The sequence below is a fragment of the Rhinatrema bivittatum genome, chromosome 4 (genome assembly GCF_901001135.1).
Source record: "Rhinatrema bivittatum chromosome 4, aRhiBiv1.1, whole genome shotgun sequence".
Lineage (NCBI taxonomy): Eukaryota > Metazoa > Chordata > Amphibia > Gymnophiona > Rhinatrematidae > Rhinatrema > Rhinatrema bivittatum.
The window spans coordinates 235636944-236124530 of NC_042618.1; the positions used below are offsets into that span (position 1 = coordinate 235636944).

Consider the following 487587-nt stretch of genomic DNA (forward strand, 5'->3'; position numbering starts at 1 on the left):
CATGGAAATCAAATATTCCCAGGTATGAAGAGAGGGTGATTATTTTTATCCTTATTAAATTTAATTATTGGGTGTTTGAAGTGGCTGCTGTACTGAAACATTTTACTGGGGTTTGGAAAACTTTTATTTTTGGATATTATTCTATTTGTCATCTAGTTTGAAATATTTATTTTTTCAAGTATAATTTTCCTAATATGATTAATGATTTAATTTTATTGTTTGTTTTATGAAAAATTGAGATGTTTCTGCTTTTCCATTGTTGCACTACATACAGAGTCTGGCTTATTGTGATTTCCGGTTCAGTTTGTGCCTGTATGTTTCTATTTATACTTTATGGTTTCTTTATTTTGTATTTGGTAAGGGTCTGTTTGTGTTTTATGTATATGGCTGAGGTGAATTATTCTACTAGCCTGTAGTTTGTGTAGGATCTATAGCAGCCTGGCTTGTTCTGTTATCCTAATAGGAGATATAATGGTGTTTTAGTGCCTGGTCTAATATTTGCAGTGTTGCCTTTTCATAGTAGGGTTGCTACTGTTTGAGTGCTAGTAGTTAGTGCTGTTTTGGTATGGAAGGTTTCCTATATTGTAATTCCATTTACTCTTGACTTCGAGGGCCAAGCCCACGCCCACTATGTTTTACAATAGATCTAATACCATATGAGTTCCAAGGATCTTCTTTGCAGGGTTTTCTGGTTGGCAGCACAGCAGTGTATGTGAATATAATATACATGTAAGTAATATGTTTATCTCAAAAGATTGTACTTTGTCCTTTTTGATGTAAAATCTATTATAAATGCATTATTTTTTAATTGTGTGTATGTGGAGAGGGTGCACTCAGTGTTGGTGGTGGGGTAGTGCCAGGCTATAAGGTTCACCTATGGTGCCTAACACACTTGCAAGGTCTTTTTCTGCTGTCACATTTCTGTTTCTAACTTCTAAACCCTGGAGATCAAGTTTGGATAAAGGTTTCCCATGGAAAAGGGATGGTACAAGGAATTGCAAGAATCCCTCAATCTCATTAGGTCACTGTTCAGGCTGGCATTATTTGTCTCAATCGGGCACACCTTGTTTTAGATAAGGCAACCTCTCTGCTAACACAAGACAATGTCACTGAGAAAGAATCTGTGGAAACTACCACTGGAGACATAGCCTTGGCAGAGGATCCACCTTTGTTTCCCAACAGGAGGCATTCAGCCATGAAAAGACAACCTCCAGCCTTTTGGAGAGACTATATTGTTTCTAGAAGACCCCAGGATGTTGGAATAGTAGTGGGCTCTTATTCAGGCAGCATAATCTCTTAATAGGAAGCCATAGGACTAGGTAGTCTGTCCCAGTCTTCAGAGAATCTGATACCATTTACATAAGGATGATATTGTTGTGGGGTTTTGTTTTTGGAGAGTTGTGCTCACTATCATGTATAAAAATCAGGGCCACAAGGTAGCGCTGGTAATAATGGGGGAGGAGGAGAATAAAGTTAATTTCCTTTTTCAGCATAACATGGTGTCCATGCTGCTTTGTTAACAGCACATGCAGTTCTGTGCCACTCCTTAATTTGGAGACTAGGTGTGACTTTAGTAAGGCATAGAGCCTTTCACACATTTTAGGGAGTTAAAGTACTTTTAAAAAAGAAAACAGGATTTGTCTTTCCTAAACACAAGCATTTCACATTTCTCTCTCTCTCTCTCTCTAAAGTACTTGCAAATTCTAGGCAAGAAGCCAGCATTCAGTCAGTCCTCCACACTTAGTAAAATGACACCTTTCCTGATTTTAGATGCAGACTCCGGAGGCCTTAGTATTGCTCACCCCCCCCTGGCTGCAGCTTAGCTTTTTTTTTCTCCTTTGTTTGCCACACACATTCCATCCCCTCCTTAACTTAGCCTTACTAATACTCTTTGTTATCCCTGGTGCTGCTGTTTACATTAGCTGACTTGCAGCAGCTGATTCATCCCTTCCCCCGTCTAGGCTGATGCCATCCTGTGGTTGGTTGGCAGTATACTCAAATCTTGCCAGGCCTTCCTTCCTCTGGGCGCTCCTGAAAAGAATGGCATACAATAGCTGCTTCTCTGGGCCCCGAAAGTATGAGCATTTCTTGCACTGCAGCTGACCAGTTTTGGAATTTGTGTGCTGGCTAAAACAGGAAAAAAAAAAAAAATGTTGATTCCGAAGAAGGAAGTTCATTGAAAAATCAACAGACTCTTCCAAGGGACAGGTTTCCCACCTTTCCATTTCCTCTGGATAATAATTGTTGCTGCCTTCCACCTCAGAGCTGGACATACATTCAGTCAGTATTTTTGTGTAATAAGCATAAGCAACCATTTGGGTTTGATACTAAAGCAAAACAATAGTACACTTGAAATAAAAAAAATAATGTAAGGGTCTGAAAGGAAAAAACTGTTTGAAGCCCTGCAACCTTAGGGAGTGGCACTTAGTTCTCCTAGATCCAACTCCTATGCGTGGGTTACTCTGCAATAGACCGACTAGAATAGTGTTTCCCAACCTTTTCATACTCAAATCACACCTACATTAACAAAAATGTTGTGTGGCACGCCAACCCTCATGGAGCAGGCGATGCAGACAGGGAGAGGACTCGTATAATTAAAAGAAGAGTTAAGAAAGCACTGAAAACCCCCTACAAGTCTTGCTTCCAAATATTAAAACAAAGGGGAGGAGAGGGTGAAGACACATGAACCTATCATGATGGACCAGCTCCCTTTATATACAAGGGAAGCAAAAGGGAGAAATCCGTGTGATGCAGGCAGCCGGCTCAGTTAGTTACCTTGGCTGCTGCATGCTCCAAGCTGAAGAGTCCTAACCTTCACTACAGCTGCTCCCAACACTCATCCAGAGTTCAGTGCACATGTTCTCCGTTTCACTTGGCCTGGGGATGAGACAGAGGATGGCAGGACTCAATGATGGGGAAGATGTGGAGGTGTGTGCTGCACAAATCAGATCCCAGTTATCTGTGCCCTGCATGCAGGCCCGTTAACTATCATACTCCAAAACTCATGCTGTAGCTAGGAAGCAGAGGCTTATGCATGTGCTCAGAAAGGAGCTCCCACATGTGTTAAGAGTCACCGCTAGTGTCTCTTGTTCCTGTGAGGTACTGAGATGAGAGCCCAGGTACTGGCATGAATCTGAGCATCAGGCAGTGGTGACTTTTCGATGGCTCTCCTGATCAGGTCTGAAGGCACACTGGTTGAGAAATATTGGTCTAGAACACATGGAAAGCATTCCCATGTTCTGTACATTGCTGGCAGATGAGAGAGAATACTGCCATCTGTGGATTATTTTAGAGTAATTCATCATCATGGAAAATTAGACATTGTAACACTTTTTGCTCAGGTCAAAGTAAGTTTCCAAATTAGATTTCTATCTCCCTTCCCTGTTCTCCCACTGCATAGTATCTCTGTCCAGAAACAGGTAAATACAGTTTTATCAAGAATGGGAGAAATATTTAGAAAAAAAAAAGAACACTGCACCTTTAAGAGGAACCAATCAGCAGTGCGGGTGGAAAATTTCCGAGCAGCTAAATCCAAGGATCTACATTCCCATCCCTTCCCTGCCTTGCCCTCCCACTGCAGCCCTGATTGGTCGGGTTCTTAGTCTGCTCCAGAGAGCAGGCAACAAGCTATAGGATTCTCTGCCACACAGAACGAGCAGTTTATTCGAAGACGCGGCTTTGGAAAGAAAGAGAATTGTGTATCTGTTTTGCAGAATTCTTGGTGCTGCGCCAATCAGTCGTCATGCTCAGACTGAGGTTTGTTAGGATTGGGTTAGCACTGGCCCGCCCTCTTCTTTGCTTCCAGTTTGTTGCTTTGTATTTGAAAGTCAGACAGCATTAAGTGTAATATGCAGGATAAACAAACAGATGGAAAACTAAATAGACTTCTTCTTGTGCCAGTTGATAGAGATCAACAGTCATAAGGAATAAAGAAACTTGTATTAGGGAGAGTAACTTGTAGCGTGTTTGGTTGTTTGAATAGTTTATCTTCAGGCTCGCAGGCAGGAGAAGTTTTGACATGCCGTTTTTGCATAAGAAAATGGATACAACTGTGCCCAGTGTTCAGTTTAGAGGCACCCAGGCTTTTGCTCAGAGTTGGGCAAATTATGGTCCATGGGTTACATCTGGCAAGTAATAGTGAATAGGTTGTGGCCTTGCTCTGTGGTCATTGAATCCCTGTAGAGATTCTTCCACCCTGCTTGGTTGGCCCTGGGCCAGTCATCTATGCTCCAGTGTGGCCCTCAGACCAAATATTTGCCCACCCCTGCTTTAGGTGGTAATTCATATCCAAGGAGACCTGCAGTCTGATGCAAACCTGACTGCTGAATAGACTGAGACTAGTGCAGAGTCTTCTCAAGATTAGGCAGAAGTAAGAAGGCTGGTACATAGAAGTGAGAATGCCTCTCATCTCTTAGGACAGGAGGTTGAATACCAGTTCTGTGTAACGTGCTATGCATAACAGGTAAATTAACAGTGGGATTAACGTCCCGCTGAATATACTCACCTAAAGTTGTAATTTAAAACTCTTGCCAGCTATGTTCTGTTTTCAAATTGCCTGGCTTTGTAAGGTCGGATAACCTGCTGCTTAACTGGCACTTTCAGTGCTGTTCTGATGAGAAAAGTGCAGGAAATGTAAGCTGCACTATAAATGACACAAAAATAGCTGAAATAATGGGAGAAAACCATAAACATATAAATTCAGCTATGAGAACTCTTCATAACAGATATCTAACAGCCATCATAAATGTCATAATCAAAAAAAATGTCATAAATAAATAAAAATGTCATAAATAATAAAAAAAAAAAAAACAGCTCAAAACTTGGCTTTTCACAAAGGCATTCACTTAAAGGTCTCCGATTCACGCTTTTCTTACTCCACGCCAGATATATGATGCCGTAACCATAATTTCACCAGTTAATTGGACTAAAATATGCACCCTGGCTTAAGAAGGCTTTCGTTAATCCGAGCTTGACTGTTATTTACTATGTGTTTTTGTAATAATTTTAAATCGTTCTCACCTTTTCTATAATCTCTTACAAGTTAGCCCTGTTATTTGTAACCTCTTGTTCGATGTCATTTCCAATTTTGATTCTATGTAAACAGACGTGATATGTACCAGTACATGAACATCGGTATTTAAAAGCCTTTAAATAAATAAATGTAGCTTACACTTCCAGCACTGGTCAGCGCCGGGAGCGTGTAAGAGATACCTTGTTCCCAGCAGAGGTTTTTGAGCTTGCTAGTGGGTACAGAGTGGGGAGTGTATGCAGGAAGGAGCATTAAAAAAAAAAAGAAAATCTTAAACAGGGAAGGAAGGAGCGGGGGGTGGGGGGGGGGGAATATGTGACCCCCAGAAATATTTATTTTACATCTTTGGGGGAGTGGGAGCTGCTTGACCCGGCGGGATCAGTTACAATATATTGGGGATGGAGTGGGAATTGGGCCATGTTTATAGTGCTACTTATGCAGATATCTTTGAAGATATCCAGTTAAGTAGCAAGTTATCCAGCCACACATGGCTAGATAACTTTAGATGTGTTCTGAAGCAGGCATAAATTATCCGGCTACCTCAGGGTCTAATTCACTAAGGTCTTTTTCCTGGTCTGTGTCCATCGGAAAAGGCCTTGATGAAACAGGCCTTTAGCTGGTTAGAACTGAAAATCAGTCAAGTTAGCTGGATAACTACCCCACTCTGGAATGCCCTGGAAAGTCTCTTTTTTAAATCTGGCTAGATTTTAATCCGATAATGACTTATTTGGTAGGATGTAAGAGAGAGACGCAAGGAGGAGTAGGCCCAAAAGACAGTAGGGATACCTCACTCCTTTCTTCCCCTCCCACTGCAATTCAAATCCTCTATCCCTTGATCTTGGATTATATCCCCCAGATCCCGGAACCTCCCTTCCTTCCTCTCCCTTCTCCTCAGATCCTGCAACCCACTCCCCAACCCTTCCTAAATCCAAAAACTTTCCTCTCTCTTCTACTTCCCCATCTTCCTTGTCCTTCCCATCCCTAATCCTCTTTCCTTTTCACACTCCCTCCCCTTTCTCCTCACCCCATTCCTGATCCTCCCCCCTTCCTCTCCCTATTTTTGAGGTCTCCTCCCTATACTGATACTTGAAATCACTTGTCTTCACCCAATAAAAATAAAAAAGAATTGATACTAATAATTATAGTGTAAAACTACTTTATTTGTATAATGTAATATAAAAGATGGAAATGTTTGCCAATTCGTTTCAGATTTTTTACATTTTTGCCACAGGATCTATCCCTGAGCTGCCACAGGAAATTAGGGGACTGTGCCTTACACCTTGTTGTCTAACGTCAGGGTGGCCTGGGGAATATGGAAAGGGGAGTGATAGGAGGTGACAGCACCAACAGTGCCTAAGGACATCAAAATCCTAAATCTGTCTCAGTCAGACTATCATCTCAATGCTATTTCTTTTTATGCTGTGTACCATAATTCTGCTTCTTGCTCTCATCTCCACATTTCTTTTGGTACCACAAGAATACTGTCCCTATCTTTATAATGCAGGCATCCAGGACATCACTCGTTCGCAACCACCCCCTTTCACACTTTGAATAAATGCAACTGACAACATGCTTTGGGTTAACTGGGCCGCAGCTTTAATAACTTGGAGGTCCGAGCCATTGAATTAACATAACACTTTAACAACATCTCCGACCATCGTCCGCCACTCCTCTAGCAGGACGATCCCCTGCCAGCCACACGGCTTGTTCCTCGACCCTTCCCGGGTTCCGGCCCCCGCCACCTGCCAGCAAGGAGCCAACCCGGCGGCCCCCGCCGCTGACGAGCAAGGAGCCAGGCCAGGGGACTCCCGCCACTGACGAGCAAGGAGCCAGACCAGGGGACTCCCGCCGCATGCCAGCAAGGAATCCACATCCGACAACTATCCCAGTTGTCTACCATTCATTAATTACCACATAATTCCATCTTACTCATTATGCTATACAAGCTGTACCGGCTCGGGCCATCCGCCAGCTGCGACAAGCAAGTAAACAACAATTACAAACCAAACAAATTAGAAAAGGGTGGGTGGGAGGGAAAACGGTCGACCAGCTCTCAGGGCAGTCGCGGCGAAGTGAAAAACCAACGCCGCCCTGCCCCGAGACTCCGCCCCCTTAAGATCCCCCTCTGAGCTCCCCGCCAATTACAGCCAGCCAACACCGCAGCCGTGCCTTGCCTACCCATCCTCCCTGCTCCACGCCCTCCCGTTACTTCTCCCTGACCCCTACCTGACCTAACTGCCTCCCTTATGTACTCCCCCCCCCCCCCCCTGGTTTTACCCTGCTCCCGAAGCGAGCCTGGGCCTTCATTATCCTGGCCAGCTGTACACGGGGCCCAGCTGACCTTTCATTTCTCTCAGAGTAGTATAATCATTTCTTTATGCACCTCTTTCTCTCTCAGATAGAGAATGATCTTTGCCTCTTAATATCACAGTAATGCAGTGTGTCTCTCTCATCAAACCACAAAAATGCCCCTTTACTCTCTTTTTGCCGAGTACAAGAATGTTCTTTATCTTTTCCTAACCATAAGAATGTTCAGACAGTTTTTAAATCTGTTGCTTATAGCAAACCACAAAAAATGTTTTCGCTCTATCTAAAAAAAATAATTCTCCCTTCAGCTCTTTCTTAGCAGGTCACAGAGTATTCCCTTTCATTTACTAGTGAATCAAGAACGTTGTCTCTGTGTGTTATTGGAGTAATCTCTCAGATTACTGTACTACCCTATTCCCCTCCTTAAATTATTTGTAACCCTGCCTGGACTTTAGCAGTCTCATAAGGACTCTCCACAGATTTGGCTGAGTATGGAATAAATGTGCATCTCTGACTGAACACGTGACATATTACATAATGCCTTATTTTCTGTGAGATCTAAACATTGCTTGCTGTCAGAATTCAGCACAAGTGAAGATCCACAGTCACAGTCAAAATAAATCAAATTAACTATTTGACAGTGGGGAACAACCACCACTAAGCAAACAGATCCCAAAAAAAAAGACTAAATGAAACAGCTGCAGTGCAGTCCAGCGCTAAATCACACACCCATGTCCTTACTACAGTGATAAAGTTTGGAAGATTACATGGGAAAGCAAGTTTCAGATGGAAGGGGCCATTTTCAGAGAAGTCAGTCCTGGATTTAGGCATAGGCAACATAAGCATTTGCCTAGGGAGTCAACTTTTGAAGTTGCAAAATTCACAGGCCAATGAGGAGTGCAACTGTGCCAAGGAGCAGCCTGCTCTAGTAATCTACTTCAGTGGGGAACTACTTTGACACTCCGGGACTCTGGAGGGTAGAATAAGAGTAAGGAAGCCAAAATCGACACGACAGGGAAAAACCAGGAATCACAAAAAGGTCCATCCGTCCACCTAGTAAGTCCACTCTGGGGTTCACTCAAAGAAAACACTGGGGTCTGTTTGTGTTCTAAGAAAAGATAATCTTTACTGTAACATGAAGAGGATGCAGGGCAAGATGACAAAAACAACAACCAACATACATCCAATAATCAATAAAAAGCAAATGGTTTCTTTGTCCTTCTTTTCTTCTGTTCCCTTCCTGCCCTTGCACCTTCATCCTGATTGAAAATATCCTCACTAGTTCTGACATGAACTGGGCCGAAAAAGAAAAATATCCCCAAGCAAAAAATACTAAATTCGGTTCCAAAAGAGTCAAACACTTCAACTGTAATCCAAACTCTCAAAAAAATACAAGTCTCTTGAGTTACTGGCTCAAAAGGCAACATCCTTGTCTTTACCCCCATCTGTTCACTGGTTGAAGGGCAAAAAGATCTCTGATTCCAGTCCTTTGGGATACCGGGGGGTTTGCCCTTACCTCAGGCACTGGTCAGTCAAAATCCAAAAAGCCATCTTGCAAATCTCTTCCTGAAAAACCTCTTCGCCAAATGCTTGAATTGCCTTCTGAGAGATCCCGGGAGAATCTCTAGCTTTGAGACCCTTGTGGAGATCTCCAGCTCGCCAATCCACTCTCTATTGAGACCCAGGGAAGGTTTCAGCTCCTCACTCTTCCTTTATTTCCTTTTCACTCTCCAACCCTCTGAAGCACTGGGCATGCTCCATAAGTCTTTATACCCCAAAAAGCCTATCTCCCTAAAAGGTGGGAGTTATAGCAATGGGAGGCATCAAAAATATCAAAACCCCTCCTACTACCCCTAAATAGGAGAATCACATAGCGAAAATGTTAGCGACTGACGTAGCCCCATCACATTAGCTAGCTTTCAAAGGGAAGCCAACTGCACGATTTCCCTTTTAAAATTAGCCACAAAGTACCTGCGCTAAAAATACCTGCAATGGCTAGATAGTCAACTACAGTTGAAAATAAATGACTGATTTCAGATTCATCTCTGACCACTGAACTGGCCGAGGGGTTCTCCATGACATATGGTGACCGCACAAATCTGCTTATGAAGCAGGTACTAAATTTTTATTTTATTTTTCTGGGTCAGTTGGTTCTTCCTTTCAGCTCAGTTAGAGCCAGTGCTGGAATCACAATGACAATTTCCACCCTCTTTTAATAGACCTACTCCCTCAGTTCCAAGTCTGGTTATTGCAGCAATGATCTTGAGGTCAGGAGCCATGCACCAGGGCTCCTTCTGAAACCCCATATTGTATGGACTTTAAATCTGGCCATCAGGTGTTGCATTTATTGAAGACAATTTTCTCCATGTGAGTGGGGTTGTGAATGCAAAAGCAGCATAAATGGTTTTTAAAAATTGCACGATAATATGTTACTGTAACAGATATGAGATGTGTGAGCCCTTAGTGCTGTGGCGCAGTTGACGCAGCCAAGAGAGTGAGCCCCTGAGGCCTATACCAGCAGCTGGTGAATGCACCTAGGATTTCTGGTAAACTTGTGTCCTTTAAAATTAATACAAAACACTGCAGTTTGTATTCTGAAGGGCACCCCGATGAGAGATCATATAACCCCGATACTGTATTCACTGCATTGGCGTCCAATTAAATATAGAATTCAATTTAAATTGGTTTCCTTGATTCACAAAATTATTCAAAATGACTTTGTTTGCTGGATAAACACTGTTTTGAGAGTCTATAAACCTTTCCTTCCATTGAAATCTGAAAGTAAATGTTTACTAGCAGTCTCATCTATTAAGCACATGCTTGGATATGACTAGGGACAGAGCATTTTCAATTGCAGGACTGCTCCTTTGGAACTGTTTACTCAACAGAATTTGAACTATAGTCCCATGATGTATTTAAGAAGGCATTGAAAAAACATACTTGTTCAGTCAAGCCTACAAGCTGGCCATAAATTCATAGGTGTAGATGATAGCTTGGCTGGCATGATTTGTAAGCCTACTTCATGTTTGTAATGTGGTATGCAGCAGTTCCATATTCTGTATCTGATGTTTTTATGTTCAGCATGATTTTGTGTTCCTTTGAGACCTTTTTATATCTTGTGTTATGCACTGCGGCCTTCTACCAAACAGTTTGATGCCTTCCTAGAATGGTTTCAGGCTGTGTCTTTTTTGTAATTTACCTTGTCTGCATAATTTTATGTTGTTCACTTTATGGATGTTTTTATTTTGTACTTCGCCTCGAAGCTTTAATTTGTGAAGAGTATGGACAATAGATTTTAATATTGTATTTCAAGTTCAAAATAATTGACAACTATCGCCCAGTCTTCTTATTTAAAGTGGTGGAAAAAGTAGTTTACCGCCAACTCAGATTTCCTACAGGAATACAATATCCTATACCACTACCAATCTAGATTCAGGAAAGGCCATAGAACAGAATCAGTCCTGTTGGATATCACAAACAGTATCCTCCTCTATGTGGATCAAAGTGGTGACTTCCTCATTGTCCCACTTGATCTTTCAGCTGCTTTCAATACAGTTGATCACTATTTCCTGATCCAGCATCTAAAGGGCATTGGCATCAATGGAACTGCCCTAAAGTGGTTTGAATCATTCTTTGTCAACAGTACACAATCGGCTTCATGAACCAACAAACCGTCCTACCCTAGAAAGCTCACCTGTGGAGTGCCTGAGGGCTCAGTCCTCTCCCTGATACTTTTCAACATCTACATATGTCCTATCTGCGACCTCATCCAGTTCTTCAATATCGAGTGCCATCTATTTACGGTTGACATTCAAAATGGGATCTGATCAAATTTCATCCATTAACAATCTCAATAACTGTCTTATAGCAGTAGTCCTTGGCTTGGCAAACAGAAACTCAGACTAAGCACATCTAAATTTGGAACTCCTCTGGCTCAGCCTCCAAGGTCACCCACTTCCTTCACTAGCAGGTACTACCTTATATCCTAATGAGTCAGTATGAAGCCTACAGGTTCAACTTGACCAAAACCTCACAATGGAACCCCACATCTCTAAAGTAGTAAGGTCCTTCTTCATGTATCTGCTTCAGATCTGCCAACTATGTAATTTTCTTGATAAACAGAATCTTGCTATTGTAATCCATGTGTTAATCACCAGTTGAATTATACAAGTCCCTATACAATGGCATCTCACAATACAGTTCAAGGTGCCTCCAGCTCCTACAAAGTAGTGCCGTGAGAATTTTGGTAGGTACAAAAGCAACTGTTCATATCAAGCCTATTCTACTTCAACTTCACTGGCTCCCAGTAGAAAGCAGGATACAATTTAAAGCTCTCTGCTTTGTCTTAAAAATGCTTGACTAAATAGGGCCCCAATTACCTCTCTCAACTTCTCTTTCCTTACATGCCCTCAAGGAAAATCTAATGTGCTGAAATGGCTCTTCTTTCCTCTCCTCTGCTGACAACTGCCAGATTGTCCTGCATGAGACTCCACACTTTCAACTGTTAAAGACCAAAAAATTTGGAACAAAGTACCACTAACCCCTGCATCAAGTTCAGTAAGAAAGCTAAGGCATGGCTGCTTTGGGTCAGTGGCTTTTCTCACCTGCACTCAGAGTGTGTGTGGCTGTAAGTCTTTCTGACACAGATACACACACACTGAGAGCAACAGAATGTGTCTTTGTGTCAGAGCGAGAGTGTGTGTGCACGCCTGACACTGACTGGCAGTGCGATTGTCTCATTATTTGGAAACTAACTCAAGAGCTGATTGGTTGGCAAATGGCTAACGCCAGACCAAGAATCTAGTATATATATGCGAGAGATGTAACCAAACTTGTGGGGAGCCCAATCGACTGAATGGATGGAAGGGGGTTTGCAGCTCTGTTTGTTCTTTCCTAGTCTAGAATGTGCTCTACTACTTAGTTAAAGAAAATGTGAAACGTATGTTGCAGATTTTTTGGTTCAATTCTGCCAGGTTCCAGGTCACATGATGTACCTCTCAAGGGGTGAGCTTGTGGGAGCTGTTGAAGCTCGTGCTGTAGGAAAAGCACATGAGGGAGTCAATTAGCCCATAGGCTGGTTCTGAAAAAGTCCCCATGGCTGATATTTTCCTGCAATCCACCCCTGGTGGACAGAATAAAAAAACAAACACAGTTTTTGAATAGTTGCTTACTTGGTGTCCCTGGACGTGAGGTGTTCCTTGGCGTGGTTGGCACAAGGAAGGCTGACTGAGAATGAAGAGATTATCATAGGCTGAGCTGCTGCCACTGCTCAGAGGTGGCTCCCAAGGTCTGAGGAAGTGGTCAGGAGTTTTTGACAAGCCTCTGCTGCAAAGTGCAGTACTTGGGCAGACCCGGATAAGTGCTAGCATTGCCATGGGCATTAATTATTTTAAATGAATGTGGGGCAAAATAAGTATAAAGGTGCCTGGGCAAGTCCCCACTATCGAAAAAAAAAGCACAAATGTCACATTTGTTTCGGCCAGGAGGAGCACAGATCCAGAGACTCCATCCCAGGTTTTACCTCCAGCATCTACCTGGTTAGAATGTTGCCTGGTATCAGAGGGATGCTGAAGACTGCAGTTCCAGCATCAAGAAGAGCCTTGTGACTGTAAAGAAACAAACAATGTGAAATGCTAATGGAGGGATACTAGAGAAGCACAGAGACCATCTAATTTAAAAAATAAATTAGACATGGCTAGCACCTGTAGCAAATTGATGAGAATGGTGAAAGGGAGCAGAATTTAGAATACAAGAATGCTACTTCATGGTGACATCACCAGAGCAGGAATCTCTCACTCGGGAAAAGGATTTTAGAGATGGAGCTGTGGGGAGTAAGTTCAAAGATCTGAGAGAAGCAGGATGAATCGGATCAGTGTATCTTGATTGTTCGTTTTTAATGTTATGTTTTAGAGTAGACAACTGTAAGGAACAGTTGTCACTTTTGAATTGTACAGTTCTTTATACTTTAAAGAAGTCAATACATAAGTATTCTTTTGGAATGTTTTTTATGGTGGATAATTAAAACATTTTCTGTTTGACATGGCATATTTATGGCACTGTATATGACACCTGATCAAATTTGAATGTTTCTCAATTTCTTTTTTTTTAAGATTGATTGTGTAAGCAGGTTCATATCGCAGTTTTTGTTCTGTCAAGTTTATTCAATACAGAACCTAATAAACTGCCTGAACTGATTGTTACTGGGCAATTGATTGTTAAAACACTATAGAGACACTCTTGAGAAACTTTTATGCAAAATTTTCATTTAGGTACGAGTGTGTGAATGAATGAATTTTCAAAGAGCCTTTTATCATGGACTGGCAGGCTGGAGTCAGGGAGCACCCCCACAGAGGTGGTACAGGGATCCAGAACAGGAACGGAACTGATCTTATACCTAATCAACTCTCTCCCCCACAGGTTGAGCCCTTGGGTTCTGGGGGATGGTAGGACTTGTCTTCTGTAGAACATCAGGGCATGGACTAGGAGCTAAGTACAGGCCAAGAGCTGAGGTCAGGTGCAGGCTAGACAAGGCAAAGCACACTGGACGAGGCAGGACAGGTTGGAAGCTGAGGGCAGGCTCAGGTAAGGCTGGATACAGAGCACAGGTTGGGTCTTGGACACAGAACAAAGGCTGGACCAAGGGCAAGAGCAAGGCCTGAGGCAAAAGGCAAGGGCAAAGCCTGGGAAACAGATAGGAGCTTGAACTGGACAAGACAAGGACAGGACAGGACTAGTCAGATAACAAAAAACAAGAAAGCCCAACAAGGTATGAGATTGGGACTACTAGGATTGCCTTACCCAGAGGCCGTAAGGTAAGACAGAAAAGCCCAGGAGGGCACAGAGTATGGCAGGTAGGCCTAAGAGGCCATTGAGCAAGGCCAGAAGGCCTGGAAGAGCCCAGAGCAAGGTAAGAGGCCAAGAGAGGATACAAGGCAAGCAGAAGGCCCAGTTGCACCACAAGGCAGAAGGCCTGTTGTTACATCTGTTGGTCTTTGACGGCTTCGCCCCTCCTACCTCTGTCTACTTGCGGCTCCTCCCGCTCACCTTGGACTGATTGTCGCTGCGGCATCTGCTTGCCATTCTCTCCGGCGTCCCCGGACCGGCTTTGGTGCTGCCTCCCGCCATTCTCCTTCAAAGTACCTCTAGGGCGCACGCACGCACACTGCCCTCATCTTTATCTTCATGTTGGCGTGAACCTCAGGGGTGACCCCCTATTCTGACGTCATGACTCCAGGGTATATCTGCCTACAGTATTTGCTAGCTCGTTGAGTTAGCATCAGGATTCGTACAGATGGGATTCGCTCTCTGTTCCTAAGCTACTCTGCCACTCCAGCTCTATCTGGAACTCTTACTATCCTTCAGGGGTCGCTAACGGGGTACCCGCTCCTAGGGGGCCTCTCTGCTTCTTTCAGGTGCTATCAGGAAACTGGTAATCGCTCCTCGAGGGCCCATGTTCCCTGTGTCGCTGCCTGCTACTTCTACCCGTCTACTTGGAAGAACTAACTTACAGTCACCATCAGTGAGTACAGAAAACTTCTCTCTCTACAGTGCTGCTTCGCCGGAATCAGGTACTCGCTCCTCGAGGGCCTGCTCTCTGCTCCGGTGCCAGACCTCTCGTCTAGTGGAATCTCTGCTACTGCTAGTGAGTACAACACCACTGAGTCTCTCTGCTCTAAGAGATCAGGTACTCGCTCCTCGAGGGCCTACTCTCCCTGTCTCGGAGCTCTCCTATTTCTGTTTGGGACTCTGAATGCTAATCTTATTGTGTACTCATATCTCTCAGTCTCCTTCCACTACAGCACTGCTCTAGAGAGGATCCGCTGTTCCAGCATTCTGTGAGAGACGTGCCCAGCCAGGCTGTACAACCACTACTCACTTCTGCCACCTCTGGTGGTTCCATAAACTGTTTAATAAAAGATTCAAATCTGTTTTTGTCTGTCCGGAGTTTAGCCTGATACTGTGGACCCTCACGGGACTGCCCCCGTGGGCGTTGTCAGCTGCCACAGTGTCCAAGGATCCACCCAAACAGCATTAACCATAACACCTGGATAGGCCACAAGGCAAGGCAAGGTAGAATAGCAAGGTAAGAGTGGCCAGGTTAGAGAGCTGAGGTGCCTCAGTGAAGAAGCACTTAGGCACTGGACAGACTGGATTAAGTAGGGCTGAGGCTTGGGCATAGTGTAATCAAGTAATGAACACAGCTCGCATGAGGACTCCTGGTGGAGGGAAAACTGCACAGCAGGCTGAACAGCAGGCAAAACTGACATCTTTAACAAGGTAAGAATAGAATAATGTAGTTAAAGTATGATTGAGAGGAGAATGTGGGAATTAATTGCTACTCTGATTGAGAAGAGAGTGAAATAAAAGAAATAGCTTATGTAACTATGATAAAGTCAAAGTGAAGGTTAAAAAGAGAACTAATTTAGATAACATTCTTATTTTCTCACTTCCTGTGACCACTTGAAGATGCCATTTTTTACCATTGCCATGGAATTCTTTTTTTTTTTTTTTTTTTTTTTTTTAAAGATAGGGACTATACTGCAATTATTGTTTATTTTATATTTAGCCAATGAAATATACAATTCAACAAGGTTCTAGATCAGGGGTGGGCAAGTCCGGTCCTCGAGGGCTGCCAACCAGTCGGGTTTTCAGGATACCCCTAATGAATATGCATGAAATAGATTTGCATACAACTGAGGCAGTGTATATGCAGGTCTCTCTCATGCATATTCATTAAGGATATCCTGAAAACCTGACTGGTTGGCAGCCCTCGAGGACCGGAATTGCCCACCCCTGTTCTAGATGGAAGATAGAGACAAACTGACAAAGATTTCCTTGTGGAAGAAAAGCACAATAGAATAGTAGAGTTTTACCTTATTAATTTTATTTAAAGTTAGGGAGTAGGTAACTGGAAGAATGAAGGATAACAAAGAACATCCAAGAAGACATCACATGTAAGAGAACTGCAAAAAGGAAAAAAGATGTGTGCACACTCACTGTTTGAACTGAATAAAAGAATACACAGAACAAATGAGACCGCAAATACTACACTTAACACATAGAACTCTCCCCCCCCCCATACTCACCTGCAGAGTGCAGAATCAAGCACCACCTGAGGAAACACAAGAAAGAAAATCATCAATACTCAATCCAATAAATAATCTAATTAATACAAGCAGGAAATGAAAAGAAAGCATAAATATAAATGATACTTATCTGATTAGAGTTCTTAATGTGGTATTATCACTGAATGCTTTTAAAAAACATATAAAAGTGTTTAACACATCAGTAAAATAAATAACTACCTTTCCAATTTATTATTATTAAACTAAATTTTTATGTTTCTTAAAAATTCTAATGCCAGCTGGTAAAAGTTTTCAAAATGTATTTAGTGTTTATATATAGGTCATTTCCTATTTGTTTATCCCTGCTTTCCCTCCCTACCCCTGGGAGACTAAATCAAGTAAGTGTTGTGTCTAATCCCACTAAACTCAGTGGGAAAGATGGCATCTGGGTGTGACCCCCTCAGAGAAATTTCATGAGCCCCTATTCATCATCCTCAGACATGGACACTACAGGGGGGACTCCACACTAGCAGTTTGCATAGCACCTCTGGAAATTTGGCATAGTCAGCAGGATTGTCCTTATTACACAGGTGTCCTTAGTATACAGGTTTAAGTTATTTTTAAAAAATGTTTTAATTAGTTTTACAATAAACTCAAGAATAACTTGTACCAGAAAAAAAGGGCATATGCATCAAAACATTACATAAAGAAGATCAAAAAGATATATCTATCAATTTATATCTCTCAAAACATCAAGAAAAAGGGCAAGAAACAAAGGAGTGAAAATTACAATGTAAAATGTAAAAAGAAACATTAAGAGTTTGTCCAACCTCACAACACCTTATTTAGCCAGCCCTAAATAAGAGTGTTCCCTAGGCATGGGAATCAAGGAATGACCACAATTGTGAAGGTTAAAAAAAGTTATAATTACAATTAAGATGTTTCAAACATTTGCAAGGATTAGAGATGTGAATCGGAACCGGAATCGGTTCGGATTCCGGTTCACATGTGGGTTTTTTCCATCGGGCCGGATCGCATTTTGTTTCTCGGCTGCGCCCCAGCCGTTAAACAAAAAACCCACCCTGACCCTTTAAAAGTAAGCCCTTAGCTTCTCCCACCCTCCCGACCCCCCAAAACCTTTTTACAGGTACCTGGTGGTCCAGTGGTGGACCCGGAAGCGATCTCCCGCTCCAGGCCATCCTCCAGCTCCCAGGCCGTCGGCTGCCACTAATCAAAGGCGCCGATGGCCCTTTGCCCTTACCATGTGACAGGGTATCCGTGCCATTGGCCAGATCCTGTCACATGGTAGGAGCACTGGATGGCCGGCTCCATCTTGTGCTCCTACCATGTGACAGGGGCTGACCAATGGCACTGGTAGCCCCTGTGACATAGTATGGGCAAAGGCAATCGGCACCATTTTGATTACTGGCAGCCGATGGCCCGAGTGCAGGAGATCGCTCCCGGACCCTCACTGGACAACCAGGGGCTTTTGGCAAGTCTTGGAGGACCCTCCTGACCCCCACAAGACTTGCCAAAAGTCCAGCAGGGGTCCGGGAGTGACCTCCTGGACTTGGACTGTCGACTGCCAGTATTCAAAATGGCGCCAATAGCCTTTGCCCTTACTATGTCATAGGGGCTACCGGTGCCATTTGTCAGCCCCTGTCACATGGTAGGAGCACAAGATGGCGCCGGCCATCCAGTGCTCCTACCATGTGACAGGATCCAGCCAATGGCACGAATACCCTGTCACATGGTAAGGGCAAAGGGCCATCGGCGCCATTTTGATTAATGGCAGCGACGGCCCGGGAGATCGCTCCCGGGACCCCCACTGGACCACCAGGTACCTGTAAAAAGGTTTTGGGGGGGGGGGGGGGGGGTCGGGAGGGTGGGGGAAGCTAAGGGGTTATTTTTGTGTGCCGTTTTTCCAGCCCTCTCCCAAAACGATAAGGGAACCCCCACGATCAATATCGTGGGGTTTTCCTATCGTTTTGGGGGAGCCCCCGATTTGACGATGGAAAGAATTTTTTTTCTACACTCTTGAGTTATTCTAGTAATGTCTGGGTAAACCCAAATTTTCTGACCATAAAATAGCTGTAAATGATTACGAAAGAAAAGTCTAAGCACAGATTTCTTATCTGATATAAATGCAAAAGAAACCAATAATGTTCCTCTTTTGGAGACAACTGTCTCGAGATAATTCAAAGATATCCATCAAATTTAAAGAAGGATGTTGAACTTGGTTCCCAGTTACTCCTTCATATTGAGGTAAATAATAAGCTTTAGAAATAACAGGCATGGCATCCGATGGAATCTTAAGTATTTGAGAGAAGTAGCTCTTAAAAAGATCAGATAGAGAAATTATTTTAATTAATGTAAAATTAAGAAACCTCAAATTCAAACTTCTCAAGGAGTTCTCAACATTCTCCAACTTCTTGGAATAAACTAAGTCAGACTAAGCCAGTTTATTTTGTACTTTCTCAGAGGAAAAACTCGAGATTCCAAGTTTTAAACTTTGGCAGCATATGTAGTAACTAGTATTTTAGAAGCAGATATACGACGATTAGTATCCAAAGTAACAGTAGTTAAAAAAGATAAAGCAGATTCCAAAGATACCAACGCATTCCACACTGCATCTATTGTTATCACTGTTGGCTTAGGGGTAGATTTTAAAAGAAGCGCACAGCCTACATGTGCTTGCGCTACCTGGCGCGTGCACATGTATGCCTGATTTTATAACATGTGCGCGCTGTTATAAAATCCGGGGTCTGCGTGTGCAAGGGAGTGCACCAAGCTGTGCTGCCTTCCTCCCTCCATTCCCTCCACCCTAACCTACTCTAACCCCCCCCCCCCTTGACTTTTGTCTTACCTTTTGCGCCTGCCGGCAGTCTGCCGACACACAATCCTCCGACACAGCGGCAATGGCCGCTATGTCGGAGGTCTCTGGCCCCACCCTCTCCCTGCCCCTTTTGTAAAGCCCCGGAACTTACACGCGTCCCGGGGCTTTACGCGCGTTGCTGGGCCTTTTAAAAATAGGCCCGGCACGCTTAAGGCCAGTTACGAGCGTAAATCCTTTTAAAATCCAGCCCTTAGTCAAGACAGGTATTGGATATACCTTGATTTCCCCACCGCCTGCACTCATAGTGATGCTGTTGCCTTCCTAATTCCCTTTAGGAGCTCGGACAATAGAATCTTATGCCTCTAAGACTCCAAAGAGAGCAAGAGTTTTGACTCAGAATTTGTATCTCCCGGTGAGGCAGTTACAACATTTCTTCTAAAGTGTCCGGCATCAGACCCTCCTACTGCCAGTATTCCATGCCTCCCATCGGGGCATGCTGGCTGGAATATCATTTTAGCACAAGTTGTGCTGAACGGAGGTGAGGACAAGGTTTAAGTTATTTATTTATTTACCCTTTTTATATACCGAAACTTTTGTTAATTACTTCAAGCCGGTTTACAGAATTCTTTAAAAGACATAATTAAAACATTCAACAAATTAAATTAAAACTAAAAATTGACACCTAATATACGTTGCCCAAAAACATAATCATAAAACAAAATGACAATCAGTTACAAGTTTCAATAATATTCCACTCAAAACAATTCACCTATACCATATCTAACACATTAGCATAGATTAATTCTTGGTTAAAGTATACTAGGAATAAAAGAAACAAATTAAAATAATCATTAAATGATCCTAACATAAAATAAGTAAATAGGGAGGGAGGTTATACTCTCACTTTAACCAGCTGATATTCATGGGTTTACTTAAGTCTGTGTTTTATTGACAAATACCCTCCTCCTACTCTTCCTGCCTTCATCAATATTGAGCCATTGCAGAGCTAAAACGGAGGACTGGAAAACAGAGATATAAGCACAGATAGCTGCACAAGAAGCTGAACTAAGAGTCTGAAGGTCTATTCTGGATAGATATATGGAAGGACCCTGGGCCACAGCTATATACATCCCTTGAGAGAAAAAGATTCTGGATTTTGCAGGAGTTCCAATTAAACATGGTGTCTTAATAATGGAAGATTGGATTGAAAGAACCAGAGCTATGCTAAAAGTATTTTGAAACCCAGAAGAAGATCAGCTGGAAATAGTGAAGAATCACTTGATAAATTAAGCTCAAGATACTGTCAAGTATGTACCACTGGCACAGTTGTGGACAACTGATAATTTATTTGTACTGCTTAAAACAGTGTTTGGAGACAGTTAGAATTCCTTTATCCTGACACTAACACAGAAAACAAGAAGCTGGAGAAAATTTGAGAACCTATGTATACAGGTTGCAAGAAAAACTGATAACATGGGGAAGAAAGACACTGCACGCAATTGCTGTCCCATGTAACCCCCCCAAATAAATACTCAACAACCTATTGGCTTTAAAATAGGCCACAGTTTAATAAACTAACCCGAGCCCTTACATCAACTTTAACAACAACCCCCCCCCCCCACCCTCAAACACCCTCCTCCCCCCCCACCTTAAAACCCCAGTGGTGGAGTTATCCATCCCCCTTTCCACTTGCTCCGCTTCGTACCAGCAAGAGCAAGCTCTACCATGAACTTAGCCCCACTATTCTCTGGTCCTCCCGTGTAGCAGCCCCCCCAACTACACAGGGCACTCCCCTGCCTCCACCAACCAACTCCCCCCCCCCCCCCCCCCCCCCCCCGGCATTATAATATAACAATGGGCTCGGGTTTACCGCCACCACTGCGACAATTATCACTCATTACAGCAATGATTACACATCCAAACATAATGCGGGCAGGCAGGACAAAATTCTGGCGCTCCTCTCTCAGTTCGTGCCTTCTGATTCTGTCTGCCCTGACATCACTGAGCTGATAGCCAATCAGTTTCGCGTATTCAGAAATTTCCTTCAACTGCTTTCTCCTAATCCCCCCATCCCTTCCCTACTCGCTCTTCCCGCCTTGCCTGCCCTTCCCCCCATTCCTCCTTCCTTTCCCATGTTATGGCCGCCGCGCTGTATTCCACAGCACTGCTTGTCTTTAAAGTAACAGAGATGCACATCACTTAGTAAATCCAGAAGCTATCCTTAAAGAGCAATTTGTAATGAGTTTGCATGATGACAGTTTAAGATACAAGATTAGAATGCATATGATGGATCAGCTTAATATGACTTCTCCAGAGTTGGTTGCAAGCAGCCATATTTTGGGCTGGAGAGGACAAACGTTCTTCTCTGAAAAATAAGATACCATGTATCAGAATTCTCACTCAAGGCCAAAATGAGGGCACTATGAAGTTGGCAAGTGCTGAGCACACCCCCTAGGCTGGTGATATGGAAACTCTAAGTAAGATGGACAGTCTGTGTAAATAGCAGAAGAAACTAGGACAATAACAAAAGTTATTCAACAGGCTTCAGCAGGGAGGTGTTACTACTGCTGGCAATACAGAGTCACACAGGCCAGCTATTTATAAGACACTAGAGGTGTGAATCGTGTGATCGATCGTCTTAACGATCGATTTTGGCTGGGGGGGGGGGAGGGAAATCTTATCGTCGGGTTTTTTTGTTTTAAAAAATCGTAAAAATCGGGGGAGGGCGGGAAAACCAGCACACCAAAAAAAACCCTAAAACCCACCCCGAACCTTTAAAAGAAGTCACCCACCCTCCCGAACCCCCCCAAAATGTTTTAAATTACCTGGGGTCCAGTGGGGGGGGTCCCGACGCGATCTCCCTCTCTCTCTCTGGCCACGGCTGCGTTGAGAAATGGCGCCGGTGGCCCTTTGCTCTCATGTGACAGGGCAAAGGTAGCGCCGGCGCCATTTTGTTTCCTGGCTCCCGACGTCACGCCTGCTGGAGATCGCCCCCGGACCCCCGCTGGACCCCCAGGGACTTTTGGCCAGCTTGGGGGGGGGCCTCCTGACCCCCACAAGACTTGCCAAAAGTCCAGAGGGGGTCCGGGAGCGACCTCCTGCATGCGAGCCGTATTGCCAATCTTCAAAATGGCACCGGCGCTACCTTTGCCCTCACTATGTCATACGGCGAGGTGCCCTTGGATCAAGTGGTAGTCATCCATACTGAGTCCACTTCCTTACCCTCAGTATTAATGGTGGCTAGTGCTCTGACAAACCCTATTCAAGGCAGCGTACCTGTCAAATTATTGAACTGTATGGTATAATGCCTATATAAATTCATATATATGACTATAACTTTATAATTTGTCTGAGTTTATCAGAAAATAAAACTATACTGTTTATCTTAGATAATGGAAATTTTATAAGGGATTTATTTTAGAGCTAACAGAATGATTTTACTGCTTTAACTGATTACTTGTCAGTTAAGCAGTAGGATCATTATGGGTCAGGGATTCTAAAAAGATTACAAATAGAAAAATACCTTGCAACGGTAGAGGAAAAAGAAATATGTGCTTCTTTCCAGAAATATTATCAAAATTTGTATAGCTTGGAGGCCGGGGAGGAGAGTGAGCAAGTAGAGGATTTTTTCCAGAACCTGCGTTTACCCACCTTGTCAGCAGCCCAGCGGGAATTTTTAAATAGGCCGCTTCTGACCTATGAAGTTTCCCAAGTAATCTCAGCGGCCCACACAGGAAAATCTCCAGGGCCTGACGGGTTCTCCTACGAATTTTATAAAATCTTGACCCCGTACATTAGTGAGCCTTTAACAAATTACTTTAAAACGGGACTTAAACAGGGGGGGGTTTCCTGCCTCCTTTAACAAAGCCCATATAACTCTTATACCAAAACCGGGTAAGGACCTGACTTTGCCATCCTCCTATCAGCCAATTACCTTGTTAAATTGTGACTTCAAAATTCTAGCAAAAACTTTAGCGGAGAGATTGAAGATTTTTCTCCCCTTTTTGATTTCCTCACATCAAACGGGGTTTGTGAGAGGACGGAAACCGACTGCGACTATCACCAAACTGCTCATGGCGATGACCATCTGCCGAATGCAGGCTACTCCAGCGCTATTGGTGGGGCTGGACTCTGAGAAAGCCTTTGACCGCGTTTCTTGGACGTACCTTTTCATGGTTTTGCAGAAGTTTGGGATTGGAGGAGATTTTCTCTCTTATGTGGCACTACTTTACGATGCTCCCTCCTCCAAGGTTTTAGCCAACCATTGCAAATCAGGGGACATATTTATACAGAGGGGAGTACGTCAGGGGTGCCCCTTATCCCCACTATTGTACATTATAGCTTTAGACCCTTTGTTGCGGAAGATTGCGGAGAGTGGTGGGGTGCGGGGATTTGGAGGGCCAGCCCATGTTTTTAAAATAGCTGCTTTTGCTGACGATATGTTAGTTTACATGACTCAACCGCAGCACTCTCTTCCATATGTCCTGGATATATTAGATCACTATAGTTGGTTTTCTGGATTAAAGATAAACTATGACAAAACTGAGGTCCTTGATGTTACGGGTACACTAAAAGATACTTGGCGGGGAGACTTCCCTTTTCAGTGGGCGACGGACTCATTAAAATTCTTGGGTATCCATATCCCCTGTAATTTGGACAATTTTTATACTGCGAATATTCGGCCCCTACTCGCAAAAACTCTAGACACGTTAAAACGGTGGACATCACTCCCGTTGACTCTTATGGGACGTATTCATTTATTCAAAATGATACTTGTCCCAAAATGGTTATATCTTATTCAGTTAGCCCCTCTTTGGATACTGAGGGCAGATTTTTTTCGACTACATCAGGGTCTGCGCTCTTTTCTCTGGAGGGAAAAGAAAGCCCGAATATCCTTAGAAGTGCTCATGAGACCGAGAGAACAAGGAGGTCTAGGATGCCCCAATTTGGAACTCTATAATTTGGCTTGTGGGGTGCGACATGTCCGGGATTGGTTGTCCGGGCTCTCTACTTTGACTCCCTATGCCCATCTATTAGAATGGTACGGAGTCCGGACTTTAAATCCTTTAATACAATTGCCCATTCAGATGGTTCCTCACTATTTGAAATCACAAATCCTACTTCGACTCTGTCGGAGGGCATGGCACCTTTTATGTAAACTTGGGGGTTTGGCAAGCTTACAACTTCGGTTTTTAACCATTGCGGACCATGAGCTCTTTCCGCCGGGGACTGGGGGAGGCGTCTTCCACCGTTGGAGACACTTGGGACTTACTTATATATCTGAGCTGTATGATGATAGGTCGGGCTCCCTTCTTTCCTTTGAAGAGCTTCAGAGGCGTTTTTTGGTGCCCACTAGGGATTACTTTGCTTACCTTCAAATCACTCATTTCCTCCGCACAACAGAGCACGGCTTGGCAGACACGGAGGCGGTACACAAACTGGGAGACCTTGTGCGGATAGGAAGGACCAACAAAAATAAGGTCTCTCTACTATATAAAGAATTGCTGGCATTTTCCGCTACTGATACACTTATGCTGCCCTATAAAAAATGGTCAGAGTGGGCTTTGTTTTCGTTGACATATGCTGAGTTTGAAACTTGTTTTCATGATATACCTCTGCTGTCTGAAAATGTATATTTGCAAGAATTGCAGTACAGATTTCTCTGGCTTAGCTATATCACCCCTAATAGGGCCTATCAAATGAGAATAGCAACCTCTGCCCAATGTGGTAGATGTGGAGCTCCCGATAGTACTTTTTTTCACTGTTTTTGGGATTGCCCGAAAATCTCCCTTTTTTGGAAACAGGTGGGTAAAGCGTGTTCCTTTTTTATGAGATGGAAACTCCCACCGGATCCAAACTTGTGGTTATTTGGGTTGGGATCCTGTTTATCAGCAACCATGTCTGATCCCGAGCGCCTTTTGATTTGTAGAGCTGGCCTATTGGGGAAACAAGTAATATTAACTACTTGGCTTGAGGCCGTTGCCCCAAGTTATGACAGCTGGTTCCAAAAAATGGTTCGCCTATGCTCTATGGAGCATGCCCTACTTACAGAAGCGATGCCAAAGAGGTCTGTACATATCAAACAGGTTTGGACAGGCTTTACCAGATTTTTGACTCCACGACCTGGACAGCCCTGGGATCCGTGGGTTGACGATTCGACGACTTAAATTGAAGGTGTTACCGAGTCGGGGGGACTCAAAGGAGGACAGAACGCTGAAGACGCCGAAGTCAGGCTCCCCACGCATGGACATGAGCGCCTAACTAGCCTCTTTATCTTAGACTTTTTCCTATTTATACTATCCACCACCTCTTGCATTCAGGGAGGGGGGGAGAGGGGGGGAAGGGGGGTGGGGGAGGGACGGAACGAACAAAGGACAGTCATACCTTCATTACTGGCTCCTAAGGGGCCTTTATTTTGTTGTTTACAGCTGTTGTTTGTTTGTCTGTATAACTATGAAAATCTGAATAAAGATAGTTTCAAAAAAAAAAAAGAAAAATACCTTGCAGTTATAAAACCAGAGAAGCATTAATATACCAAACCAACTGTTACTTCCATCTTAAAGTACCAATGTGGCATTCTGAATTAAGCCCCATGTAAGAACAAATACCCATATTTTCCATGCAGTCCCCTGGAAGCTGGAGGTTCATTGGTGGTTGTCTTATGACAGGAGATGTGCCTCTTCCATTGAGTGTTAAACTAGCACATTTGGGAGGCAACTACAATCCAGTAAGATGAACTGCAGAAGTTCCTTCCCTGTGCTAGAAGTGGGCTGAGAGGTGTCAGAGTTCCATGTGACACAAAAGTTTAACTGTTTGTTTCACCTCTTCATATAGATCTCCCTTCATTTGCTAATTAGCAGAGACAGCACTTCTTCTTCACTGTGGCCATTTGATTGGTTCCGTGTTCCTGCATTTTTTCCAAATGCAGCAGATCAGCCTTGGTCAGCTTGATACTGAACAGGCTTTGCAGAGCAAATTTCTTTTCTGATAAGCCCAAAAAACACTAATTGGGGGTTTGGACAGTAAAGCTGTGAACCCCAGACAGAGAGGTGCCATGCTGGCTCTGTTATTTACAGGTACATAGTTCTTACTTTGTTTCAGAACATCTCTGCAAATAGGTTTTACGTGGCCTTACACCAGGCATTTGCTTGTGTGGTCAGAAATGTCCAGCTTGTCAGCATATGTGCAGAGAAAAACGGGCCAAGTGTGCATCATGTTTTCAGAGACTCCATTTTGTATGCCACATACACAGTCAGAATGTTTTCAGAGCCTTGCCCCTACAGAACACTGAATCATGTGCCATCCATCTGTCACCAAGAACAAGAGTGGCTGAAATAATTATCCCAGAAAATATGTATCCTATTGTATCAGTTACTTTTCAAAATTCTGGTTCCTTTGTGAGAATATAGAAATGCCAACGTATGTCATCCAATCAAGAAACCACTAAGGATAATCATGTGGAGATCCCAGTGAAGGTCTAGTGGGAGCAGTTAGCAGTTAATGAAAGCAATGCATTGAAAGAACTATTGCTTAAGCACAAAATGGTATTCTCCACTAGCGACTCGGACATTAGTTAAGTTATTTTAGTTAATTTATATTAGTTCTGGCACTGTCTGTCATAGCTTGACCTATATTTTATACTACGTTAAAATAATTCTGTACTTTTGGTTATGTGCGAGCGACTTCTCCGATACTAATTTGTTAAACTATTCTAATTTATTGTAACCTGCTTTGAGTCCAATCTGGATAAAAGCGGAATATCAAATGTTTGGAAATAAATAAATAAATAGAGGCAGTGCAACATGCCATCAATACTGGAACTGTTGCTCCAATTAAATAGAGCTATCAGAGGCTTTTGCACATGTTTATGAACATGTGAAGAGTCTTGATTCAGAAGGCATTTTGAAAGAAAATAATAGCCTGTGAGCCTCAACGGCTGTGATTATAAAGAAAAGATGACAGCAAAAGATTCTGCTGTGACTATAGAAAATTAAATCAAGTGACCATCAAGTATGCGTACCCTCTGCCCAGGATAGATGATTTCTTGGATGCTTTCAGTAAGGCATTCCTCTTCTCTTTACTGGATTTGGCTTCAGTATATTTTCAAATGGCATAAAAACTATATGATCAGCAGAAAATAGAAGTGACAGCCCTCTTTGGCCTGTTTGAATGGACAAGAATAGCTTTTGGCTTTTGCAATGTTCCTACTATGTTCTAGCACCTAATAGAGCTAGAACCAAGTGATTACATTTTTGATATCTTGCTCCTCTATCTAGTCGATATTCTTATATGCTCCAAAGACTTTGAATCTCACATCCAAAGGCTGGACATAGTCTTCCAGAAACTGGCCTAAACTTGAAATCCTAGGCTACTGTGCACCGAGGTGAACTGTCTTGGACATATTGGGGTTGATTTTAAAAGGAGCGTGCACCATGTCATACCAATTTTATAACATGCGTGCACCGGCACATGCATGTTATAAAATGTGATAGCCATGCACACTGCATTATAAAGTTTACGCACCCATACTCGGGCAGCCCGCAATTCCTGCTCACAGGGGTGAATTTTATAACCTATGCACGGTGATGCGATCGGCCGATACACTGTTCCCTCTTAGTCCACTCCAGTTAAGGAGCAGACTGGGAGGGAACTTTCCTATCCCTACTCTTCCTACCTCTTTCCCTCTCCACCCCCAACTCCTACAGCTATCCTAGCTATCCCTTTTTTTGTTGTTTTGCAACTTACTTCATACCCCGAATTGAAGTAAGTTGCGTGTGCCAGCCAGCTTCTGGCGCGCGAGTCATCAGGACAGTGCAAAATGGCACTGTCTCGGCCAGTCCCTGCCCCACCCCTCCCCACCCAGACCATGTTCCTCGCCCACCCCTTTTGCAGGGCCCAGCACTTCAGTGCGTAACGGGGGTTATGCGCGTGGCCGGGCCTGTTCTAAAATGCACATGGCGTGTGCAAGGCCCGGCCACGCGCATAACCCCTGTTTTTTATGCGCATGGCTCTTTTAAAATGGGGCCGATTGTCTCCAAGAGAAGTAGAACAGCGGACACGGCTAAGACTGATGCTCTTAAGACATGAAAGAAGTATGGAAGTTTATGGGATTCACAAGCTTTTATTGGCGGTTTGTGCTTGCCTTCACCCAGATAGCTACACTATTGCACAAGCTCATGGGAAAAGTAAAAAAGAGCAGCAAAGATGTTCCATTATTTGGGACATAGGAATGCCAAAATGCTTTTAACATTCTCATTGAAAAGTTAACATCAGCACCAGCTTTGGCAGATCTCATTTTTGAGCTGCCATTTATATTAACAATGGATTCAAGTTTCAAGGGACTGGGAACAGTACTCGGCCAAATCCATGACAGCTAAGAAAATGTAATCTCTAGTACAGAGTTGAGGAAGTTAGTGCAATGATCAAAATTATAGTGCTTTTAAGTTGAGGTTATTAGCATTGTAATGGGCAGCAAATGGAAAAATTCCAAGAATACCTCATGTATCAAAAATTCACGGTCTGAACAGACCATAGCCCTTTACATTGTCTGCAAAGTACTAATATTCAAGCAGCGGAGCAACACTGTCATTTGAAGTGTGTTATAAGCAAGGTAGAATTAACATGGTTGCAAATACAATATTCCAAATCCTATTGACAGAGGAACCAGAAAAGGAGGAGTCATAAATATACTTTCCGGTTACTGAGCCATGTCAAATGAGAGATCTTCTCTGGGTGGAGAAGATACCTGAGCAAGTTATGACATGGGCAATGAAGCATCAGTTGCGGCCTAGCATTTCAGACTATTCGGTCACCAATTTGAAATCAGTACAGAGTGAGGATCCAGATCTGAAATTAATCCTGACAGTCATGAAAAATAGTGAAAAGCCTAACAAAAGCACCTGACTATGAGACAAAAGAAATTATGGCAACAAAATTACCGCTTGATTTGTAGAAATGGACTATGGTATGGCCATATCCAAGAGATGATTCCTCAATAAATCAATTTATAGTTCTTCAGATAATACAGCGAGAAATGTATGAGTCCAAACATGATAACACTGAACATTTTTGAGAGGAAAGCACATTGAAAAGTCTGAAAAATAGACTATTTTTGGCAGATGATGAACATGGACGTACATACAGTAAGTGGGTACAACATTTTAAAAGATGTATCCTGGCTAAGGATATGTACCCAGTAGAGAGTTAAATTACTTTGAGGCATCATATATACTCTGGAGGTGCTGGCAATGGACTATACACTCCATGAGCAGTGTTTCAATGGCATTGAAAACATTCTGGTCCTGACAAACAGGTTCACATGTTTTATTGTTGCTGTACCTACCAGAAATCAGACAGTAACTACAACAGCTAAGGCAATAGTCCTAAAAATGGATTATGAGTTATGGTTGTCCAGCATGGCTTCTCGCCAACCAAAGCTGGAACTTCAAGTGTCAAGTGGTTCGGAAACTTTGCCAAAAATATGGTATAACTAAAAGCAGCTGTGATGTAGTGTCAGGTTCATTAGCCTTTATGACTCTCATGGACTGTTTGTTTAGGAAATTGTATGCAGAGTAAGAATGTTTCCTGTTTTCGCAGGCACACGTAACTATTTTATTTTTTATTTTGTTGATTTGCAGTTTTTTTTTATGAGTTTTTATTGATTTTTATTTTTTTTAGTGAGTTCTGTTTATATCTGACTGAGTTTTGTTTTTTGTAAGATGGATTGACCTATTGTTTTTATTTTTAATATATAAGTTTATGTATGTATAATTTGTAATCCGCTGTGAACAACAGATATGAGCGGAATACAATTTTTTTAAATAAATAAATCAAAGGGTACACTCATTTGCATGGGAGACATTGTTAAGGAATTACAGACATAGAGGGAGACATAAAGTCCAAGACACCTGGGAAGCAACTCACTATATGGTTGTACATGCATTGGAATCAGAGGCGAGCATTATCAAAAAAGAGCATCGAATGAGACAACTAAAATAGTACACAGGAATTAAATTCAAATCTGTCTATTCCCTGTAGAAGAATGCTCTGAAAATTGAGGATAATAAAACAACCCCTAGAGTAAATGAAAAAGGTCGATTAGTAGTGGAGATTCCAGCAGTGAAGGGGGAAACCGATTTCTTTTGTGAAGGACCAACTAGATCTTCATATCACAACCCATATAGCAATAATATGGAAAAGGCCTCTGCAGAATACACAGAAGCCTCGATTGAGAATGAAAGCCCTGATGAAAATCCTGATGTAGGAGAAGTAAGTCTGCCTAGGTACTCAGAAAGAGACTTTAAGAGCAAAATGCCTATATTTCTGCAAGAGAATTATCAGATATATTGAAAAGCTGCTCTCCAAATATACTGCGAAAGTTAACCTCTTTGCACCCTACTACTACTATTACTGATTATCATTTCTATAGCGCTACATGACAAACGCAGCGCTGTACAAACATACAAAAAGACAGCCCTTGCTTAATAGATTTTACAATCTAATAAGACAAACAAACAGAGACTTGGGGTATTTAACTAAGCTGGCAGTAGGGAGTTTGCTTATTTTGTAAAATCTGCCTGAATAAAAAGATTCAAGTGGATTCTCCTTACTGTATGTGCTGCAAATCAAGGAGTACTGTTTAAATTATACTGTGAATAATTGTAACTGTGTCTAACTGCTCTGCCTCTTATCTTAGGAAAAGCTAATTTGTATGAAAGTGTGATTGCGGAATGAATGGCGGTTTTGTTTTAGTTAAGTCTGTGGGTGGTTTCCCAGCTACCATGCCACTAGAGGCACAGGTCCCAATCTCATAAAAAGGACCCATATAAAAAAGGGGGTGAGAGCTGGAAAGCCATCTGCTTGGCATAGCTGGCGATGTAAACCGCCCTCTGAGTGGCGTCCATCCCACACTGTTGTCCAAGGCCAATAAGGAATTTAAAATAGGGGATCACAATGTCTTCTAGAGGGGTCACACCCAGATGCACTCTTTCATACTGAGCTTAGTATAATTGGACACAGGACCTTCCCAATTTGATCTCGCGGGGTAGAAAGGGATAGCAGAGATAAAGAAATTGGAAATGTCCTATAATAAGACAATCCATGAGAGAGACTTTTAAAAAGTTTTGTACTAGATCATTTTTTAAAATTTTTGTATACCAACTGGTATTAGAGTTTTAAAACAGACATCAACACAGTGCTAACATGAATGAATGTGATTAACAACAGTAAAATTTCTTTTAAACAGTATGCTTGGAAATGTCTATTACCTTAGCAGATGTGTTTAAACACTTATATGTCTTGCCTTTTACAGTATTCAGTACTATATTCCCATCACATAAGAGCTCTTATCAAATAAGTACAATTTATACTTTATACCTTTTCCCAATTCCTGCTTGTGATAACTCTTATTTTGTATTGAGAATTGATTTGTTTTTTTCTTTTTTGTTATTATAGGTGATACTGCATTTTTTATTCCTTTCAGATGAGTATTATTTATTTATTTTTATTTATTTAAATCTTTTCTATACAGTCGTTTAGAAGGGTCCGTCGCAACGGTTTACAATGGGGCACATAAAATAAGGATGCTGAAATATATTAATTTACACAGTCTTTTTCTGCTGTATGCCTCTTTTTTTTTCTGTACTATTTGTTCCTGAGTGTTAAATGTTGTATTTACTGTCTCTGTTACTGTGTACTCTTCTAATCGGTTGGTATGCACACTTTTCTTTATTTCCTTTTGTAGCTCTCTAGCAAGAGATGCCTTCTTGGATGTCCTCCATGTCTTTGCTGAATTTTCATACTTCCTTCTTCCTGCTACACACTTCCTAACTTTAAAGAAATAAAAATCACAAAACCCTGCTACTTTAACGCATATGTCTTCCACAAGAAAATCTGTCTGTGTCTTTCCATCTTCAGTCTGGAATATCTTAGTGAATTTTGAATTTAGCTGACTAAGGCCAGGATTCATCATTCTTCGCAGAATGATGAATCCTTTGAAAAAGGTGGGCGGGCCTGCGAAAACCCACAGCCTTCACACCACGGCGGTGCACCGGCTGCAGACTTTCGCACCGAATAGCACCACCATGAAAGGTGGTGCTATTCGGCATGCTACTGCCGATGAAAATGTTAGTAACATTATTGCTGGCAGCATAGACACTGCTGACTCCGCCCCCTCCCCACCCCAACTCCTCCCCTACCCCTAATTTGCATGATATGGCCGTATCGCGTACGATAAGCCTTTGATAAATGACCCCCTAAATGTCAAATAAACACTGGGATGGTAACTTTCAAACTGGCACGTGAGCACACTTTAGCGTGTGTGCATCTGCACGTGCTCAGATACATGGCCATTTTGTAATTTGCATGCACGTCTGCACAATTTTAAATGGGCGCATGCCTAGTTCGCAAATCCCAATTCTACCATGTAAATCAGGGAATTTATAATGGGCACACGTCCACACCATTGAACGTTTCACCAGTTCACCCCAGTTAACAACAGCTAGGTCCCTCCAACTCCCTTTGTTTCATAGCTTGTACTCCCCCTCTGTTACCCCCAGACTCTTTCAACCTAGCAGAGAATGGCTGGTTTTAATTTTTTTACAATTTACACTTCCTCCCTAGCAGAAGAAAAACGTATGCAGCAGTGGACCTGGGCGCATAAGTATTTACACACACATCTCTTGGCCCACCCCGAAACATCCATGTCCTACTACCCAAATCAATGGCCCCAGACATACCCTTTTAAAATTTGGGCAGTGTGCATAAACCCGACTTGTGCATGCATCCCCTAATTTGGAGTAGAGTTTAGTACATGCGTGCGAGTGTCCATGTGCACGCACTAGACATGCTGATTTTATAACATGCGTGCGCTGGCATGCAAGGGGGTAAATTTTTAAAGTTACGGAGTAGACTGGAAGGGAAACTTCCCTACCCCCCTACTCAACCTTCCTTCCCTTTCCTCGTCTCCTCCCTCCCTTTATCCCTATCCTATCTACCCCCTGTTTTTTTTTTTTATTTTACCTGTTGCTCCTCCAAAGGAGCTAGTAGCAGTTGCATGCACCGGCACAGTGCCGGAGCGCACTTCCCCGGCACAGCGGCAAATGGCCACTGTACTACTGGCACCATCAAGCCCTGTCCCTTCCCTGCCCCTTTGCTTTGGCCCAGCTCTTGAGTGCGTAACGAGGGTTACAGCCTTGCACACAACCACGCCCATTTTAAGAAGGGGCCCAGCACACATAACCCCTGTATTTTACATGCGTGGACGATTTAAAATTCTCCTGTTTATGCACATGCCGGGCTTTTAAAATTCACCTTTAAAGGTAGTCCCTGTCTTTTCAATTTCAAGTAGATTGTGAACCTATTCAGACACTCTCTCACTCAGCATTTCTCCGTTTCTTCTTCATTGTAAAATGCCATGCTGCTTTTTAAAACCACTGACTTTTCATTTAGACGATGAATGATGAGTGACTGCTAATAGAGACTGCAAACTGGCACCACCGGCAGCAAAGGCTTCTGCTTAAGACTGTTGCTGGGTCACTGCTACCCAAGGATATTCTGTTCACAGGATTGCAAATCTGTGGCAGACACATGCAAATGATCATTAAAGGGTAACAATTTTATAGTACTCAGCCTGTGTCTGTGCTGGAACGTTCCCTTTTCTGTTAGTGAGCAATTTTCTAGCTTGGCAGAAAAATTATGGGAATAAACACTATGAGGTCAAAGCCATTTAGATGGATAACTCAAGTTATCCATCTAACTGCAATGTATCCAATTCCAAGTTAGCCATCTAAATGTTTAGTTTTGAATATTGACCTCTCTGTGTTTCCTTCTTTATTTAAGCTAATTGTATTTTCCCCTTTTATTTTCACCAATCTCACAGTTCCTTAACAAATTATCCTTTTCTTTTCACTCCTTTGACAATCAACACTCTAAAATGAGTAGTGGTTAATTCCTGCATTGTGCTCCAAAATGACTTTAACTGTCCTAATTCTTACCTCTTCAAAGGCAATTTAAAATAAGAGAAACAAACCAATCATGCTATACACATCTGCACCACATTTTGTGAACTTTGACAAAAAAAAAAAAAAAAAGTTTTAGATTGTCCCTATGGTGTTTTAACAATTATCTGCTCAGTAAGAATCAATTTCAGTCAGCTGCTTTCCAAAACTGAGAAGTTTATCAGGTTTGTTTATTGAATAAACTTGACAAGGATCCTGCCTCTCTCAGATCTTCCAGCTCTAATTATAAAAACCTTTCCCTGAGTGGGAAACCCATGTCCTGATGATGTCACCATGAAGTAGTACACTTTAAAAAAGTTCTTGTATTCAAAACTCAGATCCCTTTTTCACCATTCCCAGCACTTTGCTACAAGTGCTAGAGCCGTTTCTTCTAATTTTTATATTTTTAAATTAGCTGAACTAGCCACAAAAGTAACAAGGGAGATAGTCTTTGTGCTCCCATAGTGTTCCTCCACTGGCATTTCACATTGGGTTTTTTTCTTTACAGTCATGTGACTCTTCCTGACACTGGAACTGCTGCCTCTGTTATCCATAGCAACATTCTCACCAGGTAGCTGCTGGAGATAAAACCTGGGGACAGAACCTTTGTATTTCTTTTTTTAATGGAGTCTGTGGATCTGTGCTCCTTCTGGCCAAAACAAATGCATCATTTGTGCTTTTTTTTGGATGGTGGAGGCTTGCCTAAGGCACCTTTATATTTATTTTGCCTCACATTTGTTTAAAATAACTGTAATTCCCACGGCAATGCTAGCACTTGTCTGAATCTGCCTAAATATCAAACTTACGGTAGAAAAGAGCAGGAACTTTGCTTCAAAATATCTCATTCAAAAGCAATCAAGTTCCAAAAGTATATCAAGAACAAGCTAAAAAATTATAATAAATCATTCAGACAAATCTATAATACCCTAACTGTCACGATCCCACCCATCTGCTCAGCACGCTGTGGGGCTTTGCTGGGCTTCAGGCATCTCGCTCCACTCATATACCACTTCCCGTCCACTTGCACAGCTCCTGCACAGCACTGCTATGGACTCCTCCCGGCCTCTAGTCAGAGTGCCAGGCCTAGTCCTGGCACTCCCAAACAGTACACAGAAAAAGGTCTTGGTCAATAAAGAGTTTAATGTGGTCCTGTAGCTCACTGGCTGCAGCCCTGTAAAGTGCCTGGTTGTCCTTACAAGCCCCAAGCCTAACCACTTAGGTTCTCCTTAACAAGCCCAGCATTAAACAGCATTTAAAACCACAATTCCCTTCCAACCTTTCTCATACATCCATTTACCATCCCCCAACCTCCTGGTTATTCCACCTCCATAGAGGAACAGCTGGAGCTTTCCTCTCCCCAGCTTACCTCCATCTCCTCCTCCCCTGACTCTGAGGAGCCAGGTTTTTGTGGCCAGCTCCACCACGGTGGCACACCCTCTTCCTCAGCTTCCATGGCCTCTGCTGAGCCATAGGGATCAGTCCCTATTTCCTCCACCTGTTCCTGCTCAGTCTCCAGCCAGGGGTCAGGTGCCAGTTCAGGGAACCTGGGAAGTGTAGTCTTTGTTGCTTTCCTCGGCGCCCTCCGGTGGATAGGTTTGGTACTGCCCGCCTCTGCTTTTCTATATACAGGCTGTTTCTGCCCCTGGCCAGGTCGTACTGCATCACACTAACACAGCATCAGATATGTCAAGATGCAGAGATGCAATCTACCGTCTCTTGCAATGTAATGGGCTTCAAACAGTGTCAGAATCGGCACCAAACTTTTCATTCATCTGCTGGTTCCAACATTTTTTTCTATTCAAAAAAATATTTTTTTATTAGGGTTTAAAATCTCATATTTATATCCTATGTACTTAGCTTTGAAAAAATGACTGCCTTGCCAAGAAAAGTTTCAAAAAAGCTGTGCCCAAAAAATGACACCCATCTGACACAGTCCCATGTTTCTGCATGTTAACACTTGCCTCAGGGAATCAGATTACCTAAAAAAGATAAAAACAATATATACAAATATGTAATAAATCTAATATCAAGCAAACCTACTACTTATCATCATCAAGATACCCAAATATCTACCAAAAACAATCCCTACTCACCTCATTGAGCTACAATATGTCAGGTATTTAAAAATGACGGTTGGCTCCACAAGACGTAACCCCGTATACTTATTTAAATAATATTTAACCAAACCCTTCACACAGCAAACAATCACAATCCACTACTAAGAACATAAGAAATTGCCATGCTGGGTCAGACCAAGGGTCCATCAAGCCCAGCATCCTGTTTCCAATAGTGGCCAAACCAGGCTACAAGAACTTGACAAGTACCCAAACACTAAGAAGATCCCATGCTACTGATGCCAATAATAGCAGAGGCCATTCCCTAAGTCAACTTGATTAATAGCAGTTAATGGACTTCTCCTCCAAGAACTTATCCAAACCTTTTTTAAACCCAGCTACACTAACTGCACTAACCACATCCTCTGGCAACAAATTCCAGAGCTTAATTATGCATTGAGTGAAAAATAATTTTCTCTGATTAGTTTTAAATGTGCTACTTGCTAACTTCATGGAGTACCCCCTAGTTCTTCTATTATCCAAAAGTATAAATAACTGATTTACATCTACTCATTCTAGACATCTCACAATTTTAAAGACCTCTATCATATCCCCCCTCAGCCGTCTCTTCTCCAAGCTGAACAGCCCTGTGATTTGCAAAGTGCCATAACCACATATGGGACCAAATGGCATTAAATCAAACTAATATCCACTAACATGTCATCAACTAGCCATTTCTATTTACTTATCAGAGTGGAGGAGTAGCCTAGTGGTTAGAGCAGTGGGCTATGAACCAGGAGACCAGGGTTCAAGTCTTACTGTCTGACCTTGGGCTAATCACTTTACCCTCCATTGCCTCAGGTACAAACTTAGATTGTGAGTCCTCTGGGGATAGGGAAATACCTGGATGTAATCCACTTTGAAATGCTGAAACAAGTGGAATATAAATAAAACAAATATTTAAACCATATGGTTGTACAGGAGCAGAGGGTGCACTTTCAAGTCAACAAGACAGAGCCTTTGCCCTCCACATGGAGACACAACCTGGGCAGCAATGACAGAGGGAGTTTTCCTTGCCCATGGACTTGAGTGCAGACACAATACAATTGGCAGTAATTAATCTATCCTCTAAAAGTCTGTTATCAGTATCCTAAATAAAGGGTTATTCTTTGTCCTGACCTATAAGATGGATTATTTTGAGGTTGAAATAGCTCTTTAGAGATTTTGTGCATATGCTTCGTCTGAGACATTATTTTTCAACTGTATCTCCAATTGTTGAACATGTCTCGTAGTGAGTAGCCCTTCGAAATGGGTTCCATCTGGGCCTATTGATCTGATGAGTCACATTTTTCGTGAACTTGTCCTCTGTGGTATAAAATGCTTTTCTAAACAGCCTTATACAAGACATAATCTAACATTTGATGAACATAAGGCACTTTTGGATTTGCAGCAAGATCTGACTGTAGTAGTTAAAGCAGCTGATAAGGAAGGAGCTGCTGGAGTGGTGGTGAATGCGGATGCTTATAAGATAGAAGTGCATTGTCAGCTGGAAGATCAATCTTTTTACATGGTTTGGCATGAAGACCCCACTGCGATTCTTAAAGAACATATTGATATCTTGTTGGAGTCAGCTCTAGCAAAATCATGAATTAGCAACAAAGAGTATCATTTTCTTAATGTCGATCATCCCAAGATCCCAGCATTACATCCTCACTAAAATACATAAGACCATAGTTAATCCTCCTGAGAGGCCAATTGTTTCTGCATGAGGGTCTTTATTGGAACCTTTATCGATTTTTACCGACATTTTCCTCCATCCTTTTGTGCTTGACTTGCCTTCCTATGTTAGACACCCCACAGATATTATCAACACTTTAGTCAACCATGGTGGCCCTTGTGAATCTGTTAGTTTAGTGACCATTGATATAATATCATTATATACTAACATTCCACAACAAGAAACTTTATTGGTGATTCAGCAGGCTTTGGGAACTCAGCCTCCACACTCGAGTACCTTCTTCATTTATTTGTGATCTAGCAGCATTGACCCTCTTTGAAAATTTGTGTTCAATGGCACTTATTATAAACAGGTTAAAGGGGTGGCAAGGGGGCCCCAATGGCTCCTGATGTTGCCAACCTTTATGTTGGCCATTTTGAGAGTAAATGGCTAGATGTTTGCCCTTTTCGTTCTGAGATTGCCTTATGGCATAGGTACATTGATCAGCCAGTCCAACAGGTGTGTTGCAAAATAGATTTCAAAGGTCCATATAGAGAAACCCAGAAAAAGCAATTAAACAAGAGAAGTTCAATAATTCTGAAATGCCAAATCTTTATTGAGATGTTGGTTTCCCGACTCGGAACCATGTTTCGCTAGGGCTGCATTGGGAGGGACAAATTACATGTAGTATAATATCAATGGCATCACACACTTGAAGGAAGTCTCTGTGAAAACAAAATCATTTAAACAAGTGTCAGGGCCATAGGAAGGGTGGCATGGTAACAGAGGCAACTGTTAAACAAATCAAATATAAAAGACAAAAGGAAATACATACCCCATTAAATACAACAAAGGGAATATTCAAAGGATGATATTTGAAGGGTTATCCTTGAAAAGAGGGTGAAACCAGTTACCTGGAATTAAAAACCACTCAAGTTAAAATTAAAATTTCAGAGGACCAATAACACTTACATGACAAGGTGAGTGGTCCGAGTCAACCTGGGGACATGTAGTATGAAGAACCAGAGGGGTCTGGATGACCTGAAGATTGACTGGGCACATTGGTAGACTAATTGGAAAAACTGGGAATCTCCCTGGCGCGAACATGTTTAAAATCCGCTTACATACGGATTTTACCTAAGCTTACATATGCTTAAAGCCACCAAAGTCCTAAGGAAGATATGCAAAGTACATTTGCTTGAGTAGCGGCTTAAAATTAGGAGAATACTTATGCATGGTAGGTGTATTTTAAATCATATGTGTGCAAGTGCGTGCATGATTTAAAATTACAGCGTATCTCTTCTCGCGTGCCGATATGCATGTTTTAAAATTAGCCTTAGTATGTCTTGGATCAAGGCACATGATTCTGCAGTCTTTGGTTACTCCCTGTCTCAGAGAAAATCTTGTTGCATTATATCTTTTATTTATTTAGATTTTCTACATTCTGCTTTTTAGCACTTCAAAACAGATTACATTTAGGTACTGTGGGTATTTCCCTCTCTCCAGAGGGCTTATGATCAAAGGGCCTGATTTATCAAAGTGTTTTTCCATACATCCAGAATAGGAAAAAGGCCCTAGTGAATCAGGCCCTAAGTGTGGGGCTTGCCCAAAGTCACAAGGAGCAGCAGTGGGATTTGCACGCTGGTTTCTCTGGTTCATAGCTCACTGCTCTAACCACTAGGCTACTCCAGCACACATATTAAGCCTTGATATCGTCAACTCACCTGAATTATTTCCTACACAATTACAAACAGACCCAGCATTCATGTCCTGTACCACCATATGGAATTATACTCAGAAAAGATGACTCATATGTGGTGAACTTAAAAAGCATCACAGCTATGAAATCTACGTATTCAATGAGCATAAAATCTCATCAAGAACCACAGAAGCAAAGATAATCCAGCATGACTTTAGTGAACCGAAAGCTGCCAAGAACATAATAGCAATCTTCCTTGATTTATGTCATATCTGAAGACGTGAGCTATGTGTCCTGGCTAGCTCACGCACATTATTATCTTTAGATAATTCTGATGTTGGTCCAATAAAGGATATCACAGTCTGCAAAGAATCCAGTGATCTGTCTCTCATACACTTCTGTAACTCCAGTATCCTCCTGCCAACTCTTCCCTCTAGTTCTGTCGTTCCAACACTTTCCTACTGTTCTCTATATTTTGGTTTTGGTCTTCCCACATTTCCTCTCATGCGTAACTTCCAAATCTCTGGCATTTTAACACAATATCTTACATCTTATAACAACTGAAGTCTAAGACCCCAGACCAATTTCTGAAGCAGCCCAACACATTTAAGGAAGATTTAATGAGACAGAGAATAGCGGGTCAATAGCTTTACATTGGAGTCAGGGAATTTATAGAAAGAAGAAAGCAAAAAAAACCCCCAAAAAAACCCCAAGAAAAATTATGACATTTTAAACCATTGAGGAGTCTTAAGTCTGCAGCCCAAGAACAGTGGCTGTGCTCCTGTCTCCTGTCCAAGGATGAATTAGCCTACTAGGGCTTTGGGCATGCGGTTGAGTCAATCACATAGTCGCAGCGGCTCCATGCCTGCGATCAACACCAGCCCCGCAGTAACTTTTTTTTTTTTTTAATAGCAGGAGCCTTCCCTGAGGCTCTCACTTAACGTTTGCAGCAGTAGCAGCTCTATGGACCTGTTCCCAACTCAGATCCCTACCCCCATCACGGCAGTAGCATCAGGGAAACATTCCCACAGCCTCTCTTTACACCAAGCCTGCCTCTCAGTCATGTAGGTGGGAAGCATCTGTAAACTTCCCCCTGCTACCTAATCTCAGGCTGAATGCGTTCCGGCTCCCTCTGCTTTCCTGTGCTGTGGGTCCCCTCATCCTGTCCTGTCACACAAATCTGATTGATTTTTTTGATTGGGTGACAAGAGAATTGGATCAGGAAAGAATGCTTGATAGGGATGTGAATCGTTTTTGAACGATTAAAATTATCGTCAGATAATTTTAAAATCGTCCAAAATCATTAGATATGCGATACAATACAAATGTCCCTGATTTATCGTCAGGGGCATTTGTATTGTATTGTTAAATAGGGCACGGGAAAACCGGCACACCAAAAAAACCCTAAAACCCACCCGAGCTTTTAAAACAAATCCCCCCCTCCCGACCCCCCCCCAAAATGTTTTAAATTACCTGGGGTCCAGTGGGGGGGGTCCTGACGCGATCTCCTCCCGCTCTCTGGCCACCGCTGCGTTGAGAAATGGCGCCAGTGGCCCTTTGCCCTTATCATGCGACAGGGCAAAGGTAGCGCCGGCACCATTTTGTTTCCTGGCTCCCGACGTCACGCGTGCGGGAGATCGCCCCCGGACCCCCGCTGGACCCCTAGGGACTTTTGGCCAGCTTGGGGGGGCCTCCTGACCCCCACAAGACTTGCCAAAAGTCCAGCGGGGGTCCGGGAGTGACCTCCTGCACGCGGGCCGTATTGCCAATCTTCAAAATGGCGCCAGCGCTACCTTTGCCCTGTCACATGATAAGGGCAAAGGGCCACCGGCGCCATTTCTCAACGCAGCGGTGGCCAGAGAGTGGGAGGGGATCGCTTTGGTCAAGACTGGAACATCGGGCTTTTCTCCCAGAGCAGTCACACTGAGAGGAAGGAGAGAACAGGATTGAAAAATCAAGATCTAGAGGCTCCCAACCAGATCTCCACCCCAAAGGGATCAAGACACAGGCTGTGAGCAAAAGACAGAACTTTGGAATCAGGTAGGAGCTTTCTGTGGCATGGGGCTCCCCCTAGGATTCCCCAACTTACTGAGCTTTTTATGCACAGATGAGGAGACAGTGGCAAGCTCCCTCCCAGGAGCTAGAGAGATGGACACAAGCACCCCAGCAGAGAAACAATGTAAATAGTTCGAATGCACAGTTTCATTTGCGGAACGTTTGTGGGACCGTGATTGACATTTGGAAATAATCAGTAAACTTTATTTGAACCCCCAGTCTGAGTCCAGCCTGTTTGTCCCTGAGCATACTGCAGCTATGGGATACACACACATCAGGAGAAACATTCCATCACCTGAGCTCACTCCCTGGGAGTTGTAGAGAGAAGGGGAAGGATGTAAAGAAGAACATTGTTTTTATGGCCCTAGGGGAAACAGTAACTCCCCCCAACAAAGGGTTACATACAGGAGAAGGGGAAGGATGTAAAGAAGAACATTGTTTTTATGGCCCTAGGGGAAACAGTAACTCCCCCCAACAAAGGGTTACATACAGGTGAAGGGGAGAAGAGTGAACGTGTATGTGACCTGACAGATCTTGAGAGTGCATCAGGGATCATGTGTGTGAACATGACTGAACCATGTAAGTGCATCGGGTGGCGTGTGTGTGACTGAGAGCATGACAACGCTTCGGGGACCGCATGTGTGAGAGTGACTCAGATCATGTGAGTGCATCCGGGAGCATGTGTGTGAGTGTGACTGAGAGTATGAGAGTGCATCAGGGAGCGGAAGTATGAATTGATTGGGGAGTGCATGCATGAACATTATTGAGACTGAGTGTGTCAGAGAACGAGTGTGAGCGTGACAGAGAGCATGTGGGATGGAGAGAGAATGAATGAGCATATGTGTGAAAGCATATATAAGTCAGTGAGCATGTGTTTAAGAGAGTGTGTGAGTACATCAGTGAGTATGTGTGTGAGAGGAAGAGTATGTGAGTGAGCATGTGAAAGTGTGTGTGATAATGAATGTATGTTAGAGAGTGTGTGTATATGAGAGAGAGAAGAGAATATAAGTACACCCTTGCTTCCCTGACTTATTCGTGACAATCTCAGGATGATTGGAATTAAAAGTTTCCAAATATGGAGAGTCGGGGAATTTTTTTTATCCCTATTAGTTTTAATTATTGGATGTTGTTTGAGGTGACTGTTGTTTTAAATAATTTATTGGTATTTGGGAAATTAAAAAAAATTATATACATTTTTAATTATTAGATGTTCTATTAATCAGCTGGTTTGAAATACTTTTTATTTTTATCAGTATGGTTTTAATATTTTGATTTATATTTTTTTTTTTTTTTTTTTAATTATTTTTCATTGTTGTACTGAATGCAAAGTCTGGCTTGTTTCAGTTTACAGTTCAGTTTTTGTGTGCAGTATTACTTTATGGTCTCTTTATTCTGTATTTGGTGAGGGTCTGTTGTGCTCTGCATGTATTACCGAGATGAGGTATTCTGCTAGTGTGTAGTTTCTATTTAGGGATCTAACAGCCAGCTTGTTCTGTTTTCCTAACAGTAGATATATTGTTGTTTTAGGACCTGGTGTATTATTTGCAATTTTGCTTTTTCATTGGCAGGATTGTTACTGTCTGAGTGCTGGCAGTTAGTGCTATTTTGGAATGGGAGGATTATTATATTGCAATATAATTCAGTTTACTCATGACTTTCTGAGGTCCAGACTCTTACCCAATATGTGCTACAATAGGTCTAATGCCATATGGGTTCCAAGTATCTTTTTGTAAATTATTATTTACATTATTATTTATTTGGATTTAGCTCACACATTTCTATTGGTATCTCAAGATTAGCTTCTGACTTGTACACCTTCACTCTAACCTCAGTCCCAAGACCTATAATCACAGCTGCAGGCTGAGCTATATCTGTTGCAGCCCCTCTTCAGTTTCTCCTTGCAGGCTGCCTGCAATATGTGCATCAGAATCAACTCTTCTTCTCCTCTTCTCTGCAGGCTTCCAAAGAAAGGGGAGGGAAATGAGGTTGAAATAGACACTGCAGAGAACAAAGCAATTGCTCTGCTCCCTTTTCCAGCCCCTCCCCTCCTGTTCCCTAAATGCTACTCCAGGGGGAATTCTGCGCAAAAAAGTTTTTAGATTCTGCGCACAAAAACTTAAAATTCCACTAAATTCTGCAAACTTTATATTGGTCAAAATAACACAATTTACATGACAGTCTATAAGTAATTACATTTTAAATTAATACAGAAAAAAAGTTAGAACTTAGAAATGCAGAATTTTAAATATTTTGAGCAGAATTTCCCTAGAAATTCACTGTAAGAGTGTCCCTTCTACTTGCTCTCCCTACTCTCCTGGCCAATTTGCCCTCTCAGGCCCCAACTCCTCCACCTGCCAGTATCTTTCCCCTCCACCTCTAGGTTCAACCCCTTCCACTCTATGGCCAGTCCCAGAGTTTGACTCCGTTCTCAGTACTGCCCCTCACACAGGCTCCCTCTGTCCCTCCATCTCTCACACACATGCTCCCTTTCTCTAGTGCACATACACACACCCTCATACAGGCTGCCTCACTCTCTAGCACACACACATCCCCTCATACAGGGTCCCTCTCTTTTGCATGCACATTCTCACAAGCTCCCTCTCTCTCACACATACATCCTCACACAGGCTACCTATGTCTCTCTCTCACACACCCCTTCACACAGGCTCTGTCTCACACACACACAATCCCTTTACACAGGCTAGCACCCTCACATACACACGATCCCTTTTTCATACACACGAGCTCCCAAGCTCTCACACACATACACACTTATTCACAATCTCCTATTATAAGCTCCCTCTCTCTGGCACCCACACTCAAGCATCCCCCCCCCCCCCCGGCTCTCTCACCTCCCATGCTATCTCTCACATCCTCCTGCTCACCCCTCTGCTCTCTCTCTTACCCTCCCCTCCCCCTCTCACATCCCCTCCCCTCCCCTCCCCTCTCCTCTCTCACACCCCCTCCCCTTTCTCACACCCCTCTCCCTCTCCTCTCACACCACACACATTCACTCTCACCGGGGCCTTCATCTTCACTGTGAGCGGAGCACACTCCGTTCGCGGCACACAGGGGCCTTCATCTTCGTTGCGAATAGCGTACCGGGGCCTTCATTTTCGCTGTGAGCGGAGCGCGTCTCGCGGCACACAGGGGCCTGAAAACGGCATGCCGGGATCTTCATCTTCACCGCGTGCGGAGCACGTCCCGCAGCATACGGGAGCCTAAAAACGGCGCACCGGGACCTTTATCTTCGAGCGCTACGTTTGCGGCATGCCGAGGTCTCCTTTGCCATTTTCTGCACAGAATTTGGGAATTCTGCGCAGGGGGGGAATTCTGTGCAAATTCTGTGCTCTGCAGTAGTGCAGACTTCCCCCAGGATTACACTGATAAGAGGAGGGGAAGGGGGACTGAAAAGTAAACAGAGAGGATTGCAGCTTTCTATTATTTCCCCAGATACCCATCAATTGATATTCATTTCTGGGTGAAATCTCAAGATCCCAGGTATGTCTATTTCTCTCTCTCTCTAATTATGCTTCTCCCACCCATCAGGTGCTGCTCCTGCTGACCGGAGCCATGATAAGACAGAATAACTCAGTATATTTTCTCAGTTGCTAGCTAAAACAAAGGTACTAATTAGATTTCTCAGAATGTCCAGTTGCTCATTTGTTAAGTCTGTTTAGTTCATCTTTGGCTGTTATTCTTGAATTTCCCCAATATATTGTATTTCTTATGTTAGCATATTTAAAAGACAAAGAAAGAAAGAAACACCTTTCATTGTGGCTACATCAGCTGTTTGTAAAAATATCTATCTCTAAGTCCATTTATTTATTTAACATTTGTCAAATATCAATCATTTCTGCTTCTCCTGTGTCCATATGATGCCTGCATATAATCTGCTCAGCAGCAACCTTATTTTCTTTAATTTGTCACTGTGGGATGGGCTAAGTAGGCAAAGATTTTAAAAATCGTTAAATACAGGGGGGGCCCGATGCAATATTTATGCTCAGAAAGTGGGAGCTGAGCAATCAGCGCCCACTTTCCTAACACGCCCCCAGGCATCCCTCCTGGTGGCGCCATGCAATATTTAAATTAGGGGTCACGTTAAGGAGGCGCTAGGGTCGTTGCGCGCCCCAAGCACCTTCTTGATAACGGTAGCCCGAGGGCGTCGGCTGTCCGCTGGTTAGGAATACCGATGCCGAGTTTATCGGCGTCATTTTCCTAAACGCTGCACAGCCAGGGGTTCAGGAAACTGACGCTTTTCTGTACTCGTTTTAGGAGCACTCAGCTATTTACGCCTGCTCCAGGCAGGCGTTCATTTCTGATCGCTAAAATGTGCGTCCTAGACGCACATTTTTTTTTTTGCATTGGGAGTGAATAGATAATAGCCTCATTCACATGCATTTGCATGTGATGAGTGCTATTAGATTCACTCTGCGTTGGATGCGCATTGTAGAAGTGCTAATGCCCTTATTGCATAAGGGGATTAGTTAGCACCTATAGAACCTGTGACCAACTGCGAGTTATAAGAACATAAGAAATTGTCATGCTGGGTCAGACCAAGGGTCCTTCAAGCCCAGCATCCTGTTTCCAACAGAAGCCAAACCAGGCATCAAGAACCAGGAAATTACCCAAACACCAAGAAGATCCGATGCTACTGATGCTAGTAATAGCAGTGGCTATTCCCTAAGTAAACTTGATTAATAGCAGTTAATGGACTTCTCCTCCAAGAACTTATCCAAACCTTTTTTGAACCCAGCTACACTAACTGCACTAACCACATTCTCTGGCAACAAATTCCAGAGCTTTATTGTGCATTGAGTGAAAAAGAATTTTCTCCGATTAGTCTTAAATGTGCTACTTGCTAACTTCATGGAATGCCCCCTAGTCCTTCTATTATTCGAAAGTGTAAATAACCGAGTCGCATCTACTCATTCAAGACCTCTCATGATCTTAAAGGCCTCTATCATATCCCCCCTCAGCCGTCTTTCTCCAAGCTGAACAGCCTTAACCTCTTCAGCCTTTCCTCATAGGGGAGCTGTTCTATTCCCTTTATCATTTTGGTTGCTCTTCTCTGTACCTTCTCCATCACAACTATATCTTTTTTGAGATGCGGCAACCAGAATTGTACACAGTATTAAAGGTGCGGTCTCACCAAGGAGCGATATAGAGGCATTATGACATTTTCCGTTCTATTAACCATTCCCTTCCTAATAATTCCTAACATTCTATTTGCTTTTTTGACTGCTGCAGCACACTGAGCCGACGATTTTAAAGTATTATCCACTATGATGCCTAGACCTTTTTCCTGGGTGGTAGTTCCTAATATACAGTGCACTTGGCTGAGTGCACTGTATTGCATTGGCCCCTGGGGGTGAAATATGTCAGAATTTAAAAATGGAATATTGGAGGTCAAGCCAAACAGCAAATTTATCCAGGTAAAGTTACGTGCCTAACATGTTGCAGATATTCAGCAGAATTTATGCACCCAAGTTTCTTGCTGAATATATTTGGATAAAGGTAGGATTGATCTTTCTGATTAGACTTGTGTAAGTAACTTTACCTGTACAGTGCTGAATATTCCACACTCATCAGGTAAAGGTAAGTCCACCCCAGGATACCTCCATTGACTCCCCTTTTTGTGCAACAAAATCTATGTGATTGGCGGGAGATAATATTCAAAACTCGTTGTTTGTGCTGTATCCTGATAGTAACAACAGTAACTATGATTGTCTATGTTTGAAAGTTGTAATCCACTTAGTATGCTTGAGTACCAGAATAGGCAGAACATAAAAGTATTTAAATAAGCAAAATAAATATTGATTGGATTATGATTTTGTTTACTTTAGTTGTCAACTGAATTGCCTCAGTTTTATTTTATTAGTGCTGCTTTAACTTATGTAAAACTGAACAGTGTCTGTGATACCAACAGAATGTTTGCTAAATTGAGGTCCTTTAACCTGTGTGTCTGGTGCCCCCCAGTGGATAGTAAGGACCTGCTGTTCCTGTAGGGAAGGTTCTGCTTGGATACCGATAGCTGTCCCATGGGCAGTTTCTAGCTTCTTCATCTTTTCTTTCCAGTCTCTCAAAAGAAGATGGTCCTGGCCGAGGGATGATATACTCACACTGTATCTCTCTGCATGGGGGTCCATCATTCTTGTCATTCCTCCATCCTGGGAACTACCCATTTTTCTGGTACAAAGTAGTATGCTTCCCACTGTCATGTTTACTATGTAAAATTACCTTTTTGGGTCTCTTAGTCCTGGGGGAATTCTGCGCTCCACATTTGCACAAAATCCCCCCCCCCCCCCGCGCAGAATTGCCATTTTCTGAGCAGAATTCCCAAAATCTGCGCAGAAAATGGCAGCAGAGACCCTCGGCATGCCACGAACGGAGCGCATGAAGATGAAGACCCCTGTGTGCCGTTTTTAGGCCCCCGTGTGCCGAGGGACGTGCTCTGCTCACGGTGAAGATGAAGGCCCTGATGCGCAGTTCGCAACAAAGATGAAGGCCCCGCGAATGGAGTGTGCTCCACTTGCGGTGAAGATGAAGGCCCTGGTGAGAGTGAATGTGTGAGAGGAGAGGGAGAGGATTGTGAGAAAGGAGAGGGGAGAGGAGGGGTGTGAGAGAGGAGATTGGGGAGGGGGTGTGAGAAGGGAGGGAGGGGTATGGAGGAGGGGAGGGGAGAGAGGGGAGGGGAGAGAACAGGGGGGTGAGCAGGAGGGTGTGAGAGACAGCATGGGAGGTGAGAGAGCGGGGGTGGGGGGATGCTTAAGTGTGGGTGCCAGAGTGAGGAAGCCTATATGAGGAGATTGTGAAGAAGTGTGTATGTGTGAGAGAGATTGGGAGCTCATGTGTATGAAAAAGGGATTGTGTATGTGAGGGTGCTAGCCTGTGTGAAGGGATTATGTATGTATGAGACAGAGCCTGTGTGAAGGGGTGCATGAGAGAGAGACATAGATAGTCTGTGTGAGGATGTATGTGTGAGAGAGAAAAGGAGTTTGTGTGGGGTGTGTATGCAAGAGAGAAGGACCCTGATTGAGGGGATGTGTGTGTGCGAGAGAGTGAGGGAGCCTCTATGAGGGTGTGTGTATGTGCACTAGAGAGAGGGAGCATGTGTGTGAGAGAAGGAGGGAGAGAGGGAGCCTGTGTGAGGGGCAGTACTGAGAACGTGGTCAAACTCTGGGACTGGCCATAGAGTGGATGGGGTTGAGCCTAGAGGTGGAGGGGAGAGATACTTTAAAAAGTGTGAAAAGCGAAATATAAAAATCCAAATAAAGAAATAAATAAAAAAATACTGGCAGGTGGAGGAGTTGGGGCCTGAGAGAGCAAAGTGGCCAGGGGAGTAGGGAGAGCAAGTGGAAGGGACACTCTTACAGTGAATTTCTAGGGAAATTCTGCTCAAAATATTTAAAATTCTGCATCTCTAAGTAATAACTTTTTTCTGTATTAATTTAAAATGTAATTACTTAAAGACTTGTCATGTAAATTATGTTATTTTGACCAATATAAAGTTTGCAGAATTCTGCAGAATTTTAAGTTTTTGTGCACAGAATTTAAAAAATGTTTTGCACAGAATTCCCCTAGGAGTAGTCTCTGTTTAGTCAGTGTCTTTACAGGGAGCATATACATTTTAGCTGCATCCCTCAGTGAGTCTGAGAAGGTTCAAGATTAGCACCATAGTCTATTATTCCTGAGTTGGTGGAGGAATGTATTTTTAGCCAAGGAATTTTCTAAGACAGGGAATTCCTGTGCTATGGATATATACTTATTAATGAGTCCTACAAAACTTGTAGGTAGTTCATGAGATAGATCCCCATTGTGGTCATTCAACCAGCAAATATCTGAGTTACAAGGCCAAACAATAAGAAAGAAGTTTGTAAATTATTTTAAACTCCACTGTTGCATTTATACCATTAAAGCTTTGAAAATGAGTTTGGGCTCTTTTGATTTGGCTTTTGACATTCTTGTGTTGTGGCAGATCATCTGATTTTGTTATAAGTAAATTAAATCCTGAGGAGGACATTTTATAAACTGGCATTTCTCGGAATCTATTCTGCCAGGTAGCAAAACACTGCACGGAGCGGCAGTAGCCACAGAGGCATTCACGGAGCGGGATGCCAGTGGCCAGTGGTAGGTGTCCACCTTCACGGAGCGGAAGGATGGAGGGCTGTCATCTCCCAATTAAATAAAAAAAAACAGAAAACAAAACAGGGATGGGATCCATCAGGTCTAGAGGACACATATAAAGAGCAGGTAGTAAAATACTGCACGGAGCGGCAGTAGCCACAGAGGCATTCACGGAGCGGGATGCCAGTGGCCAGTGGTAGGTGTCCATATAAAGAGCAGGTAGTAAAATACTGCACAGAGCGGCAGTAGCCACAGAGGCATTCACAGAGCGGGATGCCGGTGGCCAGTGATAGGTGTCCACCTTCACGGAGCGGAAGGATGGAGGGCTGTCATCTCCCAATTAAATAAATAATAAAAAAAAAACAGGGATGGGATCCATCAGTTCTAGAGGACGCATATAAAGAGCAGGTAGTAAAACACTGCATGGAGCGGCAGTAGCCACAGAGGCATTAACGGAGCGGGATGCCAGTGGTAGGTGTCCACCTTCACAGAGTAGAAGGACGAAGGGCATCCATCTCCCAATTAAAAAAAAAAAAAGAAAAAAAGAAAAAAACAGGGATGGGTTCATGGGCTATAGGTATTACCAATTATTAGGTTTTTCAATATTTGATGATAGTTAATGTGACTTTCAAGGCATGCTTCACTTTCGGTGCATGTCCGGCATGACTCCCTGCTTCAATGACAGGGGAAAAGAAAAACTGATACTTCACACATTTCCAGCATTGCCCTCTGCTTCATGGCAGAGAGCTATGCTGCCGCTTACCCAACTAATCAAACTTAATATTTCACTTGGAAGCAGCTCCATCACTGCTCTCTACATTAATAGTGGGGGTGAAAAGGGAATTAGAACATAAGGTTACTAAGAGCCAAGAGAAACAGTTAAGTATGAGAAAAAATAAGTGTAAGGCTTGCTGGGCAGACTGGATGGACCGGTTGGTCTTCTTCTGCCGTCATTTCTATGTTTCTATGTTTCCCGTCATCTAATTTTCAGGCCAATACAGTAAAAGTCGCGGGAGAGCGGGCGAGCGCCCACTCTCCCGGTGCACACACAGGTCACTCTCCTGTGCGCGCGATTTAGTATTCAAATGAGGGCCCACGGTAATAAGAGGCGCTAGGGACACTAGCGCGTCCCTAGCGCCTCTTTTTTTGACAGAAGCGGCGGCTGTCAGCGAGTTTGACAGCCGACGCTCAATTTTGCCGGCGTTGGTTCTCAAACCCGCTGACAGCCACGGGTTCAGTGGGTTTGAGAACACCGGCAAAATTGAGCGTCCAGTTTTCAACCCGAAAGCCGTGGGCTGATTTTAAATTTTTATTTTTTTTTATTTTAAATTATTTTTTACTTTTGGGACCTCCGACTTAATATCGCCATATTAAGTCGGAGGGTGTACAGAAAAGCAGCTTTTCTGTACACTTTCCCTGTGCTGGCAGAAATTAACGCCTACCTTTGGGTAGGCGCTAATTTCTGAAAGTAAAATGTGCGGCTTGGCTGCACATTTTACTTACTGAATCGCGTGGGAATAACTAATAGGGCCATCCACATGCATTTGCATGTGGATGGCCCTATTAGTTTCGGGGGGTGTTGGCCACGCCCTTTCAACGCGCTATTACCCCTTAGTGAGTAAGGGGTAAAGCTAGCACGTCGAAAACGCGCGTCCAAATGCAAGTTAACAGCGTGCACTGTACTGTATCGGCCCGTTTGTGAGATGAAGCATTAGGGCCTGTTTTCAGAGCAGCTTTTACTCACTGAGTTTCTTTCACTTTCACTTTCTCTTCTACAGGCAGGGGACCTTAGAACAAGGGTGAACCTTCCGATCAACCTCAATCACTATGCAACGAAGAAAAGTGTAGCAGAGAGCATGCTGGATGTGGCACTTTTCATGGCCAATGCTACGCAACTGAAGGCTGTGCTCGAGCAGGGGCCCTCGTTTCATTACTATGCAACCCTTATCACTCTGATCACCATCTCCCTCTTATTCCAGCTGGTCATTGGGATCCTGCTGATTATCATCGGTAAGACTCCTTGTAGGTTTCTGTTCACCTCAAATTAGAAGGACCAGCTAGCTCCACATCATATGCTTCAAGATGGTCTAATACCAATTTTATATTTTTTAGCTGTTAAACTGCTTCTGTCTTCTCATACTAACAGTGTTGTCTCATTGAGATAAATCTAACATTATCAAATAAGTGTTTCCACTGTAGTAAATGTACTGAATTAGAAGCACATAAGCCTGAATTTTCGATGGACCGTGTGCGTAAAATCCGGATTTTACGCATGTGGCTGGGCCGTGCACGTGCCGAGTGCATTTTAGAAAGGGCCCAACCATGCGCGTAACCCCCAATATGCACAGAAGTGCTGGGCCATTGAAAAGGGGTGGGCTAGGGGGGCGGGGTCTGTGTGGGGAGGGGGCCGGCTAGGACAGTGGCCATTAGGTTCTGTCCCGGGGAAGTGTGTGCCTGCAGCTGGCCGGCGCGTGGAAGTTACTTATGCTCCAAAGGAGCAGTAAGTATAAAAACAAAAAATTTGGGGATAGCTAGGGTTAGTTTAGGGATTGGGGAGGAGGGAAAAGGGAGGAAGGGTAGGTAAGGGTATAGGAATTGGAGCGGACTGAGAGGGAATTGGGGAAGGCCCCGTTGCGTCGCCGTGCATTTCTTTCGAAAATACCCCATTGCACGCGTTAGAGGGCACCCACTTGCACATTCGCACATGGATATTAAAATCCGGCGCGTATGTGCGTGGGGGAGCCGTATTTTATAACATGCGCCCTGCCTACCACAACTGTCTACAGGCAGGGGAGGGACTTGGAAAGAAATGACTTATGTCTGACCTTGTCCAGTGGGACATAATGAAGGCCTAAAATGGGTTTAACTGTATTTTAGCATGTTTTTGACATTTTGTAAATATGCTTTTATTGTCAATTTATTTGCTATGCTATTATTATAACACCTACAATAGCTAAATAAAATCCGATTAGAAGTGTCTGAAAAGCGGAATATAAATTAAATAAATAATACATAAATAAATATTGTATGCTATATGTTATGTTATTGCTATGTTTGCAAGCTGCTCTGAACCTTTGTGAGAAGAGCAGAGTAGCAAATAGAAATAGAAAATGTACCAATTAATGTTTTTGTCAGTAAAGGCTATGTCCATTTTATCTTTAAATGCTTCTAAATGATTATTAAGTTTGATAGTATTTTATTCCAATCAAATGTTTATATCAATATTTAATGTAGCTTTATCAATTTTAAACTGTACCTGATGGATCTATCTACCTTGACTACATCGATGCTCATACAAGTTTTTATTAGGCCTATTTATTTACTTACACAATGTTGGCATATCCATATCTTTCCATAACCTTAAATTGCCAACGGTGAATATCCCTTATCTATCTAGTCTCTTCGGATTTGATAAATGCTCCACGAACCTCATAGGCTGTGTTGCTCTTCTTTGAACTTTTTTGCTCTCACCAATATTCTTTCTCTGCTGTGGTAACCCATGTTCCAGATGAATTCACAGCAAAGATTTATATAAATGTGACAGGCCCCCAAAACAGGATCCAAGGCTAAAGAGTTTTCACTGAAAGAGACTGGATGGGGATCCCTAAAGGTGTCTTTATGGACAAGTGGAGGAAATGATATATGTGGGAAGAAATAAACATTTTGTTTTATTTGTTTCATCTTTTGGGGGGGAGGGGGTTACCGCACTGATTTCATTTCATTTTGGGGTTGATTTTAAGACCCGCGCGCATGTGTCCATGTGCGCGCATTTCCGGCACACACACACATGGAGGCGCCGATTTTATAACACGCATGTGTCGCCACGCGCATGTTATGAAATACGATATCCGCGTGCACATGCGCGCACAATTTTATAATCGGCGCGCACAGGTGCCCCATTCACGCACGCGGGGGGGGGGGAGGGGGATTTTTCAATTACCCGTGGCAACGCGATCAGGCTTTTTCCCAGTTCCCTCCAATTAAGGAGCGGACTCGGAGGGAACTTCCCTAACCCTAACCCTATGCTTTCTCCTATGCTTTTATGTTTAAATTGTTTTTTCCTCCGAGGACAAGCAGGATGGTAGTCCTCATACATGGACGACCTCATCAGATGGAAACTGATGCGGAAAACTTATGTCAAAGTTTCTAGAAACTAGGCATACTGAGCATGCCCTATACCATGTGTCCCTCTTTAGTCTCTTTTTTTCTGCGGAGCTGTGAGCCTCGCGGGTTGATTGAGCTCTAAAACACTTGACTTTTGCCTTGTGGAAAATTTTATTTTTTGCATTTTTTTGCATTTATTTGCTTCAGGTCCATCACCGGGTCTCTCTCGGTGCCTCCCTTTAATGTTGCCAGTCAGGGTTTCTTTTTTGTGGTCGGTTACCCCCATGGTGGTGCCGCCTCAGTACCCGATGGTCATTGATGCCCGCCGCCATCATTCCATTTGTTGCGTCTGTCTGTCTCAGACGGCTTCGCCCGACATGCCTCACCTCTATTTCAGTCTTCTCCACCAGCCTCGGGAGAATGGCATCCCTAGCGTCTCCTTGCCGCACCCTCCGGCTTCCCCGGAGCGGCTGTGGTGCAGCGTCCCGCCATGTTGATCTGAGGCCTCCTAGAGCGCACGCGTGCATCAATGACCATCGGGTACTGAGGCGGCACCACCATGGGGGTAACCGACCACAAAAAAGAAACCCTGACTGGCAACATTAAAGGGAGGCACCGAGAGAGACACATGGTCTTGTAGCAGTGTTGTCACGAACTTCGGGGGCGTCCCCCTCGAGTGACGTCACTGCTTCCGTATTAAAGGTTGCCCATTTGCTGACTCTCGCCGAGTTAGCAACAGATTGGATTTGCTCCGGTCTGAAGCTGCTCTGCCGCTTCTACACTACTGGAAGCTACCCTCACCCTCCGGGGTTCTACTAACCTGGGTACCCGCTCCTCGGGGGCCCTTTGCTTATTTCCAGGTGCCTATCCTATATACAGGTACTCGCTCCTCGAGGGCCTCTGTGTCTATCCTTGTGCCTGCTACCAATTCTTCAACCTGCTGGAACACTACCTATCAGCTACAGAGAGTGAGTACAACTTCTCTGTCTGTCGATCTACAGCTCCTCGCTGCCTATCTGCATCGGGCCCTACACCACCATTGTGGAGCGGGTCTCCTCTGCCGAGGATCACAGACTGTTAATACCTATCCTCTCTCTACTGCTCATTGGGAACTCTATTTACTCAGCTACCAGGGAGTGTGTTATAACATCTGCCAGTCTGTCTTTCCTACAGTGCCTTATTGGACATCTCTATTGGGGCCTTACACCACCATTGTGGGATGGGTCTCCTACACCAAGGATCACAGACTGTTGCTATCTACTCTCTACTGCCACCTCTGGTGGACCACACTAGCTGTATAATAAAAGATATATTCTCTGTGCTTGTGCATCTGAGTCTAGCCTGGTGCTACAGTTCCCTACGGGGCTCCTCCCCGTGGAAGATACCATCACTGTTGCCCCTGAAAATCCACCAAACACCTCAATATCATAACACCATTCTTCTTCCTTTTATTTCACCCCATCATGGCCATGTCTGGTTTTCGCTGATGTCCCCAGTGCCCGAGGACCATGTCAATCACTGATCCTCATGATGTTTACATCCTCTGCTTTGGAGCATCGCTTGACATCCAGGGTTGCCGCTTATATGCTCAGATGTCTCCAAAGGGACAATTTGACTTGACAAGATGGATCACCTCTTCATCGGCATCGGCAGCATCGACAACGAAGGACCTCAGAGCAGCACCAGTGGGCACCATGCCATTGACATCGGCGGGACCATTAGTTCTATCGAGGTAGTTGGTGGATAGGGGCTCCGGAGATCAACTGCTGTCAATCTCTTCCAGTCCAAGGGTGCTGGGTTCATTGTCCTTGGCCTTGGCACCAGGGAAGGACCAGACCGAACATCAAGGGAAGCCTAAGAAGCAGCGACATCGGTCCCCATTGGGTCGATGACATTCTCCACCAGTCCTGGTGCTAGTCGCCGATCCCCTCGTGGATCCAAGGAAGATCTGGCCACCCTTCCTTCCTCCCAGTTGGTGTTGGTATTAGCAACGTTCAAGGAGGAGGTGGAGCGTTGAGTCCAGTTGGTGGTGGAGAAGCTCAATGTGCTTATCGGTGTGTTACTGATCCAGCTGGCACCAAAGCATTCCCCTACTAAGATAGTGGTCATCGCCAGTTCCTCCGAGGAAGAAGCGCTGCCAAGGCTGGTGGAGACGCTGAGGCCTGTGGCCCCTCCATTTATTTATTTATTTTGTTTGGAACTTTTTTATACCGACATTCATGTGCAAAAGAACATATCAGATCGGTTTACATCGAAATGAGGAACGGCATAACAATGAATGCATTACATCGAACAAGGGATACAGGTAACTGGGATCCAGTGGGTATGGATAAATATAGAGCTCCTCCAGAGAGCGATAACTGTTCTAAACTGTTATAATACACCAAACAGAGTAAATGTTATAGGACTATTATAATACATCAAGTAACAGAACAACTGTTAAAAGTACATCAAACAACGAAACAACGATCACATTTCTCTGATATCTAAGATGTGGAAACCAAAGCTAACTTTGCTAGAAAGTTAAGTCTGCACAAACAGAGGCCAAAGAAACGGGTGGTAATGGATCATGCGTGAGGTTAGGGGGAAAGAGGAGGGGGGCAAAACATTAAAGGTGGAGGAAACTAAAAGAAAGAAATTAAGATTAGAGCTTAAAGAATAAAATTGAGATTAAAAGAAAAAAAATTACAAATTAAAACTAGACTTGACTATGACGCTATGTCTGGTTTAGGACATAGCGTCCATCCAGTCCTTCCATTCCATCCATTCCATCCAGTCCATCCATAGCGTCCATCCACCAATAGAACTCCATCCAGTTCTATTGGTGCCTGCACCTCGGGATGTAGGCTGAGCACCTAGGGCCCCATCCCCTGTGGCATACAATGAGGATGAGGGTCCCTATGATCCCTGGGGAGATGATCAAATGGAGTCCTCCTTTTGAGGTCTGAGATGATCTTCTGTCAGACCCTTCTCCTCCAGACAAGTGAAGGAGGTCTCCTGAGGACCTAATCTTCACAGGTTTTGTGAGGATGATGGTGGAGGCCATCCCATTCCAGCTTTTAACTGAAGAGGATGCCAGGCATAAAATTCTTGAAATCCTTCAGTTCGTGGAGTCTCCTAAGATCATGGTGGTCCCGGTACATGAGATCCTTAAGGAACTGCTGCTGAGGATTTGGGAACACCCCCTCACAGTGCCTCCCATTAATAAGAAGTGGAAGGGGTTTACCTCCTCACCAGTTGGTGGTGGTCAAATCCTCTCTCAAGAGGGCCAGGCGCTCTCAGACCCATTCCTTGGTACCCCCAGGGAAGGATGACAGAGCAATGGATGCTCTTGAGAGGAAGGTGTTCCAAAGCACCATGCTTATTACCCACATCGCCGCCTACCAGAGTTCATCTTAGTGCAATTGGCATACACCACCATGATGGTATGCATATCTCTGTACAGGCTATGGTTGTACGCTTCATGCGGGGCCTGCTTCAATTGAAGCCTCCCCTAAGGCCTCCCACTGTGTCTTGGGACCTCAATGTGGTGTTAGCTCAGCTGATGAAAGCTCCTTTTGAACCGCTGTGCACCTGTGACCTAAAGTACTTGACCTGGAAAGTCATATTTTTGGTGGCAGTCACTTCAGCATGCAGGGCCTTAGTGACTTATCCAACTTACACTAAGTTTTATCATGACAGGGTGATCTTGCACCCTAAGTTCCTGCCTAAGGTGGTGATGGATTTTCATCTTAACCAGTCAATCTTCCTGCCAATTTTCTTTCCCAGGCCCATTCGCACCAAGGCGAACAAGCACTACACAGTTTGGACTGCAAGTGAGCCTTAAGCCTTCTATCTGGAGCGGACAGAAGCCGATAGACAGTCCACCCAACTTTTTGTTTCTTTTGTTAAGAATAGGTTAGCCATTACTGTTGCCAGACAGACACTATCCAATTGGCTAGCAGATTGTATCTCCTTCTGTTATGCATGCTTCTTGATGGTCATGTCAAGGCTCATTCTGATAGCGTTGGTGGCCCACTTTCAAGCAATTCCCATGGAGGAGATCTGCAAGGTTGTGACATGGAGTTCTCTCCACACATTCACATCACATTTCTGTCTGGACAGGAATGGCTGATGTGACAGTAGATTCAGCCAGTCTGTCCTCCGGAACCTGTTTGAGGTATAGAACCCAACTCTCCCAATCTAGGGCCCATTGTTTGGGTTCAGGCTGTCTCCCCCTCTGCTACCAACAGCACTGGGGTTGTTGTGCCTGGATTGGTGTCTGTTGGTCCCCTTTTGTGTTGGGGAGAAGCCAGTAGCTAGGGATTCATCCATGTACAAGGACTACCATCCTGCTTATCCTCAGAGAAAACAGAGTTGCTTACCTGTAACAGGTGTTTTCTGAGGACAGCAGGATGTTAATCCTCATGAAACCTGCCCGACATCCTGTGGATTTGGGTTTCTCCTATTTTATATTTTATTGTAATTCTATGTTACGAGACTGAAGAGGGATCCCGTGTGGACGCATGGCATAGAGCATGCTGGGCATGCTCAGTGTGCCTAGTCAATGTTTCTAGAAACTTTGACATAAGTTTTCTGTATTGGGGTCCATATGATGATGTCACCCATGTGTGAGGACTAACATCCTGCTGTCCTCAGAGAGCACCTGTTATAGGTAAGAAACTGTGCTTTATTAAAATTTTCACATGTAACACAGATAATGGATCAAGAAGGGTGGGGTCATTGATATATCCTTCCCAATGCCCACATGGACAACCAGAAACAGCAGTTTTCTCCCTGTTGCAATTCCCCTCCCCCTCCCCATATTCCCGATGAAAGAAAAGCCACTCCTTTTCACATTGTCCAGTATCTTAGTAAATCTTAAATGTAAGCTAGACAATCCTGGTAATAGTTGTTGAGCACTTGACTCCTAGTTCTTTGAGGCAAAGTTTGTAAATATGGGTCCCAGATGTGCAAGAAAAATCTGTTCTTCTTAGTCAGGTCCATGTTGTCATGTTTCATAAACGCTTTCCAGATCAAATCTTTCAAAGCGATTTACAACAAAATTAAAACAATCAGGTAAGCAATCATATAAAAAATAACAAACTAAAAAAAATTAAAACAATAATACAATCATTAATTCCTAAATGACTAACTGCCATTATCTCAAGCTTTGTAGTAGTTCAATATGGAACTTCAAAATTTCAGAGGAGAGACAAAATTCCATCCTAACTTTATATGGACTCTAATTGCTGAAAGCCACTGACATGAACTTAGCTGTTTATGACTTATCTGGTACATATCAAGGTATACTCAGTGGCACGGCTATCCCGCTGAATATCCCCGTACAAGCTGCTACTTAGCTCTCTGGCAGGTACAACTTATCCAAATAACTTAACCAAATAAGAGTGAATATAGTCTCTTATCTGGTTACGATAGACCAGTCCTCTCTATTCACAAGTGCAGGAGAAGGGAGAAGTCAGTGTGATGTGGACAGTCAGCTCAGTTAGTTAACTTGGTTGCCAGACCTGCTCCACTGCTGCTACTCCCAGTACTTAGAATGAGTCACATCCAATGCTCAGTGCTTGCTCTCCCTATCTCACTCAGCCTGGGGATAAGACAGAGGCTGGAAAGGCTCAGAGGAAGATGAAGTGGTGCGATATGCACTGTGGGCCGGATTTTCAAAGCTCTTTTGTGCAGATCTTCAAACCTGCACGCAGGCGTAGATTTGTTCGCACAACCCGGCGCGAACAAATCTACGCCCGATTTTATAATATGTGCACGCTGCCGCGCGCATGTTATAAAATCCAGGGTTGGCGCGCACAAGGGGATGCACAATTGTGCAACTTGTGCGCGCCGAGCCGCGCAGGCTTCCTCCGTTCCCTCCGAGGCCGCTCCGAAATCCTCAGCGGGAGCTTTTCTTCCGCCCCCCCACCTTCCCCTTCTTTCCCCTATCTAACCCGCCCCCCAGTCCTATCTAAAACTCCCCCTACCATTATCGTTGAAGTTACGCCTGCCTCCGGCGGCTGTTCCGGAGGCCTCGGTCCCACCCCCTGGCCGGCGCCCTGCCCACGGCCCTGCCCCCAGAACGCCCCTTTTTCGGAGCCCCGGGACATACGCGCGTCCCGGGGCTTGCGCCCGCCGCCGAGCCTGTGCAAAATAGGCTCGGTGCACGCAGGGGCAGATTTTCTCGGGTTACGCATGTATGTTTCGCACGTAGCCTTTGAAAATCTGCCCCTACGTGAGTAAAACGGGTTACGCGCGCCGGGCCTATTTTAAAAAGGTCTGGCGACACGCGTAAAGCCCCGGGATGTGTGTAAGTCCCAGGCTTTACTAAAGGGGTGGTCTGGGGTGGAGTGTGGGTGGGGCAGGGCGGTCTGGGAGCGGAGCGGGGGCGGGACCAGAGGCCTCCGACATAGCGGCCATTGCCGCTGTGTTGGAGGATCGCATGCCGGCAGGCTGCTGGCGTGCGCAACTTGCGCCAACCCAGAGGCAGGTGCAAAAGGTAAGACAAACGTCGGGGGGGGGGGGGGGGTTAGAGTAGGGCTAGGGAGGGGAAGTTTAGGGGAAGGGGTGGGAAGGTCAGGCTAGGAGGGAGGGAACGGGGGAAAGCAGCGTTGCTCGGCACGCACAAGGCGCACAATTGTGCACCCCCCTTGCGCGCAGCGACCCCTGATTTTATAACTTGCGAGTGCCTGGGCGCACAAGTTATAAAATCGGGCATACATGTGTGCGAGCTGGGTAGCACGCGCATATGTACGCCCGCACGCACCCTTTTAAAATCTACCCCTGTGTGTTCAGCACAAAGGCTATCCATGCTCTGCATGCTGCCCATTAATTACCTCTCTACATGGCTTATTTATTTATTTATTTAACAGTTTTTCTATACCGACATTAAAATGCACATCATATCGGTTTACATTATAACAATGAAAGTAATGGAAATTGAAAGTTACAATGTACAGGGGAAGGGGGCTTATACTGTAGCTAGGAAGAAGAGGCATGAATAATTATGTTCTCAGAAAGGAGCCCCTATATGTTTAAGCGCCACCCCTGGTGTCTCTTGTTGCTGTGAGGTGCTGAGAGCAAAGCCAGCTGCTGGTCTGGATCTAAGCATCAGGCAGTAGTGACTTTTCCATGGACACCTGATCAGTTCTGAAGGCACACTGTTTGTGAAACACTGGATTAATTTATATTGTTTATTCTGATATTGTATTATGATGTATTTTTATTAAGTTGCATTTTACAATTTTTATTTTAGGGAATATTGATGTTTTTTTTCTGCACAGTTAGTAGAAAAGCATATAAAAAAACCTGAAGATTAGAATAGAAATTACTCCCTCTCTCCTCTCCCACTTACCCTCATCTTCATAACTCTTCCAGTAGCTTATTCTCTTTTCTGCTTCTTTCCACATCAGTTCATTATATTCCTATTTCTCCCCACATTCTTCAGCTCTCACTTATGCCTTTGTTTCCTTTCCTTAGCCTTTCCACCTTCCTGTCTCTCACACACTTTGGCCTTATCCATTCTCCCATCTCCTCTTATTCCTCCAGTTTCCCTACCTCACCTCACCTCTCCGCCATCTCTCATTTCATTAATTTATTTATTTATTTAAGGTTTTTTATAAACCAACATTCAAGACAGAAGTCCCATCATGCTGGTTCACAAAGAACAGGGGTGTAAATATAATAAACATTACAATTTGAACTGTAGTGTAGAGAAGCAGTTACATATAACAGGGAAACAATAACTTGGATTAAGAAGGAAAAAGAAGATCAGATAATTATATATGTAAATAATAACATTGTACGAGGTGGCTGTTAATGCTATAGCTAGAGAAGCGTGGTAGTTGAAGAGAGTTAAGTGATATTGGAGTTACCCTCCTAGTCCTCAATCACCCCTTCTATCTACCTCTCACTATTTTTCAGTCCAGCTCATTTTTCAGTTTTCTACCTTGTTCCAGCACTGCATCTCCATCTCCATCTCTCAATTTCTCATCCTACTCTCAGCCCTCCCTCTGTCTTCACCATTCCCTTCTCTCTTCCCCTCATACTTCCATCCCTCCCTTCTGCCATTCTGCTTTCCCAAGACACTGTTCGCTACTCCATTTATCAGCAGCCAACATGGGACCATTTGAGTCACCAAATCTTTTCCTCCCAATTGTTCAGGGTAGCCTATCTAGATCAGTACTTGTTGGTAGCTGCACCAGCTACTTTTCACTTTGCCATCCAGTCAAGGCTGCAGAACTTCTGTCATGGCTGCCTGCTCGGATGAAGAGGCTCATGCTAGCCCCCTGTAAAACATCCCTGCCTTGTTTGCATGAGCAACTGAATGCCAGCCCGGATCTAGGACTAGGCAACAAAGGAAATGGGCAGGGTGCCAGATTTTGACGGCACCAAATACCCTCTCTGCAGAGAACACTTCTGCGGCTTGTTTTAGGAATGTGTGCTAGGCCACATGGCACTCTGGTCCCCGCTCCTTGTACAGTCTGATCGCCAGATATTAATCCCCCTCTCCTTGCTCTTGTGTCCTGCCTGTGGGTACCAAACTAAAAAAATCCGGCCCTGGCTGAAAGTACACATGAAAGAGGTGGTGAGAGCTTCTTGTGGAAGTTTGAAGCAGACTGACCTAGGGCTGACTTACAGCACAGGCACAATCATTTTCTTTTAGGTTTGCTTTGCCTCCAGGCAAATGAACACTCCTTTTCTTACACAAAAGTCATAATTATTGGATGTATACCCTCTGAAAATTGTGAAAAGTTTGATTTTGGTAAATATCGTAGTAAAGAAGTGTAAAGTGTAGGATACCGACTCTAACATGTGGACTAACTCTAGTCTGGAATTTGTTATGTCTCCCTCTAACTTAACTTAATCTTTTTCTTCCAGCTACCTAAGCTTCCAAGTTCACGGTCCTCGTTTAATGTAACTTTGTTTTCCTTTACCTTAGTTATTTACCCCTGTTCGATGTAAACCGACCTGATATGGTATTTAACCATGAAGGTCGGTATAGAAAAATGTTAAATAAATTAAATAAATAAATAAAGGGTAAATGGTGATCAGGGAGATATACAGGGGTAGTCCAAAAGCCCAATGTAAGGTTTTTTTTTCCCCCCTTTGTAAATTCAATTTTACAGACTAGCAGATCTCAAATCAAAAGTCAGCTTGTAACCACATTGGTCTTGGTTTACAAAATTAACACGAGGATGAAGAGTAAAGCTATCTATTGTGCCTTGAATGTTAAGGGACTGTTATTGGTCTTCAGTATGACCAGTCTGATGCAAGAAATATAGAATATGATGGCAGATAAAGATCACTCGCCCCCTTCTGTCTGACCATTTCTCTTCCTTACTGTACCACCAGACTCTCCTTGGTCTTTGGCTTTACCTCCTCGTCTTCTTTGTCAAGGATCCTCTGTGCTTTTCTTAGGCTGTCTTGAATTCCATTGGGTTCTGAATTCCTTTCTTGTGTCTGGCAATTGCACTGTGCTCAGCAATACACAAGACCAACAATTTGTCTTGTCTGGATACCAGAGAGGGTTTGAATTCTTTGTCTGTCTTTTGCAATGACACATTGCCCTCCGGGCAGCTTGACCCATCCAGACCCAGTAGGAATTCTGAATTCTTCCAACTTATGTCTTTGCAGCTCGGATAAATCTAAACGAAGTTTCAAATCAGCCACGTCTTGACTTACTCAATAATATTGCCACAGCTCTGGTCTTCATCACTGTTGTTATCAACATCTTTATCACAGCGTTTGGGGTGCAGAAATCAGGGCTTTACCCCACAGGACGAATGGCTCACAAATCCTACTGAGCTCCAAATAAGGACCCAGGTAAGGCGCTGATCTATGGTTGACTTTATTACAGACTGCAGATCAGAGAATGGGGAGTCTTACTTAGGACATGTCATTTTTCCAGTGTTGTTCTGTTGACCACAAGAAGGTTAAGTGAATTGCTCGGTCACACAGCATGTATAGTTAGGGTGACCATATAACTCCATGCCCAGAAAGACAAGTTGAACCATCCCTGGCTTTACCACTTTACATGCATGGAGATGCAGTCCTATTTTTCTTAGAGAAAATCACAACTATAACTCCCTGCATGCAATAGGGCAAACCCAGAACTGGCTCGGCTTGTTCCCCTTGTCATGGGGCTTTATGGTTAACCCTATGTATTGCAGATTTGAGAACCAGAGCAGGTGGATATCGGGTTTTACAGCACTATGCCATAACCACTAGGAGGCACTGCTAACCTTCAAGAGCTTCTCTTTACTCTTTCTTTATTTCACTGTTTACTTTGGTGTTATTTCATTAGATGTTTGGCAGTGGCTATACAGGCCTACAACTGCATGGAGAGCCTGGAGAACAGCTTACTGCTTAGTGTATAATAGACCTATAATAATAAATAGAAACATGGCTTAATCTGTGTGGGGAATGGCCCAGAACAGAGTTCTGCCACTTCTTTTCAGACCTATCAGGGTGTTCTGCTCCAGTCCCTCCCATCCAAGCAGCCTGAAGGGAAGAAGATGGGAGGAGATGAACCAGGAGAATATAGAGAAGAGAAACGCGACTCTGATTCCTAATATAATGCCCCCCTCTCCCGCCCCCTTCCGGTTCTATAGATACAGGGGAGGGAAAGATCCTGAAGCTAACACTGCAGAGCAAACAACAGACACAAAAAGAGGTTGAATTAGCATAAGCTTGAAACTTGTGAGCAGTAGTACCAATTATCAAGACTTCAACCCTGGCCTTAATGGATGGCACTGCTCCTCATAAGTTTCAGACTTGTGCTATATTAATTTTACCCCTTTTTGAGTATATTATCTAGGGTATCATTTCTGGTTGATTGGCCTAGAACAATGTTCTGTCACCTTTTTTTCTGGACCCAAGGAGGCAGAGTAGAGCTTGAAGTAGTAGCATGAATCATTTTTGCCTCCCCTTTCTACCCGTCTAGGCCCTGAAGGAAGCAGAATGTATTGGAGCTGCTTATCCTGAGATGGGACACCCAAATGGCCTTGATTTTTATGTGATTTCCCAGCACAGCTGAGGAGACTGTGAGGGAAAACGGCCAAGGTCAAAGACATTCAGGGCAAATGTTCATCAGCCCCATTGCATCAGCTGCTACTGGATTTTTGGTTTACTGGCTCCACTGCTGCTTATCCTTCTGGCTTCTTAGGCCCCCTTCATACCTGCCCATGGTGACTATATTGGGGGAGGCATAAGTGGCAAAAGAGTGAAGGAAAGTGTTGGGAGGATAGGAGAGTTAGTGATCAAAGAGAGAGAAAGAATAGTGATTGAGGGGATCAGAGAGAGGGGAGGGCGAGTGAGTGAGGAGATGTGGGATTGAAGGGGCTGTGAGTTGTGTGAAGGAGAGGAGGAGGGAGTGAGTGAAGGGACTGAAGATGTGAGAGAGATGATTAGAGTTGGGGGCAGTCTGGTAGTGAGTTGATTGGAGGGTTGGGGAAAGAATAAATGAGGAAAGGGGATAGAAGAAGGTGGGTGAAGAGAGCATGCGGAGCGATTCCCTTGCTTACTCTCCCAAGGAGGCACAGAGCAAGTCACACTTTTGTACTCTAGCCCTACACCCCTAGTCTGAAGAAAACTAAGGAAGTGACTGGTACATGGAAGTCTGCCCCCATCCCCTAAAATAGAGGAGAGCCCGCTGATTCTGGCTCAAAGAAAAGGCATGTGCCTTAGTGGCTAAGGAGGAAGAGCGAGAGAGTTGCTGGAGAGGGTAATTTTCCAAAGGGTGCATGAGAACTACCAGGAATTAGGAGTGACTTAAAGGCCCTAGGACCACTCGGGAGAGAATAAGAACCACTGATGGATTCATGGGGAGTACTGGAAAAGAGGCCTAGGATCCCCAGACAGAGAATGGGAGCAGAAGGGTAGAAAAAATGGGACCCATTCTGTCTACTTTTCTTCTCCCCCTTATCCCAGTGAACCTCTATCCCTAGCCCCCAGCTGTCCTTCACCCACCAGTGCTTAACAAGCAAAGATTGGCTGGAGATTGAGCACTGGCAGAGGCTGGGGATAGAGAATCACAGGGAAAAGGAGAAAGTGACGAGTGTGTTAATGTGAGTGTGTGTTTGGGAGAAAGGGGGAGTTGACACCTGGCCCTGACCCCACCCCTTACACAGCTCCGCCTACTCCCTCCCCTCCCCCCCTGTCCACAGTTCCACTTCCTTTTTGTCTGCAAATTAAGCCCTGATTAGAAACATGTATGGCTGAATTAGTATTTATGTCATGAAACAAGGTCTTATCCCTATTGTTGTCTATTCACTCACCTCTCATGAGCCTGCAGACTCCACAGTTAGATCACAAAACAGAGAGTCCATGTACAGAGATTAGGATGACTGAAGAAACCACCAAGAACAGGTTAAATGATAAATATCAGGGCAGGGCTGTTTGTACTGAACAAATTACAGTTCTTCCTTGCTCCAGCTGTCTAAGGGAGCTAAAAAACAAAAACAAAATAAAGAGGGAAGGATGCCAAAATTTCCTGAGATCTTGCCATGATCATCTCTTCAGATACAGTACATTTATGAACCTGACTAGTTCTGGTTAGGTACTGCATTATCTGGCCTATTTTTAAGGCATAGTCCCCAATCCCTTAAAACAAGCGATAGTTTAACCCATCCTAAAAAGACACAACCTCGACCCCTCAGTCCCAGCCAACTACAGATCGATCTCCAACTTCCCCTTCCTGGCAAAAGTCATGGAAAAAATTGTCAACAAACAACTCACTGACCGCCTGGAGAATCACAACATCCTTTCCTCCACCCAGTTCGGTTTCCGTAAGTTCTTCAGTACTGAAACCCTCCTCATATCCCTCACAGACACCCTCCTCAAAGGGCTAGACCAAGGCCACTCATACATACTCGCCTTACTGGACATCTCAGCTGCCTTCGATACCATTAACCACAATATCCTAATCAACTGCCTCGCAGAAATTGGTATCTCAGGAACGGCCATACACTGGTTCAAATCCTACCTTGAAAACAGGCATTACACAGTCCAAATTGCAAACACCGAATCTAAACCCATCCATCTCTCCCAAGGCATCCCCCAAGGATCATCCCTCTCCTCTACCCTCTTTAACATATACCTCCTACCCCTCTGCCAACTCCTATAAGACCTCAGCCTCACCTTTTTTATCTATGCGGATGATGTTCAAATCCTCATTCCGATACAAGATTCTTTATCCAAATCCCTTAAAACCTGGGAAACCTGCCTCAACGCCATAAACTGCCTCCTCTCCAACCTACACCTTGCCCTCAACACAGCGAAAACAGAACTCATCATTATCTCCACACCCAATAATTCCACACCTGATGACATCCCTCACCCCCTCTCGACCCCCTTCCAACAACATGTACGAGACCTTGGTGTCATTATCGATAACCAAATCAACCTAAAGAAATTCATCGACACAACCATAAAGGAATGCTACTTCAAGCTCCATGTCATCAAAAAGCTCAGACCACTCCTCCACCTTAACGACTTCCGTACTGTCCTCCAATCCACTATTTTTTCTAAAATCGATTACTGCAACTCCTTGCTACTAGGCCTCCCCACCTCAACCCTAAAACCCCTCCAAATTCTACAGCACGCAGCCGCAAGAATTCTTACAAGTACCCGAAAAACTGATCATACTACCCCCGTCCTCAAGAAACTTCATTGGCTCCCAATAGCCTTTCGAATCCACTAAAAAACCCTTTCAATTATTCACAAAACCATCCATAACAACAACATTCACTGGCTGGACAATTCCCTCTGCCTGCACATATCTAACCGCCCCACTAGAACACATATAAGGGAACCCTACATACCCTATCCTTCAAATCCAACCACCTCGCACCACAAAAGACCGCGCCCTCTCTCTTGCTGGTCCCACCCTTTGGAACTCCATGCCGACTGATCTCTGGCTTGAACCAAGCACACAGACCTTCAAAAAAAAAACTCAAGATATGGCTATTCAAGCAAGCTTTCCCTGAATAGCACCAGGCCATACTGACCCAAACTCACTAGACCCCTCCCCTCACTCTTCATAGTTAGACTCTTGCAGCAAACCTGAAACCCATCCCTTTCTACATTAGCGATCTTGTATTTATATAACTTTAAATGCTCCCCTCCCTTATCTATTTTATTACTACTCCCCTGTATATACATTTAACCCCCTCTCATTTTCTTGTCCCCTTAAAGTTAATTCCCCTCTCCAAGTTCCAAATACCCTGTTCTGTGTAATTTCACTGTTGAGTTCTGTATAAACCGATATGATGTTTTTACGAATACTGGCCTATAAAAGTGTTTAAATAAATAAATAAATAAATGTTTCTTGGCATGCCATTCTCACCAGGGACAATAGCAGAGAGGACAGCCTCACTGTTACTTATGCTGTCAGTCAGGTGCGGTCAGTGTGCTGAGCATGCTGGGTAATGGTGAGGCATTTGCCCAATAAACTGAGTGAGGAGGTATTAATTTCTCGCTTTTCTTTTCTTTCCAGACCGACTGACCGCCTGCCCATATAAACGACATTAACATTTATGTGCTGCGGAGGGTGGGTCCTGAGACCTTTTCCCAATTTGAATGACTTCCTTCGTAGTAAGGCTGACATGCACTTCCGTAGATGGAGAGTGCTTCGCTTCTAACTTTCCTTCTAATAAAGACAGGCCTTTGTCTCTTCCCTTTGCTGCAATATGGAAACATAGAAAACATAGAAACATAGAAAATGACGGCAGAAGAAGACCAATCAGCCCATCCAGCCTGCCCAGCAAGCTTCACACTTCTTTTTTCTCATACTTATCTGTTTCTCTTGGCTCTTAGTAACCTTAGGTTCTATTTCCCTTTCACCCCCACCATTAATATAGAGAGCAGTGATGGAGCTGCTTCCAAGTGAAATATTAAGTTTGATTAGTTGGTTAAGCGGCAGCATAGCTCTCTGCCATTGAAGCAGAGATATGCGTGAAGTATTAGTTTTACTTCTCCCCTGCCGTTGAAGCAGAGAGCTATGCTGGATATGCGTGAAGTATTAGTTTTTCTTCTCCCCTGCCGTTGTAGCAGAGAGCTATGCTGGATATGCATTGAAAGTGAAGTATGCCTTGAAGGTCACATTAACTATCATCTAACATTTAAATGCCTAATAATTGGTAATTGAATAAGCCTAATAATTGGTAATAGCTATAGCCCATGAACCCATCCCTGTTTTTTTGTTGTTTTTTTTCTTTTTTTTAATTTGGAGATGGCAGCCCTCCATCCTTCCGCTCCGTGAAGGTGGAACACCAACCAGTGGCCACTGGCATCCCGCTCCGTGAATGCCTCTGTGGCTACTGCCACTCCGTGCAGTGTTTTGCTGCCTCCTCTTTATACACTTCCTCTAGACCTGATGGATCCACAGTGTTTATCCCATGGAGCAGGTAAACATGGTAAATCTGACCAATACATTAAAAAGAGGCAAGAAGGGCTGTGAAGATCCTTCCTTATCATCCCTCTTTGTTCATGTTCATGGTCATCAAGAAGTCCTCTCCAGAAATCCTGCTTGTGTGCACACAATGCTGTTCCAGGGTCAGAAAAGTCAACTGGTGTTCAGGCTTGTTAAATATGTCTTTAATTCTCTTGTGTTCTGATGGTAAAATAATTGAGGGTCTTGATTAATTTTATTTTATATTTTTAAACTGACTGTGGGCTTCTTCTCTCCTTGGCAATTCAGTTCCCTTTTTGGTTGGAAGTTGTAAGATAAGAGTTCTCAGAGGCGAGTTTTGTAGTGCCTTTCTGTAGAGCAAGGATTATCCCTGAAGCGGGCAGCTGTCCTCTGTCACTCTCCAACCAAGGCCCAAAGATAGAATTTCCATGACCCATAAAATAGAAGTTAAAAAAAAAAAAAAGAATTTCCATGACCCAAGGCTCCATAATTGTGAATACTAAACTAATATTCCTCCCCCACTGATCATGACTGGGTGGGGAGCCTCAAGATTAAACCATTAATGCTGCTTTTATTCTAAGGTAGTGACACCAAGCTGTGCTTGACTGCATCTTTTTGCTCTGGACCTTGAACGCATTGTCTATACAATGTGCAGGATCTGGACAGCCCAAGTCTTGAGTCTCATGTGCTTCAACGATGCAAACTTTGTGCAAAAAGTACATTTTTTGAAGGAATGCCTTACCTCTCTGCAGGAGCCCACGTGATGCTGAGCAAGAGAAAGGTTTGCTCCCACTTTTCCCCTGACTGCTTGCTCTCTCCATAGGACATATAACAAATAAATGTTAGACTGATTCCATCCAAGAGCAAAACAAAGGGTTGTTACAGACACTTTCTGATTTTTCACCCTCAGCAGTGATCATAGACCCTAGGACAAGGAGCAGCGCCATCACCATCTTGCCCTTAATAAATGTATCCAATTCCATTTTAAGTGTTTGTGTCATATGAGACTTGTCTGGGGCTTTCAACAATCCAAGAGAATGTAAAATTACATTTTTGGTTTTAAAATGTTATTGCTGCCTGCAGGCAAATGTCCATGGCCATTGTTCCCATTTATGTCAATCGATACTCAGCGTGCCCATCATTCTTTTTTGTGTTCTGCGACAATATTATTTTTAAATTAACTTAGATGATTAGAAATTAGAGGGATCCATGGATGCTTGATTATTTAGTGTTACATATGGTGTGCATTCAGACATTTGACTCTCTTGTTTTTGTAATTTACAATTAGAAATTAGAGGGAACAATACAGAAATGTAATGTAATATCTCCTCATCAGATTCACCAGTTTGTCAACGCACAGATACTCAAGCAATTGGAAATAACAGAAATAGCAATGACTTTGTTGAACTACAGAGAGGTCACGTTTGTATGGATCACCACATTGCTTCTTAGTATGTGTAATTAGCTAGTACATCAATGCAGAAAGTCATATGTATTAACCAGAAAACAATCCTCAATCAAATGTATCAAATTAAGAGCATGAAAAAGAAAAAAAAAAAAGAAATTGAAGATAGATATTTTCATATTCCTGTACCAGACCCCCTCCTGAAGGTGAAGGATGCTGTAATATAATCAAGATATAACAAAAACACTTCTTAATTGTCAGTAAATGTCAGTGAAAACCAGTCTTTCCATTAAAAAATGTTTATTACTTTAAGTTTGCACTTATCACAAACACATCAGATGTCCAACGTGGTTGATATTTTTCATGTAGAAGTGGCAAGTTTATTACTCTATAAACAGCTCATAAGATGCTTATAAATCTCTAACAGGGTCATTCTTTATTCTGCGACGGGCTGGTATCGCGGTGGTATTATTCTAATTAGGGGAAGGGGAGGACTGTGGGCGGGGTTTGGGCAGAGTTATCTCCCGGCAGCGCTGCGGGCAATAATGTTTTTCACATTATCGCCGGCAGCACCGCGGGAAATAATGTTTTTCACATTATCGCCGGCAGCACCACGGGAAATAACTACACCTTTCCCCATGGCGCTATGGGGGTAATAGTGTGCGGCAGGTGAAACAGCACTGCTGCGATGCGGCCGGCTTGCCACTATCACCCCCTCCCCCTTTTTTTTTTTGTCCCTTATCCTTCTGCTATAAATGTAGCAGAATGGCGGACAGCGTTTGTCAATGAGAGTCCAAACAGAGAGAGAGAGAGAGAGATCTGTTTGCACTCATAATGAAGAAAGTTGTCTGCTGCGAAATGTCTAAAATATTTCGAGCGCTGGGACTTACAATATCTCTTGAGCAGCTGGAGCCCTGGGACTTAGCAATATTTTCTGAGCAGCTTTGAGATTTATAAGCACCTTGTGGTCAGTTTTTATAGTAATAAACTCATTCCAGCAGCCATCTTCTATGTGCAAAATATTAACCATTTTGGACATCCGAAGTCTTTGTGACATGTGCGAGCTTAAAAGATAAAAACACGTTTTATATGTAACAAAAAAAATCACTTCTGTTACCAAATATGCCCTGGGTGTCAAGTGTCAGCTAGCTAGTGCGGGATGAAAGTGGGGGAGGATTCATTCAAATACAGCCCCTCCTTCTGCGGGACCTGGAATGACCGTGCCTTTGGTGAGCTTTAAAAGCAGGGCTCTGGCTACTGCTAGAAAGGAGGCCCGTTGAGTTGTGAACAGTGTTCAGAGGTAGATAGGAGCTTAGGGGTAGATTTTCAGACCGCGCGAATAGGCGTACTTTTGCTGGCGCATCAGGCACAAGCAAAAGTACACGGGATTTTAGCGGATATGCGCGTAGCCGCACGTATCCGCTAAAATCCTGGATCGGCGCGCGCAAGGCTATCGATTCTGTATAGCCGGCGCGCGCCGAGCCACGCAGCCTACCCCCGTTCCCTCCGAGGCCGCTCCGAAATCGGAGCGGCCTCGGAGGGAATCCTCTAACGCCCTCCCCTCACCTTCCCCTCCCTTCCTCTACCTAACCCACCCGCCCGGCCCTGTCTAAACCCCCTCCTTACCTTTGTTGGGGGATTTACGCCTCCCAGAGGGAGGCGTAAATCCCCGCGCGCCAGCGGGCCGCTAGCGCGCCGGGACGCAACCTGGGGGCGGGTCCAGAGGGCGCAGCCACGCCCCCAGACCGCCCCGGGCCGTAACCATGCCCCCCGGCCCGCCCCCAAAACGCTGCCGACACGCCCCCTAAACGCCGCGCGGCTCGGGCCCGCCCCCCGACACGCCCCCCTCGGAAAACCCCGGGACTTACGCGAGTCCCGGGGTCTGCGCGCGCCGGTAGGCCTATTGAACATAGGCGCACCGGCGAGCAGGGCTCTGAAAATCCACCCCTAAGTTTCTTATTTTTACAGGCCCAGCCAGCGGAGCCAAGCAAACCCTGTTTGGTGGTCCTGGCCAGGGTCGGGAGGGGTTTTGCCTGTCCAGTACACAACCTGTCTGGTGGGAACTCTCCCTCTGGGTACATTTTTTAAAATGTAACCTTTTAAGTGGTAGGAGCCCTACTGGAGCCTGTTCAGCTCCTGGGCCCAGGGAACAGGGAACCCTGGGTCTGGGCCTGGGCAAGGTTAGAGAAGACCTGCTGCCCTATATCCTCGGTGAGCTCGCGGGTCTCAGTGGCCTGCTGTTGGGATACCCTCGGGGGTTATTTTTATTTTTGCTAAAGATTACTTTCGGGACCCAGGAGGAAGTTCTGACCGCTCCTTCCTTCTTGATTGGAGCACCATCAGGGATTCGAAGACAACGGATTGCATTAGAGTGAGAAGGTTTGAGTCATCTGACTGTGAATAAAGGCAAAGCCTACCATCCAGAAGGACACCCAGCTAGTGATGCTTCTTACCCTGGGGAAGAGAGAGAAGGTTTACCTCTCTGTGCAGAGACAGTAACTTTGTATCCTTGCCAGTTGGAAGGGATGGTTCTGCCCATCAAAAGGGCATCTTGATCACCTGGGGACCCTATTTTTTTTTTCCAAGTTCTGGAGGGTAGGAATTCCCCTGGCTGGCTTTAGATATTCCTGCACAGACAGAGGAGGATTTTCTTTAACAAACCAATACCTTTTGCTTCTGTGGATCAAGATTTGTGTCAATTTCGCTCGTTGTTAATTAGTAAAGAATTGTTTTGGACACTAGCACGGTGATTCCAGCCGTTTTTGGCACACCCAGCACACATTGAGACAGACATCCAGGAAGAACGGGACGGACACAAGGAGCCACCCATAGCACTCGGGACCTTGGGAGTAATCTCCCCCCACCCACTGGACAAAGGATCAAGGCCCTGATATAAAGAGACCCTGCCAAGCTAGCCTGGGAAGGTTCCTGCCCCAAAGAGTACAACAAATTCTTTTATGGCCTCATCGGGTAGCAATGCACACCTGGGGCTAGAGTTACATATAATAGAAGGTCTGGTTTTCACTGACACACATTGACAATTACGTTTTGTTTTTTTTGTATATCATGATTATACTAAAGTACCTTTCATGCTGAAAAGGAGGATCAGTACAGCTGTATGTGAATACCTTTTTACAAATTTCATCTTTCAATTTTCTTTTTTCCTTTTTACATTTCCTTTTTTCACTTTCTTAAATTTATTTTAAATTTGATTAAGAATTGATTACATTAACCTAAAAGACTCTTTGCATGTTGTCCGAGGTTGTGATAATTTTTGTACCTCACGAACCCCTAGATTCATCATTCTGCTATATGAAAGTGTAGTTATTCCCCGTGGTGCTGCCGGCGATAATGTGAAAAACATTATCACCCGCAGAGCAGCCAGGAGATAACTCCAGCCAAACCCCGCCCATGCTCCTCCCATTCCCCTAATTAGAATAATACCGCCGTCATGCAGCCAGTATCGCGTGTGGTAGGGCCTTATCGCATGCGATAAGGCTGTACCGAATGTGATACCAGCACATTGCAGAATAAAGAATGACCCTGTTAATATTATACAACTGTATGCAAAAGTTTAGGCACCCCTGGTCAAATTGTATGTTTCAATGAATATCTAAAAGGTGAATTTTAAAAGCCTGATGCATGCTAAAACTGGGAGATAAGCAAATATGTTGGGCTGACGCGCACTGAGCAGATTTTAAAAGCCACCTGAGTGCATGCGTATCTCCTGCTCCGCCCACAAACAAAAAGTTTCGAAAATGGGTGGGCTATAGGCATGGTCTGGGCAGGGCATGGGAGTTTCTGGATTTCACAATGAAACCAGCATGTAAGTACTTACGTGCACAAGCGAGTGCCAGGGTCCACTGCTGTCTAAATTTACTTCCGCTATGGATGGTGTGTAAGTAATAAAATAAAATCTAGACATGTCAGCAGGGTTTTAAGGGCTGGGACTAACAGGGGGAAAAGGAGTATATTAAACTATGGGGGTTTGGAATTCCTATGCCCTACCTGGCCAAACTGGGAATGAAGTGGAAAACTGGTAATCACGTTGGCGCACACGTCTATTAAACCCCCCCCCCCCCCCCACGTATGTGGTAGTAGCAGCATTTGCACACACAGGTGCGCATGCAAATGTGTGCGCATGTGCGCCTACGCGCCTGTTTAAAAGTTACCATCTAAGTGAACAGAAGCTGACACAATCTCTACATGGTCAAAGTTAAACATGACATCTTTTTGCTATTTTAATGCAAAATATTTATTTGCTGTTTTTAAGATTCAAAATTAAAAAAATGAATATGGCATGTGTAAAGGTTTGAACACCCTTCCAGTTGAGTCATTACTACTTATTTTTAAAAGGAGTTAAAATGGCCCAAAAAGTTACTCATTAGACCTTCAATTAGGTGAAGACAATTCCCAAGGTTGAACAAATAACTCTGATTCTTCAAACCTCTCAACAAGTAGATGTGAAGCGGTTATTTACACTTTCGGATAATAGAAGGACTAGGGGGCATTCCATGAAATTATCAAGTAGCACATTTAAGACTAATAGAAGAAAATTCTTTTTCACTCAATGCTAAATTAAGCTCTGGAATTTGTTGCCAGAGGATGTGATTAGTGCAGTTAGTGTAGCTGGGTTCAAAAAAGGTTTGAATAAGTTCTTGGAGGAGAAGTCCATTAACTGCTATTAATTAAGTTTACTTAGGGAATAGCCACTGCTATTAATTGCATCAGTAGCATGGGACCTTATTGGTGTTTGTTTAATTGCCAGGTTCTTGTGGCCTGGTTTGGCCTCTGTTGGAAACAGGATGCTGGGCTTGATGGACCCTTGGTCTGACCCAGCATGGCAATTTCTTATGTTCTTATGTTCATAAGTTGATTGTTGTTATGTCTATTTTCAACAATACTAGGCTCCTCTAAGCAGTTATTCAAGAATTTGAAAATAAAGATACAGTAATTAACTCTTAGAAAGCAGGGGAAGGCTATAAAGAAATCTCTAAATGCTTCCTGTTAGCAATTTCAACTGTCAGAAACATTGCTAAAAAATGTGGGGTTGTGGTCAAATAGTTCAATTTTCATTTCATTAGTCTAAATTACTTTGCTCCAAAAAGTTTCAGGTTTTTCAAGATTTTGTTTTGTATACTATAGTTGATGACTTGCGAAGAGGTCATAGAAAAAGTTTCCTTCTGACAACTCTCCCTCTCTTTGTTGTGTAAGCAACTCTGTACTTTAGACAAATACTTTTCAGCAGATTGTTTGCAGTGGTCTGTGAGTTCTATTGTACAGATATGATTTCCAGATCTTGCCTTGATGACAACAGTTCAATGTAACTTCCATTTCTTAATAATATTTCTGACAGTTGAAACTGCTAACTAGAAGCAATTAGAGATTCTTTTGAAGCGTCCCCTGCTTTGTAAGAGTGAATTATCTTCATTTTCAAATGCTCAGACAGCTGCTTAGAGAAGCTCATTGTTGTGAAAAGTAGACAGAACAACAATCATAACCTGAAAGATTAGAAGGGTCAAAGTATTTGTTCAACTATGGAATTATCTTCACCTAAATTAAAGATCTAACGATTTAATCAATATTTTGGGTCTTATTAACACCTTTATGACTCAACTGGAAGGGTTCTAAACTTTTGCACATGCCATATTCACTGTTTTATTATTTTCAATCTGGAATTAGTAATTTTGCATTAAAAATTGCAGAAAGATGTTATGTTTAACTCTGTACCATGTAGAGGCTGCATCAACTTCTGTTCATAAGAACATAAAAATTGCAGTACTGGGTCAGGCCAAGGATCCATCAAGCCTAGTATCCTGTTTCCAATTCAAGTCACAAGTACCTGGCAAGTCCCCAAACAAGTACCCAGTAAGTACCCAAACATTCACTTAGAAATTGATTGTAACATACAATTTGACCAGTGTTTCCTAAACCTTTGCATTCAACTGCATAAACGAATACGTGCTTTATTTAGCATACATTTTCTTCCATTGCATACCTATGTCAAAATCTTGTTACATACCATAGTTTAAATTTGTTTTAATTTTATTATTGCTTTCAGCTGACCATTTTGTTTCCCTTTATAATATTACACATGTATATACATTTATTTTTTTTGTTACAAATGAAAGTGAAAATTATATTTGTAATGGATCAGTGGGAGGTCACAGGAAAGGAAATCTGTAATAGTGGAGAATGAGGGGGGTGCTCAAAATGGCAATGTTACTAGCCAATCAGCAGCCAGGTTCAGCCAACACTGACTGACAACAGAAGCCCACTGAATCCTGACACGGATGAAGCAACTTTGGCAGTGATCACTACCATATTAACTGCTTGCTGCTGTATTTATCATTCAGTGCCTTCCCCTTTGTCCAAGTATACCCAACTATCATGCTTTTCCTCCGTATCCTTCATTTCCCATTTAACAGAAATTCCCAGAAGATGTTAACAGGCTTCTGCTCACAGAAGACAGCATTGCGATTTTTAAAAAATAAATTGATACTGTTTATTAAAGAGCTGATCTGGTGTTTCTGTGGATTCTTTGTCAGGTTAATGGTCATCTATAATGACAGACATGGGCAAGCGCTTTTGGATAATAGCAAGAGATTTGCAAGACTTGCATATCTTCCCCTGTTCTGTCAGTGCCCTCATGACAGAACAGGATATGCAAGAAGCAGGGTCATCTCTGTCCAGCCTGAACATACAGATGGTTGTAACAGTATCCACAACTGGTCAGGACAATCCTGCTCCCAAGAAGCTGACAGCAGCTGTGCAGAAGAATTTTCTGTTCACACATCCAAAACTGACATGTTCTAATTTAGGGCTAACAGTGACAAGACACACACACACACAAATGTGAGCATTTTATGATGAGATTTTATTTATTATAATGAGCAGAGTGCAGGCCTTTCCTCCACATTAAGGCTTTGCGTTATAAGATAACAGTGTTCTACTAAAAGGCACATTCAGTCATTTGCAAAAGTCGAAACATTTTAAAGGGGAAGAAAACAGTAAATTGCAGTTTTAGGATTATGTGATTTTTCACAACACCTTTCATCAATGCTGTGAAAGCAGTTTGCACGTGTGTGTGTGTGTGTTTATTGCAGTTGATTTGTCATGCACACACAGTTGTGCTAGGGAAAAGTGGTGGCATACTTTTCTACAAATTACTCTTCTAGCCTCTTTTTATTTATTTATTTTTTTTCAGTAACAACATTTTTCATGGAACCTGGAACAAGAATTGTTCTTATACAGACACAATCCTCCAGCTCTAAAATGTGGGGGGCCTAAGAAAGATGTAGCTATGATTACAAATGGAGCCACAAAAGAAAACACACAATCACAAACTCCTGAAACGTTGAGTGACTTTGCCCCACGTGGCAGCAGTATCTGTCTGTGCCTATTACCACCTGTAAAGTCACAGCTGCCACTGAGATCCATCAGTTTGGTTGGTATGTGTAGTAACATTTCATTAAAACCTGACAGTCAATTAATTGCAACAAGCAGGGGTGCAATGCAAAGACAAGAAGTAAGAAGCAGAGCAGCCATCGCACCTGAGAAATATTGTAATGTCAGGAAAGCATCATCTGGAATTTCTAAAAAAAAAAACCCCTTGGTTTCGTTTGATTTAAATTTGGGCCTTTGTTTTTTTTAACTTTGGTAATGACAGCATCATTCCGCTATCACGAAGTAGTTTTATTTGTCAAGTGCAGTGCAGCTTTAATAAAAAAAAAAAAAAAAAAAAGAAAAATCCAAGGAGACAGTGCATTGCTCAGAGCTTGACACAGTCTATTATTATTGCTACTGACTTATTTTAAAAGAGCTTTAAAATAGTCATATATCTACATTACAGCATTTTGAAATAAGTTCAAAACAGGATCCCTAAACATTAAAAAATAATGCCATTCTGTCTTCAGCCATTTTCTGCAGAATCTGCAGTAAGATACTTCAAATTATGCATATGTGATATAATTATGTAGAGAGGTGGGTAATTAGAGCATAATAAATGGCATGCTGGATCATACCAGCATGCACTGAGCCCAGCATCTTGTCTCCGGCAATGGTCAATCCGGGTCAGCAGAAAGCAGAGCCCCCTGGGGGCAGTGGCCAGCAGATCCCCAAAAACAGATCTATTTCTTGTTATTCACCCCAGAGATAGTGATGGCTTTCCCTAGTCTACCTGGCTAATAATTTTTTTTATGGACCTTTCCTCCTCATAGGAATGGCCCACCCACTTTTCACTCAGGCCCACCCAATTCCTTTGCACACTGGGGCCAATAGCAAGCAGCCAGCTCAGCTACATATAGTTAGAGAAGACATCAGCAGTGGCATCCAGCGGCAGAACAGTCTGTAGCTGCGCAGAGACAGGAAGATTCTTCTGGCGGCAGTGGCAGGCATGACAGGAAGCAAGGATCAGTGTTCAGCAAGCAGAGAACATAGGCTGGGAGCTGACTGACAGTCAGAGGCACATATATGGCAGCAGCTGCTGGCTGCTTTGCAGCTGTCATTTCTTTGCTGGTGAGTTTGAAGAAGCTGGGGATGGGGATGTAGTCTAGCAGAGATGAGTATGCGATGGTTGGGGATGAGCTGGGGGATTAGAGGAGGGATGCATGTGAGTTGGCTGGGGATGGGCCCAGGCCTGAATTTCTGTGGGTACGATGAGTGTGAGGTGGTTGGGACTGGGGAGATGAGTAGGAGGTGGCTATGGGGGGATGTGTGAGGTGGGCTGGGGATGGAGCTGCGGGGGATGAGTATGAGGCGGCGGGGTGGGATGTATGAGGTAGATGGGGGGATGAGTGTAAGGGTGATGAGGCTGGGGTTGGGAAGATGGGTATGAGATAACTAGGGATGAGGCTGGGGAGATGAGTGTGAAGCACCTGGAGATGGGGCTGGGGGGTCAGAAACTGAGTATGAGGCTGCATGGTCTGGAGGGGATGAGAGTGACGCTGTTGGGGATGGGGCTGGGGCTGGGGCTGGGGCAAGAGTAAGACTGTTTGGGACAGGGGGATGGTAAAGGGAATGAGACTCTCATCCTTCATGCCCCTTGCTGTCCGTAAAGCCTCTACCCTCATGGCGGAGGACAAGATGGCCGCAAGTCACTAGACACCTTACTGCTGTGCTCCTCCTCATCCGTTCAAGTTTCCTGCTCTGCTTTTCTTCATGGCTCTGAAGAGGAAGGGGAAAGTTAGGTTTTTCCCCATCAAATCCTCCTTACCTCCTGGCCAGCTGTTTATTACTTCTTTTGCAACTGTCATGGTCATCCTCCAATCTCCCAGTGGTGTGCTCCCCATTGCAGCATTTGATGAGGGAACATCGGTGCTTCCAAGGGATGAAGTTTCCCTCAGGCCCCGGGAACAGTCTCTACCACCGGCAGACAGATGCTCGCTTACTGATGATGCTGTTAGAGCGCCGGCAAATGATTCTCTGCCAGCGATTGTGCAGGTGGGAGCTGGAGGTATCGCTTCATCTACTGCTTCTTCTCTGCTTGTCTCTGGTGATACTGCAGCTACTGGCTCCATCTTTTCCAGTTTGCCCTCTAACAATGTTGGTTTGGGCAGTGGCTTCAGTTCCTACGGCGGTTCCACAGCTGCAGGTTTCTTTCCAGATGCCAGCTAAGCCGATGGTCATAACTTTGGAATCTCTCTGGGAACTATTGGAGAATTTTTCCAACATTTTATCCATTTCTGTTTCCAAAGTGGACTTGGCAATTTCCAAACTGGATCCCATGGCTGTGCAACATGAAAACTCTAATCAAGAGCACTCCAGGCAACTTGAAGTTGTTTAACAAGATATTGGGAAGATTCATGCAGTCCAATCCTCTTCTATATGGGACACTGGCGCTTTACTTCACAGGTTGGAATTGATGGAGAATATTTTTTGTCAGTTTAATCTTAGATTTTTGAATTTCCCCAAGGTTTTGTGTGAACTTCCGTCTGTTACCTTAAAGAACTATTTTCATCAAGATCTAGGTATTCTACCTGAAGAAGCTCCTCCTATAGATAAGTTAACTTTTCTCCCGTCTTCTCTTTCTGTGAATCCTTCAGCTGGGAAACAACTTCCCCCTTTCAACCTTACCGAATTATTTGAATCATCTGGTCAGGAAATAATTGACAGAAATATTCTGCTTGTGTCTTTTATATCCAAATCGGATCTTTCTAAAGTAATGTCCCTGTATTTTTGGAATTTCAATTCTCCTTTTCATGGGCAAAATCTGCGCATTTTTCCCGATATTTCTAGGTCTACCCAGCAAAGGAGGAAGGGTTTTTTTTAGCTCTCAGGAAGGATATTCTTTTGTTTTATGTTACCCAAGCAAATGATTTAAGTTACAATCTGATACTTTTGGTTTTTTTCACTCCTGAACAGCTACAGTCTTTCCTTAATGCTAGGAAAATGATCACTTCTTCTCCTGTCCTGTCTGATTCTAAGTTATCTGAGTCTACCCACTAAAGATGGGGGCCTTTCTATATTGACAATATTGGAAAATTTGTTTTCCTTGTTGTATGTTTAATTTTTTCTAAATTGTACTATTGCTAACTAAGGGGGTCATTTATCAAAGTGCTATATGGCGATTTCGCATGCAAAAATACCATAACGTATGGTACGATGCAAATTAGGAAAAGGGGAGGAGTTTGGGTGGGATTTCTGGCCAAGAGACCCACCTAGCTGCTCGAGGTGAGGTTTAGGTATTAGTGTAGGGGTTAGGGGCCACTTTGACATTCAGAGTGCGACGTACGAACAGAACAGTGCACTCTTGTGAAGATTTGATAATTTTCGGAGTGAGGAAACTCACTCAAAGATGAGATTTGTGCAATGTTCTCTCAACCTAGCTTGATGGACTCTCTACCTGGGTAACATCAAGCTAGGCTGAGAGAACATTGCACAAATCTCATCTTTGGGTGAGTTTCCTCCGAAGGTCATCAAATCTTCACAAGAGTGCACTTATCACAAAGTGTGAAAAGTTATTGCAGTTTGCAGTAATACTTATTAGGGATCTGAATCGTCAGATATATTTTAAATCGTCAAAAATCGTTAGAGCCGCGATACAATAGCAATTCCCCCGATTTATCGTCAAAAACTCGTAAATCGGGGGAGGGCTGGAAAAGTCCAGCAGGGGTCCGGGAGCGACCTCCTGCACGCGGGCCGTATTGCCAATATTCAAAATGGCGCCGGCGCTACCTTTGCCCTCACTATGTCATACGGGCCGATGTCGCCCGTATGACATAGTGAGGGCAAAGGTAGCGCCGGCGCCATTTTGAATATTGGCAATACGGCCCACATGCAGGAGGTCACTCCCGGACCCCTGCTGGACTTTTGGCAAGTCTTGTGGGGGGCAGGAGGCCCCCCCAAGCTGGCCAAAAGTCCTTGGGGGTCCAGCGGGGGTCCAGGAGCGATCTCCTGCACTCGTGACGTTGGGAGCCAGGAACCAAAATGCGCCGGCGCTACCTTTGCCCTGTCATATGATAAGGGCAAAGGGCCACTGGCGCCATTTCTATTAACGCAGCCGTGGCCAGAGAGCAGGAGATCGCGCCGGGACCCCCCCACTGGACCCCAGGTAATTTAAAACATTTTGGGGGGGTTCGGGAGGGTGGGGGATTTATTTTAAAGGGTCGGGGTGGGTTTTAGGTTTGTTTTGGTGTGCCGGTTTTCCCGCCCTCCCCCGATAAAACGATTTTTTAACCAAAAACACTAAGACAATCAGATTTCCCCCCCCTCAGCCAAAATCGATCGTTAAGACGATCGATCACACGATTCACATCCCTAATACTTATGCAAAGCACTAAGATAGCACACTGCAATAAACAGCCTATTACCATAAAACACACCCCTTTTCCTATCACATGCAATATTTAGTGCATTTTGATAAATCCAGGCCTATGATAGTTATCTGTTTGTTAATTTTTATTACCCCCATTTTTGCTTTGTACAAAGGTTTATGACGCTTTGTATGTTTAAAATTGCATAAATAAAAAGTTTTTTAAATAGTCTCTACCCTCGTCATCCCCAGTAAGTTTGTTCACTTTCTCTCTCATTATGGGAGAAGGGGCTCTGAAAGAGAGAGAGAGACTCCTGAGGCCAGGAGTTGAGAGAGAGTTTTATTCAAGAAACTTGATTGGCATGACAAATTTGTACATGCTTTGCCAAAGTGTTTAAAATAAAAGGAATATCTGTGAAAAAATAACAAAATAAAAGTGAGTAGAGATGTGATTCGGCCGAACCTTTTGGTCTGGCCTTCGTTATTGGTCTGCTGCGGGAAATTTCATTTTCCCGCAGTTCAGGCCGATTTTATTTCAGCTGCCCCCAAAACGAAAACAGAAACCTGCCCCAACACTTCAAATTTAATTAATTACAACCCCCCCAACCTTCCCGACCCCCCCAAAATTACTGAAAGTCCCTGGTCGTCCAGCAGGGTCCCAGGAGCGATCGCCCCCTCTCAGACTGCAGCTTCCACTAATCAAAATGGCGCCATCTTTAAAAATGTTGTGGGCCATCCATTGCTCCTACCATGTGACAGGGGCCAACCAGTGGCACCGATAGCCCCTGTCACATGGTAAGGGCAAAGGGCCTTCGGCACCATTTTGATTAGTGGCAGCCAACAGTCGAGAGGTGGAGATCGCTCCTGGAACCCTGCTGGACCACCAGGGACTTTTGGTAAGTCTTGGAGGGGGAATCGGGCAAGTCTTGGGGGGGCGGGAGGGTGGGGGGTTGCAATTAATTAAATTTGAAGGGTTGGGGTGGGTTTTTTTTAATGTGCCCTTTCTCTGCCCCTAAAAATGATAAGAAAACCGCACAAAATTTCATGGGTTTTCTTATCGTTTCGTTGGCCCCCTGAAACACAATGAAATAGGAAATATCATCTCTATTTCGTTGCAAATGAATGCACATCCCTAATAGTGAAAATAATATAAAAGGAAAGGCTAAAGAGATTAGAGCCGTTCAGCTTGGAGAGGTCTATAAAATCATGAGAGCTCTAGAATAGGTAAATGTGAATCGGTTATTTACTCTTTCTGATAATAGGACTAAGGGCACTCCATGAAGTTCGCAAGTAGTACATTTAAAACACATCAGAGACATTCTTTTCTACTCAATGCACAATTAAGCTCTGAAATTTGTTGCCAGAGGATGTGGTTAGGACAGATAGTGTTGCTGGGTTTAACAAAGGATTGGATAAGTTCCTAGAGGAGAAGTCCATTAACTGCCATTGATCGAGATGTCTTGGGGGTGGTCTTTGCTACTGCTGGCATTGGTAGCATGGGATCTACTTGGTGCTTGTGGCCTGGATTGGCCACTATTGGAGGCAGGATACTGGGCTTGATGGACTCTCGGTTCAACCCAGTATGGCAACTTCTAATGTTCTTTAAATTTCTGGTTAAAGAAAGGGTAATAACAAGAACAATTCCTAGGTTCTGGTGCTGGTCTATATTGCATCTAATCATTTCACATTTATGACCTTGTAGCAGGATACAACATATTGTTGCTATAATTGGTATTTCTCCTGTTTTGTTTATATAGTTGAGGATCATGCACTTTTGGAATAAATATGGTATTTTGTTGAATTATTTTTTTCTGATGTATCTTTTACATAATTTATGATTATTGTACTTATATGTTTATTTATTTATTTATTTATTTGCCATTTCTTGTAAACTGCTTTGGGTTGCCAAGGGGTAAGGAAGGCAGTATATAAAAATGAATGCTATTTTCTACCAAGAGTTTTTCCTGTTCATTCTTTTATGAGAAGTTTTTAATTTTCTCTGTCAGTATTGGAAAATGTGCATCTGTGATATCTTTGTATTTTGCACAGTACAGAAGCAACTGCATCCCTTTTTCTCTGGTATTGCACTGCGGGCAGATTGGCTTTTTGAGGTTTCTAGTTCAGCTTTTGTCTGCATGTTTCTATTTCTAATTTGGTAGGCTCTATCTGTGGTTTGCATGTACAACCAAGATTAGGTAACCTGCTAGAATGTTGATTCTGTGGAGATCTATTCAGTCCGATCTATTCTTTTTCCAATTTGTACTTTCCCATAGGAGGGAATACTGTGTTCTAGGGCAGTGGTTCTCAACTTTTCATGACTACCATACCCCTTTCAAGTGTTTTAGATAACCTGTGTACCCCTAGCATCACAAAAATTTAAATTTCACAGCAAATACTAAAGCCCCTATTCAAAAAGACGACTTACACCCAAACTTGCACTATTTACTGCAAGTAATGCTTTATTGTGTCTTCCCAATAAAATGGCACTAGATTGAAATGCCAGAAAAGGCCAGAGGGAGCTCATTTCTATCCATCGTTCTTCTCCAGCTAAATGAATCCATTTATTTTCTCTCTCATCTCTCGCCCTTCATCTCACCACTTCCCACCCTTCCACTTCCTTGCCTTTTTCCCCATTGATCCCTTTGAGCCTTCTCCTGTTTTGCTCTCTCTGATGGCAACAGGATCAGCAGCAAAACAACTACGACAAGTAGAGAGAGACTCAGGATAGTGACTACCATGGCTCAGATCTACATACCTAGTGCCCACCCATGTTATCTTTGGGTCCAGCCAAAAAATCACATCTGTCTACGCCATTGATCCAAACCTTTTTTAAATCCAGCTATACTAGTCACCTTGACCACACTATCTGGCAACAGATTCCACAACTTGATTGTGCATAGAGTGAAAAAATATGATTTGCTTTAAATCTGCTCGTTGTTTAGTTTCATGGAGTAGCTCCATAAAAGGGTAAACAGCTGTCCCCTATTTACCCGTTACACCCCACTCAATAATTTTATAAACTTCTATCATGTCCCTTCTCTGCCATCTCTTTTCCAAGTTAAACAACCCTAACCTGTATAGTCTCTCATCATAGGGGAGATGTTCCATACCCTTTATCATTTTTGTTGCCCTTCTCTGCACCTTTTTTGAGATTGGGGTGAGCAGAAATGCACACAATATTCAAGGTATGGTCACACCATGGACTGATACAGAGGCAATATGATATTTTCCATTTTTATTCTCCATTCCTTTTCAGATTATTCCTAACATTCTATTTGCCTTTTACTGCCGCAGCGCACTGAGATGAGAATATAAATGTATTGTCCATAAGGACTCCTAAGTCATTTTCCTGGGTGGCGACTCCTAATATGGACTCCAGCATTGTGTACTTATAGTTGGGATTATTTTTCTGTATGTGAAATGTGAATCACTTTGCACTTTTCCACATTAAATTACATCTGAATGGCAGATGCAATTTAATCTCCTGATCTTGCAGGGTTCTTCTGCAGTTCCTCACAATCTGCTTTTTTTTTTTTTGTAACAACTTTGAATAATTTCATGTCATCTGCATATGAGATCATCTCCTTTTTCCTGATCATTTATGAATACGTTAAACAGCACAGGTTCCAATACCAATCCCTACTGCACTCCACTGATTACCTTTCTTCATTTGGAAAACTGATGCTTTCGTCCTACCCTCTCAGGCTAATGCAATATGGGTACGTGAAAAGCAGGTGTTCATGACTGAGCGCCCGCTGTCCTAACAAGCGCCCATCCACCTCTCCCGGGCACACGATGCAGTATGCTAATGAGCTGCTGAGTTCAAAAGCAGGTGCTAGGGGAAATTATGTGTCCCGAGCGCCTCCTTGGCATTGGGCGCCCCTGAGAAGTGGCTGTGTGCGGGTTAGGAAAATGGACGCTCGTACATTGAGCGTCCATTTTCCAAATCTGACCGCTGTCAAGACATTTTTTTTTCCCATGTTGCTGCTTTCTGCGGTTCCTCCAACTCAATATTGCAATGATATCACGTTGGAGGAACCACAGAAAAGTAGTATTTTCTGCTTTTCTGTTAAACATTTGGGGCTCCTCAAGACAACATCAATTCCAGGGTTAACATGTGCACATTTAGGTGTACAGTTATTTTTTTACATCAGGGGTACTAGCTAATAGCCTCATCAACATGGCATTTACATGTGATGAGCACTATTAGCTACGTGCTGGTTTGGACGCGCATTTTGGATGCGCTGATCCACTTATTGCATCAGAGGTTACAGACGTGCATCCAAAACACGCGTCCAACCATGGGTTAACCTGTGTACTAGCCTGAGCCCACAGTATTGCATTGGCCTGTATGTTTCCTGTTTTTTAACCAGTTACCTATCCACAATAGGATACTGCCTCCTATCCCATGACTTTTTAATTTGGTGCAAAGTCACGGACTTTGTACAATGCCTTCTGAAAATCCAAATATACTATATCAACTGTTTCACTTTTATCTACATGTTTTATTTACACCTTCAAAAGAAAATCAAATATATTTGCTAAAAGCATTTTGACTCTTACCCATTAAGCCACATCTATCTAGATGGCTCATCAATCTTCTATATCATGCCTGGTACCCTTTTTGAAAAGTGGTGTTAAACTGGCTACTCTCCAGTCTACATGAACTGTTTTAAATGATAGGTTACAGATTATACTGCAGCCTCTACACCAGGACTTCCCAAACTTTTAGCCAATGTGACCCCCATTGTAGCACTTAAATTCACATAACCCCAGAAGCTACCAAAACAAAATTAGCAAGGGTGCAGACCCGCTCCAAAAATAACTCCACTCTCACCCTCACTGCACTCCAGCTGATCCTCTCTCAACATCAACTTCTACCCCTTCCAAAAGATCTCATCTCTTAAATTGCAACCCTCCAGCTGATCTCCTTCTGTCTCCCAACTCCTCTCAACTCCCCAGCTCACCCCTCTTTCTTTCATCTCTTCAGACCTTTTTGCATCCCTCCAGCTGATCATCTCTCACTCCAAGCCATTCTTATAACTCCCAACTGATCTTCTGTCAACCTCTCATTCTCACTTCATCCCCTCCTCACTTTCATTCCCTGTCCCTATCTCCCCAGAGCCTCACCTTCTCCTTTCCAACCCTTCTCTCACAACCACCCAGCTAATCTCCTCTCATACCCCAGCACCTTTCTTACATTCCCCAGTTGATCTATTACCCTTCTTTCACCTTCCACAGTCAATCCAGCTGATCCAACCCTGAAACAGCTCCTGCATCTGATCCTTCCCTTCAAACAGTCCCTTCTCTAAACATCACCCTGGACAAGGGACAACAGCATCATTTTCCTTTGGGCCCTGCTTCAAAGTTAGATGACAACTGGTGAGACGTGAGGATGGAGCAACATTTTTCTCTTAGCTAGGTTCAATAGCGGATGAGAAGCCGTGACAGCTCTTCCCTCCCCTCGCCTTGGGGTTGGTCCCAAGTCCAACTGTGATCTGCAAGCAGCAGCATTAGTAATGAGTCAGCACGGGGCATGTGAGAGCCAATGCAAGATCCCAATCCCTCTTCTTGATTCAGGCAACATACTCCTAGGGTTACTTACTTCATCAACAGGTGTAATAAGAAATAAAATTCAAAACACAACATAAGTTTCTGACTTACAATAGGCAGGAGGAAAACAAACAAAACAGCCATGCAGGCTTCCCACACCAGGTAAGTGAAGTGTGAGATCCCAGCAGTTCAATAAGCTTCAGCACAGCCTTTATCAGACCCAGCCCTATAGGATAGGAAGATCATTGTGCCAGCAGAGAACTCTCTGCTGGCTAACACCTAAAACAGGTGTGTTAGAAGGGAAGATTTATTGCCGGGCCAATGCACCCTCAGCTGACCGTGGCCCAACCCAGCACACTTGAACAATAACAGTACTACTGCTTCTCATTTTTCCACCATCAACATAGCTCAACTAGGAGTCAAGCTTCCCATACCTAGGGTGATGGTTTAGTACCCTGGTGCCTTACATTACCATAGAAACTCATGTAAGGTTGGAGCCACTGTATAGCCTGTGAGTGCATGCTGGTGCACAGGCTCCATGCTTACTTCCATTACTAATGCTGTTGCTTCTGGGACCTGAGGAGTTCTATCATTTGAGGCACTTGTGACCCCAGCTGAAGGTTGAGTGACCCCATCTGGGGTCCCAATCCATAGCTTTGGAAGCCCTGCTCTACACCCCGTCAGGCCTGATTTTTACTTGGGTATAAAATGGATTGTGTTCTATCCCAATAGGCTGGCAATGTTCAAAACCTATACTGTAGTGTACCCTCAAAGGTTCAATAGGCTGGCAATGTTCAAAACCTATACTGTAGTGTACCCTCAAAGGTATGACATCAAAATATTCTTAAACTGAAAAATGTAAAGCCCACATTGCCAAACCTCATGCTATCACTGGACAATGGCAACTACACCAATGCAATGCTTTGTGGTTTTGTCATACCTAGCACCTAAATCTTGAAGTTTAATGAGGCAGTTTGTAAAATGTCTTTTCCTGCTACCTTTTAAAACTAAAGACACAAAGGACTAGCTGACCAAGATAATGACTGCTTAGTGCTCACAGACAAGTACATGCCGCTCATTTCAATACTTCAATAAAAGAAAGGATATGCAAATAGCATTATTGCACTATGAAAGTAAAACTTGTCCTGTCTAGTGTTTTGAATTTCAGACCATTCAACAAGACGCTGTAGAGTCTGTCATGTTTACAAGGTAAGAATGCACCTGGGGCAACAGTGCCTTATTGCACAACAGCTGAGACCTAATTGTGAAAGTATGATCTTTGCAAGACAATCCTGCAGTACATTTAACCTATACAGAGTGGAGTGAAGGGTGGTGACTGCATCAAAGCCTTTAGGTAGCATTGTGAAAAAGAATCAGACCCTGAGAATATACTCAATGCTTTTTTTTTTTTTTAAATAATGTTTTTAACAGTACCTAGATTTTGGTATGAGGGTCTCCATCCTTGGATACTGTCCTACTTGACCTTCCCTGTAATGGGGTCCTGCTCTTGTCTCTACTGTAGGAGTAAGGCTGTAAGAGGCAATCTGTAAACCTGGACGTGCAATGGGGAGCAGCAGCCAGGGACAAAATCAGAGACCTTGTGGAGCTCGGAAACCACAACTGAATCTGCTGTAATTCACAGAGAACACAAGATATTATTATTGACTTCATTCTACCCCCAAAAAAAACCGATGTCCTTGCGACAAGTAGGGAAATGAATGGTCCAGCCTAGAAATTATGACAGAAGTGTCCATGTAAGATAAAACACAAATGAAACTAGGGTAACATTTGAAACATGTGGTATCCAAACTGTCTAATGACAAAAATACACTCACTTCACTCACATATGTAGCATTCATCAGAGCCCAGTCAATGACAGAGGGTCTGTGAAAAATAATTTTCTATGCATTACCCTACATATTTTTAATGACACAAGGCTCTGGGCCTACTGCTGTATTAAAATGGCCCCCAGACTACTTGATTTTTATTTTCCTAATATAAATTAATGCATCTCAGGACCAACACCCAGAATTAAGAAACAAAGAATCATTAAGACCTGACCCTTTTCTTCCTTTAATGCCCTTGAAATATGTGAACTGTAGCATTGCCACCCTTAAGTACTCAACATTCTCCTTCACTTTCTTTGATACTTAGACATATTACACAGATGCAGCATGGTTGGAAACCTGAGTATCCTGCCCAGAGACAAATACCTTTAAATGTCTTCTGCACAGAGATGTGTGTAGAGTATTTACAAGAGATCTTTGTAAGGACAATCAGCATTTTATCATTCTTTCTTTGCAGCATGCCATGTGGCTGCAGATACTTCTGTCAGATCTAGCACCTTCAGTTTGTCCTCCTTAGGTCCACTGAGTTTTCCGGTTCCTGTTTGTGCCCAGGGAGGACACAATTACAGGACACCACACCTGCTTAAGGTCTTCTGGCAGCAAAGTTTTCTGCAGCAGCAGAAGGCCAACAGATCTGAACTTTCAGATTCTAACTCAGGCGCAAACAGATGCACAGCAAATCCATGTTCTAGAAGGAGGACAGGTTTTACCATTTTGGACAGAAAAAAACCTAGCAAAAGATTTTTTTTTATAAAGTCATTTTTTTTTTCTGTTGATAGGCTGTACCTTCTTTGGTTCCAGCAGCCAATTGCACATTTACATGTAGTTCTGGTGGAAGAACTTTAAAAGAGACCACATATAAATAACCTGCTGCTATGAAGCATGCAGTGTTTGTTTCTCTCTCTTTTTCCACATATAACTTTTGGTTTTATACCTTTGCCTGTGTGCTTCTGAAATACAGATAGCTTTGGGGCGAGAGAGAGTACAAGACACTGACGGCATGCCTGGATACTGGTGTAGATGAGTCCGCTGGGCACCCTTCAGCCTTTTACAATGTTCCTGGCTGGCGTCTGTTCCACATGCCTCGCTTTGAGTGAAAGTAATGGAAAAAGTTCCTCAGAGACAGTCGCTCCACCTCCAAGCCAGCCTGCACAATCCTGGAAATGAAGGATGTGTACAAAGGTCAAGGGGGTTGAAAGAAACGTAAAAAAGCTGTAATAGCAGAGCATGAGAGGAACAGAACTCACAAGAAGCTTTAAGGGTACACATTCGATAACTTACAGCAGAGAAAAAAAAACCAACCTGCCATATGACTCAAAAATAAAATCTATACTTTCTGATGAATTCAAAATTCCTAAAACATTTATTTAAAAGTTAAATATGCTGTGGCATCCTGGTTAGGGCTAGCACCAATGACAGGTTTAGGATTTTGGACCCTCTAGGCACTATTGATGCTATCACCCTCATCATCCCCCTCCTGTGGCAGCTCAGGGATAGATCCTGTCACAAAAATTAAAAAATTAAGAAGCAAATTGGCAAACATTTCCATCTTTTATATTACATTATACAAATAAAGTAATTTTAGACGCATTATTAATATCATTTATTTTATTTTTATTGGGTGAAGAAAAGTGATCTCAAGTATCACTATAGGGAAGAGACCACAGGAATAGGGAGAGGAAGGGAGGAGGATCAGGAAAGGGGTGAGGAGAAAGGGAGAGGCATATTCTTTCACAGCGGAAGGGGAGGGGGCATTAGGAAGGACAGGGGAGTGGGTTGCAGGATCTGGGGAGAAGGGAGAGGTAGAAAGGAAGGAAGGGAGGTTCCAGGATCTGGGGAGAGAGGTTCCAAGATCAAGGGAGAGAGGTTGTAAATAGTAGTGGGGGGGAGAGAAGAGGTGGAAGATTTTGCCTACTATGCTCCAGTCTTGCTCCTCTTTGCATCCCCCTCCCTTACATCCTACCCAATATCACACACACACACACACACACACACACACTCACTCACACTCACACTTACACACACACACTCACACACTCACACTCACACTTACACACACACTTGGCATCACCCCCTTCCCTCTCACACACCAACACTGCCCCCTACCCTTGTTCCCCTCTCTTACACAGACAGTCATACGCCATCCCAGCTATTCCCCCTCTCAACTCCAATGATCTCTGCTCAGTCCCTCTAATCTCCCCAAAATGATCTTCCTTTGCTCTGGATGCTGCAGGCCCTCCTGGTCCCTGCATGCTGCCTGGCGGGAAGGGGCTGGTTCAGGAAACAGAGGGCTCTTCTCTGCTGAGTGAGAATCAGCCCAGCTGAATATAAAGATGTGCAGCCAGAAAAGTTTTGTTTTCTTTTTCAGTTTGTTTCACTTTTAAAACATTTTTTTTTCATTTTTGTTCAATTTTCATTTTTATTTAGTTCGCCCTAAATAAAAACGAAAAATTTAACAAGAAAAGAAAAACTGAATTCAAGGAATGCACATCCCCATAGCTGAAAGACAGCAAATCTTCAGCCAGGCGGCTGCCCCCCTAGATTTCTGCTGCCTTAGGCAGAGGCAGGGGTGGTAACTTTCATACCGGAGTGTGGGCGCACATGTTTGTCGACCTGCATCCAGGGACGCGGCTATTTTATAAAATTCACACTCGTGCCTGGCCGTACACACATATGCTCAATTTTAAGTGGGCGCGCACCTGTGCACACAAATCCCACTTCTACTGCATAAGTGGGGGGACTTTAATAGGGATGCGCGCTGACACCATTGTCAGTTTTCCCAGTTCATTCCCAGTTCATCCAGTTAAGGAACAGGTCTTCCAAATCCCCCTTGGTTTAATAGCCTTCCTTCCCCTTGTTAGCCCCCAACCCTCAAAACCCCGCTGATCTGCCTAGATATTTTGTTTTATTACTTACACGTCATCCGGCGCAGAAGTAAAGTTACGCAGCAGGGGACCCCCGGCACACGCGCCGGATCGTGCAAGTATTTACGTGCAAATTCCAGGTTAAATTCCTGGAGTGCTCATGCACCGCCCAGACCATGCCCGTGCCCTGCCCCTTTCTGATATGTGCACATAGCGGCATTTACACGTGTATCTGGGCAGCTTTTAAAATCCAGTCGGCACCGGTGTGCCCAGCATTTGCGCATCCCCTAATTTCGGTGCGCGTCAGGCTTTTAAAATTCATCTTTTTAGCGTGCCGACAAACCCAGGTTTGGCTACCACGTATCCTGACAGTATTCTTTTGCGCTTGCTCACTTCATCAAAAGGACTGAGCACAAATGGTAACCTCCTCTATTTCTCTAGCCCACAGCCTGTCAAATCATTATACATATTAAGCCTTTCAACTATTAGAGGTGTGCACTGAGCATGTTTTTGTTTTTCATTTCATTTATTTTTTTTTCATTTAGTTTCTTGTTTGTTTCATTTTAAAGAAACAAAATGAAACAAGAAAAATTAAAACTATCAGGTTCAGATGGAAACCCGCAACCCCTGCCACCAAGGACTTGAATAAAAGACCCCCCTAGGCTCGGTACCAGCCCTCTCTGGCTGCCCTATGCTCCCTCCCGTCACACCTCTTTACCCCGTTTCTGGGTTTAAATGGGGCAGGAGCGATCCTAAGTCGCTCCTGCCCCACCAATGCTATTTTTCAAAATGGCACTAGCTTTCCTGAAGTGGAGGGAAGTGGCAGTGGAGCGGAAGAAGCAGCACCCCTACCTCACTGGGTCAGGAGTTGATGGCGTTGGGAGGCAGGCACTGTACCAACCTTCTTTCCATCACATCTAGAACTTTTTTTTTTTTTTTTAAGAAAATCACTCCTGAGAGAGCTCTCAGAGCATCCTTCCTCTGGCAGCTGGCCGGTGCGCACAAGATACGCCTGCCAATGGCAGGCGTAAATGCTTGATATAAGGTAGGGGGGGATTTAGGTAGGGCTGGGGGGTGGGTTAGATAGGGGAAGGGAGGGGAAGGTGGGGGGGGGGAAAGGAAGAAAAGTTCCCTCCGTGGCTGCTCCGATTTCAGAGCGGCCTCGGAGGGAACGGGGAACACCATCTGGGCTCCCCTAGGGCTCGGCGCACGCAAGGTGCACAAGTGTGCACCCCCTTGCGCGCTCCGACCCTGGATTTTATAACATGTGCCCCGCAGTGCACACATGTTATAAAATCAGGTGCACATTTGTGCGCGCTGGGTAGCGCGCACAAACGTACCCCGCGCGCGCTTCTTTAAAAATCTACCCCTCTGTTCCCTACAGATAGGAGGGGGAACAAGAGAGGAGAAGGGGCTGGATTAGGGCGGATCCTTCTCTGCTTTGCACTGGGCTCTGTCCTCTCCAAGCTCACATCCACCCCCATCCAGTTCCTTGCATGCGACTTGGGAGGGGAGGGGCTGGATTAGGAAGCAGAGGGCTGATCTCTGCTGCCTGAGATTTGGGGCATTGACCAATAGAGTAATTAGAACAGAGTCTTTTGTGCTTATGCCCAAAGGTAAAAGCAGCCTTGCTGATGCCGCCTTCTTGGGCTTGACCCCAGGGCAGCTGTCCCCCCCCCCCCCCCCCTTAGTCCCAGCTCTGTGTTAAGGATATGTACTGCACCTGGTAATTAAAAAATCAGCTCTAAAAAAGTGTAGTCAAATGGTAGTTAAGTAAAAAAGTGAGCTAAAATAGTAATTAACTTTTTACTACCATTTTAATTTCAGTAGTTAGAGGTGGAAATTAAATTTTACACACACTTGAGATGACTGACTTACATAAAAATTAGAAGCATTATGGACGGGGGAGTCCCTCATACTGAGATGTCCGAGTCTGGGGCCCCACACCAGAGTCCCACTTTAGAGGACATCACAATCCATCCTACTCCAGCCTCCCTATCCACAAGGCCCCCTAACGCATCCCCCTCACTCAACCCACCCACTCACTTATCCCCTCCAACCAATCAGCATACCCAACCACTTATCCCCCAAACCTGACAGACCTCACTATTGCCCCCCAACTCTCTAATGCATCCCACTAGGACTAGAGTAGGGGGTGAGTTAAGGGACTTAGGGGGAGGGGAGTTATGGTGGAATGGTGGAGGACTGGAGTAGGGGAACCTTTCAGTGGATGGGATACGTTAGAGCAGCGGTTCTCAACTGGTGCGGGCTTAAAATGCTGGTAGCCCGGGTGGAACGTGGCAGGAGAGCTGGAGTCAGCGGCACCAGCATGGTCTCTTCTTCCCTTTCCCCATGGCCCGGAAGAGGAAGTGGTATGCAGTGGCCGCACGCGCAGGAAGAAGAGACCATGCTAGTGTGTGCAGCATCGGCCCAAAGAAGAGAAGCGCAGCCTGAAGAAAAGCAGTGCAGTGCGGAGCAAAAGAGGAACAAACTCATCCCCCGCGACCGATGGGACTCCTTTCTTGAGACCACGAGGGCTGGAAGTGAAGGAGGCTGCTGCCGCTGCTAGTTCGATGGGGGGAGAGAGAGAGTGAGTGCGTGAGCAAGCTTATGGTTTGAGATCCTATGTGTCTCAGACAGAATGTTTGTAATTGTGTGATTGAAAATCTCTTTGTGTGAAAGAGAGTATGTGTGTGTGATTGAGAGCCTGTGTGTGAATGAGATCCTTTGGTTGTGAGAGAGTTAGCATGAATGTAAGTGTATGACTGAGAACCTGTATATGTGAGAGAATCATGTGTATGTATGATTAAGAGCCTGTGCGTATAAGTAAGAGAGAGAGCATGTGTGTCTGTGTGTGACTGAGAGCCGGTGTAGGTGAAAGAGCACGTGAGTATGTGATTGAGAGCCTGTGTGTATGTGAGAGAAAGAGAGAGCATGTATGAAAGTGAGAGAAAGAGAGAGCATGTGTGTAAATGTGTGATTGAAAGCCTGTATGTGTGTAAGTGTGAAAAGACAGAAAGCATGTGTGTAAATGAGTGATTAAGAGTCTATATAAGTCAGAGAGAAAAAAGCATGTGTATATGTGTTTCATTGAAAGCCTGTGTGAGAGACAAAGCTTATGTGTGACAGAGAGAGGAGAAAGCTGCAAGCAAACCACCCCTTCTCTTGCGAATTCAAAACAATCTCAGGGCACTTGGATATCAAACGTTCCCAGGTATGCAGAGCAAAGCATTTTTTTTCATTATTGAATCTTTGTGTTTGCTATTTTGAAATATTTTATTGGTATCTAAAATTTTTTATGAGTTTTTAATTATTGGATATTCCATTCAACAGCTATTTTGAAATCTGTTCTTTTTGTTGGTATGGTTTTATTACTATTGATTTTATATTTCTTGATTTGTTTTAAAAACTAATGAATTTCTCTTTTTCCTTTCTGGCTTGTTGCAGTTTCCAGTTCAGTTTTTGTCTGCATGCTTCTAGTTATGCATTTTGGTCTCTTTATTCTTTGTTAGATGAGGGTCAGCACATGTGATTCAGGTGAGGTTCTCTGCTGGCATGTAGTTTCTGTGTAGGGCTCTATGGCAGCCTGGTTTGGTCTGTTTTCCTAATAGGAGGTGCATTAGTATCTTAAGGCCTGGTGTAATATTTTCAGTGATGCCTTTTCTTAGGTAAGGTGGTTACTGTTTAAGTGCTGGAAATTGGTGTTTTGGTGTGGGATGTTTACTATTTATGCAATTTCTGTTCAGACAAAGTACTTGTCTTTCCCTAGTGTCATTCTTAACAATAAAAATAAAACTGGATCTTCATTTTTTTATTTCTGCCGTGAATTGTAATGAGCAGTGTGTCACACATGTGAGCATGGTCTGTCAGGTGTGTCACGATGGGAAAATGTTTGAGAACCACTGGGTTAGAGGTGTGGATTCGGGCTTCCTGAATGCTGGAGGTCCTGGACTCTGGCTTCCGAGTTATGAGGGCCCCAGACTCAGGTTTTCCACTGTAGGGGCATGGGCTTTCCAGTGATGGGATCCTGAATTCAGAATTCCTGTTTGCTAGGGCCATGGATTTGAACGTCCTGGTTGTGGTATCCAAACTTGGTCTTCCCAGACTGGAGAGCCTAAATTGTTTTGTAATTCAATGGTTAGAGGTACAAATTAAACTTAACTTCTATCTCTAACTGAAGTGAAAACAGTAGTAAGGTAAAAGGTTAACTATCGTTTTAGTTCACTTTATCTCTTTTTTTTTTTTTACTTTACTACCATTTTACCCAATTGTATGTTTTGTGTAACTTCCTTTTACTTGTATTGAATAAATAGAAATTAAAACTTTACTTCTCCTCAAGGGGTGAAGTAAAACAATAAGCAACAAAAGCAAAGTAAAAAAGTGTGCAATGCAGGTCATTAGCATGCATTTGCATGGAAAGTGCACTAAAATTAGGACACTTTCTAAGTTCCTGATTAGGATACATTTTTTGTGCACTAAAACCCTCATGACATGGGAAGTAATTTTAACATACAAAAAATATGCACTAAACCTGAAGTAAAGCAGTGAGCTCCGCCTACTGCACTTCATTTCATTGGTGCCTTAGTACTGGACTTTCTGTATGAGGCTCTGCTCTGCCACCCACTGGCAGAACACAAACACTACACTTGCACTCTCTAGTGGAACATTCTCTGCTCCAGGGAATATGTTTACTGCAGAGAGAAATGACAAAGGAAGGCAGAGATAAGGTAAAAGAAAAAAAATACAAGGGAAAAGAAAATATAGAAACTAAAAGTAAGAAGAAAGGGTGAGAATAAAACAGTAGAAAAGAAAATTAGGACAGAATAAATGGAAGGGGAATAAGTTAGAAAGAGATAGGAAAAGGAGGAGGGGATAAAAGGAGAACTCATGGAAGGAAAAAGCAAAGAAAGAAAGAGATGGAAACAGAGTAAACAACACTTAAGAAGAAAGGAAACAAGTAAAGAATTGTTGAGCAATTCCTATGAGTGCTGTTTTTCTAAAAAAATTTTTTTCAGTATTTTCAATTTTGGAATAGATTTATAAGCTTTATAGGAAAACATAATTTCAGTTTCTAGCTTGCATATAGATATACCTAGCCTGAAAAATTGGTCGCTGTAGGTTGAATGGTTCGGTAGATAATGCGTACACAGACAGACAGACAGACAAAGTAAATCCATAAATGCTTTTTCTTTTAGAAAAATAAGTGCTACAAAAGAGAAAGCATGCAGAACAAAAAGGGAGGAATACAGAGGTAAACGCATGCATGCAGAAAAGGCAAAGGGGGACTGTATACTTTCTCCGAGTGAGGAGAGGCAGAAGGTCCGGTTATTCAGAGGTTAGGGTCTGCACATGTTGCTGTGAGGTTTGGTTGCTACGGAGCTGGAACCAAGGTCAGCTGAGATTAGAGGAGGGATGCCCTGGTTGGTGAACTAACTCAAGAACAAAGGGAAAGACAAAAGCTCCTGAGGGATAGCTTCCAGGATAGCCTCCAAAATCCTACTCCTAAGGAGCCGGATTAGTTGCAGGACCAATCAAAAAGAGCTGCTGGGAGCAAAGAAATGTTCCCGGTAATTTGAAGGCCACTCAGCTTTCTTGCCATGGAGCCTTAATTTAAAAAAGAAAAAAAAAATTCCCTTGATCTTGAGTTTGAGTCTGGGTTTTGGCTGAGCTAGCCTAGCTCTGCTCCTGGCTCGCATGGGGACATGGCTTCCTCTTCTGTGGACTTTAATAAACCTTGATTCTGAACTCAAACTATTGCTTCACAGGTGCTAAGCTCACAGCTGACCTGTTTTCCTTGCTGTTTGTGCAAGCTTCAAAGTAAAGGCCTAAACTTGTACCTGATCTGCTTGTCTGTTTCCTCTGTTAGCAGTGCATAAGTACACCCCGCCAGGGACCTAACAGTTGATTACAGGAAGACAGAATACAGAAAGACTTCCCCTGAAGCTTGCAGGGCAAACAGATACAAAGTGATGTCAGCTAGCATGCCATGACTGCCATCATGCTAGACTGAGTAACAGAGCAGAGGCACTAAAGGGAACAGAATACAGCTTATAAGTCAAATACCTGTCGAGTAGTTCCCAGTCTTCTCCTCCCCAGCGGTCCCGGAACTCTCTGGTGTTCATTCCCCCAATCATATCCAAGTCTGCTTTATAGATACCCAGAAGACCAAATCCGTTCACCTCCCAGTAACCTGCAGATGAAAATAAAGAAGGAAAACCAAATTGTGTGTTGTCTAAGGAAGTGGAAAGGTGGTTCCAAGACAGTTTTTACTGGCTTGTCACTAAAACAACCTGGCCTTTTCCAGGGTTAGGTAATTTGAGTAATTATTTTTAGCTTTTCCAGGAATGGGAATGAGTGGAGTTTTAAGGTTGAAAATAACATGCAAAGCAGAAGTAAAGTGGCCATGCTTTTTCATTCTTTGCATTGATATACCCTTACTTTTTCCTGCTTTCAGAATCGCCTCATATAAGGATGACATTTCGAGATAAGTCAACGTCATTAGACAGGAACACAGATGCAGAACTCATCCATTTTTATTTTACAAACATATAAGTACATTTTCAAAGGTATGCCATGTGTTAAAATGCCTTGTACGCATGAACGTTGGACGTACGTATGTTGTACAAATGATTTTTACATGCGTACTGGGTGCTCGTGCGGGACAGTAAGCATGAACAAAGTGGGTGTGTTTGGCCATATCGGGGGTGTGGTTTAGAGGGTCACAAGTACTTTGTTATTTTATAAAGAATGTACATTTGAACATTACTAGAAATGCATGAACACTTTTACACCTACATAACACACCAATTTCAAACTTAGGGGGGGGGGGTCATTTATCAAGCTGTTATATTTTACTGCAGGAGGGGCAAAATATCATGGGGGAGTGTTCCTGTGAAATTTTGACCCTCTTGAGGGAAATATCACATTGATTTTTCCGCGATATTTTTTATTGAGAAAAAAAAATTATCGCACAGAAAGGCTCACTAATGCACAGGGCTGCCCTTGTCTTAAATGCCCACGTGGCCAGAAACCTTCCAAAACTCCCTCCCAGGGGGTCTGAGAAGACCTCTGCCCATTTGGCTGCTGCCTGATGAAGTGGCCCAGCAGGCCCAGAAGATTAAAAAAATGTAAAAAATAATAGCACGGAGACTTCCCTGCTGCCTTCCCGTACCCCTCCTCTTTCTTCAAAATTACCCCATATCTACCTCTCCCTGTATTCAAACCCCACCCAAGTAGCCCAACCCAACCCTCCCCAAACATAAACCTTGTCACTGATAGTCTAGGGTCCCCCCACACCCTTACATAGAATATAGACCCTGGTGATCTAGGGGGACCTGCAAACCCCCGTTACCTAAGAAATCAATCCATGGTAGTCCAGTGGCAGCACACAGCACCCTGTAGCTCCAGGCTGGTTAACATATTTTCCAAAATGGCGCAGACTGGCTTTCTTAGGTAAGAGGTGGGTCAGGGGTCCTCCCTAGACCACTAAGGTCTATTTTCTATGTAAGGGAGGTGGAAGAGGTGGGAGGCCACTAGACTACCAAGCATTAGGGTTTATGTTGTGAGGCTGGGGTGGGGGGAGGCCTGCTACTTGGTGGATTGTTGGGATATGGGGCCATCTTTGGTTTGGGCAGAGGTAATCTGGAATAAAGGGGAGGGGCTTGGGAAGGAGGCAGGGCATCACGTACAACATTACATTTAATTTTTTAGATTATTTTGAGCTTGGATCGCCTCGACAGGTGGTGAGGAGTGGGTGGGGGGCACACAAGACCACCCAAGCTGATTTTTGAATGGTGGGTGGGGAGTTAATTTTAAATCTTTTTTTTATTATACTATTCAATAATATAAAACAGAAACAATATAACATGAGGCAGGGAAATGGTGGATTCTTCCATATCCCTGCCGAACCCTGTTGCACAAAAACCTCATATACCCAGAGGATATCTATTTCCCCTCTTCCCACCCTCCAAAGGCAAATGGCAGATATGACCAGTATTTGTCAGGAAAACAGTTCTAGCTCAGGCACGCCTAAGTAACTGATCACAGAAATTATGCAAAACTATTGAGAATCATGCTTCTTGCTCTATGTGACAAGGATTGCAGGTAAGGATCCCAAATATGCAAAAAATCTCTCCTTTTCTAGTAGATATCTATTTTTTTTCCATATACTGCTCACAGATCACATCTGATGTAATTGGTTTTTCCATTGAGTTCAGGATCAGTGGGTCCTCTGCCAACCAACAATGCAGAATGGTTTTCTTCGCCTGAAGGAGAGCTTTACTTATCCATTGCTTAACATACTTATTACATAAAACAGTACCTTTCAAGCTATGAAACTGAATTATGTTAGTATCCAAAGGTAATGATAGTCCAGTTAAAGAAGCTATAGAGCCAACCACATTCTGCCAAAAGTCTCTTATCTTGGAACAGTACCAGAATTGAGGTCCTAAGGTTCCATCTGCTAAATTACATTTAACATATTTATCTGTATTTGAAATCTTATTCACAAAGGCAAGCTTTTGTGAGAAGTGAAAATGCATTAGAAATAGGTGGGAAAGGAGTTATTTTTGGGACATGTGTCCTTTTAAGAACACTCCTGGGAACATAGGGATGTGCATTAGTGTTTTATCTACAATTCCTAAATTTGCATTACAATAACATGGCTTACGTTTTTTTCTTTAGGAAAGCCATGCTAACATAGACTTTTTAGTCCTGGTATTTGGTGTGCTGGTTTCTTCTGGTGAGTGAACAGGGCTTCTAGCTATGTGGGAGGGGGGGGAGGGGCTAACTGGGAAATCATTATCTTTGCCCAGAAGTGTGTATGGCTCCAATGTTTTTTTGTCAGGTTTGTCCTTCTGTCTGATGCTAGGTTTGCTTCTGCCCTATGGGGGAATCGTGCTATGAATGGCACATTTTTTATAGTATGAGTATGTGTGTGTGTGTGTGTGTATGTGTATGTGTGTGTGTCTGGTGTGTACAGCTACCTTGGGGTAGGTGTATGTGTCACTGGGGCTAACTGGGGGTATATGTATGTGGCATTGGGACTAACTGGAGTGGAAGTGAACTGATGTTGAACATGAGTATTATAAAGATATGTATACTCATAGCATAACATTTGAGGAGGGAGAGAGATTGGAGGAGGAGGAGGAGGAGGTGGTATCCTTTACAGAGAGCACAAAGGACCAGGGCACAGTTTTCAGATCTGTCAGAGGAGCAAGTCTTGCACACATTCAGCTTCAGGAAGGAAACCATACTATATTTATGCCAGCAATTAAAGTAGGAGCTGCACCATTTTACATGGAAAGGTCTCACTAGTACACCTCAAAGTCTTTTTTTTTGGCCACCAGCACCGTTCAGGCACCTCTACGGGTCATGGCTCTGGAATACGCCAGTCAGCTACCTCCATATGTATTGATCAGTATCTGGCCGAATTTCTCAGGAAAACACATTTTTATATATTTTTCCATCACAGAAGACAGCAACAACAAATAATCAATGATTTCTACCAAACGGAATGTTTCCCCTCTGTTCTGTGGGCTATTGATTGCACTCACATCCCTATAAGGGCACCTGTGGACAATGAGGCTACTTTCCGCAACCATTTCTACTCCTTCAACATGTAGGTGATCTGCAATGCCTTGGGGATCATGTGGACGTGCCTAGGTTTTGAGGATCCTGCCATGATGCTTACAATCCTCTCATATTCAGGAATTCATGACCACTTCCAGGAAGGTCTCATCACTAGGGGTTGGCTTCTAGACAGGTATGCTGCTATCACCACATGCACACAGCACCTAACCTCTGCCCTTTTCTCTTCCTCTGTCTCTAGGAGGTCTTACTGCTTTAGCTCCGGAAGCTCTCTCCAATCTCTACCAGGGGGCAACCCCGCTGCCTACCAGCTTGAATTATCTCACTCTGCTCTTCTCTGCCTTCTCCCTTATAGGTGAAAGAGGATATTCACTCAAAACTTGATTCATGATCTTGCTGGTTACCCACAGACTACAGCAGATGTCCGCCACAACAGGGCTCACCAGCAGACCAGGGCAGTCATTGAGAGAATCTTTGACCTATTCAAAACATGTTTCTGCTGGCTGGACAACTCAACAAAAGTCTATGAAATCTTTCTAACATGCTGTCTGCTTCATAACCAGTCAAAAGAGGAGGCCTGCCTCCTCCAGAGGGACAAGATGATCATCTTACAGAGCCCAATGATGAAGAAGAGGAGGAAGAGAAGGCATATGACTAGAAAGAGTAGGAACTGAAAGAGATACATTGCCAGACTCACCAGTAGACTGTAAAGGAAGGGAACACTGATACAAAGAAATGTTCAAAGTGAAGGTGCATGTATTTACAAGACAAAGGTGATATGTGCATAGTTAACAATTTAGTTTTTCCTGGGTCGTCCTCTCCTTTTGGGGGTGATGACTCTAGTCCCTTGGACTGCCCAAGTCTAGAGCTTCAGTCACTAGTCACAGTGCCTTTGGAAGCTATGGACATTGAAAGTGACTAGGAGTGATAGTTGAAAGAGGGCTCTTGAAGGGAGAAGAGCTCCCGAATATAAATATTTGGGAAGCCAGAGGATGAAGGTCTATCAGCTCTGGTGTGCCTCTCCTCTTCAGCTGGTGTACATGATGAGATCATTCCTGTGTCAGCCAAGAGGAATGTCCCCACCTGTATCATCTGAGGGGGTAGCCTTCCTCTAAGGAGGTGGAGACATTGGTAGAGGAGGCATCCTTTGAGGAGGAGGAGCCAACATCATTGGTGTTGGACACACAGTGGGAGCCTCCCACCAGGCTGATTAAAATACAGCAGGCAGAGGAGCATATCATGGTGACGGTGGTGCAAATGCAGGGGGAGGCTGCATCCAGGGGCCCTGTAGCTGTAAGGAATCAGTCCATGCTGGCTACAGGTGGCATGGAGGCATCTGCTGGAGCAACTCCCTTCAGAAAGAAGTCATGGACTGCAATTCCTTTCACATCATCCAGCCAAGACCCTGTATTTCCCTACACCTTGCATCTCTTCCTTCACCGCTTCCTTGAGGCCCTGTATGTCCTGCCTCAGGCCTACCAGCAGGTCTGCCACTATCATTTTTGAGCAGCATGTGGCTCTTGGCTAGAGTACAAGGCAACTCATCAGCTCATAAAGAAAAGCTGGCCCCTTCCCTTTCTCTGCCTTCCCCCTAATCCACATCTTGTTCCAAGACATCCGGAGTAAATGGTTCTCTGTAGGCTGGCAAGGGCTCATCCTGCGACAAAGGCTGGGTGTGCTCATCTGGTTCCACATTCCTCTCAGGTTCCTCTCTATCTGCCGCCAATTCCACAGAGTCCTGCTCTTCTGACCCAATATGTGCTTCAGGATTGTCCTGCAGCACTTGTGCACTTGACCTCAGCCCATCAGAATCATCTTGTGTGGCATCACTTGCATGAAGGTGAAATACACAAACTATCACTACTGACTCTTTCTATGTGGCCTTCACTCTTCTCTACCACTGGACCTTCCTTACAGGCAAGGAGAACAGCTAAATGGGTCACACTCTACAGCCTCCAGCAACTCCAGAAACATCTAATCTAATATATTCCTTTGGGTCTCAACGCTATCCTAATGCACTTTTTTTTACCTACATGTGTGGACAGAAATAGGACTTTCAGTTAGGTGTTGCTTATTATTGCAGCCCCTATCAGCCTTTTGGACTATTAATGATCTCTCTCTCTCTCTCTCCATATATACATATATATATATATATATATATATATATAAACTTTATAATAGTTAGTACATGCAAGAACCTTATTTATTTATTTAAAGTATTTATATGCCTTTCTCACAAAGACTGCTCACCTTGTTGCCCTTGAGAACGTGAGATATCTAGCTCACTAACCCCTCTCACGGCAGCCTCAGATAGTCCATCCTTCAGCTTGGGTGAAGGTTACAGCTGATGGTCCCCCCTGCTCTCATTCTGGCCTGTTTGTTCTTGACGTTGCACCTAAGGACTTTTCACTTATTACTGAGGTATTACGCACTTCTGCTACTGTGGAAAACAGTATTCATTCTACGGTGGATTTTTTACCATGTCTGCTCTTCTATAGAATCCCATTTTTCTGGACTCCATCCCATACACAGTGTTCTGGACCTTCATGACTTCCATGACAACTAATACACCTACCATGACTGGAAGTTAGGCTTCCTATGTAGGGGGTCCCCTTCTTCCAGACCTGGTGCAGTTGGGAAGGTAGGCTGAGACCTGCCTTATTATATACCCACATTTGCACATAAAGGTGGTATAAATATGTATATAAAGGGTCAGTATTTATGCATATAAAATCTACGCACGTAATTTTATAAAATAGGTAGCAATTTTTGGCAAGGAACCTGTGCATGCATATATTTCTATTATATATGTGTGTACAGTGCCTTTTATAAGTGGTATATACATATTTTATCCTGATAATCAGTGCAGAGTTAGTCAATAAGCTCAGTAAGGATGTAAGGAAATCAAGGCATGTGTGGATGAATCACTATTTAACTGGAGCCTTCTCCTATTTTTTTATTGGCCTTAGCTATTCACCTATAGGTGGTAATTAACCAGAGAAGATGAGGCCCTTCAATCACCATTAAACACTATTCTTTATTAGTGTATGGGCCCCGTCTATTAGAAGACATCTGTGAATTTGTTTCTAGAGAGGGTCTCCTTTGCTGTACCTACCTACATACTATATTTAGTGTTATTTATGTCTGGATGAGAAGCAGCTGAGAGAACTAACAATTCAGACCCAGCTTCAGGTGATTTCAATTTAACTCTGAAAGGTTGCTTTGTATGGGTTCTTCATTATAAGGGTTATAAGCGGGTGAGGGGAAGAGGTAATGGTAACATTTAGAAGTCCCTGATAACTTGCAGCTGGGAACTTTAATGAGAAAACCCTCAAATACTCCTTATATCTATGTGTTTTGTAAAAGACAGGGGCCCAGGGGAAACTTCTGTACAGACAGGCTGACCACAATCGGTATGCAGGGCTTCCAGAGAAATAAGCGTTGGCATGAAGATGAAGGGATTCCAAGCTGGGAGCCTTGTGGAGGTTAGCTGACCCCCTATAGGGGAGGGATCCAGTGTAAGCAGAGAAATGATGAGCAATGGGCCTGTAACTATATCAGACATCTGTTGAACTTCAGGTTGGCCTTCATTGCCATGGGGTAAAACTGACTTTGTGCCTGATTACTTTCATTAACGTAACTAGTTTTGGGGAGAAAAAAGTGAATGATTAGAACTTGATGCAGACAGCTTCTGTTGAAATGAGCTTCTACCTCCACCTCTATATGACACCTCTATATGTCCTGGGGACAGGGCCTCGCTTTAAATAGGAAGCTCAAGTGTTGTCATCAAGGCGCACTGCGGAGGGAATTCCCATCGCGGACCCTTTAAAGGGCCACAGGATCTGCACGTGCGCACGCCTAGGGGCATGATCTTGGCACGGGAGGACGCCGAGGCCCTGCGCAATGCTTTCAGGGTGGCCTGGGAGGTCAAAGGCTCAGAAGAGGCGGACGCCACCGCGGAGTGCCGGGGATGGCAGTGACTGGCTGCGGCAGTGGGGATGCCGGACTGGGACCTGTCGGAATGCGGGCCAGGTGAACAATATAGCCACTATCGACAGTGGCTATATTGATGTTGACACACTCCTCAGTCACCCAAATTCTAAGTATTGTTGATGACATATACTGAATGAAGTTTTCTCCATTAATGGTGCTACGTGGCATGGCAACAGTAACAAAGATAAAAAATTATGATACTTGAGGTCACAAGTTTTAAGTTAATGAACAATACTGTGACTTCAGCCCTGCAGGCATAACACATGTCCTGCTTAAATTGATTGCCCCTGAGGCAGCTCTATACACTAGAGTGAAACTCGGCCAGAGTCGGGCACGTTTTAATAAAGGGCTTTTTACATCATCTGATTCTTGTTTTCTTCACTGTTACGCAGCCAACTGGAGCGGCTTCCGCTTTGCTTTTTGGTTAACTAGCTTAAGGACAGAGAGTATATACTGAGTGATGTTTTTAATAATTTAAGTGCAATATTGAGAAATATAACAAAAGAATCTGTTGTATTTTAATTGATGTGCAATATTTAATGTTTATATGTATTGATATTGTTGGTATGCATGAGAGAATGAATAGTTGTTATATGTAATGTGATGTATTGTATGTATAAACTATATCTATGTTTTTTTAAAAAATAGTTGTAATGAATAAAGGTTTGTAAGATGTCACACGGGTATGTTGTTTGATATATTTGAGATAATATAACCCATGAATGGAAGGCTAGACTGCTCAAAGAGGCATTTCTCTAGTTTGGCATAGAGATGATGGTCCCTGAGTCGCTGGAGAATGGTCTGGACGTGGGAGCGATGGGACTCCAGATCCTTGGAGAAGATTAATATGTCGTCCAAATACACTATGACAAATGAGTACAGGAGGTCTCGGAAGATCTCATTTATCATCCACTGGAAGATGGCAGGAGCATTGCATAGCCCGAAAAGCATTACTACAAACTCGTAGTGTCCATCCCATGTGTTAAACGCGGTCTTCCATATGTCTTCAGGCTGAATCCGGACTAAGTTATAAGCTCCATGTAGGTCTAACTTGGTGACGATTTGAGCCCCTTGCAGCCGATCAAAGAGCTCACTGATGAGCGGTAATGGGTACCAGTCCTTACAGGTAACGGTATTCAGACCCCTGTAATCAATACAGGGCCCCAGGCTCCCATCCTTTTTCTTTACAAAAAAGAACCCGGCGCACGCCGTGGAGGTAGAAGGTCTTATAAACCCCTTGGCTAAGTTTTCTTTAATATATGCAGACATCGCCTGGGTCTCCGGGAGTGAGAGAGGGTAAGTTCTGCCCTTGGGTGATGTGGAGCCGGGTAAGAGTTCTATAGGGCAGTTGAACTTCTGGAGCGGGGGCAAGATATTGGCCTTCTGTTTGGAAAATACATCCTGATATTCCATGTAAGGAGTAGGTAACCCAGAAAGGGTTGTGGAAATTAGTACTGGTATGGACGGGGTACCCACCGTAAACAATGGGTTTGGCATCAAGGATCCCACTGGGTAAGTTGAAGCAACTGCCAGTCGAAATGGGGTGAATGTAATTGAAGCCATGGGAGACCAAGGACTATGGGATATACTGACCGTTTCAGGATCAGGAGGGTGATTTCCTCTTCATGGAGGGTCCCCACGGTTAGTCGAATAGCCAGAATACGGTGAGTGATACGGTCAGGTAGAGGTTCTCCGTGGATGGAGGCAATGCGCAATGGTACCTCCAGTGGTTGAGTGGGAATCTGTAGGAGAGTGACTACCTCTTCAAGGATGAGATTCCCACCGGCCCCAGTGTCCACAAGGGTGGTGGGTAGCGAAGGAATGTGCCTCCCTGAGGAGGGAGACAGGCAGCAAAAGTTGGGGGCCAGAAACTATAGCACCCAAGCTCGGGACCCCCACTGGGCTCAGGCTTTGGAGTTTCCCAGATGCACCAGACAGGTCTGGATGAGATGGCCCGAACCCCCACAGTAGAGGCAGAGACCAGACTTCCTTTTTCGGAGGCGTTCCTCGGGAGTAAGCGACTGCGGTTTATCTGCATTGGTTCTTCCGGGGTTTGAGGACCCACCGGTAATGCCTTTAACTTGGGGCTCGCAGACCGGGGTGGTCGCAGGGCTGGAGGTCGGAAAGCCTTTACTTCCCGGTGCCATTCCCAGAGACGGTGGTCTATCTGCCCTACCAGAGAGATAAGATCTTCCAAAGACGATGGGATCTCTCAGGTGGCCAATTCGTCTTTCAGAACAGGTGACAGCCCCTCGACATAGAGTGCCTGCAGGCAGTCTTCCTGCCGTCCCAACTCCATTGCCAGAGTTCTGAAGTCCACAGTATATTCAGAGATCAAGTGTGACCCCTGGTGGAGGTGGAGCAGATGGTGGCTGGCGACTGCCTGTCGGCCTGGGTCCTTGAAGGTACGTCGGAATGCTGAGATAAATTGAGGAAGCTGCTGCAGTATTGAGTCGGAATGCTCCCAAAGCGGGGAGGCCCATGCCAGGGCCTTCCCTTCCAAACGAGATAGGATGAACGTGATCTTGGTCACTTCATCGGGAAAGAGAGAAGGTTGCAGTGAGAACTGCATGTAGCATTGATTGATAAAACCTTGACAGAGATGAGGATCCCCATTGAAACGGGGAGGAGCTGGGAGGGCCAGCAATGCCCGAGAGGGCGATGAGGCAGAGGATGAGCTGAGGGCGAGAGCCCCTGGGTTGGCCATAGTGGATTCTTTGAGTTGAGAATGCAGTCTTTTCACTGAGGTGGCCAATGCTTCAATGAATTGTTGCTGCTCCCGGAAGCAGGTAGTCAGACCCAGAATAACCTGCAAGGCAGAGGCTCCACCGAGTCCATGGCCTTGGCAACCTGTTGTGATGGAGGTGAACCCTTGGCTTGGTGCAGGATTGGTACGGCCCTCTGGTCGGACCCAGAGAGTGCCTGCCACCAGGAGGCGGAGCACACAAGGAGACAGAGGCTAGCTGGAGCTTCACCAATAGCAATCTGGGGTTTCTGCAAGTTGAGCCCTTGGATACCCAGACTCCCTGGGCTTAGGTAGGCCTCTGAGGGTCTCCCTGAGAAGTAGCGGAGAGGTGTGCCCACCACAAGCAAAGGTACGTGGCTGATGAGGCAAGGATGAACTAGACCCAAACAAGGATCATCGGAGACCTCTGGAAGGAAACAGGAAATGAAAGTCATCCGGGTGAGATAGGCAGCGCATATTGGTCTAGTGGACGAAGGCTGCGGGCAGCTTCCAAGCAGGCTGGTTTGGTGGTCACAGGAGGAGACAACAGAGTATCTGAGTGGAGTGCAAGGGTCAAAGCCAGGGTATCCATCTGAGTGTGGTCAGCCAAAGCAAGGGTCAGTTCCAAGATCAGTCCGAGCGTAGTCAAAGGCAAGCAAAGGTCAGTTCCAGGCAGCGGTCAAGCATAGACAAAAGGCAGGCAAGGGTCAGTTCCAAGCAGTGATCAAACATGGTCAGGCAAGCAGAAGTCAGGTCCAGGCAGCGGTCAAACGTGGTCAAGCAAGCAGAGGTCAGTACTGTGAATCAGTCTGAGAAGGTACTACGAGAGGAGGAACGTGGAGCAGGAAACAAGACAGACACTGGGACACAGAGAGGACCTCGGGAACACGGGAACGCAGGAGCACTGGAACAACACAGGAACACAAGAACACTGGAACAGAGACCGGATCAAGGAACGCAGGATCAACACAGGATCAAGGAACGTAGGATGGCAACTAGCTACACCAGAGGTGTCGACCCAATTGCCAAGGCGAGGTCCTGGGGACAGGGCCTCGCTTTAAATAGGAAGCTCAAGTGTTGTCATCAGGGCGCGCCGCTGAGGGAGTTCCCATCACAGACCCTTTAAAGGGCTGTGGGATCCACGTGCATGCACGCCTAGGGCCATGGTCTCGGCACGGGAGGATGCCGAGGCCCTGCACAATGCTTGCAGGGTGGCCTGGGAGGTCGAAGGCTCAGAAGAGGCAGATGACGCCGACACGGAGCACCGGGGACGGCAGTGACTGGCTGCGGCAGTGGGGGACGCCAGACTGGGGCCTGTCGGAGCGCGGGTCAGGCAAGCAGGGCCGTCAGCGGTGGGGCCACAGACGGGACATGCAACACCAACCCCCTATCTCCACCCTCACCTACCCATCGATCTTCCTATTTCCTATAAAATACTTACCCTGTGGGAGTAGGATGCTGTATGATTAAACTCTGTTATCAGGCCTAATCAGAACAGCTGCAGGTCCAATTGTTCCGGCAAGACTGGAAGACTCCCCGGATACGGAACAGCTGCTCCTTGTCCCTTACCACCAGAGATGCCATCCTGACCATGTTCCTGGTGTGAAGTTAGGTTGTCTTACCAGGGGGCGCCATTTTGGAATGAGTCCACTTCAGCAAAACCGAAAGTTCATGCATACTTCTAAAGATTCAGAGCATGTGCGTAGAACTGCATGCACTGTAAAGTACACGTGTACATAAGGGGGTGTGGATACACATATTTTAGAACCTGTGCAGATGGATCCATGCAAATTCTAAAATACTATATCAGATCTGCATGGACTCATATACATGCATATATAGGCTTGTACTGAGTTATTTGAAAGTTATTCTCCCTATATGGTCAATGAACATTTTTTGAACTGTACAAATCAAGTGTTATATATTAGATGTCTGTGATGCCTGTATGTCCTAATCTCCTAGTTTTGAACAATTGACTTGCATTTATCTTACCTCGAGGTTCACATGGAGATGCGCCACAGTGCAGTCTCAGGACCATGGGTGCAAAGGCCATCTTCCCCTCTACACAGTGTTTTCTGATTGAGTCAATGATACCATACGGAAAGTGGATATGGAGGTCACATAAAAAAATTATGCTGTGTTGATCCTGCGACAAATGAGGAATCCATCAGTAAAATCAACTCTCGCTTTCCCTGGAATGCAGATCTTTTTAAACTATGATCACTCTGGGAGTATGAAAAGTTATTCTCTATCTATCTGATGCACCAGGAGATAAAGTGACTTGCCCAAGGTCACGAGAAACGTCATTGGGAGGTGCAGGATTTGAACGCTGGTTTTTTGATTCCCAGCCCATTACACCAGTCACTGTGTCAGTTTCTCTCTCAAGACAATGGGCACATTATCATTTGAGATTGTTGACTTGGGAAATTAGGTGTGGCTCTGTTTCATTCTTTAAAAAGGAGTTGGACTTAGTTAATTCAGGATCAGTGGTATAGAATTCTTTGAAGTTTGTAGAGTGATTGGATTGCATCCTTTGGATAGTGCTGGATTTGAATCCACAGGGCAGCTGATCTGTGTCCACTGTGGGCCTAAAAGCCAATTTTCAAAGGGAAACTCCCAGAGGAATTTCCCTTTGAAAACTCTGTCGTGGGCCAGTGCAGTGGGAATTCTTTACCCAGCAAACTCTGTAGATGCAAAGTATGCAGGGTAAAAACTGATGGGAGTATCAAAATGAAATCCCTGTGTATAATTTACCAGGCCCTCCCCAAGCCTGCCTCTTGGCACTGCCCCTTTTCTCTGTGGGGAAAGTATGCACGCTATGGACAACGTGCACGTTTTACACCATGTGGGGGAGGCAATGTTCAAAGGTTCTCTTTTATGTTTAGCCATGGAAACCTCTTTAAAAATCGCCCTCTCTGATTATAAGCTCTTGTTGAACCAGTATGTCATTTAATATGCTGTACATCATTCCTGGTTTAGAGCAATAAATAAAGGCTGAAGTAAATTGCCAGTTGTTCATTTAAGAATGATATGATATGGTATGTTTTCCAGCTTAGTGTATTAAGGTCCTAACTTTTGCAGACTCACCTTGACAAGGTCTATCCCAGCCTGTAGACCTGCTGAACGCTCAAAGTTCCCTTTCAAGCTCATGTATTGGTAACTGTAGGAAAGACAAAGACACAATTATTTTTCAAAGAATTAAATTGCTCTTTAAGACACTGCTATTTAGCTTCCTTGACTACTACTCCAGTGCTGTCTGTGTAGAAAGGAGGATAGATACAGCGGGAAGAAAAAAGCAGGAACAGTAAGACTTAAAAAAGAGAAAAGACAGTAAAAGGGAAGGATGGATGAAGGGAGAAAAGGAGAAACCAATAAAATCAAGACTTGAGGAACAAGGGAGGACAGAAAGTAAAGCAACAAGCAGAAATGTAAAATCAACTCACCCAAATTCAAGACTTAAGAAAAAATATTTGTTGATGTCAGCCAGGAAAAATAATTACATCTTTGGTTATATGTGCTCTATATACCCAAGAAAAAAACAAACCTTAATCTTACTTTTATGCGAGTTGTTGGACTGGCCCAGCCTCTAGACAGAGCAGAACATTGGGACTGATGCAAAAAGATGAGCCCCAAAACTGCACTGAAATTCAGCGCACAAACTACGGTAATCTTTTTTAAACTAGTGGTGTAGTAAGCTAATGTTATGCTAATGCAGCGAGAGTTAAAAAATGAATACAAACCAGAAAATGTACACACAGAAAGGTTCAGTGCACAGAAAAACAAGTTTATGCACACAAATCACGTTCTCCATGCATAAAATAAGATTTATGTGCAGAAAAATGGTTTCTTCCCAGAAAGCAGCTTCTGCCTGTAGACTGACACTAGCGATGGAACCTTTACTCCACTTTGCACTAGGAGTTTGATTTCCAGCACTAAGAAAACAGGAGGTAAGTCAGTGCACCTCTCTGCATTGGGGAATAATACTTAATGCCATCATTAGCATGCAGTTTCCATTTGCGGGTGCTGACTTAAATGCACAGAGGTTGCATGCACTTTATTTTGTCTGCAAAATTCCTTGTTGCATTGGCAATAGAGTTTGTGCATAAAAAATGTGTACACAACTAAGGGTTAACCTGTATGATATTCTGAGCACACCTTGTTTGCATCAAACACATGATCAGGCTCATTCTACTATGTCTGAACCTCGTTATCTCTTTTGAGAAATGCAGAGCCTCCTTCATGATATCACCAACGTGATTTGGAGTATAATGATCTGTATGTAATGTTCAGCCAGGGGCTGTGTTAATAAAGTTGTCAACAAAGTTTTTCAAGCACCAGAAGACATTCTGGGAAAATAATAAAGACATTCACTGTTCCTGTTAACATTGTGTGGTCATGTCTTGCTGGAATGGAGCCTAACTCTACCTAACTAATTAGTACAAAACTATCTATAACAGGACATGGTGGCAGAAGTTGAAAACTCAGGTAAGCCAGACAGCCTCACAACCAGTTTTCAGCCTGAAGTGAGCCTTTCATGGCAAAGCTTGACCATCCTGCAGGCCTCAGCTTTGCCAATCTGGTATCCTGGCCCGACCAGTGCCAGTGGTTTGCTGGGTACAGAATGGCAAGAAAGCTGTACATGGAGATGGTGTACGTGTGCACACTCATTTACACTGAGGGGTCCAGAGCTGAACACGTCTTTCAAGCTGAGGGAAACAGAATAGGTATAAGAATGTTCTGGAAAAGTATGAAGCGTACTTTATCCCCAAGTGCAATGTAATGTATGAGAGGTCAAGATTCTACCAGCAATCTCAGCTCAAAGGAGGAACTGGTGGAAACTTTGATTAGTCAGCTGTGTGAGCTGGTTGAACATTGACTTTGGAGCCTCTAAAGAGGAACAGATCCACACAGGCTGGTGACTGGAATTCAGGACAAAGGTATGAAGTATGCAGAAATACTTTCACTGTTCACAGTCATAGAGATGACTAGGAACTCTTACACTATGAGAAAGTAACTGCTTTCCCTAGTCTTTTCTTTCAAAGCAAATGCAGTTGTGAGACTTTCTTCAATAGATATCATTCAGGAAAACTGCTACTGAATCTCTCATTCAAGGACACCTGGATTGCATCAAAACAGATGGCAAGAGACTAGGATAGGACAATGTGCTCTTATATGCTCCAGACCTCAGACGGTCCTTTCACCAAGCTTAATTGATGGCATATCCACCACCATCACGGATGAAGCAGATGCTGCACTGATCCACGAAACAGTACCAAACCCATCAAGGTCCTTGGAGTCTTAATACAGTAGTGACTTGCAAAAGGTCGTGATTATCAGATGAGGCTGAATAGTGAAACCCATTGTATGAATGGATTTACAGTCTGAAGATGAACGGCTGGGACAGAATAATCCCTATCCACTAGGGCTGTTCAGAAATACTCCATTTGTTTTCTAGCATGTGAAAGTTCACGATAGAAAAGGAGGAAAATTTGATATGGCGTATAATCTTCAGTGTTTAATGGTCATCCAGAGACTGTGTTAAGAAAATTGTCAGTACAGGTTTAGGGTACCAGAGAGCGCTCTGGGAAAGTAATAAAGAAGCTCACTGTTCCTGCTAAGACTGTGCAGTCGAATCTCTCTGGGACGGAGCCTAGCTTTACTTAAATAATCAGAACATACCTGTCTATAACATAGCAACCAACATCTGGACTTGGGAGGGAGAAACACACTCAGCATGCTGACAGCCCAAAGGAAGTGCATGAAACAAAAAACATTAACCTACACTTCAATCACCACATAGCCTCACTTGAATCTCTTCAAAAAACATACGTGCCTCAACTTCATAGGAGTGAATGGGGTGAAACAGAAGTTAGAGAGGAAACTAGAAGCATCCCTTTTGTTTTGTTTTTTTAATTATGGGTCAATTTTCAAAGGGTTTATGAGCCTGACTTAGGGCATTAGGTACCTAAATCGGCTCCTTTGAAAATTGATTCGGATTAAGCATCTAGATTTTTGAAGAAATTGCCTCCAGTCGTAAGCAGTAATTTCTAGAGTGTCTGCTGGTGTACTCCGTCTAGCAAGGCCACCATTCCGGGCTCCATGGTAACAGCTTTAGGCTTTTGGGTCATGCCCGGGGCCAGACCAGGAGGATATGTGGAGCATAATGTGGGAGAGTGAAGCAAATTACTGAGATATACTGCTGGGAGAGGAACTTGTAAAAAGAATGAGTACTGATAAGAGTTTGCTTAAAGAGGTGACTAAGCATTTATGGAATTTGAGAACCGATCAAGGTCTAAAAGTTCCACCAGAGGAAGAAGGATATGTAAATTTATATTTGTTTATCTTACTGCTTATCTCTACTGTATGATTCCTGTGACTCATCATTGATGTGCTTTTTTCAACCGCTGAGAATTAAAAGCTTCTATTGTTTTGGAAGACACCTTTTGAGTGAGATTGTATTACTTAACCCTGGGATGTGAGTTCGGAGTGTGAGTCTGCCACAAAGAAGGAGAAGAAAGGAAGAACCGTGATTCTAGGAATGCAGTCTGCTGGTCGTAGAGGGGAAAGGGAAGAGTTAGTGCTTTCCCCTGCCCAGCTTGAGAATATACAGCCCTTGCCTGTTGGCCACGCTCACTGCACCGTTTGTACATTTGTTTTGTCAATTTTGAACCCACAGAGACGTGGGGGTGCGGCTCCTAAACCTAGCATCAGAGAGATTTGATTGTTTTATGTGCCCCAGGGTGGCATTACAGGTGAATTTTCAACTGAAAATGTAGGTGCCTAAATTCAGCTAAAAATCCGCCTAGATTAAATGAGTAAAATTTAGGGATTTAATGGCTCAGCTTAGTTGAAAACTTTACCCCAGGCAAGGCATTTTTCAAAAGCCGTTTATCTAGGTAAAAACCAATTTTCTGGGGCAAAAGAGCTGCCAGACAACTTCACTCCCTCTACGCGGCTAAATCGATGCATTGTTCCACACCACGCACACTTTTACCCACAGAAAGGGGACATGCTCCAACTGGTCAGGGGAGGAAATATAGATTCTATTTTCAAGGAAAGCACCTGCAGAAAAAGCTGAGGGAAGCGTCAGTGGGAACCTTTACCAACGACGGGGCAAGTTGGAAAGGGTAAGCATGCATGTCCATTTCCCTGTGAGAACTGGTTCACGGCCCGTGGGGGGTAAAGAGGTACCTGAGCGACTTTGCAGCAATGTGAGCAGTTTGAAAATTGCCCCTGTAATTCTTTCTGCTTCGCAGGCAAAAGCCTTTGTAATCTCTAACGGGCCGAGACAGAAAACTTCACGGGAGAGCCGGCGAGCGCCCGCTCTCCCGACGTGCGCCCAGGCCACTCTCCTGGGCGCGCGATTCAGGAAGCCCAGATATGCAAATTAGGGCCCGCGGTAAAAAGGAGGCGCTAGGGACACTAGCACGTCCCTAGCGCCTCCTTTTTGACAGAAGCGGAGGCTGTCAGCGGGTTTGACAGTCGACACTTAATTTTACCAGCGTCGGTTGTCGAACCCGCTGACAGCCAGGGGTTCAGAAAACAGACGCCGGCAAAATTGAGCGTCCTTAAATTTTTGGGGCCTCCGACTTAATATCGCTATGATATTAAGTTGGAGGGTGTACAGAAAAGCAGTTTTTTCTGCTTTTCTGTTTACTTTCCCGGTGCCGGCCGAAATTAAAATGTGTGGCTTCGCTGCACATTTACTTTCTGAATCGCGTTGGAATAACTAATAGGCCATCAACATGCATTTGCATGTTGACGGCGCTATTAGTTTCAGGAGGGTTGGACGCGCGTTTTCCACACGCTATTACCCCTTACTGTATAAGGGGTAAAAATAGCGCGTGGAAAACGCGCGTCCAAATGGGGGCTAACGGTGTGCTCCGCCTGTGCGCACTTTACTGCATCGGCCCATAAGGAAACTACTAGTTCTTTCTTTCGCATGTGAAAGGCGCATGTCTTTTTTTCTTTTACCCATTCATATGTTTCACACGGCAACATGCATGCCGCTCATCCTGCTATGGTTTCTTTCTTCTGCCCTTCTTTATTACCTGGGTATGCTGGACCTTTTCAGGGCTGCCTGGACATCGAGATCCTCACTGCTGTAATCTGTGATAATCACATTGAAATTGGTATCCTGGGTAGCTCTGTACAGCTCCTCCATGTCAAAGATGAATTGCTGAACCCAGCGTGCCTGGTTTTTTACTGGGGAGTTGGAGGGTGGGTAGAAAGAACCAAAATTAAAAGCTGTTAAACACCAGAAAGAAGTACAACGTACCAACTATTTCAAGAATAAAGGTAGAATAATAATTCATAAGAAATCCAGAAGGCATTTTCAGAGACACTGTGCTGTGATTTGAAACACGCAGGGGCCGATGCAATAAAGTTCGCCCAGCCTAGCCACAGGTTTATGCGCAGTTGGACGCGAGTATTGGACTCGCTAGACTAGCACCCGATGCAATAAGGTGATTAGCGCATCCAGAATGCGTGCCCAAACTGTGTAGCCGATAGCGCTCCTTACATTTAATTTCCATGTAGATGAAGCTATTAGCTACTACCCCCAATGCAGAAAACTGCTGGGTGTCCAGTCCCAGCACAGGCTTTAAATCAATCTGCGAGTCAAGGGCTCAGGAGAAATTTAAAAAATAGTGTCCCTTGTGGTTCCTACCTTTATTCTTAAACACCTACTGCTGGCAGTGTTTAAGAATAAAGGTATAATGCAATGACTTGATGAAAAAAAAAATTCTGGGCGCATAATGTACGTGCAGAACAGACTCTCTCCAGGCCCCTTGCTACTGTGCGTGTACATTTGGCATCCAGAAATCGACCTGAAATCGGATAAAACAGATGCTCGTATTGAGTGCCCATTGCAACTGTGGGCACATAGCCACCACTCCTGGGGAGCCTGGTGCATTTGAGCGCTAGTGACACATAATTCTTCGCTAGCGCGTCATTTTTAACGCAGCAGCTCATTAAAATTTAGCATTGGGAAACCAGGAGAGATGGCTGTGCGAGCATGAGGATAAAAGGTGCCTGAACACGAGGGTCCGTTTTAACGCACATTTTATTGCCTCGGCCTGGCAGTGAGTACCAGCCCTTGACATTTTCGCTCTCCACATCACAGTTACGAGAGGAAGGGAAAAAAAAAATGATTTGTCTCTTTGCATGTGAGTAGCAGCCTGGTTTGTTAACTCCACATCATCTGATGATGCAAGTGCAAGACGTTACTCCACAGACTTATTGTACCACTTGATTAAATGCCCATCGGCAATGATGGGATTTGCAAATACAGTGATACCTCGGTTCTCGAACATAATTCGTTCCAGGAGGACGGTCGAGAACCAAATTGTTCGAGAACCGAAGCAATGAAACCCAATAGGAAATAATGGAAACTGGATTAATTCGTTCCAAGCCCCAGAAAATGCCTATTTACTGGCCTAATTTGTATATAATATGTATGTCTGCATTACCACTTCTGGCTTTCTTTGGACCCATGTCTAAGGGTTAAATTCAGTGTAAAGCGTGACTCTCTCCACAAAGCGTGACTCTCTCTCTGCACTCACACTGATGACGCAAGCAAGGCGCGCTGGGCCGAATGAACGCCATTCGGCTCAACTCGGCTCATCTCGGAAGTTCGAGTTCCAAATATTTGTTCGGATTCCAAGACAAAAGTTTCTCGAATCTCCTGGTCGAATACCGATTTGGTCGAAAGTCAAGGCGTTCGAGAACCGAGGTATCACTGTATACCTTAGACTTGGGGGAATTGATGGTGGTGGTGGTGGTGGGATGCTGGAGACGGCCCCTCGGGCTACTCAGCTGCTCACTCTGCCCATAGTGTTCATTCTGCCCTATTGCTGCTGCCTTGGACTGTCACAACCACCAAGCAACTAGCATCTTGAGGTCAGCTGACTGTCCTGCCTCGGCACCATCTCTGCCACTTGGCAGAGGACGGTGGAGGGTGAGAGGAGGAGAAGCATTACCAGGTGCATGAGGAGTTATCCACTGCTGCTGCCTCTGTTTCCCAGGGTTGTCTATGGTCAACACTGCAGCAAATCATCCATGCTATCAATCAGCGGCGCAAAAGGTGAGGCTCATGTGCTTATTCCCAGTGGCTTGAGGGGCAGGGCGCTATGCTCCTTTTGTGGGAGCGTGACAGACAGACAGGAAAAGGGTTTTATTATATAGGATAGAGAGGGAGTAATGATGAAACCTAATTGCAACCTTGTGCATGTTACAGCAAGGCATAATATATCAAAGCTACATTGTTTTAAAATTTAAAAAAATGCACAAAATGATGGAAGAAGTGGGGGAGTGGATTTGGTATTGCTTACCTGATTGAAACCCTCTTCCCAGAAAGGGAAGAAAGAGCATGCTGCCTTTAAAATAAGCTGCACCAGGAAGAGGCAAGGACTAGGGGGCATTCCATGAAGTTAGCAGGTAGCACATTTAAGACTAATCGGAGAAAATTCTTTTTCACTCAATGCATAATTAAGCTCTGGAATTTGTTGCCAGAGGATGTGGTTAGTGCAGTTAGTGTAGCTGGGTTCAAAAAAGATTTAGATAAGTTCTTCGAGGAGAAGTCCATTAATGGCTATTAATCAAGTTTACTTAGGGAATAGCCATTGCTATTAATTGCATCAGTAGCATGGGATCTTTATTTATTTTATTTTATTTATTTATTTAAGGTTTTTATATACCGAGAAACGTTGGGAACATCTTCTCGGTTTACAGAAAAAAAAACAAACCATAATGCAGCAACAGGCTTTACATGGAACATGGAACACAGAGTGATCAATCTAGGGGGTATCCAACAGCCAGAAGAGACGTTGAAAATGTCTACTTGGATTACATAAAAATGTAATGCAGTAACAGGCTTTACAATGAACAAGTAGCATAGGGAGTAATTGTTTGGTAATTGTTTGGGTAATTGCCAGGTTCTTATGGCCTGGATTGGCCACTGTTGGAAACAGGATGCTGGGCTTGATGGACCCTTGGTCTGACCCAGCATGGCAATTTCTTATGTTCTTATGTTCTTAACATGAACTTCCAGCCTAGGGAAAGCCAGAGTAATACTGAAGAGGTTATCACTGTGAAGGTGATTAAAACCTCTACTGAAGAGAAGAATCAGAGTTTCAGGTTAGGGGATTTGCATGTGACAAATCTCTCGATTATTGCTGTTGACTTACAGTATTAAAGCTGCATGGTTTACATTTGGAAGTTTGACAGCCATTTTTATTAAACTGCCTAGAGATTTAAAACAAAAAAAATCAAAACAACCTGGGCCTGATCTGGCAAGCGTTGTCACCCATTCTGTACATCCAATCTGTCCCCCTCCTGCACACATTTTATGGTCTTGGTCAGAACAGTTCTACGCAGGTAATTGCTAATTCTTGCTTTTTTTCCCCTTCCCCTTCCCCTGTCCCCCACCCCCACCCCACAGTGTGGCTCTAGAGGTGGGGCTGTCCGATGACTCTTTCCCTCCGGAAGATTTCATGATCATCTCCGGCATGTTGACTGTCAAGTGGGACAGGATTGCCCTGTATCCTTTGGCGTTTTGATACTAGCTCAGTGATGGCCAACCTTTTGAGCTCAGTGTGTCAAAATTCATTAAAAAAAACGAGCATAACTCGGGTGGTGTGTCACTTCTGGAAAAATCCATAATTTTGTGATATTTGTACCTCTAATTAATAACAAAAAGTTATAATTTTAATATATGTACTGTATTTATTAATAAAGCAAAAACAAATAATTCTTTACCTTACCTTAGTGACTTTTTTGTTGCTGAATTTCATTGGCTAAATCTTCAATTAAAACTAATAAGGATTTTAAAAAGCCCCTGCTGTCCCCTTCTGTGGGAGCTCTTGATTTCCAGTCACCCTGATATTGTCGAGGATTAGGAGGTTATCCTCTCTCTCTCTCACACATACTCACATGTCCATTCTCTCTCACACATACACTGTCACATACATACACATTCATGCTCTTATATCCACCATAATCTCTCACTCTCACTGACACTGACACACTCTCAGGCTCTAAAACACTCTATCCCACTCCACCCCCCCCCCCTCCCCACATACACACACAAACTCTTAATCCCTTGGATTTTCTCATACACACTCATGCTCTCACACACACACAAACACACACACCCAGGCAAGCTCCCAGTCATTCTCACACACACACACACTGACCCCCAGGCAGGCACCCATGCATTCACACACATACACCCCCAGGCAGAGTCCCATTCATACACACACTAAAGGCAGAACCTCCTCTCTTTTGCCAGCAACCTCGGAACCTCTCTCATTCCTCTGCTGCCACTGTCACTGCTGCCACATGGCTATTGGGGAGGTGCCGATTGCTGCTACTGACACTGAAGCCCATCCTGCTGCCTCCTCTGTGCAGGCCCCGTGGGCTTCCACTTTCTCCATGCTGATCTCATACATTGTGAGATTCGCATAGAGAAGGTGCTATTCTTGCACATTCCCAAAGATTACATGTGCCAATCACTAAAAAGTAATTTTTTTTTTTTTTTTTACCTTTGCTGTCTGATCTTAGTTTTCTAATTGGTTGGCCACAGGCTTTTTTTTTTTCCACCTTCCCTTTCTTATTTTTTTCCACCTTCCCTTTCTTATTTTTTTTGCCAATTCCTTTTATATTGTCTTTTTTTCTGTTTCTTTTCTCTCCATCTTCTTCCCTCAAACACAACGTCAGGTTCTTATTCTCACATGCATTTCTCTCTCTCACACACACACAGGATCTCACTGTCACATGCTCTCTCTCATACAATCATTTATACACACAGTCTCTCAATGGCACATGCTATCTGCCTCACATACACAGGTTCTCACTCCCAAATGCTGTCTTGCTCAAGCACAGGCTCTCACTGTCACATGCTGTCTCTCTCACACACACAGAGGCTCTCACATTCTGTCTCTGCAAACATTCAAGCAAGTCGTGTTGATTGGACACGGCGAGTGTAACAGAGGGAAAGCGCGCGAACTAGGATAGTCGCAGAGGGAAGGGCAGATTTACGAGGGCGGGAAAGAAGCAGTGTGGAGTGGGGAGAGGGGGGGGAAGAGCGGAGATAATTCAAACTAGAGGACGTGATTGGTTGGGTATCTGACGTCAGCCGAATTCAGGCAGTTGCCGAGGGAGAGTCAGAGGACAGGCAGGCGAAAAGTGTGGCGGTGATATAATTCGGTTGCGCGCTTCAGTAGGATAATAACGCCGGTATAGTGGAGAAAGTTAATTATTATGCGGCGGGTTGGTGAGAGGAAAAGCTTACCGTTAAGCCAAGGTAGGGCGGGTCCGGGAAAAGGGGGGCGAGCGGGTCCTGTGCTCAGCAGTGGGAGTGCCTTCCCCCCGGGCAGCCGGGCATGCCATTCTCCCACGCGGCCCGCAAGTGCTTCATGCGTAGTGATAGCCAGTTTAGGGGAGAGTGGGCTGGAGGCAGAGCCAGAGCAGGGAGTGCCAGGCGACTCGGTGGACGAGGGCGTGCCCAGCCGGGCTTACTCGCAGAGTCCAGGGCGCATCGGGCAGGAGTCTGCGGCACACCAGGAACGCGGCCAAGGAGATCATCAGGTTGGGGCGGGTGCCCCTGGGAGAGATGGGGGAGAGCGTGGTGCCGAACGGCGTGGTGAGAATGGAGGTGCGGCCGGTAGGGGGTCGGCAGACCCGAAGACGGCAGGAGGCGGTCGAACGAGAGGGTGCCTGGTGGTGAAAGGGGACGGAGGATGGAGCGGAGAGAAAGGCAGCGTTTCAACGGAGCGGACAGCAGGCGGCGGGGCCGTCGGCCGCGGGACCAGAAGGGCTGGAAGATGCGGGACGAGAGCGGCTGGACAGGCCGGCACAAGCAGACAGCCGTGCTGGGGCAGCATTGCCAGCACAGGGCAACTAGAGTGCGGTGAGTGTGGGCAGCGGCGAGAGCACGGGGTTGGATCGGGGGGTGGGGCAGTGGTCACGAGGTGGGGGAGGTAAGGGAGGGCAGCGACAGGGGTGAACGGCAAGCGTTCGGAGGTTGGAGGGAGTGGGATACTGGTTTGATGGACCAGGAGTTGGCGGGTTCCAGGGGGGATGGAGATGACGACAACAGTGTTCCAGGGATCGGGGGGGGAGGAGGGAGGAGGAGGGCGGAACTGACACCGGTGTGAGTATTTTTCCCTATGAGGAAGCAGCGGGAGTCCGCAGGCAGCGGGAAACAAACATGGAAGATAGATGGGGCAGAGACCCGGTTTACCCAACTGTGGAAGAGCCAGTAGTTGGAAGAGTTGACAGAACGCGTGGAGAGGCGGCGAAGTCCTGAATTTGGGGAGCGCCTGAAGGTAAAGGTATCAAAAGAGGATCTGAGACAGAAGCGGTGGTTCAGTCAAAGAAGCGCAAACATGCGAGCAGTTCGAGTGATACTGAAAGTAGCTCGTCTGACTCCTCTTCATCAGCATCCAGCAGTAGTCGGCGGGGAAGACGGGGCGGCATGGGGCCGGTGCAAGACATGGGGCACCCCGCAATAGCGTCTTTAACGGAATTGTGGGAAGGTGTGCCGGGTAGGATACGGAGGCGTATAAAAAAGCGTAAGTATGTGAACATATTTAGATTAATTGAGGGCAGGCGGGAGGGTCGGAGGAAACGAGGAAAGAGCAGCAAGAAGAAGAAGTGCTCGGAGTCAGGAGTGCGGGTGACAACAAATATATTAAATTGGCTCAGGGGTTTTTTACGCTTAGCTAGCGTGGTAGGGCACTACTGCCCCGAGCAGCACGGGGCATTGTTAGCTTATTGTGACAGTATTTTAGGGGCTTTTCGGGATTATGAAGGATGGGCGTGGCTCAACTACGATGAGCATTTCCGAGAAAAGATGGCGGGCAACAGGTTCATGTCTTTGGGCACTCAGGACATCAACTTGTGGCTCAAGCAGATGACCAATAAGGGCGCGGCAATGGGCAAGGGGGGAGGCAGTGGCTTGGGGTCAGGGGAGGACGTCCAGGCTAGCGGGGGAGGCCTGGGAGGAGGAAATATGTCATCTAGGGGGAGTGGATCGCTGGGTAAGGACGGTAAAGGGGCGATTCTGAAAGGAGAGGTCTGTTGGAGGTTTAATAGGGCTACTTGTTTGTTCCCGGATTGTAAGTTCAAGCATGCGTGTGCCTCGTGTGGGGGGGCGTCATCCTAGCGTCAAGTGCACGCAGGCTGGGAGTAAGCCGGGGGAAAAAAATTGGTAAATAAAAAACAAAAACAAAAAAAAAAAAAGAGACTAAGATAAGGCAACTTAGCATATAACTTGGGGGACGCAGGGTATGGTTTTTCAATGATATTTGGCATTTAGTTTGGGGGACGGGTCAGGTAGGTGGTATGGATGGTTCTGTTAGTCCGGCTTGGGCCGGTTCGGTGGCAGCGGTAGTCAGTGTGACTATTTTCTTTATCAGATGTCGACGGCGTAGGACGATGTGAGGCGCGGCATGTACGAACGGTGACAACGAGGGAAGAAGAATGGGCGCTCATCCGAGCATCCATAACTCCGAGTACTTGGTCTGCTTACTCACGGGGTTACGCGTTTGTCGCGGATTTCTTGGGGGGGGAGAGGGTGGACGGGTGGGCCGGTAAGAGAGCAATGGCTAGTGGACTTCGTGTTAGAGGCGAAAGGTGGGGGAAGCACTCTCATTTCTACCAGATTACAATTACTGGGGTTTCCTTCTTTAGTAAGTTGAGGGGTCAGGGTAATCCGATGAGCAGTTTTCGGTTACGGAAAGTGTTAGGTGGGTGGCAAAGAGGCGGGGGGGAGAAGGCAGGATAAGCGATTGCCAATCCGGTACTACGACTTGGTGAGGCTAGGGGAATGCTTACCATGCGTTTGTTGGTCCCAGTACGAAGCCGTGCTATTTCGCATTGCGTTTTCGTGGGCATTCTTTGGTGCGTTATGGGTCAGTGAGTTGGTCGCTAGGTCAGGGAGGGTCGGCGGGTCCTCTGGGCTCAGAGCGCAGTGGGTAAGTATTAACGAGAGGGAAGTAGTGCTCTTCCTTCCACGGTCAAAAACGGATCAGAAAGGCAGAGGCACCACCGTATGGCTATTGCCGGCTGAGAGCGAGGTGGTATGTCCTGTGAGGACAGCGTTGCACTACGTCAGTCGGCGGCCTAAGGTAACAGGGCCGTTCCTGGTGCACGAATCGGGATTGGCGTTGATGAAATTTCAATTCTCGCAAGTCCTCAGGAAGGTGATCGCAGCCAAAGGGAGGGATCCATATGGATTCTGTACCCACTCTTTTCGTATAGAAGCAGCGACTTCGGCGGCGGAGGTGGGAATGTTGGAAGTGGGAATCAAGAGTATTGGGCAGTGGGCATCGAAAGCTTTCAAGCGATACGTACGCTTGGATAAGAATTAGTTTCATACGCAACAGGGGAGGAAAGGGCTAGGATTGCGAGGGAAGGGGGTGTAAGGCGGGGAGGGGGGGTAAGGTATCCGTTGACATGATGTGGTAATGCTTGTTTTTATTACAGCAGAGAGGGGGTGGAGAAGTGGCACCAAATGCGCCTGGATCGTGGGCCATTCTTTTGTACATCGCGCACAGCGATGCGCCATGAAGAGACCAAATGGAGAGCATCTGGAGCTGGAGCGCTTGGGATGGAGCATCGCCTGGTTTAGTCAACGTGGCATGGAATGGGACGAGTTCCTGCCGTTCGTGTCGGAAAGAATAGACTAATGGGGGGTACCGGATATTATACTGGTGCATTCGGGGGGCAATGATGTGGGGAAGAAAACATGCAGACAGTTGCTCAGGGTATCTTCTGGACCCTGGGAGCCAATGGGGGATGAGGAGCTTGCTGAGCTAACCAGGAACAAAAGGAAAACAGCAAGGGCTTTTGGCTTTCAAATCTCCCAGGCAGCAGAGAGAGAGAGAAAGAAATGAGAGTCCTACTGTGAGAGATCAGGAGAGCTTTTTCCTGCATTGATGGAAGCTGAAGGAGCTAGCCTGTTCACCAGTAGAGATGTGTATCGTGTGATCGATCGTCTTAACGATCGATTTTGGCTGGGGGGGGGGGGGGGGAGGGAATCGGATCGTCGCGGTTTTGTTTTTTAAAATATCGTGTAAATCGTAAATCGGGGGAGGGCGGGAAAACCGGCACACTAAAACATCCCTAAAACCCACCCCGACCCTTTAAAATAAATCCCCCACCCTCCCGAACCCCCCCAAAATGTCTTAAATTACCTGGGGTCCAGTGGGGGGGGTCCCGTTGTGATCTTCTACTCTCGGGCCACGAGTGCGTTGATAGAAAATGGCGCCGGCGCCATTTTGGTTCCTGTCCCCGACGTCACGAGCGTAGAAGATCGCTCCCGGACCCCTGCTGGACCCCCAGGGACTTTTGGCCAGCTTGGGGGGGCCTCCTGACCCCCACAAGACTTGCCAAAAGTCCAGCGGGGGTCCGGGAACGACCTCCTGCACTCGAATCGTGTTGCCGTAATGAAAAATGGCGCCCGCTGTACGGCCGGCGCCATTTTGCCGTACGGCTATATGGCCAGCTGTTCCAGAAATCCAGAGACTGGAAGGCAGAGTCAGCACCTGGACACATTGGACAGAAAGGAAAGCTGCTTGCTGACCCTGCCAAAGGGGAAGCACAACTAATCAGAGTTCCTCTGAAGGGGAACACGTTTACAGGGTAGTTGTGTGCTCTTCCCTACCTGTGTGAGTGGAGAGACAGTTTTGGAAGAAATGGTAAGTTACCTAATCCCACTAGGTCTGCTTGTTTCGCCAGAAATTCTGATCTTGCTGCAGTGCTAAGGCAGGTTTGTGAAGTCCAAGGAACTGCAGTAAGGAGTTGGGAGTTGGGAATAGAATCCACGTAGATTCAAAAACAAAGATTAGTGAGCTGGATGAGGAGAGTGCATCATAGTAAAGAAAAAGAAAACCCCAGCTGTTACTAGAGAACTGGGTCCTAATGATGTTTATTTTTTTTTTTGTGTGCACAAACATAGCAATATCAGACAATTCTTGGGGTTTTTTTTTTCTGTTGGGTACCCAGTATTGCCTTATTTATGCATATGGTTACTGTTTTAAATGTTTCAGGTACTTGTATAGTGCATAGACGTGAATGAAACTCTTGTTTGCCAGATTGTGATTCAGGGAGTTTCTTTCTTGTTATCCCATGAGATGCTGCACACTGTTTCACTTTACAAGTATTTTCTCCCAATTGTACAATTTGACAGCGTTCCAGTAAAAGTTTTGCGACCTCTTTACCTGGATATCTCTGTTTTTTAAATCTGTGAGAGGAGGGGGAAAGCTGTCTAGGGAGACCAAGTGTGGTATTGGAGGGGAACTTGGGGCACCGCCCCTTCAGGTTAAGCAAACTTGCAGATATATTATGTAGGATTGTTTCAACTATGATAATTGCCCCTCCCTTGGCAACAGGTGACCTAAACTACCTCAGAGATAGTTTCAAAGCTAAGCTAGGATCAATACCCCCTTTATACTCAAGTAGCTGCCACCAGCTTACCTGGCACGATGAAGTGGACAACAGCCTGGTGCTGCCAGGAAAAACCTGTTGGCCAGCAAAGTTCTGGGTTCTCTTGAATGCCCATCAAATGCCGCCTGCCCCAGATTAGGTTTCTCATGCTCCTTTCTTCCTTCTGATCTTCAATGTAACTACCATGCCAGTTACGAGCAAAAACATACTCTGACAGGCGAACGGTCCTGGTTCCTTTCTCCAACAGCTCTAGCTCAAGCAGGTAACGACTCCCACGTACACGATCCGCACGTTTTTCCACGTTCACAATGCGCTGCAGCTGGTATATCCTGACAGACAGCAAGCCATTCACAGATCTTAACACACAGGGTTGGGAACAGGTCTTTATCTCTTTAAGTCAAGTTAAGAGTTCCCTATTTCTTTTTTTACATCTTCAGTGCATTTTTTATTTTCATTTATTTTACAATACTCTTGTTTTCACAAAATGTTATCCAAAACTGTTTAGAATACTCAGCATAAAATTCATTCTTCAATTTAGGACACAACTCACTCAATTTCATTTTAGCTGGATTTAGAGAACAAAAGCAAGTGATGAGAAAATCAGGAGACAGCATACTCTTTCTCAAAATGCATTATAGTTTTATCAATTTTTCTCTGAAAGATCTTTAAGAATTTCATTAGATGGCTTACTACTGGCTGCAGAACTGCATGCTGTTGTGTTCCGCGGCCGTGGTAGGCCACGACTGCGGTCCCCCTACCTTACCCATGATGGTGAACCGCCACGGGAGTCCCGGGGGAAGGCCCCGACCTGAGGCCCGTCGCTCCGGCACGGGTCCCTGTGCTGCTCGCCGCAGGGGGAGCCGTCCCTGCTCCCCCCTCGCGGCGTCCAGCAGCGTTTTCCTCCGCGGGGGAAATCCAAGATGGCTGCCGCCATCTTTAGATGCGAGGCCGAGCCTCCTTGGCTGATTTAAAGGGACCTGATCCCTTTAACCAGCTGCAGCTGTTCCCTATCAGCCAGAGCAGGGGAAGTATATAAGCCAGCTTCCTCTGCTCATTCCTCGACTTGGCAACGTCCTTCGTTCATCAGGTCTGCTTGCTTCGGTGAGTCTTCCTGTGCTTTGGATCCGTTCCTGTCTTGTCTTGGTGTTCCTGGTTCCTGACTTCGGATCGGCTAGCGGTGATTCCTGGTATTGACTTCGGATCGGCTAGTGGTGATTCCTGGTATTGACTTAGGATTGGCAAGTGGCGATTCTCTGGTGTGTGACTTCGGACTGGCTAGTGGTGATCCCTCGGTGTGTGACCTCGGACTGGTAAGCGACTTCCCTCTGGCACTTGACCTCGGAATCCTTCTTGACCGCCGTCTTCAAGGCCCTGCCTAAGTCCCAGCGGCCCGGGTCCCTTCGGGCTCCTCCCGGGGGGACCGCGGGTCTCCAGGGGTGAAGCTCCAGTCAGCCCTTGCACTGAGTTCCTTGACCCCTCTAAGCTCCACCTAAGTCCCAGCTGTCTGGGTCCCTACAGGCTCCTCCTTGGGGGACCACAGACTTCCAGTGGCGAAGACACAGCTCCTCTCTTCTCATCTCTGCATCCGCCTCCACAGTCGCCTCCGTCTCCAGTGCCGAGGGTCAGCTGGTCACGTCTCCTGCTCTGCCTCACCACCCGACGGGAGAACCTACGGATCTTCTCCTAAGGTACACCATCCTCCTGTGGGTCCAAGGGTCCACAAGCCGAGCATAACAGATTGCCAAGTCCATGGACCCGGCAGAGGCATCCGCCCGCCAGGCCATTCCGTGAATGGCCCAGCGCCTGATGGACCCACAAAGAACTCTGGATGCCCTGTTTTCTTCAGTGCAGAGCTTAAACCAGCACTTCGATGCATTGGGACCTATGAATCCTACGCTGCCATCTCCGCCTGCAGCTTCTGGGGGTCGTCCGGTAATCCACTTGCCCACACAGCCACGTTTTTCTGGGGAACCTCGGGCCTGCAGGGGTTTCATTAACCAGTGCAATATGCACTTCCGCCTGCAGGCCACCCTCTTTCCTGATGATGCCACCAAGACCACCTTTAACCTGGCTCATCTTGAAGGGAAGGCCCTAGAATGGGCTTCCCCTCTGTGGGAACGGGACGATCCCGTTCTAAGGAACCTAAGAGAGTTCTGGGAGTTGTTCCAGATAAACTTCAGTGATCCGACTCAAGAAGTTTCTGCCAGGCCGAAGCTGCTGCAGTTACGTCAAGGCTCGAGGACATTGGCTGAATATGCCATAGACTTCCGGACACTCTCTTCAGAGCTCGGCTGGGACCCTGAATGTCCACACACCATCTTTTTTCAGGGGTTGAGTCCCCGGATTAAGGACGAGCTCGCGGGACGAGAGATTCCGAAGTCCTTGAACGCCTTGATCGACTTGGCAGGCGCATTGACCGGCGCCACCAGGAGCGCACCCAAAGCCGCAACTCCGTCCAGATGCCCTCGACATTCGCCCTCGCCCAAGGGTAGATCGGGAACCCCCCAATCTCTGCCTGACGAGCCCATGGAATTGGGTCGTGGAAAATTGTCTACTCACGAGCGCCATCGGCGAATTAAGGAGGGTCTCTGCTTTTATTGCGGCACAGCGGGCCACCGAATAGCCACGTGCCCTGCATGATCGGAAAACTCCCGGGCCTAGGACCTGAGGGAGGTCTCTTCCTAGGCCTGACGTCACCAGCACCTCCACTAACACTACCAGTGGCGCTAATGTCACCTGCGGGTGAGTTTCATACGTTAGCTCTGGTAGACTCTGGCGCCGGCGGCAATTTTATTATGCAGAAATTGGTGGAGCACCTGAAGATCCCACTGGTCCATGTTCCCGCTCCTCTGGTCATCTCGTCGTTTCAAGGGAAACCTCTCCCGGGTCGTGTGACTCACATCACAGAATCCACCCCACTCAGGGTTGGGCTCCTTCATCGCGAGCAGATGGCTTTTCATGTCCTGGAGCATTTGATACACCCGGTTGTCTTGGGCCTCCCCTGGCTCCAGGAACACGGCCCCCAGTTTGACTGGAAGACCTTACAACCGACACGTTGGGGACTGAGCTGTCATGACAAGTGCCTCCAATCTGTAATCCCAGTCTCTTGCTCTGTTGCCTCCACCAGCCTTCCAGGCCTGCTGGCCCCCTATGCTTCGTACGAGTATGTATTCTCGAAGCAGAAGGCCGAGATACTTCCACCCCATCGATCGTTCGATTGTGCCATCAACCTCTTCCCTGGCACTGAGCCTCCTTGGGGCCGCACCTATGCCCTCTCACCTGCAGAGATGCAGGCCATGAATGAGTACATCAGGGAAAACCTGGAGAGGGGCTTCATTCGGAAGTCAAAGTCCCCCGCAGGGGCAGGGTTCTTCTTCGTCGGGAAGAAGGATGGAACTCTTCACCCCTGCATTGACTACCGGGGTTTGAATGCTAAACGGTCAAGGATCGTTATCCCTTGCCCCTCATCTCTGAGCTCTTTGACCGGCTACAAGGTGCGAGGATCTTTTCCAAGTTGGACCTTCGAGGGGCTTACAACCTCATCTGAATCAGGGAGGGTGATGAATGGAAGACAGCCTTCAACACCTGAGATGGCCACTATGAGTATTTGGTGATGCCGTTCGGGCTCTGTAATGCCCCCGCAGTATTTCAGAATACTATGAATGAGATACTCCGCGATCTCTTGTACCAGTGCGTGGTCATATACTTAGACGACATCTTGATCTTCTCCGACACTCTGGCCACCCACCGCCAGCATGTCGTCCAAGTGCTACAACGCCTCAGGGAACATAAATTGTATGCGAAGCTCGAAAAGTGCCACTACGACCATTCTGCCCGGGAAAACCCTAGTTCCGCCACATTTGCGGAAACAAGCCTTGGCATGGGCTCACGACTCTCGCTGTTCCGGCCACCCTGGACAATCCCGGACGTTACAGACCCTGGTGGCCTAAGATTAATAAAGATGTCCAGGCATATATGGAGTCCTGCCAGGCATGTGCCCGCCACAAGAGGATCCCCGGTTCGACCCCGGGATTACTTCAACCCTTGTCCACGCCGTCAGAACCGTGGACCCATGTGGCAACCGACTTCGTGGTTGATCTACCACTATCTAGTGGCAACACCGTGATTTGGGTGGTCGTCGACCGTTTTACTAAAATGGCGCATTTTGTGCCATTGCCAGGATTGCCATCCGCTCCACAGCTGGCCCAGTTGTTTGTCCAGCACATCTTCCGGCTACATGGTCTACCTAAAAGCATCCTCTCGGATCGAGGGCCTCAATTTACTGCCAAGTTTTGGAGGGCCCTCTGCCAAAAGTTCGACGTCACTTTAGATTACACGTCGGGTTATCACCCACAGACCAATGATCTCGCAGAGAGAACCAGACGCTGAAACAGTTCCTCCGCATTTACGTCAATGAAAAACAAGATGACTGGGCTAGCCTGCTACCGTGGGACGAATTTGCGCTTAAGTCCCATCTCTCTGCAGCTACTGGATCCTCCCTATTCCAAATAGTGTATGGGAAACAGCTACGCCCGCCACTGCCTGATCCCATCTCAGTCTCATCGCGGGTAGCCCAGCTCTCTGCTGATGAGTTCCACCGCCTGTGGGTTTCCACTAAATGCACCCTGATCAAGGCCAGTCAGGCAGCGAAAAGGTATGCTGATCAACGAAGAAGGTCATACCCGCCTCTCCGGCCTGGCCAAAAGGTTTGGTTGAGCACACAATTCCTCCTCCTGAAACTGCCATCAGCACGGCTGGCTCCACGATTCATCGGGCCGTTTCCCATCATCCAGCAGGTGGGTGCTGTCTCGTATCAACTACGTCTTCCGCCTTCCCTTAAGATACACAACACGTTCCACGTGTCCCTCCTGAAGCCCTTGGTCTTATCATGGCCTTCCAGGATGCCTCAGACTCCCCAACCGATTGCCTCCAAAGATGACCTCACCTATCAAGTCCGAGAGGTCCTAGATGTAAGGAAACATCGGAAGAAATGGGAGTACCTGTTAGCGTGGGAAGGCTTCGGTCCAGAAGAAAACTCCTGGGAGCCATTGGCTAACATCCTGGACCGAAATCTGCTGGAGCGATTCCACAAAGACCATCCGGCTAAATCCAGGCCTCCGGGGAGGCGCCCTAAAGAGGGGGGTACTGTTGTGTTCCGCGGCCATGGAAGGCCACGACAGCGGTCCCCCTACCTTGCTCATGACGGTGAACCGCCGCGGGAGTCCCGGGGGAAGGCCCCGACCTGAGGCCCGTCGCTCCAGCACAGGTCCCCGTGCTGCTCGCCGCAGGGGGAGCCGTCCCTGCTCCCCCCTCGCGGCGTCCAGCAGCGTTTTCCTCTGCGGGGGAAATCCAAGATGGCCGCCACCATCTTTAGGCACGAGGCCGCGCCTCCTTGGCTGATTTAAAGGGACCTGATCCCTTTAACCAGCTGCAGCTGTTCCCTATCAGCCAGAGCAGGGGAAGTATATAAGCCAGTTTCCTCTGCTCATTCCTCAACTTGGCAACGTCCTTCGTTCGTCAGGTCTGCTTGTTTCGGTGAGTCTTCCTGTGCTTTGGATCCGTTCCTGTCTTGTCTTGGTGTTCCTGGTTCCTGACTTTGGATTGGCTAGCGGTGATTCCTGGTATTGACTTCGGATTGGCAAGCGGTGATTCTCTGGTGTGTGACTTCGGACTGGCTAGTGGTGATCCCTCGGTGTGTGACCTCGGACTGGTAAGCTACTTCCCTCTACCACTTGACCTCGGACTCCTTCTTGACCGCCGTCTTCAAGGACCAGCCTAAGTCCCAGCCCAGGTCCCTATGGGCTCCTCCCGGGGGGACCGCGGGTCTCCAAGTGTGAAGCTCCAATCAGCCCTTGCACCGAGTTCCTTGACCTCTCTAAGGTCCACCTATGTCCCAGTGGTCTGGGTCCCTATGGGCTCCTCCTGGGGGGGACCACAGACTTCCAGTGGCGAAGACACAGCTCCTCTCTTCTCGTCTCTGCATCCGCCTCCACAGTCACCTCCATCTTCACTGCCGAGGGTCAGCTGGTCACGTCTCCTGTTCTGCCTCGCCACCCGATGGGAGAACCTATGGATCTTCTCCTAAGGTATACCATCCTCCTGTCGGTCCAAGGGTCCACAAGCCGAGCATAACACATGCTGTGATGCAGATGATCTAAAGTTTACTCCTATTCTGTAACAATAGGAAACATCTTTGATACATCAGGTCTCCAGCTATAGGAATGATCTTGGGTTTCTTCTCAGAGCAAATAAAATTGAGGCGCATCACTGATATGATGCACCCTATCTCAGAAACTATGGATAAGGATGATAGTATAAGAGATTATGAACTTTTTTTTTCTTGGGGTGGGGGGAGGTAATTTTTAAATGCAGACATGCTTGTTAAAATGAATTTTTGAAAATTAGCCAGGACTCAGAGGTTATACATGTAAAGGTACAGGAGGAAGCAATTTTGCACTTACCTTGCCACTTACTGGAAAGAGGCGCTCCCGGAGGTGGAGTTGGGGTAGGTAAATTATTTACATATCAACTTTTGATTTCTGAAAGCATGCATGTAAATGTACACATGCACATCTACACCTGCTCTCTAGCAATATAAATGTGCATGCCTATGTCATGCTAATGTATATGTATGCCTACTAATCTTCAAAGTGATCTTTAGGCACGCAAGGCCACGTGTGCAAAGTGCATGTAGGCTGTTAGAAAACTGGGATCTTTGTGGCGCAAATGAATGATGGGCTACAACAAATGATTACAGATCCTTTGAACAATGCTTGGGCAAGTGGTGACCAAGGAATGTTTTACATTACAATGTAGCTTTAAAATTCTAGGTAATTTATATAACCTGAACCTGGATAGGAGTAAAGGGATTTCAAGATGCTCACATACCCTCTGTTCTTCTGGTTAAGTTTGTTCATGAAAGCTTTGGTGATCTCAAATGCTTCTTGCTCTTTCAGCAGCAGATTCCCAGAAATGTTGCACTTCAGGTCTATCCAGTCATTCCTCAGCATCTGGAAATCTAGATTTGTGAAGTTGAAGGTCTGCTCCCAGTTTACAATCTGGTCAAATATAGGTGGATATTCAAATTGATCATCCTCTTCTTCTTCTATTTCTATGTCATCCTCAGCTCCTTCTTCCTCCACCAGCACCTCTTTGGACAATGACCTCTGATTAAGTTTACCCTTCAACTCAAGCTCCTGCCCTTTCACTTTGCTTTCCAGACCTGTTTCCATCTTGCCACTTTCAAGAACTTTGCCACCCTGGGTGGTCTTTCCTTCATTTTGCTCTGCCATGGCAGATTTCTCCTGAAACAACGCATGTGCTTGATGATGAGTCACTATGGCTGGGGCAGGCATCTCTACCACTTGCATGGCTATTTCATTGAGCACCAAAGCTTGTTCCTTAATCTGGGTCACTGATGCATTTGATAGCATGTATTTACTACCTTGCTTGGTGTTGTTTACCTGAATAATGCCTAGCTTTGACAGACCTTTTGTCTCTCTCAGATTCTTGCCTTCAGCATCTTTAGTTCCATTAAGAGCATCAGGTATCTGTAACTTATTGTTCCCATGTAATATCCCTTTCCCAGCTTTCTTATGTCTGTTGTGGTTTCTATTCATGCTTTGGCCTTGGTGATGGACTTTACTGGAAGTGTCCTGGACTCTGATTATCTTCTTGTGCTTCCCGAGAAGTGGATTTCTCTCAAATCTGGTTTTATTATAATTTTGATGTGCTGCTTCTCTCGAGGAGTTTGGATCTTCTTTCAGGTGATACTGTGGCTGCCTGCTCACTTTGTTCTGCGTGGATTGCTTCTGGCTCTCAATGACAAACAGCAGTTTTCTTGCTGGCCTGGTGGAGTCATTACTAGGATTGTCACTCTCATTCTGACCATCCACTGCATCTGGAATTTCAGAATTCTGTGCTAAGAAGTCATGCTTCTCTTCCTCATCACCATATTCAAACTGCAGCTCTGCAATAACACGTAACAGAACAGTTACACCATCACTATCAAACGGAGCAGGAAATCTTATGGTAACAAAAGGAATGCAAAAATCCCAATTTACACTATTTTTCTCAAATTGTCTGGCAGTAATTTATTTATTTATTTTGAATTCTTATATACCGACATTCCTGTAAAATATACAGATCACACCGGTTTACGGTGAAACAGAACTGCTGCCGGAGGGCGTTACATTAAACCTTAAACAATTAGAGCAAAAGTACATTCGAAACTTTGGAGGAACCTTAAACATTAGAGCATTAAACATTGATCATTAGAGCGTGAGAACATACGAAACGTATGGAGAAACAAAAGGAACAATTGCAAACCGTAAGGAGCTTAATGCGGAATAACTGTAAGACTTCAATACAGAGTAATAGTATATAAAACATTAGAAGTGATGCTTGGATTCGAGGGAGAAGAGGGAATATATAAGGAGTGAAGGGAGGGAGGAAGGGCAGGAGGGAAAGAGCGGGCGGCAGAATCTGGGGAAGAAGAGCCCCGATGAGGCCTGGGAGGGCTGGGTAGAGAGTATGGTGTGCTCAGTTTATCATCGAGCTTTAGTCCATGTCCTTCGACCGGCGTCAGAGTGGGCTTGGGTTTCCGGGAAAGCTTGACTGAAAAGCCACGTTTTTAGATATTTCTTGAAGGTTTGGTGGCAGAATTCTTGACGGAGATCTGGTGGCAGAGTGTTCCATAGAGTGGGCCCTGCTGTTGATAATGCTCGCCTACTTAGAGAGGATTTGGCAGGGGGGGGGGGGGGCAAACAGGGAGCCTTTATACGCTCTTCTGACAGGTCTGTCTGAGGTGTATGGACGGTAATATAGAAAATGTTATCAAAAGAAGTTAACTGAATTCATAGTATCTTGTTTTTTGTCTCATAAGATGAATGGGGATTCATACCTCCAAGGAAGCCTGGGTACAAACATCCTAAGTCTGCTGGGCAGATGGGGCTATTTGTATAATATAATAACAGATTTGTAGAAACTAAAGTTTATTTACCACAAATACAAAGCAATTTTCAGGAGATATTTACCTGGGTAAACAGTAATTTACTTGGTAAACTGGCTGTCTGAAAATTGCCTAGCCCTTACGTACCGGACCCAGGCCATTTGGCCAAGGTCCAGTCCCCAGACTTTGGCCCATCATGTGATGGGGCAAGGTCAAAAAGAAGACATTTTGAAAAATAGCACCAACAGGTCAAGAGCTAGGGGGCTCTCCAGGCCCCCACTGAAGACCAATGATTTCAAGTAAAGGTATGGAAGGATTTTGGATGGAGGTACAGCTTTCTCCTCAGAACACCAGGGTCCTTTATTTTTTTGGGGCCGGGGGGGACCACTAGACCCCAGGGATATTTCATTATTTGAATGGTGGGTAAGGGCTGATGGGGGGGAGTTATAAGGCTTAAGGGGTGGTCACTTTTTTGGATTAAGGGGAGGGGTTGGGGAAGGGATGGGCAGTCGCTGTGCAGTTTGTGTAATTTTTTAAAAAACTTTTGGGGTGGGGGGCATTAGCTGCCTTGAAAGGCAGTGAGGGGGAGGGGGCAGAGATTGCCATTGACTCCAAAGTGACGGCTGCTGAGCATGGCCGAATATTCAAACAGCACCACTTAGCCAGACTAAGTGGTGCTGAATATCGACTTCATATTATTGCAATGACTGTTTCCTATGTCATGCCATAGAAACACAACTAGATATAGATGAACCTAGAAAACCCAGGGAAACACACATGCTAGCAAATGAGAGGAAACGTTGCATGCAAAGTTAGAGAGAAAAAAACAATCCAGCACAAACATGAGGAAAATTCAGCAGATCTTCTCTTTGCCTCTCACGTGGGTAACATACCTATTTTTTCTTCCATGAATTCATCCTCCATAGTCCCTTTCTGTCGTGGATCAAATTTTATATATTTATAAAATCCAAATCTGCAAAAATAACAACAGAATTAATTCCAGGCTTCCTGCCTAACACTGATGTTTACAATTTGTTGTTCCCTTTTAGGTCTATAACCCAGCACTGTGCAGCAGTCTCATGAACCATATGTTATAAACCTCAGAAAATGATCAAAACATCACTGACATTCCATTATAAACTGAAGTCCTGGGAAGAAAATCACTGCTAGCTTATTATAACTAGCGGTGTACAATCAGTAGAGCATTAACCAATGTACAAATATGGTAGAGTTAATCCAAGGAAATATTTCTTTATAGAGAGAGTGGTAGAGATGAGGACATGGAATAAGCAAAGAGGATCTATGAGGGAGAGGAAGAAATTGTAAAGCTGAGCAGGAGATGTGCATGGGCAGACTGGATAGGCCGTGTAGGGTCTTTATCTGCCATCATGTTCTTTGTTTAAGGACAGAATTACATGTTAACAGGAACAACTGCTCTTAAGTGACACAATGTACAAGACAAATTTATAAACAAAAAAATTGATATAAGTTAATAATGCATATTTTTACAATGCTACTGGATATACACAGCACCCTGCCCCATAGAGCTTCCAATGTATGTGGGTACCTGAGGCAATGGGAGATAAAGCGACTTCCCAAGGTCATGAAAAGTGTCAGTGGGAAAAGCAAGATTTAAATCCCGCCTTCCCTGCTCATGGCTGTAACCACTAAGCCATTCTTCCTCAGAACTTAGCTGGATAATTGCTGAATGGCTATATTTTAACTGGGTAAATCATTACCTGGCTAAAACTTAGCCAGATAAAAAAGAGGAATGGGGCAAGTAAAATTATCTGGCTAACTCTGGTTGGAAAAATAGCATGCCTAAAGTTAGCCAGATAATAAAAAAACAAAAACAAAAAAAACCCACTAGTGTGCCAAGAGGATGCCTCTTCCCGCCCACCCTGATCCATTTCTTTAAAAAAAGGTGTTGGCCAAATTCCCACCCCTCTGAACACTGAAAAGTGGCCCACTGGGCTGAATACTAACAGCCTGAGTTCCAAAGTGTTTAAGACTCCTAACTTTGGGAGTTAGGCTCGAAAATGGGCCCTTTTGAAAATGTATTAGGGCTGAGTGTCTAATTTTAGGCTCCCAGTTTCACTGGGCCCATAAATTTAGGGACCTAAAAGTGGGTGCCTACAGGAGTGGAGTTAGGACAGGGAAAATAAGTTACTTAGCACTATTTCAGCATTAGGAAGCTAACAAGTGCATACATTTCAGAAAATGAATAGCATGCCTAAGTTTTAGGATCTAAGTTTTGTAAATTTTCATCAAAATTAAGTGATGGAAGCTTGAGAGATCAGACCTAAAGACCACAGTGTTTTTTTTTTTTTCATTTTGCTGTACTTAACCGGATATCTTTTGAATTTATCTAGTTAAATAGTAAAATATTGTGGCCTGATAACTTTAGGACTGCTTTGAGGCAGGTCTAAAGTTATCTGGCTTACTGGATATGGTTGAAAATTGAATAAAATTAGCTCTGGAATGCCCTTGGAATACTTCCTTTTTATCTGTCTGGATTTTAGCAGAATAATGAATTATTGCATGCAATGACACTAAGATATACCTCTTATAAAGTATTTTCTCTGCCTCTAAAGTGTATCCATGGAGCTTCAACCACTCTATGTCAGTTAATGGTGGGTAGGTAATGACCATTCACCCCTCCTGTCACGTCTGCTGTTCAGTCTGAAGACTGATTCTTCTCATTGCCCTCTAATTGCTTCCAGAGGGCAATTTTGAAAGGCTTTTATGTGCGTATATATTGGCCTTTGTCAATATGGCTTCAAGGACGCATGGTTTTTGACAACTCAGATACAGTTAGCCGTATTTAGAGAAGGCTGGGTACTCTGTACTTGCAGCAGGTTTCAAAGAAAAAGCATGCTCATACTTTCTCTTGGAAAACTGGTGCAATGTCTGTGGGTAAAAACTTTGTTCCAATGTGAAAATTGCTCATTAAAAGACCATGAAGATGGCCTGGTAGATTCCAGCTTTGTTCACTGTGGTCATTCAGCTGATAATACAGAGTGCTCATCTGACTAATTGATTTACTCAGTGGAACACTCAAGCCTATGGGGCGGATTTTAAAACCCCTGCGTGCGTAAATCCTATTTTGCATAGGCCGCCGGCGCGCGCAGAGCCACGAGACGAGTGTAAGTCCCGGGGCTTCTTGTCGGGGCTGTGGCGGGGGCGTTGCGGGATGACGCGGCGTTTAGGGGGCGGGGTGCGGTGTTTCGGGGGCGGCGACGTGGGCGTGGTTTCGGCCCGGGGGCGTTCCGGGGGCGTGGCCGCGGCCTCCGGAACAGCCCCCGGGAACGGACCACGGAGCGGGGCAGCCGGCCGACGCACGCAAAGTTACGCCTGCTTTCACAGGCGTAACTTTGCCGACAAAGGTAAGGGGGGGGTTTAGATAGGGCCGGGGGGGTGGGTTAGGTAGGAGAAGGGAGGGGAAGGTGGGGGGAGGGCGAAGGAAAGTTCCCTCCGAGGCCGCTCCGATTTACAGGCAGCGCGCGCTGGGCTCAGCGCGCTCAGGTTGCACAAATGTGCACCCCCTTGCGTGCGCCAACCCCAGATTTTATAAGATAGGCGCGTAGCCGCGCCTATCTTATAAAATCCAGCGTACTTTTGTTCGCGCCTGCTGCGCGAACCAAAGTACGCACTCGCGCAAGTATTTAAAATATGCCCCTATGTATGTTATCTAAATAATCAAGTTTGGGTGAGAGTGGAATGGAACCTTCCAGTACTCTGCTGGTCCTAAGAACTTCTCTTGCAACTGCTACTTATTACTTCTTTAGCGCTACGAGATGTACATCAAGACTAATTACATTTTATCTACGGGTAACAACTGAGGCTTTTATGTCTAAGGGGGTCATTTATCAAAATGCGCTAAGGTGTTTTCGCATGCGTTAAGAGCTTATCGCATGTGAAAAGCCCCGTTAACGCTTGCGATAAGCCCTTAACGCCTGCGAAGGCACCATATCGTATGGTGCAATGCAAATCCAAAAAAGAGGAGGAGTTAGGGGCGGGAGTGGGCTGGGTTTACCAGTTTGCGAAGTCCTATCACACGGACTTAATGCCAATTTTAGCTACACCTTTTTCAGTAGTGTTAAGTAGGGATGTGCAGAGGGACCGCATACGTTACATTCGGTATTCGTATTCGTGGGGGGGCAGATATGTTGCATTCGGCAAGGGGGGGCCCCGATCCGTTCATGCGTTCCATTCTTATTCGTTTCCCAGCTAAAATTTAATTAACTACAACCCCCCACCCTCCTGACCCCCCCAAGACTTGCCAAAACTCCCTGGTGGTCCAGCGGAGGTCCGGGAGCCAACTACTGCACTCGCCGTCGGCTGCCGGTATTCAAAATGGCGCTGATAACCTTTGAACTTACTATGTCACAAGATGGCGCCAGCCGTCCATTGCTCCTACCATGTGACAGGGGCCGACCAATGGCACCGGTAGCCCCTGTGACATAGTAAGGTCAAAGGTTATCAGCGTCATTTTGAATACCGGCAGCCAACGCCCCGAGTGCAGGAGATGGCTCCAGGACTTTTGGCAAGTCTTGGGGAGGTCAGGAGTCCCCCCCAAGACTTGCCAAAAGTCCCTGGTGATCCAGCGAGGGTCCGGGAGCCATCTACTGCACTCATGCTGTCGGCTGCCGGTATTCAAAATGGCACCAATAGCTTTTGCCCTTACTATGTCACAGGGGCTATCGGCGCCATTTTGAATACCGGCAGCCGACGGCCCGAGTGCAGGAGATCGCTCCCGGACTCCCGGCTGGATCCCCAGGGACTTTTGGTAAGTCTTGTGGGGGTCAGGAGGGTGGGGGTTTTGTTTAAATTCGCTCCTTTAGACGGCCAAATAATTCGGTGACGATTCGTTGTATTCGTGGGAATCGCGATACGTTTCGCTTCCCCACGAATACAACGAATATGGCCCTATATGTTGCGGATTGCCAATACATTGCAAACGAATGCACACTCCTAGTGTTAAGCTGTGTGATAGCTTGTGTTATGGGGCAGTAAGATGTTAATGCATTTCATGATGTCTCCTGAAAGGCCTATTTTTGTAGGGAGGAGAGAGAGAGAGAGAGAGAGAGAGACTAGCCATAATGTCCTCTCCCTAAATAGGTATTTGTATCCCTATGGGAGGCCCACTTAGTAACTCGAGATGAGGTTTAGGTATTACTGTATGGGGTTAGGGGCTACTTTGACATTTACGAACAGAACAGTGGTCTCTTGTGAAGATTTGATGACCTACGGAAAGAGGAAACTCACCCAAAGATGAATTTGGTGCAGTGTTCTCTCCACCTAGCTTGATGGACTCTCTACCTGGGTAACATCAAGCTAGGTGGAGAGAACATTGCACCAATCTCATCTTTGGATGAGTTTCCTCTCTCTGTAGGTCATCAAATCTTCACAAGAGACCACTGTTCTGTTCTTAAATGTCAAAGTGGCCCCTAACCCCCTACACTAATACCTAAACCTCACCTTGAGTTACTAGGTGGGCCTCTCATAGGGATATAAATACCTATCTAGAGAGAGGACACTATGGCTTCTCTCTCTCTCTCTCATGTCTGAGCTCCCTGGGACCATTAAAAATGGTGCCCCAGTGGTTCTATGCAAGAAATACAACAGGTCTGGCACATATCGCAAAGTGTGAAAATGTTATCGCAATTTGTGCTAACTTAGCTCTTCCCATACATATTAGTATACAATAAACTGTCTATTTGCATAAAACACACCCCTTTTGCTATCGCATGCGATACTTATCGCATTTTGATAAATCCAGGCCTAAGTTTGGTTCCAGTTAGAATGAATCTAAGAGGTCCATATTGAAAGGCTTTGTCCAGGTATCTTTTTGAATTACCTGGACAAAAGCCGAGATTTTAATATTTACCTCCTCTAATTGGCTAAGTTTTGTCTGGATAAGTCGTTCCCTAAATACAACTTACCCAGATTGGAAAAAGGCATCTTGCCTATGGGAATACTATAGGTGGGAAACCAGAATCTGAGAATTTTTTGTTACCTGTTTAAATAAAAAGAACTTTCTTGATAAAAGCATTTATTTTCTGACTCCATATGGCTCAGCCTGGTGTAATCATTGGGATAAACATAAGACAAATGAACCTGGATGAAAGGGAATAAAAAAAAAATTTAGGTCAATATTTTAAAACTATTGAAAAAATCATTTGCAAAACTCGCTGCCTGAAAAGTGCTCTGTATGCAGTAATGCTGCTTCCTCCTTCTCCTTTCATGAGGAAGACAACTAGCTACAGCTGCCTTATATACAATGCAATATTCTGTGCCCTATGAAATGTGCAGAAGACTCAAACCAGGTATACTTTACACAGGTCACCTGGCACATCCAATGTAACACCACAAAGCCTGTGTCAAGAAATTGACAGAGCTTATAATTTTCTCCTCAACCTAATCATTTTTTGTTTGAGAAAGGCAAGTCACTCGGCCGGAACTCGCATGAGGCTAGGTATTACAATTCGTTTTTGGTGGGTCTGATGATACTCTGGAACAAAATCTTCCTAGCTGCCAGACGAGCTGTGGTTCCAACATTTATAGAATTGTGGTGGAATAACCAGGGCAAGGCAAGCAGGGCACCTGGAGCCCAGGGGTGGGATTTCAGAATGGGGGCATAGCTAGCTGCAGAAACACTGGCTTGGGAGCACAGTTTATGCTATTTGCCATAGGTACAAAAATAATTACGCCATCTAGTTTTCTATTTTGATCGTTTCTTCTCCTCCACGGCCATGAAGCAAATAGTCATTTCGGTAAGCTCTCTAGAGAAAGGCTAACCAGAAGTAGGATCTGCTTGTCAGGGTGTAGATAGAGAATCTGCATTGAACAAATGGCTTAACGGTAAGCAGGACAAGGGGCCGTGATCCCTCCAGCCTGAATCACCTGAACTATACGGGGCAAACAGCACCATTTTTAAGCGAGTTTGAGCATGAAAACTGAACAGAAGAAACACATTTCAAAGTATTTGAGGACCAAAATGTTTAAAGCGCTTGTGTTTCTCACTGGCATGAAACCAGACCCGCGACAAAGGATACTCAGTAAGACACAGGTACACTCATAGGGAAGACAGTGTTTGAAAGGAATTTACCCAGATAACCAAGCAGTTACCAGGGGTAATTTTACTGGGCTGAAAATAGTCCTCTCCTTCTGTGGGAAAATCTTTGCATGCTGTTTCACAGTTTGAGTATTTCTAGCTGCAGGAAAGAAAGGGGCAAGATTAGGGAGGGGAAAGAAAAGTATACATGGAGATTTCACTTTCAACATCCTGGTGCATCCTTTGTACCTACTCTGCAGCAGGTGCAAAGCCCGCTGGTGTTTTGCCAGCCCCAAATTTAAGGGAAATTCTGCAGGGGAGGGTCTCTGTGAATGTTACTTATTCATTTGTATGCCACACGATCAGCATAAAAACAATATAGGTGGTTGACAGTTAAAGAAAGCAAAACAATCCATAACTCAAAAACAAATATACCTCCCAAATTAGATATACCTTCCTTTATTTACAATCATCAAATAAATTACCTCTGCTGCACCTAAAAGATTCATAGTCCCAGCATTACTGTTTTTGTCATTACTCAAAGCACCGTAGGAACAAATGAGCCTCTGCTCTAACTGAAACTGGGATGCCATGTATAGCTGAGGAGCTACAATTGAAAAAGCGCAATTAGCATAACGTCTTTGATGGAATTTCTGTGTTTGTCCTGCACCCAATGGACCTTGCAAGGATCTAAGGAACTCTTATCCAGTCCAATGTATCAAAAAGACATTTAGGTCCATTACCTCTCACAGAATGGAAAATAGTTCTCAGTAATTTAAAATTTTGTTATCTCAACTATCTGTAGCCAATGTAAGAAGCTAAGTAAAACAGAAGCTATTGCATATCTCAATATGCCAAAAATCAAGCTGGCAGCACTATTTTGTAGTAGCTGAAGCTTATGGATAAGTCTAACTGGTAGGCCCACCAACAACGCATTACAATATTCCAAAACTGATACTTCTAAAGCAGATACCACAGATTTTACAGCATGTAGATCCGAAAAGGGACATAGCTGGCAAACTAATTTAAGCTGTAAAAATGTTCATTGTGCAATTTGTCTCACATAGGCCTCCAAAGAGAAAATGAAGTCCAAAATGATTCCCGAGCTTTTGACTTTAGCAGAAAAGGCAATTTTATGATTATCCGGCACTGGCTTCATGAACTGTCAGAGTTGACAATTTTGCTTGCTGGTCAGGCATGTGAGCTCTCCAGGCAGTTTGACAATTGCCCCCATTATGACCAATGCTAGATCATTCACTGGTCTGTGCATTACCATTTGAAATCATTAAAATTAAATGGAGTTCATCATCCATAATGTTTATGTATCACCGCAATCATGGCATCACCTTTCAGTCAGTCCCATGTATGTTGTCTTGCTCGGCTTTAAATATAAAACCAAGTAATCCCTAAGTGTTTCCAGACTATTATTCCACAATCAGTGCACTCATTTCCAAGAATGATATCTCATTCAAAAGCCTCTGACGTCTATATGCCTGTATATAGATCTAAAGATCATGAAAGCTGACTTTGGAGATTTGACAATGCATCAATTTTCATAAATTAAACATTATTTGAAAGCCCATGTCATGAATAGGGGCGGTTCTATCATGAGGCAGGGTGAGGCAGCACATTTTTGTCTCTCACAAATCTCCAGACATCTAACCCCTGCCTTCAGGTCCATCAGTGGTGCAGCGCTGATGATGTGCCAGTGGGGTCCCAATACCCTGCGGGCAGGAAGAAAGGAATTGTGATGGCGTGGTTTTGATTACTTGCCCATGGAGTTTCCATACCCTCGTGGGCCATAGTAGAGTTGCGGCAATGCCAAAGATGACTACCCATGGGCAGAAGACAAGAACCACAGTGGCGCCAAAGATAACAGCACATGGGGTTCCCCAGGTCCATTCCCCCACACACCCCTGCAGACAAGAAGAAGAATTTGGTGAGAAGGAGAAGAGAGGCAAGGCAAGGCAGTGGCACTGAAGTGAAGTGAAGGAAAGGAAAGAAATAACTTCTCATTCTTCCCCTTTTCCTTGATTCAGCTCAGCTCCTCTTCCCTTTCCTGTTCCGTTGTCTTCCCTCCCCTCCCTTCCCAGTGGGAAGGAAAGGGAAAGGCAGGGGCATTAGTGAGAAGGGACTGGAATGGAGGTGAGTGAGAGGGAAGGAAGGGGGTTGTGAGTGAGGGGAGGTGTGAGAAGGAAGACAGGTGGTTGCATGAGAGGGAAGGGAATGGGGTGAGGGAAGAGAAGAGAAGGAAAGGAAAGAACAGTGAGGAGAGGAGGAGAGGTAGTGAGGCAAGCAGATAGAAGGGGTAGGAGGGGGAGGGATGAGTGAGAGAGGGAAGGGTGAAAGAGGTGAGTGAGTGACAGGGAAAAGGGAAAGAATGAGTGAGAAGACAAAAGAAGGGGGATGGGGTAAGTGAATGTAAGGGAAGGAGGTAAGTGGGAGAAGTGGGTCAGGGGAGGGTGAGTCAGAGGGAAGGGAGTAAGGGGAGGGAAAGGTGAGTAAGTGAGAGGATGGGGCAAGGGTAAGAAGGTACATGAGTGAGAGAAGAAGAGGGAAGCAAAAAAGGTGAGAATTGAGAGGGGGAGGAGTAAGGGAAGGAAAGGGGTGAGTGAGTGATTGAGTGATAGGAAAAGGAGTAAGGGGAAGTGGGGTGAGTCAGTGAGAGGGGAAGGGAGTAAGGGAAGGGAGGGTATGAGTAATTGAGAGGGAAGGGAATCAAAGGGAAGGGGGTAAGTGAGTAAGTGAGTGAGAAGAGAGTAAAGGGAAGGGGAGGGGGTGTGAGAAAGGGAAGGACGGAAGGGGAGGGGAGGGAAGGGAAGGTGAGTGAGTGAGAGGGAAGAGGAAAAGAAAGGTCAGTGAGTAAAAAGAAAGGGGGGCAGGGAAGGAGTATGAGTGAAGTGAAGAGGGGAGTGAGCAGGAGCATGAATAGAAGCATAGAAACATGATGGCAGAAAAAGACCGTATGGCCTATCCAGTCTGCCTGTCTGCCCAATTAATTTAGCATTATAATTTCTATCACTTCCTTAGCGATCCTCTGTATTTATCCCATGCTTTCTTGAATTCAGATACTGTTTTTATCTCTACCACCTCCACTGGGAGGTTGTTCCATGCATCCACCACCTCTCTGTAAAGAAATATTTCCCAAGATTACTCCTGAGTCTACCCCCTTTTACCCTCATCCCATGACCCCTCGTTCTAGAGCCTTCATTCCTTTCCTCTAGGGTGTACATGTTTACATCTTTGTCTATCCCCATATGCTTGAAATTGAAGACCACTGACTATTTTAGCAGCCACCTTCTGAACCCTCTGTCCTCTCTTCCATTATCACTCGTCCTCGCTCACACTCTCTCACACACACATTCTTCTCTCCCTCTGGAATGCACAAGCTGCAGCAGTCTCCACCTTCAGCCCACACAGCCAATGGGACTTCTCTTTCTTTCCTCTTGGGACGTGGACCAGTGCTGCGCCTGATCTTTCTGGCTGCAATCCACGTCTTTCTTCCCATCTGCATAGGCCCACGCAATACAATTTTCTATGCTGGGCCCACCCAGGCTGGAAGAGCAAGGAGCCACAATCGCCGCAGTCTTGCTCCGGCTGTGCCACCCCAAAAACTGTTCAAGACCATACTGCAGGCGTGTAATGATAAAGAAGATATATAAGGAAGCCAAATGTCTAATATTTTCTTTTTTCCTCTAGGAGAATTCACCTTTCCAGTGAGCAGTTCCATAAGCAAAAGGTTACGATTAATCAAATTTAATGAACACAACTAAGCTAAATTGCTTATTGCCAGTATCTTCTTGCCATTTTATTTTTTGGCAAGGTTCAGAGCATACACCATTGTTCCATGTACAGGGCACAAATTGTAGGGATGTTTACACAGTCAGCTAAACATTAGCAATAAAAAAACCTGAATAGATTTGTCAAGTCACAAGAGAGAAAATTTATGGCCTGCCTCTAATGAAATACATTTTATTAATAAACATTTCTAATTAGTTGGCAAGGAAAACTTCTAAAGCATAATTCTCACGTAAGTCAAGAGTGGCAGAACAATACATTCTGAACAACCAGAACTTCTTTTCACGGATGTTGCAATGGTGTGGTAGCTGTAACCTTTAGAGAGAGTGGCAGACCTTGACAGAGAGAAAACCGTGGAAGCTCAATTAAAATGCCCCAGAAGATCTCCCCATCAGGCCTGAAAAACACAAGTGGCATTCACCACAAATCTGAAAAATCTTGGTTTATTTTTATGTATTTCTTAGATCTTTATCCCAGTTTTCAAATATTTGCTCAAAGCGGGTTACAATAAAACTACTAAAAAAAAAAATAAAATTAATCCATAGAAAGAGTAATTTGCACAGGGGCTTCTGCAGGTAATGTGGTGCTTTACTTGTAGAAATAGCTCTTTAGAAAAAAAAAGTGACAAAAACGTGCATAAAATTGTTACGAGCATGAGGAGCACGGTTGCCTCTAGAGCAGGTGTAGTGAGCCCTTGGGCCACGGCGAGACTCAGGGAGGAGCCCCATGCCACACCGTGGGAGGTGAGCCGGAGCAAGCATGGAGAGCTAGGCGAGGCATAGCTGAAGCAAGGAATAGAGAACAAAGTCTGACCCTCAACCGGACCTGCAGGCCCATGGCAACCAACAACGCAATGTTGATTGATGAACGGTCCTCCGACTGTTCCAAGCCCTTTCGGACCTGCCGCTGGGTAACAGCATTGGGCAGTAGGCTGGACAGAGGACAAGGGCAGACAGAGTCCTTGGAACACAGCAGACATCACAAACAAAGACTGCAGCAAAGACATCAAAGACAAGGGCTGAAGCGGAGACATCATAGATGAGGGCTGGGAAGGAAGACATTGGCACTGTCCCTCAGGGCACCCTACTCAGCCCACCGACACGGGCAGACCCAAAGGGCTGGTCGCAGACCTCCCTGTCCCACTGCGTGCCCTACACAGCCCAGGAAGGCTGGTCGCGGACCACGCTGAGAATGGGACAAGCACAGGGAAGAAGTGGGTTACTGCACTCCTGGCAGTCTGAAGCAAGTAGAAACATCAGGAACTGGATCAGGAACGAACATCGGGAACCAACATCAAGGAAACAGGCAGAGACACAGGACAGGGAGCCATCAAGACCACGGAGGACCTGGATTGGGCAGAGGACACAGGCAACTGTGGAACCCAATCCAAAGGCCAACAGGATCTGAAGTGAAAGTCCTTTTATAGTGCTGTATGCAGGCAACTCCCTGGGAGGAGATCACCTGGACCGCCCCTTACCGGCCCTATAACTGCGGTGGAGTGCTGCGGGCCGGCCCCTAGGGAGAAGGGCGTGGCCGAACCAGGAAGTCCAAGCAGAGCCAAGCAAGCCACAGGAAGGCCTCAAGAACAGCGGGGCCTCCCAGGCCCTGGAGCAAGTCCTGGATAGTTCGCAGGCGAGGCCCTGGCTTCGGAGCGGCCTCCAGAAGAGAAGGTAAGATGCCTCCTGTGGCGCAGGAGGGATCGCAACATAAAATTACACACATTTTGCAAATAGTTTTACTCACATAGGTGGAAAAGCATTCCAGAAGGTGGAGTCGAGCTGGGGTTGGGAGTTACGCTCATGCTTTTTGATTAAAAAAAAAAAAAAAAAGTAGACACGTAAATCCTCTCGGCTAAATGATGTGCACCAAATAGCGGGTGTGAGCGTGTGCATGTAGTTTTGCCATTTGTCATGTTTGTGCAGAAGCTGATCTGACCAGTGGAGGTGTTCCTTGGGGCAGCATTGAGAATAGGTTCGGACATAGTTTAGTTTGTCTTTATAGATCGTCTTTCACCGGATAAATCAAAGCGGTTTACACATACGTAAAATACAGAGATATTTCAGCAGAATAAATACAAATAAGAGAACAAAATAAACAGCATGCTTTTAAAAGTGTGCACCTACATTTTCACAAAAGATTTGTGCAAATGAGTTAGCAGATGCAACTTGTGTGAAAACTGGTGTAAAGCGTGTGCATATTTGCTGACCTTTAATTTATGAGTGATGTTACCAGATGACCCCTTTAAAACAGATCTAAGAGCTTCAGGCAGTAAATCGTATAACTGGCCCTGGAAATATAGCCTTGGAAATCAAGTTTCAGCAGGGTGGAAAGCAGTAAGTTACCAGGTAGCGTTCCCCAGGTAACGTTAGCCAAGATAGTCAGCGGGATTTGAGGGCAAGTCTGCTGCTGAATATACTTGCCTAGAAGTTCTCTGGGTAACTTTAGGATAGCATTTGGTCTGACCAGCTTCCCTAGTGAGTTTAGCTGGGGAGTGCTCAATATCAGTGTTACCTTGCCAAAGCCCTGCCATGAGAATTCCACCCTCACCCCCGCCTTTCCTTTTACCCGGCTAAAGTTTATCTGGATAAAGAAAAAATTACCTAGACAAAATTTCGCCAGTTGGCAAAGCGGGAAATTTGATTCTCAGAATTTATCTGGGTAACTATAATAGTTTCCCTTTGAATAGCAACCTCATCGGAACTAATAGCATAATGACAGTATCAACATACAAAACAGAATAAAACACATCCTCTGCTGGATAAAACTTATTTGAAATTTCTAAAAGCTGCCAAAAATAAGCCCGTCTTTCCTATCAGGTATGTGAACAAATCAGTTTCTTTGGAGAGCTTGTTCCATTTGTTCAGGGCAGCATAGGTAAATGCCCATTTCCTACTAACTTCTAACTCAGTGGATCTTAACTATATCCTGGAGGCACACCTAGCCAGTCTAGATTTTAGGATACCCATCATGAATAAGCATGAGATAGACTGCATACACTGGGCCTCCCATCTTATGCATATTTATTGTGGCTATCCTTAAAACCAGACTGATTAGGTATGCCTCCACGTCTGGGTCAAGGAGTCACTGGCTTTATCTCCTTATGTGAAGGTAATCTAAGGAAGACCTCTCCAGTTGATCTTAATACCCCACCAACCTCTCTTTAACATAAATGGGACTATAGGAACAGTGATTCCCATAGGCTGGAATCAGATTAGTGTATCTCCAGGCCTTTCTTAAAACACAATATCTTTATTACAGCTGCACACATGCACAATAGTAGACTGTCTTCCCTTCAGAACAGTGTACTCTCTTTACTTACTGTTCTCTACTGCTACCCTCAGTACTCACAATTCAGCTTTGGCACAGCTCAGTTTGGACAGTATTACTTTACAGGAATTGCCTTCCTCCTAGAGACCTGGGCCTGGTCTGGTTATCCCCACCTGGAACCCAGCTCTTATTTCCCAGTCTCTAGTTATGCCCTCTGAGCCCCACCTGCCCCGCAGGATCCCGCCCATAGAGTATACTCTTCTTAGTGGATTTAAGGTGGACCAGTCGTCTAGCCTGGTCCTGCAAAGGCAAACAGGGGAACACTTAGGGCACTACCTCACAGGGACCAATGTTATTCAAAGCCTTGAAGGTTAAATCTAACATTTTAAATTGGGCCCTGAGCTTTACTGGAAGCCAGTGTAATATTTAAAGACTTGGTGAAACATATTGCTGCATTTTGTATTATTTGTACATTTTGAATGCGTCTCTGGGCAAGGCGGAATAATTAAGAGGAATGCACCACTGCATCACAACCAAAGTTGCCTGTAGCAACTGAAAGGGAGATGTTGTGACCTAACCGTGACATTCATCTTCGTACTCATATTTGCATAAGGTCCATAAATGGGCATGCCCAACAATAAGGACTGCTGAAATAGGAGTGGCAGAGATAGTATGTGGGTCGTGGATGCTGTCACCTATGTTTCCAAGGATGCACTTACAAACTGGAGCCCCTGGTAGCGCTGCAGGGGATAGCCTTTGACAAGGTAGCTGGGTCGATAGGTGCATTCAGAGAGGACTTTGCGTAGGCGCCTCTTGCTAATCGGTGGCACTGCAAGAGATAGATTAAGAAAGAGTTCAATGCTTTTACAAACTGCATTCCTTCAATCCTGATAGAGTAGCGAGGTTGCCCTATTACACATCAAACCCCATCACCCCTTTCTCCTTTCTCCTTCATGCCACCATTGTGCAGGCGCAGGTCCTGCAGAGTTTCCCTTTGAGACTGCAGCCTGGCAGGGAGATGCTAAAGCACACACAGGTTATCTACCATTGCTATTCTGTAGTTGACTCTGTGCAGATCACACAAGTCTCAGCTATTATGTTACTATGGTTGAAAAAGAAAACTCAATAAAAAGTTTGAAACATAAAGTACGCACAGGGATTTCTATATGAAATCCCGTCATGTGCCATCCTTTACTATGTAGGTAAAGGTCCTTGTTTATTAAACAGTGAGGGGCGGATTTTCAAAGGGTTACGTGCGTACATTACGCGCGTAACACCGAAAAACCGCTCCTGCGCGCGCCAAGCCTATTTTGCATAGGCTCGGCAATGCGCGCAATCCCCGGGGATGCACGTATGTCCTGGAGCTTTGAAAAAGGGGTGGGAAGGGGGTGGGGCGTGGACAGGGCGGGGCGGGGGCAGGGCGGGGGCAGGGCCGGAGCCTCCAGGCACAGAGGCCATTTGCCCCTGTAGGCCGGCTGACCATCGGCGCGCGCAATCTACGCCTGCCTGGAGGCAGGCACAACTTATAGGACAAAGGTAAGGGGAGTTTAGGTAGGACTGGGGGGTGGGTTAGGTAGGGGAAGGGAAGGGAAGGTGGCGGGGAGGGGGGGGGAAGGAAAGTTCCCTCCGAGGCCGCTCCGATTTTGGATCGGCCTCGGAGGGAATGGAGGAAGGCTGCGTGGCTCGGCGCAAGCAAGTTGCACAATTGTGCACCCCCTTGCATGTGCCGACCCTGGATTTTATAACATGCGTGCGGCTGCGCGCGCATGTTATAAAATCGGGCGTAGCTTTGTGCGCACTGGGTTGCACTCACATATCTACGACCGCGCGTAGTTTTCAAAATCTGGCCCTGAGAATTTATTTAGTTATTTTAAAGCATTTATTACCCGCCTTTCCTACGTTCAGGGTGGGGTACATTGTGAACATACATAATTAAAACATAATAATAGTACATTACATAATTCTATAAAACGGAGAGCGTTGCATATCAGATAACAGACATAGTACCTGCACTAAGGGCCTGATTTTTAAAAGCATTTCCACTCTTAAAAATGGGTTTTATACATGTAAATGCACTTTACCCATATAAGTGGGCATTTGAAAATTGCTACAATATATACCATTGGATTGCCCATAGGATTTACCTTTGTCAGTGCACTTTACACGGGTAAATGGCTTTTGAAAATTGCTACATTAATAGTTACATTTACTTGTGTAACTTCTTTTGAAAATTACCCCTAAGGCCTAGATTCATCATTCTGCTATATGATGAGCCGCGTGAGAAAAGGAGGTGGGGAAAATTGTGCAGCTGGCCACATCACAGCGGTGCGTTTTCCCCCGCCGTAGTTACAACCGGGCCGCACAGTTTGGTACCCATAGCGCCACGGGAAAAGGTGTAGCTATTTCCCGCGGTGCTGCCAGCAATAATGTAGAAAACATTATCGCCCGCAGCGCTGCCGGGACATAACTCTGCTCAAACCCGCCCACATTCCACCTCTTCCCCTACTTTGCATTGTACCGCCGCGATGCAACCGCTGTACTGGCACATCACAGTCTGATGAATGACCAGGTGAGTGGGGGAAAGGGACGGGCAATTTTCAAATTCTGTTTAACATGAGCAAAGACATTTATATGCATACAAATTTTCGAAAATTACTCTTAGGGAAGTTCATTTCCAAAGGGGCTTCTAAGGACAAAAAAAGTGACCACAGAAATAACCTTTTAGACTTCTACCACTCGAAATGCGGGTAGACATAAACATGCATGTCATGTTTGTATCTACGCATACTTAGAAGACCAGAGGTGTCTCTGGGGAGAGAGGGGGTTTGGATTTACCTGCACACATTTGGATTTTAAAAAAATACACGTGTAAAACTGCAAGAAAAAATTCAACATACATTTTAGCAGGTGTAGGTGTGTACAGGAGTGGATTTGGTGAGATAATTTCAGAGTGGACCTATGTGCATAAATCTGCCTTGAAAATTAGTGGAACGTATGAGGGTTTTTTTTCTTTTTATGTCAACTTTCTTATGTGAACTGTTTGAAATTACCCCTTTGTGAGGGAGTGCGTAGACAACTCCCTCAATCTACTTTAATGGACCAGGCTCAGGTAACCCGACTGGTCCTCCTTAAACTGGGGCACCCAAAGGATTATGGGAGGAGGGAGGAATCCAGCCCTGGAGCATAAAACCTAATGGCATAAACAGCTTAGTGGAGCCCTGGGAGGAGAGAAGGAGTTCCCATACATCCCAACCTGTTACCTGAGAGTTGGGTAAACCTATGTAAGAACTATTTGGACCCAAGTGTGTTTCTTTCTTGAACTGAGAACTATTCAGTCTTGGGTTATTTTAAAGTGCACTGTTATTCTGAAGTGAAGACTGGATGTCATTTCGTGTTGAACATCACTTCTAATTGTAAATAAAAGTCACTATTGCACAGCCAGAAGATTCCTGATGACTTCTTCTGGCTGTGAACCGGCCACTGATCACTTGGCCATACCACATAATTGGGTAGGTTTTCAAAGGCCTGAGTATGATTGGGCCTTGTGCACGCTGAGCAAATTTTCGAAGGGGCCCGGCCATACGCATAAACCCCAGTACGCGCATAAGTGCCAGGCCTCTTTGAAGGGGCTGGCCAGGGGGCGGTGGAGGGCCGGGACAGCACCATTGACCGCTGTCCTGAAAACTTGTGGGTGGCAGTTGGCTGGGGCGCACAACTTAATTCAGCTCGGGAACAGAAGTTGTAAAACAAAGGAAATAAAAAACATAAGGTAGAGTTTAGGGGATGGAGAGGAGAGGGAGGGAATTTTGGTAGGGGAGTAGGGAAATTCCCTCCCAGTTTTCTCCTTAATTGGAGCGGATTGGGAGGGAACTGGGCAATGCCCGAATGCGTCTCCGCGTGGAAATTTCAAAAGTCCCCCCCCATGTGTGCTGCCCTGACATAAGCGCGCAGATTATAAAATGCGGCGCTTATGTGCGCGTTGCCCATGTATTTTCTAACTTGCACGCGCATGTTAGAAAATCGGTGCGTCCATGTGTGCGTGCGCATGTTTGAAAATCTACCCCATAGTGTCAGACGTGGGACTATTTTAGTAAGCGCGAAGCACAGCCAAGGACTCACAGCTGCAGCAACAGAGCAGAGAAGAAAAAAAAAAACACTTTAGAGTTTTTTTTTCTTCCTGGGCTCTCCCAACTCTGATCCAGTGTGTGTGCGGGCCAAGGGTGTTAGCCCCGCCCAGGTTAGTGAGGGTTCAAGGAGTGAATTAAGAACCGGAGAGATCAGCAGGTTTCTCCTGTTTTCTGGCTCTCCTATCCCCAGAGAAGTATAAAACGGAGCAGGTGATCCAAGCCCTAGTTGCCGGCCAGCAGCAGCTACAGAACGCTATGCAGGCCCAAACTGAGCGACAGCAGGCGTTGCATGCACAAGTGGTACAGATAGCCCAAGCGATACAAACCACTGTAACCCGCCCAGCTCCAGTAGCAGCAACACTCCTCCAAAAGGCCCCTGGAGAGGACCCACAGGTGTTAATGACAAATTCTGAGCACACCACAAGACTGGCAGGTTGGCCAGAAGTCCAGTGGGCCTTCTACTTCGGAAACTTATTTATAGGACCTTTATAGGCTTACCAAAGAGCCAACCCAGAGGGAATGGCCCCGTACTCTGAGGTTAAGGCAGCAATTCTCCGAAGAGCAGGGATTACCATAGGTTTCGGGAAGATGTTTTATGGGCTGGAGAGAATCCACTTTAAAAGAGCCACCTGGAAATGGCTACATCTGGAAGAGAAAACCGGGGAGGAGGAGGTGAAAGCAATTTTGCTGGAGCAGTTCCAGTACAGTCTCAGCCCATCCTTTTGGCAGTGGGTTTGCAGGCATCCCTGACCTTGACTTGACCATGGAAAAGGCCCTGGAAGTAGCAGAAACATACTACCAAGCCCAGACTTTGCCTGCATTGATATCCTGCGAGGAAAACCCCTCAACATGGAAAAGGAATGACAGAACTGGGAGCAGGCTCGACCGGTCAGGCAGCATAGCGGCCACCTTCAGTGGACGTGATGTGCTTCTGTGGTGGTGAGCAAGGACACTTTGTGAGAGAATGTCCCGTGAGGAACCGGAAGTTATGGATACTAACCCGGTAACTGCCTATGGTTGCAATTTGGTGGATTTCCCCAGAGGGCTCCAAAGTGGGTGTTTCCACCCAAGCGTTATTGGTCTCTGGTAGTGTAAAAACGCTAGTGCAGTGTGACTTGCTGGGGAGACCCCCAAGTCAAGGGGGGGAAAATAGTGACAGTGACATGTGTTCACGAGGACCATCACAAGTGTCCCACCAACCGCATATATCTAAAGACACCGACTAGTCAAGGGATGATGGAGATCGGAGTACTGCCCGGCTTGTCCTAGCCCATGAACATTGGACAGGATTGCCGGGATTTCAAGGCCCTTTTGGGTCCATATACAATGGAGCTGTTGAGACACGACCCTGGGGTGTTGGTGGCTCAGGAGCCTTTTTCATTTGAGGACCTGGACCTCTTCCAGAAGGATGCGAAACATAGTAAGCCCCAGTGGCAATGCCGTCAGGATAGCTACATCCTGGTATAGAGTAAGGTTCGTCTACAGAATCATAAAGCCGAGGTGGTTACCTGGGTGCCACTCCCGCAGAGGAAAGTGGAACCTCGCAGAGCGCTATGGCTATAAGAAGCACCAGAGAAGGCCAGTAAAACTCGTGAGGAGGCAAGGAAAATGGAGTTGCTTCAGTTTGGACCAAAACATCCATGGACCTATATTAGCTAGGAGCTAAGGCCACAGAAAGGCGAATATGCCTTAGTGGGTTCCCTGTCAAAAGGGGTGTCTCTTGGACAGGGGAACGCTCAGCCCGACAAGGCTGAGCTGAGGGGGAAGGTATGTGAGAGAGTGCATAGACAACTCCCTCAATCTACCTTAATGGACCAGGCTCAGGTAACCTGCCTAGTCCTCCTTAATCTGGGGCGTCCCAAGGGATTATGGGAGGAGGGAGGAACCCAGCCCTGGAGCATAAAACCTAAGGGCATAGACAGCTTATTGGAGACCCTGGGAGGAAATCAGGAGTTCCCATATGCCCGGACCAGTTACCTGTGAGGGGGGTGATCTTATGTAAGGACCGTTTGAACTTGAATATGCTTCTTTCTCGAACTGAGAACTATTCAGTCTTGGAATACTTTAAAGTGCACTGCTATACTGAACTGAAGGCTGGATGCCATTTTGTGCTGAACATCACTTCTCACTATAAATAAAAGTTACTATTGCACAGCCAGAAGCTTCCTGATGTGTGTGTGTGTGTGTGTGTGTGTGTGTGTGTGTGTGTGTGTGTGTGTGTGTGTGTGTGAACCGGTCACTGGCCATACCACACCCTTAATGAGCAATTTCTAAAACTGTGGGGAGGTGCAAAGTCCCCCAGGTACATTTCCCCTCAGATTGTTCATCCATTCTCAGTTTTGAGAATTGCCTAGGGGGAAAAAGTACCCACACTGATACATACCTGCTTTTTCTGCAGATACTTTTTCTGGCAAAAACAAATAGGTATACTTTTGAAAATGCAAAACTAACCCCAATTCCAGGAAAATGCAGGTAAAAGTATTGGAGTTGCTTTTTACCCATATACAGGATGTGCAATTTTCCAACATCTCTTTTACACGGGTAAACAGCTTTAAAAACACAAACAAAAAAACCCTGTCCTCTCTGTGATGTGGGCAGAGCCATAGCTAGCCTATGGCCGATATGGTCTTGTCCATAGGCACCATCCAGCAGGGGCTCCATCTCTCTCACCTAATACAACTTTGGGGTCTTAAGAACTGAGCTGCCTGAGGGAAGAAGAGCTACTGTGCTTGTTCCTGGTGTCCCGTGTACCCTCAGAGCTGTCGTTTGGGGGCAGCGGCCCAAATCAGGACAAAAAAATCATCAACGCTGTCGCCCTCTCCTTCTGCCTGCGATTAAGATCAGAGCAGCCTGTGAATCCTAAAAGAAACAGCATCAACACTCCCACTCCACTCCAGCAGTTAGAAGCACAGCCTGCGGAGCTGCAGAAAGTAGCGTTGACCTCCTACCCCTGGAAGCCAAGAGGAGTGCGATCTGCATTGCAGTGTTGGCCTCCTTCAGCCCCCCACATCATCCCACACCTGGCATTAGGAAGAACGTGGCCCGGGGGCTGAAAGAAGCAACATTGGGCTGCTATTCTCCCTCCCCCACCAGTCAGGAGGAGCACAGCTCCTGTAAAGAAAAAGAGAGAGCCCATGCACATGTATGTCTGTATGATTGTACATTGTTGCATGTGTGTGAGAGGGAGCAGAGGAGCACATATGTGTGTATATGATTGAGCATATATGTGTGAGAGAGAGCAAAGGGGTGAATGAGTGTATGTATATGATTAAGAATGTATTTGTGAGAGAAAACAAAAGAGTGAATATGTGTGTATATGATTGAGCATATGTGTGACAGCGAGCAAAAGAGTACACGTGTGTGTATATGATTGAGAATGTGTGTGAGACAGCAAAGAAGTAAATGGGTGTGTGTAAATGAGTATATTTGTGAGAAAAATCAAAGAGTGAATGTGTGTGTGAGTATACGATTGAGAATGTATTTGTGAAAGAGAAAAAGAATGAATGTGTGTGTGTGTATATAATTGAGCATATGTGTGAGAGAAAGCAAAAGAGCACACGTGTATATGATTGAGAATATATGTGAGAGAGATTAAAGGAACAAATGTGTGAGTGTATATGATTGAGAACTTATTTGTGAGGGAGAGCAAAAGAGTGAATGTGTGTATATAATTAAGTATATGTGTGAGAAAACAAAGGAGTGTGTTTGTGTGATAGATTGAGTGAATGTACATGATTGTGCATCTGTGAGAGAGAGCAAAAGAGCCTGTGTGTGTGTATGAGCATGTGTGAGAGAGAGAGAGAGCAAATGAGTGTGTGTGTATATATGATTGAGCATGTGAGAGAGAATGTGTTGAGCGCGCAGTCCACTCTCGGCCCGCGCACGGGCCTGCTCACTTCGCTAGCTCCTCTGCAGGTCACAGGTCGGCCTCCCCAGCGGCAGCCGCGAGCTCCTCCAGGCCTTGGCGTCCCGCAGTGGAGGTCGCCAGACCTTCCACTGCGCACCAGGCCTCATGCTGGAGTTTGGCGTCCTCCATGGCATTAGCCACGTGTGTGGCTAATGCCGCACGTGCGGACCACCCGGTCTCTTGTAGGGCCAGGGGCGGGTCCTAGCTCCACAGAGCGCCCTGATTGAATGTACTACTTAAGGAAGTTCCTGGCTGCACTTCCTTGCCTTGGCAATCGGGTCGGCACTGTATGTGTACTAGTTTGCCTCCGCGTTCACAGTCTTGTTGCAGTCTTGTTCCAGCGTCCTACTGTTCCAGCGTCTTTCTGTTCCAGCATCTGTCTGTCCTGTCTTCCCAGGAAGTACCTTTGGACTGACTCTCTGGTACTGACCTCTGCCTGCTCCATTGACCATTCTGCTCGCTGCCTGGATTTTGATCTCTAACTGCCTTCGTGACCTCGTCTGACCTCTGGAACCTGACCCCTGCTTTGTTGACTACTCTGGGACTGATTCCTGGTATCTGACCCCCTGCTTTGGCTGATACTCCTCGGACTGATCCTCGGAACCTGATCCCGGCTACCATTGACCACGTCTCTTTATTCTGGCTTGCCCCTTGCCTTGTCTTCACCTATGCTGTACTGGCCTTCCCTGATTCTCCAGGCCTACAGCCTAGTGACCGACTGCGCTCCCTTGCTGCTCGTGGGCACACCTCTCTACTACCTCACTGGGAGACCCTGCAAGGCCCACCTAAGTCCAAGCGGCTCGGGTCCCTAAGGGCTCCACCCGGGGCGACTGCGGGCTTCCAGTGGTGAAGCTCTTCCTAGCCTCTGTCTCCTCCTATGCTCTGCCCCTTGGGGGCAGGTGCTTCCTTGTCGTCGCCTATGCTGTACTGGCCTTCCCTGATTCTCCAGGCCTACAGCCTAGTGACCAACCATGCTCCCTTGCTGCTCATGGGACCACCTCTCTACTACCTCTCTGGGAGACCCTGCGAGGCCCACCTAAGTCCAAGCGGCCTGGGTGCTTACGGGGTCTACCCAGGGGTGCCGCAGGCTTCCAGTGGTGAAGCTCTTCCTAGCCTCTGACTCCTCCTGTGCTCCACCCCCTGGGGGCAGGTGCTTCCTGGTCCCTACCAGGGAGCCGTTCTACACTGCTCCAGGACAAGGGTCCACCTCCAAGCGCAACAGAATGAGCTTGTGTGTGTGTATTTGTGTGTGTATGATTGAGCATATGAGAGTGAATGTGTGTGTGTATGATTGAGCATGTGAGAACGAGCATATATGTATGACTGAGCATGTGAGACTGTGAATGAACATATGTGTGTGTTTGTGATTGATCATAAGAGATAGCGAGAAATCAAATGAGCATGTTGGTGTGTGTGTGTGTATGAAGGAAAGTATGAGAGAGAACAAACATTTGCATGTGTGTTTGATTCAGCATATGAGAGAGTGAATGAGTGTGTGTGTGTTAGAGAGGGAGAGAGGAGAAAGTTTGTGGGCAAGAATCCCCCTCCCTTCTCCCTACTAATCTGCGACAATCTCAGGACATCTGGAAATCAAACGTTCATAGGTATGGAAAGCAGGAGATTTTGAAATCTTTATTAGTTTAATTATAGGATGTTATTTGATGTATCTGCTGTTTAGAAATATTTTATTGCCATTTGGAAAAGTTATATAAGAGTTTTTAATTAGTGGATGCTGCTCTTTTCGTCAGCTGTTTTGAAATATTCCTTTTTAGTATGGTTTACTATTATGATTGATGGTTTATATTTATTGTTTTTGTTTGATGTTTTATGAGGACTGGTGATGTTTCTGTTTTTTCTTTGTTGCATTGCATGCAGTGTCTGACTTGTTGTGGTTTCCAGTTCAGTTTTTCTCTGCATGTTTTTTATTGATACTTTATGGTCTTTTTATTTTGTATCTGTGACCAAGGTGAGGTATTTCTGTATGTATGACCAAGGTGAGGTATTTCTGTGTAAGGAGGTATATTGGTGTTTTAGGACCTGGTGTAATATTTGCAGTGTTGGCTTTTCATAGGTTTGGCTGCTACAGTTTGAATGCTGGCAGTTAGTGTTTTGAATTTGATGATTTACTGTATTGTAATTATAATTCAGTTTACTCATGGATTTCCCAGGGCCAAGCCCACACCCAAAACGAGTTTCCATAGGCCTAATACCATATTGGTTCCAAGTGTCTTTTTACTTTTTTTGTAGGGTTTTCTGGTTGGCACCACAGTAGTGTATGTAAATACATGTTATAAGTAATATTTTTACCACAGAAAGTCCTTTTTTCAAGTGAAATCTGTTATTATAAATGCATAATTTGTAATTGTGTGTGGGGATGGCACGACCTGGCAGAAGGGGATGCAAGTCTGTAAGTTTCATCTAGGGTGTCTAATACCCATACACTGGCCCTAGGGAAGGCTATAAGTTATGACTGGCTGGAAGATGACTGTGGAAGATGAGAGAGGAAGAAGGAAACAGAGAGTAGGATTAAATGGTCAATTTTCTCAGTAGAAAAGAGAAAACAGTGGAGTGACTCAAGGATCTGTACTTGGACTGATGCTTTTCAATATATTTATAAATGATCTGGAAAGGAATATGATGAGTGAGGTAATCAAATTTGCAGATGATACAAAATTATTCTGAGTAATTAAATCACAAGAGGATTGTGATAAATTGAGGGAGAACCTTACGAAACTGGAAGATTGGGCATCCAAATGACAGATGAAATTTAATGTGGTCATGTGCAAGATGATGCATATAGGGAAAAATAACCCATGCTGTAGTTACTCAATGTTAGGTTCCATATTAGAAGCTACCACCCAGGAAAAAGATCTAGGCATCATAGTGGATAACACATTGAAATCGTTGGCTGAGTATACTGCGACAGTCAAAGAAAATAGAATGTTGGGAATTATTAGAAAGGGAATGGTAAATAAAATGGAAAATGTCATAATGCCTCTGTATCGCTCCATGGTGAGACCGCACCATGAGTACTGTGTACAATTCTGGTTGCCACATCTCAAAAAAGATATAGTTGCACTGGAGAAGGTAAAGAGAAGGGCAACCAAAATAATAAAGGGGATGGAACAGCTACCCTATCAGGAAAGGCTAAAACGTTTAGGGCTGTTCAGCTTGGAGAAGAGACAACTGAGGGGGGATATGATAGAGGTCTTTAAAATCATGAGAAGTACAGAACGGTTAAATGTGCATCAATTATTTACTCTTTCAGATAACAGAAGGCCTGGGGGCACTCCATGAAGTTAGCAAATAACACATTTAAAACTCATTGGAGAAAATTCTTTTTCACTCAATGCACAATTGAGCTCTAGAATTTGTTGCCAGAGGATGTGGTTAGTCTGTTAATGTAGCTGGATTTAAAAAAGATTTAGATAAATTCTTGGAGGAGAAGTCCATTAACTGCTGCTACTAATCAAGTTGATTTAGGGATTAGACACTGCTATTATTGTATCAGCAGCATGGGATCTACTTAATGTTTGGCTACTTGCCAGGTACTTGTAGCCTAGATTGGCCACTGTTGGAAACAAGATGCTGGGCTTGATGGACCCTTGGTCTGACCCAGTATAGCAATTTTTATGTTCTTATGTAAGGAGGATATGTAAGTAAGGAGTTTTGAAGAGAAAGGATGCAGCTGTTGAATGTTGGCGAGGTGTAGGACTGGCACAGAAAACTGGAGGGAGATAAGGGGGATGAAATGTAGATTAGTGGCCAGAGAGGCAGAGATAAAGAGAATAAAGAAAAGGGAAAGATCAACATTATACAAAGAAGGAACTGAAGAAGACAGGAGGAGAGAATACATAAATAGAAACAGATTAAAATAATATATTATACATTAAAAACATTAATTAAAAGCTTCCATAAACAATGTTTTTACCTTTTTTCTAAATCTCAAATAATCAGTCATTCCGTATCTCCCATGGCAAAGAGTTCCACAGTTATCACATATAGCACTAAATTTTGTCACCACGGTGTTACTTTTAATTATTTAAGTACATTTTTTAATCAACTATTTTTAACACCCCCATGTTTTTAGCCACCATTTATGAAATTAATATAATTAAAATTGCTTATTTGAACACTGCATATATTATTTATGAACCTCATATTTTAATTAATTTTAATTTTTTAAAATATATTTTACATTTTTTAATTATATTATTTTAGATCCATATGTTCTTACAGACCATAGTACTCATTGTACTGCACCTTGAGTTCAATACGCTTTTGACTGCACGCAGGTAAAAACAAAATTCTGTTCTCTCGTTAGATTAATATCAAATATTGTTTATGCTATCTAGTAATTTCATTTCCTTTCACTCATTAGTAACGTATTAGACTACCACCCTATGTTCAATGTGATCTACACACAAGTATATATGTTGCCATTTTATATGTCATCTTATATGACATGTTTTTATTATGTTTTCAAATATAATTGTAGTTTTGTATTGTTATTGAGTTACATTTATTTGTTTGTGTATTTTAGCCCCTGAGGCAGCCCCAATGCAAGGGGCGAAACTCAGCCAGAGTCGGGCTTATTTTAATATCACGTCTCTATAGAATAAAGGTTCTGATCGGAGTTCGGGCGTCTATTCTACTTTGTTTCCCTCACAGTGATTATCGATAGCCTTCCTTGTTGTTTTCTTGGTCCTAGACCTAAGTGGCCATGTGAACTGTAGATAATGAAGGGACGTTTAACAAATTCTGCGAAGCAGAGCACAACAAACGATTAGGCATATAACATGTTATCATATTTTTCAAACAGAATTCATCTACATAAATGGCTTTACGCACCAATATTAGTATTTTAAATTTGATCTTGTGCAATCAGAAACCAGTGCAAGTCCTTCAAATAAGGAGTAACGCTAACATTTCTATGCAGACCAAACAATGTTCTAACTGCTGCGTTTTGAATTAGTTGCAGCACACGCATCCAATATTTCAGCAAACTACCACAGGGAGCATTGCAATAATCGATATGTGATAATATCAGTGCTTGAACCACAAGATGTGAATCAAGTGGTGACAATACAGACCGTAAAATTCTGTCACTGCTCTGGCTCTTCTTTCCTCCACTGGAAGATTGTTGCAAGTGTCAGGATCATAACAGAGCTACAGCAGCCCAAGATATCAGGTGGGCCCAGCTCACCTTTGTAAAAAGTGTCACGAGGGTCAGGCCTTAGCATGTCGACAGGATGGTGTCTGTCTGGGCGTCGTGCAATGGGTGAGTGCTCATGGCTAGCTGCCGTCAGTGGGATGTGTTTAATTTCATTCATCTTCATAAGTGTCTCATCTGGGAAACAGAGGAGGAAAGAAGGTGAGAGGACAAGCGAGAGAGGCATGGCAAGACAGAAAGGAGGCATTCCCAGGGGTGGGGGTGGAGGAGAGGCTTGCACTTAACGCTCATACTTTGCAATTTCCCTAAGTATGCAGACATTTTGTTTTCCCCTCGGATAATATATCCACACAAAATAGCAGCTGCAAATGTGTGCGGGTAGTTTTCCTGGGATAGTTTCTCATTGAAAATTGATGCACCAATGTAAGCAGTTGGAAAATTACACTCTTAGGGCCTGATTTTAGAAAAACATTTACACGCATAAAATTAGGGTTTACTTGTGTAAATGTACTTTACTCATGCAAGTGGGCTTTTGAAAATTGTTACAATATATGCCATTGAATCGTCTATAAGTGTAAGTGCACTTTACATGCATAAATGGCTTTTTAAAATTGCTACAATAGTATGTTACATTTACATGTGTAACTCCTTTTAAAATGACCTTCATAGGGGATTTATACATGTAAATGTAATTAGTATTATATCAATTTTCAGAAGCCTAACTGGCGTAAAGTATACTTATGCAGGTAAATCCTATGGACAATTCAATGGCATATATTGTAATAATTTTCAAAAGCCCATTTGCATGGGTAAAGTGCATTTACACGTGTAAAACCCATTTTTAAGCGTGTAAATGTTTTTGAAAATCAGGCCCTTACAGCATAATGTTATAAACATTACACACAGCAGTAAAGTCTGCTCGTGCCTGTTAGACATAGACTTTACCACTAACCTTCAGAGCAATTTTATTTGCATAACATCACTTTGAAAATACCGGGGTCAAGTCCCCTAGCATGCGCAGAAGTTACAGGCAGAAAGTTACAGCTACTCCTAGCAGCGAGAAATCTTTGCTTGTACATTTACACACAGACTTTTAAAAATCTAAAAGTCTGGGTGTATGTCCTATCCTCACTCCAAATCTACCCCCATGAAATACCTACTGCAAAAGCGCCTAAAATATACATGGGTAATAGGGTTCCACATATACTTTATCCCATATATCTGCATGGGCTATTTTCCAAGATCCATTTACAAACCAGGTTTTAGACGCATGACTTTAAAAATGACCACCTTAAAGTATTTATTTATTTATTTATTTATTTATTTATTTATTACAAATCTTGTATTCTGCAACTTTCCAAAATAATTTGGTCCAGTGTGTTCACATAATACATTCATAAAATAAAATCCATTAAAAACAAAAACAATAAAAACACAAAAATGACAATAAATGATCACAATACATGATTACAGATGTTTCTTGGCTACAGTGACAACTGCAAGTGAGAAAGTGATCCGTTTCCTTGTCTGTGCACCTATTCTCAAAAGTACCCCTAGAGCAAGCCTGGAGAGTGGTTTACAAAAAAACTGTTTTAGTTGCCCTGTAGTTTGCAGGCAAACAGATGTAAACAACTGCTGAGAGAACATGCTTTTAACACATGATTAGAATTTCCTCTTGCTCTCTCAATGGATCCTAGCTTTTGGTACAAGGCTTAAATCCTGAGGCAGAGATACTCACTGCAGAAAAGAGAGATGAACTGGGAATCTATCACTGTGAATTTCATTCCAGGACTTGTCAGTCTCCACTGGAAAGCAATTAGATAAAACATTTAAGTCATTACAAAAACTAATTAATCTGTCAAGAAAAAAGTTGGAATTAGTGAAATGATTAGATGAGTAGAGATGACACTTTAATAAGGCTTTACAATGTAAATAATGTGTGGCTAGGCATAAATCACTGGTCAATACATCTCAAATGAAATTGTTATTGTTTTTTATGTTAACCAGATCACATGGACAGTGTACATAGATTAATACAATACATTTGGAAAGAACAACCAATTCTCATTTGTCATTGGTCACTAAACTTCTAATTCTAGGTAGCAGAGAATGTATATAATTGTTCCAAATTTCCAAAAATGCCCCTTTCTTTCTTTTCTTTCCAAATGTGACTGCATATTTTGCCATAATTAATAACTGATGCAAAGTATTTCTCCCCTACATTAGGGAAAGGGAGGTTTGTTCTTCAATTCAACAATATAGATTTTCTGGCTAATCAAAAAAGGCTTTCCTTAGTCACAATTTCTGAATCTTGACATATCTACAAATACAACGATATCCACGTTGGGCAGTATAATGTGACCCAGCAAATTTCCCAATTATTTCAAAACCTTTCCCCAAAAACACTGGGTCACTTCACAAGACCCCTTTCTATTCTACAGCCAATACAGACATTGACATGTTCAATGGATGCTTTAAATGCCCTGCTCTGTGAAATAAAATATGTCTTCAAGAATTTATACTAGTTTCTCACTATTTAACACTGTCCGAAATTTGTGTAATCTTTGTGAAACCTGTCTGATATACTCATGTGGTTAAACGTAAACCTACTTTCTGAACTATGTCACCCATACCATCAGTATAAAGAAGTATAAAACTATGAAACCATGTGAAACTCTTCTTGTTCTGTATCCATCATTGTCTTTACATTTTTGGTTATATGTCTCTGAAGGTATGACCTTTTCAGAGAAAAAAAATATAATGCTGAACTTGAAGATAGCTGTAAAGGTGTGCATTATCCCTCCAACATTGTTCTATGAATGCCTGAAAAGATAATACCTGTTTATCTACTCCAACAATATGAGACACTAAATAAATACCCCTCATATGCCAAATCTGAAAAATACCAGTTTGTGATCCAGAAGGAAACTCATTATTACCCTTAAGAGGCAAATAAGGAGAAAACTTGGAATTCACTTACAAAGTCTTACAGAGCTACCTCTTAGAAGGCAGTGCATGCAATATATAATACAACCTCAAAGGCTTAATCAATATTTGTTCTACTTTCACTGGTATATAATAAAAAGAATTATATAACCAATCCTAACGTACCCTGCACAATAGGCTTCATTAAGGCATGTAAGGCAATTCTAGCATTCTTTTTCTCTCCACAAAAATGCTTGTATATCTCTATTAAGTTAATCTACTTCCTTATTTGCCAAATACATGGGACGCAATTGAAAAACATAAAGCCATTTAGGAAGAATCATCATATACAAGAGATGTATTTTCCCCATTAGAGAAACTGGGAGCCTGCTCCACTGCTGCAACAATAACTTTGTAATACAACAAATTAGAAACATTTATAGTTTCCACTATTCGTCTGAAACCCACCTCACAAGGGAGATGGAGGGCAAAGAGCATGCTACCATTTAAGTGAACTGCAGCAGAGAAAAAAAGAGGACAATGCAGCTATGTAACAGGAGCTGCCAGCCCAGGAAACCCAGAATGAGATTAAAAAGGTTAACAGACCCCTTACTGTGAAGGTGCTTAAATGACCATTGAATATATGACTCAGAGACTCAGATAGGGGATTTGCATGTCACAGCTCCCTGGACTACTATTGGTAACTTGCAGTGAAATATCACTTTAAATCAAAGAATAGCAAAACTCTAAATTACAGAACCTTGACTGGAAAAGACCTACATTGGAGAATTCTAAATGAGAGAGGGATTTATGAGAGAAATGTACTGAAAAAACAGAGTAGGAAACAAACAGATTCTCACTCTGACTAACAAGGGGAGTCAGACCCTTGGGTACCCAGTTTTCAGACAACGAAAAGAAAAGGGCCAGGAAGGATGGAAGGGTGTGCACACAATCTCTTTCAAAGATCCTGCTTGGGTCTTGGCCTTTTGGCTGAGAGAAGTTGAGCCATCCAGGTTGGGTAACAGTGAATGACTGGCTATGAGCTTAGCGGAGCTAAAATCACTAAAAGATGAAACTGTGGAGGGCCTGAATCACTGAATAAATAAGTCATGAGCCTAGTGGAGCTGTAAACCCAAGCCAGGGAAAACCCTTCTACCAAGGGAGAAGAACCGAAGGACAGTGGCAGATCCAGAGGTGAAGCGGTCCCTCAGGAGGTTGTGGACCCCAGCGGCAGATTGAGCAGTCCCCCAGGTAGGTGTGGACCCCAGTGGCATTCCAGGATGTGGAGTCAGGTCCTCTAGGAGGATGTAGGCCCTTGCGACAAACCAGGAGGTAGAGTCAGGTCCCCAGGAAGGTTTGGACCCCAGCAATGGAATGGACCTTTCAGCAGAGTGGAAACAGCACCTAGGAGATGGCAGCAGTTTAGATACAATGGGCTCCACAGGCTAACACTGCCCACCAACCTAGCTGCATTTTTTTTTACATGGGTGAGACTTGGGAAAAAAAAGGGGGAGTATAATAATAACACTTGATTAATCGGGAACTAAAGAGATCCCTTCTATTCTATGGTGGTATATTGTGGGGGCCAACAACCCAAAATTGCCAAACATTAAATGTTCTTGCTGCCTTATGGAAATGTATTTAGTTGTGTGGCCTGAAACTAACCATGAGCACATAAGTGTGCTGTTTGACATCCTTTTAGCGATGTACATAGTCATGTAGAAACGTATATACTTATATAGTTTAATAAACCTGTAATTGTACATACTGCCAGCCTTGTTCACAGTCCCATTTGTTTTCCTGGGAAGAAGGGAGGGAAATCCCACCCAGTAATACTTCTTCCTCAGGTGGAGGCACCATGCACCAAGAACATGAGACCAACAGAGTCTGGCCTTGGGGGGGGGGGTCCCCTCCAGGTCGGACCTGGACCCAGGAATGCCTCTCGAAGTAAGCAGTCAGGGGGACATTACATAAATTTTTGGATGCAACCGCTAGGATCAATTAGATTAATTTTGTTTTTTCTTACTGTGGACTGGCAGATTGGGGAAAAATGGGTGCTAAGGATGTATTGGTGTAGAGGTGAAGGGCTATATTGGTGAATGGTGTCCTCGAGGACATGGAGTCAACTGCCATTGAGCAGGCCCTAGAAGATCTGTAGGTGTTGGTGCAAGTAAAGGTTGGGGGGAGATTTTATGGTGATGCACAGGGGAATGTGAAAGTGTTCTGTACTTGCTCAGTGGATTTAGATCCTAACAAATCACCCCTTACAGTTTTGCTGGGAGAAGAGGTATCTGTTTTCTTAGTCACTATGGGGAGTAAAGTGTCTGTTCCTCTTAACCCCAGTGGGAGGGTAGATATTCTATCCCAGCCTCCTGGTAGTTGGCAAGAAAAATGACAGGCCCTATTAAGAAGTGAAGGAAAAACTCTGTAGGATGCAGCAGGGATTATATCCCAGGCGGGACAGCCAGCCTATTCCCCTGACACACTAATTGGTACCATGGGGAAGGTGTTAGAGAAGTGCCTGCAGTCACTTTATGGTAGCAGCCCTCAAGAGGCTGAGCGTATTCTTAGGAGCTGAGCCCACCCCACCAGGAGAGGAGGAATCTGACCACTGGATGGTCTTAGCCCTTCAGATGCTACAAGAATGGCAATGCACTGAATTAGAGAAAAAAGAAGAGGGTGGTAGAGAGTTTGCATGCCCCTGCCCTTGATGCAGTAATGTCTCTGACCATTTCCAAACCTGATGCTACTGCCCAGGATTCCTTGGATATTTTAGAAGGCATGTGTACAGAATACAAAGAGAATTGCTTTATCCACTTCAAAACTACCATGCAGAGGCCAGGGGAAAAGCTTTCTCAATATGGACCTCATCTAGAGCGTGTCCTACCAAAAGCTGTGAAGAAGGGGAGCAATCATGGCACAGGACATGGTCAGGGCTCGAATTAATCAGATAGTCAGGGGAGACTTATACTCAGATGTGTATGTAATGAGGGGGATCAGGGAAGAGGAAGACTGAGAGGCTATGAGGAGCTCTCTAATTCACCCCAACAAAGACGGACCCCACCTCAGATTGGAAAAGAGAATAGTACCAGAGATTAAGACCCTCCAGGATCATCCAAAAACCCCTGCTATGGTTCAGAAACCACAGGAACAAAAGAGTGGAAGAGGGTACCATGAACCCACCTCAATCCCAGAGAAGGAGTACCAGGCTAGAATCCATGAGTTGGAGTCAAGACTGGAGGCCCTTCAGACCAGACTCAACTCTCCAATGAGGGCTGCTCCCTCCCAGAGGAACTAGAGGGGGGAAGAACTGCCCAGACAATACAGAAATAATGTGCTCGCATCAGGAAGAAACACTAAGCATTCTGGTGTGTGTCACAGATGTGGGAAGCCAGGGCACTATAATAGGTTCCCCCGGGGGGGGGCCTCCTAAGATCAGAGGAGCCAAGGAACATCCAGAGAAGGAGAACACCCAGGAGTCCTATATGTCGATAACTCTCAGTCACCCCAGAACCCATCCAATTGGACAGGAGACCCTATGCCAGAGGGGGCTAATGGCACCCAAAACAACTGTCCCAATCTGAATTGAAGGCGTGGCCATCCATGTCTTATTGGATAGTGGGTCCCAAGTCTTCCTTGTATATCACAGATTCTATGATGCTAGGTTGTCACACGTCCCACTCCAACCATTGCAGGCGCTGGAGCTGAGGGGCATAAATAACCATAGTTGTCCTTATGAGGGCTATATAGTGGTAACAGTGGAGTTTCCTCAACACCTTACTGGGGTAGTCCATCATCTAGAAGCTTTGATGCTGGTATGTCCAGATTCCCAGTTTGGAACCCATATCCCAGTACTTTTAGGTACCAATTTGCACATTTGGCCAATTGGTACTGGCATGCCAGGAGGCCATGAGCGGCCAAGACCGGTATCAAGCATACTTTGTAGGGGGACAGCACAGAAATGAGGTGCTGGATTTAATGGGGAGATATGGCAAAGGAGCAAAACTCCTATTGAAATACCCCCAGGAGATGTGGAAGGAGTTAAATAACTGCTTAACAGTCGATGCCACCTTTGCACACATCACAGTGATAATTGAGGCCCCATCAGAAGACTAATTGCCTGCAGGGTTACTGATGCAGAATGGTGTACTAACTCTAGATGGGGGATGGACACAGAAAGTTTTTGTTAGGCTGCAGAATGAGTCTAACCACTGTGTCCAGTTATCCTCAGGGATCAGAGTGGCCACAGTAAGCCGAGTGGAGGCTGTGCAAAGAATAGAACCTAAAGGGAGGTGTACCCAGACTATTAACCTGAATGTTTTCCAGTTTGGGGACTCCCCGATTCCCCCATCTTGGAAGGCCAGACTACAGAAAAAATTAGCACAACATGCTAGTGTGTTCTCATGGTCTGAGTGGGATATAGGGTGTGCAAAGGGTGTAGAGTATCGCATACGTCTTACAGATGACACCTCATTCTGGGAAAGATCAAGGAGAATAACCTCAGGTGACTTAGCTGATGTGAGAAGACATCTGGAGGAGCTCAGGCAGGGATTATCGCTGAATCACATAGTCCTTATGCCTCCCCCATTGTAGTTGTTAGGGGAAAGGATGGGACGGTACAACTGTGTGTTGATTACCATACCCTATATTCCAGGACCACATCTGACCAGCATACTACACCATGAGTTGAGGATGCCCTGGACCTATGCAGTGGGTATTACTAAATACCCATGAGCGAGGTTGACAAGGAGAAAACCACATTTATATGTCCACTAGGATTTTACTAATTTAACCGAATCCCCCAGGGGGTCTCAGGTGCCCCAGCTACATTTCAAAGGTTAATGGAGAAGACCTTGGGGGACATAAATCTATTAGAAGTGCTAGTATACTTGGATGACATGATAGTCTTCAGGAAAACCCTAGAGGAACATGAAAAAAGGCTACTCAAGGTACTTAATCAGTTGGCACAGTGAGACCTAAAATTATCATTGGACAAATGCAAATTTTGTCAAGCTGAGGTTAAGTATGTTGGGCATATTGTTTCTAAGGAGGGAGTAGTCACAGACCCTGATAAGATAGCTGCCCTTACCACCTGGCCCTGTCCAGCCAACCTCAGAGAGTTACGTTCATTCCTTGGATTTAGTGGTTATTACATACGGATTGTGAAAGATTATTCAAAGTTTGTAAATCCATTAAGCAGAAGTGTACAGTGACTGATAAAAGGGAATATTACAAGGTATCAGAGTCCTTTGGCATAAGAGGTTGCCTTTAGAAGGACCATACAGTGTCTGTGTAATGCACCAGTACTTGCTTTTGCTGACCCAGTCAAACCCTATGAAATGCATAAAGATGCTTGCCTGGAGGGCTTAGGAGCAGTTTCATATCAGCCACATCCAGAAGGACTAAGACCTGTGGCCTATGCAAGCCACAGTCTGAGTAAAACTGAGAGAAACTACCCTGCTCATAAACTGGAGTTCTTAGCCCTTAAGTGGGCGGTTGTGGACAAATTCAGGGATTACCTATATGGGGTTGAGTTTAAGGTGAAAACAGACAATAATCCACTGACTTATGTTTAAAAACTGAAAAATTGGATGCAGCTGGGCACCGGTGGTTAGTAGCATTATCCCTTTACAAATTCAGTTTGCAGTACCGGTGGAAGTGCAAACAGCCTCACAGGAGTGATACTACCCAGAGGGATTGGTACAGTTTATCAGAGTCTGGAGTGGCAGCAGTGTGTAACCAGGCAGGGAATGGGAGTGAAGGTGATACTGAGAATTTATGTCATGCTGCAGTCAGCTTGGGGATCACCCCGACAGCATTCCTCCTGCCTACTGTGATGTTGTGTCTCTGGTCTCCACTAACATGCCAAGATTGACTTTGCAGTACATTCGACAAGTACAACAGACTTATCCCTTAATTGGTGATATGCTTAAGGTCAAGGAGAGATATCTGGGGTCACAAGCAGTCTACCAGAGCTACCCAGACACTGGGTTGCTAATCAGAGAGTAGGAATGTCTATTTGTGCGGAATCAGATACTGTACATAGAAAGGAAAGGTACCAATTCGGGTCATCTCAAACAACTGTGTTTACCACAAAAATTCCACAGAACTGTGCTACAGTCTCTCCATGATGACATGGGGCATATGGGGGCAGAGAGGGTCCTACAACTGGTGAAGGACAGGTTTTTTGGCCTAAATAAGTACAAGACATTGAAAAGCATTGTAGGCAATGTACTAACCGTATAAAAAGAAAGACCCTACTGCACAGAGCAACAGAGATGGTAAACATTATGAGTTTGCCATCTCTGGACTATACACACCTATGGACTTGGTGTGTATAGACTTCTTGACTTTAGAAATGGACTCCCAGGGTAAAGAAAACATTCTGGTCATGACAGACCATTTCACCAGGCATACCTCACCAAGGGCCAGAGAGCAGAGACTGCTCAACCCTGAGTATAATGGTCCTGGCAAAGTGCACCCCAATCTCTTAAAACAGGCATCTGTTGTCTTTTAAGATCCAATCTGGGTACTTTTGTGATATTCCCCTCTGCACATTCAGGGAGTTTGTCCACCAACATAAACCTTACCATTATTTTCTGGTGAATTTTTAAAGGAATTATGCATGCAAATGTAACATGCTATTGTAGTAATTTTCGCAACTAATGTGGGCAGATACCTACTGACAAATCAAAGGCATATGCTATATCAATTTTCAAAAGTCCACTTCCATGGGTATAGTGCTTTTATATGTGTAACATCCAGCATTAAACATGTAAATGCTTTTGAAAACCAGACCTCTAGTATTAAAGTTTTCTTTGTGACTCCAACCAAAGACAAAACACATAAACTCAATATGGAATTTAGGAAGAGAGCAAAATAAGATTGCTGACCCCATATTATTTAATGGCAATTCAGCATTCAGTATTATGGTCTATTTTAATTTATTCCTCTGATAGGTCTAGCAAAGTCAGATACTTGTTTTTTCTTACTGACAAGATGACCGAGTGAAGAGATTCACCCATATGAAATCCAGAATTGGTCTGTAAGGGCCAATCCCCTTTTTTTTTTAAATATCTTTTGGAATTTCAAAATATAATGACTAACGTCCTTGCTCTTGCTCTTGAAATGGAGCAAGACATAATACTCTCAGCTTTATTAATTTGTTTCATGTTACAAGTACAGCAATTGTCTTTGCTGGTGATTAAAAAAACCCGTAAATGTGTTGGGTGTTGGAGAAAACAACTGAAGGGCATAAACATTTTGAATGCTATCTAAGAACTACTAGTCTCTGGTAATATGAATCCATTCTTTGTAAAACATTTGTTCTAGCTTTTTTGGCACCCTATCCTATCCTCAGGAAGTCTCTGTAGTTTTGATTCATCTAGATACATAACTAGTCTTTCCAGTGTCTCACCAAATAAACTTGTCTTTGCAAGACATTTTGCAAAAATGCAATTTGGAGCAATAATCAGCAGCCTAATGCCTGAGTCATAGAAGTCTTCTAGTTCCTAATGCACGGGTGGCCAACTCAGGTCCTTAAGAGCCACAAACAGGCCTGGTTTTCAAGATATCCACAATGAATAGGCATGAGATAGATTTGCATACAACAGAGGCAGTGCTTGCAAATCTATTTCATGCATATTCATTATGGAGCTCCTGAAAACCAGGCCTGTCTGTGGCTCTTGAGGACCAGAGTTGGCCACTCCTGTCCTAACACACCGGTGAACTTGAAGAACTAACAAATTCATCAGCCTTGTCAGAATGATAAGCAGCTGTGGATTCAAGCTGTGCCATCTGATCACCATCAAAAAGCAGCTGATTTCTGCTTAATAGGGCTTTTGCCACACAGAGATAGTTGAAGAAAAAATGTGAAGCATATGTCATTACGTGAAGTGCCTCCTTTCACAGGGCTAGATGATTTCCTGCTCAATGATGATAATCTGGCATCAACTTGTGTCTTTTGAAACAGACTTTACTTTGCCTCTAATGGTAGATGAGCTAACCCTGAAAACAGTATTATACGTCGATAGCCGGTCTCGAGGAAGGTCTATTCTGAAAAGAGTTTAATCTCCAGTTCTGCATAGAATAGAACGGTTATGGATGCCTTCTGTGTCCATCTCAGAACTGAATCCTAGTCAGCAGAATTTCTCGTACCTAAATTTCAGTTTATTGAAACAGACTGATTACTGAGACCTCCTATTGCTCAGAATTAATCTTTTTTTTTTTTTTTTGCCTCCGCTTGATCAACAGACGGAGACACTATGTGATAGATTTTAAAAGCATTGCTCGTGGAAAAATGGCCACATATGCATGTACAAGGGCCATGTGCAAGCAATGCAAACTTTAAGAAGCCAGAAAGGACGCACATACATGTATATACGTGCATCCAGAATAAAGAGGCGGAAAAGGGGCAGGGCCGAGATTGATGCACATAACCCCAAATTTTGCAAAGGCAATGTGCGTATGTTATCTGTGTAACTTTGCTACTGCTCCTCATGAGGAGAGAGCGAGAACTCTTATAGGATCAGTCTGATACTCTATATATAAGTGTTGAAAAGTCTAACAAGAGGAGTTGATTTGTACACTACAGTGCTACAAGGACTACAATTCTTTACTAATGTCAGTTTTACTATGAATACCTCTAAATGTGTCTGTAACAACACCCCCTCTAACCTAACCAACTTCCAAAAACCCACCCTGATTCAAAGTGCCCCTATACAGTGTTACGTATATATAGAGTGTCAGATTAACTCTATACAGAGTGTGTCTCTCGCTCTCTCTCCCAAGATATGCATGTGCATTCCTTTTAAAATGTACCAGTATAGTTTGAGGGAAATAACTATACCCTCTCAGTATGTCCTGTTACTAGATTCCTATATTTGTGCTGCAGGACATGAAGATTGAATGCCATTTAATTATATATTTATCTTTTTCTTTCAAGGCTGAAAGGCTTTGTTTAGGATTCTTAATGATCTGGGGGGGGGGGGGGGGGGAGAAAAACCGAGAGGAAGGGATGCTAGCAGTAATCACTATGCCTATTTTTGTTACTTTGATCCAGTACTTTGATAGTTAACAAAGGTCTTTGGGGCTGTTAGCACACAGTTTAACACACGATAGATTGCACATTTGGATGGGCATCCATAACCACCTATTCAATACGGGGAATAGCGCATCCAAAACATGCGTCCAAATCACCGTGTAGCTAATAGTGCTCATCACATGTAAATTCCATATAGATGAGGCTATTAGCTAATCCCTGCAATGCAAAAAATTTCCCGCGCAGCCAATGTGCTCATTGCAATGCTGGCATAAAGGTATGCCATGTTCAAGGTCACGTTGAAAAAAAAAAGAAAAATCCTTCTTTCTGTGATTCCTCCTAATAGTATCGTAGTGATACTAAGTAGGAGGAATCAAATAAAGCTGATTTAGGTAAAAAAAAATGTTGTTGAAAAAACACAAATTTTGGACACCTAATAGACACACACGAGATACACGGTCCAGGCCGTGTATCTTGTGCGTGTCTAAGCCGGTAGTGGGAGAAAATAGATACTCGTAGATTGAGCGTCCATTTTCCCAATCCGCTTGACAGCCACCTCTCCTGTGCGCCCGTGCCAAAGAGGCGTTAGGGACACCCAAATTTTCCCTAGCTCCCCCTTTTTTTGCGCGACCCCTAATTTAAATATGAGATTGCGCGTCCAGGGGAGGTGGCTGGGTGTGTGTTAGTAAAACCGGCGCTTAACACTGAGGGGCGGATTTTCAGAGCCCTGCTCGCCGGTGAGCCTATGTTACATAGGCCTACCGGCGCGCGCAGAGCCCCGGGACTCGCGTAAGTCCCGGGGTTCTCCGAGGGGGGCGTGTCGGGGCGGGCCCGGTCGTCGCGGTGTTTAGGGGGTGTGTCGGCAGCGTTTTGGGGGCGGGTACGGGGGCGTGGCTACGGCCCTGGGCGGTCCAGGGGCGTGGCCGCGCCCTCCATACCCGCCCCCAGGTCGCGTCCCGGCGCGCAAGAGGCCCGCTGGCGCGCGGGGATTTACGCCTCCCTCCGGGAGGCGTAAATCCCCCGACAAAGGTAAGGGGGGGGCTTAGACAGGGCCGGGTGGGTGGGTTAGGTAGGGGAAGGGAGGGGAAGGTGAGGGGAGGGCAAAAGGAAGTTCCCTCCGAGGCCGCTCCGATTTCGGAGCGGCCTCGGAGGGAACGGGGGTAGGCTGCGCGGCTTGGCGCGCGCCGGCTATACAAAATCAATAGCCTTGCGCGCGCTGATCCAGGTTTTTAGCAGATACGCGCGGCTCCGCGCGTATCTACTAAAATCCAGCGTACTTTTGCTTGCGCCTGATGCGCCAGCAAAAGTACGCCTATTCGCGTTTTTTGAAAATCTACCCCTGAGTGCACGTTTTCTGCACACAAATATTGCATCGGCCCCTTTATTTTTAATCATATGTGGCTGGGCAGAGCCTGCAGTTGCTCAAACAGTTCTCAAGGTGGCAGCATTCCAAACACAATGGGAGAAACCATTAGTTGTTCTCTCTGGGTGTTTCTGTGAGTTTCAAAATTCTTTTGCACTAAATTCAGGCTAGTAAGACCCCAGATTGTAAAATTGCTTTGTTTGATTTACACTGTCTTGTTTTATGATTATGTTTGCAAGCTGAACATTATGTGCTGTCATATGCTGCTGCCTTTTAATGGTCATAGAGAGCATAACAACAGCTGTATTCAGACATGTGAGCTGGCACATGGTAATCCTCAAAAAATTTCTTCTAGCCTCAGAAAACCACTTTCAATGCAAACTGAAAGTAGCTTTTCCCTGTCCCATTTCACCTTAGCCAGCCTAAATAAAGCTCTGGTTCTTTTTCTGCCTTTAAATAGATTAAAGGCAATTTGAACAATAAGCGTGTTACCTTTTCTCCTTGTCACCTGTTTTTTATTGCTCAACCTATTACCACATTAAAGGGATGGGAGCCCTTCAGTTTGTGGGCTTGCTTTGAGTCCTGCCAAGAGGTAATAAGCATTTCAAATTGTTAACGGCACGCTTCCCTGTAAGGCTTATTCATTGCAGGAACTTGGCCTTCATAAGCATTTTAGCTCAGACAGTGAGCAAATGGTCCCTTTTTTAGGAAAGGGATTGCTCAAACTACACATTTAGTGCTCTCCCAGAGCCATCAGATGGGTAGTGAGTTGCATTGCTATCCTGGCTTGCTTCATTGCAGAGAACAATCTACCAGAGCTTGGCCCTTAAGATAAATTTGACTGAAAAAGAATTTAAATACTATATCATAACCATGAAATAGCCATAAAAAATTATCTTCAATTAAAAAAAACAGATCAAGGCTGTCCACAACTGGAGGCAGAGGCAGAGAACACTGGTTATATCTGGTTCCATGCATGACATACATACAGGTGATGTTATAAAAAAAACAACAAAATAAATAAGCCTGCCTTTACCTGCTGGATGAGGGGACTAAACCCACATTTTCTTGACTGTGGAGCAGACGGACAAGGAAAGTATATTTTGAAGTTTGTGAAGATCAACTGGAGATTTATGTTGCTAACTGGATTGAAGATATTTTGGTTGCAGTGAAACGTTTGTTGGAATACCTCACCAGCATGCCCAGTGTGTTGTATGAGACTAGGAGTTGACCCTAAAGCAAGGAAATCCTAATAGTTAGTCCATCTGAGCAAGAAAGTGATGGAGAGTATGTTTCTCCATTTGCTTTAGGCCTTGGCGGATTTATTCGTTCTCCTCACTGGAAAAGACCCTGGCAGCTGGGGCCTGTGGAATGTGAGGAGACAGAGAGAAAGGGAGTTTGTAGCCCTGACAAAACTGCGTAGACCTGATTTCAGGACACCCACCAAACAGTGGTTACACAAGGGCACAACATCTCTGGGCAGAAAGATTCCCAAATATTTAATGAGGTCACCTGCCCATTTTAAATTGCAGATCTCCACGGATCTTTCATCTCTTCAAGCAGACCATAGCCTCAGATTTATTTTCATTTATTTTTAGTCCCACCACTCTCCCATATCTTGAAAACTCCTGTAAAATACACTTCAAAGAATCCACTGGAACAGGAACATGTATCAAAACCTCACCTGAAAATGTGGCAATTTTAAATTCTGAAGAACCTATCTTATCCTCAGAAATCATTTGCTCCTGCCTAATATATAAAAGTAGAGGTTGAAGACAAAGAAGAAACAAGAGATGTGACATGGGCATCTATGTCTAATTCCCCTTTATAAGTCAATTGTTGTGGAAAAAGTATCATTTATCATGACTTCTGCAAAAGGCCAATGATATAAGGCCCAAATCACCTGGACAAAGTTACCCATGGTGTCAAATTTCATCAAGGTTTCAAACATAGATGCTCAGCTGTCTCTACTGAATGCTTTTTCAGCATCAAACCTCACTAATAAGGAAGAAACCTTGATTCATCTGCAGAACTCCATTGATGCCAATATTTTCCATACATTCACAACAGCATGCCTACCCTTCACAAATCTCACCTGTTCCTGAGCTATTCATACAGGAATTACTTTTGCCAACTGTCTGCCATAATCTTAGCAAGTAATCTGATATCAAAATTCAACAAAGAGATAGGGCGATATGATTCAAGAGCAAATGGATCTTTACCTGGCTTAAGAAGCAGCACTATTATAGACTTAACAATCCTCAGAATAGATGTACCATAAATTAATGACATCTTCAAACATATTTCCTAATGTCAGATGTATTTTATCCCCCCAAATTTTGTAGACTTCACACAGCAGTCCATCTGGCCCTGGAGCCTTTACTCCCTTAGCTTGTGTGATGCCCCCCTGTACTTCTATCAATTGAAGAGCTGCCTTCAAGGCAGCTAATGGTTCTTCAGGCACCTTTGGAAGAATAACAGAATTCAGATATGTTTTTATGTCATCTACACTTTCAGGTTGTGCATAATAATCATGGAAGATTAAACAACATTCCTTATTTGAATTTACTAGCCTTCTAGAAGGTGTTTTCATTACAACTACAAAATCTAGTTAAATTAGATAGAAATGTACCTGCTTTGTTACTATACTGAAACATTTTTAATTTGCAATATAAAAAACATTTTTACATTCACTGATGGATCAAGGAATTCAAAGCTGTCTATGGCCTGGATTTTCTAAGGTCACAGACCTTAGAAAATCTGGTAGTGCAAGGGGGGGGGGGGGGGCCTGCGAAAGCCGGCAGCGATCACACCTCCGTGCTATACCTTTGGAAAATGACCCCCTATGTCTCAAAAAAAGCTAATTTTATTCTCTAGAGTAGGTGTATTTCTTAGCTTCTCTTTATCTTTCTTCAACTGATTCTCCACCCTTAAAATTTCCTTGCAATGTCTTTATTCTTTTTGCTTATGTAAGAGATAATTTCCCTCCTTATACAGCTTTTGCAGCTTCCCAAAACACAACAGAGGATTGTTGATACTCACTATTAAACTCTATTTCCTGATTAAATATTCCCTGATCATGATATAAATAGATTGGGCATATTCCATCTTGCCCTGTTCCCTCCCTATAAAAACTTTTCCAAATCACACCATGTTGCTGCATGATCAGATATTCCCAATGCTTTAATTTCTGCATGTCCAACCTTGGAAAAATAACTGTGTTTCACAAACAAGTAATCCAGTCTAGACTGACAATCATGAGCTCTAGAAATGTATATATTCTCATTCCAATGGATGTAATATTCTCCAGATTTCTAAATTATTCCACAAATAGAGTATTCCTTTCCTTGTCCTTTTGTGTATTGGATGATTAGGATGTTTATCCATGAATGCAATTAAAATCTCAACCCATAAGAATAAAACTGGAAATATCCCAGCAAATTCTTTATCAAATTAGCAAAAAAGTTGTGGGACTACACATTAGGTACATACACATTGCATAATGCCATTGAATGCCCACACAGTCTACCTTCTGCTATTAAAAATCTCCCTTGTAAGTCAGAAATTCAGTACTAGGATTATATTAGGGATGTGAATCGTTTTTTTGACGATTTAAAATATCGTCCGATATATTTTAAATCGTCAAAAATCGTTAGAGGCGATATTTAATAGGAATTCCCCCGATTTATCGTCAAAAATCGTAAATCGGGGGAAGGGGGAGGGCGGGAAAACCGGCACACTAAAACATCCCTAAAACCCACCCCGACCCTTTAAAATAAATCCCCCACCCTCCCGAACCCCCCCAAAATGTCTTAAATTTCCTGGGGTCCAGTGGGGGGGTCCCATTGTGATCTTCCACTCTCGGGCCACGGCTGCGTTGATAGAAATGGTGCTGGTGCCGGCGCCATTTTGGTTCCTGTCCCCCGACGTCACGAGTGTAGGAGATCGTCCCGGACCCCTGCTGGACCCCCAGGGACTTTTGGCCAGCTTGGGGGGGCCTCCTGACCCCCACAAGACTTGACAAAAGTCCAGCGGGGGTCCAGGAACGACCTCCTGCACTCGAATCATGTTGCTGTAATGAAAAATGGCGCCGGCTGTACGACAATATGGCCATATGGCCGGCACCATTTTGCAAAATGGCGCCAGCCGTACGGCAATATGGCCATATGGCCGGCGCCATTTTTCATTACGGCAACACGATTCGGCCATATGGCAATATGGCCATATGGCCATATTGCCGTACGGCCGGCGCCATTTTTCATTACGGCAACACGATTCGAGTGCAGGAGGTCGTTCCCGGACCCCCGCTGGACTTTTGGCAAGTCTTGTGGGGGTCAGGAGGCCCCCCCAAGCTGGCCAAAAGTCCCTGGGGGACCAGCGGGGGTCCGGGAGCGATCTCGTACGCTCGTGACGTCGGGGTACAGGAACCAAAATGGTGCCGGCGCTACCTTTGCCCTGTCATATGACAGGGCAAAGGTAGCGCCGGCGCCATTTCTATCAACGCACCCGTGGCCTGAGAGTGGAAGATCACAACAGGACCCCCCCACTGGACCCCAGGTAATTTAAGACATTTTGGGGGGGGGTTCGGGAGGGTGGGGGATTTATTTTAAAGGGTCGGGGTGGATTTTAGGGATGTTTTAGTGTGCCGGTTTTCCCGCCCTCCCCCGATTTACGATTTACACGATATTTAAAAAAACAAAACTGCGACGATCCGATTCCCTCCACCCCCCAGCTGAAATCGATCGTTAAGACGATCGATCACACGATTTACATCTCTAGATTATATACTTGACTATTCTGCCTCATAGGGGCCATTAGAAAAAAGCAAAACAAAAAAATGAACATAGAAATGGGGAGGAACTTGAGTTCAATTCTGAGTTTGAGTCTTCCATGCCTCAAGTTGGCTAGAACTGGAGATGCTGCATAGGTGGAATTTATAGCCCCCCGAAGGAGAGGGAGTCCTAGACATCATGCAAAGGCGAGACCTACTGGCTGAATTTAGGGCTCATGTTGCATTGTCACCAGCCAAGGACTATCCTGATGAGTGGATAAAAGTAAGTTGGGAGGAGATATAAAACTGGAGAAAAGATCACTGGGTAATGGAGGCTCATTGTGGCAAATCCTAGCCCTGGACCCAACTGATTTGTGTTGCATGTCCTGGCCACGTGGGTGCCGCGACTGGGCCTGCTCACCTCGCGCTGCCTTCCAAGCTCTGGTCTCGCACCTGCTGCCAGCTCCCGCCGTCCCCATCGCTCAACGTGGCCCTCTCTGGCTTCCTCCATGCCGCAGGCCTCGCAGCGGAGTTTCCATCGGGGCTCCGCATCTTCGGCCGCCTCGGCTCCACCTCTAGGCGTGCGCGTGGTCGACGTCCTCAGTTTTAAAGGGCCAAGCGCGGGAAAACCAAATCGGACACTAATTGATGACATCACGTAGCTGCACCATAAATAGCGAGGCTCTGTCCCCAGGACCTTGCCTTGGCAATCGGGTCGACACTCCGGTGTACTAGTTTGCCTGTTACTTTGCCTGATCCTTGTTCCAGTGTCTCCTTGTTCCAGTGTCTCCTTGTTCCAGCATCTCCAGTATTTCTGCGCCTGTTTCCTTCCTGTGTCCTTACTCAGGTAGTACCTTCTCGGACTGATCTCTGGTACTGACCTCGGCCTGCCTGACAACTCTCTTCATTTGCTGCCTGGAACTGACCACTGCCTGCCTGACCATTCTCTTCGTCTGTTGCCTGGAACTGGCCACTGCCTGCCTGACCATTCTCTTCATCTGCTGCCTGGAACTGACCCTCGCTTGCCTTGACTATGCTCAGACTGACCCTGGTATTGACCCCTGCTTTGGCTGACCACTTCTGGATGGATACTCTGGCTTTGACCTTTGCGCTTCACTCAGATACTCTCTTCTGGCCTACCATGACTTCCAGACCAACCTGCTTGGATGCAGCCCGTGGCCTTCACCAGACTAGACCCGCAGGCGCTGCCTATCTCACCTGGAGAACCTTCCTGAACTGTTACCTCCCTGTGGTCTCCGGAGCCTCCAGTTCGGGTCTAGTCCACCCTTTCAGCATCAGCCATGCACCCTTGCTCATGGTGGGCACACCTCTCTGCTACCTCTCCGAGATAGCATCTGAGGCCCACCTAAGTCCAGGTGGTCCAGGTACCTAAGGGCTCAACCTGCGGAAATCCAGGACTGTTATTGGCGAAGCACCAGCTAGCCTCTGTTTCCTCGTGTGCTCCGACTCCTGGTGGTAGGCGCTCTCTGGGTCCGACCAGGCCTGCTCACCTCGCGCTGCCTTCTACAAGCTCCGGTCTCGCCGCTGCTGCCAGCTCCCGCCGTCCCCATTGCTCACCATGACCCTCTCTGGCTTCCTCCACGCCACAGGCCTCACAGTGGAGCTCCAGTCGGGGCACCGTGTCTTTGGCCGCCTCGGCCCGCCCTAGGCGCGCATGGCCGACTTCCTCCGTTTTAAAGGGCCAAGCGTGAGAAAATCAAATCGGATGTCAATTGATGATATGACGAAGCTGCACCATAAATAGCGAGGCCCTGTCCCCAGGACCTCGCCTTGGCAATCGGGTCGACACTCCGGTGTACTAGTTTGCTTGTTCCTTGTATCTGATCCTTGTTCCAGTGTCTTCTTGTTCCAGCATCTCCAGTGTTCCTGCATCCTGTGTCCTTCCTCAGGTAGTACCTTCTCAGACTGATCTCGAGGGAGGAGGAATAGCCTAGTGGTTAGAGCAGTGGACTATGAACCAGGAGACCAGGATTCAAGTCCTGCTGTTGCTCCTTGTGACCTTGGGCAAGTCACTTTACCGTCCATTGCCTCAGGTACAAAAAAACTTAGATTGTAAGCCCTTTGGGGATAGAGAAAATACCTACAGTACCTGAATGTAAACCGGTGTGATATCTCAATTGAGATCAAATGTCAGTATATAAAATAATTAATAAAAAAAAAATAAAAAAATCTCTGGTACTGACCTCTGTCTGCCTGACTACTCTCTTTGTTTGCTCCCTGGAACTGACCACTGCCTGCCTGACCATTCTCTTCATCTGCTGCCTGAAACTGACCTTTGCTTGCCTTGACTACACTCGGACTGACCCTGGTATTGACCCCTGTTTTGGCTGACCACTTCTGGACAGATACTCTGGCTTTGACCCTTGCGCTTCACTCAGACACTCTCTTCTGGCCTACCGTGACTACCAGACCAACCTGCTTGGATTGAACCCGCGGCCTTCACCAGACTAGACCCGCAGGCGCTGCCTATCTCGCCCGGAGAACCTTCCTGAACTGTTACCTTCCTGTGGTTTCCGAGCCTCCAGTTTGCGTTTAGTCCACCCTTTAAGCATCAGCCGCGCACCCTTGCTCGTGGTGGGCCACACCCCTTCGCTACCTCTCTGGGAGACCATCTGAGGCCCACCTAAGTCCACGCACTCTGGGTACCCAAGGACTCAACCTGCGGAAACCCCAGACTGTTATTGGCGAAGCTCCAGCTAGCCTCTGTCTCCTTGTGTGCTCTGCCTCCTGGTGGCAAGTTTGTTTATTTATTTATTTATTTAAGCATTTTTATATACCGAACATATTGTGTACACTTCAAGTCTGTTTACAACAATGGACTGTCTTTAACGACATGTCCTAAAATCGAATAAAATATCATAAACTAAACTAAAATAAAATAGAACCCTATGAATAATGTAACATAATTATACAATAATCAGTTAAAAGTAATAAAATACATACACTTCTTTCAATATCAAACTAACAAAATAGGGTTAATAAAATAAAAATCTACTAAATATGTTCAAGTTCACAGGGGGAGTCATTTAGAATCATACTGTAGTGTTGAAAGCTTGTGTGCACAACCATGCTTGCCTGACCATCGGAACCGGAATCGGTTCGGATTCCGGTTCCAATTCACATTGTGTTTTTTTTTTCGTCTGGCCCGATCGCGGTTTTGTTTATCGGCTGTGCCCGAGCCGATAAAAATGGCGAGGGCCATCCAGTGCTCCTACCATGTGACAGGGGCGGCCAATGGCACGGATATCCTGTCACATGGTAAGGGCAAAGGGCCATCGGTGCCATTTTGATTAGTGGCAGCCGACGGCCCGGGAGCGGGAGATCGCTCCCGGGACCCCCACTGGACCACCAGATACCTGTAAAAGGTTTTTTGGGGGGGGGGGTCGGGAGGGTGGGGGAAGCTAAAGGATTAGTTTTAAAGGGTCGGGGTGGGTTTAGGGGTTATTTTTGTGTGCCGTTTTTCCCGCCCTCCCCCAAAACGATAAGAGAACCCCAACGAACAATATTGTGGGGTTTTCCTATCATTTTGGGGGAGCCCCCAATTTCTGACGATTTTGAAAATATCGACGATATTTTCAATCGTCTGAAGCCCAATTCACATCCCTAGTAATAAGGGAATAGAAAATATACTGTAGGAGGAAAGGAGACTCAAGGGAGATTATTACTACTAAATACATGAAAGGTTAATGTGTAGAGTGCTTAGACAGGAGAGTACTCAGAATATATTGGATCCACAGTAGCACAAGAAAAAAAATAGATGAATTAGCATAATATTGGAACTTCAGTATAATAATTCTATACCAATGTTCAGCCTGACTTTCTCCATGATGACTGTTCATATATAGGGCTGAACCACTAGATTGCAGAATCATTAAAATGTATTAATTATCTGTATTGGTATCATGGTATGCATGACATATTTTTTTTACCAGTGACCCAAGCACATTCTTCCACCAGCTTTTCCTATATCTTTAGCCAAGCATGAAACCATGAAAGTTTTTGGAGATCTCCTGCCTTCAACCTTACTTCTTTCTTTCCAAAGCAGGACATATTTTAAAGTGATTTCCTTGCTGGCCTTTTTGTAGTCATACCTTTCGAGATCTGTCCTACCATTCAGACTTACCGCAACTTCTACATGGTCAGTGCCCACATCGTTCTGCTTGTGCAGTATCTCAAAAAAGTACTTATTTGAAGCAGTCAACCTGCAGATTGAAAAAAGGGTGAGGGGATAAAAATGAGAATGAGATCCTGCCAACTAACCCCTCATTATTCTAAGGGATAGATATTCAAAGATAACTGCCTAAGTAAATTAATCAGATCACACTCATCTGGCTAACTTACAGGGAGTATTCAGCAGTATTGCTATGCTGCTGAATGTCTCCGTAAAAATTGCTAGTTAGTGGTTTAAATCTTATTCAGCTAACTTTAGACCCAATACTGAGCAGGCCTAACTTATCAGGTTAAGATTAAATATTGCCACTTATCTGGCTAAATTAACTGGATAAGTAGCTCCTCCCTGAAATGCCCAATTCCTACCCACCACATCTGGCTGCTAAACACGGCCAGATATTCAACCGCTGCCACTTAGCCGGATAGGACTTTACTTATCCGGCTAAGTGGTGCAGAATATCAACTTCTAGATGTTCTGTCACTTATTCTTAGTATACTGTTTTCTCTCTAGGGAGCCAAAATTATATTCTCAGAGTGGCCGATTCACCTGCATGTGGGACTTGGCAAATTTTCAGTCAAAAAATGTATTTTACCCCATGGGCAAATAAAAGAAAAATCATGCGTTAAGAGTCTGCGAAGATTCTGCCTCTAGATATGTGGCATGGGACCTCACTTGTCTCTAAGAAAAAAAAGATAAAACATACTGTGAGATGTCTGGGGAGGCCTATAGCTCTTCTGTTCTTTCAAAACAGTCACAAGTTTGTGCACATCCTTTAGCAAACTAGCTATATTTAGATTAGAAGTTTGGTGTAAAGTAAAATGCCTGAGACAGTGGAAAAGACCACCCACTGAAAGGATACAATTTAAATCTTGATAATTAAATGTATTCATTTATTATGACTTATTAACCACCCTTTTGAAAGTTAACTTTCACCCAACGCAACCTTAGATCGGCTAATGAAGGGCTCTTATCAATACCATCTATATCTACTGCAAAACTCATTACTGTTAGAGCAAGAGCAATCTCACTCGCAGGTCCAGGACTGTGGAACACTCTCCCAGTGAACCTAAGGTTGCAACGTGATCTAAAACTGTTTTGAAAACATCTTAAAACTTGGCTCTTCAAGCAGGTATACAAGGAGGGCATTGGCTAAGGTTTTACTATTTATTATTCCATTTGCATTGCACTTTTTAATAATGATTTTTAGTTGGATTACTTTTGACCACAATTAGATTGAGTTTTTAATGCTTATGATTTTTATTTATTCTTAACATGTTTTTATTAATATTATTTTTATCTTTGTAACTTTTATGAAGTCTAATGATATAGGGACAGATTTTAAAATCTGCACGTGCGGCCTACATTTGTGCACGCTACCCGGCGTGCACAAATGTTCGCCTGATTTTATTTCATGTGCGCATATTATAAAATCCAGGGTCCGCGCTTGCAAGGGGGTGCGCACTAGTGCACCTTGCGCATGCTGAGCCCTAGGGAAGTCCTGATGGCTTTCCCCATTCCCTCCGAGGCCACTCCAAAATCAGAGTAGCCTCGGAGGGAACTTTCCTTCTGCCTCCCCCACCTTCCCCTCTGTAACCTGCCCCCCAGACCTACCTAAAACCCCCCCACCTTTATTTGGTTATTTTAACTTGTGCGTGCCGGCCGGCTATGCCAGAGTCCTCGGTCCCGCCCCCTCTCCGCCCCTTTCACAAAGCCCTGGGACATACGCGCTTCCCCTTGCTTGCGCGCGTCGCTGTGCCTATGCAAAATAGGCACAGCGACGCGCGCAGGAGCAGTTACGCGTGTAAATCCTGAGGATTTACACGCTTAACCCTTTTAAAATCTGACCCATAGTTGGCTGGTTGTATTTTTTACTTATTTAATTATTGTTACTGAACTGTATTAGCTTTTATTATTATTTTACAGTTTTACCATTTCTATTTTTATTTTTCTTAATTGTAAACCATTGTGACGGAATCTTCCAAACAATGGTTATATAAGAGTCTATAAATAAATAAATAAATAAAGCAGTGTACAATGTTATTTAGTCCGGGGTTACAATCTATTGTTACATACTGTATATCACACTTGTTGAAATGGGGGTTATTACTAAAATTGGTACAGCTAAATAGACTAATTATATAGAGGATGACTTACATACATATCTTTTTGTAAAATCAACTGTTTCCTCCTGTTCCTTTGCACATCAAGCTTAATTGGAACCAGGATTTGGATCTGGCACCAGGAGCAACTACCCAGGATTTTACCTACCTCTATTTAATTTCCCCCACCAGCTTCTGCCTTACTGCAATCACTTCAGCGACAGTCTTCAGCCAGGGGCCATCCACCAGGGCACCTTCCAGAACCCTGCAATCATGGACCCTAAATCTGGCCACTAGTTGTCGCCATTTCACACTAACTATGGCTTCGTCCCCCTCCTCCCCCCAGGGCCATGAACATTAACTTTGCAGCATCCCCAGTGCCAGCTGACCGGGGAAGCAGAAGACTTGAATTGGGAATCAAATCCAGGGAGGTTTGAAGTTAATGATCCTTTTACAGAATGTTTGCATTTTCTTATCTTCTACAAATCTAAATCATTTCTCAGTGATTATGTTATAAAACGATGTCATCAAAAGTAACTTTAAGAAGTCACATTTCTTGCTTCAAAGTACATTACTGCTATCTGTCATCACCAGAATCAGTGTATACCTTCTTATTGCTCACTATAAAAAATTTATTTTCCAACATATTTTTCTTCCAGTGTGTGCTCTAATTAACCTTGTACCAATGTCATAGCACCAAAGACCATCTTCTTGCAATGACCAATAATTAAATCAAATTTTTATTGTTCATAAAGATCAGTTAGTTACTTATAGTGGATATTGACAAGTCACTTAGATATCTTTACCACATTATATGTGAGGCTCCTTTATATCTTTAAGAGGGTTTCAAGCAGCAAGTAAGTAAAATAAGAAAGAAATCCTTCGATAGTGGTGGTCTTCACTAATTTTTAAGTGGAGACCACTTTGGATCCAAAGGGGCTGGAGGAGGGTCAACAAATTTCCCCACATAAGGTTGTGAGCCAACAATACTACTGACTGACGTGTGCCAATGACATGTCCCCACCACTTTCTCTCTTAACCTGCCTCTATCTTTTGTCATCAGGCTCTCTCTCTCAATCCTGTCTCAAGTCTCTCTGAAACTCCCACACCCATCCCAGCAGTCTCCCTCTCACAATCCCCCTGGCAGCCTCCCTCTCTCTCAACTACCAACTCTACAAATATCTGCAGCCTCTGATCCCCCATTCCTCTACCCCACTGCAGCAACCTCTGACCTCTGCATTTCTCCTCCCCACTGCAGCAGCAATCTCTTACCCCTCTCCCCCCCTCCCCATTGCAGCAGTAGCAGCCTCTGAACCCCCACCTCTTATACAGCATCAGCCTTTAACTGTGGTCCACCTGCAGGGAGAGTACAGGAGGCTGGCAGTGGCGCAGCATCAATGTTGCCTCCTTTTGTCTTGGTGCATTGGCAATTACATCAGTGACTCCTTCCTCCTTACCGCTGCTTCTCTCCCATTTGCTGTCACTGCCTCCTCTGTCCCTTTCTCCCTGGTACTCTTCAGCCAGCACTGTCCCACTGAGATGCCTCCTTTACATTGCTGGCCTATGCCAGATGTCTTCTCTTTGCCCTGAGATGATAGGGTTAAAAATGCTGAGAGCCACACCATCAACAGGGCTCTCACTAAGGGTTCACAGGAGCTGCCACTGATGCCCGCCCCTTACCTTAATATTAATTTATTTATATTATACCTTTTGTGACACTTCAACATGGATTACATTTGGATGGGCTTACAATTTCAGTTTGTACCTTGAAGAACACTGGAGTAATTATGGTTTTTGTTTCTCTTCTATGTTCTTCCTATATTGTTTGGGTGTCAAAATTTCTTAGCTTTACAGTTTTCAAAGATCAACCTTATTCAAATTCATACAATTAGACACATGGCTCTCTTATTTTCATACAATTATGGAGCATTTAGGGCAGTGAAGTGTGTCTGAAAGGTTCTTATTTCCAAAATTCTCATAAGAATATAAGAACATAAGGTATGCCGTTTGGGGTCAGACCAAGGGTCCATAAAGCCCAGTATCCTGTTTCCAACAGTGGCCAATCCAAGTCACAAGTACCTGACAAGAAGCAACACCCTGAGAGGTGCCTCTAACATGCTTCTGAAACTTATTACTAGGTAGTAAATTTTAAAAAATTAACTTAAAATTTTAAATTAATAATAATCTGAAATAAAACTAAAAAATGTGATATTGCGTGATCCGATGAATGGGTGAGATGTGTTTGTGGCTTGATCTGGGTGCCCCCTCACTAAAAAGAAGTTTAAATCTTATTCCCTCCTAATTGGTGATGGTGAAAACTCTCTCCCCACCTCAATATAAGTTTTATGGACAATTTCGTAATTTTGGTAGGATCTGAAATGTCGGCAAAACCGCAGATGAAAGAAAAAGCTGTAGGTAGGAAACAAAAATGGCCAACAGTCCGCCTAGTCCGTGCCTGGCCTTGGTGAATGGAAGAGATCGCAAACGCAATAGTAAAAGCCCTAGATGTTAAATTCGAGGCGATCTCTCAGTAAATTGCATCGGGGAATGAGATCAAGCTCCAGGTGGAGGAGATGCAACAAAGGGTATTGGAGGTGGACTCGGTCACTCAATCTTTGCTACAGACTTAGGAGGCCCTGGAAAAACAAGTCTTAATACTGGAATCGAAGGTAGATGACCTATAAAATAGGTCATGGAGAAACAATTTAAGACTTTTGGGGATCCCTGAATCGATTTCAGATCACGAAGTGCACACTCTGTTTGAGGGATGACTATTGAAGGAACTCAGCCCAAAACACCTTGAGGGCTGCTGCCACATAGAAAGAGCACACAGAATGGGGCCTAGATCCCAAAGTCCCACCCGGCCAAGAGTCGTCATTACATGGATCCTAAATTTCACGCATAAGTTTGAAATACTGCAAGCATACCGTAAGAAATGTGTTTTAATATTTGAAGGTACCAAGATCTTTATATTTCAGGACCACTCTAATGTGGTATCCCAAAAGAGAAAATAATTCTCTCCCATATATGCAGATTTGTTCCAGTGCCAAGTAAAATTTACCTTGCAGTACCAAGTGTGGCTCAGTGTCGAGAACAAAGGCACTTGACGTGTACTGCAAACTGGTGAAGAAGAAATTTCTCACCGCACAGAAAAAGAAATGACATTTCTAGAGGCTTCTGTTCGGTACAGTAGGGAGCATGACATACTCTCTTGATAGTACTGCACCTTGATTTTCTCGTGCTGGGGGAGTACTTTTGTTGTGTACAACTGTCAATCACTATACAACAGAAATGTGGTTATTTAGTTAAAGTTTTATGGCTATAAACCTGAAAATGGTGGAACAGTGGTGTGTACTTAAACCTGAGAGTCCTATCTTTTTTATGTTGTCTGTGTTACTTGTGGGGTGCAGGGAGGGGGGGTCACCAGTATGGATAAAAAATGTGGTTTTATGCCCTCTTATGGGGGTGATATGCATTTGGTTTTTAAGGACTGGAGTAATGGGGTGGAGGGTATGGGAAAAGGGGGAGGAGGGTAGATGGGCTGGGGAGGGGGGGGTTTGGATCATGCAGAAAGGTATAGTGAAGCTATTTGGCAGCTATATAATGTTTGCAAATTTATGTTCATGCTGGTGTGACAGAATGCTGCCGATTCTCTAGGCTGGGGAGGGATTAGTACAGACAGGGAGAGGTTAATATTTTTAGGTAAGGAGCCGGTTTATTTCTGGATCAAATACGGCTGAGCGATTATGGGTCACATCATGGAACATAGCAGGTCTAGGCTCTTCAGTGAAGAGGGCCAAAATACTTCAACCTTTATGCAGGCAAAAAGCAAAAATAGTATTTTTACAAGAAACCTATTTAACTCCTCAAGAAAATGACAAATTGATTAGGAATAGGTGGGGAAGGTTTTCTACTCCCCAGCAGTCAGCAGGAAGGAAGGGGTAGCGATTTCGATAGGAAAGCAGGTGACTTTTGAACACATATCTACTTTCCAGGGCGGTATGTCATAGTCGTGGGAAATCCTTATGTAGCATGTATGCCCCAAATACATACAACCATACATTTTTGGAGGTTCTGGTTAAAACCCTAATTATACAAGTGAAAGGATCTCTAACTTTAGCCAGAGGTTTTAACTGTGTAGTAGATCCAACCATTGATAGATCGTGCCTATTCCCAGGTTGGGGAGCAATAAAGGAATATCTTACTTATGTAAACACTTACAGTTATTAGACCCTTGGAGAGTGCTCCACCTGGAGGAAAAAGATTTTACTCATATTTTTAGGGCTTATATGACAATGTCTCACATTGATTATATGTTAATTTCCAAGGCCAGTTTTGCAAAACTTGAAAAGACCAAAATAGGCCTGACGGAGTTTTCGGACCATGCTATGGTGTAGCTTGACATGAGAATAGGGAGCAAATAGCAGACACACGTAGATGGCATTTTCCCACTCATCTGATAGAAGGCTCCCTAGTTTAAAGAATATCTACAACAAAAATGGACGGAGTTTGAGAGTCACAACCACCAGCATAAGGGTAACCTATTATTATTATATTGGGAATCCAGTAAGGCAGTGCTGAGGGAGGAGGGGCATATTACAGCGTACCTGATCAGGAAAGCCAAGTTGCTTAATAAACACATTTTAGACTTGGAGAGTAAGCTCAAAAAAGCCAAGCAAAATTAATTTCTTGTCCGTCTGTGGCTAATAAAAACCTCTACAGGGAGACACTGTGATCATTCAATTATTAGCACCAGAAAACCACAAAACATTTATCTGCCTCTCACAAATTGTATAAATATGGGAATAAAGCTGGGAAACTGATGGTCAATATGGTTAAAACGGGTAAAGAGAATTCTTATATAGAGGCACTGAAGGAAAAACAGGGGGTGAGAAAGACCTCAGCAGAGAAGATTTGCAAAACCTGCCAAAATTTCTACAGAAATCTTTACCAGAATGATATCATAGATGACGGGGGTAGAGAAGAAAAACTTTTTTTTTCAAGGACTATCCATGCCAAAGATAACAAGTGAGCAGCTGGTTTGGCTGAAAAGGCCGTTCCAAGAAATATTAGAAGGTATTAAATCTAGTCAGACTATTACAAAATATTAGTAGCTGAAGTAGGGGAAACCCTGAGGGATTAGTTTGCAGCAGTGGTATTGCTGGGAAATTTTCCTAAGGAGGCTAAAACAGTATATTACTGTTTTTCTCAAGGGAGGGAAAGACATGAATAATCTGGCCTCATATCGCCCTATCTCCCTTCTGAATTTTGATTAAAAGTTATTGCCAATATGTAATTGCATTCTACCTTCTCTAATATCTTTTAACCAAGTGGGGTTTATCAAAGCACAAACAGCTAGTAGACATATACAAGTAGATTTTAAAAGGCCAGCGTGCATAAAATCAGGGAGATATGCACAGAAGTGTCAGGCCTGAAGAAAGGGACGGGCCGGGGTCGAGGTCTGGGCGGGGAGGGGCAGGACAGATGCCGGCCGGGATAGCAGCCATTAGGCCCTGTCCCGGTGAAGTGCGCACCGGCAGCCCGCTGGCGCGTGGAACTTACTCTTCTCGGAGGAGCAGGTAAGTTCTTCAACAACAAAAGAACCCACTAGTTAGGTAGGTTTAGGGGTCAAGAAGGAGAGGGGAAGAGGGAGGAAGGATAGGATTAGGGTTAGGGAAGTTCCCTCCCAGTCCACTGAGTGGACTGGGAGGGAACTGGGCAAAGGCCCGATCGTGTTGCCACATGATTCTTTTAAGATTTCCCCCCGCGCATGGAGGAGGCCACCTACCCGCACTTGCGCATGCGGACATTAAAATCCAGCAAGCATGTATGCATGGGAATCACATTTTATAACATACGCACACCGTCATGCACATGTTATAAAATAGCTAGGGATGTGCAGTAGGGGTGTGCATTCGGATTGACCGCATTAGTAAAATGCAACTCATATTTTTTTTTTACTTAAAAAATTGATTCGACATAAACGATCGGATTTCCCACATATCGAACATAGATATGTTCGATATGTGGGAAATCGCGATTGTTGAGCCAAAATAAAAATATAAACCCCCTCACCCTCCTTAATCCCCCCCCCCCCCCCCCGACTTACCACAACTCCCTGGTGATGGAGCGAGGAGTGAGGACGCCATTTCTGCAATCCTTGGCGAGAAGCATGTGACGTCGGCGGCACGTCGAGTGACGCCGGCGTCACGTGATTCCCGGCTCATTCGCGCCGGACGGCTCGTTCGGCCCAAAAAGAACTTTTGGCCAGCTTGGGGGGGCCTCCTGACCCCCCCAAGCTGGCCAAAAGTTCTTTTTGGGCCGAACGAGCCGTCCGGCGCGAACGAGCCGGGAATCACGTGGCGCCGCGTCACTCAGACGCGACGTCACGTGATTCCCGGCAAGTTCGCGCCGGACGGCTCGTTCGGCGCGAACAAGCCGGGAATCACGTGACGCCGACGTCACGTGATTCCCGGCAAGTTCGCGCCGGACGGCTCGTTCGGCCCAAAAAGAACTTTTGGCCAGCTTGAGGGGGTCAGGAGGCCCCCCCAAGCTGGCCAAAAGTTCTTTTTGGGCCGAACGAGCCGTCCAGCGCGAACTTGCCGGGAATCACGTGACGTCGCGTCTGAGTGACGCGGCGCCACGTGATTCCCGGCTCGTTCGCGCCGGACGGCTCGTTCGGCCCAAAAAGAACTTTTGGCCAGCTTGGGGGGGTCAGGAGGCCCCCCCAAGCTGGCCAAAAGTTCTTTTTGGGCCGAACGAGCCGTCCGGCGCGAACGAGCCGGGAATCACGTGACGCCGCGTCACTCGACGTGCCACCGACGTCACATGCTTCTCGCCAAGGATTGCAGAAATGACGTCCTCACTCCTCGCTCGATCACCAGGGAGTTGTGGTAAGTCTTGGGGGGGGATTAAGGAGGGTGAGGGGGTTTAATTTTTTTTTTGCACATATGTACATATACCCAACTCATTGGATTTTTTTTATGTCCATATTGGCCGCAAGTGGGACCCCCTTTCGGACATAAAAAATATGAACATAAAATTTTGCTCTGCACATCCCTAATGTGCAGCCAGAAAATATTAATTAGATTCGGGATACGTATTCGTCAGGGCCCAGATACGTTGCATTAGGTCAAGGGGGGGAAAGCCCGATCCGTTAATATGTTGAATTCGGCATTCGTTCCCTTTAAATTTAATTAACTATAACCTCCCACCCTCCTGAACTCCCCAAGACTTGCCTAAAGTCCCTGGTGGTCCAGCGGGGGTCCTGGATCATCTCCTGCACTTGCGCCGTCAGCTGCCGGTATTCAAAATGGCGCCGATAGCCTTTGACCTTACTAGGTCACAGGGGCTACCGGTGCCATTGGTCGGCCCCTGTCACATGGTAGGAGCAATGGACGGCTGGTGCCATCTTGTGCTCCTACCATGTGACAGGGGCCAACCAATGGCACCAGTAGCCCCTGTGACATAGTAAGAGCAAAGGCTATCGGCGCCATTTTGAATACTGATAGCCGACGGCCCGAGTGCAGGAGATTGCTCCAGGACCCCCGCTTGACCACCAGGGTTTTTAGGCAAGTCTTGGGGGGGGGGGGGTCAGGAGGGTGGGGGGTTTATTCGTTCAGGATTCATTGCATTCGTTGGGGTTCGCCATACGTTTCGCGAACCCACGAATGCAACAAATAGGGACCTATACATTGCGGATTGCACATTCATTCACAACGAATGCACATCCCTAAAAATAGCTGCGTCCGTATGCTCGAACGGGCCTTTTAAAATCTAGCTTATAGTACGTCTGTGGACATCTATGCTGCAGTGTAAACACCTAAACACACCTGCTTTAGTAATGGGTTTGATGCCAAAAATGCTTTTGACCGAGTATTGTGGTCTTATCTTTTTTTGGTTCTAAAAAGATATGGGTTCATGGGGAATATCTTACATTACATATCAGAAGCCTAACTCCATCATTTTAGCAAATGGGCATATGTCTGAGGAATTCCAGTTGCAGAGAGGCATGCGACAGGGATGCCTGTTGTTGTCTCTGCTCTATATTTTATCCATGGACCCACTACTTAGAAAAATTGCTGAAAGTCCAGATGTTTCTGGTTTTACAGTTGGTCGAGAACAATTTAAAATCTCAGCATTTGCTGACAATGTGTTAGTCTGTTTGACTGATCCAGTTCGATCCCTACAGAGAGTAATGGAGTTCAGAAACTATTTGGCCTGTTTTCAGGCTTAAAAATAAACTTTGAGAAATCCAAAGCCTTAGATGTGCTTGGTTTACTATGCTTGTCTGGTCGGCTCAGTTCCCAATGAAATGGCTTGAAACTGAAATGAAATATTTAGGGATTAAAATCCAGGTAGATGTACAAAAGATTTATGAGTGTAATATCTGGCCCTTACTTGCTAAAACAAAAAAGAAATTAACAGATCGGGAGCATCTACCTCCGACTCTATTTGGCAAAATACAAATGTTCAAGATGATGGAGCTACCTAGATGTATATGTTTTACAGATGCTGCCTGTATGGATTAAAAAGAGAGATTTGAAGGAGTTCCACAGAGCTATGAGCGGGTTTTTTTTTTTTGGGGGGGGGGGGGGGGGGAGGGGGAAAGAGCTTGTTTAGCATTACTTACAATGATGCTTCCAATAGTTGAAGGAGGAATGGAATGTCCACATCTGCAAAATTACAATTTAGCCTGTTTATTGAGGCATGTCAAAGACTGGCTATATGGCACGGAAGTGTTTTCCCCATCTAATTTTCTGCAGGAATGATATTGTCCTTTTAATTTGGGGAATTTATTACAAGTACAAAGCCGTGGATTATCAAAGTGCACACAAGACAATGTCATCGTTAATGCCTGTAGGCAAGCCTGGAAATTTGTTTATAACAAACTGTGGTTGAATTGGGAAGCCTGTCCATTTCAGGACATCCACATTTTATACCAGGTCTTCAGGATGATGTGTTTAAAAGATGGGAGAAAAGGGGTTTGGGCAGACTGTTCTCTTTTCAAAAAGACAGTGGAATCCTGTGTTCTCTTGAGGAATTACACACTGCATTTGATCTCTCTAACAAAGAATTCTATGCCTATTTACAAGTCAGACATTTTGTGGATATGGACCTTCTTAAGAAGCTCACATTGTTAATATGGATCCTTATAATAAGATTTTCTTGGTTAAAAAAGGGACAGGAACTTCATGGTCTCTTTGTTCAAAGCAATTATGGCCATCAAAGGTCAGAACATAATCAGTGCTAAACAGTGGGGTTAGTTTTAGTGGTGTGGAAACTTGCCCATTGGGATCTTGACTGAGCCTACTAACTAATTTCATATAAACTGAAGGCATAAAGTGTTAAGTTAGGATTTTCTGCTTGATATTTCATTTGATATATATTTTTATTTTGTTTTAATTATTGTTTTAATGTTTTGTTTTGTGTATTTATGTTTTAATTTTATTGTGTATGTTCTTTTCATTGCTTTATAATAAAGAAAGGCAGTTAATAAAAAATAATTGAAATTGAAATTTGTGCCCTGGATAAGGTGCTATATAAAAGAAATGAAAAAATAAAGAAAATATTTCTACAAGGAAAGAATGAGAGAAAACCTTGATCCTCCCTCTGACAGCATAGATATAAAGTGGAGTTAAGGTAACAGCATTGGAAAAGCGTATTGAAGCTTAATTATTTATTTATTTAGAGGCTTTTCTATACTGATATTAGTGGGAACATCATATCGGTTTACATCAAACTGAAGGTAGAAATTACATAAAACAGGGAAGGGGGAAGGGATTGCATTGACTAAAAAACTAGAGAACTAACTAAAGGAAGGCGAGAAATAGAAGCTGCAGAAAAATGCTAACTTGCACTATGTGGCAGACTATGTGGCAGACCTTGTTGCTTTGGCAAAATTTGAAGTAGCTCACTTTGGTTACAGGTCTAGTAGTGGTGGCGCCACTGAAAGAGGTGGTGGGTTACTATCTAAAATCACGTTTGAGTGATGTCCTAGTATCTGGGGTCCCAGGCTCACTTGCTTTTCCTAAGCTGTTTATTCTGCATGAATTGGAGATATTGTTACCTATGGTTACTGCGACATACTAATAAACACATATTGGTCCTGGAGGAAAATGTATTCTGTACATGCTGTTGTCAAGCCTGGGCCAGTCTTCAAGTAGTGTCCCATGGATTCTCAGGCACTGTGTTTCCAGCAGGAGCTATTGGCCTTCTTGAATACTGTAGTCTGTGTATCTGTAGTGTTTTCTTGTGTTATGAATGGCCCAGTAAGAGCTAGCTTAGATTAGATTAGCCCAACCTGGACCAGCCCTTATTGACCAGGAGTATTTCTTCCCCGTCTCAGGCTGTGTTCTCTGCTGGTGGCGATGGCTTTATTTCATGATGGCTTTGCTGTGTTGCCTGTCTCCTGAGTTCCTGGAGCCCTGTACCAGTCCTTCAGACCAATGCAATAAAGTTCGCCCAGCCTAGCGCACAGGTTTATGCACAGTTGGACGTGCATTTTGGTCGCACTAGACTAGCACCTGATGCAATAAGGAGATTAGCGCATCCAAACCACACGACAAAAACAAATGTATAGCTGATAGCGCTAATCACATGTAAATTCCATGTAGATGAGGCTGTTAGCTATTACCCTTGATGTAGAAAATCTCTGGGCGCCCAACATACACTTTGTAATTCAGCAAATTTAACTCCATCCCCGGAGCTGGCGATGTCAATCCATGAGTCAAGTGCGCAGAAGAAATTTAACAAATACTGTCCTGTGTGGCTCCTCCTACATAGTATTGTTGCGATACTTAAATCTACTGCTTGCAGTGTTTAAGAATAATGGTATAATGCAATGATGTGATGAAAAAATACATTTCTGGACGCACAATATAACAATATACACGCACAATAGACATGCTCCCAGCTGATTTTGCTTCTTGCTATTGTGTGTGTATATTTTGTGCCCAGAAATTCTTTTTTTCATCAAGCCATTGTATTATATGACCTGAAATGGAAGTGGCAGGCATATGCCAGCAGTGACTTTCGGGGATCCCTTTCCATGATGGCTACCTGCCTCTTAGTCCAGGAATTTCCTGAGCTGTGAATTATTATTTTTGAACCAACATAAGAACTGTCTACAGATGGAGCTTTTGAGCCTCTGAAGCTGCATCAGAAGATGCACTTATGTGTTTCTGAAAAATCACACATAAACAATTTCTTATGTTGGTTCAATAAAGGTTTTCATAATATAGAAAGAATCAAGTTTACCCATACACAGAGACAACAGGAAAAGGATGGGGGATAAGAGTCGAGACTGAAAAACTGTGAGTTTGGCTTACAATGGTTGCTTTGATCTGACTAATATGACATGAATTAGCCATTTCAAGCAAAAATTGATTACAACAGAACAGTTGGTGGTCCTATCAAATAGTGTCTGCAATGACTTTTGTGTTTTCTGGTTCATGCATTTACCTTTCAAGTATTTATACATAATAATCATATTACTTCATAGCCTTCTCTCGTTAAAGCTAAGTATTCTTAATTTGACTAGCTATTTTCTCCCAAGACAAACTTTCTACTTCCCTTGTTAGAATAAAGATGTATTGTCAGAAGAAGGGTATCAATGCATCATAGTTGCTAAATCTATTTCAAGTGCAAGTTTAAAAGGGATTTCTGTAGGTAAAATAGTGTTTACCCATGGAAAAATATGCCTGCATCCCCTCCCCCCCCCCCCCCCCCCGCCCAATCAGGCAAAAATACCAGTGGGCCTCAAAGCACTGAGGGAAGGCTGAAAATTGGCCCTTTAAAAATAAGTCAGAATTAGCAATTAGCAACAATTCAAGACAGTGAAAAGTCACCAGTAACAATAATTCTGCTATGAGGTTGGTATTCAAAGGGATATTACTATCTAAGTAAGTACTTATCCTGCTAAATCAAAGCCTTTGAAAATTGAACAGATTAACTAGCTATATTTTTCCACCTAAATTTCATTAGATTGCTAAATTTAGCTGATCAAATTCTGAGTGGGCTCTGGGGCGGGGAGATAAAGTTAGGTCACTAGCACATATTTCAGCACTAGCTCTTAACTTGGCCAGCCAAATCTTGGCACAGCAAGAGCAGGACAATCCCCATTTCCTGCTGCCAATATTAAAAGGTTTGTGCTGGGGCCAACAGTATCCCCATGGGATCTTCCCTCCCTGCCACGGGTATTAAAATTTTTTATGGGGAGCTATCAGCCCCTCTACAGATGCTGCTGGTTAAAAAGTGGCATCATATTTGGTAATAATAATAATATCTGGAAGTGCAGTAACCTCATATGATAATGGCGGGCTTTACTCAAATAGCCCTATTAGCCATTTATATAGTTGTGCAGTCACAGATAAACTTTCGGACCGTCACCAAATTTATAATCATCGGTTACTCTGTATTACTTTTTTTAGGATTTTTATGCGTTTTTAAACTTTTCAAACTTGCATTATTTTAAATCACAAGGCAGTGCAATTACACTTATCGTAGCAGGGATTTTGCAGCAGTAATCTCAAAAATGCACAACTGCACAACTATATAAATGGCTAATAGGGCTATTTGAGTAAAGCCCGCCATTATCATATGAGGTTACTCCACTTCCAGATAAGAGACTACATGGTATCAGCTGTTATTATTACCAAATATGATGTTGTTTTGAATTTCTGATATTAATTTACATCATATATATACAGTTTTTTTATTTGCTGGTTAAAAAGTGGCATCCCTCCTCTTTTCTTACCAAAACTTAAACCCAAAGGGGCAGATTTTAAAAGCCCTGCATGCGTAAATCCGGCTGGATTTATGCGCGCAGGGGGGTTAAGCATGCCGAGCCTATTTTGCATAGGCCCGGTGACGCGTGCAAGCCCCGGGTCATGCTTATGTCCCGGGGCTTTGAAAAAGGGTTGAAAAGAGGGCAGGGGAATGGGCGTGGCACTAGTCTGGGGGCGGTCTGGGGGCAGTGCCGAGGCCTCCGGCACAGAGGCCGTGCCAGGGGATCGTGCGCTGGCCAGCTGCCGGCGCACGCAAGTTATGCCTGCCACAGGCAGGCGTAAATAACAATATAAAGGTGGGGGGAGGGATTTATGTAGGGCTGGGGGGCGGGTTAGATAGGGGATTTTGAAGCAGCCTTGGAGGGAATGGGGAAAGCCATTGGGGCTCCCATAGGGCTCAGCACGTGCAAGGTGCACAAGTGCGCCAACCCTGGGCGTAGATTTGTGCGAGCCGAGGGAGAGAGCAGGAGAAGGAGAGGGCTGTCGGCCCCTCTCCCTGAGACTACCCGCTGAAGGAGAGGACTCGAATATGTTGCCAGCTGCGGTGAGATTTGAGGAACTCTCCCCTTTGTGCACCCCTTCGTGCAACCCTTGTGCTTCTAAAAAAAAAAAAAAAAATCTTTTATATTTTTATGTTATTTAACCTTTATTCCAATTCTTTACCTTTTCTTTTCGCTTGTTAACAATTTTAATTAGAAATGTTCATTGTATTAGACTATGGAAATTTATTTCCTGCTATTCTGTTTAATGTAAACCGGTATGATTTACATCGGATGTAAGAATGTCGATATATAAAAATTAAAAATAAATAAATAAATAAATAACTTGCCACTAAGAGAGAGCCCTTGACTTCCCTTAACATCAGCGGAGAGAAGGACGCTGAAGGAGAGGACTCAAATCTGTTGCCAGCTGCGGTGAGATTTGAGGAACTTGTCGCTAAGAGAGAGCCCTTGACTTCCCTTAACATCAGCGGAGAGAAGGACACGGCTGCCTACGTCGGAAGGGGTGTGGCCACGGATTTTAAATCTACCCGTGGCATGCCCTAAGCTCGGGGAGAGAGCAGGAGAAGGAGAGGGCTGTCGGCCCCTCTCCCCAAGGCTACCCACTGAAGGAGAGGACTCGAATCTGTTGCCAGCTGTGGTGAGATTTAAATCTACCTGTGGCGCGGCGCTTTGATGCCACCGGCGCAATGCCTAAGCCGCGCGCGCCAAAGGGGCGTGCAGCTTGGTCCGGCTTAGTCCGGGTGAGTTTGGGTGATTGGCCAGGAACTTTGTCTTTGTTAACCTCCTCTTCGTGGATGGGGAAGAAGAGAAAAGCAAAGACATTGACGTCATCTCCAGTGCTTCAACAGCGCACTGGCCCAATGGATGAACATGTCGTCAGACAGAGGATTGATTCAACAGAGGAAGTATTGGGAAGCTCGTCGTTAGCATCCCTTAGTCCTGGAGAAGGACCTATTTTATCACCGCAGCCAAGTAAGAGTCCATCTGCTGAAATGGCGAGAGAACTGGTAGGATTAGTGCAGTTAGTGTAGCTGGGTTCAAAAAGGGTTTGGATAAGTTCTTGGAGGAGAAGTCCATTAACTGCTATTAATCAAGTTTACTTAGGGAATAGCCACTGCTATTAATTGCAACAGTAGCATGTGATCTTCTTAGTGTTTGGATAATTGCCAGATTCTTGTGGCCTCTGTTGGAAACAGGATGCTGGGCTTGATGGACCCTTGGTCTGATCGAGCATGGCAATTTCTTATGTTCTTATGATTAAATCCTTTGGAAGTAAGCTTGGTGACCCGAGCAGAAAATCAAGGGATTGAGAAATCTTTACATAGGGGTAGATTTAAAAATGTGCGCGATCGCGTACTTTTGTTCGCCCACCAGGCGCGAACAAAAGTATGCTGGATTTTATAAGATACGAGCGTAGCTGAGCGTATCTTATAAAATCTGCGGTCGGCGCGCGCAAAGGGGTGCACATTTGTGCAACCTGCGTGCGCCGAGCCCACCCCCCACACCCCCAAACCTTAAAAAGTTGCCCAGGATTCTGAGATGAAGCCAGGGCGCCCCCAAAGCCTGGGTCTGGAAGGCGCCTTTTTTCAAAATGGTGCCAACCTGACCTTGTCTCTTTCACGTGATGGGGCAAGGTCCAGGGAATGGGTCTAAGCCTTGTAGCTGAGGTCTGATCCCCAGATCTTGCCTGAGGTTAAGAGGTATCCTGGTTCCCATCACAGGATTCTGTGCAAACTTTTTAAGTTTGGGGTCCCGGAAGGGGGTTGGGGGTTTCCCACTGAAAATCAACAATTTTTTTGTACATTTGTGGGATGTGGGATGTGGGATGGGGGAGGAGAGGAAGTTATTAGGGGGGCACTATATTCTGAATAACTTTTTGACGATTGGGGTAGTGAGAAGATGGATGGGTGCCAGTGACAGCCATTTCAATGGAAAGGGGGATGGGGGACATTTTCTTTATTGAAGACAGGGCTGGGGGTGGGGGGACACCATCGCCGTGCAAACTACTTTAATCTTATTTTATCTTTTGGTTGTTAGGACTCCCTGTTCACCCCAGGGCCGCCACAGCCCGTGATCCCTGCTTAACTTGTTCTTTTTTGCTGCAGTACTATTTTGTTTCAGCATGGCGCTTTAAATTTAATGTGGGCGATTCAGAATCTGCATTAGGATCCTGGAGCTCCAAATTTAGATTTAATGATTCCCCAGGAGGTGTCATTAATTTATTGCAGTTGACCACTTTCTATCAGGGCGATTCAGTAAAGTCCGCGGGAGAGCGGGCGAATGCCCGCTCTCCCGGCACGCACACAGGCCACTCGCCTGTGCGCGCGATACAGTATTCAAATGAGGCCCATTGGTAGAAACAGGCAAAAGGAGGCGCTAGGGACGCGCTAGTGTCCCTAGCGCCTCATTTTGGACAGGAGCGGCGGCTGTCAGCGGGTTTGACAGCTGACGCTCAATTTTGCCGGCGTCGGTTCTCGAGCCCGCTGACAGCCACGGGCTCGGAAACCGGACGCTGGCAAAATTGAGTGTCCGGTTTTCAACCCGACAGCCGCTGGCCGACCACATTTTTTTTTCTTTTTTTTAAACTTTTTTTACTCTTCGGGACCTCTGAATTAATATCACCATGATTCTGAATAAGGGGTAAGGGAAAACGCGCGTCCAATGACAGGTTAACAGTGCGCTCCGTCGGAGCGCACTGTACTGTATCGGCCTGTAAGTGAGCCACAATAAATTATTAATATGGAATTGCCTATTAATAAGACGCTTTGCATGGATTTACAAAATTCATGCATGCAAAGAAGCTCATTGTAATAAGGGCCGGAATCTGGGCAGGGTCATGCAAATTATTGTGTATATTGTGCGACATCACCATAATAGGGCTACATCACTTGATAAACTGCATATTTCATGCAATACACACTGTTTAATATGCGTAAGAGCCCTATTGCGCTTGCTGCATCTCCCAGTTAGTTAGTTAGTGCTTGATTATTGAGCACTGACTGGCTAAGTTTAGCCATGGAACCTAGCTGCACTAAATCTAGCCAGTCAGATTTTGACTGGCTAAATCTAGGCAAATATTCAGCTGAAAACCTAGCTGGTTAAGTTTAGCTGAATTTTCCTCTAAAGATAACTGGCTAAAGTTTGCCACATCTTACCCATTTAATGGGTTTTTGGATATCCACTTCTTTGTTTCTAGCCAATATTCACACTGTTAGCTCTACAAATCCAGGAGAGGCTGCTTAGAATAATAGTTTGAAAAAATTGTATACAATGGAGTTAATATCAAGATTGCCGTGGTCATACAGCTGGCATAATGCAGATCAGAAAACCAGTCAAGACAATGAATTACCGCACAGGAAATCCAGATTAAAAGTTCCTGCTGAGTTTGTAGACAGAAGAATTCTTTGGCCTCTAACCATGCATGAAAGGGCTTCCAAGCCAATATACCTAAATACACTCTAATCTCCCCTCCCAGAGTTCTAGCTTACCTGACAAGCTTTGAAACCTGGCTCTGGAATTTTCCAAATTCTCCTGGAGCAGTCCACTCTTTACCTGTCTGTGCAGAGAGAAAATACCTTTCAGGGACAGGGCTCATGTTGATTCCCCAGCCCTTTGGGCTTCCAGCTTAATTAGACTGGCCTCCTTTTGCCTATGGTTGCATGAACCTTCACTGGCAATTATCCATGATTTTTGCCCCTGTTTTTATAACCCATCGAGCCCAGTGACTGTCCTTGGCCAGGGGCCAAAGGGCCAATAAGAGTCGCCACTGAGTGATTGCGGGGATTCCTTCCCTCTCAGGGGCTGTGGATGTTGCCTCCGCAGCATCCCAGCTGGCCCAGGGAGCAGAAACTCAGTTCAGGAATTTACTTTACTATAATATCAAATTTAATAATCTGCCTTCCATAAGCATCTCAAAGCAGAGTACAATATAAAATTAACTAATAATGCAACAAGGTAAATAAAGAAAATATCCAACCAAACAAAACAGACAAAAAAAAACAAAACCCCCTGAATGACATCCTAAAACAACAGCAGTTGGGGCAGTTTACTAACCAGATAGGACCCAAAAAACACACCAGAAGCCAATCCAAGATGGCTATGTAGTGACCAAAAAGAAGGAGAAAAGGATCGGTGTATAAAAAAGAGCCTTTATTCTGACAATATTCAAGCCCGACTCTTGCCGAGTTTCGCTTTATATACAGAGCTGCCTCAGGGGCTACTATTTGATTAAGGATAACTCTGTATTGCTTCTGTGTGTGTTTATCCCGGACCATGGCGATTATTTTATATGTCGATAGACATAGAGACCAAATCCTCTTTTAGATGGAGTTAGTTTATGAATGCTATGTCTGCCGGACACACAGAAAACCAGCTGCAGCGTGAATTCAGAAGAGCGCAGCCGCTATTATAGCAGACATAGCATTCATAAACTAACTCCATCTAAAAGAGGATTTGGTCTCTATGTCTATCGACATATACAATAATCGCCATGGTCCGGGATACACACTCAGAAGCAATACGGAGTTATCCTTAATCAAATAGTAGCCCCTGAGGCAGTTCTGTATATAGAGCGAAAGTCGGCCAGAGTCGGGCTTGAATATTGTCAGAATAAAGGTTCTTTTTTATACACCAATCCTGTTCTTACTAACCAGATAGTGCACTAGGGAAAAACTGCTCGAACAACCAGGTCTTAATTCATTTTCTAAAGGTCACATATTGGTCTTTTGACCGAGAGAAACAAGTTCCATAGACTAGCAGCAAACTGCACAAAAGTCAGGCGATGAGTAGATTCTAACTCGATTGAAGATGATGGAGGAACCTTTAATAACCCCTGCTGGGAAGACCATAATGGCCTTGCTGGTATGGACTGGTAGATCGGCCAAGTATTTTCAACAAGTAAGATTATGGCACTTAGAAATAGTGCAAACGATTTTAAACCCAATTGTTTAGAAAACTGGCTAGCAATAAAGCTTCTCTAAAAACCTAGAAATTGAACCTGGGTTTTCAGTACCGCATTGTCACTGAGTTGGGCCAGCCTTATATATTTCTCGAGAAAGCTCTTTAGAGTTCAGGGGGCATGGCATATTGCAGAAAAAGGGCAAGTGTCAAACCAGATCTTTATCATTTCTTAGCAAAAAAGCCTAAGCTGCCATCTAAGGGAGAACAAGTGAGACCTTGTCAACTGACTAGAGAAGCAAGTGGATTCAGGATCCTTGTTTACAGTCCAAGTCCTGTTACAAGCAGGGTATTGGGATTTCCCTTTTGAATTAAGTCCTTCAATTCAAGTCTAGTGGAATGGAAAAGAAGACACTGCTGCTTCAGCTAATTCAATCCCTCTTCATCCACTCTTCCTACTCCTCCCAATTCCTGCAGTGCCACTCAAGTTACTGCTTCAGAAAGATGGCAAATCAGAAACCAATCTGGAAATGAAATCTCCAACATAAAAAATGTAAATAAAGCTTACTGAGCCAACACTGGCTAGGAGCTGCAAATTGTAGACTCTCTCATCTGTACTGAGCCAAAATTCAGCATTATCATCGGAACCGATAGCAAACTGGTACTCCCCTGTAAAGAAAGATCAGACATCAGTCAGAGCTCAGCAGTGAGCACAGATACAAGGAATAGTATTCCCTCCCTCTGCAACCAATCCACATACCATCCTTTTCTTCGCCATCAGTCTCAAAGGGCACTATAGTAGTGCTATTCAACCTTGCCACCCAATCAGACACTTTTTAGCAGCAAGGTGATGTTAAAATGCTGTGTAGCCTCTAAGGCAAAGACAAAATAATGCAAGGACAGAGCAATTTTTAAAGCTATTTATCTGGGTTAAAGTACTTGCCATAAAGTATGTGTTGGCTTTCACAGTGTGGTGAAGTTTTAATTGGGCAAAAATAAAAAGAGGCATTTTTGTCTGGTGATGTGTTTAGGTTTGGGAAGTAGAACTATTTAGAAATGAATGCCTGCTATTTTGCCCATGCTCAGCCGCCCGTAAAAGGCAACAGGAGCAAAGCACAGGAGTTAACTAAGCATGCATGCTATGCGGCTATTAATTTTCAAAAGGGAAACAACATGCACAGTAATATACACAGGCTAAAAGTGTCCAGGTACGTTGCAAACAATGTGGACTAGTTGATATTTCCCACCAAAGAGGGCAATTTTGAAAAGCAATTTAGGCAGATAAATGGGCTTTAAAAAAATGCCATCCTCTCCATGAGTAAAAGATTGCACAGACATCTACTCACATTGAGTGGACATGTTCACTGGGGCGGAGATAAGGTGAGGAAAGCAACAGTGCACGTTGTTTTGAAGAGAAAAAGTGTCCGCAGAAATAGCAGGTGTACTACGTGTGCTTTTACCCCAGGGCAATTTTCAAAGCAAAAGCTTGCTTATATTTTCTGTTTGAAAATTGCTGCAAAGTCCATGGAGTTTGCAACTATGTGGCCTGTTTTGAAAATTGCCCGTAAATGTCAGCAAGAAGATGTTAGACATGAGGAGGCGCAGCAGGGGTCGACCTAGAGCACTGATAAGTAACACTGCACTACAGCTTATGAAGCTTGAGGGAGGCAGAAGAATGATATCTTTGAGGTAGCATACTGTTATAATCAGTGAGGTTTGGGTGACCCTTGGACACTGTGGCAGCTGACCACGCCCATGGGGGGAGGTCCCGTGAGGGGCCACAGGTCAGGCTCAGCTTAGGACACACAAACACAGAGATTGATCTTTTATTAGATAATGTGATGAAGCCACTAGAGGTGGCAGTGGTGAGTAGTAGAAGTAGCCTGGCTGGGCTAGTATCCCTCAGGTGCTGGAACAGCGACTCCTCTGGTAGCAGTGCTGTAGTGGAAAGAACTGAGAATAATGAGTACAGTGGAATATGCACAAGCCCCAGTTTGGAGAACCCCAGGATAGGGAGAGCAGGCCCTCGAATGAGTACCTGATCCCTGAGAACTGAGAGGCTTGAAGGTATTGTACTCACACAGCGGTTCCACATAGAAGATGGCACTAGGGCTGGAACGGAGGCAGGCCCTCGAGGAGCGAGTACCTGGTTCCAGGGAACAGCTCTGAGGTGAAGATGGTAGTACTCACTGATGTTGAAGATAGCGAATCCTTCCAGGCAGAAGAGAAGGTGGAGCAGGCAGTGAGTCAGGGAACATGGGCCCTCGAGGAGCGAGTACCGGTTTCCTGATAGCGACCTGAAAAGCAACTGAGGCCCCCGAGGAGTGGGTACCCCATTACCGTTAAGTCCAATGGAATTGGAGGCAGAGTAGCTGGGTACGGAGAGCGAATCCCATCCTTAAGGTATCCCTTGCTAACTCCAAGGCTAGCAAACATCGTAGGCTTTAAATATCCGGGCAGCGTGACGTCATCACAGGGGGACGCCCCTGAGGTTCGTACCAAGTAGGAAATAAGAGCGAGGCCCGCGCGGCCCGCGCACCCTAAGGTACAGGCAGAGCATGGCGGGAGACAGTGCCCAAGCCGGTCCGGGGACGCCGGAGAGGACAGCAGGCAGATGCCGCGGCAGCCAGGCATCCATCCACAGCAAGAGGAGGTGTAAAGAAAGAAAGGTAGGCGGAGTGAAGCCATCGGGAAGGGACGGTTGCAACACATACTATGGAGGAGTAACCTGATGTAAGATCTTGAGGTTCTGAAGACTTCACAAAATTGCTATGAAAGTGGAGGTACTATTGCTAGGGGAGGATTTCAATCTTCCAGGTGTTGATTAGGACATTTTGGCTGCGGTGTCTTCTATAAGCTGGGAAATCCTGGTTTCTCTGCAGGGAGAACTGTTCTGTCAATTGGTAATAAAACCCAAACAGAAGAGGGTGATACTGGACCTGGTGTTTACCAAACAGGACAATATCTCAGATGTTATAGTAGATGATTATCTGAGATACAGTGATCACTGGATGCTGTGGTTCAATATTAGAGCACAGAAGATGAAAATTCATTCCAAGGAATGGGTCCTTGACTTCAGGAAAGCTGACTTTGTTAAAATGGGGGTGAGTTCCTCAAGGAGTCATTAGCTGGATGAGAAAATCTAGGGGAAGTAGAAGAACAATGGACAAAACTAACCTTTGTGTTAGGAAAGTAAATAAAGGAAAGAGGAAAAAGAGGTTGCTATGGTTTTCTAAAAAGGTAGTCGAAAAGGTAAGAGTGAAAAGATTGGTAGGAGATTATAGAAAGAGGAAGAATGTGACAATATCTGGAAAAGCTAAGTGAAGCTGGGAAAGGAGTCAGGAATGTAAAAATTCAAATGGAAAAAATAGCAAATATGGTAAAACTGGGGACAAGACTTTTTACTAGATAAGTTAGATAGACTGAAGTGCAAAAATGGCATTGTGAGATGCAAAGGTGAAGGGGAGGAATATATACAGGCTGATGAAAAAGCAAAATTGGTTAACAAATATTTCTGTTCAGCATTCACTGTGAAAGGGCCAGGAGCAGGACCACATAAAACAAACACAAATAAGATTGGAAGTGAATTAAACCTTAATCGATTTTTAGAAAAGTGTTGCATCATCAACTCCATCAAGGGGAAGGAGCCAAAGTCAGATAGTGACTGGATGAGGAGGCATTGGGCCCTGTACCTATCACTAGACCTGAGTTGGCTCCGTCAACACAACCAGTAGGGAGGGCATGAAGACTGGGGGCCCAAAGAGAAGGGATGTTTCTTTGCTATCCTCCAGAGCCTGGGAAGCCACTGCAAGTTCCTGGACTGCCCAAGTGAATAAGGTGATGGGGCTGGATGGAATATATTAGAAGGTACCAAAGGAACTTTCTGGCAGCTCTGCCAGCTGACCTTTTCAATGGTTCTTTAGCGATGAGAGTAGTTGGAGGACTGGAGATGGGCAGATGTGGTTCCTAGTCATATAAGTGGAAGTTAAGTAGGAAGCTGGGAACTACAGCTTGGTTATAATGACCTCTGTGGTGAGCAAATTCATGGAACTGCTGCTAAAACAGAGGAAAGAGCAGTTTTTGGAATCCAGTGGATTGAAAGATCTAAAGCAGCATGGCTCTACCAAAGGTAGATCTTGTCACATACATTTGATCAATTTCTTTGATTTTGTGATCAGTCGGTTGGATCAAGGGAGGGCACTATTTGTAGGGTACCTAATTTCAGTAAGGTACTTGCCAGGTTCTTATGGCCTGGATTGGCCACTGTTGGAAACAAGATGCTGGGCTTGATGGACCCCTGGTCTGACCCAGTATGGCATGTTCTTATGTTCTTTGACATGTTTCTACATTGGTGACATAAATAAAATGAGCACCCTTGGTATGGGCCCTAGAGTGAATGACGGGGTTAGGAACTAGTTGAATGGAGGTGATAAAGGATACAGGTAATGGAGTGCAATCTGAGGAGGGGTGAATTACTAATGGTGCTCCTCATGTATTGGTCCTCGGACCAGTTCTTTTCAACATATTTGTGAGCAACATTGTGGAAAGATTGGAAGGATTGTCAGGAAAGTTTTGTCTTTTTGCCAATGATAACCAAAACTGTCAACCTCAAAATAAATTTCCCCCTTTCTTTTACAACCAATCAACCAGAATACAGGGAATATAAATTTTTATGAAAAAACTCTAGTGTCCGGTATCTTTATTGTGGGTAACAACCAAAAATAGGAAGTACCTCAATGCTATTTTTGGTCATTACCCGTAATACAGATGCCGGACGCTAGATTTCATAAAAATTTACATTCCTCGTATTTGCTTGATTTTTTGCCAATAATACCAAAATCTGCAATAGGATAGACAGCCAGAAAGGTGTGGAACATATGAAGATGGATCAAGTGAAGCTCAAGGAATGGACTAAGGTCTGGGAGCTAAGATTTACTGCTATAAAATGCAGAGTTATGCATTTAGGCTGAAAAAACACAAGAGAAATGTAAGTATTGGCAATGAAATTCTTCTAAGCAGGGAAAAAGAACAGGCTATAGGGGTGATAGTATCTGAGGATTTAAGGTGGCCAAACAGGTGGATAAAGCAAATGCAAAAGCCATAAAGATGCTTGGCTGAATAGGAATGATCAGCAGAAAAGGGGAGGTTATACTGCCCCTGTATAAGTCCCTCATTTGGAGTACAATTCCAGAGACCACACTTTCATAAGAATATTAACCAATTGAAGTCAGTCCTGAGGGAGTCTACTAAAATAATCAATGGTCTTTGTTCTAAAGGATATGGGAACAGACTTAAAGATCTAAACATTTAGGGGTAGATTTTCAAAGAAAGGCGCGGGCGTACATGTGCGGGCACTACTCAGCGCACACACATGGACGCCCGATTTTATAACATGCGCGTGCAGGCACGCATATGTTATAAAATTGGGGTCGGCGCGCGCAAGGGGGGTGCATGTTGCGTGCGCTGATGCCCACGGCCTTCCCCCATTCCCTTCCCCCTAATCTAACCTTCCCACCCCTTCCCCAACCTTTCCACCCCTAGCCCTATTCTAATTCCCACGATCTCTATCTTACCTTTTGCGCCTGCCTCTGGGCAGGAGCAAGTTGCACGTGCCGGCAGCCTGCTGGCACGCGATCCTCCAACCCAGCCACTGTGCTGGAGGCCTCTGTCCCCGCCCCACCCCTGGACCGCCCTCCCATGCCCCCGGACCACCCCTTTTTAAAGCCCTGGGACTTAGACGCGTTCCGGGGCTTTACGCACGTCGCCAGGCCTTTATAAAATAGGCCCAGCACGCGTAACCCGATTTACATGCGTAGAGTTTTTAAAATCCGGCCCTTATACCGTAGAGGAAAGGCAGAATAGAGGAGATATGAAGAGACATTCAAATACTCCAAGATTTCCATGCATAGGAGGTGAGCCTTTTTCAACGGAAAGGAGACTCTAGAACACGGGGTCATGGGATCAGATTGAAAGGGGGTAGATTCAGGAGTAATCTTAGGAAATATTTAATTACAGAGAGGGTAGAGGATGTATGGAACAGCCTCCCAGTGGAGGTGGTGGAGAGAAAACTAGCATCTGAATTCAAGAAAGCATGGGATAAACACAGGAGATCTCTGAAGGAGTGATGGAAATTGTAATGCTAAGTTAGTTGAGTGGAAGAGCAGACTAGATTAGGGATGTGAATCGTTTTTTGACGATTTAAAATATCGTCCGATATATTTTAAATCGTCAAAAATCGTTAGAGCCGCAATACAATAACAATTCCCCCGATTTATCGTCAAAAAATCGTAAATCGGGGGAAGGGGGAGGGCGAAAAAACCGGCACACTAAAAAAAACCCTAAAACCCACCCCGACCCTTTAAAATAAATCCCCCACCCTCCCGAACCCCCCCAAAATGCCTTAAATTACCTGGGGTCCAGAGGAAGGGTCCCGCTGTGATCTTCCACTCTCGGACCTCCGGTGCTTGTAGAAATGGCGCCGGCGCTACCTTTGGTTTTTCCGTACTTGCCAAAAGTCCAGCGGGGGTCCGGAACGACCTCCTGCAGTCGAATCGTGTTGTCTACGGCCGGCGCCATTTTGCGCAAAATGGCGCCGGCCATAGACAACACGATTCGACTGCAGGAGGTCGTTCCGGACCCCCGCTGGACTTTTGGCAAGTCTTGTGGGGGTCAGGAGGCCCCCCCAAGCTGTCCAAAAGTCCCTGGGGGTCCAGCGGGGGTCCGGGAGCGATCTCCTGCCGCGAATCGTTTTTCCGTACGGAAAAACCAAAGGTAGCGCCGGCGCCATTTCTACAAGCACCGGAGGTCCGAGAGTGGAAGATCACAGCGGGACCCTTCCTCTGGACCCCAGGTAATTTAAGGCATTTTGGGGGGGTTCGGGAGGGTGGGGGATTTATTTTAAGGGGTCGGGGTGGGTTTTAGGGTTTTTTTAGTGTGCCGGTTTTCCCGCCCTCCCCCCCACTGGACCCCAGGTAATTTAAGGCATTTTGGGGGGGTTTGGGAGGGTGGGGGATTTATTTTAAAGGGTCGGGGTGGGTTTTAGGGATGTTTTAGTGTGCCGGTTTCGATTTTCACGATTTTTCACGATATTTTAAAAACCCAAACGGCGACGATCCGATTCCCTCCCCATCCCAGCCGAAATCGATCGTTAAGACGATCGATCACATGATTCACATCTCTAGACTAGATAGGCCATAAGGTCTTTGTCTGCCATCATGTTTCTATGTTTCTATTTGTGTTTCAACCAGTACTGCAAACTATGGGGGCGATTTTCAGACTGCTCACTTTGGTGAAAGGTCCACACATACTTTTTTATCTCTGGTCTTTGCACCAATTTTCAAATGGAAAGTGTGGTACCTGTGTGCCACAGAGTATATATGATTTAATGTAAGAATAATGTGTTACGTTAAGGTGGTGATTTTCCTCCTCAGGGAAATCTTATAGAGTTGAGTTAATAGAGCTGGGAAGGTTCCAGTGTCTAAAGGTCATCTTTGATCATACACTTTTTGAAAATTTGGATTAGCCCCTATGTGCTTGGGTTTAGGAGAAGGTTATAAAAGCCCTGATTACATTTGGTCTGGGGCGTCTCCAGAGAGATTAGGCAAAACAGGAGGATGTAGCTGTGATCCTCTCCAAGGGTTATAGGAAGGGAGAAGAAGGAATCTGGCAGAGATACTCATCCAGCATCTCAGGCCACCTGAGGGGAAAAAGAAGATTTATGGTTTGATGGTTGAAGAGTGAAGAAAAAGAGTACGTTAACTGTGGTGAGCACTTGCTTAGACCAGGAGGCAATCTGTGCCAGCAGGGGCTATGGGGCTCAGTTGATTTCTGTCTGGAGATGCAGAGGGATTTCTTCCTTGAGCTGATCAGGACACTGTGTGTAACTAATTCTGAGTGTATGGACAGTAACAGGGCCCAGGTAAGCGGAAGAGAAAGGATTGCAAATGGGATATGATGTTTTTGAAATTGATGCAACAATTCTTAAAGAGTTATTGGGCTATGTTTTATCCTACTGTTTTGTATTTTTGGTTGAATAAAGAACCTTTTGCAATTTTTCTAGTTTGGAGCACAACTTTTCAGGGTGGACAGTGGACTTTTTTGGGAGCGAAGTTGTGGGTGGATGTCCTTGGCCCAGTTTGGCACTCCAGGTTTTCCTGCCTCCAGCTCACCGCCCAAGGAAGACTGAGTTTTCTCTCTCCTTGGGTGGCTTCACCCCATGCCCCCCAAGGCTGAGAAGGTGGCCCGAAGGTCCAGGGGTTAGAAAAGTATGCATGGATCCTCCCTTTGACAATTGCCATGGGTACAATGTACACACGGTCACCTATACTTGTTCCTGTGCAGGTAGAATTTTGCCGAAATTCTGCTTGTAGATTTGAAAATGCAATTTACAGGTTCATTTTTCCTCCCGCAATCTAAATATGACCTGGGAAATACTTTCTCTCACCTTGTGGAACACTACTTTTGCTGCATTTAGGGTGGGCAATTTTCAGACAGTTGATTTCATGGGTAAAATCATTTTTTTACCCACAAAAATCTCTTTCAGAATTGTCCTTTGCAGGGACAATTTTGTAACTGCCCACACCAATGCAAAGTCAATTATCAAATGAATGAAGACAAACAGAGTGCAGAAGGCTGAGTGGAAGAAAGCACAAACTTTTTGCCATATTGAGAACATGCGTTCCCAGGGGTATGTTGACTTTGCAAGAGGTAAAGTGTGTTTGTAGATGGCATTTTCAAAGCTAGGTATGGACTTTTCAAGCAAAATTCTACCTGCACAAAAAACAGGTACAAATGACCTGGCAATTTTCAAAGTTAGTCTTCATGCAGTTTGTCTTTAAAACTGGACCAAGGGTAAAAGGTAAGTGTGGAATTTGAATCAATGAAGACAGTTTGAAAAATTGTCCCCAGTAGTCTTTATTTGAACTATATAGAAAGACAGAGGACCTGATTTGCTAAGGCTATTTTCCCATTCTATGTCTATGGAAAAGGTTTTTGAAATCAAGCTCATAGTTAGCACACACATATATATATATATCTATATCTATATCTGTAAGATCAATAGGATAGCCTCACCATCAGTGAAGGGATGTAAATAGCCAAATATCCGTAGACCATAGTTTGTCCATTGTGGAGATACTGCTAGTTTTTTCACTGTCATCCGAGTCTGAAAGGTAAACAAAATAAATGAAGCATTCTACCAATCTTTATATGATGTTAAATGGAGTCCAGCTATTGACTTTCTGTGTTGAATGGATAGGAATTATTCAGAATGGTGTCATATTGACAATAACCCCCCCCCCCCCCCCCCAACATGGAATAACAGACTTAAAATGTCTTGCCAATCATATTGGTCAGTTGCCTTCACCCCCTACATAAATATACTTTTGTCCCCCTCCTCAATCACTGGGTTCTGCTTATAATGTAAATCTGAAGAATAAATGTATTATATTGCACCCTTTCCGTAAGGCAATATTCATCTTCTGCATAAGATATCTCCGTAGACAAAGTCTTTCCACTCAACTTCTCCTTCCTTCATCCAGAACTTGAGCATGGCTCATTGCACCTGCCCATTGTTGGATTCTTTCCATATCCACTCTGTTTTTGACATTTGTCATTCTCCTAGAGACCTTAAAGGATAGCTTTTTATTTGATCAGCTTGTGGTAACATTGACCCTAATCTAATAATACCAGTCACGTCAGACATTGCCCACTACCTGATGCCTATGGAAGATACACAAGTGAATAAGATGATGGCAAAAGCCAGAAAGATGATTGGGTGCATAGGGAACGTAATGGTCAGCAGAAAAAAAGGAGGTGATATTGTACCAATATAAGACCCTAGTGAGACCTCATTTGGAATAATGTATACAATTCTGAGAGAACACCTTCCAAAGGATATAAATAAGATGGAGTTGGTCTATAAGGTGGATACTAAAATTATCAGTATTCTTTGTTGTAAATAGGGTGGCCAACTGCCCAGTTTTGCAGCCAGTTGTACAGTGCCCAGTTTCAATGGTAACTGGACATTGTAAAACATGGTCAAACAAGGCTAGGTCTAACTTGGGCCAGTAGCTAATCAGAAGTGGTGGCATAGCACCAATCGGCTGCCTACTCTTTTGTTTTCGGCAGCTGTCTCAGCCACAGAAGAGCGAGAAACAGTGTGGAGCATTTGTTCCTGGCCTGTTCCTGGCATCTTCTCCTCTCTCAACTTGGCAGTGGTACTCACCAATGGATCAACCCTTTTTCCTTGATGGTTCAGTCAGACTCTAGCGGTTTCAAGTCCCACCTGCCATAGCTGCTTCTTTTTGTGCCTGCTTGGGTGGGGTGTGCTTCTGCAAGTGGCCAGGGGGGGCCTGGAGCTGGACTCAGGAAACATGCCATTTCTGCCTGTTATCTGCCTGCTGCCTATGCCTCTTGCCTCAGCTCTCCTTTCTGCCTCCAGCCTCCAGGTAAAGTTGCTTTGCTGCTGCCCTGCCTGCCTCTGTCCACCCATCACAGTCCTTTGGCTGTCTCGGTGTTGGGACTCCCATCCCATCCCCCATGGTTCATGCAATCCTGGCCCCCTGCTAGCCCACCTTGGCTTTGCTGTTGCTACACTTACATATTTACTGTCTGTTTTCCTCCCTCCTGTGACAGGAAGGTCTTATTTCAACCCAGTCCCCTCCATCAGGCTCAGTCGGTCACCTCATTCTGCCACATGGTTATCTGTCTTCTCTTCTCTCCTGCTACAGGCTGCTGCAGCCGGAGAAGCCAGCAGTCAGTTAAAAAAGTTGTATTGTGGAGAAAAAAAAAGGGAATCCAAAACCACCTTATCCCGTTGATGGTATGTAGTGTACAAGTGAAGTGACGCCCCTCTTTTTCCCTTGATCCCCTTCTTGCCCAGCATTATATTCATCCCTCCAGTAATTTGTATAGCATGTATGTGTTGCAGTCGGATACTGCAGGCGAGGTAGTGAACCCTTGGGCCGGCCCACCTAGGATGACAGGGTAGGCCGGGAGGCAGAGCCACAGGCTGGCGGTGTTCACCCGGGAACCAGGAGCCCCCCAGGAGGAGCCCATAGGGTCCTGGAACCTTGGGACTTGGGGAATAGGCTCAATGTCCAGTGGCAGGAAAGGCCTAGGCCGGGAGTGTAGTATAGGAAGTCCAATAGTATAAGATAGTCCGTGGACCGGCTGTACAGGCCGAGGGCCAGCTGATGACAGGGCAGCGGGCGGCAGCGGAAACTGTAGCTCACCGGATACTGAAGCAGAGTCTGTAGAAAGCTGTGGACTGAAGTAGGCTGTAGGCTGGAATGGAGTCTGTAGCAGGCTGTGGACTGAAGCAGACTGTAGACTGGAATGGAGTCTCTAGCAGGCTGAAGCGAAGTCGGGAACGAACCAAGGTCAGAGGCAGGTGGCAGGCTGAAGCGAAGTCAAAGGCAGTCCAAAGGTCAAGTCAGGAACGAAGAACAGATGAAGCGCAACTCAGAACTACTAGGCAGTAGTGAACCTCGTTGCAAGGCAAGGAGAAGGAGTCCGGATGCCAGTTATATCGGGCTTAGGGCGTGACGTCATCAGCGCAGGCGGAGCCCGACTTCCGGGAGCTGCGCGCACGAGGCAGCGGGGAGACGGGCAAGCAATGGCGACCGCCACGTGGAGCAGGCAGCGCCGCCAGGGTCCCAGCCACGCGGAACGTGGCGTTTCCAGCAGCGGAGGTAGGCACTGTTCAGACCTAGCGAAGGGGAAGCGGCAGAGACCGCAACAGTATGTGTGTCCGTGAGATCTGTGCATATGTGTGTGTGAGAGAGACAGCGTATGTGTGAGAGGAGTATGTGTGTGTGTATGTGCGTGAAAAAGAGTGTCCATCTCTGTAAGAGAAAAGGAGTGAATGTATGTGTAACATACCTCTAGGAACTAGGAGAAATGTTGAATCATCATTGTGACATGAAAAGACTGACAATAGAGTGCTGTCTCTTTAAGAGCTGGGGGGGGGGAAAGGAGATTCAAAATTGGATTGTCTGAGCATGTGCAAACAGATCACTGCTCAGCTTGAACAGAGTTCCTGCCCTGCTCTGAATTAATAAATATTATCTGTACTGATTAAGGTGAGCAGCCCTCTATAATTGTATTCATGTGTAATGTATTTATGTTAGTTAGCATTGTTTTGAGATGTATTGAAGTTGTTTTTACTTTATCTAAAGAGATTTATAAAAATTGGATTGTCTGAGCATGTGCAAACAGATCACTGCTCAGCTTGAACAGAGTTCCTGCCCTGCTCTGAATTAATAAATATTATCTGTACTGATTAAGGTTCTTTTTTCTGGAACCCTGCTGTGGACGACTTGGGAGTAGTTGAACTGTGCCCTGTCAGGATTTGAAGCTCTTCTTTCGGATAGAGGCTGCTGTATTGTGGATTTGGCAGTTGAAGCAAAGAGCAGTACTGACGCCCTCTTCAGCTCTAAATTCAAATGGACACACAGTAGGATACAATCTGGGACTTTGCTTGTTCAGAGACTGCTTAAGGTCGGGTGCTATATCACATGCTGATTCTGGTTGAAATACTTAACATGAGTTATGACAAAGTTGAGTTTTCTCTTGTACTATATACATGTGTTTATATGACAAATGCAGATGCTTAGGAAGTGAACAGATTTATTTCAGTCATTCATTCCAGTAAAGATAAAACTGTTACTCACTAAAGAGCGTGTGGATTCATTTCTGATACTGGGTTGGGAATCAAAGTGCAGGTTTCAGACACAAGGAGTCATAAAGAAAATTGAACTTCAAGGGTTACATATGTGCAGCCCTCTCAACCCCACCATCCCTTAATAATCCACAACTGTAGGATGACTGAAAATCAAAACTTCCCAGATATGGAGAGCATGAGATTTTTTCATCCTTATTAGTTTTAAATATTGGGTGTTATTTGATGAGTTTGCTGTTTTGAAATATTTTATTAGTGTTTGGCTAATGTCTAAAAATGTTTATATGAGTTTGTAATTATTGGATGTTCTAGTCATCAGCTGTTTTGAAATATTTATTCCTTTTATTAGTGTGGTTTTACTATTACAATTGACCTGCCAGCACCGCGACTGCTCCACACGATCAGCGTAGATCTATCGGGGTCAGGAGCCCTCGGCCTTCCCTCACTTAGCTCGGAGCAGCGATGCACGTGGCACCTCCTCCCCCGATGAAAGGACCGCCCCCTGCCGACTCCACATCCAGCGACCACAGATCCTTTAAAAGTAAGGCACCGCCTGCACGACCCTCCTCTTCACCCGCAGCACCGACCTGCCAGCGCCTCGACCGCTCCACACGATCGGCATAGACCCATCAGGGTCAGGAGCCCTCGGCCTTCCCTCACTCGGGCCGGAGCAGTGACGCACGCTGCACCTCCTCCGCCAGCGAAAGGACCGCCCCCTGCCGACTCCACATCCGGCGACCTCAGGCCCTTTAAAAGTAAGGCGCCGGCCACAGGCATCGCATGCCAAAGGGGCACGACCAATGGGGCCTGCCCCTTAGCACGCCTCTTTGTGCTGCCCCTGAAGCTACCCCTCCTCACTTCCTCCCTCCTAAACCGCTCTTGGATCCATTTACTCCCCAGTCCCATCCCCCATCTCTCCTACTCCCCAACTACCACCCTCCAAATCCCCCCATATACCTTGCACCCCCCTTCACGGTCTTGCTACCCCTCTTCCTCCTCAGCATACCTCCTCTCCCCAAACCTCCTTCACTCTTACTTCTTCCTCCTCTTACCTCTCCACCCCATACTCATTATACACTCCCTGCACCTCAGCCCACCCCACCCTCCATACCGCTATCTCCAATCATGGCAACCCTACCTATACCCACCCTCCAACATTCCCCACGCAACTTTTAAAAACCACTCCTATCCAACCCAACTTCTCACTCAAGATTCCTACGCCCCATCATATTATCCCCCTTGACACAGTTTCTCGGCATCACAACCCTCTCTATTATTCTCTTCAACTTCCAATCCCTAACTAAGAAAATACCCATCCTGAATGACATTCTTATTGATGACAATCGAGACATCTGTGCCATAACAGAAACCTGGCTTAAACAAACTGACCTATTTCCTCTTAACCAACTTCCTACTCACCTATTGTTGCGTTCGTGGCTGCTCTACGCCCTCACTCCACCCTCTCTACCTCTGTGGCGACTCCCTCCGGGTCTGATAGACGGCTTTCTGCCGTGGCATCTCCATGCCGCCTCGCTCCGGCGTACCCGGACCAGTTCAACGCTGTGGATCCACCATGTTCCTGATGATGTAGGACGCGCGCGTGCTCCGATGTATGTACCAGCAAGGGCGCGAACCTCAGGGGTGCCCCCTGAGATGACGTCATCCGCTTCCAATATAAAAGGTCTCAAACTTTCGCTAACAGATTGAGTTAGCAAGGACACGGACTTCGATTCGGACTCCCTACGGATTCGTCCAAGCTACTCTGCCTCCTCGGACTCACCAGGGGTACCCGCTCCTCGGGGGCCTCGCTCTCTTTTCTCTATTTCAGATTGCAGATAGGAACTGGTACTCGCTCCTCGAGGACCCATGTTCCTGGACACTCTGAAGATTCTCTACTGCCTGGAAGCTATCGCAGATACAGGCATTTGTGAGTTACCATCACTCTCTCAGCGCTTTCCCTGGAACCAGGTACTCGCTCCTCGAGGGCCTAACTCTTTCCAGATACTGAGCCTCCTTAAGAATCTATGTGAGATTGTCATCTAGTTCTGGCTATGAATATAGCATACCCTGTCTACTCACTATTTACAGTCTTTCTACAGCTCAGCAACCCTGGGAGCGCTGTTCCAGTATCTGAGGGACTTCAGCCCTGCCGGGCACAACAGCTCATTACTGCCACCTCTGGTGGTTCTACTAACCTGTCTAATAAAAGAACTATCTGTGTCTGTCTCCATAACCAAGCCTAGCCGGTGGTCCCTCTCAGGATATCCTCCTGGGGGTGCTGTCATCTGCCATCGGCCCAAGGATCCACCTATTTACATTCTTCTACAGCTGAGCACCCTCTCTAACACTCCACTGGTACAGATTGCTAACTCTGCAGTCTATATCCTAACTAGGTTACTAACTCTGCCTACGGAGCATAACAAGATTGTTAACTCCTCCCAACAAGGGAGCTGATTCTTAACAGACTGCTAACTCCTCCCCTCTGGAGGAGCAGTTCACAACAAGATTGCTAACTCCTCCCCTCTGGAGGAGCAGATTCATTACACCTATATGACATCTTCTCCCTACTCAGGATCAAAAAAAGAGGGGGAGGTGTCCTATTAGCTGCCAAAAAAGAACTCAGACTAACATCCCAAATGGTTCATACCTCCCCCAAATTTGAAATTGGATTTTTCAAATCCACATAACTCCAAATATGCCTAGTTTACTTCCCACCAGGCCTCCTTGAAAACAATGCCTCTCCCCTCATTGAATTCATTGCTGACAACCTCAATATGGACATACCGATCATCCTACTTGGAGATTTCAAGTTCCACGTAGACGCCATTCCCCTTTCCTGCGAAGCCTTTTTAGCCACTATGATCGCCATGGGCTTTAATCAAACTATAACCAGCCCTACACACAAAGCAGGCCACTCCTTAGACTTAATTTTTATTAACTCCCACATCCTCTCCTCCGAAACACCGAAATGCATCCCTGTCGCCTGGCCCAACCCTTTCTTATCAAAACTAAACTCTCCTTTACAAAAACAACTATCCCCCAAATCTCACACTCCATGACCTTCCAATTCAGAAGACCCATCTCCAAAGACGATTTAATTCTCTCTCTCACTGATACTCTCAATGATCTTGATCTATCCAATCCCGAATCTGCCCTCTCCAACTGGAACAATATCACCAACGAAATTGCCAACAAAATCTGTCCCCTAACTATCAAAGAACTAAAACCCTCCCACAACTCTAGAAAACCATGGTACACCCCTGAACTAAAAAACCTTAAACGCAACCTAAGAAACTCCGAAAAGAAATGGCACACAAATCCCTCCCCCTCCCAACAGGCCTCATACAAATCCGCCCTTGCCCTCTACAGAACCTCTATCCTTAATACCAAGCGTGACTTCTACGCCCTCAGAATTCATAACATTCAATTCAACGCTAAAGCCCTCTTCTCCTATGTTTCCGACCTTAGCAAAACAGCCCCCCTCCCAGTGCTGATAATAACAACAAAACCATGTGTGATGACCTTGCCCGCTTTTTCCATGATAAAATTTCTAAACTTATATCAAGCTTTCCCCCTTCCACCACCACCTCAATCATCCCTGCTAAAATTTGAGGCCATCTCTTCATCTGAAATAGAAACCCTCCTTAAGAAAATTAAACCAGCTTCACATCCCACCGATACCATCCCCACTAAATACCTCCTGACGATTCCTAACCTAATTGTCAAGCCATTAGCCGATATCATCAACTGTTCCATCACCTTTGGAAGCATCCCCACCTCTTTAAAGCAAGCCATCATCAAACCTATCCTTAAGAAACCTAATCTCAACCCGTCTGAACCTGCCAACTATCAACCTATCTCAAACCTACTCTTCCTAGCAAAACTTATGGAAAAAGTAATAAACATCCAACTCTCTGATCACCTAGAGAAAAACAATATTTTATACCCCTCTCAATTTGGCTTTTGCAAATTCTTCAGTACAGAAACCCTCCTAAACTCTCTCACTGACATTCTCCTTAAAGGTATTGATAATGGGCACTCCTACATTCTTACCATGCTTGATATCTCTTCCGCCTTTGACACTATCAGCCACGAGATTCTTCTAAATCGCCTCACTGAAATTGGCATTATTGGTACTGCCCTTCGCTGGCTTGAATCCTACCTCAATAACAGACACTACAAAGTCAAAATTGGTAACAAAGAATCTGAACCTATGAACCTAACTCGAGGCGTACCCCAAGGCTCCTCCCTATCCTCTACTCTTTTCAATATATATATGCTGCCCCTATGCCAAATCTTATCCAGTTTAGGACTCACTCATTTCATTTACGTGGACGACGTCCAAATCCTTGTCCCCATCACCGAATCCATCTCCAAATCCCTTAAGATCTGGGAAACCTGCTTCGAATCTATCACCCACCTCCTCTCTAATCTTAACCTCGCCCTCAACACCTCCAAAACCGAGCTCCTTATTACATCACACAACCCTAATACCATGACCACCACTGACATCAACACCCTTCCCTCTTCAACCCCATTCGCTCAACACGTTCGAGACCTTGGCGTTATCCTAGATAACCAACTGAACCTTAAACAATTCATAAACTCTACCATGAAAGAATGTTACTTCAAACTTCATGTCCTAAAAAAACTTAAACCACTACTCCACTTTAACGACTTCCGCCATAATATTCTCCAAAATTGACTACTGTAACTCCCTCCTGCTAGGCCTCCTTGTATCCACCATCAAACCCCTCCAAATGCTATAAAATGCCGCAGCCAGAGTACTCACTAACACCCGCAGAAAGGACCATATCACCCCTATCCTTAAATACCTTCACTGGCTCCCAATCCCTTTCAGAATCCGCTACAAGAGCCATACTATCATACACATGACACTACATAACCATGACGTACACTGGCTCATCGACTCTCTACACTTCCATACCTCCATTAGACCCACCAGATCCACTTACAATGGTACATTACACACACCCTCATCTAAACCCACCCGCCTTACTGCCACAAAAGAAAGAGCTCTATCTATAGCAGGACCCTCAAACTGGAATGCTATGCCCCCTGACCTGCAGCTGGAGCCCTGCACCCATAAATTTAAAAAAAAACTAAAAACCTGGCTCTTCAGACAGGCCTTTGCATAATCCACCTCCCCCTGCTCCCTTGCCCTACCATCTCCACTACAAGTACCATGTTATATTTATTAATATTGTTTATTCTTACTGCCCCCCCCACGTTTTAATGTTATACCCCCCCATGCTCATATAATCCTTACAGTTTATTCTTCCTGTTCCATGACCAGGTTTTTATTATGTTTTAATGTTTCGCACTTATGCTCCTTGTCTAGATATATTTTGTTACACCTCCTTTTTTATTGTCCTTTTATTCTGTAAAGTTACCTAGTTTTATGTATTGCTTCCCCAACTGTTACATGTAGACCGATGTGATGTCCCTCGAATGTCAGTATAAAAAAGCTTCAAATAAATAAATAAATATTTCTTGATTTTATTATTTGATGTTTTATGAGAAATAATAAATCTGTTTTTCTGTTGTTGTACTGCAGTCAGAGTCTGGCTTGTTGTGGTTTCCAATTCAGTTTTTACCTGCACATTTCTGTTTATACTTTATTCTGTATTTGATGAGGATCTTTTTATGTTCTGCATGTGTGAATGATGTGAGATATTCTGCTAGCATTTAGTTTTTGTGTAGGAATTTATAACAGGCTTTTCCTCTTCTTTTAATAGGAGGTGTATTGGTGTTTTAAGACCTGATGTAGTATTTGCAGTGTTGCCTTTTCATAAGTAGGGTTATTATTATTGGAGAACTAGTAGTTAGTATTGTTTTGATGTGGGAGGTGTACTATATTGGTTTACTTCTTTTTTATCAAATAGATTTCAACAGTTAAAGTTGGTTTACATACAGCATCTTGGGTTTTCCTTAGCTCTGGTGTACCCCAAGGCTCTGCATTTTTCTGCCCTTTTTAATATCTATTTGACTCCCTTATATCGTCTGCTGGCTGGCTTTGGGTTGCACTATAAATTCTATGCTGATGATATTCAGATTTTTTCTGTGTAAAACATCTTGAAATCTAACTGCAGAATTTCTTATAAATTGTCTATCTTCCATTCAAAATTGGCTTAACCAAAATAAATTACCACAAGCTTAAATAAAACTGAAATCATAACACTATCTCAATTTCCAGTTGCCAATATTCCCAAAGAGATTACCCTAAAAAAATCATAAAATCAAAATATTGAGGGGCACACATAATCTTGGGGTTATCAATCCTGCACTTTCTATGAATAATCACCTAAATGCCATAACACAAACCTCATTTTCCAAGCTTAGATTATTACAGCATCTGAAAAGTGTTACTTGATTTCAATGACTTCCGTACTATCTTGCAATCTCTTCTTTTTTCCGATATTGATTACTGTAACTCTCTTCTCATAGGTCTCCCTGCATGTGCCATATGCCCCTTTCAAATTATCCAAAATGCTTCTGCAAGACTCCTAATGGGAACCCCCTTAGACGATCACATCACTCCAATTTTGCAGTCTCTGCATTGGCTTCCAATCTCTTTCCCATTCAATATAAATTAATAACCATTATTCACTCATTAACAATGTAGACTCGCCATGGTTCATAGAAACTATGAAAATTCATACTTCCTCTGGCCAAACTTTACTAGATATCCCATCTCCTAAAGCAACACACCTTGATGAAAACAGGGAATGTGCCTTCTCGATAGCAGGTCCCTTCCTCTGGAATTCACTCCAGAAGAAAATAAGAAATATGAAAAAGCCCAAATTTTTTAAGAAAGCCTTAAAGACCTATTTCTTTAAGAAGGCAGTTCCAGCGTCTCCGTGTGTTCCAGTGTTCCTGCGCCCTGTGTTCCTTCCTGTGCCCTTACTCAGGTAGTACCTTCTTGGACTGATCTCTGGTACTGACCTCGGCCTGCTGACTACTCTCTTTATCTGCTGCCTGGAACTGACCACTGCCTGCCTGACCACTTTCTTTGTCTGCTGCCTGGAACTGACCACTGCCTGCCTGACTACTCTCTTCATCTGCTGCCTGGAACTGACCCTCGCTTGCCTTGACTATGCTCGGACTGACCTTGGTATTGACCTCTGCTTTGGCTGACCACTTCTGGATGGATACTCTGGCTTTAATCCTTGCGCTTCACTTGGACACTCTCTTCTGGCCTTTCTTGACTACCAGTCTGACCTGCTTGGATTCTACCCGCGGCCTTCACCCGACTAGACCCGCAGGCTCTGCCTGCCTCGCCCGGAGAACCTTCATGAACTGTTACCTCCCTGAGGTCTCCGGAGCTTCCAGTTCGGGTCTGGTCCATCCTCTCTGCATCAGCCGTGCACCCTTGCTCATGGTAGGTACACCCCTCTGCTACCTCTCCGGGAGACCATCTGAGGCCCACCTAAGTCCAGGCAGTCTGGGTACCCAAGGGTTCAACTTGCGGAAACCCCGGATGTTATTTGCAAAGTTCCAGCTAGCCTCTATCTCATCGTGTGCTCCGCCTCCTGGTGGCAGGCGCTCTCTGGATCCAACCAGAGGGTCATATCAATCCTGCACCAGGCCAAGGGTCCACCTCCAGCGCAACAAGAACATGCCTTTTCCATAGCAGGACCAATTCTTTGGAATACAATCCCACCCGACGTTCGATTAACTGCAGACATAAAAGCATTCAAGAAAGCCCTCAAACATCATCTCTTTCTGCAAGCTTTCCCTGATTTATGTACATACTAACCTGTTTTGTTTTTCTGTTTACAATTTTGTTGATACGTTTATTTATTTAACATGTTATTTTAGACTTATTTTATGTTATTTGTATTTTAATTTTAGATTTTAGTCTTTAACTATATTATGTTTGTACTCTTGTAACCTGCCCCAAACTTGGAGGGTGCGAGAGATAAATACTTATAAATAAATAAAATAAATACATCCTCAGAAGTTATCAATGCATAAGAAGTGGATCTCTGGCATGAAGGGTCATGGGATAAGGGTAAAAGGGGCTAGACTGAGGAGTAATCTAAAGAAGTATTTCTTTACAGAAAGGGTGATGGAACAGCCTCCCAGCGGAGATGTTGGAAACAAGGACAGTATTTGAATTCAGGAAAGTATGGGACAAGCACAGTGGATCTCTAATAGAGTGGTAGGGATTATAGAGCTAAATAGTTGTGTCGATGGGCAGACTAGAAAGGCGGGAATGTTTGAGAAATTGACTGAATTGGGACATTTCCTGTTTACACCAAATAAAACAGTGATTATGGTTTTGCCTAAAGGATTTTCTACTTTCATTGGCAGGCAGGATTGTTCTCTTCCAAATGATGGTCTTACCTAAATGTTTATATTTTTTCAAAATGCTATCATGTTATCTCACAAGAAAAGATGCAAGATAGGTAGATAAACTACTGAGAGGATATCTGTGGAAGAATGGAAAACCAAGACTGCACTGACTAAATTGATGGGCAAATCATATAAAGGAGGCTTAGGGTTGGCAGATCTAAAGTTGTATAACATTGCATGTGGCTGATTGGCTTCTTGAAATTAGTTTTATACCCCCACCCAATTATAGAGAAGAACGTTCCATATCCCTTGAGCCAAGGATTTGTCCTGCACTCCTCTTAGGCAACTTTGTCGGATAATATTAGACATAGTATTTTAGTCACCTCACTTATTCAGACTTGGAGATATGTGTTGCAACTCTTAAGTTGCAATTCTCTATTTCCCAGTTTTTGCCTTTTATAGGTAACACACAATTCTTGCCGGGTTCTCAAAATTGGGTGTTTGCCAATTGGGCAGAAAGGGATCTGTGGGTGATAGATAGATGAGGAAGGGCATATAAAATCATTTCAACAGCTGCTCACAGAATTTGGCCTGGACCAAAAACAATACTTCTCATACTTAAGCATGTCACTACATAGATTCACTAGGAGTAACGGATTGGAGTCATGAAAGCAGAGAGTTTCTGTCTGAATTAATTGATGTGGAAGACCCAGTCCATCCCACGATTTCCTTTCTATACCGTAAACTGGTGGGAAGCAAGATTCAAGCATATTATGGGAAATTGGTACAGGGATGGGCATGGGAATTTGAATTTAATCTTACAGAAGAACAATGGGGTAGATTTTCAAAGGGTTGCTTGCGTAAGATACGCGTGCAACCCCCGAAAACCTCCCCCTGCCTCCCCCTGCGCGCGCCGAGCCTATCTTGCATAGGCTCGGCGGCGCGCGTAAGCCCTGGGACGCTCGTATCTCCCAGGGCTTCGAAAAATGGGCGGTCCCAGGGCAGGGCTGTGGGTGGGGACGTGGTCCGGGGGCATGTCCGGGGGCGTAGCTGTGGTCCAGGGGTGGTCTGGGGGCATGGCCGAGTGCCCCGACACAGCGGCCTGTGTCAGGGCCTGGCCAGCCAGTGCACAAGTTACGTCTGCCTCGGGCAGGCGTAACTTTCTCAACAAAGCTAGGGGGGGATTTAGTTAGGGCTGGCGGGTGGGTTAGGTAGGGGAAGGGAGAGGAAGGTGGGGGGGCCGGAAAAAAAGTTCCCTCCAAGGCTGCTCCGAGGCAGGCTGCTCGGCTCGGCTCGGCGCAGGTTGCACAATTGTGCACCCCCCTGCGTGCGCGGACCCTGGATTTTATAACATGCGCGCGCATGTCATAAAATCGGGCGTAGATTTGTTCGCGCCGGGTTACGCGAACAAATCTACGCCCGCGCATATGTTTTAAAATCTGCCCCAATATGCGCAATGTTTTAGGGGTTGTGCTCGATTATTTGTAATGTAGTACTTAGGGAAACACAACACAATTTTCTAATGAGATACTATATTCCACAGAAGTTAGCCTGTATGATGCATTTTACTAATTCTGAATTATGCATCAAGTGTAGATCTCACCCAAGAACACTGGGACATCAATTTTGGGAGTGTTCTTGTATTGTTACTTTTTGGGAAAAAAATCATTATATATTCACAGAGTAACAAAAATACGGCTGCCTATGTGCCATTGAATGTTACTTTTTGACAACCTGGCCAGTATTGCCACCAGCCAGAAACCTGTGAGACATTGGTTACGCAAAATTCTGTTATTAGCAAAAAAAGTTATCTTGCAGTGTTTGATGAGAGAAGACCCACCAACCTTAACCCAGTGGAGGAACCTGATGCATAGTAGGTGCATGTCTGAGAAACATATTGAGCAAACTGACTTATTAAGAAAAAGAAAGACTTTTTTACAAACTTGGGACTTATATATACAGCCTCATAAGGCTCGTAGTGAGATTTGGAATGACTTTTGAGGGTGCAATCTAAGCCATTCCCATGTGTGGTTTTCCCTAAATATTAAATGAGATGTAGAGACCTTGCTGGGGGAGGGGGAGAGGGGAAATGAAGGGGGTGCTGACAGGGATTGGGGAATATTTCTTGGAGAAATAGGGGCACTGGGAAGAATCCACCAGTTTTCCCAGTTTGTTCGGTTAACACTGTTTTGTGTCTTTCTTGTTTGAAAGCTAAATAAAAATATTTAAACATAAAATGCCATATCCTTGGGGATGGCCCTTTTACTTGACCATAACAAAACTGTGTCACGGTCGGTTGAAACTGGCAGAATTTGATTTCATCATTGTAGGTTACCCAGGTGACCATGTCCACTAAAGAAATAGCCTGGGGAAGGATTGGGAGGAACATGAAGGAACTGCAAAAAAAATAAAAATAAATAAACTACAACAGCCTTATTGATCACAGTAACAAAATTTTATGTTGCTCAAAACCTTCATGCCAGCACAACATAAGCAAAATGTTGATGTGCTGTGATGCTTTGAATCCAAAGTATATTAATGTAACCAGTTACATTTTAGTGTGCTCCTTTCCTAAGTGTGACCCTTTTCCCCAAGGACCAACTAGCTCCTAATTCAAGGGAATAGATATTTTTGAGTAGTACTTACATGAGGATAGAGTGGAAAGTGGAGGTTCTTACGGAGTTGGCTGATTGAGCTCCCACACCAGTCCTCAAAAACATGCAGGTTAGCTTGACCCATGTACTGTGGAAACAGAGAGATAGAGCTTTGTCAGCTAATACCTACATGGAACAATAACAGGCGAGCAAAATATAATATTCAACCATTCCCAGGGCTTTGCTTTAACAATTCAGTCAAATTACAACACTGTAATTCTAAACACACTCCTCAGCAAAGTTTAGCCCAAAAGGACCTTGTATGAAATCTAGGTTATATAGGGCTTTTTTTTTTTTTACTTCAGAGGTGCCCATGACTTTGCAATTTTTCTGTGATTATTATGGAACAATATTTTATTTATTTATTTATTTATTTATTTAAAATCTTTTCTATACCATCATTAAGCTAGATACCGTCACAACGGTTTACAATAAGGCACATAAATTCATATTACTAACTGTATTAAATTATATCAACTAAACAGGTGCCATTAAGTTGCGGTAACATAATTTCGTAAACAATACTAATTGGTGGGTGTGATAAGTCATGTCCATTCCTATCTGTATCAGTTTAAAAATTAATAATTGTATCTTATCCTTTGGTGATGAGAGAAAAAATAATAATATACACACATATTGATTAAGGTGATGTGTGTGGGTGTTCTACTGACTGCATCCTACACTTCCCTGGATTCTACTCTCCATTCTCTTTGTGATATGCTTGTTTAAATAGTGTTGTTTTTAAACTTTTCCTGAAGGTTTTGATGTCTCTTTGTAATCTGATTTCTAATGGCATTGTGTTTCAAAGTATAGGTCCTGCTAAGGATAGAGCCCTTTCCCTTACTTGGGTTAGTCTTGCTGTTTTGACTGAAGGAATAGTTAGTAGTGCTTTGTTTGCTGATCTCAGGTTCCTGTGAGGTACGTGTACATGAAGGGCTGTGTTCAGCCATTCTGCTTTTTCGTTATGTATTAATTTATGTATGGTACATAGTGTTTTGTACTGTATTCTTTGTTCAATGGGTAACCAGTGTAGTTTAGCTAGGGTTTTGGTGATATGGTCTCTTTTACTTTTACCAGTCAGTATTCTTGCAGCAGTGTTATGTAGTATCTGGAGTGGTCTTAGTGTGGTGTATGGTAAACCCAGTAGGAGGGCGTTGCAATAGTCAGTGCTTGTAAAAATTAAGGCTTGTAACACTAATCAGAAGTTAGTGGTTGTTAATAGTGGTTTATGTCTTCTAAGAGTCATGAGTTTGGCATATCCTTCCCTTACTTTTAAAGATATATGTTGTTTCATACTTAGTTCTGTGTCAATTATCACTCCGAGATTTCGTACTTTCTCTGCTAATTCTATTTTTTGGTTGTTTTTGAGTGTGATTGGGTTTTGAATGATCTCTATGTTTTTACGTTCTAAATGTAGGAATTCAGTTTTCTCTATATTAATAACTAATTCCATTTGGTTTAGTAGCTGTTTGATGATATCTAGATACATGTTAGCTATGTTTAGTGTTTTTTTCAATCGTGTCGTCGATGGGTAGTATTAATTGAATATCATTAATTGAATATCATCATTAATTGAATAGTGTGGCAGACAGGGCTGATCCCTGTGGAACTCCTGTTTGAAGGTTTATTTTTTTCTGACATTACGTGTTTGATCTGTACTTGGAAGTATCTCAATGAATATAAATTTAATTTATACCAAAATATTCAAAGCAGTTCTGGTACTTCCTACAAATACAATATCTATTCTTTAGTATCTATTAGATCTACATACCCACTATAAAACTGGAGGTCTTCATAATCTATGGCCCAAGGTCCACCCACATGCAATACAATATGCTGAATGTTCATGGTATATGTTAGAGGCATAGCTAGGTATGAAAAGATCAGGGGCACAGGCTCATAGGTCCTTCCTCCATTTCCCCTTCCCCCATCCCCTCTTCCTCCCCTCCCCAACATTTTCACAATTAAACTGAAGAGTCACAATTTCCTCTTCTAAAACTCAACATTCATGTTATGTGTAAATCATTTAAAACAGGGAAGAGGGGGGTTTCTCCAGGCTGGGTAAAAGCTGAACTGGAATCACTGAACATGGAGCATGATAAGAGCCTAGTTGACTTATAAACTCAAGCAAGGGGAACCCTCCCTCCAAAGGAAGAAAAGACTAAGGAAAATGGCTGCACAAAGGTGACATCAGGTCACCCAGGAGGACAGAGAACCCAGCAGCAGATTGAGAGGTGATGTCAGGTCCCCCAGGAGGACAGATTGGTAAGCAATGTTGGGTTCCCCAGAAGGGCAAGGACCCCAGTGGCCAATTGGGAAGCTATATTGGGATCCCCAGGAGGGCACAGACCCCGGCGGCAAATCAAGAGGTGGAACTGGATCCCTTAGGAGTGCACGGACTTATCAACAGAGTAGAGCAGAAGTGGAGCAGAGGAGACAGCATTAGCAGTTGACCAGCAGTATTCACAGCCCAGTTGCATTTCTTCACATTGATGAGATTTGGGGGAAAGGGGAGAGGAAAATGGTGCTTGACCAAATGGGAATGCAAGATGTCCCTCCTATTCTATATGGTGGTATTATTTGGTGACTAACATCCACAAATAGCTAAATGTGCTTGCTGTCGAGTAGAAATGTATATAGTTGTGTAGTCTGAGACTAGTATCTATGAGTAGATAAATGCCCTGTTCCATAACCTGTAGCGATGTACATAGTCATATAGAAATGTATATAATTATATAGTCTAATAAATTTGTATATATTTGCAAATACTGCTAGCACTGTTCACAGTCCTATCTGATTTCCTGGGTGTAGGCACTAGGTTCCAAGAACATAAGGACTGTCAGAATCTGCTTGAATAACGGCTCCTGCCAGGTCGGTTTCAGACTCAGGAACACCCCACAAGGTAATTGGGCATGGGGGAGTTATAATTCCCAAATTAAATTAAATTAAATTAAATATGATTTTAAAAAGATCAGGTTGTTTCACTCACATTTAATATGATGGATGGGTGGGCCTATCTGTGCCTGATATTCCAATCTGAATCAAATGATGAAGTTCTTCCCCATGTCAGGTTTGTTCTTCTGTCTCTTTCTCCCTCTCTATTTTTAAATGCTCACTCTCCATTCCATCCTCTTTCACTCACTGTCATCTAGTCAGTCTCCCTTATTTTCTATCATAACCCCTGCCCCCTTCCTTACTCTCACCCCCTCAAACTCCTCTTGCTGTTATCCCTAACCCCCCTCTTGCTCATTCTCTCACCCCCTCCATCCTCCCTCTCATGCTATCTCACCCCTCCTGCTCTCACCATCTAACCTCCCTTGCTTACTCTTTCATCCCCTGAAGGCCCCTTGCTTGCCATCTCACCTCTCCAGCTCCCTTTGCTCTCACTTTCCAGGCCCCTTTGCCCATTCTCCCCCAATTCATTATTTGCTTCCCCAGCTTCAGTTTGCACTTTCTCCCCCCCCCCTCCATTCTCCTCCCTCCCCCTCCTTCTTATCCACTTCTTACTCTCTCTCTTTGTTCCTGCTTTCCTGCATCACACCAGATCACAAGAGTCACCTTTCCACCAGCTGGAGGAACGCAGTGGCAGTGCTTTTTACGAGCTTCCTTGTAGCTTTCACATATATTACAAATACCAACAGGTTCAGCAGGGTTAAGGATTTATAGTCAGACAACAACCAACAAGGACTGAATTGCACAGGCTGGGTAAACAAATAAGCGTGGGAGTAGCTTGCATATTGTGGCGATCACTACCCCTAACCAATTAAGCTTGATACTTCACTTAGATGCAGCTCCAGCACTGCTCTCTACATCACTGGAGGGGGTGGAAGGTAACTAGAACCAAAATGTTATTAATAAGGGCCAAGAGTAACAGATAAGTACACATGAATGTCGGTATATAAAAGTTCAAAATAAATAAATAAGTGTGAGAAAAAAATAAAGTGTGAAAGCTTGCTGGGCAGACTGGATAGAAACATAGGGATTCCCTCTATAAACTATATTGCCAGTATATTAGACATCTCCCGCTGCCCAACTCTAGTGGGTGCTAAATAGTGATTTCTAGAGAAGATTAAAAAGCACCAGATCCAGTACAGAACCCTGGGGCACTATTTACCACCCTTTGGAGAGACCTGACCAGTTAGCCGTACTCTCTTTTTCCTATTTTTTAACCAGCTCACATCCACAACCGGGACATAGACACTTAGAGCTCAGGCTCACACAATCAGAGCTGCCCGACACCAGAAGAAGAGGCCTGCAGGATGACTGCCGCAGTTCCCATCCTGCTGTGGCCAAAGAAGGAGAGGGCTGTAGCGGATCCCATTCCACAATGGCTGAAGAAGGGTTTCTGGCAGTGCCTGAAGTAGATGCCTTATGTGTGCGTGTGTGTGAGTGGGAGCTTGTGTATGTATGTGTGGGGGGAGGGAAACCTGTGTGCATGTGGGCGTGCCTGTCTATGCCTGCCTGTGCGTGGGGGCCTGAGACATAGGGCTTCACAAACGATGCAAATTTTCAAAATCAAACAAAAGTAGAAAAGATAAATATTCTTTTAATGTATTAAATTAAGACAAAAGCCTGTGTGTTTGTGTGTGAGTGTGTATGTATTGTGCTTTTGGCTGTGTATGAGAGCCTGACAGTCATGGCTTTGAAGAAAGACCATATTAGTGAAAAATATCTGGCATTGCTTGGGTTGTCTGGTTCACAACTAATGAACATTTTCAAGACCAAATAAAAGTAGAAAAGATAAATATTATTTTAATGCAGTAACAAATTAAGAGAAGAGTGTGTGTGAAGAGCCTGTGTGTCTGTGTGGGTGCTTGAGAGATAGCTTTGCAGACAGAGCATACTGTCTTTGCACAGTGCATCTTCCATTTTTTAGGGTGCCATTTGGTGGCCACAGACAGACATGAAAGTGTGACGGACACAAGCTATTTATATACAGAGATCATAGAAATATGACAGTCTATCTAGTCTGCCTGCCACACAGCTGCTCAGTTTTATAATTCCTACCACTCCCACAGAGATCATCTATGCTTATCCCATGCTTTCTTGAATGGGAAGGCTGTTCCATGCATCCATTACCCTCTTTGTAAAGAAATATTTCCTTAGATTACTCCTGATTCTACCCCCTTTCATCCTCATCGCATAACTCTCTCTGTTCCCCAACTCCACCCCTCCTCTGCTAATCTGCACTATCTCTCTCTGATACCACTACCACTGCATTTTGCCTTTCCAGAGATGACCCCCCAGCATTATTTCCATTCCTCTCTCCCTGATTCAGCACTCCCTTTACTCCTATCCCCTTGGAAGCCACAGTTCACAAACTTGTGTAACCTTACTCTACTCTCAGCTGAGTTCCAAGTCCTGAAATTCCAGCTGTAGTTTCTCCCTACATACAGCCTACAAGAAGTAGATTTTTAAAGTGTTGCTCGTGCAAAAATGCCCACATACGCACATATCTGGGCCGGGCATGAGTGAGCAATGCAGATTTTAAAAGCCGCAAAGTACACGCATATATACCGGTGTGCGCATCAAAAAAAAAGGCTGTAGATCTTGAGTTTTAGGACTTATAGGACAGGCTGGGTCAGCCGAGGGGCAGGCAGGATGAAAAACCAGAAGGGTCTGGAAGACTTCAATATTAGCTGGGCAAACTGGTGGACTAATTGGAAAAACTGAGTTGTCCCTTGCGCGAGCATGTTTTAAAATCCGCCTACATATACACACTGGAAAGCCAACAAAGTCCTATAGAAGACACGCGCGCTAACTGTGCTCGAGTAACCTCTTAAAATTAGGAGCATACTTATGTGCAGTTGGTATATTTTATAACATACGCACGCAAGTGTGCGCACGATTTAAAATTCCAGCGTACCTTTTGCTCGCGCACGGATATGCACATGTATGGGCGCACACGCGTTCTGTTTTTAAATTAGCCTGACAGTGTATGTGCTCAGGCTTACTTCTGCCCTACCTGCAGGCTTACTGAAGGAGAGGGCCTGGGTTTTTCACTTTTCCCCCAGAGAGACCCGTCGATTCATACAAATTTCTTGAGCCTGCAGGGGAATTCCAGAGAGTTTCCAGGTATGTCCATGCCAATTTCAGAGTGACCAGAATTTAGAAAATTCCCAGGTTTTCCCTGGAGTGTGTCCAGGCAGATCCCTTTTAAACATGGTATTTTAGCCTGAATCTTAAGGAATGAGTGATAAGCATCTCAGGTTTGTGCATTTGACTATTCTGATTGGCCGTTGAAATTCTGCCATTGGGCTGCCGTAGCGTCAACACTGTCAGCATGGGACATAACCTGTTACGTCAGCATTTCAGGAGAAAGGACTTGAGACCTGGAACCTAGGAGTGATGCCATGGAACAGAAGTTGCAGACATTTTGGTGATTTCTGCTATTTTAGGGTCTCCTTTACAAAACATTTTCCCCATAGACACAGAATAGGAGAAAAGCCTTTGTAAATCAGACACTTGGCTAGGGTCCTGTGGATGTTGATTTCCTCAAGGGGCAATGTTCAAAAGATCAGGGAATCGCTTTTCCTCTGGAGGACTGTGTCGGAAAGTCCAGGGCAAATTAGAGACTCCGGGTCAGAATCAATTGGATTCTAAGTTTAAGCTTCATGCTTTGGTTAACAGTGAACTGCTAGGAGTAAAACCTGAAACCAAGAGCACTACGCTTTCAGATTGGACATAAAGACTCATCTGCATGGACTGAGACATACTTTCCTCCTGTCATTTTAATTCTTTTTCTGATCTCAGGTCTGAAAAAAGTGAGTACTGGTGAGCCTTACTGGTGGTGGAAAAATCCTTTTTGTTACTTTTTTTTTTTTTTTTTAACTGGGGTGATTCTGATTAACGGGCCGATACAGTAAACTGCGCTCCGGCGGAACACACTGTTAGCCCGCGTTTGGCCGCGCTATTTTTACCCCTTATACAGTAAGGGGTAATAGTGCGTCGAAAACGTGCGGCCAACCCACCCGAAACTAATAGCGCCTGCAACATGCAAATGCATGTCGATAGGCCTATTAGTCATTCCCGCGCGATACAGAATGCAAAATGTGCAGCGAAGTCACACATTTTAATTTTGGCCGGCACCAGGAAAGTGTACAGAAAAGCAGAAAAAACTGCTCTTTTGTACACCCTCCAACTTAAAATCATAGCGATATTAAGTCAGAGGCCCCAAAAATAAAAAAAAATTAAAATTAAAAAAAAAAAAAAAAAAATTAAAAATCTGTCCGTGGCCCGCGGGTTGGAAGACGGACGCTCAATTTAGCAGTCATCCGTTTTCCGAACCCATGGCTGTCAGCGGGTTCCAGAACAGACGCCGGTAAAATTGAGCGGCGGCTGTCAAACCTGCTGACAGCCGCCGCTTCTGTCAAAAAGGAGGCGTTAGGGATGCGCTAGTGTCCCTAGCGCCTCCTGTTACCACGGGCCCTCATTTGCATGCGGGCCGATACTGAATCGCTCGCCCAAGACACTGGCCTGTGCACGAGTTGGAAGAGTGGGCGCTCGCCGGCTCTCCTGCGCTTCTTTCTGTATTGGCCCATAAGTGAAGCTCCTGTTCAACCCCTAATAAATCTACATACTCTACATTCTTGAGAGTATTTGATTTTATAAGTGGTTTGGTGTATTCACCAGGCGAAGCAAGCATTTATCACTGCACTGTGGTCAGTGCGAATCATATTCTGCAAGTTTTCTTCCAGGGTATTTTTCCTGGGGAGGAGCAAGGGAAGTTGAGGCATCCTTAACACTATCCTGAAGGTTAAACAAAGGAGGCAGACATTATCAACTGCAACAGGGATCTGCCCCAGACCCAGGGCTTGTGGCACTATCTGAGGGGAAAAACGTTTGCAGAAAGCAGGAGCGCCACGTGGAGAAATGGTGTAATGCAGGTGGAGGAAGGAGGAATTCCTTGAGAATATGTTAGACTATGTGCATAGAACACTGTTTTCAGGAAACAAAAATAAACTATCTTTTTAATTTTAGCTCTGTGTGAGACATGAGGAAAGCAGCTGTCATAGAGTTGCTTCCAGCTCATGGGAAATCCCCCTCCTCTCGCTCCATTTTGAGCTCTTGCAGTTTCAGTGCACCTTCCCCTTCTTTCTACTTCAGTCCCTTGCATGAGACAACTGAGTTTTCATAAATAATTTTTTCCCAATGTCCACGGCTCAGACAGCACGACACATTTTAAATAAGAAAATATTAGTTCTTCTGCCTGGACTATAATATATCTAATAATATTCCTAACCGCAGTGTGTTTCTTTGAGCCAGGATTCCTGCCATTTAAACTAGAAGGATGCACTTTCACTGTCTGTTGTTTGACAAAGTATTGCAATTTTGTACCAAGTCAGGAAGTGCTACCCCCAATCTACTGTCATTCTCAGGTCAAGAAGGCCTATTCCACCCATACTCGCAAATCTCTCTGCCAGTATTCCTTGTCCCTCTCCCTCCCCGCCCTCAGCATGTCAGTTATTAATTCATTTAAAAAGATAGCACTGTCAAGATAGGCACTATAGCCTGGGGAGACTGTCTGGCCTTTAAGGCGCCAGAAGAAGTGTGAGCTGACAACTTTCAGAAAGGGGCAGGTGTAGCAGTCATAACAATAATAATATGAGAAGTATTTCTCCCACTGACTACTTTCTGCTAGAAATGTTCTTTACGTCTATCTCTAAAGTGCCTTTTTTGGGAGTGAGCAGTGCTGGATTCTTCCAACGTGCAATCTGCAGGGGAGTTAACCTGCTGTGACTGGTTATTTCCACAAACAACCTAAATTCCTTGCTCCTTTTTGTACAGTTCTGTTTGATAATATCACAGTGGTAATAATGGAGGCACCCTGTTATTTCAATGTTTTAAGTCAATTTTGAGCAGTGTAATTTGTTATTTCTGCTCCCTCTGCTTCCCTCCTCTTTCTCTTTCCCATTCTGAAGCTGCCTGTGTCAGAGATCATTAAGTTTGTTCTGTCTTTTGAGCAGGCAAGATGGGCTGATTATTGGGCAGATTTTAAATGCCCGGCAGGCGTAAATTCTGACCTTTATGCACGTGGCCGGGCCTTACGTGTGCTGGGCAAATTTTCCAAGAGGCCCGGCCACACGCGTAAAGGCCGGTATGTGCTCAAGTGCCAGGCCTCTTGGAAGGGGCGGGCCAGGAAGGCGTGTCCTGGGCGGGGAGGGGCGTGTCAGGGGCGGGCCAGGACAGCGCCATTCATCGCTGTCCCAGAGTCTCGCACGCCGGCAGGTTGGGCCTGAAGTACATTCAAAGACAAAAAAGGAAAAAGGTAGGACTTAGGGGTGGGGGAGGAGAGGGGAAGGGGAAGGGGAAGGGAGATTAAGGTAGAGGGTAGGGAAGTTCCCTCCCAGTCCACTCCTTAACTGGGACATGGATGCGCGCTTCTTTAAAAATCTACCCTTAATTTCTTTGGTGCTGATATTCAGCTGCTGAGCGGCTAATAAAGTTAGCCAGATACATCTATCCGGCTACCTTAACCAGGATATCCAGCGCGCGGCAATCACACTGAATATATCCGGCTATCTTAAAAGTTAGGTTCAGTGGTTAACTACGAATTGCGAGGTTAGCTGGTGAACCTAACCAGGTAACTCCGCTCCTCCCCAGAATGCCTACTGCTTACCCCAGGAACACCCACGACATATCAGCGTTAACTGACCAGATCTTAGCCAGATAAATCACCGAATATTGCGGCTAAGCCATTTAGACGGATAACTTGTCATTATCCATTTAAATGGATTTTGAATAACTATCCCTTTGTGTTTTGAGCATGCTAGAAATGGAGCTTTTCTCCAAACTTTCTTAAGTCTAGCTTGTATTTACTTCTGGATGGACAGGAAAGTAATTTTGAGAGCTCAGAAGGCATCTTTATTGTAGAAGACTGCATGGTTACATTTCTGTGGCTTGATCACCAGGAGAAATGTATTTTTTCCTTTGTGCATTTTACTTTAGATGTTTAAAAAAAATAATCTACTATATATGACAACTTGCTGTGTTTTCCTGAAAAACTAAGATACTGTTAATTATTAAATGTTTGTTTTGATTTTTGAGTAGATTCCAGCTCATAAAATCCTGCTGATTGCAACCACCTGGGCTACTGTTTATGTGTTTTACATGTGCTGTTGGCGTGTTACATGAAGCCATCCGTTACCCGAGCCAGGCAGAATTAGGAAGTGGCAGATGTTTTTATGTACTGGAGCATCAACAGGGCTATTCTGTGGGGCCACGGTGGTGAGACAGTTGTGGGCACTTGAGGAAATAGTTGCAAAACCAGTCATGAAAGACAGTGAAACAAGGAAGGAAAATCCAGGGTAAAAATAACTATGAATTTGCTTTACAAGTGAATTCCCCAAATTACACTGCACCTACAAAGCCCTGCAGTCGGCTCACATACTAGGAATTCATTCTAAAGCAACAATGCTGGCATAGGTTCGGGAAAGAGTTTGATGTCATGTCTACCTTTTCTCACCCCCTCCAAATAGCCCTGAGGGCAAGAGAAGAAGGACCTGCCATAGCACTGATTTACCAGTTCCTGAAGGTACATTTTATCCCTTATTTTTTTATTTTTTTATTTATTTTTAAGGGAGTCATAAAAAGATAAGAAAATATTTAAATTACTGTAACATATTCAGGGCAAATGCTAAATCAGGGAAATAGCTACAAGACATGATAATCAGAAACAATCTATAGTATAATAGAGCTTCTCAAACCTATCCAGGAGACCCCACACCTGGTCACGTTTTCAGGATATTCACAATGAATATGCATGAGATAAATCTGTATACATTGGAAATCCACTATATGCTAATTTACTTCATGCATATTCATTGTGTATATTCTGAAAACCTGACTGGCTATAGGCTCCCTAGGACAGGCTGGAAAAGCCCCGATCTGGCTATTACATTAAGCGAACCTGTTTCAATTCTGTCATCTGTCAGGGTCGATGGTGCAGAACTGTAGGAGCCTAAGGATAATAATTGATTCTAACTTATCATTTATCATCAGATAAAGGCCATAGTGAAATCCAGCATTTACAAACTGCTGGTTTTTGCAGCTTGCAGACTTTTGTTTAGTTGTTCAAGCTTTTGTGTTGCCGGCATTAGATTACTGTAATTCGGTTTAGGTTTACCGGCATCCACAATGAAAACACTTCAGCTTTTGTGGAACGCCACAGCTCGGCTTATTACAGACCATAAAATGAGAGTTCACATGTCACCCATTCTGTTTGACCTCCATGGCTTCTGATTCAGTGGAAGGTCAAATTTAACACTGTGATTCTGGTACATAAATTGCTTGCTGTCAGTTCTCTTCCATGGGTGAATGCCCATGAGCGTATACTATCCTACAAGGGCACGTCACTCACCATAAAGCTCTTCTGGACATGCCGACGGTTCATCACGATAGAAGAGATTGTGATTTCTTGGTGGCAGCACTTATAATTTGGAATTCTCTACCTCAGGAGCTAAGGTTGACAGAATGCATGAAGACATTTCAAAGTTTGCTAAAAACCTTTTTGTTCGGACAAGCCTTCTCCTGAAATACAGATTGGCTTCAGTTTGATTGACGTTGGCAGAGTTCTGGATTGTCACTTTGTTTTGTTTGATTTTAGCACTTTTGTAAAGATTTTATTGTATATGTTCTTCTGTAAGCCACCTAGGGCCTCGGCACAGGTGGCTTATTTATACAAATAAATAGATAAGGGGTCTGCAGGAAATGTGTCAGACAGAGAGAAGCAAAAAGACAGAACAGATGGAGGAAACAAAGGTAACGAGAAAAAGAGGAAATAAGCCAGGGAAGAGGGACATTTGTGCATGTGGAAGGGATGGAGCTAAAGAATAATAAACTGAGAGGAAAGAGAGGGAGGACTTAGAGGCTAGGAGCCCTTCAAGATCATCACCAGACAAGAATTTAATCATGGTCAGTTTGGCATCCCTGGGGAACACAGGCTTCATTCTAGCTCAGTAATGGGAAGTTAAACAGGACAGAAAAGGGGATTCAGTTATGAAATAAAGAGGACATTGTGCTGAGGTTGGACATTCTTAAAGTCAAGTGTATAAAACTCCTCGGTCCCCCGGATCCTACCCCTCTCACTCCTCACCATGCCCTCTGCCCCCTCACCTTTTCTCCCCTTTCTCTTTGACACTGGAGCCTGCCTGGGTGATATTCATGGAGCAGCAGCAGCTGGAAGGCATTGTCAGTGTTTTCTGATCTATGCCTTTATTCAAATCTGTCAACACAAATTAGCAACAAAGACCTCTTCTGTTTCCATGTGGTTAAACTGACAAAAAGCATAATCCTGATATAAATTATAGAACGAGAACAAGTATGAAATGGGAGGGATGCTAAGCAGGAACTGGAGGAAGTTTGTTGTTGAAGGAAAGCTGAATCTTTTGACCAGGAATGCCACCCGAGGACCAGTCTGATGACTCGGTAGTGGTGCTGGGCACTGCCATTAAGAAGGGCCTGAGTATGATTCTCGACTCAGTTCTCCTGCTCGCCTGTTTGGCTGGATCTGGACATGTTGTAGAGGCAGCATTCCCGGCTCCTGGGCAGAGGAAGCCCCATTTCATCATTCAAGGATACAGGGGTGTGTGCCATCTAAAGTGCACCACCAATTTCCCAGGGCTTCCGACAAGGTCTCCTTAGGACTGCCTGGGCCTAATAGTGAAATGGCACCGGTCTCAGGGCTATTGTATGGACATGCGACAAAATGGCACTGGCCGGCCCTAAGACCAGTGCCGTTTGGTCGTCACTATTGTGCCAGTCTCATGGCCAACCAGCACCATTTTTAAGGAATGTCAGAGGGGAAGGAGGCAAGTGAGCATCCCTCCTGACCTTTTTATTAACTAGGACTCCCATGGAAGGGGTAAGTGGAGGCTGGGGCGGTTCTTGGTCCCAGCACTTTTTTCACATGGGGGAGGGCCTGGGATAGTCCCATTTCACAGGAGCATAAGGTGACTGTTAAAGTTAGTGCACCACCAGCTCTGGCAGTCGCCTTACACCCTGCAAGGCTGCCACTTAATGGCTGGATTTAGGGCTCAAGATTGCAGGGTTCTGGAAAGAGCACTGGTCCAGGGCTCCAAGACAAGGACTGTTGCTACAATAATTGGACTACATAAAGTTGGATACAGGATAGGGGAAAAATCCCCAGGTAGTTGTGAATGAAGTTTTATGGTGCCAGATCCCAGGTTCCAGATTCCAAAGGGGCAGTAAAGCACCATGAGAAGAGCTGTAGCTTAAATCAACAAGACTCAAATTTCTTCTTACCCCAGTAAGGGTGACTGTTTCATTTCATGGATACAGGTGATTGTAAAATCAGTGTGCAGAACCCAAAGACTGCACGAGGGTGGAGATTAAGCTTCTTGGTGAAAGACTACAATATTTATAAAGATGGAATAGCAGACATGGCCAATGAAAACACATCCCTACCACTAAAACCTTATTTCCATGAGGTGACGAGCCCTACTGTGCTGCTACAACTAGCAGACAGCCTGAGGAGTTCACAGCTCTAATCCTGTACTGCTGCCACAGCCACTAGCCTCAGCCTGCATGAAGATTCCCACACATTGTCCATCTCTTGCTGCTGGGTTAGACCCCTGGCCCTCGCTGAGGAGCTCATATCCTCTATCTCTGTTACAATGCCCATCTTTGGAACATCGAACACTGCAGCTGCTGCTCAAACTGTAGGATAAACTTGGAGAACACTGGCAGGTTATACTGTAGGTGTATGTATGTATAGGACTCATATGTCTTTCTATATGCTCTGTGATTTTGATCTTTAGAATAGTTTCCACTATTTTTCCCAGTACTGAAGTCAGGCTCACTAGTTTATAGTTTCCTGGATCACCCCTGGAGCCCTTTTTAAATATTGGGGTGACATTGGCTACCCTCTAGACTTCAGGTACAATGGATAATCTTAATGATAGATTACAAATTTTAACTAATAGATCTGAAATTTCATTTTTGAGTTCCTTCAGAACCCTAGGATGCATACCATCAGTCCAGGTGATTTGCTGTTGCGCATCCCGGCCACGTTGGCACCGCGGCTGGGCCTGCTCACCTCACGCTTCTGTTGACCAGCTCTGGGCACCCCTCCCTTGCAGCCGCACCCAGTTCACGACGTCCTCGGGCTCTCCGTTCACCATCCTCCTCACAAGCCTCATGGCTGAGCCCCTGTTTGGGCTCTGCGTCGTCGGCGTCCTCGGCCATGCCCCTAGGCACACGAGCGGCCGACGTGCAGGCTTTTAAAGGGCCCCAGGCAGGAAAACCCACAGGGGCGCCTCCCAATGATGTCACTTAGTCTCCCTACTTAAGGCGAGGCCCTGTCCCCAAGACCTCGCCTTGGCAATCGGGTTGACACGGTTGGTGTACTAGTTTGCCTTTATGTTCCAAGTGTCTCCTGTTCCAGCGTCTCCATGTTCCTGTGTCCTTCTCAGGTAGTACCTCTCCGGTCTGACCTTTGGTACTGACCTCTGCCTGCCTGACCATTCTCTTGTCTGCCGCCTGAAACCGACCCTTGCTTGCCTTGAATACACCCGGACTGATTCTGGTATTAACCCCTGCTTTGGCTTACCTTTCCTGGACTGATTCTCTGGTTCTGACCCTTGCGCTTCACTCGGACACTCTCTTCTGGCCTCCTGTGACCATTGGGCCAACCTGCTTGGAAACCAACCGTGGCTCCCACCTGGCTAGACCTACAGGCACTGCCTGTCTCGCCCAGAGGACCTCTCTGGACTGTTGCCTCCCTGAGGTCTCCGGAGCTCCCAGTCCAGGTCTAACTCATACACTCTGCATCAGCCGCGCACCTTGCTCATGGTGGGCACACATCTCTGAGAGACCACCAGAGGCCCACCTAAGTCCAGGCGGTCCAGGTACCCAAGGGCTCAACCTGCGGAAACCCTGGACTGTTATTGGAGAAGCTCCAGCTAGCCTCTGACTCCTTGTGTGCTCCGCCTCCTGGTGGCAGGCGTTCTCTGGGTCCGACCAGAGGGCCGTACCAATCCTGCACCAGACCAAGGGTCCACCTCCAGTGCAACATTTGCTACAGGTTCACAGTGATTTGATTCAGTTCATCTGACTCATCACCCTTGAAAACCATCTCCAGAACTGATATCTCCATAACATCCTCATTAGTAAACACGGAAGCAAAGAATTCATTTAGTCTTTCTGCAATGGCCTTATCTTCCATAAGAGCACCTTTAACCCCCTCGATCAGCTAACAGTCCAACTGACTCCATCACAGTTTCTTGTTTTGATATATTTTTAAAAGTTTTTATTATGAGTTTTTGCCTCTACGGCCATTTCAAATTCTCTCTTCGCCTGTCTTATCAATGTTTTACACACTTAACGTGACAATGCTTATGCTTTTTCCTATTTTCTTCAGATGGATCCTTCTTCCAGTTTTTGAAGGATTTTTTTTTGTCTAAAATAGCCTCTTTCACCTCACCTTTTAACCATGCTGGTAATCATTTTGCCTGCCTTCCACCTTTCTTAATGCATGGAATACATCTGGACTGCACGTCTAGGATTGATTTTTAAACAATGTCCATGCCTGTTGAACACTTTTAACCTTTGCAGCTGAACCTTTAAGTTTTTTTCTAACTATTTTCCTCATTTTATCAAGCTTTCCCTTTTGAAAGTTTAGTGTGAGAGCTGCAGATTTACGTATTGTCCCCCTTCCAGTTATTAGTTTAAATATGATCATGTTATGATCACTGTTGCCAAGTGGCCCCACCACCGTTACCTCTCTCACCAAATCCTGCGTTCCACTAAGAATTAAATCTAAAATAGCTCCCTCTCTTGTTGGTTACTGAACCAATTGCTCCATGAAGCAGTCATTTATTACATCCAGGAACTTTGTGTCTCTAGCAAGTCCTGATGTTACATTTACCCAGTCAATATTGGGGTAACTGAAATCTCCCATTATTATTGCACTGCCAAATTGGTTAGCTTCCCTGATTTCTCTTAGCATTTCATCATCTGTCTGACCATTTTGTCCAGGTGGACGGTAGTATACTCCTATCACTATACTCTTACCCAACACACATGGGATTTCTACCCATATAGATTCTACTGAGCATTTAGTCTCTTGTATGATCTTTATCCTGTTGGACTCTATATCCTCCTAGACATAAGTGCCATACCCCCACCAAGTTGATTCTCCCTATCATTGAAATATAATTTGTACCCTGATATAGCACTGTCCCATTGGTTATCCTCCTTTCACCAGGTCTCTGTGATGCCAATTATGTCAATCTCATTTACTGCTATACACTCTAACTCTCCCACCTTACTTCTTAGACTTCTGGCACTGGCATACAGACATTTCAAAGTATGTTTTTTGTTTGTATTAACAACCTGCTTTTCAGTTAATATGGATAATTTGGAAATCTTTAGCTCAGGTGATTTTTTACATATAGGCACTTAGAGTACGTTTGCTTTTATTGGAATCTCTCTGTTGGGATGCCCTAACTCTCCCATTTTATTAGTATCCTTCAAGGATACATTCCTCCGAATCATGCACTGCTGAATGACTGTTGGCTTTCCCCCTTATTCTAGTTTAAAAGCTGCTCTATCTCCTTTTTAAAAGTTAGTGCCAGCAGCCTGGTTCCACTCTGGTTAAGGTGGAGCCCATCCTTTCAGAAAAGTTTCCCTCTTTCCCAAATGTTTCCCCAGTTCCTTACAAAATTGAATCCCTCTTTCTTGCACCATTGTCTCATCCACGCATTGAGACTCTGGAGCTCTGCCTACCTCTGGGGACCATATATACTGCCCAAAATCTTTTATTGTTATTTATTATATACAAATAATTTTAATACACATATGTCATATAATCAGCTATGTGAGATATTGCTCCGCCAAATATTAAAACATCGTCATACATACATTACCCTCCATACATCCATACTATCCATCCACACCATTCAAATCACACCACACACCTCATACCTCCTAAAACCCTATACACTGGCATAATTAATACCCCTTCATGTAACTTTGCACAACTTAAAACGGGATAATGTACCCCTGTATAGATGTATTACATACAGTTTTCTTCAATGATTGCAGACTGATGCCTATTATAATACTCTCATCGATATATGATATTTTTAATAAATACAAACTAAAGCCTATTACAATACTCTATACTCCTAATATAGTTTACGTGTAGAACAGAGGTATTGCATGTGTGTGTTTTACCTCTGGGGACCTGCATGTGGAACAGGAAGCATTTCAGAGAATGCCACCCTGGAGGTTCTGGATTTCAGCTTTCTACCTAAAATCCTAAATTTGGCTTCCAGAACCTCTCTCCCACATTTTCCTTTGTCGGTGCCCACATGTACCACGAAAGCCAGCTTCTCCCCAGCACTGTCTATAATCCTATCTAGGTGACGCGTGAGGTCTGCCACCTTTGCATGCAAGTTACTAGGCGGTCCTCACGTCCACCATCCTTGTTGGTGTGTGTATACATTTACCACATGTCTTGCAGCTAGGGTGCATTGTCCAATACTTGAGTTTGCTGACTTACGGGGTGCGTAGACTCAGTATTTTGGTGTGTCTTTGTCTCTCTTTTCTTCTTTTACCTGTACTTTAACTAAATGAAACTGGAAAAAACTAACTACTACTCTCTACCCAACCATCTTTCGGTAACTAGAGCATTCACTTAAGTCCCATGACGGCTTGTTGTACTTTCTTGTCTAACTGTTACTACAATTAAACTGATCATTTTTCTTCCCTTTTATAATATAATCAATGAAGTAACTTTTTTTAAATTTTATTAAAAAAAATCTGGAGGCTGTCAATATATAGTAATCCTGACACTATCAAGTACTGTCTTAAGAAGCAATAAATTTACTATATCAATTTTGATATTAGCTCTTTCTTTCAGCCTTCTGCTGTAACCTCACAGCTGGCAGGGGTTTTGACTCATTTCTCTTAAGACTTAGTGTGCTTTATCTCATTCTCTGTCTCTCTCTCTCTTCACTTGCACACTCCTCAAATATGCGGTACCTAAAAGGCCCATAAACACCGCTTCTTTTAAATTTTAATCTAATCTTAATGCTCCTTACCTGATTTGTGTCTACCAAATCAGATTACCTTAATCATAAACACCCTTGGGCACCAAACTATTAAGGGCACTGTCACATGGGTTGCCAGATGGTAAGGCTATTGGGGTTTCTGCTTTAAATGGAATGGAAATAGTTTTAATACCCAGAGTATCTTCATCAGAAAATAAATCAAAATAGAAAAATGATTCCAGATGCACTTCTATAATCAAATTAAAGAATTTTATTTTGCTGGCAAATGGCTAATTTTCCAGGTTCTTCACTTCTAGAAACAAATGTACTAATTGAACAGAATAAACATTTCAATAGTGTCAACATTTTTAATGAGAAATGATTTACTTCTGACGCACAAAACAATGTTGTATATTTGACTGTCACTCTAATTCTTAATCACAGTGGTTTGAATAGAAACCGGTTCCTGTAGAAGAATTACTTGTAACCTGTTTAATTCAATGATTAACTATCATCTCTTGTCTTTCCATGTGTGTTTGCACTAGTGCAATTTACCAAAATTGTGTCACAGTTCATTGGTGCGCACTTATCTTTGATTGATTTCTGGGTGATAAATTTTGAGAACACTACTTGTGAACGCTGGGTAGAGAGTGCTGACCAAGGAATGATGTGAAGCTTTGGTGGTTTGTGATCAAAGAGTAGCTTATGCTGCTTGATGGCGCAAACTGGACGTGGACTATCAATCTTGACCACGAAGTGTTAGGATACAGTGGTTCAGCTACTATGCTAACTCAAACCAAATCTATAATAAAGACTGACTGCCTCACACTATTAATCTTTTGCAGTCTACTATGTTGCTAGCATGTGTCAACTAATTGAAACTGGAGTTCTTGCTAATAGAAATCAAAAGATATTTATTTCAACTCTGTCTAAGGATGCTGGCTTTGAGAGAACTCACAAAGTAGGAAATATATTTAATAACTCTCTCTCACATTCTACACTTATTTACAAATAAAGACATGAACAATTTATGGAATTTCTATATTCCAAATTATATCAAAGATGTATTTTCCTCTAAGGAAACAACACAGAAATACCTTTATTTACAGATACTGTGATCAACACTGTATCACCTTTATCTGCAGATGGCATGTCTACAATCTGGTCTGTCTTTATGAAATATTTTTCTCTGAATGCCAGTTGAATCCACTCAGAATCAGACCATCAGTCATCCACTTTTCTTACATCCATTTATCTATCAAAGAGGGTAATTAATCATTTTGCAATAACAACATACTGGGGCGGATTTTAAAACGAGCGCAAATAGCCTACTTTTGTTTGCGCTCCAGGCGCAAACAAAAGTACGCTGGATTTTAGTAGATACGCGCGGAGCCGCGCGTATCCGCTAAAATCCTGAATCGGCGCGCGCAAGGCTATCGATTTCGTATAGCCGGCGCGCGCCGAGCCGCGCAGCCTACCCCCGTTCCCTCCAAGGCCGCTCCGAAATCGGAGCGGCCTCGGAGGGAACTTTCCTTTGCCCTCCCCTCACCTTCCCCTCCCTTCCCCTACCTAACCCACCCGCCCGGCCCTGTCTAAACCCCCCCCTTACCTTTGTCGGGGGATTTACGCCTCCCAGAGGGAGGCGTAAATCCCCGCGCGTCAGCGGGCCTCCTGCGCGCCGGGATGCGACCTGGGGGCGGGTCCAGAGGGCGCGGCCACGCCCCCGGGCCGCCCCGGGCCGTAGCCACGCCCCCGGAACACTCCCGACACGCCCCGAAAACGCCGCGCGGTTCGGGCCCGCCCCCCCGACACGCCCCCTCCGAAAACCCCGGGACTTACGCGAGTCCCGGGGCTCTGCGCGTGCCGGTAGGCCTATGTAAAATAGGCTTCCCGGCACGCAGGGCCCTGCTCGCGTAAATCCGCCTGGTTTTGGGCGGATTTACGCGAGCAGGGCTCTGAAAATCCGACCCAATGTGTGCAGTAAATAGCGCAACGTGCGCTAGTATGTAAATGTGACATTGCCTTTGCAAGTGGGAGGAGTTTGAGCAGAGTTAATGGTAATGAGCAGCTCCTAACTTCAAATGCGATAGAGTAATACACAGCAATATGGTGTTTAATGCCAGAAATAAATACACCTTTTTTCTGAGCATTGTGCCCATGTTAGCTGTGTGTTACCGACCGAAAAGGTTTTTATCGCACATGCCATTGAGAGAGAGGTGGTTTGGGGTTGGGGTGGGTTTGGGGGGGGGGGCAGTTTTACATACACAGTCAGAGGTAAGAACTGCAAAGTTGTTATCGCTGAAGATTTTATGTCATTTGGAGCGATGAAAGGTAAAGGAGGAGTTGATTTATACACTGTACTCTCTACCAAGCTTGATGCACTTTCTACCTAGTTTCAATCAAGCTAGGTAGAAGGTGTCCTTTCAAAACCATAGTAGCTATTTTAGGAACTTTTACAGCTAATTATATTTTTATTTTTCATATTAAACATTTTTTTCCTCCAAACAAGAGTTAAAACCATGTTTATTTATTTATTTTGGCGTTTTATATACTGTCGTCCAAATGAGGATCACAGCGGTTTACAATATTAGCATTCATATTCTTGGTCAAGAATCACGTACTTTGTGTTCACATTCACATTCTAGGTTAACACCACAATAACTATCTGTTCTAATTCATATTGGGACAGATTTTCAAGAATCACTGAGGGAATATTATTATAGTACAGTATGAATGAGAAAACCTGAAAACCTGCCCCAAGCTCCCCCTGTGCGCCCTTCCCCGGCATGCACAAGCCCCGGGACATGCTTAAGTCCCAGGGCTTTCCTGGGGGGGGGCATGTCAGGGAGCATGTCGCAGCGGCACATCACCTGGGGGCAGAGCCGCGGGCGTGGGTCTGGCCCGGGGGCATTTCGGGGGCATGGCCGAGGCCTCTGAAACCGCTCCTATGCTGGGGAATCGTGCTTGGCGCGCAAGCGCGAGTTGCGCCTGCCTCAGGCAGGCGTAACTTTTCTAACAAAAGTGGGGGGGTTAGATAGGGCTGGGGGGGGGTGGGTTAAGTAAGGGAAGGGAGGGGAAGGTGCAGGGGGGTGGAAGGAAAGTTCCCTCTGAGGTCGTTCCGATTTCGGAGCGGCCTCGGAGGAAACAGAGGCAGGCTTCGCAGCTCGGCGCGCACAGGCTGCCGATTTTGGGCAGCCTTGCGTGCGCCAACCCCGGATTTTAAAGGATACGCGCGGCTACGCACCTATCTATTAAAATCCGGCGTGCTTTTGTTTGCGCCTGGTGCGCGAACAAAAGTAGACGCAGGCATACTTTTATAAAATCTACCCCATTATATATATTCTAGGACATTGCAATAGTCAGGATCTAATCTAGTTCATATTCGTACACTTTTAGGTCAACCCAACAGCAAAATAAAAACCCAACAGATTCTCATTCAACTAACAAAACACTTTACATCGTGTTTATATGATCTCTCCTGACGACCACTACCAAAATCGTTTCTGACAGGTTTTAATCACTTTTCAATCACAGGGACCTCTGTGAAAATGTGGGTGGAATAACTTGATTAAAATTAACTTCTGACCACAAACTCCAAATGTGGTCAGGTCATGGGCATCCCTAAACCAAAAACTTTAAAATCACTTGTTTACATTTTCTTTAACTTTTAAACTTTCAAATTTCTCTCAGGCACTTTGGGGGCAGCCTCTCACTGACATCATCCCCAATGTCAGCAAGGATTCCTTGGCCTTCTCCGCAGCTTTGGGGATGCTGCCACTGTACTCTTGCCTCAGCTGCATTGAGCAGCATTGATTTAAATAAAAAAAATAAGCTTGCAGCACTCTGGGCCTCCTCGGGCTGCCAAGAACTCCCCAGGCTCCTGTGACCTCACCAACACCAGCATTGCTCATCATCCCTAGGCCACCAAGAGCTCCCCGGGCTCCCGTGGCCCCATCCTGGCTCTCATGCGGCTGATTTCCGCTTTAATTTTAATCACGGCTCTCTGCCGCATCAGGAGGGTGGAGGAGGAAATTCCCTAGGAGCGTCCCAAGCCCCCAGGAGAACCTCTCAGCATTGCAGCTGTAAGCCGCGTTCATTTTCACGCGGCCTGGAACCGCTGGCAGCCAGAAGAACACTGCTCTTCCCGGGCTCAAGCCTAAAAAAAAATTGGGGCAACTCTTCTAAGGGCCTCCCTAGCCCCACTAGCCATTGGTCCAACACCTCATGGGTTTCCCTAAGCCCACAGCTGCCGGGCAGGCAAATAAATAAAATAAATTTTACCCTCTATTTACACAATCATATCTACTTCTCACTCAGCTTCTCATTCATACTGTACTATAATAATATTCCCTCAGTGACTCTTGCAACTTTATAATCACTCTTGATTTATTTTAGTCATAGAGTGACAGCAGAGAGGTCTGACTGTGTCAGTCTTCGAGGATGCTCTGCTATGTTTTAAGGTTTAGGAAAAAAAAAAGTGCTACATTGTCCCTCCCTTGATCATGTTACTGGGGGAACTCCTTTACAACAGTAGCTATTTCAATATACTTGCATGATAGTTCTCAACATTTTAACTCTTTACTACAGTAAGGGCCTCATTTTCTAATGTATCGCAGGCCTGTGATACTTTAGAAAATTGCGCTAATGGGGGGGCGGGGGGTCGACCCGGTGGGGCGGTCCTACGCTAGCCGGCAGCGATCGCACCGCTGCGGTGCGATCGCTGCCGGTTTCCCACCAATAGCGCCACCATAGAAGGTGTAGCTATTGGGCGCGAACTAGGACGCAAAAAGGCCCTTACCTTTTCGCTGGCAGTGCCGTCTTCGTGGAGTCAGCCCCGGTGACGCCCCGACTCCTCCTCTTCCGGGGCCGACTCCGCCACGATTTAGGTAGCACAGGCGTGCACTACCATCGCAGGCTATAGCAGGCTTGCGCTACCTAAATCGGGGCGGAGTCGGCCCCGGAAGAGGAGGAGTCGGGGCGTCACCGGGGCCGACTCCGCAAAGACGCCACGGATGGCGAAAAGGTAAGGGCCTTTTCGCGTCCTACTTCGCGCCCAATAGCTACACCTTCTATGGTTTCGCTATTGGGTGCGAAACCAGCCGGGGGGTGTCCGGGGTCAGGGGCGGTCCGGGGGCGTGGCGACAGTTTGGGGGCGGGCCGGGAGGGCGGTCCCGAGTCCCCCGGCACTGCGGCCTGTGCCGGGGGATGACGAGGTGGCGCACGCAAGTTACGCCTGCCTCAAGCAGGCGTAACTTGCACAACAAAGGTGGGGGGGGGGATTTAGGTAGGGCTGGGGGGTGGGTTAGATAGGGGAAGGGAGGGGAAGGTGGGGGGACGCGGAGGGAACGGAGGCAGGCTGCATGGCTCGGCGTGTGCAGGCTGCCGATTTTGCGCAGCCTTGCGCGTGCCAACCCCGGATTTTATAAGATACACGCGGCTACTCACGTATCTTATAAAATCCGACATACTTTTGTTTGCACCGTTTGTGCGAACAAAAGTACGCGCACGCGTACTTTTTTAAGATCTACCTCAGCATGTTTTAATGGTGGATAAATATCTAATAAGCAAGGTGCAGGCTAAGAGCGTGAGGATCCTAAACTTAAGTAAAAGATTCAGTCAATTGTATGTTGCCAAGCAATTCCAACTTTTATTATTCAGTTATGTAAAGATAAACAGATTTCGGGCCCCCGACATGGCCCATGTTTCGCCACTCCGGCTGCTTTGGGAGGAACAGAACCTCAAACTGTAAAAGGATAAAATAATAATAAATTGAAACAGGATAAGGATTCAAGAACAGAAACCAAAGAACTGGCTACAGAATATAGACATACCAAACTATTGAAAGGGTAACAAAATTCGGCATTTCCAGGCACTAAATCAGAGAGATGATTTAATGGTGTATAATTCATCTTATATAATTCTTCTACCCATTTGCCAATATTCACCTCCTGGTATATGATTTTGTGTAGGGCCCATTTGAATGGATGTTTTTGCTTCAAAGGGCATGATATATTCAGTAATTCCAATTTATCCCAATTGATTTTGAATCCTGAAACCTTACTGAAATCACTCAGCTCTCTTTCTACTCCTCTAGTGAGGTCTCAGGGTCAGTCAAAGTGAATAAAATATTGTCTGCAAATAGTGATAATTTGTAAGTGTCTTTGCCCACTTGAAAATCTGCTATGCGGGAGTTCTTTCTTATCTTGATAGCCAATGGTTCCAAGAATACAGAAAACAAGAGAGGGGACAAGGGACATCCATGTCTAGTACCCCTCTCCACCCTGAAATGATTGAAGTATCCCTCAGACCTCCACTCACTTTTATGCAGGCTTAAGGCTGGTGATAAAGTTTCTGTAATCAAATCTTAAATTAGCTTTCAAATCCCATTTCCTCCATGGTCCGAAACAGAAAAGGCTAATGAACAATATCAAATGCTCTTTCTGCATCAAGAAGTGAGAAAAAGAGATTTTTTTTCATGTTGTGCCCACCACATTATATCTACTGTTTTCCTCACATTGTCTGAGGCCAATCATCCAAGGATGAAACTTGCCTAATCTGAGTGTATAATCTGTCCTATAATTTTATTCAACCGGTAGGTAATATTTATTTTAAATCTTTGGGGTATTTATTTCTCTCTTGTTAGACAGTAATTAGCCATGCAGTGGAATTTTGTGGCAATTGAAGAACAAGAAATGCATAAGCAAGTAGATCAATGTATAAAGCATTGCAGTAATCTAAGATGGGATAAATTATAGCCTGCACAATAGACTGAAAATTATCCTTGGTGAGCAGCTTCTTCAGAGATTTAAAAGGCAAAGTTTATAATAGCTGGATTTAATTACAGCAGAAACCTGAGCTGACATAGAAAGCTCTCTATCTAAGATAATCCCTGAGCTTTTGATTTGGGCAACTACCGGCATGTTAATATTCTCAAAACTGAAACTAGTTGGAATCTCGGAGACTGCAGATTTGGTTCTAGCTGGTCTCCTTAGCACTATGACCTGATTTTGTTTTTTTTTTTACATTCAAAGCTAGACCACTATGGCCTGTCCATTGTTTGATGGCAGACAGGCAAACGAAAATTCAGCCAAAGGAAGAAGACTAAGAAGATGCAATGGGAACATAAAACTGAATGTCATCCGCATAAATGCAGTATCCCACACAGAGCCCAGCCGGTAGTTTGCAAAGGGGGAGCCAAACATATTAAAGAACATGGCTGATAAGGCCAAGCCCTGGGGAACCCTAGATATTATTGAGTGCCATTGTGAGTTGTTAGAGCCAACGGACACTCTGTGGGTTCTGTCTAAAAGAAAGGATGCAAAGCAGCTCGATACAATGCCAGATGCACCGCATTCATGCAGCCTGTACAACAAAATGCGGCAGTCAATGATGTCAATTGTTGTGTTCAGTGGGTTGCGGGTCCGTCCCACTACCCTCCACTCTCTTACTTCCAACCCAAGCTCTGGCGCACATACCCCTGATGCTACGACCAGATTTCCTGGCACCAACACAACTGCCCGGTGCGCAGCAACTAGGCCCAAGCCACCACTGCCAGCATGCTGCTAGGGTCTTAGGCGTGAACACGCCTGACATGCCAACACTTAAAGGGCCCGCAGCAGGAATCCTCCTGCGGAGTCCCTTGATGACATCATTGGTCTGGGAATGTATAAGGCTACTTCTGCCTCTTTTGCCTCAGCAATAGGTCGACTCCGTTGGAATAGCGGCTTGCCTCTGTGTTCCTGGTTCCTGATCCTTACCTCCTGGTTCCTGTTTTCGCTATGAGTCTACTTGAGTTCCTGTATTCTGTTCCTCGTTCCCTCTCAAGACTGGTCTTCTCCTGAGTTCCTGTCTTTGTGGTCTTCCTCCAGTCATCTATCCTGCTGTTCCTCCTCTCCTCACCCCTTTGGACTGGACTTCTGGCTTTGACTTTAGATTGTACCTTGACACTCCCTGACCTCCACCTGCCTTTGACCACTGCCTGCTCATCAACTTGCTTGAACTCTGCTTGCCCAGACCGCTGTCTAAACCATGACACTGAACAAACTCCGCCTGCTTCTGACCACAGCCTGCACCAATCTCTTCTGCCTGCCATCTGCCCTGACCACTGCTTGTACTGACTCTGCTTCTCTCCATGCTGGCCTGTGACACCCTATGCAATGGATCTACATTTCCACAGAGGCCTGCGCCTAAGTCCAGCAGGCCCCGGCACAACCTAAGGGGAAAGAGGGCTGGTATTGGTGAAGCTCCTGTTGGGCCTCTTCTCCAGCCAGCTCCGCCTACTGACGGTGGGGACTTACTGGGCTCCTCCCTGTGCTTTGTACCAACTCCACCTCGGCCCAAAGATCCACTTCTGCAACACCAAAATCGGTGGAGATATCCAAAAGATCCAGAACAAACCCCTATCCACCATCAAAATCGCCTCCTAAACACATCTATGCTGGACAAAAATAGAAATAGAATGGTCCAGCACTTGATGCTCTTGCAAAAAGTCATCAAGATGAACTTGTTGAACTACTGAACATTGTACTCCAAATCACAGGCCATATACGTTTTCAAAGTTTTCAGGCCAGCAGAGCCCCCAAATTTTGAGATAAACTATAATGTCAACAAGAGAGTGGGAGGAACAAGGATGGGCACCCACTACTCCAAGGCCTTTTCTTTTTTTTTTTTTGTCTGGAAATTTCCTACTGCTCCTTTGTAAGGGTTTGGGATCCAGCTCCATCGGTCCTCATTCATAACTACCCATGGATTTTTTCCACTATTTTAAATATCTTTCAAACATACCTAATCTGGTCATTGCAGCAACAGTCCTGGGCCAGGGGCCATGCACAAGAGCTTCTTTTGGAATCCTGCAATCATGGCCCTAAATCTAGCTAGTCATTAAGTAATGGCCATGACTGTCCCACAGAGGCTATGAATACTACTTCTGCAGCATTCTAGCTCCAGCAAAAGATCCAACTCAGGAATCAAACTTGGGATCTTCCATATGGGAGAGTACAGTACGGCCACTGAGCCACTAGGCCATCCCACTACTTTAATGGCTTATTGTGGGGATGGATGGAAGGAAGAGGCAACATTCTGGGAGCAATTAGAATTAGTCCCTGCCACTCCAATCAGGATGAAAGGGAGGCAGAAGGAGGTAGAGGAGAGGCAGGGATCTTTATCTAGTTGCATCAACACATGCCAAATTAAATCTAACAACTCTTTCCAGTCATGCTGCAGATGCTACAAACGTTGGAGAATTTAAAAAATAAAATAGCATTACTAGTTGCATAAAAGTTGCTTGACTAGCTATGTGTCACCATGAATCTATGGTAACCTGATGATTGATGTTATATTATTTTTATATTATATTATATTATATATATATATATCTTTAAATGTATTCATGGTTTTTCAAAACATACACGAAATACAAAACAGTAGCCTTATAACATAACACAAGTAGTACAATGGCAAAGCATTCTAACATATACTGAACAGCAAATTTTCAGTTCATATGACATCTACATTTAGCAACATATTGAGACTCACCAGTAAATGTTTACACAAAAAACAGACCAATAACAATAGCTGGTGTTAATTTCAACCTACAAACTACAGATTCATGCAATACCTTCTAATCCTCATAGTCCCTGCACCTCCACCCTTTTTTTTTTCTTTTAAAGAAGATGCCTCCCAACACCCCATGCAAAGTCCACAAGTGTTCCCACCTCAACCTTTTCAACAAGTAACAGGCCATTCTATAGAATTAAATAGAGCACCAACTTTGGTATGAAAGGATTCCCATATCTTTGTTACATCATCATAAAAGTCTCTTACAAAATTAGTCTCATATTCTATAGGGTACACCTGCCAGAGGAGCTTCACCTGGCAAATACTGAGGAGGCAGAAACTTCCCTCCAAAGGCAAGCTATATTTTGTCTAGCTACAAGACTTATCCCTCTCCCTACCTTAAGAGTTTTCACTCTCCACTTAACAGGAAAAGTAGAACCAGCTAGTAGGACCCAAAAGGATTACAAAAAGGTCATATGCAAAATAACTCAAGTAAAGTGATGGGGCCATCAAAGAATCTCAGTCTAGTACATTTTGATTTTGGGACAATATTACTAAATATGAATAAAAGCTCCATTCTCCCACATTCCCTCCAGCACAAATCGTGATCTATCATCCCCATTTTTAAAAATGTATCTGGAGTGTAATACCATGATATAATAGCTTATAACCAATAACCTGTGAAGTAACATACAGGAAATTTCCCTTCTTAATCTTTCAAAAAATTTGTTTCCAGCTAATTACTAAAATTTCTCTTCTAACATCATTTTTCCAATGAAATTTCACCTTTTTAAGGGGATCCTCCAGTTATATAGATAAATGGTGATAACGTTTGGAGATTGCACTTTTTCCGGACTGCTCCTCTTTTGACAAGAGTTCAAATTCTGTGCGTTACCTACAACTCAGATTGCTAATAGAGGGATTAGTAAGTAAATCTTTCAGTTGTAGAAACTGGAATATAGAATAAGTGGGCTTCCTCTCCCCTTGTGTTAGTTGTTGAAAAGATAAGATCTGCCTGGTTTTAAGATTTGCCCTACCTCAAGATACCGACTATCATACCAAGATGAAAATGTTACTCTTTTAAAATAATCTGGAAAATCCTGAGGTCCGGGTCAGGCGGCATTCAATAAGACAAGGAGCGAGCAGTAGTCACAAGGCAGGTGGAAGTCCAATGTGGTCGAGAAGAGGTCCAAAGATAAGCCAGGAATCTAAATGAAGACAAAGTTGGGGGTCTGAGCCGAGGTCAAGCCAAGGAGTCAATCCGGGGGAAGAAGGCAAGGCAGAACAGCAGAAAGACACCAAAGAAAGATGAGGGACTACAAGATGAGAACTCAGAAGAAGCAGGAATAATAGAAGGACTAGGGGTCATTCCATGAAGTTAGCAAGTAACACATTTAAGACTAATCGGAGAAAATTCTTTTTCACTCAACGCACAATTAAGCTCTGGAATTTGTTGCCAGAGGAGGTGGTTAGTGCAGTTAGTGTAGCTGGGTTCAAAAAAGGTTTGGATAAGTTCTTGGAGGAGAAGTCCATTAATGGCTATTAATCAATTATACTTAGGGAATAGCCACTGCTATTAATTGCATCAGTAGCATGGGTTCTTCTTAGTGTTTGGGTAATTGCCAGGTTCTTGTGGCCTGGTTTGGCCTCTGTTGGAAACAGGATGCTGGACTTGATGGACCCTTGGTCTGACCCAGCATGGCAATTTCTTATGTTCTTATGTTCTTATGAAGGAACCAGGAACACAAAGACAAGGTACTAGAACAGAAGTAGGATCAGGAACCAGGAATGATGTGGCAAACAGCTACTTTGAGTAGTTCAACCTATTGCCGAGGCGTCTGAGGCAGGGCTGAGCAGGCCTTATATAGGAAGAGGCCTGCAATGTCATCCGGGGCACCACAGAGGATTTCCTGGCACAGGCCCTTTAAAAGTGCCCAAGTTGCGTGTGCATGCACCTAGGGACACCCCACTCAGCTGAACGGCGTTTCTAGCACAGCGCAGCAGACCTGCACAGTGGCAGACTGCGTCTTCGACTGGGACCCAGCCACAGTGTTGGTTGGGCCCCTTGTGACCCAGGGCTGAAGTTAAGAGTGGCCGGTCGTGGGACAGATCTGCGACTGGCCAAACGCAGCACTTACTAGTGAAAAAGGAAGAAAAAGAGGTTTCAATATATGTACTCTGCACTTTGTTCTCCTGATCCTTTATGGAATGTGTTTCCTGAACCAAAAGTACATCTGCCTTCAACCTGGTCATCTCTTTCTGAAGCAGCATTCCTTTACTTGAGAATTTAACCCTTTTACATATTGTCTTACACATCTTATCCTATTATCCATTTGCTAATTGACAATCCCAATTCAAACTACTACATCTCAAGTGAAAAATGTGTCACCTTGTTTCAAGCATAGGCAAGTAAAAACACTTCTACATACTTGAGTAGTCTCAAGCAATAGCAGTTCTCATATCTTAAAGGTAATCTTTTACCATTGTACCTATGGAAAAATTCCAAGCATTATAAACAAAAACCATCTCCCCACCCATAATTATACCCCAATATTTCAAGTAAATCCCATAATATTCATAACTCTTCTCTCTATCCAAACCTTATTCTCCCACTGACACCCTAACACTTCTCCTTCATGAACAATTAAACCCTAACCTTTCAATTTAACAAATAACCAGCAAGGACCTTTCAATTTAACAAATACTCCAGCAAGGACTATCCTGCCTGCACCTTCTTCTCTCCCCTTTGTCCTCATGGTCTAGACCTCTTATTTATTTATTTATTTATTTATTTATTTATTTATTTATAGATTCTTTTATACCGCGGTACGTATAGACATACATCACCTCGGTTTACAGTGAAACAATAAATTAGCAACAGGCTTTACATGTAACAGTTTAAAAAACAGTAAAACATTTAACAGCAACAGGCTTTACAGAAACAAGGGTTTTAAAGATAATATGCATATATCATTAAATATCAAACAATAAAATATAAATAACCATGTATTCGCAGGAGCAAATTAACTGTCAGCAGCGAGACCAATGTCACATTGAATACAATAGCCTAAATTGAGTAACAGTGGGGGGGGGGGGGGGGGGGGGTATGGAATAGCAGAATGTAAATACAAAATGCGAGGAAAAGAACTTGGAGCCAGTGAGGAATAATAAGGGATAGCTGAATTTTTAGGTTAGATGAGATTCATAGAGTGAATGCTTGTTCAAACAACCATGTTTTAAGGTTTTGTTTGAAGGTTTTGTGACAGGATTCAAGACGCAGGTCCAACGGCATGTTGTTCCAGATTTTGATACCCGCTATGGAGAATGATCGGTCTATGGTGGAAACGTGTTTGATGTGTTTTAGTGGATGGACAGCTAATTTTGCTTGGTGAATATTTCTAATTGGTCTGTTGGAGGTGCGAAAAATGAGCTGATCAGAGAACCATTGCATCTCTTGGTTGTGAATTGATTTGTGGATGAGTGAGAGAACTTTAAAAGTAATTCTGAAGGATACGGGTAGCCAATGTAGGAACATGAGTGCTGGAGTAATATGTTCATGCCGTCGAGTATTAGTAATTAAACGAGCAGCGGCATTCTGCAACATCTGAAGAGGTTGAATTGTGCTTTTAGGGAGACCCAGTAGTAGTGCATTACAATAGTCAATCTTTGGTAGAATTGTGGCTTGTAACACAGTCCGGAAGTCCTGAGGATGTAATAACGGTTTAATTCTTTTCAATGTATGTAACTTAAAGAAGCCACTCTTGATTGTGGTTGAGATGAAATTGTTCAAAGTAAGGTGATTATCAATAATGACCCCAAGGCTGCGGACCTGCTTTAGCTTGGTATGGTCTGTTGTTGAGGAAGGATCATGTTGCGTGTTGGTTGAGGTGTTCTTGTGTGGTGTTATAATGAGTAGTTCAGTCTTGTTGGTGTTGATTGCAAGAAAGGTTTCCATGAGTAGATTTTTTATTTCAGTAAGTGCTGATTCCCAGGTTTCCATGGCCTTAGCAAGTGAATCCTTGATTGGAATAATGATCTGGACGTCGTCGGCATATATGAAATGCCGGAGATCCAATTTCTTCAGTAGTTTACAGAGAGGAGATAGATATACATTGAAAAGAGTTGAGGAAAGTGAGGATCCTTGAGGGACACCTTGTGACAGATTTCTAGGTTTTGACGTATGGTGTCCCACTTTGACACTGTAAGTCCTATCTTTCAGGAATGATTGTATCCAGGATAAGGCAGTGCTGGTGATGCCAATTTGTGAAAGGAGAGAGAGGAGTGTATTGTGGTTCACCTTTACTTGAGAATTTAACCCTTTTACATATAGTCTTGTACATCTTATCCTATTATCCATTTGCTAATTGACAATCCCAATTCAAACTACTACATCTCAAGTGAAAAATGTGTCACCTTGTCGTATTATACATTAACTTATTGTTCACTCTCCAACCCATTTCACCAAAGCCCAACCTATAGCCTCTCCAGCTTCATTTCATTCTCAAGTTTAACTTCAATTTATTTCTCTATTTTTCAGTCACCTTCTCACCTTCAAGAAGAATCATAATTTAGTTGCTATTCCAAAATCATCAGTTTTCAAAATTACTACATAACGGTAAGATCATTTTCTAGTATGCTTAACTAGTATGCTTGAATTATTTTATGTAGAACTACATCCTGGCAGATATTCTATATTTGGATCCTCTTTTTTTGTGCGGCCCCTGTCTACTATGCCGCGCTGCCTATCACCTACTCAAATGTGAGACTGGTCTCCTCTGCTGAGGACCCCTGGACTACTTCTCTGGGTTACCTCTATTGCTGCCCGCTCCCCGGGCAGTACCATCAAGCTGTACAATAAACACAACTTCTCTGTGTCTGCATGTATGGAGTCTAGCCTAGTACTGCGGTTCCTCACTGGGCTTCTCCCCATGGGGGTGGCCATCACCACAGTACCCAAGAATCCACTCCAACACTTCATAACCATAACAGATTGCTAACTCCATGGCCTAGACCAGTGAATCTCCAAACAACAGGATTCGTTAGACAATTTGACTGTTGCCTTTAATCAGTTACATGCACAGATGAATGAACCAGCTGCCGCAGGTAAAGAAGTTATACCGCCAGAAGTGACGGTCAAGCCTCCAACACACTTCGTGGGTGAAGTGTGGAAGTGTAGAGGATTTATTAATCAATGTTGCATGCACTTTTCTCTGCAACCTAATCATTTCCCTACAGTGTATGCCAATACCACCTATATCCTTTCATATCTGGACGGAAGAACACTGGCTTGGGCCTCACTGCTGTGGGAGCACAATGACCCTATCCTGAATGATCTTGCCGGATTTCTTGAACTGTTTAAGTCAGTATTTGAGGATCCTGCCCAGTACTTGATAGCAGGATCAGCTTTGGTTCATCTGAAACAAGGTAACAAAACTTTACCAGACTTCGCCATTAAATTCAAGACATTGGCTTCTGAATTACATTGGGACCCTAGGTGCTTGAAAACCCTATTTTTTGAAGGCCTGAACTCCCGGTTGAAAGATGAACTGGTGACTCGTGAGATACCCGAGTCCTTAGCGGAACTTATGAAGTTGGCAGCAAAGATTGATCACAGAATTCGTAACAAAGTTCAGGAGGTCAAGAGTCCCAGAAGACCACTCAGGGAGAGACTCGTGACAAGTCTGTACCTAGGCCTACACTCCCAGGGCCTGCTGCTGACAAAGAAGAACCAATGCAATTGGGCCGCAGTCATTTGACTTCTAAAGAGAGATGATTCCGAAAGAGGTTGGGACTATGCATGTATTGTGGACAAGCTGGTCATGCTGTACAAACATGCTGTATATGTCTGGGAAACTGGCAGGCCTAAGTCCTGTGGGAGGACTCTTCTTAGGTCTAACTACACCCTCTCCTCCACTTTCTCTTTCAGTATTTTTAATCTGCGGGCCTTTGGAATATCAGACCCTTGCCTTAGTAGACTCTGGGGCAGGGGGAAATTTAATTTTGAAACGTCTAGTGGAACACTTGTGGATCCCTACCACTACTATGACGTCTACATTACTATTGTCCTCTATTCATGGAGAGCCCTTACTGGGTGAAGTAACTCTGCTTACAGAACCAATGAGCTTGCGTACCGGTGCTCTTCATACAGAGACTATTTTCTTCTTTGTGCTAGAGAAGGCCATATACCCTTTGGTACTTGGGCTACCGTGACTGCAGAAACACATGCCACAATTCAACTGGACCACTTTGGAGCTTTCACATTGGGGTCCAGATTGTCAAGGCAAATGCTTAATGGAAGTCTCTCCAGTACCAGGCATGGCAACTACCCCATTGTTGCCTGGGTTGCAGCCTCAATATGCATCTTACCAAGATGTATTCTCAAAAGAAGCTGCTGATGTGTTACCTCTACACAAATCATACGACTGCGCAATCAAATTGAAGCCAAATACAGAACCATCCAAAGGAAGGGTCTACCCCCTCTCCGTAGTGGAGAATAAGGCGATGTCGGAATAGATCCAGGAGAATCTCCAGAAAGGCTTCATAAGACCTTCTAAGTCTCCTGCCAGCACAGGATTTTTCTTCGTGGGGAAAAAGGATGGAACATTAAGTCCGTGTATTGACTACAGAGGTCTGAATGAGATCACTATAAAGGACGGCTACCCTTTACCACTCATCTCAGAGCTATTTGATAGGTTACAGGGAGCCAAGATATTCTCCAAGCTTGACCTCAAAGGAGCGTATAATTTATTTATTTATTTAAAAACTTTTCTATACCGTCGCTAAGTTATATACCATCGCAACGGTTTACAAATAGGCACATAGACTAAGGTAAGTAAATGTAGGATATCTTACATTCTAACAGGTGCCAATAAAGTTCGGTTACAATTTCATAAATAAAATCATTATTTGAGTAATGTTGGTCAAGTCCAGGTATATTATTGAGTTACTATCGCTTTGAAATATTACTTCTTAAATGTAGGATTGAGTAAATTCATTCTCATCTGCATTACCCTGTACTTTCATTCTCTAACCTCCACACTCTTTAGTGAAGGCTTTTTTAAAGAGCCATGTTTTTAGATTTTTCTTAAAGGTTTTGAGATTATTCTGTAATCTGAGTTCGGGGGGCATCGTGTTCCATAGTATGGGCCCAGCCAATGATAAAGCCCTTTCTCTCACTTGGGTTAATTTTGCTGACTTTACTGAAGGGATTGTTAGTAGTGCTTTGTTTGCTGAGCGGAGGTTTCTTTGTAGAACATGTACTCGTAAGGCTGTGTTTAGCCAGTCTGCTTCTTTATCATATATTAGTTTGTATATGGTGCATAAGGCTTTGTATTTTATCCTGTATTCGATGGGTAACCAATTTAGTTCACATTCGCGCTGGCGATGAATGGAAGACAGCTTTTAATACCCAGGATGGACACATTGAATACCTGGTGATGCCCTTTGGCTTGTGCAACGCCCCGGCTGTCTTCCAAAACATGATGAGCAATATTCTGCATGACTTACTCTACCAATGTGTCATTGTCTACTTAGACGACATCTTGATATTTTCTCAGGACTTGCAATCCCATCAGGAAGATTCAAAAGAGTTCTGCAGAGACTTTGCGAGAACCGCTTGTACGCCAAATTGTCTAAATGTAAATTTCATAAAGAATCCATTCCCTTCTTGGGTTACATTGTCTCAAACAAAGGTTTCCAAATGGACCCTCAGAAGCTTGAGAGTATTCAAAAATGGCCACAACCCATGGGCCTAAAAGCTCTAAGACAAATTTTGGGATTTACCAATTACTACCGGACCTTTATTAAAAATTACTCTTCATTGACTGTTCTATTAACAGCAATGACTAAGAAGGGAGCCAACGTTGCTACTTGGTCTATGGAAGCTGTGACTGCGTTCCAGAAATTAAAAAACACCTTTCAAAGCAAGTAATGTCTCTGCCATCCGGACCCTACTTGACCCTTCACTGTGGAAGTTGATGCTTCTGACATAGGTGTAGGGGCCGTGCTAAGCCAGACCAGTGATTCAAAGATCTTGCACCCCTGGTTATTCTTTTCCCGACGCTTCTTGCCAGCGGAGAAGAACTACGGCATTGGGGATAAAGAATTGTTGGCAATAAAAATGGCATTTAAAGAATGGTGCCCCTGGCTTGAAGGTGCACACCATCAGATTACTGTTTACACTGATCACAAAAATCTGGAGTACCTCCGTCACGCTCAGCGCCTCAACCATAGACAGGTGAGGTGGTCCCTGTTCTTCAACAGATTTGACTTTTTGCTGAAATATTGCCTTGGTGAGAAAAATATCAGAGCAGATGAATTATCTCACTCTTTCCTCTCAGAAGACGTACCTGATGAACCCCAGCATATAATTGACCCGATAAGAGTGATTCTCACAGCTACACATCCGGTATCCCCAGGTAAGACCATTGTACCCTGCAATCAAACGGGCCGATACAGTACAGTGCGCTCCGGTGGAGTGCACTGTTATCTCGCATTTGGACACGCGTTTTTGACGTGCTAGCTCTACCCCTTATTCAGTAAGGGGTAATAGCGCATCGAAAACGCGCATCCAACCCCCCCAAAACTAATAGCGCCCGCAACATGCAAATGCATGTTGATGGCCCTATTAGTTATTCCCGCGCAATACAGAAAGTAAAATGTGCAGCCAAGCCGCATATTTTACTTTCAGAAATTAGCGCCTACCCAAAGGTAGGCGTTAATTTCTGCCGGTGCCAGGGAAGTGTACAGAAAAGCAGTAAAAACTGCTTTTCTGTGCACCCTCCAACTTAATATCATGGTGATATTAAGTCGGAGGTCCTAAAAGTTTAAAATAAGCGTCCGGCTCGAAAACCGGACGCTCAATTTTGCCGGCGTCTGGTTTCCGAACCCGTAGCTGTCAGCGGGTTTGAGAACCGATGCCAGCAAAATTGGGCGTCGGCTGTCAAACTCGCTGACAGCTGCCGCTTCCATCAAAAAAGAGGCGCTAGGGATGAGCTAGTGTCCCTAGCGCCTCTTTTTACCGCGGGCCCTAATTTGCATGTTTGTCCCCCCTGAATCGCGCGCGTAGGAGAGTGGCCTGTGCAAGCACCGACCTTTAATGTATTGGCCTGTAAGAAAGAAATTGCTAAGATGGGCTCATGATTCGAAACTGGCCGGACACCCTGGTCAATGGCGAACACTGGCCAAGCTTCAAAAGTATTATTGGTGGTCCACCATGAAAGAAGACACTCTAGCTTATGTAGCCTCCTGTTCCAATTGTGCCAGACAGAAACCTCCGCCCGGATGTCCTTGGGGCCTAGGGATGTGAATCGTTTTTTGACGATTTAAAATATCGTCCGATATATTTTAAATCGTCAAAAATTGTTAGAGCCGCGATACAATAACAATTCCCCCGATTTATCGTCAAAAAATCGTAAATCGGGGGAAGGGGGAGGGGAAAGGGGAGGGCGGGAAAACCGGCACACTAAAAAAACCCTAAAACCCACCCCGACCCTTTAAAATAAATCCCCCACCCTCCCGAACCCCCCCAAAATGCCTTAAATTACCTGGGGTCCAGAGGAAGGGTCCCGCTGTGATCTTCCACTCTCGGACCTCCGGTGCTTGTAGAAATGGCGCCGGCGCTACCTTTGGTTTTTCCGTACAGAAAAACGATTCGCGGCAGGAGATCGCTCCCGGTCCCCCGCGGACTTTTGGCCAGCTTGGGGGGGCCTCCTGACCCTCACAAGACTTGCCAAAAGTCCAGCGGGGGTCCGGAACGACCTCCTGCAGTCGAATCGTGTTGTCTACGGCCGGCGCCCTCCCCCCCACTGGACCCCAGGTAATTTAAGGCATTTTGGGGGGGTTCGGGAGGGTGGGGGATTTATTTTAAAGGTTCGGGGTGGGTTTTAGGGATGTTTTAGTGTGCCGGTTTTCGATTTTCCCAGCCGAAATCGATCGTTAAGACGATCGATCACACGATTCACATCTCTATTGGGGCCTGCTTCAACCCTTGCCAGCACCGGATGAGCCCTGGACCCACACTGCAACAGATTTTGTGGTAGACCTGCCACTTTCCGGAGGTAACAATACCATTCGGGTTATAGTGGACCTATTTTTGAAGATGGCTCACTTTATGGCTCTCCCTGGCTTGCCATCAGCCATGGAACTTGCTAAGTTATTCATCAGTCACATCTTTCGCCTACATGGCATGCCTAAACACATTGTTTCTGACAGAGGAGCTCAATTTACAGCAAAGTTCTGGAAAGCCTTGTGTAAGAAATTTGACATCACACTTGACATCACCTCTGCGTATCATCCTCAGTCGAATGGCCAAACAGAGAATGAATAGAACTCTCAAACAGTTCCTCTGCGCCTATGTCAGTTCACAACAGAATGACTGGGCTGAACTGTTGCCCTGGGCTGAATTTGCTATCAATTCACATTCAGCGTCATCCACTGGATCTACTCCATTTGAAGTGGTCTACGGACAACAACCTTTACCATCTTTACCACTTCCACTTTCTGTGTCGTCCCCGGCAGCTCAATCTACTGCCAAAAATATACAGCAGCTCTGGAGTAAGACTAAAGAGATGCTCCAAAAAGCAAGACAAAGAGCAAAGAAAGGCTATGTTGCTCACTGAAGCAAGGCTCCTGAATTCTAGCCTGGAGATAAAGTTTGGCTTTCTACTAAACATCTCAGACTTAAGCTTCCTTCTGCTTGTTTTGCTCCACGCTTTGTCGGACCCTTTCCTGTTCTCTGACGTTTGGGCTCTCTCACCTATAGTCTGAGACTCCCTCCAGCTATGCGGATTCACAATGCATTCCATGTTTCGCTGCTGAAACCGCTTGTTCTTAGCAAGTTTTCCACCAAGACACCTGAACCAACCCCAGTTAATATAAAAGAAGACCGATTATAAGGTTGATGCCATCCTTGATGTAAGAAAGAGAGGCAGAGTTTGGGAATACCTCCTTTCTTGGAAGGGATACGGACCTGAAGAAAATTCTTGGGAACCTTTGGCTAATATCATGGACAATGAGATGCTTTGTCAATTTCATCAATTGCATCCTCAAAAACCTAGACCAGGTAGGGGGTCTGGAGGGGGGCCTTTGAAGGGGGGTATTGTTGCGACTGTTGGTCTCAGACGGCTTCAACCCCTGTGCCTCATCTTTCTTCCTTCTCTCTCCTCAAGCCTTGGAAAGATGGCTGCTGCCACGTCTTCATGCTGCTCTCTCCAGCGTCCCCAGATCGGCAACGGCGACGGTGTTCGCCATGATTTTCCTGAGGGCCTCCTAGGGTGCACACGCGCATGCCACCCACGTCTATATCCACATCATGGCGATAACCTCGGGGGCTCCCTTCCGAGTGATGTCATCACATCCTGTTATTTAGCCTGCCCTTCGTTTGCTAACAAATTGAGTTAGCAAGGATTGGAATGCCTCCGGTCTAAGCTGCTCTGGCACTTTCCAGCTGCCGCTGGAAGCTCTCTCTGCCCTTTGGGGTATTTTCTTCACTAACCTGGGTACCTACTCCTCGGGGGGCCCTTCTGCTCTATTTCAGGTACCTATCCTGGGATACTGGGTACTCGCTCCTCGAGGGCCTGCTCTCCCTAATCTGGTGCCTGCCACTGAACAACTTCTGCCTGCAAGGACCTTCAACTATACAGCTTCTGCTTCAGTGAGTACTAACCCTTTCAATCTGTCTCACCTACAGCTTCAGCGCTTGGTGCCTACATCCGGGACCTGTCCCTGCTACGCTGTGCTGCCTATCACCTACTCGAATGTGAGACTGGTCTCTTCTGCTGAGGAGACAACTTCTCTGGATTACCTCCACTGCTGCCCACTCCCCGGGCAGTACCATCAAGCTGTACAATGTGTCTGCTTGTATATAGTCTAGCCTAGTACTGCGGTTCCTCAGGGGGTTTCTCCTCGTGGGAGTGGCCATCACCACAGTACCCAAGAATCCACTCCAGCACCTCATAACTATAACACCCTGTGTGTGATAAAAGTATGTACATTGTTCCACAATGTGCCAATTTTTTTTTAATTCTTTATCAATTTTTAAACATTACAAAAAACAATTACAGAAAAAACATCAGAGAGAAGGAATATATTATTCTAAGAAGCAATTCATAAAGCAAACATAAGTAACTTTCCTTACTTTCTTAATCCATAAATCAATATAGTATCTTTAACCTGATCCGAAAATCTTAGAGAGATTCTCATAGGTAACACCAAAATAGAAACCCCTGCATGTCAATCAGCCTTGTTATCAATTGTACTACACATTAATGGGAGATGAAGTGATGGGAGTTTTTGCTTGCAGGAAAGTTTTCAGTTGTTCAACTGTAAAAAAGACATTAACTTCTGAACCTTTCTTTATAAAACATTTGCAAGGAAATTTTAATTTAAAGGAATAACCCAAAGAAATTGTTTCTTGGTGCAGGGTCAAAAAGGCCCTGTGCTTCTCTTGTGTTATAGAAGAGAGGTCAGGAAATATTTTAACATTTTCATTGAGGAAAGAAGCCAGGAACTTTCTGAAATAATTTTTCATTATGGATTGAACATCCAGCAAAGTTAAACATGAAACCAGTAGAGTCCCTCTACCTAATACTTCTAGAGATGAACTTTCTAATATTTCAGTCAAATTTTCTTGCAGGTTAATTCTATTTGCGAAGTTAAATTTTGAAAGAAAATAACATTTGTTTATCGCAGGCAAATTTGTTTCCTCAAAACCAAGAACCTCATGTAAAAATCTTTTCAAGGAAATATAGGGAGTTTCACCCAAAACACGTGGGAAATTGAGAATTCTGATATTTAAGTGTCTAGAAGCATTTTCCAGGGCTTCCACTCTTCTAGCAAGATATTCTTTGTCTTTTACTACTGCCGCCTTAAATTTCAAGTTCTCACGCTCTTTCTCCTCCAGTGTTGACACTTTAGTTGATATCTATTCCACTTTCCTTTGAAATTCTTGAGAGGTAAAGGCATTTTGAGACGCTAAGCTCTCTACCTTTAAACTCAGATTATTTACAGTGGTTGCAACCCCCACCATCAAATCCCACAGTGCGGCCATTGTGATGACCTCAGGACGCTCAGGAATCATTAGGGGTTTTATTTCGGGGGTAGTCATTTGTAGTTGCAGGTTACTCCTATGACTTACCCCGGTTTCCCCTTCTTCATGACCGGTTCTAGATAATCCCGCGTTGATCGTCTCCTCCGTAGTTGCCGCAATAGGTGGTGTAGCCTGAAGGGCTGCGGTCAAAGTTTGTGACTCTTTCTCCAACCCGGAAGAGGTTTCTGCATTCAATGCTCCGAGCTGAAACAGCGGTCCTGATCTTTGCGTCGGAACTGGCCTCAGGTCTGGACTCAGCGTAGTCTCCTCCGGAGCTGAGACCTCACTCTCGGTCTCACGATCCAAGGGCTCCTCAACTCCTGGCGTTTCCAAGGCTGACGAGGTGAGGAAGCGGATAATCTCCTGTTGCATCGCAGTTGAAGGTGGGGGTATAGAAGGGTAAACCCTAATTTTCCCTTTCCTTTTCGGAGGCATTTTAAGGCAAGAAAGGTGAAAAATTTCAGTTGCAGTCAGGACTCCGCTCCGCACCTACTAGCAACGTGCAGCCATTTTGGATCAAAGTCTGCCATCCAGCCTCCAATGTGCCTATTTTTATCCACATCATTCCGGAGATGGTTTTCAAGGGTGATGAGTCAGATGAACTGAACCAAATCACTGTGAACCTGGAAGATGTAGTAGGCCAGATTGACAAACTAAATAATAGCAAATCATCTGGACTGGATGGTATGCATCCTAGGGTTCTGAAGGAACTAAAAAATGAAATTTCAGATCTATTAGTTAAAATTTGTAACCTATCATTAAAATCATCCATTGTACCTAAAGACCCGAGGGTGGCCAATATAACACCAATATTTAAAAAGGGCCGGAAATCTATAGACCAGTGAGCCTGACTTCAGTGCCGGGAAAAATACTGGAAACTATACTAAAGATCGAAATCACAGAGCATATAGAAAGACAGGGTTTAATGGAACACAGTCAACATGGATTTACCCAAGGGAAGTCTTGCCTCACAAAAACTGCTTAATTTTTTTGAAGGGGTTAATAAACATGTGGATATAAGTGAACCAGTGGATGTAGTATATTTGGATTTTCAGAAGGCAGTTGACAAACCCTCATGAGAGACGTCTAAGAAAACTAAAAAGTCATGGGATAGGAGGCGATGTCCTTTTGAGGATTACAAACTGGTTAAATGACAGGAAACGGAGAGTAGGATTAAATGGTCAATTTTCTCAGTGGAAAAGAGTAAACAGTGGAGTGCCTCAGGGATCTGTACTTGGACCGGTGCTTTTCAATATATTTATAAATGATCTGGAAAGGAATACAACACGTGAGGTTATCGAATTTGCAGATGATACAAAATTATTCAGAGTAGTTAAATTACAAGTGGATTGTGATACATAGCAGGAGGACCTTGTGAGACTGGAACATTGAGCATCCAAATGTCAGATGAAATTTAATGTGGACAAGTGCAAGGTGTTGCATATAGGGAAAAATAACCCTTGTTGTAGTTACACGATGTTAGGTTCCATATTAGGAACTAACTACCACCCAGGAAAAAGATCTAGGCATCTTAGTGGATAATACTTTGAAATCATCAGCTCAGTGTGCTGCAACAGTCAAAAAAGCAAACAGAATGTTAGGAATTATTAAGAAGGGAATGGTTAATAAAACAGAAAATGTCATAATGCCTCTGTATTGCTCCCTGGTGAGTCCGCACCTTGAATACTGTGTTCAATTCTGGTCGCCGCATCTCAAAAAAGATATAGTTGTGATGGAGAAGATACAGAGAAGGACGACCAAAATGATAAAAGGGATGGAACAGCTCCCCTATGAGAAAAGGCTGAAGAGGTTAGGGCTGTTCAGTTTGGAGAACAGAGGCAGAGGGGGGGATATGATAGAGGTCTTTAAGATCATGAGAGGTCTTGAACGAGTAAAAGTGAATGGGTTATTTACACTTTCGGATAACTGAAGGACTAGGGGGCACTCCATAAAGTTAGCAAGTAGCACATTTAAGACTAATCGGAGAAAATTCTTTTTCACTCAACGCACAATTAAGCTCTGGAATTTGTTGCAGAGGATGTGGTTAGTGCACTTAGTGTAGTTGGGTTTAAAAAAGGTTTGGATAAGTTCTTGGACAAGTCCATTAACTGCTATTAATTAAGTTGACTTAGGGAATAGCCTCTGCTATTAATTGCATCAGTAGCCTGGGACCTTGTTACTGTTTGGGTAATTGCCAGGTTGTTGTGGCCTGGTTTGGCCTCTGTTGGAAACAGGATGCTGGGCTTGATGGACCCTTGGTCTGACCCAGCATGGCAATTTATTATGTTCTTATGTTCACATTGTAGTGAAAACATTCACGGGGATAGGGTTAGATTGGGGGACAAAATAACATGTGTTGTTTTAGTTGGGAAAAAATACCTGCAGAATGAATAGCTTCATAGTCTCTACAGATTTTTTTTTCCATTGGCAATTTTCACTTTCATTTAGAAAATTTGTGCAAAAGACCATGGGTAAAAAGTACTGTGGCTAGTATGAAAATTGTCCCCAAAATGTACAGATGTTCTCTCACAGCATTCTGCCCTCTGCCCTGGATAAAAAAGAAATCTCCTGAATACAGGATCCAGGATATTCTCATCCAAAACAAGCTGTGTTTTAATGTGAGGAAACTGCAGGGTGCCTCAGATTACATTATGAATCATACGATATGATAAAAGTTTCCTGAATATCGGCTGTCCTCATAGAATTAGTAACAGCACATATTGTAATCTAAATACAGTTAAAGAGAAAACCAGATATTGCCAATAAAAGTGCATGTGTAAGCACAGAGAACTGAACATCCATCCATTGAAAACCTAGGTAAACACTGGTACCACAGCTGCCTTATACTGTTTCTGTTTACTGTAAGTCTATAAATCTATCATGCAACAAAGCTGCAGTCCATTTGACCTAAACTCCACTTTACATAACTATGCAGACTGAATGCCACTAACCGATACACTTACAGCTCTTCTTGTAGAGCACAGGCCCAGATGTCTCCAGTACCTGTGCATCTAGCATATGCCTACAGCACAATTGCAATGCTGTAAAACCTGCCTTGATGAAGGCTGGATTTTTTTTTTATCAGTGGGGGAGGGGGTGGGAGAGATTACTCCCAAGGCCACAAGTGCTAAGGGTGACCCTTTGTGTCTTTGTTCTCATCCCTGGGAGAGGGGTATTTGTCTTCAAAAATGTATGCTGATGATGCCAAATAAAACTACTGGAGCCACTGAGTTAGTGTCCAAAACCAAAGTCTTTACTGTTAAATTTGAGGAAGTATGGCACCACTTTTACAATTTCTTTCCTCAATCTGTGCAGGAATCTCTGGCACCAGAACCAGGGAAATGTCTATCCTCCAAGGCTTGGAAAAAATACAGTCCCCAGGTGGGTAGGGTATCCCTTAGATGGGCAGGATATCTCGTCCTAACTGGCAAAAAAAAAAAAAGTTACTTTCTCTGCACAAAGAGCTCAAATCTCTCTCTCCCCTCAGGGGGTGAAGACTCCAGATAAGTATCCTCAATTATCTTTATAATTTTTTTACTCACAGATAGCAGATCTTCAGGATCTTTTATATTCATTCTCAATTCAGTCTGTCCTCTGGATCCCTGATGGGAGGGATCCCTGGCTGCAGGTGACTTTCCCTGCTTCAATGCAGGAAGGAAGGGGTAACAAAAACAATCTTCCTCCTGGATCTTTTAACTTAATGTCCTTTTCCGTATTAATGAAGATTAACACCAGAGTTCTTCCTTATAGCAGGTCACTGTCACCTCGGCCCTCGAGGATTTGGAGGGCAGGTCTTCCTTAACCTGCACAGCCCCAGAAACAGGGTTCCCCATTCCCTGAGTCCAGGGAGAGTACAAGCTTTCATAAGGCTCTACCACAAAAAATGTTAAAACCCCAAAACAACCCAAAGGGATGTCCCAACCAGCTAGTAAGTAGCCTGGAAGGAAAAAAAAAACCCTCCTGACCCTGGTTAGAATTCCTATGCTGGATCAGTCTTTTTCCTGTGACTGGGCCTGGAAAAATCACAAAACAGGTTCAGCTCCTCACCAACTCCTAATTCTCCAAAAATAATAAGGGACTGCCACAGACTCTCAGGAGAGAGCTGTTATAAAGCCTTTCAGGGGGACGGCCATTCTAGACCACACCTGTACTGACTATCTGAAACAAGAGTTACCCAGAACTTATTGGTAACGGAACAGTAGTATCCATTATAAAAATTTCAGTAATGAAACAAATCTCATAAGTGCAAGTTAAATATTAATAGAATGTGGCTATAGTTATGACCGCCAGTCGCAGACGGCTGCAACCACGTCTACTCACGTCCTGCACCATCCTGCTTCCCTCTCCGGGCCTGCTCGCAGCGGGGGCTAGCCTCTGCTGCCACGTAGCCCATGGTTCCTTGTGGCGGTTGGGACACCGCCGCCGCCACCCACGCTGACTCTGGACCTTCCTAGGCGCGCGCACGCCACCAGGCCCTCTTTTGAAGCTACCACGGTGGGAACCTCGGGGGCGTTCCTGATTGATGATGTCATTGGATTAGGGTTCTTAAACTCCGTCTTCGCCCCCAGCTAGATGACTTGGCAACGAGTTCCATCGCTACTCTACGAGCTCCTGTCTCTGTTGAACCTGTGGTGACTTTACCAGACCCTACGTAGATTCTGGACCCTGCCTGGTACCTGCTCCTCAGGGGCCAGCGTGCGCTCTCTACAGAGACTTGGTCTCCTGGCTTCCCCCACTCTTCAGGCAGGCCCTGCGCCTTCCAGAGGTCCTATTCTGCTGGCTTCCCACTCCACGGGACTGCATTTGGGAACGCCTTCACCACTTGGGAGTTCTATCTCCGTGCTTCCTCTGGCTGGCCCTGCGCCTTGGGGGAGTGTGTACATTCTATACCAAAGACTGTCAGTGCTTCTCCACTCCTCGGGGTAGTGCCTACATTCTACACTTGGGACTATCAGTGCTTCCCCGCTCCTCAGGGCAGTACCCTGTTCTACTACCGGCAGCTGCCGGCACCTCCCGCTCCTCAGGCTTGTCTATGTCATCACCTGGAGACCTGACTCGGGCTTCCCCGTTCCGCGGGTTAGCTTACATCATCACATCAGTACTTCCCTTGCTGTGCAGCTCCGCCCCTCGGAGTTGGCTCTACAGTATACCTCCTGCACGTCCTGTCTCTCGCTTCTCGCTCTTCGGGTCTGCCTAGCGCCACCCCCTTCGGAGGACTCTGTCCAGGTACTGATCTCCAGCCAGCCTGCCTACTGTGGGGGGGTCTCTCCTTGCTGTGTATCTTACCCCGCTCCTCGGGACCCCTCCACAGATTCTCACCCAGAGCTCCCGCTGTGCCTGACCTCGCCTCCCAATGGTGTCGACCTGTGGGGCTCCTCCCTACAGGTGGTAACAACTTGCACTTCGGGCCAAGGGTCCACAAACCCACAAACCATACAGCTATGAAGAATTTAGTAGCATATCTAAAAAAAGAAGTAGAAGAAGCAACATTCTATCTAGCCTTGGTTCTAGTCTCAATGCATTTCATCCATCCAGTGCACCATCCCCTTGACAGCGTTCCCCAAATTTGGAAACTAAAGTGGTCTAATTTCCCCCTAATGACCTAGCTTCACATCAACTTTGGTTATGTTAGGTTCAGCACTGACTGCTGAGCAGCTAGTAAAATGAATCTGACTGCTGAGCAGCTAGCAGAATGAGTAGAATTTTCTCATTCTAGTTGGTGTGAGTTCCAGGAGATGCTCAGCAGTCAGTGCTGAACTTGGTTTAACCAAACATGATGTGAAGCTAGGCCATTAGGGGTACATTAAACCATTTTAGTTTTCACAGTGCATTGGGGTCTGGACATGTAAAGGTATGCACAAAACCCCATTTCATGTGTAATTTTACCCTTATCAGGAAGAGGCATCCCGGAGGGGGTGAAACTGGGGTACACTTTATGCAATTAAATGTGCAGGCAAACTTTATGCCTATGCAGGCTGTTATAAACGTATTCCTAACTCTATGGTGAAACCCAGTTGGCTTTACACTCCTAAAATATTGCTTGTATGAATTCTTACTGTGAGTTGTTGAAGACATCCTAAATTTTCTTGTTAATACATTTGGCAATATTGGAACTACCAAGCCAAGACTGGAGGGTGGCTAATGTAACCCCAATATTTAAAAAGGGCTCCAGGGGCGATCCAGGAAACTACAGAGCAGTTAGCCTGATTTCAGTGCCAAGAAAAATAGTGGAAAGTGTGCTAAATATCAAAATCACAGAACATATAGAAAGACATGGTTTAATGGAACAAAGTCAGCATGGCTTTACCCAAGGCAAGTCTTGCCTGACAAATCTGCTTCACTTTTTTGAAGGAGTTAATAAACATGTAGATAAAGGTAATCCAGTAGACGTAGTATATTTTGATTTTTAGAAGGCGTTTGACAAAGTTCCTCATGAGAGGCTTCTAGGAAAAGTAAAAAGTCATGGGATAGGTGGCAATGTCCTTTCGTGGATTATAAACTGGTTAAAAGAAAGGAAACAGAGAGTAGGATTAAATGGACAATTTTCTGAGTGGAAGGGAGTGGGCAGTGTAGTGCCTCAGGGATCTGTATTGGGACCCGTACTTTTCAATATATTTATAAATAATCTGGAAAGAAATATGACAAGTGAGGTAATCAAATTTGCAGATGATACAAAATTGTTCAGAGTAGTTAAATCACGAGCAGATTATGATAAATTGCAGGAAGCCTTGTGAGACTGGAAAATTGGGCATCCAAATGGCAGATGAAATTTAATGTGAATAAGTGCAAGGTGATGCATATAGGGAAAAATAACCCATGCTATAGTTACATAATGTTAGGTTCCATATTAGGAGCTACCACCCAAGAAAGAGATCTAGGCGTCATAGTGGATAACACATTGAAATCATCGGTTCAGTGTGCTGCGGCAGTCAAAAAAGCAAATAGAATGTTGGGAATTATTAGAAAGGGAATGGTGAATAAAACGGAAAATGTCATAATGCCTCTATTGCTCCATGGAGAGACCACACCTTGAATACTGTGTACAATTCTGGTCGCTACATCTCAAAAAAGATATAGTTGCGATGGAGAAGGTACAGAGAAGGGCAACCAAAATGATAAAGGGAATGGAACAGCTCCCCTATGAGGAAAGACTAAAAAGGTTAGGACTTTTCAGCTTGGAGAAGAGACGGCTGAGGGGGGATATGATAGAGGTGTTTAAAATCATGAGAGGTCTAGAATGGGTAAATGTGAATCAGTTATTTACTCTTTCGGATAGTAGAAAGACTAGGGGGCCCTCCATGAAGTTAGCATGTGGCACATTTAAAACTAATCGGAGAAAGTTCTTTTTCACTCAATGCACAATTAAACTCTGGAATTTGTTGCCAGGGAATGTGGTTAGTGCAGTTTGTGTAGCTGTGTTTAAAAAAGGATTGGATAAGTTCTTGGAGGAGAAATCCATTACATGCTATTAATTAAGTTGACTTAGAAAATAGCCACTGCTATTACTAGCAACAGTAACATGGAATAGACTTTTTGGGTACTTGCCAGGTTCTTTCTTATAGCCTGGATTGGCCACTGTTGGAAACAGGATGCTGGGCTTGATGGACCCTTGGTGTGTCCCAGTAGGGCATGTTCTTAAGGTGTGGACTGAACTATTGTTCCATGGTTTGCATTTAGCTGAGGTGGAAGTAACCAGTGAACTGTTACTGGTTCACAGAAACCATTGCTTGGGGGAGGAATGTATTCAACCACAAAGGTTGAAAAGTTTTCCCTGTCCAGTAAAGACATTCATTCTGGGATACCCTGAGCCTGGCTGCTACACCATCTGCTTGACCACTTTTAAATAACCCCAGTGACCAATGAAAGATCTGGACTCTCAGGCACAGGTTATATTTTACATACACTAAGTTGGGGTTGCATATGCCTGTATCCCAGATAGAGGCATAATCAGAACCCCTGGTCTCCTGCATTTCCATGCCCTTTTCTGCAGAGTTTCCCAGTTCTTGCCAAATTGCCACAAGAGACTAGGGTGCGGAGTCAGTTTGTGGTGGCTAAGGATGGCTGTTCTGGCAGCATGTTAAATTCCTTTCTCTCCTCAGCAGATTTCCCGCTTCCCACATTGAGCTGGTAGCAGTAAGAAGAGGAGGAAAGTGGAAGCTATTTGGTCTGTGCCCTCCTCCTCTGCCGCTTAAAGCCAAACTGCTGATTTGAACCATGTGGAGTGTGAGAATAGGAGAGAGCTAGGGGGTTGAGAGAATGTGAAAGAGGGGCTAAGGGTGTGAGACTAAAATAGCTGAGGGCTCAGTGAATATAAGGGAAGGTTGTGTGAAAGAGAGAATGCGGTGTGTGTGTGTAAAAGGCACTAGAGTGAGGACTGATGGGTGTGTAAGTGTCTATATGGTTAGATGGGATAGGAATAGGAAGAAACAGAAAAAGGACTGGGGGTGGCTAGAGGAACAAGGAAAAAGAAGATTAGAGTGCAAAGGGAAAGAGAGAGCAAGGATACATTGTGCGGAGAAGGCATGTGAGGGGAAACAGGGCTGGATCCAGGAGTGGAACATCTCCTTCTCATGGATCCCCCACCCCAAGATCCCAGAATCACCTCCTTCCCCCTCCATATCCCCCCCAAAATCTCACAGCCTCCCTTCCTTCTTTTCGCCCATCCCAAACTTTTTCTTCTCCGCCTCCCTTCTCCCTCTCTTCCTGCCTGGCCATCCCTGATCTTCTCTCCTCCGCTCCCTGTTCCCTCCCTTCTTCCCCAACCCCCCCTCCTCTTTTCCCCGCCTCTGAGATTTCCCCATCTCCTGAGATCTCTGCCTTCATATCGATCCCTGAAATTCCCCATCCATAAACCTCAGAAAAGAACAAAATAAAATTATTCAAACGTAAAAAAAGGTTGAATACTTTATTTTCATTATGTAAAATAAACATTATTTAATATGCCATATAATTCAGATATATACAAACGTGTCACATAATTGGAATAGAATTTAAGAAACGTTGCTTCAGAATTAACCACCTCTATACCTAAGTTGCCACAGGGGGGCTGTGGGTATAATACACTGTTTAATGAGGGATTTGTTTAGAATTAAGTTCCTTGGCATGCCACAGTGGTAATAAGATAAGCAATGGAATCACATTGCTATTATAAGCACCATCTGGAGTTTATTTTAATCCATCATCTTTCATGAGACTCAACAGATGACTGAAGGTGGAGAAATGCAAGAGCGTAAAGTACCTCTTTATGCCGTTTAATTCAATTAATTTGTCACAAGTGGGTTTATAAGTGTTTTTATATAAATAAATACATTTAAAGTACTTCACTCCATTGTCTCTAGCAAACTCAATATCTTTTGGATGTATGTCACATACCTTATTCCAAAACAGTGCCACAAATTTGTGAATTGCGCCATAGTGAAACTGCGATAGCTATAGGTGGTCGAAAGGCTCGGACTACCAAAATTCATTTTGGCCTCTGGAGGCCAAACAGCAAGAAATAGTCAGGGTTAACCAAATGGCAACTGTCATAAGAAAATGATGTTTGGTATGTTCTAAAAAAAAGGGGGTATTTGGAGTACCTGGAAGGTGCCATCTTAGATGCTCTGCTAATGCCCGCCACTTCACCCACAGATGTGTGCACAAATACCAGCACATCCAAATAAATACAATAGCCCACATATCTGAAGCCTTGGCGTGCCTTCAGACTAGTATAAATTGGCTGGAGTGCTGCTGGAGACATGTAGCCGCCATTATATTTTATAGGAGGTATTTTACCACAGTAACACTTTTTTTTACTTGGAGGAAAAATGGGAAACTAGCAGCAAGAAACCGACTTATTTTACTCAATCACATAACACCTACAAAGAGATAGCAACAATATCCTATTTTTAAAAAGTGGGTAAGGTTTATCAAGCCTAGGAGCCAGTTCCACATTTGCTGCATGTGACTGCCACACTTACCATTTAAAAATCATGCTCACATAACGCCCCCTTGAACGCTTACCTCGCGGGGCATTCCTGGGTCCCACCCACTTGAACGCTTACCTCGCGGGGGTGTTCCTGGGTCCAGGACAAACCTGGCGGAAGCCCCTTTAGGAAGCGGTGGATTCACGATGTCGGACCGGCCTGGGTATTCGCCGCCCAGGCCGGCCCAGGACACATCACGTGATCTGCCGAGCTCGGCTCTGTCATGGCCGCGCACGGCAGACCACGTGACTGGAGCGATCGGCCCCCCGGGGGATGCCCGATCCCCCGGTGGGCCAATCCGTCCCTGCCTTTAGGGCAGACTCCATCGGTCCTCATGTTCTTGGGGCCTGGTGCCCCCACCTGGGGAAGAAGCTGTCAGTGGGTGGGATTTCCCTCCCTTCATCTCAAGGAGAACAAATGGGACTGTGAACAAGGATGGCAGTATGTGCAAATATATACAGGCTTATTAGACTATACAAGTATATACCTTTCTACATGACTATGTACATGGCTAATAGGATGTCAAACAGCACGCTTATCTACTCATGGTTAATAGTCTATGCAACTATATACACTTCTACAAGATAATAAGAACGTTTAATATTTGGTAATTTGGGTGCTGGCCCCAACAGTATACCACCATATAGAATAGAAGGGACCTCTTGCATTCCCGCTTACTCAAGCATTATTATTATCATCCCCCTTTTATCCCACATCTCACCCATGTGGACAGATGTAACTGGGCTGGTGGGCAGTATTGCTTGGGGGGGGGGGGGGTCCGCTGTATCTAAACCATCTCCTTCCACTCTGCTGAAAGGTCCGTGCCAATGCTGGAGTCCACACCCCTTGGGGAACGACTCCGCCTCCTAGACTGCTGCTGGGGTCCCCTTGCTTAAGGGAGGGGACCACTCTACCTCCAGGCCTGCTGCTGTTCTTCAGTTCTCCTCCCTCAGAGGGAAGATTTCCCCTGGCTTGGGTTTACAGCTCCACTAGGCTCATGGTTGTTTTAGCATTCACTGGTTCTGGTCCTCCACAGTCTCAGCTTTCCGTGATTTTAGCTCCACTAAGCTCATGGCTTTTGCTTTATCTGTTGTCTGATCCTTTATGGGTCACCTCTCAGCCAAAAGGCCAAGACCCAGGCGGGACCACAGAAAGAGCTCATATACACACCTCTATCCTGCCTGGCCCTCCCTCTGGAGTCTGGGAACCCTTTTTTAGTCAGGGTAAGAATCTGCTTGCTTCCTAGAACTACTGTCCAGTACATCTCTCTCATAAATCCCTTTCCAAGTCATAGTTGTAATTTAGGAGCTTGAATCCTCTGATTTTTTTTAGTGACATTTCCTACAAAACTACCAGCAGAAATCCAGGGCACCCTGACATGCAAATCCCTTACCTGAATCTGTGACTCATCTAGTCAATGGTCCGTTAAGCACCTTCACAATAAGAGGTATTTTGGGTTTCCTGGGCTGGTGGCTCAATTTACATAGATGCGTTGTTCTCTTTTTTTTCTCTGCTGCAGTTCACTTAAATGGTAGCATGCTCAAACCTGCGTTTCTTGTGTGGGGGGGAGGGGGGGAGGTGTTCACTCACATATACTAATGCTTAGAATCTCATCCTTTTCTTATCACAGTATACATTTTTCCTTATGTTCCCAGCTTTATTCCTTCCTTCTCTCAAAATCATTCAGTAACATGTCACAAACCTACACTTTATACATTTTGGATATGTTGGCAAATCATTTACACAAGTACATCTCTAAGCTATCCACAGACTACAAATCTATGCAACTATGTATTCCCAGAACTGTAGAGATATCAAAACACAAAACAGTACTATCACATTGCTCAGCCATTTTAACAAGCATGACTCAAACTTATTGACTACTTATAGCTACACAAGACTTTGTATAACCAAGACATGCATTGGTTTTCTGAGTTCTTTACATTCCATACTTCAGACAGACCAATTAGAAAAATGCACCAGGCTATGCTAACTACTCCAACGCTCAAACAGATAAAATATGTCTCAACGAGAGAACGAACATTCACAATAGCTGGAATCAACCTGTGGAACAAACTGCCCACTGATCTGCGCCTGGAACCCTGCCACAAGAAATTTAGACAAAACTTAAAAACATGGCTGTTTAAACAAGCCTACAATCTGTGATCCTGTCCCTCAGTTAAAAAAATATATAATATGACATTTATATAATTCTATCTTCCCATTCCAATCTATCTCTTGTTTAATAACACTAAACACACTTTGGCAACATATTTACTTGCAATATTATTAATATTGTTATTTATCTATCATCTAATTCTGACCTTGTGAGATCTGTACTGTTAATAATATACCATTAATTTGATACTCCGGCTCTTTATGCCCCTGCCAATCTAGTTTAATTTAGTTTATTTTAATTATATTATAATTTCAATGTTATCAGTGATGTATCACTATTTAATTAGGTTGGATTATAAAGCTTGTTGCTAATTTATGTTCATTGTAAACCGAGGTGATGTTTGCTAACGAGCCGCGGTATATAAAAACCCGTAAATAAATAAATAAATAAATAAATAAATAAATAGCAGACTAGTAGTATTACTTGAGATCATTTCTCTAGAACCATGGTTCTCAACCTTTTTTGTGTCAGGACATACCTAGAAGATGATACACTGAAAACATGACTGCCATGGGGCTAAATGTAAATGTACACTTTGCATCCACAGGAAATCCCCCCCCTCCTTGATCCTCAACAATGGGTACAAAGTAGAACTAGGACATTCACTGTACAGCTCACTATACAAAAAAAATATTCTGGTTCTGATGTCATCTCAGTAACAGTCATAATAGCCCTACTTATGAAAAGACAGACGTTCACCACCAATGCATGTCCTATTGAGAAAACACAACAAATAAGACTGATACAAATACCTACATGCTAGTGAAATAATTCACCTCAGTCACACACACCGATCTGACCTTCCACAAATACAGAAAGACCACAATTTACAAATATAGAGACAAAAACTGGAATGGAAACCCAAAAAAGCTACTCTGTATACAGTGCAAAACTGGAGAAATGAAAACAGAAATATTATACCTAATATACTTCCAGAATCTGAAATAATGCACACAAAACTAATCTGCAGAAAGTTACACTTGCATTATGGAACACACCTATGAAAAAGCAACACTACAAATATTAAACCAAGTCCTAAACACCAATACAACTCCTATTAAGAAAACAGAGCAAGCCAAACTGCTCTAGATCCCCCACACATAAATAATGATTGCAAAACTATACTAATAATAATTGTAAAATTAATGGAGAGACTGCTGAAGGAAAGGATAGTGAACTATCTACAGTTCGGTGGGTTGCTGGACCCAAGGCAGCATTGATTCACTAGGGGACGGTCCTGTCAGGCAAATCTGATTGATTTTTTTGATTGGTTGACTAGGGAATTGGATCAAGGAAAAGCACTCAATGTGGTCTATTTGGATTTCAGCAAAGCTTTTGATAAGTCCCTTATAGGAGGCTTGTGAATACAATGAGAAGCTTGGGAGTGAGCACTAAAGTGGTGGTGTGGATTACAAACTGGTTGACTGATAGGAGACAACATGTAATGGTAAATGGAACCTACTCTGAAGGGAGATTGGTGTTCAGTGGAGTAACACAGGAATCCATGATAGGACCGATTCTGTTCAATATCTTTGTGAGTGACACTGCAGAAAGGATAGAAGGTAAAGTTTATCTATTTGCGGATGATACTAAGATCTGCAACAAAGTGGACATGCCTGAAGGAATAGAGAGAATGAAAAATGATTTAAGACAGCTTGAAGAGTGGTTGAAGATTTGGTAGCTGGGATTCAATGCCAAGAAGTGCAGAGTTATGCATCTGGGGTGCGGTAACCAGAAAAGATCTCTATGTGTTGGGGGGTGAAAGACTGGTATGTACGGACCGAGAGAGGGATCTTGGGGTGATAGTGTCTGGTAATCTGAAGATGTGACAAGGTGATAGTTAAAGCCAGAAGAATGCTGGGCTGCATAGACAGAGGAATAATTAGTAAGAAAAAAGAGGTGATAATGCCCTTGTACAGGTCCTTGGTGAGGCTTCAGCTGGAGTACTGTGTTCAGTTCTGGAGTCTGTATCTAAAGAAGGATAGAGACAGGATGGAGGCGGTCCAAAGAAGGGCAACAAAAATGGTATGGGGTCTGTATCAGAAGACTTATGAGGAGAGGCTGAAGGATCTGAATATGTATATCCTGGAAGAGAGGAGGTGCAGGGGAGATATGATACAGACCTTCAGAAACCTGAAAGGTTTTAATGATGCCCAAATTCAAACCTTTCCATTGGAAAGAAAACAATAGAACTAGGGATCACAAAATTGAAGTCCAGAGGGGACAACTCAGAACCAATGTCATAAAATATTTCTTCACGGAAAGGGTGGTGGATACCTGGAATGCCCTTCTGGAGGACATTTCAAAGGGGCATTTCAAAGGGGCATGGGATAAACACTGTGGATCTCTAAAGTCTAGAAAAGTGTGCAGGGGGTATCTTGCTCGTGTGATGGGTATCATAAAGTCTGGGGATAGCTGCACAGAGTGACAGTTACTACCCTGAAGAGAGATACGGGAGTAACCTGCACAGAGTGGCGGTTACTACCTTAAGCTTGCTGGGCAGATTGGATGGACATTTGGTCCTTTTCTACAATCATTTCTATGTTTCTATGTTTCTAATAAACAGAATAAATGTTTCAAAACAAATTATGAACAGAATCACATCCAACAATTAAAAACTCATAAAAATTATTACAAATTCGCCTAACAGCAATAAAATATTTCAAAACAGCAGACAATTCACATAGTGCCCAATAATTAAAATGGCAATCAAGAAAAATATACTTAAAAAGCCATCAGCAGCTCTTCTACTCCTTTCCCTTGCAGGCCTGTAGCACATACCAGGAACAGCAGTGGCTGCTGAAGCTCTATCCTCATGGTTCTCTTCCTTAGGGCCCAAAACCACACATACACTACATCCCCATGACCAGTTTCTGTCTCTCACACACCAATCATCTCCCCGACCAGTCTCTCTCTCACACACACACATACCAGTCACCTCCTTGATCAGTCTCTCTCACACACCAGTCACTTCCTTGATGAGTCTCTCTCTCTCACACATACAGCAGTCACCTCCTGACCAATCTCTTTCTCATTCTCTCACACACCATTCACCTCCCTGATCAGTCTCTCACACTTAACCAGTCACCTCCCTGATCTGTCTCTTGTTCTCTCACACACATACACACACACCAGTCACCTCCCCGACCAGCCTCTCTCATAACCCAGTCACCTCCCTAACTAGTCTCCCTCTCTCTCTCTCTCTCTCTCACACACACACACACACACACACACACACACACACACACATACACATCAGTCACCTCTGTGGTGAATTTCTGGATTTAATATTTGAAATCCCTTTTAGGTTATGCTAACTACCATCATAAAGAATGGAACTGCACTTTTAGGCTTAAGATAGAAGAACTGGAAATGATGTAGCTACTGCATGCTAGGAATTATATATTTAGATATGGGTATCATAAAGTCTGGGGATAGCTGCACAGAGTGACAGTTACTACCCTGAAGAGAGATATGGGAGTAACCTGCACAGAGTGGCGGTTACTATCTTAAGTTTGCTGGGCAGATTGGATGGAAAGAAATACGACGAGTGAGATAATCAAATTTGCAGTTAGGACTTTTCAGCTTGGAGAAGAGACGGCTGAGAGGGTTAATCAAATTTGCAGATGATACAAAATTGTTCAGAGTAGTTAAATCGCAAGCAGATTGTGATAAATTGTGGGAAGACCTTGTAAAACTGGAAAATTGGGCATCGAAATGGCAGATTAAATTTAATGTGGATAAGTGCAAGGTGATGCATATAGGGAAAAATAACCCATGCTATAGTTTCACAATGTTAGGTTCCATATTAGGTGCTACAACTCAAGAAAGAGATCTAGGCATCATAGTGGATAACACATTGAAATCATCGGTTCAGTGTGCTGCGGCAGTCAAAAAAGCAAACAGAATGTTGGGAATTATTAGAAAGGGAATGGTGAATAAAATGGAAAATGTCATAATGCCTCTGTATCGCTCCATGGTGAGACCGCACCTTGAATACTGTGTACAATTCTGGTCGCCGCATCTCAAAAAAAATATAATTGCAATGGAGAAGGTACAGAGAAGGGCTACCAAAATGATAAGGGGAATGGAACAGCTCCCCTATGAGGAAAAACTAAAGAGGTTAGGACTTTTCAGCTTGGAGAAGAGATGGCTGAGGGGGGATATGATAGAGGTGTTTAAAATCATGAGAGGTCTAGAACAGGTAGATGTGAATCGGTTATTTACTCTTTCGGATAATAGAAAGACTAGGGGGGCACTCCTTGAAGTTAGCATGTGGCACATTTAAAACTAATCGGAGAAAGTTCTTTTTTACTCAACGCATAATTAAACTCTGGAATTTGTTGCCAGAGGATGTGGTTAGTGCAGTTATTATAGCTGTGTTTAAAAAAGGATTGGATAAGTTCTTGGAGGAGAAGTCCATTACCTGCTATTAATTAAGTTAACTTAGAAAATAGCCACTGCTATTACTAGCAACAGTAACATGGAATAGACTTAGTTTTTGGGTACTTGCCAGGTTCTTATGACCTGGATTGTCCACTGTTGGAAACAGGATGCTGGGCTAGATGGACCCTTGGTCTGACCCACTATGGCATGTTCTTATGTTCTTAAATAGCAAATGTCTGACTATATATGGAGGTAGATAAGATACTTTACTTCAAAATGAAACTGTTATTTCTAAGGAAAAATGTGAGCTTATACATTGGTATTATTTACACTGAAATGGACATAGGTTTCTTGGAATTTAATGCACATTGATGAAAATCCATAAATATTCATTTAGAGTGTGAGATGCTGACCACTGATTTGTCCAGCGCTTGTTATCACTGTCTTAAGATCATTTATAAGGTGTGAAATATTACTGCGTCAAGCAGAGCTCTCATTATTTTTTTAGCTACTGGTGGCATATTATCTGTACATACATAATCAGATAATAAAATAAGGAAGTAAACTAATTGCCTTCTGTCTTCTTACAGATACAGTTGCGGTCTCCACCGCTTCCCCTTCTTTAGCTCTGAACAGTGCTCACCTCCGCTGCTGGAAACGCCGCATTCCGCATGCCCGGGACGCCTACGGCTCTGCCGGTTCCACGTGGCGGCCGCCATTGCTTGCCTGTCTCCCCCCTGCCTCGCGCGCGCGTGAGGACGCACACTATGTGCGCACAGGTCCCAGAAGTCTAGCCCCGCCTGTGCTAATGACGCCACGCCCTAAGCCACATATCACCGGCGTCCGGACACCTTCTCTTTGCCTTGCAACGAGGTTCACTACTGCCTAGTAGTTCTGAGTTGCGCTTCGTCTGTTCCTCGTTCCTGACTTGACCTTTGGATTGTGCCTTTGACTCCGCTTCAGCCTGCCGCCTGCCTCCGACCTTGGTCCGCTCCTGACTTCGCTTCAGCCTGCCGCCTGCCTCCGACCTTGGTCCGCTCCCGACTCCGCTACAGCCTGCTTCAGTTCACAGCCAGCTACAGACTCCGTTCCAGTCTACAGCCTGCTCCAGTTCACAGCCAGCTACAGATTCCTTTCCAGGCTACCGCCTGCTCCAGTTCACAGCCAGCTACAGACTCTGTTCCAGTCTACAGCCTGTTCCAGTCCACAGCCTGCTATCGATTCTACTTCAGCCTTCAGCCGGTTCCCGGTCCAGTATTCTACAAACCCTGCCTCACGGTCCAGCTTACTACAGGTATCGCTGCCGCCCGCTGTCCTGTCATCAGCTGGCCCTCGACCTGCACTGCCGGCCTACAGACTATCTTTCACTCTTTGGACTTATTCTTACTACACTCACTGCCCAGGCTTTATCTGCTATTTGACTCTGAGCTGATATCCCAAGTCCCAAGGTTCCAGGACCCTACGGGCTCCTCCTGGGGGGCTCCTGGTTCCCGGGTGAACACCGCCAGCCTGTGGCTCCGCCTCCCGGCCTACCCTGTCTCCCTGGGTAGACCGGCCCAAGGGTCCACTATCCTGCCTGCAGCACCCAACTGCAACAGATAAAGCTTTTAAATTAGAACAAACAGAGGTACACAAAGCCAAGTCAAGGGGCCGCTTGGATAAGTCACATCTAAGGGATTTTCCACACCTCCCCGACCAGTCTCTTTCTCTAACTAACACACACACACACACACATCACCTCCCTGACTGGTCTGTCTCATATACACACACACACACTCACATACACACACCAGTAACCTCCCTGACCAGTCTCTCTCCTCCCACCAGCATAGCTTAACACCTCATGGAGGATCATGACAGCTTTCTCACATACACAATCTTCTCCTCTCATGCTTGTTGTCTCTCTCACATACATAGGCTTCTCACTACCTTGCTTTCACTCTTAAACACACACAGACGTCAACTTCCCAACCAGTCTCTCTCATATTCACTCATGCACACATACTGGCTTCCCACTCCATGCTTGCTCTCTCTGACACACAACAGACTCCTCACTCCCATAATCACTCTCACACACACACATAGGATGGGATTCTTACTCTCATGCTTTCTCAGATAGCCTTCTCCTCCCATGCTTACTGTCTCTCTCACATACAAAGGCTTCTTACTTCCATGCTCTCTCTCTCTCATCAACACACAGACCAGTCACCTCCCTGACCAGTCTCACTTTCTCTCTCTCTCACATATACACACATCACCTCCTTGATCAGTCTCTCAATCACTCATATGTTCTCTCTTTCTCTCATTTATACACACGCTCTCAATCACACACATGTTCTCTCTCATTTACATACAGGCTCTCAATCACAGTTACACATGCATACTTTCAATCATACACACTGGCTCACTCTCTCTCTCACCCTCTGCCCCCCTGTCCCCGAAGCACAAATGGTGGCTGCAGCAGCCGGCTCCTTCAGCCCCCCAGCCCATGAAAGAAGAATCCCATTGGTCAGAGGGGCCAATGCTGTTGCCGCCCTTGTTGATCCCTAGCTGCTTCTGATTATGCTCCAGGCCCATGCTGCTGCTCGGGACTGCTGCTGCCACTACTTTTCAAAGCAGCATGGTCTTTTCTTCTTCCTGCACTCCCCACTGTACATCAATTCCTCATCTGGGCTGAGGGGGTGGGAAGAAAAAATGTCATGCTGCAGTTGCTAACTTCCACTAACACTGCTGCCATTCCCGTCTGGGCTTGAATGTGCTGTTAGCCCGGGCGGCAACGGAAGCAGTGAAAGAAAGTCTGCCTCTCGCTGGGGTAGAGGAAGAGGAGAGAACATCTACTGGGCCAGCAGGAGACAAGGAAGCATACGACACACCTGCCAGTTATTTGGCGACACACTGGTGTGTTGCAGCATATCTATTGAGAACTGCTGTTTTAGAAAACAACCAGGTGCAGACATTTCATGTACATTCCTCTCTCCCTCACACACCAACACCTCCACGTCCAGATCTTTCCAACACAATTCAGACAGGAATTACCACCAGACACTAGAAACACAAGAATTTAACATTTATAGAACAGAAAATAGAAAAAATATGGGGACTGATGTAATAAGCTGAGCATAATAACTGTGTGCTGAAATTCAGAGTATAGTTTCTTAGCACATGCCATGAAAAAATGTTAAATCTTGATGTTGTAAGCTAATGTTATGTTAATATACCGGGAGTTAAAAGAACACACTAACCTGAAAATTAGTGATAAAATAATACTTATTGCATATGAAAACATGATTTATGCATATAAACCACATTTTCTGTGCAGAAAACATGGTTTAAGTGCACAAATCATGTTTCCTGAGCATAAGATATGATTCATGCGCACAAAAAATGCTTTCTGTGCAGAAAGTGGAGAGAAGTAATTGGGGGGGACAATGGGGAGAGGCAAGGTAAGTACGAAGGGGGGCAAGTCAAAGTGACTTTTTCACAAATCACGTCCACTGCCACAGCACGGTTCCCTGCCTTTAAATTGATTATAACAAAAAGTCCCAAGGGCCTTCTATGCAATTTAAAAAAAGCCCAGCCTGTTTCAACTTTCCAGTAAAGCTACCATTAAAATTATTTTATTTTATAGTATCATTCAACCAACTCTCGGGCCGATGCAGTAAAGTGCGCTCAAGCTGAGTGCACTGTTAGCCCCCGTTTGGCCGAACGTTTTCAAACGTGCTATTTTTACCCCTTATACAGTAATGGGTAATAGCACGTGGAAAATGCGCGGCCAACCCCCCCTCGAAACTAATAGCGTCCGCAACATGCAAATACATGTTGATAGGCCTATTAGTAATTCCCGCGCGATACAGAAAGTAAAATGTGCAGCGAAGCCACACATTTTACTTTCAGAAATTAATGCCTGCCAAAAGTAGGAGTTAATTTCGGCCGGCACCAGGAAAGTGTACAGAAAAGCAGTTTTTTCTGCTTTTCTGTACACCCTCCGACTTAATATCATACCGATATTAAGTCGGAGGCCCCAAAAATAAAAAAAGATTAAAAATTTAAAAAAAATACATTAAAAATCTGCCCGTGGTCTGCGGGTTGGAAGACGGATGCTCAATTTTGCCGTCGATCGTTTTCCGAACCCGTGGCTGTCAGCGGGTTCGAGAACCTATGCCGGTTAAATTGAGTGTCGGCTCTTAAACCCGCTGACAGCTGCCGCTTCTGTCAATAAGGAGGCGCTAGGGACGGACTAGTGTCCCTAGCGCCTCCTTTTATCGCAGACCCTAATTTGCATACGGGCCGATACTGAATCGCGCGCCCAGGACACTGGCCTGTGCGTGCGTCGGGAGAATGGGTGCTCGCCGGCTCTCCCGCGACTTTTACTGTATCAGCCCGTCTGTATGGATAAGGGAATGAAGTCTGGAGTTTATACAGGAAGGGACAGAATCACAATATAAACCCTGCACCTCTAGTTCCGATACGCATTCCGCATCCACAGAAATTCCCCAGCAACGAACCTAGAATGTTTCCCCTTACAACTCAGCATACAAAAAATAAACATTCAAATTCTGGTGTCACCTCAGTGCACTTCACTAACAGGTTTAGTAGCATTCTCCAGTGCTATGGCTGATGTCTTATTGTTTATTTAAATAAGTGTCTGATTTTATGTCTCCCATTTGGCTTTACATAAATGAGGATCTGTGGATGTTTATATGGTACCCTCCTAGAACTGTGGGATACATGTTTTTAAATAAATAAATAACAGCAACATAATCATCTTCTGCTGCCAGACACTTTGTGAAATAATCCTGCAAAAAAATAAAAAGACCCTCAGAGCCTATGCAGCAACCCTGATATCGTAACACAGAGGTGTTGCCAGGTACTTCAAAGATCCGAGGCACAGGTCCATTAGGTGGACTGGCCAACTTTTCCATGGACAGTAACCAGACACCCCACAAAACCTGGGGACCGGGGGTGGGGTGAGAGAAGGTCCTCGAACTTTGGAGGGTGTGAGAACAACCCTTCCAAGGTTCTTCTCCCCCTTCTCATCTCCTTCTTCCCAAGGCTCTTCTTTTCTTCTTACTCCGTCCCTCCCTCGGCTTTTCTCCATTCTCACCCCTTCCCTCCAGACACTCTTCCCTCCCTCTCACTCCGCACTCCTTCCTGAGGCTCTTCCCCCTTTCTCACTCCCACCCTCTTCACTCCATCCCCTTCTCTCCCTCCCTTCCATCCTAATATATTATTTTGCTCATGTGCATTCAGTTGTACAGGTAACATATGTAGATCTGCAGTTTGGAAAATCACTTAACAATGCAAAAGCCAGATTTCAAGATAAACATTTCAGTTTTGATGGCACTTGAACACATATTATAATTCTCACAGGGGAATATTTCCTTTAATACTCAATGTTTGACAAAATATCTTCATATCTCATTTCACTAATATTCCTTTAAATTTCTTCCATGAAAGAAGACTAATCTTGGAAGTTCTGAAAAGACTCTGTTCTGGGACCACTGCTTTTTAACACATTTATAAATGACCTGGAAATGGGAACAAGGGAGGTGATCAAATTTTTTGAATGCACAAAATTATTCAAAGTAGTTATATCACAAGAGAATTGTGAAAAACTGAAAGAGGACCCTTGCAAAACTGGGTGACTGGGCGTGCAAGTGGCAATTAAATTAAATGTGGACAAGTAGAAAGTGACGCACTTAGGGAAGAGTAACCCAAATTATAGCTACACAATGCAAGGTTCCATCCTCACTAGGAGTCACCATTCAGGAAAAGGATCTAGGCATCATTGTTGATAATACGTCAAAATCTTCTGCTCAGCAGCATCAGCCAAGAAAGCAAACAGAATGCTAGGAATAGAATGGAGAATAAAAGAGAGAATATCATAATGCTTCTGTATTGTTCCAAGATGTGACCTCATCTTGAGAAATGTGTGCAGTTCTGGTCACCACATCTCAAAAAGATATAGCAGAATTAGAAAAGGTACAAAGAAGGGTGACCAAAATGATAAAGGGGATGGAACAATTCCCCTAGGAAGAAAGGCTAAAGAAGTTAGAACTCTTCAGCTTTGAGAAGAGATGACTGAGGAGAGATATAATAGAGGTGTATAACATAATCACTGCACTAGAACAAGTATACATAAATTGGATGTTTTTTCTTTCAAAAAAGTACAAAGACTAGAGGTCACACAATGAAGTTACTAAGTTGTATATTTAAAAACTAATAAGAGAACTTTTTTTTTTTTACTCAAAGCATAATTAAGCTCTGGAATTCATTGCCGGTGGATATGGTGAAAGTTATTAATTTAGCTGCGTTTAAGAAAGGTTTGGAAAAGTTCCTGGAGAAAAAATTAATAAACCATTATTAAGGTGAAGTTGCAGAAATCCACTGCTTATTTATGGGATAAGCAGCATGGAATATACCCTTTGGGATCATGCCAGGTACTTATGACCTGGATTAGACACTGTTGGAAACAGATTACTGAGTCTGATGGACCTTTGGTCAACCCAGTATGGCAAATCTTATGTTCTAACAGAAAAACTCCCAATACTGACCGGTGTTTCTGTATAATCTGAATGTTGTAATACTTGTCTTCCTAAATTCTTGATCTCTCACTTCAGGAAGAAGCAACAGGTCTGGATTTGAAGATCTAGCACAAATAAAGGCGTACTTAGCACATACAATAGATGCGGATACCACTTACAAAACATGCACTGATGTCTCTTGAGCAACTCTTAAATTCTTCTACATCTGAACAGAGATGTCTGTGTACGATGGAGTACTCACAGGACAGTCCCGTGAGCCACTGCACTCACCCCAGTTGCCGCCGGCCTGCTCTGATGCCAGAGCCTTCTCTTCACGGCAGGAATGTCACCATTGTGCCCCCTCCTGTTCATACCATGTTGCCCCCTAGGCACTAGTGCAGGCTCCCACACTTTATGGGCCCCATGGCGGGAAACATCGTGGTGGCCCCTTCTGATGTCAGACCTTGGCTTCATTTAAACCTTGCTCCCATGGACTTCCAGCACTTCCGCAATGGGTCTCTTGCTTTGAGCAGTGTGTATTCCTCCTGCATTCCTGATTGTCCTCCATTCCAGCTTGTTCCTGTTTCAGCCTCCTATGTTTTCAGCTTGTTCCTGTGTTCCTGTTTTTGCCTTGCCCAGCCTGTCTTGTCAAGCGTTGCCTTGTCCAGCCCCTCTTGTCCTTCTTGTCTTCTTGTCCCACTCTTGTTCAGTGGCAAATGCATGTCTTTGTCCTTCTCCAGCCTGATCTTCTGGTACTGACCTCTTTCCTTGGACCTGACCATGCTTGCCTGCTGCCTGGACCCGACCTCTTGCCTTACATCTGACCATGCTTGCCTTCCACCTGGACTTGACCCTCTTGCCTTGGACCTGACCATGCTTTCCTGCCACCTGGATGACCTCTTGCTTGGACCTGACCATGCTTTCCTGCCACCTGGACCTTGCCTTGGACCTGACCATACTTATCTGCCACCTGCCTCGACTTTGGCCTTTCTCTGGCTTCTCCAGTCTGCTGCCTGACCTGATCCCAGCATGCCCTCGGATTCTTGTGCTCTAGGGACCCATCTAAGCCCTACCAGTCACCAGAATCCATATGTTTTCATACCAATGTTACTGCGCAGCTCTGTGATTAAGGGCCTAGGAATGGCTCTCACTGAGGCAATCAGGATGCTCCCTAATTGCTATACTACTATGGATTAATGTTGATTCACTCAGTTTTACTTGTTTCAAGGGTTTTTGGGGGCTCATGGTGGGAAGAGCATTCTGCTTGGCATGGTCTGCCCCTGAGATGAGAGGCATCCATATCGTGGCTGTGGTGGATGGGGTACCAAATTGGGGGATGGGGGTGGGAGGATTGTATATATCAGCTAGGACAACACGATGGTTTGGGGAAGGGATTTATAATCTTGCTTGGACTCTGGAGTTAAGCCTTTATATTTTTCCTTTTTTCTCTTTATCAGCTCAAAGATGACAATGTGCATCTTGTCTCCAAATTTTAAGGGACTAAATACTTATTAAAAACGTAGCTTTCTCTTCCGTGACATGATACGTTATAAAATCTCAATAGCCTTAGTACAGGAAACGCATGTGAAATGGCGGTATGAATATGTGTTATCTTTTTCAGATTTTCTTTATTTATACCTTGCTGCTGGCACTCTAGACGTGAAATACGCAGGTGTAGGCATTTTCATTTCTTGCAATCTAGTCCATGAATATATTATTCATCTCCCCAAACCGTATGGTCATTATGTCATTTTGAAACAAAACATTGGTGGGGAAATTTTTAGTATAATTAAAGTTTATCTTCCTATTTTGGACAAGCACCTCTTTCTGAGGCAGCTGGATGGAGTTCTAGAGAAGTTTGCAGAGGGCATAGTAATATGGGGAGGGGATTCTAATTTTATCAAATTGGACAAATATCAGGTTAATATAACATCCAATTTCAAAGCTAGGAATGAGCTGACTTCCCTATTGACACACTGGGGACTAGTGGATTTTTGGCAGCAGCATCTTCCCACCTCTAGATCTTATACTTTTTATTCAAACCCGCATGGGACGTATACACGCATCGATTACTTCTTAATTGATAAATTATTACAGAATCAAGTACAAGAGATAGAGATTAGTGATATAATATGGTTGGATCATGCTCCCATATGGTTTTCAGTTAGTCTCAAGGATCCTGATCCTGGGCAGAGAGTTTGGCATCTTAAGAACAGCTTATTACAAGATGAAAAGCTTTGCACAACTCTTAATTCTAGGCTTAAAGAATATTTTCATTTGAATGTTTCCCCTACTATGACAGCTGGGATTCTCTGGGAATGCTTTAAAGTGGTCATGACAGAGTTTATTGATTGCACATGCATCCCATCACAAAAGAGAGAAGAAGAAGCATAGGAGGAGTTAATCAGCAGAATATCCACCCTGTTCAACTACATATGGGATTGCAGACTGCCTCAGTATTTAAAAGATTATTGGCTGTGCGTGATGAGTTAGCCATCTTAGACTCTGTTCAAATAGCACACAAGCTAGAGTTAACCAAACAGACTCATTTTGAGGGGGATAACAAGACTGGTAGGCTCTTGGCCAGATAATTGAAGGCTCTTTCTGCCCAGAATGTGATAGCAAAAATTAAGGATGCCAGTGGCACTGTAGTAACCTCATCAGCTCCCATTAGGGAGTGCTTTTCAAATTTTTATACCTCTTTATACAGTAAAGATACCTCTATTTGTGAGGCTGATATTATAGGGTATCTGGAATCTGTATCATTGCCTGTCCTTTCAGAAGAACAGATGCAATACTTGGATGCACCTATAAGCATGATAGAAATCATGCAGGCAATTAAATCACTTAAATCTGGTAAGTCTCTGGGTCTGGATGGATTCACTAACAATTATTTATAAGCAATTTTCCCCTTTACTGGTAGGCCCAGTAGCAAAATATTTTAACAATCTAAGGGAGGGGTCTCCGCTCCCGGTCCATTCTAATACAGTTGATCACCATCCTTGCCAAGCCAAGATGTGATCCTACATTGTGCGGTTCTTACCGTCCAATATCTCTTTTTAATGTAGACCTCAAAATTTTAGCCAGAGTGCTTGCAGGACGTCTAAATGAGGTTATCCCAGGCTTGGTGTATATGGACCAGGAGGGCTTTGTAACCCCAGCGAATGGCAGCTCATAATGTTTCTAAGGTTGCTGACATCCTATGGTGGGTTAAGAAAGAAAATATCCCTTTTCTATTGTTATCTATTGACGCCAAAAAAGTGTTCAATATAGTACATACTGGCACATCCTTTTTCGAACGCTTGAGAAAATGTGATTTGGTCCTTTTTTTATGACCTGGATTAAAACTCTATACCATGATCCTAAAGCCTGTGTTAAGGTTAATGGGGGTTATGAGGCCAATTTTTCTGTGGAGAGGGGAACGAAACAGGGCTGCCCCTTTATCCCCTCTTCTTTTTGCTTTATTTTTTGAACTGTTTGCCTCAAGAATTCGTGCAACTGGTGAGGTTGCGAGGGTGCAGGTGGGGTATTTGCACCTCAAATTATCACTCTTTGCCAATTTCGTATTTACCTTAACCAACCCTTTATAGTCTTTGAGAGGTATCACTTCTGAACCATCTTCAGGATTCAGAGTTAATTTTGACAAATCAGAAATTCTAAATGTTACCTTATCAGAAAGTGAAGCAGGTCACATAAAAGTTGCTTTCTCTTTTAAATGGGCCAAGCATACAATTAAATATTTAGGGATACAAATTGGACCTCACATTCGAGATCTTCTTTCCCTAAACTATTTACCCTTGGTAAATGCATTGGCGAAAGACCTTCTTAGATGAGACAGAGAACAATTTTCATGGCTAGGTCATATTGCCATTATCAAAATGAATGTCCTACCACGTTTTTTGTATTTGTTTATTACTCTACTGGTTTTCATTTCTTCTGCTACATTACACATGGCAAAAAAAGGTTTTTTATTTTATATGGAAAAGTACCCACCAAGGGTCTTGCGCCTTCTTCTGTACCAACTTAGGGATGGGGAGGTCTTGGAGTACCCAGTTTAGCCTGGTACTATGCAGTGGCACAAATTTGGGCAATATTGGATATGCACCGGAAATCTATTGTGAAGCAGTGGGTCCAGTTTGAGCAGCATATAGTGGGAGAAATGCCTATAACAGCTCTACCTTGGCAGCCTCGAGCTACATGGTGCTCATGTAGGGATATACCTTTTACATTGCACACTACATTACGAATATGATCTAAGTGGAAAGCACACTTACTAGGGAGAAGAGACTATTTCTATACTTCTCACCTCTTCCATAATAAAGTGTTTCCAGCAAGTTTTTACAATAAGGCTTTTCATGGATGGCAGATTCAGGGCATTAAACGCATTGAGCATTTACTGTCTGGAGGCTCTCTTATGTCAATGGAGGAGTTACTTGAGATGTACTAATTGGAAAGGGTGGACTTCCTGGCTTATGTCCAGATTCGTCATTTTATTTTATGCAAAGAGATTTCATCCTCCTTAGCTCAAGGTCAAATCTTATTTGAGCACCTTTCTACAGAGGTAGATAAGAAAAGGAGCTTAGTGTCTAGGGTATATACCTTGCTTAATGCATTCTTGAAGAACCCCTGCCATATATCAGAGCGAGGGAGGTTGACTTGGGGACCACCTTACCTATGGGTGTGTGGGATCAGGTGTTTCTATCTGTGAGTAAATATAACTGCTATAAACTCTTAATGCTGGGTGCTGGGGACAGTTTTGGGAGTTTATGACATAGGAGATGTGGGCCTGGTTTTACTCGATGTGCCCTCCCTACATTTAAATAAATGTCAACAGCACTTTTCTCAACAAGTGTTCAAAGCTGCGAGGTGTGAATTGGCTTTATATTGGAAGCACCCTGATATCCCACCCTTACAAGCCATAATATAAAGAGTGAGATTCTATTACCGAATGGCTGCCATTACTGCCTCTAGACAACATCAAAAACCATTGTTTCAAAAAATATGGAAACTATTTGTGTTATGGGAGGAAGCTAGACTAAAGGGGGATGACCCTTCTCACTTATAATTACTCCCTGTGTTTTTATTGGGGGGGTTATTGGGGTTTTTTTATTGTGGGATTTTATTCTCTTCATGAAACTTTGTGCTACCTTTGAGCTGATATGTTATGTTGGGAGTGGTTAAGAGGAGAAATGTTAACATTTAATCATCCAGATACAGGTGAATTAATCTTGTTCAATTGAGTATGCTTAGCCTGAAGCCTTAATTGATACATCGTCTCCCTTTGCAATTTCTCATGTTAAGTTTTATTAAATGTTGTAATAGCTGATAATTGATAGCATAATAGATATTCGGTTTTGTTTGGGGTAGGGAATGGGTGGGGGGATGGGAGGGGGATGGGGGGTCCTATTGGGGGTTGTAAATGGAATGTCAATTTTGTATTCTTTGATTGGAATTGTGATGTATGCTGTGTGTACTGACCTTCAATAAAAATCTTTAATTTCAAAATAAATAAATAAAGCATAAACCCAGAGAAAAAAATGGTTAGTAATCTAACTTACAATCACAAGAACTTACCTCTCATTTTTCATATCCAGATAGATGGAGTCAGGGCATTTCTTATACATCATAGCTGTAAACAAAAGCTGAGCAGTACGAACACTTTAGGACACTCTACAGAGTAGCATTTAGTTGTTTAATTATGATCATTCTATACTATATTTTCTAAAGAGAGCAATGTTAGAATAAGATGACTCTTACCTCTGGTTTCCAGGCAACTGAGTTATTCCACACTGTATAACCCATTTGGCTGCTGCAGCCCTGGGAAAAACAAACAATAAAACACAAAACACAACAAAATGAGAACAGAACTGATTGATGACAGAGAGATAAGACACATATACAAAAACTGCAAGAGTACAAAGCACACACAATCTGAGAATATATTCCACAGCACATAAGTATATACAGGGAAGTCAATTTTCAAAATCCATTACTCATGTAAATGGCTATTTACTTGGGTAAAATGATTGTCTAAAAATTGCCCACCTTGAATGTTTATTTTATTTATTTTAGAAACTTTTATATACCGTTATTCTGATTTTCAATCATGACGTTTACAAAATTTAAATAGAAATTAAAAGTAAGAAAATTAAAATACAAAATTAAAATTAAATTAAAATATGAAACAAAGAATTATCGTAACACCTGCGCGTGCAGGCGCATGCAAGGGGATGCACAATTGTGCACCTTGTGAGCGCCAAGCCACACTGCCTTCCTCCGTTCCCCCTAACCTGACCTTCCCACCCCTTTCCCTAACCTTTCCTCCCCCTTGCCCTACTCTAAACACCCCCCAAAATTTTTATTTTACCTTTTGCGCCTGCCTCCGGACAGGCGCAAGTTGCACACGCCGGCAGCCTGCCGGCACGTGATCCTTCAACACAGCGGCAATGACCGCTGTGTCGAAGACCTCTGGCCCTACCCCTGCCCTGCCTCCGGACTGCCCTGAACTGTCCCTTTAGTAAAGCCCCGGAACTTACACATGCCCCGGGGCTTTATGAGCGTTGCCGGGCCTTTTTAAAATCCGGCCATTGAGTGTACCTCAAGAAGATCTTTATTGGATGATCTCAGATCTCTTTGAGGTGTGTACACAGGTGAATTATTGCATTCAGCCACTCTGTTTTATCATTATTTAAGTACTTATGCAATCGACAAAGGATTTTAAACTTAATCCTCGATTTGGCAGGGAGCCAGTGTAAAGAACTTAATATTGGTGTAATATGGTCACATTTTTTCACTCTGGTTAATAATCTGGCAGTCGCATTTTGTAGAAGTTGTAAAGGTCTAAGAGAGTTTGTTGGCAGGCCGAGTGGCAAGGCATTACCATAATCTAAACTGGAGAAGGGTAATGTTTGTATTACTGTACGTGTTACGCACGCCAGCCGCGGCAGACCTGCGGCTTGGCCCCCTCACATCTTTCAAAGTAATCCAGTGCCTAGTCCCTCGTCTCTGGCGGCTGTGGGCCGCCGGCTCCGTCCTTGGGTCGCCCCTGGTTCCTCCGGCTCTGCTACTGCTCCAGGCAGTGGCCGCCGGCCACGGATGATGACATCAGCGGAGCTCCGGTATATAAGGCCAGGCCCCACTATCTCAGATGGCCTTTGCATCAGGTCACCTCACTTGTTGAGTGCTCGTTTCTTCTGCTGTTCCTGGTTCCTGATCCTGAGTATCCTTGTTCCTGTTTCCTCGTTCCTGTGTTCCTGTTCCTTTGTCTCCCCATCGGACTGCTGACCTGGTTTAACCTCTGCATTGATGGACTACTCCATTGCCTCTCTCCAGCCCTGGACCTCTGCATTGCCTGACTACTCCGTTGCTTCTCTCCAGCCCTGAACTTCTGCATTGCCTAACTACTCAGTTGCCTCTTTCCAGCCCCAGACCTCTGCATTGCCTGACTACTCTGTTGCCTCTCTCCAGCCCTGGGCTTCTGCTTTGTCTGATCATCCTCTTGCTTCTCTCCTCGTCCAGACCTCAGCCTTGCTTGCCACCGCTTCCAGATTTCTGCCAGCCCTGAACCCAGCTTGCTCAGCGATGCCTCTTCAGCCCTTGTCCTGGACATGGCTTATTCAGGCTTCGGCCTGCTCTTGCTTGGGTGCCCCCTGTCTGATTGTGTTCCTATTGGCACCTGGGTTTCCGGGACTCCGCCTCGTCCAGTACAGACTGATACCCTCATCTGTTGCTGCCTCTGGGCTGACCTTGATCCATCCATCGACGACCACCGACGGAGGCCACCTAAGTCCAGCCGGCCCCGGCAGCCGGCACCCGGCACCCGGCACCAATACCAGCCCGCAGGGAACGAGGGCTGGTATTGGTGAAGTGCCAGACGGCCTCCGTCCATCAGCCCGCTCTGCCTACCGATGGTGGGAACTCATAGGATCCCTCCTGCGGGTAGCATCAACCCCACCTCGGCCCAAGGGTCCACCTCCAGTGCAACAGTACGAAAGTGATCCTGATGTAATAAAGGTTTTAAATGCTTCAAGATTTGGAGTTTATTATAACCTTCTCTAATTTTTGTACTAATATGCATTTTTATGTTTAAGTCATTGTCTATTATTATTCCGAGATCTCTGGCATATGAGGACAATTCAATTTTTGCATGGCCCATGTGTAGGGAAAGGTAAGTAGGTTTCAGTTTCCTGTTTAATAAAATAATCTCAGTCTTTTGAAGATTGAGAATGAGTTTCATGTGAACCAGTAAAGTTTTTATTGCAGAGATGTACACGTCTACTAGTTTCATATATTTCTCAAGTTAATCCTTGATGGGAACCAAAAACTGAATATCATCTGCATATAGGTAATGCGTGATACACAGGCCAGCCAACAGGTGACATAAAGGAAGCATATATATGTTAAAAAGGGTGTATATAGGTAAAAGCATGAATGGGGATCAACTACATGCATACTTTTACCTATATACAAGGTAAAATTGTCTATGGTAACTGAAGACTGGAGAGTTGCCAATATAATGCAAACTTTTAAAAAGAGATGAAGGGATGATCCAGGAAACTACATGCTGCAGTCAGCGGGGCAGGCCCACGGGACCGCCGCCCTTACCTCCAGCACCAAGTCCAATGTGACTCCTTCCAACGGTGGGGAAGGCCTCCAAATAGACACGCAGCAGGCCGCTGCGTTCTGCCTGCCTTTGATGCTTCTGCTGACGCTGGCAAAGGACCTGGAGTAGATGCATGGCAGGCTGCTTCACTCAGCCTGCCTCTGACGTCGCTGACTCCCCGAGCCCCCATAAGGCGTGCGCGCGCCCGACCTCGTTCCTCTTAAAAGGTGGACGACAGGAAAAGGCCAGCGATGCCCAATGATGACAACACTAGCATGGGCCTATAAAAGGTCACTTCAGCAGCTTCTCCTTGCCTCAGCAATAGCTCAACTACCTTGGGTAGAGCAAGTTGCCTCAGCATTTCCTGATCCATTCCTGTGCTACTGGTCTTCGTCTCATCAGTCCTGGTCTTCTCCCCTGAGTTCTTTTTCTTTGTCCCGTGGTCAGTCTTCAGCTCCTTGTCTTCATCCTGTGGTCAGTCTTCAGTTCTTTAGCAACTTCTGTGTCTTCTTCAGCCCACCTGCATTGTTCCTTGCCTCCCTGCCTGCCTTGCTGTTCCGCCTTCCCTTGGACAGATCTCTGGTTCTGACTTCAGCATGCTTAACATTTGATGACGCTTGAATGCCATCTGCCTTGACCACTAGTTGCACCATCTGTAACATCAATCCTTCCATACTCCTACAGAGGGCAGGATCTCCATTTTCCAATGTAACAGAATTTGCTTCTTTGCTAAAACAATAGCCACACATAAAATGTTTCCCCCCTTGAGGCAATCATAAACCCCTGCCAGTTAAATGTAAGTAGAAGAGGTGATCCTGATCAAGTGATTTCACATCCTAAAGTTCGATCCAACAACCCATATATCTATCTCTAGTAACTACGCAATTTAACATATCCCTTAAGCATATCTCACAAGGATCCCACTTGCATATTACATTTAGTGCAAAGATCTGCCTCCCAAAGATGCATATTAGATAGCTCCTAAAGCTCTGGTTATATATATCCTATACAACAATTTAAATTGAATTTCTCGCAGGGCAGCTGAAGAGGTATTTGTATATCCAAGAAATGCCAATTTCAAATCAGCTTAATCTATTGAAATCCCCATGTCCTCACTCCATTTTCCAGCTAAATGAACCAAATGAGGATCTGGCAAACCAGTTTTCAAATGGCTACCCAGATTGCAATTTTATTGAATTTTGGAGTGGTGTCCAAAAAAGTTTCCTCAGCATCTAATAGAGATGGCAAGCTCAAGACCCCTTTGCATAATTGAAGGCAGTAGTGCTATCCCTGCAAATAAGCAAAGAATTGTTTGTTTGGGATCTCCCAGTCCTTCTGCAGTTGTTGAAACGAATGAAAAGACAATGGCTCATCTACCCATTGAGATAAATTACAAACCCTTTATTAGCCCATTCCCTGAAAATTCCACAGACCCAGCCTGGTCGAAAATCATAGTTGCTCACTAATGTAAAAAAAGGGGAATTAGAGCTGCTTCTCTTGATAGAGGACCTCCACCACATCCAGGCTTTGCATATCGCCTGGAACCAAAAAGGTAACTGTAAAATTTAGTTCTGGGCATATGTGAAAGGTTAAGAGGATGATATGGAAAGGATTAAAAACCCTCCTCATCATATATATTATGATTAGACACCCAGTCTTGAATATAACATAAAAGGCATGCAACATTATATATCCTCAAATCTGGTAAGGTGACACCCCCTTGCAGCCTACCAAATCTCAAGGTATTAAATTTGATGCAGGCCCATCTCCCTCCCCAAATAAAAGCTCCTAAAGTTGACTTAAAAGCCCCTATGTCTTTATCTTTAACTCAGAGAGGCAGCATTTGTAGGCAATAAAGAAATTTAGGGAGGATCACCATCTTTATCAGAGCAAACACCGCCCCAGAAGTGATAAAGGAAGGTCTTTCCACCTTCGAAGCTGAAGTTTCACCTTCTCAAGAAAGGAAGTCAGACTGATATCATACAGCACAGGGTCCTGGCCAACTAGATTGATATGTAAATAGCAGAGACTATTCTTAGCCCAGGTCAGCAGGAATTCACCATTCAGGAAAGGAACTATCCAGGGGAAGAACTTCAGATTTATCATAATTAATTCACAATCCAGCAAAAATCCCAAAAGATACTAATTCCCAATATATCCCTCTAAGATGAACGTGGATTACCAATGTCATGTCATCCACAAACAATCCCATTTTCAACTTTTGTTCTTGAGCTGGATATACTTAAAAGATTCAAGATTATGCAATTTAATGGCCAAAGGTTCCAGGGAGAGGACAAAAAGCAGAGGCAACAAAGGGCAGCCCTGCCTGGTACCTCTTCCCAGGGTGAAAACTTCTGATAGCAATCTATTTACTAAGACCTGAACCTGAGGCTGATGATATAATAACTTTACCCAGCTAACAAAACATTATCCAAGACCAAATTTTTCCAGCACCCACAATAGATATGGCCACTCTACACAACAAAGGCTTTAACACCATCAAGGCTAACAAATATTGAAGAAATTAAAACCCTTGCTCCATAGTAGAGACTTTCAGACAGTACTCCAAGCCCTTTTATGGTCCAAACTCGACTACTGCAATGCCCTCCTTTTGGGCCTGCCTTCAGCATCAATCTGTCCTATGCAGCTCTTACAAAATGCGGCTGCACGTCTACTAACTAATTCTAGGAAATTCGACCACATCACTCCTATATTGATGGACTTTCATTGGTTACCAATCCATGCCCGAATCCAGTACAAATGTCTGACCTTAATCCAAAAAACACAGAGAACACAGATTGTTAAATGCGTCTCTTCATATACACACTCCTTTACGCAATTTAAGATCTCTAGGCAAGGCACTACTTTCCATCCCGTCACCAAAGTCAGCCCCATTTAAATGCAGTCAGGGAAAGGGCCCTTTTGCTAGCAGGGCCAAAACTTTGGAACTCTCTTCCACTTGACATTTGACAAGAAGCAAGCATACAGTCATTCAAGAAAATGTTGAAAACATGGTTGTTTGAACAGGCCTACACCCAGTCAGGATAATCCTAAATTTTATTGACTCTCCCATCACTATTAATTGCATGATAAAGAGTTTTTTAAATTAATGTATATTGTGTTTTTTGAATTTAATAATTGTAATTCATTATTTTGTAAATTTATAGCTTACAATTGATTTGATTTTAAATTTTATTTTATTTAGCAATTTTAAAGGGCTATTTTTCTTAATTTTCCTAATGTTCTTAATATCATTTATATTTTTATTTTGTTTTTTATCTCTATTTTTATTTTATTTTACGTTATTTTTAATATAATTAACTTAACATGTTTTACTGGACAAAGAATAATTGTTTGTCTTCTTTCCTATTTTAAACCGACGTGAGGTTAACACAAATGTTTGGTATATAAAAAATGTTAAATAAAATAAATAAAGTATACCATCTGGATTATTTTATTGACTCTCCCATCACTATTAATTGCATGATAAGGAGTTTTTTAAATTAATATATATCGTGTTTTTTGAATTTAATAATTGTATTTCATTATTTTGTAAATTTATAGCTTACAATTGTAAATAACTCTATATGATGTTAAATTACTACTGTATTTCTCTCTTCTCCCAGTTCGATCATCCTCGTTCATTGTAACTGCAATTTCCTCTGCACAGGTTCCAGTTTTAATGTATTTTGCACCCCCTTGTTCAACTGTAAACCAGCATGATGTGATTGTATCATGAATGCTGGTATATAAAAACCTTAAATAAATAAATATATAAATAAGTTATTGACTACTGAAGATTGGAGCACCAGTGTCACTTTTAATAAGTTGTTATTAGATCATCTACCTTTAATAAAGCCCGTTTTGTCCCTACTAACCACATCTTGTATAACATTATTCAAACATGTGACCAGTACTAGAGCCAAAATTGTAATATCTTGGTTTAAAAGTGAAATAGGCCTGTAAGATTCTGGACATCCCACATCCTTGCCTGGCTTGGGCAAAAATACTAATATTGCTAGATTATGACCACTATCAAAATACCCCCGTCACAAACAACTTGAAACATACGATTAGCTGATCAACCAATGAGACCCCCAAGAGCCTCTAAACCTCTGAGCCAAGCACATTGGGACCAGGTGATTTAGCTAATTGCAGCTGTTTAATAACCAAGAGGATTTCTACATCCTGAATAGGGGCTTCTAGCCTAGCTCTAGCATCATCAGACAATTGTGGTATTAATAGATCTTTAAAAAACACACACTATCTGTTTCTGAGAAATTACCAGCTGTATAGATATTCTTATAGTATTGAACAAAAACAGATAAATCGGAAGTCAGTGTATAATGTTGAGGAGCATGGGTAATCCGAGTTATTAATCCCTTAGGCCTTCTATCATTTCTAACCAACTTGGCTAACAGTTTGCCTGGCTTGTTGCTCCACTGATGTAATTTATATTTATAATACATAATATTCTGCTGCGCTTTGACTGTGAGTACATCATTTAACTCTCTTCTAGTAGTTAATAGCTTCTGCTTGGCAGCTGGTACTAGGTCCCTCATATGCAACCTTTTTAAATTATTCAGTTTCTTAGTAAGAGTGATGATTTTTTTTGTCCCTATCCCTTTTTTTTATTGGCCTGATAAGCTAAGATATATATATATCCCCTTAAGGACAGCCTTGGCTGCATTCCAAAAGTGATGACATCAATTTCCGGTGTCTTGTTAAATTCCACATGCTCCTCCCATTTCTTTTTGAGAAAACTACAAACTGTGTATCCTCATATAACCAAGGGGGCATCCTCTATCGTCTTGATGTCCTTACATCAGAAAGAAGCCCCAAGGAAGAGATAACCATATCATGATTGGACAATGCAATGTTTTCAATAGTACTGTATTCCAATCTAGCAAATAAAAGTTTCTGTAATTAAATATAATCCAACCTAGTATAAATATAATCCAACCTAGTATAAATATGGGAAAATGGGTAAATCCCACCTCCTCTATGTGGGTGGTATGCCAAGAATCAATCATTTGTAATTCCCTACATAAAAACCCTATACCAATGTCAGATTGATTTTATCTTGGAATTTTAGAAGGATTACAATCTATCCTAGGGTAATCAGTAATGTTAGTCACCACCCATAATCACAGCATAATCCTCCCATTCAATAATTCTAGAAACCAATTGAGAGAAAGAAATATGAGAATATTTATTAGATGCATAAACACTCATGAATAACACTTTTAGGCCCTATAGTGTTTCCCGAACAATAACATATTGCCCCTCATGGTCAGAAACCACTCCCTCCTTAGTAAAAGAGAGTTGCTTGCCTATCAATACTGCAACACCCCTTTGGTTGGTTGTGAAAGAGGAATAAAAAGAATGACCTACCCATTTTCTTTTTAATGTTTGATATTCCAGGTCATTTAAATGTGTTTCCTGTAAGAGGGCCACATTCACTTTTTTCCTTTTGAATTACAATAGCGTTTTTTCCTCTTTATCAGTGAATTCAACCCCCGCTACATTAAGGGACCCCCACAACAATGCCTAGACAATCATAATCGTATGATGTTCCATTTTTTGCAGTATACAACCATAATCAGAGTGGAGGATCTCACAAGAGTTTTTGTACTATAAATAATTTAAAGATGAATTTGCAGAAGTTATGTGGATAAAAAATAGCACTTAAGCATGTAAAATAGCATATACATGAGCATATGCTTATTTTAGGAAACCTCAACATACATGCATAAATCAGTGTCCACAAGTAATTTACATTCCAGGGAGAAGTCAAATTTATGTGCATAAGGGGGCAGATTTTAAATGCCCTGCACGCGTAAATCCGGCCGGATTTACGCGCAGGGCCCTCGCGCGCCGGCGTGCCTATTTTGCATAGGCCGCCGGCACGCGCAGAGCGCCGGGACGCGCGTAAGTCCCGTGGCTTTGTAAAAGGGGCGTGTCGGGACGTGTCGGGGGTGTGCCCGGAGCGACACGGCGTTTTGGGGGCGTATCGCGTGTGACGCAGCGTTTCGGGGGCAGTGACGCAGGCGTGGTTTTGGCCCGGGGGTGTTCCAGGGGCGTGGCCGCGGACTCCAGACCAGCCCCCGGGACCGGAACACGGAGCGGGGCTGCTGGCCGGTGCACGCAAAGTTACGCCTGCTGAAAGCAGGCGTAATTTTGCCGACAAAGGTGTGGGGGGGGTTTAGATAGGGCCGGGGGGGTGGGTTAGGTAGGGGAAGGGAAGGGAAGGTGCAGGGGAGGGCGGAGGGAACAGGCAGCGCGCGCTGGGCTCAGCGCACGCAGGTTGCACAAATGTGCACCCCCTTGCGTGCGCCGACCCCGAATTTTATAAGATACGCGCAGCTACGCACGTACCTTATAAAATCCAGCGTACTTTTGTTCGCGCCTGGTGCACGAGCAAAAGTACGCGATCGCGCAAATTTTTAAAATCTACCCCGAGGGGTAGATTTTAAGAAAGTGCGCCTTCCCGTACTTTTGTTGGCGCACCAGGCGCCAACAAAAGTACGCTTGATTTTAGTAGATATGCACGTAGCCGCGCTTATCAGCTAAAATCCAGGATCGGCGCGCGCAAGGCTGCCGATGTCGTGTAGCCGGCGCGCGCCGAGCCGCGCAGCCTGCCGCCATTCCCTCCGAGGCCGCTCCGAAATCGGAGCGGCCTCGGAGGGAACTCACTTTCGCCCTCCCCTCACCTTCCCCTCCCTTCCTCTATCTAACCACCCCCCGGCCCTATCTAGACCCCCCCTACCTTTGTCGGGGGTTTACGCCTCCCGGAGGGAGAAGTAAATCCCCGCGCCCAGCGGGCAGCTAGCGCGCCGAGACGCGACCTGGGGGCGGTTCTGGAGGGCGCGGCCACGCCCCCGGACCGCCCCGGGCTGAAACCACGCCCCCCCGGCCCGCCCCCGAAACGCCGCGTCCCACCCCCAAAACGCCGCGCCGATCCGACACGCCTCCGACACGCCCCCCTCAAGAAACCCCGGGACTTACGCGAGTCCCGGGGCTCTGCGCGCGCTGGTAGGCCTATGGAACATAGGCCTACCAGCGCGCAAGGCCCTGCTCGTGTAAATCCGCCCGGATTTACGCGAGCAGGGCTTTTAAAATCCGCCCCTTTGCGCGCACCCATATACAAGCATATATTGTCACATGCGTGCAGTTTTGAAAATTATCCTTTTAGATTCTACTTTATTCCTCAGCAGTATCACATAAATATTTAAATATCTGCATAATTAAAACTATCAAATGTACTAAGGTATTAATGAATTATGCCAAAATCCACCACACAAATAAGAATTTTGAGATTCTTTAGCTTTATGAAAAGATGAGGAAATAACTCAAGATTTAGTAGTCAAACAGTGCTGGAAGTACTTTTCCTACTGATTTTACCTGATGGTCAGTTTTCTGTGGGTAGTAAAATTCCAGGTTGGGATCCACAGCTGGGATGTTTCTATTAGCCAAAGCTTTAGCCAGTTCACTCCAGCTCCCATACCCTGGACAGGAAAGACAGAGAAAGAAACAAAATCAGATTTCAATAACTTCAACTTAAAATAACAAGAGAACTGTTCCAGCCTCACTTTGAGGCAGAAAATATGAGACCAGATCACAGAAATAAATGTCAAGAAATCTTTTGTGTGTGTGTGCGTGTGTGTGTGTGTGTGTGTGTGAGATAGAATTATGAAGAGAAATATATCACATACATGGCGATTGAAGTGAAATATATTGGTGGTCTCAGTCTGGTTCTTGGTGGACAGATGTTAAAATGTATGTATTTATTTATTTAGTTAAAATCTTGTATATACCGTCGTTAAGTTATTTACCATCACAACGGTTTACAGGAAGGCACATATAGTAAAAAGAGTATTTAAACCAGGTAAAACGTTATAAAAGTGCCAAAAAATGGTTTGGTAACAAAGTGTATTTAAATATACAATTATATGTTGAGTTTGTTTGACTTGTCCTTTTGCTACATGTGTTAAAGTTTACCTTACATGTAGGTCTCTTGTAATTCATATTCTATATAAAGTTATCAGTGAGATGTTGGATTAAAAAAAAAAAATAATAACAACTAAGAACAACGTACACTAAGGGCTGCGTGCTGAGTTTATGATGCTTGCCTTTATTTACTTTCTCCGTTCTCTTTGTAAAACGCCTGTTTAAAAAGCCATGCTTTTAAAATTCCTTTAAATATTTTAAAATTTCACTGTAATCTTATCTCAAGAGGCATTGAATTCCACAGGTTGGGTCCCACTAAATACAATGCTCGTTCTCTGACCTGTGTAAGACGTGCAGTCTTAACTGATGGAACAGTCAGGAGTGCTTTATTTGCCTATCTTAGATTTCTATGTGGCACGTGTACACATAGTGCTGTGTGTTAAGCCATTCTGTTCTATGGGTAACCAATGCAATTCAGCTAGTATTTCAGTAATATGATCTCTTTTCCTTTTACCTGTAAGTATTCCTGCAGCAGAGTTTTGTAATATCTGAAGTGGTCTTGTGGTCATATATTTTAAGTCCCAATAATAGAGCATTACAGTAATCAGTGCTTGCAAAACTTAGTGCTTGTAAGACAGTTCGAAAATTTGTTAGTGTTAATAAAGGTTTTAACTTCCTTAGTACCATTAATTTGGCGTATCCTTCTTTAACTTTGAGTGATATGTGTTGTTTAAGGTTCAGTTCTGGGTTATTATTACGCCAAGATTACGCACTTTCTCAGCTAATTCTACTGTTTGATTGTTTTTAAGTCTTATTGGTGTTTGGATTAGGTTTATATTTTTTCGTTCAAGGTGCAGGAATTCTGTTTTTTCACTGTACCTCTTGTTAATAACCTCAGTGGAGAGTGTAATAGGATTGCTTAGCCTAAATCTGACAAGCTTGGCTAAGGATGTGTGGCCCCTGTGGCCACACAGAGTATGTTAAAGATTGATATGCTATGTTAGTGGAAGATTTTCCCATTATGGGCAGACTGTAAAGGTTGCAGTGAAGTAAAGTGATAAGGTTCCAGTGCAAAATGTTCATTTTTTGGTCAGAAGGTGATACATACAGTTTTTGACAGACAGTTGGGTACATCCCCTATGGGCTTGGTTTTTGGAAAAGGTGATTAAAAACCCTGATTACTCTTGGTCTAGGGGCTTCTCCAGAGTGAACAGGAAAACAGGAGGATGTAGCTGTGATTCTCTCCCAGGGTTATAGGAGGGGAGAAGCAGGAGGTCAAGCAGAGATACTTTCCCAGTGTCTTAAGGAGCTTGAGGGGAATGAAGATCAATGATTGCTGTGTTTGAAGAATAAAGAAACAAGAGTTTTTTTTTAACTCTGGTGGAATTTGCTTGGACCAGGAGGCAAACTGCTGCAGGGCTCGGTTGATTCCTGTCTGCAGAATCAGAGAGATTTCTTCCTTGACCTGATCAGGACATTGTAGTAATTCAATCCGGGTGCATGGGTAAATAAAGAGGGCCAGGGGTAGGCCAAAGAAGAGACCATGTTAATGGAAGAAGTTGTTTTTGTTTGAGAGGAAGAAAAATCTGAATATGGACTGTGATGTCTTTCACTGCTATATTTGCTCGTGCTGTTTCCTAATGTTCGGGCAGTCATTTATTTCATGGCGGTGTCCTTGGCCCAGTTCTATCTTTGTAAGTTATCCTGCCCCATGGCCCAGGAGAGTTTTTTTTTCCCCTCACCTTGGGAAAGTGGGCCCAGAGCTCCTCAAGGCTGGGAAAGTGACCCCAGGTAGAACAGAGGTTATAGATGTAAACAGAATGTAGGCCTCAGTGTTCTCCCACTGATCCTACATCATGTGACTGTTAAACAAATATGGGAAAGGAAGAGGTAAATAACAGATTTACAGGCTCTGTGGTGAGGGAAAGCCATAAGAGAAAACAAACTGTTTTTCACTCTTAGCTATGTTTTGGGAGATTGCATGTCTTTCCCAAAAAGCATAGAACTAATAGAGGCACAGGAGAGCGAGAGAGAGAGAGAGAGATATGCCTGAATTTCTAGAAGTGACAGTGCTGCTTTCCTGGGCCCATTTAACAACAGTAAAGGAAAGTATTGTACTACAGTATTGTTATAACCATTGCTTTGCTCTATTATCTCTGCTGCATTGCTTTCTGAAGCATAACAGAGCATTATAATAAACCTATATCTGGATTTTACAGGTGTACTGACTCGGAGTGTGAGTGTGGTGTGTTTTGTGTCTTGGAGAAGCAGATCTCACCAGTGAGGTGTCAAGAAATACTGGCCTTGTGTCTTATCACCCCCACACAGTAAACCCGTAACAAATTGCCAGGGTTTTAACCAGCAAAGAAACTGAATTACACTCTCACTATTTCACATATATATATACAGACGAAGGTTGAGGCTCACTGACAAGATAACAATGGAAAGTCAACACTGTTACTGTCCACTTTTTACATATTCTACAGAAAAAAGGAAGACTTCCGTTTCCAGTGCTTTTGTTCTGGCATAATTCACAAATGCCACATTCACTAAATGTTAAAACAAATATAAGCAGAAATGGGAATTTTTGAGTCTATATATGGGGTGGGAGAAGGAAGGGAGAGTTTTTTCAATGCGGTGGAGGGGGTTGGGGACAGGATTTTTGTGGTTAGGAGATGGGAATGTATTGGGTGCTCTCGGGACCAGACTGATATCTGACCAGAAAGCTCCTGAATTGGATCTGTTAAGGGAAGGGATGTCAGGTTGTGGGTATCCTGGCAAAATTGTTACTTATTGGAAAGGTTTGTTGACATCTAATGATGTAGGTGTTCGATGGGGGGGGAGAGGAGGGGGGGAGTGTTGATTCTACAAGGGAGAAGAGATATTGGGTATACGAAAAATCAAATGGGTATACTCTGGTTGGTATTAATCATAGGTGGGGCAGGATCAGTTATGTTTTGGAGAGACAGTATTAGTATATCAAGGTTGGTGGTATATACATTATGGGTCCGATTCAGATAGTTTCTCATAATTTAGGGGTATATCGGATCCTATCAAGAGAAAATGAATGCTCCAGTTTCTTAAGAAACTGAAAGCATATATTGTATTCCTTCAGGAGACACATCTTTCTAGAGCGGAACTTAAGAAGCTTAAAAGAAATTGTTTATAACAGGTATGGGTGGCGCCATATAGCTCTCAGAGTAGAGGGGTATGCATATCTTCCAATACAAGAGCTGAACCCTAGGGCAGATATGTGATATTGCATTGTTGCCTTCATGAAAGGAGTTCGGCTTAATTAATATTTATGGGCCAAATACAGATTCCTATCTGTTCTATGGGGAGGTGGTGGATAAGAACATAAGAACATAAGAAATTGCCATGCTGGGTCAGACCAAGGGTCCATCAAGCCCAGCATCCTGTTTCCAACAGAGGCCAAACCAGGCCACAAGAACCTGGCAATTACCCAAACACTAAGAAGATCCCATGCTACTGATGCAATTAATAGCAGTGGCTATTCCCTAAGTAAACTGGATTAATAGCCGTTAATGGACTTCTCCTCCAAGAACTTATCCAAACCTTTTTTGAACCCAGCTATACTAACTGCACTAACCACATCCTCTGGAAACAAATTCCAGAGCTTTATTGTGCATTGAGTGAAAAATTATTTTCTCCGATTAGTCTTAAATGTGCTACTTGCTAACTTCATGGAATGTCCCCTAGTCCTTCTATTATTCGAAAGTGTAAATAACCGATTCACATCTACTCGTTCAAGACCTCTCATGATCTTAAAGACCTCTATCATATCCCCCCTCAGCCGTCTCTTCTCCAAGCTGAATTGGAGACTAATAGCAGGTCTGCTATTAGTGGTGGGAGTTGGTTGGAATGCATGTTTGAATCCTCGGATGGTCTCCATGTTTCACTTGAATGATGTATGGAGAAATGCATACCTTTCCTCTCAGGATTATACTTGTTATTCGGCTAGACATAAGTCATACAGTCATATTGATTATTTTTATATTCTGGGGGGCTGTTGCTTCAGATATCGAATTGTGAGATCTTGAGTAGTTATCTCTCTGATCACCATCCAATTTCTGTTACTTTAAATATGGATGGACAGGAGGGAGGTTTGGTTAGGTGGAGATCACATTTATCTTTGTTGGGGAAAGAGGATTTTAAGGTTTTGAGGCATAGAGTTCTGGAGGATTTTGATTATCATCATAAAGCTGAAGCTTATGATCCTGCTTTACGGTGGAAAACCTTAAAGGTGGTGTTGAGGGGGGGCTCTAATTGGTTATTTGAGTCATCTTAAAAAGTTAAACTTGCGGGAGCAGGAGCACCTCGAAAGGGAGATAATGGAATTAGAAAAGGAACACAAGCATACCTGTTCAACTAGAGTATATCGGACATTACAAGGATTGCAGGATTCTCTTTGTGCACGTCAAGTGGGGAAAATTGAGAAGGCATTAAGATACACTAAGAAAAATATTACGAACATGGGATAAGACAGGGGCATTGTTAACTAGGGTGGTGAGGAAGAGGCAGTCACAAACCCAGATATTTTTTCACCAAGGTTGCAAGAACTTTTATAATTATCTTAGGGATTCACCCTCTTCTATAGGGGATCTAAATGATGCAAATGTGGTATTACTTTATAAACTGAAAGGGGTTGCATTGGACATGGAGTCTTACAGACCTATATCCCTTCTTAATGCAGATGTTAAGATTCTGGCAAAAGTTTTCAGCATCAGATATGATGCCATATTCATAGCTAAGGATCAGACAGGATTTATTAAGGGGAGATGGTCTATTAACAATTCCAGAAGACTCCATTTTCTGCATTGCCAAGGGGGAGGGGGGGTGCAGGTAAGCATAAGATACCTGGAGTTGTTTTGGCATTGGATGCATGTAAAGCATTTGATAGAATTCAGTTGCTATTCCTTTTTCAAGTGCTGCAGAAATTTGGTCTCCCAGAGGAAATTAATAAATGGATTCAGACTCTCTATACTGCCCCTCGGGTAAGTTGATGGTTAATGGTAGGTTGGCAGAAGCTTTTGAGGTGGCCACTGGAACATGTCAGGGATGCCTTATGTCCCCCTTGTTCGATGTTGCTATTGAATCATTAGCTCAGGCAATTAGGGAGAATCTCAGCATTAGGGGGATTAGTGGGGATGGTGTTCAACACAAAATGTCTCTGTTTGTGGATGACCTGCTGCTATATCTGACTCAGATAGTTTGGGTCCAGCCTTAATGCAAGTGTGTATGGGCACAAGTCAGGATATCAAATTAATTTTACTAAGTCAGAAATTCTCTTATTGGGAGAGAGGACTTGGATATCTGGTAGTTTGCGACAGTTGTGGCAGGCTGATGGGGTTTTACATGTTTAGGGATTATAATTTCTTCACATCTCAAGGATTTATTTAGATTACATTATATTCTGTTAACGGCAGTAATTAGGAAGGCTCTTAGAGACTGGGTGGACCTTCACATTTCTTGGTCAGGAAGAAGTAATCTAATATAGATGTGTATATTGCCCAAGCTTTTATATCTTTTTCAACATATTCCATGCTGGATTACCCAAAATATTTTTGATACAATAAACAGTCAGATAGGGAGTTTTATTTGTCAGAATAAGGTGGCACGTATTTGATTATCAATCCTTTGCCTAAATTTTAGGGGGGCATGGGATTACCAGATCTTCAATGCTATTATTGGGCATCCAGATTGATGTATCTATGACATTGGTTTGATATAAATCCTGAGGGCGGGAGGCTTCAAATAGAAAGAGCATATATAGAGGGAGTAGACCTTCCTCTGTTATTAACCTTATCCTCGCCATCTGGGCTGGTTAGAATTCTTCAGGGTAATCCAATTATTTCCCATATGGTGAAGGTATGCAGAAGAGTGACGAAGTACATGGTTATTATGCCATTGGCAAAAAAACCCTATATTTCATATTGTTCTTTTTACCCAGCTATGGCTAATTGAATGGATGTGATATATCTGGCAGTTGTGGAGAGGGGGAAATTGAGGACATGTACTAATTTGGTGCAGGAATATGGTTTAGATCCTCATTCACATAATATAAATTTACAATTAAGGAATTAATTTAATAGATTAAAAGGTGAGGCATGAGCTCCCCGGAATCCAACTTCATTGGACCGGTTTGTAAGTGATCACTCGGTTGAGGGGGACTATAGCACATATGTATAATGATATAACTGATAAGGATGATATCCCTGATAGGGTGGCTTCCATGATAGGAAAATGGAATGATGATTTACAGCTTACATTAGATGATAGTGAATGACATGTTGTTGCGACTGTTGGTCTGCGACGGCCTCGCCCCACCTACCTCACTCTTCTTGCGGCTCCTCCCGCTCACCTCGGACTACTGGCTGCCGCGGCATCTGTCTGCCGACCTCTCCGGTGTCCCCGGCTCGGCTTTGGTGCTGCTTCCCGCCATGCTCCTCCAAGGTACCATAGGGCGTGCGCGCACATGCCGCCCTAATCTTTATTTCCTCGTTGGTGCGAAACTCAGCGGCATCCCCCTGAGATGATGTCACACTGCCTGGATATTTAAGCCTACTACTTTTGCTAGCTAAACGAGTTAGCAACCTGGAACTCTACGGATGGGACTCGCTCTCCGTACCGAAGCTTCTCTGCCACTCCAGGGTTATCTGGAATTCTTATTGCTAATGGGGTACCCGCTCCTCGGGGGCCTCTTCTGCTTCTTTCAGGTGGTATCAGGAAACCGGTACTCAGTCCTCAAGGGCCCATGTTCCCTGAGTCGCTGCCTGCATCTACAACCCTTTCTACTTGGAAGACTTCACTAACAGTTTCCATCTGTGAGTACAACTGCCATCTATTCCACAGTACTGTTTCCCTGGAACCAGGTACTCGATCCTCGAGGGCCTGCCTTCTGTTCCAGTGCCAGACTTCTCGCCTAGTGGAATTGCTGTGTGAGTACAATACCACTGAGTCTCTCTGCTCTAAGGGATCAGGTACTCGCTCCTCAAGGGCCTGCTCTCCCTGTCTCGGAGCTTATCCTATTTTACCTGGGACTCTGTATGTTTCTCACTGTGTACTCGTAACTCTCAGTCTCTTTCCGCTACAGCACAGCCAAGCATAGGATTTGCTGTTCCAGCATCCTATGGGATACTCGCCCAGCCGGGCTCAACATCTACTACTCACTACTGCCACCTCTGGTGGTTTCCAAAACTGTTTAAATAAAGATTCAAATCTGTGTTTGTGTGTCCAGAGTCTAGCCTGACACCATGGTCCCTCACAGGACTGCCTCCCGTGGGCGTGGTCAGCTGCCACAGTGTCCAAGGATCCACCCAAACATCAATAACCATAACATATGTAATATGAGAGGCAACACATTCTATCTCTATTTGTGCTAAGAAGGTAGATCTCATGGTGAAACTGCTACATTGGGTATATAGATGCCCATGTTCTTTACGGCAATTTCTGGTTTGGCTTCTCCATTTTGTTGGCAGGGTTGCGGGACGGAGAGCACCTATATTCACATTTAGTGGTCGTTTCCTTTGGTGTCTTCCTTTTGGGAATATGTGGAACAGGAGACTCGAATGATAATTAAATCCAGGATTTCGCTAACACCTTATTTGGGACTGTTAGGCTATTGGAGAGCTTTGAATGTAAACTTGGGGGGTAGAGATATGATTCTGATTAACCATTGTATCCATGCTGACCAACACACAGTAGTGCTATTTTGGAAATCCCCTTCCAAAATAGCACAGTAGTGCTATTTTGGAAGGGGATTTCTAACATTTTTAAGTGGCAGTCATTGTTAACTGATATTGCTCTTATATTCTCACCAGGGAAAATTGGATCAATATAATCAAATTTGGGGGAAACATTGGCAGTATCTATGTACCTGAGTTGTATGATTGTTATTGTTTGTAAGGTTTTGGGTGGACCCTTGGACACTGTGGCAGCTGACTACGCCCACGGGGGGAAGTCTCATGAGGGGCCACAGGTCAGGCTCAGCTTTGGGACACACAACACAGAGTTATATCTTTTATTAGACAGAGTTGAAAAGCCACCAGAGGTGGCAGTAGTGAGTAGATATGAAGCCCGGCTGGGTTAGGGTTTCTCAGGAGTATGGCTGTGCTGTAGTGGAGAAAACTGAGATAGTGAGTATAGTGGAACATACACAGAGTTCTGGTATAGAGCCTCGTTGGTAAAGTTACTCACACAGCGGTTTCTCCCGGAAGGTAACACAGAAGCTGGAATAGAGGCAGGCCCTACCTGGTTCCAGGGAACAGCTCTGAGGAAATAAAGTTGGTAACTCACTGATGATCTAGGCAGCGGTTTCTTCCAAGCAGAAGAGATAGATTCAGGCAGCGAGTCAGGGAACATGGGCCCTCGAGGAGCGAGTACTGGTTCCTGATAGCGACCTGCAAGAAATGAGAGAGGCCCCTGAGGAGCGGGTACCCCGTTAGGATAAAGTCCAAAAGTTGGAGAGGCAGAGTAGCTAGGTATGGAGAGCGAATCCCATCCGTAAGGATTCCCTTGCTAACTCGAGTAGCTAGCAAAAAGTGTAGGCTTTTTGTATCCGGGATGCGTGACGTCATCACAGGGGGACGCCCCTGAGGTTCGCGCCAAAGAGAGAATAAGAAGCAGGACCACGCGGCGCGCGCGCCGTATGGTACCTGAACAACATGGCGGGATGCAGCACCCAAGCCAGACCGGGGACGCCAGAGAGGACGGCAGGCAGACGCCGCGGCAGCCAGACGTCCATCAACCTCGGGAGGAGTCGTAAAAAAGGTAAGTTGGGCGGAGTGGAGACGTCGGGCAGCGACAGTCGTAACAATGATTTCCCTGAGGTGCTTTGGTGGGGATAGTTATTATTTTTAAAAGGGACTGGAAACTATCTTGTGTATAACAATGTATTGGTTGTTATAATTTTGTGAATGTGTATACTATTTGCTAAATAAATGTGTAAAAAAATTATAAGTAGAATTGTTTTTTAGTTTGATATCTCTTAAAGGACCAACCAAAGATATAATAAAGGAGTCTGGGACCTTCCTTATCCAGCTCTACAGTCATATCTGCTAGAGAGAAAACTCCTGTTTTGAAAACATCTTTTTGACTGGTCCTGTACAAAATATCATGTTCTACAAAGACTCCAGTTTTGAACGGCACCAATAAGGCGACACTAAGTATAAGGCAAGTAATTAACTTTGTTCAATTGGTGTGAAATCCATTATGGACTGCCATGATATACAGGATGGAAATTTGAAGTTATATCAATCACTACCAGGCAGAATGGGGCAGAGCTGCTACCAATGAAAAATAAGCAAATGGTTCATTGCAAAGGCATCATATTAGAATATGTGATGACTAATGGCTCTATAACTGCCCCACATTTAAAGATAATATTTTGTTCACTAAGCAACCAGAAAGTAAAACATAGGCCAGAAACTCTTTATACCATGCAACTTTGCATGAAAACTATTGAAATCATATAAAAATTATGAAATCATTTCATAATACATTAGGTTTCTGCACATTTAATTATAGTTTACAGTTCATGCCAAATACTGTATGTCTTTTATGGAACAACTGATGTCACTAAGTGAGAACATGTTTGTTTCAATTTTGGAAAAATAAACCTTTACGTTAACATTACAGTTAATTAAAATGGGTGCAAAAGTCATTGCAGCTTTTTCTTCATGTTACTTTAGGATAAAAGAATAAGTTAAGTGGAAGGAAAAATACTCCTTGAATTTGTGGGAAAACAATAATTTAGGTTCAGAAGTTGGCACACCTACGCCCCTATGTGATTCTGGCCATGTAATTCTGACATAGCTATGCAACACTATAAAGTTCTTATCTCATAATTTATAGTTAAAAAGCAACTGGAAGGGAAAAACAAGAGAATTGAACATGGCTCCTCAAACAATTGTTTTCTTCTGGTGTGACATGATTTAAAAATGTACAGTATTTAAATTGGCAGTGTGGCAGTGTCCACTGGGAACCTGAGCTTAGAAAACATCCTCTTTGATGAGAATTGGTATCATTTAGGTGATGGGGGTTGAGTGTGGCAGGAGGCGGGAGGGGGGGGGGGAATTTAGGGGAAGTGAGGAGGATGCCCTTTTGTATCTTTTTTTGCTCTAAATTGCATTTGCTTTTGCTCTGGTAGCAGTTGCGACATAGCAATATGCAAGTAACATTGATGATAAGGATAAAAGGAAACAGGAGAATATGAAAGATAGCAATAGGAGGGTAGGTGAAAGAAGAAGTGCCATGTTGGGTCAAACCAAGATCCATTGGAGCCCTACATCCCTATTTACGATAGTGGCAAGTCAGGATCACAAGAACCCCTCACACTCCAAATAGTTAATCTATTTCCTGTATATCATTCCCAGGGATAAGTGCTGGCTTTCCCATATCTACCTGGCTAATAACTATTTATGGACTATTCCTTCAAGAATCTGTCCAACCCTCTTTTGAACCCCACTATGTTAGTTTCCTTGACAACATCCTTTGGCAATAGATTAGATTCCATAGCTAGATTGAGCACTGAGTGAAAAAAAATACTTCCTACTACTTGTTTTAGATCTATTAGTTGCTAGTTTTATGGCATATCCCCTACAGCTAGTGCTGTTGAAAAGGAATATAACCATTCTCTATTTACCTGCCACACCTCACTAATGATTTTATAATCTCAATCATAACCCTTCTCAGCATTTCTTTTCCGAGCTAATAAGGTTCTAATTTGTAAAGCTTTTTCTCCATAATGGTACTTTTCCATTACCTTTATCATTTTTGTCTCCTTTCCCTGTACTTTTTTTATGTCTGCTATTTTTTTTTTAGATGGGGTGACCAGAATTGCACACAATACTCATGGTGCAATCAACCATGGATCTATACAAAGGCATTATGATATTCTTGGTTTTTGTTCTCTATTCCTTTTCCAAATAATTCCTAACATTCATTTGCCTTTTTGACCACCATTTCACATACAGTTTGAAAGATTTCAAGATATTGTCCACAAGGATTCTGAGGTCCTTTTTCTGGTGGTGACTTCTAACATAAAACCTAACATTGTGTACCTGTAGTTGGGATTATTTTCCTCTACATGCATTACTTTGCACTTGTCCACATTAAAATGCATCTGCCATTTAGATATCCAGTCTCCTAGTCTCACAAGGTTCTTCTGCAGGTCCTCACAATCTCTGTTTTTTAATGACTCAAAACAAGTTTGTGTCATCTGCAAGTTTGGTCACCTCACTCTATGTTCCTTTTTCCAGATCATTTTTTAATGTGCAACAAGTGCAGATCCCAGTACAAAACCCTGGGGCATGCCGGTAATTACTTGTCTTCATTTGTAAAACTGACCATTTAATTCTATCTCTGTTTCCTGTCTTTTATCCAGTTACTAATTCACAATAAGACACTGCCTCTTATTCCATGACCTTCCAATTTGATGAGGACTCTCTCATGCCTTCTGAAAATCCAAATACTCTAAATCAACTAACTCACTTTTAATTACATGTTTATTTATACCTTGAACAAGGCTTCCCCTTGCTATCATGTTGACTCTTCCCTAATAAGCCATGCCTATCTATATTGCCATCCATAATATATAGTGTGAACCCTCCATTGCTCTGTCATGTCGATATCATTTATACCCTGGTATCACAGTGATTCATTGATTATCCTCCTTCAAACAAGTCTCTGGGATGCATGTCTATATCCATTCCAGATGGTTTTTTGATTGTCTTACACAGTAATGGCCAGTGGTGTGGTGCCATTCAGAAAACAAAAGCTTTGTTTGGGTTGTTTTATTTTGGGTCAGTTGGGGTTAATAGGATTCAGATAATGGAGTAGTGCCCTCAGAATGGAGAACTGACAAATAAGGATGATTTTGTATTACAGGATGCAACTACTGTCCTAAGTGGCATTAAATGGTTCAGCCTTAGAATAGACTTCACCTCCACCTTATTTCATGACATCTGTATTAGTGAAACATTATCATCAGTGTGTGTAAGGGAAGGTGAAAGTCTAGGGATCGAGAGAATGGGAATAAGACCATTTTGTGAAGTTGGTGAGGTGCACAGATGAAGATCTCAGAAAACAGTCTGCCTGGAACTAGTCAGTAGGTATTTTTTTCAGGATGATACAAGAGTATAATAGTAGGAATGATGCTGTTAAGATTCAAATATTGTTATTATTAAAATAATGGGTGCATGCTCTGAGAATATTACACTGAAAATACTACATTTACCTATGAAAGCATACTTTGTCCAGTATTGCTGACATTCTAATCTACAAGATTGATTGAATTATGGAAACAAACCTTGCAGGGCATAACAAACCCTGTTGTTCAGGGATTGTGTCTCCAAAGAGAGTGATGGTATGGCTGCATCAGATTTCCAGAAGGGGTGGAGGAACCTACATGAAGCGGCCATAGCTAGAACCCTTACCCTCAAACCATGACTGGTTTGGACAACAGCCACAGATGTTTTGGTGGCTGCTTGGCTTATTACAAAACTTGTTGGTAAGACTTAGGAACAGGCCTGGATGTTGGACTCTATAGTGGGATTTTGTAAAGCACCAAAAAAAAAAAAAAAAAAGAATAGGAAGACAAGAAGTCCTGAGCTGTCCTACAAAAGGAACTGGCAGCACAGTATCAAAATTAAACTATTTGTGGGACAGAAAATTGGCCTGTACTGAAAAAACTGCACTCCCTAGTTTGGTGAAAAGGATAGCAGACGCTTCTACAGTGTAAATACTTTTAGCTGCATTGAAGGTAGGGCATTTCCAGGGGTGAGGAGAGGGCAGGCTAAGGAAACAATGAGCATAAATTTGATTTTCAGCTCTGTCATTGCAATATCATCACGTAAAAAACGTGTGTCCAAACTGAGCACATGTTTTTTGAACGCACACACATCCCTGGGCGCTTGGAGCAATAGGAAAATGAGCTTCTGCGCTAAAAGGGATGCGCAATGGATAATTTGTACATCCCTAGTGCTCTGCATCAAGCACCCAGGAGAATGGCTGTGCATCCACAACAGCCTGGCCCAGAGCTCCATCCCCACCGCACCCCCGGCAGGGCTGTTCCCGAATGGTCCTTTTTACTGTCACTTGTCAGTGAAAGGACCAATCCTCTTTCAGGACAGCCTTCTGAAATGGGATTGGTCCTTTACACTGACATGTGAACAGTAAATAGCTCAACCAGCAGGTAAGTGAAGGAGTGAATAAATTAATATTAAGTACCTGACACTTAATATTAATTTATTCACTTCTTCAATTGGCCAGAACTTGGGGATGCTGCTTTCTATGATCCTCCTCCTGTATTGTGATGATATTATTAGGAGGAGCCACAGAAAGCAGGATTTTTTTGTTGTTGAGCCTTTGATCGCGGCATGATTCTGCTTTTTGTGGTTCCTCCTATTTAGTTTCACAACAATATTAATAGAAGGAATCACAGAAAGTGGGGTTTTTTGTTTTTTTTCATGAGCCCTTGAGTGCAGCATGCTTTAATGCCTGCTCCCGGGCAGGCGATAAATTTGCTGCGTTAAAATGGGCGCCTTGGCCACACAGCAATTTTTGGCATTGCAGGATAATAGCTAATAGTCTCATCTATATGGAATTTGCATGTGATGAGCACTATTAGCTACAGGCTTGATTCGACATATGTTTTGGATGCACTAACCCCGTATTGCATTGGGCGTAAGTCTAGCACGAACATGCATCAAACCGCGTGTTAAGTGGCGCATTGACCTGAGCACCCGATATTGCATCAGTCTGATTGTTTTGATATTTTCCAGGTATTTCTGCCCACATAAATTGCAGGGATAACCTCTACAGGTACTTTCTTCCCACAAACGTTTGGGCAGTTTTCAAAGGGAAACTACTTGGTTGCCCTTTAAAAATTGGTTGTGGACTTTGTGGCTACGCAAGTATAAGGAAGGGCCCATTGGATCCTTATCAGGTGTATGTGACTCTCATAAGGAGAACATATTGAAATCCATATTAAATGGTAACTATAGCCAGGATATTCAGTGAGACTTATCTGGGTAAGTCTGCTGCAAAAATTACCTGGATAACATTAGGACTAAGATTTACCCAACCAGGCTTACCTTCTGAATATCAGCACTACCTAGATATATGTTGGACAAGTCCCCAGCTCTTCTTCTTTTTATCCAACTAAATTTTACTCAGGTAAACCTTTGTAGATTGGTGAGGTGGAAAATTGAATCTTGCAGTTTGTCAAGGTAATTTAAAAGTTACCCAGACAAACCCTTTTCAGTATCAGCCTCTGCATTTAGATACAGTAAGTAGTGAATTGAACCACTTGCAAAGCACACCCCCCATGGGTTGTGCTACAATGGTTCATTCCAGGGTTTCAATATAATGACCCACAGAGCATTTTAGAGAGTAGTTGCAAGTCTTGGTGGAGAAAAACACCCAGGCAGAAAAATGTTGCTGTGTGTTGCATAGGAGCTACAGACCCAAGGTTTAAGGGTTTGAGGTCTCTTTTCCCTATTTTTGAAAGGAGCTGGGAAGGGAGTCAGAAGCATCCAGTTTCTATTCTCCTCTTCACTTTTGTATTTTGATTTCTTGGCTGGTGTTGGTTTGCCAGAAAGGATCTGAAAACCACAAATGTCATTTTTGCAATTTTTGTCAATGAAGAAAGAGTTTTTCCAGGGTTGTCCAGGGTTGCAAACTCATCTTGAGTATTGTGCGGAGTTCTGGTCACCACATTTCAAAAAAGATATAGCAGAATTAGAAAAGGCAAGGAGAAGGGCAACCAAAATAATTAAGGGGATGGAACAATTTGTTGTGAACCCTCTGCCCGCGGGCTTTTCCCACGAGCAGGCTCACTCACCATGCTGCCTTTCTTCAGCCAACGCGGCAAGACGCCACCGTTGGCCTTCCCACGTGGCCGGAGCCGCGGACTCTGTGCTCCTCAGCGGCCCGGAGGCCTCCCATCGGGTCTCCCTTCATCGGGCCCGGAGTCGCGGGCCTTCTGCCCTCTGCTGTGCGGCCAGGAACGCCGCTGATGTTTGCTCCATCTTCGCGGCGCGAAGGCCACATCCCCGGGCTTGAGTGGCGGCTGGTGCCGCCCCCAGGGCCTCCTGCAGCGGCTTGAGCCGCTACCGACATCGGAGCCTGTGCCCAGGCTCACCCCTGCTTCCCTCTACGCTGTACGTCGGTGCAGGCCGCTGTCCGTGGTCCAGCACAGCTCTTCTGCTGCTCCTTAGGCGCCGGCGTGTGCCTCTCTTCAGGATTTAAAGGGCCAGGCACAGGAAGTGTGCTGGCCCCACCTAGGGAGTGGACTTCCTTCTACCAGCCTATAAAAGGGCTGCTCCGTCGTCTGTCTTGCCTTGCATCGAGTGACATCTTTCTGGAGGCTCCTGCCTGCCAGAGCCTTGTAAGGTCTTCTGTTCTTTCATGGAGCTCCTCGTCTCGTTTGGCCTTCTTAACCACGTCTTCATGTCTTGATGTCTTGCCTGAGGGTCCCTGTCCATATCCTATGTTCCATCATGACCTTCCATGTCCTGATGTCCCGTCCTGATCTTCTCCGTCCTGATGTGCCTGCGTCTTCGTCTGGTGCTCCTGAGCCTTCTGATCCTGTAGGGGCTGTGGTTCTCGGATGATGTCGTGCCCGAGAATGGAGTGGCCTGCAGGAGGGATTTGTCCCTGTGCTCCTGAGCTTCTGTTTCCCGCCAGCCATAGGTGGAGCTTCGGATGACATCGGCTCCGTCATTGGAGTAGTCCTCCTCACCATGGATCTTCCTTGCACTTGTCCCACTCTCCTTCGTGGTCCATGACCAGCCCCTCCTAGGGCTGTGTAGGGCGCCGCAGTGGGACAGGGTGGTTGGCCGACTCAGACCCGTGGGTGGGCTGAGTAGGGCGCCCTGAGGGACAGTGCAAATGCCTTCCTGCCAGCTGTTATCAACCCAAGTCTCGTCCGTGATGCCGTGCATCAACCCAAGTGTCTTCGTCTGTGATCCCGTGCATCTACCCAAGTCTCGTCTGTGATGCCATTGCATCAACCCAAGTGTCTTCGTCTGTGATCCCGTTGCATCTACCCAAGTCTCGTCTGTGATGCCGTTGCATCAACCCAAGTGTCTTCATCTGTGATGCCGTTGCATCAACCCAGACTTGTCTCTGATGCCATTGTATCAACCCAATTCTCGTCCGTGATGCCATCGCATCAATCATAGTCCTGTCTACGTGTCAAGGCCTCCATCTGCCCTCACCTCAGGCCAGGCCTGCTGCTCCATGCTGTTCCACACAGCGGGTCCGAAAGGCTCGGAATGGTCGGAGGACCATTCAACTTCCAACATCCTCTGTTGTTGGCCATGGGAGCTTGCAGGCCTGGTGGAGGGTCAGACTGTCAGTCCAGCCAGGCTGGGACATGCCATCAACCCTCGGGTAGGTCCTGGACGCGTCTGGGGTCAGGCTGAGGCCCAAGGGCACACTAAACACCCCCGAGCGGGGCTGGCCGTAGTGCCCCACTCACAATACAATTCTTCTATGAAGAAAGGCTAAAGAGGTTAGGACTTTTCAGTTTGGAAAGAGACAGCTGAGGGGAGATTGTATAGAGGTCTATAAAATAGTGAGTGGAGTGGAACGAGTACAAAGTACAAAAAGTACAAAATTTAGGGGTCACAAGGAGGCGATAAACCCAAAAAAGCATTTGGATTTCAGGTATCTTTATTTTTTTTTTAATTTAGCTCACTCAAAAGGGGGTTACATTCTGGTGCAATAAATATACCAGTAGAGGCAACAGAGGCAATTTTCAGAAAGCCCATAATATAAACAGGCAGATGAGTTGGTTCTAGTTTATGCATACGAATTTATATGCTCATCTACCCAAAACAATAGAGAACCAGAGTAGCCCGGGTAAGCCAATTGATTTTATTTCCCATCATCTATTATGTTATATGGGGATTATTGTTTACAAAAGATTTTCTTCCATTTTGTGCCTATGAGAAAAATGCTTAATCACTTGTAACTATAAATCTTTTCTTTGTATAGACAATGAAAATATGTTTCAGAAATCATGTCACAGTTTCTGATGAATGCATCATTTTTAATTTTAGGGGTAAACTGCATAAAAAAAAAAGATAAAATTTATAAATTAAAAGAAATCCATACTGCATTGGCTACAATAATTGACTGGCTGGGCTGAACTAAGATGCTTCTCCTTACTAATCACTATACAAAAATAAATATTCTAATTTTATCATCACTTCAGTACAGTGACACAAACTCTTTCCATTTTCAGGCAGGTGAGGTAATACAAAACTTGGCAAAAAAGTCACCTAGAACCGATATAGCAAACCTGCCATATTGAAAGAGCACCAACTCCCAGAACTCAAACAGCAACAACCCTATCTAAGAAAAGATAGCAATCCAAATATTACACCAGGCTTTAGAACTGCATTTCTATTCTTCCTAGCAGGGAGAAGGAGTGGCTAGTGGTTAGAGTAATGGGCTGAGAACTAGGGAAACCACTTGCCCCCACTGTCACTCCTGGTGACCTTGAGCAAGTCTCCCATTGCCTCAGGTACCCACTTAGGCGTAGATTCATCATTCCGTGTGGAATGATGATCTGGCGCGATAAAGGGGGTGGGGGAAAACAGGGGCAGGAGGGCTCTAGTGTGTAGCCGGCTGCATCACAGCGGTGCGGTTTCGCCTGCGGCGGTGTGACTGTGCCACACACTATCGCCCCCATAGCACCATGCTAAAAGGTGGTGCTATTTCCTGTGCTACTGCCGGCGATAATTTATTTTATTTAAAAACCTTTCTATACCGTCGTTAAGTTAGGTAACCATCACAACGGTTTACAGAAGGGCACAATAATTAAGAGTATGGGTGGTATAGATTACAATTAGTCATGTGCCATCATAGTACGGTAACAATTTATTATAATAAACTAAGTGTGAAAGTTAAGTCTGTTTGTTAGGAACATATTAGGCGGTTTGATTTTAACATTACTATGCATTTGTAGGTTAACAAATAACGGCTTCAAGCTTGGTGCATTTTTATCCATCATCAGTTTTTCTCCTTCTCTTTATCTTTATAAAAAGCTTGTTTAAAAAGCCAGGTTTTCAGATTAGTTTTGAATACTTTCAGATTTGTCTGTAGTCTTATTTCGAGTGGCATGGTATTCCATAGTACAGGACCAGCCAGTGACAGTGCTCTTTCCCTTACTTGCGTGAGATGTGCTGATTTGACAGAGGGGACAGTTAGAAGAGCTTTATTTGCAGATTTCAGGTTTCTTTGTGGTACATGCACGCGCAGTGCTGTGTTAAGCCAGTCAGCTTTTTCATCGTGGATTAGTTTATGGATTATACATAGTGCCTTATATTGTATTCTTTGTTCAACTGGAAGCCAGTGAAGTTCAGCAAGTGTTCCTGTAATGTGGTCACTTTTTTTTTTTTGCCAGTCAAAATTCTAGCAGCGGAATTTTGCAGTATTTGCAGAGGCCGAATTGTAGATTGAGGTAGTCCTAGCAGGGAATTACAATAATCTGTGCTTGTGAATATCATTGCTTGTAGAACTGTGCGAAAATTGTTTATCGTTAAAAGAGGTTTAGTCTCCTTAGGATCATTAGTTTTGCGGTATCCTTCCTTTATTTTCTGTGAGATGTGTTGTTTCATGTTTAGTTCAGGGTCAACTATTACTATTTTTATTGCAAACTCACGGCTTGAATTTTTTGGATTGTGATTGATGGTTGTATAGGGTGTGTTTTTACGTTCAAGGTGTAAGAACTCAGTTTTGTCTATGTTTATTACTAGTTCCATCTGATTTAGGAGCTGTTTGATTATTTCAAGATACATATTGGCTAGTTTCATTGTTTCTTCAATGGTGTTTACAATGGGTAACAATAGTTGTATATCGTCAGCGTATATGTAATGTCAGCGTATATGTAATGTCCAAAACATTATCGCTGGTGGCGGTGCTGCCACTCCATTTCCCTAAACCCCTCCCTAACTCCTCCCAAACTTCCCCTAATTTTAATTTTACCGCCGTGATAAATCCATTATTGCTTGCGTTAGGGCGTCATCGCGTGCGATAATGGCCTAACACATGCGATAATAGACTATTGCAGCTTGAAAAATAACCCCCCATAGATTGTAAGCTCTTTTGGGACGGGACTTATTGTACCTGAATTCTAAAAATGCTGTAAGCCACCTTGAGAATTATTGGAAATGTAGACTAGAAGTTGAAACTTATTATAGGAATGCAGAACAAGCTGGAATGCACACAAACTACTTAAGAACATAAGAGTACTTCATGTTGGTTACATACACAGAACACAGAAAACCCTCACCAAATACAGAATAAGTGACCACAAATGATAAAGAGAAATATACAAAACTGAATTCTTGTCCACTCCAATCTGACCACATTCCCTCCTGTTACTATCAGGACAGGAGGGAAGGGAAAGAAAGGTGGGGTTGGATTAGGGAGCAGAGTGGCTTTTCATTGATTTTTCTCTGTCTGCTCTAGCCTCACCTCTTCCCATTCTGTGTCTTCTTGACAGGAAGGGAGGATATAAACAATAGGTCAGGAGGGACTGGATTAGGGGAGCAAAATGGTTCTTCTTTCACCTATTGTGTCTGCTCAAGGCTCTCTTCTTTCCCTCCTGTTCCCTACATTGCTTCTCTGTTGCTTAAAATTCAGGCACTGACTAATAAAGTCATCCACAGAGCCTTATGGGTTCATGTATAGAAGCCCTTAGTACACCCCCAAAATTGCTGCCACTATAGAGCCTGATTTTCAAAAGCATTTACTTGCTTAAAATTTTACATGGATTCTACATGTGTAAATGCCTTTGCCTGTGTAAGTGGGCTTTTGAATATTGCCACAGTATATGCCATTGATTGTCCATAGGATTTACTCGCAAAAGTGCACTTTACATGCATAAATAGCTTTTGAAAATTGCTATGATAGTATGTTACATTTATGAGAGTAACTCCTTTAAAAATTCAGCCATATGGAGGTAATTTTCAAAGGAGTTATGCGTGTAAATGTAACACTACTATCATAGCAATTTTCAAAAGCCCACTTGGTCGAGTAAATTGCATTTAGACATGTAAAACACAATTTAAGCATGTAAATCCTCTTTAAAATCAGGCTAAAAGCCATCACCTGGTATGCTTAATGGAAGAACCGGCACTGAGATCAGGGAATCTGGGATCAGAAGCTGGAAATTAGAGGTGGAGTTCAACAGAAAGGCTGCACACAGGGTAGGATGATGATTCTTTTACCCACATGAATGTGCAAGACCTTACAGATTGGAAAATATTGCCACCAATGCAATGATCCCTTCTGAACACTTGCATCATGCAGGGCTTAAGCTAGTGGGAAGTAACGGTTATTGGCACAAGTGCCACCCTCTCAAGTTAACTGCCTTAACAAATACTTTTTGCTTGGGCCTTGGAACAGTCTTGGTAGCAGACAAGGATATGAAAGTGTAAGGTGAAGTGCATATTAATGATGAAGGTCTGGTAGAAGAAGATTAGAGTTGAGGTAAAAAGGTGGATGTTTGTTGGCAGAAATCACAGAAAACTGATAATATTTAATGGGTATGGAAACTGACCTACTCTCTCAAATTTAAGTAAATCCAACCCTTTGTTTTAATATTTGGATTTTTATATATGTCATAACATTCTTTGCATTAATGATTTCGCATATTTTAACCAGGTCTACAACATTCTATTTCTAAAGGATCTCGTGTATCATTTCCTGAAACGGCAACAGGAGAAAACTGAAATACACAAAAACGAGGGAAAACATTTTCACAAGCCCATTCAGTCTCTAATAATGGTCATTTTATTTGGCAGATCATTATTGAAAGAAAACTATTAATCATTAACATAGGGTGTGAATATGTAAAGGCTATACATTTGTTTAAAGGGAGTTAGAAAACTCAAAAGTCATCCAAGAGTCAATTGAAAACCAGACTATCTGAGGGAGTAGCATGGACACCCACATTTGACAAACCCCCCCCCCCCCCCCGGCCCATATTTAATGATTAATTGTTTTTTGATCTATTCCTTTGATTTTGTTTTTGTATTCCCTATTTTTTTGTTATATATCTTCCACCTAAACATTTTCTATGGGCAGTCATGGGAAGGAGAAAACAGTAGGTCCACATCATTTTGATTGCGTACTGAATGTATAGACTTTTTTGGGATCTCCACTAGTTGGCTTTAGTTTATGATCTGGGATAGGGAGTGTAGGAGTGCAGGCAAACCACTTGCTACAGTTCCCACTATGAGGCTGCTGAGGTTGTAGGCTCCTGCCTGCTAAGTGGCAGGCAGGTGTGAGTTGTGTGTGGCATTTGTGTTTGGAGTTTGAGAACAGAGGATATGTTTGATTGGTTCCCTGTTTCTGGTGGAATGGACCTCATACCCTTGGCTGCACAGTATAGGAAGGAAACAGTTACCTTGCTAGCCCACAACTTGGCTGGTGAGAGTATCTCAGTGTTCAAAATTGTTAAGGAATTTTTGGACTTATTTTGGAGTTTATTTCCTGGCTCTTCTATCCTGGATTAGGAAAGGAAACCCCCTGCCCTGGTAAATGTAACAGGGTAGTGCTCTGGCTACTCCTCTGGTCCTTTCGGGCCTGTCATGGGCTGAGGTGTGAAACCCTTTGGACCACTGTCAGATTGGCACTGCCTGATCTGCAAGCTCCCTAATTGGGGGTGGACTGGAAGGGAACTGGGGAAGCCCGACGATGCGTCACCTTGCGAATTCGCAAATTTCGACACCACCCCCCCCCCCCCCCTTGCTCATGCCGGGTAGCCCGCACACATGGACCCGCTGCGCGTGCGCATCTATTTAAAATCTTCCCCTTAGTGCTTATGTCATCAAGATGCACCACAAGACTTCATGTCTTCAGGCCCTATAGAGCGTGATACTTCCTGGGCATGTCCCTAGTCAGTTGCCAGGATGCAGGACGAGCCAGGACACCAGGAGTATTCTGGAAGGCCACAGAGGAGCAATAAAGCACCACAGCTGGGGCAGGGACAGAGACGTACTGAGTGCAAGCCACTGGGGTCAGTAACACTTTACAATAACCCCTCTCCTAAGCCCCCCTGTCATGGCAACTCCAGGACTTTTTGGCTTATATGGAATAGTTGGCGAAAGCTGCTGATCAAAATTTGATGTTACGGTTTTCTACTGGTTCCCAAGATCTTTTAGTGGCCTGTATCCTTTCCAGTCCATTAAATAATAAAACCTATTTTTCACCATCTTGGAATCAATTATTTCATTCCCCTGAAATTCCATTTTGGTGTTAGGATGAAGGAGGCCTAGGGAGGGCACTTTCTTGGAGTACCTATTGAAGGATAGAGGGCCTGAGTAAGGGGTGCAGTAATCCAAAGAGCTGTATGTGATGGGGGGAGAAAGACTAATGTGCACAGGTTGGGAGAGGGACTTTAGGGTGATAGTGTCTGGTGATCTGAAGGTAGCGAAGCAAGGTGAAAAGGCAAAAGCTAAAACCAGAAGAATGCTGGACTGCATAGAGAGAGTGGAATAACCAGTAAGAAAAAGGAGATGATAATGCTCTTGTTCAGGTCCTTGGTGAAGCCTCACCTGGACTATTATATTTAGTTCTAGAGACCGTATCTCAAAAAGGATAGAGACACGCTGGAGGCGGTCCAGAAAACGGCGGCCAAGGTTGGGGCAGGTGGCAGTCAGAGCGAGGTCAGAACAGTCCTGGTCAAAGCAAAACAGGAGCCAGAGGAAGCAAGTACTACAGTTCATGGGTAACAGGACCTGTTGCTCAGGCAAATGTGAAGGGAACTGGGCTTCCTTAAATACTTAGACAATGCTTATGTCATCAAGTTGCACCACAAGACTTTCTGTCTTCAGACCCTATAGAGTGTGATACTTCGTAGGCGTGTCTCTAGTCAGTTGCAGGATGCAGGACAGAGCCAGGATGCTGGGAGACATGCTGGAAAGTCGAAAGGGAGTGAAAGACACCGTGCTGGGGCCAGGACAGAGAGGTACTGAAAGCTGGCCGCAGTGCAAGCTGCTGGGGTCGGTGACACGTTACGGTAAGGATAGCAAGGGAAAAGACTGCTGAAATCCATCTTGCACCCAGTGGTTGGACAGTGGTGAACCTGTGCTTGGTGAATCTGCTTTTGAGTGGTTTTGCTTTTTGGTTTTGGGAGGAATTTTTTGTAACCTTTCTTCCAGGAACAGGGAAAGAAAGGTTTTCCCTCCTTTTTTTGCGTATTGGGACTTTTAACCCTGAAAGATCCAGTGAATCATATGAAAGGAAAATTAGGAGTAAGAGGATTTTCACTTAGAGACCCCCACTTTGTCCTTGGAGGAAGAGAGAAGACTGGGAGGCTTGGAGTATTAGAGAACATTTGTGCCCTGAGGTATTTTCTTTGTGAGTTACAATTAGAGAACCAAATGTAAGGGGGGTGCCCATTTTTTTGCCCTTAGGAAATGTTCCTACACCTTACAAACATGCATTATGTGCTTTCAGCTGATCTGAGAGCCGGTTAAGTAGCACAGTAATCTAAAAAAAAAATAAAGTACTTTTTGGGGCCAGCTGCCTAATTACACCCTCCTCTCCAATATGATCACTTTGGTCCTACCGGACCAAGGTATTCCAAACCCCGCCCCCCCACCAAAGCACCCACAAAAGATCAATCCCACCCCCTCCTTTCACAGTTTGCAATTTGTTAAATAAAGCTTTCCTGTCACCCCCTCCCCCAAAGATCCTGAGAAGCCCTGCTGGTAGCGAGGTAACCTCCTATCTGCTCCCGGTGCTTTCAGAGTTGATCTGGTAAGACAAGCGCTGGAAGTGTAAGCTACCCGCAACTTAAGCTCCCAGCGCTTGTCTTATCAGATTAGCACTGTCAGCACCAAGAGCAGATAGGTTACCTCGCTCCCAGCAGGGTTTCTCGGGGTCGGGGGGAAGGGTGCAGTAGGGAGCACATGCTGTTGTGTGTACAGGTGGAGAAGGGGTGGCATGTCTTATTTTTGCATTTTGATCAGTGGGGGAAGAAATTAATATCTGTTTTCTTTCTCCGGTATTGCACTGCATGAGTCTATCTTCTGAGGGTCTGCATGTTTCTGTTTCTAGTTTGTAGTCCCTTACTCTATATTAGGTAAGGGTCTTCTGTGTGTGTGACAAAGGAGAGGGATTCTGCTACATTTAGTACCTTTATAGGGATCTATGGTAGTCTGACTGGTTCTGTTTTTCCAGTAAGAGGTGTGGTTGTGTTAGAACCAAGTGCTGTCTTTTCACAGGCAGGGTTGCTGTTTGGGTCCTGAGAGTTAGTGCTAGTATGGTATGGTAGGTTTGCTATATGGCTTCTGAGTTTCTCCTTTTGCAGGATTTTGTGTTACTTCATGAAATGATGGCAGTGGAGGGATGGTGTATTGCTGTTACTGAGGTAACAACATAATTTGAATATATATCTTGTTTGGTGAGTTTTAAGGGGAAAAATCCTAGATCTGCCTTGCACCCATTATTGGATGGTGGTAATGGCAAATTGAGCTGGGGGGAGAGTGGATACATAAGGATAGAGGAAGAGATTGAATGAGGAGTGGGGACTTGGGAACTGGGTGATTGAGGGTGTGTTAGTTGAGCTAAAGGGTTGGGAGGAATCAGGAGGTATGTTGAGGGGGTTGGATAAGGAAATGAAAATGGATATATAGCTGTAAGAAACCTTTGGTTTCTTTACCAAAAGCAATGTATTTTCTAACTGGGGAGGTTCAGAAGCTTAGTGGTTTAGGTTCTCCTGCCAGCATCTTAGCATGTGTATTTCTTTTGTGGATTCTTAGTTAGGTTTTTGTTGTTCTCCTAGGTTGCCGTCTTTGGGTCAACCCATTGACCCATTTTTGCTGTGTTGTGCTTTTGATCCATGTTTTGGAAACCTTTTCTGTGAGAGCCTTGGTACCCCTTTACAGAGGATTTGGGGAGTCCCTGTGTAAGGTTAGACTAAAGGGTAGGGAAGATATTGCTGCTCTCTATCTCACCTCAAGTGGATAGATCAGATGCAGAGGAGTCCCTTTTTGAATTGCTTTTCCTCAATGACTATCTTCCCATTTGTGAGACAGGGACATTTTTCCACCCTTCCTGACACGTTTGTTTTTCCCCTTTTGAGTCAGAAGCTATTTTTGTTCATTTTGGGACCGAGTGCCTTTGGTATCCAGGACCCAGTTTCCAAATCATTGGGAAGAAGAGGTGTCTTGCACCTAGGAAAAGCCTGAGGAGTATAGATTTCATTTATGAGGAATGGATTCCCAGCCATTACCAGAGGGAAGGCACTGAAGATATTGTTTAAGAGTTGTTGCTTCTGCTGATCCGAGTCCTACAGTTGGGAGAAAAATGCCAACTTGGCACTTCCAGAAGGAGATTTAAGATAATTAAGAAGTATGACAGGGCTTTGCCAGTCACTAACATTTGCTCCCAATTACTTTTTTAACTGCAGGATTCTTTTTTCTTCATCCCTGGATTTTGGATTTTTGGAAGTAGAGAGAAGAGGCTCAATATTCAGCTGTATCCGGCTAAGTAACTTAGCCAGATATAACATATCTGACAAAATTACAAGAAATATCCAGCTACTTAGCCAGATAAGTTAAATTTGGTTAAGTTAGACCACCTGTAACCGGATAAGAGCGAATATCGCTACTTATTTAATTAACTGGATAAGTAGCGCCGTCGTGATCTTCCCACTGCCTGCCCACTTTTTGTGTGGCTAAAAGATAGCCGATAAATGGCTCAAATTTTTGATTTTCGTGATTTTGGCCTGGATTCTTTTATTCACATTAAACAGTTTGAGCACCACCATGGACTCTGTGTGATGATTTTTGCAATGTCCTATGTGAATGGTTGGACATTGGCTTGATTGTTTCTTTTACCCATTCTGATAATTGTTGCTTCCTTACTTCCATATTGGAAGCTCTTGCAAGTGGTGGAAATCAACCAGCTGGAGGATGAGTCAACAGACTGAAAGGGCAGTGACTGTGCCAGGGGCCCAGTCCCCCCAATGGAACTTGAACTTGGAAACCCATAGCACCCCTGGATAATGTTTGAATGCCCAAACAGGGGACTGGCTACAGAAGACTGCAGGAAAGGTATAAGAATTGTGACTTGTATTCTGATAAGTACTGGAATAAATTCTAACCCATGCCATAGTGCAGAGAAGCTTCAGATAAATTTGGGAGTTGGAAGAAGGATTATACTTTCTTCAATCTGAGTAATTAAAAAGGCAATGAAATAACTTAAGGAATTGGCTTCCATAAAATCAAAGGCGTTACTAGAAGAGTGAGATCAAAATTTATTAATCTTTATTCTTCATTATTGTTCATCAAATTTATTTAAAATCTAGGTGCTGTAAAGAACCTTCAGTCAATTGATCAACCTATCAGTAAAGAAGTTGGAAACCACATTGCCTGGGTAAACGCGGCCGCACTTTACTGGATCGATATTGCTGCTATAAATTGTGGAGGTTATCATTGCTGTTTACAGGACCTAGAAAAGGGCTGTGCATTCTGGTTAATGAAAATGGGCCTTACTATAAGCTTCTCCTCTCTTTCCAAGGAAACCCTGGACCTCAGAAGTAAAAGCTATCTGTGGGAGAATTGTTTGCAAATAGGGTCTATTTATTTCTATGTGCTCCTGGGGACATTTACTAGGGGTCGCCCACCCAGGGGTGCATAGCTAAATCCGTATCCCAATTACCCATGTATCTTCAGTTTCATTATCATAATCTGGGGAGAGTGGTTGTGTTAGGATGGACCTATGGGCCTGTGCCCCGGATCTTGTATCTAGCAACACACCTGATGAACAGACTAGATATGTTGAGGTAGAGGGGTTATAAAATATTTGTGAATGAAGGCTCATTGCACCAGGATCCCAGATCTGGTTCTGATTCTGTTGGAAGAACAGGAACAAACAGACTGAATTAAAGAAAAAAAACCAGTTTGGTGGTCTTAGCCCAGGCCCCTGGAGGTTTAGGTGTTTTTCTTTAAAACAGTTAGTATGTTTCATGATAACCTGCCTGTTAAATTTAAAACCTAGATAAATGTTACCATAGTGGTTTTCCAGGAGCTAATGCAGGTAAGAAGGAAGAAATCCCCTCTGCATCAATATTTACAAAAGATTTTACTTAGGGAACATTGTGGAAAATTGTAAATTGCTGTGTGCACTTACATTTCCTGCTGATTAATTTGAATTTTTAAAATTGGACTAAGCAGCTTCTTCCTGCTCCTTTGGGATTTCAGCTTAATTAGAACAAGCCTCAACTAGTGTTTGGTACTACAAACTCATTTGTGGTTGGATTTTTCACTCCTTTCTATTCCCTCACCTCCTTTCCTCTGTAATCCAACCATCATTACTGCTTTGCCAGGAGGCCAGCCAGCATGAGTTCCTTCAAAAGCTGGTATATGTGCACCCTAAGCACCATACTAAGGGGCGGAATTTTCATACTCCGCGAATAGGCCTACTTTTGTTTGCGCTCCAGGCGCAAACAAAAGTACGCTGGATTTTAGTAGATACGCGTGGAGCCGCGCGTATCTGCTAAAAACCTGGATCGGCGCACGCAAGGCTATCGATTTTGTATAGGCTGCGCGCGCCGAGCCGCGCAGCCTACCCCCGTTCCCTCCGAGGCCGCTCCGAAATCGGAGCGGCCTCGGAGGGAACTTCCTTTTGCCCTCCCCTCACCTTCCCCTCCCTTCCCCTACCTAACCCACCCACCCGGCCCTGTCTAAGCCCCCCCCTTACCTTTGTCGGGGGGGGGCTTAGACAGGGCTCTGAAAATCCGCCCCTAAGTGTAAATAGTTTTTCAATGGCTGACATTTGTCCCAGTCTACCTTACAGCCTGAAGAAAAGTAGCCGGGTCTGAGATCTCATCCAAATCTCTTGCATGGTGGGGTACTGGCAGTGGCTGCCCCTAGGCCGTCAAACCAGCCCTTCTGTCTTATGCTCAATGATAGACCCCAAGGGGTCAATACTCAAAATCCTGCTGAGTGAGTTAGAAAGCTGAGTACAGTTACTTTAAATGGATACTCTGTTGGCACTTATTTGGCCAATTGTGTGACTGATTTTACCTGCTTAAAATTTGGGAAGGTAAATTTAGGCCTGCTATTCCAGGATTACAGCAAAAAAAAAAAAAAAAAAGAATACCTCTGACCTGGCCTCTTTTTCACCCAGCTAAATTCATATAATTTGTGATTTTAACCACATAAATTTAGCTAGTTAAAGGGGCCAAATTCAACCCAATTTTAGCCTGCTAAACCTTATGAGAATCGACCCCTAAACATTTACTCTGTCATTACTACCATAAAGGGAGAGACATAAATGGAGAGTGAAGGGGAGATATTAATTGCGTTCAGCTTATTTACATGAGAGAAAGGGATATGTATGTGTGGAGGGGACTGGTGACATGTTTTAGACACTGCAACTGGATCACTGGGTGGCGGGAGAGAGGGTGTTGGAGAAACACCACTCATTTGACATCGCGGGTGGGAAAGCACAGTTGCTTACCTGTAACAGGTGTTCTCCTAGGTCAGCAGGTTGTTAGTCCTCACATATAGGAGACATCATCAGATGGAGCCCGGCATGGAAAACCTTTGTTAAAGTTTCTAGAAACTTTGACTGGCAGACTGAGCATGCCCAGCCTGCTGCTATCTGCGCGTCCACGCGAGGTCCCCCTTCAGTCTCGTAACATAGCAAAAAATACGAGCGAGAAAAAATAACATAACAAACCAAAGGTGAACCCAACATCGTGGGGAGGCAGGCGGGATTCCTGAGGACTAACATCCTGCTGTCCTAGGAGAACACCTTTACAGGTAAGCAACTCTGTTTTCTCTGAGGACAAGCAGGATGGTAGTCCTCACATGTGGGTGATTTCAGAGCTCCAGACTGTCCCCTGTGATCAGAAGGACCCACAGTTGCCAAACAAGATGCCAACGGGCACAACACAACTGCGACACTGTGGGGAACAGGGAGCACAGACAGCATGAGGAACACAGTTGGGTGCAAGACTGGAATAGATTGCGGAGGACAGATTGGCTATCCTGGCGACTATCCCTTGTCGAGGCAGTAGTGAGCCGCGAATGTGTGGAGAGAACTCCAGGTTGCGGCCCTGCAGATTTCTTCTAAAGGGATCGCACACAGATGGGCCACTGACACTGTCATAGCCCGCACAGAGTAAGCCTTCACCCTGCCGGCCAGCTGGAGGCTGCTTGCTCATAGCAGAAGGCAATGCAATCCGCTAGCTAGTTGGATAGGGTCTGCTTCCCCACTACTGTTCCCAGCCTGTTGGTGTGAAAGGACACAAAGAGCTTGGTAGACTATGACTCGCTGTACAGTCCAAGCAGAAAGCGAGCGCCCGCTTGCAGTCCAGGATGTGAAGAGCACGTTCCCCTGGGTAAGAATGAGGCCATGGGAAGAATGTGGGAAGGATGATTGACTGGTTGATGTGGAAAGCAAGTCACCACCTTCAGCAGAAATTTGGATGCATGTGCAGCACCACACGATCATGGAAGAATTTCGTGTAGGGAGCGTTCGTAACCAGGGCCTGGATCTCACTGACCCCTGTGAGCGGAAGTAATTGCCACCAGGAACATAACTTTCCAGGTGAGGAACTTCAGGTCACAGGATTGGAGAGGCTCGAACTGATGCCACTTGAGCCTCTCCAGACAATGTTGAGATCCAACAGGGTTGCTGGCAGGTGAAGCAGGGGCTTCACTTGAACCAGGCCCCACACTAAATGCCCAGCCAGTGGCTATACTGAAATGGCTGCCCCAGCGACTCCCTGATGGAAGGTGCTAAGGGTGCTCAGGTGTACTCGGACCGAGCTGGTCTGGAGGCCAGACTTGGACAGGTGCCACAGATAATCCAGGAGGCGGGGGAGTGGATAGGAGAAAGGGCCCAGTCTGTGGTGCACCAGTTGGAGAAACGCTTCTACTTCGAGTTGTAAGATCTCCGAGTGGAAGGTTTCCACGATTCAATCAAGACCTTGGAAACACCATCTGAGAGCTCTAAGGGCTGGAGGATCATGGCTGGAGGATCATGCGTTCAACACCCATGGCTGGAGGATCATGCGCTCAACACCCACATCGGGAGCCGTCACCAGCAGAATCTCTGCACACTCATGGACAGGTCCTGGAGCAGAGGAAACCGCACCTGCCTTGGCCTGGAGGGTGCCACCAGGATTATGGTCCCCCCTGCCTTCTCGCAGCTTCATCAGAGTCCTCCAGAGAGAAGCGGAATAGGAGGGTACGCGTATATGAGACCTTGTCCCCAGTGAAGGGAGAACGCGTCGCAAGCTGGATGGTTCTTCCCCGGGATCAGGTAGCAGAACATGCTCACCTTGTGATTGTGGGGAGAGGCAAACAGGTCCATGTCCGGCATGTCCCAGCAATGGAATAGGTCGGCTGCCATCGTGTGGCTGGAAGGACTGGCTGAGGCGGTCCGCCAGTGTATTCAGGTGGCCCGGCAGGTAGATGGCCCGTAGATACATCCCCCCTGGAGAGGGCCAAATCCCAGACCTGTTTCACTTCCTGGCAGGGGGAAGGAGCCCGTGCTGCCACCTTGTTGTCCGTTCTGATGAGGACAACCTTGAAGGTCAGCCTGTCCTGGAAGGCCCATAAAGCATACTGGATTGCCCGCAGCTCCAGGAAATTTATCTGGCAGCGGGATTTGGCCGTGGGTATGCAGGCCTTCTGTGTGGGCTCCCCACCCCTGATGCAAGGCATCAGAGGTGAGGGTTATCTGGGGTGGCACGGGCTGGAATGGGAGACTGATTTCCAGATTGGACAGGGCCTCCCACCAGGCCAGGGAGAGACCATCACAGGCATCTCCAGGTTCTGGAGCTGCAAGGCTCACTGCAGGTCCCTCATGCAGAGGCGGGCCAAGGGGGTCACATGGTCCGAGGCTGTCATGTGGCCCAGCAGGAGGAGCAGCAGATGAGCCGGCACTCTCTTTCTGTTGAGAACGAGGGTAACCAGTGAGGAGAGGGCGATCGTTCGATCCCTGGGCAGAAAAGCTTTTGCTTGTGCCATATCTGACCTGGTGCCAATAAAGTTCAGCCGTGGAGACAGATTGAGATGTGACTTGGGGAAGTTGATAACAAAACCCAAGATCTGTAAGGTCTGAACTGTCAAGGCCACAGCATTCAGGGCCCTAAAGTGTGAATCACTCTGGATCAGCCAGTCATCCAGGTACAGAAAGGCATGGACCAAGCGATGCCTGAGGTAGGCAGCCACCACCACCAAGCCTTTCGTGAAGACACGAGGGGCTGAAGCCAGCCCAAAGGGCAGCACTTTGTACTGAAAATGTGCCATCTCCACCAGGAAGCAGAGGTATTTCCTGTGGCTGGGGGATAATTACAATATGGGCGTAAGCCTCCTTTAAGTCGAGGGAGCAGAGCCAGTCTCCTCTTCGAAGGAGCGGGATCAGCGTGCCCAGAGAGACCATCTTGAATTTTTCTCTTACGAGAAACGGGTTTAATGCCCTGAGATCAAGAGTGGCATAAGCCACCATTCCTTTTCAGAATGAGGAAATACCTCAAGTAGAAGCCATGACCCAACTGCTCGCGGGGAACCAGTTCTACCGTGCCTGCTGCTAGAAGGGTGGAAAGTTCTGATTGAAGGATGACCTGATGGGCGGGCAAACTCCATGATGGACATGGGGAGCGATCTCTGAAGTTCAGATGGTAGCCCTGGTGAATAATGGAGAGGACCCAATGGCCCGAAGTGATCACTTCCCAACGGCGGGCAAAGCAAAGGAGCCTGCCACCGACTGGGGGTTCGACCGCCAGGGGAACTGACATCTGGCTTGCGCCCCCTCGCCACCAGTCAAAAACTGGCGGATGGGGCCTGCTGGGAGGCTGGTTGGCCCCTCGGGACTCACTGCTGCCGGCCGCAGCCTCTAGGGCTGGGTCGAGGTGGGCTAGTACAGCCAGCTGGAGGGAAGTACTTCTTTGGCCGGTAGAAGGGCTTGCAAGAGCCCGGCCTGGAGGACTTCTTGGCAGTGGAAGAGCCTTTAGAGGGGCTGGAGGAGAACGTCTGAAGAGTATCATGCTGATCCTTCAGCTGCGCCATGATGACCTCTTTTACCTTGACCCAAACAGGTTCTCTCCTGTACAGGGGAGGTCCGCAAGCCTGTCCTGAACCTCCGGTCGGAGATCGGAGGCCTGGAACCAAGCCAGCCATCTGGTGCTGATGCCCCTGGTGGGCTGAAGTTTCAAAGACGTCATAGGTAGACCTGACCTCATGTCTACCTGCCTCAAATCCCAGCATGGCAATGGCCGCAAGGGACTCCTGCTGTTGCTGGGGAAGGCCCTCCGCAAACTCTTGGGTCTGTTTCCATAAGTTGCGGTCATATTGGATCATTTACAGCTGGTAGGCCGCAATACGGGCCACCAGCATAGCCCCCTGGAACATTTTCCTCCCTAAATCATCAAGCTCCCTGTGTTCGCACCTCAGAGGGGCAGAAGCATGTGCCCAGGAGCGTCTGGCCTTTTTAAGTGCAGACTCCATCACGGCAGACTGGTGGGGTAAGTGCCACCATTCAAAGCCCCCGGCCTGTTGAACCAGATGTCGCATCAGCTTTCCTGTTCACCGGGGCAACAAACACTAGGTGTTCCCACATGCGGAGGAGGAGCTCTTTAAAGATGTCGTGGACCGGCACCACCACAATCTTTTTGGGGCATCAATGAACTGGAGGACCTCCAGCATCTTATGATGGGTATCCTCCTCCAACAGGAGTTGGAAGGGGATGGCTTCAGCCATGGCCCTTACATAGCTGGCAAATGACAGGTCTTCGGGTGGGGAGCAATGCTGCTGCTCTGGAAGGGAAGGTACCGAGAGAGGTTCATCAGAGCACTAGGAAGATGTGTCTGAGAAGTCATTGCCCCATGGGTCATAGGGGCCCTCCTCCTCACTAGGGTCCGGACGCTGAGGGCGGGGACCAGGAAGGGCGCTAGGCCTGGGCCCCAAAGGCACTGAGGGCCGTGGTGGCACCGATGGCTTCAATGGGCACTTGGGCATCGAGGGTGGCATCGGCTGTGGTATGCTGGGGAGAACCGGTGGTGGCCCGGGGAACCGCAGGCATGGGCGCCTGGTCCCTGCAGCCTCATCCTTCTTGGAGGACGCAGGAATCGGGATCGCTCTGGTGGAGGGCATGGTAGCCAAGGAGGCATCGGAGGTCTCTCGGGCACCGTTTACATTGGTAGGGCACCAAGAAGGATGTCAAGATGCTCCAGCAGGGGTGCGAGCATTGAAGGCGGAGGCTTGGGCACCAGTATGGGGACCGGTGGCACCGGCAGCTCAGTGGTCTGAAGTGCTTTGAGCACCGCTGATTGCACCCTGCAGTCCAACTCCTCCTAGAAGTCCTGAGTAGTAAGGGCTGATGGAGGGGGACGAGGTGTTGCCGGCACACCCTCGGGCTACCAGGAGCACCGGAGGATGGGGCCTCCGATGGCTGGTGCCACTTCAATGGCAGCTCGGCAGCCGCCAGTGCCGCTCTGGAACCGGAACCATGTCGGGATAGTGACCGGTGTCAATGCTTCCTGGGTTTCCGGTGCTTGGCCCGGTCTTTCCCTGGTGCCAAGGATGATGATGACCCAAAGTTAGGAGGAGGGGAGAGACCACCGAGGAACGATCTCCCTCTCCGCGATCCTTAGGGGTACTGGAGAGCGGGACCACCAGGGGAGAGGACGGGGATGGGGACAGTTCCCCACGGTCCTTAGGCGTGGAAGATACCAATGCCGAAGTGGAGGGTTTTGGAGAGCCAAAAAGCTTCTCCATTTTATCCAGGCGAGCACAACGCCCTTTGAGGGTCATTTGATCGCACAAATGACACACTTGGACGTAATGCGATGCCCTCAGGCACAGGATACACACCTCATGCAGATCTGTGATGGTCCGTGGGCACTCGGGGCACCGTCAAAAACCCGACAACACCATTGAAAAAGAGGCCGGTGCGCGGACGATGACCAATGGAGACCCAGAAGCAGAAGTTGGGAATCAACCGCAAATAACGATGGCAAAAGCCAAGGGTACCTACTAGAGGAACCGAATGCGAAGGGGGACCCAGCAACAACCGCGAGGCTACTGCACCGTGGAAAAGAAGAGACTGAAGGGGGACCTCACGTGGACGTGTGGATAGCAGCAGGCTGCTGGGCTCCATCTGATGATGTCACCCACATGTGAGGACTACTATCCTGCTTGTCCTAGGAGAAAATGTAGAGCAAGCAGAGAGGGAGAAAGAAAGATGGAAGAAGTATATGTTTTTAATATTAGTTTACATTCAATAAGCTGATAACAAGCTTACTGAATGTCAGAACAGCATCTGAGCTTTGGCTTACCTTGCTTCCAATTTACATATTAGTTTCTGATCAGCAAATGCTCCTGCACAGAATTCCTGGACCTTGCTGCTGCGTTAAAGCTAAGGGTTTTGGCTTCAGACTAAAAACCTGTGATAGAATTCAGCTTTCAACTGATTGGCAGAAGAGTTCTTATTGAGTTCTGCCTTGAGCTTTCATTTAGAAAGAGTACTACTGTGGATGTGCAGTGAATCCTTGCTTGCAAAGACATGCAACAACTCACAGTAAAATGTATTTTAGTCTGCAGTGTTCTATGGCATCTTGCTGGACAGTGAACTCCAATTGGCAATGGGGTGCTCAACTATAATCAACATATTCAGCGCTGTTCCAGCTTGTTTTGTAGTATTTGTCTGGTGTGTTTGGTTACTTTTATAGAGTTTCTCTTAGTGCAACATGGTGTGCTCTGCTATAGTCTTCTGAAGTTTACTCTCTTAGCAGAGGAGGAAAAGGATAGCGCAAGCCCAGATAAAACTGCCAGTTACATCTCACTGTATTCTTTCACAAATGCTGGCAGTAGTTTACAAACCTCAGAGGTATTCCTTAAAGCTTTGTAAACACTGCCAAGAATTTATGCATCTGGGAGCGCCTCTTTGAACAAAAACAACCTTGCTATCCCTGGTGACTTGGAAGAGTTGTCTGATGGCTATAAAGAACGAGTTCTCAAATTTGGATGCTGTTGGTGCTTGATAAATGTTAACATGACAAGTAAACGTCTCCATTCTATTCCTAAAAAGGTGGCAAAGAAGTGGGCAAGATGCAACCTGCCCCTAGTGAAGGCTTTTATTACTATACTAAACAAGTATAGGACATATGAGACAGTTCCTGCTTCATGGAGCTTAAATCTAGTGAAGACAGACTAACCAAACAAATATGTTTTGGGGAAGAGGCAGGGATAAGCTTTAAAGGTAATGGCGTTTTATTGGTCCCTTAAACTAACTGGGTAAATCTGTGAGAAGTTAACTTGGTTCCAAACATAATCTATATATAAGAAAAGCAGAAAATGGAGTGGCTGGGTGATAGGTAGTGTAGAAGGGTACAGATAGTTCTTCAACGGCTGCCTCCAGTGCTTTAGCAAATGGCTACAGATCAGAAGACTCCTGAAATTGAAGTTTTGTCAAAATTACAGCAGCATATTTCAAAGACAAATAACATTTTTTCATATCTGAAAAGCAGGTAGTTGGTTCCATATTGAAGCTCCAGTGACCACACAGGCTTATGTAAAGAACAGTGGCCCCAATTTTCTTAAGCTAACAAAATCTAAGGATGACTATTTCACCTGTTTCTCCCTTTCAGGATAATGTTCCAAATGGGTTGATTTTACGCATTTCTTGACATGAATGAACCTTGCTTGTAAGTCAGGGTAAACTGTATATGATCTCAATCTCTCAAATTCACTGCTAATGCCCTTCTTAATACTTGCATTGTGCCAAAGAGAGCTTCCTTCTGGCGTTCATAAGGTGGGGGGGTTGGCAGAGTGGGTGCCACAAGGGTGGGGGAAGGCAGGGGCTGGGACCCTCAATGCATTTTTTCGACTTGGTAGTGGTGATGAGCAAGGGGGTCGGGATACTATTTTTAATGTGTTAAGCTCTGGTTGGGTCTATCACCGAGCACCTACATTTTAAATTTTGGGGATATCAGGGCTGCCTTGACTGGAGGTCCTGAGTTGAGATGGGGGTACACACTGATCCACACTCAACCTCCCCATTTGTCCATGATTTTTTTTTTTTATGCCCACCTCTTTAAATGTGAGGTGAGATCCTCTGGTCCTGTGTTAGGGTCCTGGGCCTCCTGCCTCACAATTACCACTTTTCCAAGTAGTGAAGGTATTTTATTGCAGCTAACCACGTTTTCAGTCGGCCGCAATAAAATATTTGCATAGGATTGCCTATGCATGACTTTCTTTGCATGTATTTGCATTATCCATGTATGCAAATTGCATGCAAAGGTCATTATAATAGGGGAAATGCAAAATATCACGTACATTATGCGATATAATACGTGTTAGATAACTAACACAGATTGATGCATCTCCCTTTAATCGGATAAACATCAATATTTAGCGTTATTCACCTTAGTTAGCTGGATAAGTTAAGGACAGCTATTCGACTATCCTACAGTTAGCAGAATAAATTTATCCAGTTAAACTATATGATAGCTCGGTGTATTCAGCAGTGTGGCCATATCACCAAATATCTTGACCAAGTTAGTGTTGCGTCCGTCGGTCTCAGACGACTTCGACCCTTGTGCCTCACCTTTTTCTCTGCTCTTCCCGCTAACCTTGGGAAGGTGGCTACCGCCGCGTCTGCAAGCCGCATTCTCCGGCGTCCCTGGAACGGCTATGGCAAAACCTCACACCATGTTTCTCCTAAGGGCCTCCTAGGGTGCGCGCGCACAAGCCACCCACGTTTTTATCCTCGTCATGGCGAGAACCTCGGGGGCGGACCCCTCGAGTGACGTCACGCCATCCAGGTATTTAGCCTATGCTTGTTTGCTAGCTCATTTGAGTTAGCAAGGACAAGGACAAGGATTGTGTTACGGATCGTAAGGATTGGTCTCATCCGGTCTAAGCTACTCTGCCGCTTCCGTGCTGCCGCTGGAAGCCTCTCTGCCCTTCGGGGTATTCTCTAACCTGGGTACCCGTTCCTCGGGGGCCCTTTGCTTCTTTCAGGTGCCTTACTGGGATCAGGTACTCGCTCCTCGAGGGCCTGCTCTCCCTGCCTCGGTGCCTGTTACCATCTACTTCTGCCTGGTGGAATCATCAACCTTACAGCTACCATCTAGTGAGTAATTCTAATTCTCAGACTGTCTCATCTACAGCTCTGCCGTGTTGGGAAACCTATTCCTGGATATCCCTATACCATCTTGGTGAGATGGGTTCCCTCTGCCGAGGGTTCCTGGACTGCTACCTCTGGATCACCTCACTACTGCCACCTCTGGTGTTATACATCAGCTGTACAATAAAAGACATAACTCTGTGTTTGTGCGTCCTGAGTCTAGCCCAGTACTGTGGCTCCCCATGGGGCTCCTCCCCATGGGCGTGGTCATCTGCCACAATACCCAAGAATCCACTCAAACCAAAACAGTTAGCCAGATAAATTTAACTAATTAACTTGTTCAGCCAAATAGTGACTGAATATCGGCCTCTTGATGACTGAGTACTGCACTATGCAAGCCAGGAGGTAAAGTTCCGGTGCTTTGGGTTGTGTTTTGAATTTGGACCGGAATACCACTTAAATATCTCTATGATGGCTACAATGGAGCAAATTTAAGAACTTGCAAAATAATCTGCTCCTGCAGAAGAGCAGCAGAAGAGATACCAAGCCCAGAATCAGACAGTTGAAAACCTATCCCAGAGATGTCTGCAGTTCGGAGGAGTGCCTGGTCTCCATCCCGCTGCTATTATGGATGCAGGGAATATTACCAAGGGTTTCTATACCTATGTAACTTGCCCTTCAGGTTATATCCAAGAAGGGCAGAAGAGGATACCTCATAGTAACCTTATTTAAGGAGATATAGACTCCCAATCTCATGGAACAAAACTGAGACTTGACCTGGGAGAATTTTCATGATAAATTTAAGCAAATGTTCTTGGATATACATCAGTTACCATAGAATGGAGCTTCCTACAGCTGAAACAATGCAGAGGTTAAGTTCTTTCTTATGTACATAGGTTCTGCCAGGTGCAGAACACCAAATGAAATGAGTGAGCCCTGTGGCATCAGTTCTGCCTGGCATTACAAGATGAAATAAAAGATGAGTTGGCCTGGGTGGAGTCACCTGCATCCCTGGAGAAACTGGTCAATACTTGTATCTGGATAGATTTTCATCTGGGAGAATGGCAAGGAGAACAACAAGGAGAGCATAGAGGTGTTTCAGGGTGGATAATTTCTCCTGGGTTGAGCTTCTCACCCAATATTACTGAGGATAACCCACCTGAGCCTATGCAAGTAGATGTAACTCATTCTTGGCATTCCCAGCTTAGGGATGGGAACAGGATGACCAGACCTCGGTGTCTGTGGTGTGGTGGTCTTCAGCACCTTATGACAGGATGCCCTTAATAGGAAGAAGCTATGTCATCTGGGGTAGAAGGATCTCAAACTTCTGGTATAGGAGAACTTGGCTGCCCCAGGAGAATGAGGATCAAGAAGACAGATTAGGAAGAATCACCACTTTGGTGCAAGCTGAGGTAGATAGATCATAAAAACTAGATCACTTCTGGGAATACTCACCTCCCTTAAAATTAGGATGTATTATATAAAACTTACATTTATAAAATGGCTCCTCACCTAACAATAAAGTTCTGCTTTCAGAAATACACAGTAACAGTGAATGCTTTATAACGATGGCTTGTCCAAACATCTGACAGGATTAGTTGAGTTACGAGTTTCTTTCATGAAAGGCTCTTACATAAAATGTTTTTGAATTAATATGGTGTATTTTGTTTGCAGAACACAAAAATCAATCCCTGAGACAACCACAAGGCAAAACATTGGCCACATTGGATTGAATTTGATTGTGCAAGCAGCTATTTATAAGTTTAAAAAACAAATATGAAATTTTGATTACATTGAATTAAACTAAGTAAGGAGGTTTTTCTGACTAATGATTACAGTTTTCAAATTCTCAAGGCAAGTTATTTACATTTGAGATGTATTTTCCTCATTTTTAAAAAATATTTTGCAAAATCCTTCAAATGATTTTCCAGAGGATGCATTAGGGTAAAGTCACTATTGGAATTTTCTCGTTATGGGGCAGATTTTCAAAGGGATATGCGCGTACCCCCCCGAAAACCTGCCCCAAGTTCCCCCTGCACGCGCCGAGCCTATGTTGAATAGGCTCGGCGGCGCGCACAAGCCCCGGGACGCGTGTAAGTCCCGGGGATTTCCTGGGGGTGCGTGCCAGGGGCATGTTGGGGGGCATGTCGCAGCGGTGTGTCATCTGAGGGCGGGGCCACGGGCGTGGCTCCAGCCCGGGGGCGAGGCCGAGGCCTCCGAAACTGTTCCCAAGCCGGGGAATCGCGGCCCAGGAGCCCGCAGCCCTATCTAACCCCCCTAAAAGGTAGGGGGGTTTAGATAGGGCTGGGGGGGGTAGTTAGGTAGGGGAAGGGAAGGGAAGGTGTGGGGGGGTAGAAGGAAAGTTCCCTCCAAGGCCGGTCCGATTTCGGAGCGGCCTCGGAGGGAACGGAGGCAGGCTGCGTGGCTCGGCGCATGCAGGCTGCCGATTTTGCACAGCCTTGCACGCGCCGACCCCGGATTTTAAAGGATATGTGCAGCTACGCGCGTATCTATTAAAATCCGGCCTACTTTTTAAAATCTACCCCCATATGTTGTGTTATGATATATTGACTTCATTGCCAGTTTTTTTTATCTGGATACAGGTCATATATTTAGAGCCACAGAGTGCCTTAAGATGAAATAGCCTCAGATCACTGTTAGGCTGAGACACAGCTCCACTCCTCAGGATCTGGTCTGATCCTCTGGTGTTCAACAAGTAGTTGCTGGGAAAGCTTTAGGGTTCTGGCAACCTGATGGCTGAAGGCTGCACTAAGGTAGTCAGGAGAGGACGCTCCAGTCCCATAAATTGTGCTCTAAATTTGGTGAATTAAACTGGTATGATGGGACCTGGACTCATAAGTAGTGTGAAGTAGATTACCAAACTGGATTTAGTGCTACAGTTAAGATGAACAACAGAAGACCTGTGAAGGAAGGAGCAGAATGCTAAGGTGTACAGAAAGTTATAGAGCATAAGATCTGCTTATAAGACGTGCAATATTGACTTTGCATTTGTATCTGGATTTTTCTACTATTTCTGCTGAGGATATATGTTTTGTACTGGTTGAAACTTGCCTAATTTTTTCTAGTAAACTCTTTTCTGTTTGGTGCCCAGCGTTGGTGTGGACATTATTTGATTTTGAAGGTAAACTCTGTCCATCTTGCAGGTGTGTCCTCCCATTCCATGGGACCTAAAACCTCTTTTCCCCTCCTGATTGAATCCAGGACACTCCAGGGCTGAGAACATGACCCTCTACAATCATGTCTTGTTATATCAGGTTCACAGTTAGCCAAGAAGGTAAAGTGAGAGAAAATAGTATACAATGTATGCAAAGAAGAGTTGAATGAGCATTTCCATGTTTATATCCCATATAGCTTTTGATTTATAGGATTTTAGCCTACTCCTATAAGCCATTAATTCTGGATATTTAAGGGTAATAGTACCAATGCACCACATATCTCTGGCTGGCAGGATTCTCACTTTCCACAGTTGTAGGACAGACAGCTTTCCTTGTCACAAACAGCTAGCTGTGAAGAAGGCTTTTTTTAAATACCTTTAAGAAGTTTTGTCTTGAATTTTGTTCCTAAGGAGGTGCAACCATTGACTCAAATGTATATCCACAAGTGCATATACAAGAAAAGAACAGGAACACATTGACACACCCTCATTGTTGGAAAACAAAAAGAATACAAGGACTCTCTTGCATTAACAGTCATGCCTATTTAAAACACAGAAATGAAATAAAAAGCGATTTAATTTTACCCAAGTAGCACTAAAATAGGGCACTGTCAGGTTTAGGAGCTCCCTGCAATATATGAGGCAACTCCATGTAACCCCAACTCAGGTGAACTTCAGTGAGTCATAGGGGCTCCCACTCAGTAGTGGGGCTAATTCTCTCTTCCTTCTTTCAGTATCATTTTGCCCTGACTGGAGGCTTCTCTGGGGGGTGGGCAATGGCAAATGAAAAACCACCAAGGCCACGGGCATTCAGCGTATTGTCTTCTTCTGAATGCCAATAAGGTGGTGTTCCAACATAAAACTTTACTGACGTATAGATTCAACATGAACAATGTGGCAATTGGTAAACATCTGTCAGATAATTTACATAATAAAACTCAACTCAGTAAATCTATGGTCCCATAATCTCTCCCTCAGGGTCCCTTCTTTCTCCTTAGGTAGAATGTGAAGCTGCCCTGGGTAACTGTAACAACAGGGTTCTCTTTTCCAAATTTGGGTCCTCCTTCATATCTGAAATCCAATGCTTGATCTTGAAATCTCCAAGTTTCTCCTCTTCTCCTCTCATGTACCTTATGGGCATCTCCTTAGCTGTTTGTGAGCACCAGATTCATAGCTCAGTTACTCTTTTTTCATCCTGGTGGGTTATGAGCATATCCATTCCTTTACCAATTGTTGGATTGCCAAGAGAATCCCTTGGACTCAGGGACACCAGAGTGACCAAGAAACACTTCTTATCACTCCTCCTTCAAGGACAGAAAGGGAGGATAAAAACTTCCTCCCAACAAAAATCATACACTACGTACACAACTCAAAAAATTACAGAGAGATAATTTACCAACCACGGGATGTGAATTGGAAATAAATTTCTTAACTTTTAAGACTCCTCAGTCAGGGATTTAGGCCTTTGCTTTACAAAGTTAAGAGAACTGAAAAAACCAGTTTCTACTCTCTCCAGTCCAATCCAAACAAAACTTCACACAGACACTATGTAAGTAGGAATCAACCATTGCAGCAGCCTCCAGTGGGGGTGCTGTGGCAAAGATGGTACATTTCTTTACTCTGTGCTATTTTGATCTAACCACTAGCCCATACTCCTTAGTAGGGATCCCAGTAGAGCCCTACTTCCAGTTCAAACTATATTCAGAATTTATTTAAAGGCACTTAAGCAGACCAAGGGGCCGATGCAATAAAGACGCATAGAAAGCGGGCGCTGAACAGTCAGCACACGCTTTCTTAACTCACGCATGGTGCCCCAAAGGGGGGGATGCCATGCAAATTTAAATTAGGGAGTCACGTTAGCAAGGACGGTTTTCGTGTCAGCCGTACGCCGGTCACAAAAACCGACACCGATAAACCCAGCATCGGTTTTCGTAACTGCCATACGGCAGTAAGGGAAACCGACGCCGATAAACTCAGCATTGGTTTTAGCGACTAACTAAAACCAACGCCCGGTTTATCGCATGTTGATGGTCCTATTAGGTATTCCAGCACAATTCACAAAACAAAATGTGCAGCCAAGCCGCACATTTTGCTTTCAGAAATTAGCGCCTACCCAAAGGTAGGCGCTAATTTCTTCGGGCACCGGGAAAGTGCACAGAAAAGCAGTAAAAACTGCTTTTCTGTGCACCCTCCGACTTAATATCATGGCGATATTAAGTCGGAGGTCCCGAAGGGTAAAAAAGTAAAAAAAAAAATTTGAAGTTGGCCCGCGGCTGTCTGGTCGAAAACCGGACGTTCAATTTTGCCGGCGTCCGGTTTCCGAGCCCGTGGCTGTCAGTGGGCTCGAGAACCGATGCTGGCAAAATTGAGCATCGGCTGTCAAACCCGCTGTCAGCCGCTGCTCCGGTCCAAATGGAGGCGCTAGGGACGCGCTAGTGTCCCTAGCGCCTCCTTTTGCCTGTTTTTTACCGCCGGGCCTCATTTAAATACAGAATTGCGCGCACAGGAGAGTGGCCTGTGTACGCGCCAGGAGAACGGACTTTACTGTATCCGTGTGTTTGTCTGTTTCCCTCTTAGTATTTCTCTTTTTGTTTGGCTCTATTATTAAGTCCATAAAGTGTTGCTATTCTGGCCAGACCTAGTGTGTTCTTTGATGTGGTAGATCACTTATCTCTGATCCTTTTATGTCAACACTCCAGTGCAATGGGTGTGTCCTGACCAATAGATTTGCATGCAGCAGGCATCCTCCGGAGAGTTCAAATGCTCCTAGAATTGATTCTTCCTTTGTCTGCATTCTCTCCTCCAGGGATATGTACTGCTTGACTTTACAAAATTAATAGCCTGGATTGGCCACTGTTGGAAACAGGATGCTGGGCTTGATGGACCCATGGTCTGACCCAGTATGGCATTTTCTTATGTTCTTATGTTCTTAATTTCCTGACACCGAGAATCTTTCACCAACTAGGAGTACATCGGCTTAATGAACTGATCTAAATGGGAAAAATAAAAGGATAAATAGGCATTCCCTGACTTAAATTTTACTTTAAGGAAACAGCACTCACTTTTTCTGTGAAGGACTTCAAAGGGGCGTGGGATAAACACTGTGGATCCATAAAGTCAAGAGGCCGCCAATGAAGAGTGGGTGACTCGCCAGAATGATGGCTACTGCCTGGAGACAATACCCTTATTCAATAAACATACACATGGTTACTGTGACTCCAACATCACTCTAAGCTTCAACAGCAAGAGGAAATGTGGAAAAAAGGATTTGCACTCACAAAGACGGGAGTAGCTGGCTTGTTACGGCGGTTACTACCCCAAACCAAATATCCAAATTACTACCTCCACCTTCCTCTATTCCTGATGCCTTTCAACTAGCTTGATCACTCCATTCTTATACTTCACTTTCAATGCATATCCAGCATAGTTCTCTGCTTCAACAGCAGGGGAAAAGAAAAACTGTTACTTCACACATCCAGCAGAGCTCTCTGCTTAAACGGCAGGGGAGAAGAAAAAAGGGTTCGCACTCACAAAGCGGGGAGTAGCTGGCTTGTTACGGCGGTTACTACCCCAAACCAAATGTACCTGATACTTCACTCTCGACGCATATCCAGCATGGCTCTCTGCTTCAACGGCATGGGAGAAAGACTGATACATCACAAATTTCCAGCATAGCTCTCTGCTTCAACGGCAGGGGAAAAGAAAAACTGATACTTCACGCATATCCAGCATAACTTCAACGGCAGGGGAGAAGAAAAAATGGATTCACACTCACAAAGCGGGGAGTAGCTGGCTTGTTACGGCGGTTACTACCCCAAACCAAATGTGCCTGATACTTCACTTTCGATGCATATCCAGCATAGCTCTCTGCTTCAACGGCAGGGGAGAAGAAAAAAACTGATACCTCACGCATATCCAGCATAGCTCCCTGCTTCAACGGCAGGGGAGAAGATAAACAACCAATAAGGGCTGTATAACATAATCTGGGTAAAAACAAATAAGCATGGGTGTAGCTTGCTTATTGAGGCGGTTACTACCCCTACTACCTCTAACTAATCAAGCTAGATATTTCACTTGGATGCAGCTCCATCACCGCTCTCTACATTAATGGCGGGGGTGGAAGGGAATTAGAACCAAGAGCTAAGAGAAACAGATAAGTATGGGAGAAGAAATGAGGGAAGCTTGCTGGGCAGACTGGATGGGCCATTTGGTCTTCTTCTGCCGTCATTTCTATGTTTCTATGTTTCTTACAGTCTTCCACACTTCCCTCTAATAAGAACAGGTGAAATCGAACTGTTCAATACAATTATGATTACCTATTCTGTCCCCTTACCTTAACACAGGGCACAGGAGTAACTTTGAATAAAAATCAATTTTTTCTTTCAATCTTCCCACACTTGAACAGTAACATAGGTGTTGTCAGTCCATACAACTGTTCCTCTGAAGTGATGGCTGGCCCCTCCAAGATTTCTGTTCTACTATCCTAATGCATGCTGGGACTTCCTGAGTGCCCAGGGATATTATACATGTGGTGCGGACTTGCTTGGGGCTCCCTGCTGCTTTTGTATCCTCCCTGTTTCCTTCATTTTTTTCTTTTGTTTCTGCTTTTTAAACTCCCATTTGGTGTCTGCCCCTGTGGCATCGTTGCTGCGACCTGACCCCTTTAAGGGCTGCAGTGCTGATGACATCACTGCTGGCCACACGGCTCTAGTTACATCTTTTTCAATGCACTCAGCTTTCCCAGTGCTCCCCCTGCTTCTCCTGCCACCCTGCTGGCCCCAAACCGCTAATGTCAGTGGCAGGAGCAGCAGGATCTCTACTCTTCACTGCTGCAGCTGGGAAAAGTTGTGGCAGGAGCAGCAGTGCTCATTCCACACCCCCTTTCTCCCTTTGAGGTGCTGAAACCATGGGAGCCAGCGACTGCTTTCTCCTCTTCTATGCCAGCCACGGGTCTTTTCTAAACTTGGGCTGTGACAAAAAAAAAAAACCTGCAGCAGGGCTCTCCCTAAGGCCCTGTACCTATCCCCTCAAATGCTGCACTTCTGTAGGCCCCTACTATAGCCAGCCTACCTATGCCAGCCAGCAGGCATTTCTAGGGGACATCTTCAGGGGTATGGGTGCCCCCCTACAGCAGGTAAACTATTTCTATTTTTTTTTTTTTTTTAATACTGTCCACACATTTTTCGCAGGGTAAAACTATACAGCATAGGGATAATACAAAAATACAGTCCAAAATAGATCCAGGTCAGCTAATCCAATTATATCAATTTTCTATGTACTCAGTACTATTAGACGAACTTCACAATACTTTAAACAAAACTGCCACAATACTTTTCTACTTACAGAAACCGGTACAGAGGCATGTAGGCATGAGCATTCATGGAACTCTCTAGGTCTAATAGCTCAACTCATCTCATCCCTCAAGTTTCCCAGCAATCCTTTTTGAACCCTTGAGAATCGATTCAGATCATGGGTGGGATTGAGGGTGGAGGTGGGGGTGGGGGGGATACAGGTACTAGGGTAACAGCTATATGACCCTGCCTATGCTTAAGCAACTATGCGGCTTTATATGCAAGGTACCAGCCTCTTACCTAGGGTAGCCAACTGTGCAGTTTTGAACCAGACAACCTGGTTTTGTAGACTGATGTACAGTGTCCGGTTACAATGATAACCAGACACCGCAAAATCCTGTCAAGCTTGGTCCGATGCATCTCGGATCGATAGCCAATCAGCAATGGCAGCATAACACTTTTTCTTTTGGCAGCATAGCTCTATTATTTTGACAGCTGGCATAGCCACAGAAGCGAGAGGAGAGGAGAGATGCATGTTGCCTTGTCTGCCCAGAGTGTTTCCCATCTTCTCTCTCAACTCATCCTCCTCTCTTGCCTTCATCGACAGCTCAGTAAGTCTCCAGAATCCAGCAATCACATGCCTGGGCACAGTTCACTTCTTTTTTTGCCTGCCTGGGGCCACACTGCTAAAGGAAAACCAGCTTAGTATGTTAGTGGTATGCTTGTAGTGTGTAGAAGTGTAGGGCCCGATTTCAGCGCTGGCCGGGTATGTAACTTAGCTGGATATGACTTATCTGGTTAACTTACAAGGGGTATTCAGCAACATTACTATGCTGCTGAATATCCACGGTCAAGGTGTGACTTAGCCGGATAAGTTAAATCCGGCTAAGTTAGATCAGCCATAGAGCTGATTAAACTTATTTGATTAACTTAACCAGATAAGAATGAATATCGTTACCTGTCCTGTTAAGTTAAACAGATAAGTGGCACTGCCCAGATCCACCCACAAATTGGCTGACTAAATGACTTATCCAGTTCTCTAGTGGCCGCTGATTTTCAGCGGACAGCTACATCGCTGGATAAGTCTTACTTATCCGGCTATCCAGCTCTAAATGCACTTTCGATATCAGCCTCGTAATGACCTCCTTTTTTCCTTGATTCCTTCCGGCCTAGCATGTTGCTCAAAGACTCCATTCCCTTCTCCCCTTCCCAGCAGCATAGGGTTTAAGCACTTGCGCCACTTGAGCTGGTGGCATATAGTGCCAATGCCAAGTCCCCTGACGAGGGAATATCCGTGCTCCCCTTGGGCTGGCACCCCTCCTTCCCCCAGTAATTTATATATATACACACACCCTGGAGCAGTTGACACACACTCCATCTCTTCCTCCGCCCCAAAACTCATATACACAAACTATAGCAATTCCATTCCCCTTCAGAAACAACCTCCTCCTCACCCTGAGCAACTGAACCCTCATCATTGGTGCCACTCTCCCGCCCTATAATCTATATCTATCTATATCCACACACATCTTTGAAGTAAAATTTCAGTAAATGCATTAGCACTATCAAATAGTTTTATTAACAAAACCCTGTCACCTGTTTTGAAATCTTTTGTTTTATCATCATGGTTTTACTATTATGATTGTTTTATTTTTCTTGATGGTTTTGTTTGTTTTATGAGAAACAGTACTGTTTATGTTTTTTTCATTGATGCACTGCATAGAGAGTCTGGCTTGTTAAGGTTTCCAGTTGCACATTTCTATTTATACTTTATGGTCTCTTTATTCTGAATTTAGTGAGAGTCTGTCTGTGTTCTGCATGTATGACTGAGGTGAGGTATTCTGATAAGCACATAGTTTCTGTGTAGGATCTATAGCAGCATGGCTTATTCTGTTTTCCTAATAGGAAATATTGGTGTTTACAGGCCTGGTATAAAATTTGCAGTGTTGCCTTTTCATAGATAAGGTTTTTGATGTTTTGAGTGCTAGTAGTTAGTGCTGTTTTGTTGTAGGAGGTTTACTGTAATGTAATTGTAATTTAGTTTAGTTTACTCATGGAGAACTGCTGAGGAGCAAGGACACTCTTTCATTGCTCTGAGAGGCTAGAAGAGAAATTTATGCAAATGGGGAAGGAAAGGGGATGGACACACCTCTGATCCTCAAATATCTAGTCTAGGGAACCAATGTAATAAGACCCATAGCGAAATCATCACTAGCTGTCTGTTCGTATTTGTTTTAGCATGTGTGACAAAAGCTGGCACCTCTATGGGTTTTAATAAGGGAACAGTGTGCAAATCCATGCAGAAAATCAGCGCAAAACATAACTCTGTGCAGATATGCATGCAATAAACCTGCATTAATGTGGTGAACCAGGAATGATTCTCAGTTGAAAGCCTTTAAGACATGTATGAGTTAGTGGTCTGGGAGTGGGGCTGAAGGTGGCTAGAGCAATGTCTAATGCCTTCATGATCTGTCACCAACACATGGGAGCTATAATGGTGAATGTCGATGAATGGGCTAAATGCAGAAGAGATTTGAAAGGGGCTACAAAAGCATTCAGCATTTCTGACATGTGCCTGTTCCCTGTTCAACCTCTCTTCTGGCTTCTGCCGCTTAATTTTTTGATCTCCAGACAGGCGCTTACACTTAACTCCTGCTCTGACCCTAGCACTAAAAAACTCACCAGGGCCTCTGCAATCAGGCGGTCGCCTAGGGTGGCATGCTACTGGGATAGAGGAAGGCACCATTTTCAAAAAATGAGGGACAGCATGCGCTGTAAGAGGGTGACCATAACTCTATATGTCTACCACTGTCAGAGGGTACATCCAACTCAGGGTGGATTTGGGGTGGGGGGGGGGAGTGGTGTTACATTAAGAACATAAGAATATAAGAAATTGCCATGCTGTGTCAGACCAAGGGTCCATCAAGCCCAGCATCCTGTTTCCAACAGAGGTCAAAACCAGGCCACAAGAACCTGGCAATTACCCAAACACTAAGAAGATCCCATGCTACTGATACAATTAATAGCAGTGGCTATTCCCTAAGTATAATTGATTAATAGCCATTAATGGACTTCTTCTCCAAGAACTTATCCAAACCTTTTTTGAACCCAGCTACACTAACTGCACTAACCACCTCCTCTGGCAACAAATTCCAGAGCTTTATTGTGCGTTGAGTGAAAAAGAATTTTCTCCGATTAGTCTTAAATGTGTTACTTGCTAACTTCATGGAATGCCCCCTAGTCCTTCTATTATTCGAAAGTGTAAATAACCGAGTCACATCTACTCGTTCAAGACCTCTCATGATCTTAAAGACCTCTATCATATCTCCCCTCAGCCGTCTCTTCTCCAAGCTGAACAGCCCTAACCTCTTCAGCCTTTCCTCATAGGGGAGCTGTTCCATCCCCTTTATCATTTTGGTTGCCCTTCTCTGTACCTTCTCCATCGCCACTATATCTTTTGGTATGCCTGGGGTGCTATAGACCCTTGCACCGGCCCTGAAACCCACACTAAGACCAGTGTGGCTCTCTGCATTGCCCATGAATAGTTAATTGCCTCCTTTGCATGGCATTAGCATGAAATCGTGCTAAACCAGCCACAGCTTTTTGAGCAGGTTTGTGCGCTCGTTTTTTCCGAGCTAACCACGTTATTACATATATGTGTAAGATTAGCACGGGAAAACGCGCGTAATACCACGTGCACAAACCCGCAGCGGGTCTACTGCAGCTTATTATATCAGATCCCAGGTCTGTGGGAAAAGTTGGCAACCCTGCTCTGACCAGTCAGAACTTGGTTTGAGGCCCACCAGGTCACATTTTTCTCTGACAGATTGTGAAAGTGTAATAACACCACAGAGCAGCTTCATACAGAGTGGTGCTGTACACCCATTGGCCTGGTGCTCACTCATTTTATTTATTCATTTCTTCCATGCCTTCCATATTTAATCTTAAAGCATGTTATAATAGTAAATAAAAAGACAGTTAAAAGACATGTCACATTCAAATGACTTCCAGCATTGCACTCTCAAAATTGCTCCACAGCCATTGACCAGTCTTCAGTGGGTGCTTAAGCCACCTTAGAAAGCTTCCATAAAATCTGGAAACATTGGCACTATACAGTCAAAACCACATAGCAGCAGCGATGAAACCACACAGCAGCTTCCATAAAATATGGAAACACTGGTACTATACAGACAGACAAACTAAATCACAAACAGGAGAAATACCTCACCCACAAGCAATCAAGCCGTTTTGTCAACAGACAAACCCACACAGCAGCAATGATTTGCCAGAAATCACTCAAAAAAGCCACCAGCAGTCCACGTTTGCACAGAAGGAAAACTTTCCACTGTGCTGTGCTGCAGACAGACACACTTCAGTACTATAATATGTAAACAGATTATGCGCTACTGCCCAGAAAAATTAAGACATTACATGTTTAATTTAATTTCCTCTTTCTAAACTGTTTGCATTGCCAAGGACTGCCAGGCTAAGGATACTGTTTGAGAAAGGAAGTCAATGATTTTATTGAAGAAATAATCAAATGAAACAAAAATCCCTCAGTGGTTTAAATAATCTGCTGCTTGCTCTGGTAGATTCTTTCTCCCCATGGGAACCTGTTGACAACCTCAAGTGGATCCTTCATAGGCAGCACTTCAAAGAGGACATAAAGCTGAGCTGATTCTTTCCTTTACCTTTAACCTTATTTCCCTCAAAGACAATTGCATTTGGAAATCCTAGTACCCTATTTCTAACAGAGGGATGGAAAGGAAGTTTCCATCAAAACATAACATTTCAGTGTTATTCTTGAGACCACAGAGTCTGCCCTTAAACGGTAATTATCCTTTCTTCCCTTGAGGCCTGAACATGACCCATCCCAGCATCTCCCTCCTATACCACAATGCACCCAGCCTCTCTGAAATTTTGTATGGTGCTCTAACCAGAGTGCCTTAGAGTTGGTTACAATGACAACAGTACATAGCACATATGATTTAGGTGAGATGCTGCTAACAAGATGATAGTGAATAGGAAACAGAAATTTTTATTTAAACCAGGGGTGGCCAGCTTTGGTCCTCAAATGCCACAAACAAGTCTCCATATAATGGAGGTTATGCATGCAAATCTATCTCAAGCATATTCTTTGTGGATATCATGAAAAGCAGAGCTGTTTGTGGGTCTTGAAGACTAGAGATGACCCCTCGGTGGTGGGAAAATTAATGGAGACCCTACTGAAGGAAAGAAGGGTGAACTATTTACAATCTGGTGGCTGCTGGATGCAAGGCAGCATGGATTCACCAGGGGAAGGTCCTGCCAGACAAATCTGATTGACTTTTTTTTTATCGGGTGACAAGAGAACTGGATTAAAGAAGAGCGCTTGATGTGATTTACTTGGATTTCAGCAAAGCTTTCGATACGGTCCTGCATAGGAGGTTCATGAATAAAAGAAGAAGCTTGGGTGTGAGTGCCAAGGCGATGGAGTGGATTACTAACTGGTTGACTGACAGGAAACAATGTGTAATGGTAAATGGAAACTGCTCTGATGAGAGAATGGTGTAAAGTGAAGTGCTTCAAGGATCAATTTTGGAACCGGTTCTGTTCAATATCTTCGTGAGCGACATTGCGGTGGAGTTAGAAGGAAAAGTTTGCCTTTTTGCAGATGATACTAAGATCTGCAACAGAGTGGGCATGTCTGAAGGAGTAGGGAGAATGAATAGTGATTTAAGAAAACTTGGTTAAAGACTTGGCAGCTGGGATTCAATGTCAAGAAGTGCAGGGTCATGCACCTGGGGTGCGGAAATCCAAAAGAGATGTATGTGATAGGGGACGATAGATGCATGGACCGGGAGAGGAATTGTGAGGTGATTGTGTCTGGCGATCTGAAGGCAGTGAGCAATGTGACAAGGCAGTAACTAAAGCCAGAAAGATGATGGGCTACATAGAGATATAACTAGCAGGAAAAGGAAAATGATAATGCCCTTGTACAGACCCTTGGTGAGGCCTCACCTGGTGTACTGTGTTCAGTTCTGGAGTCCGTATCTCAAAAAGGATAGAGACAGGATGGAAACGGACCAAAATGATATGGGGTCTTTTTCAGAAGGTCTGCAAGGAGAGGATGAAAGATCTATGTATACCCTGGAGGAGAGGAAGTGCAGGGGAGATATGATACAGAACTTCAGATACCTGACTGGTATTAATGATGCCCAAACTTCAAACTTTTTCCATTGGAAAGGAAACTGTTGAACTAGGGGTCATAGTATGAATCTCCAGGAAGGATAATTCAGAGCCAATATCAGGAAATATTTCTCCATGGAGAGGGTGGTGGATGCCTGAAATGCCCTCCCAGAGGATGTGGTGAAGACAAGTTAATTAATTCAAGAGGGCATGGAACAAACACTGAGGATCCCTAAAGATTTAAGGAAAGGGATGATGTATCATTTCTGCATAGGGATAACCTGCACAGAGTGACTTTTAACAGAACGCATGGGGGTAACCTTTAATAGAATGCATGGGGTAACCTGCATGGAGCAGCAGTTACTAGGGATTGTCATTTGGAAGAAATGAAATAGGAAATGAGACTTTCCTATTTTGTTTCATTTTGTTTTCAAAGCAAAATGATTGAAAATCTGACAAAATTTCATTTTTTCCCATTTGTTTTTAAACCAAAAAAATTGATCCATCGGGCCTAGGCCCAGGCCTTGAAGCCTGGTCCTGATACCTAGGCCCAGGCTGAAGCCTCTGCCTTCAAGCCTTGTGGAGACCTAGACCATGGTAGGTTACCGTGACCTCAGCCTAGACCCTACACAAGGCCCAGGCTTTGGTGTCAGATCCCCCTCTAACTGGGCAAGTGGGGTCAGGGAAGATCCTGGCCCGGTCAATTTTTCTTCTTCCCATCTCTAGCAGTTACTACCCTTAACAGAACACATAGGAGTAATCTGCACAGAGCGGCAGTTACTACCTTTAACAGACTGCATGGGGGTAACCTACATGGTACGGCAGTTACTTCCATAAGCAAATTGCTAAGCAGACTAGATTTTATTTATTTATCGAGTTTTATATACCATCATTTGGTTTTGCCATCATAACGGTTTACAAAAAATACGATGTTTACAAGGTTAAGGAGGTTAACAAGGTTTTCAAAAAGGTTCAAATGATTGTTAACATAGAGACATCATATACAAGTTATTTGCTGTTCAGTTTTTTACTTTCAGTTCTTTGTTATAATCTATACTTGTGTTGCGTTTCAGTTTTCTTAAGGTTAGACCGGAGGGGGTTGGCTTTGTTTTATTCATTGGATGAGTTGATATGCTTTGGTGAACATCCATGTTTTTAGATCTTTTTTGAAAGTTTTTAGGTTTTCTTGAGTTCTGAGTTCGGTTGGGAGGGAGTTCCAGAGTTTTGGGCTTCCAAGAGAGATTGCTCTCTTTTGGGTTGAGGTGAGTTGTTTGGAACGAGTAGGTGGTGTCTTTAGAAGTCCTTTATTTGCTGATCTGAGGTTTCTGTTTGGGGTATGTAGTTTTATGGAGGAACTTAGCCAGTTTTCTTGTTTTTCATATATGATTTTATGAAGTATGGATAGTATTTTGTATTCAATCCTGAATTTTATTGGTAGCCAGTGTAGTGAGATAAGTGTTGGAATGATGTGGTCATATTTTTTAGATCCAGTGAGGATTCTTGCGGCTGCGTTTTGATGGATCATTTGGTCTTTATCTGCTTCATTACTTTATTACTATGTTATGTTACTATGTTACAGTTGAATTTTTAGGCAGGCAAAACAGATTGATAAGGAAGTAAAATTGTTTACTATTGGGGGTAGACAGTTCCAAACATAATTCTAGTACAAATGTGACTGAACCATGAAACCAGTACAAATCTGAGCTGTTTTAACTCAAATTGCTAGAAACGAGTTTCTAAAAACTTGCGATATCACTAAAATTAATGTGTGTCAGAGTGAGTGTTATATCTTTTTAGGATATCCAGACTCATCATGAGGTCCATTTTAGAGGCATTTAGGTGGATAGCTCATGAGTTATCCAGCTAAATGAACATTTGGGTTACTAAATGCCAAGAGTAACAGATAAGTATGAGAGAGGAGAAAAAAAAAAGTGTGAAAGCTTGCTGGGCAGACTGGATGGGCCATTTGGTCTTCTGCTGTCATTTCTATGTTTCTATGATCTGGCTAAATTTTAACCAGATATCTGGTTAAGATTTAGCTGGATAACTTAGGGGCATTCAAGGGCCATTTTGGAGAGGAGTTAAGTAACATAGTAATGTCGTCAGAAAAAGACCACATGGTCCATCCAGTCTGCCCAGCAAGTTTCTTGTGGTAGTAACTGCTGCTCCATGAAGGCTACCCATTGTTTCTGTTAAGGACAGTAACTGCTGCTCTGTGCAAGTTATCCCCAAGCCTTATGTTAAGGGTAGTAACTGATCCAGCTAATTCTGATATTCAAAGTTAGCTGGTTAACCTGTGCAACTAAATCTGCTTGTGCCAAAGAGCTGTCCTAAAGTTAGCCAGATAAAGTTATCTGCCTAACTTTAAGATAGCTGGCTATATTCAGTAGTCTGGCTGCACTATTGAATATACCTCCAAAGTTAGCTGGATAAGTTTATCCAGCTTAACTTTGCTATCCAGACAATGATTGAATAAGTAGCCTCATGAGTCCTTCCTTTTAATTTAACTCATGGTTGAACCCATCACACTTTTTGCTACACCTTGGAATTATTGATGTCATCTGTTAAGCAGAGTCCCAGAGGCAGGATAAAGATGTTTATTATAAGTCAAGGCTTAAGATGTATCAGGAGAGCTCCATGTGAAAGAAGCCTACAGTGTGCAGGAGTTTGTCTTATGCACAAACCTAATCAGTGCTATTAATTCCTCACTTTCATTTGTAGTGAAATTTATCAAGTTCTCCTAATATTTATTTTAACAAGCAATAGTAAACAGTAACCCACTAGATGACAGCAGATAAAGATCAATTGTCTTATCCAGTCTGCCCAGTTATTCCGGTTTGCACTGAAAAAGTTATATCCTCGCTGCCAGCCATAGGAATGGGACCACTTGTAGGATATTACTCTTTTCTAAGTCAAATTGTGTCTTCTTCTCTTTGGTTCTCCACAGTCCTGGGTAGATGAGCATACACGTTTTGTTACATAAACATTTAGTCCCTGGTAATCATTATCATCGTTTATTTATCTCACACTCTTCCATTGGATGAGATCAGAGCGTGTTACATAGTAGCACATCCACAGAGGCAATCAACAAAATTAGATTACAATGAGCAGGAACATAACCAAGGCATAACAGATAGCATCAATAAGAGGACAAAACATACAGGAATAGGTGTAATGTACAGCAGCAATAAGATAACACATCATACAATAACAGGGGAGAAGTACAACACCATTCAATTTAAACTTCTTGCATGGGAAGGAGCTAAGCAGCCCATAGAAAATCCAAGGTTGTGACAACCAAGGAAGTAATCAGGGAGGGAGAGGAGGTGCATACAGGCAGTCATAGAGGCCTCAGTTACAAGCCAAAGGTTTGTACAAATAGCTAGGATTTCAGTTTTTTCCTGAAGGTCAGGAGATCAAGTGTAAACCTCATGTCCATTGGCAGGGAGTTACAGAGTGTGGGGATTGTTCCCACAAAAGTTCTCTTCCTTGTGCCGGTGAGCCACTTTTCCTTCGGGGCAGGTACTACTAGGCAAGTGTTCAGTAGCATGTGCAGATGGCAGGCTGGAGTACACAGGGAGAGTCGGCTGAATAGATAAAATGGTGCTAGGCCCTTAAGCACTTTAAAACAAAAAACTAGGACCCTGAAGGTGGTGTGATAGATTGGCAGCCAGTGCACACACTTTAGGAGTGGACTGACCAAATCAGTTTTTCTGGCATTGAGCAGGCTCTCTGTGCTACATGTTTTATAGGCACTGCAGATGGTGATTTAACTTTTTTGGCAGGCCAATGTGGAGAGAGTTGCAATAATCTAGGCAGGAGGTTACACAAGGCTGGATGACTGAGGTGTAAGCAGGGTCATTGAAGAGGGGATGGAGGTGGCGAAGCTGGTGAAGGTGGAAAAAGTCTAACTTTGTTACAGAGAGTATTTGTGCCTCTGAGGTGAGTTTGGAGTCTAAGATGACTGTGGACTTGGTGGCTGTAGGGTATCATAGATCCTTCTAAGGTTTCTCTACAGTAGATGTGGGAGTAATCTGTTTATCCAATCCATAGTACTTCTATCTTTTGGAGGTTAAGCTTTAATTTGTTGAGGTGTAACCAGTTTGCAATCCACTTAAGGCAGTAATTCAGATTTGATCGCTTGGTCAAGGTCAATGCCCAGGGGGGCACAGTGGTGTGGGTAGGGGATTTGGCAATCTCTGATTAGTTTGCCAAATGGGGCCAGATACATATAGATTATTATGGGGGGAAGAATGGAGCCTTCTATTACACTGCATGGGAATGGGTGTGGGTGAGAGGAGGCCTGATCCAAGGAGATGATCTGAGTATGGTCATGGAGGAAGGATTTGAATCAAGCAAGGGCCAGGCCAGTGAGACCTAGGTCTATAAGGTAGGTGATGAGGACTGGTGGTCAACCGTGTCAAAACACCACTGAGAGGTCTATCAGCACTAGGAAGGCCTGTTGACCCTGGTCTAGGTATAACTGCAAGTATCCACAAAGCAGGTTAGTGCTGTTTCTGAGCTATGTTAGGGTCTAAAGACCAATTGGTTGAGGGTCCAAATGGTTAGTGGCATGAAGGAGCTCCATTAGTTGCCGCAAGACTGCTTTTACAATGATTTTACTGAGAAAAGGTCAATAATTATTGAAATCATTTGAATAAAGGTTTGGTTTCTTCAGTGTGGATTTTGTTACAGCTTTTTGAAGACATTTAGGGTAGGTAGCCTTCTGTTACCAAGGAATTTATGATAATCTGAAGGCTAGTGAGTAGTCCCGTTTTGATCTGTTTCATGGGCCAGGATGGGCATGGGTCCTCTAGACAAGTAGTAGGCTTGAGGTCTGCATGGATGGCATCCAGTTCTTCTAGGCATAGGGGATGGAAGGAGGTAAGGGAGTGTGATCATGATGAATTTGCCTCAGTATGCATTGGGTGGTCCTTGATGCTAATGTTTAGTTCTGATCTGATGCCGGTGATCTTGTTTGCAAAGATTTCAGCTAGCTTACTGCAGTAGGTGTCTGTGTGTAGGGAGGGAGGTATTGGTGCGGTCACTTCTAGGAGCTTGTTGATTGTGCAGAAGAGTTTTCTAGGTGAATTTTCTGCTAGGATAACTGTTTTGAAGTAGTAGATTCTCTTTCCTTCTGAGATTGTCTTGCAGTAGATTGTCAAGTGTCTTCTGCAATTATCTTTGTCTGCTTGTGATTTATATTTCCACCAGCAATTAAAGGAATTATATTTCCACCAGCAACATATAATCTTCTGCTTATTTGTTTTAATTCCTTTGGTTTTGGGGTATACTAAGAGAGAGGGGTTGAGGTTTTTTATGGTTGTGATCCTCACTGGGGCAAGCTCGTCCTGGGTTTTCCTAATGTCAGAGTTCCATATGTCAATTAGAGCAGAGGTAGATGTCACCAAGTCATCCTTTGTCATGGCCAGGTTGTTTGTAACCAGTGCTTGGAGAGTCTGCAGGAAGCTCTCTATGCAGTGAGTCTGATCAGCTTTGAAGGCGCTCTTATTGTGGTTGTACCTGCCAGGAGTATTAAAATCTCCAGGTGGATCTTCAGGTATCCATGATAGTAAGGTGGTTTGAGCAAATTTGATAGTTCTTGCAGGAGTGTTAGTGACTCAAATACTAGATCCAGAGTAAGGCCAGCTTCATTGGTTGGTTCCCTGACCAGATGAGAGATGTTAAGAGCTTCCAGCAAGGACAGGAAATCTGCACTTGCTGAGTTTGGGTTATCCACATCAATGTTAAAATCACCCACGATAAGAGTTCTAGGATGTTAAGTAAGATCTCAAACATTAATGTATGAGATTCTGGAGGGATTCATTGTTATGCTGAGACAGGTGGTACATGAGAAAGATCCCCTGTTTGGGATGTGCTGTTTAATTGGACTAGTAAGGATTCAATGCCATCCAATTTGCTTGATGGAGTATGGGTGAAGAGAAAAGAATCGCTCCCCCCATCACCACCACCACAATCCTGCCATGGCTCTAGCAGGAGGAGTGAGAAAAGGAGTAATCCTTTAGGCAGATTTTAAAGAGCTGGGGGAGCTGGCCTCATGTACCCAGGTTTCTATTAGGCACAGGTTATCAAGTACATGGTATATAGTGAGTCTAGGTTTCGGTGAATGAATCTGCTGTTTAGGAAAAGTTTCTGAGGGTATTTTGGCTGGAGACTTTAGTCAAGAGGTTGAGAGTTTTGGCAGCAGAGGGCACCTCAGTTATGATGAGCGACATCACAGTGACAAGGACCACTTCAGGGAGCAGAGCCCCAGCTGCCAATGCATTTATTTATTTGAAGATTTTTATATACCGACATTAGTAGAGGAACATCACATCGGTTTACATAAAACTAAAATATAGCAAACAGGCTTTACAGAGAACTATGGTCATACATATGGTTATGATATACATGGTATCAATGCATTGCATGTATTCACATCTTTGTGATATGTGTGAGTTATAAAATACTATGGTAAAATTACGCATGACCATATATACATGTATATGCCGCTGTGCGTAGTTTAAAAGTTATTCTTCAAATCTATACAAAGTCCCCCTTCCTTCTTGAAGTTCAACTCTTCACAATACTGGCATTCCAATTAGTCTAAATATCAGCTAGGTTGAAATGCTCCGTAAGAGTGTATAACACTATACTCCATCGAAAGGATGAAACAAGTCACTTTCTTTGTGATTCAGGGTTTGGCATGCACCGAAAGAACACATGCTCCCTCCCCAGCAGTGCTCTAATCTTCTGCAGAATCTATTATAAGAGATTCATGTATACTTCCAGTAGTTTTCTCATAGATTCCAGAGGCCATAACAAAATAGTCCAGGCAGAAGTGTCAGCTGAAGACTACAAGGGACTGTCTTGCCTGGTTAGGTTCCACTCTGGGGTTTTTATGCACATGGCAGATGGTTTCTCATTAATTAGCAGCACCTGCAGCCTGTTGGCAGGCAAAAGGCAATCTCTGGATCTCTGCTAAACGCTGCTATGAAAATATCCATAGAGGTTCTGAAAAAGTTTCTGCAAAGCCAAAAGAGCTGCAAAGTCTTAAGATCTGGGTGACTTTAGCCATCTACTTATAATGGGAGTAATTATCACTAAGCTGTCTAGTAGCAAAGTGCCCACATACTTTTGTACCCATGTAATTGTAAATGAATTTTCAAATAGGAATTACCTGGGGAGTTTCTCTTTGAAAATATGTTTACACTTAACATGGGTACAAAAGTTTACCCATGCCACCTGCTATAGCTATGGGGGTGGTATGTGGCAGAAAGTACATTTGAGAATTTAATTACATAACATTTTATTTGATTACACACATTTCCATCACAAGTTCACAGCAGGTGCGATGCAGTAGCCAGCGAGATCCTTCTGAAAAATTGTTCTCAAGGGGAAGAATTTTCCAAGCAATTTATGCACATAAAATGCAGTTGGTATGCACATAAATGCCTCATTAGAAAATTTGCATGTGTTTGTATGCAAGAAGCGCGCATATAACTTAATTTCGCATGTACTTTTCAGTTCACAAAAAGAGGCATTCCATGGGCAGCATTTGGATTTGCACGCATACTTTCAATGTTGTAAAATATGCATGTAAATCCCTATGCACAAAGAGATGCCATGCCAGGAGAAAGTGTAAGTTTGTGCAGGGGAGTTTGTGCATGTACTTTCACTTTAAACTTTTGTGCGAAGTCTGAGGGTAAAAAGTAATTACAGGCTTTCCCATCTTTGAAAATTACCTTTAAAAAGTTTGGGAATTATGCTGAAGATTTGGTACAGGATTGGGCATTTGTGTACGTTTTTGTTGTTTCATGTAAACTGTGTTATGGGGCAAAACATCCAGTGATTTTGCTTTGGGTTGTTTTCTTAGCTTCCCAATGATAACACTGACAGTGAATAAACAGTTTTTGATGAGTACTCTTGTGCTGAGAAACAACTGTATTGTTAATAAGAGTATGAGATTTCCTACAGCAGTGGACACATTCGGGATGTGAATTCAAATGATCCAAATGGGAAATTTGAAACAAATGAGTCTGTTTTTAGTTTAGTTCAGATTATCCAAACTGAAGGGGCAGGGCACCCAAAAAACACTTAGCCTTTTTGGCTCATTTAGTTCAGTCTCATGAAAGTCTATGGGGGAAGCAAAGCCAGAGAGAACAGAACCATCTGGGGATGGGACATGGAAGGAACAGGACAAATCATGTTTCAGCACTTTTCTGATCAACCTAGCCCAGCTGGCAGCTGCATGGTTTGACATTATTATTTATTTTTTAGGTGAAACTGATGACCATAATGTTCCTGGCCTATACCATTAGAAACCTTCCTTTAGATATGCTGTACTCTCACCCTGTATGTTTTTAAAAACTGGGCTGCAACTCTGTGGGCAGCCAGTGCAAATCTGCAAGAATCAGTAACACTCTGTCTCAAACTACAGCCCATAATTATCCTTGCTGCACAGTTTTGGATCATTTGTAGACTATAAATATTCTTTTTTGGAAGGCTCACCAGGAACATATTGCACTGGTCTAATTTAATACCATAAATACCTGTACTACCTTCTTAAAGTGGTCTTTAACTAATAGATTACAGCTGTCTAATTTGTCTCAGAAGGAAAAAAACATGTACCCACCATGACCAAATCTGGGGCACCATGGATAGTCCCTTATCCATGGTAACCCCTAGGTTATAAACTTGATCTTTTCTTTTAAAAATAGTTCTATCCTGTAGCTCAAAAATAGCCAAATCCTGTGGACCTGGTCTATAAAACCTGAAAATGTTTGTCTTTGAGTTATTCAGTTTCAACAAATGCCTAGTCAGCCACCCATTAGTAGTTTTCAAATAGTCTGAGAGATTGTTCTCAAATAGTCTGAAAGATTATTTAATGCATCATAATGTCTATCTATTAATGGTACATAATGTTCAATATCATCTGTATAAAGCAGATAGTGATATTAAATCTCTAAATCAGCTTTCCTATAGGATATAAATATATATTGAAGAGAATGGGGAATAATATAGACCAGGAATAACGGTGCAGGGACAATTCTTGAATTCCACGACTTCTGATATTTATTATATTAGAAAGTTCAAAAATTCAAAAGATGAAAGTAGGCAACTCCACAGATCCAACACATACATTTATATAGCAACCCCCGACACAGTCCCGTGTTTCGCGGTGGCTGCAACGGGAGGGACCACAACCTTTTAAAGAATCTGTAAATAAAGGATACAAGAGGTGGAATATACAAATGTGCTACTAGACATAGACCATTCAAACTAAGGTACATACCATATTCCAGCTGTCACGGAGCGCGAGCGCCCTCATACTGACAGACATTTAAAGCACAAATTTGGCGCGAAACCAAGATACCTCGCGAGATCCTCCAACCAATCACAGAGCACCCATCAGCTGAATAAGTGCCACTCGATCTCCTTGTTGAGGCCACCCGGGCTAACTGTATCCAAGATGTAAATCCATCTTTGCTCTCTTCTTCCAAGTACCTCGGAAAAATCATCTCCCCGTAACGGGGGGGAGACCACCTCAAGTACAACGAAAGAGCGGTCAGAGATGGAATGATCCAACTGAGACCAATGTGTGACTAAAGGTTCGTCCATTCTAAGGTGACGAATGTTAGAGCAGTGCTCAGACATTCTTGTCTTAACCATTCTACTTGTCTTTCCAACATATATAAGGAGACAGGGACATTGCACTATGTACACCACCCCTCTAGTCGTACAATCAGACTTTGATCTTAGCCGAAAGATACGGGCAGTTTTTGGATGTTTAAATGTAGTGACCCGTGTCGGGGGACGCTATATAAATGTATGTGTTGGATCTGTGGAGTTGCCTACTTTCATCTTTTGAATTTTTGAACTTTCTAATATAATAAATATCAGAAGTCGTGGAATTCAAGAATTGTCCCTGCACCGTTATTCCTGGTTACTTGCTGATGTGCAAGGTTTGCTTCGTTATTATTTTGGTTGAATAATATAGACCCTCATGGTCCTCCCCATTCCATTAAACATTTCTGATGTAAAGTCTAATACTATGGAATGGTTTATTTTACCTAAAAATGACATAAACCATTGGAAAACTATTCCTTTAATTCCTACCTCATCTAACCAATCAATTGAAATACCGTGATCAACTATGTTGAATGCTCAACTTACATCCATGAGGATCAATAGCATTTTATTTCATTTTTCTATAATCTAAAAAAAATCTATAAATGTTACAAAAGTAGTTTCCATCCCACAGCCCTTCCTAAATCAAGACTGATACTTATCAAGGAGAGTTCCATCATCCAAAAAGACCTGCAATTGCAGTACTACTGCCCATTTGCATTGCAAAGCTGGGCAGAAGTTCATATTGGATTAGTCCTAGTACTGGAGCTGAGAAGTTCAAACTCATCTCTTCACTGATTACAACATATCATTATCTAACCACTAACACCTGCATCTTCTATTCTTTCCACTTTGAACTTTCATTGCATCTCCTTAATTAATTTCCTCTTTCTCTGTACTCTCTCCCTTTCATTATTTCTTTAGAATTTCTGCCCCAGCTGGTCAGAGTCAAAAGGAAATGTGAGGATGCACTATGAATAAATAATGAGTCCATTTCCTTTTCATCTTTGCTGAGGAAACCTGCCTGACTCTCCCTAACCCCAGAGCTGATCCATTCGTTTCACTTTTCCACTGCTGCACAGAATCCCTAGTGCCATCCACTCAGGTGAAACACAAACAAGCCCAGAATACCAGAGGGATCTGGCTGGCTGCAAAATCAGCCGCTATTACACTGCACCTTGACAACAGGTAGACAAAGGAGCCAGGACTTGCCTTTCACAAATTACTCTCCTTTTAGCCTTCTCCAATTACTTGTATTATTACTGAACAGCAATCCATGCACGAATGGTCCACTTTTTCTCTTCTTAACAGAGTCCAGGCTTTGAGATGCATACAACTCTCCTCTTCCCATCAAACAACATTAAACCCCAGTGGATGGAGAAAAGACAAAGGTATTAGTTTAACTTCTGTAGACTGATTTGGTATGAATAGGGCACAGGTAGAGTGCCTACAGGAGGATAGGCAGGGTGCCTGAGGAGAACAATGACTTGAAAAACAGGACATACTTATTTGGGAATTTACATGCACATGACACTCATGAAAAATAATAGATGTGTTTTGTTTCATCACTCATGTGTTCTTAAAATGCTATACATCTTACAAATTCTGCCAGGGGTATATAAACCTATGAGCACAACTGTAGGTGCCCCATTTATCATTGTTTCAGAAATGCTGCAGAGGGGGATAACAACATGGCCAGTACCTTTGCTTTCTTTCACCAACCATCCATTCTCACTAAAAGGTTTATGTCTGTGTCTGTGAAGGCCCTGGCCCAATTGTTGCATTTGCTCCTTCTGATCAGCCACCTAGAAGGAATGGCCCTCTGAGGAAGAAACTGGCTACAAATATTATAACTTGATGGGCACACTGTCTGTTCCTTGTCAAGTGAATGTGATGTGCTGCTAGATAAATTTGGGAAGTGCTTGTTGCTAAGTGGAGAATGTTTTGAAAAGGTGTAGCACATATGGAGGTAAAAGAAGAAGTGTTATTTAAGTTTGTTTAAAGTCAGCTGGTGCCTTGTGGGTAGCCAGATTGATTAAATGGTGTAAAAAAAAAAAAAAAGAAGAGGTGGTCCTGGATCCATCTGGATCTGGACCCATCTGGATCTGACACACAAACATTTCTTGTTTGTGTGTCAGATCCAGATGGGTCCATCTATATATGTATGGATTTCAAGCAGATAGTGAGTCCAGTTCTGGATCACTTTATCAAAATCTAGCCCCCCCCCCCCCCCCCCCATCCACCCAAGACTACATCCATATCCCTCCCCCAACAAAACTACCTTGGAAAAGCTTCATGTGGATTTGGGTGAACTTGATGGGTCAAATGGGGATGCTTTCTTCCAGAGGCTAAAAACAGCCTGACTGTGGGATAGGACTGCAGTTTCAGTACTTCAGCCTCCAATGGTAGAGATTGGAGCACCCAGTCCATGGAGATGGACTGGGTGCTCCAATCTCTACCAAACTAACTTTTTCGATAGGATGACTTCTTAGACTGGACAGATGCTTGGAAAACTCTTATTTATTTAAAAAATGCAAAACCTCCTCTAGGCAGATGACAAGGAAATATTCACAATGCGAAACAAATAAAACCAATAAAACAAACACAAAAACTTTTCTGCACCAACAATCTTATTATCAAACTTAAATGCCTAACTCAAAATCTGTCACGGTGAATGATTAAAGACTCAAGAGTGTTTTATCCCAAAAGCCAAACACACTCAAACCATGTCATGAAGTATAAAGTAAATAAATGAGCTTTGAAAAGCTTTGAAAACTTAAGATGTTTCAGCTTTAATGTTGTTTGGTTGTTGCGTTTGTGCCTATTCTCGCCCTCGCTCCACCCTCTCTACCTTTGTGGCAACTCCCTTCGGCTCAGATAGACAGATGCAGCTGCGGCTTCTCTCTGCCTCTTGGTCCCGGTATCTCCGGGCTGGCTTGACGCTATGGATCCGCCATGTTCATGATGATGTAAGGGCGCACGCGCGTACTCCAGACTTTGTACCAACAAGGGCGCGAACCTCGGGGGCGCCCCCCCATAATGACGTCATCCGTTTTCAATTTAAAAGGTCTATGTTTGCTAACTACCAGCGAGTTAGCAAGGAACACCAAGGGGACTTGCTTTGGCAGTCCACACTACTTGCAACTACGTTCCGAGTCAGAAAGGGGAATCTTTCTCCACTGCTTGGCCTTTTCAAACTACCAGGAGTACCCGCTCCTTGGGGGCTCCGCTCTCTTATTCTTGATTTCAGATTGTTGGACAGGATCCGGTACTCGCTCCTCGAGGGCCTACGTTCCCAAAGACTCAGAAGACTCCTATTGCCTGGAGGCGATCGCAGACATAAACACAGTGAGTCCTATTTCAGACAGGAACCAATACTCGCTCCACGAGGGCCATTGTTCCTAATCACGAAGGCTTCCTTCAGTCTAAGACGTTATCGCAGGTACGGAGATCGTGAGTTACCATTGCAGATAAGAATCGGTACTCGCTCCACGAGGGCCTATGTTCTTAATTCCTTTCTCAAACTCTCTTCTCAGAAGATATCGCATACCCATATCTTATGGATTACTATTACAGATTAACTATAGGAACCGGTACTCGCTCCATGAGCGCCTACGTTCCTAAATCTCTTCTAGCCTCTCTTCTATTCCAGAAGCCATCCCATACACAGTTATTGTGAGTTCTATTTCAGACTGCCTACAGAAACCAGTACTTGCCTGCGGCTCCTGTTCCTGTATACTGAAGACTCTCTGTTGCATACAGAAGACACTACAGAGATCTACAATTGTAAGTGTATCATCTACCACTGGATATGCCCAGCATACCCTGTCTACTCACTAGGGATGTGAATCGTTTTTGAACGATTAAAATTATCGTCAGATAATTTTAAAATCGTCCTAAATCGTTAGAGTGCACAATACAATACAAATGCCCCCAATTTATCGTCAGGGGCATTTGTATTGTATCGTTAAATAGGGCACGGGAATTATTTGGGGGAGGGCGGGAAAACCGGCACACCAAAACAACCCCTAAACCCACCCCGACCCTTTAAAACCAATTCCTTACCCTCCCCCACCCTCCCGAACCCCCCCAAAATGTTAAATTACCTGGTGGTCCAGTGGGGGGGGGGGGGGGTCCTGGCGCGATCTCCCACTCTTGGGCCATCGGCGCCATTTTGGCTGCCACTAATTAAAATGGCGCCGATGGCCTGATAAAATAAAAAACCCACCGACCCTTTAGATCGACCCCCCCCCCCCCCTTAGCCTCCCCCACCCTCCCTACCCTTTTTTTTTTTTAGGGAGGCCCGTGCAGCTAAAAAAAAAAAAACCCACCCGACCCTTTAAATCGACCCCATCCTCCCAACCCCCCCAAAACCTTTTAAAATTTACCTGGTGGTCCAGGGGGGCCTCGGGGGGCCTCGGGGAGAGATCCAGGGGGGCCTCGAGGAAAGGAGAGATCCAGGGGGGCCTCGGGGACAGATTTCCCGTTCCCAGGCATCACCTGTTCCAAAAAAAAAAAAATGGCGCCGATGCCCCTTTGCCCTTACCATGTGACAGGGTATCCGTGCCATTGGCCGGCCCCTGTCACATGGTAGGAGCACTGGATGGCCGGCGCCATCTTTACTCATTAGCCCCTATGAGTAAAGATGGCCAGCGCCATCTTTAAAGATGGCGCAGGCCATCCAGTGCTCCTACCATGTGACAGGGGCCGTCCAATGGCACGGATACCCTGTCACATGGTAAGGGCAAAGGGGCATCGGCACCATTTTTTTTTTAGAACAGGTGATGCCTGGGAACGGGAAATCTGTCCCCGAGGCCCCCCTGGATCTCTCCTCTCCCCGAGGCCCCCCTGGACCACCAGGTAAATTTTAAAAGGTTTTGGGGGGGGTCGGGAGGGTGGGGTCGATTTAAAGGGTCGGGTGGGTTTTTTTTTTTTTAGCGATGTGAAATTGGCGATGTGAATTGGAATCGGAAACGATTCCAATTCACATATCTTAACGATCAGATTCCCCCCCCCCCCCCCAGCCGAATCTGATCGTTAAGACGATCTGGCACACGATTCACATCTCTACTACTCACTACCTATAGTCTCTCCTTACAGCTCAACAACCCGGAGATCATTGTTCCAGTATCAGAGAGACTTCAGCCCTGCCGGGCATATCAACTCACTACTGCCACCTCTGGTGGTTCTACTTCCAGTCTAATAAAAGAACTATCTGTGCTTGTCTCAATACTCCAGCCTAGCCGGTGGTCCCTCTCAGGATCTCCACTTGAGGGCACTGTCATCTGCCATCAGCCCAGGAATTCACTATTTCTACTAAGTGTTACTCCTACACTGATAGAGCGGTATTATCATTTGCCACTCTGTGGGAACCAACCAACATCAGACCATTACTCATCTCTCTGCGGAAACTGATCCAAATCAGATAGCTATCTCTTCATGGGGCTCATACAGGTTGCTGATTCATCTTTCTACAGGAACAAGCATAACAGTAGCTACTCCTTTCCTCTGGAAGAGCAGAGCACTAACAGATTGCTACTCCTTAGCAAGATCCATAACAGAGTGCTACTCTGCCCCCTGGCGGGATGATTGCTAATAGATTGTTAACTCCTTCTTCAACGGGAGTATCCAGCAGCCAGATTCACAACAGATTACTAACTCCTCCCCTCTGGGGGAACAGATCTATAACAGATTGCCAACTCCTCCCCTTTTGGGAACAGGTCTTTAACAGATTGCTAACTCCTCCCCTCTGGGGAGCAGGTTGCTAACATTGGTAAGTTATTCAAAAGACTTGAAGCAGTCATATGAAGCAGGTGATCCTACAATTTGTCCAAAATGATCTGTGTAAAAAAGGGCACATCTAAAGAATTTTAGTGAGCAGAAATGAAAGAATGCAATGGCTGATAAATCTTTATGTAGCAACTACTATAAACCAGGTTCCTGCCCCTACATATGCTACAGACTTACAATGTGGACCAAGCTGCATCTGGATATGAGTGATGTGTTTTGGACCTAACAAAAAGGGGTTGTCAACCCTGCAGAGATTGCAAGCAACAGCAGCCAAGGTGAAGGAATATAAAAATACACCAAAACCCACGTGTGCTCTCCTGGGAATGACAAATGTTCTGCAAGAACCAACATCCATCACTCAGAGTGTTAACAAGTTGGGAAAAGAGCTGTACTGTTTAGCCTGCCCAGAGAACAACACTACATAGCCAGCAGAAGAAGAAGCCAAAGGAATGCTGGGAGACCATTTAAGATAGAAAAGGCACAATTTGGCTGGTTCTGCCAGAGTGTGAGGGGCAGAGATGGTCAGGAGTTGGAGCCATGAAGAGAGGAGTACATCTGGCAGCTCTGTAATCAGTTCTTCTCTTGAAGAGCTAATTATCGAGAGGGAGAGACAGAAGTCTGTGCTCTGAGGAAATAGAGAGACAGACAGCTGTTCTTACTTCATACCCAAGTTACATGTAAAATCCCAAGGGACAGAGGAGCCAAGAGCTGAGAGATTTCTTTTCCAGAGATATCCAGGCTCAGGAGCACATGGCTGGATCACCCTCATATGAGTCTGAATTAAGTAATCTAAACTTTGAACAGAGAATATTTTAGCAGAGGTTTATTTCCTTGTCTTTTGTCCCCAAATTCAGTATCTCATCTTAACTGCTTCAGCTTTTCAGCCAGAGACAAACATAAACCCTTGTTGGGAAATAAAAACTGGTAGAGCATGGTCTTTCTGTAAGAGACTGAAACCAGGCCAGCTTTCTGTTTAGTACCAAGTAAACCATTTTGAAGAAACTACCTAGGAGAGACAGACCTTTCACAATCTGCAGTGCTCATCTATTTGGTTTGTCATCTAGCCAGCTCTACCATCAAATCTCCACCTTTCTTCATTTTTTGATTATTTTTTTCCATACAATTTTGTGTTTCGGACAGAATGTACCCTTTACAAACTGGTGACATCAGGGTGGATCTGTTTCTCCCCCTCCCTTATTTTGAATACTCAGGGCTAAAGAACATTTTTGAAAGTTATGTACTTCATTGCCTTTCCCCCCACCTTTCTCTATTAGTGTTCCCTATTTTTTTTTTACTATCCATATGAGTTTCTTGGTTGCCCTAGTTAACAGGCCATACCCAATGTTATTTTTGCATTGCTGATATAAAATATAAAAACTTCAAGTTTATATTATTCTTCACTACTGTACTTTTCCCATTTAATGTTCTGGAACAGTGGAGGACGGCTTCCTGGTAGGGACCAGGAAGCACCTGCCTGCCTGTCTGCTGCCTGAGGTACTGAGGTACTACCTGGGGAGACGGACAGACGAAAAGGAACAGGAGGACGCTGGAGAACTAGGAAGCAGGAACAAGACTGGAACAGAAGGATCCAGGAAAGGGACTTGGAACAAGACTGGAACAAGGTTCAGACGCAGTGACAATCTAGCAAGACACTAACCCAATTGCCAAGGCAAGGAAGTACAAGCAGGGGCTTCCTTATATCAGGGAATCAATCAGGGTGCGCTGTGGAGCTAAGACCCGCCCCTGGCCCTACAAGAGGCTGGATGGTCCGCGTGCGTGCATGCGTAGGGGTGTGGCCAATGCCACCGAGGATGCCGGGCTTCGGCGTTAGGCCCGATGCACAGCGGAAGGCCCGGCGACCACCACTGCAGGACGCCGAGGCCTGGAAGAGCTTGCAGCTGCCGCTACGGAGGCCAACCCAGGACCTGCTGTGAAACCAGGGAAGTGAGCAGGCCTGTGACTGCCGCAGCACACTGAACCGACGATTTCAATGTGTTATCCACTATGACGCCTAGATCTCTTTCTTGGATTGTAGCACCTAATATGGAACCCAACATTGTGTAATTATAGCATGGGTTATTTTTCCCTATATGCATCACCTTGCACTTGTCCACAATAAATTTCATCTGCCATTTCGATGCCCAATTTTCCAGTCTCACAAGGTCTTCCTGCAATTTATCACAATCTGCTTGTGAATTAACTACTCTGAACAATTTCTAGAAGAGAAAGGCAGGGCTTGGCGGAGCACTATAGGCTTTGTTGGTGGCTGAAAATGTTGGCTCTAAGTAATAAAGAAGTCTGTTAGAAGAGCTGGCTCCTTGACTACTTTAGCTGCAGTTTTGGGCAACTACCTAACAGATGGAAGATGTGGTAATTAACAGAATATTATTATTATTACACTACATGGAACTTCCACTATCTGCTCCATGAACAATACATGGCCAGTATAAAGATTACACAGTGAGCACTAGAGAATTGTAGAGAATCATACTCCTTCTTCACTGTCAGTGGAACAGCCTTCACTTACAGCACACTGGGGCCAGCTCCTTCTTCGCTGCGAACAAGACAGCCTCTGCTCGTGGCACACCGGGGCCTGTTCCATTTTCACAGCAAGTGGAGGCCATCCCGCTCTCAGCAACCATGAAGAAGGCCCAGGCATGCTGTGAGCAGAGGCTGTCCCGCTTGCGGCATGCCGGGGCCTGCAAATTCTGCACATCTGCACAGGAGGGAAATTCTGCGGGAATTCTGCGCTCCGCAGTAGCACAGAATTCCCACAGGAATAATTCTAGTTTGCATCTACTGAGCAAACTTTTAACACTGTGTGTCAACGCCAAACTTAATGGAAAACTGCTAGGAACTAACCAGGATTTCTAGATCAAAAAGCCAGAAAGACTGGACATCATAAAACAAAATTGTTTTTTCCTATTCATTACTCACAAAAAGCAACATAGTAAATAATGGCAGATAAATGGCTCAAGTAGTCCATTCAATCTGCCCACCAAGTTGTTTAGGGTTATAACTACTACTTTGTGCAGATAACGCCCATGCAGAAATGTTACACCAGAAGTTGCCACAGGTACCCCATTTTTTAATTTCCCTTCTCTGGCTGATCGGGATCCTCTGTGTCTATCACATGCCCTTTTGAATTCCATAAGTTTTTGTCTTCACCACCTCTTCTGGGAGGGCATTCCATGCACTCATCATCCTTTCCTTGAAGAAATCCCTCCTTGGAGTTTTATATCATGACCCTAATTCTACTGCTTCTTTTCATAAAAACATAAGACTTGCCATACTCGGTCAGACCAAAGGTCCATCAAGTCTAATATCCTGTTTCCAACCATGGCTAATCTAGGTCACAAGTACCTGGCGGGATCCCAAGGGGTTGATAGATTCCAAGCTGCTTATCCTAAGGATAAACTTTGGATTTTCCCAAGTCCACCTTAATAATTGTTTATGAACTTTTCCTCCAGAAACTTTTCTAAACCTTTTTTTAAACACAGCTACACTAATAGCTTTCATCACATCCTCTGGCAACAAATTCCAGAGTTTAATTATGCATTGAGTAAAAAAATATTTTCTCTTATTAGTTTTAAATGTTATCACCCAGTAACTTCCTTGTGTGTCCCCCCTATTCTTTGTACTTTGTACTTTCCATCACCAAAGGTTTGAGTCATGTGCATCATTAATTCCTTTCAGGTATTTAAAAGTCTGTGTCATATCTCCCCTATCTCTTCTCTTCTGCAGGGTATATATGTCCTTCAGTCTTATTTCATATGGCTTTCAGTACAGACCCCACACCATTTTGGATGCCTTTCTCTGGACCACTTCCATCCTGTCTTTTTCCTTTTTAAGATAGATTCACCAGAACGGAACACAGTACTCCAGATAAGGCCTCATTAAGGACCTAAACAGGGGCATTATCACCTCTCCCACTGGTTATACCAGCATCCCTCTGGCCTTAGTCACTATCTTGACACATTGCTTGACATCAGACACTATCAACGCGAGATCTTTCTCTCAATCCGTGCACATCAGTCCTTCACACTTACTGTGCAATCATCAGTAAAACTTTCATCACAAAGAAAAAGAAAAAATGAAAGAACAGTATGAAATTTAAATCCCACAGTTACTATTGGCACTACTTACCACAATGTAGCATTAGTGATTTTATGACAGCCACCTCTGTATCGATAGGTGTGCTGTAGTGACTTCTCAATCAGAATGAATCTAAAGGGTGAGAGCTCCAGGCTTCTATTTTAGAAAAGGCGGTCATATTTAATCAAATTGTGAGACCATCTTTGCACACATGCTTTATCAGTCTGATTTTCAAAGAGCCTTACACGCATATATATAGTACTTTGAAAATCAAACGGGGCAACTGCACATAAAAGTACACGTGTAACCCTGTTTCACACATACTTTTATTTCAAAAGGTTGTACACTTAGAAATGGGCTTTTGAAAATTGCTACGATATATGCTACTTTTACACGCAGAATTCTTTTTGAAAATTAACACTACCAAGATTGGGCATTCTGGAAGGGGGAGTTGGTGGCAGGGATATGACTTTCATGCACATTTTCATATTTTCAAAGCAAACATGCAGACAAGTTCTCTTTGAAAATCCTCAGTAAAGTCTGCAGGTACAATCTACATACAGACTTTACTGCTACTTGGGGAGTTATAAAATTACCTTTTATAAAAATATCGCCAGAGTAGCAAGCAGAAAGGGATAGATTTTCAAAGGGGTACGCGCGTACCCCCCGAAAACCTACCCCAAACCCCCCCTACGCGCGCCGAGCCTATTTTGCATAGGCTCGGCGGCGTGCGCAAGCCCCGGGATGTGCGTAAGTCCCGGGGCTTGCATGGAGGGGCGTGTCAGGGGCGTGCCGCAAGTGACGCGGTGTTTCGGTGGCGGGCCCAGGGGCGTGGTCGAGGCCTCCGGACCAGCCCCCGGGTCGGGTGATGGCATGCCAGCAGCCCGCTGGTGCGCGCAGATTTACGCCTGCTTTCAGCAGGCGTAAATCTGCCAACAAAGGTGGGGGGGGTTTAGATAGGGCCGGGGGGGGTGGGCTAGGTAGGGGAAAGGAGGGGAAGGTGCGGTGGGGGGGGGTAGAAAGAAAGTTCCCTCCGAGGCCGCTCCGATTTCGGAGCAGCCTTGGAGGGAACAGGCAGCCCGCGCCGGGCTCGGCGCGCACAGGTTGCACAAATGTGCACCCCCTTGCGTGCGCCGACCCCAGATTTTATAAGATACGCGCGGCTACGCTCGTATCTTATAAAATCCAGCGTACTTTTGTTCTACCCCAAAATGTTCTTATAGGAGTAGATTTTCAAAGGGGTACGCGCGTACCCCCCGAAAACCTACCCCAAACCCCCCCCCCCTGCGCACGCCGAGCCTATTTTGCAAACACCCTCCAAGGTGAGATATGGGCAAGGGTCTCTCAACCTAGCTTGATGGACTCTCTACCTGGGTAACATCAAGCTAGGTTGAGAGACCCTTGCCCATATCTCACCTTGGAGGGTGTTTCCTCACTCCGAAGGCCAGCTAATCTTCACAAGAGACCACTGTTCTGTTCGTACGTCTCATGTAGAATGTGAAAGTGGCCCCTAACCCCTACACTCTTAGCTAATCCCCACCTCGAGTTACTAGGTGGGCCTATCCTAGGGATATAAATACCTATGTATGGGACATGCTATTATGGCCAGTCTCTCTCTCTCTCTCTCTCTCCCTCCCTCCCTCCCTCCCTCCCTCCCTCCCTCCCTCCCCATGCGGTAAACACATTTTTGCATGTGTTAAAGGCTTTTTCGCATGCGATAAGCCCTTAACCATGCAAAAACTCCTTACCGCATTTTGATAAATGACCCCCTTGGTTACTAATTGGGGGTAAAAGTGCTTCTTGTCCTTCAGTCTATCAACTGTATCTATCTATCTGAAGGGCAAGAAGTACTTTATATATATACAGTTTACAGATAGATAGATAGACTCCTAGGTCTCCACTATCCAGTTGGTCCCTGGCTAGATCCCCAGGCTAGGATTTTTGTAGTTTGCAGACCATCCCTGCAGGCATCCCCACAAAGGCTTGTCTGGATTGGTCAGCAGAGCTCTATAAAAGCAGGATGTGCATGAGGAGCAGGGAGGCATTTTGAGTTGGTTTTTGACTTTGAGTCCACAGCCTCAAACAGGGGAAGTGGCTTTTGTTTTTGGAGCTTTGGAGTATTGAGTTGGAGGAGCAGTGTGGTGGCTAATCCTTATTTCAGGCTTCACAGCCTGATCCAAGGAAAGAGGCTGTACCCAGTGCTAATACACCATGGCCTGAAAGGGATTGTCTTGGAAGAGTGAAGAGGAATTTGAAACAGATTTGAGAAAAGCTGTTTAGTTTTTAGGATCTTACTCCTGCCTATGGAGGATTTTCTCCCCTTCCTTGGGAGATCAGGAAGGTGCTGTGACTCCTTCCCCCTAGCAAAGAACCTGACAGTGAAGAAGAAAGTCGAATTTTGCAGAGCATGTGCGCACCCCATTGTCTGTGGGGTCTGTCGGTGCACATTGATACACTAGCGTGCATGTATGCCCCACTGAGATGGGCACCCAGCTGGCTTCAGTACTGAACAGGATGGAAAAGAGGCTCTGGCATTGGTCTACAGCCTGCATTGCAGGAAGACGCTTCACCTATGCTGGTCAGCATATCCAGCAAACAGCTGTGACAGTTGGATCGCCCCACGTGGGCTGGAGCTGGGACACAGTCATGGCATTAGGAGGGGGACAGCGAGTGCTGGGGTTTGGACAAATGAATACCACCACTGTAACCGTTCTTTGTTTTTCTGTTTGTTTGTCTGTTTGCTGAGTTATAAATATGACTGTCACTTTGTAAACCATTGTGATCTTTATGTGGAACGACGGTATATAAAATGTCTAAATAAATAAATAGATAGATAAATAAATAAATGCTCCTTCCCTCTGCAAATGTTTGCTAGTTTGGAAATAATGCTGCTTCTCTACTTCTATCCATTTCTGAAGTAGATGTTCTAGCAGGTAAACAGCAGCAAGCTCTCCATTCTGGACTTGGTTGCATGCATGTGCCAGTCTGTGCAATGAATCAGGATCTTATTTGTAGATGTTATTAAACAAAATCAAAGCATTACCATAGACTTTGGGGGCAGGGAGCTTTCAATAGCAAGGTGTACGATGAAGGGCAAATGAAGATAATTAGTATTACTAGTGGTAGTAATAACAATACTGTTATTAATTTTACTAATGAGTCAATAAGGCAAGGAAAATCTGATGCAGACTACAGCAGCATGCTCTCTGACCTCCTAGGTATCCCGGGAAACAGTAACAAAAACCCTTGCCCTGAAACCCTCCAGAGAATTTAATCCCTTTGGAGATTAGTGTCAGGAAGGTTACAGACTCCTAAAATAAGATGAGCTGTAACGCTACTGCACAGGTATACATACTGTCCACTAGTCACTTTTCATGTTATAATGAAATGAATTTCTGAAAATAAACGGTAAAAACCTCATCTCCACAGAAACTATTTTTTTCTACTAGCACATAGGTCCAGCATCTCGTTTCCCCCGTCTCTTATCATCTGTGGAAAATCCCATAGGTGGGACTTACCCAGGAGGCTCCTTGGCCTGGCTTTGCACATGTCTGTCTATACCAATTTATGTAAATCATCTTTATTGGATCCATACAACCGACAATACCCAACCGTAAAGAGCAAAAAGCTCGTAGCAAAAAAAAAAAAAAAAGGAGACAGAGGTCCAAAAAGTTTACAAGTTTCCCCCCCTCTCCCCACCCCCAACATTCATTCCCTCTATGAAAAGACACAGCTACAGAAACACCACATTCACCCTAAACAAGTATATACACACTCACAGATCCCCTGGGGACACACCACATTCACACTACACAAGTATATACACACTCACAGATCCCCTGGGGACACACCACATTCACACTACACAAGTATATACACACTCACAGATCCCCTGGGGACACACCACATTCACACTACACAAGTATATACACACTCACAGATCCCCTGGGGACACACCACATTCACACTACACAAGTATATACACACTCACAGATCCCCTGGGGACACACCACATTCACACTACACAAGTATATACACACTCACAGATCCCCTGGGGACACACCACATTCACACTACACAAGTATATACACACTCACAGATCCCCTGGGGACACACCACATTCACACTACACAAGTATATACACACTCACAGATCCCCTGGGGACACACCACATTCACACTACACAAGTATATACACATTCACAGATCCCCTGGGAAAGGGCAGTATGTGGAGACAGCTAAGTCTGATCTTTTAAAACTCTTTGCCAGCATAGAAAGTAACCCCTTAGAGCAGAGAAAGCCTTGCAAGATGCCAGTATTTTGCCGGACGGCCTCTAAATGGGCACCTGGGCCAGATGGACTTGGTCCCCGAGTTTTATAAGCTGCTGGGAGATCTCCACCTTTCCCCGCTGAAGGAAATGTTTCATGCCACATGAGATCGGGGGGAGTTCAAGAAGGGTCATAGCCTTGCCACAATCGCGTTACTTCCCAAACCAGGCAAGGGATGCCACCCTTATATCCTCTTATTGCCCTATCTCCCTTCTTAACCAGGATATTAAACTTTTAGTTGCCATCTTGGTGCAAAGGGTCAATTCCGTTATCCAGGAGGTGGTGGCCCCCGGATCAAACTGGTTTCATTAGAGGGCGACTTTCCAATTCTAATATCTTAAAGGCACTCATGGTCACCCTTTGTCCCCGGGATGTTGAGGAGGGGGGCCTTCTGGTAAGTCTCTCTCTATACCAATTTAAAAGCTTTATAGAAGAATTTGTAATCACTAAAGAAAGAATGCAATTAGCTTACATACTTATTTTATTATCTGATCATGTGCATACAGAAAATGTGAAAGCTCTTCGTGGTGCAGCAAGAATTCACTCCTTATAAATGATCTTAAGACAGATAACAAGCCATAGACAAATCAATGGTCAATATATCATACTTTACATGAATATTCATGACATTTTATCAATATTCATTGAATTCCAAGAACTTATACCTAATTCATGTAACTAATATGTATAAACTTACGTTTTGGGTACGTGAGAACAGTTAGCTTTTTGGAGTAAAAAAAACTCCAAATATCTCCATATATGGTTATGCTTGGCTACTAAAGATTATATAAATATATAGGGGCAGATTTTCAAAGGGATACGCGCGTACCCCCTGAAAACCTGCCCCAAGCTCCCCCTTCGCACGCCGAGCCTATGTTGCATAGGCTGCCAGCGTGCGCAAAGCCTCGGGATGCGCATAAGTCCCGGGGCTTTCCGGGGGGTGTGTCGCGGCCGGCTTGTCATCGGGGCGTTCCGGGGCCGGGGGCGTGGTTCCAGCCCGGGGACGTGGCCACGGCCTCCAGACCAGCCCCTCGACTGGAACATGGCGCACCGGCAGCCGGCCCGGTGCCCGCAAGTTATTCCAACAAAGTTGAGGGAGGGGGGTTAGATAGGGCTGGGGGGGTAGGTTAGGTAGGGGAAGGGAGGGGAAGGTGCAGGGGGGTGGAAGGAAAATTCCCTCCGAGGCCGCTCCGATTTCGGAGCGGCCTCGGAGGGAACGGAGGCAGTCTTGCGGCTCAGAACGCACAGGCTGCCGATTTTGCGCAGCCTTGCGCAGGCCGACACCGGATTTAAAAAGATAGACGTGGCTACGCGTGTATCTATTAAAATCCGGCGTACTTTTGTTTGCGCCGGTCGCGCGGACAAAAGTGCGCACGGGCACAGTTTTTTAAAATCTACCCCATAATTCCTAGCACGCTGTAGCTATGTCATTTTTGGTACTTCTGCCTTCAACTGTTTCTAGCTAGGCCTAAAAGCGCAGTCTCAGTCCTTATGACGGCAGTTAGCATAACCTAAGGATTTCAAGCTGGAAATTCTGAAATTTACCATCCCTGGAATCTTCTTTATTGGGTGCTGAATCTGAGGTTTTACCAGGGCAGGGTTTATTTATAGCCAACAAAGGCATGTGCTTAGAATGCCAAATTCTGAAGGTGTCCAAAACTTAGGACCCACCCCCACCACGTCTGTGCTCTCCAATCTATGAATCCCACCTCCCTCCTCCTGCCTGTAGATGCAGCAATCTTAAATCTGGTTCTGGATTTCACCAGTCAGGTTTTGAGACATCCTGTCTATAAAAGACGTCTTGGAGAACACTTTGCAAGGACTCCCCAGAGACACAACTGGGTAAATATTGCAATTTTATGTTAATGAAGCAGAAAGTAGATAAGATTGGATCAGGGAACAGATGTCAAACTGCCCCAAGGCATTACAGTTAGACCTGGATTCATTCGCAGATACTCATAAACTGATTGTTTTTATAAGAACCAACACATGGAATGCTGGAAAGAATTATATAAAATATGTCAATGTCTGTCTGTTAGTTAGTTAATTTATTTGATGTACCGCCTTTCAGTGAGAGGTCCATATTCAGCCACTATCTGGCTGAGCTAGTTAGGCAGATAAACATAACCAGTTAACTTAACTGGGATATTCAGCAGCATGCCTGCGCCACTTAATATACCTGTCTATCTAAATGATAGCCAGATAAGTTTATCCAGTTAACTTTAGGACAGGTCTATGGCACAGAGTTATCTAACTCTGAGTTCATTTATCCGGCTAACTGAATTCTTCCCAGTTATACCCATGCCCTGTCCACCACTTAGCCTAACTATTTAGTTGGATCAGTAGTTTAGTTGCAGCCACTTAGTTGGATAAGTAAAAACTTATTCAGCTAAGTGTCACTGAATTTTGATGTCTAAGTGGTTAACAATCAAAACAAATACAATAAATCCAAATTAGAATAATCACATATAAATAACATGTGTAATAAAACAATAAAAGATACAAAACAATACCTAATAACATAAAATGTTAATATCATAAACTAAAATAACTAAACTGTAATTATTAAAAAGTCTTACTCACACACTGTTATGCCCGTCGGTCGCAGACGGCTGCTACCGCTGTTGCTCACCTCCTTCTTTGCAGCTTTGTCTCCATGGGGAAGACTTGCAGCCTCCGCCAGCTATCGCCGGCCTGCCTACTGTTCCCGGGCCTCCCTGGATGCCGCGGATGCTGCTGACTGCCATCTTGACCTCGGAATCCCCTAGGCGCGCACACGGACCAGTCTTAAGCACGTCATGGCGGGAACCTCGGGGGCGTCCCCTCCGGATGATGTCATCCTTCAAGGACATTTAAGCCAGCTGGCCCTGCCTACCTACGCCTTGGCAACGAGTTCCCTCATTGTTGAATCCGCTTCACTCACTATGGACTTCCCGTTCCAGTTCCTGCTACTTTGTCGTGAGATGCTCTGGGTACCCGCTCCTCGGGGGCCCTTCCTCGTCTCTGGCTATCCGCTCCTCAGAGGGCATTTTGCCTTGGACTACTGCTTGCCCCGTTCCTCAGGGCTTCTTCTGGAACCTTTGCTACTGTAAGTACCTCCGCTCTACGGACCACTACCATACCATCTCTAGTGTGGAACCCTCATCGGTGTACTCCGTGCTGCAGGCCACTACCGCACCATCTCTAGTAAGGAACCCTCATCGGTGTACTCCGCACTGCGGATCACTACCTTATCATCTCTTCTGAGGACCCTCCACTGGTGTGCCCTGCTCCATGGACCACTACCTAATCATCTCTACTGAGGAGCCTCATCGGTGTACCCCACTCCGTGGATCATTGCCGTATTTTCGCTACAGAGGTATTCCCCTTGGGTATACCCCATTGCACAGACTCTGTGTCTTTCTCCTGCACTCCACGGGCAGTGCCTCTCTCTCGCTCTAATAAAGACTCTATTCCACAGCTGTGTCTGACGTCTGCTGAGACCTCGCCTCCCATCAGTGAGGCTCACAGAGCTCCTCCCTGAGGGCAGTGCCATCTCTCACCTCGGCCCAGGGCCCACAGACCTACAAATCCTAACACACACAACACTCACAGCACTAGGAAGATAAGAATATATGAGCATCCTGTCTCTGGCAGTGGCTAATCTGGATCACCTTGGAGTCCTTGGCAGATACTTATGGAAAGATCCTTTCTGCTGCAATTTGCAGCTCATGGGGGCCTCCTGTGAGCTGCACTACTCACCCCCGATGCCAGGCCTCATAGCTCTTCATTATGCAGCAGGGTGATGCCACAGCTGCTTCCTCCTCGCTGGCATCTTTAGGTACGTGTGCCCAACAGCCCGACATTTAAAGGGCCCGTGGCATGAAAAAGCTGAGCCGGCAATGATGACATCACTGACTCAGGTCCTATATAAGGGCCTTCCAGACAGCCTCTCTTTGCCTCAGAAACAAGTCCAGCTACCTCCGTAGTGCATGTTGCTTGCGTGTTCCAGCCTTGTCTGCCCAGCCTGTTCCTGCCTTGTCCATCCAGCCTGTTCTTGTTTCATCTGCCCAGCCTGATCCTCTTCCTGTCCTGCCTTCTTACTCCTCGAATTGATATCTGGTTTTGACCCAGTATTCGCCTATTTGCTGCCTACCAATTACCCCTTGCTTGTATTTCCATTTTTGCCTGCTGCTACCTGCCTTCAACCCTTGCCTGGACCTGGATTCTGCTATTTCATCTTCACCCAGAGACCCTTGCTGAAGTCCTACCAGCCTTGGTACCCAAAGGCTCAACCCGAGGGGAACGAGCACTGGTATAGGTGAAGCCTCCACCTGGTCTTTATCTTGCTAGGGTCCAACTTCTGGCTGTGGGAACCTGCATGGCTCCTTCCTGCAGGTAGAGCCAATCTCACCCCAGCCTAAAGGGCCACAGACACAACACTTTCCCTTTACTCATTCCTAGAAGTAAGAGGTGTCGTGTCCCACATCTGTCTGGATAATAATTATTAATGGACCTGTCCCCCAGGAACTTGTTCAAACCTTGTTACACCCTGATAAACTATTATTCTTGACCATAGTTGCATGCAGTGACATTCACAGTAGGGAATTCAGTAAATACACACCATCACCTTGCCTCCCCATTCTGATGTAGCATCCCCTCCTTGGTCCAGACTATGAATTACCCCTATGCTTGGGATGGGGAGTACCACATGAAAAATTATATTTTCTAATATGATTTATCTTCGGCTTCGTAGCCTGAGTGGAGGTTGAGACAGGGTCCCAGTAACCCCGATACCACAATTCTGTGCCCTTCCCAAACAACCTCTCATTTGTGGCACCACAGACCAGATAAAATCATACTGTGTAAGTAGACAGTAAATTCAACCAGAACAATAAATGGGAAAAGTACAGTAGTGAAGAATAATATAAACTTGCAGTTTTCTTATTTTATATCAAGCAATGCAAAAATAAAAATGGGTATGGCCTTTTTGCCAGGGCAACCAACGTACATAAGGATAGCAAAAAATAAATTAAAAAATAAGGAACGCTATTAAAGAAAGGTTAGGGGGAAAATCAGTTAAGTATACAACTTTTATAATTTGTCTTTACTCCTGAGTACTCAAAAAGGAGGGTGAAGCAGATTCAGCCCAATGTCACCAGTTTGTAAAGGGTGCACCCTGTCGCAAACACAAAATTGTGTGGAAAAAAAACAATCAAGAAAATGAAGAAGTCCCTCTTGATGGTGGAGCTGGCTAATGACAAACCACACAGATGAGCACTGCAATGTGTGAAACGTCTCTCTCCCCTGGAGAGCTTCTGCAAATGGTTTACTTTGTACTAAATAGAAAGTGGGCCTGGTTTCGGTCTCTTACAGAAAGGTCATGGTCCATCAGTTTCTCTTTCTCTTTCCCTATCCTATCTTGTGTGGCTGTGGCTTAATTTTGGCTGAAAGGCTGAAGCAGGTAAGATGAGGTATTGATTCTGTAACAAACGACAAGGAAATAAGCTTTCTCCATCCTCTGCTAAGATACTCTCTGTGCAAAGTTTAGATAACTTAAATTAGTCTCTTAGAAACATGATCCAGCCATGTGCTCCTGTACCTGGATATCTTGGGAAAGGAAGTCTCACAGCTCCTATCTCCTCTGACCCTTGTTTGGATTTTATATGTAGCTTGGCTATGAAGCAAGAACAGCTATCTGTCTTTCTATTTCCTCAGAGTACAGACTTCTGTCTCTCCCTCTTGATAATTAGTAGGGATGTGAATCGTTTTTTGACGATTTAAAATATCGTCCGATATATTTTATATCGTCAAAAATCGTTAGGGCCACGATACAATACCAATTCCCCCGATTTATCGTCAAAAAATCGTAAATCGGGGGAAGGGGGAGGGCAGGAAAACCGGCACACTAAAACACCCTAAAACCCCCCCCCGACCCTTTAAATTAAATCCCCCACCCTCCCGAACCCCCCCCCCAAATGCCTTAAATTACCTGGGGGTCCAGCAGCGGTCCGGAACGGTCTCCTGCAATTGAATCGTGTTGTCTTCAGCCGGCGCCATTCTGCGCCGCCATTTTGCAAAATGGCGGCGCAAAATGGCGGCGGCCATAGACCAACACGATTCGACTGCAGGAGGTCGTTCCAGACCCCCGCTGGACTTTTGGCAAATCTTGTGGGGGTCAGGAGGCCCCCCCAAGCTGGCCAAAAGTCCCTGGGGGTCTGGGAGCGATCTCCTGCCGTGAATCGTTTTCCGTACGGAAAATGGCGCCGGCAGGAGATCGACTGCAGGAGGTCGTTCAGCGGGGGTTCCGGACCCCGGCTGAACGACCTCCTGCAGTCGATCTCCTGACCCCCACAAGACTTGCCAAAAGTCCAGCGGGGGTCCGGAACGACCTCCTGCAGTCGAATCGTGTTGGTCTATGGCCGCCGCCATTTTGCGCCGCCATTTTGCAAAATGGCGGCGCAGAATGGCGCCGGCTGAAGACAACACGATTCAATTGCAGGAGACCGTTCCGGACCGCCGCTGGACCCCCAGGTAATTTAAGGCATTTGGGGGGGTTCGGGAGGGTGGGGGATTTAATTTAAAGGGTCGGTGGTGGGTTTTAGGGTGTTTTAGTGTGCCGGTTTTCCTGCCCTCCCCCTTCCCCCGATTTAGCTACGGACCGCCGCTGGACCCCCAGGTAATTTAAGGCATTTGGGGGGGGGGGTTCGGGAGGGTGGGGGATTTAATTTAAAGGGTCGGGGTGGGTTTTAGGGTGTTTTAGTGTGCCGGTTTTCCTGCCCTCCCCCTTCCCCCGATTTAGCTACGGACCGCCGCTGGACCCCCAGGTAATTTAAGGCATTTGGGGGGGGTTCGGGAGGGTGGGGGATTAATTTAAAGGGTCGGGGTGGGTTTTTAGGGGGTTTTAGTGTGCCGGTTCACGATTTTAACGATTTTCACGATACTCTAAACACCCAAACGGCGACGATACGATTCCCTCCCCCTCCCAGCCGAAATCGATCATTAAGACGATCGAGGACTCGATTCACATCTCTAATAATTAGCTCTTCAGGAGAAGAACTTATTGCAGGGCTGCCAGATGCACTCCTCACTTTCTGGCTCCTGGCTCCAACTCCTGGCCTTTTCTGCCCTGCACATACAGACAGAGCCAGGCAAATTGTACCTTTTCTACCTTAAATGGTCTCCCAGCATTCCTTCCTTTTCTGCTGGCTAGGTAGTGCTGTTCTCTGGGCAGGCTAAACAGTATAGCCCTTTTCCCAAATTGTTAACACTCTGATTGATGGATGCTGGTTCTTGCAGAACATTTGTCATTCACAGGAGAGCACACACGGGTTTTGACATATTTTTATATTCCTTCACCTTGGCTGTGGTAGCTTGCAATCTCTGCAGGGTTGACAACCCCTTTTTGATGGGTCCAAAACACATCACTCAGATCCAGATGCAGCTTAGTTCACATTGTAAGGCTCCAACACATGATAAGCTTGTGAGTGCAGCTAACCTGATTTATAGAACCTTGCTATACTGGCATAATTATCTAGCATTGCCTCCCCTTCCTCCCCTCAACATAATCATCTGTCCTTCCCCAGCGTTCACAGCCCCAGGGAAAGGTAACACATATTGGCTGGATTCAAGACTCATAATTGCAGGGTTCCAGAAGAAGCCCTGGTGTATGAGCTTTGGCCCTTAACCATAGCTACAATGACCAGACTAGGTATATTGGGGAAAGGGGAATACAAAATAGAGCAAAAATCCCCAAGTACTTAAAGGCTTATTGTGCTAGCCCTGATTCTAACTGAACTCAAAGTACAAAAGAGCAGGAAGAAATTACCAGGTCAATTGATATGAACATTTTTTTTCAATAGTTAAAATGACAACCCATTTGACCCACTTTAACCAGCTTCCATTTCTAGAGAATATAGCACATCTGCCTCTCCTCTTCTGACTGCTCCCAACACAGCTGGAAAGGCTGCAACTGCTTCCTCTCTTAGCACTGTTACTGCTGCTTCCCACAATAATGAGCACACCCCATCTACTGTCACTGCTCTCACTCCCATGAAGAATCCCGAGTGAGACTTCTCCTCGCCGCTAACCTAGCAGCCTCAGGTAAACCGGTAAACAAATGAAAATAAAGAACTGTGCGAACAGAAAGTAGTCCTGACATTTAAAAAAAAAAAAGAGCTAAAAACAAGGGAGCAGATTAGGCACATATTTACGCTTAGGAGGTGTGTATTTTAAAAAATATGCACGCAAGTCTTAACTGCCTCACACTTGTCCATTCCTCCAACTTTCTAAATTCCCCTCTCATGTTTTCTACTATGTTTGAAGAGTTACATAGTTATAATTGTTTGTGTCGCCTTAAAAAAAACCAAAACATACCTTCTCTTATAAACCTTCATGAAAATACTGAATAGAAACAGCACTGGGACAAGGACTATTGCCAGGAATAATAGTGTCCCAGGCTATCGGTATGTGTGTAAAGGGGGGAAGGGGACCTCTGTTAACCAGCCCAGTAGGGAGGCTCCCCATCAACGATGCTCCCACATTAAGAGCTTCCACTACTCTAGTGACAGCAGCAACTTAGTGCACAGATGCCTCACCAACCTGATACTTGTCCTTCCGGAGGACTAATCCCAATAGCACAATGCTATAACCCTTCTGTTCTTGGAGTGAACTCTATTTTTATCATCCTCTATTGCCAATCAGTCAGTGAGTTTGTAACCAAGTTACCATCACAGGACCCAAGCCATTCTATGCAGTCTTCTGTGTGGAGCAGTCTCAAATGCCTTATGGAAATCTGTGTAGACATCCATTGATTGCCCCAAACTAAATTTCCTGCTCATCCAATCAATGAAATAAATCAAATTTGTTGGCATGGCTCACCAACTTCCCCTCCAATGAGTGCATGCTTTTTCACATCCTGTAATTTTCTATCATATTGTATCATTTTTGTATTTTTGCATTTTTTCAATCAAAATGTGCAAATATTTTTAATATGAAAATGTTAAAACGAGAGACTCTGGGACAGTGAGCAGAGTCAGCGACAAGAAACAAGCACTGCATCTGAAGAGATATTGAACCACCTACTGTCGCTAAAGATCGGTGAAAATAAAATTTTAGGAACCCATTATCTACACTTACATTCAAACACACATTTGGATAAACCAATTACAGAATAACAGGTCTTCGAAACCTGTTCTTGTCTTGTAATGCTGTTTTATGTTTTAATCATTATGGATGCTTTTACTGTACCCTACCCTGAACTGTGGAAGGGCAGGTAAGACATTTTTTAAATAAAAAAATAAAAATAATGATTAACAATTCTGCAGAGACTTTTATGCATAAAATACTGGAATAAGAACTTTGCAAGAAGCATCATCAGTATGATTAAATTACCAATGAACAGAAGTTGCTCAAGGCAGACTACATTTTTAATAGCAGGACACAGGAGAATGAAAATAGGCAGAGAGGGAACAAAATCAGATCTGCAAAAGATTTTATCTTTCACAGAACTAAGAAAAAGATTTTGAACACCATGTAACAAGCTGTGAAAGATCATCTGTTACTGGATTGTGTGCAGGATGCAGAGCTAAATGTGAAATATAAGACAGAGACAAAGCCATTGAGGAGGATGGGAGAGATGCAAGTAATTCTGAAATTGGGTGAATCATACTACATGCACTCAAGCTATATAAGCTATATAAGAAAAATATTTCCTCTTCACCAAGAACCAATAGTTGGTCAAGGTGGAGGTGGTGGTGATGGTGAAGTGTTTACTAAAAAAGAGGAAACTCCTGAGTAGTTGTAAATGAATGGCTACTGTACCATAACCCAATAAATGCTGGTTTCAATTGGGCCGAAAGATAAACGGAGAAAGGGAAAACTGCCCCAGGGTGAAGGGAAGAGAGAAAAGATGTTGTTGATATAAAATATTGGTTGGCTTCTCTAGGCTCCAAGTGCAGAGAAATACATTCATTCATAGTCTATACACATGAAAGCAAGGTCAGGTTATAAAAACAAATAAATGTTATTTGCAGTGTATCCTTTCAGTGCTGATCTAAGTGCAGAACTGATATATTATATAGTAACATAGTAAATGATTACAGATAAAGACCAAAATGACCCAGTCAGTCTGCAAAGTTGACATTTGTCCATTTTGGTAGATGCAACTCTGGATTTGCCAAAGGGCACCCACTGGGGTAGATTTTAAGACAAGATTTTATAACATGCACGCGCAGGTGCACGCATATTACAAAATCAGGGGTCGGCATGCGCAAGGGGGTGCACAATTGTGCACTTTGCGTGTGCTGAGCCTGCACCAAGCCATGCTGCCTTCCCTGTTCCCCCCCAGGCCGCTCCGAAATCGGAGCAGACTCGGAGGGAACTTCCCTACTCCCCCACCCCACCTTCCCTTCCCCTACCTCCCCCCACCCTTTCCCCCTACGTTTTCCTTGGTTTTTTCTTTTATTTCCAAACTTACTTCAGCCCTGGGCTGAAGTAAGTTGCGCACGCTGGTCGACTGCCGGCACATGATCTCAGAAACATAGAAACATAGAAGCATAGAGGTGACGGCAGAAAGAAGACCAAACGGCCCATCCAGTCTGCCCAGCAAGCTTTCACACCCTATTTGTTTTCATAATCTGTTACTCTGACCGCTGAGGTCAGGGCCCTTATTGGTAACTTTTTGGTTCCAATTCCCTTCCACCCCCACCATCGATGCAGACAGCAGTGCTGGAGCTGCATCTAAGTGAAGTATCTAGCTAATTGGTTTGGTGTAGTAACCGTCGTAATAAGCAAGCTACTCCCATGTGTTTACCCTGCATGTGCAATTCAGCCATTGTTGGTTGTCTGAATAAAAATCCTCTTTACTTAATTCCCTCTGTTGCTGAATTCAGTGAGCTGCGCTGGATACTTATTCCAAATCAAGTATCATGCTTAATTGATTCGGGGTAGTAGCCACCGTAACAAGCAAGCTACACCCATGCTTGTTTACCCAGACTATGTAATTCATTCCTTGTTGGTTGATGCTGATATAAATCATCTTTTCTTCATTCTCTCTGCCGCTGAAGCAGAGAGCTATCCTGGATGTGCATTGAAAGTGAAGTATCAGGCTTATTTGATTTGGGGTAGTAACCGCCGTAACAAGCCAGCTACTCCCATGCTTATTTGTTTACCCAGACTATGTAATTCATTCCTTGTTGGTTGACGCTGAATATAAATCATCTTTTCTTCATTTTCCCTGCCGTTGAAGGAGAGAGCTATGCTGGATGTGCATTGAAAGTGAAGTATCAGGCTTATTTGATTTGGGGTAGTAACCACCATAACAAGCCAGCTACTCCCATGCTTATTTGTTTACCCAGACTATGTAATTCATTCCTTGTTGGTTGATGCTGAATATAAATCATCTTTTCTTCATTTTCCCTGCCGTTGAAGGAGAGAGCTATGCTGGATGTGCATTGAAAGTGAAGTATCAGGCTTATTTGATTTGGGGTAGTAACCGCCGTAACAAGCAAGCTACTCCCTGCTTTTTTGTGGATGCAAAACCTTTTTTCCACATTTCCTCTTGCCGTTGAAGCATAGAGCAATATTGGAGTCACATTAACTGTGTGTATGTTTATTGAATAAGGATATTAATCTCCAGGTAGTAGCCGTCATTCCCGCAAGCAAGCCACCCCTTGCCTCTTCTCTTCATTCACATCCTCTAGACTTTATGGATCCACAGTGTTTATCCCACGCTCCTTTGAAATCCTTCACAGTTTTGGTCTTCACCACTTCCTCCGGAAGGGCATTCCAGGCATCCACCACCCTCTCCGTGAAGAAATACTTCCTGACATTGGTTCTGAGTCTTCCTCCCTGGAGTTTTAAATTGTGACCCCTGATTCTGCTGATTTTTTTGCAACGGAAAAGGTTTGTCATTGTCTTTGGATCATTAAAACCTTTCAAGTATCTGAAAGTTTGAATCATATCATCCCTACTCCTCCTTTCCTCCAGGGTGTACATATTTAGATTCTTCAATCTCTCTTCATAAGTCATTCTATGAAGATCTTCCACCTTTTTGGTCGCCCTTCTCTGGACCGCCTCCATCCTGTCTCTGTCCCTTCGGAGATACGGTCTCCAGAACTGAACACAGTACTCCAGGTGAGGCCTCACCAAGGACCTGTACAAGGGGATTATCACTTCCCTTTTCTTACTCGATATTCCTCTCTCTATGCAGCCCAGCATTCTTCTGGCTTTAGCTATCGCCTTGTCACATTGTTTCACCGACTTCAGATCATTAGAGACTATCATCCCAAGGTCTCTCTCCTGCTCCTTACATATCAGCCCTACTCCCCCCATCGAATACAGTTCTTTCGGATTTCCACACCCCATGTGCAAATGGCCGCTGTGCCGGGAACCTCTGGCCACACCTCCTCCCCACCCCTTTTTGCAAGCCCTGGGACTTACACACGTCCCGGGGCTTTATGCGCGTCGCCGGACCTTTTGAAAATAGGCCCGGCGCGCGTATGACCATTTACGCACGTAATTAGTTTTGAAAATCTGGCTCATTATGTTTTGCCTAGGGTGGCAAACATTTAGGGGCAATAGGCTGGCTAAGATTTTCTGCCTTCCAGCTCTGCTGAATCTCATTCAACAGAGAACAACTCTCTGCTACCCTTATAGAAGGTGGTGAGGTGAAAGCACCAGAAGTGCCTAGGGGCAGGAAAATCTTAAATCCATCCTTGGGTAGATGAGCATATAAATTACTCTATACAACTCAACTTCCCCCCCTCCCCATTGCCTTTTCCCCAACCTCTCAACCCTTTCTCCACCACCACCCTCTATATCCGTCTGATGCATGCCCAAAATCTGTTACAGTGATGGCCTCCACCACCTCTGCTAGTAGGCCATTTCAGACCTTTCCTTTTTCAACTTTGCTTCTTGCAAGACAAATACTTAAGCCATTACATAGGACCTGTTTTCTGTGTTATCAACAAGTTTTATAATAATTTTCATAACTGCTTTTTATATATATATATATATAAAACTGCTTTTTATATATATATATATATATATATATATACTTTTTATATATAACTGCTTTTTATATATATATATAAAACTGCTTTTTATATATATATATAAAATGGAACTTGTAATTAATATTGATAAAACAGAATTTCTACACTTGGAACGAAAAAATTCTGAAATCAGTCAAACCTCAATAATACTCAAAGACAACCAGAAAATTGAACTAACTGGAAAAGTACATAACCTGGGAATAATTATAGATCCTGAAATCAATCTAAAACAACACATATCACTAAAAGTAAGGGAAGGTTATGCAAAACTTATGGTACTCAGAAAACTTAAACCACTACTAACTCAAAATGACTTCCGAACAATTCTACAGGCACTAATCTTCTCCAGCACGGACTACTGCAATGCCCTTATGCTAGGACTACCTAATACGACATTAAGATCTCTGCAAATTCTTCAGAACACAGCAGCTAGAATACTAACCGGAAAAAAGAAGGAGGGACCATATAACTGAAACCCTAGCAGAGTTACATTGGCTACCAATTGAACACAGAATTAAATACAAAACCCTATGTATCATTCACAAACTAATTTATGATGAGAAAGCAGATTGGCTAAACACAGCATTACAGGTACACACTCCACACAGGAACCTCCGATCAGCAAATAAAGCACTCCTAACCATTCCATCAGTTAAAACAGCAAGACTGACACAAGTGAGAGAAAGAGCCCTATCACTAGCAGGACCCATAATCTGGAACACAATGCCTCCAGAGATCAGGCTACAAAGTGATCTCAAGGCATTCAAGAAAAGTTTAAAAACATGGCTTTTTAAACAAGCATTTTACAAAGAGACGAAAGAATAGAGAGAAATTATTCAGGAAAAGACAGAAAGGCACCGACCCAGGGTACTTAGAACTTTACAGTAGATTAGTCTATGAACTCTACACCACAAGAAACATAACTATAATACTATGTGTGATAAAACTACCCGTGTAAGTACCTTGGTACAATTGGTCATGAACTACTTTGCTAAATAACTATGTCTAATGATTTATTGTAACCGAACTTTTGACGGCACCTGTTAGAATGTAGTATAGTACACTTACCTACATTAAATATGTGTCTACATGTAAACCGTTGCGATGGTATTTAAACTTAGCAACAGTATAGAAAAGTTTTTAAATAAATAAATAAATAAATATATATATATATATAAACATTTAAATGAGGAGACAATGCTAAAGAATGCAATTCTGTTGGCTGAAGAACTCATTGCACAAAAAAAGGGAAGTAATTTTTATTTGCAAAGAAAAATCTTAAAAAAGACTGTGAATAGGACTGATGATTATATATGACCTGGTATAGACCTGCGAGAAACGGCATGCACAGGTGCTATGATGGTCCTCTAAGGCATTCTTTAGCGTTGTCGCCTCATTTAAATGTTTGAATATATGGTGTGAATGCTCTTTTGAATTGTATTTAATTGGTCTGTGTTCTTTCCTTTTTGACTCATTTTTGGTGATAATTTTCATAACCGCCAAGGTGAGGATGTTGTAAAAAAAAAAAAAAAAAATCCAGCCTCCTCATGTTCACTGATACAGTAAAATACTAACATGACAGCTGATAAAGACCAAAAGGCCCAGCAGTGATTTTATGGGAATTTAACCAAAGTAGATCAAAGTTCCACATGGAACCCATTACCTAATCCCATTATGTCCCCTGTAACTGCTGCCCGTTTAGATTTCCCCATGCCATCCAGGAAGCACAGTGCAGCTGCATCACTGTTGCCCTGGGCTGCAACTGTCACTCAGTGAAGTCTGCACAATTCCCTCATTACCATTCTCTGGCTATTAGGGATCGTCTGTTTATTCCAATTTTCTTGAAGTCTGTCAATGCCTGTCACTACTACCTTCTCCGGGAGGGCATTCCATGCATCCACCCACCTGTTTGTGACAAAATACCTCCTGACATTGTTCCTTAATCCCCTTGGAGTTTCATATTGTGACCCCTAGTTTTACAGCTCCTTTCCATTGAAAAAGCTTACCTTACTATTCATTATTTTATCTATTTATTTAACTATTTTAAAAGGTTTATTCCAAGTTCAAGGCAAAATACAATGTAACATGCATAACTTGTTAAAAAAGAAATAAAAAAAAAACACATTTAAAATCGCATTTCCAGCACTGACCAAACACAATGTAGCATTAGGATATTATCCAAGAGCTGGAGCATCAAGGTAGGGAATTAAACAGAATGGACTCAAATTTTGAAACTTAAGGCATCCCCGAGGAGCTCTTACGATCTTTTTTGAAAACTGAAATGTCAGCTGTGAGGTGTAAATGCTCGGGTAAGGAGTTCCACAAAAATGGCCCAGCTACTGAGAATGCACGTTCAATGAGTCTCCATGAGGTGCACTGATCTCAGGGAGGGAATTTTTAACAAACTGCAATTGGCTGATCTGAATACACACAATGGATTATAGACACGCAAAAGTGTGCTAATCCATATGGGTAGATGTTTATACAGAAGCTTATGAATAATCAAAGAAATCTTATACTTTACCCTCCATTGAATAGGGAGCCAGTTTAGAGAGCAGAATACTGGGTAATATGCTCACACAAATTTGCACCTGTTAGAATTCAAGCCTCATACCTTTCAGGTATTTAAATGTCTGTATCATATCCCCCCTCCCCCCCCCCCCTTGCCTGTCTTCTAGGGTGTACATATTAAGTTCCTTCAGTCTCGTCTCATAGAGCTTCCTGTACAAACCCTGCACCATTTATGTTAGCCTTCTCTGCATCGTCTCCAGCCTTTCTCTATCCTTTGTGAGATATGGTCTTCAGAACTGAACATAGTACTCTAAGGTGAGGCCTCATCAACAATCTGTAATAAGATATAATTACCTCTCTTCTGCCTCTCCCTATACACACAGGCATCCCTCCTGGCCAAGGCCTTCTCATACTGTTGTTACCACGTTTATAAAGAGGGCCACTTCCATCCTTCTCCAGGTCTGTAGGACTGGATGTTTTGGTTTTACCCATGGTCCCTCCATGTAAGTCGCCCCACTTTCTTGGAAACCTGATTATATTGTAGTGCTACTCTTTAGGGTTGTAATTGCCACTCTGTGCAGGTTGCTTCTATGCTTTTTTGAAGGCATGATGCAATCGTACCATTGCTGTTTAGGGTTGTAACTGTTGCTCTCTGCAAGCTACCCAAATGCCTTCTTTGAAGCATAATTCAATCGTACCATTGATGTTCTGGGGAGAACCATACCCAATGCTTCATTACTATCTGCTTGCCACTAAGAATCCTCTATGTTTATCCCATACTTTATAAATTCTGTTATTGATTTTGTCTCTATTATCTCTATCATTTCCTCCAGGAGGCCATTTCAGGCATCCACCACCCTTTCCATTGATAAAGAACCATTAGGTGAATTATTTTTCTTTTTAGACAACATCCAATTGTTCCTCCTTTTAGGGAGAAATCAAATAGAGGTGATGACGAGGTTGAATGATTGTCTCAGGAAGATTTCTTTTTGGTTGTCAATTAATAAGCTGAAACTAAATCCCATTAAAACAGATTCTCTAGGTCCATGAGGAGCAGATGCAATTTGAGGAACTAGTATTATATTTGGAAAAGTATAGATTGGAATTAAAAGATCAAATTACTAACTAAAATCTAGCCAGATAAGTATCCCCATATTGAAAAAAGTTTGCATTTAGCTGGATAGCTTGTGTTATCCAGCTAAATGCCTTTGAATACTGGCCCCTTTATTTTTCATTTGTTGATAACTTTCTGTATAAGAAATAGAGAGAGAGTCTGGGCTACAGATAGTAACAGACTGATGAAAAAAAATTAGGAGGGAGAGCTGAACAAGCATCAGATATAAAGGATGGGGGAAAGAGAGACAGAAAAGAGAAAATATTAGATAGACAAAACAAGAAACAAGATGGCAGAGGAGAAAGTCTGGAAGGAATTGGTTTTCTGGCTTGCTGGGCATATAAAGCGACAAATGAGTGTCAAAGCTTAATTTTTCTGGGTTCCAACTGGGATATTTTCACAAAGAATAATTACCAAATGGAAGATAAATAAGGCACTATTTTTCCCCTAGAGGATTTAAAGAACCAGAACAGATACTTGTAGAACCAGAAGAAATTATTGATGGCCTATAAACTCTCATACTTATACAACTTAATGAAAAAACTATGCCTAATACCAATGTACTACCCAGGGTATGCTTTTGTAGAACAAGTGGACACTGATCTCTGCCCAATGCTATTGTGCTGTGTCAGGCCAAGATAGGAGAACAACAAACAATGGAAAGCACTACTACATTGGAATCATTGCAGGCTTTATAGAACCGCTTAGAACTCTGAAGCCAACCTTAGGCTCATGAAATTTACTTATAGAACTGAATTATTAGAACTTTTTGAACACTGAATCTGGCTACAGGATACCTGAAATCACTGAATCTGAACACATTAGAACACACTTATGGAGCTGAACTGATGTTTTCTGTATCTGAACACTGAATATGGATCCTTAGCAATCAATATGAGTACTCAAAAAAAAACCAAAAACCCTTTCTCTTCCTTACTGTAGCTGTCTCAGGTTTTAATCAGGAACACCTCTCTAGGCCCCAACCAAAAAACAAAATGATACTGTGCAGAAGTATTCCTAATACTACTTAATACTATTAAACATTACTTCTGTAAACAACAGTCTTCCTGTCACATTCTCCTTCAAATAATGTTTACTAGTTTGTGAGGGGAAATTAGTGATAACGGTGGTAACTATGTCAAAAAACTATGCCAAAATTCCACCTTTGGTTCTATGTAAACTGACGCGATATGTACTAGTACATGAACATCGGAATATAAAAGCCTTTAAATTAATTAATTAATTAATTAATTAATTAAACATTAAGACTAACAAATAAAACCAAATAATTCTTAGAGACAAGAAAGTTACCCAAAAAATATATATTTTTTAATTCTTGCAATTATAATGCCAATCAGAATATAATATATATGTATACAGACATTTAAATATTTGCATGTACTTGGGATCTCAGAAAGAGTTTGTCAAAGGAGAGCAAAGTTCTTCTGGATTATGTTTGGAAGCAAATACAGTAAGGCTTACTCTGGCTATCAGGACAAAATTACTTCTTTTAGATCAGATGGGCAGGAAGGTCAGATAACTCTGCAACCAAAACTAACTTGTTTCATGGTGATGGCGACGATTCTGAAGTTTCTTTGTCTTGTTTCATTTCTGAAATCTTTTTGGCAGCATCTCTGACCGTCGTGGGTGATGTCATCCCTGTCAATCATTGGTCATGTTGTATGCATGCTGGAAATTTCCACCCAGATGTATTTTTGTTTTGGGAGGAAATGCGTCACCCATGGTTTTGGTAAAAATAGTAGAACAACAGGAGAGTGTTCTTGCAATTTCTGCTTGCACACAGGAACTATACACGGTTCTCAGTAGTTGCAGCAAATATGTTGATTTTGACTTTTTCACTAGCATTGGCATTCTGTAGTATTCTATATTGATTAGCAGGAGTTGTCTCAGAAGATAGCACAAGCCTGTTGCGACCGTCACTTCCCGACAGCTTCACTCCGCCTACCTTTCATTTTCTGCGGCTCCTCCCGCTCTTCTCGGGCGCCTGGCTGCCGCAGCGTCCACCTGCCATCCTCTCCAGCATCCCCGGACCGGCTTGGGCGCTGCCTCCCGCCATGTTCTACAGGTACCTTAGGGCGCGCGCCGTGCGGCCCTCATTCTTATTTCCTCATTGGCGCGTTGCTCAGGGGCATCCCCCTGTGATGACGTCACGCTGCCCGGATATTTAAGCCTATACTTTATTGCTAGCTGTTGAGTTAGCAAGGGTGTTCTTATGGATGGGATTCGCTCTCCGTACCCAGCTACTCTGCCTCTCCAACTTCTATTGGACTCTTTCTGCTAACGGGGTACCCACTCCTCTGGGGCCTCTTTTGCTTCTTTCAGGTCGCTATGTTCTTATGCTATCAGGTAACCGGTACTCGCTCCTTGAGGGCCCATGCTCCCTGACCCACTGCCTGCATCCATCTCCTCTCCTACTTAGTAGGATTCACAGATGGTGTCTGTAGTGAATTCTTCTATCATCCACTCCTCAGAGCTGTCTCCCTGGAACCAGGTACTCGCTCCTCGAGGGCCTGCCTCCGTTCCAGCGCCAGTGCCATCTCCTACGTGGAACCGCTGTGTGAGTACCTTGCCAATGAGTCTCCCTGCTCCCAGGGATCTGGTACTCACTCCTCGAGGGCCTGCTCTCCCTACCTCAGGGCTTCTCCATATTTGGGACTCTGTGAATGTTCTATTGTACTCATTCTCTCAGTTCTCTCCACTACAGCACTGCTACCGGAGGAACCGCTGTTCCAGTACCTGGGGAATACTAGTCCAGCCAGGCTATATCTTCTATCACTACTGCCACCTCTGGTGGCTTCTCAAACTGTCTAAATAAAGATAAATCTGTGTTTGTGTGTCCAAGAGCTGAGCCTGACCTGTGGCCCCTCACGTGACTTCCCCTTGGGCGTGGTCAGCTGCCACAGTGTCCAAGGGTCCACCCAAACCTCACTAATTATAACAAAGCCTTATCTAAAGCCTATAGAATTCTACTAGAAACCTTGCCTTATGCAATATATAATATACAGTGGCAGAACCAAAACTGTCTACCAGAATTAATTTTTTGTCCTTGGGCTCACCTCATTATTTTACACCCAAAATGGGATTGTGGAAATGCATATTGTTGAAATACCGAACTTTGAAGATTTCAATGTTTACCAATTGCCCATGGCTCCAGGAGGCTAACAACACATGGTAAATGCATATAGCATGCACTACATGTACTTAGCACACTCTAAATGACAATAGCATGCACTAACGGCAAATAATGTACACTAAATGCAAATACCACTTTACTTTGCCGTACAGACAATACTTTGCCGTACAGACAATGCATCCCATACTCCCCAGCCCACACTGCCCTATTGGCCAATCATTTTTGACAGCCCTGTTAGCTACTTAGTCTATAAAGAGAATAGGGTTGTCATTTTGGGGACAATTTTCAAATAGCCTTTGTAGCTTCTATTTGAAAATTAGCTAGTTCAAAATATGTGAGCTAAAAGCATCCACATACTAAAAGCATCCACCTGCTAATTGTGCAGGCAGTTGGGGGTGGGAGTTTTAAATAATGCATGTATTTTTGAAAATCTCAAGTGAGCCTGCTGCTTTACTACCCTGATCTAAACACCACTGCACTCCCCCTCCCCTGAACCCTTCTTTTTAACCTCGTACTATGGAAGACCAAGCATGCTCTTAGCCAGAGGAGGCAGTTCTCAAAAAGAACAATTTACCTGGGTAAATTACTATTTACTCAGATAAATGGCTTTGAAAATTGCCTTCCTAACCAAAGACAACTCTATTCTGAATAAATATAAGAACATAAGAACATGCCATACTGGGTCAGACCAAGGGTCCATCAAGCCCAGCATCTTGTTTCCAATCCAGGCCATAAGAACCTGGCAAGTACCCAAAAACCAAGTCTATTCCATGTTACTGTTGCTAGTAATGGCAGTGGCTATTTTCTAACTTAATTAATAGCAGGTAATGGACTTCTCCTCCAAGAACTTATCCAATCCTTTTTTAAACACAACTATACTAACTGCACTAAACACATCCTCTGGCAACAAATTCCAGAGTTTAATTGTGCATTGAGTGAAAAAGAACTTTCTCATATTAGTTTTGAATGTGCCACATGCTAACTTCATGGAGTGCCCCCTAGTCTGTCTATTATCTGAAAGAGTAAATAACAGATTCACATCTACCTGTTCTAGACCTCTCATGATTTTAAATCACCTGGACCAGATGGTATACACCCCAGAGTTCTGAAGGAACTAAAAAATGAAATTTCAGACCTATTAGTAAAAATTTGTAACCTATCATTAAAATCATCCATTCTACCTGAAGACTGGAGGATAGCTAATGTAACCCCAATATTTAAAAAGGGCTCCAGGGGCGATCCGGGAAACTACAGACCGGTTAGCCTGACTTCAGTGCCAGGAGAAATAGTGGAAAGTGTTCTAAACATCAAAATCACAGAACATATAGAAAGACATGGTTTAATGGAACAAAGTCAGCATGGCTTTACCCAAGGGAAGTCTTGCCTCTCAAATCTGCTTCACTTTTTTGAAGGAGTTAATAAACATGTGGATAAAGATGAACCGGTAGATGTAGTATACTTGGATTTTCAGAAGGCATTTGACAAAGTTCCTCAAGACAGGCTTCTAGGAAAAGTAAAATGTCATGGGATAGGTGGCGTTGTCCTTTCGTGGATTGCAAACTGGCTAAAAGACAGGAAACAGAGAGTAGGATTAAATGGACAATTTTCTCACTGGAAGGGAGTGGGTGCTAAGTTCCGCGGCCGTGGCGCCCCACGACCGCGGCCCCCTAGCTTGTCTGCGGCGTTCTCTCGCTGCAGGAACCCCAGGGGAGGGCTCTGATTCAGGCCGTCGCTCCCGCATGGCCTCCGGTGCTGCTCGCTGCAGGGGGAGCCGTCCTGCTCCCCCCTCGCAGTGTCCAGCGGTGTCTCTCCTCTGCGGGGGAAAATCCAACATGGTGGCCGCCGCCATCCTTAGTCACCTCTTCTACAGATTTAAAGGGACCTAATCCCTTTAACTGGCTTCACCTGTTCCTGATCAGCCTAGGCAGGGGAAGTATGAAAGGAAGCTTCCTCTGCTCATCCAGTGACTTGGCAATGTCCTCCAGCACTGTCTAGTCTGCTCGCTTCGGTGAGTTCCTTGAGCTTTGGATCCTGTTCCTGTTCCATCTTGGTGTACCCGGTTCCTGACTTCGGATTGGCTTATGGTGATTCTCTGGTGTACGACTTCAGTGTGAACCTCGGACTGGGGAGCGACAACCCTCTGGCACTTGACCTAGGACTCCTTCTAGACGACCGTCTCCAAGGGCCCGCCTATGTCTCAGCAGCCCGGATCCCTATGGGCTCCTCCTGGGGGGACCGCGGGCTTCCAGGGCGAAGCTCCAGTCAGCCCTTGCACCGACACCCTGATCTCTCAAAGGTCCATCTAAGTCCCAGCGGTCTGGGTCCCAAGGGCTCCTCCTGGGGGGACCACAGACTTCCAGTGGTGAAGACACAGCTCCTGTTCTCGACTCTTCATCCGCCTCCGCAGTCGCCTCAGTCTCCAGTGCCGAGGGTCAGCTGGTCCCGTCTTCTGCTCTGCCTCACCACCCGACGAGAGAACCTACAGATCCTCCGAAAGGTATACCATCCTCCCTTCGGCCAAGGATTCACAAGTCTGAACATAACAGTGGGCAGTGGAGTGCCTCAGGGATCCGTATTGGGACCCTTACTTTTCAATATATTTATAAATGATCAAATTTGCAGATGATACAAAATTGTTCAGAGTAGTTAAATCACAAGCAGATTGTGATAAATTGCAGGAAGACCTTGTGAGACTGGAAAATTGGGCATCAAAATGCAGATGAAATTTAATGTGGATAAGTGCAAGGTGATGCATATAGGGAAAAATAACACATGCTATAGTTACACAAAGTTAGGTTCCATATTAGGTGCTACAACCCAAGAAAGAGATCTAGGCGACATAATGGATAACACATTGAAATCGTCGGTTCAGTGTGCTGCGGCAGTCAAAAAAGCAAACAGGAGGAGAAGTCCCTTGCCTGCTATTAATTAATAGGGATGTGAATCGTTTTTTGATGATTTAAAATATCGTCCGATATATTTTAAATCGTCAAAAATCGTTAGAGGCGATATTTAATAGGAATTCCCCCGATTTATCGTCAAAAATGGTAAATCGGGGGAAGGGGGAGGGGAAGGGGGAGGGCGGGAAAACCGGCACACTAAAACATCCCTAAAACCCACCCCGACCCTTTAAAATAAATCCCCCACCCTCCCAAACCCCCCCAAAATGTCTTAAATTACCTGGGGTCCAGTGGGGGGTCCCGTTGTGATTTTCCACTCTCGGGCCACAGGTGTGTTGATAGAAATGGCATGACAGGGCAAAGGTAGCGCCGGCGCCATTTTGCTTCCTGTCCCCCGACGTCACGAGCGTAGGAGATCGCTCCCGGACACCCGCTGGACCCCCAGGGACTTTTGGCCAGCTTAGGGGGGCCTCCTGACCCCCACAAGACTTGCCAAAAGTCCAGCGGGAGTCAACACGATTCGAGTGCAGGAGGTCGTTCCCGGACCCCCGCTGGACCCCCAGGGACTTTTGGCCAGTTTGGGGGGGGCCTCCTGACCCCCACAAGACTTGCCAAAAGTCCAGTGGGGGTCCGGGAACGACCTCCTGCACTCGAATCGTGTTGCCAAACGGCCGGCGCCATTTTGCAAAATGGCGCCGGCCATATTGCAAAATGGCGCCGGCCGTACGGCAACACGATTCGAGTGCAGGAGGTCGTTCCCGGACCCCCACTGGACCCCCAGGCACTTTTGGCCATCTTGTGGGGGCCTCCTGACCCCCACAAGACTTGCCAAAAGTCCAGTGGGGGTCCAGGAACGACCTCCTGCACTCGAATCGTGTTGCCGTATGGCCGGCGCCATTTTGCAAAATGGCACCGGCCATATTGCAAAATGGCGCCGGCTGTACGGCAACACGATTCGAGTGCAGGAGGTCGTTCCCAGACCTCCGCTGGACTTTTGGCAAGTCTTGTGGGGGTCAGGAGGCCCCCCCAAGCTGGCCAAAAGTCCCTGGGGGTCCAGCGGGGGTCCGGGAGCGATCTTCTACGCTCGTGACGTCGGGGGACAGGAAGCAAAATGGCGCCGGCGCTAACTTTGCCCTGTCATATGACAGGGCAAAGGTAGCGCCGGCGCCATTTCTATCAACGCACCCGTGGCCCGAGAGTGGAAGATCACAACGGGACCCCCCCACTGGACCCCAGGTAATTTAAGACATTTGGGGGGGTTCGGGAGGGTGGGGGATTTATTTTAAAGGGTCGGGGTGGGTTTTAGGGATGTTTTAGTGTGCCGGTTTTCCCGCCCTCCCCCGATTTACGATTTACACGATATTTAAAAAAACAAAACCGCGACGATCCGATTCCCTCCCCCACCCCAGCCAAAATCGATCGTTAAGACGATCGATCACACGATTCACATCTCTATTAATTAAGTTAACTTAGAAAATAGCCACTGCTATTACTAGCAACGGTAACATGGAATAGACTTAGTTTTTGGGAACTTGCCAGGTTCTTGTGGCCTGGATTGGCCACTGTTGGAAACAGGATGCTGGGCTTGATGGACCCTTGGTCTGACCCAGTATGGCATGTTCTTATGTTCTCTATTGTACTGATGTGGACCCTTAGTCCGGAGGGTACTCACCGAGGAACGGTCCTGATGAACTCCTCTCCAGGAGGTGGAGTGGAATAGTCTAGGCGAGGGTGTACCTCAGCTTCTCAAGCTCTCCGAAGAGCGGACGGTACCTAGACGTCGAAAAGTCCCAGAGGAACGAGTACCACCAGGGCTCCGAAGTAGGTGGCTAGGTGAAATCCGAGTCCAGGCACCGGTCACGGCAAGTGGCAAGCAAAGTCGGAGTCCAGACAGGGTCAAGGCAGGCGGCAAGCAAACAAAGTCCAGGTCCAGGCAGGGTCAAGGCAGGCGGCAGGCAAACAAAGTCCGAGTCCAGGCAGGGTCAAGGCAGGCGGCAGACAAACAAAGTCCGAGTCCAGGCAGGGTCAAGCAGGCGGCAAGCAAACAAAGTCCGAGTCCAGGCAGGGTCAAGGCAGGCGGCAAGCAAACAAAGTCCGAATCCAGGCAGGGTCAATGCAAAACACAGCACAAGCACAGCAGCCATTAACTAACCTTGTTGCAAGGCATCTGCTCGTTCCCGGGGAGAGGTTTAAATCTCCCCGGGTGATGATGTCATCTTCCGGGGCCGGCCGAGTCTTCCCGCCGTGGCCCCTTAAGGGGCGGGACCTGCCGCACACTCCTCGATGCTGCTCGAGGAGGCACCGGGGAGCCCGCGCAGCCGGCTGCCTCCAGGAGAGGGTCCCGTTCGGCCACATCGCACCGGTAGGGGTCCTGGCCAGGGGCTACCACGGCCAGGAATCACAACATCTATCATATCCCCCCTCAGCCATCTCTTCTCCAAGCTGAAAAGTCCTAACCTCTTTAGTCTTTCCTCATAGGGGAGCTGTTCCATTCCCTTTATCATTTTGGTCGTCCTTCTCTGTACCTTCTCCATCGCAGCTATATCTTTTCTGAGATGCGTCGACCAGAATTGTACACACTGTAGTATTCAAGGTGCCATGGAGCGCTACAGAGGCATTATGACATTTTCCGTTTTATTCACCCTTCCCTTTCTAATAATTCCCAACATTCTGTTTGCTTTTTTGACTGTCGCAGCACACTGCACCGACGATTTCAATGTGTTATCCACTATGACGCCTAGATCTCTTTCTTGGGTGGTAGCACCTAATATGGAGCCTAACATTGTGTAACTATAGCATGGGTTATTTTTCCCTATATGCATCACCTTGCACTTATCAACATTAAATTTCATCTATTATGATTGTGATAATAATCTTTTGTTATGATGATCAACTACTTATCTATTATTCTAATCCCTATGTTCAATGCTATTTTATTTAACCTAAATAAAGAAAATGCCACTTTAGTGGTATATCATTCATCAAAATTGCACAGTAAGTCTCTTGGTCACAAGTAGTGGATTAACAGCATCAGGTTAGGTGGAGTAGCAGAGATGTGCTGAGAATTTTAGTATTAAAGAAGAGGTAACTAATTGCGACGTATAGGCAGAGCCTATTAAATACTTGTGCATTCCACTCTTTCCAGTTTACAAAATTAATTTGATAGTCATATAGGCATAGGCAGCTTAGGCAATTGCCTAGGGTGCCAAATTTTGAAGGCATCAAATACTCATGCCAAAAAAGGAGTGTAAGTGTGCCAAGGAGGAGCCTGCTCTAGCAAGTCACTTCAAAGGGGCACTGTTATAGCACTCTGGGACGCTGGAGGGGAGTGGAGGTAGAGGGACTTCACCCACTGTCTGATCTGCAGGGTCTCCCACCCTCCACTGTCCAATTTTGTCTATGGGCAAACAAATCCTAAATCTGGCCCTGTTGATAATATAAGCATTACAATGAAGTATTGCTAAAACCACTGACTTTTAAAAGTTTTCTCAAGGTGAGAGAAAGGGTCTTTCTTTCTTGCCAGCATATTTCTAAAATACTGAAACCTACAATCAGAAAATCAAAGGCTGTAATTTAATACTTAGACTTTGAAAGAAAACCCATAAAATATAATTATAAAGTCATTCCAGAGTACTTTATAGTTCTTACTGAACACAGATGGACATGTAATTTAACATTAAAAAAAAAAACAAAAAAAAAAACCAACAACTCTGCCTTCAGTCAGTTAGACATTCTCTATCCTAGAAACCATCACACAAGCCCTTAAATTACAGGGCAGTGATGTTAATAAAGAACTGCATGTCCACATTACATCATGGCCACTGGTTAAGAAAAGCTGAGCTGCTGGGTGCTTCTGACCCCTTCCTCTCCAATTTCTAAAACCTTTCAAATGAAAATAACACAGCATTATAGGAAACTAATGTGTTCGTCTTAATGAAAAACTAGTAGAAGAATCCAACAGAAATGTGTGTGACAGCTGCTTCCCATCTCCTCTTCCTTATCTTCCTCCCTCGCTCCTGCACATCCCTCTTGCCCAGTGGTAGCTTCTCTTCTGCTATGACTGGCAGGGCCTGACCTCCCTGTGAGCAGCACCATGTCACCTCTACATTGGCTGATGGGGCCTCAGGTGTGTGTCATGGCCCGAGGCAGTGCTGTGCTCTGACCCATTTCCTGCTCCTTGGACTGGTAGGGTCTGGGAGTACTGCAGAGACAGCAATTACAGCCCCTGGTGGTGGGGAATAGGGGTCACAATTATCATACAACAGTGACCCCTCTGGTCAGGCTAAGGGTACACACATACCAAATTCCAGAGAAAGCTGTGGACTATGGCCAGTGCTCGCAGGGCAGTCACTGCAATGGTTGGGCTATAGAGGAAGTAGTCTAAAAATAGGAGAAAATCCAAGAATAAAAGGAAAAGAAAATGAAAGATAATTATATTGAAACAAAGAATCATAATAATTTTGCTTTAAATATTGGCTTAATGACCTAAAAGCTTTTAGCTAGTTTTGCTTTACTGTAAAGAACATCTAATGCCAAGCACTCAGCAGAGCTATAGATTCCTGAAAACTCGACTCAGTGTTGTGGGCTCCAATAGAAGAAAGTTGTTTTATAGAATTTGAGGTAGAATCCAGGAAAACCTTGCAGCAAACTAGAAAATGTAATCAGTCACTGACATCTAAATTTATTTATTTCAAATATGTATAATCTGCCTATAATAATCAAATCAAACTGATTAGCCCCTCCAATGTATCAGAAAGATCCTGGCCAACCAGCTCATCTTTGATACGCTCTGACAACCCTTGCCTAAAGATAGTTATTAGGCTATCACTGCTCCATTGCAGTTCAGAAGCCAGCATACGAAAGTGAACAGCATACTCTCCAACAGCCCAGGAGTCTTGTCTGATCTGAAGAAGTTTGGTGGCCATGGATAAAATGCAGCAGAACTCATAAAAAATCATGCAAAATTCTTGCTGGAAGTTGTTCAAATCCCCTAGGACTAGGTCATTTCTCTTCCAGAGGGGTGAAGCCTAGGCTAGGGTGGAACCACTCAACAAGGACAAGATATATGTAAATCTTGAGGACCAGGTCAGGACAGGCAGCAGGCTGGAGATACCAGGACAGGCCAATAGTCGGGGCAAGCAGCAAGCAAGCATTGTCAGGTGCAAGGCAAGAGATCAGGTCCAGGTGGGAGGCAATCATGGTCAGGTTCAAAGCAAGAGGTCAGATCCCAGTGGCAGGCAATCATGGCCAAGTCCAAAGCAAGAAGTCAGTATCAGGAAGTCAGGCCAAGGATGGACGAAGACACACAACAGACATTGGTTGAGGCAGGCTGGGCAATGGATGAGACAGACTTGGCAAGGCAAGCCTGGAAGAGGCAGGCTAGGCAAGGCAAGGCTGGAGGACAGAAATAAGAAACCAGGAACGCAAGAGCAAACAGGAGCCAGGAATGCATTAGCAACATGCACTGCTCTAGGTAGGAGACCCATTGCTTAGGTGAAGACATGCTGTGGGGGCCTTTGCTTAAATAGCCGATAGGGCTGATGTCATCAGGAGGCACCACTCTGAGTTTCCCATTGCGGGGCCTATATTAGGCAGTGTTAGATGTGTCGTCAGTGTGCAGTGATGGCAGCATTTTGCCATGATAGAAACCTCCGGCAGCATCGGGCAGTGGCTGGAGTAAGTGTGGCAACTCTTGGGGCAGTCCCGAGAACCACCAAATATAACACATATGAGATCAGCCATTGTCCACTACCAGGAGTTTTACTAGATGTTGTTATAACATATTTTAGGCCCCTCTCCAGTAGCTTATGTTTAACTTCGGAGAAACATGACATTTCTGCACAATGACTGAGAAATATGGGAAAATATATATTCTTTTCCCTTGAAACAACAATTTGTTCTTCTGTTGAGGTTTTCTCCAGGATTTTTTGTTTGTCCAAAAAAATTGTGCAAACATATCACCATTGCACATGTTTACTAAAGAGTATGTTGGGGAGATACCCGTTCCGGAGAAGATTTTCATGGGTAATGATTCAGATGGACTGAACCAAATCACGGTGAACCTAGAAGATGTGGTAGGCCTGATTGATAAACTGAAGAGTAGTAAATCACCTGGACCGAATGGTATACACCCCAGGGTTCTGAAGGAACTAAAAAAATGAAATGTCAGACCTATTACTAAAAATTTGTAAACTATCATTAAAATCATCCATTGTACCAGAAAACTGGAGGATAGCTAATGTAACCCCAATATTTTAAAAGGGCTCCAGGGGCGATCCGGGAAACTACAGACCGGTTAGCCTGAATTCAATGCCAGGAAAAGTAGTGGAAAGTGTTCTAAGCATCAAAATCACAGAACATATAGAAAGACATGGTTTAATGGAACAAAGTCAGCATGGCTTTACCCAAGGCAAGTCTTGCCTCACAAATCTGTTTCACTTTTTGAAGGAATTAATAAACATGTGGATAAAGGTGAACCGGTAGATGTAGCGTACTTGGATTTTCAGAAGGTGTTTGATAAAGTTCCTCATGAGAGGCTTCTAGGAAAAGTAAAAAGTCAGGGTATAGGTGGCGATGTCCTTTCATGGATTACAAACTGGCTAAAAGACAGGAAACAGAGAGTAGGATTAAATGGACAATTTTCTCAGTGGAAGGCAGTGGGCAGTGGAGTGCCTCAGGGATCTGTATTGGGACCATTACTTTTCAATATATTTATAAATGATCTGGAAAGAAATACGACGAGTGAGGTAATCAAATTTGCAGATGATACAAAATTGTTCAGAGTAGATAAATCATAAGCAGATTGTGATAAATTGCAGGAAGACCTTGTGAGACTGGAAAATTGGGCATCCAAATGGCAGATGAAATTTAATGTGGATAAGTGCAAGTTGATGCATATAGGGAAAAATAACCCATGCTATAGTTACACAATGTTAGGTTCCATATTAGGTGCTAAAACCCAAGAAAGAAATCTAGGTGTCATAGTGGATAACACAGTGAAATCATCGATTCAGTGTGCTGCGGCAATCAAAAAAGCAAACAGAATGTTGGGAATTATTAGGAAGGGAATGGTGAATAAAACGGAAAATGTCATAATGCCTCTGTATCGCTCCATGGTGAGGCCCCACCTTGAATACTGTGTACAATTCTGGTCACCGCATCTCAAAAAAGATATAATTGCGAAGGAGAAGGTACAGAGAAGGGCGACCAAAATGATAAGGGGAATGGAACAGCTCCCCTATGAGGAAAGACTAAAGAGGTTAGGACTTTTCAGCTTGGAGAAGAGACAGATGAGGGGGGATATGATAGAGGTGTTTAAAATCATGAGAGGTCTAAAACGGGTTAATGTGAATCAGTTATTTAGTCTTTCAGATAATAGAAAGACTAGGGGGCACTCTATGAAGTTAGCATGTGGCACATTTAAAACTAATCGGAGAAAGTTCTTCTTCACTCAACGCACAATTAAACTCTGGAATTAGTTGCCAGAGTCACCGCACGGATATTGCGAAAGTCCCCCCCTTGCGCGTGCCGCCCGCTCATATGCACGCGGATTATAAAATGTGGTGCGCATGTGCGCGTGGGCCATGGATTTTATAACATGTGCATGCCACACAGTATACGATATACCCTTTATTGTATTTTTAACACTTCAATTGCATATTTCCCAAACATCAATAAAATATTTCAAAACATTTGATGAATAAAGCATCCAATAATTTAAAAACATTCTAATATTTACCAAAAAAAAAAAAATTCAAAAAATAGAAACATCAAATTATACCCAATAAGTAAAACTAATTAGGATTTAAAAAATCTCCTGCTCTCCATACCTGGGACTTTTTGATTTCCACTCACCCAGGAAAAAGATCTAGGTGTCATAGTGGATAATACTTTGAATCGTCGGTTCAGTGTGCTGTGGCAGTCAAAAAAGCAAACAGAATGTTAGGAATTATTAGGAAGGGAATGGTTAATAAAACAGAAAATGTCATAATGCCTCTGTATCGCTCCATTGTGAGACTGCACCTTGAGTACTGTGAACAATTCTGTTTCCCGCATCACAAAAAAGATATAGTTGCAGTGGAGAAGGTACAGAGAAGGGCAACCAAAATGATAAAGAGAATAGAATAGCTTCCCTATAAGGAAAGGCTAAAGAGGTTAGGGCTGTTCAGCTTGGAGAAGAGACGACCGAGGAGGGATATGATAGAGGTCTTTAAAATCATGAGAGGTCTAGATCAGTTATTTACTCTTTCGGATAATAGTAGGATTAGGGGGCACTCCATGATGTTATTAAATAACACATTTAAAACTAAACGGAGAAAATTCTTTGTCACTCAATGTTCAATTAAGCACTGGAATTTGCTGCCAGAGGATGTGGTTAGTGCAGTTAGTGTAACCGGGTTTAAAAAAGGTTTGGATAAGTTAATGGAGAAGTCCATTAACTGCTATTAATCAAGCTGACTTAGGGAATAGCCACTGCTATTAATGGCATCAGTAGCTTGGAATCTACTTACTGTTTGGGTACTTGCCAGGTACTTGTAGCCTGGTTTGGCCACTGTTGGAAACAGGTTGCTGGGCTTGATGGACCCTTGGTCTGACCCAGTATGGCAATTTCGTATGTTCTTATGGGGATGTAGGAGATCTCTCTCATTCACATATACAAACATACTAACACATTCATTCTTTCACCCACTCTATCCCTCATATGCATGCCAATGCTCTTATACATACTCCCTCTCTCTCACACACTCATGCTCTCTCTCCTGTGTGCATGCCAATGAGAGTCTGTTTGTGACACACCAGGCCCTAGAACTCTATTACACTACCTACTGGGCAAACAGAACAAGCCAGACTGCTACAAATCCCTACAGTGAAACTACACGCTTGTCAAAATAATGCATCTCTGTCACATATGGGCATCACAGACAGACCCTTACCTAATACAGAATAAGGGACTACAAATTAGAAACAGAAACATGCAGGCAAAACTGAAAGCCAGAGAAACCAGAATCTGTGAACTCTAGAAAACTGAAGAAAAAGCAAAATAGAAATATATAAGAAATGCACATTCCTAAAAATGGCATATTCCAATTACTGAAAGGCAAAATAATTTTTTTTTACTTTTGTTGTCTGATCCTATTTTGCTAATCGGTTGGTCTGAGTCTTTTTTTCTCTCCTTGTCTGTCTTTTCCTTATTCCTTTTTCAAGGTCTCTTTTATTCTGTTTCTTCTCTCGCCTCTTGACTTCTTTTCTTCCTCCTTACACACACACACACACACACACAGGTTCTCTCTCACATGTACGCTCTCAAATAGCAGCTTTCTCTCACACAGGCTCCCACTCTTGCATGCTCTCTCTCACATACACATAGGCTCTCACTCTCTCATGCTCTCTCTCACTTGCAGGCTCTCACTTTCACATCTGTCTCTCACATGCAAGCTCCCATTCCCACACACACATGCAAGCTCTCACTCTTACATGCTCTTATTCATACACAGACTCCCACTCCCCACCCCCCAACATACAGGCTCTCATACTCACATGTTCTTACACACATATCCCCATTCCCCCCACACACACAGGCTCTCATTCTGACATGCTGTTACAAACAGGCTCCCATTCCCTTTCAGGCACACACAGGCACTCACTCTTACATACTATCTCACATACAGACACACAGGCTCTCACATGCAGGCTCCCATTCCCATACATACGTATACACACAGGCTCTCACTCTCACATGCAGGCTGCCACTTTCTCACACACGCTGTCACTCTCACTTGCTGTCTCTTACATGCAGGCTTCCATTCCCCCTCACAGACACACACATTCTCTCTCACGCAGCTTTATATTGCCACACAAACACAAAGGCTCTCACATGCTCTCTCACACATGCAAGTTCCCACTTCCAGATATATATGTACATACACACTGGCTCTCATTCTCACCCACAGGCTTCCACTCTCACACACCCATACACTCCCTCATACCCACACATAGGCTCTTATTCACACATGTTCTCTCTCTCTCACACACATACAGGGTCTCACAGTCATATGCTCTCTCTCTCTCTCACACATACACACACAATAATACTCAGGCAGTTTCTCATTCTTTCATCCACCAGGCAGGCTCCCATTCACACACACACAGATAGGTTATCATTCACACTACACACACATTCACAGACTCCATTCTTTTTCATATACATACCCAAACAGGTTCACATTCACTCACATATACAAAGACAGAACACAGGCAGGCTCCCCATTGAGTCCAGAAGGCCACTGGTGAACCCGATCCCGCCTACGGCCAAGAAGAGGCACAGGCCCGGGAGGCCGCCGGTGGCCGAAATGGGGAGCAAGCCCGGGAGGCCACCATCAGCTGAAAAGAGAAAGGACCTGTTCTCCCACTGCTCCTTGCCTGCCTGCCCAACACTATTCAAAACTCGCGGGGCTAGCACTTCCTCTATGCTGATCTCTTGATGCATGAGATCAGCATAGAGAACATACTGGCAACAATGGTTTGAAGGTTGACACACTTAGAGAAGCAGGAGAACAGACTTCTTCTTCTTCTTCTCAGCTATCAGCGGCCTCCCAGGCCTGCTCCTCTTTTTGGCTGCTGTGGCCTCCTAGGCCTGTGCCTCTTCTCGGCTGCAGGCAGCTTCCTGGACCTCTTCTTTCTTTGGCCACTGGTGGGATGGGGTCTGCTGGTGGCCTCCTGGGCCTGTTCCTTTTCTGGGCTTCTGGCAAAATGGGGGGGTCTGCCAATGGCCTCGCGAGCCTCTTCCTCTTCACGACTGCTGGCAAGATGGGGTCCTGCCGGCAGCCTCCTGGGCCTGTTCCTCTTGTTGGCCGCCAGTAAGATGGGGTCTGCTAGTAGTTTTCAAGGGTCTCTTGCTCTTCTTTGTTGTTGGTGGGATGGGGTCCACCGGTGGCCTCACAGGCCTCTTCCTCTTCACTGTCACTACTCTCCTGGATGTACACACAGTTAGTGGTGAACGACATACTCCATTTTAAATATGGTAGTCCTTGTGCACCACTGTGCACTATGGACGCTATGCCCATAAGCAAACCTACTTTACGTGTCTTCCATAGGACTCTGCCGGCTTTAACGCGTATATGTAAGCAGATTTTAAAATATGCTCACACGAGGGTCGATCCAAGTTTTTCCAACTAGTCTAACAAACCCCTCTGGTTCTTCATCCTGTATGCTCCCCAGTTAACCCAGACCCCTAACCCTGTCCTATAAGCCCTAAAATGTGAGATCTACAGACTTGCTCCTCATCAGGAGCAGTAGTAAAGTTTCATGGCTAACAAGCCACTGCACGCTTGATCTCTGGTTTTAAAATACAGAGTTACATGCATAAGTGTTGGCCCTGTCCTGGAATGCCCATGCCACACCCCTTTTCTTTCCCCTTATTTTTGGCATACACATGGCTATCTACGTGCATAAAATTCATCTTTTTAAAATCCATGTTGCTTTTGCACGGCCCTCATACACGTGTGTTGCAATCTCTGCGCAAGCAATGCTTTTAAAATTGACTTCTTTGGTTTTAAGAAAAGCTCTGCACAAGGTGCAGGGAAGCAGGTTTGTAGGCTGTACAACTCTGGTTCATGTATCTGGAACCCGCACTAATTCTGACACATGTGCTCCAGCTGCTCACCCAGCCTGTCAATGTAGGAGCCAAAAAGACAAGAACGGTTTCGACAGGCAATTCCATTGATCTGCTGAGGTCATTGGCTGGCTCCCCCCCCGTCAATAGGCCCATAATTAAAAACAAATACCTGCTACATGATGTGGCAGAATTTCTCTATGATGATTTCTCTCTAGGTTTCCCTATCCCTTACAGTGGCCTATCCTACCCCTCTCAGCATGTCCTCACTCCTCCTCCTCCTTTATGCCACAGAATTAAGATATTGAGGGACAAAAAAACTGTAAAAGAGGCACTACTGGAAAAGATAGCTGGACCTTCTCGACTGTACCATTTGCACATATGATTATATCACCATTAGGAATTGTGCCAAAGAAGGAGGAAGGGAAATTTAGAATAAATCATAATTTGTCTTATCCTGAAGGTAGTTTAGTAAATGATCACACTGACCCCCAATTATATTCAGTTCAGTATGCCTCATTGGATCAGGCAGTTGGCATTATCAAAAATTTTGACACAGAGGCCAACACTGAAGCGGACTTTCATTTATTATCTGTACATCCAAATTCATTCCACTTACTTGGCTTTGGATTTTGAAGCAACTACTATTTTAACAAATGTATGCCTAACAGTTGTTCGGTATCCTGTGCATACTTTGAAATATTCAGCGCTTTTATGCACTGGGTAGTGAAGCAAGCCTCTGGGACTTACAACATAATACATTTATTTATTTATTTATTTATAGGGTTTATATACCGGAGGTTCCTGTATAAAATACATATCACCCCGGTTTACAAGAAACAAGAACTATCGCTTCATTTAGCGGTTTACATTGAACATTGAACATATTAATTAACATTGAACATTGGACATTGAACATAAACATTGAACATATTAATTAAATTAACGAATTAGTATATATTGCTGACAGTTATAAATAATACCTAATAAATAAATAGCGTGGTTATAAGGTTCTAACATGATAGAATATAATATATATGATTATAAAGGTATAAGATAAATAAATGACTCAATTTTTTCAACTGGTCTCTTTATGAAGTTATATGCTGTGGGATGGGGAGAGAGCGAATAGTCTGAAACATGACTTTCTTCCTGCTTTTAGCTTTCTGGGAATGCTTGTTTAAACAACCAAGTCTTAAGTTTCTTTTTGAATGTAGCGTGGTCAGGTTCAAGGCGGAGGTCTGGAGGTAGCGAGTTCCATAGTGAAGGGCCCGCTGTGGAAAGCGCGCGTTTCCTCAGGGAGGATTTAGCCGGTTGGGTGATTAGTCTGTTCTGATACGCACTTCGCGTCGGTTTCATGGAGGTGTGTAGCTGAATTTGAAACGTTAAGTTGAGAGGAGCTATGTTGTGTAGTGCCTTGTGTATCATCATTATGGACTTGAATTGGATCCTGTATTTAATCGGAAGCCAGTGGAGGTGATGAAGGATTGGAGTGATGTGGTCTCTTTTTTTGGCGTTTGAGAGGATTCTTGCAGAGGCATTTAGGGCCATCTGAAGTGGTTTGGTGGTGCATGCTGGTAGGCCTAGTAGGAGGGAGTTACAGTAGTCTAGTTTGGGAAGTATGATGGCTTGAAGTACCATGCGGAAGTCTCTGTATAGCAGGAGTGGCTTTAGTTTCTTTAAGGTCTGTAGTTTAAAGAAACATTCTTTTGTTGTGTTATTAACGAATTTGTTGAGGCTGAATCCGTTGTCTAAAATGACCCCCAGGTCTTTTACTTGTTGAGAGGTGGAGTGCAAGGAAGTATCCATGACTTCTTATTTGTGGGTAGGAATTCTGCAGAATGAAAAGCCTTGCTATCATTTTTTCAGGGCATAGCCGTGCCGTTTGGCATATCATTGGCCAAGGAAAAAACAGACAGCTTGGTTGCTTTGCTGGTTTTCCTAGGTATCAAATTGGATTTTCAGGCCAGATTGTTCAGGCTTCCCCAAGACAAGCTGCAAAAATTATGGCATACGTTGCAGAGCACGATGCAGGCCAATAAAGCGATGCTACAGCAGGTCCTGACACTGATGGGACCACTTAGCTTCACATGCAGGGTGTTCATTCGGCATTTAGCTCTAGCTACAACTGGAGTGATCAAGTGGCACCACTTCATATGAGTATCCAGACCCTAAAAGATGATTTAAGAGTCTGGGAGACCTTCCTGAGTGCATTAAAAAAGACAGCTTTATGACCTGCTTCACACACATATAACAGAGAGATTGAGTTGTTTATGGATGCCTCAGGCACTGGAGGTTTTGGAATGTGAAGCATGGCAAGATCATAGCATCAAAATGGGATTGTCAGGGACATTACCATTTTTTAACTATTTCCAATTATGGTGGCCTCAAGCATTTGGGGCAGGGGCATGAGCAACAGATTGGTAATGTTCAGACCTGACAACATGGCAGACATTGAAGCCATTAAAAGAATGTACGCCAAGACTGTAGGTGTGATATCCTTACTAAGGGAAATAATACTACAATACCTCCTTCACAATATTGTATTTCAACTGTGCACATACCAGGAAAAAGAAATACCATAACTAATGTCCTGCCTTGTTTTAAGTGGTCCTTTTTCAGATCCCTGGCACCTTTTGCTGACACCAAATGAAACCCAGCTCTGCAAGGAATATATGGAACTTTGGTCCGTTGAAGCATGGCAGATGCTGCTGAAATCCCTGTCTGTGAGAGCCAGAAAGTGCTACATCAGAGCTATAGCTAATTTTCAAGAATTTGCAAAAATTGAAGGTTTAAGGCGCTTGCTTTCTATTAATTCTAATCTGAAAAAGAGGATTTATCTAGAGCAGCCATAGTGTCCAAGCTTGCAGGAATCTTTATCACCAGGGCAATGGGAGAGCTGAACTTCACCAGTAGTTTCGTAGTAAGGGGCAAATGAAGGCAGTTTCATACAAGACAAGCTTTGCCCCATCATGCACCAGTGTCTCAACAACCTTTTGAGCATAGTATCTAACATTTACCATAATATCTATGAAACGGGTAAATGTGACTCGATTATTTACTCTTTCGGATAATAGAAGGACTAGCGGGCACTCCATGAAGTTTGCATGTGGCACATTTAAAACTAATCGGAGAAAGTTCTTTTATACTCAACGCACAATTAAACTCTGGAATTTGTTGCCAGGTGATATGGTTAGTGCAGTTAGTGTTGCTGGGTTTAAAAAAGGATTTGATAAGTTCTTGGAGGAGAAGTCCATTACCTGCTATTAATTAAGTTGACTTAGAAAATAGCCACTGCTATTACTAGCAACAGTAAGATGGGATAGACAGTTTTTGGGTACTTGCCAGGTTCTTATGGCCTGGATTGGCCACTGTTGGAGACAGGATGCTGGGCTTGATGGACCCTTGGTCTGACCCAGTATGGCATGTTCTTATGTTCTTATTCTCACCTGCTTTCTTTGGTACTTTCAGAGTGAGCGAGTTAGTCACCCAGTTGGCCCACGCAGAAGGTCCATTCAGCCTAAAATGGGAAGATGCTGCTGAAAAGCAACAAGGTCATGATTCTCATATGTAGGTCTAAAATGGATAGGAGTGTAAAGGGTAAGCGGCTGGTACTACGATGTCTCTGGGATCATCACACCTGCTTTGTGCAGCTTTTACAAACTTATATTTCTATAAGGCCACAAGGCAGTCCTTTCCTTCTGGTGCATAGGAATCAGGGGCGGATTGACCTATCGGGGCTTCGGCATGTCCCGGTGGGCCAATCTGGCCAATGACATGGGGTAGTGTCTGTCACAGCGGCCCCATGCTCACAGAGCTGCTGCGACCAAAACCTAGCTTGATGGACACTCTACCTGGGCAACAACAAGCTAGGTGGAGAGAACATTGTCCAAATCTCATCTTGGAGTGAGTTTCCTCACTCCGAAGGCCATCAAATCTTCACAAGAGACCACTGTTCTGTTCGTACATCTCACGTTGAATGTGAAAGTGGCCCCCAACCCCCTACACTAATACCTAATCCCCACCTCGAGTTACTAGGTGGGCCTCTCATAGGGATACAAATACCTGTCTAGGGAAGAGATACTATAGCAAGGCCTCTCTCTCTCTCTCTCTCTCTCTCTCTCTCTCTCTCTCTCTCTCTCTCTCTCTCTCTCTCTCTCTCTCTCTCTCTCTCGCACTGTGATGATTCTTTGGGTGTTTTATCGCGCACCGGGGAAACTTTGCAATTTGCGCAAATGTATTCGCGAATGGCGAAAACATCGCCGCATGCGAAGTTTCCCCACTGCTCGACAAAAGCCTCATTTGCATGAGAAACGCCCCTTAATGCGTTACCAATGCGATATTGGAAAATGAGGCCCTTAGTCAGGTGCACCCAGCTTCGTAGGAGAAAAGTTTTAACTCTTAGAAAAGAAGTATTGGAAAAAGGTGGTTCCTTTTTGTTAAAATTTCCTTGTAGTTGTGTAGTAAAATTTGAGGGGAAGGTTTATCTGTTCTCAGACCATGTGCAGCTTGAGAATTTTCTTAAGAAAATTACAATGTTTTAACTGTGAAATGTCACTTTTATTTTTAATTGAAATACAGTGCAACCATCTGAGAAAGTTCTTGTCATCTTTCAAGGCATATGAACTTATATTATGTTGAAAATTATTTCAGCATCAGCAGTTTGTCATGCTGTTAACTGTATATATTGGAAACATGGTAACGGATACAAAAATGGGTTGAATTAGCACAAGTTTGAAATTTGTCAATAGCAGTGCAGGTCATCAAAGTTTCTATAATTTATTTATATGTAATTTTTTAATATTCTGCTTTTTACACTTTTTTCAGCACTTCAAAGCAGATTACATTCAGATACTGTAGGTATTTCCCTATCCCATAGAGTTTACAATCTTATCAAAATGCAGTAAGATATGAAAAGGGGTGTGTTTTATGGTAATAGACTATTTATCTTAATGTGTGTTATCTTAGCACAGGTATTACTGCAAAGTGTGTTAATGTTTTGCACTTTGTGGTAATACCAACATAAATACATTTTCCTACCTGAATGAGAGAGAGAGAGAAAGATGGAGAGAGAGAGAGAGACTATCTACAAGGCCCTTGTAGTAGTTAGCTATTTATGCTACTATAGGAGGCTCACCTAGTAACTCAAGGTGAGGTTTAGGGGCTACTTTTACATGCAGAGTGAGACGTACGAACAGAACAGTACACTCTTGTGAAGATTTGATGTCCTTCAGAGAGAGGAAACACACACAATGATGAGATTTGTACAATGTTCTCTCAACCTAGCTTGATGGACTCTCTAACTGATTGATTGACTAATGCTACTGAATACATTCTTTATCTGCATCATTTTCTATGTTACTAACTGTGGGGTGGCAATTACAATTACAGGATATTGTTAGCAAAAATTTTACTCTGCACCAGAATTTTCACAGTCGAAATTTGGCACCCCTAGGCTAGGGTTGCAATCACATTTTTTATTGTTGCTACTTGCAGTTGTTGCATGAATACTCTTGCATAAGAGCTCCTAGAGGGCCATCATCTCATCCCTCTTCTTGCTTTCCTTTTGCTTGGGTCAGAGTCTATGAAGTATAGATGAGAGGGCAGAGGAACAGAAGAAAGTTGAGAAACTAAAGGACAGCCCATGCCTCAATAAGATCCTGTAAACTCTTTACCTAACACCACTGCTAATTTGGTTTTATAGCTGGTTAGCTAACCTTTTTTGTGTATTTACCTTACTTCCAGACATATTACACTTTACTTCATCATAGCCATTTTTTAAACTAGACATGAGTTTCATTTATCAAGGCATAGTGGCAACATTGGCTCTGTAGGGCTTGTTTTCAATTGGGCTGAGTAATATTCTTGGCACTGGTAATCCATGGGTGTGCTTGAAAAGAAAGAAAATACAAAGTTTCATGACATCACCATTGCCTATGGCTTCCAGAATGCGTCAGCTGCCTTGGAGGAGGCCTGGTTGCTAATTTTAGATGAGCTGTTTCTTGCCAAGACATCTGAAGCTCAGAAAATTTGACAGATCATACAGCAGCATGGAGAAAAAGGGCAGTACCAGATAACCGTGAGCCCACATTTATTTATTTATTTGAGTATTTTTATATACCGACAGTCATTGTGAACATCTCATTGGTTTACATAAAACAGAATACAGCAACAGGCTTTACAATAAACTGGGAACTGGCGAGTATAAACTGATAGCTATAAGGGGGAAAGGGGAAACTTGTACAGGGAACATAAATTTGGGAGGCAAGCGATTGACCTGAATAATAAATTACAAAAGAAGTAGCTTATGTACAATGGAGGATAAAAAATGGGGGAAACTTGTACAGGGAACATGGAATTAAGAGGAAAGTGAATGACCTGAGAATTGATTTACAAAAGAAGTGGCATATGTACATTGGAGGCTACAAATAACATTTAAAGTGTATCACTTATGTCGTGACAGGTTACAAAAATTTAAGAGGCAGGCAAGTGACCTGAGTAATAATTTACAAGAGATGTAGTTTATGTACGTTGGAGGCTACAAGTAACATTCAACATGTATCATTTATGGCATGACCTGTTAATTATAATTACAGGTAAAATCATTGGGGAAGGTGAATTTCCATATGAGAGGACAGGAAAATTAGAGGCTATGTGAAGAGCAGAGAGATACTGTCGGGGGGGGGGGGGGGGTTAAGTAGAGGGAGGAGAAATGAGGTAGAGGGGATGGGGCAGGGGGAGGACTGCAGCGTGCAGAAGGAAGCTAGAAAGAGAGAGGGTGCAGTGACAGGGCAGGAGGGTGCCTAGAAAAAGGGGTAATGGCTGAAATAATTCAAGTGTAAGCCTGCTTGAGTAGCCAGGTCTTAAGATTCTGTTTAAATTTCTTTGGGCACGATTCTTGGCGGAGATTAGAGGGCATGTTATTCCATAGAGCGGGACCTGCTATGGAACATCCCTTGCCTGTAAAGACTAATGAAAATGTGAGCAGGGCATACCAACCAAAGCAGACTCGAGACACAACAGCTGTGGAGCTGAGAGGACTGAATGGAGATAAATGCACCCCTTGCTAATTTGAAGTTATTTTCTTCTGGATATTACATAGTAACCTAGTAATGATAGCAGACAAAGGACCCATCCAACTTGCCCAACAAGATTGTTCAGGGTTGTAACTGCTGCTCTGTGCAGGTTCTCCCCACACTTTGGGGCGGATTTTAAAACGAGCGCGAATAGCCTACTTTTGTTTGCGCTCCAGGCGCAAACAAAAGTAAGCTGGATTTTAGTAGATACGCGCGGAGCCGCGCGTATCCGCTAAAATCCTGGATCGGCGCGCGCAAGGCTATCGATTTCGTATAGCCGGTGCGCGCCGAGCCGCGCAGCCTACCCCCGTTCCCTCCAAGGCCGCTCCGAAATCGGAGCGGCCTCGGAGGGAACTTTCCTTTGCCCTCCCCTCACCTTCCCCTCCCTTCCCCTACCTAACCCACCCGCCCGGCCCTGTCTAAACCCCCCCTTACCTTTGTCGGGGGATTTACGCCTCCCAGAGGGAGGCGTAAATCCCCGCGCGTCAGCGGGCCTCCTGCGCGCCGGGACGCGACCTGGGGGCGGGTCCGGAGGGCGCGGCCACGCCCCCGGGCCGCCCCGGGCCGTAGCCACGCCCCCGGGCCCGCCCCCGGAACGCTCCCGACACGCCCCGAAAACGCCGCGCGGTTCAGGCCCGCCCCCCGACACGCCCCCTCCGAAAACCCCGGGACTTACGCGAGTCCCGGGGCTCTGAGCGTGCCGGTAGGCCTATGTAAAATAGGCTTCCCGGCGCGCAGGGCCCTGCTCGCGTAAATCCGCCCGGCTTTGGGCGGATTTACGCGAGCAGGGCTCTGAAAATCCGCCCCTTTATGTTTAGTTTTGTAACGGACTCTCATCCATTTTAACCCAGTGCTTCACTACCCTCCTAGGGATACTTTATGTTTATACCATGCCTTCTTGAATTCTGGTACTGTTTTCTTTTTCCTCGCCACCTCTACTGGGAGGGCATCCAGGTAGCCACTACTCTTTCCATGAAAAAATATTTTCTGATTTTGGTCCTCAGTCTACCCCTTTTGTGCATCACTAATACCTTTCAGGTATGTATAAATCTGTATCATACCCCCCTGTCTTCCCTCTCCTCCAGAGTACACATTTTTATATCCCTCAACTCTCACTTCATATGGCTTCTGCTGTAAAACCCCACACCATTTTAGTTGCCTTTCCCTGGACTGCCTCTAGCTTATCTTTATCCTTTCTAAGATGTGGTCTCCAAAACTGAACACAGTATTTAGGTGAGGCTTCACCAATGATCATCTACCAGAGTCCAGCATGGAAAATCTGTTCTACCCTTTCTGTTGGCCCAAAAGGAAAATACAGCTTCTAGTGAGCTACGATTCTGCAGAAAGAGTTTCCAGCAATGACTGTAGCATTTCAGGTTTATCCAAAGAGGGATGGGGAAAATTATCTGGTTAACAGGGTCATTTATCATTTTGCATTACTCACGTTACTCTCTACCTAGCTGCAATCAACTAAGGTAGACAGTACATTGTGCAAATCAACTCCGCTTTTACCTTTCATCACTTCAAATGATAGAAAATCTTCACTGATATCAACTTTGCTGTTTGTAACTCTGTGTATGTAAAACTGCCTCCAAAACCTACCCCACCCCCAAATCTCACCCCGATTATAAGTGCCCCCCTCTTACAGTGGTATAAATAATAAACTTACATATTAGTCTCTTTCTCGCGCACACGAGCGTGCAGGCGATATTTCCACTATATTTATAGCATTTTGATGAATCTAGGGCTAAATTGGCTGGATAAATGCCAATATTCAGTGTAATCCAGCTAACAGAATAGCCCTAAAGTTAGCCAGATAAATGTAGAGGGGGAAATTTTGGATGGCCCATGTTATGTGCACTGTACACCAGCACTTAGAGCCTGCACACATTGCATTCAATTTTCAAAGGGAAATAACATGCATTTGTCCTCTGTTGATAATTAGCAGCTGCAAAGTATGCTAAAGTGGTCACTTTTTTAGCACCTGCTTTTTGTGCAAGTGGAAGAGGGAGGGTAAATTAGCATCCAAACTTAGTATGCATGCTTTTTTAACCCCCTTCAATTTAAACACACCAAAAGGAAGGAAGCCTTCCTGCATACTTTTTAGTCACACTGGGGACAGCATTAAAAGTCACGTATTGGCACTCTATGCTGATGACCCCTGATGAGATGGGGGGGGGGGGGGGCGGGTGCAAAGGTTAGGGAGAAACAGGGGGAGGGTGCCCTCCTGATTGGGACTTTGGTCAACTTTGTCTATACGTTTGGTCAGGGAGGAGCGGGGGAGGGTGACTTTTCAAGCCTATATGCCCACAGTGGCATTTACATTTTTTCAGGGGGAGGGGGAATGGGCTGGCTAACCCAGCCTTGCTTCTTGCTGGGATGGGGAATTGGGTGAGGAGGGCCATTCAACAGATTGTAGTTTTTAAACTAGTGTTCCTGTACCGGCTAAATCGTTCGAATGTACGGTAGCTAGTTAAGTTAAAGTAATCTGAGAACATGTTCCTGGATAACTTTAACCCTCCTCCTGCACACATCAGAACATGGGTGCCAAATAACTTTCTTCCAAACTCTGCATTTACACACCAGATTGAATTTTGTGCTCCAGTTCTGACTTCTATTTGTGTATCCCCTCATCAAATGAATATAGGGGAACTCACCCTTGTAATCCCTGTTCTCTGGAATGTCCTTTCAAAGTTATTGCATCTTGAACGCAACTACTTACGGTTTAGAAAGGGGCTAAAAGCCTTTTATTTTACTCAATACTTGAGTAAATAGAAGTCAGAACTGGAGCACAAAATTCAATCTGGTGTGTAAATGCAGAGTTTGGAAGAAAGTTATTTGGCACCCATGTTCTGATGTGTGCAGGAGGAGGGTTAAAGTTATCCAGGAACATGTTCTCAGATTACTTTAACTTAACTAGCTACCGTACATTCGAACGATTTAGCCGGTACAGGAACACTAGTTTAAAAACTACAATCTGTTGAATGGCCCTCCTCACCCAATTCCCCATCCCAGCAAGAAGCAAGGCTGGGTTAGCCAGCCCATTCCCCCTCCCCCTGAAAAAATGTAAATGCCACTGTGGGCATATAGGCTTGAAAAGTCACCCTCCCCCGCTCCTCCCTGACCAAACGTATAGACAAAGTTGACCAAAGTCCCAATCAGGAGGGCACCCTCCCCCTGTTTCTCCCTAACCTTTGCACCCGCCCCCCCCCCCCCCCATCTCATCAGATCCCCTTCAAACCCCCTTACTGTGACTGGGAACACAGAACATGTGTCCAGCTTTGCTCCAACAGAAACGTTCATAATGCAAGCAACCAGCTTTGCTGTCAAGCTTGCAGTACCAGCATTACTGTCAGAGCAACTCATGCTTGTGAGCTCTTTATGTATATAATGTATTGATTGTCTGTAATGGAGTAGCCTAGAGGGTTAGAGCAGCAGGCTGTAAATCAGGAAAGCCACATTTCAAATCCTGGTGCTGTTCCTTGTATCCTGGGACAAGTCACTTCACCTTTCAAAGCCTCAGGTACAAACTTAAATTGTGAAGCCCTCTGGGACCAGGGAAATGCTTCCAATACCTGAATGTGACCCACTTTGAAGTGGCTGACTAATGAAGAAAAGTGTAATATTAATTAATTAAAAAGACAATAATAAATAAATAACTGGGAACCCGTGGAGGCTAGTCAAAGTAGCGGACACAATGTCAAATGGTGATAACTGAAATTAAATGGGCATCCATATTCTGCACCAATTGTAAATGAATGATGACCTTATTTGGGAAACATACTAAAAGTTACAATAATCCATTTTTTAAATTACTAAAGCTTGTGCCACTTATCTAAATTGTCAGTCAGATATGGTTTAAGGTGATGAGCCAACCTAAGCAAGAACCAGGCATTATTGGTTACATTAGTGGCACATTTTCTAAACCAAACCAGGAGTCTAACATCACATGCAAATGTTTTGCCACAAGTTTATTAATAAGTGCAATACCATCTAGAGATAGTTGTAGTTCAGAGAGAAAGAGGAACCCCTTTCTTATTAACCCACCAAACAATATTTTTGCCAGGTTCAAAGATAACTTATCTTCATCCAGGCTGAAATTGATGATAAACAATTTAACTTTACTAAAAAGGATGAATCATGAGTAGAAAATGGACTGTATTTGTGAAGGTCATCAGCATAGCACTGGAAATTTAACCCATACAACTTGATTATCATCAGCAAAAAAGCAAGATAATTATTAAACAATGTAGGTGATAGTATTGCTTCTTGAGGGACCCCATATTTCAGTGGAAACTGTGAAGAAAACTGTCCATCCCAAGTAACAGAGAGGATACTTTAGAGAAGAAAGGACCATAACCATTTTGTAACTGTGCCCCTAATACCAATATCATGTAACCTTGCTGATTACAGTTCATGATATACCACAGGGATAGGCAACTCCAGTCCTTGAGTTACAAACAGATCTGTTTTTCAAGATATCTATAATGTATATTCATGAAATATTTGCATGACTTGCCTCCCTTGTATGCAAATTATTTCATGCATATTCATTGTGGTTGTCCTTAAAACCAGGCCCATTTGCAGGACTTGAAGACCAGAGGTGCCGACTCCAGATCTACTGTATCAAAAGCCGCAGATAGATCAAGTAAAATCTGAACCTTAAATTTCCAGTAGGGAGACTAATGCAGTGTCTGGGCTGAAGCCTTTATGGAAACCTGATCGATGGGTGTCCAAGCAGTTATTGTAGGCTTCAAGTTGATCTAAAAGTGCTCGCTCAATTAATTTTGAGAGAAATGATAAATTAATCACAGGACGGTAGCTTTCTTTGATAGTAGAATCTCATGATGGCTTTTTCAATAAAGGTTTCAGAATTAAATGTTTTGGAAATTTGCAACTGTTTGGTATTCCACAGCTTGCAGACAGAGCCAGACAAAGGACTAGCCTAGTGGTTACAGTAGTGGGCTACAAACCAAGAGACCAGGCAGGAATTCTATAAACGTGGGCTGACTTCGCGAAGCCATAACGCATGATATTGCAGTTTTAATGCAGAAAATAACTACACCATTTTCAATAGCGTTAAATCCATAATGCAATTTGCGAGTTTTTCACAAATTCCAGTTTGGACATTTTTAGGCTGGGGAAGGGCCTGAGATGTGAGAGAGAGAGAGACTCTGGGGGTGACACCATAGTAAGCAGCTATTTATGCTACTATAGGAAGCTCATCTAGTAACTCAATGTGAGGTTTAGGTAGTAGTGTAGGGGTTAGGGGCCACTTTTACATACAGAATGAGACGTACAAACAGAACAGTGCACTCTTGTGAAGATTTGATGTCCTTCAGAGTGAGGAAACTCACACAATGATGAGATTTGTACAATGTTCTCTTGACCTAGCTTGATATTACTGGTCCAGGTGAAAGAACTAAAAAATTTAATTTCAGAACTATTAGTAAAAATTTGTAACCTATCATTAAAATCAGCAGATGTACCTGAAGATTGGAAGATGGCCAATGTAACCCCTATATTTAAAAAGGGATCTGGGTTGATCCGGGAAACTATAGACCGGTGAGCCTGACTTCAGTGCCAGGAAAAATCATAGAAACTATTATAAAGAATAAAATCACAAAACATTTAGATAGACATGGTTTGATGAGACACAGCCAACATGGATTTATCCAAGGGTAGTCTTGCCTCACAAATCTCCTACATTTTTTTGAAGGGCTGAATAAACATGTGGACAATGGTGAACCAGTAGATGTGGTGTATTTGGATTTTCAGAAGGCATTTGACAAAGTCCCGCATGAGAGGCTTCTAAGAAAACTAAAAAAAGTCATGAGATAGGAGGTGATGTCCTTTTGTGGATTGCAATTTGGTTAAAAGACAGGAAACAGAGAATAGAATTAAATGGTCAGTTTTCACAGTGGAGTGCCTCAGGGATCTGTACTTGGACCAGTGCTTTTTAATATATTTATAAATGATCTGGAAAGGAGTACGACGAGTGAGGTGATCAATTTGTAGATGACACAAAATTATGCAGAGTAGTTAAATCTCAAGCAGATTGTGATGAATTGCAGGAGGACCTGCGAGACTGGAAGATTGGGCTTCCAAATGGCAGATAAAATTTAACGTGGACAAGTGCAAAGTGATGCATATAGGGAAAAATAACCCTTGCTGTAGTTACACAATGTTAGGTTCTATCTTAAGAGTTACCACCCAGGAAAGAGATCTAGGCGTCATAGTGGATAATACATTGAAATCGTTGGCTTAATGTACTGTGGAGATCAAAAAAGCAAATAGAATGTTAGGAATTATTAGGAAGGGAATGGAAAATATAATGGAGGATGTCATAATGCCTCTGTATCGCTCCATGGTGAGACCGCACCTTTAAAACTGTGTGCAATTCTGGTCACTGCATCTCAAAAAGGATATCATACACTGGAGAAAGTGCAGAGAAGGGCGACCAAAATGAAATGGGGCATGGAACGGCTGCCCTATGAGGAAAGGATAAAGAAGTTAGGGCTGTTCAGTTTGGAGATGAGACGACTGAGGAGAAATACGATAGAAGCCTACAAAATCATGAAAGGACTTGAACAAGTTAATATAAATCAGTTATTTACTCTCTCAGGGGTAGATCCTAAAAAAGTACGTGCGCGTGTAATTTTGTTCGCACAATCGGCGCAAGCAAAAGTACTCCGGATTTTATAAGATACGTGTGTAGCTGCGCATCTCTTATAAAATCCGGGGTCGGCGCGCGCAAGTCTGCGCAAAATTGGCAACCTGCGCGCACCGAGCCGCGCAGCCTGCCTCCATTCCCTCCGAGGCCGCTCCGAAATCAGAGGGGCCTCGGAGGGAACTTTCCTTCCGTGACCCCCACCTTCCCCTCCCTTCCCCTATCTAACCCACCCCCCAGCCCTAACTAAACCCCCCCTACCTTTGTTGTGCAAGTTACACCTGCTCAAAGCAGGCCTAACTTGTGCGCACCGCCTCGTCATCCCCTGGCACAGGCCGCAGTGCCGGGGGACTCAGGACCGCCCTCTCGGCCTGCCCCCGAACCATCGCCACACCCACGGACCCGCCTCGGACCGCCCCCAACCCCAGATACGCCCCTGGACACACCCCCGGACTTCCAACACGCCCCCGGACATGCCCCCTCCCGCCCCTTTTACAAAGCCCCGAGACTTACGCGTGTCCTGGGGCTTTTGAATAGTTATTAAATTTTCCTTTCACCTTTTTTGGTTTTGTTAATGTCACAATATTGGTGAATTTATTTGATCTCCTTTATTTAAGATAGTCTATAAGGCACCACCAGCTTGTAGATCATTTTGGCTCATAATTGTTAACAGACTTGTCCAAATCTTTTTTTTTTAAATCCAGCTATATTACTAGCCTTGACTACATATTCCAGCAATGCATTCTTCAGCTCAGGTTTGTGTTACCTGAAAAAAATACTTCAAGTTTATTTTAAATCTGCTACCAACTATTTAAGGGCATGTCCCTTAATTCTAGTACTATTTGAAAAGGTAAATAACCATTCTCTATTAACTTGTACTACAACATTCATGATTTTATAAACCTTTATCAAATCTTATCTCACTTATCTCCAAGCTGAAGTGCCCTAACCTTTGAAGTTTTTCTTCATAAGGGAGCTGATTGTTTTTGTTGCCCTTCTCCATACCTTTTCTAGTTCAGCTATAAATATATATTTTTAAGATGGGGTGACCAGAACCACAATATTCAAGGTGTTGTCGCAACAAGGTATCATCATATTTGTAATTTTGTTTTCCATTCTTTTCTAAAAAATTCCTAAGTTTTGGAGGACCGATTTAGGCATGTAAACTGGCTGTGTGAAAATGATTCTTCTGCAATGCAGCTATTAGGTATATGTGTTCTTTCACAAAGCATGCGTGTTTAGCTGCCTTTAGGGAAGGCATTTCCGATGGTGAGTTTTGAATGGAACCAATTAAATAACGTGTATATGCTCTCTTTTGAAACCTGGTGCATAGTCTTTTGAAAATAGGCCTGGCACACAGATGACCGGTTACGCGCGTAAATCCTTTGAAAATACGGCCCTTATTCTTTTCTGTGACATAATTAGAGTTTGAGAACACTGGTATGCTTTAAGTACCTAAAAAAAAGTATACACTGAGGACAATATATTCAAATCTTCAGCTCAGGGTACAGCAGCAGTTAAAAAAAAAATAAAGAGAGTAAAATCCATGTGACAAAATATGAAAATTATTAAAAGAAATTCTGCAAAAGTGTCAGGCTCCAAATCAGTGAGTAAATTCTGTAGCAATGTTCATAGCTGAAAATATTTTTTGGGTGGGGGGGGGGAGTAGGTGGGCAGGGAGGACATCAACCAGTTTAATGCTTCTGGCATTTTCCATGTTAACCATCTTCAAAGACTCCATGTTTTACATGCATGGAATTATCAAAGGGTCTTGCGTATATAAAACCTTCTTTTATGCAGATAAGCAGCTCTTTGAAAATAGCTCCAGTGGTTAAAATCATACACGGAACATCTACGGACTTTTATACGCTTACTAAGCAAGTGTTCTGGGGCAGGGAGTAGAGTTGGTGGTAGGATTAGAATCAGGATTTACGCCCACATACTTTCAATTTGCAAGAGTATGCATGCAAATCCACATGGGCAAAGTTACACCTGCTCTTGCTGGGGGTGGCTAAGGTCTGTGGGTAAAAAGTACTCATGGCCTTTAGGTACATGGACAGTTAGAAAATGAGTAATCACATAGGAAATACAGATACATTGCTTCATTTATAGTTGGGGACCTTTTTATTCAGATTTAATTTTTCCTGAGAATTTATAAGTGTTTATTGCAATGAGAAAAAAAGTGATATTTACCTGGAAATCTGACATTTTTCCCATAAAAAATAAAAATAAAAACTGAAAACAAAGGTCCCTATTTATAGTGCAAGAAAATGTTAGCATGGATATGGAAGTGCCAGAAAAATGGCATTTGGAAAAAGAGTGGAAGAGGAACAAAAAGGGATGGAAAGGACACATCATGTCTGACAGCCTGGAACATGAACTTCCAGCATGAGACATGAGAAAACAAGGTCACTGACTCGCCTACTTAAAATACTGATCCTTACAAATAACACAGTGAATGGTGTTTGGCTCCAGCCCAATGCAGCAGAAACCACAACCTGAAGTTGCTCTGATCCAGGGAAAGAAGGAGGCTACAGGAATACTTAGTGGGCCACATTTAGCCCCAAACCTCCAAATCATGTCATAATACAGGGCTGTGAGGGCAGCATGTTATTAAAGAATTTTCACTGTAAAGTTACATCCCCTACGAAAATGTCCATTTCGGAATGTAAGAGACTATGCAAGAAAACATTTCCAGACTGGCCTGTGGTACAAAAGCAGGAGTAATACTACTCCTGCTCTTGTACCACCTAAGGTGTGCCTAGATAACATAGGCACTCAAGAAATGCTGAAACGTTCAGGTAAAGCATGACAAGAATTTTGACCTGGCAAAAAAAGCTCATCGGCCTATTGAACTCCAGTTTTTTATCCAGCAGTATCCAAAGTCATATCATAGTATATATGTAATAACCATTTATTTATTATTAATTTTAAAGTGTTTATATTCCGACAATCCACAAACAAGTTCTCAGCAGAGTATATCATAAAATGCATAATAAAAATTAATTAAATAAATATATGTCAATAAATATACATCATTTAAAGATACAATTTGTTAAAGGAAAACCTAGACAAATTTAAAAATTATGGGCCAGATTTTAGAAGCTACGCCCGATTTTATAACATGCACGTGCAGCTGCACGCATGTTATAAAATCCGGGGTCAACGCGCACAAGGGGATGCCCACTTATGCACCTTGCACGCGTCGAGCCCTAGGGGAGCCCTGATGGCTTTCCCTTTCCCTTTCCCTCTGAGGCCGCTCTGAAATCGAAGTGGCCTCAGAGGGAACTTTCCTTCCGCCCCCCCCACCCACCCACCTTCCCCTCCCTTCCCCTACCTAACCTGCCCCCCAGCCCTATCTAAACCACCCCCCCCCCCGACCTTTGTTAAATAAGTAGCGCCTGCCTCGGGCAGGTATAGGTTGCACGCGCCGGCCAAGTGCTGGTGCGTGATCCCCCGGGCACAGCCGCTGTGCCGAAGGCCTCGGTCCCGCCCCCACCCCCAGACCACCCCACCCCGCCCACTCCCCGCCTTTTTTCAAGCCCCGGGACATACAGCATCCTGGGGCTTGTGCGCATCGCCGGGCCTATGCAAAACAGGCTCAGCGCGTGCAGGAGCGGGTATTCGGGGTTGCGCGCGGAACCTTTTTAAAATTCGCCCCAATGCCTCAAAAAGACTTCAGCTAACAGCATCAGGAAAATCCTGCTTAAAAAATAAAGTTTCTGTCTTTTAACAAAAGACCAAATAGCATCCTTGGCATCACAATTTAGGTTAGAGAGAGTTTCACAACACCAAAGCAGAAACAGCAAAAGTTCGAGGTCTGGTCTCAGTTAAATGCAAGATCTTAAAAGAAGGAATGGTTTAAAAAAACATTCCCAAATATCACAGAGTACATACAGGAGCATAAACAGAACAGTGCAAACAAGCTGAAGCATCACAATGGAGTGCTTTAAAGGTCAAAGTAATCTTTAAAAACTGAACTCTCCAAGACAGGCAGCCAATGTAAAGTCTGCATACTAGGGATGATGTGATAATAATGCAAAACTATGGTTATCAACTGGAGTTGCTGCATTTTGAACCAGCTATAGAGCCTGTAAAAGTGAAGCAGGAAGACCTAAGAGTTATCATGATATAATGGGAAAGAACCGAAGACTGGGCAACGGTTCAAAAATCATCAGCATAAAAAAAACGTTCAACATGCCAAACCAGTTTCAACTTTTGCAAGGCAAAAACTTTCATTTGCAATTTCATAGCTGAGAAAAAGTGACAATACCCAAATATCAGAAACTGTGAATAGTAACGTCTCCCAACAGAGGCTTGATCAAATGAGCAGGGAGTTGAGGGATCGGCTAATCCATAATGCTTCTATCTTACTAAGATTAAGAACCAATTTGTTCTTAGACATCCAAGATATAACTGGTGGCAAACAATCAATCATAAGGGGCAAGATAACCAAATTAACAGGGTCCATTGAAAAGACAAGCTGTATATCGTCACCATATAAACAATATATCCTGAAAGTTGCAAGCAGTATTGCAAGAGGAAGCATATAAACATGAAAAAGAGTAGCAGATAAGTTAGATCCCTGTGGAACCCCAGAAGGGAAAGGTTTCCATTCAGAATATGAAGAACCCATTCTGACTTGTTGCAAGCAGTCAGTTTTAACAAAAGGGTTGAGATATAGAGATATGAGCATCGTTACTTTACATGAGCTTTAATGTATCAAGCTGTATAGGAAGAGGGGAAAAAAGGAAGGAAGGAAGGTTGATCATGATCAATGGTTGAATCTACATCCTTAGGGCTGATTTAAGATTTTCAAGATTTTATCTTTCATTTAAAAATGTGAATATGCATGACAGTGAGTAGTGCTACAAATGTAATTTATTTTGCAAAATTTAATAAAATATAATTAACTAAAAAAGCAAAAAAAAAAAAAAAAATTAAAAGAAGAAAACCAGTTAAGAATAGGCAGCCCAAGTCCTAATTCATCCAATCGAAAAGCAGAATGGCAAAATCAACTGTATCAATGGCCATAATAATGTCAAAAATTATCATCATAGAAATATTCTTGCCATGTAAACCTTGTCATAAAAATCTAGACTCAAAAGTTTTCGGTGCCATGTGCTTTATGAATGCCATACTGGCTTGGGTCAAGAATAGACTATTCATCCAAAAAGTCTTGAATCTGGTTCAATACTTTTTTTTCAAGTAGCATCTCCACAAATGATAAGTTTAGAAATTATTCTATAATCGCATTGGATCAGTATAAAATACATATGAAGAAACAAGTTATATGTATTGATATTTATCAGTTAAGATACAGCTTTGATAATTAAAGGGCTAGGTAGATATTTAAAGGCCTTTCTACAATAAACTTCACTGCAGATATACAGGACTATGACCCTGCCTACCTTAAGGACAACCCCCCCCCCCCTCCTTTTTTTTTTTTTTTTTAATTATTTTATTTATTGAATTTTCATTCTACATCAAGAATCTACTTGAATCAGTAAACATAGATACATTTAGGCAAAAAAGAAATATACATACTAAAAGTCTAAGAAAATAAAAACAGACCTAAGTCTCAATCTTAGCCCTCAATACAAGAGATCCTAACTCGAACTTAAGAAAAATAAATTAATTCTAATATGCAAAGCTAGCATAAAAAGGGACCTTTTATATATATTGGGGCCGATTTTAAATCCTACGCGCACGAGGTATATTTGTGCGCACTACCCGGCGCGCACAAATATACACCCGATTTTATAACATGTGCGTGCTGCCACGCGAAATCGGAGCAGCCTCGGAGGGAACTTTCCTTTCGATCCCCCCCCACCTTCCCCTCCCTTCCCCTATCTAATAGAGATGTGCAATCGTTTATCACAAATTAGGCAATTGCAATGAAATTGCCTAATTCGTTGTGGTTCGGGGGCCCCGAAACCCAAAAAGGATTTTCCCCGAACTTCGGGGAAACTTTGTTTTTCGGGTTTGTGTGGGGAGAGGGGCACTTTTTTTTTTTAATTAAAAACCACCCCAAACATTAAGATTAAGTATAATACAATCACCCTCCCCCCATCCCGATCCCTCCCCAAGACTTACTAACATCCCTGGGGGTCCAGCGGGGTCCCGGGTTCCATTTGTCCCGCCGTGCCCGGTGTGCTACTGCAAGCCGTGCTCAAAATGGTGCCGAATAGCCTCTGAACTACTATGTCACAGGGGCTACCGGCGCCATTGGTCAGCCCCTGTCACATGGCCATCGGCGCCATCTTGTGCTCATACCATGTGACAGGGGCTGACCAATGGTGCCGGTAGCCCCTGTGACATAGTATGGGTAAAGGCTATCGGCGCCATTTTGATTCCTGGCATCCGACGGCACGAGTGCAGGAGATCGCTCCCGGACCCCCGCTGGACCCGCAGGGACTTTTGGCCAGCTTGGGGGGGCCTCCTGATCCCCCCCCCAAGGCTTGCCAATAATCCCTGGGGGTCCAGCGGGGGTCCGGGAGCGATTTCGTTGTCGGCTGCCAGGAATCAAAATGGCGCCGATAGCCTTTGCCCATACTATGTCACAGGGGCTACCGGCGCCATTGGTCAGCCCCTGTCACATGGTATGAGCACAAGATGGCACCGATGGCCATGTGACAGGGGCTGACCAATGGCGCCGGTAGCCCCTGTGACATAGTAGTTCAGAGGCTATTCGGCACCATTTTGAGGAGCACGGCTTGCAGTAGCACACCGGGCACGGCGGGACAAATGGAACCCGGGACCCCGCTGGACCCCCAGGGATGTTAGTAAGTCTTGGGGAGGGATCGGGATGGTGGTGGGGGGTTGTATGTAATGTATTAAAATGAATTTAAATGCTTGGGGTGGGTTTTTTTTTAGCTTCGTTTCCCGCTTCGTTTTTTGGGCCAGTTTCGGGTTTCCTCGTTTCGTTTTTCAAAAAAACTAAACGAGAAAACCCGAATTTTACCACGAAGTATCCGAGTCAAAAAACGACCCGGTAGAAAAATACGAAGCACATCTCTACTATCTAACCCACCCCCCAGCCCTACCTAAATCCCCCCCACCTTTGCTGTCAAAATTACGCCTGCCTTAACTTGCGCGCGCCTGCTACCTGCCGGCGCATGAACCTCCAGCACAGCCACTGTGCTGGAGGACTCAGGACCGCCCGCGGACCGCCCCACCGCCCCCAGACCACCCCTTTTTCAAAGCCCCGGGACATCCGCGTGTCCCGGGGCTTGCGCGCACTGCCGAGCCTATGCAAAATAGGCTCGGAGCGCGCGGGGGGGGGGGGGGGTTTAAAGGGTTAAGCACGTATCTTACACTCGTAACCCTTTGAAAATCTACCCCATAAAGAACAGTACATATTTGAATATCATACAAAAAAAATCCCTCAAAAATTGATTTCCTCTGTATTTTATTAACAATAAAATTGCAGATCAAATCTGCCCAACTACAACCAAAACCATACAACCTACACTAGACAATAGGAAACCTTGGTTTACACCCGAACTTAAATCCCTTAAACAATCACTTAGAAAAAAAGAACAAAGCTGGAGAAAAAACCCAACCACCTCAACACATGCCATCTACAAATCCCTCCTCAACAACTACAGGAACACAATCCTTAGAACTAAGAAAGAATTCTACAGAGAAAAAATACACCACTTTATATTCGACTCAAAAGCTCTATTCACTTACGTCTCCTCTTTAACCAAACCATCTCCTCCTACTATCCCAGACCACCAAGCTCTCAACAAAGCAAACGAACTAGCCAATTACTTCAAAACAAAAATCACCAACCTTACTCAAACCATCACTTACAACAGCCTTAACACACCACCTTACTCAACCTTACTTAACACACCAACCTTACTCAAACCATCACTTACAACAGCCCTAACACACCACCTTACTCAACCTTACTTAACACACCAACCTTACTCAAACCATCACTTACAACAGCCCTAACACACCACCTCACATCCCTGACACAACAAACCACAAGCCTGGACTCTTTCGAGCTCACTTCTTCACTGGAGATTGAAAACACACTCAAAAAATTCAAACCTTCCTCCCACCCATCAGACCCAATACCAACAAATCTCCTCATCGCCATACCAAACACCATCTCAAAACCAATTGCAGAAATTATCAACGCATCCCTTTCTCAAGGTTTAGTTCCTAACCAGTTAAAATTGGCAATACTGAAACCATTACTAAAGAAACCAAACGCCTGCCCTTCAGACCCTGCCAATTTTAGACCCATCGCAAACTTACTACTTATAGCTAAACTGATGGAAAAAATTGTCAACAAGCAACTATCAGATTATTTGGAAGATCATAACATTCTATCCGCAGCCCAATATGGATTCCGAAAACGCCTAAACACCGAATCTCTCTTATTATCTCTCACTGACACAATCCTCGTTAATCTGGAGAATAAACAATCTTACCTGCTTATTCTTCTGGATCTTTCCGCTGCATTTGATATGGTAAAACACTCCACTCTAATAGACCAACTAGCCAACATAGGGATCAAAGGCACAGCCCTTAGTTGGTTCCAATCCTTCTTAAGCAACAGATTCTACAAAGTAAGAATAAACAACAAAGAATCGCATCCAATCTTAACAGAGCAAGGAGTCCCACAAGGATCATCACTTTCACCTACCTTATTCAATATCTACCTCCTCCCTCTCTGCCATCTACTCTCAAACCTTAAGCTCACCCATTACCTCTACGCAGACGACATACAAATCCTCCTTCCAATTACAGAATCCCTTCAAAAAACCATCACGTACTGGAACGAATGCCTACAGCCCATCAAAAACCTACTCTCAAGCCTCAACTTAGTATTGAATGCTAATAAAACCGAAATGCTCATTGTCTCCCAGGATCCACGCACAATCTCTTCCAGCCTTTCTCTACCAAACACAAACAACTCATTCTCATCTGATGTCAGAGACCTTGGAGCATGGCTTGATAATCATCTAAACCTAAAAAAGTTCGTAAACAATACCACAAAGGACTGCTTTTACAAACTGCAAGTCCTCAAAAAACTTAAACCCCTCCTTCACTTCTCCGACTTCAGGCTAGTACTACAATCCATCATTCTTTCTAAACTCGACTATTGCAACTCCTTGCTACTAGGTATACCCGCCAACACTATCAAACCATTACAGATGGTTCAGAATTCAGCGGCTAGAATTCTAACTAGCACCAACAAAAAAGATCATATCACCCCAATCCTCCGGAACTTACATTGGCTCCCCATTAAACAAAGGATACTCTATAAGGTACTCACTATCATCCACAAAGCGACAAATAAACTAGCTCCCATCTCATTAAGCTCTCAACTACAACCACACACCTCCTCCAGACCAATCAGAAGCGCATACAGAGGAACACTGCAGGCTCCACAAATTAAATCATCATTGAGCAAACGAGCGCTATCTTCAGCAGGCCCTCACCAATGGAATATGCTTCCCCCAGATCTTAGACTAGAACCCAGTCATCAAGAATTCAAAAAAAGATTGAAGACATTTCTCTTCCAACAAGCTTTCCCAGACGATTAATTTTACGGTGACGAACAGACTTCCCAATTCCTAAGTATCCTAATTACCCTAATTATGGACACTGCATCAAGTACTAATTTTAGAATCTGCTACTGGACAATTACCGTTGAGCTCAAAAATTTACTATATTTTATATATATATTTGGCATTGCTTATATTTATATTTATTGATACGTTAAACAGTTAAACTGTCTTTATAAAATATTATATTGCTTTATTTATTTCCAGTTAAACTATTATTACTTTATTTAGCACTATGTTAAATTGTCAATCAGTTATACTGTTCCATATGTTCCTCGGTTCCATGTAAAGCTCCGCTCTGTTGAGCAGTTCTTCGTTTTATGTAAACCGGATTGATTTGTAGTCCATACAAGAACTTCGGTATATAAAAATTAAAAATAAATAAATAATATTTGGAACATAATGAATTCTCTAACAGATCGATGCAATATATTGCGCTCAGTTGAGCGCAAGGCTTTACAGGCCACACATCCAAAACCCCTTATGCAATAAAGGGATCAGCGTGTCCAAAACACTAGTCCAAACCTGCGTGAAGCTAATAGTGCTCATCACATGTAAATTCATGTTCATGAGGCTATTAGCTATTACCCCAATGCAAAAAAAAAAAAGTGCATCCTAAGGCACATTTTTACTCTCAAAAATTTATGCCTGCCCCAGAGCAGGCACTAATTCTTGAGGAGTCCCAAAGGTTTACAGAAAAGCAGAATATACTGCTTTTCTATAGTTCCTCCAACTTAAATGTCATGGCAATATTACATTGGAGGAAACAAAAAAAGGAGAACTGAAAAAAAATTAAAGTGTCACTGGCGACACGTTAGGAAAATGGATGCTCAATTAACAAGCATCCTCTTTCCTAACCAGTGGCTGTGCACAGGTTAGGAAAATGGAAACACATAAAATTGAGCGTCTGTTTTCCTAACCCGCTGACAGCCATCTCTCCTGGGCACCCAATGCCGAGGAGTCACTAGGGGCGAAAAATTTTCCCTAGTACCTCCTTTTTACCTTGGCAGCCTATTTAAATATTAAATCGGGCACCCAGTAGAGGTGAATCAGCGCGCGTTGAGAGCAGGTGCTCAATCATGAGCACCCGTTTAATGCCCACCGATATTGCATCGGCCTGTAAGAGTCTACTCCTTATCAGGGGAGGTCCTCACCCCTTTACTGATCCAGCAGAGGGAAGGAGGGTCAGGCAGTAGCTGAGTACACTGACTTCCTGCCATAGTGTATATTGTGTGTAGAGAGGAAGGTAGCACTGCATCTCTATGGCAAAGATTTTCAGCAAAGCTGACCCTGGCATATGCTCTGCTAAACAGCTGCTATAATAAAGCCTTTGAATAAGCACATTCTAGATTCACCGGTATAATTAATAATTTAGATTTAGATAGCAACTTGCATCAAAACCCTGTACCTGTGTTGCTCATCAGTTAGATTCAGGGACAGACTCACCAGAGCAGGGGCCTACTCTCCCTTAGCCAATGACCCTTATTGCTTGGGGGTCACTGTCAGTCCGCCCCGGTCTGAATATTTCAGAAGCGTATTCAAATGGTCTCAAGAGTTGGAAAGCCCAGCTCCCATAGCTTAGTGTCTTGATGCTGTCATACAATGAAAGGTAAGAGAGGAGGAGACTGCATAATTACTGTTTGCACCCCAAATACCACTGTAAAGGATCAGGCACAGAATAATGTAAAGTGGTAGAAGGTCACCCAGAGTGCCCATCAAAAAGCAAGATCTGAACTCACATATCCTCAGTAGCACTCCTTTTAGCTCACTGCTGTAACCTCAAGAACACTTCTTTGAAAAAAGAAAAAGTGGAACCAGACTGCTGGCGCTAACCTTTAAAAAGGAGATAGAGCAGCTTTTAAACTAGAACAAAGGGGAAAGCTGACAGTTGCTCAGCAGCGCATGGTTCGGAGAGAGGTATCTTGAAAGGATACTAATGATGCATTAGAATTAGGGCATCCAGACAGAGAGGTTCCAATAATAAGAAAAGTAGTCCAAGTGCCTGTACTTAAAAACTAACCTGAGCTAAAAAATTCTAACTTATCCCTATCAATTAAAAAGCAGAATGAAAATACAAACAAAAAACAAACTTTGAAATGTTTGTATGCTAATGCCAGAAGTCCAAGAAGTAAGATGGGAGAATTAGAATGTATAGCAGTGAATGATGACAAACTTAATTGGCATCTCAGAGACATGGTGGAAAGAGGATAACCAATGGGACAGTGCTATACCGGGGTACAAATTATATCGCAATGACAGAAAGGAGCACCCGGGAGGCAGTGTGGTGCTTTATGTCCGGGATGGCATAGAGTCCAACAGGATAAACATTCTGCATGAGACTAAATGCACAATCAAATCTTTATGGGTAGATATCCCTTGTGTGCTGGGGAAGACTATAGTGATAGGAGTATACTACCGTCCACCTGGTCAAGATTGTGGGACGGACAGTGAAATGCTAAGAGAAATTAGGGAAGCTAACCAAATTGGTAGTGCGGTAATAATGGGAGATTTTAATTACCCCAATATTGACTGGGTAAATGTATCATCGGGAAATGCTAGAGAGATAAAGTTCCTGGATGGAATAAATGACAGCTTTATGGAGTAATTTGTTCAGAAACCGACAAGAGAGGGAACAATTTTAGATCTAATTCTCAGCGGAGCACACTATTTGGTGAGAGAGGTAACGGTGGTGGGGCCACTTGGCAATAGTGATCATAATATGATCAAATTTGAATTGACTGGAAGGGGGACAGTAAGCAAATCCTCGGCTCTCGTGCTAAACTTTCAAAAGGGAAACTTTGATAAAATGAGAAAAATAGAAAAAAACTGAAAGGAGCAGCTACAAAGGTAAAAAGTGTGCAAGATGAGTGGTCATTGTTAAAAAATACCATCCTAGAAGCACAGTCCAGATGTATTCCACACATTAAGAAAGGTGGAAAGAAGGTAAAACGATCACCTGCAGGCTTAAAAGGGGAGATTGAAAGAAGCTATTTTAGCCAAAAGATCTTCATTCAAAAATTGGAAGAAGGATCCAACAGAAGAAAATAGGATAATGCATAAAAGTTGGCAAGTTAAATGTAAGACATTGATAAGACAGGCTAAGAAAGAATTTGAAAAGAAGTTGTCCGTAGAGGCAAAAGCTCACAGTAAAAACTTTTTAAAATATATCCAAAGCAGAAAGCCTGTGAGGGAGTGAGTTGGACCGTTAGATGATCGAGGGGTTAAAGGGGCACTTAGAGAAGATAAGGCCATCACGGAAAGATTAAATGATTTCTTTGCTTCGGTGTTTACTGAAGAGGATGTTGGGGAGGTACCCGTAATGGAGAAGGTTTTCATGGGTAATGATTCAGATGGACTGAATCAAATCATGGTGAACCTAGAAGATGTGGTAGGCCTGATTGATAAACTGAAGAGTAGTAAATCACGTTCACCGGATGGTATACACCCCAGGGCTCTGAAGGAACTAAAAAATGAAATTTCAGACCTACTATTAAAAATTTGTAACCTATCATTAAAATCATCCATTGTACCTGAAGACTGGAGGGTGGCTAATATAACCCCAATATTTAAAAAGGGCTCCAGGGGCGATCCGGGAAACTACAGACCAGTTAGCCTGACTTCAGTGCCAGGAAAAATAGTGGAAAGTGTTCTAAATATCAAAATCACAGAACATATAGAAAGACATGGTTTAATGGAACAAAGTCAGCATGGCTTTACCCAAGGCAAGTCTTGCCTCACAAATCTGCTTCAGTTTTTTGAAGGAGTTAATAAACATGTAGATCAAGGTGAACCGGTACATGTAATATATTTGGATTTTCAGAAGGCATTTGACAAAGTTCCTCATGAGAGGCTTCTAGGAAAAGTAAAAAGTCATGTGATAGGTGGCGATGTCCTTTTGTGGATTACAAACTGGCTAAAAGACAGGAAACAGAGAGTAGGATTAAATGGACAATTTTCTCAATGGAAGGGATTGGGCAGTGGATTGCCTCATTGATCTGTATTGGGACCCATACTTTTCAATATATTTATAAATGATCTGGAAAGGAATATGATGAGTGAGGTAATCAAATTTGCAGATGATACAAAATTATTCAGAGTAGTTAAATCATAAGCGGATAGGGATAAATTGCAGGAGGACCTTGTGAGACTAGAAAATTGGGCATCGAAATGGCAGATGAAATTTAATGTGGATAAGGGCAAGGTGATGCTTATAGGAAAAAATAACCCATGCTAAAGTTATATGATGTTAGATCCATATTAGGAGCGACCACCCAGGAAAAAGATTTAGGCATCATAGTGGATAATACATTGAAATAATTGGCTCAGTTTGCTGCGGCAGTCAAAAAAGCAAACTGAATGTTAGGAATTATTAGGAAGGGAATGGTGAATAAAATGGAAAATGTCATAATGCCTCTGTATCGATCCATGGTGAGACAGCACCTTGAATACTGTGTACAATTCTGGTCGCCGCATCTCAAAAAAGATATAGTTGTGATGGAGAAGGTACAGAGAAGGGCGACCAAAATGATAAAGGGGATGGAACAGCTCCCCTATGAGGAAAGACTAAAGAGGTTAGGATTGTTCAACTTGGAGAAGAGACAGCTGAGGGGGGATATGATAAAGGTGTTTAAAATCCTGAGAGGTCTAGAACAGGTAAATGTGAATCGGTTATTTACTCTTTCGGATAATAGAAGGACTAGGGGGCACTCCATGAGGGTATCATGTAGCACATTTAAAACTAATCAGAGAAAGTTCTTTTTCACTCAATGCACAATTAAACTCTGGAATTTGTTGCCAGGCGATGTGGTTAGTGCAGTTAGTGTAGCTGGGTTTAAAAAAGGTTTGGATAAGTTCTTGGAGGAGAAGTCCATTATCTGCTATTAATCAAGTTGACATAGAAAATAGCCACTGCTATTACTAGCATCAGTAGCATGGGACAGACTTAGTTTTTAGGATCTTGCCAGGTACTTATAGCCTGGATTGGCCACTGTGGGAAACAGGATGCTGGGCTTGATGAACCCTTGCTCTGAACCAGTATGACTTGTTCTTATGTTCTTATAATTACCTGGGGTGACATTTTTCAGATCATATGATGATGTGTTCCTATGATCGAGGATCACCAGGGATGAATCTGCTCCAGTTCCCCTGGCCTTTTCCAAAATTCTCTTGGTCATCTTAACAGCTGATTCCATTTTCTCATTGCTCTGGGAATAGGCTGGAGATGCAGTTTTATGATTAAATTCCCACTGAGCCTGAAAGTTCTAGAATTGCTCTGACATGAATTGCAGTCCATTGCCTGAAACTACTGTATCAGGTATAGCATAATCTGCAAAGTGGTTCTTGAACTTCCTTATCTCTATCTGAGATCTGGTGTCTAGAAGCTGGTTTATCTCCCTAACATTTGTTATGAAATAGCCCTTCTCCTGCTATATGAAGAAATCTGCTCCAATCCTTTCAAATGGCGAGCCAGACATATCATGAGGTAGTTTTGCTTTCTATTGTCTGTCCCAAACCAAGCTACAGAGCCTCACAGTGTTCCATATATGCTTTCAGCAGGGCATTCATGCCCAGCCAATACACACATTCTTGTGCTCTTCACAAACAGTTCTTGATACCTAAGCACAGTGACTGTAATAATTGCTCTGTTACCCTTGATGAGACTTCCATCTTAAACACTAAGGGGTGGATTTTAAGAGCTCTGCTCGCGTAAATCTGGGCGGATTTACGCGAGCAGGGCCTTGCGCGCCGGTGCGCCTATTTTACATAGGCCTGCCGGAGCGCGCAGAGCCCCGGGACTCGCGTAAGTCCCGGGGTTTTCCGAAGGGGCGTGTTGGGGGTGTGTCGGGGGCGGGGCCGAGCGGCGCGCCGTTTTCGGGGCGGGACGCAGCGTTTCGGGGGCGTGGTTTCGACCCGGGGCGGTCCGGGGCGTGGCCGCGCCCTCCGGAACCGCCCCCGGGTTGCGTCTAGGCACGCTAGAGGCCCGCTGGCGCGCGGGGATTTACTTCTCCCTCTGGGAAGCTTAAATCCCCCAACAAAGGTAGGGGGGGGGGGGTTTAGACAGGGCCGGGGGGGTGGGTTAGGTAGAGGAAGGGAGGGGAAGGTGAGGGGAGGGCGTTAGCGAATTCCCTCCGAGGCTGCTCCGATTTCGGAGCGGCCTCGGAGGGAACGGAGGTAGGCTGCGCGGGTCGGTGCACGCCGGCTACACGAAATCGGTAGCCTTGCGCGCACCGATCCAGGATTTTAGCAGATACGCGCGGCTCTGCGCGTATCTACTAAAATCCAGCGTACTTTTGTTTGCGCCTGATGCGCCTACAAAAGTACGCGAGGGCGCCCTGTTTGAAAATCTACCCCTAAGTAAACTTGATTAATAGCCGTTAATGGACTACTCCTCCAAGAAGTTATCCAAACCTTTTTTGAACCCAGCTACACTAACTGCACTAACCACATCCTCTGGCAACAAATTCCAGAGCTTTATTGTGCGGTGAGTGAAAAAAGTTTCTCCGATTAGTCTTAAATGTGCTCCCGCGTTCGCCGAGGGTAACACGGGATCGGGTGGAGGCAGGGCGGGCCGAAGTCGGGGGGGGGAGGAGCCGGGGGGGATAGGGGGAGTTAGGAGCCGAGGTGGCCAATGGCAGTGCAGCAAATTTTGAAAGGCTGCACTGTCATTGGGGCAAGTAAAAGGAGCGCGGGGTTAGCGGGGAGCGGCCATTAAGGGATCCGGCAGCGAAGCAGGCAGAGGTGTTTGTTTCGCTTGCTCCGTGCCGAATCCCTCGTGGTAGCTCCAGGCCGGGCGCCGAGGCCGATTGCTCACCATGCGCCGTGCGAAATCCAAACAGGAGGGCAAGCCAGTATCGCGTCCTCGCCCATCGGCGAGAACTCGGGCGGGCCGTTCGGCGATCGGGCGGGAGGAGCTGGCCCTGATGCCGGTAAGTTCGTCCGCCGGCGGGCCGTCCCCTACCCCCCCACTACCTTCTGCACGCCCGATCGCTGCTATGCTCCCTTACCTCTCCGACTCTGGGGAGAGCGGAGCCGAAGCAGCGGCGTGTCCCTCCCCACCTCCTTCCCCTGCGGGGCCTATAGTGTGCGCTCCCCGTTCTCTCCTCCTAGGGCCTGCTACCGCCCCCGTCGGGCCTGCTGGACCCGCCTCTTCTTTCACCTTCCTGGGACGCCCGCTCATCGAGGTCCCTAGCCCCCATGCTGCAAGACAGCAGCCTTCGTTGCCGCCACAGGCCTCTGCTTTGCCGGTGACTGACCCCTCCCCCCGTGCTGCCCGGACCTTCTCCCCTTCCTCTCCCCCACGGCCGCGGGGGCTCCCGCGGACTGCCCGCTTGCGTGGCTTCTGCCCCTCCGGCCCGCAGGCCGGCAGGGGCAGGCGCACCAGGAGCCCTCCTGTGCGCAGTTCGGCGTCCTTGAAGAGCTCTACCGCACGGAAGCAGGGCGGCACGCGGCCTCGTGCTGCCGAGCCCCGCCCGCCCCGCGCTGGCCGAAACCCCCATCGGCGCCAGGGCACCTTTGCGCCCGGCTCCCCTTATCCACCGCCCCCTCCTGTCGCCCAGTGCGCACCGCACGAGGCAGCCGTGGTCTCTGCCTTCCTGGAGCGCATGGCTCAAGCAGGCTACGCTTTCCTCCCTGTGGCTGCTGAGGCCCAGACATCACATAACCTGGGATTGGGAGCCTGGCAGTCCGGGCCGGCCCCCCCCCCCCCCCTTGGGCGGTCAGGTTTTTACGTCCGGAGCGCATGTCTCCGGTCCACCCTCCGTGCGCGGCAGAACTTCCTCCTGCGGAAGGGGCCTGGACGCCGTCAGTCGCCCGCCTGGCGCACTAGATCCGGACCCCTCTCTTCTCCCGACACCGGATGACGACCTCCCCGGCCCGTCCAGCAGGGAGGCTTGGCGGGCCTTTGACTCGGAGAGTATCCTGGCGCCCGCGGGCCGAGAGCGGAGGCTGATCGGCGGTGCGGTCCCGGGTTCGCATGAAGGTCCAGTTGTCCGGGAGGAGCCGGTATCAGGTAAGGACTGCAAGGTTGATGGGGGTTCCTCGGGCAAAGCGGGAGGCAAGCGGCCTCGGACCGACTCCAGCTCGCCGTCTTCCTCTTCGTCCTCTGACTCCAGCGTTAGTTCAGTGCGCCCGCGTGCGGTCCTCCCCGAAGGTCCCAGATGCGATGCCGGCCATCCCGCCTTAGCGTCCTTGACCGAATTGTGGGAGGAAGTGCCGCGGCGTTTAGTTAAGCGCATACGCAAACGCAAATTCGTCGACATTTTTAAATTACTGGAGGGGCGTCGAGGGGGCAGGAGACAGTCCAAAAAAGCCAAAAAACGAAGCAAACGCCTGGGTATGGGACCACGAATAGCCAAGAACGTGGTAAACTGGGTGCGCGGTTTCCTGCGGCTAGCCAGCGTTGTTAGTCACTTCGACACATCACAGTATGGGTCCTTGTTATCTTATGCAGATAGTATCCTCGGGGCGTTCCGGGACTATGAGGGTTGGGCTTGGCTCAACTACGATGAGAAGTTCCGTGATAAGATGGCAGGGAACAGGTTCATGACCTGGGGGTCCCAGGATATCCACTTATGGCTTACTCAAATGACCAATAAAGGGTCGGCGTCTCACCGGGCCGGTTTGCGCGCGGGGGGTGCGGCGGCCCTCTCGCACCCTGATTCCGCCGGCGTCCCCGCGGTGCAGTCCTTTCGGACCGGAGCGGGGCGCAAGGGTGATTCGGGAGGCAAAAGTTCGGGGCCCGGGTCCGATATTTGCTGGCGATTTAACAAACTCACATGCCTTTTTCCCGAATGCAAATTCCGGCATGCGTGCTCTACCTGCGGGGGATCCCATTCGGCTCTCCGATGTACCCAGGGAGCTGGGGCTGGGGCCGGTAAAGGACCCAAATGATGTGGCGGTCCTCGGGAAGGCCGACTCGCCCGTGATCCTTTCGGAGCTTGAGGCGAGTTTGCGGTGTTATCCGGATCGTCGGGCGGCTCAGTTGTTGTCCGACGGTTTTCGTTCTGGTTTTCGTATCCCTTATAATGGCCCTGGTTCCGGCGGGCGCGCGAGGAACTCTCGCTCGGTAACCAGGTTGGCCCCCGTTGTCCGCGGTAAGTTGGCTGATGAGCTCGCGTTAGGGAGGATAGCCGGCCCCTTCGCGGCACCCCCTTTTGATGCGATGCATTTGTCCCCGCTTGCCGTCATACCTAAAAAGGTGCCGGGAAAATTCCGCCTCATCCTTAATCTTTCTTCTCCGGAGGGTTCTTCCGTGAATGATTTCATCCCTCCGGAGTTCTGTGCCGTTACCTATGCTTCTTTCGATGACGCCGTGGCCCTTGTGCGTGCGGCGGGACCAGGGGCCCTTATGGCTAAGGCGGACATTGAATCTGCTTTTCGTTTGCTGCCCATTCACCCGGCCTCCTTTCCGTTGCTCGGTTTTTATTTTAACGGCCAGTATTTTATCGATCGTTGTCTCCCAATGGGTTGCGCGGTCTCCTGTGCCTTGTTCGAGTCGTTCAGTACCTTCGTCCATTGGGCAACCATGGAGCACACGGCCTGCAGGGCATCGGTACATTATTTGGATGATTTTCTGTTCGTGGGGCCCCGCGATGGGGACGCGTGTCGCCGGCAGCTAGAGGGGTTTTTGCGGACGGCTGAGCGCCTTGGAGTTCCGATTGCGCACGACAAGACGGAGGGGCCGACGACCACCTTGACCTTCCTTGGCATTGAATTGGATTCTAGGGCCATGTCTTGCCGGTTGCCAGCGGAAAAGGTAGAGCAGCTTCAAGGGTTGGTGGCGGTGATTCGTGGGTCGACTAAGGTCACGTTGCGGCAGATGCAAGCTCTGATTGGTTCCCTTAATTTCGCGTGCAGGGTCATCCCCATTGGCCGTGCATTTATCCGTCGGTTGTCTGCCAGAACGGCCGGAGTCCGGGCGGCGCATCATTTCATTCGGATTACGGCGGCAGTGAGAGCCGAGGTTTCCTTAATGGCGTGTGCCTCATGCAAGAGACGGAGGTATCCAATTTGGACCTCGACTTGTATTCGGACGCGGCAGGGGCGACGGGTCTGGGCTTGTATTTGGGGGCCGCTGGTGCGCTGCGCGTTGGCCGTCCAGTTGGGTGGCATTCGGCACGGTACGAAACGTTACCTTCTTGGAACTTTTCCCTATCCTGGTAGCCCTTACGTTGTGGGGTGAGGAGTTAGCGAACAAACGCGTGGTGTGGTGGTGTGACAATCTGGGGGTTGTTCAGGTGGTCAACAAGCTGGCGGCTAAGTGCCCGAGGGTGTCGGCTTTAGTTCGGGAATTAGTGATGTTGTGCCTTAAATGGAATGTGACCGTGCGTGCGCGCCATGTTCCGGGTCCTTGAACTTAATTGCTGACGCTCTCTCTCGTTTTAAGTGGGAGGCTTTCCGTGCAGCGGCCCCGGGCGCGAACCTGCAGGGAGAACGGGTGCCTGTCCACCTCTGGAAGCTTGGCGTGGCATGAAATGGGACCTGATCCGGAGCTCAGTCGCTCCGGCCACCTGGAAGGTGTACCTCTCCGGCAGACGTTACGTGGCTCGTTTTTTGTTCTCGCTGGGTTGGACCGGGGGGGCCGTGCGCGATGGGGACGTCGCCAGTTTTATACTGTGGGCTCGCCGGGGGGGTTCTTCCATGGCCTCCGTGCGCGGTCAGTTGGCGGGTTTTGCCTTCTTTCAGAAATTGGCCGGATTCGATAGCCCGCTCCGCAGCTTCTTGGTACGGAAACTGTTGGGGGGCTGGGGCAGGTGTGCGGGTTATCGGCGTGATCGCCGCCGGCCTATCCGTTTCCCCGATCTCATTCGGCTTTCCGACGGCTTGCCGCGCGTTTGTCTGTCTGCCTACGAGACGGCGCTGTTCCGCGTGGCTTTCGTCTGGGCGTTCTTTGGTGCCTTGCGGGTGGGGGAACTCGTGGCCCGCTCCAAAGGGGACGTGGGGACCGACGGCATCCTGGCTCGCGACGTCTGGTTGTATTCTCATTGGGTTACGATTTGTCTGCGCCGTTCCAAGACGGATCAGACCGGGGTGGGTGCGTGGGAGACGCTCCGGCGTGCGCCCCATGTTTTGGCGTGTCCTGTGCAAACGGCTTTGGCCTACGCGGAGCTGCGGCCGCCGGCTGGGCGGCATTTTCTCGTGCACGAAGACGGGACCCCGTTAACCCGGTTTCAGTTTGCGGCCGTGTTGCGCCGCGTCGTGGCTGCCTTAGGCTGGGACGTGGGGTGCTATACTTCCCATTCCTTTCGGATCGGGGCCGCCACTGCGGCGGCGGAATTGGGGTGGTCGGGGGATAGGATTCGCGCCTTGGGCAGGTGGAAGTCGACTGTCTACCGGGGTTACGTGCGGCGGTAGGGGCGGGGCACGTCTCACGCGCGGCAGCTCTGTGGGGGGGCGTGCGGACCGGCCGGTGGGTAATGCCAGTGTTTTGTCTTTCAGATTTCCTGGGGGTCGGGCTGCCCCGAGACTGTGCTTGGATCGTGGGCCACTCTTTTGTTCATCGGGCGCAACGACGCGCCCGGAGGAGGCCATATGGGGAGCACCTGAACGTTGCTGCTGCACATGAGGGGCGCCGTGCGCTGGATGGGCCGGGGTGGTATGAAAATGGGACGACCTCTGCGACTTCCCTGCAAGGCCAAGTTGACACATTTGGACTTCCCCGGTTTCTTGTCCTTCATTTGGGCGGGAATGATATTGGCCAGACTTACGTGCCGTGCATTCATCAAAATAATTCGGAAAGACCTCGCTTTCCTTCTGAATCGCTTGCCATCTACTAAATTGGGGTGGTCTGACGTTATCATTCGTCTTCGGCACCAGGCGGAGCCCGTGTGGCGGCAATGGGGTTATAAGAAATTAAACCGCCAAATTGGCAAATGGTTGGTGCGGGAAGGCGGGTTTTGGGTCCGCCATGAGTGGTCCTGGGAAATTTTGGACGGGTTATTTCGTGGGTGATGGGGTCCACCCTTTCCGACATCGGCATGGATTTATTTAATAATGCCTTGGAGGAAGCCCTTCGGTTGCAGTTGCGGGTTTAGGCCGCAGTGGGGGAACAAGGGCCTTAAGTTGCCGGGTTGCTGAGAGGGCACTTAAGTCGCCTTGTTAGTGGCGGGAAACCCGAGCCGATTTGAGTGTGTATTAGTGGTAAGGGTGAAGGGCATGTTGCTGGGGTGGTAATGCTTGTGCAGTTTCCAGCTGCTGCACGAGAAGGCCTAATGAGCAAGGGGGGGCCGATGCTCAGGCCGCAACCCTTACCCTCGCCGACGGCGTGGCGGGGTAAGGAAAAAGGGGCTGGGGCTCCGAGCTGCTTACCATTGGCCGCGATGGTAAGTGAAGAATGCACGCGGCAGGTGGTGGAGGTGGAGGGAGTAAGTTGGAATATGTTTTAAAAATGGCTCGGGTTAGGTTTTAATAACTGCGGCCTTATTTGTTATTCCCATACAGTTGTCATGTCTAATTTGTGGAGGGTAAGGGGAGCAAAAGCTGAGTGCCTGCCTGTCGACGGGTCACGAGTACCTGTGTTAAGGAAGGCGAACAGGGCCAGTCCCGCGTTCGCCGAGGGTAACACGGGATCGGGTGGAGGCAGGGCGGGCCGAAGTCGGGGGGGGGGAGGAGCCGGGGGGGATAGGGGGAGTTAGGAGCCGAGGTGGCCAATGGCAGTGCAGCAAATTTTGAAAGGCTGCACTGTCATTGGGGCAAGTAAAAGGAGCGAGGGGTTAGGTAGCGGGGAGCGGCCAATTAAGGGATCCGGCAGCGAAGCAGGCAGAGGTGTTTGTTTCCCTCCCTCCCGCCCATTGGTTCTTTGTATGTTCTTTGTCTGTGGTGGTTGTCGCAGTAGGCGGAAACCCGAGCCAGATTTGAGTGTGTATTAGTGGTTAGGGTGAAGGGCATGTTGCTGGGGGGTAATGCTTGTGCAGTTCCAGCTGCTGCACGAGAAGGCCTAATGAGCAAGGGGGGGCCGATGCTCAGGCCGCAACCTTACCCTCGCCGACGGCGTGGCGGGGTAAGGAAAAAGGGGCTGGGGCTCCGAGATGCTTACCATTGGCCCGCGATGGTAAGTGAAGAATGCACGCGGCAGGTGGTGGAGGGTGGAGGGAGTTAAGTTTGGAATATTGTTAAAAATGGCTCGGGTTAGGTTTAATAAACTGCGGCCTTATTTGTTATTCCCTACAGTTGTCATGTCTAATTTGTGGAGGGTAAGGGGAAGCAAAGCTGAGTGCCTGCCTGTCGACGGGTCACGAGTACCTGTGTTATCAAGTTGACATAGAAATAGCCACTGCTATTACTAGCATCCAGTAGCATGGGACAGACTTAGTTTTTTAGGATCTTGCCAGGTACTTATAGCCTGGATTGGCCACTGTGGAAACAGGATGCTGGCTTGATGAACCCTTGCTCTGAACCAGTATGACTTGTTCTTATGTTCTTATAATTACCTGGGGTGACATTTTTCAGATCATATGATGATGTGTTCCTATGATCGAGGATCACCAGGGATGAATCTGCTCCAGTTCCCCTGGCCTTTTCCAAAATTCTCTTGGTCATCTTAACAGCTGATTCCATTTTCTCATTGCTCTGGGAATAGGCTGGAGATGCAGTTTTATGATTAAATTCCCACTGAGCCTGAAAGTTCTAGAATTGCTCTGAACATGAATTGCAGTCCATTGCCTGAAACTACTGTATCAGGTATAGCATAATCTGCAAAGTGGTTCTTGAACTTCCTTATCTCTATCTGAGATCTGGTGTCTAGAAGCTGGTCTATCTCCCTAACATTGTTATGAAATAGCCCTTCTCCTGCTATATGAAGAAATCTGCTCCAATCCTTTCAAATGGCGAGCCAGACATATCATGAGGTAGTTTTGCTTTCTATTGTCTGTCCCAAACCAAGCTACAGAGCCTCACAGTGTTCCCATATATGCTTTCAGCAGGGCATTCATGCCCAGCCAATACACACATTCTTGTGCTCTCACAAACAGTTCTTGATACCTAGCACAGTGACTGTAATAATTGCTCTGTTACCCTTGATGAGACTTCCATCTTAAACACTAAGGGGTGGATTTTAAGAGCTCTGCTCGCGTAAATCTGGGGCGATTTACGCGAGCAGGGCCTTGCGCGCCGGTGCGCCTATTTTACATAGGCCTGCCGGAGCGCGCAGAGCCCGGGACTCGCGTAAGTCCCGGGGTTTTCTCCGAAGGGGCGTGTTGGGGGTTGTGTCGGGGGCGGGGCCGAGCGGCGCGCCGTTTTTCGGGGCGGGACGCAGCGTTTCGGGGGCGTGGTTTCGACCCGGGGCGGTCGGGGCGTCGGCCGCGCCCTCCGGAACCGCCCCCGGGTTGCGTCTAGGCACGCTAGAGGCCCGCTGGCGCGCGGGGATTTACTTCTCCCTCTGGAAGCTTAAATCCCCCAACAAAGGTAGGGGGGGGTTTAGACAGGGCCGGGGGGTGGGTTAGGTAGAGGAAGGGAGGGAAGGTGAGGGGAGGGCGTTAGCGAATTCCCTCCGAGGCTGCTCCGATTTCGGAGCGGCCTCGGAGGGAACGGAGGTAGGCTGCGCGGGGTCGGTGCACGCCGGCTACACGAAATCGGTAGCCTTGCGCGCACCGATCCAGGATTTTAGCAGATACGCGCGGCTCTGCGCGTATCTACTAAAATCCAGCGTACTTTTGTTTGCGCCTGATGCGCCTACAAAAGTACGCGAGGGCGCCCTGTTTGAAAATCTACCCCTAAGTAAACTTGATTAATAGCCGTTAATGGACTACTCCTCCAAGAAGTTATCCAACCTTTTTTGAACCCAGCTTACACTAACTGCACTAACCACATCCTCTGGCAACAAATTCCAGAGCTTTATTGTGCGGTGAGTGAAAAAGTTTCTCCGATTAGTCTTAAATGTGCTACTTGCTAACTTCATGGAATGCCCCCTAGTCCTTCTATTATTCGAAAGTGTAAATAACCGATTCACATCTACTCGTTCAAGACCTCTCATGATCTTAAAGACCTCTATCATATCCCCCCTCAGCCATCTCTTCTCCAAGCTGAACAGCCCTAACCTCTTCAGCCTTTCCTCATAGGGGAGCTGTTCTATCCCCTTTATCATTTTGGTTGCCCTTCTCTGTACCTTCTCCATCGCAACTATATCTTTTTTTAGATGCGGCGACCAAAATTGTACACAGTATTCAAGGTGCGGTCTCACCATGGAGCGATATAGAGGCATTATGACATTTTCCATTTTATTAACCATTCCCTTCCTAATAATTCCTAACATTCTGTTTGCTTTTTGACTGCTGCAGCACACTGAGTCAATGATTTTAAAGTATTATCCAACATGATACCTAGATCTTTTTCCTGGGTGGTAGCTCCTAATATGGAACCTAACATCGTGTAACTACAGCAAGGGTTATTTTTCCCTATATGCAACACCTTGCACTTGTCCACATTAAATTTCATCTGCCATTTGGATGCCCAATCTTCCAGTCTTGCAAGGTCCTCCTGTAATGTATCACAATCCGCTTGTGATTTAACTACTCTGAATAATTTTTTATTATCCGCAAATTTGATAATCTCACTCGTCGTATTCCTTTCCAGATCATTTATATATATATATTGAAAAGCACCGGTCCAAGTACAGATCCCTGAGGCACTCCACTATTTACCCTTTTCTACTGAGAAAATTGACCATTTAAACCTACTCTCTGTTTCCTGTCTTTTAACCAGTTTGTAATCCACGAAAGGACATCGCCTCCTATCCCTTTACTTTTTAGTTTTCTTAGAGGCCTCTCATGAGGGACTTTGTCAAACGCCTTCTGAAAATCCAAATACACTACATCTACATCACCTTTATCCACATGTTTATTAACCCCTTCAAAAAAATGAAGCAGGTTTGTTAGGCAAGACTTCCCTTGGGTAAATCCATGTTGACTGTGTTCCATTAAACCATGTCATTCTATATGCTCTACGATTTTGATCTTGAGAATAATTTCCACTATTTTTCCCAGCACTGAAGTCAGACTCACTGGTCTATAGTTACCCAGATCGCCCCTGGAACCTTTGTTAAATATTGGGGTTACATTGGCCACCCTCCAGACTTCAGGTACAATGGATGATTTTAATGATAGGTTACACATTTTAACTAATAGATCAGAAATTTCATTTTTGAGTTCCTTCACTACCCTATGATGCATACCATCCAGTCCAAGTGATTTGCTACTCTTTAGTTGGTCAATCTGGCCTACTACGTCTTCCAGGTTCACACTGATTTCATTCAGTTCGGCTGACTCATTACCCCTTTTACTCATTTTATCAAAGTTTCCCTTTTGAAAGTTTAGTGTTAGAGCTGCAGATTTACTTATTGTCACCCTTCCAGTTATTAGTTTAAATATGATTGTTATGATCACTGTTGCCAAGTGGCCCCACCACAGTTACCTCTCTCACTAAATCCTGTGTTCCACTAAGAATTAAGTCTAAAATAGCTCCCTTTCTTGTTGGTTCCTGAACCAATTGCTTGATGAAGCAGTCATTTATTACATCCAGGAACTTTATGTCTCTAGCAAGTTCTGATGTTACATTTACCCAGTCAATATTGGGGTAATTGAAATCTATTTATTTATTTAAGGTATTTATATACCGTTTTTAACAATAAATTTGTCAAAACGGTTTACAGGGGTATAAAAATAAAAACAAATTAAAATCTATAAACCAAAACAAAACAATGTGGAACCCAAAAATTATTTAAAATTTAAGCCTAGAAGGTGTCAGCAAGCCTGACATTGTGTGACTTCAAATAAAGACACCAACCGGTCTTCTAATCGTTCACCTTCATCATTTTTTAATGCTTCAAAAAATATATTTTTATGTGATTTTATAATTTCTAAAAATAGTCCTCCATCCTCAAAGAATGTTAGAAGGTAGACTCTTTAGATGTAATAAAATTATAATTACATCTAAAGAGTCTACCTTCTAACATTCTATCTATCTACATTTCCTAATAATTGAATCACCAACTATGATGGCCAGCCTAACCCTTCCCTCCTGGGCAGTAGCCCTGGGAGACTTGTCCTCAGTGCGAGAGGAAGGAGATCTTTTTGGCATAATGCAAGTACTGAGGCGAGCATTCACAATAGGTTTGAGAAGTTGAGATCATACTCAGCATGCCCTAGCTTATGAGCGAGGTTAATTCTTGTCAAGGTATACGCAAAACAAACCCATTTGGAGGCATTACTCAAAAGGTGCAGCTTCTGCTGGTAACACATGCTTTGTTTCAGGCCATCTCTCAAGGACAATCTGCTTCACAATCTGCAAAACCTTGTCTTTCTTGTGGCCCCCTGTATGGCCTGCAGTTGGGACTGGGAAATTGGCAGGTATTGCAACATACTGCATATTGATTTAATATCTTTCTCCAAGTCCTTGTCACTGGAACTTGGTAAGATAGGCTTTACAAAGGGATATCTACCTGTACAAAATGTCTGCCTGGGTAATACTGGACATCTACATCAGTTTTGCAGATGCAGCAATGTTCTTTGGAGCCTTTTTGGGTCATTCAGCAACAACCTTTGCATTATGGATTCTAGTGGTCTGACTGCCAAACATATGTTGATGGAAGCATTTAATTCCAAACAATACAGCCAACAACTTCTCAGCATGTGCATATCTCCTTTCAGCAAACTGGTTCCTGGTTCTGTAGTAAGGCAGCCCCAGTCCAGTCTCCAATGCATTACACTGCAATATCAGCTGTTTGCTTGGGCTTTAGTACTGGAGTACAGGTACCTCAATGATGGTGTCCTTGATTTTTTTTTTTTTTTTTTAAATGCCTTCTGATGGATTTCTGCCTATTCCCACTCTGACTTTCTGTGTGTCATCTGTTGGCGTGGCAACAAGGCTACTAATCCATTCCTTGTTGACATCCACTAGAGCAATTATACCCCTAGTTGCAGACTACCCAGTTCATCTTTCAGTGGTACTTATTTTAGGAGTCTGCAAGGGTTCCACCATAGAGTTTACTTCAGGTTTTGATATCCCTGATAAGCATCTTTCTTTTTGAAAAATGTCCCCAAGCTCTTGCAGTACCTTCTCCATTGTCCAAGTGTCCAGTTAGCTCTGCTTCCCCATCTGCACCCAAATACATGATATTTTGATGTTGCAAAGCAATTAGGTGCATTGCTTGTACTATTCTGCTACCCAGGAGAGGTTAATGAGCTTCCTTGTCCACAATTGCAAATTTTAAATAATAGAGATTGTTATTTGTTTGGGTTGTGAATCTTGAATTTGAACTCACCCATGACTTTAATGGGTCTTTCATTTTATATAATAAGAATTGTGCTGCCCTGTTTAATATCTCCCTTCGCATTGATGAATCTCAGCAGTAAAAGATTGCAAGTGGCACCACAGCCCAATTGGAACAGGATGATTGCTTTTCTAAAGCATAATGGCATAGAGTACAGTAAGGTACAAGATAGTGTCCTTTATACTATCCACCCAGTGAATGGGTTGTACCCAGACATCCTCAATTTTCAGACTCGCCACTGCCTTCCTGAACCATTTTCATTGGTGCTTTATTCTGTGTCCTCATACTTTTGCATTGGGTTAGACAAAGATTTAATTTGCCACATCCCTTGCAGTGCTGTCCATCAGCTGGCCACATTTCCTTCTTTTTTCATGCTACATCCCCCAATCAAGGCAGTGTATCACAAGTCTCCTCCCTCTGGACCGCATGCCCTAGTCCTGATGCTGCACAACATATGCTTGCGACTCTGTACAGCCTAATATTTTGACCTCTCCTTAGAAAGTTCTGCTGCATGAGCAATTTCTGGGCAGTGAGCCAATATCAGATTGGTTTCCTGCAGCAACCACTCCTGGAGATGCTGATCTATTGTTCCACACACAATTCTGTCTCTGATATGGGAGTGTGTGATTTCTCCAAAACTGCAGATTGCTGCCAATGTCTTTAGCAGTGCTGCACATGCATCCAGGTCTTCTTCAGGACCCTGCTGTCTCAAAGAACAGATATCGTTCCACTGTCTCATTCTGCTTCGGTATGTGATAGATCTCCAAGGCATCGAGCAACTGTTTCAGCTTGCTGTGTTCAGGTATGCAGAAGTAGAAGGCACTGCATACTTCTCACCCTTTCTCTCTCATGAGGTAGTATAGCAATGCCTTCTGTTTCTTAAATCTGAAAGCAAGATCCAGATAAACTCAAACTCCTCCCCTCCAATGCTTCCATGTCTGGGCAGGAAAGTTGCAGAAAAATCCTTTAGTACCGTGAACTTTAGGCCTCACTCCATAATGTTGTATTTGCTGTTGCCACGCTGTCAAACTGATAATAATCCTATACTACTACCACCATGTTTCAAGTAGTCGGATCAGATGGGTGAGGTGAAAGAAAAACTTTATTCTATTGACTCAACATCTTTTTAGCTAGCTTTTCTGCTAGCCAAAGAGTTAAGCATCCATTTTCTTGTGCTCATCTCTCTGTCCTCCCTCTCCTTATGCATCCTCCTTCGTCTTCCTTGGTTTCACATATATTGTTACACTTGCAGACCATTTCTTTGTCAGCAGAGGCTGGTCCAAGCCCATTTGTTGCAGCGGTGGCAGTGGTAGCTCATTTTGAAAGAGCACAAGCCAGAGACTGAGCTACTGCCTGCTCTTCCTTCCAGGCTGCCTCCTGTATGAGAGCCAGAAAGGGCTAGGACCATCATGGGGCTGGGGAGAAGAGGGCATGCTGGCTCAGGCTTCCACCCATACTCCTTCACAATGAGCTGCTGACCTGCTGCTGTTGCCATCATGGCGATGATCAGATTTCAGATTGGCCCCTGGCAGAGTGAAGGTGGTTGAGGATGGTGGAGGGGGAAGGGCCATGTTTTTTTCTTTTAAGTTGGAAATCCTACCTAGTGTTCTCTCTCTTCTTCTTTCAATTGCTTCTCCTTTCCCTGTTTTTCTTTCTATGTTGCCTTTTTTTCAGTGACTTTCCTCCTTTCATCAACTTTCCCTCCCCCATTCCATGTCACTTCTCCCAATCTCCGTTCTCATGAACTTTTTGGATTTGAAACAACAATGCAACGCTACAGCCCTCTGAGCTTCACCACAGAGTAAATGTAGGAATCTTCCAGCAATGGGAGGGCCCAGAGGCGTGCGGTCCAGCCGTACCTGCCACATCACCTCACAGGGGTCCAATCCAATACATTTTTGTTGGGATTATTTCCCCTGTGTGCGTCACTTTCAATGTTTCCAAATTAAATTTCATCTACCATTCAGACGCCTGCTCTCCTAGTCTCACAAGGTCCCTTCTGCAGTCCCTCATAATCCTCTCCTGTTTTAACAACTTTGAGAACATCCCTGCCAATGATCCTTTTGGTGGAAACCCACTTGAGAGCTATTGTGAGCTATTTAGATCCTCCATAGAGCTCACGTAAACTTTGGCAGTCAAAGATCATAACCCACTCTTATAATTACCAACTGTTTATTTAACCTACATTAGGCACTGTATCTCTTACTTATGCCTACATTAGGCAATGTATCTTTTAAAATGTTATTAACCCCATATATACTTATCCAAGTTATATCGACCTGTTCATTGTAAGACATTTACTTGTCAATGTTACTGTTAATATGTAAACTGAATTGATCAGTAACTCTGTTATTGGAAAGTCGGTATATAAAAATGCTAAATAATTAAATAAATAAATAAATAAATGTAATGAAGATTGACTGATGTTCTTGATCCATCCCAAAAGGTTGGGTCTCTGTGTAAAATCTTTATAGGTGTCCTCATGAGGTACTAGAGGGTATCAATGTACTGGAGGAGTGGAGAGAGGGAGCAAAGGTCCTGGACTCTTCTCTGAAGTTTTTCCAACTTTTCCTGTGAGAAGGGCACTTGTCTTTTCACAGAGATAATGTGTGCCTATTTCCCATATTTTCTTACATATTTGTGGGAGTAGATGAGCTTCCCCTTGGTTTTTCCTACCAAGGGAGGAAGCTCAACCCTCTGCAAAATCTTTTTTGTCAAAGGATTCCTAGAGCTTGAGGTACTAAATATCCAAGTTGTGAGCTGTGTTCTATTTTTTTGTGCACAAAAATTGGGCGAGAAGGCTGTGGCTGCAACCTTTGGAGGGTATCTATCTCAAGGAGAAGAGAGGAGAGTCTTTATTTAAAGACTGCATCACTTTAGGTACCTAAGGGATCTGTAATTGGGACAACAGAGCCAGAAATTATTCTGGGAAGATTTTGGGAGCAAAGGAAGCCAAAAGAGTCCATGAGGATTTATTTCACTGCTCTGTATTCTTTGTATTTTCATGATGGACTAAGAACCGTATTTTAGAGAAACCAAAAATCTAAGCTGGATTCTTTTGGGTTTTTTTCCTGCACATTGTTCACCTAAACTTTTGGTTTGCAGCAACCCATTCTGGTGAAGAGTTCTCTTTTGTGGACTGTGTAAGATCCCCTAGAGCCTTACGGCAGAAGCTGTCGCTTACTGAAAGAATCCTTGCCCAGGTCTGCAGCCAGTTTTTTTCTTCTGAATTGCAGTTCTTGATGAGGACCCCTTGCCAATTTTTGGGTGTGTCTGGGAAAAGGGAGTTATACAGGTTTAAAACATCCTAAGTGGAAGCAAGACTAGGCGCTACCATAATGGCAACACAAGCAGCAAAATCTGTTCACTTCCTGTACATCTACACTTTCTCCTTCTCCCCAACTCCCTACCTGTTTAGCTTATCTGCATGTCCCAGTACAGAGGGTAAGAGACTAAACAGTAGTAACATCCCCTCCTCTTTGGCACATGCATTTTTTTTCCAAGCAGGAAATGCATTCCTGCTGCAGTTCCTGCTACCTCTCTATCTCACCCTATTATTATTTATCACACTTTTGAGTCGCCATAGAAAAGAAATGCCCACAGCGATGTGCAATACTAAAATTAAACAAAATATAAAAACAACAAGTGTCCCTTTGTCCCTCCCTCATACCTCCATTTGTTCACAAGTTGCTCCTATCTGTGCCTTTCTCATTACTCCAGACTCAATATTTTCTGTATTGAAAGCACTACATGCCTAGAACGACCTTCCTGAGTAGTGCATCTTGCTCCATCTCCGGCTGTATTCAAGTCCTGTTTAAATCTAAAAGCCCTCATTCTTCTTAATGTCCATCTCATGTTAAACATGTGTTACTGTAATCTTTAAGTGATTACAAGTAATTTGTCTTATTTTTTTAATACATTTATTTTTAGCTGATGCCTTTCACTATTTTATTTATTTATTTAACATGTTTTGTATATTATCATTCGGTTTCACCATCATAACGGTTTACAGTAATCATAATAGGTAGACAAAGTAACATCAGGGTTTCTACAGTGAGTATAATAGGTGAACAGGTTAGGTAAAAATAGCAGAAGCAACAGGAAGTGTGTTAGTTATTATATATTGCTATATATATATATATATATGCTTTTAGTATTTTTATTGATTTAATATTTGTTTTTATTATATTTTTAACAGCTAATGTGCTTTTTGTAACTTTCATTCTTTTAATTATTTTAGCTGTTAATTCTTTTATGACTGATTGTAATTTCATCGCTTTTATATATTTATTGAAATGTTAACCGCTGTGAAGGCTATGCTGAGACAACGGTATATAAATAACAAATAAACCTTAAACCGTAAACCTTAATTGAAAAGGTTCTTGAGTGGCGTATAGTGGGTTTTGTGGTTGTGATGAGACTCCATGAGTGGACATGATGGTATCTCTATTTCCTTGGTGTTGTATTGGGTGTGAGTCTGTTGGTGTTGATGCTTGAGTGTGTCTGAGTAAACTCTGGTGAAAAGCTAGGTTTTTAACTCTTTTTTAAAGGTTTTGGTGTTTGGTTGTGTTCTTAGATTGGTTGGTAATGAGTTCCATAGTGCAGGGCTGGCGATGGATATAGCTCTTCACGAGTTGTTATCAGATAAGTGGTTTTTATGTTAGGGATTTTGAGGAGGCCTTTATTCATTGAGCGAAGGTTCCTTTTGGAGCATGTAGTTCGATATATTTGCTTAGCCAGTAATTTTGCTGTCCTGTGATTATTTTGTGGAGGATTGTTAAAACTTTGTAGTCTATTCTGTATTTTATTGGGAGCCAGTGTAAAGAGATGAGGATCGGAGTAATATGCTCGTATTTCTTAGTTCCTGTTAGAATTCTGGCAGCTCCGTTCTCTAGTATTTTGAGTGGGCGGATGGTAGCAAGTGGTAGGCCAAGGAGTAGGGTATTGAAGTAGTCTAAGTTGGAAAATATGAGTAGTTGCAGGACTGTTCTGAAATCATTCTGTGTGAGGAAAGGCTTAAGACGTCTGAGTGTCAGTAATTTGTGATATCCTTCTTTAATTTTATTTGTTATGTGGGTTTTGTATGATAATTCTTTGTCTATGGTGATTCTTAGGTTTCTAGCATGGTTAACAGGAGAGATTAGTGTTTGGGGTTTTCTGTTTTGAGTGGTTGCAAGGGTGAGTCATTGACTTTTTTGTCAAGGAAGATTAATTCGGTTTTCTTGATGTTTATTATGAGTTTTAGGGTGGATAGACATTGTTTGATTTCTGCGAGATAGATGGTTATTTTCTCGTAGGTTTCTTCAAGTGTATTCTGTATTGGAACCAGTATTTGAATGTCGTCAGCGTATAGGCGATCCAGTGTGTGACAGATTGGTAGGAGATAGATGTTGAAAACTGTAGCTGACAAGGCAGATCCTTGTGGGACTCCTGTATTTAGGTTTACTTTGTTCAAAAGGTTGTTGTTGAATATTACTTGGAAGCTTCATTGAGATAAATAGGAGGTGAACCATTTTAGTATAGTGCCCGTTGGCCCTATTTCGGATAGTCTGTCGAGTAGGATGGAATGGTTGACTGTGTCGAAGGCGGCTGATAAATCCAGGAGTAATAAAATGTAACTTAGTCCTTTGTCGAATCCTCGAAGTACTGTGTCATTTAATGACAGGAGTAATGCTTCCGTGCTTAAATTTTTCTTGAATCCAAATTGGGCGGGGTGAAGTATGTTGTTTGTTTCTAAGTAGTCAGAGAGTTGGAGTGGACGATTTTTCTATGATTTTTGCGATGAAGGGTAAGTTTGATATGGGTCTGTAGTTTTGGATGTTCTCTGGGTCTAGGTTGTTCTTTTTTATTAATGGTTTAAATGATTTTGCTGATTTTAAGCAGTCAGGGTATTTCCCATCGATGAGGAGATGTTAACTATGTCCGTTATTGTTTTAGTTATTGGGTTGTCGAGCAGTTTTTAATAGTTTTGTAGGGGATGCTGTCGATGGGATGGTTGGCTGGATTCATTTTTTTTTTTTTTGTATTCTTTATTTATGAGTTTTTAATATACAAACATAAAATTGCATAATTGAAATATCAATAAATGGATAACAGACCAACATATCTAGTACATATTTAAGGAAATATGAAGAAAAAGAGAAAAAATAAACTGTTAACCCATCCATTTTTTATTTTTTTTTTATCAATCAAATGGAGGGACTTTAGTTCTAATGTGGGAGAAAAATCAGGAAACATATTATAAAACAAATTATCTTTCTTAACTGGCTGCTGGGGTAGAGGTAGATTGTCTCATCTGATTTAGAAACATCTTTAATTGGTCAGGAACAAAAAAAATAAATACATCATCCTGTCTTTTAACAATACATTTGCAAGGAAAACGTAATTGAAATGAAAATCCTAATGATATTGGGGCGGATTTTCAGAGCCCTGCTCGCCTAAATCCGCCTAAATCCGGGCGGGATTTAGGCGAGCAGGGCCCTGCGCGCCGGTGCGCCTATGTTCAATAGGCCTACCGGCGCGCGCAGACCCCGGGACTCGCGTAAGTCCTGGGGTTTGGCGAGGGGGGCGTGTCGGGGCGGGTCCGGTCGGCGAGGCATTTTGGGGGCGTGTCGGCAGCGTTTTGGGGGCGGTTCTGGGGGCATGGTTACGGCCCGGGGCGGTCCGGGGCGTGGCCGCACCCTCTGTACCCGCCCCAGGTTGCGTCCCGGCGCGCTAGCGGCCCGCTGGCGCGTGGGGATTTACGTCTCCCTCCGGGAGGCGTAAATCCCCCGACAAAGGTAAGGGGGGGCTTAGACAGGGCCAGGCGGGTGGGTTAGGTAGGGGAAGGTGAGGGGAGGGCAAAAGAAAGTTCCCTCCGAGGCCGCTCCGATTTCGGAGCGGCCTTGGAGGGAATGGGGGTAGGCTGCACGGCTCGGCGCGCGCCGGCTATACAGAATCGATAGCCTTGCGCGCGCCGATCCAGGATTTTAGCGGCTACGCGCGTATCTACTAAAATCCCGCGTACCTTTGCTTGCGCCTGATGCGCCAGCAAAAGTACGCCAATTCGCGTGGTTTGAAAATCTACCCCATTACTTCCTGACGATAAGCCAAAAAGGCTTTACGCCTTGTTTGTGTGGAAAAAGCTAAATCTGGAAAAACCTTTATGGGTTTTTGTAGATAGGAAATCGGAAATTTATTAAAGTATCTTTTCATGACTATATTAACGTCAGCAGTAGAATAAAAAGATACTAACAATGTACCCCAACTTATTACATTATTTGAGGAGTCCTCTAAGAAATTTGAGAGATCTCCCTGGAACATCTCTGTACCTGGTAGATCTCTTCTTACAGGAAAAAAAAAAGCAATTATTTATTAAAGGGGTTTGTTCCAGGGAAAAACCAAATTGCTCTACCAAAATTCTTTTCAAAGTGATTAGGGGCTCCTCCCCAACAACTCTTGGAAAATTCAAGAATCTTAAATTAAGTTTCTTTGAGGAATTTTCCAACATTTCTATACGCCTAGCCATGGCTTCCCTATCTTTTACCACTGCAGTATTAAAATCGAGAAATTTCTTTTCTTGGTTTTCCAGATGTTTAAGTCTATCATTAGTTTCTTTGAACTGTGATTGAATTTTTTGAGAGTCCTGTTCATGCTTATTATATACCCTGTCAATTTTCCCTTCCAATGTTTTAATATTTATAGACATGGCTGCCATCATTTCCCACAGTGATTCCAGAGTCACCAAAGCAGGGCGCGTCATGTTTTCTGCTGATTTTTATTTAAAAGTTTTTTATATACCGCACATGGGGTCACTTACGTGTCCGTCTGGTATTAGATTTTCTCCTCCAATGACTGGAGTTACCATGGGGGGAGCTTCACTTCCCCCTGTAATCACAGGCGAGACTTGTAAAGCTCTCTCCCCCATCTTCATCAGCATTCCCACTTCCAGATGGTGCCAAAGTGGGTTCTAAGGCCCTGTGTATTGGTGGTAGCCCTGTATTGGGGCTAAGGGAAGCCTCCTCTGTAGACACAAGGAGTCCTCCCTGACTTCTTGGTACACCAAAGTCTTCGGTATCCCTTGCATTTGGTATGGGAGAGAGCATATAGTTGGTGATTTCTTGTTGAATTGCAGGTAGAGTCGCTAGTGTAGGAAACACTCTGACTCTACCCTTTCGTTTTGGAGGCATTTTTATAGAAGTAATCAAATCCCAACTAGTCTCTACTTATGCCAATATCAAACTAGAACTGATAACCCAGAGAGAGGAGTATTCAACAAGAGAGGGTCTTACTTACTCCGGTGGCTCCGGCGAATCCGGCGAAGCCCGGCACAGCCTGCTGACTGCGCACGCCCCTTGAGCGCGCGCGGCTTCAGTGCGCGCCGGCTCTGCTGCGCGCCGCAGCAGGGCAGATTTTATAGTCACTTCCGGGTCCGCCCCTCTCTGACGTCAGGGCGAGCTCTCCGGTTCAGCTGGTCGACAGCCAGGCCCTCTGTACGGCCAGCGAAGATGGTGGGTACAAACCGCTGCCTTCTCAATCCTCCTCTCTCTCTCCCTCCGGATTCATTTTTTTGATTATTTTTTGGATTTCCTGTTATGAATCAGAAGGTGGACCCCTATTCCGAAGTAGAATCAGCGCTACCTAAAAGGAAACAATCCCCTTAGGTCTCTATCATCGAAGGACAAGGCCGAATGCTGTAGCTGTTGAAAGAAGACTTCACCCTGGAAGCTTGTGATCCCCCCAGGAGGAGCCCGTAGGGACCCGGCTGCTGGGACTTAGGAGACTGCCTGGAAGACTTAAGAAAAGTCTGGATGCAGGAGCCTCCTGCAGGTCGTGGATTCCAGATGGCTGGCACCTCCAGCAGGTCGTAGTAGTCTTGAAGAAGGAGTCCCAGAGTAGTCCAGAGCCGGTCCGAAGGTTCGGTACACAAGAAGGGTCGAAAGCCAGTCCAGGATCAAATGAGGAGAAGGGTCCGAAGCCAGTCCAGGAGAACTCAGGAGAAGGGTCACAAGCCGTACCAGGATTAAGCCACGGAAACACGAACACCGGTCCAAAGGTCAGAAGCCAAGAGTCAATCCAACGGAGCAGGGAAGCAGGACGGAACGAAGAGCCAAATCAGGAACATGGAGCTCAGGACGATACCCAGCCAGGAACCTTGATACCAAGGCAAGGTCTGAGGATCAGACCTTGCCTTAAATACAGGAAGTCAAGGAGGAGTCTCAGGAGGAGCCATGACTATTTCCTGTCATGGCTCCTTTAAGTAATCTCATCAGCCGCACGCGCGGCTCTTAGTAGAGGCAGAGGGGGAGGAGCCAGCCCGGCCGAGAGGAACCATGCGGCTGGGCCTGGCAGCGGCAGCAAGAAGGAAACCAACAAAGTCTGCCTGCCACCACAGGAGCCGTCGACGAATCCCGACACCTCCGGTATGTTATTTTCGCCGCAGCCGCCGGCACAACCCTGGCCCGCCGTGGCCGGCGGCCATGACACCCAGCCCCGGTCGCGGGCTGCTGTGGCTGGCGGTTCTAACAGTACCCCCTCCTTTAGGCCTCCCCCTAGAAGGCTTGGGTTTACCAGGGTGTTTGGCGTGAAAGTCCTTGAGAAGAGACTTATCCAGTATATTCTTAGCAGGCTCCCAGGAATTCTCCTCAGGTCCGAATCCTTCCCACGCTAGGAGGTATTCCCAGGTGTTGCCCCGTCTCCAGACATCCAGAACGTCACATACTTGGTATATGGTTTCGTCCACTGCTCGATGTTGCGCAACTTCGGGAGTTTTCCGGGTAGGCCAAGTGAGGACCAACAGCTTCAGAACGGACACATGGAAGGTGTTGTAGATTCTCAACGTGGCGGGCAGTCGAAGTTGGTAGGTTACAGGACCTAATTGTCACAGCACCGGAAAAGGTCTAATATAGCGAGGGACTAATCGCATAGAAGGAACTCTCAAATGGAGGTGTCGGGTGCTAAGCCACACCTTTTCCCCTGGACGAAATTGGGGAGCCCGTCGTCGATGTTGGTCGGCAAATCTCTTTGTGGAGTGAGCTGTGTTGCGTAACATCTGAGTATGAACCCAAAGCTGTTTCAGCTGTGCAGCAGTTAGCTGAGCCGCAAGCGAAGGAACAGGCAGTGGTCCAGGCAAGGGTGGCCTGGGCTGATGACCAAAGACAACCTGAAAAGGGGATGCCCCCCTCGAGGTACTGGCATGCGAATTGTGGGAGAATTCAGCCCAGGAAAGAAGTGACGTCCAATCATCTTGTCAAGAGTTGACATAGAGCCGTAGAAATTGTTTTAACGTTCGATTCGTACGTTCCGCCTGACCATTGACCTGAGGATAGAACGCTGTGGTAAAGTCCAGAGAAATACGAAACTTCTTGCAGAGGTTGAGCCAGTATCGAGCCGTGAACTGAGGACCACAGTCTGAGGTGATGTGCTGTGGCAGTCCGTGGAGCCCATTTTAGAAAAGCGATCCACTACTACCCATATCACAGTGTTGCCTTCAGATGGTGGAAATTCCACAATGAAGTCTGTGGAGATATGTGTCCATGGTTTCGTGGGAATTGGCAGTGGTTATAAAAGGCCCCAAGTTTTTCCTGTAGGAATTTTATGTTGAGCACAAGTTGGGCATGAGTCTAAATAAGCTCGTATATCCTTACGCATCTCAGGCCACCAATCGTATTGTTTGAGGAGCCGGACATCCCAGTTAGCCGGGATGTCCGGTTAACTGGGAATCGTGACCCCAAGCCAATACTTTACTACGGAGTTTTTTAGGCACCACTGTTTTACCCGGTAGAACCGTGAATGTCGCAGAGAGAATAATGCGAGCTGGATCAATAATATGTTGTACGGCCTCTTCAGTATCCTCAGTGGAGAAGGATCGGGATAAGGCATCAGCCTTAATGTTCTTATCGGCTGGTCGGTAACGTAGTTCAAAATTAAAACGTGTGAAAAAGAGTGCCCAACGAGCCTGATGTGGGTTCAAACGTTGAGCTTGCTGAAGATATATCAAGTTTTTATGGTCTGTGAAGACTGTTATGCAGTGTTGCGCTCCCTCCAACCACTGCCGCAACTCCTCAAATGCCAGCTTAATGGCGAGAAGCTTCTTATCCCCGATGGAGTAATTGCGTTCCGCCAGAGTAAAATTTCTTGGAGAAATACAAGCAAGGATGAGATGTTCCCAATGGGTTGGTCTGACGTAAGCCGGCTCCAACTCCTTCTGCTGATGAATCCACTTCTACAATAAATGGAAGTCTGGGATCAGGATGTCGAAGACACGGTTGTTGCAGGAAGGAGTTCTTGAGTGCCTGGAAAGCTTCTTCAGCCTCTATGGGCCAAGCCTTGATGTTTGCCCCCTTATGAGTGAGAGCAGTGAGAGGTGCAGCTAGTTTAGAAAAGTTCTGAATAAAACTACGATAGTAGTTAGCGAATCCAAGAAAGCGTTGAAGTGCACGTAATCCATTAGGCTGGGGCCATTCTTGGATGTATTTCAACTTGGAGGGGTCCATCTGAAAACCCTGTTTAGAGATAATATACCCCAGGAAGGGAGTGATTCTCATTCAAAAATGCATTTTTCGATTTTGGCATACAGCCGGTTCTCTCTTAGGCATTGCAAAACCTGAATGACATGTTGCCGGTGTGACTGTAGATTGGGAGAAAATATTAAAATGTCGTCTAAATAGACCACTGCGCAGACATAAAAATAGATCTAGAAATATTTTATTAATGAGGTGTTGAAATACTGCAGGAGCATTGGTCAATCTGAATGGCATAACTAGATATTCATAATGGCCATCTCTAGTATTAAAGGCCGTTTTCCATTCATCACCTTCACGAATCCTGATCAGGTTATATGCTCCTCGGAGATCTAATTTGGAAAATACCCGGGCTCCTTGTAAACGATCAAAGAGTTCAGCAATTAGAGGTAATGGGTAACGGTCTTTTATGGTGATGGCATTGAGCCCACGGAAATCGATACATAGATGCAGAGTCCCATCTTTTTTTTCCCACGAAGAAGAAACCGGCTCCGGCCGGAGACGTAGATCGTCGAATGAACCCCTTCTGTAGATTCTCTTGAATGTATTTGGTCATGGCGTGGGTCTCCGAGGCGGATAATGGGTAGACCCTACCCCGAGGTGGAGTCACTCCCGGAACCAGATTAATGGCACAATCAAATTCCCAATGTGGAGGCAAGGTATCAGCGGCTGTTTTGGAGAAAACATCAGCAAACTAACCATACTGAGACGGCAAACCCTCAAGAAGAGTGGTACAGATATAACTGTCGGCGGGAGTAGTTCCTTTAAGGCAGGTTTCTTGGCATGCTGCACCCCAGTGAATAAGCTTTAAAGACGTCCAGTCGAACTGAGGATTGTGATGTTGTAACCAGGGAATGCCCAAAATCACGGGATGAATGGCTCTCTGGATGACATAAAATGAGATCCGTTCAGAATGATTGGGTGCATTGTGACAAACCAGGGGAACAGTTTGATGAGTTATTCTCCCCGGCAGGGGATCGCCATGGATGGAAGATAGAATCAATGGCCTTGGGCAAGGACAAAGAGGAATGTGTAGTTGTTCCACTACATCTTCCACTGGCCCCAGAATCTACTAAGGCCAGTGTAGAAAATCAGTGACCTCCGAGGACCAGGGAGACCTGTAGGGTGAGTGGGGGAGCCGGAGAACTGATGCCTAGGGTTACTCCCCCAAAGGAGCCTAGGCTTGAGAGTTTCCCGGACGTGTTGGGCAACGAGCTATGAAATGGCCCGCTCCTCCACAATACAGACAGAGACCTGCTCGACAGTGCCTTTGCCGTTCCTCCGGAGAGAGGGGACCACACCCTAATTGCATAGGTTGACAGCCTTCAGTAGTGGATGTAGTTCGCGGAATAGAGGCAACCGGGTGAGAGGGGGTAGTAACTGCCATGGGCCTTCTTGTGTTAGATCCCTCGCGAGCTCTTTCTTGTAGTCGGCGATCGATCCGGGTTACCAAGTCCACAACAGAGTCCAATGATTGCGCTAACTCTCAGGCTGCCTTCTTATCCTTTATTCTGGATGACAGGCCCTCCAAATATATAGATCGTAGACAATTCTCCTCCCAGTGGAGTTCAGAGGCCAGCGTTCTAAATTCAATGGTATAGTCCGCCAGTGGTCGACTTCCTTGCCGAAGTTGTAGAAGCTTGGAGCCAGCGACCACCTGTTTCCCTGGGTCATCAAATACCGCTTGAAACAATTCCAAAAACTTCGGAAGGTCTTGTAGGATTGGATCCGACCATCGCCAAAAGGGAAAAGCCCAAGCCAGGGCTTTACCCTCTAACAGAGACAGGATATATGTAGTCTTTGTAAGGTCATCCGGGAATAAGGAGGCTTGAAGATGAAAGTGCATGCTGCATTGATCGAGGAATCCCTGGTACAGGCGAGGATCACCTGCGTAGCGTGGAGGAATAGGTAATCCAATCGTAGACCAGGCATTGCTCGGCATTACCAATGGTACTGGTGGAGGAACTGCCTGAGCAGCCGCTATAGAATCAAGACATGCGTTGAGTCGTTCCAGGGAAGACGCCATGGACTCCAGTATGCGTTGCTGCTCCATGACCTTCTGGGCTAGTCCTAGAATGGCTTGATGAGCTGAGGCCGCTGCCAGGTCCATAGCCTTGGTATTCTGTTATGAATCAGAAGGTGGATCCCTGTTCCAAAGTAGAGTCAGCGCTACCTAAAAGGAAACAATCCCCTTAGGTCTCTACCATCGAAGGGCGAGGCCAAATGCTGTAGCTGTTGAAAGAAGACTTCACCCTGGAAGCTCGTGATCCCCCCAGGAGGAGCCCGTAGGGACCTGTCCACTGGGACTTAGGAGACTCTCCTGAAGACTGAAGAAAGGTCTGGATGCAGGCGCCTCCTGTGGGTCGTGGATTCCAGACGGCTGGCGCCTCCAGCAGGTCATAGTAGTCTTGAAGAAGGAGTCGCAGAGTAGTCCAGAGCCAGTCTGAGGGTTCAGTACACAAGAAGGGATGAAAGCCAGACCAGGATCAAATCAGGAGAAGGGTCCGAAGCCAATCCAGGAGAAATCAGGAGAAGGGTCGCAAGCCGTACCAGGATCAAGCCACAGAAACACGAACGCTGGTCCAAAGGTCAGAAGCCAAGAGTCAATCCAACGGAGCGGGGAAGTAGGACGGAACAAAGAACTAAACCAGGAACACGGAGCTCATGACGATACCCAGCCAGGAACCTTGATACCAAGGCAAGACAGGAAGTCAAGGGAGGAGTCAAGGGAGGAGCCATGACTATTTCCTGTCATGGCTCCTTTAAGTAATCTCATCAGCCGCGCACGCGGCTCTTACTAGAGGCAGAGGGGGAGGAGCCAGCCCGGCCGAGAGGAACCATGCGGCCGGGCCTGGCAGCGGCCGCAAGAAGGAAACCAACGAAGGCTGCCTGCCACCTCAGGAGCCCTCAATGAATCCCGACGCCTCGGGTAGGTTATTTTTGCCGCGGCCGCTGGCTCGACCCTGGTTGCGGCCTGCTGCGGCCGGTGGCCATAACACCTGGCCCCGTTCACGGGCTGCCGCAGCCGGCGGTTCTAACATTTCCAGTGAGGAGGCAGAGTCGAATTCAGCTCAAGGCAAGTTACATTCAGAAACAGTAGACATTTCCCCTGTCCTCAGAGGGCTTACAGTCTAAGGGGTATATTTACCTACCTGTGTTGGGCATTTAAAGTGTGGTAAATGTCTTAGTCATGCATTCCCAGTAATGCAAGTATGGTAATGCAAAGCAGCATATTACTATGCGATGCCATGCAAATAAAATAATGTTGCTTGCCTGAAAAATTGTAAGCCGCATTATTTTCATGAAATTTAACTACAACTCTCTAGATGTAGCTACCTTTCCTCAGGAGCATCAGATGCTGATGTGCATCCCATTGCTCCCAGGCCAGTGAGTTAGAGGCCGAGTGGCCAACAATTTCCTTCTCCAAGTATAAACAAACCTTGGAAGTCCTGTCAGACCCCCTCTGTCCTACCTCTTACTCCACCAACCCTAAATGTAGCCCCAGTGGAATAAAGTTTTGAAAAAGAAATAGAAATCTGCACAGCACAGGCCCCTCCCTTCTCTTCTCAACCCTGCACCATTTTCAAAATGCTCCCCTTGCCTCTAGAACCCCCGGCCTCTGGATCCCCCTTCCCCATCCCCCAATACTCCCCCCCCCCCCCTCTAGACTATACCTTTCAATCCCTGGTGGCCTAGTGGAACCGAGAGTGCCCCCTGGGCTTTCGGCCCTGCACAAAATGATGCCGGCTGATTAACATTGTCTGATGTTCTTCTATTTGAAGTTCGTCATGATTGCTTTATTTGTATTGTCAGTTAATTTGCTGAACATATTGTTTTATTTTATGCCTAGATGGTGCAGCCTAGAAATTTTTTAAATAAACAATAATAAAATGTATTGATAGACCCAGTGGATCCTGGCGCAGCTCTATCAGGAACAGACAAGCTAAATAAATATAAAAATACATATTTTGGGGGATTTTTAGTTCACCTTTCCAAATGATGCCCAAGGCAGCTTACAGCGTTATTAGATTTCAGGTACTACAATAAGATGAGTTGCTAAGGAAGAAGAAAGAGAGAATGATAAGGAGGGACAGCAGCAGGATAGCAAAAGAACACTTGCCAGCCCTGCCTGGTAAAATGATAGTTACAGCAGCATAGCTCAGAAGAAATATACTGTGTGATTTTATTAGTCATAGTTCCTCTCTATAAATGCAACAGACAACTTGCTGTGTGTTATGGCATTGATGTGAGGTATGTGCGATTCCAGACTTTTCTTCCATACTTTGCATTTGGCATATATAGTTATGTATAGTGTTTTTGCTGGCAGGAGGATAATAGGCCTTCAGTTGCTGCAGTTTGAAAATGGCATTAAAACATATCATTATACTAAAGACTGGCAAGAAGCTCTCGCTGCCAGCACATTGCATCAGATTTTACTCCAAGTCTAGACCTGCCTTTCTCAATTGCCATTCCAGCTTGTATTTTCTGTTGTTCTACATCATTGTTAGGGGTAAACAAAGTAATGAGATTGTTTCTCTTGTTTTGGAGAAAGCTTGCAGAGAAGTGTTCCATGTCTTTGCTTGGCCAGTAGAACAGCAAGTCCCAGGACAGGGTTCACAGATTCATGCTATGCCCAGCAGCAGAGCTAGATGTGCTAAGAACAAAGTTACAGCACTGGAATCTAAAAATGCACACTTCCGACAATGCTCTTCCCTCAACAGATATGTTCAGAGGCATCTGCTGCTGTATTACATAGGTTAGAGCAATGGTTTCTAAATTCTGCGATCCAAGAGCCACAGAACAATCACAAAAATGATCACATTATTTCACAATCCCAATAAGCCTGGGTGTTGGCTGCGCATTGATGGAGCCATAAAAGATTTTGTAGTTCTCATGGGGCTGGATCGCACGGGCTAGCTCCCGCAACCTTTTTCCTTCCCAGGGCCTGAGTCCTTTGTTGGTGAGGGGAAAGGAATTCCCCTTCAGAGCCCAGAGTGATGGGGGTGCTTTTTTTTTACTCTTTTTCCCATTTTCCAGGAGAGAGATACTGCTTTCTTTCACTGCCATGTGTACTGTCAGTGCCAAAGATCACATCAGAGACTTTTGGTTGAGTGTCCAAAATGAATTCTTTCCTGATGGACAATCAAGTGGATACATGGCACAGTAAATACAGCTCCCAGCACCACAGATGGGTCTTCTTTTTTCACAGTTCTTCCCTCTAGCTGTGCAAGTGTCTGTTATCACCCAGACCTGGGAAGCTCTCACCCTCCAGGGCTTGGCCAGGCAAGGTCCCCAAATGGATAGGGTATCCTTAGCTGGCAGGAGAACCCCCTCTACTTCTGGTGCAAGATAGTTACTCACCAACTGTGCACAGAGAGTCAAAGTCCTCTCCCCCAGGGCTCAAAGACTTTTACGATGGTTTTACCCACAGTGAGATGTCTCCCCCCTTCCCCAGAAATCCATCTCCCAACTTGACAGTGACTAACACCGGGGACTTGGGGGGGATGGGGAGAGGAAGAGGAAGGGCAGGACTGCTGGAGGGCAGGAGGGAATGAATTGTAGCTGCTGCTGCTTCTTTTTCTCTGAGATGAAAAGTGGGAAGAATGATTTTCTCTGTGTCATTTTTGGGAAACGTGCTTCTCTGAATATTTCCATATTGTATAGTCCAGGAAAAATGCCTTTGTTTTTATGTCTTCAGGGTTACACTGCTCAGAGGCCGGCTTTTGGGGGTTTCCACTTCAGCTTTTTGCTTCATGTTTCTATTTCTAATTTGTGGTCAATTATTCTGTATTTGGTGAGAGTCTGCTTGTGTGATGGAGGCGAGGTATAATGTTAGCATGTAGTTTCTGTGTACGCATCTGTAGCACCCTGGTTTTTCTGCTTTCCTAATAGGAAGTGTATTGGTACTTTAGGGCCTGATATAATATTTGCAGTGTTCCCTTTTCATAGGCAGGGTTGATACTGTTTGAGTACTGACAGTTAAAGCTGTTTTGGTATGAGAAGTTTACTATATTGTGATTGTAATTCCATTTACTGTTATGCGCCAAACACAGAAAGATGGCGAACCATGCCTGGCCAGGGCGAAGCCAGAGGAAACTCTGATGGAGGTTCGTAGCGGTCCTGACATGCAAATCAATTATCCGACCTGGGTATAGAGGCGAAAGACTAATCAAACCATCTAGTAGCTGGTTCCGTCCGAAGTTTCCCTCAAGACAGCTGGCGCTTGGGCCATCCCCCAGTTTTATCTGGTAAAGCGAATGATTAAAGGTTTTGGGGCCTATCTACCATCACTCTTTAGATAATCCTTTGTTAAAATCTTGCTGTTCAGGGCAATCGTCACATCTTAGGCTGTGTTTACAGATGCCCCTGTAATCGACATTCTAGCCTGAGGTTCTGACCGTTGCCTTCTGCTCTTGTGACCCTATAATTAGGCATCACAAATTGTCGCCAGCTTCAACTTCAGGTGTCCTTGGAATTTCTCCAGGTCAGGCTCAGTAGGGCATTTAAAGTTCACATAGCCAGACAGGGTAAGATAGCAGAGGATTCTGGGTCAGTTGCCATCTCCATATTGGTCTCAAGCTCAGGCACACATATCATTACTCAAGGCTTGCTGAGGACCAAGCAAACATCCAGTATGTGTTACAAGAAGCCTAATACTATATGGGTTCCAAGTGTATTTTTTTTTCAAGGTTTCCTGGTTGGCACCACAGCAGTGCATGTAAATATGACATTAATGTTGTTGTAAGTGATAATTTTACCTCAGAAGGCAGTACTTTGAATATCACAAATATCCAGAAGGATCCCATAGAATAGGTCCAATTCTTCTTACTCATAACTGGGGTAAGCAGTGGCTTCCCAAATCTACATAGCTAAGAGTGGTTTATGGACTTTTCCTCAGGAACTTATTCAAACCCTTTTAAACCCAGCTGCATTAACAGCTTACACCACATCCTCTGACAACATGATATATACAGACTAATAGGGTAAGGCACGGATGATCATGCTGATATTAAATAACATCTTTCTACTCTGCTGCTTAACTGGCTTATATTTTAATGTTCTTATATATTTATCCCCTTTTCCACCAAAAAAAAAAAAACAAAAACTTGCACAATTTTACTTTGAAGTTATGTAGTACACTTCTCATGGACATTTTCTGTGAGCAAAATATTGCATATATTTAATAAATGTGTGAGGAATCCCTTCCTTGAAAATCGGTGAATCTATTGTTAGCCCCAGAACAAGATTCTTGCAAAATGACTTGATAAGTAATTAAATCACCCAATGCCAATGCTAAGTTTCTTCTTTCTTCTGAGAAGTTCTCTATGTTAGGAGAAGGGAGAAAAGAATGAGGATTGAGCAGGGAAAGGAGGAATAGAAGGACTGGGGATTGAGGAGAGAGAGAGAGCCTAGCTATAAGGCCCTTCTAGTAGTTAGGTATTTATACCTCTATATGAGGCCCACCAAGTACCTCGAGGTGAGGTTTATGTATTAGTGTAGGGGTTAGGGGCCACTTTGACATTCAGAGTGAGACGTACGAACAGAACAGTGCACTCTTTTGAAGATTTGATGTCCTTCAGAGTGAGGAAACTCACCCAAAGATGAGATTTGTGCAATGTTCTCTCAACCTAACTTGATGGATTCTCTACCTGGGTAACAGCTTACAGCTTAACGCAAATGAAAAAAGTGTAGTTTTTAGCTGCGTTAAAACTGCAATATGGCTTCCCACTTGGCCAGAAATCCCACCCCAAACTCCACCCCTTTTCTTTATTTGCATCACATCATGCATTATGGTGCATTTCACATGCGAAAAACGGCTTAACGCATGCAAAAAGCCCATAATGCAGCTTGGAAAATAACCCCCTTAGCTGGCTAAGTCATCCGGCTAACTCTGAATATTATTAAGGAGCTAGAATTTAGCCGGATATGTGCCCAAAGATTCATTTGGCTGGCTAACTTCTGAGTTAAAGGTAGAAACCTATCACGCTGATGTTATTGAGTAACATCCATTAGAGGCCAACATCGAATTCAACGATACGGAGAAGTTCAGACCCCAGCAGTTGGTTGTCCAGCATTCATTTGCACACCCCTGAGGAAAGATCTGACATCTGAAACACGGATAGTTCGTGTCGGGACCGTTATCAGCAGACGGACATTTTACACCAACATCAAACGGGGAAGTCTGATTTTCATTTTACTGATTTACCCAGCATTAATGCCTGTTAAGCCTTTATTATGCATTGCTTGCATTGAAAGTTTACCTACTCTTTCGCCTCGGCAGAGTCTCTAGGTTATGACACTATAAAGAAAAGTAATAGAAAAAATTTCGTTTGATTACACAACAAAAAAATTTACACGGGAGGAGGAGGAGAGTTTATGATTATATACACCACAAAGTAGTGGTGCGGGGGCACCTACACTTATGTATGAAACTTTCCTCTAACTCCTTTCAATATTCCATTATTCCATTTTATAGAGTTTATTTCATTGAAATATATTTCACATCAAGTAGGTGCATTAAGTTGAAGTTATAAATCACAAAAAAAACGGATTAGTATTTTTTAAAAACAAATTCAAAAATTCTCAATAACATCAGCGTGATAGGTTTCTACCTATGATTCTTTTTGCATTGTTGTTTACACGCTGACACAGTGGTGTATCACATTGATATAACTTCTGAGTTAGCCAGCTAAATGCTTTTGAATATGGACCTCAATTTCTAGTTATTATAGTATATATGAAAACTGTACTGGAGCAATTGATACTAAATATTGCCTTTCAACTTATTCAGCCTTAAACTAGGGTAAGGAGGAAGAAAAGGCGCATTGTTCCTGGGAGGCTCTGAAGGAAGGCAAAAGATGAGTTTTGAAATTTGCTTCTAGTAGCTTTATAAAAATCCCACTTGAAATAAAACCAGAATAATCCAGCCAAAAGTAAGCCCTGTTGCTCCAAAACACACAATGTTTACAAGATTATAAAAAGTCAAAAAGAGAACCTCCCTCCACCTCCACTGTATCTTTATGAGAAAGTAGCAGCCTTGGCAAGTTTTGGTATCTACATTGGCAGTCTGGCATATCACTGGGTACCAACTCTTCAGAAACAGTTTTGGTAACCTGGCATGTTATTGTATACCATCTTTTCAGAGACATTCTCTCTCTGACTGTGAATAAACTTTACAGGAGCAGCAGGCCCACCTACCATCTCCACTACGGAAATTAATATCAGCTAGGTCTCATAAAAATGTTTCTTCCTTGTATGTCAGCAGGCAGATTGTGGCTACTGATTCCATTCACATTTTTCTATCGTAATATTTGCTATTCCCATTAAGGAACAGTTACCGGGCATAAATGACAGAGATCAGTCCATGTTTACCTCCGACTCAAAAATATCCACACTCTTTACTGCTCCATGCTGTAAGTACACTTTAGCACAGAAAGACCAAGATCCTGAGCCAATTTTTATACTTCCACTGGCTTCAGAAAAATCAAATATCTCTTTAACTAAGAGCACTGGAAACCTCTAAGACTGGGATTATATGATAGATTGCAAATATATATAGGTACAGTTTACAGAGATACTTGTTCCTGAACTTGACTCCAGGATGAAACTTTCAACCGTTGAAATTTAAAAACATGTGCAGGTTTATTAATTTTGTTGCCAGTTTTCACAGAATGCAAACTAAATCCATGCCCTTTTTTGCACCTACCCATGGCAGATTATAACATCTGAGATGGAGTAAAAAATGCTAGCAATCCAGATTGGAAGACAGAGAGCTCTGGGAAACAAGAGTTATGTGTGGGATTTAAAATAAAGAGGGCTGGATAAATAAAGATGATGAGGATGACAGATCAAGAGATTGGGGATTAATATGCAGTTTAGGAAAATCAGAAACTGAACTACAGTCAGTTAAAACAGCAGTGCCTTCTGCTCATTATGATATTAAAATATGCACTGTGAAGGAGGATTAAGAGACTTAATAAAGTTTTGTCAGATCTGTTATGAAAAAAATGGACTCTGTACAGATGAAAAAAAAAAGTTATTTAAAAATGCTGAATGAAAAATCCTATTGCAAAAATACTAAATATTAATAACAAAAAAATATTTATATCTGGGACCTTTACAACAACTAAAAATATCAGGACTTTAAAAAACTATTGTGGGACCTTAAATTTAACGTAGAACTTGAGTAGTGTCGATAGGATTGAAGCCCCTGAAGCAGCTTTAGCGAAACATGGTATCGTGTTGGGCTTGACAAGTTTGCACATATCAGAAAGGGAAGTAACTGTTTATTCACACTTTGGTGGTATTTATTATAAATTTTTTAAAAAGTAAGGGCCGATGATTGTATGAGACCCTGCCAGTTTGTTTTTGGAACACTATTATGTTCTAAAAGACCAAAGGATGGTATTATGGTCCCAGATATAAATTAATATTTTTTTGTTATTAATATTTAGTATTTTTGCAATACATTTTGAATTACATTTTGATTGCATTGTTTTGCTATACATTGGGCTTTTTTGTGAATGAAAAATCCTGGCATTTCTTGATCCCTCAAAAAGGGTCAAACCTGGAATCAAACTGTTAAGGTTGGGAAGATGATTGAAAAAATACCTTCTTATAGAAGCAACTGTAATAGATAAATTCATTAATAACACTTCAGAGACAATCAAAGTCTTTATGTGCATACATAGCTAACTAGCCTAAAGCTAGTTCCTACAAATATTGATGAGAGTCTAACATTTAAAAACAATTAAGTGTACCCACGGACATGATTATAGCCAACAGACTCTCAATATAATCATGTTCTGATGAATGTTAGATTATGAAGGGGTGCTCTGTATGAAGTGCAAACCTTAATAATGAATCAGTATTACTATTTTAATGAACTTTTCACATGTAGCTTTACACGTGTTTGATATGTATACCCACAAGGACTTGATGTCTTTTCAGGTGTGATTAAATTGGTCTATTCAAATTGGTTTTATGAAAGAATGTTTGCCATACTTTTGACTGAATAAACCATTGTTCATTTCTTGATCCTTCTCAACTACTCAGCTAGTTTCTTGGCCCAGGTAAAATCTGCAGGGTGGTGCTATGAAGGATTTAGAAGTGTCAGGTCTGCTAGCTATCACTTCTGAAGATTTTAGATTACATTTTAAACAGTCTTTAACTTTGTTGATTCTAATTTTCTAAAATGGACTTAGCAAGACATGTTTTAAATATTAACCAATAAGCCTTAACTTCATAAACACTCAAAAATTTAGTTTTGTAGAAGTAAATGGTATTTCTGCTTTAAAACAATTAGGTGATTCAGACTGAGGCTTGAAGGTTTAGGAAAGATTTATAAAGTGGTTATTTAGAAGAATGGATTAGATTTTGTTCATATATGCAAATCTTGGAAAGTTGATGGATAGCTTATTGATAGTAGTGATGATTAGATACTAGATGATAGAGTTAACTTGAAGATTGGGAAGTATGTGATAGTTTAAATTGATCAGATAGATTGAGTTTAACCTATTAATTTTATGGGAAGTAGTATCAGATTAAAATGTATTCATTCATAAAGATATAACCTATAGGCTCTTGCTCGCAATGGGCGTCAACCAGTAGTATAAAACCTGAGCCCTACAATTCATGTCATGTACTTTTTCCCATATGTCACAACCATTCTATTTAATTCTATACCACAGTGATTTACCAACTTTATTTAAACCTCACTTGCTAAAAAATTTTATGAAACTAATTATCTCATATTAAAACTAAGGCTACTTATCTTTGGCTTTATAAACCCACCTTTTTTTTCCAACTCAAGTGCTCAGCGCAAATCCAGACATTGACAATGTTACAGCACGTTACCATGCCTTCTTCAGGGGAATTTCAATTTTCTTCTCAAATGGCCTCTCTCAAATGGTGTATGAATTTGAATTTTTTTGTTTTGAAGATCTCAGGATATATGAAACTGAATTAAGCTGTTGGAACTGACGCCTGAATTTACAGCTGGCAGTTAAGGTCAGGCAGTTCAGTTGGGAAATGAATCAATCATAAAAGTAAGTAGGAAAACTGGAAGGACAGAAATCTGCTCCTACACTTTTCTTAAATTTAACAATCAGATATCCAATATGTCTTGTAATTACTTTGGAGCACAACAAACATACTTCCAGGAGTGATGTTATAATGGCTTACAATTCACAGGAGATGAAGGCAGACCTTCAGGAAGGAGCAGGGTTTATTGATCAAATGTTGTCAAAAGTGTACTGTCTCAAAAGTGATCCTGCAGAGTTCTAGTACTTAAAAACAGGATCATCATCGAGCCCACAATCATAATCAAGGTAGAAAGATGAAATAAAGGGAATTAGATCATCCCAGATAAGATTACAAACCACTTAAGTCTTTACTCTTTTGGGATATCATAGCACCTGGGACTACCTGATGTAATTACCACCTTGTAATGTACAGTTTATTATTCTCCAGTTTGTTTATGCACATCATCCTATAGTGGAATAGATTTCCTTTTATCTTTTAAAGACTCAGTTCTCATGGGATTAAAGGCTGGGAATTGGAGTTGAGCTTCAAGACTGAGAAGACAATGAAGAGCAATGTTTTCTTTGTATGAAAGGGGATTAGAATTGCATTTCAAACTGTAGTGGAAGATTATTTAAGAGTGAAGGTGAAGAAGCAGAATTTAATGTTGTGTACGCCTGCTGTTTGAGGTTGCATGAGAAGGGGGGTCAACTGAAATTGGGATGAAAGACAAGGTCAAACCAATCGCCGGACAGTTCCCCCTCAGGAAATACCCAGGATTTCTAAGCAGGACCACTGCACCTGTTTCTTCTGGCTTCCCTATTTCTGCATCAGAGAGAGAGCTTTATGACGAGTTACACACAGGTACAAGTCGCTACCCTGAAAACTTTTACAGTCTGGATGATGACCACCTGAGGCAAAGTGAGCGGCAGGATCTGAACCCTAATAGCTAATGTATTAGGTTAATCTTCCTTTCATGTCTCATCTGACAAGTCACGGATCGCAGCCCTCTCGATTCGCTAATGAGGAGGATTACTGGCGCCTTTCTTCCTGCAGATAGAATTCACTCACTCTGGGGTTTTCGCCTATCAGAAATGTCACTCGAGGCCCAGAGCAACAGGTGGCCAATGGGACCGTGCATGAACGGGTTGGAAAGTCCCTGGGATGCGGTGTGCCTTGCCCTCCCCCCCCAGTGCTCCTGGATAACTTACTGCGGTTCACGGGGTTCCCTTCCTCCGAGGCCATCAGCTGCAGGTAGGCAGCCCAGAGGCCCACCGCCAGGACCCCCAGGGCCAGCAGCACCCGGAACCTTCTCTTCAGCGCCTTGACGGGCAGCGGGCGGCTCCACCTGCCGCCCGCCCGCTGCCTCCTGCTGCGTGCCGGCTCCAGGGCTTCAGGGCTGCCGGCTCCGCGAGTCCGGCGGCCCCCGCAGGCTCCTCGGCGGACTGCAGCGCATGCTGCTCCCCCCGCTCGCGCGCGCGCGCGGGACGCCGCGGTGGGTCTCCCCCCCCCCCCGGGGCTGAAGGGCTCAGCTAGCGCCTCCCTGACTCAGCCGGTCCCCTGCCCTCTCGAGACTTCACCGCCGTCGATCTTGCTTTCTTTCTCTCTCTCTCACACACCCCTCTCTCCAAGGGAGGGACCTCCCAGGGCAACTCCCAACCTGCAGCCGCTCCTCCCCGGACCGGCTCCTTGCACGGCGCCCTGCGAGGCTTGACGTGCCCCACACACCTGCATCTACGGGCAGGGCAGCGCTTGCCTGCCGGGGGTGGAGGTCCCGGTCCTCCCTCCCTGTTTCCTCCCTCGCTCTGCTTGCGGTGAGACTCTGATAAGGTGTGCATCCCCCCCCCCCCCATGGTCCCTGCGGACCCGTCTGCCTTTCTTTTCATTGTGAACGGTGCTGACGTTTAAAGCCACTCCCGCAAGACTGAGGACCTGGCTGGCCAGATTTACCGAACGCATCTCATGTAGGATGAGCGTAACATGTGGCAACTTTAGCACTTGCATGGTTGGTGTTTGCTCGGGGAAGGGAGATTAAAGGGATAGGTACACCCACTGCCTCCTCCTCCTTCAAACTCTCTTTCTCCCTTCTCTGCCCCTGAATCTCCTTCCCTTCTGGCTCTCTTCTCCCTTGTCACCCTGCCTCTTGGCTTTCTCTCCATTCTGGCAGCAGCAGCAGCTCAGACCGTAAAAACACAG

At 44.4% G+C, this 487587-nt stretch overlaps 2 protein-coding genes across 2 annotated transcripts; one reads left to right on the forward strand and one right to left on the reverse strand.

Annotated features, from left to right (window-relative positions):
* Window positions 1–51677: 51677 nt before the first annotated feature.
* NINJ2 (ninjurin 2) lies at window positions 51678–68738 on the forward strand. The gene is made up of 3 exons (XM_029597570.1): window positions 51678–51895; window positions 63611–63799; window positions 68472–68738. The coding sequence occupies exons 1-2, from the start codon at window positions 51742–51744 to the stop codon at window positions 63778–63780; spliced, it is 324 nt and encodes a 107-aa protein (XP_029453430.1). The 5' UTR covers window positions 51678–51741; the 3' UTR covers window positions 63781–63799; window positions 68472–68738.
* A 20757-nt stretch (window positions 68739–89495) lies between these two features.
* Window positions 89496–487109, reverse strand: B4GALNT3 (beta-1,4-N-acetyl-galactosaminyltransferase 3). The gene is made up of 20 exons (XM_029599934.1): window positions 486603–487109; window positions 309791–309894; window positions 299542–299601; window positions 230067–230162; window positions 215492–215582; window positions 206988–207088; window positions 205012–205079; window positions 186086–186164; window positions 165581–165647; window positions 163876–164019; window positions 151355–151464; window positions 142533–142633; window positions 137407–137486; window positions 134452–135532; window positions 127594–127892; window positions 117165–117318; window positions 112201–112273; window positions 111106–111259; window positions 98871–98997; window positions 89496–91100 (listed from the first exon to the last, which is right to left on the reverse strand). The coding sequence occupies exons 1-20, from the start codon at window positions 486634–486636 to the stop codon at window positions 90992–90994; spliced, it is 3132 nt and encodes a 1043-aa protein (XP_029455794.1). The 5' UTR covers window positions 486637–487109; the 3' UTR covers window positions 89496–90991.
* Between the last annotated feature and the right edge of the window lie 478 nt (window positions 487110–487587).

What these genes read in the sequence shown, in the direction of transcription:
- NINJ2 (XM_029597570.1), top strand. Translation starts at nt 51,742, where the DNA reads ATGCTGGATGTGGCACTTTTCATGGCCAATGCTACGCAACTGAAGGCT. An exon ending in GATCCTGCTGATTATCATCG is followed by an intron (nt 51,896 to 63,610) that starts GTAAGACTCCTT and finishes ATGTCTTTGCAG; the next exon opens with CTCGGATAAATCTAAACGAA.
- B4GALNT3 (XM_029599934.1), bottom strand. Translation starts at nt 486,636, where the DNA reads ATGGCCTCGGAGGAAGGGAACCCCGTGAACCGCA. An exon ending in CACAGAAAACTGACCATCAG is followed by an intron (nt 299,602 to 309,790) that starts GTAAAATCAGTA and finishes TGTTTTTCCCAG; the next exon opens with GGCTGCAGCAGCCAAATGGG. An exon ending in GTTCATCTCTCTTTTCTGCA is followed by an intron (nt 164,020 to 165,580) that starts GTGAGTATCTCT and finishes TCTGTTTCCCAG; the next exon opens with ATGAGACACTTATGAAGATG.